Source organism: Nymphalis io, chromosome 12, assembly GCF_905147045.1.
Source record: "Nymphalis io chromosome 12, ilAglIoxx1.1, whole genome shotgun sequence".
In the NCBI taxonomy this organism is placed as follows: domain Eukaryota; kingdom Metazoa; phylum Arthropoda; class Insecta; order Lepidoptera; family Nymphalidae; genus Nymphalis; species Nymphalis io.
The window spans coordinates 6,127,616-6,615,176 of NC_065899.1; the positions used below are offsets into that span (position 1 = coordinate 6,127,616).

The 487,561-nt window shown below is 31.5% G+C and overlaps 21 protein-coding genes, 1 non-coding gene and 1 pseudogene across 33 annotated transcripts; 11 read left to right on the forward strand and 12 right to left on the reverse strand.

Annotated features, from left to right (window-relative positions):
* Window positions 1-47,723: 47,723 nt before the first annotated feature.
* LOC126772596 (U4 spliceosomal RNA) lies at window positions 47,724-47,851 on the reverse strand (annotated as a pseudogene).
* Window positions 47,852-91,608: 43,757 nt separating this feature from the next.
* LOC126772568 (uncharacterized) lies at window positions 91,609-97,342 on the reverse strand. Its single transcript, XM_050492968.1, has 3 exons — window positions 95,527-97,342; window positions 95,041-95,161; window positions 91,609-91,663 (listed from the first exon to the last, which is right to left on the reverse strand). Exons 1-3 carry the CDS (start codon window positions 97,340-97,342, stop codon window positions 91,609-91,611), a joined length of 1,992 nt encoding a protein of 663 aa, XP_050348925.1.
* Window positions 97,343-151,300: 53,958 nt separating this feature from the next.
* LOC126772304 (protein TANC2) lies at window positions 151,301-285,219 on the forward strand. 3 transcript variants are annotated; one of them, XM_050492598.1, is made up of 17 exons: window positions 151,301-151,549; window positions 259,873-259,902; window positions 264,934-265,347; window positions 266,037-266,150; window positions 278,753-278,928; window positions 279,259-279,403; window positions 279,637-279,765; window positions 279,925-280,056; window positions 280,140-280,345; window positions 280,433-281,879; window positions 281,967-282,214; window positions 282,406-282,691; window positions 282,821-282,931; window positions 283,048-283,205; window positions 283,335-283,414; window positions 283,617-283,851; window positions 284,496-285,219. In XM_050492598.1, the coding sequence occupies exons 3-17, from the start codon at window positions 264,999-265,001 to the stop codon at window positions 284,787-284,789; spliced, it is 4,110 nt and encodes a 1,369-aa protein (XP_050348555.1). In that variant the 5' UTR covers window positions 151,301-151,549; window positions 259,873-259,902; window positions 264,934-264,998; the 3' UTR covers window positions 284,790-285,219. The 3 variants fall into 3 exon arrangements, with proteins under 3 accessions (XP_050348555.1, XP_050348553.1, XP_050348554.1); XM_050492596.1 differs by lacking the exon at window positions 259,873-259,902; XM_050492597.1 differs by lacking the exons at window positions 259,873-259,902; window positions 266,037-266,150.
* Window positions 285,220-285,567: 348 nt separating this feature from the next.
* LOC126772333 (uncharacterized) lies at window positions 285,568-297,083 on the reverse strand. Of its 2 annotated transcripts, XM_050492660.1 has the most exons (14): window positions 297,021-297,083; window positions 295,405-295,449; window positions 294,188-294,403; window positions 293,803-293,894; window positions 293,293-293,356; window positions 292,832-292,969; window positions 292,636-292,707; window positions 292,366-292,557; window positions 292,073-292,300; window positions 291,032-291,066; window positions 290,854-290,914; window positions 288,110-288,250; window positions 287,132-287,362; window positions 285,568-286,740 (listed from the first exon to the last, which is right to left on the reverse strand). In XM_050492660.1, the coding sequence occupies exons 1-14, from the start codon at window positions 297,048-297,050 to the stop codon at window positions 286,402-286,404; spliced, it is 1,884 nt and encodes a 627-aa protein (XP_050348617.1). In that variant the 5' UTR covers window positions 297,051-297,083; the 3' UTR covers window positions 285,568-286,401. The 2 variants fall into 2 exon arrangements, with proteins under 2 accessions (XP_050348617.1, XP_050348618.1); XM_050492661.1 differs by lacking the exon at window positions 292,832-292,969.
* A 2,390-nt stretch (window positions 297,084-299,473) lies between these two features.
* On the reverse strand, window positions 299,474-302,628 carry LOC126772376 (activator of 90 kDa heat shock protein ATPase homolog 1). Its single transcript, XM_050492729.1, has 4 exons — window positions 302,008-302,628; window positions 300,352-300,888; window positions 299,928-300,084; window positions 299,474-299,726 (listed from the first exon to the last, which is right to left on the reverse strand). The coding sequence occupies exons 1-3, from the start codon at window positions 302,362-302,364 to the stop codon at window positions 299,953-299,955; spliced, it is 1,026 nt and encodes a 341-aa protein (XP_050348686.1). The 5' UTR covers window positions 302,365-302,628; the 3' UTR covers window positions 299,474-299,726; window positions 299,928-299,952.
* A 1,466-nt stretch (window positions 302,629-304,094) lies between these two features.
* LOC126772343 (cytosol aminopeptidase-like) lies at window positions 304,095-310,700 on the reverse strand. 2 transcript variants are annotated; one of them, XM_050492679.1, is made up of 12 exons: window positions 310,642-310,700; window positions 308,981-309,090; window positions 308,517-308,652; window positions 308,229-308,356; window positions 307,750-307,924; window positions 307,225-307,421; window positions 306,596-306,698; window positions 306,312-306,419; window positions 306,082-306,187; window positions 305,413-305,553; window positions 304,846-304,919; window positions 304,095-304,673 (listed from the first exon to the last, which is right to left on the reverse strand). In XM_050492679.1, exons 1-12 carry the CDS (start codon window positions 310,642-310,644, stop codon window positions 304,479-304,481), a joined length of 1,476 nt encoding a protein of 491 aa, XP_050348636.1. In that variant the 5' UTR covers window positions 310,645-310,700; the 3' UTR covers window positions 304,095-304,478. The 2 variants fall into 2 exon arrangements, with proteins under 2 accessions (XP_050348636.1, XP_050348635.1); XM_050492678.1 differs by lacking the exon at window positions 310,642-310,700 and adding an exon at window positions 309,554-309,759.
* On the reverse strand, window positions 310,089-311,776 carry LOC126772409 (alpha-ketoglutarate-dependent dioxygenase alkB homolog 6). The gene is made up of 2 exons (XM_050492776.1): window positions 311,512-311,776; window positions 310,089-310,867 (listed from the first exon to the last, which is right to left on the reverse strand). The coding sequence occupies exons 1-2, from the start codon at window positions 311,557-311,559 to the stop codon at window positions 310,226-310,228; spliced, it is 690 nt and encodes a 229-aa protein (XP_050348733.1). The 5' UTR covers window positions 311,560-311,776; the 3' UTR covers window positions 310,089-310,225.
* A 795-nt stretch (window positions 311,777-312,571) lies between these two features.
* LOC126772403 (ubiquitin domain-containing protein 2) lies at window positions 312,572-322,001 on the forward strand. Its single transcript, XM_050492771.1, has 5 exons — window positions 312,572-312,744; window positions 312,814-313,094; window positions 315,249-315,446; window positions 315,746-315,903; window positions 316,376-322,001. The coding sequence occupies exons 1-4, from the start codon at window positions 312,663-312,665 to the stop codon at window positions 315,893-315,895; spliced, it is 711 nt and encodes a 236-aa protein (XP_050348728.1). The 5' UTR covers window positions 312,572-312,662; the 3' UTR covers window positions 315,896-315,903; window positions 316,376-322,001.
* A 2,124-nt stretch (window positions 322,002-324,125) lies between these two features.
* LOC126772360 (cytochrome c oxidase assembly protein COX15 homolog) lies at window positions 324,126-329,919 on the reverse strand. Of its 2 annotated transcripts, none has more exons than XM_050492700.1 (8): window positions 329,671-329,919; window positions 329,207-329,373; window positions 328,698-328,830; window positions 326,871-327,003; window positions 326,363-326,549; window positions 326,011-326,272; window positions 325,598-325,866; window positions 324,126-324,415 (listed from the first exon to the last, which is right to left on the reverse strand). In XM_050492700.1, the coding sequence occupies exons 1-8, from the start codon at window positions 329,678-329,680 to the stop codon at window positions 324,275-324,277; spliced, it is 1,302 nt and encodes a 433-aa protein (XP_050348657.1). In that variant the 5' UTR covers window positions 329,681-329,919; the 3' UTR covers window positions 324,126-324,274. The 2 variants fall into 2 exon arrangements, with proteins under 2 accessions (XP_050348657.1, XP_050348659.1); XM_050492702.1 differs by having other exon boundaries at window positions 329,552-329,672.
* Window positions 329,920-331,216: 1,297 nt separating this feature from the next.
* LOC126772359 (tubulin alpha chain-like) lies at window positions 331,217-334,076 on the reverse strand. 5 transcript variants are annotated; one of them, XR_007669651.1, is made up of 6 exons: window positions 333,961-334,076; window positions 333,688-333,895; window positions 333,148-333,299; window positions 332,467-332,823; window positions 331,640-331,958; window positions 331,217-331,492 (listed from the first exon to the last, which is right to left on the reverse strand). XR_007669651.1 is itself a non-coding variant. In XM_050492698.1 (5 exons), the coding sequence occupies exons 1-5, from the start codon at window positions 333,967-333,969 to the stop codon at window positions 331,695-331,697; spliced, it is 1,311 nt and encodes a 436-aa protein (XP_050348655.1). In that variant the 5' UTR covers window positions 333,970-334,076; the 3' UTR covers window positions 331,584-331,694. The 5 variants fall into 5 exon arrangements, 2 of the variants coding, with proteins under 2 accessions (XP_050348655.1, XP_050348656.1); XR_007669649.1 differs by having other exon boundaries at window positions 333,148-333,620; XR_007669650.1 differs by having other exon boundaries at window positions 331,217-331,500; window positions 333,148-333,620.
* A 512-nt stretch (window positions 334,077-334,588) lies between these two features.
* Window positions 334,589-335,656, forward strand: LOC126772396 (3-oxoacyl-[acyl-carrier-protein] reductase FabG-like). The gene has a single exon (XM_050492759.1). The coding sequence runs from the start codon at window positions 334,708-334,710 to the stop codon at window positions 335,470-335,472; it is 765 nt and encodes a 254-aa protein (XP_050348716.1). The 5' UTR covers window positions 334,589-334,707; the 3' UTR covers window positions 335,473-335,656.
* A 1,228-nt stretch (window positions 335,657-336,884) lies between these two features.
* Window positions 336,885-345,830, reverse strand: LOC126772402 (protein takeout-like). The gene is made up of 6 exons (XM_050492770.1): window positions 345,698-345,830; window positions 341,822-342,050; window positions 341,484-341,614; window positions 340,526-340,663; window positions 338,619-338,773; window positions 336,885-338,248 (listed from the first exon to the last, which is right to left on the reverse strand). Exons 1-5 carry the CDS (start codon window positions 345,762-345,764, stop codon window positions 338,622-338,624), a joined length of 717 nt encoding a protein of 238 aa, XP_050348727.1. The 5' UTR covers window positions 345,765-345,830; the 3' UTR covers window positions 336,885-338,248; window positions 338,619-338,621.
* Window positions 345,831-358,378: 12,548 nt separating this feature from the next.
* On the forward strand, window positions 358,379-366,149 carry LOC126772404 (protein takeout-like). The gene is made up of 5 exons (XM_050492772.1): window positions 358,379-358,459; window positions 361,596-361,815; window positions 364,408-364,532; window positions 365,383-365,535; window positions 366,001-366,149. Exons 1-5 carry the CDS (start codon window positions 358,396-358,398, stop codon window positions 366,147-366,149), a joined length of 711 nt encoding a protein of 236 aa, XP_050348729.1. The 5' UTR covers window positions 358,379-358,395.
* Window positions 366,150-369,022: 2,873 nt separating this feature from the next.
* Window positions 369,023-375,951, forward strand: LOC126772405 (circadian clock-controlled protein daywake-like). The gene is made up of 5 exons (XM_050492773.1): window positions 369,023-369,124; window positions 370,144-370,363; window positions 375,058-375,188; window positions 375,281-375,436; window positions 375,696-375,951. Exons 1-5 carry the CDS (start codon window positions 369,073-369,075, stop codon window positions 375,842-375,844), a joined length of 708 nt encoding a protein of 235 aa, XP_050348730.1. The 5' UTR covers window positions 369,023-369,072; the 3' UTR covers window positions 375,845-375,951.
* Window positions 375,952-379,375: 3,424 nt separating this feature from the next.
* On the forward strand, window positions 379,376-380,510 carry LOC126772375 (uncharacterized). The gene has a single exon (XM_050492728.1). The coding sequence runs from the start codon at window positions 379,470-379,472 to the stop codon at window positions 380,499-380,501; it is 1,032 nt and encodes a 343-aa protein (XP_050348685.1). The 5' UTR covers window positions 379,376-379,469; the 3' UTR covers window positions 380,502-380,510.
* A 2,172-nt stretch (window positions 380,511-382,682) lies between these two features.
* On the reverse strand, window positions 382,683-386,693 carry LOC126772428 (superoxide dismutase [Cu-Zn]). Its single transcript, XM_050492799.1, has 4 exons — window positions 386,446-386,693; window positions 385,577-385,627; window positions 383,609-383,779; window positions 382,683-383,198 (listed from the first exon to the last, which is right to left on the reverse strand). The coding sequence occupies exons 1-4, from the start codon at window positions 386,509-386,511 to the stop codon at window positions 383,019-383,021; spliced, it is 468 nt and encodes a 155-aa protein (XP_050348756.1). The 5' UTR covers window positions 386,512-386,693; the 3' UTR covers window positions 382,683-383,018.
* A 706-nt stretch (window positions 386,694-387,399) lies between these two features.
* LOC126772407 (uncharacterized) lies at window positions 387,400-389,584 on the forward strand. Its single transcript, XM_050492775.1, has 3 exons — window positions 387,400-387,637; window positions 387,719-387,769; window positions 387,848-389,584. Exons 1-3 carry the CDS (start codon window positions 387,599-387,601, stop codon window positions 388,457-388,459), a joined length of 702 nt encoding a protein of 233 aa, XP_050348732.1. The 5' UTR covers window positions 387,400-387,598; the 3' UTR covers window positions 388,460-389,584.
* LOC126772391 (uncharacterized) lies at window positions 388,854-397,113 on the forward strand. 2 transcript variants are annotated; one of them, XM_050492753.1, is made up of 3 exons: window positions 388,854-388,914; window positions 393,186-393,258; window positions 396,341-397,113. In XM_050492753.1, exons 2-3 carry the CDS (start codon window positions 393,186-393,188, stop codon window positions 397,063-397,065), a joined length of 798 nt encoding a protein of 265 aa, XP_050348710.1. In that variant the 5' UTR covers window positions 388,854-388,914; the 3' UTR covers window positions 397,066-397,113. The 2 variants fall into 2 exon arrangements, with proteins under 2 accessions (XP_050348710.1, XP_050348709.1); XM_050492752.1 differs by lacking the exon at window positions 388,854-388,914 and adding an exon at window positions 392,841-392,894.
* Window positions 397,114-397,337: 224 nt separating this feature from the next.
* Window positions 397,338-399,837, reverse strand: LOC126772429 (uncharacterized). Its single transcript, XM_050492800.1, has 5 exons — window positions 399,765-399,837; window positions 399,418-399,448; window positions 398,243-398,385; window positions 397,887-398,024; window positions 397,338-397,780 (listed from the first exon to the last, which is right to left on the reverse strand). Exons 2-5 carry the CDS (start codon window positions 399,418-399,420, stop codon window positions 397,600-397,602), a joined length of 465 nt encoding a protein of 154 aa, XP_050348757.1. The 5' UTR covers window positions 399,421-399,448; window positions 399,765-399,837; the 3' UTR covers window positions 397,338-397,599.
* A 9,813-nt stretch (window positions 399,838-409,650) lies between these two features.
* Window positions 409,651-409,723, forward strand: Trnaa-agc (transfer RNA alanine (anticodon AGC)). The gene has a single exon. It is a non-coding gene; the product is annotated as a tRNA-Ala (tRNA).
* A 14,977-nt stretch (window positions 409,724-424,700) lies between these two features.
* On the forward strand, window positions 424,701-427,382 carry LOC126772382 (uncharacterized). The gene is made up of 2 exons (XM_050492737.1): window positions 424,701-425,084; window positions 426,139-427,382. Exons 1-2 carry the CDS (start codon window positions 424,898-424,900, stop codon window positions 426,876-426,878), a joined length of 927 nt encoding a protein of 308 aa, XP_050348694.1. The 5' UTR covers window positions 424,701-424,897; the 3' UTR covers window positions 426,879-427,382.
* LOC126772372 (uncharacterized) lies at window positions 425,082-427,878 on the reverse strand. The gene is made up of 2 exons (XM_050492724.1): window positions 427,379-427,878; window positions 425,082-426,054 (listed from the first exon to the last, which is right to left on the reverse strand). Exons 1-2 carry the CDS (start codon window positions 427,675-427,677, stop codon window positions 425,169-425,171), a joined length of 1,185 nt encoding a protein of 394 aa, XP_050348681.1. The 5' UTR covers window positions 427,678-427,878; the 3' UTR covers window positions 425,082-425,168.
* Window positions 427,879-432,973: 5,095 nt separating this feature from the next.
* LOC126772347 (uncharacterized) lies at window positions 432,974-485,126 on the forward strand. Of its 2 annotated transcripts, none has more exons than XM_050492684.1 (6): window positions 432,974-433,163; window positions 433,620-433,767; window positions 456,291-456,380; window positions 477,789-477,939; window positions 482,467-482,588; window positions 482,890-485,126. In XM_050492684.1, the coding sequence occupies exons 2-6, from the start codon at window positions 433,702-433,704 to the stop codon at window positions 484,003-484,005; spliced, it is 1,545 nt and encodes a 514-aa protein (XP_050348641.1). In that variant the 5' UTR covers window positions 432,974-433,163; window positions 433,620-433,701; the 3' UTR covers window positions 484,006-485,126. The 2 variants fall into 2 exon arrangements, with proteins under 2 accessions (XP_050348641.1, XP_050348642.1); XM_050492685.1 differs by having other exon boundaries at window positions 433,630-433,767.
* Window positions 485,127-487,561: the final 2,435 nt, after the last annotated feature.

Below are 487,561 nucleotides of genomic sequence, written 5' to 3' on the forward strand. Positions count from 1 at the left end.
ACTTTAATATATTTATTCTCATAATGGTTGTTAACGTATTATTGGGATTTAGTGTGTGAAATGCAATTATATAATTTTTATAATGAAACTGTACACAGCTACTCCATAATATAATATAAATATAAAATTTGACAGCTTTTCTAAGATTAAGTAGGTCATTATTTATAGTTTTTATTCCATTGCAACTTAAATTTCCATGATATAATAATATTTTTATTTTATATTATATGTAATAGTTATCTTAAGATTTTTAATAACAAGCAGTTCTTAAGCGGTTTAGCTTAGTATGAATAGATTAACGTTTTTTTCCTCAATAGCTTAAAGTGCTTTACAGGTGTACAACTTCATGCTTCCAGGCAATTTAACTTATTTCCCCTTAAGCATTCTACAAACACGGTGAAGTCGGTACTATCTAAGTTATTTTCTGTACAAAGTTATCTTATCTTGTTACTTCTAGTATAACTAGGTGCAGTGTTAAGTAACTGCAGAAGTGAATAATTATTTATTTCGGATTCAAAAATTTGAAAGCATAAATTCAAGTCACCTATCGTATAATATTTTATAGCGTATCGATATAAATATATAAGCGTTTCATATTCAGCGTATTAGACAGCATATAGAATAACCCGTGTCGTACAATTGGTTACACGCACAATATAAAAACAAATACCCACATAATTACGATAGAACCGCACAGGTTAAATTTCGTCATGAGCAGGGAGTAAGCTTACACGTCCAACTGCAGCAGTGAGAAATAACCACTGAGATTATATCTCACTGTGGATAGGTTTGCGGTCTAAATCATTAAAATCAATTTGTGATGAACAAAATGTTCCCTTTTGTTCAGTGTTCCTGATCTATAGTTGATCTCGATTATGGAACGTAGTTATAAACTTAAAAAAACATATAAAATATGTTTTTTTTTATTAATAATACGACAATAAAATATTTATAAGCACTTTTATGAAAATTAATAAAATAGTTTCGTAATCGCTAACGAATAGTGTTGCACATATATATATATATATATATATATATATATATATATATATATATATATATATATATATATATATTTTAAAATAGGAATGCGCACATATCAACTGCAGTTGATCGTGTCGCTTAATGAATAAATTAGGTGGTTAGTTCCTCCAGTCTCTCTGTAGTTGTCGGACCTATTTATATGATGGTAGGTACATACGGTAACAGCCTGTAAATGTCCCACTGCTGGGCTAAGGCCTCCTGTCCCTTTTGAGGAGAAGGCTTGGAGCTTATTCCACCACGCTGCTCCAATGCGGGTTGGTAGAATTCACATGTGGCATAATTTCAATGAAATTAGACACATGCAGGTTTCCTCACGATGTTTTCCTTCACCGTCAAGCACGAGATGAATTATAATCACATATTCATCATCATTATCATATAGGCCTCTGCATCTTTGACAGATGATTTAAGCAGCATCGCGAAGGCATTTGCGTTCATGACTAAAGGGACCAATGCGAGCGACAGCTAGTGCCGCTGCTGTTGCTGACGAGATCATGTTGGGAATGGAATACTACATTCCTAGCTAAGATCTCGTCAGTAGGAGTACGCGTAACCGTTGATTCACTCGTGAATGTGCCGATGCTGTACCATCTAAGCAGGCGGCATATCGCAAGTGGATCAACGGCTGCATTAGCGGGGCATCTAACATTTACTCACTGAAAGCAAACTATAATAAAAATTCCAAGTCCTGTAGAAAGGCATACACGAGAGCGGATGCACAGCGCATTGTACAGATTGGTCATGACCTTGTTTCGCATCCTAGGGGCTCCCGTAGCTTCTGGCGTCGGACCAAGTCTGTGCAAAACAATTTCTGCCAACCTTCGCTGCCACCGCTCAGAAATCCGGACGGATCGCTAGCTCACAGTCCGCAAGAGCAAGCTGATCTCCTGGCTAAACTCTTTGCCGACAATTCCATCATCGATGATTGTAGTGCGCTGCCACCTACAATACCTTCATGTGGCCATACGATGCCTGACATTAAAATCAGGCAACGTGACGTGCGTGCGGAACTGCAATCACTTGATGTACGGAAAGCTAGCGGTCCCGACGGAATAAAAAAAAATGATGAAAAATGCCATAGTGCTGAAGAAGTGCGCAGCGGAGCTGTCTCCTGTGTTAACGCGCCTGTTCCAACTTTCTCTGTCTTCGGGATGTGTGCCGGAGGCTTGGAGAAGAGCTAATGTGCAAGCGGTTCCCAAAAAAGGGGATCGGTCTAACCCGGCAAATTATCGGCCAATAGCTATCACCTCAGTACTTTGTAAGGTGATGGAACGGATTTTAAACAACCAACTGATCCATTACCTAGAAGATCACTGTTTAATTAATGATCGTCAGTACGGGTTTCGACCAAAACGGTCCACAGGTGATCTTCTAGCGTACGTAACACACCTCTGGGGTGAAGCTATCGACAAGCATGGAGAATCGTTGGCTGTCAGCCTCGATATCTCCAAGGCTTTCGACAGGGTCTGGCACAGAAGTCTTCTCTCCAAGATGCCGGCATATGGTCTGCCTGCTCAGCTATGCACCTGGATTGCCAGCTTCCTAGACAAGCTTAGCCTTCGTGTTTTAGTTGATGGTTGCGCTTCACAATTCTATGTAGTGAATGCTGGGGTCCCCCAGGGATCTGTGCTATCTCCCACATTCTTTCTTTTGCATATCAATGATATGCTCTCTCTTGGGAACATACATTGCTATGCAGACGATAGTACAGTGCATGGTGGATACCACGGACGCGCAGTGGCTGGGCGAGCGGAAATTGAGGAGAGGCGGAAGGATCTTGTCATTGAACTCGATAGGACGTTAGAGCTTATCGCCAAATGGGGCTCTGATAATCTTGTTGAGTTTAATGCCAAGAAAACACAGGTATGCGCTCTCACGGCGAAAAAGTCAACATTTTCCCCTTTTCCCTCCCTCTGTGGTACTCCGCTGGTGATGCAAAGCAAAATCGCCATGCTGGGGATTGACGTTCGCTGCGACCTTAGTCCAAGGGATTACATCGAGGCTGTTATAAAAACAGCTTCACGGAAACTCGGAGTTCTGAACAAGGTGCGGCGCTTTTTCACGCCACAACAACTGTGCCTGCTGTACAAAACACAGGTACGGTCTTGCGTGGAATATTGCTCGTACCTTTGGGATGACTCCGCTAAGTTCCTACTTGAGGCCTTGGACCGGTTGCAGCGACGTGCCGTACGCATTATTGGCGACGTAAAGGTCACAAACACCCTTGAACCTTTACAATTGCGTCCCCCCGTCCGTTACAATTGTTCCCCCTTCCTTCTTAAGTCCACGCGAGCTGGTTATCGATGTCACCGCCTAACTGTGACATCAATTCCATCGCGAACAAAGAAATTTGGCAACTCCTTTCTTTTTCGCACTTCCAAAAAATGGAATTCCTTACCAGCTCACGTGTTCCCCTCCTCTTACAACCCGGGTTCTTTCAAACGAGGCGTGAAGAGGCATCTTGCGGGCCGGCATGGCGAAGTGCAGAACGTTTTTCCCGTCTGTACTGGCCGTCGTCGCGTTTGGACTCTACTATCACTTACCATCAGGTGGAGTAGAGTCATTTGCCCTCCCGGCGAATATAAAAAAAAAAAGAGACAAGTTTATGCGCCCCCAGATGGGCGGGGGTTTATAGCTCGCTCATGACGCCTAGTGCGTTTTTCTTTTAGTAATTCAAACCAGGCATCGTCATGCTTTGATTGACCTTCGTGAATACGCATATCCATATAACACTTAGCGCAATCTTTGTAACGGAGCATAGGCCGCCCAACAGACCTTTTCGCATCCGCAACCTCTCCCAGTAGTATTTGCCTTGGAAGACGAGTCTACTCCATTCGATGCACATGTCCCAGCCACCGTAACCGTTTTTTTTTTTTTGAGAATGGCCATGATGCTAAGTTAAGTACGTTGTCCACGTTTCTGCTCCATACAAGAGTGTGCTAAGGACACATGATTGGTAAACAAGCATTTTCGTTTTTACCGTAAGGTGTCTGTTATCCCAAGCCCTCGTACAGAGCCTCCCGAACGTAGAGGCTGCTTTGCCGATGCGGAAGTCGATCTCTGCATCAAGCAAGAGATTGCTCGACAAATGCGACCACTTGCCACTTTGCTTTTTGCTACTTTGCCACCTCTAAACATCCTTGCACTAAAATAACGATCTTCTTGCAGTTTATGGACATTTAAAAGAGGTCGCACGCTCTGGCAAATTTGTCCATTAGACTCTGAAGTTGAGCTTGGTCATGAGCAACGAAGACAGCGTCGTCAGCGAAGAGGAGACTATCTACAAATAGGTCCTCCCTGTGGCGTTTGGACTTGAGCATTGAGATGTTGTACAGCCTACCATCGGTTCGCATTCGGTGTGTAAGTGGACGCCTTACTGTTCATTTCCAAAAGCAACCTTCAGAAGCACCGAGAAGAATATTCTGAACAAGGTGGGGGTCAGTGCACAACCTTGACGAACACCACGGCGTACGTCGAATGGTGTAGATGTGTTGCCATTGTGCAGGACGGTGACTTCCATACCTTCGTGGAACGATTGCACTATTCTTAGGAGTTTTGGGGGGCATCCAATTCTGACTAGAACCAAGAACAACCCCTCTTTGCGCACGGAGTCAAAAGCCTTGTTTAGGTCTACAAATGCAATGACTAGGGGGGGGGGTTATGTTGCTCCCTACACTTTTCTTGTAGCTGTCTGAGTGAAAATATCATGTCGACAGTTGACCGTTGGGACCTAAAACCACATTGTGCCTCAGAGTATACGCGGTCGGCGAGCCTTTGTAGTTTGCCTAAACTGGCCCAAGCAAAAGCTTTACCGACGATGCTAAGAAGAGATATTCCGCGGTAACAGTTACAGTCGCCGCAATCGCCTTTGCCTTTATAAAGAATGACGATGTTAGCATCTCGCATATCCTGAGGGACGTAGTTTTATGAAGGATGGGCAAGAGGTACTCAAGCTTGACGACTTCGGTGACAACATCGTCTTTTCCGGGACTCTTTCCGCATTTGAGCATCTTGACGGCCAGATAAAGTTCCTCTATGGTGGGTGCAATGTCTAGCTCGTTGCCAGATTCGGGACAAGCTCCACTGCTTCTGGCTGAATATCCACTGGGCACGAGTAGAGCCCCTTGTCACATATTAAGCACATGAAAATTCAGTGGTGCTTGCTCGGATTAAAACCCACTATCGTCGGTTAAGATTCACGCGTTCCAACTACGAGACCATCTCGGCTTACATACATACGGAGTTGAAACTGCCATAAAATAATTTAATTTAAATATTTAAAATTCAAAGTTTGAGTAACATTATATGTAAATTTTAAATTATTAAATATAAATATTGCCCAGCTTAGTTTCAAGTTTCTATAAGTAGCCTATAGACTAACACTCGCTACTACTACATTATTTTCTAAAACGAATCAACTTGTTATTATTTATCGCTGAAATGAAATAAAATTTTTTTTTTTTTTTGGTTTATGCGCATTTTCACGTTACACTTATTTTTCGTTTGTCATACAAATTTAATTCAGTCTTCAAGCTACTTAAATTAATATAACTAGCAAACAAGTAATAATGGCAAATTAGATATGTAGTTAATGTAAGGATCGGCAATGTTTTCGATGTGCAACATAATTGTGTGCCACTGTGATTATTATAATTTTTTAATTTAAATATGTGTAAAGCTTTTATCAAATGATTTTAATGAGCTTTCAAAGCAATAAAATGTGGTTTTTTTTTCGTTTTATCTGAACAAAACACAAAGATGATAAAATTATTCATTGAAATGTCATGCTGCCAACATTGTATTTTATATGCTATAAGTGTTTTTAAAAATGTTATAGATTTAATTAAAGCTGAGTGAAACGCACTTTTTATTTTATGGACATAATAGAGCACTAGCACACTCTTTCACGTTCGAGGTATGTAATTAATATCAGTAATAAATGGTTTGCATACAAAATTTTCAAAACAAATTTATAAATTGAAATAACAAAGGTACAAAGCAACTGTTACCGCAACACTTGTATTCCGGACTGAGTATTTGTATTATGGACACAAAAAATAGAATATTTGTATTACATGAATAATAAAATATATGAATTTCTCGGTGAAAATTTAAATCAGATAGTTTTTGACTTAAATATATTATAAGATTACAGATTTTTTGGTCAATAAACACTTGACCTGAAAGTTATTTCAATTTTCAATCATATCAAAATGTACGAATAATTAAACTTAGTTATATAAGCTAAGAATAAAAATAAAACTTTTGAATGCAGTATACTTGTAGTAATGTCTTTAATTTTTTTTTTTGTAACTTCGATTTGTAACGTATACTATTTAAATTCCTTTTAAGTTCATTTTGCTTCTCTCACGTAATTATTTTTCTTATATATGAATGAATACGCGTAGTTCGATTTTTACCATCTAATTCCACTGCAACATCAATCATTTAGATTTAAAAAGGACTTGTAATATATGTATCAAATTCTTTTAATGTCTTTTTTTTATATAGAATAGGAAGGTGGACGAGCATATGGGCCACCTGATGGTAAGTGGTCACCAAACGCCCTTAGACATTGGCATTATAAGAAATGTCAACCATCGCTTATAGCCAATGCACCACCAACCTTGGGAACTAAGATTTTATGTCCCTTGTGCCTGTAATTACACTGGCTCACTCACCCTTCAAACCGGAACACAACAATATCAAGTATTGCTGTTTTGCGGTAGAATATCTGATGAGTGGGTGGTACCTACCCAGACGAGCTTGCACAAAGCCCTACCACCAGTAGTCTTCTGACGCTTTAAAAATAAAAAATATTATAATAATTATTTTTATATTTAAGTTTTAATAACAAAATAACTCTATGCAAAATCCTAATACAACTTAATGCGATGAAGCAATCAGAGGACTAAACAAAAAACACAAAGACGAACCGCTTTGAACTGCTTTGAACCACTTTGATCTGATTTGATTGCACGCTTCGATGAAGTTGATAGGGATAAATGATTCCATTTGGACCATTAAAAGCTTTTAGGTTATCGAAATGAAATTTAAAAGATTTACGCTCAATCCTTTGATTGAAGAGGGTTTGGTCAAGCATAAGATTTCGTGACTCTTTTCAAAGTTTTAACCCCAATCCAAAGGTTTCTATAAAATTAGCTAAATATAGTAAAATTAAGGTTTTACGTCATGATATTTCTACAAGTAATTAGATTTAATTTTCCAGGTAGGGCCAGTAAAAAATTATTGAGTTTTTCTCTCATAAAATTCTCAGTAGCTGCCCGGGTCTGGAAGTTGGAAATGTGTACACTCCCGTGCCTCGGAAAGTACGTAAAGACGTTGGTCCTGTGCCTAATCTCTTTCTGGTCGTGTCGGATTGCCGTCCCATCGGATTGTGAGAGCTAGGGAATAGAGAGTACACCTTTGTTTGTGCACACACTTGTGCACTATAATATGTCCTGCACATTTAGCTAATGAGAGATTGGCCGCTGTGGCCGAAAACGGTCTGAAGGACCGTAATCATAATATATATATCATAAAGGTATATATAAGCTAGTATCTATTTTTATTCAATCTTTATGTATTGTTTGCCTTTTTATTATGGATCAAGTTTTGTTGTTTCATGCATATTTTTTTCAGGCAATATAATAATATTTATTTCTGGATTACAGCTTTTGTTTGTGTCTTTTTTATTTTTTATGCAATTTGTTTTTATTGTGTAATATATCAAAGATGGATTCTATATTCCTTGGTTGGTCTGAATGGCACTAAGCCATGATGGCGTCATCTCTATTATTGATCGTAACAGTACGATTATAGTCCATAATTTTCTTGGTAGTCGCCGTTTATGCCCTCTTCATCCTTTATTTAAAAGGAAAGTTCCAATTGCAGCAGATTAAACTATGAACGCAACAAACTGACGAATATAGGACTATTTTTGATATTATTTTACTTTAATTACATTTAATCTAGCCCGAAGGTTGTTATGTGTTGTAATTTGTCTAAAATTTACATAAAACAAACGTACATGAACAGTAAACAGACAAAAAAATGTTTTTCCTTTTGATTTTGAATTAATTTTAACGAAAATTAAATATTGAATTAGTATTAGAGAAAGAGGAATAGATAGAAAGAATGTTTGCGTTAAATTTACTTCTAACAAACTCTTTTAATAAAACATTTCACTTTGCCGAAAATGAGTAACCTGTTACAATTCGAAACGAGTCGAAAACTTTGACGAAAGGTATTCTATATCCAATTGTGAAAGGCGCCAAGTTTACGCATAAACAAAGGAAGGTTTTAGTACTAAGCCGAATTCTCGTTACGAACTTTTAAAAAGTTAGCGACCTTTATTCGGGAACTTGTAAGACAGGTCAACATATAACCACTTAAACGTAGGCTCAAGAAGTAGAGAATTATTCTCTTCTTATAAATAATATAGTAAAACAAAAAAAAAATGGGTGTGTTTTTGTTTTCATTTTGGGTTATTTTTGTCAAGTAAAGCTGTGGTTTAGGTTTTGTTATTCAGTTTTTTAAACGCCAATGTCTTATATATTATTTATATGTCAATATCTATAATTTTTGTATTTATTTAAGTATTAAGCTTACTTTACTATTAAAAAGTATTTTCTAGCTCCATTGCAAATTCATCCACCCGCAAACATTCGTACATATCTATTTAATTTGACTCGATACACAGCATACACGAGTTCCTTATGGAAGTAGTATGGTGAGTACTAAATAAGGAATTTCTAAATTCATCTCCTAAGGGGTTTGAAAGCTTGTAATTAAAATAACATACAAGATTAAATTTTCCTAAATCTCAAAGTTGTGAGATTCACATGATTGTGTTCTATAACTTTTGGAGGATGTCTGTATTGTCTACAAAACATACCATAAGTATATTTTGTACGAGCATTAGATATATTCGATTCCTATAGCAGATTTTTCTGCCCTATTTGTCTAGTTTCTATAGTTTTATCTGCCTCGTTAGTCTTAGTGACTAATAAGGCCACACACCCCGAGGTCCTGGTTTCAAATCCCGGATCGGGCCAATAAAAAGTTATTGGACTTTTCTCTCGAAAATTCTCAGTAGAAGCCCGGAGTCTGGAAGTTGGAAGTGTGTACACACCCGTGCCTCGGAAATCACGTAAAGCCCCCTCGATTCCTACATACATTTCTTCTAAAAGTGACATAACAAGACACCAGAGCTTATAGTTTCAATTTGCACATACCTATAGCTAAGAGACTGATATAAACTACTTAATTTGCAATAGCTCTAGCATTTAACTGAAGTTAATTATTACCGCCAAAGGAATTCTAAATGTATTTTATGTAAGCTTTGAATTATATTCTGAAACAGAAGAGACAAAAATGAATTTTCATGTATGCATATTATAATGAACAAACAGGAAATATTATATCCCATATTTTCATTTGACAAAATGCTTATAACCTCTTAGTCATTCATTTAATCTCTTGGTCATTTTGTAATTATTTGAGCGAATTATTTTTATCGTAATAATATTTTCTTTTATTTCATATAGATTGGCAAATTGGTAAATGGTCACCACCCTCCATAGATAATGCCATTTTATCTTATTTATATATTGATGTATACAGAAATATCACAGAACTGATATGCAGGTCATATAATCCATATTTAAAGAAGAGGATTGCTTCGCATTCCATATAGTTAAGAGCGATTTTGCACAACAACAAAGGTCATCTATCAATCAAAAAAACTAATTGTAATCAACAATTAATCCATTTAAGCTCGGTAAAATCAGCATAATTAAAAAAAGCTAACTTTAATTAAAGATATTTTTGTAACACTTACTTTTGTTTGTAATATATAATAGGTGTGTAATTTTTTTTAAAAAGTATATATTTATATCAAGTATACATATATATACTTTTTTAAATAAAAAAGTATACAGTAAGAGATAGCATTTGAAATATATTTCAAACAAATATTTGTAAAAGCTTGTAGTATAATAGCTTTAATATGATAAGTTATTTATTAAAGTATTGTTTGTAATTTGTTCAATATTTTCGATACGGTACGAATTTCTGTTGACCCAAGATCGGGCTTTTTTTATAGGGATATTACTTTGATCGATTAGATGGGCATTACCTAATACGGGATAATTGTAGCTGTAATTCAAACGAAATTGGTCGTTAGTGAACGTAGCTTTAAATAAGAAAATAAGACTGGTGTTTAAGTAACTTAAAAACAAAAAAAATACCTTTATTAAATAAAGCGTCAATAGCGCAATGGTTTACGACCCCGCTTAGCAATGTCAAAAATCGCAGTTTTGATTCTGACCCCTTAGGCTATTGCCGTGCCCACTCCTAACACTAAATTTACGCTAAATTGGAGGGATAAATAGGAAGGATAATAATAAGGATAGAATTAATAAATTTATAATCAAAACTGTTTTTTAAAATTATAAATTAAAATTTAACAAAGATGACGAAATTTCTAATTTTGAATATTTGAATGCCGAATTGATTCCAAAAATATTCTAAAACTAGATTATCTAGTGTATAAAACCTACGAGATCATTTTGAATTTCTGTTTGAGCTCTAAATGTTTTTAGGTAAAATTATGTCTTCATTTCTCTCCAGTGGAACATTACGTCTAAAATAGAGGTTCTTTTAGTGCGATAGATACTCTTAAGATAGTTGGGGTAAGATTTAGGTGAATAAAACTTGAGAAAAGTATGTTATAAGTTTTAAAATTATATTATTTAATAAAAGAGGTGTTCGTTTCAAACCGTAGGTGCTATGATATAGGATCTTTTTTCATTGGTTATATATATGTTTAAAGTTATGTATGGTTAAACGGCTACCTCGCTGGTCTAGTGGCTGGATGTAAGGCTGCAGACCCGAAGGTCTTGGGTTTAAATCCCAGTCCAGGCCAGTAAAAAGTTATTGCGTTTTTCTGTTGAAAATTCTCAATAGCAGCCCGGAGTCTGGAAGTTGGAAGTGTGTACACTCCTGTTGGTCCTGCGCCTGAACTCTTTACGGTCGTGGATTACTGTCCGGTAATCTGACACGACCGGTGTTGTGAAAGAGTTCAGGCGCAGGATTATTGGCTCGATCTGGGGTTTGAACCCAGGACATCGGGTTTTGTGGCCATATATGTAGCCACTAGGCACTGACGATAATAATGCAAAAACTTAAATGTATAAAAATTACATATGCCAGTCAATAAAAGATGTAAATGAATTTGGTTGCCCTTCCAGCAATATACGTACCTCCTAATTGCCTCTGTAGTCTAAGAGTCTTGTGTCGCTTCAAATCATAACATCCCAGGTTCGCAAATCCCATAGCTATCTATATATATAGAATATCCAATAGCCGAAATTCATTAGCACTGGCTACCTTAACTTGCATGTATATAACCTAAGCTTTGGTTCAATAGCCAAAAGTTAAACATCGTTTAAGAACATGTTCGAAATATTCTATTTTCGTGATTTAGTATTCGGGGAGTTTATACGTAAAAAAATTAAACCTTTTCATTAAAATGTAGTTGTTCAATCAATAAAAAATAATTACATAATGAATAACAAGACTTTTTAAATAACTAATATTACAAATGATCGACAACATTCCACGACACAAACACTTAACATTATCTACCTTATATCTTCTACCATTACGTTTAACCTACGGTTGTTCTGCTATTTTTCTAAATATATATATGTATATTTATATATACAAGAATATTATCTATATTCATTAATTACATAGGCAAGTTGTATCAGCTAATAATTATTAACAAAATTTATATAAATAAATGCACTGCAATGCATGCTACGCATTGGTATATAATATATAAATCACACACACGAGTTTTATTGAAATACTTCGATACACTCCATTATGGTATTAGCGATTATTATGAACGGGCGAGTATACTTAGGTGAAAAGTGCACCTCTCGATTAGAAATGTATTGATTACGCCATGGTTTGTATTGCCAATGCATGTAAAGGGCGTATAGCATCAGGTGGCTTATTACTTCGCCTGCGTTCATGGAATTAATAAAATAAAATTAAGTCAGATCACGTAGAAACAAAGATTCCATTGTATTGCAATTTACACGGAAATAACTTGTTAAATATGAACTATATTTATGAATATAAATTCGTCCGTCTAAGTCAGACGTCAGTTTCTCTGAACCATTCCGACTTTACACCTTTAAAGTAAGACATTACCTCGAGAGATTTCTATATAATAAGCAAATATTATTATACAATAAGTGATTGACCTGCATTCGATTAGTAAAGCTCCAAACCCTTTCAAAAAGTGAGGAACCCAACAATCTGATATAAAAAGCTGTTGCTTTACTTTTTTTTATTATGCATTCAGTACAGAGCACAGATATCTTTTCAATCTATGACGCAAAGGTTGCCTGGAAGTTATCGCTGTACTATTAGAATAGATGCAGGAGTCCTTTTAATAAAAAGTTCTCAAAAGCTTTCAAATTAATCTACTTAAATTTCATGTTATTACATTAATAAGACTCAATAATATATTATATAGACAAAAAAATTGCTGAGTTAGTATTCGTTGACTTTAACGCAGGTTATATAATAGTAACAGTAACAGCCTGTTAATGTCCCACTGCTGGGCTAAGGCCTCCTCTCCCTTTTGAGAAGGTTTGGAGCTTATTCCACCACGCTGCTCCAATGCGGGTTGGTAGAATACACATGTGGCAAAATTTCAATGAAATTAGACACATGCAGGTTTCCTCACGATGTTTTCCTTCACCGTTAAGCACGAGATGATTTATAAACACAAATTAAGCACATGAAAATTCAGTGGTGCTGATAATTTAATTATAAGGCCTCCTATCCTTTTTTGAGAAGAAGGCTTGAAACTTATTCCACCACGCTGCTCTAATACAGGTTGGAGGTCTTAGCCCAGCAGTGCTACGTTCACAGGCTATTACTTATTATATAAGATAATTAGTAAATTAGAGTTAATTCTATGTTTCGTTCTAGTTTATCTCGGTTTAAATATATTCAAATTTGATAAAATGACGATGAAGAAGTACTTATAATAGCTTTTATAATACTACTTATTCACTGTCTATTTTGTTGTTGATTTATTTAAATGATAAGGTCATCTTTTGTATATCTTTGTTATCAATATTCTCTTTATTTTATTTGTAAGTACAATTACGTAATTATGTTGATAAATTATTGCGTAAACTGAATCTACTTAGTATTTAAGAGGGGGAGGGGTCTTAGGTGCCCTATGCCTATTTCCGTAACCCTGACATATATGCAAAATTTCATGATGATTGGTTGAATATTTAAGACGACTAACTTACAAACATACTTTTACGCATACACATTAATATTGAAAATTATATTCAAAGAAGTACGATATAGCACCATATCGTGAAAACATCCAGTACACTTGTTTCACAAATCGTATAACCGGTGCAAATCGAATACGACATTGGCACGAGTGACACTAATACAATGACCAAGATCAAACCACAATAGTCACAGACCTTGTATCCAATCATCAGGAATCCATCCGAGTATCTTTCGTATCATTCAGATGCTACGTAGTAAAGTTTCACCGAATTAAGCGAACTATTTTAGAAGTTCTCTTTACAATTAATGCAAATAGTGTATATTATTAAATAGTCACTTGAATATATAATGATCATACAGTTTATATTTCATATAAATTTAAGGTCTCCAAAGTATATATAATGTAGTAAATACATTTTTATCTCAGTTATAATTTAATATAAATTACTAATTAAGTACTGTTTGGTAAGCGCATCACCTGGAAACGGCTGGGACTATTTGACTATTGGTTGCCCTAAAATGTTCACAGTAGTCCGAATTAAGTTTTTACAAAAAAAAAACGACTAAAAAATGGAAAATTCTTAAATTCGGGAATTTGTATTTCTTTGTTGTTTTTTTTTTGTTTTTTATGCTCCCGAGATGAAAATAAATAAAACTGATTCAAATCTTCTTTGCGTTTTTTACTTTGTATTTTTTTCGCGATCCTCAATTATGTATTGTCAGATGAATATCGCAATGATTTTACCTGAAGAAGTCCTTGTCGTTTTCTTAACTTCTTTAAATGAGGTGAATACGAAGGCTGAAGATTTAAAAAAAAAAAGGAACTCGTGTTTAACTATTTGAAATTATTATTTTTCTATTAAAACTAATGATTAGCGACAAAGGGATCTAAAGCGGTGTAAGGTATGAAAAAGACAAAGTGGAAAAATATATGCATACGGGTTGCATTTTTATATCCTGTGATACTTGAGGGGGACGGCTCAGCTATTTGAAATATAAATTATTGAAATAAAATTATACTATAGATTAAAAGATATTATTTTTATTTGAAACATCTATTTGGTAGGACCGATTCGTGTGCCGTGGCGGCAAGCGGCAAAACGCTCTTTTATGCCAATATGTGCGTGGCGTTACGCTATATATACTATTCGAATATATTTTTTTCTTTTTTTGAAATATTCATGTATTTATTTATTACGTTATTTTAAATATAAAATTCTTTCAATAACCATCAATTTCGATGTTTCACATCTGCCGGAAGTTCCGAGCCGTAACGTACACTTTTTTTTTTGACAAAATTCGTTTAAGCGAATTTGTACTATATAAAGTTCGCATTCACGAAATCGACAAGTCAATGATTCATTGAAGACTATTCAGATTAATCGCATGCAGAGCGATCATCACGTTTCCTTTGTAATGATCGTATTTTACAATCGTCACGAATTTCATTAAAGCGATTTTTGTCTTGAACTCAATGCTACTGAGCTATTTTAATATTGTTATTTTTTAAAACTATTTATAAATTGATCGTTAATAAATGGTCCAAATTCTAAACTAACTAATGAATTATTAATTATCATATGGTTATAATTACTATTTATATAAGAGACAACATTTAAGAGCCAAGAAGGTCCATTGGCTTGACCACGCAAATATTGTGAAATCGCATTAAAACAGCGTGTTGGAATGAGCTCTTTATCTTCTTCTCTCCATCAATCCCACCCATTCTATATTTCGTTTACAAAATATAATAAAAAATACAAAATGATATCAGAAAATATTTAGTACGCAATTAAGGTTTACTGTAATTAATTTAATATTTTTTTATCAGAGAAATAAAAGTTTTTGCACGGACTCTTCAGAAGACGAGGAATCGATAATGTTGTTAATATTACGTTAAGCGAAGGCCATCATTAGAAGTGCTTGCGACAAAGGATAAAGTTTTAAGGGTAAGTAAAACTCTTAATACCTCTTGTTTGCAGTTAGATGTGAAAAAATCCCTGATGTTTTATGACAGAATTTTGTTTTTACATTCCGTAGCAGTGTTAATTATGTTTTTGATCCTAAATAATTAGCTCCTATATATATACAGGAGCGAGGCGAGATGGCCCCGTGGTTTTTGTGAATCTTAAATAATGATTGCGGGTTCAAACCCGGCAGGCACCACTGAATTTTCATGTGTTTAATTTGTGTTTATAATTCATCTCGGGCTCGGCAGTGAAGGTAAAATGTCGCGAGGAAACCTGCGTATCTAATTTCACTGAAGTTCTGCCACATGTGTATACCAACACGCATTTTTTTTATCTTGTTGTTTGTCGCTGGAAAAACACGTACGCGTTTCCCCACATGAAGTGGGCGCGTATTTGGGGTAACCATCACTGAAGACGTCGGAATAACCACTAAAAAACAAGCGGTGTCCTCTCTATCTAGTTATATATAGTTCTTGATTTAACAAATATTTATATTTTACTGGTGGTAGAGCTTTGTGCAAGCTCGTCTGGGTAGGTACCACCCACTCATCAGATATTCTACCGCAAAACAGCAGTACTTGGTATTGTTGTGTTCCGGTTTGAAGGGTGAGTGAGCCAGTGTAATTACAGGCACAAGGGACATAACATCTTAGTTCCCAAGGTTGGTGGCGCATTGGTGATGTAAGCGATGGTTAACATTTCTTACAATGCCAATGTCTAAGGGTGTTTGGTGACCACTTAGCATCAGGTGGCCCATATGCTCGTTCGCCTTCCTATTCTATAAAAAAAAAATATCTAAAATAAATTATGAATTTATTTATTATTATTATTTAAGATGTTGGTTGAATTTATTCACTATTGGCTTAATAGAACGAGATAATAATTAGAAGTATTATTATTGATTTTTAAATCAATACCAACTTTTTTAAAAGGTAACAAATAATATTTCCATTTATAAGATTATAGATAAAACTTTTAAAGTTCTTAATATGAATCAAAATACGAGCGGATTAAACCTATTTTTATTAATTATTAATATTAAAAATATTATTAATATTAATATAAATATTAATTTAATAAAAGTCCAATTTCATTTAGTATAATACACAAGATGCAGGTTACGTGGAAAGTATTTTTTTATATAATGGCTCATGAGTCTACAGTCCATATGCTGAACTGACGCAATTGATCTGAATAGACCCTAATGATCGAACTCGCTGGTCCGTAAATATAGATGATTGTCTAATCGTGAGTAGATTTTTCTAGATTCAAATTAAGGACATTTTCGACCTGAATGAATATCTTATAAGCTTAAATGAGCTTCCCTTGTATATATATCAATTTATTACGCGTATCTCCGTAATGGCTTTAACGATTCGACTTAAAACTTGTATTTATAACAAAACAACATATTTATAATCAGAACCAGCAATTTAAAGGTATACGTAAATATAATGACGAATGAAATCATGCTTTAAGCTCATGAATGTAATGTATTTGCATGCACGTAGGTTTCCTTTATATTTGTTTATATCGCTAGAAAGATTTGTGATCGATAAGTAATTTTACATATAAATAATTTTGTATTTATACCCAATATATAATTTAATGAAAACCATTAAAAAACGCTTCGAATATAATCGACGCGATGAGTACCAAAATAATTGTTTCCTAACAAAATATACATTTGTTTGAAGCACTTTGATAATACGAGCCTCGCTGAAACAAAAAATCGACGTTTGACGTACGTATGCGTTCCAAGCACTAAATTGCTTTTTCGAAGTCATAATTTTAGGTGTTTAAAAGTGGTATGCTGGGATATATATCATAATAGACGGATTTGATGTATATTATTAGTATAAATTCCTATTTTTAAATACACAATTTTATGCAAAGTACAAAAATACTGGCAAGTAGTACATACACAATCATTGTGTGTTTTTCAAAATACCTTTATTTCGAATAAGAAAAAGGGAAACACATATGTATGATTACACACACAAACACATATGTATGATTGTGCATATCGAAAGCGCGGTGACATTATGATTTCTTATTATTATAAGAGTGGGCACATTTTCTTTTCCTGTTATTCACAAAGTCCTAAAACCTTTTATACTTACCTAGTAAGGTATGTGTTTTTAAACCAGAGATTTAATCTAATGTATGAAAAAATATACGATAATACTTTTGCTCATTTCGACCCGTTCTCCATGTTTAGAAGTACAAAATAGTTTTTTCTCAACATCAACTGAACAGTGCTTTTCATGAAATACGACAGACGGGAAATATACAGACGGAGAATTTGCCTTTATTTTAGTAAAATGATTACTTATAAATAAATGTGATTTCAGTTCAATTATAATGAAATTATAAAAAATAACAATTAAAATTTTACACTAAAATTGTGAGACGCACTAGAATAATTAATATAATATTAACATTATTGTCACTTACTATTAATTAATCTGTTAAAGATTTTACGCATAAGCTTTAACATAATTGATTATGAAATATATCGAACATTTTCTAATATTATTAATTCATTAAGCCTCCAAATCCATCCGTTGTATACTTTTAGATTAAATTTACGAGAAATATAATTTAGTATCAAATAACAATAAGCTATAATAACAAAGGCATTTCATTCAATTTGATAAGATTAACATTCAATACAAATTCAGTATTAATATCATACCGTAAATGAGATCGCGTATCGATATTAATGTGTAGTATCGAAATTAATAGAAATTAATGAACTAATTGTTGATTTAGATTTATATGTACATCAGTTAAGAATACAGAATAGAATAGAATTGCACTCAATTTAATATCAAAACAAAATAAACATATTTTTTTATATAGAGTAGGTAGGCGGACGAGCATATGGGCCTCCTGATGGTAAATAGTTACGAACGTCCATAGACATCGGCATTGTAAGAAATGTTAAGCATCGCTTACATCGCCAATGCGCCACCAACCTTGGGAACTAATATGTTATGTCCCTTGTGCCTGTAATTACACTGGCTCACTCAATCTTCAAGCCGGTACACAACAATACCAAGTACTGCTGTTTTGCGGTAGAATATCTGATGAGTGGGTGGTACCTACCCAGAAAAGCTTGCACAAAGCCCTACCACAAAATATTAATCACATAATTATTCTGAAAGCATAGGAATTAATATTTTATAAAAACGACTTTGCAAATAATGCATTGTTTTGGAATAGATTTGATTACCATATAAAAGGAGTACTGTTCTGGAGTCCTTACAACGGTGCCAAATCGATTGGCGATACATACAAGTGCTAACGTTGATACAAGAGCAAGAGACCAAGAGACCAAGGGGGTCGCTCGACAAAATGATCACACGCGCTACTGACATACTCCTTTACATTTTATATTTCCATCAGTCGGCTACATAATAAAATAGGCACCCGTTTCATATTTCTCACACTTGACGTCTGATAACCGACCAGTAACGCACCTTGTGTGGTGTTGCTATTCTAATAAAATGAGTGACGCCGTATACCCGCTTAAATTTATTATCTCTGATTTTTTTATATATATATTTTCGTGTAAGCGGTCAAAATTTTGCACATTATCTAGCAACCATAACATTTTTAAATATAGTACACTTAAACCCTATTTACTTAAATTAATTATTTCTTTACAATTGGTTGTTATATAAGACCAAGCTTGCACCAATCAAATGTCACTACAATAAATTTTTATAGGAATCTAGGTCAACATTTTAAATACAATTAAAATAATTTTGACTATTGCCTCCTATTAATACCCTTTTACTACACGTTCAATAAAATAAACCACACAAATTTACATAACACAATAATTTAATTATTATTATCTTCACAATTTTTATTTATAAAATTATTGAGACATTTTTATTATTTAGTAGCTTAACAGACTTTGATTTTACAATTTGTTTTAAGATTTATTCTTTATATGTAAAGACATACAAAAAATGATATATCACAATGCACGATATAAAAAAAAATATTTTGAGCAAATGTTTCGTGGTGTTATCATCTAACCTAAACCACTTCTGACAGCGTCAATGTTCTCCCAACCAGAGGCTTTAAGATTCATCCCTTTGCCTATATGACTGGCAAAAATATTATTTAAAATTATCGGTAGTGACGATACTTTACTCACATTATTTATTATAATGCGTCATGCTGTTTGCCGTATGGAGCATACGAGTTTTACCTCCAATAGGTGCGTGCCAATAGATATTGTCAAATCAAAAACTAAAATGTTAAACCGAATTTAATCCATACACATTATGTACATTTGATTATGTAAATAAATGAAATATATAAATAGTCGAACAGTTTCAAGGTATGCAAGATGAAGGACATCGACTGACATTCTTACGAACAAAAAAATATTCTCCATCATTCCAAAAAAACCGAATGCTAGTAAGTAACCTTCAATAATTAAAGTTTTTCCAATATTAAATTTCAATCAGATCAAATACAAGAACTTCCTGGAATGATAGTATAAATGTGTTTTAAGCACTAGAAAGACGGCAAAATTTAGCAACCTACAAAGACGGCGGGCATGTCAGCATGTACTTTTATTCACAAAATTATTTATTAAGATAAACATATGATACTTATGGTACACCTAATCACAATATAATGTTCAATATATAGTATTTAGCAGTAATTTTAACATTTTAGATTTTTTTTACATTACAAGAACCATAAAGAGACTTTTTACAAGCATCACATATTTTGAAAGCTTTTTTTCATATGCTGATATATATCTCCCGTCTTTTTTTTATTTTCCTGGATTGTTACTGAAGATTAAGAAGTAGAAGGCGCACATGAAAGTATACGATGGAATTTCGCTGTTCATGGTACCAACAATTGTAGTGCGTTTGTATAGTAAATTTTTCGCCAAACTATTATATCTTTGATCTTTATAAATAGTCACATTCATTATTGTATCATTTGGGTTTTGAGGTTTGTTTGCGATATATTGAAGAAATCCGAATTTTACTTTAGTAGGTATTTTTTTCGTTAATTGTCATATTTTCGCCTGATTTGTAACAACATAAGTAATTTTGAATTAATTTATTGCAAGCATTACGTCAAAGCAAATTTGTCTTGATGGAGCCGGTTTACGGGAATATGTTTTGCGCCGTAGGCACCACGAACATAACAAATAGCAATAAAGTCTTCTAATTCTTCTAAAGTAAGTCCAGTTATCATGACCGAGTTGCATATCAGGTACATCTTTTGTGCATCTTTGAATGTATCTCATAATATCAATAAAGTCAATAAAAAATCTCTACACATGTATTACATTTCATTTGAAATTTATTTTTCGAATTATTAGTTGATGGTGACCAGCTCGAGTTGATTCCGTCTGTGAGAGTAGGTCTCACAGACGTCATGGTCATGATGCCATTGATTGCTGTGTAAACATAATGCTTATGAGTGGTACTCTACAATCAATCAGTGTTCCCTACCCCTAGAACCACGACTACGTCTGTTAATAGTGCTAACGTGCTGCAAAATCGCTAGGGGTAACAAATATTCTGGGTATTCCTGTCATTCTGTCTGCACTATCAGAGCTTAAATTAATAGCATGTAACTCAAAATCGTAATCACAGCCAATTTGGGCAGATTCATTTTCCGATTGATCTTTTGATAGGTTTTGCAGTAAATGAGGCATTTCTTTATTTTTAAGACTTCAAGACATTTTACACTTATTTACTCACAATATTATAAATAACACGCATAATACAAGCTCAGATATCGTTGCGACTGGCGAATATAAGTAGACAAGTCAAAAGTTGACAATACCTGTGACATGAGTGTTTTAAAAAGTAAACAAATAAACTGCGAATGTTTTGTTCACGTATTTATAAGCTTCTTTTCATAATAATAAAAGTCACAAATTTTCAGAAAATTTGATTTGAAAGTTTTGAAATAAATAAACTTCCAAGTTAAAAAACCGGTCAAATGATTGTCTTTCTAGTATTAAGGATCATTCATGAACAATATATGTATATGACCACCTCCATACAGTAGCCATTCTCGCGAGAGGTTAGCCAACGGTGCGGGACGTAGTGCGCTAATATATGTATTTACACACAGGTGCACTCCCTATTACCTCACTCTCATAATCTGATGGGATGGCTGATACAACTGAAAAGAGTTCAGACATAGGAACATAATCTTTGCATGCTTTTCGAGGCACAAGAGTGTAAATACTGCCAATTTCTAGACAACAGGTTGCTACTAAAAATTACTCGTCTGAAAAACCCAATAACATTTTTATGCCTGACTGGAAGTTTGTACCCAGGATCGAGGGATCTGCAGCCAGTAGATATCAATAAATGACTATATACAGAACATTATTACGTCTAGTCGTGTAAAAATACAAACAACATTTAAATTAACAAGAAACACACGAGAAACTTAAACTCTCAAACTAATGTTTTTAAACTGAAAAATATATCGCAATCCGATAAATATATTTGAAAACAAAGCCGGTTTTGTTTTCAACATCAAGTTATTGAAGTTTGTACGGCTTGATTCGAGTTGAGTATGCTAAGTTCCAACCTAAGAACAGAAAACTGACTAAAATTTCATGAAATATGAAAAACTGATTGTGTTCAAGCTTCTAAGAGTCAAAAAAAATTATTGTTGGAAATCAATAATAGTTATTTTAATATAATTTTAAATACAATTTATTCTTATGGCTGCATGAAATGTGTACTAATTTAAAACTATTTTTATCTCCATGCTACTTCTGTTTCTAATACTCCTTATCTCAATTTTAAGCGGATCAATGAGTAAACATCAAGGGGAGACTTCCTTAATAATTTGATAGATACAGTTTCCGATGAAACCGAATTAAATTAAGTAAAGTAGTTTTGGTTTTAAGCTTTAGACTAACATCACTTAGTTTGATATACTCTTAATTGAAATAGAAGTGAACTTCTGATACTGAACTTTGACATTCAGCTTTCCAAAAAATAATAATATCAGCACATTCATTTTTATATTAAATAGAAATAAATTCACTAAGCTAAGAATCTTAATTTTTAATTGCGCATAACCCTTCATTGAACATTCCTACAATGCTTACAGCTTCAATTTCATTACTCTGAGACCTTGATGAATAAAATTCAAATTGAAAAAAGAAAGGCGTCGCATTTCGTTACCCAAAATGTGATACTAAATTAGATTTATCTTTTGTTTTTGAATTCAAGATACGCATCATTCTCGTCTGATTCGTTTGTAAAAAACGGCCAGCGAATTATTTTGTATTCTAACGGTTTCTTTCGGCGGAGATCCTTTTTTCCATTTAAAATGAATTATCGCCAGATGAGGAAAGAATAGAGTCACTTACCTGCCCTGAAATCTCTGACTTTGCAAGTTTATTATGCAACATACGAAGGAATATTACGACGAGCAAAAATATTATTATTTACGTCTTCTTTACTACCTTTTTTCGTTATAGGCCGAGACGAACTATCGTTCTCTTTAATTTGTGTTGAACTAGTTTATTTTTTATGCGGAGCAATTATCCTTTACTTGTTACCACCCGCAGCTTTATCAGCGTGATATCGCTGACAATTTGTATGCCAAATTTCATAATATTTGGTAAAGTAAATAAGACGTAAAAGCGTTCTGTTTTTTCTAATTCTGTGTGTAAAACAGAATACACCATTAATAGATATCTGTATTATATAAAAAGTAGTGATATATAACAATAATTATTTAAATTCCAGTTAAACATAAAATGCAGGCTAATAGTTTGAAGGAATGTTTTCGCGTATTTATCATTTACTCTTTCATCTTGACACCTACACCATTGAGTCAGCAGTTAAAAGGTCGATGTCACGCGATCTTTCAATGGAAGGACTTTATAGAGTTCGGAAACTTCTTAAGGTTTTCATTTTGAACCTGTTGGTGTCAAGTTTCTACACTTAACTAAAACGCTATATTTTCATACCCATATAATTATTACTTACCCGTTTCTAGAACTTTATTAAGAATAGTCAAGCTATTCATCTTAACTGTTATAAAACTTACTAATTGGCTTCTGGAAAACTATGAGATGTTGTAGTTTGTAATGTGAGACGCTCCTAAATATATTTCATCCATACTGGCAAATTTCAAGAACTAACCGATTAAATAGGATACACGAGTTATATGATAGTGCGCAACAAGTAAGTGCAAACGAAAGCATTATTCTATAAAATTCATAATCCAGTGACATAATTTTGCTAGATTACTTCATTCTAAGGAATGTTTTTATCCATCATTTTACTTCAAATACTTTTGAAAATACCACTCTGAGTTATTCCATATTATTTAGTGGACTGTATCATTCGTAATTAAGAAACGAAACTTTAAAAAAATATAAATATAACCACAGCATGTTTATATTTTATAACTCCGATTTTTTTTTCTTATTCATAAATTAGATACCTCCACTTCTTCGCATGGATGGAAACTTGATTTTCGAAAAACATATAATAATAATTTAAAAAAAACTGTTGAATCACATTTAATCAAAATTTTATCGAGATAACTGAATGCGTAATAACACGAAGATTATAAACAAAACAAAAAACATAATAATAAGCACTTATTAGTTCGATTCAATAAATTCTAGACTTGTATTTGATTGTTTTAATTGCATTGCATATGTTTTAATAGTTCAGTACAAAGTAGTTTTTTTATATATACATGAAATACTACTAGTAATTATAATTATTGTTTTATTGTGTGCAATTTCATCACCTTTCTAGAAACATTTTATATCGGAATAACGGACGGACAGGAGCTCTAGACTACATACAACAAATTCATTATTTAAAGTTCGCTATATTTATATTGTAACCGTACCGTAACAGCCTGTGAATGTCCCACTGCTCGGCTAAAGGCCTCCTCTCCTCTTTTTGAGGTATTTATATTGTAATGGTACGGTATAAAGTACGCAAGTGTAGTAAGCATATCACACCATTAAAAAAAATTGTAATGTCAAAAATATTTCATGACATTTTTTAAATCTATATATTTTTAATTTTAAAGTTTAAAACAATAGATGGCCATTTGCAGCTAGAAGGATAATATTACAACATGTACTCAAGTTTTTTAATTAATAGTTTAATTAATTTCTTCCTTAATCGTTATAATAATATAACTTATACAAAGTACATACAAAATCATTGAAATATATCAATTCTAAGTTGTAACGTGCTAACAACCTTACTTATAATTGTTGCATGGGAGGAGGTGAGGATTCGTTAGGCAATCTTCTTTCGAAAATCAAATCAATAATGACAGAAAGAACGAAACAGCTAAGCTGCTAAGCAACGTTTATAAGTATGGCCGTTACTTAACAACTTTATTTTTCCTCCTCAACTGTGTTGTTATCGCTTAAAAACTTTCACACGGGACATCATTAATCATACTCCTCTAATTACAGGTCAACTTTTAATATTACATCAAGGAGAACCTGAAAGGACTACGTAATAAAATTTACCTTTCACCGTAAAGGACATTAATCAACCTTTGTTCACGACCACACGGTATTATCTCCTAAACTATTTATAACGAGGTGTCTGTGATAGGGTTGCTGATTTCAACGAAATTTTCGACTCACGCTATGTTTTTGTGTATAAAATAAGTTTACCGATTGTCACATTATAATTGAGTAGTAGGCTTGGAAATTAGAAATACATTTGTTTGTTTTAAATTTTGGTTTAAATGGCTCAAGCTATCTAAATATATCAAAATCATGTTAATATTCTTTTATCAAATAATTTAGTGAGTCGCGAAAACACACAATTTTTACTTTTGCGTTTATAATATTATAGTATGTGTACCTGGACAATAGACGAGTGGCATCTGTATTGCATGGCCACAGTGAATGCGCTTTATACAAGCGCCGTTGCTATCATATATAAAGTGTACGTGCCACATTGTTCTAGGTCGATATTATTTATAATAGCGTTCAAGTATTCACTAATACTGTTCAAAAGCTGACTTTAAAATATATCACATTATAACTAAGCCGACGGTTAAAATTAGTAAGTTATATTTACAAAACAATGATAAGATTCCTGTTTGTATGTTCTTATTTTGTGTTTTTGCTACGCTATTTTTTTTTATTTCTAATTAATTGCACTCAATGCTCAAAAAAAACTTCTCAAGATTCAGTAGAATAGGCTCCACAACTAACTGGACTTTTTTACTTCGACTATATGTAGTAAAATTAAGAAGTTTGATTATATACTCAAACTATTATTATATGCTTATATAACTATATCGATGAGCGATAATATGATCGTCGACATATATATTATTATATAACTACAACTTTACTGTTATTTAAAAATTGATTAATTAAAAAATTTATTATTATGCTGCATAAAACGAATCCATTTGGAATTATATAAAAACTTCGACTGCTTATGTCATGCGGTCGCGTTTAATATGGACGCACGTTTAGTGTAATACCGCTACCTAAAGGATAAATAATGAATATTCGATTGCTAGGAGTAAACGCTAATTTATTTATGAACAAAGGAATAGTTTGCGAGCTATATGCTACCTTCCTGTGAGGAAACTAATTTCCTATTATTTTCATATTAGTGATTTATTGCTTTGTGTAAAATACGACAGTCTTGAAATTTTAATTTTTATATTAAATATAGATTTCCTCCATGGCTTTGGGGTGTTTGGGGTGCAGTGTAAGTAGCCTACATCCTTCCTTAGGGTTCAAGCTTTCTTCATACCGAAATTAATCAAAATCGGTGCAGTGGTTTAGTCATGAAAGAAAAACACAAAGACCAAAAGACAGAGACAGCTACTTTCGCATTTGAAATATTAGTATTTACTTATTATTTTTAGATTTTATCCGTGACATTAAAGAACATGTGGAGGAGAAAGCTGCCTGATGAGGATTAATAATTACACCATGCTGTTCCACTGCGGGTTACTGGATAAACTGGACATATTTTTATCAGAAATATGCTGGTTTTTGAGGTAATTGGTACTACCAATGAAAACGGTAGCTCGCACAATAAAATATATTGCTATAACTATTATTTTGAATTTTTTGAATTGCGAAGCGAAATATTTTCAAAATTTTTATATTGTTAGAAAAATACTTTCATTTATACAACGTACATTAAGTAACTATACTTTTAATTTAAGTTACAACGAAATAAACTAAGAAAATTTTACAACATAATAAATTCAATTAAAACTCACGGCACGTTTTCTATTTCATTCAGCGCAATTTTTAAATCTTCGCCAGTATGACGTGTGGAGCTACGTGCGATGAGTTCTTAGATAATGGAATTATAAAACACACTAAGCAAAAAAAAAGAAAGAGATATTTTCATAAATGTGTCATAAACATTGTTTCAATGAAATCTTTACATTTTCCCTTTCTCAGTTATAAAATTTATGAATATGAATATATCCAATTACATTGACATTTTATCAAAGTATCTCATATAAGCGTCGAGGAGCCAGAATTGATGTCCACATGCATCCAGCGAAGACCCGTTTCCAATTTCTGTGATGAATATGCCATTTCCAGCCTTCAATGTCGGATTGATCTTTGTTACATAAATTGGAAAAAGTGAAATTTAGTACCTTGCGTGTCGACAAACCTTTTTTTATTTTATAATATAGTGCCGAATCTTTCTAATTGTACGGCACGTGTTGGATACTTTATAAATGAATGTACAATGGATGTAACTCTAAATTTTACCACTTTTTGAATCGATTCAAAATTGATGAGCTTTTTCCTGAAATGAAATGTTACTGTCTCAAGGTTAAACAGAAAATCAACGTTCAGAAACAGCGATAATCTCACCTTTTCGTGATCGCGTATTTTCTATTTGGGTCGTATTTACATGGGCATTTTTATTATCATTCAAACGTCAATGAGCTATTATTTGGTCCTTACATATGAAATTAGCGTTTTGTCGTACTGACCACTTTGATCTGAAATATCTCCTCTTTGGTTAAGAATTCCAAATTCAAATTTATAAATTCATTTAGTTGGTACATTTGCGTTTTGAAAACAGTCATTCATTTGTTTTTTCCTCATAATTTTTTCCTTTGGTGTCGTTTATTACCGCACAATGGAAGACATGAAATATCGGTATATTTACGAGTACGGGTTCTACCGTGGCACCAGTGCTGCAGAAACAGCTCGAAGGATTAATGATGTGTACGGTGCTGATGTCGCAAAAGAAAGCACGGTACGTTTTTGGTTTCAACGTTTTCGTTCTGGAAATTTGAACCTTCAGAACCAAACCCGTGGACGGCCGGAGACCAAAGTGGAAAATGAAGAATGAAAGGCTGTTGTGGAAGCAGATCCATCACAAAGCACTTCAGAGATAGCTGCAGGCTTCGGGGTAAGTGATAAAATGGTATTAATCCACTTGAAGCAAATCGGGAAAGTAAAAAAACTTGAACGATGGGTACCTCATGAATGGAGTGAATCGAACTTGCAAACACGCGTCGACTTCTACTGTTACTTTGCTTAACCGACACAATAATGAAGGGATTTTAAATTGAATTATTACTTGTGATGAAAATTGGATACTGTATGATAATTGGAAGCGTTCGTCACAATGGCTGAACCCTGGAGACCCAGCCAAATCCTGCCCTAAACGAAAATTGACTAAGAAAAAGTTACTTCTGAGGGTTTGGTGGACTAGTGCCGGCGTCGTTCACTACAGCTTTCTAAAATCTGGCCAAACGATTACGGCAGATATCTTTTGTCAGCAACTGCAAACCATGAAGGAAGAACTAGCGGCTAAACAACCATGATTGGTCAATCGCTCTAGGCCACTACTGCTTCATGGCAACGCAAGGTCACATATTGCACAAAACAACCACTAAGTTAGATGAGCTACAATTGGAATGTCTGCGACCTCTACCGTACTCCCCGGACCTTGCTCCAACAGATTGCCATTTTTTCCTGAATTTGGACAACTTCTTACAAGAAAAAAAATTCAACTCCGATGCGGCAGTCCAAACCGCCTTCAAAGATTTTATTGATTCTTGCCCCCATGGTTATTTTAGTAAAGGGATCAATTAACTACCTATGAGATGGCAAAAGTGTATAGATAACAACGGTGCATACTTTGATTAATTAAATATATTTTACAAAAAAAATTGACTTTATATTCCTCCCGTACAAAAAGCCAATTTCATATGTAAGGACCTAATATTTAAATCAAGTTTAAGTGACGAACATAGTTTCGTGCGGTGTTTGCGTTATACTTTTTGGAAGAAACTCGCATTTTTTTAAATAAATCAGATTTAATATGTGGTTCGTATTCAAATTATAGTTCCTGATTATTACTGCAACACAGGCATCTATATAAAAAAGTATTATTTTTAATGCGTAATAAGAGTTATTCATTAATTGCAAATTAATATAATTTTTTTAAATTTGTTAAATGATAAATTAATTATTTAGATATATTGAATGTACGCATAAGCATTGTATTATTTGACATTCATTTTTAATAGTTTATCTTCAAGGTTTTATATACACCCAACAATCGCGTACTGCTGTATCTACAGTCTGAATACATAACATAAAATTTTGCTGTTCAAATCGCGATATTCCAGCACGTCTCGTAATCGCTCGGTTTCCGCACCCTCAAACGCTTAGAGTTCAATGCGTAGGTATATATATAGTTTTGCGTTGTAATTGTATGATAATTTTTATACTATATTAGTAAAAAACAAACCTTGTTCGAAATATGAAAAAAAATGATGTAAATAGTGACTATATTTATTGTTAGAACTAAATATACTTTATTATATTCTAATTTATAAATGTAATGTATTTCTTTGATTTTAAGTGCAAATGAATCCATGAAAAAACGAAGATTGCTTTAAAATAATCAGTTCCTGAAAAACCGAGCTGGCCTAGTGGTTAGAACGCGTGATCGTAACCGATGATCGTGGGTTCGAACCTGGGCAAGCACCACTGAATTTTCATATTCTTAATAATAATGGCCACGGCGGTCAATCTTAAGAGAGATTAGCCAATTGCACAGGAGATATTATAATGCACAAGTGTGTGCGCAAACACAGGTTCACTTCTCTTCCCTCACTCTCATAATCCGATAGGACGGCAATCCAACACGACCGAAAAGAGTTCAGGCGCAAAACCAACGACTTTACGTGCTTTCCGACGCACGGAAGTAAACACACTTCCAACTTCCAGACTCCGGGATTCTACTGAGAATTTTCTGACAGAAAAACCTAATAATTTTTATTGGCCCGACCTGGTAATTGAACCCAGGACCTCCGGGTCTGCGGCGTTACATCACGCCACTAGACCAACGACGCCGTCAATCAATTGCTTAAACCAATTATTTAAATACATATAGATCAAAGTACGTTATTAAGTTAAGACATGGTTTGATTTTAAACTGGTGATAGGTATTATTATCTAAACAACGATATTAATTTATCGTGTCCATGAAATTAATTTATTTTTCAATACTTAAGTTTTAAAACAAAATTATTTGATTATCAATACTTTTATCGGTGTTTTAGAAATTGACTGTTCATACATAACATATTTCAAATTTATTTTTTAATTAAAATAATATCAGATGGTCAAGTAGAAGTTGAGCTCGCGCACTATGCTTTCTGTACATCATTATATGTGCAATAACGTACTTATCAAGTCTGTCCAGACGTCAGACATAGTTATAGCATTATATTATTATAACGAGGAGGAGAATATTAATGGGAGGACATACAAGAGTCATCTAAGTTTAACGCTGTATGTGTATTATTTATATATACAGTACGAACATAATACGGCATATTGAGCAGAAAAAAATGTGTCGATAATATGTCTCGATAGCGGGCATAATATTAAGCTGTCACGGTTCTAAATATATGGCTTTGCGATGACTAGACAAAGGTACACACAAGTTTTGGTTTTGCATGACAGTATCAACATTTTATGTGACGACCTGCTGTTTTAATTCTTATAATAAAAATGGATAGCCGTCGAGGGACGCCGGGAATATGTGAAACGTCAAAATTGATGATTGTCAAATCAATAAATAAATATGGAGTAGAATATTATAGACAAAACTATAGATTTTTGTTAATAAAATCAATATATATGATTTTAATATATTAAAAATATATAGCAAAGTAATATATAGTACAGTTCCAAGCACGCAAAAAGGAGTGGAAAGAGGTGACGGAGAAGTAAGAGTAAGTAACTTCATGCCGTTTGCCGTCTCGGCATACGAGTTGGTCTTACTTTCCAGACTCATTCATAGATGCTTTATATTAAAAATCGAATAGTCCCAGAGCCAAATTATTTACAGCATTTATGTGTAAGATTAATTAAGCGTTCACGCATATATTCATATATACATGCAAACATACGCCTACCACAACCACACAAAAATGGAGGTACGAGATAAAATCGAACTCATTACAAAAAATTCCAAATGGCAAGTTAAAAAACATTTGCGTAAAAATTTCAATAATCAAAACACGTTTCATAAGACTTCAAAGCCATCGTACAAACTAAAAGAATTGGCGAGTCAAATGTGTCTGAAGCGTCGTCGTCAGCAAAGTAAATTTCAAATCCGCATCTTCTCAAATTTACATTTCAACGTCTGTGCTGTCATTCCGAGTCTTCAAGATGTTAAGCTAGAAAATGGTATATTTATTTTCGCTGCGGATCGATTTACTTATATGGCATGTAACTAAATGCGATTTCAAATGTCAATTGTTCATATATAGGCGCTTAAAATTTTATTCAAAATAAAGAAATAAAACGACTTATATTAATATTTTTAAATTTAGACTGTTAGAGAGCAATGATGGGGTTTAGTCTGGTTGTGCTCTTAAAAGTACCCAAATGATATTTGATAGCGAAAAAATATGCCAGAAGGCCTTTATTTAGTTTAGTGCTTCCGATCAGAAACTTGGAAGAAAACCACTTCATGCGATATCAACCACTTAAGGATGGCTGGACTGACGATAATTCGACGTTCTAATTAATAAATGTTAATTAACTTTTTAATTGATCTGAAAAAAAGGTTATCAATGATTGTTAGAATCTGACGAATATTTAGTATGGAGATGGCATCAAAAAATCTGATAGAATGAGGGGAAAGATTATATAAGTATTGTTGTGTTCCGGTTTGAAGGGTGAGTGATCCAATGTACCTGCATAACATCTTAGCTCATAATCCAATGCGACGGCAATTTAACTCGAACAAAAAAAATTCAATTGCAGGACGGCTTAAACTGCTTTTCGAGGCATGGATGTGTCCGCACCTCCAACTTCAAGACCCCGAACTGCTATGGAGAATTTTTCGACGGAAAAACTTTTTTTTGGCCCGACGTGCGGTTTGATCCCAGGATCTTCGAGGCAGTCATAATTTAATCTCCAATCATATTGGCCAAAATCAAACATGTTATACTCAACACAGAGTACGTTTTATGAAAATTATATATGAAATACAAGACAAGTTAAATTATATTGCGTTTCACTCGACTTTTAACGGATAAAGTAAAGATTCTATTCCATTTTTGTTCCACCTATATATAAACACATAATGCCGTTAGTCTTGCAACAGATTTATACACGTCGTTTTGGATAACGTTCTATCGAAATATGAGAGTTATCCTGTGTTTTCGCACACATTAGTGCTATTAAATTCCTCCTACAGTGTTGGTTTTATTGGGAAGAGCTGCCTTTGTACGATAACACTACCGATGAAATTATAATCATAATGATCACCAATAAGAGTCATTTTAGAAAGTAATATTCGCTCTAAGCTCGACAACTCGAAGGAAAACATTTATGAATATTCATGTTTCGAACACTTTATTTTATATTCTTAATTACAATTTTTTAATACACTAAAGCTTGTAAGTAGCTATTAAACAAAAACAACCTTAAACAAATAGAGAAGAAAATAGAATACTGTACGAGTGTGTCTTTGTCTCTTTTTTACCGTTTTTTTGTTCTTTTTGATACCGTTGGGAGCGCGCCGAATCACCTGATCGCCTGGTGCCTCATCCCCTCCATAACTCTATAAAAGCAACCGGCGGACACTTAATGAGTGACTATCGACAAAAAGCTCTCAATGCGACACCATGTGAAGACCGTGGTAGCGCAGACGCGCGCCGTAAGAACCCTCCTATGTCCTCTACTGGCGTCACACCTGCCGCTCCGTATAAAACTGTGCGTTTACAAAGCGTACGTCCGCACACGACTCAATTACGCAGCCACAGTGTGGCTAGCGAAACAAGCCGCAAGCCACTGCAGGCGCAGCAGTCGCTAGCATTACGCATTATCACCGGAGCCCCTCGCTACGTGAGAAACGCAGTGATAGCCAGAGATCTGCGTATGGAGAGCCTCGACGACCACGTTCGCCGCCTGAGCGCCTCTATGATTGGCCGCGCTGACGGAGCACGATTCCAGCACCTGCGCGGTATCGCGCCATACCATCGGCGACCACCAGACCCAAGAGGACTTCCACGCGACCTCACAACACTGACCACTTAATCGTCGCTGGCTGATAGGCGCTCGCCGGCAACCACCGACGGGCTCAACTTCGCTGAGCGACGGGAAAAGACAACACGGACTCACCACTCCGCCACAGACCGCTGATCGCCGAGGCTTGATCGCGAATTAAACAACATAAACAATGATCCTACCCAGTCTGTAGTTGTAGACGGCGTTGCCACCACTGCCCCGAACAGTTACCCCAAGACCCACACGGGCCTGAGTGGACATCTCCAACTTAACGAGCACATTTTGTTGGTGTTCGCTCGGTAGTACAGTTCCTTATTAAAAGTCTATCTAAGTTTTGTAATTTCTATTTAATATTTAAATCTGTTTTAATTTGTTATAAAATTAAATTCTTATTTTTATTGTTTCCTTTATTTTTTTAAAGTTATTCATTAATAGTTTCTAAAAATACTATATATCAAAAAATATGTATGTCGAATATTGCAAATGTATAAGTATTTTATACGTGCATTTTTTACTCAAAATAAATTTTGCAACGTCACGTACGTTGGATGTCATTTCTAATTTTATTCTGAGTTTAACTTACTATGTCTGAGAATTTGGTTAATTCGCTTTGCGGTGATTAAACGGGACAGACGATTGGATTGCCGTTTGAATAATAATGGAGATAAATTTAGGACAGGTCATAACGATCTTCGGTCAAATTTACGATAATTTACAACGATTTGATGGAGAGATACATTTATCGGCATTTGATTGCAAATTCGTTTGATAAATTATTTATAATAAGTGTACTTGGATTGTTTTACTGTAGGATTTTTGTAGATAATTTCTCATGTTACAGGAAAGGAGACAATAATTTTGCGAATACTTTACTCGAATTAATACTAATTGTTTAAGAATTATATTATACTTGTATTATCTATTGCAAGCGTAATTAAACCATTTTGTCACCTCTAGTCTGATTTTGAACATACGATTTTTGGTTTAGATCTAGTTTTCTTAAACAGGGCATCATTTCAGCTTTCATATACGTAGGTAAATGTAACATTAGTAAAGTTAAGTGTAGTCATCCTGAATACAAATGCTCTGTCAACTTAGTTATAACGTTCTTTGGACTTAATATTACCGAAACAGTAAGTTCTTTAACAGACAAGTAGGGAATGCGTTAACAAACTTTATTACACTATAATAAAATTCCTTTAAAATTAAACAAATAATATAATTGGTTATTGATATTTTTTTCTGCAAAAGTAATGCTACAGTAATCTAGCACACCTTTATAATACTGATATGATATTACAGATTTATAAAAATAACGTAGACACATAGTTAAATTGCAAAATGAAATATTTTAAGCAATCTGGGTTTGTATATATTTGCTTACTATGTAAATATTATGTATGTATTACATAGCAGATATGACCTTTTATCATCAAGTGGTTGGTTTATCAAATGTCTTAATATATACAAATGTTTTTTTTTTAATTCCTTTTTTTTAATTGTAGTGTATTTTTTTCAATATGAAACCAGGTTGATACATATTTGATAAATATTAGTGTCAATCAAAATATACTTTGTTATAAACTGTATGAAAAGAAATTAGGAAAGTTCAAAATTAAGAATGACGTGTCCGTGTAGCTTGTCTATAAATATTTCTAAACAATGCTATATTATTATATTACTAAACTATGTTCATGACTCCGTTTATTAAACTTTTATATATCGCTATATTTGATATCGTCGTCAATTTAAGCTTATGAAAAAAAATTACCAACCTTATAAAAGTAATATTTTAATAATAGAAATACACTTAGTTTAAGCATTACAACCAGTTACAACACGCAGAAATTAAAGTCGTTTAATAACGCTTAAATCTTTAAAACACAGACGTTAATATACATAAAGTGATAATGTTAAAATATAAAAACAAATACCATAAAATAAAACTGCCAGAAACCGATTTTTAATTAAAATCTTAGGCAATCGAATAGATCTATTATATAACAAGATTTAAAGAAAAAAAATCTTCTAAAAAGGGACTCTTTATACCAATTTTGTGATGATGATTTATTATTAATTTTACATATTCTCTGAATCAAAATATGATACTTCTATTGTAGAATGAATTGGTTATCGAAGCATAGTATAATATCTGAACCCGAGCTTTACGGAAACACCACAACTATGACACAATTTTTATTGATTGTCAAAGATCTAACGAGTACAACAGTAAGCAAGATGCTAACCAACGTTGTATCGGATGTCGGCGCAAATTGCTAGTTTCGAATAAAACCCAACTCTTCCCTTACAAAAGAATAAAACATCATGACACGCTTCAAATTGGCTCGGTCGTTTTTGTCACGTCACGAGGCGTTAAGCGTCACGTTTTATTTCTACCCTAATTAACTCTGTAGGTTTTTGTGGGAATGACATAAATGGTAATGTAATAGTACCCGGAGGACATCATAATTCATAGGTATTTAGGAAAATTGTTGAGCCACGAAAATTATAATTTTTTGTTTTTTTTTTTTATGAGCTCGCAAATCAAAATAACCTTTATTCAAGAAGGCTTTGTTTTCAGTTTGGTAAATCATATTTATAAAAGTATAACTAGAAATAAAAGCGACTACATATACAGTAACATGAATTTATATAACTCTTTTGTCAATGTTGTAAATTATGATTCAAAGTAATATTTTCGTTTTCTATCGCCTGCCTGCCTAATACATTATTAGTGAAAAAATATATTTTATCTATTCTTATAATCTGCTATTTATTTGTATAGCTTTACAGTATATGTAATACAGTATTACCTATACTGTAAAGCTATATAAATAATCTTCTTAGACATTGAAAACTAAATTATTGAAATGCAAAAATTAAATACACATTACAATAAAAACGACTTATTTAATTAACTACAATATTGGTACATTTTTGATACGATGAAGAGTAGTTGTTTCGGAGTACAAAACAGTACCTTTGCAGAATGACACAGAGCCATGTTGTTAATTACAAATTTAAATGTATATCTTGCCAATTGTAATCCATTGTCGGACATGGGCAACCAAGGTGTCCCAAAAGCTCCGAGTTCAATGCCTTACACATCGAGGCGGCTCCCGTCTCCTTCTTCCGGTCATCAATCTACTTAACTGGTGGACGCTCTATGCTGTGATTACCGATAAATAATATTTATTTCAAAACATGCTATAAATTACATTCACGGAATACATACATAAAATAATAAATGTATTCATTATGAATCCTCAATACATAAGTCTGTATGACTTACGAAGTTGTGACTTTCAATACTCGTACCTTTTTCAAATAGTAAATTGTAAAAAAATAAAATTATAGGCGTTACATCTGTAAAGGAATATAAGGAATCATATTCTTACGTATTTCGTGGCCCTAGTAGAAATGGCCAAATGTAATGTCAACTATGTGTATCCCACGCAAACAAATTAGTGCGTAAACATGTAGGTACATAGTTGATGTTGAGTCCCTTGCGTGGTCGACTTAGTTTATACGACTAAATTCTGTCGAAAATCGACTTGTTATCGAAAACCACAAGTAATTTATACGATTAATTTACTGCAATTAATGACTGTTTGGTGAAGCTATAACGAGCCTTTAAAACCGATGGTAGTAGATTCCCGTTAGGGCAAATTCAAATATATGATGATATTATTTCCGATATTACGATAGCGTAGAAGTTGGTTATTAAAATTAAATTTTTCATCATACAAACGCCTAACTAACGACGGCTGTATAGCTGCAGTACCCTTGTCTGTTATTGAGACTATATATGTATATGGACATAAGCAGAAAGGAAGATATATATATATATTACTAGATTCCATCACGACTTCGCCCGCGTGTAATGTGGTCAGGTGCTATGTTTTTAGGTAGCGCTTTGTGTTAGTCCGTTTGGGTAGACACCACTTACTATAGACGTTGTAAGTAATGTTTAATATTTTTTACAATAAATGAGGTGATGGCCATTTATCTACCTATGAAGTGGCCCATTTGTCCGTCCACCTACCTTTATATATATACATTTTAAAAAAATCACAGCTCAGTTACAGTTAAGTTACTGTAAATACATAATATCTAGGTTATCTAGGAAATTATAATATCTAGGTTTCCCTTATTGTCCGACTATAAGACATTGCTAGACTATTCTATTATAGTCGATTTTTTTTAAGCTATATATTATATTCGAATTATAATACACTTGTATATACCCCCTTAATTTTAAATATATATATTTAAAAAAAAACAAAATGAAGAATATTTTAAACAAACAAACCCTCTTTCGCCTTTATAATATTACTAAGAACTAGGATGTTTTTTAAATTTTTAGGCAAGCCTTTTACACCGCTGAATGTTTAATAATTAATAATTAGATTAAACAACGTTTTAAAGAAATAGTAACCAAATCCTCTAGATCTTCACTTACATTGTAATCTAATTTTACCCTGAATTAAAAAATAGCTTACACACAATTAATAATAATAATAATTTATTTATTCAAGTAACAACTCATATACAAAATTACAACAAAATAAAATAAACACTACTATATACTACTTATACAATTTACTGGTCCAGCTGAAACTTTACAGCAGCGGCTTATAAATATACAGTCTAGTCTGTTAGCAACCATGATTAGAATTTTGTTTGAGCTGGCCCGCACCCTGTGAACCAAGGATGCACACTTTTTTCGCATTAATGCGTAAAAACAGTCTATATTCAATTCAGCGAACATCCCTGAAGCACTACAGAAGCGAGGCAAACCCAAACCTTAAATAAACAAATCCAAACCCGACTGTACTGGCCGTCGTCGCGTTTGGACTCTACTACCACTTACCATCAGGTGGAGTAGAGTCATTTGCCATCCCGGGGCATATAAAAAAAAACCCATCAGCAATCTAAATGCGTTATTGTACTGGACACGAAGAGCATTGTATGATTTTAATGTATAATTAGCCCACAAACTACATGTATAAAAGAGGTACAGTAAGCGCGGAATAATGTTTTTTTACAGCCCTTGAAGCACGCGCAAACCTTCTGACAATTATGTTAGCTTTTATTGACAATGCTCTCCTCTCCCTTTCTATGTCATTATCATCCTTGGGCTGGTGGTTAGTATATGTCCAAGGTATTTAAATTAAAAACGAGTCAAGCTCATATTATTAATTTTTACCGAAGGTATTATCATGCTTTTTTTTACATTATATATAAGTCCAAGTATTTTGGCATAGCCTTCACAAGTTGCTAATAGTTTTCTTAGACCACAAACTGATGCGCTAAGCAAAACCATATCATCAGCGTAACTGATATTATTGACGTTAACTCCATCAATATGGCAACAAATATGCTAGTTACTGATTATATCAATTAGCTCGTTAATATAAAGATTTAAGAGCTAGGTGAGCTTAGCCCTCCTTGCCTTACCCCACATTCCAAACTATATGATCGAGATAGCGCTCCATCCCATTTGATATTGTTAATTTGATTGCTATACCAATGTTTTAAAATTCTAGTAACCTCTTATAATTAATGTAATCAATCAAATCGATTTGCCTCCTTCTTTTTGAAGCCTCATATAGCGTAGTATTTCACTAACAAGCTAAATACATCAAATGAAGAACTAAAATACCACATTTAAAAGTATATATTTTTTTATATTACTAAGAAGGCAAATGACTCTACTCCGCCTGATTGTAAGTGGTAGTAGAGTCCAAACGTGACGACGGCCAGTACAGTCGGGATGGATATAAAAGAATATTTAAAATATTATGTAACTTTTACTAAACTAAGTTCGTAAGGCATTACAATGTACACGTGAAATAAAAAAAAAATTTTAATTAATGATAACCACTTAAAACAAATACATCGTATTTGCTTAATTTATGTTCATAATAATAATTGATCAAATAATTCAATTTTCGAAAACCGATATTAATTGGATGTACTCGATTATCTCTTTAACAAAGGTAACAGAAAATGAAATTAATATGTTAAATTAATTGAATTTTCAACGCAATTACAAGAGTTTATGTATTATCTGTGTGTGTAGTGTGAGTACACGCTCACACTGTGTGTGTCATTATTTGTCATAGTGATATTTTAATTATTACTATTAACTTTATAGTACATAGCTAGAGCTGCCTAACCCAATTCCACATGTATAATATTAAAATATAAACAAATTTAATCAAAATATAATATAATCAAAACAATGCGATTTCTACGCCTGTAACTTATTCCACAAATATACCGCATAGCACAACAAGTAGCACGCCCAGATTTTTATCAATGCTGCTTTTAAATATTTTTTAATATTTCCGAATTGTAAATCAGCAGTTTTAATGTATGGAAAATACTTAGCTTTACTATTTGAATGAAGATCAATGCTGTGTAAATAAATAATTTTTTTTGTAATGTTTTACTCCTTACTTACTAATACGGTAGTTTAAGTGAATAACGGGTTTAAAAAAAAACAAGCATAAAATCAAGTACCTTTAAACTGACTTGAGGTCTCGCCCTTCCAATTCGAGTACATTAACTCAAAGTATTTGTTTTTGGTGGCCTAAGGAATGAGTGGTAGATATCCAAAAAGGTACAACCAACGGTGAACAAAGCGTACACCGTACTAATTAAAAAACAAGTACTTAGATACATAAAATAATGCTACAAGATTCTCACGTTTCAACCCAAACAAGCTTTCAGAGAAGGGTTAACTGAAACGATTTTTCATTAAGAATTTATTGGTACAGAAAAAATCTAAGGTTGTCCGGAAATTGCGGTAATTAATTAATTGTAATTGCCGTTTTGCTCCCGATAGACGTAAACTTTGTAATTTGAATTCTTCAAATATAAAAGTTTGAGTGTATTGTGTACTGGAGTTTAATAATGACTGATTATGAATGATATTGAAAGAAGATGAACAAATAACTACAAATATACCATTACTGGTTTATGGCACGCATTTTTATATGCAGTTAATTTAATATTTCTGGCGTTCTGTATAAGCCAAGATGGCTTATAGAAAGAACACGTGCATCTCAAACACTCTTTTTCAAGCGATCAACGTCCATAGGTTCAAAATATAGATTTTACTGAAAAGATCAAGCAAGAAACTCAATAGCCACATTTTAAAAATTATACAATTGTTTGATTTATACACAAGATGAAGCAAACTTTATTTTCATATATAAGAATAAATAATGATAACTCGCCTTTCGGAAAACCACTTTGTAAGTCTACGCGTATTATAGGCTCACATTCAGTTAATATTTCTCAAATGATTTAGTATAAAGGTGACTCGCTCCGTCTGTATTCCCTTTTTACCTTTTGGTCGTGGTGAGGAATTAGTTCCGCCCAAACAACTAAAGACGAAAGAGACCACAGAACTTCTTTGAACACATACCAAACTTAATCTCAAATTTAATGTCCGTAGGGGAGAATTTTCCAAAATCACTTACACTAGACTTATTTAAAGGTAGAAAACTATTTATATATTCCTAACTTCGAATGATAAACTTAATCTTTTTTTTGCTTTTTTTCAATGATTTTCTTAAATCATTGATATAACAGACTGATATACGTATATTTAAATTAAAATATTCATTATTCTATTGAGCTCCTAAAAAACTGTTGAATCGTCATTTTATACCATTGAATTAAATGCAGCTTTAACTGATCTAAATTATTTTTCAATTATTTCTTATATGTTCAACGGTCTTGAAGGACCTTCGTTGAAACTTTCATGCTTCTAGACTAACTTATATAGATTTTATGAACTTGGCAGTTTTTATTTCAAAATATTAAGTAATGCAAGATGAATTCAAAGTACCGTTTGTCAACTTCCACCACAACGAACCACAGAGAGAGATAAGTATAATAATGGACGTTCAAGACCATGCATACTACTTGCATAGACAAGCGATATGGACGACTCTTATACGGAACATTTTATATATACGAAATTGTCTGTATTGGTATTTGTTGCATTTAGTAAAATTATCTTTTCAAGTATATTGATGCGTAAGATATATTTTTTAATTTACACAAAAACATAATACTTTAAATGGAACGCGTTTACTTTCGCACACGATTCTGTTTATGTCAAATGTCAATCTAATGTAATTGCAGATTGTTCGTTGCGTAGTTAGTGTATTTATTTTTTTAGAAGAATGTTAATGTAATAAAAGGTAAATGTTTTTTGAAAGCCGCAATCATAATTGCAAAATAATATATATATTTGCTTGTATTTGCTTTCTCTAATAAATAAATAATTATTTATGTATTTTTTTTTTGTATTTCTATACCTAAAATCCACATCAGTAATAATTTACAACCGTTCACTATTTTAAAGCGCCTTAAGATTTTAATACAGTAACAGCCTGTTAATGTCCCACTGCTGGGCTAAGGCCTCCTCTCCCTTTTGAGGAGAAGGTTTGGAGCTTATTCCACCACGCTGCTCCAGTGCGGGTTGGTGGAATACACATGTGGCAGAATTTCGATGAAATTAGACACATGCAGGTTTCCTCACGATGTTTTCCTTCACCGAAAAACACGAGATGAATTATAAACAGAAATTAAGCACATGTAAATTCAGAGGTGCTTGCCCGGGTTTGAACCCACGTTCATCGGTTAAGATTCACGCGTTCTTACCACTGGGCCATCTCGTTCTAAAGTAAAGATTTTAATAGCAAAATCATAATCTATACACTTATTGCCAGTGATCTGATTAATGATTTCATGAAATTATGAAACTGTTTACGTCTATTGTGTTGTAATGCCAAGTTCTTTGTCTTTTTTTATTAATACAGCGCCCATACAGAAATTGGCTATGGCCTTTCAGTAGTCGGTAATTGTGAAGAGTTTTCGCCCAAATATAGCATGAAGCGTGCAGCTTATAGAGCAAGAGTTTTATTTGAGCCTCTACTACCACCAACTTTGTATTTATAAATAATAGTTGAATATAGACATATTTCAGGACCTCAGGATCTGTGGCCATAAACTTAGCCACTAGACCAACGTGGCAGTTAGAAGGTAAAGAATACAAGCAACTAATTATAAAAGTTATTACATTGCACACTACAGAAATATTAAAGCGACTCTTAAAAAATTTAATAAGCTCATAATATTTCAAAGTACTATTTCTAATAAAATTAGTGTTATATTTTCGTTAATTATAAAACATCACGTGTATAATTATTCCAAATACATTTACAGCGTTCAGGAAAAAAAGTTTAGGTGTTAGGTAAAGTTATTGTCAATATAGTTTTACTATATTGCTAGGTATAGATATTAGTATATACCAGACAATATAATCGGGAATATATTATAAATCAAACATTAATGAACTTTAGAGTCGTATTTGGTTTCGTGTACAAACTAAAAAAAACAACCTTTACTTTTTTTTATTTCGATATATCGTACACATACACAATACAAACCCTCATATTTAATAAATAAAACCAAACAATAATGTATAACGTTTAAAATTAAAATAAAATATTTATTTAGTTTCAACGTAAATTATTTTGTATATTATTTCAAAGAAATATATCAATTTATATTTACTACGAAACTGTCGGTTTACCGTTAAAACAAAATATAAAAAATGATATATCGTTATTAAAACAATTTTTATTCATTTTAAGGTAAAAAAAAACCCGAGATGGCCTAATGGTTAGAACGCGTGAATCTTAACCGATGATCGTGGGTTCAAACCCGGGTAAGCACCACTGAATTTTCATGTGCTTAATTTGTGATTAAAAACATTGTGAAAACATCGTGAGGAAATTGCATGTGTCTAATTTCTTTGAAATTATGTCACATGTGTATTCTACCAACCCGCATTGGAGCAACGTGGTGGAATAAGCCTGCGTGGAGGCCTTAGCCCAGCAGTGGGACATTAACAGGCTGTTACTGTGAAGGTAAAAAAATACTTTGAATATTTTTTATCTGTCAATATATTTTTTATATATCAATCTTAACGACTTTATGATTTTTACTACATAGTCAAATAAAGTAAGAATTAAAATACGATGAAAGCATAGCATAACCCGTGGCATAACATTGGACTAACGAAATTAAAAAACAAATAAGCAATCCGAAACCTGACACGAACTGCACTCGGATAGGACGCCATCTTCCTTTTCATATTTCGCCCACATCAATCACCGTTGTTTGACGAAAAGAAACGAAAAAAATCAACATAAAATGAATCACGGTGAATATTTTTGAAATTCTCTGTGCCTGCAAAATTCCTTCTAGTACCATAAAATGATAAGGTAAAATAAAATGATGGATATGCTTAAATAGTTTTTTTTTTATGTTGCTCTTTACTTATTTTCTATTTTATAAAAATTAAAGGTAAATGCTCAATTCGAAATAAAAAAATATTCATCAAATTCATAGCCCATTTGCATAACACTACACAAAATTCAAACTAAGAATAAGAGTATATTTTTCATATGCTAGAGCCTTACTTTAGTGGTTTAGGAAGTTTCAGATTTATTATTTGTAGGTTTTTCTTGAAGTGTTTTTTACCGTCGAATACAAGACGAACACTACAATCAAAATTACAATCTCCAAGTGAACAAAAAACAAAGTTTATGAAATACTCAATATTCGTGAAACATAGCTTATTAAATTAATAAGTTTTTGCGATAAATTTTATCATGAAAATAAATAAAATAATATTTTAATAACTAAAATAACAAATCGCTAAGAAAATAAAAAGCAAACTGAATCTTATATTTCATCAATGACTATAATGACCTACGAACCCAAAAACGTTAATCTCTTCGGTTATTCTACAGACAATCATAAACACTTTATAGTATATCTAGAAGGGTATATAGTATATAGACTTTAGATGTACTGGTGGTAAGGCTTTGTGCAAGCTCGTCTGGGTAGGTACCACCCACTCATCAGATATTCTACCGCAAAACAGCAGTACTTGGTATTGTTGTGTTCCGGTTTGAAGGGTGAGTGAGCCAGTGTAATTACAGGCACAAGGGACATAAAATCTTAGTTCCCAAGGTTGGTGGCGCAATGGATATGTAAGCGATGGTTGACAATTCTTACAATGCCAATGTCTAAGGGCGTTGGTGACCACTTACCATCAGGTGGTCCATATGCTCGTCCGCCTTCCTATTCTATAAAAAAAAAGATCGCTTGGTAAATAACATACAACTTCAGGTGGTCAAATGGTGTTACAAGCATGAAAATGTTGGCTTCCTTGCTTTACCCACTTTTCCCGCTTCCCGTGTCTCCGTCACTCACTTCAAAAGCATTTAATATAAAATAAAAAAACGAGTAATTCTCAATATCTATTGATGTAAAAAATAATAACCTACGCTATCTAATCGAGATAAATTTACATTCCTTTAGAGTTATTTGGTTGAAATTGAAATAAATTCAAGGAAATTACTAAGGAAATTGTTTTTTCGCTTCGATGGTTATTTTAATTAAGTAGACTCCCAAATATTGGCAACGTTCAATGAGTTTTTGAGCTTTGTGGTATTGAAACTTTTATTTCGTGAATAAAATACCGAAAATAGATTTTTTGAAATAGTCATATATTTGAATTATTTTTATTATGATTTTATTATATATCATTGAGAAACATATTCTAATTAAATATTTACAACCGTAACACATATTAACATATTTTTCAATAAGTTAATTACGTACCTTAAATAATAATAACAAAAGTTTCTACCTTTAATCAGTGGTATGAATTAAAAATGAGGGCATAAAATTAACAATTTAATTTATGTAACGTTAGTATATTTCTTGCATCATATCATATATTTTCTTAACTTCGTATATCGAAGTATATCGATTACAGAAGTTGCCTGGAAGAGATCACTGTAAGTGATAAGGCCGCCTTTGCATACTATATGTACAACTTGTTATTATATGTTATTAAATGTTTGTAAATTGTGTGCAATAAAGGATTAATAATAATAATCGATTTACTAGGCGATATTGCTATAAGACGACAGCAATGTAAACCTATTTTCAAGAAATTACTAATATACTTAGGTAAGTGGAGGGTGTACTTACCTGAGTATATTAGCTCAGGTAAGAGTAACATCTTTACTAGGAATGAGGACGACAGTAATCCGGGACGTCACAGGTCGGAACGAATATTTGGCTTTTACGTCGGTAGAGAGCTCAAACAGCATTGAGCTATTGAGTGTTTATTGAGTGTGTAAGACAATGAACTACTCCTAAACAAATGGACAGATTTTTAATGAATATTTTTGTGTTTGAATAGATCCTTAGATGGCTTAGATTGTACCTGATCGTCTAAGGAATATACGGATAAAATATATATTTATTAGAACAATAGATTTTAACGAACAAAATAATCGCGTGATGTCATTATGCCATGCCTAAGTTGTCACTGACGCAAAGACATTTGTTAATTTAATTGGCTTTGTACTAATATACAACAATTCTATTTATATCTTGGAAGTAAAACTTAAAACTGACTTACTTAGCGAATAATCTCTTGTGTTCTAATCTGTGTGTTTAAGTTCTGTATGTTTACTAAAAAAAATTAAATTACAGTATGTTTTTTATATTTAATTAATATTTCTTTTTCTCGTTTGTTACTCACCAACTCCGATTCTGTAATCATACCGATTGCGATTAATCATCATTTATATCTACTCTGGAAATTAATAATAAGTTAATGAAACATCGAAAAAAATTTAATAATCTATATATTATATATTTAAAAAGGTAATTTATTTTTATTATGAATACCTAACTAATAAATGAAAAAATATCTTTTATATTTGAATTTGGAATTTTCGAGTTTACATAAAAATATTTATAATATCAGAGGGAAAAAGTACAACGTTTTTTTTTTCGTTTGCTTAATTCCTTAATAAGGATTTACAATTATAAAAATGACAAAATTTTCACAACTTTACCCTCGATCGAATCGAATACCCTTCTTATAGAAGGTCTAGTGGCTAGCATAAATAAAGCCACAGATCCGAAAGTCGCATTTTTATAGCGTCTTGATCTGTATTATAATGTCATTGTTGTAATTTTTTATATGAAAAACTTTAGATATTAGAAAGTATAAATCATATGTCTGGAATCAATACCGACTGTCATATAATATGTTACTATTAATTGGTTATGATCGCACATTTTTTACTCTGTGATCTTTAAATAACTGAACAATTTTTGTTGTGAAAAATCACGTTAAGTTATCGGGAATGCCGAATTTTAAGTGGTTGAGCTATCGTGATATAATAGTTTGTCGTTAAATAAAAACTAAATAAGGGCCTAACTTTCCTCATATCTTTGTCCAATGACACATGCATACATAATATCAAAACTAAGAGGCAAATTTATTACAAGCACACTTTTGCTCGTCCGAGATATATACATCAGCTAATTATTGGACATTTAAATGAACGCATACTTGCAAAATTAATTAAATTCTCTTGCTTTAATATTTGCAACACATTTACTTGAGAAACTTAATATAAAGAGTAAAATAGGAGAAAATTTATTTCAATGAGAAAAATTACTATTTAATTGTTGATTATTTTTATTAAAAGAAAACTTTATGAATATTATTTTTGTTTTTAAAACGAATAATTTACGCTAATAGGACATTTAGGGTTGCCTTTCAGCTTACGCTTTTAATTCCGCGCTTTGCACAATATACTGTTTAATAATATCTGCTCGAAAATAGCATACTTTAATGTTATTACATAACGTATATGTATCTTGCTTTTTTGTACGTAAACTCGTCTAGGTAGGTGCCACCCAATCATCAGATATTCTACCGCAAAACAGCAGTACTTGGTTTTGGTGTGTTCCGGTTTGAAGGGTGAGTGAGCCAGTGTAATTACAGGCACAAGGGACATAACATCTTAGTTCCCATGTTTGGTGGCGCATTGGTGATGTAAGTGATGGTTAACTTTTCTTACAATGCCAATGTCTATGGGCGTTGGTGACCACTTACCATCAGGTGGCCCATATGCTCGTCCGCCTTCCTATTCTATTATTATTAAAAAAATATATTAGTTTATTATTATTAAAAAAAATCCCAAACCTACTCCTCAAGGAGCAATTGCCCGCATTGGGACATTTACATTCACGTTAACTTATTTACTTAATATTTGTATTTTACGTATTATTTTGATTTATATTTTTGTCGCGTTCATGCTTGTTATATATACATATTTGTATAAAATCCCAAAATCTACAATTTTTTTATATTAAACAATTATATATGTAAAAAAATATAATAGTTAAATATAAAATGATTGTCGTACAAATAACTTTAATATATTGAATAGTATACATATAGAATGAAGCACATTTGAAGTTTACTTGAGCATTTTTATTGCCGGACGAGACCACTTTACCACGATTTTATTAAGTAATCATTATTAATCTCTTATGAGATAATCACAGAATTGCAATGCAGTCTTAATTTTGTTTAATTGCTCAAATGTGTTCGATCTTTAAAATTATTTCAAACCCAACAAATTCTTCGTGTGGTCGCATAGAACAGGAGTCTATTTTTAAAAAACGCATCAGTCGCCCGTTGTCAATCAGTGTAAATTCAGAAATATCCATCACTCGAAAGAAGGTGAGTATAGTCGCTGGAGTATTTATCTTAAAGCTATCAGAGGAAACAAATTAAACACTTTAATACATTGGGCGTGACTAAGAAAGAAAAGTTGGGATGTAAAAAATCTATCGTAAAGTGATACTGTAAAAATGCTAGATATGGCTCTTGATTTTTTTAAAGATAGGTATAAATATACATATTAATACATAACATAGATCTTGTGCTTAAGTTTTCAACTAGTAATAATTGCACCTCGGATTAACCTCATTGGTGACGGTATTGCCTCTGCGCATAAAAAAAAATAAAAAAATTTAAGTGACAATAAATAGGTGATTTAAATAAATTATATAAAGATAAACGAATATTTTTGATTATAGTATTTATGTGGAGGCGTTCGTGCATTTTTTTAAAACTTACTATATATTTTATAAACTAAAGAAACTGCAGTTGTAAATTTTTAGATACAAAGTAATAGTGGAAGAGGACAAACATAAAAGTAGGAAAATATCAACTTAACTATTTAAGAAAAAATATTTAAAATAAAAGTATCAAGCAGCGACTAAAGAGCTATCATGGCTACAAGGTGTCCTTGCATGAGATACAATCTGTGTACACACGCTTTCTGCATCTTTATGTAAACGAAATATGTTTGTCAAGTCAAAGTCTTTAGCGGATACAAATAAAAATTCACTTATTTTTAATACTCTTCAAAATATTTTAATTCCGTTCTCTCTTTAGTGTCAGTGTGACGGTAAAAAATGTCAGTCCCCAGATATCCGGATTCTAAATTTGTGGGGCAACCACGTCCCTTCGACGTATGTCGGCCATTCTCTTGTGTTTCATTAGTAAAGTTTTTTAGTAAATTTAAGTGCCCCAAGTGATGTATACGTTTTGTGCATCTGTGAAACTTATCCATTTAAAAAAAATTAATAATACATTTAATTATTATTTTTATTCCTATTAAACTTCTACTAAAAAGATACTACGAGAAGTATGATCATTTACTACAACGTTACACTACGGGTTATTATAAATACAAAAGTCATCATCATTTGTTTTCCTGCATAACATATTCGGAGTCAACATGGTAAATTTCTACAGAAATAGTAGTTTTTGGCACTCTTTTACTGCCAGACGCCATCTCTCCCGGGGTTTTTGCTTCCTGCCTGTCTACATGACTCTTTGAGACACTTAAATTATAAACACAAACAAAGATAAATTATAATCATTATATTCATAGTGAAGCAGTTGTCCGCTTATTGCCAACTGAAAATACATTTAAAAAGTAGAACATCCTCTTAAACTTCCTATTAATTATTATTATTGTTTTAAAATTTCTAAAACTGTACTGTACTGATAAGGACATTATTCTTTAAGGTGCAAGGCGTAAGAAATAAATCAAGATAGTCATATTAACCAACAAGAAAAACAATATTTAAAGTTGTAAGAACGCGTGAATCTTAACCGATGATCGTGGGTTCAAACCCGGGCAAGCACCATTGAATTTTCACGTGCTTGATTTGTGATCATAATTCATCTCGTGCTTTACGGTGAAGGAAAACATCGTGAGGAAACCTGCATGTGTCTAATTTCACAAAAATTCTGCCACATGTGTATTTCACCAACCCGCACTGGAGAGAAAGGGAAAGGGAGAGGAGGCCTTTAGCAGCGGTGGGACATTCACAGGCTGTTACGATGAAAGTTCAATTATATCACTGAGAGAATAAACTGAGATTTAATGATAAAATTATAAAAAAAATTAACCGTATAATTATTGTCATTTGTAATGTGTTAATCCAATCAAGCTATGATAAAATAACTGAAAATTGTTCAAAATATCGAGATGTCAAAAATTATAGTGAACTCAAGTAATTTAAAACATGTTTTAAATTAATTTATATTGAACCAAGAAACCGCTACATATTAAATCGTTAAATAAACTTTATATGAGCGAAATTTAAACCAAAGTAAATTTGAGAATTTTTTATATAAGTCACGTTTAACCAACGCTTAGAAAATTTGCTTAGCATCTGAATATTATAATTAGTAACTGGTTTGATCATGTCTAGACTTGTCAGCTGACTCATGTCTGGATTTAATTAGAACGAGCTATGCCAGCGACTTCGTTAACTTAGACGATACAGATTTTGTCTGAACCCTAAAATCTTTTAAATGCCCTTTTCGCCGTGGGGATGAATTTTAGTATCCTATATCCAGAAAATACACAAACACGTAGTCAAAATCGTATAAGAATCGTGATATGAGTATAACCTTACTTTACCTCGGTGGAAGGACTTCGTGCAAGCCCGTCATCTTAACTATAATAAGCTATTTACATAAAGTGATCTAAATATTAAAATGAATATATATAGTATATTTCGTTCTTTTATTTGTTCAAATGTGAAATACAGCGATTTATTACAGTACTTAATCGATGAGATATTTATATAACGTGCTATACGAAATATTTTGCTAAGCTTGGAAATTATTAAATTGCTGTTACGTTCAAAGATTTAACTGTATACTTTTTTTTAGTATCATGGGAGAGGAATTATTTTTGTAAAGTCCTTGAAAAGTTAACAACTATACAATTTGAGATAACAAGATTCAACAAGCTGAAGCAGATTTATAGGTAAATAGGTTTATGTACTTTATTATCTTTATATATTTACATTTACAGCCATCATCTTGTAAATGTACTCGAAACAAAAAATTTACGTGAAAATTTTACGACGTCCGCACCGACTTTTACGGCGCCATTTTAAAAAACCACGTCACGAGTAAATGCGAACAACTTAATATTTGAGTTAAGTGATACATTCGAAATCAAACTTTATTCCTTTAAACATAAGTTTTAAATTTGTATGTATATAATGTGACGAATTTCATTTGAAACCATCTTCGTCTAATGAGTTTACGTTAAAAAGAGACGACAACTGAAATTATCAAAGCGTTATAATTATAATTTTAAGTCTCTTTCATGCTTTTAGTGTTTCAATGAGATTCTTTAATTCACACATGATAAAATATTTTCTTCTCTAGATCTTTCTTTGTATATTTCTATTGATATATAAAAACCAAAGGAAAAAACTTAGAAAATGTACATAATATGTATTTGTTCTTCAGCCAAATTATCAATACCACTAGGCACAAAGACTTTATTAAGTATTTTATTAAATAAAATCTAATTCATGATGTTGTTTATGTACGGAAGTTTTTAAGGAGTTTTCCTCAGCACTACATGGTTCGATCAATACTTTACATTGAATTATAATATGGGTTGTATGTATGTATGGCTTAGCTCATATTCTAAAAACATATACTCATCGAGCAGTTTCAACGTCTGTAACTGGTCTAACTGAATCTGCATCGCAAATGTGAGTTTTACTGAAGCTTTGAGTGTAAAGAAAATTCAAAAAAAATATCAAGTACACAATAATATATATCTTCTAATATTCGCTTTACAAAACATTGTTTTATATACATGCTATGTATTTTTGGCGTAAACCCAAATATTTCTATGACCCAATTTTTATTAGTCGTCATAATAACTACATTATTTCATAAAATCAGTAATGTTAACTATTTACTAACACCATTAAGATTCAATGGGTAATCATTTATGTTGACGATATATGAGAGTGCTTATTTTTAGTAAACACCACAAGAGATTATTCCATTTGGCTAATAGAGATTACAGTATGATATTCCAAAAAACTGTGTCAGTTCCACTAAAATCACTATCATTAACTCAAAACGATATGTTTTTACATCGGATATCACACTTTATTTGCATTTAAAACAAATTTATTTCTGTAAACAATATTTTTTACATTAGCGATATCGATATCAATGCTAAAAATAACAACCCAAAGTGAATGCCCCGCTGCTGGGCTAAATCCTCTCCTTTTTTGAGGGCAAGGCTTGGAGCTTATTCCACCACGCTGCTCCAATGCGGGTTGTTGGAATACACTTGTGACAGAATTTGAGTGAAATTAGACACATGCAGGTTGCCTCACGATGTTTTCCTTCACCGTCAAGCACGAGATTAATTATAAAAACAAATTAAGCACATGAAAATTCAGTGGTGCTTGCCCGGGTTTGAACCCACGATCATCGGGTAAGTTACTTTAATAAGCAAAGATTTGTTATCGCATACACACAATATTAATTTTTTTTATTTTCAACATCTAAAATTGAACTAGTTTTGCAAGCATACTTTGCATCTCAATATACATAGCATTCGAACACTCCGATCATGAAAATTACTCATAAATTATCCTATTTTTAATATATTAAAGTCTGTTTTTTTCGAATTTGAGTAATATACTCACATATTATGGGCTGGACGGATGTGGATGAACTTTTAAATATTCACTTTAATAAAATAACTAAACGTTAAATGGTGGCAGATTTTCAACGATTTTCGTGTCAAACTGTATTCGACACGGGCGAAGCCGCGGTTTCAGCTAGTACCTTAAATAAATATTTGTCATGACCTGTAACAAATATAGGTAACAGAAGATGCTTACAGTGACAATCGATGCTTTGTAGAAATTTTATTAAATACAATATATTTAATTTTATGACAATTGTATTATCACGTATCTCCACGGTCGTGTTTTGATAAACGGCTAAAAATTAACTTACTAACGATCTCAAAAAACCTTGACAATGTATTAAAATAACTTCAATCAAGCCGAATAGTGAATGTAGGAAACGCAAGTTTTAATAGTTAATGAGAATAGGAACTAGCGTGGATTCGACGCTATTAAACCGAGGGCCGGACGTTTATTTTTGGATTATTATCTTAACTAGTAAGACTAGTAACGAGGAAATAAATGGAATTTCAGTTTCTCGTACGCTTTCCTGAGTGAACGAACGGACGACTCGCTGAGTTATTTATATAAATGTGGCGAGGGCGCGCGACTTCCCCTCCTTTTGTTCCTATTACGTTGAAAAATAGATCCGAAGGGTGTTTGTGGGTACGCATGAGTCAGTGATGGTCGGCGCGCCGGCGCGTGCGCATAACCGCGCCGAATTCGAATTTCAAACGTTCCGATGTGTGTGTTGAGTGATTTATAGTGCTGGTGATTTTTCTGTGTTATATATAGAAGTTATTCTAACGTTTTTCAATAGGTAAGAATTTATTATACGATCTTTATTTAAATACCCTTTTTGGTTTCCGCGTGTTTCTAATATTAGCCGTTCCATATATCATAGTGCGGTACGACGAATATATCTTTAACGATACTTAAAGGTTAAACGAAAAATTTACAAGACATACCTTCTAATAATTTATAACATAAAGTACTGTAAACCGATTCAGTAACGAATAACTAACAGTCGGAATGTCGTATCTTTTGCCCTTATATGGACTTTATATGTGAACATAATACTAGAACGATAGATTTTTCATGTGTTCATGAAATATCTCTAATACTATAGAAGAATTAAATGCAGGGTAACGTTACGTTGCTGATAAAAGCTTAACCATGATGCATGCTCTGGTGACGATCTATCAACACGATAAGATTGGCATATCTACTTAAGTTCATTTTAACCATTCAATGTAACCAAAGTAGCAAATTCTAAGGCAATGTATACATTTCTAAATTTAAATAATAAATTGTTAGTTCAATGATTTAAAGTTAGAAAACAAAAATTTAAAATATTTACAAAAAATACATTATCCTGTATATTCGATATGGTTTTACATGATACATATACAGTATGACAAAAACCCCGATTAATACCTCGACTATTTCCTATAAAAAGTAATAACACAAAAAATACCAGGAACATGGACTAAAAAGTTTATATATAAAGTTAAAATGTAAAATTACGCGTCGAAAGCCACGTTAACAGTAGAATTAATAAACGGGTCAATGACCTCATTCTGTTAATAATTTTCCGGCCGTCTGTTGGTCGATTTCCACAGCCGCTGCGAGTGATAACGGATTTCAGCTGCGAGAACGTGTAAGCCATCTTCACCTAGATTTTAACTCTGAAGATTTAAATATTTTAAATACATTTAATTACATCCATTATCGATCAATTATGTAACAAAACTTCGTAACTAACCGTTACAATAAAATGTATTTTTAAACTGTCATAATATAGCGATTGTTATAGATAGTTTGAGAAGATGTTTTGACTTTCGACGTGTTGCTTTCAAAAACAATAACTGCTATGTATTATTAATATGTGTATAAACGTTTATATATCATTTTTTTTATAAAATGTTTAACGCGTGGACAGGCCCAATCACTACTAGATTATTCGATTTTTATAAATATCCGTTAATATCCAGAAGTTTAGTATTATAACATTATTTCGATCTTTAATTTTCATTGACATGATGAAATTCACTAAATTGTCATAATAAAATTCATTCATCACATTTTAATTCATTCCGTACAAATTTGAAAGAATATTTAATTAAAAAAGAAAAGGTTCTCTTTGTGTAAGGTTCCCTATTCAGTATGTATACAATCTTATAAAAGTTTTTAAATTCATTCCAAATTTTTTCGATTCTATTAATTTTTATGAACGCGTCAATAAGTTTCCTTAAGTGAAATTATTTGATTGATGTGACAAATTTACAAGGACCTGTTCTGAAGGAGCTCTAAAGTTTGTTAGAAATATTAATATTTAAAAAGACCTATATTAAATCAATTAGGTATTAATTTTTTTATGTGTAAATAATCTCACTCGTGCTCAGTTCAGTTCAGTTGAGATATACTGCATGAACACGAAATAAACTGCAGAACACGGTAGTGACATTTCAGAAATTGGTATGTGACTTTATAGTCAAAATCACATACCAATATCAGCGTGGCGGAATGAGCACCAAACCTCCAACTTACCAGGAGAGGATGTTCTGACCTAAAATTTCATACCTATATTAAATTATTATTGTTAATTAAGAAAAATAAAGGATACGTTTATCAAAAAAGTGGAATGCGAAATGTGTTCTTACAGAATAGCACTGCAATAAAAAAATATTTGTTCGTTTGTTAAATAAGCACAAATGACACCACAATTGAAACGACTAAAAAGCAAAAACAAACTGTAGATCTACGTACGAGGTGTAATCAAGCGATGCAAAGGTCCGGAAACTCGTCCACAGCCAGAGATTGTGATACACGATTATCTTATCTATACCTACACAATAGAGACCGAAATAGCGTACATGATAACCTTAATAGTTGCAGATAATAACGAGGATCGGTACTATAGGTAGCGGATATCGTAGCGCCTTTATAGACCTGAACTGGAGAGAGTCTGGTTAGAATATGTATATACTCATCGCGTTGAATACTTAAGGAAATGATCTTGGTTGACATCTTTTAAAGTATTCTGGCTCTATTTTAGTTAAAATAACTTTGTATTATGATTAATATACTCGAATGCGTAAAGGTTGCAATTTTAGGTCAGAACATCCTCTCCTGATAAGTTGGAGGTTTGGTGCTTATTCCGCCACGCTGATTCAATACGATTTGGTGGGTATACTGGTATCGCGCCAGTACAGGACAGTATTGCTGTATGGTATTGATTAAAATTATAAAAAAGTTTAAATATTCAAATTTGTATTCTTAATTCTTGAAAAATACATATTCTCTGTATAATAACTATAACTATAGTAACACAAAAACCAATACTTTCATGATGTAATTTCATACTTTATTTTCATGTTTCTTATAACATTGCATTTGTATACTCAATATCAACGGAACATTGTATCAAGATTGCGATTGCATTTCACGGATAGGATTTAGGAAATCCAGCCGAAATTGCATCGGAGTCACAAATCCATGCTCAACGCTTACGAAACAAACTGTATCCAATATGCTGCTAACAAATGACTTTAACTACGAAACTTATGGACATTATTTGTATTTTTAGAATGACTATATTAAAATCTAGTAATTCTTCTGCTTCGAGTGCCACTCTAACTAGCGAAGGTTGGCAATCAGCTTTGAATACTCCTTCTTGTTCTTCGCGAGGCGAAAGAGTTCGGCAGCACTCGCGATTCCCGTCCATTCTCGGATGTGGATGTTCAGCGAAGATTTTTTTCTGCGCCCAACAGCTCTCCTTCCGGCAACTTTTCCCATCATAATGAGTTGCAAAAGTTCATATCTTTCATGCCTAAGCACGTGTCCGAGATTTGCAACTTTCTTTCTCTTCTTGACAGTCTCCAAAAGTTGCCGTTTTTGGTTGACGCGTCGAAGAACTTCCACGTTCGAGACCTTTTGAGTCCAACTAATGGCTAACATACGTCTATATGCTCAAATAAAAATCTAAAATATAATAATAAATAAACATAAATTAAAGACCAAAGAAATTTACGCGGTCCATTATTTAAATCGCATCTTAGATCTTACCTTATAAACAAAATTTACTACCGATATGCTGATTTTTTCAATTGAGAGCATTTAATATATAATTATTATGCAAGGTGCCTAGTCGATTCAATTGTCCGTTTCACAATAGTAAAGAACAATCATAACCTTTCAATATTATCAAACAATAAGGTTAGAGTTACTACTTTTATTATATTATCTAATTTATGTAGAGTAAAATTAATGGAGTAATAAAAAATAATAACTATTATTAATTTTTAAGCAACAAGGCCATATCATGACAATTTATAGTCTTCCTAAGAAAGATTTAAATAATGTTTGCTTAGACTGCGTGTATAAAACGCTTTTGCAGACAACTCGATATGACCCCATGGAATAGATTGCCGATATTTCAAAGCATCCAATATGGATAGCTTTATACACTAGCGAACCACGCTACGCAAACTTTGTCATACTTGAATTTTCAATCAGGGTTAAATTTTTCATAACATAGTAGCCATTTCAATATGGTTTCGCATGGGTATAATATTTATGTTTTAAGCTTTTTTTAAATACTAAAACAAATGGAATCTCTGCTTGTTATTTATCATTCAGAGATTAAACGCCTTAAGGCCTATCACGCGGGGCAATATTGAGATGTCTAATTCTGCTTAAGAGTGGATAGAATAATGTTACTTAGTCTATCTAAATTCAATTGTGACTGAACGGTGGTACGAGCTCTTACTTTGAAGTCAGTCTAAATATGGTGCTCTTAACATTTACTGGTGGTAGAGCTTTGTGCAAGCTCGTCTGGATAGGTACCACCCACTTATCAAATATTCTACCGCAAAACAGCAGTACTTGTTATTGTTGTGTTTCGGTTTGAAGCGAGAGTTAGCCAGTGTAATTACAAGCACAAGGGACATAAAATCTTAGTTCCCAAGGTTGGTGGCGCATTGGCTATATAAGCGATGGTTGACATTTCTTACAATGCCAATGTCTAAGGGCGTTTGGTGACCACTTACCATCAGGTGGCCCATATACTCGTCAGCCTTCCTATTCTATAAAAAAAACCTGGTAGAATAGGCTTTTAATATAGATTATATATTAGAAGGTAAGCCAAAGTATCTCCACGTAGAATTAGTTACTTTTCCATATCGAGTAGTTTTTTAGTTACTATTTTATCAGCAATACATTGGTATAAATACTCTTAAATTAGTTACACGTATATAATAATAAAGTATCAACTAATATATTCAAAAGAATTGTATCATATCACCACTTGTACATATTACTTTTGCTTGTCTTGTTATTGGCGGGTATTATAAAATAGATATTGCTTAAATTAGTATACAAATATCTAACAGCCAATTTAATTATTATCCATCCAATAACAATATTCAAATATATATTCTTTCCTTTATTATAAAATGCCATACATTTATCAATTGCTGTGACAATGTATTTTATGTTTAAAAATATAGGTGCGCTCGTATATTTTATTTTGTAGGATGTAGTGATTTAGTCACAAATTTGTTTGGACAGTATATATCAAACGCTTTGGCAGGCTAAGCGACATGGCACGACGCAATAGATTGGTGAAATTTTGCAGCGCTCAGTATTGATGGCTAGCGTTATCATACCACAGTACGCGCTATCGAAATCCAAAAAATTAAAATAAATGAGTAACTTATGAAGTGTCAATTTGTGCAAAAACTAAAATAACTTATAGATCGTGATTATTTTTATTGGAGCTTAAGACCAGTTATATATAAGTTATAATACAATAAATTTAATTTTGATGCATACATAATATATTATTTATTTATTTCAAGTCCTTGTAATGCATAGAAATATTCTAAGCAATTATGCTAACTAATAATATTATTTACTAAATATGAATGAATATAATTAAATTAGTGTTAGATTTTTTGAGATTTCATCCAATAAATAAAATAAAATCTATTTTTCTGTTCTATTTGAAGGTTGTTAAAAACCCAAAATTACATACAAACAAGTAAACACAACTTAATACAACCAGTGTACTTCGCAAGGCTCTAGTATACATAGACAAAACTTCCCTTATTTTAAAGTTCAGAAATAATCTCAAAAACTATGAGATATTTACGGTTTTTTACTTAATTAGAATGAAAAACAACACATGGACACATCTATGTTGTCCATCAAAATTAAATTAAAGTTATTAATATAGCATGAATACTTATGAGGATATAAAATATTCAGATTACAAATTCTTTATCGACATTTCTGCGTAACGCTAACACCGTTTCAATGTGGATTCTTCCGAGAAATATCTGCACGAAATCAATTTCAGATCATATTCATATCAGATAAAAACAGTTTATTACAAAATATTTTTTTATAATGCATATAAGGGTAGCAAATACGCTTTTTTATTTTTAATAAAATAAATGGCCCACTGTTGGGCAAATGCAGGAAGTATTCCTTTTGAGGAAAAGGTTTGGATCTAATTTCACGTTTCCAATGCATGTTGGTGCATACTCAGGGACAGATTTCATTCTACATAGTCATGCAGGTTTTCTTACGATGTTTTCCTTCCAGTATGAGATGAATTATTAAAGCAAATTAAGAACATGGAATTCAGCGGTGCTTATCTGGATTCGAACCCGCAATAACTTTTCGCCTGTGCCACTAAGCCATCTTGGCTTTTTTTTTTTTTTTTTTTTTTTTTTTTTTTTTTTTTTTTTTTTTTTTTTTTTTTTTTTTTTTTTTTTTTTTTTTATAGAATAGGAAGGCGGACGAGCATATGGGCCACCTGATGGTAAGTGGTCACCAACGCTCTTAGACATTAGCATTGTAAGAAATGTCAACCATCGCTTACATATCCAATGCGCCACCAACCTTGGGAACTAAGATTTTATGTCCCTTGTGCCTGTAATTACACTGGCTCACTCACCCTTCAAACCGGAACACAACAATACCAAGTATTGCTGTTTTGCGGTAGAATATCTGATGAGTGGGTGGTACCTACCCAGACGAGCTTGCACAAAGCCCTACCACCAGTAGATTTATTTTTGATGTACAATATAATCTGAGAATGATACTGACTTTGTAATAATTATATATAAAAAAATCCTTAACATTGTATGACGTGGAAAATGTAATCAAAAGATCCTATCGCAATATTGTTTATATTTTTTATGCCTGATATATGACCTCTCCAATACAAAACCACGTCAATGCGTCACACACATTACGTCACTAATTCGTCATTGCAGCAGAGTTTTGGTGGCAGTTGACAAAATTCGTTCATCCGTTGCCCAAATTTGTTTCAGCGACACTAATTGGTCGGGCAGATGAATTATTAACGTTTTAATTGTTTACTCAAAGTTGACCGTGGATTAAGTTGGCAACTTTATCCATTTATTCATCTCGCTTGCTGATTTATGGTGCTTTTTTAATTTTTCGTAACCTGAAGATTTGTGATCAATTAGCGTGAATATATTGCTGACACAAGAATATAATAAACATAAATTAAACTATAAATAATATGCGATTTTAATTGAGATTCATGCGTATTGCATTTTATGATAAAAAGGACTCAATTCGATACGATCAAATTAACTGTTTATCTTAGTAGGTTTGTATTGAAGTTCCAACTTATACAATTTAATTAATCTACTATGAAGTTGTAAAACGTAATTATTAACAGTTTGTAAATACTCTATTCGGGGAAACGGCCTTTTATTTTAAACAGAAGAAAACTAAGGCACGCCACAATACTGCTAAAACTTCACAGTGACCGTCGAATTTTACAATTTCATAGATTGATCTTTTTATCGAGCTTATGAACAATAATTATAAATACTATATAAATATTACATTATCTATTATTAACAACTAACAAATTATTAGAATTTTATATATTTTTTTTTCATTCCAAAAGTCGTTAGTCTTATAAACTAAAATCCCTTAGACATTAAATTCAAGAATTCTTACTTAGTTTAGTAAAGTGTGTTAGTAAATATTTCGTTACTGTAAAATAAACATTCAAAGCGACAAGCAATCGACAAACCCTACCCGCAAATGAAACTGAATTTCAACCTTTAGATCTTCCGCACCAAATGACACAGAATTCAACCAACAAAACGAGAACTTTTGATGTGTGAGCGACACGTTCAGAAGAAATTAGGAAATTAAGTGACATCATGTATATATACTTTGTTTACATTCTGTTAACAGAGCCTTTGAAGTCGCGTAATAAACAAAACACCCACGCACTAACGACGAATACTTACGAAATATATTCAAACAAGTATGAACCTTATTTCAGTAATAGCAAGAAGGAAATTTGATTAAAATATATTAAAACATGTCATACACGTGTGCTGTACTGTTACTCAGTAATGGATATATGGTATAGTGGTGCCTTTACGTCCAGAATATTTCATTATGTTATGCTTACAAATTGGTATTTTCCAAGAATAAGTATATAATAATTATTGTTCTTTCGTTCTATATTTTCTTCCATTTAATACAAAATGTATATTAGCTCGCATTTATTCGGCTTCGCACGGGTAGGTAAGATGAAAAATATATTTTAGATAGGATTTGCGTAAAATCCGTTCTTAGTGAGCGTCTACATCGGAACAGGACTATGAAAAATTTCAAGTCAATCGGGCGGATAGTTCGCTTATATATATATATATATATATATATATATATATGAAGTATGCGCCATATGCGATAGGAGATTTGATAAATGCACAAAACGTAAGAGCTTTATGCGAAAAGTTTATTTGTAAATATAATTAATTATCCAGTTTTTGTCAAATACAAATACAAAGCATTACAAATCGAGAAAATTTTATGTATTTTTATTATTCAGATACAACCCTTGAAAATCGAATGTAGTGTACATACAACATTTTATTTTTAACCATAAACTAGATTAACCTCTACAAAATCAATAAAAATAGCAATTTAGATTTACGCCAAGTATTAGACGTTTGCCTAAAAATGCCCATTTACAATTGACAGACTTTTAATTTTTCTCTTGGGAATAAGTTATGTTGCAAGAAATTGACATGAAAATATTCGCAATCCATAGTAATGACTTCTGAATAAGTAAAAGTAAATGATATTATTCCGTCTATATTTCAAAATAAAAGTAACATAGTATACATTTATAAATGTTACATAAACCTATTGTTTGTCAGGACCTCAAAAGTCGTTTATTATGACTATTTCAGGCCTACCTTAATTATAATAGAATTAAATACTCATATTTTTATTTTTTAAATACTGTAATGACTCGTGATTTCGTCTAGTTAGCTAGGATCCTAATAATGTTATTTTCGTAATAACCATGTTCTATTAGAGCGTCAGAGATCACATGTTCAACAATCTATTGAGGAGTTAAATAAAACTATGTTTATCTTTTAAATACGATTTTATTATAAATATTTTGTTTTATGTATTTGGTTAAATTAAATTAAATTAATTAAATTAAATGAATTGAGTGAAATTGTAAACAATTTTAGTAATGAGATCCCATTCCCACATCGATTTAGAAAAATATAAAGGGGGGGGGGAGGCTGAATTGGCCCCACTCAGCTATAGGCTCCGACTGCTCATCGGTGAACCTTCCTCGATCATGGGACATACAATTATATAGTGCGCTACAATAAGTTAATAATATATGAAAAGGAACTAAAGTTCATTAGGTATCACAGGCGTAGCTGAGGTGTATAAAAGACTAAAAGTATGTATGTATGATATTTGTATGTATATGTGTATATATATTTGTTATAAGTATAGATTTTAGTTCGTTACAAGATATTTCCTGTTCTTTTAATAGTTATTCTATTAATAACCGGTGATGTAAATTTTAAAATGACAATTATCAGAATTTGAAACTCCAAGTTAAATATATAATATAGATCTTTAAAGTTATTTGTATAAGAAAACAGCAATTTTATAATAATTTATAAGAAATGAATATAAAGCATCCACATGGACATATGTTTCAAGAAATTTCTTATCACGTTTCAACTCGATTAGAACAAAAGATGCCCTCGAAGCTGAGTTGTATTCAATGCGCTCTCATTTCCATACTATTAAACCTTATGCGTCCCTAGAAAATGAACGGCACGAGAATGACTTGGCAAAGGAATGAGTAGGCACGCGAATGAGCCACGGCAATGAGCACGCACGACGGGGAACGAAAATGAAATTTGGCTTTCGGATTTTGTCCTCGGCGGTTTATCTCGTAAGAAAAATTATTTTCTAAATTTACACTGACTTTGTTAAATTTTATATGACGATAAAGGATAAGCCAATTGGTTAGAACATTAATGGTCTGATAAATCTTATATTTCCATATGTATTCATACTGTTAATATTTTAATTTAAAATCATTATTATTGACATTACGAGTAAGTAATAATATTTCATACAACATTACACTACATGATTCAAAATTGAACAAATAAATTACCTATACTTTGCATATAAATAATTCGTATATAATAATTATTATAATATACAAATTAAAATACGTCTGATCTGTAAAACAACACCACAAATTTTAAAAAACCGGTCAACTCATTTTTTTTCTACATATGACGATCAATTTATTCCCAATGTATGCTGATCACTTTAAAGTGTTTAGTAAAAGTTTAAACACAATGCACAAATATGTATATTCATATATAAAATCAATTACTGGATATTATTATATATTCGGTTTAAGCACAAAAAAAAAACTTTTGTTTTAATTGTTAACGTTTACAGGAATTATGTTATAAGCTGTCAACATTGTCCTAAAACGTCACTAACTATGCATTTGAGCACCGGACGTAACGTGTTTGTATTCGTACTAATAATGTCAAATGTATCATCAATGCTAAAATTAAAAACGCTGAAAGCATCTAGACTATATTGTATGTATATACATATAGTGATAATTTAGTATTGATACTAATACACGAACGGTGGTAGACATAACGAGAAAATAATGATATTAATTATTATATGCAGAGAAAAAAATCATAGTAGATTGAATCAAAAAGAGGCTCTTTGTTTGAAGTTGACTTTTGAAGTTTGTTTCTCGTTTGAAGTTGACTTTTCTAAGCCGAAGAAATAATTTCCATTTTCAAAGTTTTTCAGTTTGTCAGTATATAATTGAAATACAATTGGTATTCTAATTAAATCACAAAATATTCTATAATTATACATGGTTTTTTTATGTGAAACATTTATTTTCTCCAATAATGATTTTCTTCAAAAACCATCAAATTATATGTTTCACCTGTCGAGCGTACCATGATGGGTACATTTTTTTTTATTAAAAAAATCGATAGCCATTTGACATTTCTTTAGCAATTTTTCACAAATATACATAATAAAGATTATGCCACTGTTAACAGTTACTGAGTAATTTATTTGAAAGCTTTTAGTAGCCGAATCTAAGCGATGTCTTATGCAATAAGCATTTGCAGTTCATTGGCATCTTACCACTTTAAAGCGAGCCTCGCTACTATTTCCTATTTAATATATATAATAGCAAGAGCTGCGTTAGGCAGAAGAGACAAATAGCCCCGGTGAAGGGGTTAGGTAGCTGAACGTAAGCTAATGCATTATTTATAAGTCTGAGCTACCCAATTTCTACCGTCTTTCTTACAATGGGTAAAACTCGTTAGAGGTAATCAAATTATTTATAAGTCATTTTAAACATAAAAGGAAACTTCAAATTCTAAACTGAGAGTTTGATTAACTTATTGTCGTTCTTTATTTTTCACGTTATCATAATATTTACGCTTTTCATTTAACATTTCTATGACTTTGCGTGTAGTATCTCTAAAGTAGTTATCTACGTCTATCACTGGCATGATTTTTTTTTGTACTGGCAGGCTTGTACAATCTATTGCTAATTAAATTACCAACAAAAATAGTAATTATTTCCATATTATATTCTGATATTAAGTAAACTTTTACTGGTGGGAGAGCTTTGTGCACGCTCGTCTGGGTAGGTACCACCCACTCATCAGATATTCTACCGCAAAACAGCAGTACTTGATATTGTTGTATTCCGGTTTGAAGGGTGAGTGACCCAGTGTAATTACAGGCACAAGAGACATAACATCTTAGTTCCCAAGGTTGGTGGCACATTGGTGATGTAAGCGATGGTTAACATTTCTTACAATGTCAATGTCTATGGGCGTTGGTGACCACTTAACATCAGGTGCTACATATGCTCGTCCGCCTTCTTATTCTATAAAAAAAAAAGAAACATTGCAAGTATAGGCACATGAGACAACAACGAGATTAGCGTACATTAAACGTGTAAGGGGGGATCGTACTTTTTAAATACCAGTATATAATTACAGCGAACGTACAAAATTACTATATGTTGACATATTTACTAGTTCGCCTTCCAATAATTAATTTAAAAAAAAAGTAAATTCCATCATACTCTTAAATTATCTAACAATACCTATACAAATTTCATTTGCTCCATTTATTGTGCCAGAGATATTTCAATTAAGAATGGTATTGCAATTATTATTAAGGCAATTATTATTAAACGACCCAATAAAGATGTCTATCTAGCTATCATAAACATTTTCGACCTATTAGTAATCACATTTCAATTTACAATATAATAACGTCGTTGTTTTTGAAGTATAATTACTAAATTTCGAATATTTTTATGTAAAATTTTTGATACTTTAGTACTAATAGATTTTTAAATCAGCAATATAGCTTTATATTTTTCATTTCAATGCATGGCAGCCAATGAATCGTTGCAATCGACTGCTTGTCACAGTAGTACTTGACAAATGAAATTTTCCAACGAACTGACGGTCGCCGATAAGGAAAATGAAGTTATGAAATTTCCAATTTGCAAATATTTTTAAGTTCTTCTAAATATGTATTTTTTAATTTAAAACTTATAATAAAAATACCTAACGAAACATATGAAATATATATAATAATATAAATTAAGATGTCTTATTATTTTATATTCTTTTGGTCAAGAGCTTAAAAGTCGTATATTGTTTTTATAGGATATATTAAGTGTCCATAAAATAGGTATTTTAATATATTTATTTATTTAAAAAAGGTAGACATATCGGCAAAACATCTAGCTGATGGTAAAATTTAACTACCACCAATAGAAATGGTGGGCACAAGAAATATTAACCATCGCTTGCATCACAAATGCGCCACCAACCTTAAAAACTAAGATCTATCTCTTGTGCCTGTTGTTACACTGGCTCTCTCACCTTTCCAACCAGAATACAAAAACACTAATTATTGTTTAGGGATAAAATATGTGATAAGTGGGTGGTACCCAGACAGGCATGCATAAAACCCTATCACCTAATTATTAATAAGTTTTTAATATAGCAATATTTCTAATGTTCTTATTTTTCCTTTTTTTGTTTTTATTTGCAGCGACTCAACTTCTTTCTAGAAGAAGTACTTTATAATTAAAAATGAATTACCTGCGGTAATATATTTTTTTTAATTGATGATTAATAATTAATTGAATATGAATGAAAAAATATGCATTCGCTACAATGAAGTTAGACATTTTTAGTATTCATAGAAACATATTTTAATTCGTTTTTAAGCATTTATTAAATAATTTAACATGTATATAGAAAAGTTATGTTATGCTTTAGCATATTAGCACAAGCTGACTTTCGGTTAGCTTATTATTTTTACAGTTATAATTAATATAAAAGTTTATAGCAACACTGGCTTATTATAACAACATTGTTACTGTAAATATTTTTTCTTTATAATATTTTTTTTTAACAAATAAGATGCTTTAAAATATTTTCGCGTCGTTCACTGGTATAGTAAATTATGTATGAATTTAACAATTTAATAAATCTGATTTAAATATAAAACATAAAATTGAGTTGATTTTTTGACAAATTGCACACCTGAAACGCAATAGCGTGGAGTGTGGCTCTACAAACGCCACATGGCACATTGCTCTCGGTTATTATACTGACTTTAAATCCTTCCTATTTTAATCCTTCCTTTTATGTGACGATAATATTAATAAATGACTAAGTAAACTGATCGGAATAATTAAAAAATGTTAAATCATAATTACATGAATTTCGTCAAAGTATATCTTCCACAGGAACCGTTTGAACAATTGAAAATACAATAAATTTCGAAAAACAGGAATTAAGTAAACTAAACTAGAAGAAAAATTAAGTAAACTGGTTACTTAATTTTTCTTAGAAAAACTTTGGTTTCCTTTAATAGGAATCATTTCAAACCTCTTTCTCGATGGGTTTCATTAATGTCACAATACAATCATGTGACATCACCAGTCGATTGATTCAATTTACTTTCTAGTCTCAGGCAAAACATTTAATTATGCTCTTCTTTACTCTAATAACGTTCCCTCTCCCGCTTTTGTTCATCAGATCAGATCATTAACCGAAATAATATAATCTATGACTCTCATTTATTACGAACAGTTGAAAGGATTTTTCTATTATTAGTTTTGAAATTAAGCACGTTTTACATTTATCAAGATTAGGGAAATGCTTCTGAATGACCCTTTGAATTAATTCCTTTTCTTCGTATATTTCGTCATCTATTTTAAGCCTATTCGCTTTTGGTGCTTTAAATTATTTTTAACTTATCTCATATTTTATATAAAGGCAATACTCAGTTGTTTATGGTCATGAATGGCTTATGGTCATATCAAAGCAGAGCTCGCACTATAAGCCATAGAGAATTGAAATCTAAGTTTCCTTGGTTTTGTGATGTAGATTTGAATCAGGAAGAGATTTTGCGAAATGTTCAAAATTATACACCAAGATAAGTAAATATAATCATAAAAGATTTTGAAATTATAGAAATTTGTCACACTGAAAACGAACTAATATATTACATATTTTTTATTTACTCGGCCAAAGACAATAATATTTGATAATTTGATAATTTGAAATAATTATTATAGAATATTTAGTTAAGTTAATTATATGGCACAATTTACTACTAATCCTTGGTTTTTTTTAAATAGTTCGATTGGCACCTGGGCTTGAAACCCAGTACCTCTAGATCTGCAATCAAAGCTATTATGCAATGAGGCAGTCGAAACAACGACGAGGTTCCAAAACTTTATACAAATCATACGTAACTCATATCTATTCACCTCTAGACGTTAGATGACCTACATATTAAAATCTATATAAATAGCTTTATAAAGTAAACTAAGAAAAAATAAAAATAATTCTATCAAACCAATATTAATTTGGTTGCAATATTAACACAGTTGTTGTCACCAACAGAATAATATCATTATTACGTATTCCGTTGCCGTCATTACTGTAATCAATTTCGTCCTCGTTTTCATATATCTGGCAAAGTAATTTTTTTATTTCCTCCCATTTCACAAGTCCACATTTATCGCTTCCATTTAAACTTCGAACAACAAAAATGTTTTTAAATAAAATAAACCTTTTTGACGCAATCGTGATTTCTACTTATTGAAATAATTTGAACTCAGAATTGCTGATGCTATTTTGAGAATTATTTATTTGTAACAAAAATCAGACACGCCAATAGGTAATATGATAGTAAACGGATACTTCTGTTTTTAAATATTGCATTTGTAACAAGTGTAAGTTAACTTCTAACTAGAATATACATATTATAGTTCCTTCTTACCCTTCAGGTTGCACACAGCAATAAAATAATTTATATAAACTTTATATCAACAGTAACAGTAACAGTAACAGTAACAGCCTGTTAATGTCCCACTGCTGGGCTAAGACCTCCTCTCCCTTTTGAGGAGAAGGTTTGGAGCTTATTCCACCACGCTGCTCCAATGCGGGTTGGTAGAATACACATGTGGCAGAATTTCAATGAAATTAGACACATGCAGGTTTCCTCACGATGTTTTCCTTCACCGTTAAGCACGAGATGAATTATAAACACAAATTAAGCACATGAAAATTCAGTGGTGCTTGCCCGGGTTTGAACCCACTATCATCGGTTAAGATTCACGCGTTCTTACCACTAGGCCATCTCGGCTTCTTACTTTATATCGTACATTAATATTAAGTAATATGTCTATAGTTTAATCGTATGTTTTAATCTGCAAAAATTTTATTCATATAGACGCCTAATAATGATGCTGGTTATTAATTATCCCGTAGCAAAACTATGTAACTATCATTTCCCGATAATAATAGTTATTATCGGTAAATGAGTTATTATTATGCAGAGTACTATTAGAGAATCGACAAAAGAAGAATCAATTATGAAAATAATATATGTATTCCTCAACATTAATAATATAGGTATCGAGATAAATCGCCTATAAAATAAAAATAAGTGCCTGTATCGAGGGAGACACAGTCGCGAGGGATTAACGTGAAACCGTTCTAAATCCAAAGTCGCGTAATGCAAAAGTAGGGATAAGTGACTCAATGTTTTGATGAAACAAAATTTATATATTTTTTTGGAATGATTGTACAATTGATATGACTGCAAGAAAGTTCCACAAGGAAATTTACAGATTGCATTGGCAATGCATTATCGAATTTATTTGTCCAAACTTTTTATCTGACTTTCGCACCTATGGAACAAACTGTTTTCACAAGTTTTCACCATTGTCAAGTCCTTGTCATTAACCTTCAACTGCCGAAATTAACTATGCGTTGCTGTATATAATATGAAAAATACATTATTTTTGTTATAATAACAAATATTGTTTTATACTACCATAAAAATATCTTCGATTCCTTATTATCGCATAATATCACATACATTCGGTAATTTGGGGAAACATGCTTAGACATGACTTTGTTTTTTATACTGTATGTCTTACGTTAATTCCTTAAAAGAAGCAAGAATACTTCAAATGAAGAGGTGATCCATTAAAGTATGATGGGCCGCAATTAGCTTAGGATGATAAATATTAAAACTCAAGTAAACCGACTTTGCGTTTGGTGTTGAGGTGTTTTGTACCTTTTTAACTCTAACTCAATAGAGGAACATGACAAGACATAGCCCAACTGGGGATTGTATTTCATAAATCTTGCCCGTCTTCTTTTTTATTTAATATTTGCTTACATTTGCTATTATTGCAGTTTAGCGCAAATTACTAAATGAAACAATTTATATCATCGTATTACAAAGTAAATGACAACCTTTAAATGACCCACTATAGCTGGGACACACCTATGCGTTTTCTATCCTTCAAGAGAAGGTTTGGAACCCGATAACTTGCTTCATTGCAAGTAATACCTAATTGTGGCAGAATATTATGACAACAATCAATATTATGACATATGTAGATTTCCTCACGATGGAAGATAAAACTTCACTCATGACGACGTAATCGAATCGAATCGAATCGACGAATATCTAAAAAATAAAAATCGCATTCTGTTTTAATTTCTTATAGTTGTCATAGATCCTTAAAACTTATTTTAAATTAGATACCTCGGTTTAAGGATAAATGGAAAAATGTTACAATGAAATTTGGCATAGAGCCGCCGAAAACAAAAGCCGTCCGTTAATTAAGAAATATTTTTTGTTTCAGGGACAGAGAAGATTTATATTTTAAACCGGGACAATATCAGCTGTGAGTTATTTTTACTTTTTTTATATCATAGCGTTTTATACAGATTTTTTGAAAATAAGAAAATTTATCCAAACAAGATGAGTTAGTTATGTATAAAACAATTTAATTTCTTTAAACATTATAAGATTCTAAAGTATTGAGCAATTGTAGAAGTGATTTAGGGATCACGGGAAGTGATACAGCGATTAAAACTTGTTAAAGTGCACTTTATATAATTATTATATTATTTAATATAATAACTACAAAAATTAGGCACAATATAAACTTTTATTTATTTACTGGTGGTAGAGCATTGTGGTAGCTCGTCTGGATAGGAACTACCCACTCATCAGATATTCTACTGGCAGCAGTACTTGGTATTGTTGTGTTCCAGTTTGAAGGGTGAGTGAGCCAGTGTAATTACAGGCACAAGGGACGTAACATCTTAATTCCCAAGGTTGGTGGCGCACACTTACACCATGTAAGCGATGGTTAACATTTCTTACAATGCCACATCTATGGGCGTTGGTGACCACTTACCATCAGGTGGCCCATATGCTCGTCCACCTTCCTATTCTATAAAAAAAAACATTTCTTATAAAAATTTTGACCATAAACTTTATATATTACCCCTTGTTTCTTAACATACAACTTGTTATGGTACTAAAATCTCTCAAGAGACAATTGGAATAGCGTAATATAAAACAACGAACGTTAATCTTAACTAAATGTGTCTCGTGAGCCGCATTTCCGTCTCAGCATTCCGATAGCGTAAATTCTTCAATCCCAATCTGTATATGACTCAATGTTACATCGAATGTTTTACATCATACCCGATTGAAATTGTTATATTTTCGTGCTGTTTTATTATATCAAAACAAATATAATATGTAAAATGTAATAAATATTTTTAAATTGAAAAAAATAATTAGTTTCATAATATATTGCCTGTATAGTTTTACGAAGTAATTATTTTTTAATTATACTTTGAAAGTAACTAAAATACATCATACGTGCCGTATCTACATCACTAATGCAAAGGTTTATTCCTAATATTATTAGTAAAATTCAGTGTAAAGATTATTTATCTCAATAATAAAATATTACTTTTAAATTTCAATATCGACGGGCAATCTCCAGGACAATATTACATTAGCAGGACATATTACATAGCACAAGTGACAGTGCACATATGCATGTGTCTTAAATTTTCTTATTCTAATAATCCGACAATTCTAAAAAGCCGAGATGGCCCTGTGGTAAGAACGCGTGAATCTTAACCGATGATCGTGGGTTCAAACCCGGGCAAGCACCACTGAATTTTCATGTGCTTAATTTGTGATTATAATTCATCTCGTGCTTTACGGTGAAGGAAAACATCGTGAGGAAACCTGCATGTGTCTAATTTCACTGAAGTTCTGCCACATGTGAATTCTACCAACCCGCATTGGAGCAGCGTGGTGGAATAAGCTCCAAACCTTCTCCTCAAAAAGAGGAGAGGAGGCCTTTAGCCCAGCAGTGGGACATTCACAGGCTGTTACGGTACGGTTACGGGACAATTCTATACCGGAGAGTGGTCATCGGCAGCACTAATAGCTTTATGTGCTTTACTGGGCAAAAAGTTAAATCATATTTTTATTGATCCCACCGACAATTTGAACCCATGTCCACAGAATACTTATAAGTGAGCAACTTGATCAAAGAGGCAGTTACCCAAACTTAAAGTTCAGTTCACATTTCAACAATAAGTGAACAAGTTGATTTAATGCCAATTTTAAGCGATTTATCGTAAGAGAAGTTAGTATAACTTTTAACAATAATTTGATCAGAAGGTTAGGTTTCAAAATGGAAAGTATATATTTTTAACGTAAGTAAAACGGCGCTACCGAATCCATGCATCTTACAAAAGTACATAACAAGTATGTAATCTCAAGATAAATTGTTAATATAATAATAATTTTTCACAAATCAAAGATTTTTTTTTATAAGCGCCGGGATGGCAAATGACTCTACTCCACCTGATGGTAAATGGTAGTAGAGTCCAAACGCGACGACGGCCAGTACAGTCGGGAAGAATGTTCTGTACTAGTCGACCCCGCCTTGCCGGCCCGCAAGATGCCTCTTCACGCCTCGTTTGAAGGAACCCGGGTTGTAAGAGGAGGGTTGTAAGTTGATCTCATAAATGTAAGTAACAGCTGTAAATTATCTACTGTTAAACTAAAATGAACTTATGAAGAAGGTTCCTATCTCGCTTGCTGCATTGTGTGTTGGTGGATACATATGACAGATATTTATACGACTTATGCAGATGTCCTCACGACGACTTACCGTAGAGCACGAGGTAGGCAGGCAAGCAGGGAAGCGGTGTTTGCCCAGACTTGAACCCGAAACTTCCGGTTAAAAATCACGTGTTCTTACTGGGAATTCTCGGATCGAAAGACTATCATTCAATATTCTAATTTCGATATTTGACAAGAAGTTCCGCGAAAACAGTTAGTGTTTAATTTATCGAGCTTTAAGCATTCTATTACACTTTAAAGAGAGTAATTTTGATATTTGATACGACTTCAATTTTCAATACATTTCAATATTTATTCGGATATCGTATTTCTAAGTTAATTAGAAAGCTTTTTGTTGTTACTTTGTGATCTTAAATCGATCCTTCCAACGCACCGACGTAACGTTGATATTATTTTACGTCTATTTTCATTAGTTTTAAAATGGATTGTGATTCCATTTATTCACACGAAGGACATAAATGAATATTAATCTAAATTTGCTACGCATACTGGCAAATGATATGTAGTTGCTTACTTGTCATTAAAAAGTAGGCTTTGGGCAAGGTGTCTGGGTAGGTACCATTAACAATTAACATATTCTACCAAGCCGATATAAGCCAATATATCCAATAAAGCCGAGATGGCCCAGTGGTTAGAACGCGTGAATCTTATCCGATGATCGTGGGTTCAAACCCGGGCAAGCACCACTGTATTTTCATGTGCTTAATTTGTGATTATAATTCATCTCGTGCTTAACGGTGAAGGAAAACATCGTGAGGAAACCTGCATGTGTCTCATTTCATTGAAATTCTGCCACATGTGTATTCTACCAACCCGCATTGGAGCAGCGTGGTGGAATAAGCTCCACAACCTTCTCCTCAAAAGGGAGAGGAGGCCTTAGCCCAGCAGTGGGACATTAACAGGCTGTTACTATACTATACTACTATATTCTACCACCAAACAACAATACTTAGTATTATTGTGTTCTGGTTAAAAGAGTAAGTGAGCCAGTGTAACTGGAGGCTTAAGGTGCCTACCATCTAAGTTTCCAATGTTGGCATATTTCCTATGTAAGGGATGATTAATAATTCTCACAGTGCTAATTTCTTTGGACGATGGTGACCATTTATCATTAGGCAACAAATAGGATAAACCACTTTCACATTATGACGTTTTAGAGGCTTCGATTTTTTTTATTATTTGTATCGATAATATTTTATATACATACATACGTGCGTACACATTCGTTTATATTCATATTAATTATCACTAAAACTTAATTATAATTTAAATTGTTTTTTCAACTTTAAAATATTTCTATGAAATTGTAAAGTTTTTTTGCACCCACATATAAAGAGCACGCAAAACCGTGAATAGTACATAGTTATTAGCTCATATTTTAATAAACTGCCTTGAAATTTTTTGGCATTAAAATAATTTGATATCCATATTTATACAGCTCAAATAATATCAAAATCTTAGTTTATAAATTTATTACACGATGTTGTGAAAGCGAGCCAGCTATTAATTATTAATACTGAGCTCATCTCCCAACGTTCCTCAGAGACTAGCTGGAGCACTTGATGTACAATAATCTCTTTGACGTCCCCCGGGCATTCTACTTCTGATAGTAAGTATCTTTGAAGAAAAATGCGATATTATTCTCTTTATATTCATTAACCTAATTTTTGTTCGAACGAAAACAAAGGCATGGAAACCATTGTTTTACATTAATTTTCTTAAAATACGCGTACGTGTTCACTTACATTACAGACTCGGTAATTGATATGTATAATTAAATTTTCTAATATTTTTATAAATTGTTTATTTTTTATCGTTTTGCTAAATTTCAAGGTATTAAGTCAAAAATTCAAGCCTTAATGCAAGGATAAAGTTCAAAAAGGCAAGGCAATACAATAAAATGTTTAGTTATACTATTGCACAAATAACCATTTACAGTTAAATTGTTGAACAATTTGTTGAACGTGTACAAATCTTATCATTAACAACAGGACCCGACTGGCTCGCAGATTAAGATTATAATAATCTTAATCTTAAAAGAGCAGTTAGATTATGCATATTCATCTTACATCTTTTCAAATAACCAATGAACTAACATTCATAAACTTTTAAGGTTATTCTGTAAAAGCAAACCCGAAACTCCCCGCTGTCAGAAAGATATGCAAAATTTGCCATAATAATTATAACATTTTATGAATACACGCATCAAAATAGTATATCACAATAAGTCAATTGTTAATATTTCACGCGTGAGTAATTAAGTGATTTCTTATAGAATGGCACTGCTGTTGTATCCTATATATATCTATATATATATATATATATATATATATATATTTAACTTTACTCACTGTCATCATTTGTGTTATGTGCCCGAAAATGTTATATATTTTTTTCTTTTTATTTATTTCTTTAGAATAGGAAGGCGGACGAGCATATGGGCCACCTGATGAGAAGTGGTCACCAAACGCCCTTAGACATTGGCATTGTAAGAAATGTCAACCATCGCTTATACAGCCAATGCGCCACCAACCTTGGAAACTAAGATTTTATGTCCCTTGTGTCTGTAATTACACTGGCTCACTCACCCTTCCAACTGGAACACAACAATAACAAGTATTGCTGTTTTGCGGTAGAATATCTGATGAGTAGGTGGTACCTACCCAGACGAGCTTGCACAAAGCTCTACCACCAGTACACATGCGTGTATATCCAATATCAATAAAATAACATTTACCAGTATGTTAAATTTTTTGTATACAAAATAGTGGTTGTCAATATTTAACTTTTATTCGCTCATAGTTTGTGAAATATAAAGTTATAAATGGAGTTTTGGCATAGACCCGCAACAAGCGAATTTTTATTTGCATTTTAATAGTACACACAAGTACATCAACTTATAAAGAAACTTTGGAAAGCGGTGTATTTCATTTACTTTGATAAGAATAAATATTAAATGAGTACCATCCAGTTAGCATAATAAATTAATTAATTATTTCAAATTAAGTACAATTACTAATTATTAGGTAAAAAAAAGCTAATATTGAAAGTAATTTTGTTTCTCCCTCTCACACACATAGCTTCTTTATTGTAATTCGAGACAGCAGCTTCCAAACGTGACGCAATCTTGTAATTTTATTCGCAGTGTGATTTGAAGTGACACATATTTAAAAATCCCTCAAAAAATCAAATTAAAACCACTTTTGATAGACCGTTATTCATAAGAAAAGTCCTTTTATTTTTATCGCTTAAATTAATGGTTTCATTTATCAAAGTTAATATTGTGCTCGGTCAATTGAACTTTCGTTGAATCATTATAATAGCGAAATAAAATGACTTCAGAAGTTGGGTCAAAAGTACTTTTGCATTCAAGTGGATCGGACCGACCCTCGAAATATGTGAAGCAAAATAATACCACCAATAAGAAATTCGCCATTTACATAATTGCGCTATTACGACGCTCAACTAACTTTGCTCTCTTTTAAGATTATGTCAGCGTAGATACGCATATATCATTTTTTCTATGTTGTTAGTCCACAGACGTGTGGTCCGTGCCTTTGTTTCATCTTCCTATCGGGTTATCGTTTGATATTTTGTGTGCCTGCATATTTTCATTTCCAGGCAACAACACAATACAAAATTTTAGGTTACGATTTTTTTTTCTTATTGGGATTCTAAATTCCTAGGCTGATCTGGTTGGTATTCAGCTAACTTGTCCATGTTACAGTCAGTAACTCTTTCTGTGACTGTGAAATAAAAGGAAAAAGGACGTCTGTATACAATATAATTCTAACGTTTATAAATATTATATATGTATATATTATTGAAACTAAACAATTTCCAGGCTATTTTTTAAATAGAAAGTTGTTAATAATTAGAACTTTTTGTTCTACTAAAATATGAATATACGGAACGATTAATGTTAATTATAATCTAAGTGCATTTAAAAATATATAAATATAATAAATAAGTCATAAAAACTGGCTAATATACGTAATATTTGTAATATACTCGTATGTCTACGAAAGTGTAGACAATACGACTATAGTCGTAGCACAGTCGTAGTGGATTTGTTAAATTGAAGTTATGGTACACTCTAGTTTCTAAGTTAAGGTTCTTTATATGTATTTATTTATCCATGGAGTTTTATTTTTCTAAAACACATCACATTCTTGTAATACAACCATGGAATCTACACCAATAATAGACTAAAAAAGATGGAATTAAAAGTCACAACCTTCAGTTGTAATCAACATCGCAGTCTCTCTTCTTGTACTGTTTTTATGGCCATTTCCTAGTTGTAATCTCTTATAAATAATGAGACATGTCCATATTTAGGTTATAAGTTTGAAGTGTATTTGGCTTTATTCCTGTGTTGACATTTACATAGCTAGTAAGCTTCCTCCGAGTTGATACGAAACTTCATGAAGTATATGGTTAAGGTCATGTCTCTTGCCTGTGACTAAGCTGACTTACTTGATTCAAATGAAATAGTTGACAATATCGTGTTTAAGACTCACGATTAAAAGTGACGTTCCGATTGATTTATTTATGATTCTAAGAAAATCTAACTAATAAAATTATTATTATTGAATCTATGTTCTTACTATACGTGTATATCTTGAATACTTAAATTTTAAATACAAATTTTCATGAAAAAATATCAGTTGTAAGTTTTTATATTAATATAAATTGTTCTCAAAAAATAATTGTATACATACTTATACACACAAACAGACATTCTTCTCAAAACACATAATTGTACTTTGGGGACAAAAAGGAAGAGATTTATTATAATATAGATTTTAAAAAAGTCAGCCCTGTAGTAATAAAATTGGACATAATATAAAAATAATGCAAATTACCCCTAGCACACGTTGATTATATAAAGCAAACGATAAAAAAGATAGCTGCAAAATAATATGGTAAGTCTAGTAAAAATTTGGTTTCGCAAGGCCAAATAAAAAACGTATAAATTGTGGATTGCGTTTATGGGGTATATTTTACACCCACACTTGCTAATATATGCTATATTCAAGAAATACTCGCTCGCGTGCCGCAACCTATTCTACCCTACCCTTGTACTAAGATGCTGAATAATGAAGACAAAAACCTGTAATCATGAACGCTATTTGTGAAACACATATTTATTTCCTTAATGTATAACAACCTGCTTATTATAGTGATTTACGGACGGACATTAATACCATGGAAACGTTATATGTTGTTTCTGGGTTGTAATAGCCTCAGTAACTCAGCGGTATATCGGCCATCTTGTATAAAAGTCACAGGTTCAATTCCATCCATTGGTTCCACAAAGGGTCTAAAACGCAAAATCTTGTTAGTGAAAGAAATGCCACTCTTTATTAATTAATCTTTACCGTTACAATAAATTTTATTTAATACTGATTGATATGGCAGAAATATGTATTATGATATGGCAGCGTAGAGATAACAAATATGTTACGAATTGATAGAAACTTGTACGTTTGTCGATATTTATTGGTACAATACACATACATATTTTATAACTCCTTAGAGCACACTCAAATATATTAGTTTTCTTGTTTGGATGTAGAATAAAAGTGAGTGGTAGATAATTCGTATCAGATCCTTAATTGACGAGATCTTTAGATGACGAGCCGGTTGGCGTGGTTGGTGGATGCCACGCCGAAGGTTGTGGGTTCGATTCCCACCCAGGACAGATATTTGTGTGCATGAACATGTCTGTTTGTCCTGAGTCTGGATGTAGTTATCTACACAAGTATGTATTTACCGAATTTAAATTGCCGAGATGGCCTAGTGGTAAGAACGCGTGAATCTTAACCGATGATCGTGGGTTCAAACCCGGGCAAGCACCACTGAATTTTCATGTGCTTAATTTGTGTTTATAATTCATCTCGTGCTTAACGGTGATGGAAAACATCGTGAGGAAACCTGCATGTGTCTAATTTCATTGAAATTCTGCCACAAGTGTATTCTACCAACCCGCATTGGGGCAGCGTGGTGGAATAAGCTCCAAACCTTCTCCTCAAAAGGGAGAGGAGGCCTTAGCCCAGCAGTGGGACATTAACAGGCTGTTACTGTTACTGTTACTGTTACTGTTACTGTACTGTATGTATTTACAAAAGAAAAATAGTATATGTAGTATGTCAGTTGTCTGGTTTCCGTAGTACAAGCTATGTACAAGCTTAATTTGGGATCAGATGGCCGTGTGTGAAAAATGTCCCAGGATATTATTATTATTATTTAAATTTAAAAAAATGTATTGTATATAATATGGCTAAATTATGAAAATTCACGTCAATACGAGGGTAAGTATATCAAAGTCGTAAGTAACTCTGTGTAAGACGGCCGTTTCTCTTTCATGCTTTTTCACTTCTTTATGTTGGAAGTAGGTTAGGTAGGTCTCACTGTCCTGTAATCAAGCTAATACGCTCATATTTTATATATTTTTATGGAAAATGTATCAAAAACTATTTAAACGAAAGAGTAATTAGGTCTTGATTCGACCTCGATTTTGTTAGTATATTGTAAAGGCGAATTAAAGCCGTGTTTACTCGCTTAGCAACGATGAAATTTATAAAAAACATGTTTGAAATAAAATACAACGTATTGCATGAAAATATTTAAGTGGCGATACGCTTAAGACTTTTTTTATGACTATGATAGCTTTTCGTGGAGATACATAATCAAATACTTTAGGTCAATTACATACAATGTCATAGACCTTATGCGATGTATCCCATGAATGATAATAACGTCTATTACTTCTACATCAGTTGTTAAACAATTCCTGGAAATTTAAATATAATAAATTTAATTCGATTTAAATAAAATTAAGCAATACGGTTTAAAGATTGACATATAAATCATAGTATTGATATCGATTAAAATATATTTTAGTCCAAGACTTTTAATTGTCTTTTATATGTATTAAAAATCTGTTTTGGATATATTATATAGAAACTTGTATACAATTTAGACAACAAAAGTAGCTTGCACTAAACCACGACAAATCTTTTTAGTGTATATTACAAAACAGCTGCTTTCGCGGAACTAATTGTATTGTTAAATTAAAATATACAATCCTTAACAATAGGGGTGAAAACTATTTAGTGCCATATCATAATAAATAAAATGGCTTCATTTTATCTTCTATTATGCTGGTTTTCTTCCTACCAAACAGATATAAAAGTTCGCTTTACATCTTATCATATTAAATTCTAAAATAAATATATATTTATCTTGTGTCTCGGAAACAGCTCTAACGATTTATCTCAATTATTTTTATTTAAATAAGCTTTTGCTTTTTAAGTTTATCTATATAGGTATCTCTATCTCTCACGTGAAAAAACGTTTTCTCGGAGATTTTTTGAGATAAATAAACACAATAACATTTTGGTTAGAACCGGTATTCGAACCCCGAATCCTGGATCTCTATCCGTTCTAACTAATCACTAGAGCAACGAGGCTATTTTTAGTAATAATATGTAATCCGTCCAAAGCATGTTGTTTACTTCACACAATGGTTGACCTAAATAAATAAGTGAGATTCAAATAGTCTGGGATCATTATGGTTCTGCAGGAATAATGAGGTGCTTGTAGTGGCAATTCGGTTCCGCATCATAATTCAAAAGAAAGTTTATTGTCCAAATATTTCTTAAGACGTGCTTTGAAAAAGGATTTCTTTAATAATGTGGATGCTTGGTGTGAATAAAATTTCATATTTGGTATTAGAGTATTAGAGCTAACTTATTTTAATGTATTAAATATTATATTTAAGTAGTGTCATCATCGATTATATTTTATCATCAAGATAGACGAGCAAATGAGCTACTAATGACATTCCTAAAAGACATTTCAAATATTAGAACTGTAATCCATTGTTACGCAAACCATAAAGTCTGATATATTACACTTCTTGTGCTGTATAAAAATATTATTGACACTCACCCATGAAACAGTAACAGTGGGATACAAAGTGTAATATTTAACGGTAGATATTGGAAATTGGTGGTACCAGGCTCGTTCAAAGTCTTGTTCGTTACAATTACTTTCTAATATATTAAAATACCATCCAGCAAATGTACCACTACTGGGATAAGGCCTCGTTTTCTGGGAAGATTTGACAGACATAGATTTTATGCACGCTACTCTTATGACGGTTAGTGCATAGACACATGGCAGATTATTATCTGTCACGTTGTTTTTCTTCACCGCCGAGTACGAGATGGATTACAAATATAAATTGATCAAACGAAAATTCAACGATGCTTGCTCGGGTTAGAACTCGCAATTTTATATAAAGATTAACGCGATCCACTAATGGGCTATTAGCCTCGATAATTTTCATACAACATTTTCAATATTTTTATATGTAGTAATAATGCAATCATATTATAACAAAATAGTTATTTTATGTACATAGTTATAGTCTACGACAACACTTCCGTTCTTTTTATTGACTTGGTTCGTATTATAGAAAATGTTTCATTATTTTTTTTTGTATCGTTTTTATTAAAACATATGAAGATGATGTTCTAATAAAAACTTAGCCTTGAAACCGTTAAACTATCTCAGTAAGTTGTGCTACAGACTAGACTAAATAGGGTTAACACAAATCAAAAAGCTGCAATATACCCATTTACTAATACTGATGCTAGTCATGATAACATATCGTATTTCTGAGGAATACAGTTATAATATTATAATAAAGTTGTTTCCAGCGCCCATAGACATTGGTACTCTAAAAAATATTAACTATTATAATATTTACATCAATGCGCCAACGACCTTGGGAACTAAGCATAATATTAGCATTATTATTTATATGTCATTGATTTCTAAAGGCTCATATATATCAGACACCCAATAGCAATGTCCACACGTATTTTTGCACTTTTATTTCAATAAAGTGCGCATATTATTTATAAACGTAACGTAAAATTCAAAAGGATAACGTGTCGCTATAAAAAAAAATCTTTTTATGATTAAACCTACGCATCGTGTCAACCCTAGAATGTAGTGGAAAATGAAAAAAAAATTGGCAAACTTGGCTGCCATTTCGGTTTTTTTCGCTAACCAATTGACACAGTTAGGAAATGGAGAACTCGGTCAAGCGTGGGCGGGCCACAACAAAATGTTTTAAAATAAAAATAATTTGTTTCGAATCACGTAATTTCTAACCGAATTAAATGAATGGGTTAGAAAAGTCTGTGTGTAATTTATATTTTATGATAAATCTGAAATGTTTGGTTAAGCGGGCTTATCTCAATAGCCACCAGGCGGATCTAAAATTATATCTTGCGTTAGATAGTTCGTTTATTAAACGCATGAATCATATCGAAGGTCGTATGTTTGATATCATTTTCTGATAGTTTTTTTGTGATTTTATGTTTAAATTAATTTATGGCGAAAACCTGGCACATATATACATATCAGATTTATAATCTTCCGATTTGAAAGTCTGAGCTATTTTTTTATAGAGAATTCTATTTTACAATTAAATCTATAACGTGTTATTTAGGATAATTTTAGATTTATGTATCACAGCTTATAAAACAATACCATTTTTACGAAAATAATTTAAAAAAATATATTTTTTATCTATTGGCAATAGGTATTTAACTTACATGTATTGTGCGCAATGAATCCTAAAGCTGACATATACTCCAATAATCTTTAGATTCGTCTTCTTATTCGAAATTCGAATTTAGCAGTGTCTTGGTGTAATTTGTCATTGCTTATTTCTTATCATAATATGCAAATAGTAACATCCTGTAAACGTCCCACTGTTGGGCTAAGGCCATCTTTCCTTATGAGGAAAAGCCTTTGAGCTTATTGCGCTACGTTGCATAAGGTTTGGGGAATATGCTAATGAAGGAGGGCATTTGGTAGCTTAAACTCACTCACCGACTTTGGTATAGTAAAACAATATAGAGAATAATGGAATTATATCATTGATCACTTTGATAAAATCAGTGATAATCACGGTATAAACACGAGAAATAAAGATAAGCTTATAACGCCAAGTATCCGGCTCCACAAAGTTAATAAATCCTTCCTGAGGCGAGGCTTGTTATTAAGACTTCGATATTAAAATTCCTCGAATATTTTAAATTTACCAATTAACGTCTGGTTAAAAAAGGGCATATTACTTAACACAATTATATAGATGATGAAAAAGGTGTTAGTATTTGTGATTTTCAAGTTTGATATATTATATAAATGACGTGGCTAGTGTAAATTTCATATGGTTTTGAAATATAAATAATGTACAATTAGTATTAATTTCATTTTAAGTAATTGATATATTATGTAATATGTATTGTATATGAGGTTCCATAATTCGAATCGAAACTAGTTTCATATTTAATTTATGTGATACATTATTATTGAATAGTTAAAATTTTCCTCAAAAAAGAAAAAGTAAAGCCTTAGCCCAGCGGGACAAAGGCTTTGGACTTTACCTTTATATGTGAATAATTCGAAATATTGTAAATTCTTTTTAAATTAAGTATTTTGTTTTTATTTAAATTTTAATTTATGTAAAAATCTGAAGGATTAAAGTCAAAGTATTACGAAAAAATATGAACTTATAAAAATCAAACAACGTCTGTACTACATTCACATTCGTAGCTAAAGCTCACAGAAACGTTTTTATATTAGACGAGACTAGAATAAAATTATCTGATAAGTAGGACACTTATCTAAATGCGACTGTTGCAAGATTGTCGGGACTCTCCGGGTATATCCCGATATTCTCAAGTCTAGGGCCTTCCTAACACAAAACGTACCAATAAATAGGTTTGGGTAACTACTGGTAAAATTTAATCTCATAATATGATGATTCAAAAGTTTTTGTAAGAACGTCCTTGAATAACTTATTTTTTATTTCAAATACAATAAAACAGGCTTTAAATATACCACCACTGAGGTTCTATCTATCTAACCGTTGTAGAAGAAGGTTCTGAATAAATTTGTTATTGTATAAAAATAAATAAGTATTGATAGTACCTACAATATATGTATATATTAATATCGCAATTTAGTCTTGCCTTGATTTTTTGAATCTGTCAGCCCTAAGTAAAGGAGTCCAACGATCTTAGAATACAAAGTACGATATTACCCCAGGGTAGGGTAATGGCTTGTGAATCTACGCAAATCATTCTTATTCGAATTATCTGTCTTGCTTGAGTACGACGTGAAGTTTATCTGAAATACTAACACTTGATCTAATAGTATGATGATCTATAGTGTTATATATATATATATATATATATATATATATATATATGATCTAATATATGATATATATATATATGATATATATATATATATATATATATATATATATATATATATATAACACTAGCTAAGACTAGCTAAGAACTTCGTTGCTACAAACAAATTAAACAACAAACACGAGATGAATTATAAAGACTAATGACATTTCTTTTTTTTTTTTGTAAGCTATTGTCTGAAATGACTCGTGAGCTACCTTTATAATTATAGTATGGTGTTGATACTATGCCAGACATTGAACAAAGTTTTAACTCAATCGGATTAGCAATGCGTAATAAAATACAACATATCACCTTTAAAAAAATGTTAGCCTATATTTTTATATTCATTGGAATCCGCATTTTAATCGTTCTACTATAAACAAAAAACATAAATCGCAAGTGCAATTTTTTATTAACATATTTTTAACATCATGTGACACAAGAATATAAATATTTTAAATACTTTATCCCTACGACAAATACACAAAAACATTATATATATTTATATTATTTAAATAAATTGTAATCCTTTTTACGAAGGTTTTTCCCGCAATTCAAATTAGTCTGGGCAAGACAGGTCGAAACATGGGTTCCTAAATTAAGGAAAAAAATAAATATTTAGTTAAGAATTAAAATCTTTTCGATTTTCTGGACTTTAGTTGTTGTTCTTTTTTGACTAATATATATTTTAGAAATTGAATATTTTTTTGAGATTCCATAAATGTTTTTATTTTTTAATTCGTTGATCTTTTGATTTCAATTAACTTGTTACTTTTTTTTATTTCAAGATTTACATTTTAAAAGTAAGTAAATAACGGCCTGTACTATATTTTGCTAGACTACAACCTTCTCTCTATTTGAGGAGAGGGTTAGCAACTTAAACCTCCTCGCTGCTCCGATGCAGGTTTCTTCAAGATGGTTTCCTTTACCGCTGAGCATGAGAATAATTATAAACACAAATAAGGCACACATTATGTAAATTAGACATACATCATTTAAAATATAATATAATTCAAAAGTAATTTTACATTCAGTTACATGCGGTTCCTGTAACCATAAGTTATTATCGTCGTAAGCATGACTACATGTACGGACACAACTACACTACTCAACTAAAGCTCCAAGACCTTTTGGTATTTCGTTCGGGTGGATTGACTGCCTCGATGTTCTTAAAATCTCGAGTCGGGCCATTAATAAGTGACCATATAAATTAAAAACATCAATAGGCGGTCTCATTGTTAATAAGTATTTCTCAATAATTTCTCAGTAGCATCTCAGCAAATTGGCAGTGGTTACACTCTCGTATCTAGCAAAGCATATAAAGCCATCAGTCATGCGCCTGAACTCTTTTCGGCGTGTTGGATATGCCATCCACTTTATTATGAAAGAAATAGAGTTAGCACATGTGCTGTTTTCTATTGCAGCCATGGCTGAAGTTGTTCAAGAGTCATTATTGGTTACATATATCTATTTGAGATAGAACTTCACCCAACGTATCATAGTAGGTTATCTCACGATATTATAATTCACCACCGAGTACGAAATGAATTATATACAAAAGTTAAATACAAAAAACGCAGAGGTGCTTGTCCACTGGGCCCCGAAAAGGTATTCATATTTAATTTTCTAAAACAAATAAAAGCGCTTCAATGTTTTCATTTAATTTTGGGGGTTTTAAAAGAAAAGTTTTAATTTATTAAAGCACCTCAAAATTATTTAGCAATTATAATTATTTAAATAAACAACACGTTTTTTTATTAAAAAAATAAGTTGGTTATATCTTGACTATGAATTACCTTAAACAAAAATATAGGTTTAAAATAAAGTGGTAGTAAATAATAAAAAAAAAGATTTATGGTTTTGATAACTCGCAAAACAACAACATCAGCGCATAAAGAGGCAGTTGTTTCTAAATCACAGACAGACACTTTAATTTGATTTATTTGTATTTATAGATTTGATTTCCTTATCCAAATTTGAATTTTAACATAGTTATATTACCATCAAATCAACATTTGAAACGAAAGAAACGTAAGGATCAAAGAGACCAAAGTAGCTATTTCATATGAAATTATATTTTGAATAAGATTTTGTTGTTATTCGAGTTCAGGATTTTACAAAGTCGCCGCCCTTTTAATATTAAAAAATAACTCTTTAAAATAGGTTTTTTTTTATGTAGGACTCCGTTTTCGATAACAAGAGTTTTTGACTATACCTATGTTGTCAGCCGTAAAATTCGACAGAAAAACCCAATAACTTTTTACTGGCCTGCCCTTGTTTTGAACCCAGTAACGCGGGATCTGCGGCCTTATAACTAGCAACTAGACTTATGAGGCAACTTTTAACTGCCTAGTTACTGGGTGTTTTCTCACGAATTTCCCTAGTATCAGCACGGAGTTTGGAATTTACACTCAATTAAGTATGTAGACTTTCGTGCCTCGGAAAGCACGTAAAGCCGTTGGTCCTGCGCCTGAACGCTTTCCGGTCGTATCGGATTGCCTTCCCATCAGATTATGAGAGTGAGATAATAGAAAGTGAATCTGTGTTTGCGCACACATTTGTGCACTATAATACGTCCAGTTGGATCTTTTTGAGATTTACCGCCATGGCCGAAATCGATCAGGAGGACATCTTTGTAAGCCGATCATACGTTATCAACCGTTTCAAAAGTATGCTTATAAACAGTTTAAAACTTTATAAACTACAGTGCTAAAGGATAGCAAGTAGGATCCTTTATTTCTATAAATATTGAAGTTAACAAAAATAACAATACCAAACTTTCGTCAGAATTCCCTGATAAATTAACAAAACATATATTCAATGAATTATTGTTTTCTTAATTGAATAACATATTATCATTTAATTATGCGAGTGCTATTTTATGTAATTGGTGCTACACCCATTTGAGTAGCTGAAGAAATAAATAGAAACATTCACTCGTGCTTACATTCTTTGTAATATCTTCATGAAGTGTGGGAGTGAGCAAAATTTCATCCCAAACAATTTAGAAACATACATTCAGTTGCGAAATTTGCGAAATAAACAAAGCCACAGGTGCGGAGGTAGAAAATTAAATACACGCTGTAAGAGAACTGCCCACATAAATAATTCGCCCTTTAATAAGGGAACGAGTGTATACTGAGATCTCTGAGTTAAGAAAACTAGAGACGGCTTGCAAGTTGCATATTATGTAATCATAATGAAGAGCGGTTTTTAAACAATATTTAAAAACAGAAATGGCCTAAATTTAACCTTTACGAATCATAGCTTCACTGGCCGTATAAACACTTCAATCTATATTCAGATGTTCTGTAAAAACCTCGTTAGCGGTGAGGTTTTTTGCCTTTGTGAAAATTATTCTCAGATATCTCAAATAATAATATATAAGTCACGCTTGTTAAAAAATATTTGTGCAAAACACTAATAAATCTTTGAAGTTCATATTGTAAAGTTTTAATAAATATTCATGATATTGCAATTAAATTGATTCTGACTTTAAAAGATCTTAAATAGTTTTATTTTATTAATTAAATAAAAGTAAAATTGAATCTGTCGCTTTCACTATTTTTAAATCCACGTTAAAGTCTGTAGAATTCAGACCGCTTATTTCATCTTGAGAATGAAACTAAAAGGGTTCTGAAGAGACTGTGTCAATAAAATTTATCTGAGAAACTTACTAACTCTCACAATGACCATTGCTGAACTAATTTCAAATTAATATGATATTGATGAATGATATTATAAAGTTGTACTAATTTTATCTCAGGTAAAATATTAGCTTAATAATTTTTAACATTCAAGAATTTATTATTAGGACCTTACATATGAAATTAGCGTTTCGTCGTACTGACCACTTTGATCTGAAATATCTCCTCTTTAGTTAGTAGTAGTAAGTAGTAACAGCCTGTAAATGTCCGAGTGCTGAGCTAAGGCCTCCTCTCCCTTTTTGAGGAGAAGGTTTGGAGCTTATTCCACCACGTTATTGTTTAGAACTTATTCCAACACGCTGATCTTTCCGTATTAATGGATAAACACGTCTTACAGGTAGACTTTCATCAAAGAGATGCAGGTTTCCTCACGATGTTTTCCTTCACCGAAAAGCACGAGTTGAATTATAAACAGAAATTAAGCACATAAAAATTCAGAGGTGCTTGCCCGGGTTTGAACCCACGTTCATCGGTTAAGATTCATGCGTTCTTACCACTGGGCCATCTCGACTTCTTGGTTAAGAATTCCAAATTCAAATTTATAAATTCATTTAGCTGGTACATTTGAATTTTGAAAACAGTCATTCATTTGTTTTTCCTCATTTTTTTTTTCTTTGGTGTCGCTTTTTACCGCACAATTGAAAACATGAAATATCGGTATATTTACGAGTACGAGTTCTACCGTGGCACCAGTGCTGCAGAAACATCTCGAAGGATTAATGATGTGGACGGCGCTGTTGTCGCAAAAGAAAGCACGGTACGTCTTTGGTTTCAATGTTTTCGTTCTGGAAATTTCGACCTTCAGAATCAACCCCGTGAACGGCCGGAGACCAAAGTGGAAAATGAAGAATTAAAGGCTATCGTGGAAGCGGATCCATCACAAAGCACTTCATAGATAGCTGCAGGCTGCGGGGTAAGTGATAAAACTATATTAATCTACTTGAAGCAAATCGGGAAAGTAAAAAAACTTGAACGATGGTTACCTCATGAATTGAGTGAATTGAACTTGCAAACACGCGTCGACTGTTGTGTTACTTTGCTCAACCGACGCAATAGTGAAGAGATTTTAAATCGAATCATTACTTGTGATGAAAAGTGGATACTGTACGATAAACGGAAACGCTCGTCGCAATGGCTGAACCCTGGAGACCCAGCCAAATCCTGCCCTAAACGAAAATAATGCCTTCGCGATGCCGCTTAAATCATCTGTCAAAGATGCAGAGGCCTATATGATGATAATCGGAAGCGCTCGTCACAATGGCTAAACCCTGGAGACCCAGCCAAATCCTACCCTAAACGAAAATTGACTCAGAAAAAGTTACTTGTGAGTGTTTGGTGGACTAGCGCCGGTGTCGTTCACTACAGCTTTCTAAAATCTGGTCCAACGATTACGGCAGATATCTATTGTCAGCAACTGCAAACCATGAAGGAAGAACTAGCTGCTAAACAAGCGAGATTGGTCAATCGCTCTAGGCCACTGCTGCTTCACGACAACGCAAGACCACACCCTGCACAACAAACAACCACTAAGTTAGATGAGTTACAATTGGAATGTCTGCGACACCCACCGTACTCCTGGGACCTTGTTCCAACAGATTACCATTTATTCCGGAATTTGGACAACTTTTTACAAGGAAAAAAATTCAACTCCGATGCGGCAGTCCAAGCCGCCTTCAAAAAGTTTATTGATTCTCGCCTCCATGGTTTTTTTAGTATAAAGATCAATGAACTACCTATGAGATGGCAAAAGTGCATAGATAACAACAGTGCATACTTTGATTAATTAAATATATTATACAAAAAAAAATTGACTTTATATTCCTCCCCTACAAAACGCCAATTTCAATTTCATATGTAAGGACCTAATATTATTATCATTTATATTTTAATTAATATTGTTTCTTTTTTAATTCCATCGATATCATGTTGACTCCGATCCAATTGGTCCGACTCATTAATAACTTGATTACTACGTTATTCAGTTTTCATTTAAATCAATTCAGTAGATGTTGTAAATAATAAACATACTGCGTATAAGCTTGTCATATAATAGTAATATTGAAATAATTTATTCTTACATTAAAGTAATATATTTTTAATTAAAATTCAAAATAGTATATAGCATGTTCCAGTAATTTAAATGTGACGTTTACGTTACGTTTTAAACTTCATTAAAGTAAGATTTTGTACATATAAGAACGCGTGAATCCTCACTGAATTTTCATGTGCTTAATTTGTGATTATAATTCATCTCGTGCTTTACGGTGAAGGAAAACATTGTGAGGAAACCGGCATATATCTAATTTCCCTGAAATTCTGCTACGTGTATTCCACCAAACCGTATTGGAGCAGCGTGGTAGGATAAGCTCCAAACCTTCTTCTCAAAAGGGAGAGGAGGCCTTAGCCCAGCAAAGGGACATTCACGGGCTGTTAACATACCATTAACACTTTTGAATATATTAAATCATTCCTCAATAACTAATATTTAGCTTAAAATACATTTTTTTATAAAACAATTATTTTATGATTTTTGTTCCGATGGACAATGTCTAGGTACCGAGGTAGGTAGACGTAAATACTACCGGATTTACTACTCAATACAACCGCCTTATACCGTCAATCCGACAACTATAGGATATAAGATAATTGGATTAACAAAAGAATAAATGTTTATTTACAAAAAATACTAATACGTAATTAAATAAGTAATCTTTTTCGTTCACATTTCAATTAATTATTTTTCATTTTTTTATTTTGGAACGGTAGATTAGGATCAGGCTCACTTACCATTTAAATGGTAAGTAAGTAATCAATTATTAGGTGGTAAAAAAAATGGTGACTGAGTTTGATAATATCTTAGGATCTATTTATTCAAATTTTAAAATCATGTATATAATATAAGAATATAAGTAATTATAATACATGAGCGGAAACTTAAATTTTCTTTCAATCTATCACGATTTACTATAAGTATTAAATGATGTATTCCATTTGAAATTACTTTCAAAACAAATTATTTTCCATAACCATTTGAATGATTATGTAAACTGTATAACACACTCAGTTAACATATTGATGTACTTTATGTTAAGCTCAGACGAGCTTCAGTAATTTATTTCCAGCAAGCTGTATTTGCTTTTAAATGATTTTAAATAACTCTGTACAAGTTTTAATTTTATATTATACGTTCTTTTAGTACTTACTTATGTAAAAATCGCTAGCAAAAAAATGTAATCTCAATATGAACTAAATTATTGAAAAATATCATTTCGCAATACGGATTATTGTTAAAGGCAATTGAGTTCAAACCGAGCGTGGGCCCTTGTCCCGCAGTAAAACTCAATGAAAGGAAAACAGTGATAGTACACGCTAATACTCCTGGTGGCATGAAGTCCTCAAATCTTGGTAAATATGGATAAAGTCATCAAAAATGCTTTTATTGAGTTAAAGTGGAATCGTTTTATTTGAATACACATTTGATTTTATTTCATAGTGTCTGTGGAAACATTATAATATAAATAAAAACAAAATTCTTTTTTTCTTCTCATTGTGAATGTAATTATTAGAAATCCTGTTGATTGTCTGTAAATAAGTTGGTGTAAATAATTTAGATTGTGTTCTCTGGCAGATGCCTTTCGAGTATAAATTTTATTACAAGCATTTGCGATGAAAGGATATACCGAACTACAAATACTCATTAAATCTATTTTAATCTCAAATGCTCTTCATTCTGCTATATGGATGAATCAAGCCCTTTGTGTACCTACACTCATCCATAATGCATTAATGCAAGTCATTCACCCTCAACTTAGGGGCTAAGATGTGACAAAGGTTGAAGCATATCGTTGTTTTAAACTGGATGCGATTTAAATTTATTTATTACTATTATATTACCTAATAAATAATAAGATTATAATGCGTATATTATATGAAGTAGGTTAATTAGTGAGTTTCTGACGAGTTCACATCGAAAAATCAACCAACGAAACAGTGGTAGATTTATATTAAATATCATCTTGCAAAATGACGATTCAAAAGTACTTTTAAGAGCCTACGTGAATGAATACTTCGTTTTCATTTTAGAAGGATGCTTAAGAAACGTTAAGTAGATGAAATATTACAAAAAAATATTTGAGGAACATTTTAAAGTGGTGTTTATAGGTAATAAGAATACCATTTTCTAAATTTGAAAAAAAATAATATGATAAAGTCAATATGATAAGTTTAAACTAAAAAACAATTATAGTAAACATCGTAATATTGTAATTATTTTTCTTTCTAATACAGTCGTTTTAGTTTTAATTTGTATCGCTAAAAGCTTGAAACATAGAAATAAGCGTAGTTTATTGTGGTGAAAACTTTTACCATCTGGGCTGCGACGTCTAAATGTAGATGCTCCTTATCCCAGAGTATATTCTAATGGATGGTGACGGCTGTATTACAATCATCTGTCAAAACACAAAATATTTGAGTTTGTAGTGTTTGTTAGAATTCGTTATACAAATTATGTAAAGTCAACTATCATAAATGATTATATATATAGTGACTTATGTTTCACCTCTTTTTTCAAGTTTATTAACCTTAAAACTTATTATGAGGCATATAATATAGAAATATACATAGTTACGACAAAAATATATATAGGCAATACCAATTACTTAAAATCCGCGTCGTCTATTTACTCGGACGTATTTGTTTATTCCGTTATTTTGGTCGTATTTTTTATTCTTTATCAGATTATAAGCTTAAATACCTTTTGTATTTTATTTTCTTCTTGAATGTTTATCTCGTGGGTGTCATTCACCTCCGATATTCGAAAGTTAGGGTTGAACGGAATTTAACGATGATTGAACATTGGAACCAGGTGTGGCTAAACTAAAAATACAGAACAGTGATTATATTAGGATTAACATATTTATAAATAGCACCCTATAAATTTGGAACACAAAGTTTGATGAATGGTTAGGAAGTGTTGTTTTATCAAAGCCGGTTTAAATTTGTTCTACACTTTCAGCTTCCCTTGGACACATAGAACCACTGCTTACTTTAAAATGAACTTTATTATATACTAGCCGTTACCGAAATCCACACTGATTTCGGTTTGTGTTATAATAAGGAATTTATATACTTATATCACATTATATTACAAAGGAAATTATTGACTTGGTGTGCAAATCAAACGGGTTAGTACCCTCCTCCCATCAGATATTTTAACGGCGGACAGCAATACATATTGTAGTTTTATTCCGGTTTGAAGGGTGAGTGAGCCAGAGTATCTTCAGACAGAAGGGACACAGCATCTTAGTTCTCATTTTCTCATATGTAAGGATGGGTAATATTTCTTACAGCGCCTATGTCTATGGTGGTGGTAATCACTTACTAATAGATAGCCTACTTGCCCGCTTGCCAACTTATTTTTATATGTATGTAATAATGATGTAGATACTTTATATATTGGATAGAATTGCATTATCTATCGTATTTGATTCGGTTGACGTGTGGCAGTTTTAATAGTTCACAGACAGACGTGTTTTCGTAGGTTTATTCAGCAAAATAAAAACATCAGACTTGAATCTGTAATTAAATTTATCCACATTTCGATCTCTTAGTTCTTTTATTCTTATTTTTCAAAAATCCAAAAATTAAATTCTTAAAAAAGTTGAAATATTTTTTAACAAGACCTTGCAAGTTTTAAAATCATTAAGCAGCTAAAACGTTTATCTTCGAAGATAATTTAAAGTGAAATGAACTTTTCAAATATAACGCGGCAATGAGGCAACAGTTAAGAAAAGCGATGACGGGAAATTTTCGATCATTTTCGATGACTATAAAATGTTATTATTATTCGTTTACATAAACAGAGTAATATTTTATAATGTGTATTTGTTACTACACCAGTAAATATTTTGAATATTTTCTGTAATATTAACAATGGCCTGAAAAGAAGTTGCTGTTATACATTTAATTAAATACTGTAACATAACGATTCAAAAGTGCCCTTATAAGCCTGCTTGAATAAAGAATTATTTAATTTGATTTTATTTGAGTTTAATCTTATTAACGTATTCTCCTTTTTTTTTTTTTTTTTTCTCGCTGGAAAAACACATTTATGTGTTTCCCCCACATAAGGTGGGGGGGTATGTGGGACTCGCCGGCGCTGAAGGCGCCGGAATACCCACTAAAAACCAGCGGTACCCACTCCATCTTGTCGGGGGACGTCACGGGATCGCTTGCGCATACTACCGTGCCGTCCCGACGGTTGGCCCGCTTCTGCGGGCCTCCAAATCCTAGGGGGTACTCGGGGTACAGAGACCCTCTGGCCCCGGCGACACTCACGGCGGGAGGAGAAGATGCGCATAGCGCTGGCGTCTTCTCCCCGGTCTTCTTCGACGAAGCGGGTCAGCGGAGGCACTCTCCTCGCGCTCCTTTATCACCGTTTAGGGGCGTTTATCACCGTCCCCTGGACGGTGATAAACGCCCCTCGAGGGGTGCCTCGACGTGGACCGTGGAATAAGAGGGCCTCTGTTTTTGAGATGGAGACCCTCAAGCCCAACATTCCTATGCGGTCCACTGTGAGCGACGTACCGACTTCGGCCAGGCGAGCCGCCTCCTGATAATTCCGCCCTGTCGCCGTGATGAGAGTGTCGTCCGCATAGCACAACACCCCCATTCTGGGAAGGACGGATGTCCGCAGGAGCCAGTCGAAGCCAACGTTCCACAGAATTGGGCCGAGAACTGACCCCTGCGGAACGCCACAGCCTACCCTACGCCGGACAAGACGCCCATCGCCCCCCTCCCAGAGGACTACCCGGTCCTAGAGGTATGCCCCCAACAGCCTCCTGAGATAGGAAGGCACCCCGTGGTATCGGAGTGCCTCCCCAATAGTCTCGAAAGGAAGACTATTGAAGGCGTTCGCAACATCTATCGATACCGCCAAAACTACGTCCCCTCGGGCCACCGCATCCGTGGTCCGGGTTTTCAGGGCGTCCAGGGCGTCGATAGTTGATCGACCCGCCCTGAACCCGTACTGAGCCTCTGACAGACCCGGCCCCACCTCGTCGAGGTGCTGAATAAGACGGGCAGCGAGAATTTTTTCGAAGAATTTGCCCGTCTCGTTCAGCAGCACAATCGGCCTGTATGCCGAGGAAGAATCTGGCGGTCGACCTTGCTTTGGCAACAAGACCAACTTTCCCTCTTTCCAAGGCTTCGGAAACTGCCCGCTGCACAGACATTGGTCGAACAGCTCCCGAAGCCTTACGCCTAGGTATTCCAGAGCGTCACATAGAACACGCCCTGGAATCCCGTCTGGGCCCGGCGCAGTGTTTTTGGCCCTCAAGCGGTCGAAGGCCACCTCCATCTCCCGCTCCGTGATCAGTGGTGGAGCCACTGTGTCGTCAATCATAGAGCGAGGGACCATCTGTGGAGGGACATGCTCACCTGGATGGGGGAAAAGTTCCCCGACCAGGCGCAGGAGGAGATCCGATGACATTGTCTCTGTCACGGGGGCACCCTGCGTGCGGAATTTTCCACGCACACCGCGGAACGGACGCCCCCAGGGGTCCCGGTTCAGGCCCGCCAGTAGTTCTTCCCTAGCTTTCTCCTTGGCCTGACTTATCGCCAGCTGTAGGTCTTTTTTCAGCTGACGATAAGCGGCCAATAGCTGTCCCTCCAAGTCCGCATCAAAACCGTTGCGCCTCCTACAACGGACGTAAGCCCTTCGCGCCCGGCTGCACGTCGCCCGAAGCTCTGCTATTTCGGGCGACCACCAATACACCTGCCGGCGCGGAGCTCTATGCCGGAACCTAAGCATGGCAGCATCGCAGACCTCTTTGAGGGCACTGCGCATGTGGCCCGCTAGCTCTTCTGCACTGGCGCCCTCCCACCTTCCTGTGGAACCCCATCGCTGTACGATGGCAGCCTCCCTGGCCAGCTCACGATCTAGCTGGCTAAGAGACCACCTTGGAAGCGTGGTTGGCACCCTAGACGGTTCCACCGACCTGCGAGAGGTAGAGATCTCAAACCGGATGTACCTGTGGTCCGACAGAGTCTCCACCTCCTCCTCTACTCTCCAATTCAACACTCTGCGTGCTACAACATGGGTGGCGAAAGAGAGATCCACCACGGACCCCCCCTGTTGCCGCACGCACGTGTAAACCTGCCCCCTGTTGAGTAGGGACAGGCTGGAGAGAAGTGCCCACACCTGAATAGCCCTTCCTCGCGGATTCGTGGCAGGGTTGCCCCAGGCACGTGACTTAGCATTGAAGTCGCCCAAGACCAGTATCGGCCTCGGTGACCGCCTGGTCACCGCAGCTCTGATCGAGCTGAGATAAATCTCGAACTCCGCCAGGCCGCGGTTGGGAGTTCTCTCCCAAACTACGAGAATTCGTTGTTGTGGGTACGTACTTCTGTACGTACCCACAACAACGAATTCTCTCCACCCTGCCACTACGTAACCCGAGCCCCTCTCAATGAGTGAGAGAGAACTCGTTTCACTCCGGGTAGTAACCACCACGGTGCCGTCCAAGTCTCCTAACCAGTTAGGTAGGGGAGGGACATAATATGGCTCGCAGGCCACAGCCAGGTCGATCTGCCACTCCGCCATGGACTGCAGCAGCAGGTCCTGGTTGACGTTCGTCTGGAGGAACTTTATGTTTGTGCTCATGTTGACATTGAAGCTTCCTCCTCGGCCTGGCGCCGTCCGACATTGGTGGTAGTCTGGGTGCCTAAGACCACCGTACCCTTTGTGATGGGGGGGTTGCACTCCCCTGATCCCATCACGTGCCCAGAGGGCTTGCCAGCGTCTGCGCACACAGCACAGCGCAGTTTCTCGGTACAGCCCGCCGACTTGTGGCCATCTACACCACACCGGAAGCATAGACCCCCCCGTTCCGCTTTGGATGGGCAAAGCACCTTCGTGTGGCCAAGGCCCATACACTTGAAGCAGCGCAAAGGGCGCTGCTCCAATACGCATACCTTGGCCGAGCTCCATCCTATGAGGAGGCGACTGGCATCTGATATCTTCTTCGCCGCTGTGAGAGGACAGGTGACGCGGACCATTCCCATATATCCGGGACCAGGCTGCAACACTCCGCATCTGACTGAGTCAGGGGAGCAGTTCCCTGCACGAGCAACTGCAGCGACCAATTTATCTTTGGTGACGGAATCTTCCAATCCCGTCACCTTAAGGTCCACTCGCTTTACAGGTCGAACGACGCTTGCGACACCATCCAGCACAGTGCGGAGCTTCTCAGCAAGCTTATCCGCCTGCTCCCCCTGTGCTTTCGGCAGCTCGAGGAGTCTGGCTCCCGTCGCCGATCGTCGGACCCTAAGGCCGCCACAGATTCCAATATCCTGAAGCTTAACGCCCTGCTCCGCGCGCTCCAGGATGTGAGCGTATGTAACGCCCTTCTCCTGCGCATCCGGCTGCAGAGTGACCATTACTGCAGCCCTGCGAGGAGCAACCAGCCTCGGTTTGGCCACCGGCGGAGCCTTCGCCACTGTTGATGGTACTGTGGCGGACGCTGCGGCCGAGGGGGAAGCCTTTTTCTTCTTTCCCTTTTTAACCACGGTGGACCATGATGTCTCCTGGGCCTCCCGTGGTTGGGACTCCGACGTGGTCGGGGTGGCTGATAGGCACGTAGTCGGTGCCAGCGGGACTGACTCGACTGCAGGCACCCGTTTCGGCGCCTGTGCGGGTTTCGGTGGTGGGGTCGGATGGACCACTTGCGCGTATGTAGGTGCAGTTTTCTGCACTACAGCCTGTTTCTTGTCCGCAGCCAGAGGGGGACGGAGCACTTTAGCTGGAAGGAGACGGTCCTGAATTCCTTCCATTTGAGCTTTAATCATAAAGCCCACCGACGACATTATAGAGGCCTTAAATTCCTCCAAAGCCTGTGTGTCCCGCACAGTGCTGGTGGACGCCTCATTTGCCACTGCCACCGTGGTCCGCATTTCCGCAAACTCACGGCGGTGGGCTTTTAACTCAGTCTTGAGGCTGTCCACCTCCTTGCGCAGGCGGCCATTATCAGCGCGAAGCCTGCGCGTCTCTTCCGCCTCGGTCCTTGATGCCAGAGCATCTACGATGGACTGGAGCGAAGATGCAGATTCTTTGAGCTTCTTGATGAAGCCACCCTTCAGGTTGCTGGATTTCTGGGCAATCTCCAGAATAAGTGCTGCATTGCGACCAGCCTCCGCACGCAGCTCCTCTGCACCCAATTTTAGGGGATCCTCCCTACGGACCTCCGAGGAAGAGGATTCCTCAGAGTCAAGCGCGATCACAGCCGTCTCCTTACGGAAAGCCCGACTTCTCAAGGAGCGCTCAAACGCCTCCTCCCTAGCCTCGGCGGCCTTTGCTTTAAGCTCGGCTTTGGCGCGAGCGAGGCCAGTTCCGCGTCCCTTGGAAGTGAGCTTCCCCCGGCTAGCACTGTTACGTTTCGCCGCCGATCTGATTTCGGTCTCCGTATCCGAACCGGAATCAAAGAGCGCAAGGCCCACAAGTGGGCGTTTACGCCCAGCATTTGCGTCGGACGACGACAACTCCGTGTCGACGTCCATCAGAACAAAAAAAAAAAAAAAACCAACGAACAATCAAACGAAACAAAAGAAAACAAAAATACCCTATATAAATTTAAAAAATGAAAATAATTGAACAACAAAAACAAATCAACAAACAACAGTGAAAACCAACATAACCAATCTCAAGACGAAACAACAATCCATTTGCACAGCCGAGTTCAGAATATGTCACAACAGAAACAACAAAAACCCTTAAAGAAAGCCAAAGTAGTCGTAAAAACATCCACAACGCATAGATAACGCAGCCAAAGCCACGATGTTTCGCTTCAGTTAGTATTCGTAACTTGCTTAGCAACATTCGCTCGAGATAACGAACACGTCCGCACGCTACGACGGTCAACGACGAATCCTCTATTAACGTATTCTCCTTACACAACTTCTTATGTATTTAAATTTCTATATACATACATAGGCTTCTTCAATCTGAATATAGGTATATACAGATAAGTCTTCTTCTTCAAATTTACTCCACAGACATGTACGAAAGTATTTAAACACATTTTTGCTTCGAATTTAAATTTATATTATTTCTTATATATATTTATGTACATTTGCGATTAAAACTATTATTAGTAAGCACTATAATTAAATCTTAGACTAAATTCACTTCACTATACAAAATTTCAACAATCATTTTTATTATTAGCTTATATTCATAATTGTCAAAGACAGCTTTGGATACGTTTTTACGACATAAGTAAATATTAAGTTACCATAACATATTATATATAATGTAATTTTCTTATCCTTATTTATTTTTATTTATTTAATCCAGGTCGGAAAGACCAAAACTTGGAAAAATTTAAAAAAAGAAGCTTCTTTTTTTTCATCACTATCGTTTTTTTTTTATTTGAAAATTCAATGTATTATAAACATGTTACCGCCCCAAGGGGTTGCGGACTTCTGTATTGCCGAGCAATTTATCTTTTCAAAGATAAGTCGAAATTGAAATTAACTTTTGTAATTTAACAAGATAATAATTCCTCGAAATTGTAACGAGTTGAAAATATCTTTCTATAGGAAACAAAACTGTATTTTTACATTCTGTAATTGCAAACAATTTTATATAATTGTACCATTACATTATACAACAGAAAAGTCTTAATGAATTAATAAATGCAATGGAAATTAAAACGACCTAATAATACAACTTGTATCGTGTTAACTGTACTGTGTCATAGCTTGTATTATGCTTTTAATTACATGCAATTTACGTCAGAGACAGGATCCAATTAGTTTCAAATGGCCGTTAATTATACAAAAGGTTCACCATTGTCTTTAGTATAATTATTACGTTTTAATATCCAGTTAAATTTACCAGCTTGTAAATTATTACAAGGCGATGAGTTTACCTGATTAATGTACTGACATGACTAATATAATATAGATATTACTATTTTACTAATGTATTATATTGTGGATGATTACGTCCATTTACTTTTTGGGATAAAATGTATTCCATATTTTGAAACTAAGTATTTTTTTATATTTTCCAACCGCGTGTTTCTTCTTTTTTGTAATGACTACGAGTATGCAAAATTTTATAATAATCGGTTGAGTACTTAAGACGTGAAAGTGTTACAAAGTCATTTTCACATTTATAATATTAGTTAGGATTTATGTAGTTATTGATCGATTCCTATTTCCAAAGATACCTCATATTTATTTGAAAATAACGTGCTAACTAAATTACAGTCTAGTTTTTATTATCTTAAAAAAAATATTACAAACTTGATATAACTGAATCACTCGACTATTTTAATGAAAAAAAACTCCGCACTCCAGCCTTTTTAATATTCAGAAACTGTATTCAATTCAAAACAAGCGAAGTGTATTTTTAAACAACTTTGTGTTGCGCGATATTATTTATTTTAAGGTTCCGTTCAATTTTTATTAATATTTACTTTTTATAACAGTGTCATTGTTACAAGTATTATCGTTTATCATCATTTGCCTGCCCTTATCCCGTTTATTTGAAGTGTATTTTTTCTTTATTTTGTTGTCTAATTTTCTGTTACTTTTGTCTTCCAAATTGCACCGTATGTTCATACCTAGGACTCTTCTCATAATATCACATCGTCTATCGCACTTTATGTTCATACAATGATAATTTATTTTTTCTGTAACGAGTATTTTGATACTTCCTCTTACATTTTTGTTAAAAATATTTTTTAGCTCAATGTCTTTAATCTGCCACATTATTGAAACATACCGAACATCCGGCATACATGACAACAGGTATGAAGATTGAATATTTTTTCCCCGTTATTCAAGAGAAAATAAGGGTTCGCAAATAATTCCTGTGACTGAACATTTCCTTCACTTAGTTTTCAAAAAATAGTATAATGTAATAATTATATATCAATTCCTAGTTTGAGTTCGTTCGCGTCAAAATAGAACGGAGGTTTTTCAACGGAGTATTTATATGATCTTTTGAGAGACTAATTTAACATTGCAAATAAAATACTGCGAAAAGAGTAAACAATCAAGTTGAATTTGCCAAAAAGCGGAAAAAATAGACATCAAAGCATTTGTAATTCTAAAATAGCTGTTCTGAATTTTCAGACTAAAACCAGAGTATCGCCTTGAAAATCTAAAACTCTTAAAAATATTTGTTCATAACAACACATACATATATTCGTTCTAAACACTCGTGAAATAAGGTGAACGCTAATATGTATTCTTTTTTTTATATTTGCCGGGAGGGCAAATGTCTGTACTCCACCTGATGGTCAGTGGTAGTAGAGTCCAAACGCGACGCCGACCAGTACAGTCGGGAAGAATGTTCTGCACTAGCCGCCAGCCAGCCCGCAAGATGCCTCTTCACGCCTCGTGGAAATTCAAAGGAATTCGCGTGTGTTCACTCGTTTTACGCATGTTCGCGAAGTGTTTCCACTTACGATTTGGTATTTGTTCCCACCTCAAAGACTTAAACAAGCGTTTAGGCAAACAAATGTACACTCGCACCATGAACCTAGAAGCATAGTATTATTATTACATACAACACTATGCTGGTAACTTTAGTTAGCCAAAATATTTAGGCTATACTAATAATTTAACATCTGCATCTGAATATGCATGTAGATGTGTTTTTTAAACTGATTTGACCACAAATCAATACACGAATTAAAATTGTAACTCACTATTTAAGTTAAAATATAAAACCATATCTACATTAGATAATATATTCGTCAATTTTTAATAATATATATATTTTCATATAATATTCTAAGATAAACATTGCTTCATAAACATTAACGAAAATACAAACCCATCTACGTATAAGTTCAATCTACAATGATAAAGCATATCTAAAAAATATCAACAAAGAATATAAATAAGTATTAAAAGCTGAAGCGAACAAACGTCACAACTATTCTTCTCTTATTCCAAATTATGTCTTTGTTGCGTTTGCAGTTGAAACGCTTATCTTTTACCTTGGAGTAATAGTACAACTTTCATTACCACCTTGTCTTATTGCCTCTGGTGACAGAAGGGCTTTTCCCCAGAGGATAGGAATTGCGATTCAAAGGGCAAATGCTGCTAGCATTCTTGCCTCCATTCCATGCGGACATGATTTGAACAGTAGCTATTTTTAATTTTTATTTGTATATATTTAAGGCTTTTATGTAAATAAAATATAATAAATATTAGGTAAAGTAGATACCAACAACGCATTTGCATCACATTGTTTTGGTTTTATGGGACAACATGATGAGTTATGATGCCTGAATTTTTGAATTAGATGACAACTTAGAAATTGAGACAGGTTTACTATACGATGTCATATTTACTACTCTATTTAAAAAAAATTAAGCCAAACCGCACCTAAACAAAAATGATCTGGTTTATGATATGGATTATCCATACGAATACGAAACAAAGTCAAGCATTTAATTTAAAACTTTTCTTTTAATTTGTCCAAATTATTAGCATGAAATCTCGTCCTAGCTAAAAAGAAAAAAGAATGCCCATAAAAATCATATTATTTTAGATTATAACTTAAATAAGGTTTTCATCCAAGTAACGATGATCCCCACTCGAGACAAAAATAAAAACGCCTACTATTTCGAAGCACGTAGCGAATTTACGCATTTCGCTTGATTCGGAACCCGATAACCGACTTGGCATGCGATCACTGAGCATAAGGGCACGTGACAACCGTATTTTGAACTGATAAACCCTTTGTGATCTTTAAAGGAATTTTTATTTTTTTATAGATAGTTACACTATGCTCAATATTATATAGGTTTTGGAACAAACAGCTGCTTAAACTATAAAAGGCTCAACTTCACATGGAGGCAATTAAAATCACAAGCCTTGTAGGAAATCCGGTGTACAAGCAAATACTCATCGCATGAAAGCAGTTAAGTGCTAACAGGTTGTACCGCCCTATGACATTTTATTTTATACGCTCTTACAAATATTTGCTAAAACTACTCCTAATTTTAAAGTTCAAATGGCAATTTGTAGTAACGAAAACTAGCTATTGCTAAGTGACTGGACATATTTATAATTACCATATTATTCGATCTTCATGGCTACTTTTATTCTTATTTTATAGCTGTTAGTGGATTTTATCTACATCAAATATTTTGTCGAATTATAGATAAAATACGTAATAAAACTTTATTTTCAAGTTATAAAAAAAAATTACAATCTACAATGTTTATTTTTACCAAATTTTAAGTTACAAATATACCATAGTTTTTTCTATGGAAATTCAAAATCATTTCAGTAATTTTATGAAATCAAAAACTAAAAGTTTTTATGTTCTAATTTTTTCGTGTATAAAATTTACATTCTAATTTATATCGTGTTATTTTTTCCGTCTCTTATTAATTAAAACTATTTATAGTTTACTATTATGTTATATTAATAATAGATTTTTTCATTATAATTCGGGCTGTATGTACATATTATGCATTATTTGCATAATGGACCACTCTAACATTTAGCAAATCAACTAATTTTAAACCTTCATGGGCTTTCTACGACGGGCCATATGGTTAACATACATAATATAAAATATTTTCTATAGTTTCGTAATATTTACTAATGTGAAACCCGAGACATGTATTTACTGAATAAGTTTTATTAAAGTTGAAACAATATTTTCACAAGAACTATATAAAATTGTATTAAAATTTAATTAGAATTCGTCTACATTTTCTTTTAAAAACATATTTTACATAAAGCTGCGTTAGTTTCTGGTTAATAACACATATATTTTTTTAAATACACATTTTATTTTAACATCAAACTTTTCTATTCAGTCAAAACATGAAATCGTAACATTGAAAAACTTTTAAATTAAATAGAGACATCTCTCTGATTTTCAAAGACCTTTTCAAATATTTTTCATTTCAAATCCCATCTTTGAAAATTGCTTGCAATATGACACTCTTTTGGTATTTAAATTGTAAATGTGATAATTCGAAAATTTCAAAATAATTATGTTGTAATGATCACACCAAAGTTTCACATTTCAGCATATTTTTGTTTATTAGGTACCGAGGTGACGTAGTGCTAGAAAACTTATTTGAAAATCGCGTGTTCAAATCGGTTAAAGCACGAACAGATAAACATTCTTGTATATAACCCGTCATGAGCGGTTTTCGATGTGAAACAATATAAAAACATATATGTATATATATATGAATTGTTACCTATAATTACCGCGATGTATTCACGAAACTGAGCAAAGTCCCACTTACCATTTGTCTTTAATAATATAAACACTAAGACGGGACCTCTTTGTTGGTCTAGTAAGTACCACCACTCATCACATATTCTACCACAAAATAGCAATACTTATTGTTGCGTTCTAGTTTAATGAATCAGTGAGCTAGTACAACCACACAACTACAGGAACTAAGATGTTTTGTCTCATAACATCTTAGCTCCCAAGGTTGGTGGCACATTGAAGATGTAAGAAATAGTTAACAGTTCATACAGCGTTAATGTCAATGGGCGATGGTGATCATTTATTACTAGTTGACACATTTACCTGTTCGTCTATTTAAAAAAAAACATCAAAATATTTACTACTACTATTGGTGCAGCTAAAGTCATTTAACACAAAATTTATTATACAGTTTTTATCGATTTTAATATATATAAAAAAAATTTAATATATTTTATTAACACTCCCGTCCATTTTATAAGGTTATACCCTTCATTTCATATAGATGCATCCATTAATAAAAGTTCGTATGAAATCTATCCTTCAACATCTGTTGTCCCCTGCTCATATTTTTTCCATCACTAACTTCATATGAACTTTCTACCATCAGACTAACGACCTAGATCAAATCTACGATCTGTTACAAACTGCGAAAAGATGTTTTAAAAACTGAGCCCGATTTATCATCGTTTTTTTATTTTTTATTTATTTTTCAAAGGGAGTAGCAACCTTTATATTTATTTAAAAAGGTTTTTCAATGTTCAACCACTATAAAAGTATGGTTTATTTTATCAAATAAGTTATTATTATTTATTTTATTTTATATTGTGAGAAAGTATACAGTGTATATTATTTTAAAGTAGAAGCCATTATTATAGATTCGATATTATTTTCATTAAAAAAATATATTTTAGTGGAACTTAATGTTTTACTCATTTACTGGTTTAAAAATCAATAGGAATCACTTAATAGACGATCTAGTAGTTCATGTTGAATATGAGCGTTTTTTTAAAGCTCGTTACCCTGTAGTAAATTGTCATTGAGTTCGTTTATATATTTACTAAGGACATTTCGATACAAAGTCGTCGGGTAAGGCTTGTATAAGATCAGATCCTTGAATTGTTCAATTTACATGCGCTATGCGACCTATTCTTTTGTACCCCAGGTCTTTCGTACTTGCTCTGATTTCTAAATGAGATGACGAAATTCCACTATCTGTTCCTCTGGCATTGGTAGGGTGCTTTTAAATGAGCAAGAATCCAAGCGTCAAGACGTTTTGGGAGAAATGTGTTGAATTTCTAATTCATTGCTGTGTCTATGGTAAAAGAAGAAACATTTCTTTTCAAGAGTTTTTCGTTTGTTTTTTTGTCTTGACGTAGGATTGTATATGTTCTCTATAAAATGCGTTTCATTATTGTAAATGGAACGATATGTATATATCATTAAATATTTTATTCGCATGAAGTTCTCACTTTTGTTTTTCTTTACCGATTTATTTTTTGTATTATTTATTGAGATAGTTGTATAACACAGATCACGCAGCCACACACACACCAACATTTGCATAAAGACTAAACTAACGCACACAAGAAACGTAAATAAATGTTAATAATTAATGTAAGACGAATATAAAAACAAAAACGATACAATCTGCAATTATATTTAAATAGCTTTTTCTTTTACTTGTATTTCTCGTTTTTTTCCTTGTGAATTTGCAATAAAGTTGTTTAATAATAATAATAAAAGTTGCAGTGAGGCTAAATAAAACAAAGAACTATTAAAATTGTAATAAATGTTAGTAAATTTATAAATTGAACTATAAATATTTTTTTTATTTTAATAATATTAATAATTTAAATTGAAATATGAATTATTAATTTTATTAATATTATTTAGCATTCGAAGAAAAAAATGACCTAACGAATAGAGTTTTATGATAAACGTACTATTAATGATAATATGATACCGGATATATTTTTTTTAATCAAGGGATAATAAAAGAAACTTTATTTTAATAAAATATAAATTAATCTGTTAATCTCTTACCGTCTCATCATTCTGTTACCATAGACACAGCGATGAATTTGATATATTTTTTATAATACTTCAATATCAAATTAAATCCATCTACGAGGTTATCACTCAATGTTGACGACTGCTTTTTGTCATTTATTTAAAAAATTTGACACTATTTTTTACCATTAATTATTTTTATTGATTTTTACTGACTCTATTTAATCTGGAAACCAAAAAAATGTCTTTTAATTTTCCAAGTAATTATATTAATAAAATGTACTCTTATATATCTTGTTTGCAACTCAACGAATTCTACGCCTGTTTATTATCATTATAATTATTAAATATTAATTGGATTTTTATTTCAAATTCGCAAAAAAATATAGAAATAGGAACCAGAAAAGAATATTTACCACTTAAGATAATAATGATTTACATTATATCTGAATAATATGATGATATATGAATAGCCAACTCAAAGATCCTCACCCTTCATGGAGGCAAAAAACAAATATCAACAAAACATTTCAACACTAATCGAAGCAATTTATTATTTTTCTTTTAATATCAAACTAATATTATAAATTCGAAAGAAAATTTCTCTGTCTGTTTATCGCCTTATTAAGACTAAGCCAATCGTAATAAAATTTAAAATGGAACGATCATGGGACCTGGATATAAATTACGAGATTTACGAGAAAAATCGCTTGAAACAGTAGATACTTTATATATATATATATTATAGCTATTGTTACATTTGTTTTTGTTAATCGCGTTCCTAAAACAATGCCAATATAAAATTTAGTAGAAAGTTGGTAAAAAGTAAAGGGCCTGAAATGACATTATTAAAGCGTATTGTTTACATTTTTGTATTTGTTAGAATAATTCTAGTTCTGCAACCATTTCTGACTGTAAAGGAAAGAAAAAATCCAATGAATAAAATGTTTGCAGTCATTTCTTAAAAAAGCAAATCAGATTGCTTACAATCGAACGTCGAGACTGGACGTTCATCACACCGATTAATTTTCGCTATAGAAATATTTTTTTCGCAATAGAGATATCTTGCCTAAAGAAGCGACATTTAATACAGTTTCTGCAGGTGGTTTGGACTGGAGGTTGGCTTGAACGAAAAGGATAGTCTCCGAACTTTTATAGCATATTTTAAACGAAAAATAAATGACTTTCAAACCAAACAAAAAGCGGGCCAAATAAGAATTATTTAGAAATAGTTATGGAGGACTTGTCCTGTCCTGCTCGTATATTCCTGACCCAATAAACTAGACATATGTTTAGCGTTATTGTATACGAAATGGAAAATAAAATAAATTCAATGTGATGTAAGGAATCTATCTGTAAGCATATACCAAACTTAAAAAAATCTACATAAGAAATAGTTATTTTTGTTTATTTTTATGACCTGTTTATTACCTATTTCATTTTTAATCAAAATTGTTGTAAACAAAATTTAATACATCCGAAAGCGTCGGGTACAAACTAGTAGTGTAGATAAAATCGGAAATGAAAGTAAGATATATTTGAATATTACATCCTGACGGTGTGAGAAATGGCGTGGAGGCGGTGACGTCACGGGAAGCGAAGCAACGGAAGCGGGACCGCCATGTTTCCCTTCATTTGCTCCCGCGCAAACTTGATCAGTATTTTGAAATTGGAATTGAATTGAATACCGCAAGCTAACGGATTGCTAATTTGAAATTTACGATCCAATAAAATTACAACTGAAATTATTTTGTAATAATATTATATATAATTAAATAGAAAGTTAAAATGTTCATATTAAAAGTTCGAAATCATAAACCAATCTAAACGTTAAATTAGACAAACATTGACCACTCGTTTTATACATGATGTAATAAATTTCACCGAAGAGATTAGCAAGCCAAACTGCATACTTCAATTTCCGAGATGGAAGCGAACAAATACGACAGCTAGACATTAACATCAGAGCGTCGCCCTCGGACCCCCTGCAAACGGATGGGATGTTTCCGCTCCGAAAATATAAGGACGCAAATAGCCACCGAGTACGAAGGGCATTAGATAAGCATGATTCATAGCAATGAATATTTATAATACTCATTGTCAATGTTTATTTTCACAGGTTTGTACAATGTGACGCCCAAAACCAATATAGTAGGTTACTTCAATTTCAAACTATACTTTATTCAAATGCTCTTTTACTAGCATTTCTCTCCATTCGAAGAAAGCCTGAAAGTTGGGAATGTGAATTCTATTTTATAAAATCCCGGAAGGAAACTAAAATTTACAGACATATTTATTGCCATCACTGTATATATTAAAAAAATCAGAAAACATATTATTGTTTTGTAACATAAATCACAGTTCAAAAATGTTGACACAATGACATAAATCTATCACAATTTATACTTAAATAAGGGGTAGGGAGAGTACGTGACAAGCACGTGGCGTTTTTTATCTAATTCTTGTAAGATGTACACTAATTGACAGCACGTGTTCAATGATTCTAAGTAAAACTATCCGTAACCGTATCCGTAACAGCCTGTGAATGTCCCACTGCTTGGCTAAAGGCCTCCTCTCCTTTTTTTGAGGGGAAGGTTTTAGGATTAGGAATCCTAAAACTATACTCCTAATCTAATGTAAGCCGCTGAATGTTAGCTACAGTCTTACGAATAAACGTCTAGCGGGTGACTAGATAGGTCTTAGGTCAGTTATAGGGCATTATCAAGCTGTTAATTTTCTTTATAATTCATTACCCTTAGTTACACAACTTTGTAAAGAGTAAACAAATGAACAACTAGTTAAAATTTTTAATTTTTTAAACCCACTCATCAGATATTCTACCGCAAAACAGCAGTACTTGGTATTGTTTTGTTCCGGTTTGAAGGGTGAGTGAGCCAGTGTAATTACAGGCACAAGGGACATAACATCTTAGTTCCCAAGGTTGGTGGCGCATTGGTGATGTAAGCGATGGTTAACATTTCTTACATGTCAATGTCTATGGGCGTTGGTGACCACTTACCTATTCTATAAAAAAAAAAAATCTACATCGTCCCCGCCGGCACCTCAATAGTTTTTTTTTTTTAAATAATTCATTTATAAAATTCTTTAAGGTGAAGACGTTTGTTGAAAGAAGTTTGTTTGGCTATACAGAAAATAAGATTTGAAAGTCGCGTTGTCTCACACAATACTTTAATAACTTTATGTTATGAAGGTTACCTACCTACAACAAGTAACTCTTGAGACCTTTCACTTTCACCACTAAATTCTGGTTCAGCTATTAGATCAGCTCAGCCAAAATTATTGTAATATCCACCGCAATTATATTTGCGTAACAAAGCCAATACGATTCGAAGTTTATCAAAATTGACTAGATTTAGATTATAATGACTTTATTACTTACAGTAAGCTACATTATTGTACACTTTTCCTTACACAAAACCACAAAATAATGTGTATGACTCATTGTTGGAAAACTTCTTGCAAAAGATTTCAAGTCGTTGACAACTGACGGTTCTGCAGTAAGCCGCGTACCAATACAAAATTGATTCATATTACGTGTACACAAAGCTAATGAATTTTGAACTTAATATGAAATAAAGTTATTAGGTACAAGGTCAACTGGGGTTATTACAACTATGTGGCAATTCGAACTATTCGTAATTACTTCGATGCTACGTGTTATCTGAAATAGTGATCTCTATGTGCAGATAGCGGGGAAAAGTTTTCATTTCAATTTTATTACATGCCAACAGTTATATTATTCATTCTATTCCATTTTTTTCGAGAGTATTTGTTAAAAATCATTTTTAAGTAGAATTTATAAATTTGTTTTAATACTAGTCTACAAAATGAGAAACCCAAATAAAATATTTCTATACGAAAAGATAAATTGATTTTGAGTACGTTAATATTATTTGATCATTACATTTTAATGTTTTAAATGTTTTTTTCGAGTTTTACCAGTTCTAATAGCAGTTGTTACAGCTCCACGTATAAGAAATAATGAAAATATTCGAATATTTTAAAATATTTCTGTTGAACGTACACTTATATTAATAGTATTTTTGAGTAAATATGCTAAGAACTGTTTTAGTTTCTACATTTTAATAACTAGATATTTAAACAAAAGGTGTTATGTTAATATTTATTTTAATTCAATAGCATATCAATTCCTATGAACACACGTAATAGTTCCTTAATCCAGAAAGTTCCCACCCAATAATCCTTTGTAACAAAGGAGTTTGACAGATGGGGATTGTTACGTATTGTTAAATTTTTCCGCCAGTTCTACGCTACTTCTTTTAAGATTTTATCAATAAAGATTTAGACTCAAATAAGGCATGATATTGTAAGTATGGCTATGTAGAGGTCATACGCAATACTGTATCAATGCTCAATATAAATTTGTAGCCGACTTCAATAAATATCTTCGCAGAAATAACGTGTTTTCTGTTTTTTCGTTTTTTTTTTTAATAGGATAGGGAGAATATACCTTGATTGTGATCCCATTTAATATTTAAAAAAAATAGCGTATTTTCTGTTGCTATTAAAAATCATTATTTGATTTGAATAATGCGTTTATAAATAATATGTTATTAAAAATTTTATTGGCTATATGTATTTTTATTATTGATGGTAACATTTTTATGTATTATTTATTTTGATTTGTCGAAAAAAAAATGGATAAAACGCATGCCTACGCATTTACCGTTTATACGAAACCCTTTTGTTCAACTGTAAAAACAAAAATTAAACACGCAAATTCTGTAAACGATTAGATACGCAACCATCACAAAAATACGTTACATCAAAATGAAATTCCCCCTTTTCCATTGAGAACAGAAGTTGATTTTCCGCTCGAATAAATGTTGATTTTTAATGTTATTTGTTGGGCACAGCCGAGAAAATTATGCGAAGGAAGCGTCGAGCGTGATTGAGAGACTGCCAATGGCATTACTATAAGGAATCGATTTCGACGCCCCTACCAAGAATCTGATTATAACCAGTGAAAGGCAAAAGCCCCTCAGTTTGGCTCAAATGTGTTCTTTTTTATATACATCAGTGAGCAGACGTGAAAATAAGCTACCTGATGGTAAGTGAGTGTACCTACCAACAGTATATGGGTAGACACCATATACTGTTAGTTGGTACATGTACTGGTGGTAGAGCTTTGTGCAAGCTCGTCTGGGTAGGTTTGGCCACCCACTCATCAGATATTCTACCGCAAAACAGCAGTACTGAGGGTGAGTGATCCAGTGTAATTACAGGCACAAGGGACATAACATCTTAGTTCCCAAGGTTGGTGGCTCATTGGTGATGTAAGCGATGATTACAATGCCAATCCACCTTCCTATTCTATATAAAAATATATATATACATGGCATATAAGTTTTAGAGACATTATTTATGCTGCCATGAATGTATGTCCCATGTGACTGTAATTATTTCAGCAATCATACTTTTAACTGGAACACAGCAGGACAAAGTATTGATGTGGGGCTGTAGAATAAATTACAAGTGGTTAACTTAAGCGTAGCTATAATAAATAATCGCCAGTAAATATTTGGAATATATTCTCCATCAAAATTATGATTCATTTGGTGATAATAAAGGATAAAGTCTGAAATTCGTTCCATTTTTATGAAACTTTAAAAAATAAATGTATGCATGTTTTATAAAATTTAAGTTGTCCTTCACGTATAGTTGCGAATAAACATTACATTATTTCAAAAAATTCTAGAATATGCAATTTCCTATAAAACGTGGACGGAACGTGGACCAAAGTTAAGATACTTTTTCGTTACGTGACTTAGTTCAATTCAAATATCTCGCTATTTATCAATAAACACTAATTCACCTGGCCCAATTAACCAAATATTTCGATTTTAAACCCAAGCAATCACGAGTGTCGAGTATTCACGAGTTTTGTGTTTAAAAGACAATATCGTGAGTACATCTGCATGTGTCGAATGACATTCTGCTATAATATGTGTGTATAATATATTCCAAGTCTTCTCAACGAAAAGGGTTCAAAATCAAATCGAAATCAAGCTATATTTTATTCAAGTAGGTTCTTGCAAGTATTTTTTAATTATTATTTTACAAAGTTAAATATCACATACCCATTTAAAATGAAAATGGACATGATTTTTTCATTACCTATATGTGGCATATTATTTTTATAAAATACATGTTTGTCAATTTCGAGTTGAAATAGTACGAGCAACATCGGAAGATCGGTATTATCGACAAATAATTTCCTATTACCAGCACACACTAAGCTGTCTCTCCAATTTTCCAAAATAAACACTCCACATTGTGACTTCAGCGTTTTTGCGGATCCAGAAAGTATTTTTAAGCGTCAACTCATTTTAATATAAAAGTTTTGTCTCAGTTAAACATTTCCGCGGTGTTTTACCGCTTTTTATTTTAATTCTTCATACATTTGAAAACTAATCCGTTTTATATATTTCTCTTAGAGACACTAATAGTTGTTAATTTATCATCATCATAATAATCTATATATTCGTTATTCTTTTTTATATCTGAGAGCCAGCTTGCCCTAAATCTCTAATATTATACATTTTATTAATTATTATAATAATCATCTACAAAAGATGTTATTAATTAATTAATTATTCCAAATGGTAATTTAATTAGTTATTGAACTTTGAATTTACTTTACCCTAGAAAACATCAAATAACAATCATTTGTGATTTTAATTATAAAATATCCTGGGACATTATTCACACACGGCCATCTGATTCCAAACTAAGCAGAGCTTGTACTATGGAAACCAGAAAACTGATATACTATATATACTACTTTTCTTTTGTAAATACATATTATACTTAAATAGAGAATTAACCCAGACTCAGGACAAAGTAGTATCTACCAACCTCGCCAACCAGTCCGTCAAATTGTTTTAATTAAATAAATTATAGGGCATTAGTTTTTTTTATGACAGGTTGGCTGGCGGTCTAATGGACCAAGCAACAATCTACCCAGACGGAACATGCACAATGCCCTAACACAAACTAAAATATATAGTTGTATATGTAGTTTAAAAAAATGTTAAATGTTTAAACATCTAATATTACATTACACTATAAATGTATATAGAACCCATTAAGAAGTTCCGAACATTCATTCGGACGAAATAATTTTGACTGTTTAAACTGATGACTGACTAAAAATTTCATTTCAAAGGTCAAACATTCGACTCCTCCTCATTAATATTATTAATTCTCTCATAATGTTTTAGTGAACGTTAAAGACGCATATATATCATGTATTGCTTAAAGCGAACTACGATTTAGTTTTCTCGAAATATCCGTGAAATAGGAACAGTTTAAAGGTATCGACTAAATTGATTTATAAGGTAATTATTCGCTCTGAAGCGCAGCAAGGCAATTCTATTAGCGTTCGATAACTGCCATTAGTGACAGGTTACCTTAAATAACCGAAATTTGGTTTAATTTTAACAGTTACTATAGATACATGGAGATACGGGGACGTTTGCTTCTTGCTTTGCTTTCTTAAACTGGAATATTTTACGACATTGAACACTAATGAGTAATTTATAAAACTTGTATATAAATTCATAGACCATAAAAATATTAGTATTATTATATGTTTTCTAATATTTGTTTATTCATATTTAATTGAACTGATAAAATATATGAGCTATACAAATAAATTAATAAGACTATTGTAAATAATTAATTTGAATCACAATCTAGAAATTAAATGAACCTATTATTTAAAATACTCATTATTCCTAACAAAATATTTTTAATATAAGTCAAAATATAAAACAACAAAGGGGAATTTTCAATTCTAAAATATAACCGTTTTGGCATGACTATAAAGATTATAAGTAAACTTCAGAGCCGTGATGTGGTTAGAAGACCGATGATTCAAAGTTTATATACACGGGCTTACCATTAATTTTTTTATCCTCTTAATTTGTGTTTATAATTCATCTCAGAAGGAAAACATCGTATGGAATTCAAATCCATATGAGTCGTACCCACGTACTACCAGCAGTACAATACACTATTAATAACTAGATTACGATAATAATCTCTATATTAGTAAAGTAAACTTTAAACATTAGTATATATAAAATTTAACAATTATTGAATTAACAATAGAAAATTAACAACCAATTGTAGTAACAATTCGACGATCTATGTTAATTGGCTAAGAAGCGGCCATAGACAGCGCCTGGACGGACTTCAACCGGCCTTTAAGTTTTAATAAAATTCAGAAATAATAGTTTCCTTCTTAGTTATTTGTCGAATGAAGATTTTATAGCATAAAAATATGTATATGTATTACAATTAGAAAATTGTTGACTATTTTTTTAAAGATTAAAAAATATACCGTATAAGTTTAATTATCTGCTAACTATATAATTAGTCGCCGACTTGTAATTTCCAAGAAACCTTATAATTATAAACTTCAGGCATTCTGCAGAGGACAAGCTGAATAGGGTTTGGAATGCGCTGAAATCTTATGTTTGGAGTTCCAAGAATTCTATACATGCGTTAACCGAGGCATGTTGGATATTTGCATTCCTTTACGAAATTTAAAGCAATAAGAGCCGATCCTTTTTAGGTGGAATGGTAGATCTTGAGAAATGTCAAGTTGTAGGGTAGGCATTTCAAGCATTTGTCGGATATTTTATTTCAGAAAATTGTTTGATAGCTTTAAGATGTGATGAGCTTTCATTTTGTATTCGTAATACAAAATAAACGTGAATGAACGTTGTTGAAATAAATATATAAACTAAAGGAAGCTGTAATGTATTTATATTATTATTGTGATTGTAGATAATGCTTGAAGGATAGCTGATCGTGAGCCAATATGACCCAGTTAGAACACGTGAATTTTAACCAAAGATCGCGGGCTTAAACACATAAAAAAGTTTTTAATTTGTGTTTATAATTATTAGAACCCTATGTAATTTATTTGGACTAAGGTAAGAAACAGAAATAAATCAAAGATTATTCTGACTTTTTATAAATTATTTCATCTGCCAGTACATTAGTAATTATCTATATAAAGTACCGTAATGTCAAATTTGTTTCAAATGGATAAGTTATTTGTACAAGAAAGCGGAAACAAACTTAACTTATAATATTAATAATATATATGTATGTGAAAATACTTTTATATGATATATGGCCGCATTAGCGAGAAATAGAACAGAATGTTATGAAAAATATTGCTGAGTTCAGTTTTACTTAAAACGTAACGAAATTTTGATTTATCTGGCGCCGCTAAAAGCTTGGAAACGCATAAGCTGAAAGATGGCGAGCGAGTGTATTAAGATTAACTGCTACTATGAAAATTTATAAACAAAAATACCTAAAGCTATAATTTATAATACCATTTCACTAAGATAATTAGAAAATCAACTGATGTAGATGACTTCATTTACAAATATTACCATTTTGCTTTAGCAATTATGTGATAACCCAGTAAATAAAACACTAATTTGTGTTAAATAATTAATTCGTTAATAATGTGGAAAGCTATCATTTGTCTAATGTAATTCTATATCTATAATAGAAAACTTAGTCCAAGCCATCCAATTATAATCAGAGTAATTAAAATAATAACAACTCGACATATAATTAATTATATTTTTAGGCATGTTTTTGTTGCTGATTCTAATTTTGTGAATAATAAAATAACTATGCCACTACAGAGACAATAAATCTATCAGCGTTTGTTTTATTAAGAGGTATTAAAACATTTATGTGATTAGTTGCACATTTAGCAAACATTTTTTTTGTTTATTAAAAAAAAATAACCGGACTGGCAGATGGGTCACCTGATGGTAAATGATCACCAGAAATATATTAACCATTCGTTACATCACCATTGCGTTAATTTCATTAATTATATCCTGTTTAAATAAGTAACTAAATCGTACCCAAAAAAACTAGATAAACAGTGTAAATTTGTCAGCGATTCTCAAATCTAAGTGTCTTACACTCTTGCTACGTAAACTGACATTTCATTAAGATTTCCAGCTCTTCCCGAGTGCTGCTTTATTATTCATTGCGGCCTCTATCTTCGCGTGCATGTTGAAAGATATTACGATATATGTTTTACGAGCTTAAAAGATTTTGCTCGCTCTTTGTTTTAAAAGCATTGTTTAAAATTTCCTTGAGTTTTAAAATCTACTTAATAAATTTTCTTTACGTTATGTGTCAGTACATAAAACACACCACGTTTTGAATCCTTCATATGTAAAAGCAATTCTATAGATTCCTTAAGAATTTTTAAATTAGAGAACGAAAGTTTCTGACGGTAAAAATAATGCAGTATTTGTAAATAGAAGCAGATTTCAGAATATCTGCGTTTTTTATCAATTAGAAAATTAATCTCCTATACGGGATAAATTGCGGATTAATGCTAGTATGGAAATTCATTATTTCAGCAGTAAAAAACTTTAAGCTCTCTGTGGTTTTTTATTCTGTTTGTTAAATGGAACAACTTATAACTATAACTAAGAGTAAAGGGCTTAGCCAGAGCAGGTTTTTCAAAACTAACATTTAAAGAAAAAATCTAACAAAAAATATCAAAGAAAAACTAGTGAAATTTAAATATAGATATATCTGGCCCCTGAATCGTGGATGGATTATGGAAGTCCTTAAAGTCCGATCTAATCGAGATCTGTCTCATTTATTCCAAATAACAATGGACACACATAACATCTTTACATCTTAGTGTACGTGATTAGCAGTGCAGTAGAATCGAATGATTAATATATAACTGCTAGATTTGACAATCAATAACAGGTGTAATAATTGTATATTGAATTAAGATTTTAATTTAAAATATATCATACTCTTCCAATACGTATATCAGATAAAATTTGTGAAAGACCAGCAATGTTTACGTGTATTATAAGTAAAGCAGATGGAATTATAAGTAAAGCAATACAATATAAATTATATAATATAATATAAAAGCTTATTTATCAAAAAATCTAAATATAAAATGTAGTATCATCTTACTATTTATTAAGCCCGTCGCAAAATTAATACCAAGGCGAGACTTAGCCACGCAGCCGTGATTTGTGGGGAATATTACGGGGGATTTAATTTAATAACGAGCTTGACTCTGATGTGCCTACTATATAACAGTTACTATTAATTTGTTTTGTTGTCCAACTGCTGAGCCTCCGCTTCTTAATAAGAAGAATACTTGTAGCTTATTCAACCACGCTGCTCCAATACGGATTGGAAGATGCACGGATTTTCAACCACATGCAGGTTGCGTCATGACGTTTTCCTTCACTCTTCATTGACATCGGTTTTTTAGTCATGTGCGTACATTAGTTTGTAGGATTGCGTTAGTTGTAATTCACCTAAAAGTGCCGTTAGTCGACAATATAATATTATAAAATATATACATGTATAAATCTCGTCTCTTTCATATATATTTTACATAAAATATATTCATAAACTATTTTATCTTATAATGATTCGTCTATTTCATTTATTCAATTCACAATGAGAAATTTAATCTGCGCCTGCATGTTCACACTTAGCATTGTTGAGTGTTTGCTACACAAAACATCAAAGATATACGTGAACCAGAAGTGACAACATAATACATTGTTACTGGGAAAAATCCAAATATTATTTTGTTTTATATGTAATATATCGAGTTGGCTCCTGGAAGTACTGAATCGTCAGTTCAGAAAATTATATTGTGTTAAATGTGATATGTTTCGAAATACGCATTTTAACAAGAAGAACTTGAAACTTAATGATTATATATATTACTTGGTGATAGATCTTTCTGCAATCCTGGCTGGTATCAGCCACTCATCCAAAATTTTACCGCCAAATAGCACCACTCAGTATTGTTGTGTTCCTCTTGGAATGGAGATTGAACCATTGAAACCCGTTCACAGGGTTAGTGGCGCATTGGCGATGTAAGGAACGATTAATATTTCTTATGGTATCAGTATATATAACCGTTGGTAACCACTTACCATCAGATGGTCCACTTACCCGTCCACCTACCTATATAATATAAAAAAATTGTATACGCTTACTAATTTCTATGAACCAATTTTGTAATTTTTATCTTTACCTGCCAATCATTAGAAGGTTCTAACATAATACTATTTTAAAAACTACTAAAATTTTGATTTGGTTGCAGTTTTATTTTTTTATGTTTGAGAAAAATATAAACGAAAAAGTTCAAGATCTCACCTTAAATCTTAAAAATATGTTGTAATCATTATAAGCAATGATTGACGAAATTCGTAAGCTCATAGCTGCTAGGTAACTGAGGTATACGACGCTGCAATGATCAAAGCATGTCAACATGGTACGAGTTTGGTCGGAATTCAAAGTTATGAATACAATTTGATCCAAAATCATATTTCGTTTTCATATAATTGTAAGTTGAAATGTTATAATGCTGTTCTTGGACATGGATATGAATGAAATCCAAGGGTCAAAATGTTAGAGTAATGTATATTAAACAAAACAATAACAACCATTACTAGATAGGTGTTTGTGATAACGACTAGGACTGACATCTCATTAATTAACAACATTAGATCCAACCCGAAATCAACATTCGTATGATAATTTGTAATATTATTGCAGATCCTTATTAAATGATTGTAGAAACGGACGGTTTAACCTGTGAATCGGATACATTATGATTTTTTTTTGTTTAACATAAGACAAATCAGTTTATTATTGATTTATTATAATAAGAACGTTTCTTTTGACATATACGTATAGATTTAAATGAATAACTCGTACCACAAATTGTAAATATGAACATAAGATCAAAAAGGGTAACATTACAAATATTAAAATAAACATACATTCTTCCATAATATTTTGTTACAAAATGTTTTTTTTTCTGCAATTTCTCATGGCATTTAACAAAATTAAGTCGCCTCTAAATTATCTATATCCTCAGATCAACTCGGTAAAATTTATCGTCAAAACTTGGTGTAATTTATGTTCGACAATAAGTCAGGGCGTTACCCCAAAAGTTTTCGGAGCTTACTTCATTATTTGGTTTGCTTATATTTAATTTATAGAAATTCGCAATCAGCTAACTCACTTTTCGTACCTGAAAGGGTTATTTATAGAATATCCGTTTTCAGTTAATTGATCTTATTTTATTACCCAGTCAGTTCGTAGTACTCGGGTAGCAAATAATGTATTCAATTATTTATAGAATATTTTAATTTTCATACTACATTTTGTGTTGAATACAATAGCTAAGAAGAGAAATGTTTTGTTGAATATTGACTTTAAGTCAACGTTCGGCAAAAGAACACTTTCATATATAATAAGCAGTCTATATAGTAAGCTAATTTCTTTTTGTTAAAAAAAAATATCAATAATATCTCTAAATTAGCTGAAATTTCAAACAAGGATGCAAACTATCTCTAACGAGTTTAATTGAAATCCAATTTTATGTCAATCCAAGTTATGTCCATATATTTAATTTGAAGATAAAGTTATTTTGCAAAACATTTTAACACCTTTATCTTTAATAATAACAGCCCAAAATAAATCCTACAAACCTTGTTAAATGTATAAATTAAAAATTCCAGTTTATCAATTTCAATATATCCGGTGTGTGTGGTAAAATTGAATTAAGGCATCTGAAATTTAAATCACCTAAGTCGAGACATTCAGCGCTGAGGATAATTGTAGTTCATAGCTTTGAATTCGGACAGCACCCGCACCATATGGACATGCTTTGATCATTTCAGCGTAAAATATTTACCACAAACAACGAATTCACAAATTTTCCACTATCATTTGTAATCATGGTATTTCCCAATGAAATTTATCATTATATTATGAATTAAGACATATATATTTTAATTATTCAAATGATTATTATTTTATTATTTGAACCATTTCAGTACATAGAACTATTTGTGCAATTTGACAGTCAGTCAAACCTTAACTTTATGTTAGAAAGAGTCTCTCGTATAAAGTTAGTCATTTAAGTTGTGGCATTTATATATCTTCTCAGTTGGTGGAACTTACTAAATAAACCTATACTACCACTTGTAGAAACTTTAACATCATCTGAAAAATTTCCAAAGCTGACATTCAGACAGAGATTTAGTGGCTTTTGAGAGTTTTGCTGCATTGCAAATATAAGAATTTTCTAAATGTAAAATTTATATATAAATAAATTTAAATACAATTTTTAATACAATCTTACATCCAGTTAATTTTGAAAATTTAAAAACTATACTACTAGTGAAGCAGGCGGCAGCGAACGCGCAGTTTAGATGAATAACATTCAGGTCGAGAATCCCACGGGGCATCGGTTCAGGTTGCAACGTTTGCAATTTTTCAGTATGGATTTTATATTTTGATTATTTTATGCATATTAAAGCTAAAATAAACTAGAACCCGAGGGAGTATCATGGATAGCTTTATTCGCCTCTGCTCTAGCCACTAGTACTTGAAGGACATTATTAATTGCTAATTTGTTTTCAATCGTTAAACGTGTTGATATAAATAAATTAAATTCCAAACGCAATGAAAATAATTCTGCCACAGCTACAATTAGTAATTAATCAAATACCCCTTCATTATGTCATACCCACACATCGAAAGGATTGGATCAATGAGTGTAATTATTCTTTAGACTGCTTTGACGTCAGAACACAGCAGTACGTCATTCAGTTCGCTTTGATCACCGCAGCGAGGAACAATCGTCGACTGTGAATGCTTTTACCAATTGAAAAGGAAATTAGAAATTATATGCAGTAAACAAAAAACTTTAATTGTGTTTTGATTATACAATATTATCATCATAATCATGTAAATACATAGCCCCATACTTTCTTCTGTATTTTTTCAGTAAAAACAAGAATTATAAAAAAAATATACTCGCAACCTAAATGATTTTTTATAAAGGCAAAGAAGAAAAATCTTTAAGAAACTCCAAATGGCCTATTTTGTAAATATATCTGATGATAATAAGGTTTCTCGATTATTTTACACTAAATCTACCATGATACAGAGTTAATCAACTGCGATTTCATTCAGAGATCAATAAAATCAATCCAATATTTTATCGAAATTCAATTAATTACAAATCAGACCTGCAACCTAGTGATTCGTCTGAAACAACTTTTGAAATGCAATTCAAGATGGCTTTCGATAAGCCGATTTCCGTTATTGTTCGATAGGCAAGGCTTAGATAACAAATGCCAATGAACAAGTAATTCCCCATGTCTTTATCCTTCCTTTGTCAAATAAGCGCCTATAAATTATACATATGTATGTACGCATTCTAAAAATACAATAAAGTTAAAATAAAATAAAATAAAAGTAAAAATATATTTAAGATTAACAGACTAATAAGATTATACTTATAAATATATTGTAATAAAAAATAATTTTATTAATACTTAATAAAATGACTATTTGAAAAAACATAGAAAGCAAACGGTATATGATTGATTCTTTTCATATAATTTTAAGACTCAAAAATATAACATTTGTGAAACAATTTAAGGTTAACGACCTTAAATTGTTTCACAAATGTTATATTTGGAATTAGAAGTACAGTTATATCTTTTTAAATTATTTGATTTTATGGAAATAAAATGTACCATGTTATGTTATGTTATATGCGGCTTATAAAATTATACAAAAAAAAAATTTGTTACAGGTTTAAATCATCTCCGGAAATAATTAAACATACAAAAAACTTGCCTGTTGTATATATTTTATTAGAATTAGAAACTACTTAAGCTAGTCTAGTCTTTTAAATGGGTGACACGAAAGTATTCGTTACTTTATCGAAGAAAATATTGAACAAAAATAAATCCTTATCTAAAAACTTACTATGTATTTATAGTCATATCTCGCCTAGGTAAAATGTTACTGATATAGCTACGGAAAGTTTAATTACAGAATGTAATATTATATCATAAAAACAAATTCAAAAAAAGATATGTATGTATATCCTTTATAGAAAATTTAAATAGCAAAAGACCGACGAGGTATTGACTGTCAAGAATTCCTAGGTAATAGGAACAGTATTTTAGTCACACTTTCAACACTTTTACCTAAGTTCCGCACAGTTGATGAACTTTTATAAAACTGTGATGTTTGACCACTTGTCTATGCCAAAGAAATAAAAAAAATGAAGAGGGTTCGGTTAGATTACACAGATTTGAAATGCTCAAAATATGTACGAAAATACGCTTCCAACTCGAACGATAAAAACAAATAATTTCCAATATCAATGTCAGATGTTTCTGATAAAGCCTCACGTTCCGAAGCCGAGGAAATAAATTCAACAGGAAACGAACCGCGGAGTTTTGAAAACTAACACTAGCCACAATTTAAAGCTGAAACTTTCAACGAATACCCCTGGTAATTGTCGCATGCATACGATTTAAAAATTTTATGCTTGTCGAATTTTTAGTAGCAATTTCATGTCCAACTTTTGCCTTGCATGTATTGATGCAATGCATATATTTCCTATCAAACTCTTTGTCCTGAAAAACTATCCATGCGTAATCTGACACGCAATCTAAATCGTGGCTAATATCCAAACTAAAGCAATATAAACATATCTGGCTTCTTGCACAATTATATAATAATTCTTATATCGTTTAAAAGATAAAACATTCATTCAAGTTGATTAAAAACAGTCCAGTGGAAAAAAGTACATAGATAGTAATTCCGATTTCGAGCAAGCATCAATATGTTTGGAGGGGTAGTTATACCTACTTTAGTAATAACTCCAACCGTGAATTAATTACACAAATTATCTGTCCCATTTCGATAAGTATAAATATCCACTTTTGTTTTTTTGCATTTTGCAAATGTAAGAGTTTCTGCTGATATTTTTATTTGCCTTCCTTATTACATTTTGGAGGCAATGATGAATTGGTATAAACAAATAAGAGACAACAAAATTTTTACTTTTCTAACACTTGCCATATAAACCTTCGTCCCTTCCAAAAACGCTGATACAACTTTTGTATAAACAGTAGTTAAAGCATTTGCTTAAATTTTTATACTTTTAGACTCAAAAGTGTACGCTGTCCTACAACGGACAGCGTACTTATTCAATCATTAGTATAAAGTATTATTTAAAAAGATAAGATAAATAATAAATCACCGCTTTTAATATACTAAGTTTTTGTAAATGCAACTTTCCTGTTTTATGAAACGTGAAAACATTAATTGACATTTTTCTATCGAACAAATCCAACCAGAAACAAAACTTTTGCTAGAAAGTATTAAATAAAGTGAAATAATTAAAATACTGCAGTCCAAGAAAACTTTGAGCACTCTTCAGGTATAGTTATATTCCACTAATTAACTACTTGTAATTACGTAACCGAGCTATTTAAACGGTAGTCACAATTTGCAAAGTTAGTCTGACTTTGTTTTTATAAATGGTGTAACGAAGTCATTTTTAACCAACTTATTAACAAAATATTTGTATTATTATCTATTATAAAGAGTTTCTAGCCACTTCATTCGCTTTGGATGCTAATTCTTTTTTTTTTACACTTTAACTGAACTAAAAATCTAAATTCTATGTATCTAATCTATTATTTTTATTATTTTATCACCAAATATAACTATTGTAAAAATCCAAATATAGTGTATTGAGTTCAAAAACATAACTACAATAGGAAAAAAAACAGCACCTATATATATTTTAAAAAATATGTACTTAGGAAAACTATACACTTATATATACACTAGGTATTTTAATTATTATATACATCTTGTAATATTAAACTATCACTATGATATGGTTCTATCACAAAATTCAGCTCTCATAGCATGAGTCACTACATATAAACCAAAGTCCCAATGTCTTGTAATTATAAACCATCAGTATGATATGGTTCTATCACAAAATTCAGCTCTCATAGCATGAGTCACTACATATAAACCAAAGTCCCAATGTCTTGTAATTATAAACCATCAGTATGATATGGTTCTATCACAAAATTCATCTCTCATATCATGAGTCACTACATATAAACCAAAGTCCCAATGTCTTGTAATTATAAACCATCAGTATGATATGGTTCTATCACAAAATTCATCTCTCATAGCATGAGTCACTACATATAAACCAAAGTCCCAATGTCTTGTAATTATAAACCATCAGTATGATATGGTTCTATCACAAAATTCAGCTCTCATAGCATGAGTCACTACATATAAACCAATGCCCTAACGCCGCGTATGTCAGTCTGTCTGAACGCGATAAACTCAAATACTACCGAACGGATTTTCACTCATGAGAAAGGTTTATATGTATATACTTCATTAATGTGTTTTGAAAATTAGCTGATATATGACCATAAACATTAAATATGTCGGAAAAAATCATGCTAACTATATTGACGTACACCGCATAAACCATTAGACTTATATGTATTATTATATAAATTTTAGTTCATCCTAACCATTCTAGCTACCCGTGCGATGCCGGCACGGATAGCTGGAATAAAGAATTAATTCAACAAATGCATGAATACTCAGTGGGGCATAACCGGACTTTTAAGCTTTTAATTCACAAATTTACCAATACAGTCTCTTCGAGTTCAATTAGCTCGGTTAGTAACTAATCAATTTTGCTTTTACTTTTAATATAGGAATATTAAATGCATCCCATTATGCATTTACTGACCAAAATAATACTCATAATTGAACTGTCTTTCATATAATATAACATTTTTATTATTTTTACTGTCGTATTTATAAGCAGCTTCCAACTTGAAAATCTCACAATCCTCTTAATTAACCAACTTTATAACGCTAGCAACTTAAACGCGGTCACTTGTAATTACACGACGCTTAAATGTCATAGCTTTGTTGTCGAATTGCTTTTGTTGTTTCTCGTTTGTATTATGAAAGAGTATATAATTTAGTTTAAGTGGTAAGTAGTAATTCTCTCTTACTAGTAAATTATTATTTTTTCAAACTTTAATTTTATCTCGAAGAAAAAAGACATTAAATGGCCTCCTTATGAAATAGTTACTCTATGACCATAGACAAAGCGATTGTACGAAATATAAGTCAATCTTATTTTCAATACGTTGCCAACCATGAAATTCATCACGTTGTGTACCTTTAGAATGTAATATTTAATTACCTGCTCCACCTTGCGAGCAAACTCTGCAATATAAAGTAAATTTTAAGTTTACAAGTGGAATAATGGAGATTGTATAAAGGCCCCAGTAGAATGCGTTCTTAAAGTCTGCTATAACATTTAACCCCTAATTGGTTAAAAAGCTTTTACGACTAACGAATGCTATAAATACGTATCTAGAAATACCAGTACAATAATATGTAATAAATTAAGCTGGCAATTGAATTCTGTCATAAAAAAAAACGAATTCTGTAAACATCGTTATAACAGTAATATACAAAACAATATGATTTAATTACCCGTGGCCATTTCATTTCCTACTCATAAAGGTCCTATTCTAACAAAGGAAAAGTACAGAACCGCTATACTCATTTCCTTTTAATTTCCCTTAACATATACCTTATCGTACATTCTACTTATTTGTATTTGTTACTACATAAAACCTTCTACGGTTTGTTATTTTCCGTTATATATAAAATATATTTAAATAAATTTGTAGTAGTAAAGTACTAGCGCCATCTATGCAATTTAGTGAAAGCTCAGTGAAGGTACTAAGGGAAAGAAGACACAGCGATGCTCTCATAGAATTGAATGCATTCCCTTTATCGTAGTTTCAATATTAAATACTAGATGGCGCTGACATGATATATTATATTTAAAAAAAATTGTAAAAATGTCATTTAAGTACTTAACAATTATAAGCAAGTAAATATAGTGCTTAACTTAAAGACGCAGATCCCGAAGTCTTAGAAGTCTAATTCAAGCCGTGGGTCAGGCCAATAAACAAAACTGTTGGGTTTTACCAATAAGAATTTCTCACTGGGCTGGCTCAGAATCTGAAACTTGACAGTGTTTATAGAAAGCACGACAAACATTTCCTTTCCAGTCGTAATAGGATTTGCCATCCCATCGAATTGAGGGAATGCACTTATATTTGTGAACAATAATACGCAGATGGTCAATCTTCCAATAAAATGACTGCCTCCATTTACTAATTTAATCGTTCAAGAGAACATCATCATATTGAATAATTTTTAACAATATCATATAAAACGCCTTGCATATAGCAAATATATTAATTGATAATTGTTTTTTGTTTCAGATTCACTTCCACAGCTAGGCGCACGAACGAACGAATAATTCCAAATGCGTAGTCAAAATAAGTTCCTAAAAAGTAGCTTAAGTTAGTATAAAATGTATAATTCGAATGAATTCCTGCACAGCGCGGGCGTGAGTCGCCACATGCAAGCGACTGGAGAAGCTCCTTCTCAAAAAACTAGTATGAAAAGACGATCATGTGAAGTGCCTTTAGGTGACATATCATCAAACAATTTCAAAGTATCCCTCGGTGATATTACCAATGAGGGGCCAAATTACGACTGTCGCTCACTGAGATCCAACAAGTCCGAAGATACGAGATCGTTGCGCTACTACCGGCCGATAGATAGTAGAAGTGTTAAGAACTTCCGTTCATCGTTAGCTGATCTATCTGCATATTCATTATCTCGTCCGCCGAGTTATGACCAGCTTTCGAGACGCTCATTGGTCGAAGGTCCGGATTTGAATTGCAATACCTCAAGCATTGAAGGCGTGCTGTGGTCTGATGAAGAAGAGAACGAGTACTTCTACCACGAGAATGTAACCACTGCTTGGAACCAAGGTAAGTCATAGGTGTATTCTTTTGGAATTACTTGAGAACTAACCGATTTTTATCCAAGTCGGGTTTTATTAAATACACCAAAATCTGCCGGCACAAATGTTATTGCTCTTAATTTTTTGTATAATGACTATTTAGCAGAAACTAGACTTGTCACCATTTTATTTAGGCCACCAAAGCCCAAATGATTAAAGATGAAACACAATAACTGACTGGGCTTATCAGAACAATACCTCGTTTATTTTTTATTCTAAGCATTTGGTAATTTGCATTTATATTTTGAACAACACTATTACACATTTTACAAATTTAATATACAATTTAATTTTACATTATATCACAAAAATACTCTATAATTATTCAAAATTCAACATTTAGTTTATTACTAAGAACGGTATAAACTATAAATTATTTATCATCCAACTTGTTGTGGGATGATATAAAACATTTTTTATCGTTCAAGCAAATGTATTCGGAAGCTTATGAGTACATTTTTTTTATAAATTACATAAAATTATGTTACAAGTTAACGCACTGACGTGTTAACGTCACACTAATGGGTTATTAGTCGAATTAATGGAATTAATAAATTTTATTTGAACTCTGCTCACTAATCGCCTTAACGCTTTCTAATCTAAATGTGTGTAAAAAAATATGTAAAACCGTTTGTTTTTTTTTAATATTTATTTGTTATAAAATGTGTATATACATTTTGATATTAACATTTTGAAAAAGTTTTTAAGCCTACCATTAAATATTTACTAATTTCATTATTACTATAATTATCGATTGATACTATACAACAACAATAAATAAAAATTACAGGTACAAAAATAAATAGCAATTTACAACGTTTTGAAGTAAATCCTTAAAGGCAAAACCACACTCGACTGCATTTATTATCGGAAAGTCTCAGATTATTCATCTTGCTAACACGTAAGTGCATTTCAGTCACTGCCGATGTATTTCAACAATTTCCGCTGACTATAACGGACGGAAGACTTAATTCACTTAAGGCAAAATTGAACCTAAAGTTACGTGAAATGAAGGAACGAGGACGTTCCTCGTTCCCTACACATTGAATTAAAAAAAAACTAAGTCCTTCTGATATTAATCTTTTATAATAATATTGAATAGTTTCGATGTTCTGTGTTATCATTCCATTTCTTTTTATGTTAATAAAAATATTCTCGATATAATTCGTAAAAAAATATCGTTTTTTCTAAAAAAGAGAAGCGCTCCAAGCTAGTCAAGAGTCAAGTACCTCTTATCTCCGTTAAATGACTGGCTAACCAAATTAAAATTTTTATTTGATAATAAAAAAAATCATATTACTTGTCTGCTACAATTCATATAATAAATTAAAAACCTTGTAAGTATGCCGTTTAAATATAAATAAATATGTTGTAGTCGAAGTTATGATAAATATTTTTATCATAACTTCGATTTGCATGGTCAGTATTTCTAAACTACTATTGATTTAGAGAAATAAATCTCTCTGTATTGCTTGCTACCTTATTATCGTCACGTTCTAACAGTTATTTATTATTTAAAAGAAAATGCTCTAAAACACATTTACCATGAATTTATAAGAAATGTACGACGATTGATAACGCTACGCGACAACATTATCTTGATAGATAGATTCGAGTTAAGAGAAGCACTAATTGAATCTGCCAACGACACTGATGTAAATAGTCGCCACGCTTTCTATTCTGGAAACTTTGAAAGTATACTTTGAAAGCACACTTAAGTAGAAAACAAGTCAATTACTTTAATTATAGAAAATAAATCGACTGAAATTAACCGATGCAACCACATCTTTCGACGCAAATTCAGTAGCTGATAATTGAGACTGACATTGAGATCAAATAAGACAAAATTAGATATTGGACCAATAATTTCAAACATTACGAGTAAAATGCGGTTTAAGGCGAAAGGAAATATCTAATAAATCACTATTTTAATACAACTATTATAAGCTGCGAATAATATTAAGTATCAATTATATATAAATATAAAAAATACATTTCAATTTTTTTATAGTATGATATAGTAGATGGTTAAATAGTTTACTTGTTAGCTGAGTAGACATGGGTAATGTGAAAATTACATTATATACACATTATATACGATCAAACGAACTTCTTGAAGTGAAGTTCGATCGTTATTATATGAGTCGCTTCATTCGAAGATACAATTAACCAGGTAGTCCTTTTATCCTAAAGGCACTGTCCACACGTTTAGAGAATCGATTTTCAATCGATAATTCAACCTCCTTTTTTAATATATATATATATATATTAATTTAACAAATTATATCAAATATATGATCATTATTAATTCGACAAACAGAACAAGCGAAAATCCCTTCACTGATTACGGGGCGCTTATAAAACCGAGCAAACGTCAAAAATTAGCTGGTCCAGCTGCAATGGCTGTTTTATAGTGTCAATGCAAACTCGTACTGAGGCCGCCGCCGAGGTGGAGGCATGTACAGTATAGACGAGTACTATGTTCAGTTAACAGAACCACAACTTTGATGTTGCTAGACGTAATTCTCCAAAGTCTTTGCGGGGCATATGCTTGGGTTATTATCTACAAAATAAGGTAAAAATAGTACAGGTTGGTTACGGTTAGCTGCTGATGTTTTTATTGTGTCAGATATTGTGATCTTGGTACCCAAGAAAGTCTTATTGATGTTGGTGACCTTTTAGCCTTAGCCTTGTTAAGTCTAGATCATTTTTAGGGTACTAAGTAGAAATAGAAACATGGTCGAGCACAATCTTGGGATTCCATGTTGTTGTGTATTTAGAACGAGGTGACTTTTGTCTGCAAATAGCTTTTAATGAGCATTTAATAAGCTCGTCTGATCCGACGTAATTTCTAAGAAGTAATGATAGGGCAGATCGATGGTTATTAATGGTACCATATGATGCACCCCCGTTAAAAATGTTAATTAGAAAAGTTATTATATTATTATATTATAGAAGATATTAATAAAAAAAATTTATTGACTAAATGCAAAATTCCTAGACTTTTTTCGTTTGGTAAACTTAATGTAATTTTTACCATGTCATAAACAAAACTTACAACCTGTACTGGCTCAAGATTGCTTTTGCCAAATTGATAACAAAACCATGATACTGAAGCAACTGTTGACATTGTCTTGGTATTTTCTATAAATATTATATCATCAAGATATATAAGTGATTTATAGCCCTTGGTACGTAAATAGTTTATAATAGTTTATAATTTCGTAAAAACTCAAAGATGCTACATACAAGGTATTTATATAAGGCATGGCGTTAAACTCATAAAAAAAAAATCCCATTAAATTGAAAACGTAGGTATTTACGATGTAATTTTAGTATATGTATTAATAAATTGGCTTCTTTTAAGTCTATATTTGCCATGAAACCAGCTTTAGGCACTAGTTTGGCTGCAGTTTTATAGTCTTCGATTTTAAAATGTGTGGTATCAATAAATGTATTAAAGATTTGAGGTTTATAATAAATCTTTTTGATCCATTGGGCTTAAAAGCTAAAAATATACTACAGCAAAAATCATTTTATATCTATTTACATAGAAATACAGCGCATAGATTTAGTATTTTATTAATTGATTGTAATATGTCAGCCCGATCATTACCAGAAAACAAGTTCTTTGGAATTGAAATTTGTCTAGGATTTTATAACGGTGGTAGAGCTTTGTGTAAGCTCGTCTGGGTAGGTACCACCCACTCATCAGATATTCTACCGCAAAACAGCAGTACTTGTTATTGTTGTGTTCCGGTTTGAAGAGTGAGTAAGACAGTGTAATTACAGGCACAAGGGACATAAAATCTTAGTTCCCAAGGTTGGTGGCGCATTGGCTGTATATACGATGGTTGACATTTCTTACAACGCCAATGTCTAAGGGCGTTTGGTGACCACTTCCCATCAGGTGGCCCATAAGCTCGTCCGCCTTCCTATTCTATAAAAAAAAGTAATTCAACTAAGGTAGATTTTTAATAGTGAATAGTGTTATATATATAAGTATTGTTTGTTATGCTTCTATGATTATAACTGGTAGGGTTTGTCTATAAGGTTAATAATATGAGACACCTTATTGGTTTACTTTGATGGCAAATAAGTATGGCTCAGAGGATCAAAACACACTCTTACGACACCTAGAGTAAATTATATTTTCGTCGCTTCATTCGAAGGTACAATTAACCAGGTAGTCCTTTTATCCTAAAGTCACTGTCCGCACGTTTAGAGAATCGATTTTCAATCGATAATTCAACCTCCTTTTTTAATATATATATACTTATTCTATTGAACTGTCACTTGTCACTTCATTCTTTTTTCTGAGCGAGGCAACGTTTGCACGTTCCTAGCAATATTAGTGAAAAAATATTGTTTTTATTATGCCTAAAAAAAAAAGACTAATAAATTCGACGCTGTCGGCGTAAACTCCAAAAACTTGAATAAAATAACGCCAACGCAATGTATAGATACATTTTATAACAATTAAATATTTAAAAAAAAATTCAAACGATTGATTTTTTTATCTTTTTTACACAAATTTAAATTAGAAAGCGTTTTGTGGTAGAATATCTGATGAGTGGGTGGTACCTACCCAGACGAGCTTGCACGAAGCCCTACCAGCAGTAAACTACTTAAGTACGTTTTAAAAAATCTAGACCAGTTGAATGAATGATACAAACGAAATGTTCATCGTTTAAATCTTTTCGCAATATAAATTGAATTATATGTTACCATTTTTATAAGAAAGCCTTGGTTTAATTGATCACAGTTACCTCATTAAAGAGAAGCAGTTCAGACACGTGCTCCTACTGGAATCAATAAACTATTCTCTGTTAGGTGGTCTCATTTCAACGGAATAAAAAATCCGCTCTATAACTAATAGGAGAAAGAAATTGTCCACGACTTTATGTGTCACGATATACGAAGATCACTGTTAATATACGTGCGATATTTCTTTCATATAAAGATAACGATTATCTGATCCGATTGTTGAAATTTTGTTTTGGTCGGCAAATTATGTAAATGACCACAAATGTAAAAAAAATATATGTTAAAACAATCAAACCTTAAACCTCAAAAGATAGTAGTGATGATAAAATCAAAAAGAAACAAAAACAACTGACTAAATCATTGAGATCATTTATTATGAAAAATAATCAAATTTGAGGGTAATAATAAATAAATTAGCAACGAGAAAAAATATCATAGAAGAAATAAATGGTGAATAAATAATGCTAATTATAAATCAAATAAATTGTATTATATCGCTTTAATACGAAGCTTTAAATAAGTACTTCTCCCAAAACTAACTGCTAAATTAAACAATAAAATGATTACTGAAAAAATACCGAAATCTTAATCTAAAATGAGGTAGAATTATGAGGTAGAATAAAGTTTTTTATCAGATTGGATTGGATATGTTAGCGTATTCACGATCTATCGCAAGAGAAATCGTATGAGTATATCCAGTTTTAAATGCATGTAATGCGCTTAATGGTGGAACAGAAAAAGTAAATAATGCGGCCCTACTAACTAACAGCTCCACATAAACAAGTCCAAACGATAACTTCGTGAAAAATATGAGTCCAATCAGATTGACGTGATTTTTTTAATGTTACGACTGTAATGTTTGAAAAGTATTGGAAATGGTAGTATAGATGGTTTCAATATTACAAATAATTATCATATAACAATATATATTGAAATAAAATTATTTATATTTCAGTATATTAAGGTTTATGCTTCTGCTGGACGTATCTTTTAATTATGATATTACAAACTTCTAAGACTAATAACAAATATACAATCAAATCAATGAAGAATAATTTTCTTAGACACCATGCTTTTGATAGAACTATACTAAATTTTGGCTCCTAATGTATGTATATCATTTTGTAAACACAATCGAGAATTCCATCGCTGAACGCAATTAATTCAATATTTGTCAATGTAAATTAATTATACTAATTGGTTTGTATTTACGATGCTGGATTTCTACATTGAAATCGTAAATCTATCGACTTCCAAACCGATAGTAATCGTCGCTGGACAAGAGAATCTAATTGGCACGGTGATTGGCGCGTCCTTTCTCACTTGTTATCAGTTTTATGGTATAACTGTCACTATTCCGTGATAAAGGAATGAATGTATACTAATAGTAGAGCGAGTTGTAGAAATGAACTCAAAACTCAACATAGGATACAATCATAAAATATCAGAAAAATATTGACTACAATTTTATTATAATGACAAGTCAGAACAACTGAAATACAAAATAAATTCTTATAGAATAGCATTGCAAAACTTGGCTGTAAATTATACCAATAATGCCTTAAATTTTTGTACATAAACTCAACGACCGACTCACTAGATATTCTACCGCCAACTAGCAACATTTGGTATTGCTGTGTTTTGGTTGGTATAGAGTAATGCAGTGTAATTATAGGAACAAGGAACGAAACATCTTCGATACCATGGTTGGTCGCGCAACAACGTTGTAAGAATATATTTATATTTATTATTTCTTGGTAGTCCATATGCAAAGGTGACCATTAGGTGTTTCATGGAAAGGAAAGAAAAAAATACGAAACTATTTATTTATAGGGCTTATGTAATATCTGTACAACCGCCCATGACTAATTTATGTCCTTATTACTTTGTGGCAAAACTTAATTATGATAGATAACTATAAAAATATTATTACATACTTCAAAGAGATTTCTCCCGGGGAACTACTGCTATCTCTTCGAAATACCATTTTATTAGTCACTTGCTCTATTGACTTCAAGACAGAAAAGTGCTTTTCGTAACTGTTTGGTGTAGGTTATGATTTCTGGAATCAAATCTCAGCGAAGTATCGCATACCTTTGATTTTAGTCCTGCTACAACCGTACTTTGGACTCTGAGTTAAGATGTGAATCACTCGCCAACAAAAGAGGAAATCAATCCGTCTTTTCAGTTACTAATGTTCCGTTAGATTTCGGTACCAAATGAAAGTAAAAGAAGTGTAGAAGTTAATTTCAATCAATTAAGAAGGGGATCAGAACTGCTATATACCAAAAGAATACTTACTTAGACTTTATACGCTAAACATATACATAATATATACAACATAATTGTAACGGGTCTTATGTAGTAGCCGCTTATGGAACTTGGCGGTTTTATTAAAGGTGGCCCTTTGGTGGTGCTTTTTACAAAAAATCATTATTCGCTATTCGAGTCCCATTTATTTGAGCTTCAATCGACTCATCTGTCTAGTGGCTAGTTTATAAGACCGCACTTCTTCAAACCTGAGTCGGGTAATTAAACCAAACAATTTTTATTTGTTGGATCTCACAGTAATGACCCGAAGTTAGTCGTATGTCTAATCTCTCTCCCGTTATATTGGAACGCCGTCCCTTCGGTCTGTGAGAGAGCGAAATGTACACAATTGTGTACTATAATATACTTCTTATTTACACTATAATAGTCCACTATGGCCGAAGTTTAGTGAGGGATACAAATAAAAGTAAATAGGTACTTCAAGCGCGGTTTGTAAACTGCATAAAAAAAGATTTGGCAAATATTTTAGTCAACTAGGTAACAGTTTATTTATGAAAATGTTTTTTTTTCATAAAAATGCTTTTGGTACTGCGTAGGATCCCTAGTTCTGTATATTTTTTCTCTGCGATTACACTGACATGATGAATAAAAATTAAGTTAAAATGGTCTTGTATCCTACGCGTGCGTTTAAGTTATATGTTAATTAAAAATTAATGAAATCTTGTATTAATCTACACCAAAAACAATTTAACAAACTTTCCCTCTTCCCAACAGTGCTATCAGAGGTCTTGATAATAATTCGCTAATGTTTTCATTGAGCGCGTTAAGTGGTAACCACGTGATAGTGATCGAAGTAGGACAGCAATACCATCCTACAAGTGGGTTGACGTCATTACCGCGTCTAGACTAGACTGGCTATTGACTTATAGCCACACTAAAATACAAGCGACTGACGATATTTGCTGGTATTTCAAATTATTTGCTTTAAGAGATTAGTTTGACATTGACAGTGACTAAAGAGAAATTTGAAAAAGAGAGAAATGTTTTTTGTTTTTGAATGTTAAGCGCAGGCAGACGGGCAGATGATCCACCACTATCCATAGACATTGTCGCTGTAAGAAATATTAACCAATCCTTGCGTCACCAATGCGACACTAACCTTGGGAACTAATATATTATGTCCCTTGTGTCTGTAGTTACACTGTAGACCAGTGTAACTCACCCTTCCAACCAGAACAAAACAATGCCACTTATTGCTGTTTTTCAGTAGAATATGTGATTAGTGGATGTTACCAGCCCTTCTGGGTGACTTGCACAAAGCCCACCGAGTGAAGCAATAATTATTTAAATGTATTTGTCATATTAAATAACCACTTCAAAATCAGTGTAGACAATAGAAATCTAAAATTATTTCAGAAATTTTAATGATATTAAGAATAAGAGGATATAACGGAAAATCATTTCTGAATCCGATAACAAGTTATAGTACAAAATCCCGATTATACAACAAAATTGTAAAGACATATTGAATCGTGTTTATATATTTGTTTCCGATCCATTCGCATTAATGTGGTTTAGTATCAGAAACACCATAGATTCTTAACAGTATATTGAAGTTTTAAAATATATTTTTAATTATATGTTTAATATATCTGCAATAATTCGCACGTTCTTTAGAATTAGGCTAGCTCCTAAACTATTATGGAGTACCTATACCGTACTCTATATGCAAATGAAGGGAAAATGAGGACGCTAATCCAATAGCTGACGCTGATCTACAGCCTGGGCACAGACTGTCATTAGACGATAAAAAGGGTGCCTTTCGACTTGGTTGTGATGCTATTTATAGAATAAAAAGATATCAAATATAATACGCTAATATATGTATAGTAAGTTTTAACAAAAAAGGAAATTTTAACGACATATTTTATAATATCTGTATGTTGCAATATCTGCAATTATTTTGTATCCAGCATAGGCTCACCATGCAGCTTCAAGGTTCAAACTTACTTGGTAATCAAAAACTGCTAATGTGCAAAGTGTGAATTTGATCGAGAACAACATAATTTTTCAAACATTACTTTTTATTTAAAATTATCATTCTCAGCGCTAGAAGAAAATATAGCAAAGAAATCTGTATTTATCGGAAAACAGGCTGACACGTCTACAAATATTTCTTCCCAGCTTTGACATATGGTCTATTACTTTATTTTGCTTAATTTTAATTTAATTAATTAAAATAATTTATGTTTATTCATAAAATTATGTAGGTGGTCAAGATAAAAATAATAACATTAATTAATACAGAAGTTATAGCTTAATTGACAAATATTTTGTAAATTACATTCTACATTGTAAGTAGCCGTTAATTGGTGATTAATAATATTATTACGACCGTATCATTTAAAAGTAAAAGGCAAGAAGTTACCTGAACCAATTATAATATGAACGCCGCCTGCGGTTATGCCTCGCTTTAACTAAATGTTAGGATATTAGAAAATATTAAATTCAATAATGCATATTATCGTTTGTAATGCATATTACCGTCTTAAAAGATAATTATCATTCAGATAAATCCTAATATCAGTAAACAATCAGTAATGTAACAAGAGAATTTAATACTTCTTAATAGTAGTTGATAAAAGTTTAGTACCCGTAAATATTTGACTGCTCGACAAAGATCAGATAAAAGCCTTTTGTTTTTTTAAGCAAGATTTCGCTGATTTACTTTGGGTTTAGGATATACATGCATGTGGCAGAATATCATCCGACGCAAGCGCAAGTTTCGTAACACTGTTTCAGTTTTCCTGCGCTATTGGTTTTCAATAATATTTTGTGACTTTTTGACATATATATGTAGGTAAATCTTGAAATCATCAAAGATATTATTAAATTCGCAGCTCGCGAATCTTGATATATATAAAATCAAGAAAGCATTTACTAAAAATTCAAAGAAATTGACTTCCATTTTTCTAAAAATAGTAGGTTATTTAGACTAGCAAAGTTGTCACCATTGTTCATAAATATTAGCGCTGTAATAAATGACAACCAACCTTACATCACCAATGCCTCACAAACTTAGTGACCTAAGATATCATGTCCCATATGCCTGTAGCTACACTGACTCACTAACCCTTTAAGCCGGAACACAACCATACTACTAACCATACAAGTATTGCTGTTCGGGGGTAGAATATGTAACGCATGGGTGGTACTTACCCAGACGCTGGACTTGCATAAAGCCTATCACCAAGTAAAATTTCCTATTAAATTTCTAACACTGAGTTTCTTTATTTGAAAACTTTTCAAAATGCATTACTATATATAGACAACGTCTTAATTTTTTTTTACATATGTATTTATAAAGAGTATTGCTTGTTTTTAGTAGTAATAATAATTGCGATTTTATACACGACGAAATAATGTTACGAAATATTTAACAGGTCTTGTAATAATATTGGTTTTGGTGAAAGTTAAAAATAAACTGATCATTTTACACATGTTGTAATTTTTAATTTATTTCTCTTAGACCCAAGTATACAGCCCATAACTGTTGATACATTTGTTTTTAAAATCAGAAAAGCAAATATCCCACATTTAGGTAATGTCCATAGAACGCCTATAGCCATTGGCACAATAAAAAATATTAACATTTTCCCATACAGTCAAAGCACTGACCGCTAATCTCATGTTAGGTGAAACACAGCAATACAAACTATTGATGTTTAGTGATAGAATAAATCACAAATAGCGGTACCATACAGATGGGCTTGCACAAAACCCTACGACCAGAGAAAGTGTTTTATAATTAGAAAGATCTATATCAATCAGATGAGTAGATTTTGCATATATTTATATGAAATAAACTGATATTTTTACTCTTTTAAAATTGGTATTGTATTAATACAAATAATAAAATTGGAATACTATTAAAATAAAACATAAACGAAAGAAATCATTGTTTCCTACTTCAAAGAAAATCTTGTGTAAGCAAATAATCTTGTGTGAGTTTAATAGTTTAATAAGAAATGCTGGATGATGATTCTTTACAGTTTCAAAACAAACATCAACTCAACTTAACATAATGACTTTGTTTGACAAGACCTAGTCTGTTATATCTCAGACAAGAATCTGCCCGCTATTAACCGCTGGTAGCCGCTTTCATAGACTTTCCACACATTGCTATTGCTATAAATAATAACGTTCGCACGGTACATGTATTTTACTAAACGTAACAACTTTCTATCAAAGGGTAGGTACAGACATTGTAACGTGATGACGTAATATCTTATTAGAGATTATTAATGTAACTTGTCTTATATTCATATATACATCTCATCTTATGTATGTATGAATGTGTTTATTGTATAATATATATTATTAATAAAATAAAAAGATAATTATCTTTTATTAAAAATTATAAAAACTGCTTACTAATACAAATTTTATTTGAAGCATAATAATGCCAAATTTAATGCGCTTAATTGAATGAAGAATTATTTTGCATTTACATTACATCTAAAATCCCTTTGTTGGCGACGTATTAACGGTGTATCAAGCGGTCAGTGGTAAAGGTGACCACTTACTATCGTGTTACCACCCCACCACCCTTAGCAATGCTCATTTCAATCAAATAATACATATTTCGAAAGTGAGTAAATAAATCCTTAAAATTAACTAACTTTAAATTCCGCATTAGTGGTCAGTCATCATTGGCATCATTACTGACATATCAAAGTCCCTATATATATCCAGTTCATCGTAATTAAATAAAATGCGACAAGATTATCTTGATGTCCCATTTTGTACATTCCGTAAGTTTGTAGTAACCCTTAGCGATAATTATATATAATGTCCTACGATAACTCTCTTAAGCAATTATCGCATTAGTGGAAATAGGTATTTAGTTATTTTTAACCAGTTAGATTCATATTCTGTTATGTCGATCAATTTCCTTTTTTTATGACAAAAGTTATTAATTTTAGTAGGTTAATTTTGTATTTTAATTTATTTCATAAAAACACTATTAATATTAAATACCTTTTGGTTATACAACTTGTAGTTCTAAACTTAGTATTTCAAAAGGACGAATTCCAAAAACGTATATTAACAAATCAAGAAATTAGAAACTCGAAAAATATTTAGATGCAAAAGTCTCTGAAGATACAATTATGAATAACAAAGAATATATATATATATATTATAGAATAGAATATAATATGTAGAATAGGAAGGCGGATGAGCATGTGGGCCACCTGATGGTAAGTGGTCACCAACGCCCATAGATATTGGCATTGTAAGAAATGTTAACCATTGCTTACATCAGCAATGCGCCACCAACCTTGGGAACTAAGACATTATGTCCCTTGTGCCTGTAATTACACTGGCTCACTCACACTTCAAACCGGAAAACAACTATACCAAGTACTGCTGTTTTGCGGTAGAATATCTGATGAGTGGGTGGTACCTACCCAGACGAGCTTGCACAAAGCTCTACCACCAGTAAATACCACCAGTATATATATATATAATACATATTCTAGTAAGATATATTTTATACGAAGTTGCAGTTATCGCCCAGTCGTCAATTAATACAAGCAAGCAGTGAATAGACGCAAAATCAATTGACAAGGTTCAATGTACCGAATGGTTAATAATTACACGGTGACAGATCAGAACGAGCTGTTTGTAGTTAATGCAAATGCTATGGAAAATTGTTTGCACATAATACTAGCTGTTAGTTGCAGTTCTTGCGGAATGAGGCGGTTCTTTTTTTCAAATAAGCATTTGAAAAAAGAACCGCTAACTTTGCAGGCTAGGAAAACAGATATTAAAAAAATACCTTCAAATGTAACATGTAACGTATCAAATGAAAAGATTACTACAAATAATTATATGTATCTTGTTTTATTTTTAAAAAGAGTACTTTAACATATGACCCCTTTCCTCGGCTATTACTAGTACTACTAACACTAAATTTAAAAAAAATTATAAATAAATAATCTTAACTTAATATTTTATTTTAACTTTTCATTTGCTCATGAACATGATATTAGGGAATAATAAAGGCGGTGCATTTACTAAAATTAACTTCCGTTACAACTGAAAACAGATTATACAGTTACGAATAATGCACAAAACTTAATTATACGGAACAACTGAAATCATAGATGTTTATCTTTGCTAATGTACATTATCTTAGAACGGAAAGATTAGAAACAGTTTAATGTGCTATGGAATAAATGTGGACTCCTGTTGTGATGTTCTTCTGACCGATTTCGGCCACGGCGGCCATTCTCAAGGGAACAGCTCCTTCTGACCGGCACCAGCACTAGCTAACTGTGCATATTATTATAATGCACGAGTGAGTGTGCAAAGATAGGTGCACTTTCTATTCCCTTAATCTCACATTCCATACGACCGGAAAGAGTTCATCAGGACCAAAGGCTTTACAACGTGCTTCCCGAGGCACTGGAGTACATACACTCTCAAACTCCGGGGTGCCACTGAGAATTTTTCGACAGAAATTACACTTACTTTTTATCGACCCGACCTCAAGTTTGAACCCAGTATCAGGATGTCCGGCAGTTTTCTAGCCACAAGACCAACGAGGCAGTCGCATCAAATAAAAGATACACAGTAAACATTGTGTTATTTTTAAAACTGCAACACTTGTGTACTTTTGCAAATTAATGTTGGCTTTAAAATATGAAGACATTTTAAAAACAAAAGCCGGACAAACAAATTTCGTAATATTCTATATAGGACTTTCGTTTGGGTTTTTGGTCAAACTTGAGAAGCATATATTTTTTAAATATTTTCAGGTAAGTCGATAATGCGGCATTGTTTAACATTATATATATATATATAATGTTGGGTATAATTAAAAACATGTAATAACAGAACACTTAATTTTTTTAATTTGCGTCCCAAATAAAATAAAATAAATTTTATTCAAATTCTATAATTCCTTAGTAGAATAAATTCAAATTGATTAATATCAATGCATATTGAACATACTTAAAAAGTATAAAAGTAACTGACACAGAGAAATAACAAAGATCTAAATAGGGTACCTTAAGACGACGAGTTATAACACGTTCAAACACGTTTAGATTAAAGCGCCGCTACGGGAAGTTACTAGTCTCTACACAAGCTTAAAAGCCAGATGTGCATCGATGCAAGGAGGCGTCTATAAATAATAAATATTTATCATTTTTACAGCGCTTCCGTAATTAATGTACAGAAATAGACGCATTACATTGAAATTAAGGGAACGAGGAAATAATTGGAAATCAGGATCTGTATTTTACTTCAACTAGAAATTTAAAAAAAAATGACTGACTTTTAAGCCGAAAGTAGTTTAAAAATCTGCATTTCAATTTACATAATTCTGGTATATTATCCAAGATAGTCTATCAATGACGTAAAACTTAAAATCATTTTGTAACTTTGACTACAAGCATATATCAAGAAGTTATACTCTTCTTAAATTAATAAAATAACGATACTTACTGTATATTTAGTATTGTAAACAATTTTAAAATATTTGTGTAAACAATTATCGGTTTGAACCAATAAAATGATATATGTATATGTATACTTTTTTTTAACATATTGATGATGAACCTCTTGATCTATTTCAGCCATGGCAGCCATTCTCAAGGGAAACCAACGTGGAACTCATTATAATAATGCATAAGTGCATGTATGTGCAAATACAAGTGTACTGATTATCTATTAGGACGGCAAATCTGGCACTACTGGAATACGTGCTTTCCGATGCACGTGAATGTAAAAACACTTCCCCCATTCATGCTAAGAATTTTTGGCAGAAAATCTAATAAATTGACCCGACCTTGGAACTCAAAACCATAAAATCTGCGACCACGAGCTAGCCACTACACTAACAACAAACAGTTCACGTATAATTTTACAACGATAGTAATTACAATTAGCTTAGAATAATTATCCAGATACCGAGACACACGGTTAGTCGACTTTGTTTTATACTCTTTATTAATTAATTATAAATAGCTTAATAGCTGTTTCTTGCGGCCTGGCCCTGGTATTGGCAGCAAGCTATAAGCTCCAAATTACTTTCTCTAAAGTTCAACGTCGCAATGCATTCTAATAAAAATTGTAAATTAGCGTTACTTAAGGTGTTTACGACAAAATTAAGAGGAGATTGATAATAATATATTTTGATATATATTTGATTAATGCATTGATTAATATAATTCTAAAATTCATTAATTCTCTACAGTTAAACAGTTTCGATTTACACCGAACTATAAAGCCCGCAAAGGTCACTACATAATTGTAAGTATTCGTCGAAGAGATTTGGAGATTTTACAACAACTCTGCTTCATTGCGGATTGGTAGACACATGTATTTCTTGATACATACATTCCGAATCTAATTTTCTTTTTCATATTGTAAGTTTTAAGTTTAGTGTAGAACTTGATATGATAACTTGTCTATCCACTGTTTGTCTCAATTCATGTAATATTTAATTCCACAGTTTTACTTGTTTTATTTTTAGGCTTTGTGCCGCAATATGCTACCGCGAAGCAGCAATACTTAGTCATGTTGTGTTCCGGTTTGAAGGGTGAGTAAGCCAGTGTAACAACTACAGTGGACATTACATCTTAGTTCCAAACCAACCAACCACCTTGGGTGATGTTTTATGTAATGTTAATATTTCTTACAGCACCAATGTGAATGGACAACGTTGACCATTTACTAACGAGTGGCCCATTTTGCCGTCCAAATTCTTATTTTATATAAAAAAAACTACAAAAAATGTATGCTAACTTTTACTTTATAAATCACTTTCCTACACTCAAAACTGGCAACTTCATTCACACAAATCAAGTGTTGTACAGACGGATATGTATTTTCTCTCCCGAGAGAATAACAATGAAAACAGGTTGCTATGTCCGTATATAGCAAACAATTTACTTATTAGAAGCGCAGAAAAATGTGTCGGCTAAGATGTTGCATTTTAGCTTTAATTTTATAAATTTAACATTTACACAAATACAGATGTTAGTACACAGTCACACACATTCTAAAAAAGTTAATTACAAAATATTTTTTTAACAATAACATTTTAAAATTACAAGATCACATTTACTTAAAAAATATCCTTTTTTCGTAACAAGCACATAAGCTCACTTTCGCATTTATAACATTAGTATGGATGAAACAACACAATACTCCCAATAATTAATAACAAAAACAAGTAATTATTTCGTATAATTATAATCGACTTTACAAAATATGAAATAATAACTACGAAGTAGGTTTTGTTGGTTGTAGGATTTTGTTATTAATTTTGAAGTATATAATCTGTTAGATACTATAAATGTGGTTTTTTTTTTATTTATTAATTAAAAAACACCAACTTCACGCGTTTTTACTGTAACAATTAAACAATACAAATACTTTTTATAACGACATTTTACAACACCTGGCTACTTTTTGCCACCGCCAATGACTCACAGAGTCAACGATCGCGTCGACCGCATCTCTGATCGCTTTTTTTCGAAATACAAGTTAACACACACATTCTCACTGTGACGTTAGAAAACATTGATTCTGTTAAAATTGTTTTTATAACGATATCGTATCAAGATGTGACATGATTGAATAGAAGTTATTTAAAAGTAGCCGACTTTTCTAATGGTTGGTGTTAAAGTTCTTAATAGTTATTTCGGCCATGGTATTTTCCAACGGTGACTAGCTGATTGCGTATGAGATATTATAGTGCAGAAGTGTGCGCGCAAACGTTCTTTATTCCCTAACTCTCATAATCCGATAGATCGGCAATTTGACACGAGCAGAGAGTTAAGGCGCAGGAACAACGTGCTGTCCGAGCCATGGAAGTGTCAAAACCTATTTTAAAATGCCCAGTTAGGTAATGTGTGTTTCATGACAGCAATTTCCGATATCTTATTGCAGTATTTACACCTCGAAATCTGCAAAATCTAAGCAAGTAGACTAACAAGGTAGTTAATTACAACAACAAGTTAGATAAATAATCATTTATAATAAAACTTAACCGTGCTAAGGATGGACTTAATAAGTAGAGCCGTTAGAATGCTTAGTGTGCCTTTACAACTCCAATTTCGTTTGTATTACTAATTAATCTTACTTATTTTAATGGATATTTTTTAAATTCCTCTCACGATCCGCCCCACTTTTATGTCTGACATTTAAAAGGTTCACCCTTTAATGTTTTAAAATTCATATCACGCGATGGTAGTGTTACAATCACACCAATTAATCTATTATGAACGCGATCTCCAAAAAATGTTAAGTATGACGTCATAAAATTAGATACATATCAGATACAATAGATTATGGTTTATTTATGGCACAAAATATAAAGAATGGAGCTTAGTGTTTTGTTCCTTTTATTAGAAATGAAATATTATATTTCAGTTAAAAAAATTCAGTGATTTGATTAAGACTTAATTGTTTTGTTACGATTTTTCTAACTTACATATTAATTGTAATGACTAGGTTGCTTCAAAAATATTAAACTCAGCTAAGACCCGAGAATTTTACGATTCACACTATAGTTTGACCAAACTCGTATGAGGATTACGCCTAACGGTCAATCGTAGTAGGCGAACGTCAAAAATACGAGTATATTACTTTATCTGCATAATTAGATAAGTTTCTGAGGTCACATTGTCCGGAGACTTTAAGTAATAACAAGATTTGAAATATCTAGAATGGTTTTGATATATTCAGTATGTAAAGAAAAGAAGAAGTAATTCATTCTATATCTATCTGTATTGTTCTAATATAGTCCAATAAAAGTTTTGTTAAATTGCTATTTACCTTAAAGAATATCACATTTTAATTCTTCTTATATTTAATTCTTCTTATATTATTTTTAAAAAAAATTAAAATTTATAATCATTGTTTCTGTACAATTATTTGTACGGAAACAGGACAATTGTGTTATAGGTCAAAAAGAATCAAATAACAAATGGAATAAATCCGTCAAAAAAAAGGAATAAAAAAACAATGAGAACGTTCCAAAAATGGGACGACTAAGAATGTTCGGGGAACATCCTATCGGACGAAGGGAGAATTTTAAAGAGTTACCTTTATTTGGAGATGTTTGGATGCCAGTGATGAAAAAAGTAGAAGTCCAGATACAACCGTTCCGATATTTAAATACCTTGCCTGGTTATGTCTGACTTAGATATTTTACATTTTTAAATATAAAGGTGACATAGGTAGCTAGAAAATATATATTTTTTATTCCAATAAAAATAATGTTTTTTTTTTATTATTGCTTATTTTTTTTCTTTGTTATTTAAAAAGTTGCAATACAAATGGACTTAAAACAACTTTCTTTAGTCAGACGACCAGCAGTCAATCACAAGGCCTATTTGAAAGTCATATGTTCTTGTTATTATACTATTTATTTATTATATACAGTTTTAATTAAAAAAGAAAGTGTTTAAACTAAAAATACACTTTAATTAGCCTTTATTATCTATCATTACTAAGCGCTAAAGTAAGTTCTCTGTATATAATTGAAATAATTTTGCTCTATACTTTTTTGCACGGCAATTAAATATAGCGAGAAGTCCATACAACTTCACGACAAGTTTAAACTCGACCCTAATATGAATATAATGTAGTTCTTAAAATAATTATCGTAATGTTTTAAAAAATAAATATCTTAACGACATTTTGTAAACTAGGTCAAACGAACCTTTGCAATTATTGGAAATCGAATCAGTAATATTATGAACTATTAACACGTAAAAGCCAGTCATTATATCCATTTAAACTATTCTACGAATGGCGATTTAGCAGCAATCACTAACTCAATAATCGTTATCGTTATAGATAGGTATATATATATCTACACATACACCTTATAAGTATATTAAGATATTTTTTTTAAATTCTGAATCATTGGTGGGGTCCAACGAGGACTGTAACAAGCAAGAAATACATTAACCCGTAACTGCCCATGGGAACGAAAACCACTTTCAGAACTAAGCACTTCTATAATAATACTATAATAACATATAAGCAGTGTAATTACAGGCACAAGGGACATAACATCTTAGTCCCCGAGGTTGGTGGCGCATTGGTGATGTAAGCGATCTTTAACATTTCTTACAATACGTCTAAGGGCGTTGGTGACCACTTACCATCAGGTGGCCCATATGCTCGTCCGCCTTCCTATTCTATAAAAAAAAAATAACCGTAATTGTACCGAGTTTAAGTTTCCAATAAGCAACATTTGTGTTTTTTTTATATATTTTTTCAAAAATTCATGTTAAAATAATTGTTAATATAGCAACTGAAGTATCTTTTGATTACATAATGAAATCATTTGTTAAATTCTATGTAGGTTAATTTTAGTAATAACATTAAAGATTGAGTGGGCTCTAAAAATGCCAAGTCTGCCCTTTAGGACGTTGGCGTGGCATTTGAGATGTGTTGTGGCATACATTTTCTTAAATTACACTGGCTCACTCAAGCTTCTAACCAAAATATATTTATTATTGCTATTTTGTACTTAAAAACGGTTGTCCTAATATTTGTATCCTTTACTCTATTATTTGATTGTCTAAACATACTTGACATTTAAATAAAAACAAAATAGTTAAAAATTTGTCTTTTTGATGACCGTTTTAGTTTTAAAAGTAAAACGGTCATCAAAAAAACAAATTAATATTGGATTCTTACCCTTCAAAATATTTGTAAAGTATGAGTCCGTAAAAATCTGTTTAAGTCTGGACTAAGTTCAGAGGTTAGGCCAGTCCTCTGCTTTAGTGGTGCTTATTTCACCAGCCTAAGTCTTTAACATTAATGATTTAATACAAATGTTACATTTTACATAAAAGTCTTAAAAAAATTTAGAATACTTTGGTCAAAACGGATTTTATATAACAATGTTAGACCTAATGTACAATGTAAGCATACCCGCAGGGTGCCTATATACTAAAATATTACGTGCCAAAATCATAAAGCAGAAATCGTGAAAGTCAAACCGTTTGAGTAATCAGATTGACCGTAAAGAAACCGTCAGATTGGGTGCGGTTAATAATTTATCTTCCACCCAATACATTGATAACAACCTTTAAACGATTTTACGAAGTAACAAATAAAATTCTATAAATAACATTTTAACATAAAAGCTAATTTGTCCAAAAGACTTCTCATTGCAATTTTGATGTTACAAACTACTTGTTAGTCAAACTGGCAAATGGGCCAATTGAAGTTAAACGGTCGATGTAAAAAAATAATAACCATCCCTTATATCGCCAATGTGCCACTAACGTGAACTAAGATGAAATGTCTTGTGCTTCTAGTTACATTGGCTCAATGACGATACAAACTGGAACACAGCATAACTAAATATTCCTATTTGGCGAACCACGAACATGTGATGACTAGATGATACCTATATAGGCGTGTTTGCAAAAAGGCTTCACCCACTAAAAATCTATAAACTAATATTTTATCTACATCTAAAGACAAAAATTATCGGTTACATACATTGCGCTGGATTTTATAAATATCTATTATTTTATTAATTGTTTAAGTAGACTCAGATTTTAATATTTTTTATAATTTTGTTTTAATTTTGGAAGCTATATAAGTGAGAGAATGAATAATCGTGAACGAAAAGTTGCATAATTTTTACCAACATAGTTAAAATTTGTAAGTATTACCAATTATATTACATACGTTAGATTTATTTTTATTAGTATCTATAAAGTCTAATTTGTAAAGCTAGCACATTTCATAATTCCTTGAAAATCGTAATGTTTGTATTATAATGATAATGAAAGTAAAAATATTATTTATTAATACATTTCAATGTTTTAGTTAACCCTTAAAAAACATATAAGTACATATTTTTTTGAATTTCTCGCAATTTTGCCCGGTAGACTAAGCTACCCGAATGAGTGATTAGTAATGTGTCAATTCTTAAAAATTCTTGTTAACTTTAAACTTGTTACTTTAAATAGTACATTAACAGCCTGTTAATGTCCCACTGCTGAAGAGTTTGGAGCTTATTCCACCATGCTGCTCCAATGCGAGTCGGTAGAATGTGACAGAATTTCAAAGAAAATTAGACACATGCAGATTTCATCACGATGTTTTTCTTCACCGTCAAGCACGAGATGAATTATAAAAACAAATTAAACACATGAATATTCGGTGGTGCTAGCCCGGGTTTGAACCCACGATCATCGGTTAATATTCACTCGTTCTAACCACTAGGCCATCTTTAAGCTTGAATAGGTTTTAGATTAAGTTAACTTGAATAGGTTTTAGATTAATTTGTGTTTTCATGACGCAAAACAGTTACATATCACATCATCAAACAGTTTAATATCAAGCGCCCCTCATAAGCTCACGAACCCTAAAACAAAAACACGTTCAGATGCATGCATGTTTTATTTAGGGTAGAAATCGGTATTAAAATTATAAATGACGTAGCCTTATAAGTTATTAACAACGTTGAAACGGTTTCGTGCATTATTAATAACAATATTCTGAAGCAAGTATTGTCAATTTATTAGTTAAAATATTGAGTGAAAACTTCCTTAAATTTGGACAACTGCTTTTTCAACTAAATAAGGTATTACTTTGAGATATAATTATTTTAAATAAAAAATATATAAAAATAAATATTATAAAACAACCATGGAACCAAGTGATCTTTCTACCGCTCACCCCATCCTTCTTTTTTCATTACACATTATTTTTTAACACTGAAAATTTCAACCTACACGTCTTACACAGCAATTTTTGCTCAAGTAAAATACTTTAAACTAAATTACTGTGTCATTTATTTTGATAAGGATCGATACTGAGAGATAATTTAAGCGAAAGCTACCGTTCATTAATTTTTTTGATATAACTGTTATATTTTTGCCCGCGATCGTCTGAAAAGTGCCCTGACTTACTGATATTCTATATATGAATATTCAAAACCTTATTTTATAAAAACCCACTCTTGATGACCAGACAGGCTTACAAATGAAAATACAAATATTAACAAATTCCGGTTTTCATTTTGTCGTTTACGAATTACCGAAGATTGATGGAATGCTAAATTATATGTTGGTTCCGTCAGACGAAATTGGTTTGGGAAATACTCTAAAGCCGCACTTGGTCATAAAAACAAGGGACGCGTGTGGGAACGAGTCGGCTTTATCCACATTTCTTTTTTTTTTATTCGACCTCCAATCTCGTAGCAAGGAGTTATTTCGACCGATTAAATTTTTATGGTAGTCCATTATGTATTAACGACGTGATATCCAATCAATTATGAATATCATATTATATTCTTGTGACAAAAGATTCAATATTTAATTAGTGTCGATTATAAAACGCGACATGCTTTAAGGAATTCAATGGTTTAAATTATTATACATTTTTAATTTTACTTGTTTTATTTCAACTGATTCTTATTTATCAGTGATTTTGTGTCATTTTCATTCATTTTACAAGTTTTGTTTCTTTTTGAAATAAACTACAGCGATAAGTACCGTCTATTCGGTTTAAGGCTTAGTTAAAACTTTTAATATATTATATGTTTATTATAATTATACTTATTAACCAACACACATATTCGATTTCGATATAAGTTCTAAAGCCAGTTCAATCAATCAATCAACAGCCAATCGTTGTCCACTGCTGAACATAGGCCTCTCCCAAGGTGCGCCAAAGCTCCCTGTCCTCCACCTTCCGCATCCAGTTGGTGCCCGCCACCTTCTTAAGGTCGTCGGTCCACCTGCTGGAGGGCGCCCTACGCTGCGCTTGCCGATTCGCGGTCTCCACTCTAGGACTCGTCTGCTCCAACGGCCATCGGTCCTACGACATACGTGACCAGCCCAATGCCACTTCAGCCTGCTAATTTTGCAAGCTATGTTGGTGACTCCGGTTCTTTTCCGGATAATCTCATTTCTGATCTTATCCTTCAAAGATACTCCGAGCATAGCTCGCTCCATAGCACGCTGAGCGACTTTGAATTTGTGGACTAGTCCCGCAGTTAGTGTCCACGTTTCGGCACCGTATGTCATGGCAGGTAAGACGCATTGGTTGCAGACTTTCGTCTTCAAACATTGCGGTATAGACGACTTGAGGACTTGACGAAGGTTGCCAAATGCTGCCAATCCCAAGCGAAAAGTTAAAGTCAAAGTTAAAAAAAGTTAAAGCCAGTTATTTTATAAAAATATATCTATCATCCTATTTAATTAGCATTTTTAAATTACGAACGCTGAACATTAAAATGATTGCGTGCAAATGTGTGGCACAAATTATTACTTGCGAAGGGGTCGGGCCCTATTATATGCTAGATTTGAAAAATAGTTCTTATTTCAATAGAATAAGAGCTATAACGGTCGATATGTATCTGTGTATGACCCATTGTACCTCATTGTTCTCAGAACGTGGCAGATCAATTTAGAATACCATCCCTCACGTACTGGAACGTTAAAGGAGCACTTGTAGTCTTTATTGCTTTAAATTTAAGGACTATTATTCAACGATATAGATTTCAAGCTTCAACTCATGGTTACTATTTATAGAAGTAACAATACCGGTTAATTTTATTTTAAACACGGACTTTCACACGTTTTGACATATAGATTGAACATGAATAACGCTTAAATGTAACTCGTTAGGTATTTTTATCGTTTTTTTTTTATTAGAAAGGCTGTCAAGCAAACGGAACGATAAGTGGTCACCACTGCCCATAGACCAATGAATATACAGTACCAATGTACCGTAGGAAACATTAAATATTCCTAAAGCCCCCAATGGGACTTAAAGCATCGAAACTTAAATGTCATTTCCCTTGTGCGTGTAAATTAACTATCTGAGTCGTCCTTCAAACTAGAACACAAGAATACAAAGTATTTGACATTGTACATACGCGGTACATTAGAATAATGAGTGGAGAGTACCTCCGTAGATGAGCTTGCACATACCTTTAATATGTTCATCACTACCAGTTTCATCTTTCTATCTTTAAATATAATGGCAATTAAATATTTACACGTTTACAGCATTTATTACTTGATATAAAATTCACTTCTAACACAGCATTACTTCAATTATAAGGCGAAAAGAGTTGAAATTGATCGTATTGTAAGGTCACTAAGAAATTATGTTAAGACATTTTAATTTTGAAGTGACATCGCTCCTCAATTTTTACTTCATCTATTCGACCTGGTTAAAGTGTAATTTTTTAGCACATCAAAACAAATAAACGTTTTTAAATTAGACAAACCCGTAGCGCTGAAACCGCACTATATGATATTATATTTTTTATTTTTATTTCACTTTCCGTGGGCAAAGTTACAACTGGTAGTGCTAGTTCATTAATATAATGTTATAGTTTATTGGGCTATAAAAGACTATTTAGTTTGATTTATTTGTTTTATAACATTTAAAAATAAAACTAGATCAAAATATATATTTTGTTGTCACTTTAATATTCATGTATTTCTAGACCAGTGGTTTATTTATTAATTTTATTGTAAAATTACGATTTCAAAAACATTTTTGAAAGTCTATTACGGTATAGGCTGTATATAGTATAATTAAAAAAGTGTTTTATGTTTTTAATTGATTAATAACTTTTTTCTAATATTATTATTCGTTTTGATTTCTTAACTGACTTAGTAGGCCTCAATTATTTTGGTAATAATACTTAAAATTTAACTAATTTTAGTCAAGCTTTTGACTATCTTCTGATTAAGTAAGTAATTTAGAGTTTAAATAGTTCTACACCGTGTATATACATTAAAATATTCTACATATTAAAAACATAAGAACTAAACCTTAGAATCAAACAAAGTAACTTAAACTAACAATACTTTATAAAACTTATAATTAAAATAAAATATATAGATTTCTTTTTATTAAAACGAAAATTAAATCAATTTTCAAGAATTAAAAATGTAATGATTTAAAAAACAACAGACATACCTATGTACCATGTTATGAATTAACAGTGAGTTAAAAATTACTTTCAAACAGTAATATCGTTTGTTAATCACATGTTTGGACCAACCTACTATATAAAACTTAATTCACTAATTCAAACTTTCGTCCGCTCGCGAATTGAAAATATGTATTTTAAAACAATGGTTTTTATGGTATAACTGCGGCTGTTCAGGAAAACAATAATTCTTTCATTCACAATGGCACGTTTATAGAAAATAGAACAATAATCGCAAAGGGCACTCTAATCAGATTAGCGCGATCTGTGTATGTGTGCGTAGCGTCATGCGTCACTCATTCAGTCTCATTCGCGTCGGTGATTCGGACCGCGCAGGACGCCAGCGCGCGCGCCGACGGTTAACGAACAAAATTCAAAAAACAGTTGTAACTTTTGATAAATGAGTTGAATTAAGTATAACTTACTATAAAATTGTGCGTATAAGTGAAGTGAAAGACAAGTGTGTGACCTTTAAGTGAAATGTTTAACTAAGTGCAGGAAACATGAATTCAAAAAAGCTGGAATACTTTAATGATAATGACTCCGTGGATGAGAAAATTAATCTCAGCTGTCTAGGTGAGTTTTTGTGTCTCAATTTTGATCACAATATGTTCATATGGAATGTTAATTGACTTTGATGCCATGGACTTTACAGAGGTGTTTGTGCATAGCTGATAGGAATATCGAGGAAGCTACGTGCCTTAAATGATAAGATGTGGCGAGACAGCTATTAATGAGTGACAAATAAATTGACAAGTGTTCTGATTACTGCACAATAAAGTTTATTGATAGATTGTTAATTATAGACCATATTTATTATTTATAATTTCGATAACGGATAGTGGTTTATTTGAGAGAAATATAATATTATATTTAAGTCATAAACTTTTATAAACAAATAGTCGTCTTATTGGTCTTTAAAATTTAAATCAGACAACGATTAACTAAAAAGATTTACAATAATGCAAAGAGATTTAAATATTTGCGTAAATTTTCATTACTCTAAAGGAATTTCATAATATTTCACGTATGCATTTAATGGTTGTAATGCGGAGGAGTGGATCAATGAGTAATCTTAAATATATTTTTTTTAAATCTGACTCATCCATACAATAAATTAGGACACCTTCATTACACCACTTTTTCCATAAAACTTAAGTCAAACACAGTAATTTCTAAAGAAAAAGCAAAGAATATTTAAATAAAAAGTAAAACTAGCAATCTTCTTGCATTGCCCAGAGGCTAAAAGGACCAGTACTTTCGTCTCTGTCTAAAGCAAAGCTTTAGAATAGGTGAGATGGAGTCATTATATTGTAACTGTGTGGGTTCGTCTGCCTATGCGGTATGCGCTGCACTGTTAACAATAACGTCAAAATGGAAAAACACTGAAAAATCTGCTTCAAAACAATATAGAATACAGAGCTCCACTTTGGCAGAGTTTTATTTCGCCAAAAGTCAAGAATTTAAACTAAAAAAAAATCACAAAATTCTAATACACAATAATAAAATTATTTGTTTACAAGTTTCATTAATAAACCATGTCGTACACTTAACGAATCCTTATTTAAAATGTTTATTTTTTAAAGTGCGATTATTGAAATATGAATGTGAAATATTACTAAACCTAATCTTCAAATTCACTGACGACATGATGACCCAAATACATGATATAAACAATCGAAATGGTGCTATCGCGTTTGTCTCGACTTGTTAATGAACTTAAGGCAATCCATTGCGTGTATAGATATTTTCAACAAACTTTTGGAAATTAGCTGTCCAAAGCTACATAGAGACCTTTTTGCCTATATATATATATTGGTATTTTTTGAAATTTTTTAACTAGTATATTCAAAATATTCATAAATAATGTAAAACTATAAAAACGTTAAATACTGAATCATCGTATTCAAAATTGTATGAAATAACTGTAACGTATTTCCTTAATTTGATTTTTTGTAGACAACGTCTAAATATAGTGTATCTACTTGTTTTTATTTATGTTTTACAAGTATTGTGAGCACTCGATCATGCTTAATGTTTGTAATATTACTAAATTTGGAAGATTTCACGCCTTTTAACTGTTTATTACCTTTTTTAGAATTCGCTGTATTAAATTCTTTGCAGACTATTCAAGGATAGTATAAACAAGTTTTTGATGTCGTTTATCTTGATTGAATGCATAATATGTATTATTATTTCGTGCAAAACGTGCTTGACTTTGACACAGGTTTGTATGATAATTCCAATAGATTTTTGCCTAAATTAAAAACTGTATGACTGAAATATTTCATATTTATTTAATGTTATTTAAGCAGTTCGTTCATTTGAATGCACCTGACGACCTCAAGCAAAGCTTTCCAATTTTATAAGGCAATAAAAATAATAAAGTATTTGATCAGGCAAAGTAAGATAAAATACGGTTGAATTGCCGTAATTCGAGTCATAATCCCGAGCTAAACGTTTTCAGCTTTCACTTACTTCAAATGGGATTTAAGAGGATATTTTGATAGTAACACAAAAGCAGTTTTCTTTGATTAATTTAATGGCTCAGATTACGCTACCTGTCATAAAAGTGGTTTTACTAGAAGAGAAACTTTATTGTCGGTATAATATAGTTTGAATGTTAGACGGCCGACTTCGAATTGTAAGTGGCTGGTTATTTGTTCAAGTATTTTTTTGTTGGACTCAACATTCAAGAACGCACGACCGTGTAGCCTCTACTGCTATAACTATGTCAATAATTCAATATCTTTGTATGTTCATGTCATAGATAACGTTCATGATTATTATGTTCACTATTGGGATATTCAATCTAGCTTTAACATTCAAGGAGTATGATTTATGTTCCAACTTTGAAAACATAGTTAATATTTAATTATATTGTTATATTGTAATTGTTTACCTCTACAAAACCAATTATAATATATAATTAAATATTTATATGTATTTAGATTTTGATTACACACATCTCAAACGAGGTACACAATTTAAATTGTTTATTGCGTCTGCTCTTCTTTGCTATTATACATGCCATTTATCAAATTGTAATTAATTTATCATATTAATATTCCTTCATCAAAGCCTGTTTAGTATTTAACGTTTTAAACATTGTAATTTTTGATAACCCTTTATAATAGCACAACGGTGCGAACATCTTGTGTGGTCGCCTGATTAACTTAAAAGGATCGGATGTAAGCGTATTTAGCAACACCCTTTGTGATTTTTGAAGGGTAATGAGGTGAGACTGATGTAGCGTTGCGTAGTTGAAACAACCGAAAACCAATTCTTCAATTACTTACGTACACGATAACGTTACGTTAATTTTATTCATATGAAGATGAGTTTTTACCGGAAAATATTCAAAAGTGTTCCTTTAACACAATAACTAAAGTGTGTAACTTTACTACAACTTTACTACAACTTACAAGAGCTACTTATAATGTAAAAGATATCATTAATTTTTTTTGGTTACACAACAGTAGTAGTAACAGTCTGTGGATGTCCCACTGCTGGGCTAAAGGCCTCCTCTCCTCTTCTTGAGGAGAAGGTTTGGAGCTTATTCCACCACGCTGATCCAATGCGGTTTGGTGGAATACACATGTGGCAGAATTGAATTGAATATAATGTGGTTTACACAATGACATATGTTAATACAATAAGCTTTAGAACACATAAATCTAACGATTTTTATATAAATAAATTTGAAATCTAGGAACTAAGTGACAGACATTACTCATACACATATAAAAATAAATTATAATTTTTTAAATCTTATTTGAATTTGATTAAGATCATAGGTATTTTAATAAATAATACAAAGGTCATAGACAGGATGGGTAGATCATTAACCCCATAATACAATGCGGGCGGTGCATATTTTAGCAAAGGACTGGGATATAAAAATTCCAAATGTAAAAAGTAATTAAAATAGCGGCTCGATGAAAAGTAACTTTACGATCAAGCTCGGTTTCGATAAAGCGATTGATAGTATGTTTAATGTCATAGGAGTAAAGATGTAGATAAATCTTATGCAACCGTAAAATGTAAACTGAATATTTTAAATATTTATAATCTATGACACCTAATTGCGAAAGCACAATACTGGTATACTGATCCGATTTAGCCTTAGAAACAAAAACAAAATAAGTAAATGTATGAAAATCACTTTATACATAATGGAGAATTTACTTAATAATACATAATGCAAACGAAAGCATCAGGATTTCAGATTTATATCAATGAATAGTACAAACAAATGAATAGCAGATTTTAAGGTGATATGCTGAAGGCTGACATCAATACAAGTGCTAGATTTTGCATAAAGATGTGTCTTTAAATTTAGCACATGGACTTTTTTCAAGGTCTTATAACCTTGTTTACTTTGAATATATTTGTTTTGATTGTAAAACGATTCTTTTTTATCAAAAAATTTAATATAACGAATATGTGTGATTGTGTCTCGAAATCATAAAAAATAAGGCATTTCCTTAGTACATAAAATTGGATATTGCTAAAATAGCGAAATGTATTTATGTCTATGCTTTAACTTTACACAAAAATGCAAACTTAGTTCCTGTTATCACCACGTTTTATTTTAATAAGAGAATTTTCTTTCTTTTTAGAAAGGACAATAAGAGCAAATCTTGATCATATAGATTTTTATCTATCAGTGTAGTATTGTTTTAAGGAGAAGTCATTTGAGAAGCAAATGAAGACAGGGCACCTAAATAAATACAAATAGAACCCGAAGTTTGAAATGGGAAAGTCACTAATTGTTTCCCTAATATTTACTATGCTTTTTGAACACCGTTCCGTAGAACATATAAAGTATATAGATATACAAGTGGCTTCATCCGTATTGTATAGGTGTGATTTTGTAGCTGTTGTTAATGTCGATAATCTTATTTTTTACCGAATTCGCCAGCCTGCCTCAGTAAAAACAACTTAATATTGAAAGTTCTATAATAATCATCAATAATGTACATTCTATATAATATGACGTATAAAAATGCTATGAGTATCCTAATAACAACATAAGGCATCGTTTTTTCTCGATTTTCTGAGGTTTTCATAAAAAGATCATATCGTCTTCATAAAAAATTGATATTGTACCATTGGCGTACTAAGCGAGTTCAAAATATTTCTATCGCTCTAACTTTACTTTATTTACTTTTTAAATATTGTTCAGAATTCATGTGAACATTACTGACACTGTCAATTTTAATAGAAAAGCCGTCGAGGATAATTAAAGTACTTCTAGTGGTAAATATTCTCAAAAGACGATGGAACAACTCAAAATTACCATTTCGTTTCCAAACAAGGATTTGGGTTTAATATGAGAACAAGAAACCGGTATAACACAACAATTAACACTAGAAACTATAAATGGTGTAATTACACACCTGGACGTGGTGGTTTGCTCGCTAAATTAGCGTGTAGTTCAACGAACCTAAACTCAGATGTGTTGTATAGAATTCTCGTTTATGATGAAGTAATTTATGGTACGTCGAAGAGTCATATCACTTTTTAAATATGATTAATTTTATATTATATATTTTATTATATCGCATATTTAATATCATTTACCTCGTAATATATATCATATTAATTACTAAGTCCATGATATATATGATAGTCTCGTTTCAATCATATGATTATGAAACTCGACTTCATTGTTCAAAAGTCAAACTTTATTCACAGAATATCGGTTAGAGTTGTATAACCTTTTGTACAAGAACATATTTTTTGTGTACATGCAACCTATATTGTAAAGGGTCAATAAGAGAAGGGTCGGCTCGAACGTTGGAGACAGGTGTTTGAGTTCGCGTTTTGGTTTTTTTTGCTCCTTTATCGATCGCGATTGCTCGATCTTTTTATGGATTCTCTTTAATATTATATATTTTGGCCGTTAAAAGTACTTGTAGTTCTTCTTTTCTTATGTTTCTTACTTCTAAACATTACCTTGTTATTGTATCAATTTCAAATATATTTTTTTTGCGATCATAATAAAAACAATATGAGTATTTAAATACATCAGTCGTTCATTCTTCAATTACATATAAAAAAATGTCTTCATATCTTAATATTAAGTATAATAATCTAGAGTTCTTAAAAATATATTTAAAATAAATTAACGGACAATGTCAATTCAATCATCATGCCTGTCTTGAAGTTATTTCAATGATCATGGACATTGAAACATGCTTAAGACATCGGTTAAGATTATGTATGAGGATACATCTGGTAATTAGTTTTATGACTGCACTTTTCTAATTATCTTTCAAAAATGACATGTATATATCAAAGCATGTTTGTCATATAAAGTTACCGAGCCTTAGTTCCATTTGTTTAATTATAAAAAATAACTTGAATACATTATTATTAATAATTAAAACAAAATCATTAAGAACCAGCGGGATACAAGATCATATACGTGGGTGTCGAATGATCCTTCTGTCTTGCTTACTCGTGTAATGTAAAATGGAACAAAAATCGAGGCTTCGAAAGATACAGATTTTTTATCATTATAAACCAGTGTCTCTGATCCTTCATTTTAAAACGATCTTCCGGTGGTTATAATTCGTGCTCTTAAGATCATCGAATATATAGCAATGCTACCAAAGGTAGTTTAAAAAACTTTAATAATACGTTTGTAATATATGTAGTTACAACTAACGCTTATCAAAGTACAATAACTAGACACATATATAGCTACATTACACGACGTACTACAAATAAAAAAAACGTTAGTCAAATAATAAAATTACAAACTCGTCTAAAAATGTTAAATAATTATCTTAATACGATTATTTCCATGCGATTATAAACATCAACGTTGAAAACGCAGAAAAATATCAATAGGGTCCAGATATACTGGTTACGTCACAAGAATTACTACCTGTTAATGGCATAAAAAAGGACTCCATAAAAAGACCAGCAGTTTCAAATATCCATACTACAAACGAAACTGATCTTTAATGTGTAAGAATAAATATTCAAATCGCATGCAAACGGTTTAACCATTATGCCATCTGTCGCTCCACAGACGAAATTAAATATCTTGGTGATAGCATTCGGATCCCACGCTAATTGAAATGGTTTCGATTCTGTTGTTACTTTTATCATCCTCGAAATAGAATCGATTATTTCTAAAATCTTTTATTTTATACCATTCAAATTCTTTTTTACATTTGACAGCGTTGGGAATGATTTTGCAATTGTTGCTTTTGTTGATATTTTTCATTAAATTAATTTAAACACGACTAAACTATTTCTATAACTAATACGTTAATTTTTTTTCTTGTAATTTGTAGTTTCTGAGTATAAAATTCTGGAAGAAAGTAATGGTTCTAGAAAATGTGGGCTAAAGAAAATTTGTCCTATTAAATATTACCTACAAAGTCCAAGATACACAATAATTTAAGGAATAATTATGATTAAACTTCGGACGAAGATCTAAAAGCATTAAAATTCTAGCTCTTGTCTTATTAGATTTCACATCGTGATAAAAACGTTCTTGTGTGTATTATGTTTAGAGTTTTATTTTCTATAGCATATATACCGCAATTTGTTTAGCTATAAGTTCTGCACGTTAGAGATTTATGGAGAAGACAATTAACCATTGATTGTCTATCGAAGGGTTCGCATTTAGTAAGGATTAATGAAACTTAATTTTGTTTCTTCTGATCTCTCTATTAATAATTTATGAAATAATACTGTGTTATTTACTGCTACAGTGTAATAGACCTATGGACATGGCCCATAAAATAAACTGAGAAGAGAAATTAGCAATTTGTTGATTCAAAGATAGATTTCCAAAGATGCGGAAAAGTTTGGCCTAAAAATTAAAATCTACTTGAACAATTTCGTACAGAATTCAAGTAGTTTTGTAAATTATATAATATTCGATAAATACCATAAGAAAAGCTAAAACCACGCCTGTAAATATATACAAAAAAACACAAGTTCGTAACTACCTCGAGATTTTATATCTTTAAAGTTTAACCCCAAAAAAAAACGATCATTAAAATTAAATCAATTTACATTATACATATCACAAAAAAATATAATAAGGCGTCGCAAATTGATAAACTCCAGTTGAAAACTGAAAGTATATGATGTAATTGAACAAGTTTACAGCGAGTGACGAAACTATATCATATTTTACCATACAAAACCAAATTGTCACTCGATTTTCTGACGTAATGTTCAATATTTAAAGGTCATTGATTTTTTCGTATCGGGAAAGTTGAAAATAATGATGTGTTACGTAAAAAAAACCTCTGACATTATAGGTTTTGGGCTAAGGGACGCATTTCTTCGAAACAAGTAAGAGAATGTTTCTTACCGAGAATTTTGTATTCAAGCTATGAACTTAAGTGTAATAGCCCAGTGGTTAAAACACATGTATCATAACCGAAGATCGCGGGCTTAAAACCGGGAAGGTACCATTGAAATTGTATGTGCATAAATTGTGTTTATAATTCATCTCGTATATGACGGCGAAGGAAAACACCTGCATGTGCCGAATAAAGTCTACCGCGTATTCACCAACCCACCTGGTCGAAGTATCTCCAAACCTTATCTTCAAAAGTAAAGGAAGCCTTAGGCTTAGCTGGGCTTACCTTACCTAGCAGTGACAGTACATACTGACTGCTACTTTTTGTTTTTAAATACTGAGCTTAGTAACTAGATCTACATATTACTTAATAACATAACATAATAATTACTTGTAACAATAATTTACAAATATTTTTCATATATTTGTATTTTGAAAACATATAAAAACAATAACATTTAAAAGGTCATTAACTACATTATTCAATGACGGTTATTATAAATTATATCTTTCCTTACGTAAATATAATCATTGTCTCATGTCAATTAATAGAGGATTTATTACAATACAAGCTGCTTTGCGCAATCTGACCTTCCTTGAACGTTACTGCTCCATCCCAGACTGGTCGCAATATGATGTTATTATTCTATAGAATTTTAACTTTACAGCCTAAGCTAGATTTGAATTCTGTTTTTATGTTAATTGTCTTAATTTTGTCGTACAATCAAACATCTTGAAATTCCGAAGTTATATTAATTTGGTGATCACCCAATATTTCATTTCTCTCGTAAAAAGTTTGATATAGTTGCTAATAAATTTGTTTTCAACAAGCCTCTTCATACATTTTATTGGCGGTGTCTTTCACGATTTGACCTCAAACGTGATCAAAAAGAAATTATGCCATCTGATTAAGTCCAACATCACACTCTAAAGTGAAAAGTAAAGTAAGATAAACTTGATTTAGTTATTTATGAGTTCTTAATAAGATCTGCATTTTTTCCATTTTAATATTATTTTGATACTTAATAGGCGGCAACCATTAGAAGATTCTAAATGATTTTGAAGAGTCCAATTAGGTCGCTTTGTTGTTTAGATTTATCCAATATCTATTCTTATACTGCTTTTATCATCAAGTATCTAACATGATAATAAAAAAGTATCCGAATTCCGAACTTATTGCTTAATACAATTTATATAGCTTGTACTGATGAAGTTTCATTCCTATGGTATCATCAAAGTAACCATTGTATTTGAAACTGGTACCTACAATGGATCGTCTCTCAAGCCCCCATTTGTACTTCCAATAGCAATACCAGATGAACTAGCGATACCTTTGCGTAATAAATTGACTGCCGACATTGCATTTGAACGTATGCACCGTTAACGAGTAATAGAATGGAGCTTTCACACTGCAGATCACTCCAGCAGCGGAAGCAGAGTAAGATGCCTATTCAAAAGAAGAAGTAATCGAATCACTGACCTACAAAAGTCATCGAGTCTTGTAATAATTTCTTGGATTTATTGCCTTTGCTTGTATAGAATATTAAGATCTATATTTAGAACCTTAGTCGGGAATTATTCTTATAAATTTCACAGGCTTTATATATGCAAATACTTAATACATGTCAAGCAAAATTCGAAAGTAGAAGAACTATGCTTTAAAGCTCACGTGCTCGATGCAAGGTGTCTTCATTATTCCTAACAAGCATGATATCCAATTTCATTGCCTCCCCACGATCTGGCTTTCGTGTGAAAGGACTTTATCGTTATTCAAAATAAATTATTTTCCCAGACCTTTAGTAGAGAAATTCAGTAATAAGTATAAAGTATTAAGCATCTCAAACCCTTCATTTTGCTTTGCTTTCACCGACTTATTGCGTAAAGTTCTATCTAAATAGGAATCTTTTACTTTGAAACGGCCTGAGGTTTAACTATTAACATAATTGTACTTTGCTTATTCGTCATTCTATTTTCTATGGTATTTTAAACTAAGTCAGTCTAATGTGTTATTATTTAATACGGATGCTATGCTCTGATATCTTTCGGTCTTGAATTTCTATCGTCAAATAAATATCGTACTATAATATTTGTGAATATTCGTATGAGTCTCAAAATAATGTTATGTAAGTAATAATGCTAAGTTTTACTTGTTTAACAATGCATGTGCGTTGATCAAATATTTGATATTTGAAAGCCGATATTTTGTTAAAAGTATTTTTACTGTAATTTTTAAGACGAGTAAAGTTAATATTTCAGTTTGATAATCAGCTTTTTAATTTGTCAAGTATTACTTTATTTCATCTTGTAATTTTATTTTATAATTTTCTAATATTTTATTTAGAATATTATCTATTTAGATAAAAAAAGTTCTCTGTTCTTCTAAAAAATCTCATGTTACATATCTATGCTCATGTTATATTTACCATAAACAGTATAGAGGACACATTTACCGGCTTCGTATCAATCGAAATACCTTATCGTACTTTGATGTTTAATTTCCTGTAGTTATCTATTTTAGGACAAGATAATAAAGTAGCTTATGATCCCATTGATGCAATCTTTATCAAGTATGCAGGAACAGGTACATACACTGACGATCTTATTCCCTAGACAATAAGAGTTATAATTGTATATTGTGCTTCTTTAACATACTCTTATAAACCGTAACGTGTATTTCTTTTACCTTTTGGATTATAACTTGGCAATTTTCTTAAAGTCGTAAACACAATTGGGTGTGAGATATGAGAGGTAGTAAAGCAATTGTAACTTTGGAACACAAGTTGTTATTTTTATAGTCAATATACTCGTATTAAGTTCAATTGTTTAATTAACAAGACTTACGCATTAGGACACAGTTGGAACTCCTTCAGCATTATATTTAATTAATATTCGTATAATAGTTCTATTAACATCTCACTGCCGGGCTTTGGGCTCTCGGATTAAGGATAAGAAAAATTATTTGAAAAATGTAGCTTTTCCTTCCAATATTATTTTTTAAAAGAAAGAAACATAAGCTATAAATGAAGTTCGTGATTAACATTTTTATAGTAATTCTCATTGTTTACCTTATACCAGCGTTTCTTAAACCAAAAACGATAAAGTATATAGTATTGTTATACCTTTGTTATTTTTTTTTTCTAAAAACTCTTAACCATTATATATTTGTGCTCATTCATCATAGTTTTAGTTAGACAATTTCAGTTATCTTGTACTGATTATATTTCAGCTCATTTTTTTTCTAATACTACACATCATTATTTCCGCCACGAAAATAGATCAAATCGAAATATGAATAATAAAAAAAAACAACTACAACTTGTTACATAATGAGATGAACGGAACTCTCATGTGATACTTCACGCTTTACCAATTTTATAACTTCCTAAACATTCTTAATGCCTTGATAATTATAATTATTATACATATGAAATATAATTTTAGTAATTAACACCATGACCTTTATTATTTATCGTTATTAGATTGAAGTCTACTCAAAAAGTTATTTCTTTTGTATCTATGATTAAGATTAATAGAATCGCTGAGTGTATAATACACTAGTAATAAGTTACATCGTAACTGAAGATATCATAGAAATGACGTTCAAGATAAGAAAGTTTCGAAATTGTAATGTGATCACTGATCCCGTGATCAAATCCTCAGAAACTTTGGCATCCAATACATCAGTATATTTTTGAGAAATAAAATAATAAGTAAATAACTATTATCAAATGAAATTATGATAATAATTAGTAAATATATTTTTTTATGTGCAAAACAAAGTCAGTGAAAGGAACAGGACGAAAAAGACACTAGTCGATTCAAATGCCAAATGAAAACTTGCTACGGCTAACCGAGTTTCACATGATCAATTCACTGTTCAACGTTGATCAACCATTAAATCAGCGCGACGGGATTTAATTGTGAGCAAGTTAATTAGATTGACCGTTGAATGCGAGAGCCAAGATTTTACCGGCCGTGGGAATGCTGTAAATATTGTCAGAACCTAAATCAATGGAAGAACGTTTAATGTGTGTGAATTAATTTTGCTATAATTAGAATGTATGCTTTATAATGTATAATACTTATAGTTAAGTAACAACAAAATTACAAAAGAAGTGCCGATCGCCAAAAACGTAAACGCCTTAAATTATTTATCTATTAGGTTTCTGTTGACAGTTTACATTGGAGGCAATCTTATAAATGTAATAATGTCGAATTTATCAATATTAGAGGACGTATTTAACTTCACCTTACTTTAATTTATGTTACCAAATGATTACAATTAATGCTTAAACTATTTGAACGATATTTTGATAAAAACCTCAATCATTCTTTATATATATTATTTTGATGTTTGTGTATGTTGTTGTATTTCAAAGTATGAGCAGAATTTGAATTTGTTTTAGGATTTATTTTGAGTGTAGCTTTATCGTTTGATTCTTTATTCACTGCATGTGATATTTTGGAAGTTCACGGACTTGCGCTAAATTCAAGACGCGTAGAAATCAAATGTTGCAAGTTTCTCTTAATAAGTCGTATTTGCGATCAAGGTTGAGTCATCAATTATATTATTCCGGATTTAGTGTCTGTGGCTCCTATTTAAATTAAAATTGCGTTTTATTTAATTATTTAAAGACGATATTCTTGTTACTGAGTTTGTTTTAATAAAGTATTAATTGACATAAATCGATGTTTGTTAGATAAAGGATCAATTAATCCACAAAAAAAACCGGTTTTATAAATTTTCATTGTTTACCAAAGACTACTTTTAAGGAATAGTATTTTATGCTTGTTTCACCACGCTTTGATACACTGCGGCCACCATGTACGTGCAAATTTTCTCACGATAATTTCCGTTACTGCTGAGCACGAAATAAATTATAAACTTAAATTTAGCCGACGAAAAACTTAGTACCGAATGCTCGAGCACACTCAGTTCACACAGCTCACTACCTTTGGTAATGATCGTTCACGAGTTTGGTTGTAATTGTACTTATTTATTAATAGCATATTATGATAACGTTGATACTTTCTAGTCGCTCATCATAATATACTTATAGCATAGTCAGTTGGATTGCGATTTATTTCGTATATTCGTTTATTATCCAGGTGGCTTTGCAATTATAGGCGTCGCTGGGACTAGGGGGTTCTCAGTACCCTGGTAATCCCCATAGAGAATGGAGGCCTGCATACGCAGGCCACCCGTCAGAGCGTCGCGGTAGCATGCGCAAGCGATCCCGTGGCGCTCCTCGTTATGATGGAAAGGTACCGCTGGTTTTTTAGTGGGTATTCCGTTGTTCGGGGCGCACTCGGCGCCTAGGACATCGGCGAGCCCCACATACCCACCCACTATTCCCGTGGGGGAAAGGCGTAATGCGTTTTTCCAGCGTAAAAAAAAGGTGGCTTTGCAATTCGCTGCAAAAAGCTACTATACTCATATGTCATAAATTTCAAATCGGTCATGCAGCAAACGATCATAATTTAATCCATACATTGCAAAGATTATTCATTACATCATTCTACTTTACTAAATTCATAATCTTGACAAACCAATGAAGTGAAAAGAAATTACCGAGCGGATAATTCATGAGGCATTCAATTCCTTAAATGGTTATCGGAAAGTGATTCCGAAAATACATCGCGGAATCCGTTCCTTAAAAAAGTAAACAAAGGCAATCGAGATACCAAGAATAAAAAGAATTGTATTACTAAGATTTTTGCAAATAAAATATGTACAGCTAAATCAAAATGAACCTTTATTACAAATTAAAGAATGATGTCATAATTATATATTAGAAGTGGCACAAACATTAGTTAATGTTTTACTCACTGCCTTGTTATTTTCCTTCATTTGAATTTCAATAGAAATTACTTATCATTTGTTACTCATAATTTCCGTAATACGTTATCCAAAATATCTTTTGGATAAACTGAAGTTCCCGTCTTCAAATTAAATATATCGATATAACAATAGTCTAGTAATTATAATAATAGTCAATCATTCAACAAACCTACTGTTATAAGTATTGAAAAAATAATACATTATTTTCATCCATCAGGCGTCACTACTTTTTTTTTTGACTTTGCTAATCTCAGAAGTAACTTCACGTTTGCATATTTTCGTGTGATGCTTTATTGCATTACTCGGTAATACACGGTGGACACCACAACTTATCCTATAAAAGAAAAATGTATTCTTATCAGTATTTCAAACTTATTTAATCCATTACCTTCTGATTATATCTCTCGATATATTAGATATAATTATCATTAAATTTAATACATAATTAAATGAAATATATAATATTTGTAAAATATACCGAACAGAATATAATAATTATATAGACAAAAAAAAATTTAGAAAACGTTAAATGTTTCATTCATGTCATTACTAATTTGAAATATCAATAGTCACCAAAACTTTGTATTACAATCCTTATAATCTGACTTAGTTGGAGTTGAAAGTTCATAATTTCAAAAAGGAGATTTAGAATTAAAATACACACATACATATATGTTCTCTTAAAAAACCCTCTAACAATAACCGAAATAAAATATAATCAACACACCTACAGTCATGCCACATAACCTTGTAACGTTTAAACTCCTACAAAAACTTAACCAGCGTAATTATTTGTTATACTCTGTATGAGATCTTGGTAGTTACATCATACAAGAGCAGTTATATCTTACATGTTATTATTAATGATAACAATTGATATTACGTAAGCGTACCTGTGCTGTGCCCACTATGATGTAATTAGTTGATTGATACGCCCATTACTCGGCTCGACTTTAATATTCTTAGGATCAGATACTAAGTCTATTCCATGTTCATTTATATTGATTTATATCTCTGTTTCAATGTTTAATTATGAATTGTCGTTATATATTATATATTTTATAACATTTTCATCAATAAAAACATTTATTTGTAAACAATGAATTAATTAATATTCAATCCATGAAATCGAGATGGCCCAGTGGTAAGAACGCGTGAATCTTAACCGATGAACGTGGGTTCAAACCCGGGCAAGCACCTCTGAATTTTCATGTGCTTAATTTCTGTTTATAATTCATCTCGTGCTTTTCGGTGAAGGAAAACATCGTGAGGAAACTTGCATGTGTCTAATTTCATCGAAATTCTGCCACATGTGTATTCCACCAACCCGCATTGGAGCAGCGTGGTGGAATAAGCTCCAAACCTTCTCCTCAAATAGGGAGAGGAGGCCTTAGCCCAGCAGTGGGACATTTACAGACTGTTACTTTACTTACTTACTTTACAATCCATTTACTGATTATGTCGTACATATCTTTTTTTTTAATGTAAAGTCCAAACTTTATAATCGATTATAGTCGAATTTGTATCGGTTTTGTTATTATTAAATAATATACACTGGCATTTTGAGTAAATGTAATAGACATTCCGCCAAATGATCATTTGCAGAGCAAAACATTGTAAACAAATTGCCATAATTAAGACGTAAGATGCATCTCGTGTGCCTGTAATTACTTTGGCTCATTTATATTCTACACAGGAACAGTAATACCTTTTAATACATGGCTTGGTTTGCGTACTTTGTGATTGAAATTTGAACTTCCTACAAATTCATATATAGAAGACGATATAATATAAATTTGAAAGTAAAATAAATTTAACCTTAAAAGATTAAATCGGCTTAAAAGTTAATTTTTACCACAAAAACTAAAGTAATTTTTTTTGTATTTTGTAAGAGAATGAAAATTGGAAAGAATTCATGAATGAAATGAGTCCAATCTTTTGTCGTAATTGCTAATCTCTAGTCTCTTACATAACAGGACATAATAGTTCTACAGCGCTGACGGAAGCAATTATATGGACGGTGTATCATCTATCGACGGAACGCCATTTTCCAAATTCAATTTTCAATTATTCCAAATGACAAAAGCCAGTCTTAACTATAAATTGAAGTTATTAATTAATTGAAGCACGTCTGATTGCTTTATTACATTATTTTATAGCATCAAACAATTGATTATCTTATGAATTGTATTGATACAAACAATAAGTTATAAATATTACTGATACTAAATTATAAAAATATATATAATGATCTTAAAACGAAACGAACGACTGTAGACGACTTTTGTTTTTGTTCCAATAATAAAAAAACATAGTTATATTGATTATTATATTCTATTAGTTGACTTTCAATTACTCTTTCAAATTAAATTGTTATTTCTCATATTTCTTACAAAGTATTTTGTAATTGTTATTCTATAACCTTACTTTGTAAGCGTTCTCTATATTAAGCTATCATATTCTATTCATTAGAATATGCTTTTATCAAAGGCCTCGAGCGTGGCACCGAGCTACATAATAAGTCACGTATTCCAACTTAATCGTTATATCGAGCAATATGATATCAAATTGACTACACCAATAAATGGCAATCATCTAATTTTGAAAAACAAAAAGTTTTTTCTTCTTTAAAACAAATAATATATTTAGCGATGCAAGTGATTTTTTTCTGATATTTAGTTGTAAAAGAAAAAGTAATAATTCTAATTCAAATCAAAAAGAAAGAAAACGATTAAAATTAATTATGCAATGTTTATGTGAATTCGTATTCTTCGAATTATGGAAGTATAAGGATTATAACATGTACTAAGCTTTAATTTTTCATCTTGACAAAATTATTTAATATATGTATACATTTATTTGTTGAAACTATGTACAGACATTTTCATACATTAACAGTAACAGCCTATAAATGTCCCACTGCTGGGCTAAGGCCTCCTCTCCGTTTTTGAGGAGACGGCTTGGAGCTTATTCCACCACGCTGCTCCAATGCGGGTTGGTAGAATACACATGTGGCAGAATTTTGGTGAAATTAGACACATGCAGGTTTCCTCACGATGTTTTCCTTCATTGAAAAGCACGAGATGAATTAAAAACAGAAATTAAGCACATGAAAATTCAAAGGTGCTTGCTCGGGTTTGAAACCACGTTCATCGGTTAAGATTTACGCGTTCTTACCACTGAACCATCTCGGCTTTGACATTTTTATAATATACAAAATAAAATAAAAATACACATTACAAATTTATAGCAAAAACACGCCGTCTAAAAAATTGTCTTGTGGCATTGTATCCAAGACGCTGGCACTATTGCCTCTCTGCACCGCTAGACTTTAATATATAGTTTCTAAGTAAGATTACATTACTAACTAAAATTTTTTTTACTAAAATAAGTTCTATTTTGATTTCAAGGAATAACGGAAAATATAATAGTTTTCAAAACAAATCCTGTTATACTATTCGTTTTGAGGCATTGATTTATTGTAGTGGCTAAGCGTTTATTATACGTTGAAAAGTTTAATTATCAGAACGTAGAAGGCTAATAGCTGAAGAGTAAAAACCCTGCAGTTATAAAGTTTAATATTACTTATTTATAACATTTATATTATATCTTACGAGAGTATGAAAGAAGAACAATAAATAGATAAGCTGTAGTACAAAAAATATCGAGACCAAGAATACTGATAGTTGAGACGCTGTAAAACATTTTTAAGGTATCAATTTCACGAACTGATGTATCTACATCAAAAATACACCCGCAACGCGATCAATAGAGAGTATCATTTCTTCAATCAATTGAACAATAGAGTATCGAAGAATCAGAAACAGTTAACTGACGGCCTATTGCAAGCTATCGGAACGATTTGAATGTTTTATTTATTTTGCCGATAAGATGTAAACTGACATCTATTTTAATATAAGCTAATATTAGAATTAGATAAAATGATGTAATTCATATTTAAATTTAGTATTTACAAAGCAATCACGAAGACTTTTTTCGATGTTCGGTTCATTCTTTAATTATTTTTATTTATTCTTTGCTGACAGCATTAAGGTATTGGAATAATTTTATTCATTCGAAATCTAAAAACGGTGTATTCAAGTTTTCAGTGAATATTTTACAATTTAGACAATGTTTTTTACTGTAAATGTAAATAACCGCATTTACACACAGTATCTTAACATGTATACTGTTCAATTATGTATGAGAAATATCTTTGAAGTCATAAATAATAGCAATAACATTGAATCTAATGTTCTTTATAATATCGCTATCAATCTTATTATCTGTATTTATTTCAACAAAAATATCATCAAGTACTATAAAAGTCATGTTTTATATATCTTAAGGTACAAAGTACAGTTAAGCGCTCTAGACAGTAATAAAATGATTAACACCTTGGTCCATTTGATCAGAATCGTGATTGGTGGATTCGCTTACACGTGAAAGTTACAAACTTCCAAGTGGTCAATGTGTTTCTAGTTTGCGCCTGAGTTCAAATCCGATTTATATTCCTTATGGTCTTAATAAAATTTTATAGTTGTAAAATATATATTTCCTTTAACAAAATTCGACCAATGGCTGTTTATTAGGAATTATTGGTATTCCTATTTATCCCTCGAACTGAGTTAATTCGTTTTTTGGAGTGATTAGAACAATCTTAGTATCAGAATTAAATCTTAAAATTCCAAATCACTTCACAGCTCTCATATTTCAGTATTTTGTAAATTTGACCTTATCAATCGACCTTAGACATAGACTAGATAGACCTTATTAATAATATCCGCGAATAAGTATCTTTATTTTGACCATTTATTGTATTGCCGTAATTTGTCGAATTTATTTAATGTAATTCAAGATTTGGCTATTTAAGTGTCCATTTCAGTCAGGAAATTCAGAAACAAATTAGAATCGCTAACTAGCTTTGAAATGACAGCCTTCACGATGTAATGTCGTCTCGTAACGATAATAATTAGGGCCTCAGTATTATCATTACATTTTAGACCAAATAGGAATGTTGTTGTAGTTTCTCAAATCTAATACGAACTATTTTGTTTCAGGTAAACGCTACAAATTGCATCTGTTTCGTAAGCAACTAGGTGAACGGTGTTGGTAAATTGTTATTTTTTTAATAACTTTTGACAATAATTTATCCTTTCTAACATGTCTTTATTAGTTTATAGTTGGAAATTGTGTTTCACTTAATAGTATTCACATTAAATTTATGTATCATAAATACATATGAATATTTAAATTAATATTATATCATAAGCTTGTCATTGTTATCATGTGAACCAAGAACAGGTAAGGAGTGTAACACTTTCAATCGTTCGAATGGCTTACGATGCACCCACACGCAATTCACAAACAAAAAGAAATTAGTCAAGACGACTCATTGACCAAATAGCACAAACCAACACAGAAGTTTGACGCATTTTGTAACCATATTTGCAGACACACTGGCGATACTACAACTTTTCATTGATATAAATGGTGTAGGCGGACCGCTTTGACCGCTTCATTCATGGATTGGGAAACATAGCCCACGCGGCTAACGGTTTCGATTATAGACGATACATTCTAGTAAATTGCCAGTTAATTAATACGATACTTGTGTTGTGCCGTTAATTTCACGGAATACAGGAAGCGGTTAATCAATTTTGTACATTCGCCCCGCATGTTGTAACATCGCAACAAGAAGAAATCAATACTCTTCTACAAAGTATCAAGACTGGTTTGAAAAACATCTTCTCAAATGAATTATTTTTATTACTGTTTAAATTTCAAAAATATTGCAACTGATTTCTTTTTTTCAAGTATTAAATTAAATGAGTATTTCCATAATTTATTTTCATAAAACAAATTGAAATGTTAAATGATCATGTTATAAGATGCTAATCTAATCGCAATATTTATCATCATGATTACCAAACACTATATAAACAAGGCGACTCGAGACACCTACATGCGACAAATATAGTGACAAGTGACGCTATTATGACCGTAATGATTGAGTCATAGCTAATGACAAATAATATATTATTTTTAATATAATTCATTTAACCAATTTTTAAACTTTTCAAATTTTGATGATTTTCAAATAAGTGTTGTGTGTTTGAGTTTTACAGAACTACGAGCTAGTAAATAACTGTAATTAATTTTAGGAATTACGCCAAGGGCTCCCTTTGTTAGTAGTCATTTTGTCATTTGTGCCTGTACACTGGATCACTCACCACCTACTCTTTATAAAAAACGACTTTTTATAAAAAATACAATTTTTGAGACATTTCTCTAACCCCTCTTATTGAGGATCATACTTGTACTGTGAGTAAATGAGACAATATCTTTGAGTCTCGACTGAATTTGTGTAATTAATCGAATCGACAATATAAGGAATATTGTCGATTTATTGCAGTGTGAAGCTTTATATTTTATAACTCGCTTATAACTCGTGAATTAATAATTACTATAGTCAAAAACCAGTCAGAACTACATATAATGTAATAAAAAGGAGCAAACTAACATGTCTGGCTTTTATTTTATTCCGCATATTTTATTTTTGGAACGTCTTCCGTTACTTCAAACTTCGCAAGCATGGAATCGTTTAAGCATAAACACAGACACGAACATTTCTATTAGTGATGACCGGTACCCCATTGTCTGTGTGATAGTACGCTCAGGCAAATGGCCTATTGTTCGCTGGTATCCAATATTTAAATCCAATTTAATGGTATCAGCGATATAGTATTTTCTTGGCTTTTAAACTCTGTTTAAATATATGTATCAAAATGTTCCACCATTTCGATATTTAAACTTCTGACGTTTTGACTTCTGGAAGAAGTCTCAACTTTACTAATTGTAATTATAAATTGTGTCTTCTTAAATTTGAGGAACTAACACGTATTTGTTTTTATTTCATATAATTATTTGGGGTTATTATTGTATGGTTTTTGTATATTAATTACGCATTAATGGTAACATGATTTGAAATGGCTTAATGGTTACAATCCGTTAATCTTTTCCGAAGATTGTAGGCTTAAAATCCAGGCAAGCACAATTGAATTTTTAAGTGACATTTCCTGTTAAAATTCGGTAGTGAGTAAAATTGCCACATGTGTATTCACCAACAGCAGCATGCTGGATTCCAAGCTTCATTTATACGTATAACCTGTATATTAGTATGCATTAGTAGCTTTATATCACTTAAATTAACATATCGATATAAATAAATAAGTAGACATTGCTTCAATCTGTTTCTACTTATTTAAGCTTTACGCCAAATATTTCAATCAGTTTCCAGTTAAAATCTCAGTTTAATCTTGCTTTACACATATCTCATTGCCACCTTTTGTCTTTATATCCATAAACTATTCTTTCCATTAAGATACAGCGTAATAAAATACACTTAATTACACGCGAAATGGTGCTTGCCGATTTAATTTGTGCATTCTCTTCGACCACCCAGTCATATCTAAAAATAAAATACTACTTATTAACGTTTGATTAAGGCTTCACCATAAAATAAAACTATGGATTTGTTTTCAAATATACCGTTTATTTCAACACAGAAAAGTCTTACGTCGACGTTTTTACTTTATTTAAATTTACTCCGCAAAAGTTTACATGGTCTTTGCTTGAATTTGCTAATTATAAATAATTGCTTGATAATTATCTTGTTATCTGGTTATAAACAAGATTCCACTAAGGAAAAATTAATTTAATATATTTCGGCCATAGTTTTTTTTTTGTTACATTTGACATTTAAAAATTGTAACAGTTAATCCACTTATATTGAAAGCGCGTGTAATTACCGCTCAGATTGACATTTAATTCGATGTGTCGTAACAACTTTCCCAGTAAACGGTAACGACATTGTGCAACTTAGGGTTTGTTAGGACACTTCCATACTTTAATCGGAGAAACGCCTTTAAAGAGCTTTATTTATTTCACAGTAGCGAGAATCGTTGAATATTGCTGTTATGTGTAATCTTCTGTTACCGCGGCTTCGCCCTCGTGGAATTCATTTTGCGACTATAAGAGTATATAAGTAAATGTTGAAATCTTATTACTGAACTAAAATATAGCCCTTGTTACTTCGGGATGGAGTAGCTTTTAAATGGTTAAATAATTATTAAAATTGATTCAATCATTTTAGACTTTATCGATTAAAAACTAACAAATCTTTCTATTTTATAGTATAGACATAAATCGCGATAAAAGTCCAAAGATTTACGTTACAAGAAAAATTAAAAAGGCATTTATTTTATATATATTGTTCTATAAAAACTTCGGATTCGAAGATACTGATTTGATTATCTTTGAAGATGAATTAAATTTAAATGCAAAAAAATAATATATCAAAGAAAATAAGAAACCAAATAAATGCGAGCAAACTCGCAAACATATACAATAAAGTGTCCGTCTGATGTCATACTCTCAAAACTAACTGTCATATTATGCGAAGCAAGTGAATAAAATTACGCAATATATTTCATGCTTCACGGCACTAGAGGAGGAAGCGTGTTTTGCAAAAAACACGAGGGTCGTGTCTTGCTTGACTGAGTCGTGAGGCCAATTAAGCAAATAAACTTGCTATAACAGTCTCTTACCCCTTGCGTTGATAAACGTATTAGTTACTATTATTAATAGTATTATAATTACTAATATACTATAGTATTATAATTATATACAAAATATACGCTTTAGAGACAATAAGTGTTTACTGACTGTATATATATATTAGAAAGCGGGTTAATTCAAATAAACCATTTTAAATTAAAAACAAATATTTTACTTGGTGGTAAAGCTTCGGTCTTATTAGGTACCAACAGGCACAAGGGATAAAACAACTTAGTTCCGAAGGTTGACGGCGCATTAGCAATGAAGGAATTAACAATTCCATATTTGTCCATTTGCCCGTCTGCCTACCTATTATATATATATATATATATATATATATATATATATATATATAATAACTTCAAATTAATTCAATTACTAAATGAATGCATTATATTAGCAAAAGAAATAAATCTTGCAGTTGCCACCCAGCGAGGTTCAGGACATTCTTTGATGTTTTATGGTAAAGTTAAATTTAATTTATATAAAAGATTCTTTGTTTCACCATAAATCTTTTCATGTTTTTCCTTTTGCGAAGGCTATAAGAGCTATTTTTGAATACTTTTGGTATCTAGAGCAATTTCATTAAGGTTTCCAAATTTTATAGGCAATATTTCAAGAGAAACAACCCAATGTGCACTTACATCGACATTCATGAATGGTCTCGCCGTTTTCAGATATCACGATACCTTTTGTGAAATGAAATTAACGAAAGTTCGTTGGTCCCTTTTTTATATTCTAAATAATCGATCGTATAAAATTTTTAACCATTGATTGAGGTATATTCATTTCACTTGTCGTTATTGAAAATGGAGTCATTTACTTAAATTTTATTATAACTGCCTCAACTTGGAAGTATTTTTTTACCACTAATCCAATTAAAATTCTTAGCATAATTATTGATATTATATTCAATATTTATTTTACCATGTTTGTATTAACTCGCTTTGGGCTATGTCGGTGAATGTGAAATTTTGTAATTGATTTTTAACTAACTTCCTGATGAATTAGAGACTTAAAACTTTAAATATAGCTCAGAATTGGGTGATAGTACATGAAAACATAGCGAACCATGATGTATATATTATTCTTTTTCGATTTTGTTATAACAATTAAATTAATTCTTATGCATATTTGTCAGTACTTTCGATGGAACCTGAATTATACACGTTAAATAATTGCCCCGAATAACCAATCGGCGGGAGTAATTTTGGCCTGGGTCAAAAGTTTGATATGTATTTTAAAATGTATAACCAGTAATAAAGGCTTATAGCCTACTTCTGTGTAAAGCGGTTTTTTCCTGTTAGAGGGAGACATACTAAGCTTAATGTGCCTCTTAAATGCACCACTGAGTGTATGTATACGGATATGTATGTCTTATAATTGTTTTAGTGACGTGTATCTTTTTATACACGATACATTGTACACGATATATTGTTAAGATTTTAATGACATATATACTGTTATTGACACATTTTTTTGTGAATTTTAACTGAAATTCAAAATAAAACTTTACGTTCATAATTTTTTTTTTGAACAATTGCAATTACAAACCTGTCATTAAACAATTAAAAACCTGTCATCTCAATTTAATGTATATTTTTATTTACCTATGATGACATATCTTTTCAATTATATAAAATTTACGAAAGTGTATTTATTTTACGATTGCACATTTGGTATCAAGTATGTGAGCAAAATAACGGCTAAAGAACAAAAAATGTATACTTTAGTTTTATACTTTTGTTATAAGAACAAGTTGTACTCGATTTTCACACCAAAATTGCGATACATTAAAAAAACTGTGAACATCTGTGCAAATACATGTACTTGTCAAGCATGCTTCCAACCGGGCATTGAACTCGTTATACAATAGATATTTAACGTAGGTTTTCCATCTGACCGAATTATGTCGGATTTGCCTTAGTTTGTAGGAAATATACGTCTTTGTCTAGCTTGCTTTACGCTTTTACAGTCGTGTTCGGTAAACTCGTATCAGCAAAATATATTCACATAATAAAATATAACTTTGCTAATTCAAATTTAAAGTTAGAATTCGAAGAAAAAACGTATAGCAATAGGTAGCTATAGGCAGATTAAAGTGATTATAATAGGCAACACTGACGCACTCAATTACAAGTAAAAAGTACATTAGGTCCTCGTTTATTAGCTGTAAAAATGGTTACACTATTTCTCAGTACATGTGCTTAAACTGATTATTCTGCAGGAGGCTGTGTAAACTATAAAAATGATCGTTAAGCTAAAATAGACTTTTTTTATATAACTCCAAATTATATTACTTTTGACATGAACAGAGCATAAATATTAAAAACTATCTTTTAAAATCTATATCAAATATTCGTTTATAACTCATACAAATTTTTAAAATATAATAGTATTTCTTTCGTTATTTAAAAAAAAACGTTTGAAGCCACTTGTGAACATATGTGTAACCGGCAGACAGGAAGGAAGTTAGCTATTAAGCTATATGAAGGGATACATCCAACTTTTATATTATCTTTGTAGTTTAATTTTTTTATAATGACGTCACAGCAAGAATTTCATTTTAAAAATATCCATCAATTAAAATATTTCAATTGTTATTATTCCTCCCGTTTTTATACCGAAAACAACAAACGATCAATATAATTACGTGTTACTTAATCTATTTTGCTGGGCTTTATTTCCCTTTTAGTTTTTTAATTACAAATGATTGAAAATATTTTAAAACAATTTATTGTATTTCCTTGCTATTTAGTTATTGTTAGAACCCTAGTAAGTTGTCTAAACTACAAGTAAATAGGTATGCTTATATTGCACAACTTTTTCTGAGAACTACACACTGCGACACCGTTATATAATTGTATTTTTACCTTATAAAATATGAAAATATAAAACATTTATAATAGATATAATAAGCTGTTTTGTACAAAACAAGTTTTTGTTCGCGTATTTTTATATTGCAGTTTAGTGGTGTATTTTTTTATATTCAAGCACTTAATCAGAAGTCTTTCTATCCTATAAAATGCCAATGGTGTAAAATAAGTTCATTGACTTTCGAAATTTGTCCTTATATATCAACAAAGGTAACATTTATCGCACGTAATAATTTAGTAGTCAGTAGTTCCTGCAAAATAACAACAAGTAAATGACCTTATCTAAATTCCTTTGATCATACTTATCTACATTTTCAACATTTACTTCATATTTATTTACTTTAATGTGACCTACCACAAAGGTCCGATGCAAATGGCTAGTCACTACGTGCCAACGAGCAACGCGTTCCGCTCACAAATAAAGGCTATTAAACTTATTCTTGGCAACGATAATGCTTGACAAAGGTACAAAAATTATATCTTAAGTTGTGAAAGAAATTGCAACGCGCACTGTAGTTAACAACTTTATTTTATCATCACATCTAATATAAAGACAAAATGTTTAGATATTTTTTTACACTTAAAACAGCAGGTGATAAAAATAGAACTTGGAGAACAATCAGTTAAAATATCATTTCGCCTACGCTAGTAAGTTCTATAATTAGAATAAATAAGACTTTCATTTTCAGCATTTCGTATGTACTTTGAGCAATTGCTGATAATATCAACATCTATTTAGCTTCAAGTAGTAAAAAGTGCGTTCATGTCAATATTTCTATGATATTGTTATACCGTGGAGTGAAAAACAATTTTTTTCGATCACTGGTCATCACTTTAAGCTAGTGGCCTCGAGCCAAATAAATAGATTAATAAGAATCTTTAAAACAATACAAACACGCTTAATGAGAATGTTTTGGCAAGAAAATCAGTAATAACACCGACCTGAAATTGCTATAAATACCTCAGTTTTAAATTCTAAGAGTGTGAACTCTTGCGACCCAATCTTTATCAGTGAAATAAACTTGAAATCTAGAAAGACTTAAATCTTCGTTTTCAGATTTGTTGTGTCCAGATTATAATAGTCTTAAACTCGAAATAATTTCTAATTATTATATTTTATTGTTATTCTGTCCTAAGTTATGGGCTATATAAGTTAAATTGTCAACATGTAAGACTTAGTCACGACAAGAGAACATTTTTGGTAATATTAATTAATCTCAAGTAACAAAGGATTCATAAAATGATCTGACACAAATATGGAACCAAAAGCCTAAAACAGTTCCAGTAACAAATAAACATTAAATGAAATTTATTTATTTGCATAAAATATTATAGCCATTTTCAAAAGGATGAAGTAATCATTTATGTCACAATCATACCCAAACAGCCATTGTCCCTTATTGAAAAAAGGATCGCTTATTTATTCCATTATGCAAATATCTGCGTTGGTAGTCTTTGGAAAAGGACTTTAATAACAATGCATTTAATTCGATTATTGATTAATGCTAGTACATATATGGATAAATCAAAAATGATAACATTAAACAATGCTCAAACTCGACTTCCCCATGCAAAAACTGTCAATAATTCAACGTGGTAAGTTGCAAGTTAACTGGCTTGACCATTGACTGATTAAAATCTTATCTCTCAAGTATCGTATTACTTTTAAGGGATAATGAGGAAGCAAGTAACCGAACATAATGGCCGATGTTCAAAATCTGATGTAAACACAGTATATTTTTTATATAATTATAAATTTTGGCGATCGACATTTTATCGGGGCTACATGTTATTTTTTATTTTAATTTATTGTATAACTATATAATCTAACACATTCTTAAATAGACATCTTTGCTTATCAGTCTTTAAATATTTAATATAAATACTGAAGTACGACAGAAAAAAACAGGAGCAGTGATATACTTTGAGCCAGTCTCGTTAGTAACTAATAATTTATTAGTTGGTCAACCATAATACACTAATTTTTCATTGATGTCTTCTAGTTTGGAAGCAACCCAGTGAGTGGACAGGCTCAAAGGATAAAAACGTCATAAAACTCATGATGACTTTCATCTCCACCAGGTTGCTTTACGAACTATTTCATATTAAAAAATAACTGTATTAGAAATTGTCTTGGCAATGGAAATCTTCAAAATGATGATAATTACATTATATGATATATTTCTATTACGGCTGTTATTGATAGTCAGGCAAAAATTTCAACTTTAAGTGCAAAAGATTCACACCTTCAGTTGTTTGGGTAGTCTGTATCACTTAATATTAAAATAACATGTCATGTGATCAATTGTTTAATTAAAAAAATAATAATAGCATATACAATATTATCTGATGATTCAGCTTTTGAAAACCGCAACATAGTTTTTCACGAATAATAGCATCCCATTCAATTTAACCTTATTTCGCACAGGATATGCCCGAGCACAATGCCTCATTTCGGATGTTGCTTTTATGTACAATAATTTTGCAACAATTGTTTTAATACATATCGCCCATAAAACGGGCAAAGCGTTTATTTAAAATTGCAGTAGCAGGATGTTAAAGCAGTGTTCATGATGACCTTTAGGTCAAGTGAAACGAATTTTTCATATTTGGTATGTACGAAATATATGAAAAATCTATATCGTAGTATTCTTTGATTTTTGGTTAAATAATTGATTAATAACAAAAAAAAAATACTTAAAATTGCAACAATGCATTTTGCAAGTGCGTAAAGTAACTGGCAAACGGAATTTAATGTGGCCAATAATTTTATCAGTCCTTTATTTTCTAAACACATAACTCAACTTATATATATATATATATATATAATTATATAAATTATAAGTAATCGATAGATAATTGATACAATATTGCCTTAAGACTTGAAACAGTGTTACATATATTTGTCTTGTTTCTGTTATATCTTATAAAGTATTTGTCGAGCTGCTTATTTATCATATAAAGATAATAATCTATGGTTACATTGTTGATATAAAGAATGAAAAGTAAAGCATGTGCTACGTATATTTCTGAGAAAGAATTTTTATATCTCTAGATGATGCCATCAATGATAAAAAACTTGTTCATGAATGTTAATAACACAATGATTCTTTATGAGCCTTGTTTATATTTACATCAAAATTTTCACATCAAATTACATCAAACTGAAAGGTTGATACGTTCTGTAATTAATACATAATGTAATTTTTGTTAATCTTTGAAGTAGAAAAAAAAATTTTGCCTATTTTTAAAATATTTATTTATTTAAGAAAAATAAAAAGTAGCAATTTCTTTATCTCTACAATCTGAACTGCTGTCGGCGTTTTCAAATCAAGCAAGTGTACTGATATTATCGCAATGCGCACACGCAACAAAACATTTTTGAATTTACACACGATATGCTAGCGCCGATTACGCCATCCACATAGAAAACTAGTTTACGACTGTTGTTACCTTTATGTGCTATCTTTATGCGCGCTACAACAATAGTAATTTATACTTCTTGCTTTCATAATTAAGTATATTCGTTATTTATTCAAAATAATTTTGTATATAATTTCTAGTTCGGGATAAAAAAAGATTTCATCAATTCTAAATTTAAACCGATAAAAATAAAACTGCTTATGTCTTTATTATATATTTAAAAGCTGTGCTTATTTTATTTTGATATTATATAAAAAAATTAGTTAAAAATATGATTGTATCAACCGATAAAATAATTGTTGAAACAAAATACAAACAAATTGTGACTGTCTGAATATCGTTAAGCAAATTATTCAAATATATGAACACGTAGTTTGAAGGTCGTAAAAGTACTTTAATATCAGAATACAGTAAGATCGAATATAATAAGTTTCATAGGTAAGACACATACCGCTTAAGGCAAAAATGGATCTATTTTCAACGTAAATGAATCTTGCGCAACGTAATGGATTCGATATGCAGAAACAGAACTTTCTCGAGTTTAACTCGGTCTGGAAAGCCGTGATAAGTTTCCTCCAGGCAAAACAAATTATACATCAACATTATTTATACTTACAAACGATCGACCCCCACTGTCTGTACGTTGAACGTTATATTATTTAGTAAAATTTATACAAAAATTCTAATGTATTTTACGGATACATTGTATGTCTTACTTATTTCTGCATTATAACCTTCTCTGCCTGTAGATGTATCACTTTCAAATTCATTCTACGTTAATAGTCCTTTCGAAAATTTAATTGCATACTATTGTACTATAGTGGTTTAAGTGGTTATAAAATGTAATGACGAACTTAACAACTCAATAAAGTCCGTTCATAAAGGTTGTATTGAACGAAAATGTTCTTGCCACTTCATAATATTTCAGAATAATTTCTCAACATTAAAGCAAACATGTCCTAAGAACTCTTTTATTTCTTAACTTCAATTAGTTTGGGCTAAAACTTTTTTAATTTTCTAGAAAATTACGTAATATGTCACAATTAAAAATTATTGTTATTTCAACAGTTAGTAATTAATGGATATCTAATTTCGACGTTTTACATAAACAGAGCAAATACAAATTTAGTGACGATGCTATAATTTTCGAATCCAAAAGTTATTAATGATTGCCAAGTATCTTGAAAATAAAATCTGTATTATGCCACACTAAAAATTTATCTTAATAAAGTTGTTTATGACAAACTTCTTGTCATTGCAACAGTTCTTATTTTAAGGATATCATATATATATATATATATATATATATATATATATATATACTGTCGGTTTTCATACAAACAGGCAGATACAAATTTGAATAAGATGTAAAGATTAACTGGTCTGTAAAACACTTACAGAATCCTTATATTTTATTTCCGGTATATATTTTTATAGCATTTTGTATTATACTGATTAATTAAATGATAGCCGACAGAGTATTAATTTATTACGCCGTAAAATGTTTTGCGGATATTCTTATATCAACATCATTTATTTATGTTTAAAAACCTCCTAAAGAGAATAAAAAGTAATTAATTGGAGACCAAATCGGTCGCAGCAGTGAAAAATTTTGGTAATTTCGAACGTTTTCGTTTCGAGAGTAAGAAATTTTTTATCTTGAATTGCTTAATCATTTTCAGAGTTAATAAGAAAGTTTATAAAAGAAAAATATAAGCATAACTAAAATAATAACATATTTTAGTTAACATAAAATATTAATTAATATAAAACTTTATTTTTAATTATTAGATTAACGAAACAAATTACTTTTAATTGTTACAAAGGTCAAAATGTTTTCAAAGTTAAAGAAAGTTAATCTTAATCTGCATGAAATGCAAATATGCATAAAAAATAAACTTATTATATATAATATATAAAATTAATATTTGGTAACATTTTTCTTTAACATAATAACTCAAAAATGTCCTGGTTCGTACATGGAATTATAAGATTTAAATGTTGCTTCCAACTGTGAAGACATATCACATCGAATTCTTTTGTTGTATTTATTAATTTGTGGTGTGTTAAGTCAAAGGTGTGACTTTCTCTACTAATAAATAATATAAGCAATCATATACAAAAGTAATAATAGGACGTGCGTTTGTTTATATAATATCATGGTGACATGGGTACATACATGGATTTTAGGCAATGTTATCAGTGGCCCTCTCACTTGATATAGAATTATCCCAAAAATTAAGTGTATTCATATTTAAGCCCAGTATCAAATTCGCACTCACACACATACACATACATGTACAACAGCTTTTATCGTATGAGAAATAGAACCAGTTTTCACTAACGCAGAAATATTTAAATATCTCAAAATAATAAATTGTGCAAACTAGTCTCGTTAAAAATATAAACGACAACTAAATGTTCAAATGTATAAATACATACATGCATATAATACAAGAGTAATTGATTAGAATGAGAACATCAAGGATTGCGATGCTGTTTGTGAATTAATTTAAATCTGGTCAGTGTCGATAACATTTAAGACATGTCTTTGAAGATTTGGACTGTTTTGATTTATCAATTTAATTTACTGATACAATATATGCAGGATGAAGATATTATTTGAATCGATGCTTAAAGAGATCGGGTATTATTAGATAATGTACTTATATTTATTTTGGTTTCAGTTAAAATACTTTTACTCACTACAAATGCAATTTCATATGTATGCGTGTGTAAACAGATATGTTTATGTGTGCATGGCAAATCAATGGAATTACAAACACAACGGTCGGAAGCATATTGTCAACATTCATAGGCAAAGGTGACCTCAAATCTTCGTGTGATTGATTACCTCGCCTTCATGTCATTCATAAGACAATGATGTTAAAATAATGTAATTTTGAAATCATTTCCTTAAACGCATCGAATAATCTAGAACTTTTCACAGTGCTATGTAAAAAAATGAACATTCTCGTACATCGCCAATGCGCCACCAACTAAGAATTACTGTTTGGCTGTAGCATATTTGATGATTAAATAGTACCTACCATCCCTACTACCAAGTATTATATTGTTACATCGTAACACATCAAATTCCCTTGAAAATGAATAAAAGGGAAAATCGTGAAATACTCAGAACTCGTTAATATTGATAACACGTTATCTATCGAGGCCACGAGTGTCTGAAACGATATCTACGATTTTATCAGCCGATACAAAACCAGGCGGCGCTGTTCAATTAGGCAATTGGATCTTCAAAATGTTATGTCTTTTTATTTCTGCGTAAAGAATAAACTGAATTGCAGTAACTTATTTCGATTTATGTACAGTTACTACAATCAAAAAAGGTTTCGTTTTGATCACGGAGGACAGGATAGTCAACAATTCAAAAAGCGTTTTGAGTCGCAGTTTTTACGTCAAATGCATGTTGCAACTTATCGAACGACTAAAACAGCTCGTTTCTCAAATATCACAAAATTTAGTTCCTGCTCATGACAGTTCTGCGCAATTTGTACGGTCCTGGTACAAGAATTATTTACTAAATATAGGAACTCTGCACTACTGCGTTAAATTTTATCAGAGTGTGTGTTCGAATATTCTGACCAGAATTACCTAAATTCCACATAAGAAAGTCTAAGACTGTTGTTACATTGAGCAGGCGCTTCTATTGTTAGTACTTCTCACTCACTAATTGTTCCACCGTTACTCATATTTTGTATAATAGGGTATGAAAGATAAGTGAATCAACGTACTAATCTAAGGATTATAAAGTTAGCCACGCACTGCACATCACATAAACTATGTAAAGTATGTTTAATGCCCCTAACAATTTTAACAAGCAACCGCTTACCACAGTGTACAAAAAGATGACTGCTATCAGCTGACCTATTTCCTTCCATTATTTTAACAGACGACTTTAATAGACTGTATAATTCTAAAAAATAAAAAGAGCTCGTTTTAGGTACACAAACTTTCCAACTCTTGAAAATGGGGTCTTGAGTTGATAGATTTTATTTAGCTTACCTTCACCAATTAGAAAGTATTAATTCAAATAATTCATTTGTGCAATAACTAAATATAATACGTCTGTACATTACCGATAACATCTGTAAAGTTTATCGACACCGAGTAATTTGATAGAGAAAGTTTAATGATTATTGAATTCCTTTGTCTATATAATAATATATCGATGTAATGACATAAGGAAGTATCTTGGTTTTTTATACTCTATTGGAATCTAATGGACATTTCATATTTTGACACTTGAGAACACTATATGGGCTTTTTAGTATTATAATGTTAGCAGCTACTGAGTGCAACCCGCAAGTAGGAAGTGTTACATAAATCAAGACATATTACCATACACTCCGACCTGTGGTAGGGACCAGCTATTAGCTAGCAGTCAATAACGCAATGGTATATGAGTCGCCTTGTGATGTCAAAGTCACAGATTCGAATCCTGACTAATAAGGGGTAAATAGTAATGTTAGTAATTCCTTAAAAACGGACATTGCTAGTATTATTTTTAAAAAAAAACGTCTATATTTCTATAGTTTGGTACAGATATAAGACATGTTACATCTTAGATCCCATATTTAGCGGCGCACTAGCGTGTTAGTGCAAGTTTTCATAAAAAAATGGGTAAAAATTACCGTCTGGTTTCCTACAAAAACTACCTATAATTGAGTTATTTCTTACTAATGTTGTGTCTTGTTCTTAAAAAAATTATAAGCGATTACAGTAACCAAGATTGTTCGCATTACAGATTACATTTGCAAATTTTGATATAGAAAATGAATGAATATGAGTCATAATTTTACAACTAATATTAATAATTAATTGTAAACGGTCACGATACTGACATACAAATTAGGACAAGTTGAGTTATAAATCAATCAATATATGTTTCGTTCATAATGCTTGTGAATATTATGTAGCGAGCTGCGTTTGAGACTTACTTGGACTTTAGACACGAACAGAATATAATATAACTATACTTAGAAGAAACCTACGTTTCTTGAGGTAAATATATTACAAACTATACATTTCCGATTTCTACTACTACTACTATAGCTACATAAAACTCGCATAATTTAAAAGTCGTTTTTGCCTTGATTATTCTCTCACAATAAATCCATTAAAATATTTCATAAAAAGATACGAATCCCCAGTTTGGATGGACATCCGTACTTTTAAAGATCTATTTATATGTTTATTATATCGACGCTACACTCCGCTCTGCTATATGATGATATTGCCAATATATTTTCGTTACAAATTTTAATACTACTTCATTAATTCACTAATAAAATTGAATGTGTTGTTATTAAAACAAACGAATGCTTTTCCTTAACATACGGAAGTTATATAACATATTATACGTATATACGCTCCTATATATTATGACATATACATATATTTTTACTTTACTGGTGGTAGGGCTTTGTGCAAGCTCGTCTGGGTAGGTACCACCCACTCATCAGATATTCTACCGCAAAACAGCAGTACTTGGTATTGTTGTGTTCTGGTTTGAAGGGTGAGTGAGCCAGTGTAACTTCAGGCACAAGGGACATAACATCTTAGTTCCCAAGGTTGGTGGCGATTTGATTTGCGATTTGATTTGTTGATGTTGAAAAAGGAATGGTTAATATTTCTTCCGGCGCATAAGTGAAATGGTGACGGTTAGTTAAGTTTAAGTTTTTTAAAGTAAATTAAAAATCTTGTTTTCGTCTTTTTTCATAATAATCATAGATTCATTTAATTAACCGTATAATATATCTAAATTATTAGAAATATAGTTCCATTTAGCTAATTATAAACTACGAATATATAAAATTACACTTCCATTTAAATGTTAAATACAATTAATTAAACTATTTCTGTATCACTTAACTCAAATATTTTAATGCAAATGGGAAATTCAATTACCATTCTAAGTCCCATTAAGTATTTGGTTTATGTGGAACAAATGTGCTCGATATATGGTAATCGGTTTTAAATCCCTAACGCTTAGATAGTTATTTTTATTATTTGCAATGTTTTGAATATGTTTTTAATACATATATTTGTATGTATATATTTTATAGGTGGACGGGCAAATGGGCCACCTGAAGGTAAATGGTAACCACCGTTTATAGATATTGGCGATGTAAGAAATATTAATCATACCGTACATCGCCAATCTTGGGAATAGTTACTTAAGTAAACTAAAGTAACGATTGTTTATGTAACTCAATGATTACTGTGCATGTTATGTCATTAATCTTATAATGATGTAAGTACTTTGTTTCTTGCCAGTTATTCCCAGTAAAATCCATAATTTCTAACGATGGCTTGCGCTCATTCGTTTTTAAGGAAGAGCTGAATATTGGGTCGGCGTAGTATATGCTGCAAAGTTGCCGGTATACTTGACCTGACCACCTAAGAAATATTTTTGCTAGGGAGTTAGTTCCTACCAAAATGCGGTTGAAGCACTTATATTCTCAATTGGATGCGCTCAACAAAAAATCCATTAGTCGGATTTTAGGGAATCCGCGGATTAAGATGGGATTGCTCTTTTACTCGGTCAGGTGTAAATGGATTAAGATAGTGTAGTTAGTGGTGTAGTCTTAAGTCGCTGACCTATGAAAACTTTCATACATCACCTAACCTTTATTACTGATTCCGTTTTTGATTTTTGAGATTTGAGTGGGATGTTCGTATCTATAAAAGTCTATACTAAACAACCACTTAAAATTCTTACGATCGAATTAATTCCTAGATATTATCTATGTTATAACAAGATAAGAATAAACGATTACACTACTAAACAATTTTTAAACTGTAATAAAAATTAATAAAGAATATCGCATCAAATTTCATATCTTATGTTATTGTTGATAACGATAAAGTCATAGCTTATCGGTTTTTTATCGTTACCAATTGGCGGTCAATCGTCTGGATGGCGCCAATGGTTTAGGGCTCAATATAATTCGAACTTATTACCAACTATATAAGAACCACCCACGGTTAGTAGTTACAACTTTATCCAATAGCCTAAGTGTCAATGATGCTCATCACAAATCATTTCAAAAAGTAAAACGGTTTGTAGGGCTCGAACTCAAACAAACATTAAACACCTTGTTAACATTATCTTGATGTTAGAATTTTATTTTATTTCTGAAGTAATTGTAATTTTAAGTAATTAAGTCATTTCTTCATTCTAAAGCCATGTTGAAACAAGAACGTATCAAGTCGATGCGATACGAACGGTGTTAACAGAAAACATCCTAAGAACATTCCGTTCCTGCATCGTCTAACTACCATAAAACAGTGTTGTGGAATAAGCTGTTAGCCTTTTCCTTACCTTGAATTGTCATTATCATTGTCAGTCATTACATATTTAATATAATACATTATTTACTCTCTTGGGAAAGACAGGTTTTGACCTACCTCATGGCCAGTAGGTTTGATTCTATTAGTATTTTCATGTGTCCTTATATAAATTCAATAATTTGCCCCAAAAATATTATTTTTTATTGCAGTAAAATTGTAAAGTTCAAATAATGATTTTCTATTAAAACGAAAGGACAATTATTATTTGTCTCGGGATAAAAGAACTTCCGCTACTCATTAAATTGAATAACTTTTTTTATATATTCATAATTGTACCTACTCAATATAATAATTATTTTAATTAGCTTAAATCCTTATTTAAAAATAAAAACTTATCACCAAACATTAAAAATTAAAATAAGATCAAATTAAAAATGCACATTTAAAGTTCGCTACCGAATCTTAATTATATTATAAATATTCAAATATAACGCTTTATTAATAAGAAATAAAGTTGAATTTTAATTAACTATAGTTGATAGCACGTATGTTGTGTTAAGACATTCCTTGCCATAAATAGTATTGGTTTAAAGTATCTGACGCCGGCGCCTGTGTATACTTGAAATGGAACCTCGTCTATGTTTTCTGCTTTTCGTACAGTGAACCACTTGCGCAATTATATTAAAAATTATCTTATTTGACATTTAAAGTTTTTTATTTCTGGTATGGCTTTGCACAGGCAAAATTTACTTCTTAGTTTTTATACATTTCTAATTAAGAGTTTTAATATCAGTTGTTAGTATTAACGATCCAATTAAAAGGTAATTTGAAAAGTGTTGTTGATAGATACGAGTATCTTCCAGACCGATTTCGACCACTGCAGCTAGAATATTCTAGTGTACAAGTGTGTGCGCAAACACAGGTGCACTCTCTATTCGCTCACTCTCATAATACAATAGGACTGGAAATCCGACTCGACCGGCATAGACTAACAGCTTTACGTGCTTTCCGAGGTACGGAAAATGTCACTTACCAACACCCAGACTTCGGTCTGGTACTGATAATATCTCGACAGAAAAACGCAATAACATCTTTGATGGCCCGACTCAACCGATAACAAGGCAGCCAGTATAACAGATATGTAGTAATCATCTCCATTCCAATAGTTGCCAGCGCGTTGACATCGTAAGGAATGGTTTCTTCTTATTAGATTATTTCTATCTTTTTGGACATACTATAAATAAACAAAAAGTATATTTATAAAAAGTGTTTTTTTTTTTAACAAAAGTCAACATGTGGTTCATTTAGCAGAATTGTCTAAAACATAAAAATAATCTTACATTTTAACACTTGTACTTATTTATACTATTTACTTACTAAGAAGTATGTAAAGTAATGCCCATATATAGCGGTAAAGTAAGTGTTGTACCTCCGTTATCAGCGGCGCATGCGTCGAACTAATGTTCTGTGCGATAACTTGCAGCTCAGCAATTACATACGTTAATACAAAGTGTTTTTGTTATTTTGTACTTGTTTTCAACTATGATATTTTTATAATAGAGATCATATCTGATTACAAGTAAATTTGGTGTATATTTGATATTTTCATCCTGATATATAGTTTACAGTAGTTTTTAGTAGTTTTTTTGTACATATAGTGACATGTACATATGTTAAATACAATTGCCAGCCTTCTTTTTAACGTTCAATCCAATCTGTTATACATTAGCTTCATAAAAATATATAAAACATAGTACATAATAATACAATACAATTGCATAACCCAATATTATTTTAACTTTATTTCAGTGTAATGTCCAAGATAGTCATTCACACTTAGTGCTCCGATAAATTAAATATTTCCCAGATAATATTCAACAGAGTATATAACGAACTTCACGTGAACAATATCAGGGGCCCCATTATTAATGAAACACATCTATTGTTTCAAATTCACATAATGAATTTTAAAACAACCTTTAAGTGAAAGGTTGATTAATTCAATAAAAACTATTAATTCCCTTGACATTTATTAAATGAATACTTTCTTTTTTGTCCGTTTTGTTGTAATTCATATTTAATTACCTGGGAATTAAATCTATAATTTCAAGGGGATTATAAAATCAGTTAAAAAATATGAAGACGTAATAACTCTTACTTCTGCTTTGATCAAGAGCTCGGCAGTAAATAAGTCGAAAGTCTGGAAAACTATCGTGAACGTTAAAAACGATAACAGCGTTTTAATCATATTTTTTGTATATCTATTGTAACCGTAATTTAAGAATAACTTTAAAGTAAATATCCGTCTAATTTACTGCAATATATGTTATTTAGTGAAAAGTGTAACTGAGTAATATGCCCATATTTTTCGAAATAAACTAACTTTAAAATAAATAATAAATTTGTAAAATGACGATTGCAAAAGTGCTTGCTTGTCGTTTTAGAATTCAAAATTGTGCTTGAAAAAATGTATTTTTATTTTGATGTTATAATAATTCAAAAAAATTTTCAACTACAAACAAAACGATATTTTACGGATAAGATATATTGGCTATATTTATTAATGTATAAAATCATCTGCGACCTAAAACTTTTAAAAGCAAATAGTTCAGAGTCACGAAGCTACAAATATCAAATCGTCAGTATTTTTCTCTGTTACGGTATTTACGCTTTAAAGTCATTAAACGATTGACGATAGCATCAAATTGTTATAGGTTCCATCCCAGAAAATAAATTTTAGAGATCCACATACTTTTTAATGAATGAATGCCAATTGTTTTAATAATTAAGTTCATCTATTTGCAACTTTACACGTCTTTCGAAAGTTCATAATTCATTTATTATATGTATTTTAAATGTAGAAGTTTATTTATAACAACAAACTCCTTTAATATTGATGCTCAAAATTGTATAGAACCACCATGGCACGATTCCGACTCAAAATTGATGGGTTTTAACAATAGTCGCAATACGGAAATAACGGTTCTTTGTTCGTATGTATTTTTAACTGAATGCCGAGTCTAATCAATAGTCGAAACTGTGATTCCGTTTGTCTATTAAACATTTATGACTGGCAGTTTAGTTTTTAAAATTTTACCGTGAAAGTTCATGTAATAGAACACTTTCTAATAACTTATTTTAAAATAAAAAATATCCGTGTGAAAATTATTTTATTTGAAGACGAATAAAATAGTCTAATAGGTGAACGCAGATCGTAAAATTTACTTGTAAAGCATTGATAATTTGTTATCCTGATTTTAGCTGTGTTTACTTAAATATTTATTTCTTCATTTCTTAACCAATAAATATAACTTTTAAGCGATTGGACTCAAGTCTTGCAGCTTGCGCGACAGGTGGTTATGACATGGTATTTTTTATAATTCAAAATATATATTTAAATTACTTCAAATTAAAATAAACATATTTAACACTATTCGCAGTAGATTCGCAAGTGCTATTGCCACGGATCTATTGATGATTGAGATGAGCGAATCTCCGCCCCTCAATGAAGTCCTAGCCTATGGATATATCTCAAGAGTATCCGCGGAATTCTGCAAAAAATATATTTAAAAATGTATTTTAATAAACAAGATCTCTTATTTGTTTTTCTTTTACAGGTAATAATTATCTTCTCTTCTAATGCACTAACTTCTCCGTGTCAAACAATTTTTGGTATGATTTATGTAATTTTTCTAGATGTATACTATTACTATAAATGTGTAAGTAACTTTGTGTATTATTTTACAGCTAAACCACTGATCCAATTTTGATGAAATTCTGTGTGAAGGATACATTTTATACCTTAAATCTGTTCCCCTTAAACGTGGGCGATCACTAGTTTAGTGTATAGTTGTTTTAAATGTTTGAAGTTAAGCTTCAAAAAACAACGAAATCTATGTTTTCTTTGTGTTATCTTAAACTAACAACTACATTAACTTTGTTACGGTTCTTGAAGGTTTTTTCTGAATAATTAAATATCTAAATGATCTATTTGTATCAAAATTATTGCAAATTACAAATATTCTCTAATTTAATGTAATTCAAAACGCTAAAATTAATTATTTTTAAAATCTACTTAATCTAATTACCGACATAGACTATGTCACATTATATTATACTATTACTTATTCGAAAAGTTATTTTCAAATTATTAAAATTGACATATCAAAACAAATCCTGCATTATTCTTCTACTTCTTACTTTCTCACAAACATAATTTTATCTCATACTTAAGTTGTAAGGCTTAGCTGTAGACGCGTTGCTGTATTTGCTGTTGATAATTTAGTTTTGAGTTCATTTCGCTTTGACGGCGTTAACTAAATTTCCTTTTACGGTTAGTTCAAGGTAATTTAGATTTACACGTGTCGCTTTGTCTTTAAAACAATATTATAAAAAATACTGATAAGCAAATGACTTAAAAAACCTGTCAAGAGATAGATAATATAATTTTTTAGAACTTGAAAAATAATTTTTTTCTTTTTTAATAATGAGGCAAAGATCTCATCTAATTAGGAAGCGAGTTCTTAAGCTACCAATAATAATGAGATCATAAATTTAGATAAAAGAAACCAAAATTTAATTTAATCAAAATTTCCAAATCCAAGCTGAATAGTCAATAATTTATAAATTAATTTCCACCAAGTTCTTGACTAACTTAATTATATTTGTTTATGTATTGTGTGTATTTCGGCTTTGTTGTTTTGATTTTTTATTTATTTTTTTCCTTTGTACTATTTTCACCGCATATTTTCTGTTTAACTTAGGGTAGGGTTGGCTGGTAAAGAATGCCTTTGGGTATTGTATCTGCCTTTGCATTTTTGTGCAAACAAAAAATAAAACCCACACATTTATTTTCTAATCATACAAACAGAAATTTATTAATTTTATAACAATTATAAAAAAAAATATTTTTTTAACAAAAGTATCATTTAAGAGCTCATATCGATCTTCTCTTAATCAGTCTTAATAAGCATATTGTATTATTTTGTATACATACATTTATGTAAGCAAAACTATACAAACCTTAATAACTACAACATAAACAAACAACCTTTGAAACAACATTTAAGATGTATTAGCTTATGTGTTTCCCTATCAAGTTATCTTACATAGAACAAACTTAAGTCACGATCTTTAAGGTCTAGACATATCTAGACTGTGATTCAATTAACCTTTTCATGTATTTAAAGCAATCTCTCATAAGTCCCTTAGTGATAAAGTCAGCATCATAAATCTTTTTAGAGGGGTTTTAACAGTTCGTGACTCTAATGACGTGTGCAGTGTAATTTATTATACTATCGCCTCGCACTGTAATTGTGCTGTAATTCCTCACGCTTCTTATGTTGGGATACATCGATCATCGTCAGTTAGAGCCTTGACCTTACAGCGTCACATGTGATTCGATTTACATAATACGGTTCCGCAACTTATTACTACAATTACATAAAACTATATGTATGTATTATACGTACTTACTTTATAATAATAATATAAATATATCGATAAGAATTTCTATTTTTAAATATTTGTTGGAATTATTTCGAAATTTGCGTAAAAGTGATGTGACTATCATAGGTTTCAACGCAGTTGATTTTATATTTTAACTGTTATTTCGAATATGTTAAATGGCAAATTGGCTCTTAAACCGTTTCAAAACGAAAATTAAAATTAATGCAAACGTTACCAGCAATAAAAAAATTATAGAATGATTAGATAAATGTTCAAAATAATACGTTGTAACACTAAAGCTGTATTAGCAACCATTTGCTTCCATTAGTAGCGGCTGTACAATATCCATAGTTATTTTGCGTAGAAAGTGTTAAGGTCAAATGTTCATTGGACTCATAGCTCAAGAAATTCGTATCCACTTTCTTAGCTGTTGATTTTGTGACTCATAAAATTACGCGCCATCGAATTTCAAAAGGATAATTTTATAAGGCTAAGCTAATTTTATTTATTACCATGTTCATATATTCAAATAGACTTCCTAGCACTTTAGAAAATCGTCATTACAAATCTTCATTTCAGTTTTACGTTAAAACATAGTGTGGTGTTTTGGCCGAATTTTTGATATATTTATAAATAAATTACCTAGCGGAAAAATAAACTCATCTTAATTGCAAGCTATGTTATCGTTTATATTAACAGTCTACAGTTTATTTATAGATATTGTTCACATTATTAAATTAAAGCAGCATACAGTTTTTAGTTCGTGTTTTTTTTTACTTATTCAATTTTATTATATGCGATTGGTATGGAAATTAATCACCGCCATCTGGTGACAATAAACGGAATTCCATATATCGCAGAACGTAAACGCTTTCGAATAAGTAAAATAACTAGGCAATAGATATCATAAAATGACATTCAAATACAGTTTAAAAATCGAATAATTTTGATGCTCTATTTATACCTTGCGTCATCGTATCTAACTAAATCGCAAACACGTGCTATATAGCTTTGTACTGATCAAATAATAGCCTAAAACAGAATGTAACACATCTCTCTGTGCCGTACAGATAGATCGCTTTCTTTCTGTCGACACATCAAATCTAACCATTAATCAATTAATGAAATGGAAAGCGACATGACATGCTCTGTTACACTACAACCAAAATAAGTACCTCAGACGCTTAACGAAACTGATATTCTATGCTTGATTAGATAAAAAAAAAAACAGAAACAGATTAGTCGTACATAAAAATATTTATAGTGGACGGCTCATTCATTCTGGTTCTAAGTTCAAACAATAATTAATTACTAATAATATTAAAGTGATATTTAAAAAAAATAATGGATTTGTTTTTTCTAAATTGCAATATACCCATTAGATACACATATTAGAATCGTATTAACTTAACGACCAATCAGAATTGTTATCCAAAATGCTTCAACAAGAAACTTATTACTGAGGCAATAAAAACCTTATGTAATGCTCATAGTATCTTCATGAAACGTGACTCATACTGTTTGGAGGTCGAAATATTAATAATACATTGTAATGTTAAAGAAAAGAGTTACTATTTCAATTATAGGGTTCGTCATGTCCAAACAAATGATTGAGTTCTTGAATAACAATGCTAAACCCTTTCATTAATACATACCATAAGCCAATTCATTAATTACAACAAATTTTAATCAACGAAAATTTTATAAAACCTGTAACCTTTGATTGTAAATTGATATTCCGTGAAACTCGCAAAAAAGGTTACAAAAAAAGGAATTTATGCGAACACTGTCCTACTTCCTGCTTATGAGGCAAACGAAAATGGTCTAATTTGCACGTAAACAAGCTGCAAGGACTTCTCTAATCTTTCAGAGAGAATATGGTTTTGATTATAGACATTCATTGAATTGATAAAAAATAGCGATTATAATTTTTATACAAATAATTATATTGGTATTATTTTGCTGTGTCACAATTAATATTTCTTTCTCATATGCGTGTTAGCTGTAACGAAACGTAATTGACGCGATAAACGTTTTGCCAAAATGACAATCATTGACAGTGGTAATCGATTAATCATTGCTCACTCGCTTTCCGATTTTCTTAATCGTGTTATTATGATAGTTTTATTTGACGACTTTTTACTGCTTGCCAAAGATTCTGATCACTGTTTGCGATTTGGTTAATAATGTTTAGATGCATAAATTGTCATCTGTGTATCAATATAATGTTAAAATATACCATTTTTTCAAGTCTCAAGAAACTCCGTGAGCTTGTTGAAAGGCTTGGTTAAAAACCCCTAATCTAAATATAATACGCTCTTATCTCCGTCGATTTCATCATGACCACGCCCCCAGTTTCTCTTCTCTATCAGATGGGCGCAGTGACATTTGCCATTGGTTTGCCATTGCTCTGCCAGACAACGATCGAATCCTCATTGCATTCAAATAGCCAATATATGCGGGATGTAATTTTGTTAGTGAAAGCATGTCGAACGAACTCTATGCTCAATTCGGTCTACTTGGAAACTGCCTCGTGATGATAATATCCATTCAATGTTTTTGCGATTAAATATCTCGAAAGGTAGATAAATTTAACAAGCTATTGTTTTAGACAAAGAAATTTTAGTATGTGTTTCATGCGTGATATGACAATTTGGACGACTAGTTGGCTTGGCTATTTTGTTTTAGGTATCGATTATTCGTTTGTTCTTATTTTTTGTTAATAATTATTTGTTCGAGTTAAATAATTTATTTTGAATACTAATAATTGAATAATAGTCAGGCGAATAACAGAAAATATGTAGGTTTTCTTTCATGGAATTATTAGTAGCAGGCCGAAGATATTAAGCATTGATTTCGTTGGATTATAATTATATCTATCTATGTATATCTAATAACACACTACATTATTCGGCGTCTGCTATAGCAGTGACCGCCGTGGCAAAACCTCAGACAGAAGACTTTTAAGTTATTATAACTATGTAATTTTGATTCGATATCAGTTATCGAAAACCTATATAAATTTTATAAAATATATAATTATATATCAAAATTAGTATTGTTCGATAGTAATTTAAATAGTTTTTATACTCATTTCAAATAGAACTTCCTTCAATTTAAATTATCAGTATCATAATTATACAATTAAATAATAAAAAAATAATTTGAAAATAAATCGATGGTGAGTCGAAATTAAGTTTATTAACCTGTCAATTAATAACACAGACAAATGGACACAATAATAAAGTATAAGATTGACAGACAATTATTGCAAAAACGAATACGAAAATCAAACCAGTTTACGTCTCGCTTTGCGTGTTTTTGCGCCAGCGATAATAGTAATATTGTTGTAACAATGGCAATCTAGACGTATGATAATGACCTAAGTATTATATGAGCTAGCCTTGGCAAGAGTCATACGCCGATACCGGTTCGCTCGTCACATCTCACCGCTAGTGTGATTTAAGCGGGTGTCATTTTATCATTTGCATATAGTATATATTATTCAGATAATTCAAGTTTTTTGTAAACACAGGATTAATTGATTTGATGTTAACACGCGGTAACAACAAGGTTGCTGTTAGAAATGTAAAAACGTTAAGTTTTTTTCGTTTGTTTTACTTAAAAAAGAAAGTATAAGCCACTCCGGACCATCAACTATGAGATCTATTATGATATGTCTTTGTGATATTCTTTGAATAGCCAATACAACTCAGGCTAATATATTGATATTTGGCAGTAGAATAACTAATCTTGTTACGTACCTATACGGGCTTGCATAAAGCTCTACCAAAAGGAAGTAGTTTCGTAAATTATAATATAAATTTAAAAAATACTTTTTAATTACATGATTTAAAATAATAAACTTAAATCTTAAATATTTTATTCTTATTATTGTTCATATATTTTTATTATTATTCTCGCTAACTTTACTATTGTTTGTTTTGACGTGTCTATTCATTCTGTTTGAAATGATTACGGTGTGACTTGAGTTGCATTTTCAAGACATATTACTTGTTAGTGTTTACTACGTGACTTTTAAACTAATCCAATGATCTCGCACAACAACTGAGATCATAATCGACGAATACACAAAGAGCTTAACCGTTGAATATGTTTACACGATTACATATACGCATAAATGTGATAGAACTGTTTCGGCTAGACATAATAAAAATTGTTTCTGCATGTACAGCAATGTATTTATAATTGAGTAATTATTAACAAACAGTGTCATACAATATATTACAATAATGTGTTTTTGCTGACTATAACTAAGTTCTGGATATAATAGCAGCTACGATAGCAAATATTATCAGTGACGTCATCATTAACACCAACCTTAATAAACTAAAGTCTAGCTCAAATATAAATTTGGTATAAATAATTTAAATCGTTACAAAAAAAAATGCCAAGCCCTTTTTGATAGTTACGGTTAAGTGAACGCTTCTTACGGTCCTCATAACAGTAAATAGCTTCTTAAATGTACTACATGTTTTTGTTCTCCGCTTTCAATTTTCAAGCAAAACTCATGGCGTTCGGTCACGAAAGTGAAATTGTATGGAGATTTGTGAAATATTCTTCATTTGAAGTGTAGTCAAAGCGTGCAAGTTTATACATATATATACTCACATATGAGTTTGATAAAAGTAAGGCAGTTAAACAAGCAGGTCTTCGACGAAGACTTCTCCACAATTGATGCGATAAAGGAGTTGATGGAGAAGGGTCAAGAATTCAACTGATCTCAGTTCATTCATCGACGTATTCAGTGAAGAAATAGAGTATAGACCTGAATTTGCAACTACCCTTGTTCTCCGCAAAGGGTAGTTTTCGTTAGTGACACTTGTGTCTTAAATCGGTCTAGTGGACATTAATCTGTTTGAAAGAATAAAGCATTACATTTTGAACTGAATGGAATTCCCATTATTAAATCTCGCAAAATTATGAGTGAATGAATTAGCCTTTTCTTATTTCTTTACTTTATTAAAGGGTTTATAAAACTACACAATATTAGTGTGCACCGGCATCCATATAATGAAGGGCCATATATTTATGTATATAAGTCTTAGTTTTATACAAAATCTTAAACACAAATAAATATTTTTTTCAACATTATATTATAACTACATTATCTTTATCTGTAAAATGTATAAATTAAAAAAAAAGTCCTAATAATGTTCGTATAAGACTTTGTTTTCTTTTTTAATACAGTTCAAGTAACCGGAGCAGTCTGTCCGTACGTAAATGAATAATTCAAACACGTTACAACAGTACTGTAATCACGATTAATTAGGACTAACCGTTGCTCACCGATAAGGAAGGCTGCGCAGGCGCCGCTACACCTGTTCACATGACGGATCTAGTTGAATTTAACTAGAATAGGAAAAACTAGTAGGATGTATTTAACGGAAATTTAAAGATGGCATAGTAGTGTAATTCATGATAATAATGGTAATTATGTTGTAATTATTTAGATGCTTATCTTGTTTTCTTATTTAAATTAGACAAACGTATAGACTTGCTGTGGGTGCGCATGCGCACAATTAAGATTCTACACCGAAATTATTTATTGAAATAAAATTAACTATTATTATTATTATTATATTAATAAAATAGTTACACTAATCGATTCCTGGCTTTATATCCTTTTAAGCTTTTGCTGAGCCAATACGGATCTGGTCGTCAAGTTTTTGGTGGGTGTAATTATGTCTCAGTTTATGTTGAATTTATTCGAAATTATAAAATATAATCAACCAAAATTTATATCACGTATATATTTGCCTAAGAAAAGAATCATGTGTCTAGTCTATATAAATATTTATAGCATAGTATTTATAAAATTGTAAAGTATGCTCAATACACTCTTCATTTCCGCTTGTTCCATACAATATTAGCTTCATAATTCCAGAGTGAAGTAATAAATAAACCTCACTACACAATTTAAATCCTAAAACAAGTCTCGAATAAAAATACTACAAAGAAAAAGCAGTAATACCTACCCGGCAAACATTGTAGGGACCGTGTTTACATTGGGTGCGCCTGCGGAGAGCTTATAGAGATCCGTTTCGTAGAAAAACATAAAATTATATTTATTTATTCTTTTCAAAGTAATGTGATATAGTGATATTTAACTTCTATGTAATAAATGAATAATTCTTTATATTAATTACACATTTTATGTAAAAAACTGTGCATGCCTTATGTTTACATTAACATTTAATGTTTTGTATGTGAACTTTATTATTACATATTTATTTATCTACTAAATTAACCGCAAATGAAAATTTTTAATTGGCTTTAAAAAGAACGTAATTATTACCTACATTATGACTCTATGCCAATGCTTAATACATAGCAGAATCAAAACGAAAGGCTTAAAAAACTATGTATTAAATTCAAAAATTGATTTTGTAATGAATTTATATTTTACTTTTTATTTTACAACAGCGTAACCAATAGAAAGATATTACTTATCGACGGATATAACCTTTCTGTCCGTCGAAGTGTTTCGAACTTAAAAGACTACGAGCATAACGTCACAGCAATAAAAATATTTGCATATTGTTAAATTATTGCGTTTTTAATATTATTGTTCAGATATCTTAATTTTTTTAATAATACATACACTATGATTGTATCATACTAAACCAATACAATATATTGTATTTATACTTGACGGTTTTTTGTAGCCTTCAACTGAACTAAGAAATCGCATTACGTATAAATAACGATTATCGCTTCGAATACAGATATCCTGAGCGTATAAATTGAAATTATAAGATAAATTAACAATTATTTGCGTAGTTGCGACTTGAATTCTAAATTTAATTTGTTGTTACAATTTAATATCATAGTAATGTTGTCCTTATACTTCAATGGTATAAGAGTCGATTAGATTATTAAAGTTATTTATTTTAGATTATATAAATTTCGCAACTTCAAACTTGTCCCCAGGGTTTTTAGTAGTTCGTCTAAGTTCAATAGGAAGAAAAATAAATATATTTTTTAAATAAATCATCATAACATATCATCAACAGTCAAGAGAATGATTCTTTTTGATTAATAACGAGATGTATGTTTTTCGTATATATCTTCTTTACCAAGACGAATCACTGATTAAAAGACATGAACCTTAATCAATGATTGCTGGTTCAAATCCTCCATTTTCACGTGTTTATTTCGTTTTTATAATTCATCACGTGATCGGCGGTGAAGGAAAAAATCATTAGGAAACCCGCATCTCTTTGATGAAAGTCTACCTGTAAGACGTGTTTATCCATTAATACGGAAAGATCAGCGTGTTGGAATAAGTTCTAAACATTCTCTTTAAAAGGAGAGAATGCCCAGCAGTGGGACATGTACAGATTATTACTTTACTTTACAATATTTTAAAATTTTGAAAACCATCGAATTATATATGAAAATCCGGGTATCCGCAAGTCGTGGTATTCTTAAGCATTACTGTATAGTTAATTAATTCCAGACGTAGTTCCTGATAAGGCTTACAAATAACAAGTTATTGTGCGCTGCTACTCGCCTTGATTAATCCCGGTTTATATCTCAGCTTCTAAACATTACATTTTAATATTTATTTATTTACATCACAATATATTTCAACTAATTAATTATACAACTGTATATCATATTTAGTATTAATTTGTATCTGGAAATCTCTGACGATTCCGAGTAATTTTTAACTTCGCGATATTAAATCAGAAGTTATCCTGCCTGTGCATAATATATTAATTACTTTGGTAATTGGTTTAACGGTATATTAATTCGTGTACAGCAATGCCATCTAGTGGCGAATTAAATTTAGTCGATAATACAAATACACATAAGTACTCAGTTATCGGCCAGTGTTGCCTATCAAAGTATCGTTAGTAAAAGTGTTCAAATATGTATATAATTATGTACCAAATTAATAACATTCATTTGTTTTATTTACAAAATTATAAGATTTGTACCTCTTTGCAAGAAAAATTTTAAGAACGTATATTTATACTGTTTTCGGTAAACATTAGATGAATCTCTAGCTTTATACGTAAGTGCCTCATTGGGAACAGCTTTCTCCTGATAAAGACGGAGACGATAACTATGAGATTTATGAATCCCCTTATCTCAAAAAGTATCGTCATGCGTACGTACTCCGTGCAGCGAGTCAAAGAGTAGTAAATGTTAGAAGTCCTATGATATCATTTATGCATATTTTAATATAATAAAGGTTTAAATATATTAAAGGACCAAATAAGAAACTAGAATAGCTTAGTCAGCAACCTACACACCAATAATTCCTCTAAATATTAATACATCGTGTTTTATTATGCTATGAACGTTGGTTGACATAATGCTATTAAAGACACAATACAAATACAGACACTTGAAGTTTAAAAACAGAAAAGACTTATCTAACAGTATCTTAAGTCTATGGATCAAACCTTTTTTAAAGTAATAAACGCTAGCATAGAATACATTTACTTTTAATATATCTGTACACATATTAATATATTATTTAGAAATACGGTTTACAGATTATAAACGTGGTATTTATAACTTTTGTCTTAAAGCCTTTTAGCTCTAAATTTCTACACAGTAAAAACGTTGGACTCCTTATGTTAACGTCGTTGTTGAATAAGAAAAAAAATGGCCAAGATTAAGACATCGATATGATTATTACAAATGTGAAAGTAAGATTGTTTTCCTGCTTTCACGTCAAAATAAATTAATTATTATCATTGGTTACAAATAGTTAACAACTTAGAGACGAACATACATTTAATTCCAATTGAACTTTTTGTTAAAACCAAACCCGCTTGTATATATTTAAAGAATATTTAAACTCTTTCTCAGAATTATACATTCAATTATGAAGTACCACCTACCTACCACCTACATTATCATTAATTACTATTAAAATTACGCAAACAAATTCAATTCAATATCAATCGATAATATTGAAAGCAAAATATCCTATGAGTACGTAATCGATATCCATTATTTATATGCAAATTTACACAAGCGAGTTTGAACTTATATTCTTAGAGTTTAAGATTAATAATCCCTTGTGCATTTGAAAAAGTACATGCAGAGGTAATAAGTGTAACAACAAATTGAGTTCAAGCAAACATAGAATCGGTTAAATTTAAGCTTTGTCACTTTCTGTTTGAATAACTGTTAATCTCAAAATGGTTACAAATAAGTATTTTTAGTTCTTTTGTTAAAACTTTATCAGTTAAGCTAGCTATTATCCGTTCGCTTCGTACAACGTAAATTGAAATGAAGATATTTTAAAAGAGGCTAGAAAGAATAAATAAAAGTATAATTTCATTTAAATCGGTTCAAAAATTGATGCATGATTGATTGAGTAACAAACAACGGAATACAAAGACATACATTTTTATTATTGGATCGCGATACATAAGTTCCCATTTTAAGATTCTCGAGCTCATTTCCTACACAAACTGTAACGCCGACAAAGCTATTATAGCTAACGGAATTCAGCAAATAGCAAAGATAAAAAACTATAAACAAAGAATAATAATTAAACTATTTTCTTAACATTTTAGCAATACCTTTATATCCAAAATATATTCATCATCCTTAAAGAAGTGTGGTAGTGTTTTGTCTTGTCAATAAAAATAATACACGTTAAACATATATTAAGAAATTAAAATGTCACAAATCGGTTTATCTTTTTAATTAATGACTGCATTAAATGAGTAATATTTGTGAATATTACACCTCAGGGCCGTAAATAGTGTCGGAAGCACATAATTTCGTTCAATAAAATTCGGACCGGATACAATTTACAGCGTCAGACGTCGCTTCTTTTGATAACTCGTTCAAACTGTAACTGTAACTGTGACGAATTATATCCCTATCAACTTGCTTATCGTATAATAAATATGATTTGATAGTTCCGACGTTGAGAATTGATCGCCGTAAAAAGGTAACGAGTTAAATTTTTTGGAAAAAAATCACTTGACTTGCATGCGCTCAAATAATATGTTTTGATACGAAATATTAATCTGTTTATTTTTGTACTAAAAATATTAAACTTTAATTAACACGTTTAAAATATGAGTTTTAAGAAATGGTGTATGTACTTCATATTTGTTTTTTATACAAGTCATTTTTTAAATATACGCATAAAATTTGTATTATATCCAGGGTCATCGCTTATTAAAATTTGAACCAAATATTGAGAATAAAAATTACAACTAAACTCGATTCAAAAACAAGTAAATAAATACAATGCCAAACAATCGAAAGATCAGAGAATACATTGTGCAAATTATACAATAGAAAAAATATATACATCATATTACATAAACAAGTATCTATTTTAATGACAGTAGTATTATTATAATAGATAAAAAAAATTAAATCAAGTTACATTGAAAGACTTAATTAATCCTCATATTTATTAGAAATATTCTTATCTATCATCACAACCATCTCAATTAACAGAGAGATTTATGGAGTGTCACGACCGTTCTTGAGAATATGGCAGCCTTCGAATTGTTTCTAATAAGTTATTTGATAAAATATACAAAGATTTATAGGATCCCTTTATACATATAATAAAATCAATACATTGATTTATCGTGTGGGAAAGTAGTTCAATCTCAATATAAAATACCTTCTATTAATAATAAATTAGTATACATTTTAGTGAGGAAGATGAAACGTACGTTTTTGTAAAATATTTATCTGTTTATAAGCATACAAACCCTAAAGAACGAGAGACTTAAATACTGACTAAAACTGAGGATTGCCATACTTAATAATAATTGTGTTATTTATAACTCTCTAATAAAACAAAAATTGTAATAGTACAATATTATTTTAGTAATTAGAAGTGTTTATATGTATTAGAATTCAAATCGCAATAAATGGAACGATTAATTCGTTATAATAACCTAAAGAAAACAAATCTCGAAAAATGGCACGTAAACAAAAGTCTGTGAAGATACAATTAAAAACAAAAGTAATATATAATAAAAGCAAAACAATTAGTAATTATTCCAAAGCTAATTTTTTTTGCCATCTCTATTAAATGTCACACTAAAATTCTTATTCTTATAAACAAATATTGGATATTTTTTTTATACAAAAATAAATTACTATGATAATATTATAATGATCAGTTAAAATCAAAAACATCATTTAATATGTAATAATTTCAATTAAGCAAGAAATAATTTCATAATACAATAAAAATAATATAAAAAGTCGTAATTTTTATATTTAATGATATAATTTATAGTATTTGATTTTATTAGCATATCGATATGCATAAATAAATTTGAATTTCACATAAATATCATTTATCATATAAATAGTCTTGACACTGCGTATTGCCAATTCGAAAATCAATCGAGTAAAACGTTTTAGCATAATCGAATCATATTTTGTTATCGAAAATAGTAAATAGATTTTGTAAAACTAACGCAAACATTGTATGAAATAAAATCATATTAATTGAACTAAAATAACAAAACAATATACTAACTACATCATTATACTTGTGGCTAATTACATTAGTAAGGCTTAGGGCAAGCTCTTATGAGTAAGTACTGCAATAGTCACTTATTCTATCACTAATCAGCAATAAACTTGCATATAATGAAGTCAAACAGGACTCGTACAAATTAATTGTAATGCTAAATTAAAAAAAAATATACCTTTAATGAAAATTGATGGTAATTAATATAATATATATTGTTTTTTTTCTATAATCCTAGTCATCTTTCGTAATAAACTCAAGGCGAAGTGTTTTTAGTAATTACACTATCAGCATTCGCACATAACATCCTGCGCAGGCGCCACTAATGAGTTGAGCGCATCAATCGCTCACAATGAATGATCGCGACTCATTGCCGGCTAATAACTTCGTGCATCGACGACAAACACACTTCACCATTATAAAATATTATTGATGAATATGTAGCACACTTTTAATTTAATCAATCAAATCTTAATGTCAGCAAAATTAAGCCTTTATTTTATGCGATTTATTCGCCTGACAAATTCTTGTAAATATTTACATACTTACATTTATATACGTATTTAACTCTTGTCTCTAAGTACATTTTATGGTTTTGTTTGTAATTTTTAATGAATAAATTATACTAAGTTAGTGTACCTGTACAGGGAGAGTTCATTTGAATCCATTCGTCCAAATGCGTGATATTAGACTCACCTACTTTTATACTTTTTTCTACTACACCAAGTTTAGATTCCGAGATGAAGTGTAAACTTTAAGATTGTATAATATAAATTGTCATGAGATTTTGCAAAAAACAAAATAATAATAATATCCTGGGACATTTTTCACACACGGTCATCTATCCCAAATTAAGCTTGTACAGAGCTTGTACTATGAAAACCAGACAACTGATATACTACATATACTATTTTTCTTTTGTAAATACATACTTATATAGATAATTACAAACGACATATTCATGCACACAAATATCTGTCCTGGGTGGGAATCGAACCTACAACCTTCGGCGTGTAAGGCAAGCATCCCCAACCATGCCAATCGGCTCGTCAAAAAATAAATTAATTTAATATTTTATAAATCTAAAATGAATAATGCAGTGTTCCTAAACAAAAGATTTTGCTAGTTTATAATATGACGTAAACAAATATGTTTTATAGGTAAGTATTGGTCAATTAATTAATTCACTAAAAAAGAATAAATACAGTATGTATGAAAAATTATAAATAAGTAGCCGACCCGGTATAAAAGGGACCAGTGTAAACTTGTCGGCGGATGGTTATTCCGGGTCGGCGCTGAATTTTATAACCCTGACAGAAAGTGATTTGACAAACTTTAACCAAACGCAAAGTATTGAGGATATGTGGTCAGTTAGGGTTGGACTAAAAATAAATAAATAATATATGCAATTTAAATATGTTGAAATATACATATACCAAAATATTAAAAAGGGTTATAAAAACGACTCGCAACGCAAAAATACAATTGTTTTTATCGTCAAGGTCATTTTATTAAATGCAATTTGCATAGGCGTCAGAATATAATACATTCCACAAATCAATTCGTTTATTATTTCGATCACAGAACAAAAAAATCGGTAAAAATAGCACCGCTTTCAAGGTGAAGTTTGCTTTAAATGTACTAATGTTGTCTCAATAAAATTGAACAAAAATTAGTTTAAGTTAAATTTGAAACGGTTTTTGTTATTTCAATTACAATATTAGATAAACAAAAAGTATAAGGAAATTATTAGATTTATTATATTATAGTCACAAAAAGCTTAGATGGACTTTAGAAAAGCTCTTCATTACTATACTGAGGCATAGAAGTTACTGGCGCTATTGCCTTTTTAGAGTTAGGCTCAATATCTAATCTCTTAAATAATTATCTTTTATGATAAGATAATGTACTTCACAATTTTATTATATAATAAATATTAATTTAATTATTCAACGGAATATAGATAAATATTAATTTAATTATTCAACGGAATTCGTTAAATATACACGCATGCACTCTTGAATATATTCTTAATTTCAAATTACAAAAAACAATCTTATTTTTACAAATCTTATTCTTACTATTTATTATATTTGTTAACCATCTGGTTACTCGTTAAAGTACAAGGCTTGAAATATGGATTCTATTTCCCAGAAATACCGTTGAGAAACTCAACATACAACATATCTAATAATTACCGTACAACTTTTAATTACTTACAAATAAAATTAATATATCCTGCTAGTAAATTGTCTTATCTATTAATGATTTTAATTTAAAAAAATACAATGACCATTTATTCAATTAAGAAAATTAAATCAAAATATATTTTATTTAATTAGGTACTTAAAAGAAAAAGTACACAAGTTTGAATCGTATATTTACAATTTACTTTAAAGTGAAACCATTACCAGTTTGAAAAATCAATCCGACCGAGAATAATTGGCAAGAAATTTAGGCATCATTATTTATCGGCCCGAATTTGGGCTTAAAGAGGACCTCGGGATCTGCCACTGTATCTAGCCACTAGACCAACGAGGCAGTAATTTAAATGTTTATTTATTAATAAATTAAGTTCGTCACGGTTAAAATATCAAACAATGTTGCTAAAATTTTTATATGTATATAGAGTCGTGTTGCATTTCATATGCAAAGTTCGAACAATGTTAGGTCTTGTATAAATAAATATGATTTAATTGTTATTCTGATGACGTTCGCTACTCTGTGTACATTGTGATTGGTATAAAGTGATCGCACTTAAAGCAATCGCTGGACATCTAATTGATTCTATTGGTACATTTGTACAGTATGGACATTGGAATGCTTATAGCAATTTCTTTGAAATCTAGATTCGAATAAATTAATAGGCGTTTATTTGATGTGATAAGCTTAACAACACAAGTGACTATCCCATTAAGTAAATCTTTAATAACTTCATCATTAATATCTTATTTCCATATTTCATTTCACGAGAATTTGTACAACATTAAAATTATTAATGGATTTTCCCATTATTTTTGTAAAAAGTGATTTAGTTGCTATTATGTATTTTATAATATTTTTACTATAATTAATTAAATTTTGTTATTTTAACAATGGATATTTCTAGCCTTTGTCAGCGTCTGAGTATGCTTCACTAAACAGCTAGTGAAATACAAATTACAGTTCATTGACAATAAGTATGATTATTGTTCACACTTTGCCAATTTACCAATAAAATGCTCGTAATATGGATCGTCAATTACTATCTATTAAATAATACTATACCATAACTGATTTGGTCAAAGTCGAATTCACCTCATGACGTACCTACGTCATTACACGTATTTACGACTTACCGAGGAGACCAGGTTCCCCTTGGGGGAGGCCTTTGTCCAGCAGTGGACGTCTTTCGGCTGATATGATGATGATGATACCATAACTTGTTATAACAAAAAGAAACTATTTGAGAATACTTGTCATATTGCAAGTACCTTCTACAAACGTTTATAGTTTCGGACGGAATCTTTTATTACAGAGTAGTTTGATAACAGAGATGAAAAAAATTTTTTTGTTAAAACTATTTTTATATTAGTGTAGCATTTTAATAAAATTATAATTGTAAATGTTTGTCACATAATCACGTTCAAACGATTAAACATAAGCATATAAAGGCAGATTGTCTCACGGAATATTATAATTATCTTTATATAAATTTTTCATACATAAAAACCCATCACTGCTAAAGCTCCATTTACACAAGTCAGTGTAACTATTACTTTGTATGTCATTTTGCTTCTTACAAACTACTCTATTATATTTATGGGTTACAAAGGGAGTCCTCACGCGGACTTTATTTAAACAACGCGCGTCTATGCGGCTGTCAGACATCAAACATACTTTGACCTTACATCGACCTTTCCAATGAATGCTTGCACCACATCACTGCTGTAAAGCGAGGCGACAAATATATTTCACAATACTTGCTTATTATTTTTCACGTATAACACATATATTAGGTAAAGAAGTCAGAGAAATAGCCCATAACTGTCCCACTGCTGGGTAAAATCATACCTCTCGAAAAGATCCTTTCGAATTTGTTCCATCATGCTGCTCCGGTAGGAATTGGCGTATGTGATGCCTTATATCAGAAAAACTTATAATGTTCACCGTGTAAAACCATATGTTTTAATTTTCAATTGATAAATGGAAATTAATTTACAAATTTAATAATAATTTATAATAATTTCCATGAAAATTTATCAATTTATACAAATTGCATTCGCTTTAAAATAATAAATTACAAATCCCGAGGAAAATTCTATTTATAATAATAATATGAAATTGATTACAATTTATCTAAAATATTAAAATTTTGCTATCACGTGAAAATAGCGTGCTGCGAAAATAACTCTATCGTTAAAGATATAAAGTCCAAAATCGTATATTATATCAAGGATCTCGCTCGTTCGATTTCATCGCCTAGCTTGTTATTGCAGTTAGAGGTTAAAGGTTTGCCCTTTTCTAACATGCATTTTCTAACATGTAACATGAATATGGTGCGAGGACTTTCAACATTATAACGTTGTGTTTTAAATTAATTGCATTATACAAGAATTCAATTAAATACAACGAGAACCTTGTAATGCTATAAGGAGAGAAATTATTAATCTACAAGAATACTTTATTACCAATATAACATGAACCTTCGCGTGTTTTGAAGACGGTGTCCAAATAAACTCGAGACTTTTCTACATAAATATATATACTACATACGAACATAATCACACTTCATACTAGGCAACAAGAAATATAAAACGGGTGGTATTTCCCAAAGACATACAAGTTCAATGCATGTCTGTTTTAAATAGAGAAATATTTCTCTGTTTCTAGTTATTCTATGAAGTGTTATTGAATTAATTAAAAAGCAATATTATATTTTTTATTAGTATTTATTAACGGTTAGATGACACTTTCAGTTTATGGTTACGATTAAAATATTACTCGCAATACAAATGATACACGAACGCTCCAAGATACGTAGGTAGATATTAGTTTTCCATAATAATAGAGTGTAGCTAATTTTTTATTACATTTCTAGTTTTCTTTGTGGTATGGCTTGGCTAGCCCTTCTCGGGTATGTTCCACCAACATACCATTTATAAACCATCAATTTTGTATTGGTGTGTTCCGGCTTAAAGACAAAGTGGGTGCAGTATACTTAATTATAGACACGAAGAACATGACATTTCATTTCTCATTTCAAGAAACGGTTAATATTTATTATTATATAAACATCTAAAAATCATAAATGGTCAATTTGCTCATCTATCGTTTCAATAAAATGAAACAATAACTATCGTATTTACGTTCGTATCACGGTTGTCCGCAGTTATCGTAATTCGTGGTATCTGGCTCCATCTGATATCGTCGCGAATACACAATACGCAGAAGTGTGACAATGGCCGTATTAGTCTTTTAACAGATATACAAACGATCCCACACGTACAGGTTTATCTTTATTATATGTTAATATGAATTTAGTGTCTTGGTGTTCGTTGTCGACGGTCCGGATATAATAATGATATGGAAATTGTTATCTATTGGAATGGAAAGATTATATAATACATAATTCTTATATATATTTACGTCTTATGCCATAGTTTTATTGTACTTTGTTCATGAATACATTTCTAGAAGATATTGAGTGTAATAAAAGAATTAACATAGCATAAAATAGCGATAGCTTAAAGTTGGTAATTAATCAAAACTTCATGTGTCTACTAAATTAACATTTTAGCTTGTCTAAACCGTATGACTATTCTGTAAGAAAAAACTCAGAACTACAACTAATAGAAGAAAAAACACCACAGAAAACGGTCGTGAAATGTCTGAAAGTGATATAGAATATTGACCATAAAATTAAATCAAGAATACACGCGTCAAAATTTTACATATATCACCGTAAGTTGGTTTTTAACATTTCACTGGTATGTAATGAAGTGATTTCTTACAGAATAGCACTACTGTGTACTCGCATCATAGATCATCATTCAAAGAAAAACTGACCAAAGCGATTCATACTGATTCTAGCAATCTATTGCTTTCATTGGTGTTGAGCTATTTATTTATAGAATAGGAAGGCGGACGAGCATATTGGCCACCTGATGGTAAGTTGTCACTAACACCCATAGACATTGGCATTGTAAGAAATGTTAACCATCGCTTACATCACCATTACGCCACCAACCTTGGGAACTAAGATGTTATGTCCCTTGTGCCTGTAATTACACTGGCTCACTCACCGTTCAAACCGGAACACAACAATACCAAGTACTGCTGTTTTGCGATAGAATATCTGATGAGTGGGTGGTACCTACCCAGACGAGCTTGCACAAAGCTCTACCACTCTCTAAAATATACTCTCAGGAAAATTTTAAAATATTTTAGAAAATAACACGATAAATAATCCTATGTTAAGAAATAACTTGTATACCCATATTAAATAATAAAACGGAGAAAGCAAGTCACAAATCATAAACAAGATAAAACAAGCAAATTGTTCGATATCGATAACCTATATTTGCACATTAAATAACATTCATAACTCTAAATATTATTTATTAATATAAGTAAGATATTTATCTCACAAATCATGGGAAGATTAATAAAATTTCAACATAGAATGTAACCTCTGACCGCCGTTTAATATTTCATTAACGACTCAATCAAATGCATAAAAATGTTTATTTAAAGATGTTTTTATGCTAAAGAAGGTAACTTGCATGTAATTTTTCATTTTATTCGTTTTTTTATCACACACAAAGTAAGGTAGTTAAATAAATCTTCAGTTAAATTTATTAATTGTTTGTAAAGTGCGTTATTTTTAAAGTTTCAATCAAAGAAGGTTTGTCTTTATTTATTTCCTAAACTGATTAAAGAAAAGTAAAAAAATACTCTATATTCAGATAGAGCACATTAACCAAAAACTAATATTCTATAAATTTCAGTTGGTTCTAAAGATGTAAGCGATGGAAAATGCAATAAATGTGCGGCGAATCTTGTCATATACACGAACTAATTAAAGATTTACATTTTATAAATGGAGGGCCTATTAAAATTTTCATTTCATTTCAAACGTATTTGAGCTGTTAAACACTGTGTCACACACGTTTTAACACTGCATCGCATTCAATTTTGTCTAGTTTGTATATTTTAACATCGATGAGTAATAAAGCTTGAGGTGTTACTTAAGAGAGCACGTAAAGCTGTAGGGCTAGTCGTGTCGTATTGACATCCTATCGAACTACGAATCTATTAAATAAATGATTATTTCAGATATTGCATATTTATTATCTTAGTAACTCGGCTTATTAAACTACTAGTAGGGTTATTATTATTTTTTTATATAGAATAGGAAGGCGGACAAGCATATGGGCCACCTGATGGTATGTGGTCACCAACGTCCTTAGAGTTTGGCATTGTAAGAAATTTTAACCATCGCTTACATAGCCAACCTTGGGATCTAAGATTTTATGTCCCTTATGCCTGTAATTACACTGGCTCACTCACTATTTAAACCGTAACACAACAATACCAATTACTGTTGTTTTGTGGTAGAATATCTGCTGAGTGGGTGGTACCTACCCAGACGAGCTTGCACAAAGCTCTACCACCAGTAAAGGTTAGGTAGTTTATGTCCTTTTCTGCACCCCTGACAAAGTGTATTCAAAATTTCATGAGGTGGTGTAGTTAAGACATGAAAGCGTATAAACAAACAAACTCACTTTCGCACTTATAATATTAGTGAGGATATTAGTAAGTTATTCATTAAATTCAATTTATGAAAACTATACTGTAATAGGTACTCCAGCGTAATAATGTGGTCTCGGAGATTGTTTAATCTTTAAAATTTGAATATCATATTGAACTTATGGATAGCAACAATATTGTATCATAAAAAATTAATTGAATTCTACAAGTTTGCCGTGTGTCAATTTATTTTAAAATGCCTCGAGGCGTGCGATTTATATGGTTTTTTTTTACCAAAAACATATTTTAATCATAATGTAACGTATATAATAAATAAACCAGCTAAGACATTAACCTTTGTCTTGACGAAAGACCATCTTTCTGTTCCTACTTTATTTTGCTGTAAAAAAAAAATTAAAATCAATTTCAATAACATTATTTGTGTCCCGCCGAGCGATCTTGCCGTTCACAAATAGCCACCCTAAGGCACTGACCTTACTGTTATTTATTTACATCGTCTTTTTTTATGCATTCCATCAAACATCTTCTATACATCCGTGACGAGTCCAGCTCATAAAATTCATCAAGAGATCTAGTTTGCTAGCGTTCGGCTTAAAATAAATTTGTAATTTTTCCCTTCAACCATATTGACTTCTTACAGCTCATAATATATTATATTCATATCAATTATTATCCTAAATTATAAGCTTATAGCTTAAAATTCGGAAAATATATTTTTACGTAGTGCACTAAGAAACATTTTTGCGAAATATTGCATCCAATTGTTTATTTCTAAGCGTTCCTGATACACGTGTCATTGTTAGCACGCTAAAACAAGTAAGTATTTATAGTCATACCGTTGAAACATAATTTACATACATATACCGTATAAACAAATACACTTACATCATATAAACTTATTTAATATAGCCTAAACACAGTTTAAAACTTTAGGCTATTAGGATATGAGTGTAACAGAACCATTTCAATTGGGCAATACTTTTACGTGAAACTAAAAAAAACATATAAAAACTATAACGCTATATTTATATGTATTTACATAATATAGTTTACAATCTGGCTAGATTTAGTATAAATTGATGATCTTTACAATTATATACAAAACATATACACTATTTATTAAACTGTTAGTTATGTGACCATATTCTTAATACCTCCATTACGAATATGATAAGATAAATTGATGAGTACAAAAGGAAGAAAGTGAAATTGCATGCATTCTCGATCACAGTCAGCATTTGTTCTTTAGTTCGCATTCCGATATAAGGAAAGTCTTTATGTTAAATATGGTAATAAATAGTAGCCAAGTAATGCTTTATAGGAATTCGAAAACAAATAGACCTCTCACTCGCAGCAATTTATATGTGTTACGTATTATCGTAGATACTTCTGTTAGTGATTGTGTAGCTTCCAAGACTTGACTGATTGAGATCATTTTTTTTTACAAAATAAGATCATCATCACCCATATACATTGGCGTTTTAAGAAATATTAATCATTCCTAAGATTTGTTCATTAAGTATTCGTCCAGTTTCGGTCCTGTGGCACTGTTTTTGTACTGCAAAATCTAAGTTTATTACCCATCGTATCCGTATCTCAATCATAATAATATGAATGTAACGAACAAGTAATAGCTGTATTTCGAATATTACACAGATAAAACAAAACATATCATAGAGTACACATGGCAACAATAGATAGGGTTAGTTTGTTTATTTGATGTTACCATATATATAAATAATATTTCTAACAATTTTATATTATAAAATATGAAAAAACGTGTGACAAAATTACACCTCTGTTTAGAGTTTTCAATATTTTTTTGTCTAGAAATATGAACAAAAAGATAGATTAACATTTTTTTTCATTATCATATTTATCTAGATGTATCTAATTATGTTAGCAGTCCAATTTAAAAGGTTATTATAATAATAATAATAGATACAAGTAAACTTCTACAAAACCCGTTTATAACGAATATAATTATTTAAATAAATATAAGATTTCATTACTTATCTTTGAGACAATCGAACGATGGACGATGATTTAAATTACCAATAAAAATGCATCGGTTCTCATCCTTCTATCCATTTTATGTCGATTCCAAGTTACTTAATTTAGTGGCAATTAAAGATAAAAATATTTTCATTATAAATCCTAACGAAGTAACAAATATTGGTTTTCTAAAGTCATTACGCTTTGATTTATTGCATGTACACTACAACTATCTAAAATAAATTAGTTTTATACAGGATACAATATCTTATTTGAATAAATTATAAGTTATAATATTATTCATCTCGTTTGAGGATTTATAAGTTTCATTAACATGATCAGAGAATATGTTTATCGGTCAATAAAGAACGTTGAAACTATATTTAAATATTCACTTGAAACATTGTATCGGAAACATAAAATATTTGACGAGCCGGTTGGCGTGGTTGGTTGCCTTTCACGCCGTGTTGTGGGTTCGATTCCACCCAAGACAGACATTTGTGTGCATGAACATATCTATTTGTCCTGAGTCTGGGTGTAATTATCTATACAAGTATGTATTTACAAAAGAGTAGTAAATGTAGTACATCAGTTGTCTGGTTTCCATAGCACAAACTTTGTACAAGCTTAATTTGGGATCAGATGGCCGTATGTGAAAATGTCCCAGGATATCATTATTATTATAAAATACTAGCTCGCAGTTTTACCTCGGTTAAGCCTTCGCTTCTGTGGGTCGTAGGGTGATATTAAAAAGACCATTTTCAATAAATGGACAAAGTACAAATACCTAAAATCAGTTCACTTAAAGTATACATGTGGTAATGAACTGATTGTTTAATTAGTGTTAATGCCAATACATCTACATGAAGAGTATTGTGTATGCTTTGTAAAACTTTGGTACTAAGCTTTAAACAATTAAACCTAATTAGTCTCCTCGCATTTTTGTCGTAAAAATATATTTCATTACACGTATTTATTAGTTCTTCATTATCCCTAACACCTTCTTCAATAACAATTCCAAAAATTTCAACATAATTACAGCTACATAATTATATGACACCAAATAAATCATTTCAACCAATTTACACCTGATGTTAAGAATTACGGATGCAGTATTTACTATACTGACATTCTTGAAAATTTGCCATTGGATAAACATTCTTATATTCATAATAATAAAGACTTTAGATTATGTTACGTTTGTATGACCATATGTAAAAGAATGACGTTGGCATACGGGTTGCGCTGAAATTGGCGCCTACTTATGACTCACCGTCTCAATGCCAATTCAGGTGACAGAGGAACGTCTCATTGTTAACGCTGTGTGTGGGATGAGGCAAGTTGGAAAGGCAATTTCTTTGATTTATATTAAAATAAAGTCAACTTTCATTAAAACAATCTAAATTATTTTATAAATGTTTTGCATTCCTACGACTAACGAACTGAAAGCGAATTTAAATAATATTAGCATTTAATTAATGCATCAATGTCCCGTGAATCGTACGCCAGTAATAATAAGATCCTCCAGACCGATTTCGATCACGGCGGCCAATCTCAAGAGAGATTAACCAACCGCGCAGGAGATATTACAGTGCACAAGTATGTCCGCCAATACAGGTGTACTCTATCTTTCCTAGCTTTCATAATCCTATGGGACGGCACGACCGAAAAGAGTTCAGGCGCAGGACCAACGGCTTTACGTGCTTTCCGAGGCACAGGAGTGTACACTCCTGGAACAGGTACAGGTACTCCTGGTACAGTTGGAAGAGTGTACACTCTTCCAACTTCCAGACTTCAGGCTGCTATTGAGAATTTTCTGACAGAAAACCCAATAACTTTTTATAGACCCGACCTGGGAATTGAATACTGATCGAATTAAATTGTCAGGCACACTTTCAATTACATTAGTTTTAATTCTGACATTTGAAGCCGTTAGTCAGCTTAAAAGAAAAAAGCATAAAAATAAACCAATTGGATTGGTATCTTTATCCGATTCACTTTCAATTTAAACACGATTATAATTGTGTATGTGTTAGATTGCTTATGATATGTCCTCGACTTCGATTGACCTCATTTTACTGAGTGACACATTAAAACATATCTTGTAAATCGGATTTGAGTATTTTTCAAAGGCTTCATCCGTTTATAAGGTATGGCTTTGCTTATCTGATTTTAGTTTTACAATATTTTTATTTACTAATAACAATTAACTTAATACTTCTTACAGTGACAGACAAAAACGTCCTCATGTTCGCGATTCGGATAAGCTCTATTCATTAAACCTCTTTGTACTTTTTTTTATTTTTATCTGTGCACATCTCACACTGATCTCGACAAAGAAGACGAATTTTAATAAAACTCAGCGTTTAATTCCTTATATCATGTCAAATATTGATTATGAACAGTGACAATTTATCTATTTCACTAAATAGTTTATCTGTCATCTCTTTTCTAGATCATCTCATCGCTTACCTGCCATATACTTTTAATAAATTTAAAATAAATGATAATACTTAATGTGATCTCTGACAGTAGCTCATAATTAATACTTCAAGTAGTTTTAACTGAAACTGACAAAAAAGTGAAAGTAACATCGCTCGTGAAAAAAAAGTCAATACGTTTTAACTTTCTACTTGTAATCGGCCTTGAATAGGTACTTGAAGAGAAATTCCCAAATTAATCTAACACACTTTATCTGATCATATTTTTAATCATAATGGCCGGTAGCCAGATATTAATTTATTACGTTATAATGTTGACAGTATTTGACATGGCGAAGAGTTCGATGTATTGGAACTCCCCCACCAATCTTAAAACGCTTTCGTTTTGGTGTTGATGGTGAAAACTGAAAGTGATACTGTCAAGCTGTGGCTAGCCGGTTTCTGTTTAAAGTCAGAAAATAACCAAATAAACGATTAAATCAATATTTGCTTCAAAGTCAAAATTTTCAACCAAATTTTGATTTAAACAGTATTTCTTGATAAACAAAAAAATAAAGTTTTGCGAATAATCTATTGACATCTCTCAGTAAACATTAAATGTTATCCACATGTATGATGAAATGCTTTTTGTTGATATGGAGCAAGTAACATTAAATTTATAAAGTATTAAGATTACAAAACAAAGTTACTGCAACCGACCAGAATGAAATGTTGATTAAAATTGGCACCGGTGTTAGGTTTCACATTTAGAATGAGTAAAAATTAATAAAGTAACAACACGTAAAGCCTCCTGCCATGATCAAGGCCACATGTCAAAATTTTCTGCCAACACAGGTTTCCTCACGAGTTTATTTGTGCAAGTTTTAACGTAAGTATAAACATAAATTATATTATCTAGTCCGGTACTTCAGTGGTAACTTAACGATTATTTAAAATGATAAAATTGTAAAATTAAGATTTAAAGTAAAGTAAGAGCCTACCTAAATAAAATATATCATTTGGTTTTGATTGAAAACACGAAGCATCTGGGTGAATCACTCGCTTATTAGTCACTCAAAAGCTAGAACTTTTTAATGAATTATTTATTTAATTTTATATTATATGAAATTATTTACTAAATAAGGAATAAAGTTAATCTATATTTTGTAAATACTTGTAAGCGTTTACTTTTATCATGCAAGTATCAGGCCCATTTAAATGAATCAACATTCTTTTGTTTAATTTAAAACGCGCGGTAATAAGACTGATCAGCCTTGTACCCACGCCAATTCTGACATTCGTAACAACGGAAATGCTAATTTCTATACGATAACGCTAAGCCCGATTAGGTGATGACCGTTGTGTTCGAATTCTTAAGAGGAGCGACAAGGAGACCATACAAAAGTATGTAAATATAATAAACTTAATGCTTGACGCATGTTATGTTTTTTTTAAATACTGCGGATGACATCAATCTTGATATTGATCGATTGACATTTAATGTTATTACTAATAAATCAGTATTGGTAAAACACACGCTATCAAAATCCCGTTATTATATTGCCTTTGAATGGTATTATAATTGAGAAAGATCGTAAACATAGAATTGTAAGCAATTTTACAATTCTATTTTATTATCGTGCTAATGGTCGTAAAGGAACTGTCAGAATAAATGATTTGTGATTTTTTGCGTGATATAATTATTTATAAGTAAACGTTTTATAGTTCGTAATTATATTCTTTGTAATTATATGAAACGCTTAGACGGTAGGAGTACCTATATATGTACATATGTATGTTTAACAAGCTGTTACTTAGCGTAGTTTCATACTCAATTAAGACATTTTTTCATGGCGTACATTAGATCAATCACTTAATGATTGATAAGTGAAAGTGGAACAAATATACAATCTAACATTCTTTAGGATATTTAAGTTAGTAATAATTATGTCTTAACTAATGTTAATGATTAAAAATAAAATATATCGTATATATAATATATATCCGCCATCTCCATACTAATATGATCTCTTAACGATATGGTTTGTTAGTACTTTATGACAGAACACGACCTTTAACTAGCTTTTATTTAATTTCAATGTTTTTTAGTTTAATTTTGTCAAATCTTACAAGCTGAACAGAAACCACTTCTTCGTGTCATATGGAATTGAAATTTTACACCTTTTCAATTCTGTAAGCCCTTCCTTATTCTACATCCAGGATTCGCTCCGGGTGAAAGAACTCATCAGCGGTTCTGTTGACCGTAACGTTTAAAAAAACTGTTTTAAAATATAAAAAAAAGGTTTTATCTATTGTCGCCAGCACTACAGTTAACAGGTGAAATTAAACATAAAAAAATACCACAGAGGATACATATATCTCAATAAAGAATAAAAATATGACATAATAATTTCCTATGCCTTACAGATACGTCTTACTTAGAGCTATTAAAAAAAGTGGACCAGCAAAAATAACACAGTCGGGTGGTCCGCCTCAGGTCATACAATAGATTGATAGTTATTGCTGGTTGTCCGTATGTAATGGTACCTTGTATATAGTTCAAACAGTAATTTGTGGTTTTAGAAGACGACATTCTTTGATCAAAATAAACGTATAACGGAACGATTATTTCCTTGCCATTTATATTATTTACTAATATTATAAAAGATATGTTAATTATTTACAATGATAAAAAAGATATGAGAATTTATTATGAGAATTTTCACATAATTAAAGTGATTTATATATTTTTTTTATTGCACATAGTAAACGGGAAAAGAAAGCATGCAAAACGGCCTTATCGCTCGCAATGATCTCTTATAGGCAGGCTCCATTAAAAGATTGAGGAATGAAGAATGAGGTGTTCACATACAATTCTCTATTATATACTTAATTACATAATAGCTATTATATGTTATAAATGGTGATATTGATAAAGAAGTGAAGTAAAGTTGAAAGTGCACATCCACATTCGTAAAGCACGAAAACTCTTATCGGTCGTGGCGGATCGCCTTCCCATCGGATTATGAGAGTGAAAGAATAGAAAGAATGCATCGGTGTTTGCGAACACACTTGTGCTCTACGATTTGATACATCATCATCATCCCATCATTACTTCAATGACATTATTTAAAATTAAATAAAGAATAAAACATAAAAAAAAAAAATTAATTGACATTTGTTTTTCAATCTTTCATTATCTTCTAATCAATTAAAAAAAAAAACAAATCTAAACAAATTAGTTGTGAAACGGTAGTACTTTTTATTAAAATCATGACACGTTTGAAGTGGGTGTGAAATTATTATGTACTTATAAGGCCGTGTTAGGCCTTAAGCCTTGTGATGAACGAGACCAGATACATTTAATCGACTTGAAACTGGTAATTTACCGGTAGACATACCGTTAATGAGATTAAACATCAAGACTGACCTAAAATTGATGGGTTATAAGATCTATTTATAGCAGCGTTTCATATTTGTTCTCGCCGTTAGTACATGTCATGGTTCAAATGGATATATATAGTTGTATTGTTTTATATCGAAATTAAAAGTAAACTTTTGTCTATGTCAAAAAACGCTAATATTAATTTATCTTAATTTTATAGTAATATAAAAAGTGTAGAGTCCTGTAATCTCACTCGAGCAGTGAGCCAGTCTATTTAATGCAGATTTTAAAAGGTTTTTTGATAAATGCAATTTTAAATATTGACACAAACATTAAATATTTATGGGTACAAATTATACAGAATTTTATTTATCATACAAAATTATAATAATATTTGGTACCTAGTGTACGAGAAGTTTGACTAGACCTTAAGGTCGAACAGTCTTAATAAAAGAATGAACTATGTGACAAAATATATAAAACATTATTAAATATAATATGCTTATGTAAATGTCTTATGAAAACCGCTTATGAAATTTTAAATTAGGTGGCTTAAACGTTTAAAAAAGTATATAAAGTTAAAAATGTAACAATATGGTTTTGATATCGACGACGCTTAAAATTTTGAAAGCAAATTTTAGGGTGTAATTCGATATGGTAAAAGTATCACGAGCTATCAATGTAATGGCATCTGGTATTTATTGAACCAAGATAAAGACTGAGAACTTTAACATAATTTCGTATGCCTTTAAAAATTACATTTAAAGCTTATTATATTAAAGCTATTAACTGAAGACATAAAAAAGGCAGAAAATCCTGTCGAGCGTGATCCTATGTGATATGTCCAGTAGAGAATCGGTGACGAAAGAATCGATGACGAGTGTTTCTTATACTTTACGTATCCAGAATGTACTTATTTACTAGTTACTCAAACGGCATTATTTTATTCATCCGCGTTAATCGTCACTGCTCCGCCTCCGTGAGTCGTAACATGATTTCATATAATCTATAACCTTACTCAAAAAGGGCAATCTAACGCAGAAAGATTTTCAGAACGTACTTATGGAGATTAGGTCATTCAAACTAAATTAACAAACTCAACAACTCATCTATATACATATATTAGTATAGTGTATTAAAATAAAAATTGTTAAAACTTATTTTTGTTTCAAATCAATTAAATTGAATAATGTTCAAACATAGACCAGATCTACTATTCCATTTCACCGCCTTCAGAAATAAATATATATAATGCGTCGTATGTTATAAGCAAAACAATCGTTGTAGACTCCACGATATAGTCGTATTAAGTCGGAAAGACAAGGTTCTATTTGTCTAACAAATATAATATCTCTTGTAACTTTGTCAACCCGATACTGTTTGAACAGACGAATATTTAACACTGGTAGGTTTTCCAATCGCAGTATTTTAATCCTTATTAGGTTCGTATAAGGGCAATGTTTCTATGAACATCGATATGATGGTCCTGTCATAAATGTATTCACTATTTAAACAAGTTTAACGGAAGACAAAACGTCATTATTTATCCTATTTACTTAACGTTGTCTATATCTATACATCGTTGAATTGTAAAGTAACTTACTTTAACATGTGTTAAGTAAGTAAAAGTTTCTACGATTAATTACTATTGTGAAAAAGGAAAAATTGCATTTTTATAATAAATCCGTTTTGAAAAGAGCAGACAGACTGCATCTAAAAATAAATAATAGTTTTTACGTTTACTTAACAATAATTAATTATATCTTTTTACGCAATTATATTTTAATACAGATTTTTTTTGTTCTTATTGTAGCTTTCACTTTCAATATTTTTAACTCACTTAATTTGCAAACCATCGAGTACTCGATAGCCGCTTAATTAGCCTTTTTTATCAAGATTAGTATGTATAATTATAGTACATAGTTAATTATTGAGGAGAATGAATATTATAACGTAAATTGAACCTTATTTAGCTTAAATACGGCTCAAAATGAAAGTACAAAAATATAAAAGGTTTTAATACTTGCAGCTTAAATATAATATACAATGTTTTTGTTTCGGATTTAACTAACTAGTGTTAAAATCTTGATCAAAATTAATGTAACATAGTTATTAATTGTACATTAAATTATTGTTAATTAATAATAAACCGAGACGAGCCGAGATGGCCCAGTGGTAAGAACGCGTGATTCCTAACCTATGATCGTGAGGTCAAACCCGGGCAAGCACCATTGAATTTTCATCAAAAACATCGTGAGGAAACCTGCATGTGTCGAATTTCACTGAATTTCTGCCACATGTGTATTCCACCAACCCGTATTGGAGCAGCGAGGTAGCATAAGCTCCAAACCTCCTAAAAAAAGGAGAGGAGGCCTTAGCACAGCAGTGGAACATTCACAGGCTGTTCCTTACTAAACTTAAGACAATTTACACAAACGCGAAGCTCTATTATCGAGGGAAAATGAAAATCGCGAGTCACTCAACATTAACGATATCATTGATATTAATTATCAAATTTTAAAAACTCAATTGGCATTACTAACAACCTTTTAATTAAAATCATTTATTTTCGGTTGTAATCATACCAATGTTCTAATCGGTTTTTTTCTGCTATATTAAACATTTACCATCATATTATCTGTAGTTATTTAAATATTATTATTACTGGAAATAACCACTATTAATAAATAATATTATGTTTAAAATATATACAGTAAATAATAAAAGCTCGTAAAGATTCCACTGCTGGGATCCAAATTCCAAATGAAACGTCTCCCGCTAATTCTTGTTCCACCACGCTGGCCCAATGCGGGTTATATAAAATATACAATAATATTGTAGATTACATGTAATAAAAAATGTTTCTATAAATAACATCAAAGAAATCACATTTGTGTTTATTTTTAACATTATGATATACTACAGGACTTAAGCTTTAACTTCTTTTTATGATTAGCTTTAACTTCTTTTGATAATACCGTTTAAACAGAAATTATGATTTCGTTTGTAGTTCCATATTTAGACATTGGATAATTTATTACTTTGTAAAAGGTAAACTATTATACCTTAAAGAATTAAAAGGTATTTGAAATTTGCTTTAACTCGTATAATCGATTTTGATTCATTTCTTGAAATTTTTATCTATGATGAAATCTGACGTTCGTGTTAGGTTATAAGAACATTGATTGAGTTGAGGTAGCTCAAAAAATAACTGTCCAATATGAAAAAAAATATTGCGATAGTTAACTCCTTTTATTATATATGGTTTACATACTTCTGTATATAACTAGTTTCCGTCCGTTGCTTCGCCCGCGTCTTAAGGGGGAGGGGAAGATGTTATATACAAATATCCTATGTTCTTCCTTGGGCTTTAAGCTTGCTTCCTACTAAATTTCATCAAAATCGGTTCAGTGATTTATTTGTGAAAGAATTGAAGCCGTGGGTTTTGCTAATATATAATATTTCCTTAATGCCTATGTATTATATACCTATGTAGTAATTGGTATACTTATTGTTTATTCTTTTCATTGTTACAGGTAATTACATTTAAACATGCCACTTCAAATAAATCTATGCGCTTGGTGCTCATGAGATGATTCGCAGAAAGTGTCAAGCTGAGCAGAGATTAAGTAAACAAGCATGGCCTACATGTAGAGAAAGCTGTGTCATGTGTGTACGCGGCCTAAAGTGCATTCACATATTAAATATGGTTTTTATTCCACTATGTATAACACTTAATGTATACTGTAATGCGATTATCTTTGCCCTTAAACATTCATATTTTACGTGATTTTTTAAATTGTTAAGCTCGGTGTACAAACTGTTTGAATATTATCATTACTTACAGCATTCGAAGTTGCTCGAATTATTTTTATGAATATTTATATTAATAGTTATTTACTTTTTATCTTTGCAGCATTATTTTTTTCGTTCGGTCACTGTTAAGCATTTTTATAGGCTTTTCCTCTTCATGAGTTATATACGCTATAAAATGTACTTATATATAGTTTTCATTTATAATTTGAATATCATTAATAATAATAATAAGACTAAATATCCTAATGCTGTTGCATCGAAACGAATAAACATAAAGACTTATTTAGCCTGAATTTGAATTCATTATCATTATTAATAGTTGTCTGCGTAACTCCTCACTCCAATCCTGAACACGACTACACTTTATGGTTACCACTTAAAACCTTTAAAACATTTCGCATATTTTATAACCACTTATGGATAATTATTATGATTATGTTGTAACTTAATAATTACCGAATTGCTTAATAATCACACAAATTTGTTCTGTAATAATAAAGAAAATATTATGTTTAATAAGAATAATAATTATTTTAATCAGACGTATTATTAATAATAAATTGTATTTTTTGTTTTAACGTTAACTGATAAAATTTTGATGGTACAACTAAATGTGGTGTATAAATTTTGGTGATTGTAAAAATGCATTCTGCATCAGGCTGAAGTGTGTGTTAGGTATTAGAAAGGCTTGTTGAGACAATTATATTTTTTTAAAATAATTTTGACATGAAACCTTATTTGTACACATTTAAATATTTCTTAGTTACCATGTATGCTTCAGTCCCTTATTATTTACACTTAATAAAATATACATCAGTATATAATCAATTTACTATAATTTGCTTCGCTTTAACATTTTCTTGATACTCAATAAAATTTCATAAGATAATGTGAAAACGCTAATTCGATGATTGTTTTTTATATTTTACCGTCCATATCGAATCTTGTCACATCAATACGTAGATTATATTCAAATTGAGGTTCTTAATAACAATTTCGTATAAATTTGTCTGCAAATTTTCTTAAATGATAGCTGTTTTCGGTTAAAACGCTCGAATGCCCTGTCAATTTCAATATAAGTTTTTAATATTAAAATCGTTTTATGTTAACGCATCAGGCACGGACATTGTAAACAGTATTTATTGTAAAACCACCCAAAATCTTGATGATAAAAATTTCATTTGTTTTTAATAAACTTCAATAATAACGGTCAGTGGCAGAGAATAGCTGTCATAGTTTGGACATATTTTAATAAATATGTGTATCACTTATGTTATTATCATTGTCAAAGGTTCTCTGTCAGATTTTGTTTACGTATTTTTTTAAATAGAATAGGAAGGCGGACGAGCATGAGGGCCACCTGATGGTAAGTGGTCACCAACGCCCATAGACATTGACATTGTAAGAAATGCGAGCGATGGTTACATCGCTTACATCACCAATGCGCCACCAACCTTGGGAACTAAGATGTTATGTCCCTTGTGCCTGTAATAACACTGGTTCACTCACCCTTCAAACCGGAACACAACAATACCAAGTACTGTACTCAAGTAAGTACTCATTACAAACTATAATATAAAATTGACAACGTAACGTAGACTAGAAACTCAACCTTATAAGTGAATTTATCTTTTGTTTACATTTTGTAAAGCCTCTAATGAAATGTAACGTACGTGCATATTATTCTTCATATAAATCATTAATGTATTCAAACCGTAATCAAAGTTGAATTCATAATATTATTTAAACTTTCATCTCTCGAACAATATCAATCTTTAATCTTATAAAACGTGACTTTTGTGTCTGAGCTTTCAACTCAGTTGTGCATCACGACTTCAAGACAGACAAACATATCACGCTACCGCTTTTTATAAGTAAATAAAGTAGATATATAAATAATAAATTCTCAGTGAATAGATGAAGTGGACCTTAGCGATAACCGTGAAGATGGTCGTTATCCAGTCATCGTAACTTCTACCTCCAAACAGCAATTCATCGATATACATTATAAGTCAGTCAATGAGTATTGAGTGAGCTAGTGTTCTAGCAGTCACAAGATACGTAACATCTTAGATTCCGCGGTTCGTTGCACAATGACAGTGTCAGTATATCTGGGCGATGATGACATATTTCCAACATATGGCTTATTAGCTTCCTAAAATAAAAAATAAATAAAAAACGTAAGACCTTGTCCCGCAATGGGTATCATAATATACAATTTATATATAATATGGAACAGTGATTGGCTAAAAGTGTCCCAAGACACTGTACAGATAGACAGTCGTTTAAAATTGTTTAACCTTTAAAAAAATGTATGCGCACATATATCACGATTATAACGGTAAAGTTGTGCACTAAAAAGACCTGGATTTCTGCAGCATTTAAAGTAGTGTTATTATCATTAAAAATATGTTAAATGCAGTCTAAATGCACAACAAGATTTCACTAAAACTTGTAATTTACGCAATTCAACTCACTTCTAGCGATATCAAAGATAAGTAGTCAAGTTTATTTAACGCATTTAAACGGCCATTTAAATATCTGTAAATATTATTATAAATTATAAATTTTACTATATAAAGTACGTATAATGAACGCTATAATTTACAATTAAGTGGTATCAAAAAGTTATGACAAAGTTATCACTTTGAGTAATTTACATAAAATAATAACGTCATAGATATTACACTTATATTCCGGGTGTCAAATCGATTAATTAATTATAGCCATATTAATTATTTATAGACTATATAAAACATACATCTATACAAGCAAACTGGATTATTTAATAATTCGCTATATGTTATCAATATTTCCAAGCCCATATAAACTACCGGCATATTCATTTATTTAAATGCAAACACATGTTGTGTGATAACCGACAAGTATGATGAACATACTTAATATATTTTACATGAATACACACATTGACCATATGGGTTTTTGGGTAGTGGTGTATAGCCATGTTACAGTTTTTGTTGTTGTTTTAAAAATATCATTTAATTTAATGAATAATGTCGGAACACGAAAGGACACCTTAATTATAATTACATTCGTGACATTGACACATTCGTTTTACGTTTTGACATGTGCACATATGTCACACAATATTTTATCTTGCATCTTACTCTCACATTATTACGCCCCATTTTATACGTATTTTTGTATGTAGTTATAGTTTTTATAAATTCGTAACAACGACGTACATAACGACGTCACCGACGTTGGGAACACCGGCTCGTAAAATAGGGCTACTTAAAATCTTATATTTCTTAAAAAAAACTGTCACGTCTGATCTGCTGCTCCATGTCTTATTTACCGCATAACCTAAAAGCTTTCAAATTAACCAACAGTTTTATTTCTAGACTTTACTTACTTAATCGACATAGTATTTTTACATGTAATCAAAATACGAGTAGATTACTGGTATGTTAATAAGCGTAACTAGTGCAAAGGATTAGTGTGAACGTCGAATTAATTATTTGAGTAAACATTTAGGTTACCTAGACTGAATTTAACTTTTTTGTACATATAAATACATGTAAATCTCGATCTATATTGCGATACTTGCCTCAAATCAACTTTCTTATATACAAAAATTCACTAATCTTATTATATTTATTTATCTGTTAATCATTTGACAATAATAATAATAATAATCATTTATTTACATGAAACATAGTTTTACAGATGTTATGATTTCTTTATAAGTCTCTAATACATTTCGCCCACGATAGGCACGCAAATATGTTTGTTAACAAGTAATTAATGTTAAATAAAGATCACACCAATTCTACATTAAAATAATTATATTAATATATGTATAAAATGACAGGTATATAAAAAAAAATTGGTGTAAAATTAACAATAATTAATTAAATTCAATGATTTACTTAAGTTTATACATTTAAGTGCATAGTTACATAATAAATAATTAAATATAATAAAAAAGCGCATACGTCACTGAATTGACAACTAATTCTACTCCGAAAAGCAAGATTTCGAGATTTAAATAGTGAGTAAGTAATTCTGATAACATTCAATACATACAATATTAGTATAATTCTTGTCCATATAAATACAAATGCAACAAAAAACCTTTTGATTGTAACTGTGCTCATTGAACGATTTCTTAAAGATTATTTTCTTTTTGTAATAATCACCGGACATCAACCCATTTAAAGCCGCTATAATGCTGGCTTTATTCGGAGTGTAATTTCACATCTTCGAATAATGAAGCAATTTACAATGATTGCATTAGGAAAACCTATCAACAGCTTCAAAATGCACAGAGAAAGGTCACTCTGAACAAATCAAAATTTAAGCAAACGTTACTTAGTTGGTTTAGCTTTATAAACATTACGATATGCGATGCTTTTCTTTGCTACTAATATAAAAATAATTTCAGTAGCCATTCAAATTTTTGATTATAGAATATAATCTTTTTTTTTAAGAAGGAGTACAAAACAAAATTACTAAACATCAATTGAATATGTATGGGTAAATCTAGTTAAGAGTTAAAAATAAAATATTGTACGCGTAACTTTACATTTTACATTACAAAAATTGTATTAATTATCATATTATAGTTTTAAAAAACATGTTGTACATAAAAGCAGAGAAATGATTGCGTACCGAAAGGGCGAGTAAGGGAAATTTTGCTGGTTTTAGGCGCACACTTACAGTTCGTTCATTATTACTTATACGAGTATCAACGAGTACGAGCAATGTCATTACAATATATTTTCTATTGCACCAATTTTAGATAATCATTCACAATAAATTTACAGAGGATGTAAAATTTCATCATGTCATCAGAAAATATCTTATTATGGCTTTTACGGCGAGTATCCGACGTTTATTATTGAAACAGTTATACCGTGATGATAGACTGAAGTCATTTAAATTATAGATCCTATAAAACTTTGTCTTATTCTGTATAATTATAAGTAATGTATATAAACTCCAAGAAATATAACGTAAATTAAAATTGTATTTAAAATTATCGTTTATTAAATGGCGTAATTATTCTTATATACTATAACAGTAAATTTTTACGACCTCAAACATTTTTGTAATAATAATAAAAAATAAAAAAAATGTTGCAATTTATATTTTTATTGCAATTTATAATTTATATTTTGACGAGCTGGTTGGCGTGGTTGGTACTTTCCTTTCACGCCGGGTGGGAATCAAACCCACACCAGGACAGACATTTGTATGCATGAACATGTCTGTTTGTCCTGAGTCTGGGTGTAATTATCTATATAAGTATGTATTTACAAAAGAAAAGTAGTATATGTAGTATATCAGTTGTCTGGTTTCCATAGCACAAGCTCTGTACAAGCTTAATTTGGGATCAGATGACCGTGTGTGAAAAATGTCCCAAGATATTATTATTATTAAAGTAACTTCAATTGTTTTGCACTACTTCAAACGCACAAGCATCTCCAAACAAATTTAGATGAATAGATTTAAAAGTTCTAGAATTAAGAAGCTTACACGGTATTTTTTAATGTTTTTATAAATTAAAACATCATTATATCCTATGAAATCATCGATATCCGTGGCCACGATGTTAAGTGTACTAGTAGTATTCCCTTTTATAAAACATCGTATATTTCTTTAAAACAATCATAAAATTACGTAATTTAAAATTTTAATACACACGAATTATTCACATTAAGAAAGCTATCAATTATACAATGAAAATGAAAAGTAAAAAATCGTATGTAAGTTCGTAAAAATAATGATATATCATTTTCTGGCTTTCATCGCCATCTTCAATCATAATCTTAACAGTTATGTAAAAACATTTAAATTTACGAAACAATTATTGGTTATTATTGAAAATGCATACGCGACGCAATAACTAATAATACATAATCTTTTATTTAATATGATGTACATACAAATTATGCTCTTTGGTTATTATTTTTTAATCCCTAAATTAAATAAAAAAATATTCTTAAAATTTAATTACAAGTAATTATAACAATACGTCAACACGAATATTATACGCCATTTAAGATTTGTAGTGACATCATAGTATAAAATTCGGGACTCCTTTATCCATAATTAATCAATATGAAAAAAATAATTTTAAAGTACCTTGTTAAAATAAAAACAGTGCACATTAATACTGATTTCAAACACTATTGAACTAAAAAAATAACATTTATCTACTTCGTTTAACTTATGGAAATAACTTATTTCATATATTGTAGAAAAAGGCGTGATTCGATAAACATGTTTTATGTCTGCTGGATACCGTATCGCAACCACAGCCACAGAAAAAAAAAACTGTCAGTCAATTATAATAATTATTTGACACGTGTTTCACTTTACTTTCATGACAGATATAACTTTTACATTAATTACATTAGCTCACTGCATTTTTAAATTATATTAAATTTAGTGACACAGATTATCAAAAACAGATAAGCAATCTATTGAATTTTACAGTGCTGCCAGCCGTGAAATTTATTCCTGTTACCTGTATTTGTATTAGGTCACTCACCCTTTAAACTGTAATAAAATAAACAGACTATTTTTTTATTGTTTTACTAAGCTAAATAGATTCTTTATATTAAAATGGCATTAACTGTAAGTAAATGAAATATTGTGCTTTTGTAGCTATTAGCTTTATAGAAAAATGTATTGTATGTACTTTAAAATAAGATTAGAAATTTATAGACATTTTATAGTATTATCCTTACTTATCCTTTTAATAAAATCTTGATAAATAAACTAGTAATTCATATTTTTGAGTAACGGACTCACTTACTTCTATCCGCGCATTTCAATAGTAGCATATAGAATTTAAAAAAAAATAAGTCAAATATTGTTTTTTTTTATGATTGTATCATAAAAATAATTTAAAAAATTTAAATGACTTGGGCGTGATAGTTTAACAAACATACCAATATTCACATTTATAATTATTTTGCCATTTCTCAGCATGGATAGTAATTCTATAGATATACAAATTAATTTATTAAATTATCACTGGTGGTAGAGCTTTGTGCAAGCTCGTCTGGATAGATACCACCCACTCATCAGATATTCTACCGCAAAACAGCAGTACTTGGTATTGTTGTGTTCCGGTTTGAAGGGTGAGTGAGCCAGTGTAATTATAAAAATTCATAAATGATCGTTACCGTACCATAAAATAATTAAAAACCGTGAAACCCAACAAATTTGAAAATCGTCTGCGTTTTAAGAACATAGTTTAAGAATGTTTTGATCGTCATTATTAATGATAGAATTTCATTGAAAATGATTTGTTAGTGTACACTTATGATGACCAAAGCATCCAATAAAACCTTAAGTAATAATGAACCGATGAAAATTTATATTAATTATGTCATTAACAGTAACTAACAGTAACACTAATTAAATTTCATTATTTGTTCAACCTAGGTTTTCCTAATGTTGCCAACGTTGAAAAAGTTGCTGTGCTTTAAAGGATATTTTTTTAGAAAGTGTATTAATTTACATGTTTAAAGTTGTATATGAAAGTACCTGTAGTAAATACTTTAAATTAATTGTAATTTCAAGTTGGCAACACCTTGACATAGTGTTGCACTTGATTAACTTGAGTGGTAATCGATTGTCGATAAATAAAACATGACTTTAAAATGTATATAATACTTTTTATAAATGCCAGTAAAATAATAAGCATAACTTAAGAAGTTGAAATAACGATTATAAAACTTAAAACAGGTGTTAAATGTGTTAAGTTTTAACAAATTATCAAAGTTTTTTGTCGAATTTAAATTACTTTAAAAATGGAAAGAATTTTAATTAAAAAATAACGTTTAAATCATCGCTGGATTTTAAAACATCCTTTCAATTTAACACATTTAACGAGCACCAAAATCCACAACATAAATTTCATGGCAATGTTTTTTTTTGGCGATAATTTATTTTTAAATTTGTCTTACAAAAACCGAAGACATCTGCATAATGACTGAAAATTTATAAAGAGCTGCTATCAATATATTCTTAAATCGACGCTACATATTTATAAAAAATATTTCAACCTCACGCAATAGATAAAAACTATATTTCACTTTTATACTTAATATAAGTTCGATATAAAAATATTTATGTTTAAATACATCGACAGAAACAGTAACCGGATATTTCTATACTTTTTAAAATGTAAATAGCACCCTGTTTATATTCTCCATTGACTTCTATCAACATTGCAGGTGTGGCATCTGTATCACATACGAGACAAGAGATATTGTTTTTTGTGTTGACGGTGCTTGTAACTAGAGTAATATTATACTTGTATAAAGTCAAGCAATAACTGTATGGCATAAGAAACGGCCGGCTTTGTTTTTGTTGATCTTTTACTTACAAGCGCAAATCGCGTTCAATGTTACAATGATTGACCGTTACTTTGTATCGTAGTTTTCAACGACACATTAATAATTAATTGGAAGCCTCGATAGCTTAACGTTACGTGAACCACCTAGCACTTAAATAGTTGCAGAAAACGGCCACTCAGACTGAAGTAATACCTGCTCTAACTCAAACAAAAACCTTAATTGGAAAGAAATAGCAATAGTAGTAAAGAATGATAAAAACAAATCTTATTTCAATTAGTATATTGCTATATCTAAAATCAGAGACTGCAGAGTTGTATAACTACTTATAAATCTATTTCTAAATAACTATTATAATAAAAAAATCTAAATTATTTATCCTATTTGATTATATTACGTGAATATTTTTAATTTAACTGTCATATTTTATTTTGGTAAATTTAATTTTGATTTGAAAATATTAATTTTCAATTAACAAATTCGAGTTAATCTTTTATCTTCTAAACTAGATAAATAATAATAAAGCAATTTTAAGTAACAAGCTTGACTATAATTTTCGAAAACTATGTTTGATTTTATTTTATAACAATTCGACACGCATGCAATCTAAAAATGGAATGCAAGCTAAGACTTTAACGATCCTTTTTTTGTTCCTTATTCGTTTAGTATCATTTATGATTAATTTTCTTATTTATATAATATCTGTTTTATCTATGTGAATACATAGATAAAACATATATTTTAAATTAAAAAATAACAAAGTAAAGAGATTCTATTTTGATAATCGTCAAATTAAGTCATCTTCAAACTATGACTATACGACTAAATAAATTTTGTTTTACATTTAAACAGATAGAGAATACAAAAATGCAGTGGCTTTAGTATTTATATCTTCTTACTACATATTAAAATATATACAATGTATTAAATTACCTTCTAATAATAAACAAACTTAACAAGTAAACAAGTTTATGGAAAATATTCAGTGGCCTCAGTATCCGATGCATAACTATGTTTATTTATTGGAAACTGTTAAAACAGCCACTGCGTAAAGTAGCCGACGGTTATCGAGTAGGGACAGCACTAATTGGTTTTACAAATGAGATTTATAAAATCTTTTAAAATTGTTGTCATATGACTTACTGTGCGTGACTTCGCCTAAGTGTTATTTCATTACAAAGATAAACCATACTGTTTTATTACCAAACGATAACACGACTGTTTTCCGGAAATTATTTTATTTTTCGATATAAAAAATCATGCTGAAATATATCATGCTGAAAGGCAAAATTTGGCTGATCCTATATTATACTTTTCAGATCTTTGTAAACCCAAGTTCGCCATATTTGAATTTGAATTCAAATATCTGTTATAATAACTCGGAATAACTCTTACCAAGTCGAGATCCATCAAAATCCATTCTTTATAAAATACAAATAAAAAGCAGTATAACGAACAATAATATACATACAAGCAAAAAAGCTCACAATAAATAAAATAATATTAATGATTTCGTTAAACTCAATTTTTATTTGACCGTATAACTTTTTCTCAATCTAATAATTGAAATATATATGTAATTGTAAAATTTAGTTTTGTTTGTTTTTATGTATTTATTTAAATCTAATAAAGTGGATCAAAAGTTGGATTAGGGATTTGTAGGCCATTGTTTGTATGTGATATGGATATATTTTAATTTGAACGTTGATTAATTAAATAATATCTACAAATTACCTGTTATTATTATTATATTATTAGTAATATTTTTATTATTTTAATATCTAATTTTGGTACTCACATCTAAACACGTTTGCTTTGATTAGGTAGTAGGTCTTTGTGCCACCCCGTCTAGGTAGGTACCACGCACTCATCACATATTCTTCCGGTTTGAAGGGTCAGTGAGCCAGCGTAACTACAAACACAAGGGACATAACATTTTCGTTCCCATTGTTGGTGGCGATTGACGATGAAAGAAATATTAACCATATTTCTTAAATCGCCAATGTCGGTGTATGGGCGGTGGTGACTATCATCAGGTGGTTTATTTGCCCGTCCGCCTACCTATTAATTTAAAAAAGATTCGTTAAAATGGAAAGGGAACCAATCAAATAAAAAAATAATTATCAAAATTAGTTAATACATACTCAGCGAAGCTTACACACATAACGAAGGTCAAATCTAAAACTCCTTTTGAAGTCAGCCAAAAGTCATAAACCCGAGCATAATTACACACTAAAGAAAATAAAACGAATTCCGCACTCAAATTTGGCGCCATCTATATTTTAAATAACTTTTTCATAACAACTTAGAATCTGTGAAAATATACCTGTCTGAATGCACGATAGTCGTGGTAGCGAATCGAGAGCAGGAAGACCTAATAATACCCGTCTGGCAACTAATGATGTGCGGACTATCGACAAAAAATACCGACATAACGTAATCGGCTTTGGCGTTAATTTAGATGTCACTGTTATCTTAAAAAAAAATCATCTTGCTGGTAATTATTCTCTTCACTAGCTTTGTAGCTTTTAATGATTTATGTCCGTGATTAAATCTAGATTAAGCTTACGAAATGTGATTATATTTATACGTGTATTATTTGTGATAGGTACCACTTTATTAAACTTTCACTACCAACATTGTTACATGTTCTAATTAATTAATAAATACAACTGTTCAAAACTGTAGTTATATTTAACATGGTTGACCGTTTATCGCCAGTACCAAAATTTCAATCGCTTAAAAGAAACAGAATGTTGTTAATATAGTATATGTATTTTTTATTATTTGTAATTTTTGGTTCTACATCTTTATATGATATGAACACAACACATAACACTTTTTAAATCAACTAATAGTCTTTATTTATAGAGCTATTAGTACTTAATTAAAGATTTTAGTGTCTTTTAATTAAACTTAAAATTAAATTTAAATATTAATTAAAAAAAAAACAATTGAAAGACAAGTGATATCGATATTTTAACACCTTTACCCGCCAGGCACATCACTAGCGGTGTATAGTTACCGGCTGTTGAATCAGTGCCTTCATGCCTTGTAGAGGGTTCTCGGTTCTCTATATAGGACAACTTCGCTTGGACGCAAATCTTACTTATCTTTGCAATCAAGTATCAAGTTTATTCATATATTTCTTAAGAAAACGACCATGATATGTTCGCGACGTCGTGGTATATTGCTTTCAAGCAAGCATTATTTACTACAAAATGCGCATAGTATATTCGTGTTATTTTTGAAAAATTACTAAATATATGTATTAAACTTAAAAGGTCACATTGCGAGTCGTTCTAAAAGACCGTAACTATCCCAACGCTGGTCAAAAGCTCAGAAAATTTTCCACAACTGTAGTAAATATATATGAAAAAATGGCATTCGAACGCACGCTATATATTCTTTCACCGTCGAGGACAAGGTGAACATAAACCCAAATTATATAACTCAGGTTTAAACTTAAAAAAAAAACCTTAGTTCCATTAGAATCTGTATAGAGTTCTAGCAAGATAGAAATCACAAACATCCTAAAAGTCATATTTCTTACGTTATAATACTTATCGTCGTTATAATTTCAATTTGCTACCATTATAAAAAATTGCAAGTAAATCATATATGTTCAACGTTCATCATCATTAAGCACGTAAAGCTTTTAGGCAAATACTTTTACAACGCTTTAATATCTCTTGCGGTATAGACAGCTAGACAATGACATTGGCCTGACATAAAACTTCGTACTCTACTTCAAGTATAACAACAGTACCAAAATATGGTTAATTAGAATTATGGAGACGGAATACGACATATGTCTTAACCTGATCAAAACATGAACATATCCGCAGGCAGGCAGTACGCTATTTCAATATTCGGACAAACTATTTGCTATTTTGCAAAGAAGCAATAAATCTTGCGATAGCATCTGCTCCGAAATTCTTAAATATTAATTCGAAAGTTATGAATCTCGTAATAGTAGTCGTAGCCTGGAGCATGCAGATCAATTTTTATTAAGCAGTAATTTTCTTTAATTGCTTATAAATAAACGTATCATAGTATTAGTGCAGCAGCTTGTCGATGGTGGCTTTGTCTGCATGTAAAAAAAGAATATAATTTTATCCAATGAAATAAAACATCAACATGGGCAAGCTTTTATGTGCTAAAAATTACCCCCATTAGGGGTACTACATTACAGTATTCCATTCGATTTCCAAATTCCTACAAAACAAATGTAACTTTGATGGTAGAATAATTGATGTAATCACTTAGATTGGCTTGTACAAAGCCAACAAAAAATTAGAAAATCAATTTTTTATATGGAGTTTTTTCCTAAGTCCTAAATTAATTAATTAAAGGAACTAATCCTATTGAAATTTTATTTTATGTTATCTGTCACCAGAATATAGTTTTAACGTAATGGTATTAATTTGCTTTTACGACATAAAGAGATAGAACACTGATACTGCTTGATTACTGAGTACATATAATTCGATATTGCTACCTTATTATTATTAATTATATTATCAATTAACGTATTAGGAATTCTTGACTGTTTTATAAATTGTATGAATATAAATACGAAAAATGTAATGAAGAACAATCTTTATTTTATCTATTTTAATTCCAAGTAAAAATACCTCTGATTTATCTCGTTAATAAGCAGATTAAATGCAACAAAAAAAAACACATTAACAAAGTTTAAATCCGATTTTACACATACGTCCAAAGCTCCAAATTCTTTATAAGTTTATTTATTTAAATAAATTAATCAAAGCCATTTCAAGTACAAGAGCCTTATATATTCATTTTGATTATATCCGTTCTACTTAACACCGTTTTCTTGAGCGTTTAAAGAAATAACTTGTTTTTATTTTAATTATAAGATAATTCCCTATTCGATACTTGCTTAGAAACGTATACAACAAAACGTAAACAAAAACTAGATTAAATCGTGTATAGATTAGAAACTAACTTCCGCTTTTTTTCCTACCTTTGAAGGTGTGAAAAAAGATCATTATTAGACGGATTATTTCGCTACGATCAGATGCGGCATGTGCCTGCAGCTCGCGTGACATTCCAATATGACGCTACATTTTTTTATCCTCTTGGGAATTACAACCAAAGAATTTCCTTTATAAAACCTAAATTTTGTTTAAGAATATAGACAATATCCTTAAATTAAAATCTATAGTCTCACTGCACAAACAGATACAGAACAAAAAGGCCTGCACTCTTCCCATTGCTGGTTAATTTGTCCTCATTTGTCTTTGTCACACGTCTATAAGACAAACAACCTCTCTTTTTAAAACGGTTAGATGCTTATTCAATTACGCTGCTTCAACGTAGCAGTTTTTCTATTTTTTCTACCGATAAATTCACGTTTTCATTGAAGATATGAATTACAAATAATTAAGCACGTGAAATTCAATGGTTCGTGCCTGAGTTTGAACAAATGGTCTTCGGTTAAGACTTTCGTATTCTAATCTCACTGGGTCAGCTTGGCTTAATCAAATCACATCAATATCATAAAAAATAATTGTCGTCAGAAATTAACTAAAATGTTTAATTTGAAATCCGTAGGATAAGACGAAGTTGTTCAGTTTGCAAGATTTGACCTTCACAAATTAACAAACAAACATTGCAAGTTTTATAAAAAATTGTAACTAATATTATGAACACTTCGTTGTAAAGTATAACAACAAACAAAGATATTTATAAAGTTACTATCAAATACCGACCTTGTGTGTTTTATATATAAATAGTTTGAATTCTTTAAAGTCCCAAATAAAAATAATAATGACCATAGACAAAACATACGTATGACTAATGTATTTCGTGCACACACTCAGCCGAAAACTAACCTCTCATTCCATTCCATTCATTCCAAGTCACAAAACAGAGAATGTTATTTTAATTAGGACAATTATTTAAAAGTCCTGATTAAATGCCTGTCTTAACTTGTTAAAACACTTGGCCACATGAAAGAATGCACATTTTTGACATTTTGTTTACCTTACTAGTTTTTGGCTTTAGGAATCGAACAGCTATTAAATGCAAAAATGCATTTTTGGTCATGGTTTGTACACTTATTGTTATATTTCTAAAGTGAAACTTATTTTTTGAGAAAAAAACCCGTTGTTTCTTTGATCGATCGTCGATCGCCGAATATTTTGACTTAACTTTTATTTTGTTTGGTTCAATGGTTGTCAAATTTCTAGGCTTAGTTTCAAAGTAACATTTCTATATATTATTATACACAGAAGAAGAAAAAACATTTTTGACACTTGAGGAAGTTTCACGTGAGTGAACTGATTTGAATTTACTTATATTTTTATTCTATACAGATGTTATCATTATTGATTATTTTAGTGACATTAAAATATTTACACGACTAATATGTAACCTCATTTTTTTTAGATAAAAGTCAACTAGTGATTTATATTATCATTAAAATACACCACAATGTTTATTTTTAATAATTAAATTATGTTTTATTTATCTTATAATAACGTTTACGTACTGTCATTAAAGTATTCCAGATCAATTAAAAATTAACTGCAAATAAAGAATGTCAAGGTCTTAAATACTTTTAAGGCGCGCTTACACTGAAACTGGGGCAATCAAAAAGTAAGCTAAGACAACAGAAACTTTTGTTACTAATAAGTATTCAGAACAAAAATAAGTTGAAAAGTGTTCTTTTGTGTAACTTTAAAGTCAATACGCAAATAATGTGATACCATTAAACAAATATAGCAAAACCAAGTATAGAAAATTCGTATGAAAATTAATTAATACGGTTTTTTTTAAATAAAACTAATCGAGACAAAAGCCTGTTTATCCGTTTCTTTCATCTTAATTATTCATTGTATGAATGCGTAATGAATAATAGTTCAATATGACATTTATAAAACTTATAAAGAATTAAATATTTTCAATTCAATCTAATAAACATTTAACAATCAATAATATACGTTATTAAGACATAATGTTTAGTTTAGACTTTATTTAAGTACTAACTCAAACATGTAATTAACACCTATCTTATAACGCTTCCTGCTTACTTTAATGACTAGATTCAGCGTATTTTTCTTATGTAGTTACTTTATTGAATATTTATAAATGAACCTAAGAATGTGTTAAGAAAATTAGCTTAATCATAAAGGAAGCCGTTAGAACTTTTTCACGCTATGCAAAACATTTTGTTTTCAATAAAGAATTAAAGGTACTCTTTGTAATATTAGTATATATTTTTTACATATATACTGTAGTTCACATACGGTTCTCAAATAACTTGGTTGATTATTTGCCACATAATAAACCTTTGAGTATAAACAGTTATATAAATAACAATATCAATTAAGGTTGCCGTCAATATTTTTTTTTTATAGAATAGGAAGGTGGACGAGCATATGGGCCACCTGATGGTAAGTGGTCACCAAACGCCCTTAGACATTGACATTGTAAGAAATGTCAACCATCGCTTATAGCCAATGCGCCACCAACCTTGGGAACTAAGATTTTATGTCCCTTGTGCCTGTAATTACAATTAATTTTAATTTATATTCTATTATATTAATTAAAAGCATATTATGTACATATTATTTTGTAAAGCAACTGTTTCACTTTCTCCCGATTTAATTTTGATCTTAGATGCTTTTCCCAGTTACACTGGTTCATGTCGTGAGTCATGATGCCTCTATTTCGTGACATTCATCATTTCCATAATAACCTCACCCATTGCATCGAATAGAGTGAAATATTCCACATGTACGTTAAAAGTACGTAATACATTTATGTACATAATAAAACAACTTTCCTATGTGCTTGGTCCATTTAGACTTTAATTAAAAACAAAACTTAGGATAAGTTGTAGCCAATAAGGCAGCTACTGCCATATTCATATATGATCTACTGGTGGTAGGGTTTTGTACCACTCACTTAGTAATATGAGAATTTTTATTCACACAATGTTCTGTCTAAATCTTAAATGTTATCATTCGTTGAATTTGTTTATAATGTTTTTATTTATTTATTTATATACTCTTTATTGCACACCAATATAGACAAAAATAATAAGAGTAAAACAAAAACAAAGAAAAGAAAAATGTACAATAGGCGGTAATGTTGTAATTTTGTAATCTTTTAATTTTATGTCTATCGTGTATTTTATATTTTTTATTTTTGTGCTACTCAAATGGTTTACAAACTAGAGAATTGTCGCTTTGTTGGCGGGCGGTAATAACTGCATCACAGTTTTACGCTATAGCAGTTAATATCGTTCACATTTTGTTTCTGATCTAATATGATGGTTTTTAAATAAAATTATAATTCTTATTACTCGTCAGATATTCTGTCGCAAAACAGCAGTACTTGGTATTGTTGTGTTCCGGTTTGAATTGTGAGGGAGCCAGTGTAATTCGTAAATAAAATCGTGCAATTACAGGCATACGAGAAACATAACATCTTGGTTCTCAAGGTTGTTGCGGCATTGGCGATAAAAGCGATGGTTAATATTGCTTACAATGCCAATGTCTACCTCCGCCGCTTACCTATACTATAAAAAAAAAAACAAAACAAAGTGCCTTCCTAACACTGACTCGTAATTTATAATATTATAAACAAGAGTTATTGTTCAATATTATTTTGTTACCTACATAAATTTTTTCCGTCGTTTACAAATGTTATTTTCCTTCAATACACTTCTGCCTATGTAACTGAATATTACGCACGTATTAAAATGGTTGTTAATCAAAAGCTACGTGTCAAACACATGATCACAACCGTGTTAAAATAAAAATAACGCAATCGTTAAGAGAGTATCAAAACATTTCAATTGTTCACGAATTATTTGTCTCGTTACTTTTTAAGTCAATCATCGGCTTCGATATTTGAATTATGTAAATTATAAGCCCCGACAGTGAAAATATGATTTATTTTATGTTTGTGTAGCTCTGATAAAGACTACTTATTTAGTTAATCCACGCGAAGCCGCGGGCGTCAATGGTACATTTGTCAAAACAGTAATAAATACGATACAGTAATATTAACTATTATTTAGAAGCTAATCGAGCAATATTTCTTATTTGGCGTTAAAAGTAATAGATAATTGATTTAAATAAATATTATTTTGAAATAAATTTATAATACTGACTGTCACGCCTCTGCTTTGGTGGGCGTAATTTTTTTTTTAAATTTATTCATGTCATGTCTGTAATATAATCCATATTTACGGCAAATTTCATTGAATTCCTTGAAACATTTGGATTTGATATTGCATTTTTTTTTATAGAATAGGAAGGTGGACGAGCATATGGGCCACCTGATGGTAAGTGGTCACCAAACGCCCTTAGACATTGGCATTGTAAGAAATGTCAACCATCGCTTATAGCCAATGAGCCACCAACCTTGGGAACTAAGATTTTATGTCCCTTGTGCCTGTAATTACACTGGCTCACTCACCCTTCAAACCGGAACACAACAATATCAAGTATTGCTGTTTTGCGGTAGAATATCTGATGAGTGGGTGGTACCTACCCAGACGAGCTTGCACAAAGCCCTACCACCAGTTATTTGTTATCATACATTTACAATATTAGTTAGTTGATTTTTATTTATCTTAAAGCGACCAGAACAAACAATATATCGATGATCTACAAATAAAGTGTAGCAACGCCCTCTGGGGATTAAACGCAGACAATGACAAAGCAATAGTCAAAGCATTAAGGGGTATATTAATTCCCCTTATTTATTATTAATAAGTTGAATTATTTGAACGTGACCAAGTATACGGATCAACGCTTAGAGTAATAACACTCTATGGATGAACAGAGTAAATATTAATATTATAATTGGGCACGTGACGTGCCTTTTTTAAATATATAGCCATATAACATAGCTCTCTTCAAATTTTAATTTATTTTTATTAGTAACCATTTCTTTACTACCTACACGGTTTAAAGATATTAAGTTTTTAATTTATTACTTCCGAATGATTTTAATTTTTAATGAAAATAGCTTTTGCATAAATACGCTTGATTTTTTTTGCACATATTTTACGTTTCGATGAAGGGTGCGAAGCGATGAAAAAATAAAAATAATACTTTATTATTATTTAAATTAAACAACGTGATGTAAAATTTTGAAATATATTACAAAAAAAGAAATAATAAAAATTGTACGGTCGCGGCACCCCCGCCAGGAAATAAGTTCTTGGCGATATTTTGTCGACTCAAAACGCATTTTAAAATGTAGATTTTAATTGATAATATTACTGTATTTTGTCACACCAAAAACCGCTTTAAACTATTTCATTCAAGTCTCTCTAATAAAAGATTAAGACACAATTTTAAATTCAAATATTTTTTTTATAATAATATTAGCTATCCCCGTTTATTATAATAATAGCAATCTGCATTTTAAGGAATTTACAAATATTAGGAATTTTATGATGGGAATTATGACAATAGCCCAAGGTTCGAACCTGGGACTAGCGTGTGGCTCGTAAACCGTACCGCTGTTGGTCCTTATACAGTTTTGTATTACCTTCATATTTTTGTTTTTGTATTTTTAAGAACGTTAAGTAATCATTTTAAACAAAATTAAATCTTTGGATTGAGTTTGCTTATATTTAATTATTTGACTTAATTAAAAAATATATCTACAATTATAGGTAGGTACTATCATTTGGCGTTGTTTGGTGCTCAAAAATTCGGCATACGTCGTACGTCCCGAAGCGCTCGCGCAGTGCTGAATTCGAACGCCCAACGCATCGCATTTTGTAGCATCTTGGAAGTTGGCATTTTCGTTATGCAACATACCATTTCGTTGTACTGTAAGCCGCGTAAAAGAACTTCGTTAAAAAAAAAAACATAAAACCGATGTAATTAAACAAGTAAAGCGTAATTACGTCGGTAAAGTTAACGCGCAGTGCGCATGCGCACCCCAATGTCTGCATTGTTAAACGGTACCATAATTTATTACCATCAGGTGACACGTTTATGTATATTGTGTAAAATATATTTAATTATATCAAAAAGTTCACGTTTCTTCTAAAAGTTACTCTTCTAAAAGTATTCATTTTATTAGTTTTTGCCAACCAATAAATCTATTTTATATAGAAACTTTATCTAAGTAGGCTTTTGAACTTTTATATTGACATTTTTTTAAAACCATGACAGTTCAACGTGAACCTGTTCCTGTTTTGGAATGAAACATTCGTATAATGAGGAACTGCCGAGAAACTAAGTAGAGGCGGATTTTTCATTTTACTACATTTTATTTTTTATTAACAACTTATACCAATTATTTCATTTGAAAATAAATAAGTACAAATATAAATGAATCAATGTATCTATCATCTATTTTAATCAGAATAATAATCTAAGTAAATTACTTATTTGTATTAAATATCAAATGGAAAATACAAATTGTGTCCTGGATTGTATTTCTCATGGATTTGCATTTGTTTAAAAACAGTTTACACACGTGATTTCTTTCTCAAGTTACGCTAATTTTGTTTTCTTCCATTAAGAGTGGCAATTATGAAAATTTTTAACATTGTTTCCAGCATCGTGACGGAGAATCGAGTGCTCGGACTTTTGAACCAATTATTTCGTTTTTATATCGTTAATTTTATCATTACTGTCGGATTCAGTTAAATCAAACAATCAATGGACACGCGATGTTAAAGAGACATTTAATAATACGATTGGTATATTAAATTAAAAAAAGCAATTACAGCAACGCGTAATTTTGTACTTTCAATTACAAAACTCTTTCAATTTAAAAATGTATTATATGAAACATGCGTATAACTATATAAGACCTAGAGTCTAATTAGATAGGATTTAATGATAAAGTTTTAATTAAACTCGCCAAAATATATGCATTATTTATTTATATTATTGACTTAGCTATGTATATATATATAGTGTTCGCAATTAAAAATACTAATGTGCAAATGATGACCGCGAGGAATGGTGGCAAGAATGTTTGCAGTGTTTCCTGGTTGAATCGCTATTCCGATACTCAGGGCGAAAATTTAACCAGTGGAAGACATAAAATCACTTCAAGGTTTCAACTGCAAATGGCACACAGATATATTTTGGAATGAGCCACTAAATGATTATTAGCATGCAAGACCCTTATAATATTTATTTATAAAACTGTAAGCATTTTTTAGTCTTTCCTTTAATATTTATTGCTGAGTAATCTTGATTTTAAACTTTAGGTTTGACTTAGCGTATTTGATCTAGAGGCTACAGACGAGTTAACTAGAATGAATATGTGTACAAATAAAGACGGTATCATACAATGTGCCTGTAATCACACTGGCTCACTCACCTTTTAAATCGGAACACAGCAGTACATTATATTTATATTTGACGGTACTGATTAATAGTGGGTAGTACCACCAGTAATTTACATAATACTTTAATTATTTTTGTAAAACAAAATTCTCTTCAATTATTATTTCAATTTAAAAACCATACGCTTGTGATTTAGATATGTTAATAAATTTGAATTAATTTTTTATTTTTAAATTAAACCAAACTCATCTCGATAATTGTAATATGCGAATAAAAACGAGCAAGGCAAATAAAATATAGAAAAAAAAATTAAAATCGCGCTAATTTTTACGTATAAAGTTGGTATGTAAAAATAATTGAAATTGTTCGATAATTAAATTTAATAGGTCAAAAAAATATTAACGCATAATAAGTAATTAGCTTAAGTAACTTTATCGATTACACGCAATTGGTTGAAATTTTGTTCAAAATGATTTTTTTTTTGTTTTTAAAGTGACCGCAATTCGAATTAAGCCTTATCGTTTTACGGTTTAAACAGTAAATTTTGAAATGAACTGATTTACAAAATGGCGACCCACTTTTTCTCGGAAGTTATCATCAATGCAGCAGCTCGATGACGTTGATTGAATTTAAGACAGCTATTTAAAATAATGATATAGCAATAAAATTACACCTGTACACGTTAACCAAATCGGCCAAAACTACCAATTTCAAGATATAAAGCTAAAGTTATATATGTTGATAGAATATATTTATAATATTGTGTGCACATAATCTCCTTCTCCTCACCTTCTGTTGCCTTAGTGTCAGGCACAATTGTGTGTCAACGTCAATCTCCTGATATATTGGGATAAATTTTTACTGACCGAATTAATTGTATAGTAATTGTAGGTATTTTTCTTAGATAACGTTAAAATTTATTGTAGGTGATGTATTTAATAACTTGGACAAAGCAAAAAATGGTTCAAGAACACATTAGAAAAAATACTTATATAAAATATTGTAACTAACACACCGAAATTAGTCCGTTACATTTTAGGATTATCGATATTGTAGCATTTGTAACTTGTATTTTTTCTAAAATAATGTCAAAATAATAGTTTTAAAGAACATCAAGATAACAAGCTACGCTGTAATATAGTTAAGTTAGCCGCGTTACTTGTCGAATGTCACAAGGTTTAAAATACTACGTCTATTAGCGTAGGAGGCGCAGGCGCAGCGATTGAAATCAACCAGATAGTGTCCGGGACTCGGTTTAAAACACAAAGTTACATTATAAAGAGTCCAATTAAATCCGTCGGTACGCTTGCTTTAATACAACTTTCACCTTTTAATTATTTACATTTGCTGGCTCTAAATTGACCTGATATTATCGAAAGATTCCATCTATTTCATAATGAACACAATTTCAATAATAAAGAAGAAATCGTAAGAGATTGGTTTTTTAATTTTATTTTACATTTACTTACACAATACAAATATATGAATAGCCTTTATATGTAGGCTATTCTTATTTGCAACCCTTAACTAATTGACATTAGATATAAACAAACATGTAGGTACGTAGGTATACGTAGGCATAATTATTTTTTTATAATTATAAACCTTAATTCATTATTAAAAGCTGCGGTTTCAGACAAACCAGCGAAGTAAAAGTTGTAATTTCATCCTTTGCATTATAATCTAAGTCACTTCTCAAAACAAGCAAACAATTGAATGGAATAGCCTCGAAAACTGTTCGTAATTATTTAAAAGAATAAAATATTGTTTTTAAATATCGGGCGTGTTAAATTATGTCGAAATAGAGTGCCGAAATGAAAGCGAGTCGTAACTTTGGAGTAATTTTGATTCAATGGGATAGGTTCGTTCTCAGTTAAAATATTAAACTGCTAAATGATATTAAAAACTAGACTTTCTATCGTTGTGAATTTAATTTTGAAGCCTATTGTTAAAATAAAGTCCGTCTAATTGAAAAAAGTTTGACAATTGTCGTTAACCGATGAAAACAATACTCATTTATGATTATTCAGATGATCTATAAATATTAAAATTCAACCCGAATTCTAATAACTTGACAACATAATAATGACAACGATTTAAAATGTTACGAGAAAATCTCGATAAATCACCGGGAGCATACAATCAAAATATAACATCGAAACCGGCTGTTAATTCGCTCGGGTCAATAACCCACGAGCTGTATGCAAGTATTACTTTTTGAGAATATTATAAAAGATTAAATATTTGGAGGTGATTAAAAGCCACAAATTACTATGACAGTACAATACTTATAAAGTATCTACTATGTACCCAGTTCCACGTTTATGATACTGAAATTAATAATTGTCTTTTGCCCGTTCTTATATTTATTTATATCAAAAGGATTGATTTAACGGTAATAATTTAAGGACCAAAATTGTTTACAGTAACAGTAACAGCCTGTTAATGTCCCACTGCTGGGCTAAGGCCTCCTCTCCCTTTTGAGGAGAAGGTTTGGAGCTAATTCCACCACGCTGCTCCAATGCGGGTTGGTAGAATACACATGTGGCAGATTTTCAATGAAATCAGACACATGCAGGTTTCCTCACGATGTTTTCCTTCACCGTCAAACACGAGATGAATTATAAACACAAATTAAGCACATGAAAATTCAGTGGTGCTTGCCCAGGTTTGAACTCACGATTATCGGTTAAGATTCACGCGTTCTAACCACTAAGCCATCTCGACAAAGTTGTTTAAAATTATGTAATTATTTTTTTTTATATTTAGTAAATATAGTCTATTGTATTCAATATAGCAGCACCGCAACACCAATATGGAGTCGCACATTTTAAATTAAGATTATCAATGATTCTTAAAAGTTAAAGCAACAAAATTTATAAAGATAGTATTAGAGAGTATTTTGTAATTTATATATAGCATATAACAGATTTTTATGTAAAATAAATTAATAATATTTAAATTAACATTAGAAATCCGAAATAAAAAATAAAAATGACCCTTGAAAATAATATAAAATTTGCAGGCGTTATATTCTTCGCATTGGAGTAAAAACATTCTATGTGCGGTTAGTATATACAAAAAATAATAAACATTCACATATTGACACCGCAACGAACATTGTGCTTATCAAAACACATTTCTTACAAATATCAAAATATACTTGAAAGCAACAATGTGCTAACCCTAGCTTACCACGATATTGGTATTAAACGTGATTCACGGCCCATAACAATAAATATGCGTGTTACGAAAAAGATAATCCGAGCTCCTTTTCCGTACTAACGTTACACAACGCCAAGTCACATAAGGCATTGGACATACACGATTGCCAATAGAAACGACAGTGAGTTTGTATCTCAATTCGAACTGCAAAACAGCAACTTCATTCGCTTTAATAATTTTATATCGATCGTATTCGATCATTTCTATAGTTAAATAGTAATTATCAAAAGTATTATTATTACTACATAAAACCTTTTTATATTAACGTTATATTATTAATGTTTCAAACATAATAAATAAATCTATAGATTATTCTAAAAAGCAGTAAGGGAATGCAATGAATAGTCAATTTGCTTAGAATATTTTGTAGCATGAATATAAAGATATATAACAAGGTAAATGCAGTATTGAATAATTTAATATATAAATTGACTTAGAAATGTAATATCGCTTACATTACAATTAAATATCGAAGTTGTTTTCCTTTAGCCCGAAAAATCGACTGTTACCGGAAAAGTTAAAACATTTCATTTTATCTATCTATGCTTGTTTTTAAAAGAAATGTTTCCATTATCATATCATATCTATATCACTAAATATTATTATTGAAGAGTTTCTTAATATTTAAGAAATTTGAAATTACATACCACACGATGCACCTAGAACGCTCTTTATATACAAGATGGCAAATTGATGAAGTAGTTAGATGGTATTTTCCTAATTACGTCTCTTGTCTTATAATAAGTCACTTTCATTCATATTCAAGTCAAGTCGACTCAATTCAATGTACTGTGTTCCTAAGTTTGCGCAAACGTGAAACAGCTCCGCCATAAAGGGTGCCTGTCAGCCGAGTTTAAGATGTTGACATTTTAATTTTGAACGCCTTTGAATTTAAATAGATATATCCAATAGAAATTTATATCTATTTAAATTGGCGTTACTCTATCGTAATAGGTATGTATTATATTACAGAATTTTAATTATTTCATAATCAGAAAAAAGTTTACTTTAGCATAACGCATGCGCAATTATTTAGATGGTATTAGATGGCGCTAATAGCTAATGGTGTTGGCGTTATCTACACTATCAACATGATATTTTATATTCTTACATTATTTAACTGTTTTTTGATAATTCGCAAGCAGAGTGACAAGCGGGCCTTTCCCGCGATAAATGTTTCATATTAAAAACAACAAAATGAAGCCATGGAACTTACTCGCTCTCAGTGGTCGGTAATGATTTAAGTTATATGTGCTTTAAATAAATTGAATCACACATAACGGATTAGGCTTGTAAACCTTTAAAAAAGGGTTTTACATCTTATACCAAAAATTATGACTTAGCAAAATTTTAAACGTTTGATATGATAACGTGACAAAAATCTTACAAATTCATACACAAAAACATTAACACCTATAAATCTTAAAGCTAATACTGTTTAAATTTCAAGTAACGCCACAGGTTCCATAAGACAGCTGAACAGACTGTAACACTAAGACACCAGTGAATTATGCTAATGTGATTATCTAAGCGGTGTAGACGTAAGCCTTTCCGAGATTGTTATCTGTGCATAGTTACCTACTTTAACCACAAACTATGTCAACTAGATTTGTCCTGTCGTATACTGTTTAAACATCCTAAACTATTGCATAAACCGAAACACATTGTTTGTTATAACATAGACACATTTCAAGTCAAGCTATTCAAAGTATTTCATAAACCAAGAAATATATTCGCTAAATTTAAATCTTTACAATTTGAGTATTTTTTGCTAAACAGTAAACAGTAACATCTTAAAGGACAAATGTCTCGTAAATACGAGAACATTAAAAATAGTTTCCAAGTTGAAACCTTCTTACTTTCTTCGGATTATATAAATGTTAATATCAAAACATGACACATTACATCAAAACCATTTAAAGCATCGTACTACTTGCAATATCAATCTCTTCTTAATGATGAAGCTAATCAGATTCGAAACCATCGCATTTCTGCATCGTCAACTCATCATACATGTAATAAAATAATCTTGAAATAAAAAAATTACATAAAATGTATACTCATTCAAGTAGGTGCTCAGCATTGAAAAAAATACAATAGTTTCACGTGTACTAAGTGATCACTGTCGCATTTTTAAACATAATTTCAACTGCAAGATCTTATTGTAGTAAAGATTTTGATTATGGATCCTGAGCGTCCTACACCACAGCACCTACCCAGATATTCCTGCACTGAGTCACATCTGATTAAAATGTATAATTTGTTATACGTAATTTGTTTCTCGCATGTTCGAATTATGGCTTATGGTTTTCCTATTTAAAATCTTTGGCACACCACTATGAAATACGTCCTCACGCATGGAGATATATGCACATTGTACGTTGTTTGCATGTTCATGAGCATTACACGTTCTGTAGGGGAGAAAGTTGTATTTATCTATCGATTTATTTCTCATCTATTCTAAATGTTTGCAATGAAACAAACATAAATAATATCGGTCCTACTTTCCAACTTAAAATACGTTAACCGCCACACTCGTCAATACGCAGTAAATTGTTGACAAATCTTAGTACGTGTGCCATCCAACGTTAGAAGTTATTGGTAAACACATATTTATGAACCTTTTACTCGACTTCGCTAAATGTATAATGATTTTGTCAGTTTTGTGTATAGTATCTAGACGAGATTTGCAAAGAAGCATCTTGAATGTTTTATGCTTCATAATAAAATATATGTATATATATACTACTATACTAGTACTAATATACTATATATACCACTATCTACATTTATATAAAACACTTTCAAGAAAAAATTAAGCATTATAGCCAAAATGAAACTATTGAAGCTATGTGCATGAAATTTAGAGAGTTTTTTAGTACGTCTGCTCTTAGTAGAAAGGAAAACTTCCTTTATTGCTTGGATATTTTTTAAGTACTTCATCTAAATATTTCTGATTTCATCAAATTACATATACTGTATTAAATGTAACCGATAATTATAATCTTTTATGAACTATTTAATGATTATAGAAAGTATCAATTGGATGAAGCGCAGATCGAATTTTATGTTTTCTTATTTTCTTATTAATATGTTAATGTAAAATGATTAAATCGGTGATTTCGGAGTAAACAGCGTCTTTCTCTTAATTAATATAGAACGTTTTTCGTAAATATATATGTTAATGTTAATAAGAATACAGAATTAAGGATTTAGAGGTCCGTATTTAATATTTCAACATTGTAATATTAACCCAGCAGCAATATTGAATTTACATTTACATAATTTTAATCATACTATTTCATTTAAATGTTAATAAAAATATTTTTTATTTAAATTCGTCTTATCTTTTGTATTTCATTGATATAGAATACACTAAAATAATATCAACACATAATTTTTACATAAATACCAAATATTTTTATATGAAAATCGAAAACCTTTCCTCGCTTACAAATAAACTTTTAAATTAGACTTAATAATTGAAATATTTTTTCTTTTTGTTCACAGGTAAATACTTCAAAGAAGAACAAGACATTAATTGTTCCCTTTACGTATGAATTCAAGGGCTCATATAAACAGGCAATTGAAAAACGGTTGCTGCCGTTTAAAAATTTCATTAAACATTCAACGTGCCCAATAAATCTTTAATTGCCTTTTTATCGAAACCGAGATCCATGATGACGATCTTATTGTCGTGAAATAAAAACTTGACGTCTTGACAAGTGTCCGCTGGCCGCTATCAATTACTTTCTTGTATCTCAAATGACTTATAAGGAACGCGTCATACTAGTATTGTATCTAGTCTAGACTTCCGCTAGAAGACTCGGGCTCATTAGACGCTGAGACATTGAGATACCGGTTACAACTATTCAACATCTGTTCTTTATCTCATTTAGCCTCTGTCAATTTAATTTAAAACGTTTATCAAATACAGCAATTTCACACGTATAATGGTGAAACTATTACTTAAATTTAATTATAATTTGTTTATTAATATCAGGATCTACCAAGCCGATTTGAAAAATGTTCTTACGTTAGATAACTCAAGCAGTGAGAAATGTTATATTATGTTACATCACCCTCGTGAATAAAGCAGTAACATATAACGCGGTGAACCTGCGCCGAGCAACTAATGACGTTTAACGCGAAGATCCTTGGATGAATAACAGGGATTCCAAGTATTTTTACGTAAACAAAACTGTCCTTTTATATCCAAACCAAATAAACATAGCTCATAAAAAGAAAAAAAAAACAATAAAATTGTTAAAATACCAATCCAATAAAATGTGACAAAACAAGGTCATTCATTGTATGGTATTCCTGAACGGTAATCACAATACTAGTTCCTGATTACCATACTAAAGCCCACGTTTCCTGAAATACAAAATAAGTGAAGCTAATCACAGTTAATCGACGTGTAACGATCACTATCAAGTCGAAGGTTTTATTTAAATTTGCATTTAACGCATCATTGCGAATATCTATTATAAAATAGGTTGACCAACTGTTTAACTTTCAAGGACTCGGACTCTTGGTTTTTGACACACTTCTGACGATGTAGTTTGAGGAGACGGCTTAGATTTTTTATAAAACTCTCTTTCACAGCTTTGGTACCAAATACAATATAAATCTATGTCGCAATAAAAATATGGAATTACCTTATCTATCTTTTTATTCGAATAGCATTTATAATTTTTACATTAAACATCAGCGATGTAAGTAACAACTTTGGAAACTAAGCTGTTATGTCCCTTGTGCCTGTATTTAACTGGCGCACTCACCCTTAAAACTGAAACACAACAATACTAAATATTGCTATTTGGCGGTAAAATATCTGACGAGTGGGTAGTACCTACTCAGCCGGGCTTGCAGCCCTACCACCAAGTAAACTGCTAGTGATAATATGTCCTTGGGTTTTCTTTTATATATATATATTTTTATATCTATCTAATTGAGTGAGAAAAGTGTCCAACATATCTCTTACTGACAACCCATTTCATTATAGATTTCGACTATAAACATAAATATTTTTTTCTAGTTGTCGTGTTGCTATATCTTGATAATCATGACCTTAATCGCGCTAGCTTAACACTTTTAATGTGCGAAAATGATTATTCACGTTATTACTTTTAATGAGATTGTCATTATGATGTGACTATCATAACATTAAATATCTTAATTATAAAACGCACATATTTAAATTTGAAAAAAAATAACAAAACTATGTGCACATATAAATAAATGTCAAATTTGAATACAAAAAGAAGGCTGTTATATTACTTATCGCGTCATGTCACATGTTAATATTTGGGGAAAATTTCTTTGGGACTTTCTAATTGACCAATAATATTTTTTCTTTAACATTATAACTCGGTTTTATTCGTTTCTATACAATAAAAGTTTACTTGATGGATCCATGGGGTATATCATTTTGATATCAATCAAAGTACTTCTCAAGCCTAAAGTATTGCCGTGTAAATCGAAATAAAGGTGTCTAAAGAAGAATCACCTTGTTAGCCATACGATTAAATTCAGATATACATATCATGTATGCTTTTGCAAAATCACCTTTAAATTTAAAGGCCTAAGAACTTTAATAGCTCAACGAGTATTTAAACCCTTTATCCATTACTGGTATAATTCCATCGTATTTTGCCTTCTACTGGAACTGAAGAAGTATAACCATCTTCATGCTTATTATTAACTTTGGATAAAAACGATAGACAATTCCAATGCAGACACCAAGAACATAAATTCCATTATAATACTGTCACTCGTATTTATGTTCTATTTTATACGTTCCTGTATTAGTGGGGAGATGCCTTCTACCTGTCAATCAGACCTAGCATATCTTCATTCTCTACAGAATAATATAAATCTTAATAATTTATATGTTTACTTTATTTCCTTTCTGACAATTAATCATGCAGTATAATAGTTTACTGTAAACCAATGAACGAAAAAAGAACAAAAAATTGAGAAAATGTCGTACTTAAGACGATCTAACCTTAGTCTGAAGAGTCCAGTGATTAGAAAATGTGAATTTTCTACCACCACTAAAAATCACGTGTATAATTTGCTTATAACTCATTTTGTTCGCCTCATTGAAGGAAAATACCGTAAGGAAAACTGCATGTGTCGGATATAAATCTGCCACTTGTATATTCACCAACCGACATTGGAGCAGCATTATAAAATAAGCTCTAAAACATTTGCTAAAGCCTTAAGCAACGGGACATTTAAAGGCTGTTTTGCTTACTTTGCTTTTTTATCAAACAGTCATATTCTACCGCAAAACAGCAATACTTGATATTGCTGTGTTCCGGTTTGAAGGGTGAGTGAGCCAGTGTAATTACAGGCACAAGGGACATAAAATCTTAGTTCCCAAGGTTGGTGGCGCATTGGCTATAAGCGATGGTTGACATTTCTTACAATGCCAATGTCTAAAGGCGTTTGGTGACCACTTACCATCAGGTGGCCCATAAGCTCGTCCACCTTCCTATTCTATAATAAAAAAAAAGTCATGAATTAGAGCTTGGCAAATATATTTATAACAGAATAATAACAATTAAAACGCGAGGAACAATAATAATCTTATCTTATCGTCCTTAAGATAAATTATTAAAAAATGGTTTTGGTTGCTTCATAAATAGTAAGGTAACCCTTGTCTTGCTCCTGACCCCCTTCCTATTGTGTCGAATACGACAGGAATGAGACTTAGTAGTAGTAGTAGTTAGTGTTCAACTTAAATATGTTTTGGGCAGTTTGCTAGAAAAATTGCCGCCGTGGTCAAAATAGAGCAACAGGACGTCATAACGAGAACATTTGTTAACACTTTTACAAAATAGTTTAGTGGAATTGATAGCGACACGAATATTGAAGATATAAAATATAAGGTACAAACGTGTTAGACCAGCAATTACACCGATTAATACAGAAATATGAGGCGTAAACAGTAATTACGTTTAATGTAAGCAATTATTCCAAATGCGTTATAACGATTAAATAAATCGTAACTGAAACTCTTTCTAATTGCAAATATTTTGAATTACTTCTTTCAATCTTATTATGGATGATTATTATTATTATTGTTGTATTTAAGGTATTTCGTTCAGACGGTCTTCAGTGAGAAAAACTTAATTTTAATCGATACTTGGAAGTTCTTAAACGACACCTAAAATTGGTGTCGGTCTCATAAAAATTAATATTCGTTTTAAATGTATGCTGTAAGGTAAGGTTGTATACGTACGTAATTATTTGTCTTTTTCCTTCAAATGCCAAATTATTGACGATAAAAAGAACGATATCGATGTGTATCGAGATCCGAAATGGCACAATGAATTTTAATCGAAGATTGAGAAGGTTCAAATCCGGGTAAGCATCTACGAATTTCATGTTGTTACTGACTTTTTAATTTTTCTCTTATTAACGGAGAAAGCAAACATCGTGAGGAATCCTGCATGTGTGGGACGATTTTCTGGCAAATCGAAATGTGTATACACCAACCCATTGGAGCAGCGTGCACTAACAAGTTCCTTCTTCTCAAGAAGAGAGATGGCCTTTGTCCAACAATAAGACATTTACAGGCTTTACTTTACATTTTGTTATGTAACGATTCAGCAATACATCGTATAAATAATATACTAAGGCAATATGAACTGTTAGAACTTGAAACGATGAAAATTGGAATGTGTTAAAATGTCAAATATCGAACGCATAGTTAATCAAGTAACATTCATATAAAATTACAGTTAAAGTCATGTTTATATTCAACATATCATTTACAAACGTGATTTCACTGCTCGTGTAACGTTAAAACATAAACTCGTCTGTGTTGTGACAGCGCTCAGCACCTCGTCCGTCAATCGATTCGATGACACAATGACAAGGCAATGACTTATATGTGATGACATATACTATTTTGGACTCGACGTTTGGAAATTATTGCAGTTGATCCAATTTTGGCGTATATTTAAAAAGCCATGTTATGAGGTAACCGGAGTACTGTATGTACGTTAATGAACATTGTTCTCGTATATCTTTCTGCATTCATTTATGTATTATCATATTTACTTCAATCTACATAATTTAATCTGACGCGTATTTAATACCTGATTGCCATGTGGTTTTGATGGAGTAAATCCCAACTCGATGCGTGAGTGTCATAAGAACCGACTAAAGGATTTATTGTTAATCGCGTAATCAATAGAGCATGTAAGCGCAAAGCCAATGGGCAACCAATGCAGCAACAGCATTATGAAGGTGAACTGTTAAAGTGCCAAATACCACGCCTTGCACCTAATTATTTAAAAAATCTAAAAAAAAACGTCACCGTACAAAAAAGGATAATTATTACCTTTATCTTTACATACATGACATTACCTAGGTAAAAAAAAACAATTAAAAATTAATTTCTTAAAGAATTAGGTGTAAAAAAACAAAGTTGAACGCGTGCGACACCGCAGATAGGATCACCACGATGTCTCATCACGAATGAGATTTCGTAACAATTCGTGCGAATGTTCGTATTGTCGTCACGATCTCCTGATAGCTATCTTTCCAGAATACGGCCATGGAACAGAACTATAGTTTACGACGTTAACAAAACCAACGATAGTTAAATAAACCTTTCAATACACATCTCTCCGTACGATCTAGTATTGCTTTATTGAAACTTTATGATTATAATATCCTTGGCTAAGATTGCCCAGTGGTAAGAACGCGGGAATCCTAACCGATGATCGTGGGTTCAAACCCGGGCAAGCACCACTGAATTTTCATGTGCTTAATTTGCGATTATAATTCATCTCGTGCTTTACGGTGAAGGAAAACATCGTGAGGAAACCTGCATGTGTCTAATTTCACTGAAATTCTGCCACATGTGTATTCCACCAACCCGCATTGGAGCAGCGTGGTGGAATAAGCTCCAAACCTTCTCCTCAAAAAGAGGAGAGGAGGCCTTTAGCCCAGCAGTGGGACATTCACAGGCTGTTATGGATGGATATGTCTAAGATTATCTATATTTAAATATAGAATGCGCAAATGACAGGTGCGTAATCGAATGGACGATGTAACTTTGAAGTGGCGTAGAATTTACGATAAACATTGTTATCGTTTATTTACCCTATTAATTAATGATATCATTAAAAATGTTATAATCATGTACACTAATAAGAAATATTATAATTTTGCTCTAAGTTAATCAAAATCCATACATGTTACAACGTTATATAAACTTTACTTACTATACTCTTTTTTGTAGCTTATCATTGGTCTTGACCAATTGACAGACGTCAGGTACGCATTCTGTCAACAGCAAGACTTAAAGGTCATAAATCTCATCTTGTTTAAAAGGAGTTAAAAGTAAACCACCTGATAAAAAATCAGTATTACAAGCAATTTTCGATCTTAAAACTAACACCGGTTAGAAATGTAGATTCTACTGACGCAAAAGGAACTCGATATATTTACTCTTATTTATCAATAATATTTGATCACATATGTTTTATATATCAAAAATATATTTAACAAATAAGTTCTTTTATATCCAATAATGACTGTAAAAAATACTGCTTACATATTGACAAAATTGACAAAAAATTTTGATAACACCATATATATTATTAATATATTAAAAAATATGTCTATATCTTAAAGAAAAGTCATGTCCTAGGTAGGACTTGAGTGTATTTTGTTTGTATTTCTTAAGGGTTATCTATTATTTATCAAACATGAAAAATATTTCAATGTATGTAAATAATCATTTGACTATTTTTTTTAATTAAATACCTGATGTCTGATTTTTCGTCGTCATTAAATTTTAATAAAATTTAAATGTCTGACAATTATACATTTTCATATTAATAACCAACTAACTATAAATCTAGTTATAAAATAATTCGCACACATAGAATAATTTATCCCAATATCAAAACTATAAATACAACGTGGTAACGATTCCGAGATTGCTTCTGCGTGAATTAATCGCGTCGAGTGTGAAATGCACCTCGCTGCACTGCAATCGGCCACTCACCCTCATATTTATGTTACTGGCTGCTCATAAAGTACTTACATCCGATTGGAAAGGGTAATTGGGAGTGGATTACTTTGCAGGTGTCTTTAATATATAACATTTCAGCCCGCACACGATTTTGTCATTATTCTTGTATTAAAGGAATATTCGGTTTATATTTTATTTTTTGATTTATTAGAATAATTATTGCTTTTCGAAACCTTGATTGGTAACTTTGTAATAATATTCGAATCCGAGTTAGATTAAATCTATTAGTGCAATGTCTAATGACGAACTCATATTATGTAATATGATTATGTTGTATGTAAATATTCGCGTTATCGAAATTACATTATACTTCCTGATTAATTCCATCAAATAATTTGAATTTAGACAGTTCGAAATAAAAAAAAATTGTCTTTCGAATTAGTCTAAAATATTGTTTACAGGTGTGTAAAAGTACCAAGTAATGACATTTTCATAGAATACCGTTATATAAATCTATACATCCGGTTTAAATTTTGCTCTATGCTTTATCTCCTCATCACAGCCTGTCATATTATTTACTTACAGAACCTCAAAGCCGATTACGTATCGATAGAAACTCATATATGTAATACGTATAATACATTAAGACGTACGTGGCTCTGTGATTTAGTTTATATAGTTTGGATTCAGAATACACTTCTTTTGTTTTATTATATTAGGTAGGATCTGATCGTAAGTAGTCACCACCGTCTATAAGAAATATTAAACATAAGAGATGTTTGGACATCACCAATGCGCCGCCAACCTTAGGAACTAAAATGTTATAGGCTTGTGCCTGTAGTTACACTAGCTCACTCACACTTTAAGCCGAAACACAACAACACTGAGAATTGCTGCTTGGCGGTAGAATATATGATGAATGAGTGGTACGTACCCAGACGGGCTTGCTCAAAGGCTTACCGCCAAATAAAACTATTTTACCTCTTAAATTAAAAGCGTATTTAGCACAAAGCCAAACAGACTAGCTACTAGTACATGATGTTTTTCAGACAGAAAAACAAATAGACAATATGATTATGTTTTGTTACAAAACGGAGCTGATCTTAAACACACCCATTAAATATTACGCCTCTATTATCACATATCTAAATGCCTGTGGGTACGGAAAACAAAATATCAAACACGTTGTTTCGTAATTTAGTATTCCTATAAAATACCATTGCAGGTCGCAGGTCAGATCTCAAAATATTACAGAGTGAAATGTTTGATGTATTGTATTTTAAAAGCTTTTATTGAACTTCACTTAGTATGTGTAAGGAAAGGAGTTCTTTATAACCGATTATGAAGTGTTGCTCACGTTTTGATGCTGGTTACTATACGATAGGACACATAAAACATATGAGGCATAACAACCAGGCATCCAGCATGTAAATATTTCACAGATCATTTAAACATTTAAAAAACTTATTTTTGAAAATATATTTATATTTTTTATAATTTATATTTTTTATAAGCTAATGCTTAATTGCATGAATTTCAATAATTGTTCAGCTTAAGATCAGCAACATTTCAAATAAAAAATAAATTATTGACATTATCCCATGATGATGATAACCCACCATTGTTTATTGGTTGTATTCATTAAATTCTTTAAAATTATATGCTGTTTTTAATACATATTGTGACTGACGCATAGACAAACGATGAAGTCGACAGAGGGGACAGACCTCTTTCTCATAAAGTGTAATGTTTGTTTTATAGTAATTGGCTACATTAATGCCTTAACATTCTAATACGCATAATATAAACAAATTTTATATACCAACCTTATCGTGGTAATATGTTATAGCGCTCTACAGGTTTTCAAATATATATATATATACATATAATATACGTCTGTTGTACAAATTATACTTTTACTACCATTAATTACCTTTACAATCAATAAAAAATAAATATGGCGGATATTTCTACAGACATCTTCGAGATCTACAATCTCTCCATACACTAGTTTTGGTATGTCTGTTGTAGATAAGTACACAAACTTTCGCGGGAAATCCGCTTCGGATGACGATTTTTTTCTATATATAACGAGCAATTTATAAACAAGAATAAATAACATATAAAATATGTATAATAACATGATAACATTAAAGTGTAAAAAGTCCATTTCAATTAAATAAATTGAGTAGTAGTTTATACTTAAATAATTCAGCATTATTTTTCAATGATAATTAAATACCACTCAATCTCAAACTAAATTTGAATAATATTTCTTCTGCCCTAGGTACCGGATTGTAGGAGAAACTACATGTTTGTGAGTTGATATTCACTACATAACTAATAAACTGATTCCTAACTTAGTTTATTAAAATGTCAATAACAATACAGGATGTTTAATGCCTTTTCTAATATTTAATAATTGCTGTATATTGCGTCTTTGGCTATGTGACTTTATTACGTAATAACGTTGTATTCTTTGTAAGTAAAATATCAGAGTTTAATTTCTGACGGCTGTACAAAGACCATTGATTGGTTGACTGCTGTTTTGAAGAGTCCGGCACGACATATCCACGTTACTCTGTTTGAGAAAAAATGAAATAAATGGAATCTTTAAATAAGGTGTGTAGCGCTCACAGAGTTGAACCCGTGGTTTGGTTCGTATCAAGGTATCCTATGCATTTTATAGTGCTTTTTAAAATGTCTAAATAAATTTAAAAATTTGATTAATTAAAGCGTTGAAACAATTTTTATATTATTTAGCTACTAGAAATGGTAATAGTTTTAATAGTACACTAGGATATGACTAACTGAGTGTAATATTACGAATTATATAATTAAAACTGCTATTCATTTACGCAAATACCAATTAACCCATGAGTCAGTTCAATGAGATGAAATGACGACACATGATCATGTCATTAAAACATTTTATATACCTAAGCCTTACAGACATACGAACAAGAAAATAATCCTATGAATATTTAATTATGAGGTTAAACCATACAAAAATAAAAAGTTATATAATGTAACAACTTATTTACTTTTAGTAAATAATATGTAATTTTGAATAATTATTATATTTAAATGGCAAGTAGAAATTTAACAAGATTTTCAGTACTTTTTACTTTTAATTTTAGCCCGAGGATAACAATTTTTTTTCAAGTAAATACATGTCAAAAACATAAATACGTTCAGTACAGTTACATGTTTAATTATTCTTTCAATATATTTTTTTAAATATAATATAGGTAGGCGGATGAACATATGGGCCACCTAATGGTAAGTGGTCACCAACGCCCATAAATAGACATTGGCATTGTAAGAAATGTTAACCATCGCTTACATAGCCAATGCGCCACCAACCTTGGGAACTGATATGTTGTGTCGCTTGTGCCTGTAATTACACTGGCTCAATTACCCTTCAAACCGGAATACAACGGAATAAGTTTTGCGGTATAATGTGGCCAACCCAGACGAGCTTGCACAAAGCACTACCAAAAAACCTTATTAATAGCCAATAAACCTTATTACTCATTTGTCGTTTGGAAGAAGAAGACACTGACATGACTGACAGCATCGCTTATCTAAACACTTGCTAAAGAACGTTTATCAGTAAATAAATAAATTATGTGTTGAATTTTTAAATACAACATACTGTGTGTATCCCTTAGTATTTGTTCAAAAAGGATTTGACAATGATTAGGATATATTAAATGCAAAGCTACCACTGTATCGGAATATAGATTATATTAGAAGAATCGTCAAGAAATTCAGTAATTACTCTTTTAGTTAGTATGTACAGAAATAATAATTGTCTACGTGAAAATTAATTTAATATTATTTAGAACAGTTTTTGCTCTACGACTGTGACTATGTATGTGTAATGGTCTATTTACCGCTCTTTGATGGAGTCTTTTAATTGCCCAGCTCCCTCTTACTGGGTCTTGGTGATCGTATCAGAAAAAAGACTACTTTACTTACATCTACTTATATTTGTATTTCTTCTACCTCTGTCATTACGAAATGAAGACTAATGTTGAAAAATAAATATAACAAAGTCTGTAAATGTCCCACTGCTGGGCCTCCTTCCCAACACGCTGCTCCAATGCGGGTTTGTGGATGCGCATGTGGTAGAATTTCAATGAAATTAGACAGATGCAGGTTTCCTCACGATACTTTCTGACGCGATGAAGTTTTAATATAAAATAAGCACAGCAAAAGTCAGTGGTGCTCCCTTGGGTTTTAACCCGCAATCAACGGTTTAGATTCACGCGTTCTCGGCCATCTCGACTCTTCAAAACATAAGGATAACCAGACATGCGCTAGATTACCAACGTTAAAAATATATTTAACAAAACCAATTACCGCTCCCGATTGTGCCATAATTAGATGAAAATACGATTCTCATAACTCATAAGAACACAATATTTTTACACGTTTTAAAAGTAAATTAAATATAATTGGTTTTAATGTTCTATGAACGTTTAACTGCTATTTATTATAATAGCTGTACGTAATAAACATCAAATCAAGATTTACTGCACCTGCAAACATATTTTACACCGTATGTTGCTTACGATATATTTAGTAACTAGCTGTAATTTGCAATTCCGTCCGCGTGGCATACTAAAATGTTAAAGAAATACGACAAAAAAACGTTTTTCATTATCAATTGTGTTGTTGGCTAGTCTTTGAAAATGTATCTATTTCTGACATCGCTTGGCCACATTGTAATTAGAACATAGCTTAAAATTATTAACAAAGATATACAAAAAAAAAATTTTTGAACAGTTATGTTCAGACACAAACGAGTTTATTTATGTATATGTATTACTTATGTATATAGTAGTGATGGAGCAACTGACTTTAAACTCTTATTAGAATGTTTTTTAATAATCGAACGTTACAAAATTTAATTCAATTTTGTGCAACGAAATATGAAATTACTTTTCGATTAAATTAAATAGCAACATGTATTGCTGTATTTTAGAAACGTATTATATAACAAAAAAAAAATTATTTTTTGCTCTTTGGTAATAATGCCAGTATGAATTTATTTTTTGAGAATAATAACAACCACCAATCACTCAACCCAATATACACATCTCATTATCCAAAAATCGCTCATCTAAAGCTTAATCAAAACAAAAGTTCAATTTAAAAGCAAAACATTGAATACACTTAAAAACGATAAATTCAAATAAATATGCACTTTTTAATATTGAATATTCAATTCAGTAAATCTTTTCACCTTGAAATGAAGAATGAGTCAACGTCTGCCGACCCAGACAGACGTTAGCTATCCAAAAGGCGGCATTTGCTGTCTCTTTTCATCATTACAGGGCTAACAAGGATAGCTTAGTTCCATCTTCCTGGAGAATCCTATTATTATACAAGAACATACAGGGACTTGTATCAAGACATTCTTTTAGGTCACGAGTCTTTAAATGTATTTAAGATTTATCGTAATGCGTTACAAATTACATATAAATTATTCCTGTATATGTTTCTATTCATTTTTCTTACCGCCTATATCCAAAAATCTCGACTGGACTCTGACGAATGTGGAGGCTTGAATACATCATCTAAATTGCGTCGACTCAAATGTAATTTTGTCGAATGGTAACACCTATTTTTTTTAATATGTCCTAACCACTTGTCATTTTTATACTTACTTTCTTAACAATTTAAGTAATCCAAACCAATCGTTAGATATTAATATAATGAATGACGCCATTAAACTTTTTGATTTGGCTTCAATTGTAATGGACTTCACATTACAGAAATGGGCTATTACATTAATAAGACTTTTTGTATAGAATTTCGAAATGCTATATAAAATCACAATGATTAACATTGTGAGAGTTCCAAAAAAATTAATATGAACTAATTTTATGAAAATGACTTTGTATGGAATATAATGTCTTAATAAATACTAAATAACAGCACCGTAGTTAATTGTGCACCATGAAATTTTAATACGACCAAATAACAGTTATTATTGCACGTTAAAAGATATAGAATTATGAACATCGCAGGAGCTAATCAATGAGATTAAAGGCAATTTGATAATTTCAATTAAATTACACATTGATTCATAACGAAATAAACATATTTTCTCGTGCTAATTTCTTGTTGTCACGTCACGTAAGGGAGACGTCTTCAGACTTCGTCAGTTGTATGCTGCCGCTTTATATTGTAAAGCCAGTATTCACAAAAAACAGAAAAAATATATTTGTACTATATTTTAAAGTAGGATACTATTTTTTCTTGTTTCATAAATCATTTGGCCCTAATTCCTAAAAGTATAAAAACTTATATAATATCAACATCATTACAACGGCCAAAAAGTACAAAATTCACAGTATTCATAGTACTTTGATTTTAAAATTATACAAATCAATATTTACAACTTGATTGATTACACATTGTTTTCTGATTAATACAATAATTATACGCGTTAAATTCGGCCGTATTTATTCAGATCAGATTAATGCTTGTGTAAAAAATTATTCTTATAAAGGTCAGAAAAGGAAAGCGTGCCTCGGGCTCTTAACCAGCTGATACAAAATATTGTTTACAAGAAATTGACCATTCAAGAAAATAATAAATCAAGTCGATGATCGTTAAACTTTAACTCTTATATTTTGTATCATAAAAACTTATTTTCTTTAAATACGCAAATGTAAATGCTATTTATATGCTATTATATACTATGCTAATGCTTAAAAAGAGATTAAGACCTGCAAAAAGCCTAAAGATTTCGACGCGCGTACTACCGTCAATCTTACGATGTCATTTGTCTGTTTAAATCAGGCCTTACAAACTAGTATGAGTGAGTGAGAACACACACTATTACATTTTTCGTATTCACGACATTGAAATTTAATTACTATGTGCTAAAGATATTTGATTAACGGATCGCTTAATTCAAAATTGATATAAATCTTGGGAAGACGTTCATTACGAATTTCACTGCAATCAGACAAGTCGATAAATCAGAATTAATTAAAAACTGCTGTAATGTTCTGAGTACCTTATAGTCATACATTGAAGATATCTTGAATATTTTAGATAAAAAACATATGCTTTATGTTATAATTAATCATGCTCAAGCTTAATTCACCTACATTTAATTCTACGTGTTCATTTATACGTAATTGCTTGTACTACATTCTCGCATAAAATGAATTGTGCAATTATCCTCCACAAGGTAACGACAAGGATATTCAGGCTTAAATATATTTCCATACGAAATTCTACAATGACATCAGAGTTTACCTTAAACATTTGATTTAAATATTGTTCAACTACATTGTTTATTTATGTATTTTTTTTGTTTCAGATTTAGCTGCACTACGACAATTATTGGATAGTGAAACTGGCGGCACGACTTGTCCAAGTTGTAATATGCCCTTTGATAAGGGTAAAAAGAGAAAGTTGATTGACACGTGCGGTCATGAACGGTGCTATTCCTGCATGTTCAGAAACGAAGCTTGCCCTATATGCGCCAGAAAAAGTCAAGGGAGGAGGCAAGTCATGGAGAGGTATACACCATCACCACAGCGACAAGTCGATCAGGAGTGGCAATCACCGACGCGGCTCCCAAAACCACCGAAACAACCATCGAGCCTTGCTCAAAGTTGTCCCACACCGCCGCACACGAGGAGAAGATTTTTTCTGAGTCCCAAGTCATTGAGAAGTCCTTTTGGTCAACGTAGCAGTCGCCATTCACATGAAAACCACGTGCCTCTTTCTGGTAAGCTATTATCGCACGCCATCTTTTCATTTGCATACCTGTGGGACCGCGGTGGCCTCCGGTTTGCATTGCGTTGCGTAAGCCCACACTGTACACGCAATGCACTTTACTCCATTAATACCTTGACTAAAATTTTCATTCACGAAGCCTCTCACTTTTTGACGAGATTCTTTTATGAGCATAGAAACGAGGATTCCTCGAGACGTAAATAATGGTGAATGACAATTGCGCCTAGCCCACGCGTCCCCGCCGGATGTACGTAGGGGGTTCCGCAAGGGACCGGTTGTCTGCCTAGCCTATTTATTACTTTAGGTACAGATCAGACTTTTGCAATCCTGCCCGCGCAGACAGCGGGCCGGCAAACATTATCACACTATCTGGTACATTTTCGATTTCCATTAATTACATCACTCCGGTCCCGTCGAAATATAAAGCAGTTTGATCACAGCTGCATGCTCAATAAATTATAGTTTAAATTCAATACAACACTTGCTTGGGCGCTACTGTTCTTAATCAATCGAATAACATTTCTGTTCGCGAATCTGTAAAAACTATCTTTATCGATTTGTATGTTTTTTTATTGTCATTACAATTATTATAAATTTATTAAAATCATTGCCTCGACAATTATGGTTTAAATATTTAAATCGAATAAATGTAGAATTATTTTGATGGGTATATTTTAACAGGATTACCGGAGGAGGGTCCCAGAAGTGCGGCGTGGCCAAGTCTTGTGTTCAATAAAATAAGGTCGCTGTGGTCCGCTCATTCCTCCGTTCCTCACGGACTCAACCAGTTGACAGGCACGGCAACATAATAGTAAAAGTCTATTGAAGGAATGTTGATCGATAATTACCTTCTAAGAACATTTTATTACCAAAAATTATAAATTATCATTATAAAAAAACTTATTAAATAAATCATGATTAATCACTTAAAAAATGCGCAATTTCTTAAATAAGATATACGACGTCAAAGTCGAGCTTTACAAGGTTCTAATTATTTATGTTCAAAACAAATACCTCTGTCGGTATTCGATCCACATTCCTTCGAGCCCAATCGGGCACGGCCGCTCGATTTTTGCACATCTTTTTGCCTGTTTGCATTTGCCAGTCGTCTCGGTTATTTGATGCACAGCTTTTTTATCAAAACCAGTTTTTTGTTTGGTTTTACATCTGTGTTTAATTTGCGTGTTTTTATTTTTTTTTATTTACAAGCTTACATCTCCATATCTGCGAATGCTAATTTATTCATTGTAACTGTTAACATATCGATATAATTGGCTATCAATAGGTTTTGTAAAATGAATCGGCATTTTTATCATTTGCTTGTCAGTTATCAATACTATAGAAAGCCTTTTGTTACTCGCATGATTTGAGACTTTATAATAGAGTTTGTTTGTTGTTTACGAAAGAATAAAGAGAAGATTAGCGTTAAACGCTTTGAATAAGTAATATAACCGAAAAAAATTCGTAATATAATGTTTTTTTTTATCACTGAAATGCACTTTAATTTTTATTATATAATTTAATATTACTATTTTTGAGTTACCTGTGGTTTTCATTTACAGTTTTGCATTATATATTTAATAGTACTTCATATAATCTTAATAGAAGTAGAGTCGCTAATAAATGCTATAAAATCTGGAAAATAAGGAAAGCAAAAATTAGCCTTAATATTATACTTACATTTTTAATATACACTTAATATAATAAAATATATTCGCGAAGGCAATTTGAATGTGATTTAACGTGATGACGAAACAAGATGGCTGCTTCTGTCTCGGAGCAATTTTGAATAATGCGTACATAACAAGTAGCCATGTATTGCGTTTAAAGTTAACAAGTTTATCGCTTACGAACATCGTTGCTGACCATTCGAGGATATTATGCTTAACTTTAGTCGCCTTTCTAACTCCTTTTATACTCCAGATTTAGCATACAATATGTTCGACTAAACTGCTAAAGGAATTATCAAGATTAGGGTTTTAGTGTAAGGTTGTCATTTTCATGTCGCATTTATTGTAAATGAGTGTTTGTCGACAACTCACATTGCAATAGTAGGTATTTTCTCGAGGCATATAAGTTCCATTAAATCAGAACAGGGCATTAATCACCCAGCAATATTTCTAAGATCCTTGCAAAGGTTAGTTGCCAAACATAACATCTGTCAAGCGTAAAAGCCATAAAAGTTTGCTAAATCCTCTATACATAGAACTCTACGACATAAGCGTAAATTTATTATGATAATAATCACATTTTTATGATTGATAGTGCTTCAAACATTAAAAAATCTTATTTAGATCACTTACAAATTATCTATATTAAGCTTCTGTGTCTGTATTAAGTTATTCAAAATTAATTTAATTACCGACACTGCCCAGTTACGATTTTATGGTTTTAGTATATATTATAACTGCTCATAAAAGTAACTAGATTAGGCAACAAAGTTTAATTACAACCAAACTGTCGTATTAAAGTTAACTTCGATTATTGTAGAATAATTACGAAACTGTATTCTGTAACATTTATATATAAACCATATTATATACTCAAAAAGGCTAAGGCTCTAATGAATATTGATAAATTCATCATTTTATGATGTTTTTTCATCATTATAAATAAAAACTTTCCATTGAAAAAATATTTAAATATCCAGAAAAATTGAAAAGAAGCCAAAATAATGTCACGTACTTTATTAACTCTCTTCCAATATATTGCTGTTGCTAACATTTTCTAACTTCAAATCTTGTGTACTCGAAACAATCGACTTGATTCGGTAATACAGTATCAGTTGTTACTTTATCAACAAGCGAAATGAGAGGAATGTATTTCGCTCATTAAATCTTATATTTCTATCTTGCAATTTGATTGAGGTATTTAATCCGGCGTAATCTGACAAATTGTCGGTCAATAGCATTGTCGTGGGCGAAGGTTGGACGGATTGTTCACGCCGAGTGGGTTTGTCGTTTCGGTTATATAGAACGAGGTGAAAGACGCCCTCACTGCCTTCGTCCCTAGTGGATTGTCAATAAGACGATGCAAAATCATATCTTTATAATTGGTTTTAGACTCTTAATATACTTCTCACTTCACTTTGACCAATGAAAAGATTCAAACAATTTAATTTCACAATATTTATTTCATATAAAGTTGTTTGACTCAGTGCAAAATATATTTTTGGTATTCGTATTTTAGATAAATTATGGTAAAGCTTTGATATAATTAAATAACTATTTCATTTACACGTAGTAGTGTTTAGTTGAATCGAGTATAGATTGGTTTTACAGGTCTTCCTAGGTTTTGTTAAAAATTTAGCTACATTATTCTTAAGCCTTCTTATATATTCTACGACTACTATTCAGCCTTTGATGACAACATTAGATACAGTCGAATTTTCTAGATGTTCTAGTAAAATTTAAAATGTAACTTTTTAAGACTTTTTCGATCTAGAGTAATGTGACACAATGAAGACACTGAAAAACAAAAGAAATTTTATTAGTATCAAAAATGTTTTATTTTACCTTTGCAAAAACAGAAACTTATTTGATAAATTTACAACATCACTATAAAAATAATAATAACAAAATAGTTTGTAATTATTCAAATATTAGATATTAAAAATGATATAAAAATTGTCTCTTTTTTAGTGTTTTATAAAACGTATGTTGAATAAGCTAGACATTATTACACTGACATTTATTACGCAATTAAAAAATAACCGACGTCGCAAGTGTTAATACATATGTCTTGATACAACGGTACACGTGTCAATGGGAAGAAAAGTCAAAAGGTCAGAAAGCAGCCATTAAAACGAGATGTAGAACTTGCATCATTTAAAACGGACTATAAAAATGTGTGCATAGTACACAAGTTAGCGGATTGTTGTGCCAAAGAAACCGTGTTCAAATTGTTTTTGTACTTTACTAAGTAAGGCTTTGTGCAAGCCCGTCTAGGTAGGTACCACACACTCATCAGATATTCTACCGCTAAATAGCAATATTTAGTTCTAATGCGTTCCGGTTTGTAGGGTGAGTGAGGCAGTGTAATTACAGACGCGAGGGACATAACATCTTAGTTCCCAATGGTTAGCATTTCTTACAATGCCAATGTCTATGGGCGCTGGTGACCACTTACCATCAGATGGCCCATATGCCTGCCTGCCTACCTATTACATAAACATTTTTTTAAGTATACTCTTTCTAAAATTATACAAATGAGAGGTGACATTATTTTATCTTTATATACATCATGCTACGCGCTCGCCTCATCCGCTTGTGCGTTATATAATATAACTCCGCTCGCTTATGACGTATTGTGTAACGTCGGTTTTAACCAAACTTAAAGTGTCACGTCAAACTGCAGACAAGACCTCGTAACCCGTAAAATTTAAGTGGGCAGGTATTGTTCGGACTGTCGATCTTTATTGAGGACTGAGCTATAACGATACCCAATGCAGAACGAACGATTGTTTGAACGAATAATGGGATTAAAACATTTTGAACGACAATTTAGGTTTGTATTTTTTATTTTAAATCAGATTGAACTAGTTTGCATTATTCTTTTTAAATCTGGAATTAATATTATTGTAGTGTACTACCTAAACAACTTTTAACGATATTAAAAGTAGCCATATGAGAACTATAACTTTAAACACGATACCATTTTTAAGCCAATACAAATGATTATTAATAGTTAAATAGAGGTTTCAAAACTTCATACAAATAAACCTTGTTAAATGTTCTTCTTTATTTTAGTATAGATAATAGGTAATACTTTCTGTGACCTTTGAAAACAATAACAGACCCGTCAAGCGTATCAAATAACTGTAGGCACTAACATCGTGTGAGGCCTTGACAGAGCCCGTCCGTCACTCCATCAAACTCGAAACAGTGAGTTTGACCGAAATAGCATCGCTATTGAATGCAGAGAGGCGTTCTAATTTACACATGACCTTTAGTTCTGAATTTTGGTCAGCTTTAGAAAAAGTCGTTAACATAATGACAGACAGTAACAGTAACAGTCTGTGAATGTCCCACTGCTGGGCTAATGCCTCCTCTCCTTTTTTGAGGAGAAGGTTTGGAGCTAATTCCACCACGCTGCTCCAATGCGGGTTGGTGGAATACACATGTGGCAGAATTTCAGTGAAATTAGAGACATGCAGGTTTCCTCACGATGTTTTCCTTTACCGTATAGCACGAGATGGATTATAATCACAAATTAAGCACATGAAAATTCAGTGGTGCTTGCCCGGGCTTGAACCCACGATCATCGGTTAAGATTCACGCGTTCTTACCACTGCTCATCTCATCTCGGCTCATCGGTTCGGCTCGGTTCGTCTCAGCTGGGCAATGTAGACGCCATTGTTCAATTATTGTTTAAATTCTATTGTAATTTAATAAACCTAAACCACAAGTTTGTCTCTAAATAGTCATTAGATTAACCTGCGTCGCATATAGTTACTGATTGAATAAGATAAATATGAAAAACCAAAAACAAGAAGACCTATTTTTATCATATACAATGAAATACCAGAGTAAGAGCCAGCATACTACATAGTATGATTGTATCCCTGATAATATACCTATTAAACTCTATTTTAATAACTCGTGAATACAATTTCACTCATGCCATTTATTCTACATTCTTTGTTCTTTGCTCCAAAATATTGTATAACAGCTGTATCTGACAATTGAATTATACAATGTGATGTGAGCGGCTATTCTCATGGGCATCGTACTCTTGACCGAACTTTGCACCTATTTTTTTTACAAAAATACAAAAGATCATCTATCTATCTTTTCAGAGTCATATACTGATTCATGGATCTTTTACTAGTCTAAGTCCATATTTTCGAATATGGAATACCATCGATCTGTTTTTCTATGAGTACTTTAAGGTTAACAATTTATTACGGCCTCTACGGTAACGAATCTAATGAACTAATCATAAACTCCCAATGAAGCGCCATTATTGATAAAACTCTCTGCAAATATAATCTTATTAATAGGGGAAGTAGCAAAACAATGGTAGGCCCTTACTTTAATTTGTTATAATATCTAGGATAATATCCGATTTAATTTCATACGTGTAATGACGATACATTAAAGTTTTGTAGTATAAAATGATTCTATCGTACTAAAATTAAATAAATAATAATTTTAAAAAAAAGTTTATTTTTAATAAAACGAATATATTGATTTATTTAAGTTGTAGTTGTAATTTAAATTAAAAAGATAACGTTTTGATTACAATTTTGTTTAATAATAATCTTTTATGTTTTTTAGCAAAACAAAACTTTTTATACTTGCATTCTAAAAGTAAATTTAGTATAAAATATGTTATATGCTAAATTAATAACGAAATCAATATTAAAAAAATAAATTATATGAATATGAGACTTTTTCACCTTAACGTTTCATTTATTTAATGCAAAAGTTGCGTAAATTTTTTAATATATTATTCTCATATTTTAAATAAATGGTTTTAATGCAAATACAACATTTTCAAGGTTGTACATATTAAAGATTAATGTAAATGCAAAATGAACAGTTACCTTTAATTACCTTAATCTCAGCCTAATTATAATTCGTTAAGAACCACAAAATTCAATGTTCCGCTCAATGACTTCGGTTACAATGGTTAGTTCATCTTTATAATTATAGTATTATATATCATCGGCATTACACGGCCCGTGATTTAAGAAAGAAACTATAATATATCTAGCTCATTTTTAATGTTATATACACGGTAAATTAAACATAATTTTTTTTTAATAAACTTTGTTACAAATATAAACACTTTATAGATATATAAATATAATAATAGATGTATTAATTTAGTTAACTTAATAAATAAGTAAATACATTATAAAATATATTAGTTACTAAAAAAAAAAAAAACTAAAATCATATCATTTTTTAAATTTAAACGTTATTCTATATTTGAGTTTATTTAATATATTTAATACTATAATATATTTAACTATTTATTACACTGGTAAGTATACTTTCGTCAACAAAGTTATAGTAAATTGCTTTTCAGAGGAATTTATTGATTATTTTATTGAAACAGTACAAAGATTTTGACAGTTAATATGAAAATGTGATGTTTTCGCCTAAAGATCGTCTATTTACAATATATACAGTACATTGGTCCTCAAATTAGTTGAATTAAAATAGTTGTAAATTGTAAACTTATGATATTAACGTATAAATTAAAGGCAATATTCAGTAGTAAACTAATCTAAAAGCCAATCCTCTTAATAATCTTAGAATGCTACTGTAATACAAACTAGTATATAAATGCGGATTTAACCGGCGGCTGCGTTTTCACGACTAAGCCGTTATACCAATTTTGATGAACTTTCTGATTAATTTAGCTTAAATCCAAACGGGTTATGTGTAAATAATAAATTCAGTTTATTGCTTATAATGAAAGGTTTCAAGTTAGGTCCCAAAAAATGTTCTACCGACTCGAAAAGAAAACACACAATCCTAAATATAAAAACGGCTTTAGAAACGCAACTTATTTTTAAGTAGCTTAGACATCGATTAATTCCCAAGGTATGTTGTCGTCTATAAATAACCTTTAGAACTCATGTCGAATGAAATTCTGCCAGATTTATAATATCCACCCAAAGTTCAGTAGAATGGCGCAATAAGCCTTAAAATCCTAGCCAGGAGAGAAGGCTTTTATCGAACAGTACAATTTCAAAACGAGCAAATAAGCACATAGAAGTGTATTCAAGTGTAAATACTCTCATTTGAAACAGTATTATATCTAATAATAACAATAATAATAATATCCTGGGACATTATTCACACACGGCCATCTGATCCTTAATTAAGCAGAGCTTGTGCTATGGAAACCAGACAACTGATATACATACACTACATGACATACACTACTTTTCCTTTGTAAATACATACTTATGTATATTATTTAATATTTTAATGTTTGTCTTTGTTACAAATACTATCGCAATCTTTATACAGTTGACTTCCAGTTTACACCTGACGTGGTCACGAACAAACTGACCCACATACAACAAGACATTTATTTGAATAATATCATTAGCCTTATGAGACGTTAAAATGTTGTTTGTTATTCATAAGATTAATTAAAAATATTATGACAGTTTTATTAACATAATTCGAAATAGTCTTGTAAAATAACCATTTTAAATAACTTTATCTATTTTATAATCCATTTATGCTTTTCATTTACAAAGTTATTTTAAGAAATTGATATATATTTGCCGTTATTTTTTTCTTATTTTATTTAACGATAAAAATAGAAAGCTTACCTATTCAGGCCATAACTGCTGTTCTAAACGGAGACTACGTAAGACCTTCAAAACTGATAGCAGCTTCTAAGAATTTCTGGACAGTTTTCATATTTTTTATAAACCCGACCTAACACTTCAATTCAGGACCTTAGAACATTTTGCAGCCTATTAATTATATCAAAGATATCACGTGACGAAGACGTAGGCACATTTATCGAACTGTAATTGCTGGGTCTGAAGACATGGTGGGTTGAATTCCGAGAACCTACCGTTTGTACGAGAGCGGGAGTTTAAATAGTAGTTCCAGTAGACACTTTAGGATCATAGTTATAAATTAAAAAAAAAGTTAATTTATTGAACATTTAAAATGCTAATAGCTTTTAACAAAAATAGGTCTTTATACAGAAAAAAAAACAATAAACGCGGATCATTCGGTGCTGTACCATATTATATTATTTTAATTAAGTACAATTAATAACATAATTTAACTAAAGAGCGTTTTAATGTCTTGAGATAACTTTCTACAGCGAATTATTCGAATGTCGCCGTACAATTGTTATTCTAATTATACGTTTAATTTGAATCATGACTACGAAATGTTTCGTTGATTCACGAAAACCATAAATTATGCGAGCAATTTCTCAAGTCTCACGACCTGTGCTCTCTCTTACTAATATATATAATTTAAATATATAGAAAAGGATAGATAGCTAAGTCTTTAACAGGAAATAGTTAAATTCCCGTAACGTACTATGGTCTCCACTTAGATTATTATTAACTGAATAACAAAATATCTCTTTCTAGTTTATATTTTGTAAATAAGCAACATTTAAAAACTATAACTGGTTTTCATAAAAGGTAATCTTTTTAGCGCTCGCTCCATTAGATTTTGGTGACATAAATATTGACTATTTTTTAAGCACTCATGCCTCATAACAAAATGTTTTTTTTCTGTACATCTACTTTTGTATAAAATAAATGAAACTAAAATATATGTATCAAAATCGGTTAATGTACTTAAATACCATTTTTTTTTCATTACAAACTTTTCACCATATGTTTCAGTTAAAAAAAATACTTAGGACGGCCTTTCTTTCGCTCGTCATTGATTTGACATTTGAAAGAGGAAGACAAAGCATTATTTAACTAATTACCCTCTAAACATCATTTATAATAAAATCCGTTTATTTGATATTTTGATAATAATTCGAACTCTTTCCCATGAACAATCGCTCAAAGGAAATCGTTTAACAATGGACGCACAGTCCGTTCTTCTTCGATTGAAGCCATGAAAATCATCCATCTTTTAAATTTTATTTTATGTTGCACGTAGATTTTCAATATTATTGTTTATTCATTTATTGCTTTGTTATCGCGTAATAATAATATAAAAAAACTATCACCTCAGTACTTTGTAAGGTGATGGAACGGAATCTAAACAACCAACTGATCCATTACCTAGTAGATCACTGTCTAATTAATGATCGTCAGTACGGGTTTCGACCAAAACGGTCCACAGGTGATCTTCTAGCGTACATAACACACCTCTGGGGTGAAGCTATCGACAAGCATGGAGATTCGTTGGCTGTCAGCCTCGATATCTCCAAGGCTTTCGACGGGGTCTGGCACAGAAGTCTTCTCTCCAAGCTACCGGCATATGGTCTGCCAGCTCAGCTATGCACCTGGATTGCCAGCTTCCTACACAAGCGTAGCCTTCGTGTTTTAGTAGATGGTTGCGCTTCACAATTCTATGTAGTGAATGCTGGGGTCCCCCAGGGATCTGTGCTATCTCCCACACTTTTTCTTTTGCATATCAATGATATGCTCTCTCTTGGGAACATACATTGCTATGCAGATGATAGTACAGTGCATGGTGGATACCACGGACGCGCAGTGGCTGGGCGGGCGGAAACTGAGGAGAGGCGGGAGAATCTTGTCATTGAACTCGATAGGACGTTAGAGCTCATCGCCAAGTGGGGTTCTGATAATCTTGTTGAGTTTAATGCCAAGAAAACACAGGTATGCGCTCTCACAGCGAAAAAGTCACCATTTTACCCTCATCCCTCCCTCTGTGGCACACCGCTGATGATACAAAGCAAAATCGCCATGCTGGGGATGGACGTTCGCTGCGACCTTAGTCCAAGAGATTACATCGAGGCTATTATAAAAACAGCTTCACGGAAACTCGGAGTTCTGAACAAGGTGCGGCGTTTTTTCACGCCACAACAACTGTGCCTGTTATACAAAACACAGGTACGGTCTTGCGTTGAATATTGCTCGCACCTTTGGGATGGCTCCGCTAAGTACCTACTGGAGGCCTTGGACCGGTTGCAGCGACGTGCAGTACGCATTATTGGCGACGTAAAGGTCACAAACACCCTTGAACCTTTACAATTGCGTCGCGAGATAGCAGCACTGAGCGCTTTCTATCGACTGTACCACGGCGAGTGCTCTGAGGAATTATTCTCTCTAATAACTGCTTCCCCCTTCCTTCTTAAGTCCACGCGAGCTGGTTCTCGATGTCACCGCCTAGCTGTGACATCAATTCCATCGCGCACAAAGAAATTTGGCAACTCCTTTCTTTGTCGCACTACCAAAAAATGGAATTCCTTACCAGCTCACGTGTTCCCTCCTCTTACAACCCGGGTTCCTTCAAACGAGGCGTGAAGAGGCATCTTGCGGGCCGGCAAGGCGGTGACGGCTAGTACAGAACATTCTTCCCGACTGTACTGGCCGTCGTCGCGTTTGGACTCTACTACCACTTACCATCAGGTGGAGTAGAGTCATTTGCCATCCCGGCGAATATAAGACAAAACAAAAATTTTTGGTTAATATCAAACATACACATAAAAATAAAAGTTAAACCTAAAAACAAATGAAATACTTGAAATATATGAAAAAACATTTTCATTATCTTGCATACTAAAGATTTAGGTCCAAAGAAGTATATTATTATGTATGGGTATTTCATTTAAAATATTTTTAAATATTAGATCTACCTAATTAATAATACTTGTAACTAGAAAAAATGTCTGTTTGTTTAACTTGCTCGCTATATCCGTTTCAATGTCGTCCTTTCCGTAGCCATCCATGGTATCGTATTAAAATGGCAGAACCACGTTTAGTTCCCACATAAACAGGTGCACTTCTCGTCTTACACCGCAGACTCCGACAAAATCATCCCAAACTTTTATGGACGATTGCTTTTTTTTAATTTAACGGTCTACAGGTTTCATCAGAATATTGAAAAGGGATATGATAAAACAGGTTTTCACAAAATTTATATATAAAAAAAATTGTGTAGCTGATCCTCTTTATTCTATAATTTATTTTTAACTGATAAAGTTATTAGAGGTAAGTTATATCCACAGTTAATAATGATTCTATTTAGACTTACTTAATTACGTATAATAATATCAAAATTTAATTGACTTGTTTCATTAAGCTGATATATTGTGAAATATAGATAAAGTTAGTGAGTTTTCATAAAACATGAACTCGACAGTAACCAAACCAATTTAAGATAATCGTGACGCAGAAAAACTACACATTTATGCTTTTATTAAGCAACGGCGGAAATTCGTTTACAAATGTGTCAAGTGCAAATATCTGAGTCAAAATTTAATAACTGGGGCCCAAGTAACACATCATTACCCGGTGGTATTTAAACAAGCCCGCCTAGATCCTACCCCCTCATTAATTACTTCACCGCCAAGATCAGTACTCTATATACTGTTCCGGTTTGAATGGTAATTGAGACAATGTAATTACAGGCAATCGAAACGGTATAAGGAGGGATTATACTTCTTGCAGTGCACTTACTAATTGAAAAACGTTAAAAGTAAATTTCTTCGAGTATTATACGTTCCTGTAAATATAAAAAACAACGCATATATTATTATACTCGTATTTGTTTTCATCATAACAACAAAGAAAAGAATTCTATAAAGCACTTTTAATCTATTATTATAGTTTTGTTCTTGCAATCGTGACTTTAGCACACAATAGACATAATCTCATGCTCTCATATTGTTGATAAGAAAGCATATTTTAATAAATACTGTGGGAATCGTTGGCTACAATTTCTCATAATCCATGTGAATATATGTCTATTTCCGTTGCATTTTTTAATAAATGTTTTAATTGTATTCTTAGTCAGAAGTTAAATTATTTAAAGTTCTTAAGGAAGTCGCAGGTTATTGAACTTCATTAGCGTAAAAGCAGCAATTGCAAATGTGGATTTAATCCAATGGGAAGACATCTACAATTTACCTGCTTATAACACATACCTACGATAATATGACCGAACCAACCCATCACTTCACTTGCGTAATAAATTATAGCGAAGTTTAATTGGGTTATGATTTTTCTTACTTCAATCAAGCAACACCCATGATTTATACGAAATTTATAATTATATATATTTATGATACAGCTGTGTATTGCTACCTTTACCAATAGAGTCTTAATTTAGCGGTAGTGACTTCCTATGCTTATGTTTATTAATCATAGTTCTAGTACACTTAGTTTATAGAATATAACATATAAATCTATTTACGTAAATAAATAATAACTATTATTATTATCAATACTTAAATATCACTCTCAGTTGCGAGTTAAATAGCTTTGCAGACGCTCTTCCATCGCTCTCGGACCACAAAATATTTCCTTTAAATTGTTCAAATTTATATTTATTTCTATTATATGTCTCACTATTGAAAATGTCAATAAATGCTAATATTGATACAACTGTTTTTTTATTATAAAGGTATTGATATCAATTACTATATTTTGATATATTGCAATTCGATAGTTGCATGATTTTATTTGCAAATCTGGTTAATTTTTGTGCTGGACTCGTTTTAATATATTTTGAGCATGGGGTGTTTATTTGTAAAATACACGCCAAATCAAATTTTGTATTTTTTAATTTTATGTATGTATATCGTAGTTTATAGGTTAATAAAATATATAAATATGTTATATAAAAACGCATTAAATGTTTTATTTTATTATATATTACACATTATAAATAAGTACAGCACAAGCATGGAATGTGAGTGATGCATGTCATCGACAGCAAATATCGTAAAGTAACGTTTAAAATATATTTCAGATGATGAAGGCGGTCATATCAAGCAAGGATACGAATCGAGGCGACAGAATGATCTCTACATGCGTTTGGGATTGTTGCTGGGGGAGCGACGCGGTTCCCGGCACAAATCCCGCGATAGTTGCACGTCACTTGCCTCCTTAGACGCTCACACTTTGGCATCCCATAACACCAGTCCTGTGAGTTCATTTTGTTAATATACACACATTCACATACATAGATCTACTAACAGATAAATGTGGTGATTAGGTCGTATTCAATTTTATTTATCTTATTACATATTTTCAAGTGATGATCTCCAGACACCAGCTAATGTTTTTTTATATTCAACAGCAGTTTATATTGATGATAAAAATATTCTTATAAATGTAATTCTGGTTTGTCCATAATGGTTATTGGCCAATATAATACTACACATTGAATGTAGCTCTTTTAATACCTTAAGGAACATCTATACATATACCATACACCTTATACCGATAACAATCTTATCAAAAATTTGCTTTAAGGTATCAACGCTAACTGGTTCGTCAGAAGTAGATGCAGCAACTCCTATTGGCAGGGACTCTCTCGGATCCCTCGCTTCCATGTCCTTGTCGGCCGCTAGCAACTGTTCGTCTTCTAGTCCTGGCAGCAGAAGGCACTCTGTTAATGGTATATAAATATTAGACATTTTTGATGGTTATCAAACAAATATTGCTTGATGGTAAGCGAAGAACAAATCTCAATATTCATAGTTGGCCGTAATCTATCTCCCGCATAGACTTTCATTGTCAGGAATTAATTGTGATGATACAGATTATAATATTATTTCAATATTTATTTCATCATTTGACCTAACCATTTTTGTAAAGTAATAAATAATTTCATAATATATTTACTTTCAGCGTTGCAAAATGGTCGGGAAGAATTGACACGGATGTCAAGCGGCTTCTTCAAGAACAGGAAGACAGCGGCGAGACGTTCAGCTCGGCTCAGCAACAAGCAATCTACTACATCATCAGAATTAAAGAAAGGTAGTTACTAAAAATATTAGTGATTTATATCATATAGAAAGTAAAGTTTTATTCAATATAAATATATAACTAAATCAATCAGAATTTAAGAAATATGATAAACCTAATTGGTAATTTAAGCTCTGTTATTTTAATGTATTGTTTTTTTATCTATTATAGTTCACCCCACACCTCAACTCACTCTGCGACCATTATTCTTCGAAGTGCCTTCGAGTGAAAGCGAAAATATCTTTTCCGGGAGACATTGGTTAATTAGAGATATGGAGAAGGCATTAGCGTCAACTTCTTCTGGTGAGATATTTTCTGTTAATTTAATGTTTTAAATATAATGAATACATTAATTTCATATTTTTATATCAAAATCTTCATTACAGGTATACTAATCTCAGGCTGTCCAGGCACAGGTAAGACAGCATTAATTCTTCAACTCGTGGAATATTCGTGCTTTGGTCGTAAAAGAAACTTCGAATATGAGGAGCTAAGAGAGCAGTCAGATATAAGAGAAGTCTTGCCTGAAGAAGTTGCTGCAGGAATGGTCACTCATCTAGCATCACAAGTCGTCGCGTATCATTTCTGTCAGGTATATCTACTTTATGTGTAATTAAAATTATTTTAGATGATAAATAATAAAAAACATGTAATATTAACAAAAAATATATATTTACAGGCCGATAACAACAGCACATGCCTTGTTGGCGAGTTCGTTCACTCTCTTGCAGCACAGCTTTGCCAAGCACCCAGGCTGCAAGCATATAGAGAATACCTATTGAGCGAACCGCATCTGTTAGCTTGCCTCTCTTTAAAAGAATGCATCGCTGACCCGGATTTAGCTTTCCTGAGAGGCATCATAGAACCACTTATAATTTTGCGAAAGAATGGAAGTATAGATTCAACAAACAGCATCATTCTTGTTGATGGTCTCTGTGAAGCTGAATATCATAGACCAGATCACGGATATACAATCGCTTCTTTTCTAACAAGACACGTGCCCGAAATGCCGTCTTGGCTAAAAATTGTAGCAACTATTAGAACACAATTTCTTGAATTGACTAAACAACTACCATACACAAGACTGGGATTGGACGAATCAGACAATGTGCATAAAGATTTGCTAGAATACTTCAACGCGAGAGTTCAAGCTGCACCCATAATAGAAACAAATATCAAAAGTTCTACGGGCAAAACCGAAGGCGTACATAATTCGGTTATGAAGTTTGCACAATACGTTCTTCATTTGAGCCAAGGATCGTTCTTGTTCTTAAAATTAATTTTGGATCTTCTTGAAAGAAGCCATATAGTTGTGAAATCAACAAATTACAAAGTTGTACCCATATCACTAGCACAAATATTTCTACTACAATTCAATTTGAGATTCCCCACCGTACAGTCGTTTGAAAAGGTGACACACATTTTAAGTGTTTGCTTAGCTGCCTTGTATCCACTTACTTTGGTAGAAATTTATTATTCGGTCAACTCTTTACTCGTCGACACATTCTTACCATGGGAAGAATTTTGTCACAGATTTGAAAGTCTTAGTGACTTTCTCGTAAAACGAATTGATAACACTTATATGTTTTTCCATCCATCGTTCAGGGAGTGGTTAATACGTCGTGATGATAATGAAAGCTCTAAATTTTTGTGTGACTTAAGAGCTGGGCATTGTGGTATTGCCTTTAGACTATCGAGAGTACAAGCGCCTTTAGACCCAGAGAAATCTATGGAATTAGGACATCACATCCTTAAAGCTCATATGTACAGAAACATGGGACCAGCACAATTAGGGTTATGTCCTCGAGATTTGCAAGCTATGATGGTTGCTTCAAGTTCTGCAAACGTCGGTGAAGCTGTTGCTAACTTAAGAAATATATACACTCCAAATGTGAAAGTTTCACGTTTAATGCTATTAGCAGGAGGGTCGCCAAATCAGATAACTGATTGTCTTGGAAATGCGCCATTATTGTGCATGTATGCTTATCAAGGAATTATATCAATGGTTGGATTGCTAATCGAATTTGGAGCTGATCTGGAAATGACAAACTCTCAAGGGTGTTCAGCCTTATCATTGGCATGTCAAAGAGGTCATACTGATGTCGCTAGAATGTTGATAGCATCAGGTAAGAAGATGAAACTATTTTATCGTATATACAAAAAATTGTTGAATTAGATATGAATAAAGTTAAATATTGAAATTTACATTACAGGGGCATCACTAAGTCACACTGATACAGCAGAGCAGACTCCGCTTGTACATGCAGCTAAAAATGGTCATCGAGATACCGTAATTTACCTCTTGGGATGCCAGACAGGAAAAGAGGACAGAAATTCGATAGAAATAGACGAAGACAATATTGAACAATTAGTTCCCGGTTCTAGACATGCTCTAATAGCCGCTGCTCAAAATGGACATTTAGATATTGTAGAATATCTTTTGGATACAGCAGAGTTAATAGTAAGTTTTCTAATTATTTTGTTGACATTTTCTATTAGTAGTGCTACTAACATCATAATTATTATAACATGCATCGCAATAATAATATTAAATAATATGTCATTAACATCACGAGTTAAATTTAACAATTTTCAAGTGAGTGCACTAATTTCATTATGTTCGAAGATATTAATAGTAATAAAATTTCACAGCCTGACGGTATCTGCCCTGTAACTGGTGAGACCGCTCTAACAGCAGCTTGCTCTACTGGAAACGCGGCCATCGCTGATGCTCTTCTCATCCGTGGAGCAACGCCGTACTCTTTGAACGCAAGACAAATGTCTCCCCTAGCTTTAGCTTCGAAGAACGGCAGAACAGCTTTAGTACTGAGATTATTAGATTCTGGGGCAGACGTTATGGGATCTGGAGGAAAGAACCCTCTAATATTGGCAGCGGCTGAAGGTCATGCTGATGTTGTTGAGATGCTTTTAGAACATTGTAAGTTTAAAAATATTATTTAAATTTCATATCATATTAAATGAACATAGATTTTTCTCAATGTTAAATTTCACATTCAACGCATATTAACATGACGTGAGATGAGAAACTTATGTTATTTTTCCTTAGGTGCTGATCCAGATGCAGTAGATGCTGATGGTATATCACCACTAGGATGGGCAAGCCTACGTTCCAGAATACCGACAATACAAGTATTATTAGACAAAGGAGCTACAATCGGTGAGTAAATATAATTATCATATATGATCAATATCATGGATATAATTATTTAGTTGTAATCATGAAAAATACATTATAAAGTTAACAATACTTTACTTTTTCCAATCGTATTTTAGATCAACCAGACGGTAGCGGTAGAACACCATTAGGCCTCGCTTGCGGAGGTCCAGCAGAACTAGTAGAACTCTTGTTAGAACGTGGAGCGTCTCTGGAGAGAGTCGATCACAGCGGACTGAGGCCTTTAGACAGAGCTATTGGACAACGGAATGTTCCCGTGAGTAATATTCAATAATTTTCATTTATTCCAACGATTTTATAAATCACTTAACTAGCAGTATTAGCACGGTTAAACGTTTTATGATATTGTTGTACTAGATTTATTTCAAATTTGTTTCTTTTTTAGGTGGTCAATTGCTTTTTGAGAAAAGGGGCTAAACTCGGTCCCACGACATGGGTAATGGCATCAGGCAAACCAGAATTTATGTAAGTTATTAATTTGATTGTCATTTCATATTAAATCAATTGGTGATCAAATGGTATTTTTTTTTCATTTTTTATTTTACTTAAGTTCCAAATGTTAACTAAATATGCTTTTGTATCCTAAATATTTGTTACAGACATTTTTTTTTAACAATAGTTTTTGTTTAGAAAATTTGAAATATATTAAAAACCGAAACAATTTCAGGCTAATACTCCTAAACAAGTTGCTTGAAGACGGGAACATGTTGTACCGTAAGAACCGTCCGTCCGAAGCCGCGCACCGTTACCACTACGCGCTCAAGAAGATAAATCCGCTCATCAGCGATGAAGGGCTAACGACACCCTCCACTCAACCTGTTCCACACGAACACGTGTCTGCCTTTGTGCAATTAAAAACAAACCTTTTACTGAACATGTCCAGGTGCAAAAGGAAACTTAATGTGAGTATCTTTTAGACAAAAAATATACTTGAGATTATTAAAAGATCAAATATTACTTTATCGATTAATATAAATAATTAGTAATAAACTTAAATCTGCAAGTTAAAACTGACAAGTGAAATCTATTATATATGTATGTACATCTAGGATAGCCGAGATGGCCTAGTGGTTAGAACGCGTGAATCTTAACCGATGATCGTGGGTTCAAACCCGGGCAAGCACCACTGAATATTCATGTGCTTAATTTGTGTTTATAATTTATCTCGTGCTGACGGTGAAGGAAAATATCGTGAGGAAACCTGCAATGGTCTAATTTCATTGAAATTCTGCTACGTGTATTCTACCAACCTGCATTAGAGCAGCGTGGTGGAATACCACCACGCTGCTCCAACTTAATTCATGCACTAACTTAAACTTATTGTTGGTAAAATAGGTAGCTTATTAGCTCCAAACTCTTCAAAATGGAGAGGAGGCCTTAGCCCAGCAGTGGGACATTAACAGGCTGTTACTGTACTGTCTAGGATGTAACAACAATTTTTAATCGATTGAGAAATTTATGCAATTAAAATTCTTCTATCAACATATAGTAAAATAATCATATAAATATTTATTTAGAGTAAACTTAATTAAAATTTAATTAACAGGAACCATCAGAGGCCTTAGACTTAGCAGCACGCGCGTCCGTCTTGCGTCCCAACGCATTTGAATGCTCCTACGCAATGGCACGAGCAATATTAGCTCTAAACAAACCGTCCGACGCCTTGCCCCACGCACGACGAGCCTTGCTTCTAGCACCTTCCACGGATATGTCCGCCATGAGGACTCTGAAAGCCCTCCAGCAAGAGATCCTAACAAGAATCAATACCGGGACCCACAATCTAAACGCTGATACGCGATCGATGAGAAATTTTGATAGTATTAGTCTAAACATGCCGTGAACATCTCAAACACTCAGATAACTTACATATTGATCAACTTATATAAATTTTGTTATTATATAATGACTTGATACTAGAATGTCGTTTGTATTGGCTCCTATGTTCCTTAATGATATGGTAAATTAATCATTTCGATAGTAAATTTTTGTGATTGTTGCATTTAGGTTTCGATTTACGTGGATTTAAAAATTAAAAATGAAAATAAAAATGTATGTTCGTATTGTGAATACCGTTCGTTTGTTGAACTATATAATGTATAAGTCTTACACTATATGTATTGAATCCGTTGCGTGAAATATATTATATGCTTGTATAATTTACTTATTTTATTAATAATATTTCGTTTTATATTTCTTTTGTGTATATGTAAGATCTAATATTAGTGCTGGCACATTCATGTTAATGTAAGTGCGATTAAAAAGTTGTTTTTTTTTATTTTTTAAACAACAAAAACTGTTGAGTTTTCTCAAATTTTAGTTCTAATTTCTTATTAGACAGTAACATAATCTTCTTGATCAAATGAAATGTTTCTGTAAATAATTATTATTTCTAATCGTATCTTAATACATGGAAATGTATAGTTTAGAAATTTTAGTTTTTATCGACTCGAATATATGAAAGCTAAATTTTTGGCTTGCCTTTTGGTATCTGTTATTTTTTTCTCATAATTCATTTATTTCATTTTAAATTCGACTTTAAAATATGGAATTACATTTAAGATATTAGAATGAACTTAAAATAGACATTATTATTAATATTTTTTGTTATTATTGTTAAAAAAATAGTCTTGAGTAAAACTCGCGTGCCCATTTTCTTGCTTTATTTTAATTTATTACTTATATTTTAGATAAAAAATTATAAACAAATGAATGTATTGAAAAAAACAAAATTATATCCAAATTAATATCTTGTGTGGTTTTGAATGTAACTATTATATAGCGTGTTTTAATTATTTATTTTACGGATGAAATTACAAATTACCGAATTTTAATCGTATCGATCGATTTTCACGACCATTTTTGCAATCGATTATAAAAACTTTATAAAACTATTGACATTTACAATAAACAAATCTATTCGAAATTTATAAGACTGAAAAAATATTTGCCGAACCACATTGCTACAGATTCTTGTAATAAAATGTATTATTTTAAGAATAAATATAAGTACAATAGTTTCTGTGACAGTATATAATAACTATAAATACACATATTGCTTCGAAAGTTTGTTTTATTTATTAGAATACTATAATATTTATTAAAACTTATAAATTAAATACGAATACCTATGGTAGGTACGAAAATATAACGAACAACGCTAAATTAGGAACTTGTTTGAATACTACTCAAACCATTTGATATTTTTACTTATTTTATTCTAAAAATATATAAACCACCCTTAAACTTTACCACTATTCACTTATCCCTATCTCTTTCTCTCTCATTAAACAGATTATACATTAGATAAGCATAGCTATAAGTTTTGCAGTTTATCATCTAAAAAACACCGTTTGTATCAAATAATATAATCGCTAGTCATTATAAATAAATCAATTATCTTTATCTCATATTATAAAATTTATATGTTAGAAAAGCAAAGATATTTTCATAGATCATGACCTAAATATTCCGTCATTATGTAGAGAATTTATAAATACTGGCTCTTTAGGCACTCGAGCGTACACTGGTTGAATTACTAAAATTTTCTCCGTTGGTTTCACGTCTATCACTTTTATGGGCGGAACATTTCCATTAGCCAGAATACCAAAATTATATATAGCATTGTTCTTAAGTGAAGATTTATTTAATGGGACAGTTCTTCGATATTTTTTCGTGTTGTCTTTCGAAGTAGAAAGTCTTTGTCTAAATGTATCCAAATCCGACAATCGCCTTATCTTCTTCATAAGATTTGTACATGAATCATCTTTTTTAAATTTTAAATATGGACAACTCTGAAACAACCAAATCAATTATAAATAATTGCGTTTGTTAATAAAATCGTTAAATGTATTATTTTGTTATGGCGTCTCCATTGAATAATAATAATTAATAACCACGTGACATCGACTATTATTTACGTAATGTAATCGTTATCATAAATTATTTTCATATACGTTTACATATAATATATGGAGAAGTGCTATGGAATAATCTTTAAACTTTCCCCTCGAGAGGAGAAGAGGTCTTAGTCTAGCAGTAACTCTATACGAAAAACAAATTAATTAACATATTCCAAACCTCTAATTTAAATTAAACCTTCAATTAATATTAAAACCTTAATGGTCCAAAAACTCTTTTCAAATTAAAAAAATGAACATAAGTTAGACCAACCAAAAAACTTACCATAAACATCGAATCGATTAAGTTAAGAAGCTTTTTAGAAGTGCTACAGTGGTTCCTGTATAACGGTGAATAGTCAAAAACATTTTTGTACATATCCTCAAACAGTGGAGGTAAATCTTCCGAGTACAACCTGATGCTGTTCCTCATCTTGAAGCGATCAATGAATCCGTAATTGTTGAGAACATCCATCTTCTTCAGAAGACACGTTGATGATTCTGTTAAAGCCTTACACTGAAAAGTTGTGTTACTCATATTAATTATTTATCACTTTGCCATGGCTCGTCAGAGCCACACAGAGTACCATTGAACGTCAGCGTTGGGTTCTAACCCAACAAAAAAGCTCAAACTGCTTTCTAAGACACATCACAGTTGCAGACATCGCAACAAGATAACATTGCATTTGTATATGTATATAAATTTGTTGTTTTTTTTTTGTAATTTTAATATGTATATATTTTGTTTTCATATATACATTACTATTTATTTTATTTCCATTTGTTTTTATAGGTAGGCGGACGAGCACATGAGCTACCCATTGTCAAGTGGTCACCAACGCCCACAGACACCGGCAATATAAGAAATGGTAACCATCGCTCACATCGCCAATGCCCTTGTTGGTGGTCCAACCTTGGGAACTAAGATGTCCCTTGTGCCTGTAATTACACTGGCTCGCTCACCCTTCAAACCGGAATACAACAATACCAAGTACTGCTCTTTTGCGGAATATGTGATGATTGGGTGGTACCTACCCTGACGAGCTTGTACTTTACCCTACCACCAGTCAAAGTATTAAAAACATTTATTATAACTTTATATTTGCAATGTACTTTTTTTTTGTTTGTTTTCAATGAATGTTTTCTTATTCTTATTCCAGGCACAAGAACTTAACATCTTAGGTCTCAGGTTTGATGGTGCATTTCTTATAAGTGGTACATATAAATTACTGTATTTATCAATTCTTATTTAAAGTTTACTTACATTAGTAACCTCGCTCCAAGAATTAATTTTAACAGCTGGTTCAGGGACGTAATCGAGTTTGTAGATCATATTGACTCCACATTCAGAAGTAACTTTTGAAGGTATGAAATTGGGTACGTCGCAGAATTGACGACGATTTCTCTGAATAATTGAATAATTAGTAATAAGAACTGTTGTTTACTAAATACATTGAGTGTTTATCTTTTAAGCTAATTGTTAATGTGGATGGAAATTATAACGATAAATGGACCGCAATTCTACCGACCATTATTTGTTGATACGATCACAAAAATATTCAGTAAGGTTTCAAAAGTAAGGATGGTATGAATATTTCAGAATTTAAATGTTACAAGTTTATCTGTTACAGGCTTATCTATTTTATACATTTAATAAAAATGTAACTGATCGCTGTCTGCACATGGAAGATATATGAGTAAAACTATTATCGGGGGCCTTTATCGACGCAATAGAACCCAAAACAATGATGGTTACAATTTTTGTCTGTTTATATGTTTACCTGTGCGTTTGTGCGCGCTAATCTTAGAAACGGCTTAACTCATTTGGATGTGTTTTTTATTAATGTATTGTGGCAATCTACGTTTAAAATTTAGTGTTTGTTTTATTTCAATCGGTTTATAGATAAAAAGTTATGTTAATTTAAAGAATCATATCAAACAGCTATTCGTTAAAAATACTATATTTTTTCATTCGGTTCAATTAGCTGAAACTTAAGCTAACTATAAATAACAGTCTGTAAAATTATGACGATTGAAAGTTTATAGGAACAAAACAAAGTTAAATGGACAGTTTCAGAGATTTGTTTTTTCCAATGTAAGTAATTGAGCTCACATATATAATATCAATCATATTAAATAGGGTTCAGCCGAACGATACACGAATATATTACACACGAATATGTGTAAAGCGCGCTAACTGCCGAGCTATTGCCTGTAGCATTGAGTTATATGCAGCGAACGCAGGTATGTTGGAGACGCACGGCGCTCCCTGGTAAACCCCTGTCTGTATTCGGTTATAATATATTTTTTTAGGGTTACTTATTAAAAAAACTGTACAAAATATCGGATTAAAAATATATAGCAATATATGCTATACACATTTCTTTTGTTTTTCGATACTATACGTTTAACTAGCTATTGCCCGCGGCTTCACTCGCGCGTAAGTATAGGGCAAGGATGTTGTATGGAAGTGATTTTAAAGTAAGAAGCTTGAAATGTCATTCTGAATAAAAAGCGTTGTAAAAACGGGAAAAATGTATTCCTATTGAGAGCCTCCGTTGCGTGCGCTGCGTAAACGGTTAAAGTTGTTATGACGGAATTGTTCTTCTTGAAAAGTTCTAAAAAACGTCCACGGTAGCATATATTTCTATCTTTTAAGGTTGACTCACTAAAACCTTTTGCATGGTAATCAAATTTGTTCTATAATAATGCATTACTTGCGAAGTTGTTTTTATAAACATGACATTATATCTTATGAAAGATAACGTTACAGGCAGTTTTTAGTACTTTTTATAGTTTTGACATATTTCAAAAGGTAGTTGAGTAGGTTGTTTGAAAGTACTCATACTTAAGTATTTGTTTTTGGTTTATAAATAACTTAATTAAGTTAAAGTTTATAGGTTAGATAGGTATTTCGATTCGTCGCCGCATTTATTTTTTCTCATTGTTTTGTTAAATTTATACTTAGTCGGTTAGTTGATAATAAGTTCTAATTTTTAAATACACAGATTTAAATATCAGTTTTAAAAGGACACATTTTCTGTTAAGGTCTCGTTTGCAGTCACAATGAATAAAGGACAGGGAAAGACATTCAAGTATGTCGGTTATAAGGGAATGTTGTTTTTCTCATGACCAATTGTATGTTGCGCTATCTAGATCCAGGTGGAAACCAATAAATATTAATATCCCATGAAAATAAAACTAAAAATGTTGTATGTATATACTGAAATATTATAAGTCTGCTCTTAGTGATTTCTTTAAGTTATACGCGGGTGAAAACGCGGGCACAGCTAGTATCAAATAAAATAATGATTTTCAAAACAATTTATGAATTGATAATCAACAATTATTTAGTGAAGAAAAAAGACGTATTGCGGCAATACTTTTCATTGTTCAATCATCAGACAAATAGCAAGAGATTTGCTATGGATTTAAATGTAATCCTTATGTTATCAGTACGAAGTCGGGACGTGGGGGTTATCAAAATTATTTTTGACAAACAAATAATGGTAGGAAATATGAATAACGAGACAATTGATTGTTATGAAAATCCGAGATGAAATCCGATTGATGGAAATTAAAAGCCGAGAGGGCCCAGTGGTTCGAACGCGTGAATCTTAACCGATGATCGTGGGTTCAAACCCGGGCAAGCACCACTGAATTTTCATGTGCTTAATTTGTGTTTATAATTCATCTCGTGCTTGACGGAGAAGGAAAACATCGTGAGGAAACCTGCATGTGTCTTATTTCATTGAAATCCTGCCACATGTGTATTCTACCAACCCGCATTGGAGCAGCGTGGTGGAATAAGCTCCAAACCTTCTCAAAAGGGAGAGGAGGCCTTAGCCCAGCAGTGGGACATTAACAGACTGTTACTGATCGTTATGTATCTACTGCTTTATAAGTTAATTTTGTAAAAACAAAATTATAGCAATTTAAATAAAAAACCGCAAGGTAAGAACATTTTAAATAATTATGGGTTCATTCGTTTATAACAAACAAACTTACTGGTCTATATTTTGATGAGCTTATTTGGCAAATCACTCCTTCTTTCACTGAAGTGGAATGTCTGAAAGTCAGAATATTAATTACAAAATAGTATTTAATGCAATTATAACTCAAACTATATTATTATGTATAGTCAGTTAACAAATTAAATAAAAATATTATTTTAGGTAGAACTTACTTGCAAGAATCATCACTATTTTCAACGGGACAATTCTGAAACAAAAGGTTATTCGAGTTTTATTCTAAATTATTTAACATCCTCAATATAGAACAAGAATATAATATTATATTATATGTAATATTCTTCGTTTAATATTTCATTCGTTAAATATGAAAATTCCAAACCATAGTATGTAAAATGTATATCATATGCTTTATTTACAATAGTTCACCCACCCTTCAAGCCGGAACTCAGTGAAATATAAATATTGTGTGGTGGTAATGACTGATGAGTAGATGACGCATGCCCGAGAGTAAAATTTTCACCACCAGCAAAACTTTTAATACATAAGATTTCGTTAAAAACCGCAGATATTTTGAAACATACATAAGTAAATAAATTAACAAAAAAAAACGACTTCAATAAAATATTATTCTGTTTGAGTGAAAATGCTTAATACGTTGATGAAATAGGTTATTTCATCCCTAATTTTTTCATCAAATGAAATTTAAATTGAAATGAGTATATATTAATAATAATAATAATAATAATAAAAGTCCAGACCGATTTCGGCCACGGCTGCCAATATCAAAAGAGATTAGCCAACTGCGCAGGACATATTATAGTGCACAAGTGTGTGCGCAAACACTGGTGCACTCTGTATTTCTAAACTCTTATAATCCGATGGGACGACAATCAGACACGACCGGAAAGAGTTCAGGCGCAGGACCAACGGCTAACGTGCTTTCTGAGGCACGGGAGTGTACACACTTCTAACTTTCAGGCTCCGGGTTGCTACTGAGTATTTTCGAATGAAAAAATCAGTAACTTTTTATTGGCTTGACCTGGGATTTGAACCCTCCTGCCCTTACAATTACCACTTGACTATCGAGGCAGTGAGTATAAATTATATATAATGTAAATAAGAAGTTATTTTAAAATAACAAACATAAAAAAATACAACCGAATTGAGAAGCTCCTCTCCTTTTCGAAGACAATGTCTACAGGCAGAAATGACCACTTAAAATCGAGTTTCAAAATATTATTATTAAAACTTACCTCGGTGAGTGTATCAAATGTACACGCTAATATATTGTTGATTTCACAATCAGCATCATATCCAATTAAAGGTTTGTTCAAACACTGAGTAACAACCCTCGCTTTAGACTTGCTCCATTCCGGATGTATGTTTGTCATATTATCCAATAACTTTGAAAATGCGTCCTTATCCACAACTCCCCCGGATATAACATTTAGCTTACTGAACACGCAGTTTTGTTGCTCGCACTAAAAAAGCAAACTCAAAAATAAAAGAAAACTACACTCTACACTAACTGAAGTTGACAACTTACGGATATAGGTACGATTTTAACATCGCTACTTTTAAGAGTCCTTTGTGATTCAGTATTGATAGTCATAGATTCACTATTATTTACAATAGTTAGTCTGTTTTCGTCATCCCATTTCAATTTAAAATCGCATTCGGATCGCCAACTGGCTCGTATGAAACCATTCATATCACAGCATTCTAAAGGATCGACTGGCTAAAAAATTTGAATATTAAGTAATAAATAAATAACGCACTCCTCAAATTAAGCAGCTTATAAAATATAGGTACTTACTTCCTCATATTCATTTAAAATAAAATTATCTATAGTTGGCTTATTTTCATCATAAGTTATTGCCAGCGTTGCCTGTAATAAACGATTACGAATCATCAATAAATCATAATTGAAAACAATTTCAATATTGTTTAATTTATAAACCATAAAACATGTTATAATTGTAGAAATGTAATTGAGAATATTATTTTATTACCTTTGCTGTTGTGTGAGATAAATAATCATGTTTTTTCTGTTTCAGAAAAACATGATAGTAGAATAGATTCTTAAAACCGCATTCCTTTAACGTACTATTAAACATCGTTGGAAATTCGCAGCATTTCTTGTTGAAGTACTTGAAACGAAATACACATTAATACTATATTATAAAAGTAAGATTAATTAATTTATCAAAATACTCTGGGTTCAATGTGTGTTTTCGATGTCTACGAATATACCAATTAATTGGTCAAACAAAACTCGCTTCGAGAACACATTAGCAAGCAAAGTACCAAGACATATTTACATTCATATATGTAGTTATATTTTTACGTTCATTCCTTTCACAAAATTCCTAATTCAAATGAACATATTTCGCCATTCCTAATATTCAAAATCATTCCAGAAATAACAAAGTTACCGTTTCATTTTTCATTAATATTAATTCAATTCACTTACATTTCTCATAAATATCTCTGGTCTCCTTTCAACAAGCAAATTCTTCTCGAAATCGTTATACCGGCTGTAATGATACAAAGAACTAAAAAGGTACGACAATTGCATTGACTGCAAATTATTTAAAATTTCATTATATTTTTTAAATTACTTAACGCGGTAGACCAAAATCTACCAAATTCAAATTATATTATTATTATTGGTTAACACGAAATCAGTAAAAGAATACAAAATTGCCAATCGTCATAGGCGTTGAGGCAATCCTTAATGTATTTAATCAGATATACACCATGCTTGTCACTACTCATAGGTAACACGCAGGTGTTATAAGTTATTTATTATTATAAGATTTAATTACGTAGGTACAACGCAAACATGAACAGTACCAAAAATATCACTAACTAGCTATGGTAAAGTATATGGTAAATAGGCAACGGTGTTGCTGGACTATAATACATGTTAAAGACAAGGCAAGATACTGACTCTCAAATTAATGAAATATTAAATTTTTACCTTTGTGAGAACAGGTAAGTAGCATCAGGTACGGCAAGCGATTGAAGTGTAGCGCAGGCATCTTCTTTTCTCCAGTATTTAGCAGGACAATTCTAAGCGATATATAAATGAATACAAATGGAACACGGCCGAGGAAGATAAACATTTACTTTATAAATTAATACAATAAATAGCTGAACAGAAACTATGTACCTACCTATCTTGAACGTCAGTGTTTACACGTTTGTGTAACCAAATATGACCTAACATATAAGCCATCATATTGTGTATATGTATTTACTATAAATTATAACTATTTTATATATCTATAATCAGAACAAGTCCCCTTTATCGTTATATTCAACAATACATAAAATGCATAAAGTTTATTGAAAAAATATAATACCTTATTTAAATGATCAACAATGCAGTGCATTAACGCCTGTCCGGAGCAAGCATTACTACAGGACCTAGGTCTACTCTCATAACAAGCATCCAACGCAATATCTATTACATCATGCCAGTCATCAGGTAGATTGCTTCTTAATAAAACACCGTACTGCTCTTTTGATGGTAAAACAGTCAGATTGAGTTTCTCATGAATACAGTTCCATTTTCGACACTAATGAAAAGAAATAAATGTTATTAAAAAAAGCCGAGATGGCCCAATGGTTAGAACGTGTGAATCTTAACCAATGATCGTGGGTTTAAACCCGGGCAAGCACTACTGAACTATCATGTGCTTAATTTGTGTTTACAATTCATCTCGTGCTTGACGGTGAAGGAAAACATCGTTAGGAAACCTGCATGTGTCTAATTCCAGTGAAATTCTGCCACATGTGTATTCCACCAACCCGCATTAGAGCAACGTGGTGGAATAAGGTCCAAACCTTCTCCTCAAAAAAGGAGAGGAAGCCTTAGCCAAGAAGTAGAACATTCACAGGCTGTTACTATAAATGTAATTATTATTTGATCTGAACCGTAATTAACTTATAATTAATTCCATATCAGAATTTATCCTACAGATTTAATTATAAATTTATATTTTTTATTTATAAGACAACACAATCTTGAAAAACAAGATTTATCGAGTCTTGTATTTGTTTTTTTGGGAAATACAAACTATTTCTTTCTTCATTTGTAATAGAAGAAACCCAATAGAAACGTTCTCATTGGTTAGACGCGTGACGACAGCGCCACACGCATTATATTTCCTAGTTTTTATGAGAGCACAAAATATCGACCGGGCAGTTAAGATATCGACGAGAAGAGACGTCGATATCTTAACTGCCCGATCGATATTTTGTGCTCTCATAAAAACTGTCATCTGTGTTGTCTGTAAGTTCCATTACCTATCGTAATATATGACGTATAAATAAGAGGGCCGAAGACACGTACTGGGCCCAGTCTACGTAAGCTAATAGTTGGTGCTGTTGAAGGTAAATTTCAAGTGAATAATACAGAGGAATATATAATAATATAGACATTATAGTCGCAAATTTGCTTTATTTAAAATTTACAAAAATTAACGACATTTCATTTAAGACTTGCGAAACGGATTAGACAACAGCTACTATTTGGATTATTTTTTTATTTTAATAGGTTTAAAACAAATATACTCACCAAGCGATTACCTGCATACAATTTTCCATTGCTTTGAGCATATACCTTGAAATAAAATGTCACTAAATTAATAAATTAATTAATAAGTGTCAACTCAAAAAAAGTATAACTAAGCTCCCAGTACTGTAAGGTATTAAAACGTTAGTATATTCTATATAAAAGAATAAAAATATATAGAGCTTATTGCTTTATTTAAGTGAAAAAACTCGATAAGATACTTTTATGTGGCATGAAGTCTGCTGTTATGTGCTAAGAATGGCCGATCTCCGAGGATCAGTAATAAGTAATCTATTCTTAATACAAACAAATTATTGGCTTTTTATTGGCGTTATAGGTAATTGTGATGACTATTCTATCCTCCAGACTGACTTCGACCATGGCGGCCAATTTCAATGAAAACTAGCCAAATGAGCAGGTGATGTTATAGTACACGCACTATGTCATCACATAGTATATTTCTTTGGGGTAAAGTTTCAGACTTAGAAACTGTATTCCTTTTTAAAAATAAAAACAAACAGTATAATAGCCCGAAGGCTATTTACAATCACAAAGCTCGAGACTCTTAAGGATTTATTTAAAGCAGAATCGTTACTGGTGATTAAGATTTCTGCAGCCTCGTCGTCTTGGTATTCTTGGTAATAATCAATCATTCTGTTTCCTTATAGTAATACTTTTTGTTTCGATTTGTACTGAATGTTGAGCAAGCCAGTGTAGTTATTATAGTGATGTAGTTATTACAAGGGACAACAAATTTTAAACAAACTATAAATTAATTGAGATATTTGTACATTCATTTCAATCAGAATCAAAATTTATTTTAACTTTAAGTAACTTTAACCAGCACGATGATCATTTTGTTAGATAAATTAAATTGACTACTGAAACGGAATGTAGATTCAAAAAAGAACCTAGGTAACTGAATAGAGACAGTTTTCGTTTTGTTTTTGCTCTAAACTGTAAATCTATGAATATTCTTGAACTTCGTGTTAGTTACAAAATATCATATACAATGTGTACGTGTATATTGAATTCACAGTCATATAATCAGTACCCCCCACCCTGTTTACACTGATGTTCATATTTAAACGTACATAATATTTACTCAACAAGGATCGTTAGCGATAACTTAACACTTTTCATTCGAAACCAATTAATAGTAAGTACACAGGACGAACTTTTGAGTTCTATTTTTGTTTTACAAGGACCACCTGAAGTTATGTCCTTTGTGCCGGTAGCGACACGGGCTCACTCACCATCCTAATCGGTACCTACTCAAGTACCCAGTTGGGCTTGCAAAGAGCCCTACCACTAAATTAGCTTAAATATTGTTTTCCCAAGTGTGGATTAACGAAAAAAGTAATTTTATTAATAAAAATATTATAATTAATGTATTATGGTAGATATTTATATTTTTTACATTTATTTAGTGACTAGTTTTGAATGACACCAATTACATATTTCAATCATTTTTATAGAGAGTAAGAGTGCGTAGTAAGTAAGTGCGTAACTACGTAATAATATTGTCTATCATATTTACCCATAGAAAATAATACATTTGAGTATCACAAAAAAATTACACAATTTAAGATGTTTTATTTAATATAAAAATATCTTACCAAAAACAAAAGCAACAATAAACACCGCATGTCTATATCACTTCACAACGAATACTAGTCAAGAAGGGAATCTTAATTTATTGATCTCGTTACAGGTCAACTGATAACACCAATTCTTGCGCGTTTATGTTTATTTATAGATTACATTTATTACTTTTAAATATCATCGTCGTCATTTCTATTGCTGGGCGAGGATGTTTCCTTGGTTTAACTACTTTTAGATTTGAGAAAATTACTTAGAATTTTAGCCCACTAAAACTGTATGAGAAAATTGAACTGTGGATTGTTGAATTAGCTGAGTTTGATTTCACTGGAATTCGTGAACCATTTATGAAAAAATGTTTCATACCAAAGTTGCAAGGAGTCTTCAAATGCACAAACAATTTGGTACATTATTTAGAATATTATTTAGAACACCAAACTGTACTAATCTACCAATTTAAACCTCTCCTTTACTTTTTGTAAGTCAGATTTTACCCAGTGACTGGATTACAGAGAAGCGTGGGCATCGTTTTCGCATAGCTCAACCCCACAAATTGGCTCTGGGCAAGACAAGGTGAAGCTCATCCTTACGTTTGCGATATCATGTGTGATACATACATGATTTTAAGGTACCCTCAAAATAACTATTTTTATAAGTAAAAAAATCACAGGCTAGTGAAGCCCTATTCTCCAATTCATTAATTCTTAATCATATAATTTATCTTGGGCATTTAATAATATATAGGATAAAATTGTCTTTTACGCTATATCATTCGAATGAGTACTTTAGGTGTTACTTCGTGCCACTGGCAGTTAAAATTACCCTTATTTGAATCTACAAGCCGTAAACCAATTTTGATCGAACTTAACAATGAATTACGAGTCAAAGCAAACTTTTTTTTTTCAGCCTTTTGCCGTCCACTGCTGGACGAAAGCCTCCCCCATAGAACGCCAACCATCCCGATCTTGGGCAGTCCGCATCCATCCCGAACCTGCCACCTTTTTTAAATCGTCGGCCCATCTTGTCACAGGGCGTCATACACTACGTTTGCCTAAGCGTGGTCTCCACTCCAACACGTGTCGGCTCCATCGGCCATCAATGCGCCTGGAGACATGACCAGCCCACTTCCACTTCAGCGAGCTAATTCTAAGCGCGATGTCGGTGACTTTAGTTCTCTGGCGAATGTCCTCATTTCGGATTCTATCTGCCAGAGAAACCCCATCCAAGTTGTATAGTTTGGCCCAGGAATATTACAACATATACAACTTGGCCGGCACAACTTTGAGAAGGAGGCTAAAAGAAGAATACGTTTGGGCTGGGCGGCATTCGGGAGGTTACGTCATATTTTTGAATCGTCGATCCCACAGTCGCTTAAGACCAGGGTCTTCAATCAGTGCGTCCTACCTGTAATGACTTACGGTGCCGAAACGTGGACACTTACCGTAGGACTGGCCCACAAATTTAGGGTCGCTCAGCGAGCAATGGAAAGCAAACTATTTTAAAAAATATCATATCATAAAAAAATTCCATTAAAAATATATTCCAGTTTTTGAGATTGAATAAAAATATTTTTATATATTTATTCTTATACAATTAATGTAAATCTTTTTATTAGTTAACATTGATACAATATATATAGAATACTGACGGATGTGACAAATTACAAACTTTACAGGGCAGCCATTTGAAATATTTTTTAGATTTTTTGACATAACTTTTTCAATATAAAATATATTTTATTGAAAATTTACATACATCTAGGCCAAAGGAACTTTTATAAAATGGCATAGACAAAAAAAGTAATAATTGTTTAGTTTTGTAGAAAAATCACATGCTTCAGCTTACTACGGAGGCAACACCTTCACATAGCACCAGAAGTCAAGAGAAGGACGAATGTTGCTTTACGGTTATGCTCTACCAATTTACGAAAAAATATTTTGACGGATGTGTTTGATTTAAAACGTTTATATTAATAAGTTGTAAACTTTATTCATCAATATAATTATTAGACAAAGAAATGTAATTAAGTATAAAATTCTAAGCTTCAATTTAAGTAAAAATCTACAGTATTCTAGTATCAATTCTCATAAATCTAAATTAGAAATATTTGTACCTCTTTAGTAAAAAAATAATCTTTAATTACTTAATTATTATATTGAATTATTAAGTTCTTATCAGAAATAAGCAGAGATGGCCCAGTGGTTAGAACGCGCGAAGCTTAAAACAGAATTTACTTGGTGGTATGGTTTTGTGCAAGCGCACCTGGGCTGGTACCACCTACCTATTACTTATTTTTTCACTAAACATTAATATTATTGTGTTCCAAGAACATAAAATCTTACCAGTCTGCCAATGTTAATATAGGTAATATTAAATTTAAAAAAAGACTAAGTATGTATCTATAATAAATATTTGTTATGTCTGTTGATGCATTATAACAGTACTTGAAGAATAAAAAAATAAAAAACAATTGCTTCCTAACATAATTTATTGGAAAGACCATAAAATAATTAGTTTCACAATACATTAGCTAATAAAGCAGAGAGACACCTGTATATAGCAATCCATTTATGGTTCAAATGTATACAAATACTAAGCGAGTGTAACGTGTGTTTTGGAAAAATAATGGATTCAAAATCACAAAGTCTTATACAGAATAAGAATGAACATTGCTTGTTTCAATCAAAATTCTCGTCAATGTGTTAGCAGTGATACAATTCAACCTGAAAAAATGAAGTATATTTTATAATTTTAGTTCAAATGAAAAAAAATAAACAATACAATAAGCAAAACAAAAGTTTTTTAAAAATTTTGTTTCTTTAGCCTTGTAATATAATTTCAATGTTCATTTAATCAGAGGATATGCAATATCACAATAATTCTATAAGCATTGTAAGTCAAAAATTTGAAGTCTTAATAACTACCTAATTTGTCTCAGCCATTCTCAGATCACAGGAAGGCACCAAAGCCGAATGCCCGCTTAATGCTGTCAAAGTAATACCGCCTCCAGTTGTCACGTGTTTGATCTACCTCTGTTGCTGGAACAAGATCCTGCTTCAGAGTCACTAATGTATGATCATCCTGAAATGAAATAAATAATAACTAATTGAGTATGAGTACTGGTAGTACATTTTGGCAATCAATATGTCAGTGAAATGTTTTTCATTCCAGCTAGATACTCAATTTTTATAAATTAGAAATTTGATTAAATTATCAAATAGTTAAATTCATAATCATAAATTATAAACCACTTCCTTAATGTGAAATGGAAGTTATCATTTGTGGTTATTTGTAAATATTAGTTTTATTTAAAGCTTAAATCAAAAAAATTGTAATATAAAACTTTACCTTTTCTTCTATATTAAAAGTGACTTCAGAGAAATGTTGATCAGGCCACTGCTTATATCTCCAATACTGTACAATTTTCTTCCCCGGCACTAGCTCTCGAAATTCTCCACTAACATTACCACCAAACAGTGAAAACTTGCCACCTTTCTCAGCCTCCATCTTCACATGTCCTTGAGTGAAAGCAGTCACCATTTCTATTCGAGTCATAGCTTCATAAAACTCATGAGCTCGACATTGAAAGGACTCCGATAATTCAATTGATTTTGTGTCTAATTTACAACCAATTTGTGAATTCTGGGAAGCAATTACCGGCTCCATGTTTATTTTCTTGTTGAATCCACTAGTGATCGTTGAGACATTATCTGGTTTTACAGGGGCTTCTCCTTTTTTTGGCAGGATTAAACCCTTTGAGAATTCTTCTTTCAAGCTTCTTATATACTCTTTCAATTGCTTACGAATCTCATCTCTTCCCACATTATGCATAAAAGCTTTAACCCTCTGTGCTTCATCACCACTGCCTTTGATTGTGACAGTCATCTGAAAATTAATAAGAATTGAAATGTTTAGAAGTGTGTATAATAAATATTTTTATGTTAGTATTGTTACTCATGTAATTATAAAGGTTATGATTAAAAAGTCCACAACAACAAAAACAAAATATCCTAGACAGGTCTAGAATATTCATTAAATATACAATTCATCAGCCTTATTAATATACTATCTTTTATCTGCAACATTTAGCTACAGATATTTTTATTTTATTCATTTTAAACTTGAGTGTAATTTATTAAGGAAACGAAGAGTTCAATATTGACTTTGTTTAATATGATTACTAAATTGTACATAAACCAATCAAGTTTCCACTTAAAACCAATTCATACATAAGTAGAACACATAATTACATAATACATTATATAATTAATAATATAACTAATTTTACTTATGGTTTTTCCAACACCAATTGATTTCCTTGTAGTATATAGTAACTGTAGAAGTATTATACATAAGTAGTGTAAACTAAATTGCATGATGATTGGTTCAGTAGTTAGAATATGAAAGTGTAACAAATAAATACACAAACAAACTCACTTTCACATATATAATAGTAGTAAAGAAATATAAGCTACTTTTAGTAGTATATTTCTACATTTGAAATCATACCTCATAACTTACTCCTCACCTCATTACTAATATACTTAATTTCTAATAAGAAAACTTCTGTTAAAACCAATTTGTATTTTATGTTATCAACAATGCAAAACCATCATTCATTATTGACAGTTAATTTAAAGTATGTTTAAAACATTTTTTTAATAAAAACTTTCTTTTAAAAGTAAAACTATATTTCTATTTTTTTACTAAAACATTTTTTTTTTTTTTCAAATAAATGAAATAGTTTTTATAAATTACTGAAATATTACAATAATGTAATGGTAACATCATGTTAGAATGTTACTAATAAATTAATTATTAATATTATTAGTTATTACTATTATTTATTGTAAATAGGAAGTCACTAAATTTCCACTTAAAAGAATATATTTAGTAAATTAGTGTATAAATACAGTGGTTGCCTCTAAGTTGTGCCCTATAATAAAACCCCTTACATGGTTAACAGTTGTAGCCACATAAAAATTAAATTAAATTGTTACTTACATCTACTTCACTGACATCATTTTCTTCAGACAAATTCGGGATATGGATCTCACCCTTCACTTTATCCTTGGCACCAGCCAATAAGCCTTCCCATTTCAATTTTATGTCCCACTCATAAAAGAATATTAATTTCCCTTTCCTATTATTTGCAGTGGCCTCTCCATCTATCTTCTCCACTTCAGTAATCTTACAATCTATACCATTTTGCGATATCTTTAAATTATTCAGCAGCTCTTTTAACTGATCTTTCGACCACGGCCCCGCGTTCTTCTCGGTCCAATGCCAGTTATTCACATTTGTCGCATCGGGGCGTTCTTCCACGATCCACCGAGGATCACCTTCTCCCCATTTGGCCATTTTCCAGTCTAAGCGTTAACACGAGGTGACCAATGATCGGCGTATTTTTGATCACCACAAATAGATGTAGTTCAAGGCTTATCGTTTTTTAATAAGATCTTATTTATTTAATTAATTGTTAACCATGCGTTGCACTATTTTTACACTAATATTAACTTTTAAGTAACCTTCGCAGATAAAGTAGCAGAATTCTTACAAATATCGGCTGACGGCAGATAACTCTAATTCATATTATTCGAGAAACGTCGTGAATGAATGCATGAATAGAAGTCAAAAATGGTAAATGACATATGCAATGTTTCTACACTTACATCTCAAGCTCCCATATATTATTAAAAGACTTTGGTAAAATTGAGTAAATTATTTTTAATAATAATGTCACAAGTATAATTGTAATTTTTAATATATTTTAATGAATTAAAATTTATTTCAATGACATTAGCAGATTAGTATGTAATACGTAATGTACAGTAAGACAAAATGTATTTATCTTTTATTATAATTACATATAGTACATAAGACAAACATCTCATATAGTCATTTCATCTCATGAAGTATTTTATAATGTTATTTTGTTTATTTATACCCCTATCAAAATCGATTAAATTTTAGATAAGTACCATAACTCATCATCAACATTTTACTGGTGAAAGGGCGTTGTGCATGCTCATCTGGATAGATACCACCCATTCATCAGATATTCTACCGCAAAACAGCAGCACTTGGTATTGTTGTGTTGGCCGGTTTAAAGGGTGAGTGAGCCAGTGTAATTACACACACAAGGGACATAACATCTTAGTTCCCAAGGTTGGTGGCGCATTGGCGATGTAAACAATGGTTAACGTTGGTGACCAACCAACGTCCATAGACATTGGAATTGTAAGACAACAACCTTACCATCAGGTGGCCCATATACCCGTCCGCCTACCTATGCTATGAAAAAAGGGAAATCATTGACATATGGCAACATCTTTGCATTTTCTGTAAGTTTCTAGAAAGCAATGTACCAACTTGAAGATTTATATCCGGCAATCATAAAATTATTTCGTTCTACGCATTCTTTAAAAGAAATATTTTGTCTGCCACATTTGTTACGTTGATTAAAATATTACGGTGTTCTTTTAGTTTTTTGTACATATTAAAGGATAAATATTTTTATATTCACAAAAATAAATAATATTTCAGTAAAAACAAATGAACAAAACAAATCAACAAAAAAAAACATAATTATGACACTTTGCCTCTCGTTCTCAAGCAATCTGCAATACTAGGATTGACATATATTTAAAAACAAATCTTATCAACAAGGCTAAGAAAAATCGGTCTCGTTAGTCTTGTGCAGCTGGTACTCAACATGCGGCCCATGTTCCCAAGTGCCAACCACAAAAGAACGGCGCTTTTGTGGTTGGCACTTGGCCCACTTGATAATACTTTATTTTGAACTATATGAAATTTCAAAGGTTTTTATTAACAATTTAACACTAAAATAATTTGATTTAAACAATTGTTTGTGGCCACGGACACTGCAAAGTGTTTGAAACGTCAAGAAATGATAAAAAATATGTTGAAATATACATATATCCGTTCATAGTTGTTTAATTTAATCTGTAACAATCCCGAAATCTAAGAAAATATACCTAAATATTTTTGTTTGCGACTGGAAATATGTCAGTTGAAATAATTAATTAATTGAATGAGGCAACTAAAAAAACGAATTTTATAATTAATAATATAATTTTATTATTAATAATCATAAATAAACATATTTTTGTCTATTAAGAAAACTTTACAAAACGATTTACCTAATAAGAAATAACCAAATAGGTATGTATATTATACATTACACTAAGTGTTATTGTACTTGTAAAATCATGAAAAATTGGATCGGCCGTCGCCTCAACAGTATTTCAGTATTTTTTTTGTGTCACAAGAACTTTTTTTGAGAATACAAATTAAGTACCTAATATTAACAAAACAGCTTATGTTATTACTTTTTAAGTAATTAAATAGGTTGATTTGTTATTAATATTTCATTCGTATTAATTATTATGGTCGTTAACAATTTAATACAGGCAATTTCGGATCTCGCGGTGCACATGTCATGTCCAGCCGCATCACGAATCCCGCGGAGTGTCGGCGTGTTTGTCGGCATGCGAGTCGGCGTGTTTGTCGGCGAGCGCGGCGTCGGCCAGGAAGGCGGCGATGGTGCGCGCGGGCCGGCCGGCAGCTCGTCCGTGACGCAGGTACACGGCGCCGCCCGCGCGCACGCCCGACGTGTCCACGTGCAGCCACTCGCCGCACACGAAGTGCTGACATACATAATCCACTATATTGCTAACTAATTACTACCTATCATTTCAACTATATTCTAGGATAATTTTTATTTATATCACAGTATACAGACCCATTCAAATCAATCTAATGTTAGGTTTGTTATATGCAAATATTAGATTATCTCAGTATATATTAGATTATAATTACCTTTAAAAAAGCTGCTCCCTTACAAATAGTAGCTGTCCCTGAGCCTTTGTTCCTCAAATCCACTGCTGGATCATCTGAAAAATAAAAAACCGGTCAAGTTCGAGTAGGACTCATGATGTAATACCAAATATTCGTTTAGGTTTTCCTGTAAAATATGAGTGATTTTAGCAATTTTTTTTATTATTATTTTTTTGGTTTAGACCTCTTAGGACATTAAGATATAGTGTAATGTATACTTAATATAAATCCGTGACTCCAACTAACTCCTTATAAAATAAATATGTTTAAAATATATATTCTCTTAATTTTCTTGAATTGAATTATAAAATAAATTTGTAATGTACTTATATAGAATTGGAATGTAAGATGCAAATGATTGTTGAGAAGATATTCTTAATAAAAAAATAAAATTAGCTATAGCAGCCCGGAGTAAGGAAATAGACCACTGTCTATTTTGTAAAAAACGTAAAACTAGTCTTTGAACCCGCTTGCACAAGCTTAGGTCGCTAAGCCGAAATTTTGGAAATCGTGATTACTTTAATGTGCCCTAAGGGTCTCACTTCTCACCTCGCACTTGTCTGCGGTAGTAGTCCCACAGCGGCAGTCGCCACAGCCGGTCGCCCGTGCGCGCGCCCGCGTCTCGCGCGCCGCGGTACACGTGCTCGCTGTTCGTGAACACGCACGCACACGCATTCGACGCCCCCACCGCTGATACCACACCGTAAAAATATATCAATTTTTAAAATTAACTACAAATAATAAATGAAATGTGTATCATTTGAACGTAAATCTACCGTATGCGATTCGTTTTTTTTTTTTTTTTTATAGAATAGGAAGGCGGACGAGCATATGGGCCACCTGATGGTAAGTGGTCACCAACGCTCTTAGACATTGGCATTGTAAGAAATGTCAACCATCGCTTACATATCCAATGCGCCACCAACCTTGGGAACTAAGATTTTATGTCCCTTGTGCCTGTAATTACACTGGCTCACTCACCCTTCAAACCGGAACACAACAATATCAAGTATTGCTGTTTTGCGGTAGAATATCTGATGAGTGGGTGGTACCTACCCAGACGAGCTTGCACAAAGCCCTACCACCAGTATTATTACTGTTACTGTATGTTATTGTTACTTACATGCATATTTATAATTGTTGTATATTAAAAATTAATAGGTTAAACTGAAATAAATACATGGAGAAGTAGAGCTACTTGAATACAGAAATGCATACGCGCGAGAGAGGCGACGTCAATTACGAGTGAAGGCTTGTATATAGCCTGTCCGTACACTAGTGCGTCTGCCAGCATCAGCTGACTCTCTAGATCTGTGTCCTCCACCTGAGGACGAGAAAATAGAAATTTCATTTGATCAATTTATATTTCGTTCGTTTTTACGCCAAATAACAAAAATTTGGCACTTCCTATTATAAAGTATGCGACAGCTAGTAACGGAGTGCACAACCTGCATGTGTAAACCGTTCAGCGCGGGCAGCACGTCTCCCGGCTTGAGACAGTGCCCGCTCACGAGCTGCTCGCACAGCGGGATCACCGCGCGTACGTGTAGCGGCACCTTAAGTAAAATAAAGCAAAAGTAAATAAATTATCTCACTACTGCCAAAGAGGTAAATTTCAAAGTCGAATAAGAGTGTAGGCGGCTTAGTTATATTGAAAATAAAATAAAAAAGGGACGAGTAGTGACTACAGCAATACAGGTACTACACTTTTTCGTGATGTGTATTGTGTGACCTTGAGTAAGGCGAGCGTCCGCAATACGGCAAGAACGACGGCCGCGCCCGTCACGCTGCGTGCACTGTGCATGTCGCGCGCAGAACGCAGACATAAGCCACCGCTGGAAAGTACAATTTATTCGTTTTAATAATATTTGAGCTTATAAGGCTCAACCTAATTATTATTGACGTACAACATTGATAAGTTTAGTCATTACTGGTGGTAGGGCTTTGTGCAAGCTCGTCTGGGTAGGTACCACCCACTCATCAGATATTCTACCGCAAAACAGCAATACTTGATATTGTTGTGTTCCGGTTTGAAGGATGAGTGAGCCAGTGTAATTACAGGCACAAGGGATATAAAATCTTAGGTCCCAAGGTTGGTGGCGCATTGGCTATGTAAGCGATGGTTGACATTTCTTACAATGCCAATGTCTAAGGGCGTTTGGTGACCACTTACCATCAGGTGGCCCATATGCTCGTCCGCCTTCCTATTCTATAAAAAAAAAATTACATAGTGAATTCATTTAATATTATTTTAATCAGTAATAAATAACATTTAACTTTTACCGTCCATATTAACTAAAGAACTTTCCGCCATTAGGATATATTTTGTTTTTAAAGTTTAGGTGTTAAATTGTTTATCACCAGTCGAAGGTGAGTCCGTCTGCGGCGAGCAGCACGGGCGGGTTGTCTGCGCCGCGCCACGCGCACTCCAGCAGCAGCGGCGCCTCGCACGAGCCCGCCGCCACCGCCAGCACGCCGCGCATGCGCTGCGCCTCCAGCCACGCGCGCTCGTGAGCCGTCACGTGCACGCCCAGCGGACACAGCGTGTCCAGCGCCGCCTGCCACAGTACTCGTGTATTCGATTGTTTCGATTCTAATTAACTGATGTTCATTTTATCTTGTCTTTCCAGGACTACGAACAATGACTAATTATCTAAACATAACGAGCAATTTTATAATTTTTTTAATGTGTAACGACTCGTGTGCTAATTTTCGAAACCCATTGCGATCAAATTAAAAATAGGTTCGTCTCTTTCTATAAGATATATAGTAAACTTATGAGATTGATATGGAGATATATAAGTTTAGTTAAGATTGTTGGGAATTGGTATAGAAAATGAAGTTGAGATTTTTTTTATAAAATTAAAAACATTTACTGTTAGCTACCTGGGCGAAATCCACGGGTGTCATTTTATTAGGCGGCATGTCGGTCAGATACCTAGCCCAGTTTTGTGACTGCCCATACACCACACCCGCGTCCCATTCCTCTTGACCCTCGGAACCGTGAAGAGACAATTGAACCTCTTGATGTCGATCAGCGCTTGATTTAAACTCTTCGAATCTAATGTAACATTATGATTAGATATGATGTTAAATTTTAAAGTTTTTCTAACAATCATAACTTACAATTTTTTTAAAGAAAATCCCCAAAAACGTCCATGATAGAATAATGATGAGTAAACTAATGAAGCAAGAGATTATTACAAAATCATCCTATGTATAAGCCCTTTCCTATAGTCCGCTTTCATATAATATATTTGAAATCTCAAAATATGGCAAGCGTAAGCTTTATTTACTAAGAAAAAGTTTTCGTTAATCTAGTAAACGAATGTATAGGTTCAGCATATGTTGCACGAATTCCTTACCGCCAGGCAGCAAGGTGCGCGGCCTCTGCGGCGGCGTGCGGGGCTCCGGCCGCACATACAGACACGCGCGCACAGCCGCGCTCGCACAGCGCACGCACACCCGCACCCACCATCACCCTCACGTTCTCCTATCCAGTGCGATGGTTTTCACATTATACTTTTAAAATAATACCGCAACCACTATAGCCTTAAAACTTTAACTAAATTCCTAATATACTACTACTCTATTTATACAATTAACGTTGAATAGTTAATGAATTACTTATTATTTTATATTACTATTAATACCCTAGTCTCGTCTAACTCCTCCAGTTTGTTGTATCCCGGATCCTTCTTGCCTAGAGACGAAATGGCGACGGGACCGAATTCGAGCACCACGTCAGTCACGACGAATGCCTTGCCCAGCTTTAGATGGCACGATAGTCTGTTAAGATTTAATTTTATGCAAGTACAATGTACCTAACGTAGCTTATATACCGTTGAATCCGACTAAGTAAAACGTGGAGTCGTTCGTGTACAGTATGCTTATATTGTGTTATAGTGTGTCTATTTACCTCAATTCCTGTTTCCAGTAATAAGAAATATATTGCTAAAATTTAATATCTCCTAAATGGAAACAGTCAACGTTTCAATTTTCATGTAAACCAGCAACAGTAACCAGTCATTTCAATTCAATCGTCGGTCTAGTTAATATTAGTAAAATATTAGGCCATTTACAATGTCCTGATCTAATAAAAAACATATAATCTTACTCGTTTAAATATTTGCATAGCTTGCCACCACTTCTTTGATTGATTTCTTCAGCGGCGGGTGTCAGCTCGAACTTATCTTTTTCTTCATACACCCCAATAACCAAGCCACTCTACAATTGTTAAAACTACGTGTTACACATACAGGCATATTGCATGCATACAATAATCGAAAAAAAAGTTTTTTGTCTTGTCAAAACTGATTTAGTAACCAAATATCAATCCTACATACAAGAATATCCCTCCCTGCAGACGGTGCAGTAAGGTTAGCCTTAATCGCCACATTAACAGGGTAACGGTCTTAAGACTCCATGAATTTCATGGATAATTCTGTTTACATACACAGATTTAATTAAATCGTACATTCGAGGAGAAAAACGGAAATTCTTAGATCATAATTTTTTTGGATATTATCATTATTATTTAGTACTTTTATAGCACTTTGAAAAATAAAGATAGTTAAAAAAATGGATTTTTGTTAAAGGAATATCTAGTACTCTCTTTAAAAAATTAACAAAAGACTCGATGATAAAAATATGTAATCATTTTTTTCTAATTCATTCATCATCAAATTACCTTGTTTTCTTCACTGTTAGTGTCGTGTGCTTCATTCTTTGTTTTTTTTCCAGTCTTAGCATCACATTCGCTACTATGAACTACACTACTACAAAACCTAAATAATCTACCGGAATTTACTCTCCACAAATATATACTCGAAAATAATTTTGCGTAACCCATAATAAAAAAAAAAATTAAAATACAAACATAATATAAGCACTAAAATTAAGCCAACTAGATGTTCATTGTATTTAAAATATTTTATAACAAAAAAATAAAAAGTTTAATCAAGATGGACTTGAAAAAAGTAATATTTGGAGCAATTTTTAAATGTCACATTTTTTGCTACTTTACTAATATCATTAATGCGAAATTTTGTGCGATTTATTGTTTGTTACTCAACCAATAAATTGTAATTTAGTATAGAAAATGTCAATCTCGTAAAATAGCATATAAAGTATATTTTTCAATTGTTTTTATTTTATAAAAAGATCATATTTTCACAACACAACTAATTGAAATTATTTTTAAGGTAAAAAAAAAACAAAAGCAAAAATTTTCGAAAAATCTATACTGAATAATTTTTTATATACAGCCATATAGAAACACTTGTAACAAGAACATCTCATGTCTGAATGTGTAATTTCAATGAGCTGTTTAATTTTGCATCCACTAATAAATTTACTTCATTCACCTTTTATTACCAATATTAATTTTGAAAGTTGTTGTTTTCGGCACATGTCTTATTGTCAACGATATTCTTGTGTCACGAGCCACTGTTGTATTTTTGACGTACTTATCAGAACACATATTTAAGTTTACTACGAAGTCATCTAATACATCTTCATGGACTTCATCTATACTATGCAAATAGTAGGTGAACAACTTATCCTGTAGGACAAGTAAACTTCTCGGTTCCAAGAGAAAAGAGAAGACGGGTTTTAATGAAGAACATTCATTTGTAATTGGTTGTAAAAATTTTAATATTGTATGTGAACCCACAGAGATTGTTGTTATTGTAGGGTAAAATAACGAACCATCTAGATGTGGCAGTATGCCTTGGTTAGGTAAGTATTCATTAACAAGTACATGGTTAGGTTTATTACCATTCATTAAGTTCAAATTATGTATTCTTTCATTATATGTTTGCAGCCATTTTGGAATTTCTTCAGCTATCATGCCTTTGCTGTGAGGAATACCACCCCAATTCTGCAATCTTCTATTGGAAAGTTGGGTCCATTTTGGTTTTGGAGATGAGTATATATTTGATATAATGTACTTCTCTTCCTCGGGTGTTATAAACTCTGATACATAATATGCTGTCGGCTCAACCTGTAAATAAAGTGTTAAATATTGGTCATTGAATTAAAATTGATACAAAGATAATAGTCAAAAAAGGTTTAGTAAAAATTTACATTAAATTTTATCAAATCCTGATAAATCGTGATAATATATATCTATATTATGATAATATATATCATTATTTATCAGGAATAATAAAAATGTCCTCTAGACCGATTTCCGCCACGGTGCCAATCTCAAGAGAGATTAGCAGACCAATTATAGTGCAAAAGTGTGTGCGCAAACATAGGTGCCCTCTCTATTCCCTAACTCACATATTCTGATTGGACGGTAACCCGACATGACCAGAAAGAGTTCAGACGCAGGACCAACAGCTTTAGGTGCTTTCCGAGGCACGAGTGTAAACACTTCCAACTTCCAGACTCAGGTCTACTACTGAGAATTTTCTACAGAAAAACCCAATAAATGTTATTAGTCCCATCTAGGATTTAAACCCAGGACCTTGGAGTCTGCGGCCTTTTATCTAGCCACTAGACCAACGAGGCAATAAATAAATATATATGAAGCTGAATAAGCCATATATATTATAATTAAATAAAAAATCTATATGATAATTTATTAAAGTTAAAAGATTAAAAGATAGTTTAAGCTAATTGAAATAAATTATTACTTACAGTAGTTACTTTATACTTTTGTATAGAAAAGCAGCTATCTTTTATCATTTTGTATTATCTTTTAAATGTCGATAACATCACAACTTAACTAAGAATTATACAATAACGTGTGTAAACAATTTCTTAGGTAAACTTAAATAATTTCATAATATAAATAGTGATAAAATGTAAAATTTTTGGTGTTTCTTTCGAATATTATGTTTACAATAAAAAAAAATCTTTTCTCTTTTCTGAAGTGTATCTACGCTATTACTATACTATACTATGAGCACAAAATAGTCTGCCAAATTTACAATAATTAATCCAAAGCATTATAATATTATGAATAATGACATGTGAAACTATTGTCAAAAATATGACAGTGTTGACAGTTGACACTTGACAATGTCAAATGTGTGCCTTTATTTCTTTGTCAAGTGACATAGGATAATTACACAACAAATTTGCATTTTTTAAAACGTCCAAATTGTAAATTAAGGATTTTCGAATATTTATTGTTTTTTGTAAATTTGCAATCACGAATCTCTCTCTATTTCTGTCGTAAGCTTTGTCGAAATGGTTTTTAGTGAATAAAATTTCCACATTTCCACATACGGATTTTCAATGTGAAATCGAACTGAGTGATCTTGTAGCGCGTACTGTAATAAGTTCCTAGAAGAACACTAATAATTAGTACAAATACTTGCATAAAATGCATTTATCCAAAATTCAAATATACTACATAATACAATATAATATAAACTATATATTATAAACTAAAAGTCCAAATGCAAAATTTAACAGGTAACAAATGGAATAAATTTTGAATACCGTATCAAAATCTAGCCTTAGAGATGACAGCATATCATTTAAGACGTTTTGTTATTACCTGCAGTTTAATTTTATAAGATCTAAAATTATTTGAGCATAATTATTAAAAATAATTTTACTTATGATTTATATATTTGCTAGTTTAAATACTTACATTTAAACATTTTTATAATGTTTTGAAAATTTTACAAATAATTAGGTAATGACGTTTGCATGAATTCGATGCAACATCGAAACATATACAGCTATCTTTTTGACAGGAACGGACAGGCGATAAAATGTTATTTGTTAATATTTTTTTGTAAATACCTATTAATGAGTGAGCGTATAATGTGATCACGATGGGCGGTTGCATTGGAATAACTAGAAGCAGGAGTGGGCCCATAGAGGAATCGTCGGGAACCGTGTCGCGGCCTAATTCGGGTAGGTCAGCGACTGTCTGTCGCCGTGGAGAGGTGCGAGTGGGGCTGACTAAAGCGGTCTTTGTTTTAGGCGGATTGCGGAAGAACCAGTCACTGTGTCACGAGACGATAAGGTGGAAATCTGATGTGCCCTTAACGGAAGGTCAATTAAGGAGTAAGAGAGACGACTTTTGGGATACTGCTCCTGCGTTCGAGGGTCGTAAAGAGATCTGGGACGCACTGCGGGCGGCAGCAGTTGCCGCCGAAGCCATGGACTTTCAACTCGCGCAAGCTATACTTGATGGTGCTAGTGTTTCTGTGCCAAATGGGTACCTGACAGAGTGCTATGATGAATGGGGGACCAGATATCAGGTAACTTTTCAAGTTTGCATTTTGAAAATACAAACTTTGTATTCAAAAATATAAATAAGTTAACATAAAACAAATATTTTACAATGCTTATGAAGGTCATTATTTATATATGTTATGTTAATTATTGACTTTATTATAAAAGTCATTTAATTAATATAATTATTTTTGAAAAACCATCAATATAATAATAACTGTATTTGCTGGATTTGTTGCTACAGAAAGGTTCAACTCCTAGAGATCAATTAATAATATTAAATTAAAATAAAATTCCAACAGTTTAATTTATTTATTAAAATATTATTTATTGGTAGTAAACCTTATATGCCTTCTTGTGCCTCTGTTTACCATACCCCAAATAGGAAGTGACACGGCAGTGTTCTATTGTTATTTAGTTTATGCATGGCATATTAAACATATATAAAATATTAAAAAATCATAGCTTTTTGAGGGTACATAAATCATCATACATATAAAAAAATCAATCTTGTAGTAATATACACATTCTCTACTCTAGTAGATTCTATATTCATCTTATTATATGACCCATATATTGCAATTGAGATTATTTACTAATTAACCTTAATACAAACAATCGCATTACTAATAAAGCATGTTTATCAAATATATTAATATACTTCTTATTATTATAATTTTTATAATAACATTGTGAACAAAATATTTTTGAACATGTTTTGTGTTGATAAATGTTATTTAGAAATGATTTAGTCACTGATTTTAATCAAAAGTGTAAACAAATACACAATGTTTTTAGTTTTACTGTAGAGCCTTTAAGGATTTTAGAAGGAATGTAGACTTGTAAATAGACCAGCTGATGTTAAGCTTACCACCTCCCACACATTGGTATTAAGATAGTAAGTTTAAACCATTCTTTACGCTGTCAATATTTACCAAACAAATTATAGAAGATCAAACTACTGATTTACTGGTGGAAGGGCTTTGTGTAAGCTCGTCTGGGTAGGTACCACCCAATCATCAGAAATTCTACCGCAAAACAGCAGTACTTATTAGCAGTTATTGTTGTGTTCCGGTTTGAAGGGTGAGTGAGCCAGTGTAATAACAGGCACAAGGAACATAAAATCTTAGTTCCCAAGATTGGTGGCGCATTAGCTATGTAAGCAATGGTTGACATTTCTTACAATGCCAATGTCTAAGGGCACTTGGTGACCACTTACCATCAGGTGGCCCATATGCTCGTCCACCTTCCTATTCTATAAAAAAAAAACAACAACACAAAATAATATATATTAACTAAGAATATATTTGAGAAGAAACCCACTCACTTGAGAAAAAATAAAGGTATAAAAATTAAACCTGGATTTGAATGTAACAATGTACATTGTGTTCTGACCTTGTTATCCTTCATAATAGAAAAATAAATTAACATGTTATAAATACGCTATTAAATAAACAGCTGTGGTTCGAGAAATCTGATATCAGAACTTGTAATTAAATATGGCATATTCATCAAGCTGCTCAAATACAGATGGTTTCTTCAAGATGTTTGTCTATATAGCCAAGCATGAGATGAATTATAAAAACAAATTAGGTACATAAAAATTCAGTGCTGCTTACCTAGGTTTGAACCTTACAATCTTTGGTTAAAATGTCCCAATCATTGACCATTTCAGCTCACCTTTATTTTCTTCTCAAATGGTGAGGAGGCCTTAATCCAGCGGTGAAATATTTAAATAGTTTTTATAACAATTTGGGAACATTTTTTCCTTTAACCAATATCTTCAGAAGAATAATGGATAAATAATGAAGTCCAGCCTTTTAAATTAAAATTATTTCATTATTTCAACAACTACAGTATAGGAACCTATATAAAGTGAAGGGAATGCAGGTTTAACATCTGCCATGTGCCAAACAGCATAATATTATTCTTAAATTTAAAAATGATTACCACTCTGCATTGTAAAACATGCAGGATCGATCCTGACTCCTTTAGCTATTATTGCACTATCCTTGTGCTTGTGCATCACAGCATGCAACTCATTTAACTGGGAAAGTGGAACTGTTCTGAATATTAACTTGGCTGGTGTGCTCTGATTATTTTTTTCTGATTTAGTTACTAATTCGTTTAAAACAATACACAGATAATCGCTAAATATAGATACATTTGTTCATCTCTAGGTCCCGATATACTGCCTGTCGGCCCCGATTAACATGATGAAGGAGGCGAGCGGGCGCGACTCGCCGGCGGAGTGCTCGGAGCCCGTGGAGGGCGGCGTGGCGCTCGCGTTAAGACTGAGGCTGTCCACCGGCGGACCCGACCTCGACCTGCCCGTCAGCTCGAGACACACCATTGCGCACTGCAAGGCCAAGCTGCACGTCAGTACTCGTCCCACGTTAATTATCTTCACATATACACTTAAATACTTACATATCCACTTTAATTTTAGTTTTAAAGTTCCGATAACTATTTTGCCAAAATACCAAATGCCATTTTTTCACGAATTCATAATGAATACCGCAGATTATTTTTTGAAGATCTCGACCAATAATATCACGTCAATTCAGTGTTAAATTTGTTTATTGCTCATTAATGGGATATAAAATAAATTCAATTCCATATTGCAGAAAAAATACTTGGTTTCTGTATAGCTCTAAGCCAATATCCGGCTTCACAGGCACAGGAGAACATCGAGCCGTGGCGGCAGCGCTGGTTCTACGGCGGGAAGCTGCTCGGCGACCGCCTGCTGGTGGAGGAGGCGCGCGTGACGCCCGGGTACGTCGTGCAGGTCATCGTGGCGCCCGAAGACCACGCGCCGCACAGCTAGTCGCGCAGGTCAGTGGCACCACTTAAATTAACTTCGATTAGTGGTGTGACGTTAGGGTCTCTCCCAATTTATATATATAATAGGCCAAGCACGATTAGTGTTGAAGTGTTCTCATTGTTTGTTGAAGGACAAGTGAGCCAGTATTACAGTACAAGGAATATAACATCTTAGCTCCCATGATTGGCAAAGCACCGATGGTCTAAGAAATTGTTAAATTTTCTTTTTGCACGAATGACTGTGGGTGTTGTTGACATTCGATCATTAGCCTTTCAATAAAAAATTTAAAAAAAAATGCGTATTTACTGATGTTTATGCTTACAAATGAGACCTTTATGATAGAGATATAATTAAAGATATAAAGAAAAAACTGCGCAAGAACGTATGTACAAGACTTACACAAGCAGTATAAACAAGACTTACACATTTGTAAACAAAAACTTAGTGATATAAAAATTCAAATTGAAAAATATTTGTTTTCAGAAATATCAATCCAGGAAGTAACTGAGTGACCGACACAGCCGATACTGGCTCGGATATTCTAAACGTACCCTAACCATAGTCACTATGTGAAGGATCTTTAACGGAATTTGTAAAAATTATAATTTATCGTTTACGAAAATTTAAATCGCTGGATTTATTCGCTTTTTTGATACATTTAACATTTAGTCATAAAACAATTATATTCAGGCAATTATAGTAATAATGTGTCACAATTTTAACTTTAAAATATTTTTAGTGCTTCGTAAGACAAATTACTAATGAAACAGTAAAGCTGCAATTGATTAAAATATTATTCATTTATAATTTTATACATATATATAATTTGATCATGTCCGTCCGTATGCCACTGCCTCGTTTCAGTATAGATAGCTATACAAAATGTTTTTTTTTTCTGAAATTGTATATACACAAAAATAGTGGATATTTAAATATCTACGTAACGTATCTCGTTTTTATATTTTCATTACATATTTTTTTTAATACTTAAAATAACAAGAATTATATAATATACGTATTTTATTTTAAAATTATTTATCATATTTAGAATCTATGAAATCGGAATACGCATTATAAATGTTACCAGTATAATTAAAAAAAGGTTTATTATTAAATAAAATATAGTAAAGAGGCCTAACGAAAGTATTTCTAGCGATTTAAATTTTTCGTTTTAAGGTACACGTGCGGTAGAAATTTACGATGGAATTAAAAATAATGTGAAAAAAAAATCTAAAACGTTAACACAAATGTATGAAACAAGAATTCGGGTACTAAAGTAAAAAAAAGGACCTAAATCGTATTTGTAGTGTTTGTAGAGCTATTACTGTCGCCGAACTGTAAATATAGTAACGCTAAAAATAAGGGTATTTGATAAAACTATGTACGCTTTCGTATCATGCGCATGCATGCATGAAGCTAAGACAAGACATATAATTAATGTATTTTCTACTTAACCCAAAGCCTGTTTGCAAATGAAATCGACTTATTTCAATTGATTATAAATATTTATAAGAAATGCTTTACTAATTGAATCGAAACGAGTTCGATATTTTGTGTTTAAAATTGATATCTAATTATTTCTAAATTACTAAACGAGTAATCTAATATCTGAAAAGATGTGATTATTACTATCAAAACTATTTAATATATAAAAAAATGTTATTTACAAATGCATATATTGATGAATTTAAAAATATGCAAAGGGCGCACGTTGTTACATCAAAATATTATTTGTATAATTGCATGTTTTATGTGCCACCATAATGATTGTGGTGAAATGAATACTCTTCAATAATAAATAATTTATTTTAAATGAATTTATAATAAATTATATCAGATGAAACAATATTTATGACATATATTTGCCTCAGTTCATTTTTTAAACGCGACTTAGTCAAGGAATGTTATGAATTTCATTAACATTATAGGAAAAAAATTTAAACAATCCCAAAAATTAAAAAAAAAAAGTTGTGATGTTTTATCTTGATTCGTATTGAAATTGAAATGACGTCATAAGACATTTCATATGTTGATTTATAATTATTTGCAAAACTAGGAAGTCTATTTTTCCTTGGTTCTATTGTATATTTGGATCGATTTTCAAATTAAATCCATCCGCCATTATAATCTCGCTTGCACGTTCGCATCCACGAATAAAAAAGTTCAACAATCACGCGTCAAATATACAGCGACCTTATAGGTTGATTTTATCGTCCAGTAGTCGCGATTTTTTTATGTTATAGGCAGGTGAACGAGCAACTTGTCCTGGTGGTAAGTGGTCACCACCGCTCATAGACATTGGTGATGTAAGAAATAATAACCATTCCTTACATCACCACCACATGCACCACCAACCTTGGAAACTGAGATGTTATGTCCCTTGTGCCTGTAGTTACACTGGCTCACTCATCCTTTAAACGGGAACGCAACAATACTAAGTTTTGCTGCTTAGCGGCAGAATATCTGATGAGTGAGTGGTACCCACCCTGCAAAAGCCCCACCACCAGGTAAAGCGATTGACATTTATTCGAACAATAATATTAACGAGATAGCGATTATTTACTGAAATTATATTTTTTATTTTAAGTCTATAAATATAAGGTCTGTATCCATTTAGCTTGTTTCGTCGATAAATGCCGGTCGTGCCCTGCCCATCATAAATATAAATTCTATAATATAACATATAATTGTAGCTATATTGAACTTTTATTAATAAAACAGATTATAATGCACCCTGTAAAAATATGAATGAGTTATTTCATTGTCTTGATTTTGAACGCTAATAATATTTTTAATTGCTTAATTTTCTGAACTTCATATGTGTTCAAAGCTGTTATAACTCACTGCCATATTTGTAATTGAATGTCTCGTATTATGTATAAAAGTATCAGATTGGGAATTATACATTTTAAATCCCATAAGGCCATTTTATATTTCCAAATATTTTTACTGAAAAATGGTATGACGTTACCATTAATAAATAAATAGATTCCTTATTATGAATTGACTGATTGAAGGAGTATCAGTTACTTGCCAATCAATGCGTGTCAAATTTCATACAAGGAAGCTGATACAATATAAAAATCAAAACTCGCGCAACTTTTAGGATCGTTTGACATATATGTTGCGCATAAATTCGACATTGAAATTTTACAGCCATCGCATCCAAAGAAGTTATCCCGTGAAATTAAAAAACAATAACTTTGTTGTTCCTTGTACATTAACTATTAGGTATATTTAACATTTTTAGTTTACACGGCAGCCATTACAAGGGATATATGTGTGGTTTTTGTTAAAATATGATTCTCAATTTCTGGATATTTTAAAATTTGCAAACATATTTTGGCAATTGCGAATATTTTTTTAATAAAAAGCTTTTTGAACGATTCATATATATTGATCTAGTATGACCGATATTATTTCGAGGCGCGTGGGAGCTTTACGATGTATTTAAAATTCTGCCAGTTATAATGTTCAAAAATAGCATATCATCAACGAAAATATTATTTTGACATTAAATCTTTTAAATATAAGCTGTTCTATATTTCAAAGATATATAATAAAATTTATCTCGTGCCTTTTTACTTTTAATTTAAATATGTGAACTCTTTCTAACACTCAGAAAATTTGACGCACTTATTAATTGTTAATAATTTCAATTTACATTACCTACGTTCGAATTTGAAATATAAATTAATTTTTACATTGAAAATTGAAAATATAACATTAAAATAAAAAGATAAAAACAATATATAAATATGAAAAAGGACATTATTATTTTCAATATACATGATAAAACTATAGTAAAGTCTAGATTATTAATGTAAGGTTATTATTATAATTTAAAATAATTAGTGCTAACAGGTTAGCTTAGAAAATATATATCTGTGTTAATAATACAATGAGGCTTAATTTAATAAATAATCTGTAATTTATTTTTAAAATAACACTTGGTTACCATAGATAACAAATATATTATTCATTTTATTATTATATCGAGTATAGATAAATGCAATATTGGGGTAAATTATTAAATATCTGACTTTTCGTATTGGTTTATAATAATTCCTGAACATATCTATGTATGTAATTACATATATTTATTAAAATAATTATATTATGAAAGTTATTTCGAGAAAATGCATTTCCTTTCAAGACTTAGGGATTACTGTATGGTGCTAAGAGATTCATTCTCTCATTACCTATGCTAATTTTACAAATAATTACTATATTATAAATCTTATAGTATATTTAATGAAACAACAATTTATGATCTGTAAAAAATGATTTTTATAATTATTATTATGCATCTAACTTAAGTTTCATAGTCAATAAATTATAAAAAAAGAATTGCAAAAGCATTTTATTATTTTTTGTCACGAAAAAGTATATTTGGCATGATACATATCTAATGTTATTTTTATTATTTTTTTAATATATGTAGTTTTAAATTATCAGTTGTGAGTTTCTGAAGCATTTAAATTTTTCGTGAGTGATATATTAGGTTGTACGTACTACATATCTAGGTAGGCCCGAAATTGGAGATCCAAGGCCCTGAGTGTAGAGGACATTTGAGGTGGTTAGAATAAAATTATATTATTTTGACTGGGTGGGGTCTTGTCCCTTGGCTGGCGGGGTCCTTAGACCGGTGCCTTGTGACCTAGGCATAAATCCGGGGCCGTATCTAGGGGGCTTTTTTCTAACTTGATTTAAATTTGCGTACGTCACATCACACAGTAAAAAATATATTTGATGCTTAGTTTCAAGGGAATATTTTGGTAATTTAATATTATGAAAATGTTTCTATAGTACCTTTAAAGACTCGCTGCCCTATAATATAAAGACTGCCATATCTGTATTATAGTTTGCCTCGGAGCGGCACTTTTTCCTAATGTAATTCGTATGTTTTAATAATGAGAAATTTTAATGATAACATTTAAAAAACAAACTTTAGTACCATATTGTTGTGTTAGTTTTGCTTTTCTTTTATTTATTTGTATTATTGTGATCGATAGCAAACCTTATTTTAACATTTTATTCAAAATAAATGCAATTATTGAATTATTTCATATATATATTTTTAATGTTTTAAATTCGAACGATACGAACCTGAATTCAACTATGGCGAAAAGGTTCTTAAGTGTGAAAAATAGATCGTTAGAGCCGGCGTCCTATTCCCAAGTTTAACTACAACTCATCCAGCGAGTCTTTGATATTACTAAATACCGAAGGTTGCAACAGTTCTTGTAATAAAAATAAGAAAAAAAGAATCGGGCGAGACATAATCGCGAAGTAATGTGCCTAAGAAATAACAAATCTTAAGCTGGTGACTGTTGACCTGAAAGAAGACTTGAATCTCGTGGAGTATCGTGCTAGCCGCGTTAGGCTCGGTTAAAACTACGGATGCACATTGGAACATGTGAAAACTGATACAGGTCAGTCGCCAGCTTAAAATTGCGTCTGTAGTGATATTTATTACTTTGAGAGGAAGGGAAATATACACCGTTACCGTTAAATCGTTAGCAATTATTTCTGTCACCGAGTTACTGGTGTGATTTTGTATACATATTGGGTCAGCACGAAAGGTTTGTATAATACAAATGTAATTTTTAAAACAGACGACAAAATATTAAAGCCTGATAGTTTGTTATATATGTTATTTACAAATACAAAACGATGTTAACCAAAATGTCTGTAAAATCAACGTGTATGGACAGTCTATTAAAATAATTTTCAACTGTATTGATTAAAGGAAATACAGTATTGATCCTTAATGCCCCGTCTCACGTTCCTATATAATATAAATTCAACCAATAAGTATATTGGTTTCAAATAAACAAGAATATTATCAGTTTAAGTTCTCGCGTTGAATTTTTTTAATGATAATTAAATTGAAATTACCAACAGGCAATACATTTCTCGAAGGATTTGTATTGAAACTTGTTTTAACATATTATTTGTAGTTATATTGACACGTGACTAACAAATACGGGTACAATCCAAAATTTGCTATATTTCGCTTTAAAAGGGCCTTAATATCAATAATATACTTAATTGAGCTCGATATATAAATCTCAGTATTTATAAGTGTATATAACATTATATATATATATATATATATATATATATATATATATATATATTAAATTAACTTAAGTAACTCATTAGTATGATCACCTATAATTTTTGTTTGCTAGAAACTTAATCATTATTATGTAGCTCTGATAGATCATCATCGTAAGACACTATTCGTCGTTTCAAGGGAGTTATTAGTGATTATATTTGTTAATAAAATAAAATATCGTGTCGCGCTCTTTTTTTATTTTTATTTTCATTCAATTGAAGAGCATTACAGAACTTGGAATTAAATCTTGGAATTTTTATTGATAAATCTAACTTTCTAGCGGAAACTTACGTACCTATCTATATATTTATATGAAATGTTAGAACTATGTATGTTTTATCGTAAAATATTTTATTTTCAACGTTTAAAGGATGACGTTGTTATATTATTATATGTTAGAAAAATTGTAAAATTCATTGCAGTGTGAACAAATATATTTTGTTGGATTTCTATACTTCTACTGTTCGTTGCATTTAGTAAAAAATTCGTTTCCTTTTGATATTAGTTAAATTATAAGATAAACGATTGGATGCCTGTATTTTTTAAGTCTGTAGATAGATACGTACTATATGATATATTATATAATAATAATTAAATAACAAATTCATTTTATCAAAACCATGTTGTATATTTTGAATTGAAATTCACTTGTTTCATTATATTCGTCAATCGTGATCGAATTTGGACAAAAGATGGCGCTATTTAGACATCATAGGAAGTACATTTTATGTGATTAACGGACAATAAATTGATTTTTTTCTGCATATATTATTATTTTATAAAACTAGTTATCTTTAATAGATGGATTGAAACCCGCTTCATTTATACAAACAAGTTATGACCTTCGTAAACTGTTCATAAAGTAGCGCCATCTGTTGACGAACTCTGATCTCGAATTAAATTATTAACATTACTGTCACACCATATTGAATTTAAAAATGTTTAAATATCGTATTATGTATAAAGCATGTACTCTACAAGACTTAATTTGTGTCATCACGTTTGTTCGGTGTGACGGAAGTGTTCGGAATGCGACTGCGTTTTGTAAATAAACAATTGTAGAGTGTGTAAGCAATATTAGCATTTTAAATTTTCAAATAAAAACCACTTGTGAATAACTTTATATGTTGTTTTATTTTTACCATTTGGAGTTTAAAATAATATCGTGAGAAACCTGCCTATCTCTGAAAATATGTATGTATTGTATATTTATAAGACATCAATGGAGCAGCGTTGGGAGTCAAGAATTCTTAAAACGTACCTGGCCCTAGCTTCGGGACACTGTTTGATTTTATTAGTCATTTATCGATTCTAGAGACAAACTTTTTACGACAAGAAATTTTTACTTATTTTGAAATTACTTACTTAATTTAAGTACTTATTCAACTTTATGTAATATGATTATTTTTTAATATATAATATCATAAATTAGTTTTATGGGTCTATGAACAACCCACTGACCCATTTGTTACATTCCTGATATGTATTTTATTTATTAAACAAGTAATATTTATTAAAAAAAAGCCTTATGGTACTTTTATAAAATTAAAAAAATGTTAAACATTCCTACTAAGAAAGTTATTCAATTTAAATATTACAAGATTTGCCTGAGTGCGATGATAAAATTATACTATATATATATATTACATATATATATATTACATATATATATTACATATGAATAGAATTAAATGAAAATTTGAATTTCATGAGTCAAATTAAAAATGTTTTGACGTCGAAATACCATCATCAAGTACCAACAGGATATACGTACGTGTATTATTATCACAATTAGTCTTATTAATCTCTTACGTAATAAATACTGATAGATACATAGCCCTCTTATGTACTTTCAAATAGCATAAGATACAATCAAAGACATTAATATGATACCCTTGATAATTACTACTTTTTTTTTATTTTCAAGACCCAACATATTACCAATCAGAATTTCAACAAAGGTAAATAACATTCATCAATTTCCGATTTTACAATTAATAACGAACATTGAGAAAGCTAATTATATAGTTACAAAATATAATGCTATTAAAAGGTAAGATGTTTAATATATACAATAATTATGGATAAATTTTAATAAAATTAAACAAATTAACAAGAAACTACATTTATTACTTATAATAAATAAATTACAATCTGCAATACTGTTCTCGAAACATCAAAGATATTTACACGTATTGATACAATCACAGTACTTCAACTCGATCGACCACCTCGACCACATGCTCGACTGCGACTCCTCACTTGGGGATGTACTTGAGCAGCTTGATCTCGTGCGTGAGCCACACGGCCAGCGTCAGCAGCAGCAGCGAGCCCGCCTGGTGGCTGGCGGCCACCGGCGTCGGCACGTACGTCAGCAGCGTCGTGATACCCAGGCCCACCTGCGGGATGACTTACGTTAATAAATAGTTAATCCGATTCGATCTCATACATCGATATAAACAGAGCAAGATTAGTTTGTTTCGTATCGATTTTTAACACAGCTATAAATATTTCGAACATCTGTTAAATAGTAAGACATCACTCATAGGCAGTTTACGTTTGGTACAGTTCCTACCAATTTAAAGTAGGAACATATGGGTTTAATTATGTGGCGTCCACCACATGTGCATCCCACTAACATACATACTTACACACATATTATAAACATACATAAACACACATCCAAACAGACATACTACACAACACATTCCAACTCAACATAGAATATTGGATTGACGACACAACGGACGATCGAACGTACACAGTGGACAACCGCATTGCTTATCTCCGTTGTGACGTCGTCCTTTGTTCTGTGTTGAGGCCCCGCCTACCGGTGCAAGCGCATTGGAGCGACGGATCTTTTATATTGGCTACGAATGATCCTACCAACGTTTACGACTTACGCATTATTCTACCACCGTCATAACCGTTACTTGCGCTTCAAAATAATACGCTTTGTGTTTAAGTATTGTGCTCGTGTTTATGTGTACATATGTGATCGTCTATGCCTGTATAACGTTATTTCTTCTGTGTGCATATATTGTGTGTATAACGTGTATATAATATACACGTTTATGGACCATCCGCGTGAGTTTCATTTCTTATTATAATATTCTCACAGACCCTAACACACGCATCACTCACCCATAATTATTTAAAAGGCTTATTACTCCCAGTCTCGGATTTATGCCAAGCCTCCGATCTAGGGGCCTCATCCAGCCAAAAATAATAAAATTTTACTCTTACCGCTTCGGAATGTGGGGTTTTAAATGTCAAAACGCCTAGCGGCCTCGGATCTATACGTCTGATTACTCTATGTGTTAATCAGCGCACTTAAGGCAGTGCGAGAACATTCGATCGCTCTCAGTGAGAGTTAGGGCGCCTTCACATTTGCCATAAAGCGCTGCAATCGCGCTGCTATGTTAATCCATATAAATAAAAACGAGCGACAGCAGCGCTACACCCGCGCCGTTACCGCGCATCAGTTCATCGATCGACTAGGGAACATACAACACTAGCGACAGACACTTGCGGCACTTTGCGGCCGAAGGCGCCCTTAAACAAGCATCGTGATCGCCGACCTGCATCCAGGCGACGGCGGCGACGGCGAGCGCCACGCGGCGCGCGGCGGGCGACAGCGGGCGGCGCGCGGCCAGCAGCCCCGCGGCGCTGGCGGCCAGCAGCGTGCTGGTGCCGAGCACGCGGTGGTCGAACTGCACCGTGGTGGGGTTCTCCGTCACGTTGCGGGCGCTCGGGGACAGCGACAGGATGTCGCTCGGGATCCAATCGTCGCCCATCTTCGGGAACGAGTTGTACACGAGGCCCGCGTCGAGGCCGGCCACGAACGCGCCTGAGACCAAGAAAATATTGCAAATGTCCTCGACGGTAATTTTTGAAAATTCATTTTATTTTATTCATGTAAAATATTATAATATTAAAAAATAATGGGACAAGATTTTTTTTTTGAGTGGGTAGATCAACTAAGTCTACTTACCCGAAACGGCAGTGAAGAACACCATGGCTTTGACTGTGTGTGCTAGCGCAGTGAGACTCTTCAACTCCTTAATTCTCTTAAATGTGTAGCCCGAAGGGAAGGGACGAAGCATCCTCAGGGCTCCGGCAACGAGTCCCGAGTACAGAATGAAGGCCAAACTGAGATGAGCGGCCAGACGGTATTGAGACACTCTCGGAACATCCGATGGACCTTGGAATCTGTCTTCGAGACCAGATTTAACCATGTACCACCCCATTAGACCCTGAATGGAAAATTTTGTATGAATTTTGGAATTTGTATTATTTCAAAATTCGAACTGTCACTCGTAATCATAATACTGTTATATACACACTTGCGCGGCCACTAGTGCGCAGTAGGCCGAGACGCGGATCTTCATCGCGCGGTCGAGATACCCGCGCGCCCAGAACCAGGCGGCGGGCGCGAACACCGCGGCGCCGATGGCGCGTCCCCACGTGCGGTGCGCGTACTCCATGTACCAGATCCACTTGAACTCTGACAGCGTCATGTTCATGTTTTTGCTGGACACCCACGGAGGTTAATATTAGAATTGAATTTGATTGAAATGTACCGCTAATATTGAATTTGTAGGGTTTCGGACATGTGATTGACATTTAGATATTTCATAACGATGTCTGGCTTAGATCTATTTCAAAATGAGATGTTTAAAGCAAAAACAAACGAGGAATATCACATCATTTTAAGTATTTTTGAAAAACACTTCGGCAATGTCTACACTCAAAGGTAGGCTTACCGGAAGATGTGGACCTCGCCAGATCCTCCCAGAACTTCCGGTCAGTTGTTACCACATTAAGTACATTGATTATGAAATGTATACTTACTATTTGTATTCTGGGTACTGCTTGTATTTCTCAAATTCAGACTGCCATTCTTCTTCACTTCTAGGAAGCTTCTCACCTAGCAGCTTCCATGTTACCATTGACAGACCAGACTCTGTTAAACGTGTCACTCCACCTTTTAGAAAAACAGTCGGCATGTTATTGCTAGGACCAAAATCATTTGTTTTCTGATTTATTAAATTCAAGAAACTAAATTTTTGGAAATTATTAAAAAAAACATAGTATGCAAAAATCATCAGTATTGTCTACTAGCCAATGCATTACAATGCCTCTTTAATTATCGTTCATTTTGTTTCTCTAATTTAATAACATTCTAGAATGCTCACTGTTGTTTACAATCAAGCAAATCTATATTCATATAACTTGGAGTTGATTAAGAGGGTTAATCTTAAGAACTACATGACTGATATGAAAAAAATCTTATATAAAAGATAATTCATTTATTACAGAAGGACTTTATAATTGTACATATATATAACAACACTTAGAAGAATAGCTGTAACCATAAAACGGCAACCAACTGTATATGTGTCTGTAACACGTAAATATATTGCAAATTTAAAGCACTATATTATTATGCAACCCATATTCCATATCCCGAAAGCTAATTAAAAAAATATAGGAAGAAATAATTAAAAAAAAATAGAAAAAAGTATTTTATAATATAAAAATGAATTCGCCATCCTACTGAGGTATGAGGTATGAGGTATTGCTTGTTTATTTTTGTATGAATCTGACAAACAAACAGGATATATAGAAAGCATGTGTAGCAATATATATTAAACATTTTTAAATTTGTTGGTCTGATGCCTTTCTAAGGTAACACTCCCAAAACTATCAACAACTATTGACAAGTGATTTCCTATGAAATATGCAAAATAAAATAAAAAAAATATGAGAATTCTTAGAAATATAGACCATATATTTATGGGTTGTGAATTAAGTATAAGCAAGATAATGATTTGATAAAATAAAAAAAAAATGACAGTCACATTAGATATTTTTATTCCAATATGAAGATTCCATCAAGCTATACCCTAAATACTATTATTTTTAACATATCTGATATCCATTACATTAATTATATAAGTATCTGAATTTACTTGCTGTCATAAATTCTGAGAACAAATAAATGTAAATTCATTTTATACTAGTACAGAATTAAACCTCATTATTTTTATTTGACATTCATAAAAATAACTTAATATGACCAATGAAAAAAATTAACAAACAATATCTTTCAATTTAAATATTTTGAATTAAATTTACTTATAAAATAAAATGTGAGATATTGTTTAAAAATCCTTAAAAAAAGATCTAAACATACTTGGTCACATATAAAATTATTATCACCTAATGTAACAAATGTACAGAGTTTTAGTATAATAATGCAATTAATTATGAAGACTAGACAAGAAACCGATCTATTATAATAATATACTATTACTATTAACTACATTTTTAATAAATTAATTTTTATTATAAAATAATAACTCTCTTTACTATTGACAAGACTAAATTCAATTATAAAACTTGAATATTTTACACTACAATAACAACCAAACAGATAATAAATTATCTTAAAAAATTAATGCATTTCCTAAATGTTTGAAAAATCTTTCTTTATACTACCTATCTCAATCACACCCTAGAAATTTACAAATGAATCTTACAATTTCATAATCTAAAAAAAATCAAAGAGGAAAATAAAGATTTGATATAACTATTTGCTGCCATTAGTGGTATTCACAATAATATTAATTATATAACAGATAGAAAACAGTAGTGTCAAGTATCCTGCAACCATACCTAGTACTACAGCTGTAAACACCATCCCACTGCAGCCAAGAAGCCAATAGCCCACTGCCTTGGTTTGCTTTGGGTTTGGTGATGATGAGCAGAATCTTGCAACAATTCCATTTGATTTTATCAGGTTGCGTAGCTGGAAATAGAGTTGATTTCAATTACTTAAAGTTATAACAATTATTACTTGATAGACTTTAAAATAGAATAATAATATCCTGGGACATTTTTCACACACCATCTGATCCCAAATTAAGCTTGTACAGAGCTTGTACTATGGAAACCAGACAACTGATATACTACATATACTATTTTTATTTTGTAAATACATACTTATACAGATAATTACACCCAGACTCAGGACAAACAGACTTGTTCATGCACACAAATATATGTCCTGGGTGGGAATCGAACCTACAACCTGCGGCATGAAAGGCAAGCATCCACCAACCATGCAACCGGCTCGACATAAGTTTGTGTAAGGGTAATAATCTTTAGATAAAGAGAATACTTACTGCAAATCCTTTATTAAATCCATTGTTATGTTTGATAGTTCTAACAGAGGTGATCAACTGTCTTGATACCAAATGGCTATGTACACTCGTGTTTGACCAAAGCAGCTTACTTGGAGCAACTTTTAATGTCTGAATACAACGACATCCTTGTGTTAACCACATTGTCACTGAAACAGTTATTTATATTTATAAATAAAAAAGAGGTTATACTAATGTTTTGTAGCTAAGTACTTAATTTATCATTATAGTTAAGTTGATATGGAGTCAGAATGTAACCGATAAGGATAATTTTATTCATAATAGTAATCAAACTTTTTATCGATTAAATAAATAATTCAACCTTACCGCGAATGAGTTTCGGTGTTCACACAAATTATTGTAAATTTTATATAAAATATTCAAAGTAGTACCATAAATAAATACGAAGTAAACAAAAAAAAATGTAATGAATTAAAGATATTTACTATTTAACATCCAAATAAAAGATTAAAATATTTATAATATTACGAAATGCCTAAGTAGTCTTATTTTATTTTTTTTGCCCAACTTGATGCAACTTTTATGTCCGAAGTCTGCACTCCCTCTCCAATCCGAATTCACAAACATTCGAATTTCGGAATAGTCGGAATTCGGAATTCCGCTTAACTGTCATTAATTGTCAATGTCAAAAATAATTATTATGTTATTATATTTATATGTTATATTCCAATAATGAATTCATTTCCTATTTATTGTAATGACGTTGTTTTAGAGAACCAGTGTTTCACTTTATTTCTAGTTTTCTGTTTCTACCAAAGAGTATAGAACCAGGTTTCAAAATGAGACGATTAGACGAGTGGCTTTGTGTTATTTTACATTAAGTACTATTCGATTCGATTCTGATTCTGTAATCGGAAGCCAAGATTATATCAAGATCGATGTCGTAAACAAAGAATTTAAGATGCTGTCTTACGTTTTTTTGTTTCGTGCAAATGCACAAACAGCACCGCTAAAGTAAAAGAAAACGAAGGAACGTCATTTATTATTAAGTGTAGAATTTAGTAAGTAGCTAATATATTTTTTACATTTTAATTTCGTTTAATGGTATCTCTGTAACAGCCTGTCTCAGTTACAAATCACAATAAAAAATATTATTGATACCAAAGCAATATTGGCATTAAGCATTTGTCATATTATGAAGTAAAAATATTTTTTACTTAGATAAATTTCATTCTTTTGTAGATTTCATATTTTCAGGTTTAATGAAACTTATTAATATCATTAACTTACTATTTACAAAAAAATGTTCCGAGTAGTTTAAAGAAAAAAAATACATAGACTAAAAAATTCTGTAGTTCTTTTTATTCAAAAAACAGAAAATTGTGATATGTTAAAAAATAACCGTAATAGACCTTTTGAAATCCATCATGAAATACATAAGTTATAAATAAATACTTTATTGAAATAATGGTAATTACTAACTGCCTCCTTGATCTAGTGGCTATATAAGTCATAATTAAGTTAATCAAGAAATTCTCAATAGCTGTGCTGTGTTTGAAAGTTGCTAGTGTTTACACACATACTTTTCTAGGTACCTCCCGTACGAGTAAAACGTGGAGTCTACACTTAATTCTCTCTTGTTGCTTCGGAATACCGTTCCATAGGGTTATGAGAGAGTTTATAGAAAATGCATCTGAATTTTAGCACACTTTCGTGCAGATCGGATTTCGGGGAGGGTATCCGGAGCTACATTTCACAGTGGCCTCCAGAACTCTAAATTCGGTTCTGCTTTCGTGCATAATATTTCCCGTAAAATTGACTAGTCTCTGTTGTGAGTCATTGCGCCGTGAAAATCCATAAAAGAACGTCAACGTGAATGTATCTACATTTTTTTTACAATTTCGAGTCTTTATTTAAGATCTCGAAATCTAGCGCAAACGCAAATATAAGTATATAATATAATAAATTCAAAAAAACATTTATTCATCTATTGTGTGCCTTTCATCAATAATATATATTAAGTCTCACTTAATACATAGTTATCAGGTTATAAATTTTGCAAATAACCTTCTCCTGCAGTATGAGTTATACTGTCGAAATAACTATATTATACTAGAAGAGCTGAATTCCAATTAGTTAACAGTCTTATTGTTTTAACGCTGTTGTTATAATGAGTTCTGTATTTTAGCGTCTCATCTTTTCATTTGTCATATGTCAGTATAATCCGTAATTTATAAAAAAAGTCTCTATTGTTACGCGTTATAATATCCAGTCATGTATAAGTTATGGGTTTTCGGTATGGGATATCTGAAACGCTAATAATTATTATTACTAATAAACTCAAAAAAATCACACAAAAAGTAAACGTTTAGGTAGGTACTTTTAATTTGTGAGGTGATTCAGTCCAATTACAAAACAATCTTTCATGTAAAGACAAAAATTTAAAACATATACCTACTACATCTTCAAAAAAATAGTTGAGCTTAGACTTTACGAAGTTGATATGCTATTAAGTCTCAGTTTCCAATTCTCTATAATCATTTGATAACGCCTTAATGTTTTCTATTGCATTTTTAAATTCTCTTTCCTCTAATCCTTCACCAACGTAGTGATGTACAAAAGCGCGTTTTGCGTACATTAAAGAAAATTTCTTGCAAAGACGCTCCCAAGCTACACGTACAGCTGACGAGTTGGATACCATTACAACTGCTCTTTGCATTGCAGCTAAGTCACCACCTGGGACAGTTGTTGGCGGTTGAAAATTGACACCAATCTGCAATATTGTAAAAATGTAATTGTTTAAACTAAACGTTTTTGATGTCTAATATTTCTGAATAAAATTTAAAGTTATAATTAATTTTAGCCTCTATATGTATTTTAATAATGAGACATTTTTTTTTATAATATAGGACGGACGGAGATAGGCGGACGAGCATATGGGCCACCTGATGGTAAGTGGTCACCAACACCCATAGACATTGGCATGTAAGAAATGTAAACCATCGCTTACATCACCAATGCGCCACCAACCTTGGGAACTAAGATGTTTTGTCCCTTGTGCCTGTAATTACACTGGCTCACTTACCCTTCAAACCGGAACACAACAATACCAAGTATTGCTGTTTTGCGGTAGAATATCTGATGAGTGGGTAGTACCTAATTAGACGAGCTTGCACAAAGCTCTACCACCACTACATTTAATTAGTTGTTATTTTTTGCGAACGTGTATATGATTTACATATTATGTTCTATTGAAATTAAGTTCAGACATAAATCCAAACCTTAAATCCCGTCGGCGACCAAGGCACAAACCTTATAGATCGTAAACTTTTGATGTGAGTAATAGTTGAATTTATATCATTCGGATTAATATCTCCTCTGAATAATAAACAACAAGACATGTAACTTCCATTTCTCGGGTCACACTTGATCATTTGATTGGAAGGTTCGAAACAGGACATCATCAACTGTTGCGTGGTCATTGTTTCGTGCATCGATCGAGATGGTGGAACGAATGGAGCGAACGTAACTAATGGATAATGGATTCTTGGATAGGGTATTAAATTTGTTCTGAATTCTACCAATTCGACATTCAAGGAACCTTCAAATCTCAAAGATGTCGTCATACAGGATACTACCTATAGAAATAATGAAAGATTATTTTGGTTCGTATGGAATAATAATTATATATTAAGAAAAAATATCTAGAAATGTACTCTCAATATATTCTATGCACGTAGGTTCTTACAAGCATTTTGAAGCAATTTAGTGTGATTAAATTAACTTAAAATATATTCGCTATAGTAAATATATTGCTTAACGACTGCAAATACTTCTACTTCTTTAAAAATCTCATGATAGAAGTTTTTTAGCTTTGTGGAATACTTAGTCTTCTCAATGCAGTATGACGTCTATGGGATAATACTTTTATATTTACGATATAAATATTCGAGGTTCTTTACCTGGGCAATAAGTCTGTTTAAATTTGTGTAGGTAGGACGCGGTACATCTAAAAGGCGGGCCAAAATGTCATACAAAGCTTCATTATCAAAAATAAAGCATACATCTTCAGTATCCATACATGCATGCGTAGTGAAAACAGCATTATAAGGTTCTACAATAATTGGTGATATTTTAGGAGCTGGATATATAGCAAATTCGATCTTTGAGAGTTTTTTGTAATCCCTTGTCAGTCCATCCAGTAAAAGTGCTGTAAATCCCGATCCAGTTCCACCACCAAAAGACCGAAATATTATGAAGCCTTGCAAGCAATTACAATCTTCAGCTATTAATCGAATTCGGTGTAATACTAAATCAATCATTTCACTTCCTATACTGAAATAGCCTCTTGCAAAATTACTAGCTGCGTCTTCCTTACCGGTAATTAAGGATGTAGGGTGAAATAGTCTACGATATGTTCCCGTCCTTATTTCATCTAAATAAAAAATATTGAATAATATAATGACCACTACATATTATATATTAGTTAATTATGAAAATACCTATTGGTGTAGGTTCCAAATCAACCATGACAACTCTTGGAACAACTTTGCCACTCCCAGTTGGGTTAAAAAATGCTTCAGAACTTCTATCTTGTGAGTGCACTAGTATACCGTCAGGTCTAATGCCATGTTCGAGACAATATAATTCCCAACAAGCGTTACCAACTTGAACACCAGCTTGACCAATATGAATGTGTATTACTTCTTTCTGTCAATTTTTTAATCATTATATTACAGTATTAATTCGAAGACATAGTAGTAATTCGAACTCACAATTGCCATTACTCTTGTATCACTGAAAATTTAGAAAAATAATGTGATATATTTTTATTGATTATTTTACATATTTCGTGTAAATGGTAATATTTTTGACAGGTTTTAAAGTACACTTGACTCCCTGTCAATGGCTTACATATATTTTTTGAAAATCGGTTTGGTCTTGCGTAGCTATTTCCAAGGCTTCGCATGTAAGTATTTCGTTACATAGTTTTTTGTCCTCATTATCATTTATTATCGCTATAATAAATATGAATCTACTACATTCACATCATTATACTAGAAAATAATGAATAGTAGTCGAATGTACCTTAACAATCGACTACTATATACAATTTTTGAGTGTAATTCAAATTGTTAGTTGTTGCTATTGTATGTACTCTGCATTTTTGCGCTGCTTTAGGACACCTACGATAGTCTGCGGATTGGCCGTAGAACACAACTCATAGGTTCATATGGATCGAATTCGCTTAAATTTTTTATTTAAGAAATTAAAATATAATGTGATAGTCGACATTAAATTTAAAAATTAAAAATGTTTAAAAAAAATAGATATTTGGCTGTTTGGTGCCATACCTTTGCGATTCATTTTAAATAATAATTTGACATTGACATAATGTGAAGGAATATGTAAATAAGTTTCTTTTTTGCATAATTTTAGCTGTTATCTATTTTTATATTAGATAAGGGTCTACTGTAGAGCCAATACTTTAGAGTGTCTGTAAACTAGAGCTTGAAATAAAAATGAATTTCGCCGGAAAAGTCGTAATTGTTACTGGCGCTAGTTCAGGAATCGGTGCTGCAACCGCTGTGTTCTTATCAAAACTGGGCGCCAAGTTATCATTGACTGGGCGAAATGTAGACAACTTGCAAAAGGTCAATAAGGACTGTGAAAAATCAACAGCCACTTTTGTCGTTCAGGCTGATTTAACTAAAGAGAATGATATTGAAAAAATAGTTAAAAATACAGTCGATCATTACGGGCAGATCGATGTTTTGATCAACAATGCCGGCATTATCGAGACGGGAACTATCGAGAACACGACTTTAGCTCAATATGACCGTCTGATGAACACAAACGTGCGTTCAATTTACTATTTAACAATGTTAGCTGTTCCACATTTACTTAAAACTAAGGGCAATATTGTAAATGTGTCCAGCGTGAATGGAATTCGATCATTTCCTGGAGTCTTAGCTTATAATATATCCAAAGCTTCAGTTGACCAGTTTACGAGGTGTGTGGCATTAGAACTAGCCGCTAAAGGGGTAAGAGTAAATTGCGTCAATCCTGGAGTGATTTTGACTGAGCTTCAAAAACGAGGAGGTCTCAGTGATGAGCAATATGCAGCATTTTTAGAGAGGACGAAAGAAACCCATGCTTTAGGCAGGCCTGGGAAACCTGATGAGGTGGCTGCAACCATTGCATTTTTGGCTAGTGACTTAGCCAGCAATATAACTGGTGCAAGTCTACCCGTTGATGGTGGTCGCCATGCAATGTGTCCTCGTTAAAAACCGTTATGTTGAGTACTTTATCTATAAGTACAATGTGGGATAAATGAATATGAAATTCTACGGAATTAAACCATGTGCCTTAATTATTTTTTTATTATAACACTTTAGATTTATATTTTATAGCAAGTTTTTTGCATTTTTGTTTTTGTTTTGCATTTAATAAAGTTTTCAAAGTTTAAAGTTTGTGTTATTATTTATTTGTATTTCTAATAATTAAGATTTTATATTTAGAAAAAGAGTAAAAGTTATATACAATCTAGTTTTTTTTTACTCTATTTACTACTTACTTTATATATAGATAATAGATAAAAATATATAAAATATATATAATATCTATGAAGCCGAGATGGCCCTGTGGTAAGAACGCGTGAATCTTAACCGATGATCGTGGGTTCAAACCTGGGCAAGCACCACTGAATTTTCATGTGTTTAATTTGTGATTATAATTCATCTCGTGTGTTACGGTGAAGGAAAACATCGTGAGGAAACCTGCATGTGTCTAATTTCACTGAAATTCTGCCACATGTGAATTCTACCAACCCGCATTGGAGCAGCGTGGTGGAATAAGCTCCAAACCTTCTCTTCAAAAAGAGGAGAGGAGGCCTTTAGCTCAGCAGTGGGACATTCACAGGCTGTTACGGATTACGGATATAAAATAATTTTTAAGATTTCAGTTGTTAGCTGGAATATTTTTCTTAGACAATATTAAATGTTGTATATAGTGTAGTAATAAAATAAATCTCTGTCCATGGGCAGTGGTAGTCACTTTCTATCAGGTGAGCCTCTTGCTCGATTGCCCCCTCTTACATAAAACAAATGCAGGTTTCCTCACAATTTTTTTTTTCGTCACCGTCAAGCACGAGATGAACTATAAACACAAATTAAGCACATGAAAATTCAGCGGTGCTTGCCTGGGCTTGAAACCGCGATCGTTAGTTAAGATTCAGAAGTTAACCACTGGGCCGTCTCGGCTAATACTCTTGAAAATACAATATTTCTGTTATTTAACTTTCAACTGGACTTTCCTAATTGCAAGATACTTTACTTTCTTTTAGCAAGTAGCCGCTTTTGTAGATATGTCGCAGTAACAAGTTTAATGTTTAACAAAATGAGTGATCAAAAGTAAGTTTTGTTCAATTTATTTGTCAACTGGGACGAACAACGTATATAATTGTTTTATGTCTTCCTAGATATATTCATTCGCGTGCGCTTAAGTTCAACAATGTTTTGTTTTTAGATTAGACTATTGAACATTTTATTTATTGTTAAATTAATATTAAACAATGTTATTGTGGTTGGGAATGACGTGTTCGTCTATAATTGGTAGTACATATTTAGTTTTAGATGTAAGGCAAGGAGATCTAAATAAATAAATAAAAGGTTAATGGAATAATATAAAACTAAAATTATTGAAATGTTGTATTTATTGCACATTTCTTAACATCATTAACTTAAATATAATTATCACAATGTCTTATTATTAGTGTTGAACTATTTGCAAACAGAGATAAAATTCTTGGCCATGGTAGTCTTGAACAAGTTGAAAACAACTAACAAATTTTTATTTTGAACAAAATCATGTGTTATCTAGATAATAAGAAAAATTTCAAGTTATGTTTTTTTTTTCTCTGAAGTATTACCAAGATCATACCAAAATATATTTTTATATTACATTTCAATTTCAAATCTTTTACATAGAGCATACTTTGTTTCTTTCTTTTATAATTTGATATGCCCTTGGTAAAACAAAGACAAAACATTTATTAATATGTGTGTTATTCATTATGAATAAGGTCATTAGGGTTATCTTAGTATTACCAACACCAATTGTAATGAATTAAAATTGTAATAAAATAACCAAAGTAATAAATAATAAAAATTTGGATATTATTGGAAAGATATAACTGTTTCTAATCACAATAGATACATACCTACGTATAAAATATATTATGAATTGTCGTTTTCATTAGTAGATGTGTTATTATTTCAACAAAATTATAATATCTATGAAAACGGTATATAATATATTTATCTATAATTTAAAGTTCGATACGTCAAAATGAAAACAGAGACGAAATTTTCTTTTATTTTTCGTACTACATATTTACTAGGTTATAGGTGCATAAGGAATTGCGGTTAGTTTTTAGAATCCGCTAGGAAATTACGATATTGTTTCGGAATATTGCTACAATCTTGGTATTGGATATTAAGTAAGACTATTTATTCGCGTTAGCATAACGTATCAAATTACAATGATAATTTTATTTAATAATTTATATATTAATTTAAATAACCAAATAAATTGAATCAAGACAGCTTAAACTCTGAGGTCGAGTATTTGTATTATTGCAAATTAGTTCCCGACACCTCTATCGTTGAGCCACTGGGTTCATACTATTTATTATTAAAAAAACGTGGATCAGCTTAAACCAATTTTATACAACGGAACCCAATAGAAATAATATGAGCATTCAGCAAGCATTTGGTATTAAATTGCTGCAAGCATTAGAAATAATACTATTATCTGCTTCTTGACAATTTGTACAAAAATATAACCCTTAATCCTTAACTTCAAAAGAGTTAAAATTTACTTGTAAAATTGGAGAAATGTAGTATATGTTTTATGATAGAAGAAGTTGGTTGGCTGGAATAGAGGCGAATAGTTTCTTTGCTTCATTTACACACGCATTGATGATTGTGTCGAAAGCGGTGGGTGCGATGTCTCTGATCACCGGTTCCCAGTGCTCGTTGATCACCGCATCAATTGAGTCGGCTAAAAATAAATATATTGTTGTTTTGATAGACTTAATATTAATAATTAACTATGAATGATTTCAAAAACCATTTGTTCAAGAGTCCCGTTGCTATGATGGCTTAAAATAAGTCGATTATTATAAGAATAAAAATATTATGATATGAATAAAGAGACGCTATATAAAAATTGTATTGTTATATGCGTAAATGTTGTCAATATTAGTGATAGTATTGATAGACATAGATGAGGTTAGACTGAGTTTATGAATTATTATCAATTTGGTTTTTAAGGTTATTTGGGAGCAAAAAATTAGTAAATTCCCTCTAAACCAGAAATAAAAACGATGTTAGATCATGATGAATATAATGGAAACAAGTTTAAAAATCACCATTCACTGGGATAGCAATTCATTTGCGGGTACTGTCTGAAACAGTTTCCTAACTTCTTCAATACACGCTGCAATTACTTGATCCATGGCTGGTGGAGCTATTTCGTTCATTATAATGTCCCAATTTTCGTTAAAGAATTTGATTGTTGTGTCAGCTGTAATAAAATGTTTGTAATGCATTTATGAATGTGTAAAACAAAAGAAAAATAGTTGATTATAATTTGTGTATATAATAAGCATATAATTTCAACATAATGTAAAAATGTATCTATCATATCAGCTTGCAAAAGTTTTAAGTTAAATGTATTTGTACTGACATTATGAGATTTGAAATTATTATTTCAATTTATTGATAAATAAATTGATGTTAATTATAATAAATTGTATTGTTTATCATAATAGATTAACCTTACCAATGTACTAAAAATTATCAAGAACTTGTTCGAAACCTTTTGATTTGGTAGCCTTTGTTTATTTTTTCGTATAAGTGTGTTATAATTACCTTGTATTTTATTGATACTTAAAGGTTAAAAGTTAATTTATAACATTTTTACGGCTCTCACACATAAAAAAATAATGTTATATGTATCTAAAGCATGATTTTAAAAATAAATTAATTAAACATTACATCGGAATAATTTTACTGAAATTGGGAATTTTATTAGATTCCTTTTAGTACATTTCATATTATATACTTAATATGGGTAGGTGTGCATACATTTACGGCCTTACTTAATAATTATTTAGTGATTTACTTTTCTTCTTTTTCTGGCATGTATTTACGCTAGTTAAACGCAAAATATTCTACCAAATTTGATACCGATTCTTTCGAATGAGAAATCAATAACGACAGAAAGAGTGAAATCAGTATTTAACTAACAAGTCGCTAAGAAACATTCATAAAAAATGTGTAATATCGTCGTCGGCGTTATTCGAAAGTCACGACACACCATCTCAACTATTCTAAATCTCACCGACTGAGACACAGCCTATAAAAGTAAAAGTAAAGTAACAGCCTGTAAATGTCCCACTGCTGAGCTAAGGCCTCCTCTCCCTTTTTGAGGAGAAGGTTTGGAGCTTATTCACAGCCTATAACTTACTATAAAATTTCTTCTAATATAGACATATTATATTATATAATATAAAATAACCCGCATTGGAGCAGCGTGGTGGAATAAGCTCCAAACCTTCTCCTCAAGAAAGGGAGAGGAGGCCTTAGCCCAGCAGTGGGACATTAACAGGCTGTTACTGTACTGTACTGTATATTATATTAAACTAACAGTATTATAAATAAGGATTTATTATTATTATTTAAAAAGTTAGTTATCTTTCCTTACTTTTTTATTGTTATATTGTATTATTTTCTACCTTTGATAAATAAACAGGCAATTAAAAAATATATATAATTAATTTCTAGTTGAGATCTTAGATAGTTGAGGTATCATGAAAGTTCAAAGTTTAATCGTATGGTTTGCGTATAATATGTTAATATTTTTATAGAGCTTTATAACTACAATTCTCACGAGGATATTCTTAAATCATAATTCATTGAATAGTTATAACTTGCAACTTGAAGTTCCTACTGGTACTTACAACTTTTTATTTGAGGTAAAAAATATTAACACCAAATTGGTAATTAGCTGGTAATATTTTCGAAAATAATAATTATGGTTTTAATTTGGTAGCTACTTCTCTACAGAGAGTAATGACCTTTTATATTTTTTATTTTTTCATAATGTGTACTGAATCTTATAGTTTAAGGTACTGGTATGACCAGAGTCAATAAAGTGGCTGATTAATTTGTTTGCCTATTAATAAATTTGGTAGTTTAAAATATCGTTAAAAGTTTAAGTATATCGTTACATATTAAAATACAAATCGTTACATAATGTAAATGAGTATCTTACCGAGATCCTTGTTTCCGTTGAATAAGTTGGTAAACTTGAACTGTGCTCGGTCCATCTTATAGCTGTCCTTGTGATCGGTGACAGTCCAGTAACCGTCGACTGTTTTGAAATCGTATTTGATCACAATACGAAGGTTTGCTGTAAACAAGTAATAACTTTACAATTAATGTTTCTTTAAATATATAAATGTTAATTTTCATCTGACAACGATGACTACGACTGTTTGTCTGATATTTAGTCCCAGTTGACTTTATATCCCATATATAGATAAGATTACACGTGTATGTGTATGAATATGCTATTTTTTACTAAAATCACATTGTATATAAATAAATAATATATAAAAACATGTGCTGTTAAAATAGTTCGGTTTATTTTTAATTAATCTTTCTTTTAAATTATTTTCGATGCAATATTTGCTGTTCTACAATAGTATATTTAAAATTATATATAATAGTCTAAGGTATTTTACTTTTTTTAGTTAGTATTAATTTTCTCTTAGTGTCTAATTTATTTTCATAACTAAAAAACAGTCTATCAGAAAGATTTCACAGGTTGATTTCATTTATTTCCTATCTCTATAACGAGCGCGTTTATTCTATTCTGTATTACATAGGTATACTTAGTAAAACTTTGTGTGACAAAGGCTTATCAATATTATATATTTATATAAGCGAAATACCACTCATCACGAGATCTTCTTAACTATGCGCCGATTGATTTGAAATTTGTCACAGTTACTCCTTCCCCGAATTAGACACTTGGATTTTACGCAAATCCTATCCAAAATACATTTGTTTCTTATCTACCCGAGATCGATTAGAAAATATTTACCTACATCTCATTCGCTTAATATAGCACGGAATTAAATCCTTATCGTACCCGTACGAAATCGGACAGCTAGTTTTATAATAAAGGTCAGAAGTGAAAACATTTAAGAATTTTATAAAATACTTACTGATCTTGATCTTGGCCTGGCCGTTGCCCTTGATTGGCAAGACAAGCACTTTTCCGTCCATATCATAATTTGCCTTCAAAGTCACATTGGCTGTGAAATCCAGGACGGCTTTACCCTTTTCTAGGTTCATCCTATAAAAATAATTATATGAATGTTATTATGATTAATTTATTATTACTTGATGATTACTTGATGAGTATAAAAAGTCTACATATCTGAAGTTATTAGAAATATAAAATGGTGGACGAATGTCTCTTGCATTGAAATGACGAATAAATTAATTAGTTGAGGATCAATTTTCCAAAAATCAATTAAATCATTAGTTTTATTACACTTACTTAAAGGCATTAATCCTGAATCCTCCTAATCCAGTCACAACGGTGTCTTCCAAGACAATTTTCAAGGCGGGATTGTTAACAACAATTCTACCCAGTTCCGCAGGGTCCAAGGGTTTGATGCCCAGTTCTGGGATGCCATGAGCAAACTTTTCTCCGGCGGCGGTGATAGCGGACTCTATGCATTGATTGAGTTTTGGGTCTGATCCTGAACAGGCTTTGATGAACGGTGCTGAAGAACAAAAATATACATTATTAAGGATAACTGAAACTAAATATTTAACAGATAACTTTTAAATATTATAGAAATTAAATAAACAAGACAGTCACAATCGTAACATAGTTTACCATAAATAGAGTACCTATTATTCATTAGAATTTCATATACAAAATTGTTTCCAGATATACAACTTGAACCCAATTTTTACAATAAATTCTTTATTCATTTCAATTAAATATTACACAAAGTCAAAAAGCTTACTACATAACATAACTAGCGTTGCAACTTGCACTGTAATAAGCATAAGTAAAAAAATCTATCGCCAAATACATCGTTAACGTTTAAAGTGTTTAAACATTACAAGTTTAAACAGTAATATATTTAGTAGGTTTTAAATGAATGAAGTATCCATTGGTCGAGGTACTTAATCGGTGCAATCTCCTCAATAAAGTAAATATTGTTACACGATTCAGTAACGATTACTAAGTATTCTTATTTACTAATATAAGGTATTATTTATCGTCTAACATTAAATAAAATAACTATCGATATGAGCAACTTCAAGCAATTGTTTGTTTGTGTATTGTAGGATTCATCAGACTTATGTTACGTAAATGTGAAATTAACTCTGTCGCTTCGATAACTTATTATTACTAAGCCACTGAACCGATCGTAATGAAATTTGAAATAGACGTAGCCTAAAGGACATATGTATATATAAATCAGTCAAAAACCAAAACCGTCGAGGTACCTACTTGCACGTATTTAATTACTACCTGCTTGCACGTTTAAAAGTGTACATTTTTATTTCCATTCCATTCTATTTCTAAATTGTCTTATCTGTATATATAACACACTAAAACCCAATGATGTCAATAGTACCTATACGTATATTCGTATATAGCGGCTCTGACTAAAAATCTTTCTTGTAAAAAAATATAATCGTTTTATTTTTAGAATTGTTTCTGTACCTACTAATTTCATAATCGATTATCTAAAATAATTATTAAATTATTCGAATATTACAAATAACATTATAAACGCTATCTTTAGTAACAGCGTACCGCAATCAAAAGCAAATGAGTGTTTAAATTTATAAAGCCAAATGGGATTTCTACTTTCCGTATTCGTTTGATAAATTAAGTTGGACCGAATATAATAATTTTCTACGGGCGCTGCCTCATCTAACATCACCGTTCGCCATTTGCTTGTAACGTAATCGTTATTTAAAATTGGTAATACCCATTTTAAGAAATGATTAATATTCCTATTTAACCCTTCAGTTAAGCGTACAGCTTGTGTTAGGAGTGGGGATGACAATAGCCCAAGGAGTCAGGATAAAAGCTGCGACTTTGAGTAAACCGTCAATAACTTTAGATATCAATGAATTAGTGGGCCCTACCAGTAGATTTAATACATGTTACACGCTGTTAGCTATATAGCTAACAGCTTATTTATATATATATATATATATATATATATATATAATATAATAATATATATTATATATATATATTATAATATAATAATATATATTATTATATTATAATATATATATAAATATATATATTTCTAAATTATCTGATCATTTGATTCATTAATTACAATATTATAAGAAAATGTGTAATGATCGACGATGAGACGATCGTTCCGTCTTTTAATGAAACATCACGTTTGTCTAGACGATTATTTTTATAAATCATCTCATAACATGATTGCTGGGGAAGATAAGCTATTTATTTATCCTGTATTGATTAACATATACACCTTATTAATCAGAATAAATCGATTCAGCCAACCTTTAGCCAGTATCTTAAAAACCACAAAAACCAGTTGTCTATTTTTTGTCACTTTATAAATATAATTATATGTATTTTTCCGTTTAAGTCATTGAACATGTCCACGCTTTGAGTTTTTTTTTGTATATTTTTTTCTTTACTTGGTATGTATACCTAATTAGCAACGTAATTGTCTAATCATTTTTATCTAGAATATATAAAGAGAAGAATGTTGATAGCAGCCGTTTATACATATAATTGAAATAGCGCCTGTCCGTGTGTTCATAAATGTTGACATATGAATATTGTATCAGAAATGTCATAATGTTTTATGCTTGATGTAGCTTGAATGAAGCGTAACTTCGCATGAAATTACATTAAATTGTTACAGGAGTTCTTTCGAAAACGTACTTCTAACAAGCAATCATAGTTTCTATTGCTCAGTAAATAAATCACTTGGATCACAGTTAAAGGTTACGGGTTCATGTATATATCATTGAAAGAACATCGTAAGGAAACGTGTTCGTACCGGAAGGAAGTAATATGTCAAATCGCAGTGGAACAACGTGTTCCGTATAAATATATAATTTATAACTCGTTAGTCCGATATATTAATAGTTCAAAATTGCTAAATGCCAATTTCCTTAGCTTTTTTTCATAAATAAATGATTTTCATACAAGCTTTAATCCCAGTTTACACCTTAGGGGTTAAATTAAAAAACAAATCCTCCTTAGTGTAAAAGGAACCCGTATGCCAATTTTATGGTGCCCTAATTGGTATGTTTGTCTGTCAGTTATTATTTTATATATGAATATATAGATTATGACGTGTTATTCAATAGAAGTAAAAAAGCTAGTAATAATATGTGATACAGTATCATGGTCATACGTTTATACTTAATAAATATATACTAATTTGTTTAAAAAAACACCCTTGATAATATTAAAGATATTCATTTAAGAAAAAAAACGCAAGTAACAATTCATTCCTCCCCGGGGATGTTCAAAAAAGGACTAGCATGAGACACGAGATTCGTTGGGACAAAAGAAACCCTACCCTAACTCTACCACCGTTTCGGAGAGCAGCATCAGAAGAAATGGTCTGAGACATGCCTAGTTGATCTTTTTAAATAAATCATATTTACAGTGTGGATGGTAGATATTAATAAAATTATCGAAGCAACATTATCCAATAAGTATTATTTTAATTTGTATAAGACAGTAGTATTTTACGTTCCAAAACAGATCATCGATGTCCTTAAAATACGTTTTAGACGCTCTTTTAACTAACTCCGATATTAATATGATGCCTCAAAGAGCGCTGATGTTGTCAAAAACACAGTAAACACGTATGTCACAGTCAATACCTTCGTAACGAGGTATCAAGGGGCGACATTGACATTCCTTTGTATTACAGCTTATTCTCGTTGCATTACATTGAATTGTACATACATGCAGGCGACTTTTTGAATTATATTTTTATTTTAATAATTTAGTTTTTTAACTTTCAGAGATATATAAGCTATACAGTTTTTATATTATATATTTTAGTTTTATAAATTTATTAATGAATTAAAACTTAATAAAATCATTGATATAACAGATCAAATAAAAAAAGATCATCTGAACGGTTCATAAGCTATCGAAAAACATAGACATGAAAAATAAGCCCGAATTATTAATCTTCTTTTTTATCTCAGCTAAAAACTTACAAAGTTTCATAGAGTTCTAAAGAATTATATTTTTTTTTGAGTTATTTGAAGCAAAGACTTTAAATAATTTCATAATAAGACAAAGATTTTAAATAATTTCATAATAAGATTAATAATTGAATGTATTCTGACATTGTTAGATTAATTATTTTAATTTTAATATACTCACGAAGCTTTCCTGCGCACACGCCGGCGATAAAGCAAGCTACCGCTAAAAAGCACAACGGCACACGCATTTTGATATAGATGTTTAAATATGTATAATATACTAAAATAAATAAAGTTTTACGTTTCTTTAACCGTGGACGTGAAACGACTGAGTTACTACTGTTGAGCGCCTACTTTTATATGTTACGCAAAGGCAATAATTAATACAGCAAAAAAAAAAAAACAAAGTACTAATATTAGTATCATTGTCTAATATTTTTGTTTTTATAAAATAATAAACAATATATTTGAGTTTATGTAGAGATAGTTGTTGCATTTATTTGTATTTTAATCTATTTAATTCTTATTTATATAAGACAGAAAAATATATTTCTACGAAGGCGTCAATATTTGTTATATTAATGCCATGTCAATGTAATGTTAATTGATTTTAAAGAATTTACAATTTCGATGAGTAAATGTAGGTATTTATACTCTATATCTATATATTTTTTTCGCTTAAAAAGAGAATTCTTTTTTAATTATTTTTTTTTAAGTATAAAGATGTGATTCTTAAAACATATTCTGTGCTTTACCCTTAAGATAATTAACATACGCATTATCGATTTTTAAATAATTAAAAAAGTGACGTATGTTTGGACTACTGTATTCATATTTAAACAGTAACAGTAACAGTAACAGCCTGTTAATGTCCCACTGCTGGGCTAAGGCCTCCTCTCCCTTTTGAGGAGAAGGTTTGGAGCTTATTCCACCACGCTGCTCCAATGCGGGTTGGTAGAATACACATGTGGCATTATTTCAATGAAATTAGACACATGCAGGTTTCCTCACGATGTTTTCCTTCACCGTCAAGCACGAGATGAATTATAAACACAAATTAAGCACATGAAAATTCAGTGGTGCTTGCCCGGGTTTGAACCCACGATCATCGGTTAAGATTCACGCGTTCTAACCACTAGGCCATCTCGGATTTTTCATATTTAAAGCCAGCATTGATTTTCAGTACCATAATTCAAGATTAGTATTTTTTGTTCTACCCGTAAAAAACATCAAATACTTTGTATTTTATATTTCAAGTTAATTATTGTTAAATATAAACAGAGTCATATATATCATTTGCATACGCCGTTTGGTGTTGTCCGTTCTAACATTGCTATTCGAAAAATAATTCTTGATTCTTTTTGAATTACAAAGAAAAAGTGTGAAGACAAAATTTTCGATCGTATTATTAAAAAAATATTCAGATATATGTAAGCAGATATTTTTTTTACGTTAAAGTTTAAAAATTAAAAAAAAAGCGATTAGATACATGTCATATTCATTGTAGCGGAATTGATTTAGTATTATTATGGCGTCATGTCATTACTTAAAATTGAATTAGGATAATAATGGTGCTTCAAGACAACTATCAAGTACCGTGTAATTTATTAAGATTGACAATAAAGTTTTTTGCTACATGATATTGCTTTGAGTAAAAAAGGCGACGACATTATAATGAAATAGTTTAAAGATTAATACTACCTATAAAATAAAATTGTCGTGGTAATTGAGATGCTAGTTTTTTTTTATTATGATACAATTATGATGTTATTATAAAATATGCGATTAAATTATATGAACAGCGAATTGATAGAGCTAGGAAATATAGATATAGGGATAGAGAAAATCGATATCAAAATGTCGCTTTTTCGCTGTGAATTTCGCATTCACGCGTTTCAAGTGAAGTTTTTTACAATATTTAAAAATTAAATCGACAGTAATGACAACAAACACGAGAATTTTAATTCTCTTATTCGAATGATTTGAATTATATCTATTTCGTATTTAATAATTATAAGTTGTTACACGTTCGTATAATTTATGCGAATTAAGTTTAATTTCTTATGTCTAATGTAACATTACAATTGTATTCATTCTTTATAAGTAGTTAGAAATTTGTCAGAGCAAGACTAAGGGAAGTAATATTTTACCAAACAACATAAATACACCATGAATTCAAGGCTAATGTATCTTACCTATAGTTCTATTGTACTGAAACGTCTGCGTCTCTAATTAGCTTATTATATAATTATCCTGTATTTTGATCAAATGACTATTATGTTCCGTTATACGTAGAACAAGTTAAAATTAGTTGAAAAATTATATTACGATCCTTGAAATGTCGTACCGAATTTAGAAGAGGTAGTTCTCATATACAAGTATCTACTACGCGTGTGCATAACGTGCTCGTGTCTTGACGTCATAGTTATTAATAATGCCTAAAAATAGAGCGTTAGATTTATTAAATCTATCGAGTATTTTCCGTGAGAATTATGAATATCGTATTTATATATATAGAAAAAACACATTATATACATATACATATGTAAAATAACATTATATAATTACAAACGTATCACGTTATCGACTGACAGTTGCCTAATTGAAAAGAATATTCATTGAGCTTTTTTAGTCTCTAAACAAACTTAAATTACATAGTAACTTCAAGACTCGATTTTATATTATAATATTTTTGACAACAGTTTTCAGATATATAAAAAAATATTCAATAAAAAATTACTATCTTGGTCAGAATATTGAGACAAACTTATTAAACTATGCCATTGTCATTGGCCCTTGATAAGTGTGCAAAGTATCCTTTTTATCCGACGTTTTGAGGTGAGTGAAGATCACTTTCAATGATTCCGTTACATACATAGTTATTAAATTACCAAGCTATTAAAAGCGTGTTAAAAAGGATGGAAGATGTAATAAGAGACATACATACAATATAATAATTAATTTAAAGATATTCTACTGAGTTTCTTTCTAAATCATCTCGATAGAATCTACATTCCGATTAGATTTGCAAGGAATATAATAATATATAATAATTATTGATTATGAACTTCTTTTACAGTCAATAAATCCATTTATGGATTTTATTTAGAAAACAGTGCTACTTGATCTTAAAACAAAATATATTTCAATGTCAGTAATTAATTGTTTCTAATTATTTTAAGGATCTAAAATGTTTTCGATGAGAAACATATAACTTTTCTATCAACTAGTAATAACACTATCAACCTGTTTTTATATTTGAGTAGTAAAAAACAAATTGAATTAATTGGATGTTTTGTGATTAGCGAGTAGGAAAATATTTCAAGGGAACTGGTTAGAGACCGAATTTTTTGAAAGATTTCGATCTTAATTTGCTTAAGCATCACATATCAAGATAATGAAATGCCTTACGAGTTCTACTAATGACTTCTAACAGTGAGTAACCTCATGAGCTCAGAGCTGTGGCCGCGACTTTACTTGTGAACATTTTGAAATATTTTTAACAAAAAGCTTTTTTTATTATTATTTTTTTATGTTCATCCTTAAACTAACTGTATAACATTATATTATACAAAATACAAATGAATAGAAACGGAGACGGGAGCCCATACTAAGTTTCTGTTACAAGTCTAGTCTTACTAATACAGTACATGTAAGGGTTACTAAATAGATTCAGGTAGTTAAACGACAACGTAGGTACCAAAAAGGATTATAACATAACCTTCTTGCATTCATTACAAGGAAATTAATAATGATAACCGTATACTTAAGAGCCGAGCAGAGTACTTACTACCATAGGCCTTAACGACTTAAGCAGTAACTGAGTTTTTATCTTAATTGATGAGGTGTCGTTTCTTATTATTCGACTACTATCTAAGACTGTTAGGTAAATTTGAACATTAACGTTTAACACTTTTCGTACAAGAAAGCACTAGTAAATAGGTAAGTTTTAATTATAAATTAATGTTATTTTATTTATTATTATATCACCACCTACCTCATATCCTATGAGTTATTAATTACACTGTTGGTTGTCTGGAAGAGATCGCTATGTAGCGATAAGGTCGCCAAAATTGTTTGCTACTTTTATTTGGGCTGTATCCATGTTTTATTCTTATTTTGTATGCTTTTAAATAAAAATAACAATTTGTTTTTTCATAGCTAGTAAGTTCAATGATCGTAGGTGTCCGTGACAATGTATGTAGCCATCAATCAATCGAAATAAGATAATTTTTAACTGTTATTTAAAATACAATGGAATGTAAAAGTCAAGAGTACGTTCTTTAAAATGCGGGAAAAAGTTTAGAATAAATATGTACATTTGAACTATGTTTGTTTTAGACCTATGTATTCGTTAACGTTATAAGCTGCAAAATATAACTGTTTAATAATATATATTATGATTGATATTTTAAGCGTTTGGTTTTATTGTATCGTGGTTGTTTTGTTATGTTCTGTTGTTTTTTAATCTTTAATACCACAATATTCACCAACTCACTGTTCCGCCCTACCCTTACCGATAGGTATCATCCATATACATATAGAGCTGAGACTTCTCCATCTAATGAATCTCTCGTCTTCGAATTCATGTATGTGTAATAACCTGAATTCTGGTTAATTTGAAGACCATTGTGGTTATAGAATCCGGTCAAGGTTATAAATATGTAATGTAAATATCAATAAAAAAATAAATACTCTCCCCAATTTTAAGTCAATCGGGCACCTATCAAGCAAATATAACCCAAATTCTTCTTCACTGGTGGTAGGGCTTTGTGCAAGCTCGTCTGGGTAGGTACCACCCACTCATCAGATATTCTACCGCAAAACAGCAATACTTGGTATTGTTGTGTTCCGGTTTGAAGGGTGAGTGAGCCAGTGTAATTACAGGCACAAGGGACATAAAATCTTAGTTCCCAAGGTTGGTGGCGCATTGGATATGTAAGCGATGGTTGACATTTCTTACAATGCTAATGTCTAAGAGCGTTGGTGACCACTTACCATCAGGTGGCCCATATGCTCGTCCGCCTTCCTATTCTATAAAAAAAAAAAAAAAAAAATTAACTGTTTACCTATATAAGAAATACGTAACACAATACCTACAACTAGAAAGAGTTGATGATATTTGAATGAGTGACAAACACAAGAAACAGATTTTAAGCAAAATTAGATTAAAAGCAACTACCACAAAAAATCCGTTGAAATTAATCAATACACTTGGGATTTACAATGTGACATAGACATTAGTAATTTAATTGATTCTTTTATTAAATAAAAGGTTATTTCATTTTCTATTCAACAGTATTAGGTTGCTTTATCAAAAGTGCGACACATCATGAATGTCTAGATTTTAAAATTTTAGGATCTAAGCTCGAGCAGGGAGACTGACTGAGAAGCGTGAGTACCATGGATGTGCCACACTTTTGATAAGCCGGTTGGCGTGGTTGGTAAATTTTTAATTTAATACTTTGAAGGTTATGGGTTCGATTCCCATCCAGGAGAGACATTTGTCTGTTTGTCCTGAGTCTGGGTGTAATTATCTATATAAGTATGTATTTACAAAAGAAAAGTAGTATATGTAGTATATCAGTTGTCTGGTTTCCATAGCACAAGCTTTGTACAAGATTAATTTGGGATCAGATGACCGTGTGTGAAAATGTCCCAGGATATTATTATTATATTTTGATAAGGCAACCAAATATTGTTGAATAAGGAATAAAATAACATTTCATTTCATAAAAAATCAATTAAATAACTGATGAGGGTATATTAACTTTGCCTGTTTACCTGTTTGTACCTAGAAAATTCATATTTGTGCTAAAAAGAAATTAGACAACATGTATTTTTCGAATTCCTTGTGTAAAATTATCTCGACTAATTTTCGATTTTCGTCAATAACACAAATTGGGGAAGTTGATCAAAAAAAGTGAATTAAAATTAATATTAATTTATAATGATTGCGCGTGATTTAGCTAGGCAACACATTTGCGATTTATTAATGTACATATTATATAACACATAAGCTTTTTCATAATGAAATAACAGATGAGGATATATATTTCTAATAACGTATCGTACTATTCAGAACAAATGAGAATTGTATTATGTATACGTGCATTTTTCAACAGTATTACATATCCCATAAATCATTCATACGATAAACACAGTCGTGTAGATTTTTGTGATTACACATATACATCACGTCATCCATATACGTTTTATGGAAATTATGTTATACATAATTATACATATACTAGCTAACCCGTGCCTAATTCGTTGGGCGTTAAACATTTTTACTTGTAATGGATTGGCCGAACATTAATTAAATTGTCTCGCGTATTTGATATTTTAAATTATCTCTTAGACCAAAAAACAAACTATAAAAAAGGAATTTTATATAAATAAAATTTCCTTAGTAATAAAGCAATTTATTTTTAAATAGATTGACTTAATAAGTGATATTTATATTAGTCGTTTTTTTTTCTCAATACGACATATCGTATTATCTCTTCAACCATTGGTCCAAATTATATGCAGTAAAAGGGAAAAGTCTTTTATTTTAATCACTTGAGATGATAAGTTTACTTATTTTGATAAGAATTCATAATTGTTGATAATATGACCAATAAACATGACCTAACGATTTAAATTATTTTTTTAATATAAAAAACTACTTTTTGTAAAATATAAAAGTTAGACATATGCTGTCGCTGACTTTTATCAATGTTGGAACAAGGTTTTGTTAAGGCAAATTCCTCTAATTTGCCCAGGATTTGTTGATGTTAGGAGAGTTTCTTTCATCCAATAAAGACTTTTGCTCATCTGAATTTTGAAATGTGAAAACTTCCTTGTCAGTACATTTTTATGTATCTTTAGTGTTATCATAGGTTTTTTTCTGTTAGCTATATAGTATTACTCGCATATGAAGAGGCCTAATATTTTTACCAGTAAGAACTTTTAATTTTAAGCAATTTCTTCAAAATGTTCTGTAACCATACTTTCTTTTAATTGCTTTTCACATTCTTCAAGAATCATCTTTCGTTTCTTATTTATATATGGTCGTTCTACTTCTGTAGATTATTCTTCGATCTGGTTGGCATTCGAATGTATTTTTACACAGAGGGACCGCACACCACTTGCAAACTTTGGAATTCATTTTTAACCTTAGGAAATACGCAATACTTTCTGCCTTTCTTCGTTGAGTATAGACACAATACAACGTTTACTGACATTTACTGAGGCGTGACGTCACGTGCAGGCGCCATGACATCTGCGGGTGTTTTCGAGCGAAATTCAAAACAGGTAAATGAAAATGCAATTATTTGCGTAAACAGTTTGTTTATTACTGAAATAAAATTATTTTCAGTAATAGTAGACGTGTACCTACATTATAGAAGGTTATTTCAGAATCAGTTGTCATGCCTATTAGTTAAAGATATATACATAATTTCGTAGAAAGGTAATAAATAAAGTTTTTGTCCGCTCTTTATCCGACTTTTTTCGTATCGTATCCTATAAATAATAATACTATATTTTTTGGACTATATCATAAGAAACACCGACAAAACATATATAGAAATAGGTATGCACTTAAATTTTTCAACATAATTAATTTTAAGAGATTAATTAAAGTAATAAATCGTCTGATAAAATAGTTTAATTTAATTCTATTCGTTTAATTTTAGTTTAGTTTAGTTCTGCCCTCTTTCTTCTATTAAATTTATTATAATATATTGTCTTTGATATCTGTCCATGTTACGTTAGTTTAATAATGTTTATAAATATATGGTATAATTAACCTGCAGTAGTAATAATTTCGTAGCTAGTACCGGTTTATCTTTGATATAGTCAACACAAATTATCTCAAAATAGTAATGTATAATGTCTTAAATTAGGATTTTGAACGTCAAGTGGTCAATTCACTCAAATGATAAAACTCACCGTTTACGAGAAAGAAGTAAAAACTCGACACTTTTGACCTTTGACCTTAAATTTTTTTTTAGCTGAAGGGATTGGTGGACTTATTTGATATTTTATTTGTAATAAATAAATATCCTGGGACATTATTCACACATGGCCGTCTGATCCCAAACTAAGCAGAGCTTGTACTATGGAAACCAGACAGCTGATATACTACATATACTACTTTTCTTTTGAAAATACACACTTATATAGATAATTACACCCAGACTCGGGACAAACAGACATGTTCATGCACACAAATGTCTGTCCTGGGTGGGAATCGAACCCACAACCTTCGGCGTGAAAGACAAGTATCTACCAACCACGCCAACCGGTACGTCTACCATATTATAGTATACTGAAGACGTGTACCTCTATGCGAATTGTAGTTTAATAGAAATGTCTATTTTGAAATTTATTATTATAATGTAATACAACCAATGGCTGGCTTTTATTATAACGATTCTAACAAGCTGACGAACACAATTTCATTATAGTCATTATACTTTATCTGGTTATAACATTTAATAATGTTAACCTTGTCCACCATCATTCAGACCTTGACACTGAGAACAGAGTTCACGTGTGCTATCAACAAAACACATCTCCATAAAGTATATTCAAAATAAATTGAATCAGAATGTTTAACGAAAAGAAGTATATTTAGTAGTATTTATTAAAATACGAAACGAAGTGAATCGGAAAATTGACTCGCGATATTACTGAGCGCCTTAACAATACTCAGTGATCTTGTTACTTTAAAATAGAGTTTTTGATTAATGGTAAGGAACTATCATTATTTGGAATAGAAATATTGTCTTTTAGCTAGTGTAACCAAAGGCGAATTTTTCTACAGGTCGAGAGGGCCTGGGGCTATGGTGGCAGTAGACTCTCTGAACCCACGACAACAATTAAAAACATAAACTCAAAAATGTGTCAAAAAAATTACTAGTATCGAAATTCCTATTGTTAAAAGTTATAGGAGCCACCCTATCCTACACAACTCTTAATAATGGGAAGTTTTGCAATCAAATCCACCCCCGAGTGTAACAAGAGCTAATCGTAAGACTTCACATGAGTAAAATTAAGTAGGTACTTACTTTTTCTTTAATCAAGATTAAACCAATGATATATTCATATATAAACAAACAAAATAAATCAATAACTAATGAGCAGAAAAATAAGTTATCTTACAAATAAGATTTTAAAATGTTAACAAATTCTAGAATTATAAAATATTCCATTGCCGAGATCCATTTATTTACGTCATCTTAAAATTTGACATGGACAATCGAGACGAGATATAGTTAGTCGTTAAAACACTTTTTTTAGTTATTTTTTGGTATTTTTCAAACACAAAACACTATTACGAAAATTGACAGTTATTGTAATTGTTAATCTAATAAACAATTACTGATTCTAACAATGATTAATTCATGGAATATTGTTAACGATTGTAATCATTAATAACTGGATTTAGGAGGCGTACGTGACAGTCGGCCGCAATGCCTTCGTGACGTGTTTACGTTGACGTACCCATGCGACATTTTCTGTTTGACTAATATCATAATTAAGAATCTGATTTCGGGAGTATAAATTCTTAGTATTCTTAAAATAGCGTACAATAAAAGACATAATTCTTTGTGTAGGAACTTGTGTACATTGAAATTGATATTTTATTAGGCCATCTTTCAAAGGCATGTCAACGTCCTTGGTTTTGGTTATCGACATAAATTATTTAGCATAACGAACATCATGAAAACCATGATCACGTAACGTAATCCAGCCGCTACGAAGATTTTTTGTTACAATTATTTCCTTTGACAACACATGTAGATGTCGTCAAAGGCTTGACTGACAATTGCTTCTTAAAACCATCAAAGTGTATATAAAAATGAACGCTCAACCGATCATAAAATGTTGAAGCAGTTAACGGTGATACGCGATGGTGATTTTATCGGTGTGCTTTAAAAACTTAAATTACAATTTTTGTAGCCAATGTCGTATATCACTTTTTATACAAAGCCATTTACTTCTACGTTTAGTTTCTAGTTTGCTCTTATAGAATAGACTACAAAAGTCAGGAAACCAGTTCTACTAACAAAATGTCACTTTATCGCAAAAAGCTGCGAAAAGGCCTCTGGATTCGATGGAATTCTACAACATAAAATAGTAAAAATCTAAAATTAAACAGACTAAAAACTACTTTTTTCTACAATAAACTTCTAAATTATTGCAATAACATTTTAGAGTAGAAACGGGAACGATAGATCTTACAGATTATCGAAGTAACGGACCACCGTCGATAAAAATTCAGTCATGCATTGATTATTGCTTATGATTTATATAAACTCTCTCAAAAGTTTAATCTTCAACATATTTAATGGAATATATAGACTACAATAATTTATTTAGTCTCTGTAGCTTTATGCAAGCCCACCTAGGTAGGTACCACTCACGTATTTTACCGCAAAACAGCAATACTTAGTACTGTTGTGTTCCGGTTCGAAGGTTGAGTGAGCTACTGTAATTACAGGCCCAAGGGGCTTAACATTGTAGTTTCCGAGGCTGGTGGATGTAAGGAATGGTTAATGAATTGGTGGTAGTCACCATTTATTAAATAATATATTTTGAGCAATATAACTATTAAATGTCAATACGAATTTTCACTACGGAACTAATATACATAATTGTTTATATAAACATTTTATTTCAATTTTAAAACAAATAAATAGAATCTATGTTATTTCAAGTTTACATGTCCGCCTTTAAATGTTATAATATATTCTTTAAATTATGCTACGAGGTTACCATGACTACTGACTGACTACTAATGATTAGAAAAAAAATAAAAACATAATTATTCATGATTATTTAAATTAATCACCAAAACATGATGATCACATGATATTATTAAAATTAATAATGGCTATTAGATAGAATGAACTAGATAATCTTAATATAATCTTATTATATTGTTTTTGTTTATAATTTGATTTTAAAATTACAGTTGAGGAGTGAGCTCAGTCAGCCATTGAGAGTCTGAGAGATAATTTGAAGATATTGGAGGGAAGTGATATTCGTACGACGACAATCTTGCTCAAAGAGGCACGACGAATTAAAAAAAATACATTTATTAAATTAAAATGATTATAATTTAACTAAGACATCCCGGCTTCTATTAATAATCAAAATATATTAATGAGACTATTACTATATTCCTCATAAACTCATTTTTTTTAAGAAAAGATATTTATGATATACTTTAGCAAAAAAAACGATATAATGTAAGTTATTTCAAAAAGATTTTAGAGTCAATAGATTATTTAGGAACAAATTCAAATAGAGCTATTTTGCTTTATGCCTCGCTAAGTGTCGTCTTCTCCTTTACGACTCTCTCCTCTGTTTTTGGTTGCAAAGTTATAAGAATTAGGGTTTGAAAGTGTTAAAGTTTTTGTGCTCTGTGTCTTTGATGCTGCAACTGGTACCTGATGAAAGGATTTTTTTGTTTTTTGTAATGCAGAATAATCTTGTGACACTTTTGCCGCCGCCGCCACTGATTTAGCTGTCTTTCGTAAGACGACTGCCAAAACATGTAGGGCATCTACTGCAATATTAATTGAAACTGTGTCTTTCTGCACGCTTCTTTCAAGTTCCTAGATTTAGATCTAGGTCTAGTAGTTAGAACAAATGAAGTGAAGGTTGTGATTTATGCCCGACCAAGCACTACTGAGTTTTCATGTAATTAATATGGTTTTATAATTCATCACATGATTCGTGTTGAAAAAAAAATCCTTGGGAAACCTGTATGTGGTTGTAATTCTGTCACATGAGTATCTACCAATCCATCGCATTGGAGCAGCGTGGTGGATTAAGCTTCAAAACTTCTCCACAAAAGGAAAGGAGGCCTTAGTCCAGTAGTGGGACATTTTTGGCTTACATATACTGCATAATATTCACCAAAACAGAACAAATGTAATTACAGAAACGGTGATAAATAAGCGCCTGATAAATTATAATAGTATTCCGTAAATACTATCACAATAGGTGACTGTACTAATTATTTTTAACAGGCGTTTCAATAATTGCACTACCTATTCAGTTAAATTGATTTATACTGATCGTTATATTATTTATATCATAAACTTTTAAAAAAATGAATAGAGACCATTTGGAGAATGCTTATACGTGATTGGTAAAAAAGCTTTTTATTTTACCGTAGCTTGTTATGAATAAATTGATGAGAAGGCAAGGAATACATGATAGTCAACGGAAGAAAGCATATTGTGAAGCAACGTTGCTTTTCTACCTCCTGCTATTATGAATCAATCTGGCATTCGTGGTGTTGATGACAAAAGTCCTGATAGACTGCAATTGATTGCCTGGAAACGTAGACGAACCCTATTATAAGACGCTACAGGCGTTACATGCTACATTGGCCCTATTTCATGACAGTACTCTCAACAGGAAACAAAATAAAGGTTCAGAAACTGCAGCGAAACACGCTAAAAATCGTATATTTGCGCCATTTTCGGTAGTAGTGCAAAAATATTTCTTAAAGATATAACACCCTGACATATTGCCTTTACTGCTGACAGGAGAGCTTGTTCGTGTATTGTTCAGGAAATTATTATTGCGATTCAATGTGGAAATGCCTCTAGTGGAATGTATCCACGACGACGTCATGATTTGTACGGAAGCAATATTTTCAATTTTGAGTTGTATATATGTGTATTTTACGGAAGACAATGAAAATTAATATATGGAATTTATTAACTAACAATAATATGTATAGTTATAGGTACTTAATACTTAAAAAAAAATTCTAACCACTCATTAATGTTATCAAAAACTATATAAGTTAACCACAAGCTATTTGTATCTCATTTCGTTTGAATATTACTTGTGTATTGATTTAAAATGAAAGTGTTTCTGTTATTGTTTTGTGTCGTATTTACTAGTTGTACTGGAAATGATCGTATTGGTAAGGTTTTATAAAAAAGTCTAGCCCTAACTTTCGTATTATCCTCCACTTTAACGGTGGTCTGCACAAAATATTTTGATACCATTTGCTTTTCAGTAAGTCGTTCACCACTCATTCATGTATTCAAGTATTCAAGTTTGAAGGGTGAAAAGTCAGTTTTAGGCACAGGTGATCTACAATGAACTCCAAACAGTAGTCCTTTTCAAACCATTTTCATCATTTCTTTTTTTTTTCTATTATGTTGACTGTCTCTTTGTATTTTTTATACAAACTTTTCCCCCTTATAATTCTTATTGTTCTGTGCTTAATTGAAATTTAATTTAAGTACTTAATATTTTATTATATTTTATTCAAAATCTGATATAAGTATCTGATGGTTCAATTCAATCAATATGGATAAAACAAATAGTAAAAAGATTATACACCATAAAATTAAACTATTAATAATGATGTTTTTTGCATCATTCGATAATCACAGCTTAGTTTAGTAGTTAGTTTAGACAGTCAGACCTAAAAAAATATGTTTTTGGGACTTTTTCATAATTACTAATCCATTACTAATAATACCTATAATATTACTTTCTGGCTCGGCAAACCAGGTCTGCTGCAGTCGTTTATGTAGATATAAAAGTCATTATAGTTTACGATCAAATTCATTATTAAAATAAAAACTTATCAGCTTAAGTATAATAACAAAATAGAAATTTTATAAATATTATCGTTTATTTCTCCCATTATAAACATAAGGAAACTTAAAGAGACGGTAATGTTAAAGCCTTGTGAGTTGTGACCAAACAGTATAGTAATGTTTAATTTTATTTATTTAAATACATGTATGCTTGTAATTGTTGAATAAATAAACAAAAAAATAAAAATAAAATAAAATATATATATTTATATATAGCAAAAAAAGTTTTAAAGTTTGAAATATCTATTCAATATACCAACCTTTAACGTGATATCTCTCGTTAATTTATAGTTATTATTAAATTTTACGTTTCATTACGTCCACCATCTACTAAGGCTCAAACAGAATCACCGGCGTTTTGGTATTTTTCCACGACTCATGCTGAGTCATCATACGGAGCTCGAGATATCTCAAATTTCGATGTCAACGCTAAAGGCCAGTAGGGCCAACAGCAATTACGCAGCTAGAAAAAATAACATGCTGAGTCAGAGCTTGTTTGGTCTAAATTTTAAAACATATCTTATATATCTGGATACGGCTATATAGTAACAAAACCGGTTAGCCTAAGCTTATGATATTAATATATTAATATGCAAGTGAACAAATAATTTATATTTATAAGTTATTTCTTCTTTTGTATTTCTATTGTAATATAGTAACAATAGTAAAAGCCTGTGAATGTCCCACTGCTGGGCTAAGGTCTCCTCTCCTGTTTTGAGGAGAAGGCTTGGAGCTTATTCCACCACCCTGCTCCAATGCGGGTTGGTGGAATACACATGAGGCAGAATTTAACTTAAAATAGACACATGCAGGTTTCCTCATGACGTTTTCCTTCACCGTCAAGCGAGATGAATTATACACACAAATTAAGCGCATAATAATTTGTAATATAATATACTACAATGTACACGATTATAACAATTTAAGTTAACCGATTATAGATCGCTTCTTTTATAGTACCGCTTTTATATGGTCGTACTATTAATTTTATTTTAAATAAATAATTAAAAAAAAATTAACAACAGCCACTGTTTGTTAAGATTCACGCGTTCTTGTGAATTCATCATGATAATTCATCTTGTGCTTGACGGTGAAGGAAAACATCGTGAGGAAACCTGTATGTGTCTAATTTCACTGAAATTCTGCCAAATGTGTATTCCATCAACCCGCATTGAAGCAGCGTGGTGGAATAAGCTCCAAATCTTCTCTTCAAAAAGGGAGAGGAGGCTAATGTCAATCTGCTGGGCTGTTACTACTGTTTGTTATGGGGTAGCTCTATTCTCCTCTACTGGATTTAAGCTACTGTTATTATTTATGTATGAACGTATTCGTTACTATCAATACTCCTATACTGTATGTTTGTATCTTTAATGAATTTCTTTCTTGGTTTGGGGTTGGTCGACAGTAAAAAATATATTATATAATACATTAATTTTGAGAGATATTATCGAAGTTGCGCCACCAATCATAATTATGCTACACTACTCACAATGTCCATAAGTATAACCACTAAAACAATTATCATTAAGTTTGTCTTTTAGAGAATAAATCTTCTAACATTTCGTATGATTTTAATTTGTGTCGTAAAAAATGCACGAAGGAAATTAAATGCAGAAATACATAATAAAATAATTTTAACGATTAGATTGAACATGTTACAGACCTTATCTTAATGTTAATCCTTATGATCATTTATTATGTTGAATAATTGATTGATCTGTCGATTTCTTCAATGATATTACTGTTGATACACCATATCCAGTCCCGTGAGATGTCATTATTTAATATTAATAATGAGTTAATATATAATGGTATGTGGACAACAATAAAAGTCTGTTTTCCTAAAGATTTTATTTACCTATACGAAGCTATAATAAGACAAGTAGTATATAGTATTATACTACATATAATATTATGCATTATTAAGTAATACCTCATGATGGCTATAGACTGCCACAGAAGCCCTTGAACCCGAAGTATTGTTGTCGTGTTCTTTACTTTAATTTAATTGTGAAAGAAATATTATGATTCAAGATCATTTTAAATGTATATCTATAACTATAATCTAGATACAGCTATACTCAAACTCAAACACGTATTAGTCAAGATGTCGAGGGCCGCAAACAAAAAATTTTTGGGTAATGATTTGAGGATGAGGATTAAACAACTATGAACGGATTTATTGCGTATATTTTAACATTTTTTTTATAATTTCATGACGTTTTAAACACTTTGCAGTGTCACAAGCATTTGTTTAATTCAAATTATTTAGATGTTAATAAAACCTTTGAAATTTAAAATAGTTGAAAATAAAGTAACATTAATTGGGCCTACCATAAAAAAAACGGCGAGCCGCAGGTTGGATACCATTAATCTAGAATATTTTTTAGGAATCTATAATATGACATCATCTGTTTTGTCACAGTCTGTTTTTTTTTTATTCCTTAGCACCGTTTATCACGCCATGCCCAGCGACCAACTCAACATGCCTCAGGTTGTCATCTCAGCATGCGTTACCCATAGTAGCCGCTGGGATCCCGAGCCTTGGCATGAGCTCCCTGGACCCGATGGCCATGAAGCAGGTTAAGGCAATTCAAGCTGGACTTAAGATGGACTTCAAAAATACCCTTGTCAGAGGATTGAGAAATTGCAAGGTCATGGAATTGAGGTATGATTTTTACGTTTATTTGTGGTGTGTTACTCGTATTTTCGACAAAAAAAGTAGAAGAGTAATCGTATACCATTATCTATGCTATCTATATACCTATGTTATTAAACGTTTGTACATTATTTTAATTTATCTTTCTATAATCGAAATAAAGATTCGATGTAATATACTTACTTCGATGTAATATAATTACGAACCTATCAGTCATTACGCGCTACAGATAAATAAGTCATTAACCGAAATGACTTTTCAAATGATCTGACCATGACTCATTTGATGTTTGCTTAATTTTAAATAACATTTTTAATTCGTTTTAATTATTATACAATTTCTTACTTCAAAATTATTAAAGTTCTATTGCACTTTAATTTTAATTATCATTTGTAGATTATCCTTATAATTATGATAATGTATTTTAATTTAATGCAATTAAAATTAATATTTAATTTTAATGCCATGAGACATGTAATGTTAGTTACATCGAAAGCCAACCTACAAAAAAAGTTGGTTTGCTAAGAATCAATCTGTGAGGATAAACTCGAAACACGATATATAAAAGAATACTTACTGACTGACTTAACAACTCACAGCCTAAACTACTGGCATCATGAAAATTTGCATACACCCGTGTGCAATTTTTTTGGTTAGCACTAAGGAAGGATATTTGAAAATTTAACCCCTGAGGTAGTGATAAAGGGTATAAAAGTTTGTATGAAAATCCCTTGTCTTAGAAGTGGAAAGAGCTATGGAAATTGTTATTTAGCAATTATGAACTTATGATTAAAGCGCTATTATATACAAGTGGATATATTTATATTATTTAAATGGTTTGCAAAGCAATATAAAGCACCGAGTTAATCCTCTAAGTGGCTGTTGACTCGACAGTAATCTTGAAAAGACACATCCGTCGTATTGACCTCGACAGACCTAAGTAGCCGTAAATCCTATAAATATTGTTTTTTTACGTCTTAATTATTTATTGACACGTTTATTACTATTTAATATATATATATTATATAATATATTTTTAAGTATAATTTTCAGGCAATTAGTTTTTAGAAGCTACTTAATTAAATTCTGGTAAGGCTTTAAATATTTCGGAGGTTTGTATCTTAGTTATTGTTTTTGAATGATGGATCTTATGTATGTAATATTAAGATTTTGATGTATTTAAGTACTTCAAACATACTATGTATTAACGAAAACATTTGTGAGTACTATGTAAGGAAATATAAGGAAAATTATTTCATTGTTTATATATGTTCCATTGTTGATTCTGGCGAGCATATCTCAGAATGTTCTATGTACAAAATGCAAGTACATATTAGTCGTAAAGTATCTGTGGACAATGAGCTGTTACGGATATAACGAAATGTTAATAGTAAATGACGGGCTTAACCTCACGACAGCATTTATCAAGTATTTCAAATTCATCCCGTCTGTCGTGTATAGATAGAACAATTATCATAAGTGTCGATGAGGCGCTGAATTCTCTTCCGCAACAGCAGCGTTTGCCCAACCATGGGTCATCTAGTATGCGTTATTTTCTTATTATTTATTACGGAAACAAACAGTAGATACTAAAAAATATAAAACATAAACCAGTTATTACAACATTGCCAGAGAGTACAGAAAATAAAAATAAAAAGAAGAAATTTATACAAAAATAAAATAATATAAAACCACTTAACATGTTTGAATAAATATATGTATTATGAGCATCTTAAGTTTGGTAATAAATTTTTTATCAATTGTTTTTGCATATATTTTTTAATCAATTTATTATAATCTATGCAGTAGCGAGAGATTTATTGCGAGCGTTAAGAATAAGATCACGGATTCCTAAATTATTTAAATGAAACAACTGACCTTTCTCCATTACACATTCTGTCTCGTTGGTCTAATCGCCAGATATATTTGCTGCTAAAAATAGTCGTTTAAAAAAAAATTTACAAAATATAAATCTCCAACAATTTTGCATTCACACATAATTTAAATTTTGTTGTATAGTTCAAAGTGTTTTGTCGGAACGTATACTATGTATATTAAAACAAAACCTAATAACACTTACAAAGAATCGTTCAATAGCCGTAAAGTTTTTTACTATTATAATGCAAGAAGGTAATGCAAAAACTTGCTAAATTTAAAAAAAAAAGAAATGTGCAGAACCGTAGATGTATTTATTGTAAAATTTTCGACTGCATTTGTTTACCCGTTACGATCGAAATCAGATTAAATATATATACATATATGCAGACCGAAACGCATTGTCCACGATATAAAATCATGTTACGTAGCTTCGAAATTAAGGTTTAATGATACTCAATCGCATGTCAAAGGACAATAATCTATCTCGATTCGCTGAAAATCAATAATTTGTTAAAGATCATAATTTTTTATAATGATAATATTTAACTTATCGTTCAGCTCATTAATTTAAGTTTTAAGAACATATTGTATTTTTTAAATATTGTTAACGATAATAGAGATTTTTATATCATTGCACTAAAATATTTAAGTTGCTTTAACAATAATATTACTTTTATGAACAAAGTAAAACCCTATATCAGTTATTTATCGTTTATTTTTCAGACGATTCACTCACAAAACAGAAATAGACCTACAGTGTTCTGTAACTTTGATTGGTAATTATTCCTTGAGTGGAAAGTTGCTGCTATTACCAATTGAGGGCGAAGGGAAATATAAAATTAAAATACGTGAGTAAAATGCTTGTTATATAAACACTTTTCAATCTGATATATTTGTGCTATAATTGAAATTACATGAATCGATTCCAAAATCATCTGTTGAATTGAAATTGAGCTAACCCTTTTTTATGAGCTAATATTTTTTTTTATAGAATAGGAAGGCGGACGAGCATATGGGCCACCTGATGGTAAGTGGTCACCAACGCCCATAGACTTTGGCATTGTAAGAAATGTTAACCATCGCTTACATCACCAATGCGCCACCATCCTTGGGAACTAAGATGTTACGTCGCTCGTGCTTGTAATTACACTGGCTCACTCACCCTTCAAACCGGAACACAACAATACCAAGTACTGCTGTTTTGCGGTAGAATATCTGATGAGTGGGTGGTACCTACCCAGACGAGCTTGCACAAAGCTCTACCACCAGTAATATATAATATATACCAGTAATATATAATATATTTTTTGGCTGCGCGCTTTGTATGTGATATAACTCTGTGATACATTTATCATCAATCGATACATTTGATATAGATAGTAAATATAAAAGAGATTTAAAATTCTTTTCATAGTTTTGTTCATGACCACCGGTGTAATTATCTACAGTTATATGAATGCAATACATCAACAGATTTTACAGCTGTTTTTCACTTGCATTGGTGAGTAAGCCCGTAACAGGCACAAGTTGTGTAACGTCTTAGAGCCCAAGTCATTAGAGTCAACAACGCACTGAATTCAATATTAGATTTTACTTTTTACATGGGAAATATCTGTGGGCAGAGTCGGCTATGATGGTTCATAGATTATTTTCCTATCTGCCCCTTATAAAAAGAAACATTCAATTACTTGATTTCAGAGGACGTAGTGGTAAAAGTGGTGCTGGATATAGAAGAGCGCGAGTCTGCTGGTGAACGTTACTGGATGGTGAATGGTTTTAAGCATACTGCTGATGTCTTGGGTCGTGTACAATTCAATTTCCAGAATTTGTTTAACGGGAACCGGCAGCTATGTAAGTATTATTTTTATTAATTAAAGTTACTCGTACTGAATCGACCCAGTGACGTAACTATTCTTAAGCAATGTCATAAAAAGCAAAATATGGCAAATAATGTTCCGAGGTACTGGAAATAGAAAAGAAGCGGAGACTTTGATATCTTTTAAAGTCACTTTCTTAAAAATTAATATGTCAGAAATATATTAAAAATTAATAAAAATTGTACTCGATGTAAGAAATAGGTATTCGATCAAAGCTTTTACAGTTTTTATAATAAAAAGTAAATGATTGTTAGATCCAAGAAATAAGGAATAGCTGATATTTCTGACAATACTAATTCCTAATGGTCATTGTGATCATTATCACGCAGGTGCTTTTTGCCCGTTTGCCATATTGTAAAAAATGGGTTTCATTATTTTTTACGGTTCACTATCCCATGTTTCCTAGAAAAATAAGCAACCAATGATGTTTTATTTACAGCTGATCCAGTACACGAGTTCGCGAACACGAATTGGAAAGATATATTTCAAGAAGTGGCGCCTCCGATTGTAACCACGATAGTGTCGCAAATAGTTGCTGAAACTATTAAGCTCTTCGATAAAGTACCGATAGGACAGTTGGTTCTTTAATTTCTATTACCTTGTTTATTTAATAAAAATAAATCATAAAAAACAAGTGTACAATTATTAATCTATTATACCATTTAAAGAAAAACATTTTGTTGCTCATGTGCTTCGATTAATGAGTAGCGTTTATAAAATTATGATCATACCCAAGATAGACCCGATTTAGATTTTTTTGTTGCAGTAACATTATATTTGAGCTTTTTTTTACCAACTTAAAAAATACAACGTTAAACTCGTTTATATTTACCTACGTACTACTATTTCGAATCAATTTAAGCCTTTAACATACATGATCTTCTGTAATGCACATGTGGATGACAATACAGGTACAATATTAGTGTGACAGTCGTTCGCTCATAGCCCGATGGGACCGCAATCTGACATGGACCCGAGAGAGATCAGGAATCATGCTAAGAATTCCTCTACAAAGTTACTCATGAATGAACTATGCGTTTGAATATTGTAATGGCGTATTCATAACAAATACACTAGTTAAATATTATAAAGACTAACATTAATTTTATTCGTTAACTATAGGAAGGAAAGTAGAATTCTTTTTTTATTTGCACATATTATATTCAACGCATAATAAAATTAAATTGCGTGAGCACCGTGCTTAATTGTATAATTACGAACTATAATAAATAAATAAATATAAAAATATAATGTCAGAAATAAATATAATAATATAACGTCTTCCAGACCGATTTCGGCCACGGCGGCCAATCTCAAGAGAGATTAGCCAGCTGCGCAGGAGACATTATAGTGCACAAGAGTATGCGCGAGCACAGGTGCACTCTCTCTTTCTTAGCTCTCATAATTCGATGGGACGGCAATCCGACACGACCGGAAAGAGTTCAGGCGCAGGATCAACGGCTTTACGGGCTTTCCGAGGCACGGGAATGTACACTTATAATAACCAACTTTCAGACTTTTCATGTAACACTTACAATATCCAACTTTCAGACTCCGGGATGCTACTGTGTTTCGTTGATCTATTAGCTTGATGTAAGGCCGCAGACCCGGAGGTCCTGGGTTCAATTCCCAGGTCGGGCCAATAAAAATGTTATTGAGTGTTTCTGTCAGAATTACTTATATTCATTGAATCATACAATCATTATTCGATGGATTGCAGGATGTTTCAATGGAGTGGAGTATACCCTTTTTTTCCGCTGGAAAAAAGTATTTACGCGTTTCCCCCACATGAGGTGGGGGGTATGTGGGATTCACCGGAGCTGAAGGCGCGGAATACCCACTAAAAAACCAGTGGTACCATCTCCATCTTTTCGGGGGACATACTACCGTGACGTCCCGACGGTAGGCTCGCCCCTACAGGCCTCCAAATCTAGTGTGGCCTAATATCATAATCATTTTACAAAAATAATATTTAAGAAAATAAAATTAAATCACTTAGAACACACTATGCTTCGATCTATGTCAGAGAAAGAACTTGATAGATTTACACAGTGGCAAGGTTTTTTGCAAGCCCCTCCGAGTAGGTACAGACCTCATCAGCAACCTACTATAGTAGGTACGCCCAGTAGACATTATTACACTGACATTAATTAAAAGATAATCGACGTCGTAAGTGTTAATACATATGTCTTGATATAACGATACACATATCAATGGGAAGAAAAGTCAAAAGGTCAGAAAGCAGCCATTAAAACGACAAGTAGAACTTGCATCATTTAAACCGGACTTTAAAAATGTGTGCATAGTACAAAAGCTAGCGGATTGTTGTGCCAAAGACACCGTCCTCAAATTATTCTTGTACTTTGCTAAGTAAGGCTTTGTACAAGCCCGTCTAGGTAGGTACCACCCACTCATCAGATATTCTACCACCAAACAGCAATACTTAATATTGTTGTGTTCCGGTTTCTAGGTGAGTGAGTCAGTGTAGTTACACTGGCTCACTAACATCTTAATTTCCTAGATTGGTGGTGCATTGGCGATGTAAGAGATTGTTAATGTTTCTTACAGAGCCGATGTTTATGAGCGGTGGTAACTATTTACCATCTGGTGGCCAATTAATCTTGTAAAAAAATATCACACGTAGTAGTGTTTTAATTCCGGCTGTAATTCAGAAAATTTTCATATCCCTTCAGGTTACATCAAAAGTTATTTCAAAATATCTCTTTCTTAAAACCACTTTGATCTAAACCAAAAGTCCTGAATTCAGTCCTGAAAGCTGAACTGCTAAGAAAGCACACACACTAATTTATAAAAATCCAGACTGATATAACCCAGAAATATACAAAAGATGTGATTGAAATATATATTATAGCAAATATTTATGTGCAAAAAAAAACCTTGGAATACCAATGCCGGCTTGTGGAAAAATTTATTTTTCTAGCAATATATATTTAATAATATCAGAGCCGGGATTCTAGTGGTTAGAACAAGCTAATCTTAACAGCTTGCGGCGCCGGAATCCAGATAAGCACCAATAAAATTTCATGTGCTTAATTTGTGTTTAAAATTCACCTCGTCATCATCATCAACATCGAAAGGAAACTTGCATATGTCGGATGATACCTGCCACATGTGTACTTACTAATCCATTTGGCAGCAGCGTGGTGTAATAAACTTTTAACCTTCTACTCAAAAAGATATTTATCAGCCCAGTAGGAGGATATTTACTTTATATATAAAAATAAAAGATTATTTCCTCCACAAAAAATACACTTTATATGCGAATAAAGTATTGTTATAGCAATGTTTTAATATTTTAAATGAATTCAATATTTTTTGCTCCAATATCCTCCATCAATGCAAACGCCACAGAATTACCTGCATATATAAGAATTATTGTGCTGACGTATCATATTCTAACGCATATAAATATCCTCAATCTTCATTCCAATCCACAGTTGTAATCCTTACCTCGGAGTTTAACTATAGTACAAGTATATTATAATAGACAATGTTAGCCCTCGTCTGTTTGTTTTTTGCCCTAAATGCTTATACTGTCTCGGGTAAGAATTCTGTATTTAATTTAAGATTACTAAAAAAGCATTTAAGATTAACGCTTAATATTTTTTAAATCTATGCAATAATGTTTGTATTTTTATTGTTTTATATTTAGTTTAATATGAAATCATTATTTTGTATCTATCGAGTATTTTTCATTTATATTTTTTTTAAAAATAAAACGTCTCTGGTGCCAGAAATTTTAGCGAGATACATATTGATTTGAAATTTAATCATAAGTTTTAAAATAGAAAATTATTCAATAAAATAGGTCCAGTAGTTTTTGCGTAATGCTCGAATAAACAAATAAATTTATTTTATAATTATAGATTATATGTAAATTTATTAACGCTGGAAATATTTTAAACAAAAATATCTTGCATAACAAATTCAACTTAAATCTTTATAAAACTGGAATGACAATTCAGCTACACAAATAGGTAACATTATTTGCTAATGGAAAATCGAACATCTAAGATAAAATGACAAAGTGCAATTAAGAATTATACTAACTACTATTACTACTACTAACAGCTCCACACGATTCCGTATGTGTCATAAAATTTTTCCGTAGATAAAGTTTAATGTATAACCGTCTAAGTCTATCTATAACTATAACTCCAAGGCTATGTATATGTAAAATTTAATTACAATCGGTTTATTGTTTAATGCGAGGAGGTTGTTTTCGCACTAAAAGAAACCAGATTGCAATAAAACTTTGAGTTTTGACATACAAAAGACAAATACGAGTGTGTACCAAAATGTAATTAAAAATCAATAATCAGCATGAAAATCACTGAACAAGGAATAACATTTTATTAATGTCTATAAATATTTTTATCGGTCTTCTTTATCAGGAGTGAGAGAGATGCTTTTGCAAACTCTAAATGTACGCGTTTGGAATACTACAATTTTTTTAATACTGCATATTATTTAATATATAATATAATTTTATTATGTTTATTTGTTAAAACTATGTACAGACATTTTTATAATATACAAAAATAATTTATATTTTTCAAAGCTTCCTTCATCAAGCCATGCAAGCTCGAAGATTCGTCCTGTATTGTATCTTCAGCAAAGCTCGCTATTCCAGTTTTTGTTAAGGGTGAACCAAATTTGGGTATAGAGCCCATGGACCCAATGCAGCTTGCGCTCATCAAGAGCGACCAGGGAGGACTTAAGATTATTTTTAAGGACACCACCCTGAATGGCCTTAAGGACTGCAGTATTGAAAACATCAAGTAAGAGTACTTATTATTATTATTATTATTATTTTAAACCACTTTTCTACCATAAATGGAACACCAACCATAAGATCTAAAATTACATGCCAAAGGACAAGTAATTTTAGCTAAAAACGAAACAACGATACAAAGTATTGTTGTATTGTCTGTAGAACAAATGTTACCCACGCAGACGGGCATCAGTAATATATCTGTTAAGAATCTATCAAGAATATGTGTGTTGTAACTTTTTAACATTTACTACAGCTTAAATTGCACACTTGTACTGTAGCGATTGAAAAGATTTTTATACAATAAAACACCCGCGGCTTAACCCGCTTGTAGAAAGGGGGGCGATATAAGGTAACCCTATCCTTCTTTGTATCCGTAACGTGTTTGCAAAGTTTCATGATGTTCGGTTCAATAGTTAATCCGCGAAAACGTTACAAACAAACAAATTCAATTATGCATTTAATTATAAATAAATATTAAATCTTAAGGATAACAAAGCACTCTATAGTTAAGTATGTATATTTTATATAACTATAATGAAAGTTAATTGTAACGATAAATGTTAACCGTATTTTCCTTACGTTATTTGTGATTACCGCATTTAACAACCCATTGTCTTTATTGATTATAATCTATATATGACAACAATTAAATGCAAGTTCAGTTTTACATTAATTGTAATTTCAAAAGCAGACGTCTTATGTATACATTTGTTTACTTTAATCATATCGCGTCATCTTTCATCTGTCTCGATTATATTTAACATACAAGAATTTTCATTTTATATTATATTTTTTATTGATAAAAAACTATTGTTATTTTATGTTTGTATTTAGAATAATATTACATTATTTGCAGCTCATTCGCATTTCCTATTCCTTAATAATCGCAGCATATCACAAAAAAATGTATTATAATAGTAAATTTGCAACTTTTAAAAAATAGTTTTTAGACCATTATTTACAACACCATCTTGAACATGTGTAAGTAATTTTTTTAAAAGGTATTATTTATGTATCGTAATTGAACTGCTTTGACTTATGTGACCCTGAGTCAGGTTGTCACTGATTATTCATTCCCGTATTTCGAAAACACATAAAATCGTTGGTCTGTCGGCTGATTTGCCGCGGTCATGACGGTTTTCAATACCATCGGACTATATTGACAGGTACACAGAGTGTACCTGTGTTTGCGCACACATTTGTGCACTATAATATCTCCTGCGTAGTTGGCTAATCTCTCTTGAGATTGGCCGCCGTGGCCGAAATCGGTCTGGTGGACATTATTATTATTATAAAAAAATTATATCCAAATGACAATCATATACTTAAACTTGTAATTTTAAGTTTTTAAAATTATCAGTAGGTAACTAGGTACTCATTTATGTAGATTTTTGAATGGCAATCAAGTTATGCCATGCAAAGACAAGATTTTCTAAGCAAGACCAATTATATTTTCAACTACATAATAGCGATGTTATTTTCTTGACATGCGTTAATTATAATAAATGTAATAAAATTACCGTTATTAATATTAATTTTTCCGTTGGTTATACTGCACGCGGACAATAGATTATTTATTCGATACAAATTATTTTTGGGATCGTGACAGTATTGTCTACACTATTCACCTTTTTTCCATACCATATACCACCATAGATTACACTATGTTAACCTTTAATTCAGTATATTAAAATTATATATTGTTACATTTAATTTTACATTATATACGTTACACAAAACCCAAATTGAAACGAGCCCATGCCCACGAAATATTACTTTCCATACAAAGCAAAATAAAAGAGAATGAAAGAAAACGAGACGGCGGCATAATGATAGAGATAGATAGAAGTTACCTGCGATTTTGTCGCTAGTAAAATTAAATATAGGTACGTCGACGTGATTAGAGTATTCTATGCAAAAGATCCACGGAATTCGTTTAATAAATGTAGAGTATACAAATTTAATAAGCGGATCCAGAGTGTTTGAAAGCTCATAAGAAGGCTCTGAAGAGAACATTTAATAAGTTCAATTGATTCTCCTTACTTTTCATTACCTTATTTATCCTTATCTTATTAAATATTATTTCTTTTCTTTATACATTTCATGCACGAAGATCGTGAGCTCTTCGAGCAACAACTGTTATAATAATTTTGCTTTAAATAATATTGCTACCAGCATAGCAATTATTTTCTAGGTAGCTTGTGTTAATATAACGTTTAAATAATTTTATTTTATGGTTGCATAAGATTGTTTATTAAACAAATATAGAAAAACGAAATCAGTCTATACTCGAAACTAAACTTTTAATTTTATTTCAACACTGCGTTTATACAATCATTTTTATAAAATACAAAATTAAAATAAAAAGAACAAAATACACATTACAAATTTAAAGCAGAAACACGCCGTCTAAAAGATTGTCCTGTGGCATTGATCCCAAGACGCTGGCACTGTTGCATAAAATTTAATTAAAAATTATAATAAATGTTGGTAGGTACATAAATACTTTTTTAAATATCTTCTGATATAAACGTTGCTTAGCGGCTATTTAGTTAAACACTAATTTCGTTCTTTCTGTCATTATTGAATTGAAATTGAAAATTGACATTTATGAAGAAGAGACAGCATCGTTAAATTAATAAAACAATTTTTATAAGTACGGCCGATTTTAATTAAAGTATAAATTTGTCATTTGACGTTACAATTACAATTACTGATCGATAAATGGTAGTAAATCAAAACTTGCGGTGCTCTCGACTCCCGGCTACCATAACTTAAGTACTAGGACTATATTTTTATCAGCAGTATTTATTACAACAACATTATGAATTTTATAAATTATCTAGTTACAATAATTTGCTTTATAATGGTTTTACAAAAGCAATACAATAACTAGACTGAAAATTTAAGTTTGTAAAAAAATAAACTATAAAAAACAAACTTATAATTAAGTTATTATTATTATATTTTTATATTAGAATATTACTCTTATCCAGCTTGTCGTAGTCGTAACACACTGACGAATTAAATAATAATTCACGTAATTATAAAGTAGGTTAGCACAAAATTATAAGCATTTATTTACCTCGTTGTAATAAATGATTCAATAGAAATGATATTATGACAATAGGCTATTACAGATTATAATTAATGTGTAATAGCACTTGAGACAACATATAATTATAGTATATCGGAGTGATGTCTTTTGCAATACAGTGTGAGTTACAAACTAAAGATAAATCTTTATACAAAATAAGATGAGCTTGCCCTTGGCAGCCCATTACCTCATCCGCTTACTTATTACAAATAAAAAAGCTTAAAATAACAAGGAGAATAATTAAAAAGCTTTTATATGACTTAGTAAAATGACATTAAATAAATGTTTAAACTAATATCGAAAATAAAATTATGTTTCTTGTTGACAGTCCATAACATATCATGTCATAATTATATAATTACAATTAATTAATAATAAATTGTATAATAATAAGCAACAAGTTAACCGGTCAACCAACATTTACAGATCGACCGATCGATATGGTCGAAATTCGCCTATCTTGTTTTGTTAGATATTCAACCTTTTTTTTTTTTTTTTCGCTGGAAAAACGCATTTACGCGTTTCCCCCACATGAGGTGGAGGTTTTTTGTGCATGGCCTTCTGAAGATATTGTACTATTTAATCATCTGGTTTTATAATAAGTTTTTAAAAATACGATATTTTATATATAATATATTGATATATTTTTTTATAGAATAGGAAGGCGGAATTACACTGGTTCACTCACCCTTCAAACCGGAACATAACAATAACAACTACTGCTGTTTTGCGGTAGAATATCTGATGAGTGGGTGGTACCTACCCAGACGAGCTTGCACAAAGCCCTACCACCAGTAGCAATTTTTATATGTATTCATATATATGTATGTGTATTATAGCGATGTGGACGTTTTTTTTTCTCGCTGGAAGTTCCTTTCCCCCACTTGAAGTGGGGGGGTACGTGGAAATCGCCGGCGCCAAGCATGCGCCGGAATAACCACTAAAAAACCAGCCACCCACACCGCCTTTTCGAGGGGCGTCACGGGATCGCTTGCTCATACTACCATGACGCCCCGACAGTTGGCCCGCCTCTGCAGGCCTCCAAATCCTAGGGGGTTCTCAGGATACAAAGATCCCCTAACCGCGGCAACACTTATGGCGGGAGGAGAAGATGCGCATAGCGCCATAGCGATGTAGACGTGACGTGACAACTGGAAGTTACAATTTCCTTCAGAAAGTTTGTAAAGGCGTTTCACTGTCTATCAGCGCCTAAAATGTCTTATGTCGTGTCGGTTTTGCTATCAAAATCATATAATTGACTGCAAATAAGACAATAAAGCTTTGCTGTGTGCGCTTATGATTCCGGCTGCGAATTAATATTTTTTTCTAACGGGAATATAGACTGAATCTTATATTTATTTATCATCCTTTTAAAGCGCCATATTTCGTATAGGAATCAAATTTTTATTTTAGTAACTTATGTCAATTAAAAAAAAAACAATAAGAAAACTATCATAGACAAAGAAGAGATAAAGAACATTATAAATGTCGTGCTAGTTTGTTATGTTACAATCACAAAGGAATAGCCTGATCGAAGGGAATAGCATTGGCGACTACGATATTTCACAAAAAATATAATATATGGTTTTTTATGTTAACAGGTTCGACACTTCTAAAATGCAACAACATGTTGCCTTAAAATGTAACTTGTTACTCACGGGACACTACAATATTGATGGACAACTACTAATTTTTACAGCACAAGGAGATGGCAAATTTATGATTGACATTCGTAAGTCATATACTAACAATAACAATAATATAATAATAACAAGTGTACAAAAACATGAACATATATTTGTCTAAAATTAAAACATATTTTAGGAGACATATTTTTAAAAGCTATCATCGACATCTCTACGGTAAATGGTAAAGATGCCAAACCTCATTGGCATATAAGCAAGTGGAGCTACACATTTGAAGTTCTAACCGGCGCGACCTTCAACTTCGAGAACCTATTCAACGGAAACAAAGTTCTTGGTAACGTATTTAATATAGTTGTGCATATATATATATATATATATATATATATATATATATATATATGATGATGATGTTTTCATTTTTTCGTACATCTTAATAAAGATTTTGTACCGACATTATAAAGCAATTTATTTGTTCTTTAACGTCTTTAATTATTGAATTATGTAAAAAAACGATATTCGCGACCATTGCATAGACAAATTAAACAAATCAATTATTATAAAAAAAATCTCTAAATAATTTAATAAATTTTCAGCCCAGCAATTGTTAGATTTTGTCAACACCAGTTGGAAGGAAGTAATGCGAGAAATAGCACCACCAATCGTCGATGCCATTGTTGCTAAAGTTATGAATGGTGTGGAAGCCATGTATAAAGCTGAACCTATTGACCAGCTGCAAGCATAAAAAATATATTTATCTCAATTAATTATGTACCTAAATAAAATTCAAAATTTGTATTTGTATATGTAATTAAATAAATGGTTTCAATGATGATAATACTTATTTATTAAGATGTCTTTGTTTTAAGTAGCGTCTAAAAATTCTTTTATCCTACATATATATCCGACAACACTAGTCGTTCATAGCCTTCGGGCGTAGGTACTCTCAAATATTAAAATATATAATCTCAAATAATCTAATATAGGAAGATGGTCCCACAGACATGTTATTACTTTTTAAATAGTTAATCATTTTCCAAACAATGGGATTTGTTGTATAATGAATAGTGTTATTTCTAAATATGTCGTCAAAGCTATTATAAGTAGATTCTTGTTGGCCAAAAATAGACGCTACTTACGCCCGTTAATAACTTCTAACGAAACTCAATTCAGTAATCTCAAACTATTTTTATAAGTTAAATAAACTAATTAAAGTCAAAGTAAATAAAGAGACAACAATACAATTCGTTCGTTTATATGAAATCTGTTAGGAATATGACCAACTTTTATCTATAGGATTATCGTAGTATTATGATAAGATTAGGTAAATTTGTCAGCACGCCAGATGTACTATGATACAGATGGCTATGTGTACAAAACACTTATACTCGGAGAGAAAAATGACGACACCATACAAATTTTTTGAGGAAAATTTTCCTTAGCGACCTGCGCCATCTATATTCCGCCCACTAAAATTAGACAAAGAAGTTAAGGCGGGAATTTCGAACTGGCAAATTCGACATGGCAAATTTTTGCTTTGCAATAATAGACATCTTAAGTCTAAACACAATCACAATCGAGAAACACAGTGTACTTATGCATAAAATACTAAAAATAATGTGTAAAGAGTCGTCTAATAAAACAAATATTAGTACTTTACTATGATAGTAATTATAATTTATCACATTCATTTAGGCGACATATATTATTACGATTTTACATAAATACATGAATTTGTTCACAAATCACAAGTGTGTATACATACAATGAATCAGAAATTTCAAACGTCAAATTAAACATGAAAAAAAAATTAACAGTCCATATATATTTTATTACTTGCCCTGGCTGACTGATCCATCAACTATACCTAAATTAAACACAAAATAAAAAAAGAGTAACTAATTAATTATCTCAATACCGAGTCTGTATCTCACACAATTAATTTCACCTAACCAAATCCACTGCTACTCCGTAGCAGGCTCGAGTCAACCTTATCAATGTAATGTAGAATTAAATGGAACTAGTTTATAATTTACAAATAAAGTTTATTGATTATACAAGATAAAACAAAATGGTGTGCATGTGCAAGCGGCAGCAGATATTTTTCTTTTGACGTCACGACATACGTTAGTGTTGCCACACATTATACCCCATATATTTTTTTTACTTCATAATCAATTAAATATGTTATATTTTTTAACAAAAATATATTTGTTTGGCATCAGAATTATATATATAAGGCATTTTCATGGTCAATTTACAATAAGCTCATTATTATGGAGAATATGAGACTGTATCTTTGTTTCGCTAATTAAGTAGCGAAACAAACTTGACAGTTGGTGCATTCATTGTGTTTTTTGTTCAATTTTCGGTTATGAATAATGTTAGAAAACGATTCTAATTAAGTGAAAAGGCCGAGAAACAATCCTTATATAATATCGAAGGTTATACAATGGAACATTGTCGTATTATTTCATGTTAAAGCGATATCAAGAAGAAATTTGCCGGCGTGTGTTTTCACGCGTAAGTTTATTTTTAGTTAGTTTAGCGTAAGAGATAGTTTGTCAATGTGTGCGTATAATGTTGCCATAGTAACTGCATTATGCTGTTTTGGGGGATAAATAATTTTCAGGATTTAATTAAAAAAATGTATATTTTTTTGTTTTCCTACTACACCCAAAAACCGTTGCATTGTTTGTTTTTGTTTCCGTAATAGTTTTCCGTTCAATAGTACTTCAACATCTTTATATGGTACTGGATTAGCATTCTCCTCAGATGTTGAAATCTAAAACATTCAATTTAATTGTTAATAAAGAATGGTTGCTACATATATTTCTATGTTAACCTCTTGACTCGAAAATATAATAATATTATATTTTCATGAAGAATGTTAAATAATGTTGTCGTTACGAAATTATAAATAGAAGAACGAATTATTTTTTTTTCAACCTTTTGCTGTCCACTGCTGGACGAAAGCCTCCCCCATAGAACGCCAACCATCCCGATCTTGGGCAGTCCGCATCCATCCCGAACCTGCCACCTTTTTTAAATTAAACAGCCCACTTCAGCGAGCTAATTCTACGCGCGATGTCGGTGACTTTAGTTCGACAGTTAGACTCTGGTCTTAAGCGACTGTGGGATCGACGATTCAAAAATATGACGTAACCTCCCGAATGCCGCCCAGCCCAAACGTATTCTTCTTTTAGCCTCCTTCTCAAAGTTGTGCCGGCCAAGTTGTATAGTTTGGCCCAGGTAGATATATTCCTGCACAACTTCAAGTGGAGAGCCATTTACGACCACTGGTCTCGGGGATACATGACGGTTTGCCATAATTTTAGTTTTTTCAATGTTCAACCCGAGACCTACTTATCTTGAAGAATCGCTCAGGCTGTTTAGCATCTCTTCCAAATCCTGCAGAGTCTCCGCCATGATGACAATGTCGTCGGCAAATCGCAGATGTGTAATGTGTTGGCCATTTATATTAATGCCGCGTCCGTTCCAATCGAGCGTCTTGAAGACGTCCTCCAATGCATTGGTAAAGAGTTTCGGTGAGATTACATCTCCGTCTTACCCCGCGATGCAATTAATTAAAATAACATATTTACATATAACGAAGCATTTTAGGTTATTATTAGACTCCGTATTTATTTGTTTACATTGTCGACGAGTCGATATTTTTTATCGAAAATCGGGACATTTTTTTAGCTGACTCTGGCAGCACTTACATGATGAATAATTATAGGTTATGAATAATAAAAACTGGAAAATCCTATTATCTTTAGGATTTTAAGCAATATAAGGTTCCGTCATGCTATGGCATAAATAAACATAGCTGAGAAACTATATTTAGGCACAAAATAATCGCACTTACGCGTGAAAACACACGCCGATAATTTTCTTCTTGCTGTCGCTTTAACATGAAATTATACGACAATGCACCATTGTATAACTATCGATATGATATAAGGATTGTTTCTCGGCCTTTTCGCTGGATTAGAATCGTTTTCTAACAGAAAAATAAGCTAAAATTGAACAAAAAACACAATGATCGCACCAACTGTCAAACACCAAAACGTTACGCGATAAGGGACAAAAGATTTGATAATTCTATCTCTGTCTAAGCCATTTGTAACGTAATTTTCGTTCTCTTTCTTGTGTAACTGAGAAGGAAATCAGCATTGCGTCTATTAGTTTCTCTGTCTACGAAGCAGCGATAATAAACGGAACGCGAAATTATGACAGCTGAAGACATTATGACAGCTGTCATTTGCCAAACTGAAAATTGATTCTTAAGCTTAAAATTTAAACCCAATTTATTTCGAACGTTTCGTTGATACATCGTTTTTTTGTGTCGCCTTATAAATTTAAAAATGCTTTGTCCTGAAGTATGGAATTTTCCTCCGCCTAAAGTAATAACTTCATACAAAAAATGTGCAAACTTAGAAACTGTAATTAGTGCAGTTGAACGAAATTGTTTTTATAAAAGTGCGATTGTAACATGTCCAGATGAACTGCATACGCCACAACAGATTGCGGATATTTTACTAGAAGATAATGATTATTACACGGTGTTCAATTGCAGTTTGACAGAGTTTTTGGAGCCGATTTTCATACAAAATTTTGTTAAAGCGGGAAAATTATATTGTTTAACGGCGGATACAAACTGCATTGTGCAAAACTGTGCCGCTATAACCCCCGACGGGGTGTTAACATTGAATATTCTTGATTCCATTTATCAAACTCTAGGTCTAGAAGGAAATAAATGCTCCCATAGCTATTATCAGATAAAAGTTAACCTAATAGACTTGACTAGATTAAAAATTGTGGAAAGAACCAGAAAAGCTCTGTCCAAAATTAAGTCATTCAATTTCTATGTATCTTGGGAACCAGATAAGATTAACATTTGTCCATCATCAATTGCAAAATATTTTTGTGACAGAAACTTTGAAGTATCATGTCACAGCCTAGAAGTACAAAAAATAACACCAGATGTCCGAGAAATACCAACTTTAATAGATTGTGAAATAGAAGAAATTGTAGAATGGATTGGAATGCTGGCACATGGAGCAGAATTATGGCCAACAGAAGGTTATGTTAGCTCATACAGTGAGCCGGAATGTGCTTCACCATTACAATCATCTAGAATATCACTGCTAATTATCAAAGGTTTTTTAACTCCAAATATATTATCAAATGCATGTAAATCTTTAGCAGATTATGTTGAATCTCGAGAGCTAAAGGATTATTGGTCTTCAATAAGCATACAAAGTGTTGAGGATAGCCTATGGCAATGGAGTACGAGTAGCCCTAAAATGTTCCAGCCCCAGAATACTTCTTGTAATTTTTTCTTTTCTCAAGGTGGATGTACAATGTATTCAATAGGACAATTAAAATATTCATAACACATCTTATTTTGATGTCTTCATTTATTTGAAAGCTATTATTTATTTTATTAATGTGCTTAAAACAAGATGATAACAGTTTTTTTATTCTATTGCCATATATTACTTGAAATTACCCTACTGGTTCTAGTGCATCTTTAATAATAAAAAGTAATTAAAGCTTTTCTTCTATTTGAATTATTTTTCAAATCTTTTTTAGTTACCAATTCAATGCTGAGCACACTGGCTGGTTTATTTTCCATTCAGAACCAAGTATGGAATATGCCGCTCAACATACAACAACTTCTTTATTAACAAAATGAAAATTTTTAAACTTTTTCATTTAAGTGTGCACATATATACATCATCTATTGTCACCATTTCATGAAATACGTCTTTTAGAAATTATGAGATGTGGAAAATATATATTCGTTTTGCTCAGTACATTAAATGAGTTATGCTTCTTAAACCAACCCTTATTGGAACATTTTGAATTAAGTCCATTAATCATACCCCTAATAAAATACATTAACGCATTTACATCCTCCACACTTTTCATATACTCATATGCAATGTCATCATACATTTTGTTAGTGAACTCTCAAGCGGGGTCCTGTACTTGTGATAAAAAAGCTCGAATATAATTAAATTGGATATTTTTCGGGCCGTTTTGCTATAAACAGTATCTTTGGAGGCATTCCCATGTTTAATGATAGTGAGAACATGCATTCAATGAAAAATGAGTTAACAAAGTTAACAAAAAGTTATTTCACTCACTCCTATAACAGTGGTCTTCAACATTTTTTGAAGTTTTCATAATGTTTGCTAATAATAATTGATTCATTGAACATTGTCTTAAAATTCATTTTAGAGTATCTTCCGATTATATTTTTGTTTTGCACCTTCTAATAAAACTCGCCTTGTCAAGGAATAAATAATTTATTATTATTTCAAAGCAATTACACATAGTTCATTCTTATTCATGATAGCCAATTTTCCTGTCTTTATATTTTCATATTTAATTTGCAACGGTGTGTGTAGATTCAACAATTCTTCTGCTAACCCTACACTAGTATAATATCTGTGTATATATATGCAGATGCCACTAGACCTATATATATATATATAAAGGTCTAGTGGCATATGTAGTGGTATCTATGTAGCCACTAGATCTATACATATATGTATACATATATCTATATAGTACTAGTGGCTACAAGTAAGGCCACGGACCCGGGTTCAATTCCTAAGTCGAAACAATAAAGCTATTGAGTTTTTCTGTCGAAAATGCTCAGTAGCAGCCCGGGGTCTGGGATTTGGAAGTGTGTACACTCCTGTGCCTCGGAAAGCATGAAAAGTCGTTGGTCCTACCCCTGAACTCTGTTCGGTTGTGTCGGATTGTCGTCCCATCGGATTACGAGAGTTAGGGAATAGAGAGTGCACCTGTATTTGCGCACACACTTGTGCACTATAATATATTCTGCGTAGTTAGCTAATCTCTCTTGGGATTGGCCGCCTTGGCCGAAATCGGTCTGGAGGACTATTATTATTAGTATAAAAGTTAACTCTTAAATTTGGTTTTAATATAACGTGTAATAATGTATGTGTAATATGTTACCATCATAACGATTTAACTCCGATTCGAATAAATATAGAATAGTGAAAGTTGAATTGAATCGGGAACGTATCGTAATTGTTATTATAGATTAGTAGAATTGGCCGCCCGGCTCTCTATGTAAGCACACCGTTTTAAGAAGTTGATTTTATAAAAATCTCAAATTTTGGTCTTTTAAAAAATATATAACGAAATCATATAAATTGAAGTAAATAACTTACTCAAACTCTTAAAAATCCAAACAACACATTTGAACAAATTACAAGTCGCGCCAATAATACATTAATTACAAAATGGCGGTTTTAAATGAGCCCACTACGTGGGTCCTTGGTGTTGAATGGGTTAAACAAAATAAATTGTACTATTTGAATTTTGTCTAAATATTGTTCTGGACTGGTCAACTAAACTTATATGTTTGTCTACTTGTAATGAATCCAAATATGTATATGTTTGGCGGAACAGTATAGGTTACAGGTTAATTTATTTTAAGTATAAATTATTATAACCACTTCAGTGATAATTAATAGTGAAGTAACCTTCCACTTACATTACCAGTGAAATTACAAAAATTTAAATAAAAATACAAATAAATATAAGTATTTATTGAATAAAAAAAACAAGCTGCAGTTTGACATTTCATATATCAACATTCCCTGCACCAAATAAAAATTAAACCAATACAAACTTTTTCACTAATTCAGAAATGCAACATAGGATTTGAGAAATAGTTTGGAATATAACATTTTAACCTTATTTTATAAACTACATAGATCTATACCACATTCATTAAGTAAATATAAATATGAAGTGATAAGATAATAACGAGATATAGACACTTGGTACTAATATTTCCCAATTAAGCATTAACATTAAAAGGGATAGGTATTGATTAAACAATTGCAACCATTGAAGGTCTAAACTATCTAAGCGGATTTGGCCAATCCAATGACTCCACAAGCAATACGAGCCCCAGCATTCCCTGTGGTCTTGCTGAGTTCATGGCCCCCAACGCCGAGGTCATCAGGATCAGCATGGACTACCAAAGTGCGCCCAATGATACTGTTGGGTCCCGCAAGTGAGATTTGGGAGTCTTGAATGTTCACCTAAAATTAATACAATTAGATTCATTACAATGTACTAGATTAGACAGAAAAGTTTTATTAATTTTAGTTGTTGGATTATACATATATTTAGTCATTTCATAAAATAAATCATTTTGTTTCTTTTTACCATTATATCTCCAGACTTTGTTGTACGGTTTTCCATGCCACTTTGTTGTACCTTGTCTATAGTTTCATTTACATTATTTTGATATCTTCATGTTTTTATTGCCAGTCAGCATTTAACTTTAGGATTATTGATGACCAAGACATAAGACATAAGACATAATACTATCAAAAGTTCACAATTAAAATTTTCAGGTACAATTTTTTTAGGTATACACTATGGGACTAGAAAAAATGCATTTCACCTTTTTAGTCTGTTTTAAATTAAAGCAATATATAAATATTACCTTTGTAACACCACCATCAGTACAAGCTTCAATATTTCCAAGATCTCCAACATGACGGATTGAAGCATTGGGTGCTCCATGTTCCTGTTTCAATGGATTGAAGTGAGGTCCTGCCGATGTACATCCATTTGTGTTGTCACCAAATTCATGAACATGAAAACCATGCTTGCCCTGGAATTCAGATACATTATTTTATTGTTCAAAATAAAGAATACTTGTTAATATTATATATTAAATTAGCAATTCAATACATCTATTTTGTGTATATTGGAAATTACTCTTCTCGTCTTTTAGGAAAAAACTCAATTTTTCAGAAAAAAAAAATAACTAATCATATATATTATTACAACCGAGGCACTCAGTACAATAATGATCAATTAACTAGAAAAGCATTACGCTGCTTGAAAAATATCAAGGTTACTTATTGAATCAATCAATATAATAGGACAAGCAAATATAATGGAAAAAGTCATTTAATTCAATGTAATCTATATAAATATATATATATCTAGCCAAACAAACTAGCCCACATCAGCTTCAGACCAATTTAAACTTATATGGTAATTCAAATCTACAATGTTGACAGTATTAAGAAGTTTTAATTATTAGCATTGAAATTATATTTACCAATTAAATGTACAATGAATAATTATTAATCACCTGCTTCGACTTTGTCACCACTTTCATTTAAGCAATCAACAAAGGGAAATGAAATTCGATTTATTTCTTAATATCAATATTCACTAGCTGGTTCTAACAGTGGTAAAGAGCTGATTGATGTCATAAGAACCAAATAAGTCATTTCTGCATCATCACCTCTTATTGCATTTATTAAACCACTCTCCAGCAAAAGTACTCCAAGCTAGCAAGAAAAGTTGATACCAGTCTGATGGCCTGCTTTAACTATGCCAAATACTTTCTTTGCAAATAAACAATAAATTAACAAATAAATAACTGAAATAAGCAAGCAAATGTATGTTGTTTATTGAAATGACCTTTTTAAGAAAATTTTTAGCTGGCAATTGATGTTTTCATTTGTAAAATTCTATAAATTATTCTCAAGATTTGAAATTATATTGGTTTAAGTATTTGGATATGTATTGGGTAATGGATAAAATACTTGAATCAGTTTTTTTTTAAATAATATAAATTCATATTGAAAATGAGAAGTATTTTTTTTTAGTTAATCTATTGGTAAAATAATAAATCTAATTGAGATGTTTACACATTCTTATTCTTGAAGGCAAATTCAATTTAATCAATAAGTAGCACCTATAATTAAACAAAGCAATCTACAATTCTACAAACATACTTATTATGAAATCAATCCATTATTATGAAAACAAGGTCAGGTGACCCATGTGCCCATATCAGATAGGTATAATAATTGAATGTACTAAAAATATTATTTTTAATGATAAGGTTTTGAATGCTACTTGTAGGAATGGAAAAAACTAGATAGAAATATATTGACAAAACTAACTTTTGCAAATTGTGTGTATATTCAACTTCCATTATTTATATATCTATCCATAACATTAGTATGCAGTATTTTAATATAAGAAAATAATTTATGTTTATTGGTTTAGTAGTGTATTGTTTTACTCAATATTTATGACATATTATTCATTGTTTATTCTATGGTGTGGTATGGCCTATAGGCCATACACAAAACACTATTCATAGAGATGGCCAAGTGGTAAGAGCGCATGAATCATGAATAACATGATCATGGATGGGTTAATTTGTGATTCTAATTCATCTTGACGGTGAAGGAAAACATCATGTACAGTACTGTACTATAGGCCAATCTATTTTCTATTTGAAAAATTTCAGTTCCCAAAATAGTTAGTTCTATGTATATAAATACATATTATATTTATTACTAAGTAACATTACAACATACAAATAGCATAAATTATAGTGATAAGATAAAAGCTATGATTATTCGATTGGAAAAAACCTTACCTTTGATAGTCCCTTGACTTCTCCGGAAACTACCACAGGCGAACTGTCATCCTGAAATAATAAAATAGTTAATATGGTAATCTTATTACGAGAATATTAAAACTCACATGGATGGCCATTACTAATGTCCAAAAAAATCGTGGACTTTCCGTAACTATGTTTTTCCATTCCATTTCTGACCACTAATATTAATTTCAAAGAAAGATAAAGTTTAAAATAAATTTCTAAGAAAGAGAAAGTATAATATATATTTTTGAAATATTACAGTATTTCCTGCAATTTTTACAAAAACAAGGAAATCTTTCAAAAAGAGTAACCTAGTTATAATAAAAAACATTGTAACAATGTAAGCCACTCCCTGAAAATAATAGTCTAGATTAGGTATAAATTCAACAAGAAAAGAAATTGAAAAAGCTCTGCAATGTAAATGTCGAGTTTCGATTCTTTTTGATGACTACTATGGCCATCACCATCATCATTTAATCAAGTTCCTGCAAATAACTATCGATGTATAACCTGGTTTCCATAAGATATAATAAAAATAAATCGAATATATCATTGATTATTTCTATCACTTTTCATGCATACATCTTCTGAACTTATTTTTTTAAATAATACTCATATATTATAGCAAAATATATATTTTTAAAAGAATATTGGAATATAATTATAACTTAAATTTTACGATTTAAAGTGTACAGTAGCTTCTAGAATATACGTACTATACATACTGAAAGAGTACGTACAGTAATAATCCTATTATACATTCCTTATTTTAATTAACAAGTTTTAATTTAACATGTAATTACGAAATTACGTCAACATCAAGGTCATCATGACAAGCAATAAAAACAATATATCTAAAATACCTTCTGATCAAAGAATACTGTGCCACTTATATCACCATTTAAAACGCACACTGCTTTGACCGGCATTATTATGCAATTCAATAAAAAATCTCGACCCTTAAGATATGTGAGGAGAAACGACTAAAGCTTTATTGACTATTTAAAGATAAAAATGTACAATCAAACAGTTGTTAACTACACTGTAGTCTGTTGGGTAATAAAATAATTATTTGTATTTATTGAAACTTCAAACGTATAGCCGGTTTCTTACGATATGTTCCGAAATGACATGTAAATTTTAATATCTATTTAAGTTATAAGTAATCTGTGGCATGGCTCTTTGTAACTTCTATTCTTTTTCTATAAGTATCTTGCACTACATTTTTACTATCGGAAATGCTGAACAAAACGCAAAAAATATTACCGCTGAATTTTCCAGTTTCTAAATAATATAAATTAAACATTTTTTTTACGTCTATCCGTTTATTTGTTTGTCCTTCAAAATTACACGATGAATTTTGATGCTATGCCATAACTTAGTTAATTTATTCTAGAAGATCTTAGGATGTAATACATTTAATTTAATAATAGTAAATAAATACTATATTTTAATTTTTTTTTTAATTTAAAATAACTATTTTAAAAAAGAAATTTCAATATTTGCATATACATCGATCTCGTTTTTCACTAAAAGAAATGGCAATTTGGTATCAACTTTATTCACAAAAGTATGTACGATTATCAATGTAATATAAAACAAGACGGACAACACTATTTCAATACTCATAAAAAACTCGTTTAAAAAACCAAGGCTGTCTAAGCTATTTTTTGTATTTTCTATTATATAAATATGCCATACCCTCTTTTTACATGTATACTAACATTGGATTTATCGTACGTATTTTTAAATAACATCATAATTTTGACAAGAAACTGATTAAATTTGACATCATTTTAGTTGTCAAAGGTTCAAAACAAACCTAACCTACCTGCTTTGATTTAGACAAGTGGTTGTATACTTTTTGTTTCTAAAATAAAAGGAATATTATTAACGCCGTCGCAATAGTGATTGCCATATGTCTATTGCCTGTTAAAAATTGGTTTCGAAAAAAATGAGTGTTTTATATTATTAGAATAACATTTTGCCTATAAATTATAAGTTTGCATTCAAATTATGGAGGAAAGCATTGCTATTTCAGCAATGCCTTCTCCGGTATGTAGAACTCCTAAATAAATTAAGTAACCAAAATGACAAATTATAAAATACATGATGTTTCACACTTGAATTTTGCAGGCAATGTCTGCTGAAGGGGAATCTACACAAATCATAGAGGAAGGCCCTCGAGTAAGTTTTTAAATTTTAGAACTACTATTTCCATACGTTTTACTATTTCATTTAGTAATCTTAATAATTTACTTTTAGGTATGCCCACTTTGTTCTTCTGAAATAAGATTTTTCTTCATAAACTTCAATGAAAAAATGTTAATGTGTGAGAATCTTGAATGTGAATTTCCATTTGGGTATGAAGACTTACAGTTTTTACGTTTCGAAAATGAAGAAGACATGAGTGATTTTGGTTCCGTAAGAACAAGAAGAACCCGCATTTCATCTGCAGCAACCCCTTCTGTGATTTCTACAACTAGCTGGTCAGATATAGACAAAATTAATAGAGTTTACGATTCAGAGGAGCTTGAACAGAGATTACCTGATATTAAACCTCAGAAAGAAAAGAGGAAAAATAAAAAAAACACAAAAAACACAAAAGACAGTGAAATTTTAATCCAGAAACATGTTGAAGATATAAAAGGCTTGAACATGGAACTAATGGAGATATCAGCTGAGACTAAGAAAACAATTAAGAATGAGCGGTGGATTAAAAACCTCATGACTCTGCAAGCAAATTCAGGTGTAAAGCTTTTGAAACCTGAGGAATTAAAACATATGAAGAAGGAAAATAAGGATATTAAAATCAATATTGACACTGGCAAAAGTGTGTCAACAATCAAAATCCAAATGGCTGAGACTGATGTTTAGTAAAACAAACTGAGTTACCATCAGTGTTTGTGTTCAATTTACTTAAAAAATTTAGTAACCTAAATTATGATGATGAATGTAATTTAAGAGCTGATTGATGTTTAGTTGCAGTTGCTTAGTGTTCTTTTTCCGAAAGACTTATTTTATCCTAACATTTTAATAGAAATAGCATTTGTTACTTTTTTTGTTTTTGCTGTCCTATCTTATACATGTAGCTTACTTATAATACTTATTATTTAAAGTTTGATTGAAATGTGTTAATAACAAATTATTTGTAGTCCTACTGTCAAACAAGGACCTTCTATTTATAGTTTATTCCTCCTATTGCAGGTGAACCATACACAAATTTTATTTAATGCATAAAATACAGTTGTCACTTGAACCTAATTAAGCTCTAATCTCTCTGTTTAACATGAAAGGAAGTCCTTGCTGAGCAGTAAAACATTTTCACAAAGGTAAAAAATAGGAGAATTTAATTTGATTTTAATTTTGTACATTTTTTTTCTATATAAACCAATGTTATATAAATGTTTTAATGTAATGAAATGCATTATCTAATAGGGATGTGATGTTCATTTGCTTGATAATTATTTTTATGTATTCAAATGTTGTAAAAAAGTCATATATATACATGAATCGAATAAGAAATAACTGAAAATGTTGGCTTTTTTACAACACAATCAACCGACAAATGTGTGTGTTGTTCATTTTTTGTGTTTGATTGGTATATTTTCGTTTTACTTTAAATGCAATATTTGTGCAAATGACACAAATATAATACAACTATATATTGCTGTGTTGAGACAAATAATCCAAATACAGACAACAGACATAACATCTTAGTTCCCATTGTGCGATATGTGGTAGGCAGAAGGGGCAGATGGTCTTTTAACACCTGCTCTCCAATTATTAATGAATTAAGAAAATATATTTTATTTTCATTTATATTAATCGTGTAGCGACTTTTGCACAAAGAAGCCCAATATTTTTATTTTTTCACTTATTTAAAATATTACTTTTTTTTTGTTATTTATTTGTTAAATTAGTCAAGATGAAAGTATTTTTTTAGGAAAGAAAACTTAGTTATGCCTCGCATGTTTGCATGGCAAAGATTTTTAGTTTATTTTTATTAAAAAATAAAAGTTATGTGATATTAATTCTAAAGTATAAACTTATAAACTAATATTTTATTGTTAATATTTGTTTTATTTCTTTTCGCTGACCCATATTGCAGCCATGAGGTAATCTCATTACTTAGAATGTTGATGAATGATATTACAAATTATTGTAAAATAATGACAAAAACACTTCCTTTCAAATGTTCAACAGAAATTTAACAACTTGAAAAAAATATATGTATTGCATGTAAAATAAATATATGTAATATGTAAGTATGCTAGCAATTAAAATAAAATATGTGGACCTTAACGCATAGTGCCTTGTACACAATTGCTGCGCGGATCCATCCTTTAAAAAGGTTGTGGTCACGGCCACCCAAAAATCAGCAAAGTACGAGTCGGACTACCTAATAACTTATAAACGATACATTGAATTCCTATTCGTAAATAGAAGTTTTAAAAATGTATGACGGCCCTCCCCGTATGGACCTATAGCCACTTCTATCGACCCCTAGGGTAGGGTTGTGGGCATGCCCACCGTGCCTACAACATTTTATGTTCAAATACAGAAGGTATAAGAATGTATAAATACATTGAAGGTTGAAGTCTTTTCCGAGAAGAGATTGCTAAAAGTTATTGAACTGCCTTTGCGCAATAATTGTATCTGTATACTGTACCTAATTTTAACCTCAATTAAGTGTCATGTTCATATATAATTTGTGTGCAATACAGTTTTTTTTATTCTATTCTATTTTATCCTATCCTATCCTATTCTGTTCTATTCTTAGAACCTTAACCAAAGATCGCGAGTTCAAGTTCGGGACATAAAAGAACAGAGTTTAATCACTACAGTAACAGCCTGTTTATGTCCCACTGCTGGGTTAAGGCCTCCTCTCCCTTTTGAGGAGACGGTTAGGAAATTATTCCACCACGCTGTTCCAATGCGTGTTGGTAGAATACACATGTGGCATAACTACATGCAGGTTTCCTCACTATGTTTTTCTTCACAGTCAAGCACGAGATGAAATATAATCACAAATTTCTATTTCTAAAAATTAATCACTAAGCACGTGCTTTATTTGTTACTTATAAATAAAATATTTCGTGCACGGCTGTGAAGGTGAATTTGAAGGTGAATTTGAAGGAGATTGCGAAGACATTGCGAAGAAATCTGTATAAATGTCGGATGTCATTCTAGTTCATGTGTATCTACTAACCCGCACTGGCGCTCGTGGTGGAATAAGTTTCAAAGCTTAAGAAGCGTAAGGTTTTGTCCAGCCGCGTGACACTAACATTAGGTAGATACTCTTGAGTGAAATTATAAGAAAGCCGATATTGGATCTTTGCGGACAAGAAATTGAAAGTGATATTTTATCTGTCCAAGTATTTTGCGCGAACGTGTTACCTGCTTTCATAATATCTACAAGCTGCAACACATATTGTGTATAAGTATATTACATTTTAAAAGAGTTCGATTTTTTTTAAACATAAACTAATATACTTAAATTTAAATGACTACCGCATACGCATTGATACGCAGCATAATAAATAATTTTACTATTATATACCAAAGCGAAATCAAAACTTCTTTATATATATAATTCAACCTGAATTATATATATGTGTGTAGTGTGTGTAGTGTATATTTACTAAGGGACAAACTGTACTTGAAGTAGAAAAATATATAGACACTGCTCGTGGATGTATGGGCAGTGGGTCGTCAATTCTTTTATTATACTGTATAAAGCTGTTATTTTTTTTATTTTAAGCTTGTATTATATATAGACTTGTTTTGCAATTAATCTATAACAGTACCATAAGAAGAGATACGGGAATTTTAAAGATAAATTTCCTACTCTAATCAAGTTCTCGTAATTAAAGAGTTGTAATTGATAGGAAAGGAAGTCGGAAGTACTAGGACGCGCGAGAGTTTTGAACCTGACTTTCGCCGCAGATAAGTTGCTGCAAGTACTGGCTTTATACAACGATTTGTTCACTTCTGGTTGGATAACCTAGCTAATACAGCTTAACATGCACACCACGTATTTTTTCATTTATTTTACATTTATCCAAATATCGAGCAATATTTAATGCTAGTGCTTAAAATTAATTTATTACTTATTTTGATAAAGATCTATGCGACAAATTAATTGAAAGAAAAATATTTTGTGAACTCGTCGTTCGCTCAATCCTTTTATTATTTTTCGTTTTGTTAAACATGAATAGGGCTACCTGCTGTGATTTTGTTCGAAATGATAAGCGTTGCATGTATTTAAAGCGCCCGGACTGACAATTTTCGCTTCGACCACTTTGACAGAATAAGCTATACCTATTATCTCGTCATAGAACATCAGGACCCGTTTATCGATTCTGTTAACTCCAAACTAAAAACTACCCAAATATGAAAGTTTCATATGAATTGGGTTAGTCGACAAGTAAATCGTAGGTACTTCGTTAATATTATTTTGATCACATGAGACATGTAATAATTGATACCTCAAGACGAGTGGCTTGGCATAGGTCACAAGCACGCAGTGCGGATTCCAAATTTGCTGCCCCCTTATTTTTGCAAATGCCGCCCCCATGAAAATGCCTCCTGGTGCGGACCGCACCCTCCGTTCCCCTCATGCTATGCCACTGCTCAATACTATTTATTTATGTCATGTGGTCAGTTAAATGATCGCAGATTCCGAGTCTGGCTTCAGACTCCGCGTCGTTCGCAGCCCGGAGTTTGGCAATGTTTAGGTACTCTTCCGAATGCCGGAAAGCACTTAAAGCCGTTGGCCCTAAGGCTGAACTTTTTCCATTTGTGTTGGTTATGCCATTTCATCGGATTATGTAAGTGAAAGAATACAAAATTCCTGTATTTGCGCACACATTTGCGGACTATTATATGTTTCGCATTTGCGCCCCAAAAATGGCTGCCATGCCAATGAAATCGGTTAGGAGTAAAATAGGTAGACGAATTAGCAACAAAAGAAGGTAAATGGATTCTGGAATTTTCATTTCATGCTAAGCGGATAAAGAAAACATCAAAGGAAACTTAATGTGTCGTATGTGAGTAATTAACATTACGTTATAATTATAATACATGAAGTATTATAATTTTTTTCACTGAAATTTAAATAATTTCAAATATCAATAGAAAATTGCAGCAGCGAGCCCGTCAATGTCGGTCGAGCTAGTTCGTTCTCCCCATCCGAAGCTATAAAGATAAGTTTGTTTTCTTTGCATGCTTCATCGCAGTGTTTACCATTACGCGGTAACCATCGCGTTTGGTGAGTTGTGAAGTGATTTAAAGATTACGAATATTAAAGGTAATTTTTAATTTATATGTATATATTATATAATTATATGAATACTGAATAACGTAGAGTGATATTTATTAAAATATAGTTTAATTTTATATATTAATTTTAAATAATCTTAATACTGATTAAAAATTTTCGACCGATGTAGGTAAGTTTAAATACTACCAATTTTATTTAAGAATTTAAGAACTTACTGATGTTAGATTTAATTTAATTGAATTGTTTATAATACTTATGCGATATATATTTTTAGTTATATATATTACTGAATTATAATTCAATGTAATAAAATTTCAGATGTTCAGACGGACAGTTTTATTATTGACAATTGTACTGACAATTTTGCAAAGGGGTTATAGCAAAACATCTGGTAAGAATAATTTCATATATAATATTAATTTTCCGTCGCATATAATTATACTTAATAATAAATTATTACTATGTGTAATAAATTATACATTTACAATCTATAAATCCGAAAAAATACTAAGACCCTCGCCGGAACATCTTCCGTCTGCCTTCAAATCAGCGATCAATAAAAAGCTAAGAAAGCTTAGAGTAACAGAAACAATTAAAAAACTAAAAAAAAAAGTCTAAAACGAAGACTAAAAAGATAAATTAACCATAAAGTCAACAATAAATTTAAATATGGAATTCCAAACAGAAACAAAATACGTATTGTCATTAATGAAAAGGGAAAAGCGATGCCAAAATGCTTTTTGTAATATCACGATCTAATTTAATATCGTGAAACATATTTATTGAAGTTTTCAAAAATATCAAGCACATAAGGGAAATAATGATAATAAACGTATTGCAAACTTAAATAAAATTGTTTAACCTTGTCCGTAATCATTGCACCATAGTTAAAAAAACTAAATGAATTTCAATTCAATCAAATCAAATCCTTAAACTACAGGTAGGTAGGTACATTTGAAATTAAATTTTATATTATTGGTGATTTATAAATTGTGAAAATTGTCAATATTTCGTTTATTAGTTCATTAATAACGTCAGTACGAACCTATATACATACATACTCTCGGATAAATATATTGTGTAATAGCTACGTTTAATAATTAAATATTGATGCATAGCATTTACATCTTGTATCTTATGATTTCACTGTAAGAGATTTTAACCATTCTTTATATCGATCTTTATATGACGTACTGCGTCACAAACCTTGGGAACTAAGATGTTATGTTCCTTGTACACTGGCTCACTAGCATCACTGGCACTGGCTCACTGATACACTAGCTCAATCACCTTTCAAACCGGAACACAATAATACTAAGTATTGCTGTTTAATGGTAGATCTTAGTGCTATTCTGTAAGATATCATATTTCACTATTTAAATATTGAAAACTGACTTACAGTGATCACCACTATTTTGATGCTTTGTTGTTTATAATTATTGTTCACAATCTATTCGAATTCGATTTTTATCTTACAGAATAGCTCTACTTACTGTTACTCTATTGCGTCATATGGCATTTAAACTAGAGGTAAATTAGAAACGTCGTAAGTATTTTTTGAAAGTCATTTGTAATAATTTACATTCAAAGTAAACATTTTCAAAAGTATTTTTTAGTCACGGTAAAAGCAATGTTTTATAATTTTATATATGAGTTGCATAACGGTTTCTTATTTCCTGGTGTTTAAAATATTTTATATAACTTTCAACATTGTTATGATTCTATTTTTAATATATATTAACTCATATAAATCATTATACACTTTCCGTTATAGTACTACGATCTCTCATCGCCTGATTACGACATTAATCGCTTTATAAAGAATCATAGTTCTGCTGTATTGCTAGGAAATAAGCATTTGCCATATTTAGTATATGGCAAATTTTGTTTTTAAAATAATTATTTTCAATTAAAAGAAAATTAGATAATGAAGTCGAAAAACTGTTTTATAAGCAAAAGGGGTAAACGTTTACAGCAAATAACGCAGCACAGTCAGAGACCAATATTGAACTTTTAATAATTTACTTGGTGGTTGGACTATGTACAAGCGCTGGCTAGGCACCACCCCTACTCAAGACCTCATATTAAACAGTTAAACAACAGTACTTAGTATGGTTGTGTTGTGTTTGAAGAGTGATTGAACCATTATAACTAGTGTTATAAGGGACATAAAAATCCCAAGGTTGGGCGTTTATGTATATTGACTCAACAGTCCGCCTACTGCAAAAAAAAGAACATGCTTAAGAAATTTATGAGGATAATATTCATTATTATTTGACTAACTGTTAAAATCGAAAGTATATTCGTTAAAGATCCGGTTTTATATTTAAACATAACTTGAATAAATGTAAGTCTGAAAGTAAGTGAGCAGAAAATTATACAACTAAATATATATAATTTCTAATAATATAACAGTGACACAATATCAGTTCAAAAAACAACAACAAAACAATATTATAAAGGATTTCTGTTGCAAGTGTGTTACTTTTCTTTATAATATAATTGTTAATTAGGTTTTAATTGTTGAATAACACATGAATCTTACCCGAAGATTGCGGGTTGAAATCCAGCCGAGCACCACTGAGTTTTTATGCTTATTTTCATCGCGTGCTTAGCGATGAAGAAAGACATCGTCATAAAATGGCATCTGTCGGGTGAAATTCTGTCACATGTGTGTGTCTTTCGCCCGCCATTGACACAGGGTGGTGAACTAACTCCACACTCATTCGCCAAAAATGGAAAGGAAGCCTTAGCCCAGCAAAGAAACATTTTCTTTTACTTTTCTTATTAAAATTATAATAAATTTATAATACTTTAGTAACAATCTTTGTGAATAAAATATTGTTGTATTGATTTTTTGGGCCTCACATATATATGTAGTTAGTATTTTAATGATAAAGGCTACTTACACCTATAATCTATATAACAAATATATGTCACGATGGCACTTCAACAACCGTTAGCGAAAGCCAGTTACAGTGACCACTGCATTTTAAATTATTGAACGTATCGCTTGTAGCTTTATATCTCTGAAAATTAAATATATTTTTGGCATGAAGATACGTACTGTATCCGATTTTTTCTGCATTCATTACGATAAATTAACAAACTTTTTAAATTCATATTTTCAGGTGTGTAAAGGTTTCAATTAGAAAAACTGTCTTAATTTACAATGGCGTACATAAAGTGTAAAAATACCAAATGTTGACGAATGTCCAAAATAGACCCAACAAAGGCTAATTAGAAATTTCCAATAGTTGTGCATGTTGTATATAATTTAGTTGTATATATATGTCGAGAATAAAATCTTCAACCTGTTTCGATAATTTTATGCACAATAGCGTTTGTAGGAAAGATGCCTAGCAATGGAACAATCAAAGAAAGATAAAACAACAAACATATGCGTTTACATAATTATTAAGAATCATAAAAATTATAAACCTATTAGAACTATATAAAGACTTTTTTTTTAGGAATTTCACAATTCTGGTCGGACGATATCAAAGTATTCGACAAAATTTATGGAAAGACATCTGACAAGGAACTGTATGGAGTGACTCTCCCACCGAATGTCAAGTTTGACACAGACAGTAAAATCCCAATTCAAATCGAAGCATCTGAAAAGAGAGAGAGATATCTACCAGATGGAAAGAACATTCTAGATTCAGAATATTATCCTTACGATCTTGGAGATAGATATGCGAAATTATTCTCAAAATCGTTGTATCCCGGAAAGTCAAAACCATCATCTGCGTTGCAGTTCATAAGCTTTTCAGATTTCAAACCAATAAGCGAATCGACTGACCCAGAAACGTACACTTACCTAAAACATCTGGAGAAAATTAGTGAAAAGAAAAATGACTTAACAAAACATTACAAACCACACAGCGTAGAGTCAAATTCTGAAGCAGATGAAGCTTATAAAAGTATTCAAGATATATTAGACGCTCACGAAGCGAATAAAAGTAACGATTCCCAGGAAGATGAAAAAGAATTTTCAAGTCCAAAATATAAAACTAAGGTTAATGAAGAAGGTGTACGATATGCGAGAAATAGAAATAGAAGCAAAGTAAGGTTGGTGAATGGTAACAGCATAAAATCTAGGTGCATTTCCGGCAGATGCAGGTCTACTCAAAGCTCTCTACGTACTAGACCGTATTTGCGAAAAATACAACATTACAGATACTCTAAGCGTTAGTTTAAGACATATTTTTATAGATCTAGTTATTTATTCATACAACTTGTTCGAAGCCATTAGTAGTTATAACGATTTTTGATGTATAAATGTATAAGAAGACTATAAGTAACTATAAGAAAGAAATTTTATTGTTGTTGTTACTTTTGTTTTATTTATTATTTATTTAAATATACCAGGAAGTCACTTTAATATTTGGTGAAATTAATAAATATTGTAATTGAATTTTATTCTTGTAACATTTTTTATTAGGTAAGGATAAGTAAAATACTATGTATCTAATAATATTATAATTTAAATCTTAATAAATAAAATATAATGCTTACAAATATTTCAGCTTTTTCCTATATTTTTTTAGCAAAAGTAATGGAAAAGTACTGCATTTTCACTCATAATGTAATGACGACGAAACAAACCCAAAATGATGTAAATTTTAGACGATATAAGCACAATGTGCGTCCTCTGTGCTTAAGTCTGCTAAAATTTTTTTTTAATACAGGGTCATTTTGCGTGAGGCATAGTTTATTAGGGGTTTTGTCAGTAAATGAAGTTAGGATTTATGTCATTCTGTCGTCCTTGATTTGATAAAGGATTTGACGGGGTTTTCCTTTTCTTATCTTCAATGCCGTGAAGTAGAAATTGTGGAGCGTTTGCCTGGCGCTGCTGTCTGTTGTCCAGTTCTCGCGTCAGTTCGTCTACAAAGTGCCCTCCCGTCTGCCTGGAGAAATAATTTGTTAATACTTACTTTTTATTTAAAATACTTAATATCAATAATAAAAAGTAAATTGATATTCTATTTTCATATCAATATTAAATTAACGCACCGTTCTGTACCTCTACCGCTTTCGATATCGTCTTCGGACGCCTGATACATGGAGTAGCCTCGACGAGATAGCTCCTCGTCCGGAGAAAGACAAGGATTGTGGAACGCGTGATTTCCATCCTGGCTCATTTTTAATTTTCTGTTTAAAAACGACAAATTACAAGTATGATTAATATTTATTATTCCTGTGTAATCAGGTAAATAAATCGTTTTTGCCTACTACCACGACCAAGATACCCCGACGACAGACATTTAATGACAGACATCCGATACAATAATTTTAAGCAAACAAAAAATACATAAACATAAAGTTCACTTACCAGTCCTAAGCTGTTAATTAAGTTATACTTTACTCACTGAACTCGTAATCGTCCGCTGGCACTAAGGTCTTTAACCTTACGACGCAAACTGGCGACTTGGGTACATAGCACGATGCTCATCACTAAGAGCACCAGCCAGGCCCCGCTGAATACGCTCACGATTATGATCGTCTCAGTTTCCTGGAAACAATTTCAAATATAACGGAATTCCATCATCTCTTGTTTCTATACCCATTTTAATACTCCTATATTATTTATAAAAACCCGAATAATTGTGAGAAAAAATGCTTTATTTTATAATATAACATTTAGCCTAAAAGCAAATGACAACCATATTTTAGAAGTTTTTTCGAAACCCTACACCTCTTAACTAATAGTTCAGCTCTCCAATACATGCCTGAACTATTAATTAACCAATTTTAATAATAGGAGAAAATTCAATTGTCTTCTTGTTATCTTTTTTGATATTTTATTTATATATATAAGTATGTTATTATTTTTCCGTTTTTTTTTGTAAATATACCAATTAAATAAATAGTTTTATTATATTTTTGATAAAGATAATAATCGAATTGGTAGGGTGACAAGTTGCTCAAACACGAAATAACTCCTAGATTATAATGATATTAGAATTAAAGAAATAAGCGATTGCTATGTTTCTACAATAGGCGTTGGCAGATTGTAGGAATATTGTTAGTGTAAAATTACAATATTATGAATTAAATACAATTATAAATTTACAATTAAAAGAGGTTTAAATAAAATATGAAATATAAAACCGTTGCTATTTTATATTTCATATTTTATTTAAACCTCTTTTAATTGTAAATTTATAATTGTATTTAATTCATAATATTGTAATTTTAACCGTTGCTATTTATCTATTATTTTAAAATAATATTTTGCATTATTTTTCATGCCATTACTTAAACTAGGCATAATCGTCATGATAAAATGATATCATCCGTTACCCAATCATAGGTATATGAGTATCTCAAGAATTTTAAGATAAGTAGAATAATCTACGACATATTCACGTATAGTGTATTTTAATCCAAACATATATAATGAAAAATAACAATATATCTATTATCACTATTATTTATAAACCCAATAAATACCTACATATGAATATACATTTGTTATAAAAATAGATTGTAGTTTGTAAACGTCCAAAATAGTTTAAAGTAAAATATTTTAAATGTAGCTTACCATGGTGTTGACCTCAATACTTCAAAACTACCTGCAAATAAAAATGTTATCAATTACTTTCGACGTTAATACCACTTTTACTACAAAAACCAAGTGCCTAATAATATATATACATAACAATTCAAAACACATGGTTTCCATGAAAATATTATATAGGAAGCAAATTTGCTTGTTATATTTTTGTTCACTTTGTTTTGAAGATAAAATATATTTTGAAGTAATGATCGATAACAAATATATTCTTAGAGTTATGTCATATTAATATTTTTTTACAAGCCAATTAAATACGTCGATATTTAGATTCTACAGAGTTATATAGGAAATAAAGTAATAAATTAATTATTTACCATATCACTAAGTGTGGGGACACATGGTTCACGATTCGAGCGCGCAGCTCGTACTGCGCGATATCTAGATAAGAACTGATAACGATTAGTAACATCTCTGCTACGTGGTTATTCACAATTATATCTTTATATGACGTCATTTTAGCCCTTATAATCATTAAAAAAATAATAATGTTTCGATTTATAAGTCTTAAGGTTCTTCTAAGGTAGAAGGTATCATGAAAATCATTAAAATAGCCAATCCATTCCTGTTTTTTTTATTCAAATCCAACCTAAGAGAAATATTTAGAAATATTGATTTGACTGGAAAAAAACATTTGATCACAAAAAAGTCACTTAAAAATATGGCTTAGCCAACTAAAAACTTAAAAACAATATTTTTAATTATGTTATAAAACAGTTTAGGAATCATATTGGCAAAGATATCGCCTAACATTGTCAAAAAAAATAAGAAACTTTGAATCGAATTGATGACATATTTTGAAGTATACTTTCTCTGTTGTATATTGTAAATAGGAAATGGTTGTATTATGTAGAAACAAAGTCGACGGTAATAATAAATATGCGATGTCGGTATTTTTTTTCAACATTATTGTTTGAAATTTTAAAATACTTAATCTAAATGAATTTAAGTGATCAGAATAAATCACTATGTCCGTTATCAATTCTAAGTATATAGATAGAAATAATTAATTGATAAGATTAATTGAAATGTAAAATTAGAATAATATTTATTTATAATAAAATTTGAATAAAGTCATATCAATTTATGGTCGTAAGGAATGTTTGTGATTCACTTTTTAATAGATTAGGGCTTTGTACACTTGTGTTTAAGCACCGACTACTATATTAGGCATTTCTTGTAAAATATTAGGTACTTCCTGCGCCGAGGGCTTCAATGAACAACTAGTTGTATTGTTGATCGAACGCCGAGGGCTTGTTTTAAAATAGCTGCCGTGGTCAAGCTAGAAGGATATAGGTATTATTAAGACATCTTAAAGACATCATAACACACATTTATATCTCTTGCTTGGCAGCGCATTGACGGTGTTTTATACTACTCCTTACATTGCTTATTTCTAGAGAATGAGGTGATTCCACAAGTCATATTATTCACTGGACAATTCACCTGGGAATTGAAATATCTAATAAAAGTAAAAAAAGTTAAGTAACAGTTTGTGAATGTCCCAATGCTCAGTTAAGGTCTCCTCTGCCCTTGAGGAGATTTAAGTCTGGGATTGATCCCGCGATCGGCTAACATACACTCGTTCTAAGCTCTAGGCCATCTCGGCTCACCTAATGGTTTTAATTATTATAAGCACCATATCAAATATAATAATGTGTATGTATTAAAATGTTACATCAGCTTGGAATTATTATACGACGTTAATTATTTCCGTTTAAGATTAAATTTAATTGCTTTAATTTTATTTACATATTTAATGAAGTTAACATTTTTATTATGTAGGAAAATAATTGTACGTATTATGATGATCGCGATCATGTATCTCATTGATTTATGAGATTTTATACCATTATCTACAATCTCTAGATACCGAAATAGTCTAGTGGATAAAATGTGTGAATTTTTACCGAATATTGATGTTTCATATGCTGATAATCACCAATAAGATATTATCATATATTATCATATTATATTTGGTGAAGGAAAACATCGTGTGGAATCCTGCATAAGTCGGATGAAAATCTGCTATAGCAAATCGCATTAAAACAGTGCGGTCGACAAAGCACACCTTCTTAAAGAGAGCCCAGCAATGTGACCATTCATAAATAATGTAATAATATAATGTCCTCCAGACTGATTTCGGCCACGGCGGCCAAACTCAAGAGATATTAGCCAACTACGCAGAAGATATTATAGTGCACAAGTGTGTGCGCAAACTCAGGTGCACTCTCTATTCTTTAACTCTCGTAATCCAATGGGACAGAAATCTGACACGAGCGGAAAGAGTTCAAATATTATAATAGTACAAAAAATCATATATTTTAGTTTGCGACATAATCGCATTTATGTATTTGGCAACTTTGATAAGAATCCGTTTAGTCGTTCAGGAGTCTTACTGTAATCATTTAAAAAAACATTCAAATACAAAAATATTCACATTCAAAAATTAATAGTAAGATGTTGTTACTTATTATTCTTAATGAATGTACTTAATATATCAGTCAGTAATGGCTATGTAAATAATACATCGGTAGAGATTTCTTGATAAAATGATTTAAGCGTATTATAATACGCCCCAAAAACAAACCGGTTTGTCCATGCGATATAATGGTAATTTTTAATACATCATATAAATTAAGGCAAATGAAAAATATACTGGCATTATTTCAAAATAATAATATCGTAGGTATATTAAGTTAGCAAAATAATATTTTTGTATTGTCGTAGATAATTGTCGGTTACTTAAATACATACTTGCTCTCGTTGGATACCCGGTTACTATATTCAAGTGATGATTAGTTTTATTGACGAATACAAGTCCTGTCTTCGAGGCGTAATTCAGAAGCTACCATTGACTTGCTTGATTTACCATTGATTTGACTTGCTACTTACGGATCAGTAGGACTATTCTGTAAGAACAAACTCGAAACTCACCGCAGAAAACGGTCTTAAAATGTCAGAAAATGATATGCGACATTGATCATAATAATTATAACATTTCAAGAATCCATCCACCATCTCAATAGTATATCACCATAAGTCGGTTGTCAACATTTCAAGGGTGATCAATGAAACGAGTTCTTACAGAATTGGACTGTTGAAGAGTTTCATCCGACGCTCATGACGTTTCTTTTCACCGAACACGATCAATCATAAAAAAAAATTAAGCTCATTAAATCTGCTTGCCCGGATTTGCACGTAGGTACAATCTTCTATTAAGGCTTAATTATTGTATTTAGGCCCTTATAGCACTAATAATACTTCACAATCAAAATTGGAATACAGCTGTAAAAGCTTTTATTTTAGCGGCAAAAGAACGGAAGAGGGCATGTTAACTTACCTTACTGACTACTACCTGAGAAATAGAAGAATTCTTGATAGGCTGTCACCTACGTCGTGTTAGAGAAATTCAAGAATTTTCGTAAAAGTAATAATAACATTTGCTCAACGATACTATTTCCTAATCTTGGATCCATTACCATTTATTTCATGAACCAATAATAAATAACAGTAACCTTAATGTAATTGACGATAATATTTGAAATTACGCTTCAAAATTTAAGTTTCATTGTTAGCAAGAACCTTCATTCGATCATGAATGTCAATCAAAGTCTTTGTTGTATCTTCATTTAAATTGATGCTTGAGGCTTAATTTCTATTTCAATTATATTCTATTCTTATATGAAATATTTTAATTATAGAAGCATAAAATTGATATTTTAAAACTTAGAATTATTGCTATTTATATCCATGGTCATATAAATGATCGTAAAATTGCAATCTGATTAATCTTTTATTGTTAAGGAAATTGGTTCTAAGCTTAATTCAGCATGAGTCATATCAGTTTCTTTTAATTGAAAATAGGAAGTCACACTGGCAAATAGGTGACATTGTTAAGTGTAAGAAAATTAACCATCATTTTCATCACCGCCGCCAGCAAACTTGATAACTAATATGATATGTCCCTTATGCCTGTAGTTGCATTGAAATATAGTTACCTTGTTTAGAATCTCCTTAAATCTGTAGGTTTCCTCTCGATGTTTTTCTTAACAACATAGCACAAGATAAATTGCAAATATAAATTAAGCATGTAAGCTGTGATCGTTAGTTAAGATAATTGCTATTGTATGTCTGTACAATACACTAGGCCGTTTCATCTTCTTCAGGGTTACCTATTTCCTGATTATCCCCTGTATTTACTTTAGACAATTTGATATTTTAATGACCACAGGGTCGTTTTGAACCGTAACCTTTGATATGTAAAGCGTTATTTGCTATATAATCTGCAAGCAAGTATAACTCAGTATATATATGTAGATATGTATATATTAAATATGATTGACTAACAAATAATCACATTCATTTTCCCTCTTAGATATGAATTGGTCCGATGTTATCACAGGTTTTTATTCGTTCGAGTTCCATTGTAAGTCCTTATTGTGGTGTTTTGTTATTGAGCTTTTAGAAATATAATCTTTATGTTTTCCGTACAATAATAGTTTAAGGTCTTTGTTATTTATATTACGTAGGTAGACTGTTAAATGGGTAGGTGGTTGCCACCGCCCATAGACATCATTAATCTTACACCAACCATCAATTAAGCTGACTCACTTCTTCAAACCAAATAATGAGTATTGCTGTTTAACAATATTAAATATTGCTGTTTAGCGGTAGAATAAGTGATAAAGGGATGGTATCTACCCAGATGGACTTACACAAAGTCCTACCACCGAATACATAGTCGCATTCATGATATTAAGTCATTACAATATTACCAATTTTCCGTTTATCAAGTTGCTATTGTTTTTAAAAGTTTATTATTGAAACATAACATCAAAAAGTTTAAGCACATTATATTTAAATCATAGTCTAATCTCGTTAAATATGGCGCCTTCTAATTTACATGTGTTCTATGAATCATGATATATATTGTTACGTCAAGGTCGGTATTTTTGGATCGTGAGGTCAAGAGTCGGGTCAGCAGGCAACTGTAACTGCTCAGGCTGTGACGGGCATCTTGTTTTATCTCGTGATTTTGATCTACTTGTTGATTGTTTCCATTGATATAAGGATAGAGTATGCAAAGTATAAAGTATAAAGCATTTATTTTTAAAACAAATACTTTTTTTGGATAAGTAGGGATTAACTCAATTTTTTATAACAATTTAATATGATCCTGACTTTATAACGACCGCGACAGACAATTTTCAAGACTGGCCAACTGCGCAGTAGCACAAACGTATGCGCATACACGAGTGCTCTTTTTATGCCATAATTCTCATAATCCGATGGACTGATGGAAGATCATTTCACTTCCGATAATAAAGATAAAATAATGAAGTGTAAAGGCCTATTGAACTTGATATATAGTGATAGAGTAAGTATTCGGTAGCAATAGATTTAACGTAAATAAAGCTCTAGTGCTATACCTATTTTAGAAGATTTTTGTCAGTTACATTTTGTACAATGGACTCAGGCACTGATACGAAACATTGATGTTACAATGAGATCAAATCCACTCGCTATTGACACAGCATATCATTGAGTTTGACAGTTTACGTCTGCATCGAAATGATTTTAAATCATCTATTCAACATGGCTTGTATGATGTTCATTCTCTTAAATACATATGTACTTAACCCATAAGTGTATATGATAGAGTATAACCTTAACCTGTCGGGTCTGTGATGATTGTTTTTGTAACACACTTACACTAGCGTCGCTCAACATTGTATAAAAAATAACTCACAGCTCACTCATTTGAAGTACCAATTCGTTAAAATAATTCTTGATACAGCAAAAATATAATTTCACACTCTTTCACTTATTATTCTCAAAGATATTAAAATAACAAAAATTACTTTATTTTTGCTAAACTGTGAAAACTTGTTTTACTTTTTAAATGTATGAATTGAATAAAGACTCGACGTGTTAACTTTAAAATAACATGCTCAGTATAAGAGTGCTTACTTAATAAATTGTTTAACTTATGTCGGGTTGAACCACAAAATGGTAAATGACGTTGTTAAAAAACACTAATGACAGTTTATATATAAATTGAAATTCGAGTTTTTAATTTCATATTAGGAAACATCGTTAGTAACATGCAATATTAGGCTGATGAATAAACTTAATTATTCTGTAAAAATATTCAAGAAGTAATAGTGTAAAAATATTTCTTGAAGATAAAGCACCCTGTCGCATTAAATTTTACCTCCTCTGGTGCTATATATGGTGTTGGCTCTAAGCCAAACGGACATAAGGCTTTATTTTAATAGCCGATGGCTATATGTCTTCGTATTAGAATATCGAGAACGACCTTTGTTGAAATACAACCGAGGAAAGATTATCTCTCAGCTATATCTGTCACGCCCACTCGCTGTGTAATTAACCTTACTTAAAATGTTTTGACATATAGCCTATTCCGACCACAAGGGAGGAGTCGAAATAAACAACTTTGACACCGATATCATTGGTCACCGATAATATAATTGATCAAGATCTTGAATAATCTATGATGTTCACTATGTGTTCGCGAAAAAATTGCGTTTTCAATGTCCACGTAGTTGTAATCGGAACTTCGAAAGTTAAATTAATGTGGTTATAACTAGTTAAGTGGAATAGTGTTGTCTTATAAATAAAGGTAAATTAATCGAGATCTGTTTATAGTGCTTAATACAGCGGAACAATTAGAAAACCGGCATGCAATTTGTAAATCTACGGTTCGTTTACCGTTACTCCTACTCCGATTGGAATAGAGTATAGGTGTGGGTTTGTTCGTTACATTAGCAATAATAAAGCAATTTGGGTGCAGGGGACGTGAGGGTATATATCTTACCAAAGAGCAGCTTCCCTAATGATGGATCACGACGAGGCAGGGTACCAGAAAACAAAATTACAACGCCGTTCCCTTTCTGTATGTGTGTATCGTAAATAACAATTTCCTTGGCACATGGACATTATGAACAAATTCTATGTAGACTATCAATGAGACGATCTATGTATATTTTTATTGTTAAAAAAAAAACAATTCTTTAATTCAAACTAATGAAAATAATTTAAAAAACGAATAGTAAACAATTAGAAACAAAAATTTTTAGCTTTTAAGCAGATTGAACTTCATTAATTTTGAAAAAACCAAACATGCATTTTCATACATATTATGGTCGCATTTCGACCACTAGGAAACACTAGTATTTACTAATAGCATTAGTTATAAAAACTTACAGCGGAAACTTAGGAATTCGAATTACAATATCATAATATTTTAACTGATATTCTGTTGTCTGGGGTCATTGTATGTAATTCTTCATATTAATCATAAAGTTAGAAGTCACTGGTCTGATCCACTCCAAAAATTGTAAGTAAATCTAGATATGTATTTAATATAATATATTCATTTATATCTTCATAAAGAAAATAATGTTCATTTGAACATCTAAATCTTGAATCTATATAACTCACAATGGATCAATTATGCTGATGAAAAAATCCTTTTCGTACCAGCAGTTTCAATCTAAACTTTTGAGGTGCAAGGCCTCTTAAACCACGAGGCCTTAGGTCGTGGCCCACGGCGAAATCATAATTATTTAATAACGAATATTTGTAATATGATGTATCGTTTCTCATTAAATAAGTTTTACATGGCTTGACCATTTATTTATTAAATTCGTGATATATTTCATTTTCTAACCAATCTTACGTAGCCGACAAAGTTTTTAATTGCGACGATGAAATCCATTCTTTCCAGTCTATTCACGTGGTGGTCAGATACGAGTGTGCTATTATCAGAATTTTTTTTTATTCTTAATAAAGTATGTAGTATGTAAAAAAAAGCCGAGATGGCCCTGTGGTAAGAACGCGTGAATCTTAACCGATGATCGTGGGTTCAAACCCGGGCAAGCACCACTGAATTTTCATGTGCTTAATTTGTGATTATAATTCATCTCGTGCTTTACGGTGAAGGAAAACATCGTGAGGAAACCTGCATGTGTCTAATTTCACTGAAGTTCTGCCACATGTGAATTCTACCAACCCGCATTGGAGCAGCGTGGTGGAATAAGCTCCAAACCTTCTCCTCAAAAAAGAGGAGAGGAGGCCTTTAGCCCAGCAGTGGGACATTCACAGGCTACGGTACGGTATGTACTTATGGGTCTTAATTATATTATTAAGTATATATGTAAAAGTGTCCTAATCTTTTCGTAATTTGTTCTGTGAAACCACGCTTGTTATTATGTTGCCATAATATGAACTATTAACTATATGCTGTGCAATTTACACAAGCAATTTTAAACTTTGTTGTATCCTTATAAGACTTTTTTTACTTTGTTTAAATATTTCAAGTTGGGATGGGTGTGTCATCTCGATATTGTGCTCTTAAAATGTCAAATGTTTCGAAGTACGTAATATAGGGCGACTATATTGTTGAAAAAATCAGTCATGCCTCTCTTATTATTATCGAAACATCAATCACGATCACTATGGCAAAAGACTTATTATTTATACAGATACTATTATTCGCCAGCAGCATCGCCCCCTTCGGAGCAAGTGTTGGGTACCATATGTCCTTGATTGTACCCCTGATAACATGTATGGAATAATCGGTCAAGTAGGTAAAAGTTAAGATATAAAAGCATTATAAAGAAACAAACAAACAAACGCACATATATATAAAATTAGTATTCCATACATGATGATGAGTGGTCGCCACCGCCCACAGATATTGGTCATGTAAAAAATATTAAACATACTTACATCACCAATGCTTAAACCTTAGAAACTAAGATGTTATGTCCCTTGTGCCTGTAGTTAAATTGTCTTATTCACTGTTGAAACCGGAACACTTTTTATATATATATATATTTATAGGTACTACTATTTGGCGGTACTTGCACAAAGTTACGATGACGGTGGTACGCCACCAAGTCATTAAAAAATGAGGTTACAATTAAAAATTCCATGTATCCTTTTGTGTAACTAGAAATAATATACAATACCTACCTATTCTTAATTGTAAAATTAAAACTGATCTTAAGTGAGTTGAATGTTACTTAATTTTATCCGTTATTTAATAAAATAATAAAACTGACAATGTGATAAAAAATAATAAAACAGATGAAAATTTGAAATCTTTTGTCTTATATTCAATATGTAAAAGTATGAATAACTTATAATGTAGCCACAGCCTTATTTATGAGAAAAAAAAAACAAAATTGCCTAACTACTTAATCATTTCTGCCCAAATTACCCTACTACTATAATACGAATTAAAATAAATAACGCAAGCAAAACTGGACAATATTTAATTCGTATTGTATACGAAATACACACCAATTTACCTCTTAAATTGAATGAAATATTGTCCAGTTTTGCTTGCGTTATTTATTTTAATTCGTATTATAGTAGTAGGGTAATTTGGGCTTAAAAATATTATATACAAAGTTGAATTTTGAATGATAGTTTTGTTATTTGAAAAGATACCCTCATTATGTCGTTTTCAGTAGATTAGGCACTTGAAAACAAATTACTCATCATTTTACATCTAATGATCCTCATTGGAAGGTTGACGTGAATTATTTTAAAGAATATATTTGCAATTCGAGGTTCTTTTGTATAGATATAATAAGATCGTAACGAGGTCCTTTTTGAACAGACAAATATATAAAGATTAGTTAATGATGATCAAAGCAATAGAACTATTAAATAATATTAGCCGTTTGGCCAGACAGCGGGCGGGGCTGAACGGCGACGTCCGCTGATTTGAAAAGATTTTAGCGTACTTCAATGAAAAATTCATTCATATTATCTGCACTTTTTCCTTTTTAACGAAACCCCATGACTGAGGGTCATGACCAGTATAAGTCGCTTCAAACCGTAGCGTGAAAGGAATTTGATTTATAGGAAATAAATACTCATTGACAAATTGAAATATACATAGTAATCTCTGACATATACATATTAACTTTTTAATTTATTATACTTAAGCATATTTCATTCTTATTACCTACCTAATTACAGTCTCATTAAAATTTTTATTTAGAAAAAAAACACGTTTCTCATAGTTATCAATTATCATTTACATAATTTGAAACAAAATACCTACTTGGTAACATAATCATAATCTTTATATAAATATGTTGTAGCTTTAATTGTATTTATTCTTTTTCATAAATGAAAGGTTATTTCGCCTGCATCTACATCGGGGGCGTAGCTCAGATGGTAGAGCGCTCGCTTAGCATGCGAGAGGTACCGGGATCGATACCCGGCGCCTCCAATTTATATATGTTTTTTTAACCTAATATTATTTTAGTATTGTACAAATCTTATATTGAATCGATCTTGAGTATTTCTATTATGAGTATGGTTACTATTATCACAATATAATCTCAACACAACTATTTTAGAATTTATAAGTAAAATAGGCATGGGCAATATAAATAGCCACAAAAATTATAAAAACATAATTTTAATAAAAAATTACGCTTACGTTTTCCTATTTACTAGTCGTTGGTCTAGTTCCAGTGACATTCTGTCAAAGTCAAATATAATGAAAAAAAAAAGACGGATACATTGTTGACAGTAGTTCGTGTTTCGAATTGTATTGAAAAAAATAAACATACATAGTTTATGGACATGTTCAACTTTAATTCTAAAAATAAAGGCAAAACTTGTCTTTATTATTTATAAATATAAAAAACCATTTTTTCAAGCGTCATCTTTATCAGATCTCACGTGGGAATAAACATTTCCATGTTCATTGTTCTTATCCTTTGAAATAGACAATTAACTCGATTTGAGATATAAATTAATCTACGTCGTTTGTCGTCTTAGAGTGAAAATCTCGTATTCGCATATCCGAGTTTACAGGAGAAACAAGAAACTGCGCTCTGCAATTAGCATTGTTTTTAAATTCACAAAAATATATAACAGCCAGCGTAATAAAATAGTTTTACTAAAATAGTTTTTACCTACGTATCTGGGTTTTTGTAAATTGCGCGCATTTATGAGGATTTCTGATCATGTAAACAATTTATTAATTCTAAATCGGTATTAAATAAATTAAAAGTAGTTTCAATTTCAGAAAAATACTAAAAGACCTAGGAAAAACGCATAAAATTTATTAACTGCATACATACAACGCACATTCCCAGGCTTAATTCTTGTAGATCTTGAATTACGGGACATTGCCATTATTAGGCAAAAATCGTGTTACAGGTTTTAAAATGTTTTATGAGTGAAACTAGGACCTTTTTTTTCAAGGTTTCTTATCCTAGTTTACTGGTGGTAGAGCTTTATGCAATCTCCTCTGGGTAGGTACCACCCACTTATGAGATATTCTACCGCAAAAACTGCAGTACTTCGTATTGTTGTGTTCCGGCTCGAAGGATGATGAGCCAGTGTAATTACAAGGACACAAAGGACATAAAATCTTAGTTCCCAAGGTTGGTGGCACATTGGTGATGTAAGCGATGGTTAACATTTCTTACAATGCCAATGTCTATGGGCGTTGGACCACTTACCATTAGGTAGCCCATATGCTCGTGCGCCTTCCTATTCTATAAAAAAATCCTATTTATTATAATTAAATAAAAACCATAACAATGGCATTTCCAAGGTTTTCACTTTAAGGTACAATATAATTGCGATTATTCTTTTTTTTGGATCCGGTTTTACTAATAATATATGTATATGACGGAGTCGGATAACGTCTTACAATGATTAAGGAAACTATTTCTGAATGCAGTCTTGATTTTTTTAAATCTATTTAGATTGCTGATAATTAAAGCTATACTCCGTGAAAAACATCACACAAGTTCTTCAGCTATTCATAAATTACATTTATATATCTAAAGTAATCAATCTTATTTGCGTTAATCCTGACATACTATATATTTTATATTACAAGTAATAATTCAGTTTTAATAATTAATACTCACATACATAAAAAATATCAAATATGATTTATAAATGCAAAGGCTTTGATGAAGATATCAATTCAAATTTAAGTGGATATTTTTCAATAAAATTCAATATTATTTGCAATAGCACTTTTCTCTATAAGTTATTTTGCTGATTATATTATTATTCAACTTGTTACGCTCAAAACGCACATCAAATGCACGCCATTTTTCGAGGTCGGTAATTGATAGTCGTGGAACTTATTATGTACATTGCGGTTTGGAGACTATCACTATATTTTTCAGCCTTTGGTATATAACCAGTCTCTAAACAATGACCTTGTCGTGTAATCGAAGTCGCATTGTTACGTCCGAAATCAAATTACCCTTTAATGGCTATGGATTTATGTTAATTGTTATTTATTTTGCTAAAGCTTTTGGTGGATTTGAAATATTTTTTAATGGTACTACTAGCATAATCCAATTTTTAAATGGTAACGTTTCCCTTTTTATTTATTGCTTAGACTAAATTTATACAATGTGAAATGACAAGAGCTAAAATTTAATGTATTTTATATAATATAATAAAGATTTAAAAATTTGAGTTATATTCGCATACTATTGCATGTCCAGGACGATATATTTATATTTTGTTTGTAGCAGAAATGCAGATGGGAAAATTATAATGGAGCTGCCACTTTCACTCATAGATACTAACTATACCTACTAAAACTAAACTATTTTTTAAATCGTTAAGAATAGTTTAGTTATATAGGGGCGTAAGCTATAATGTCTAATATTATTTTAAGTCCTTTGTGCCTGAAATTACACTGACTCCGTCACACAAAATTATGAGGATACCTACCCTTACAAGGATGAAAACTATCGTGTAAATGAATATTAAAAGTAAATTCATCATACTTGATAAGGTTCGGTGATTTATGCTTATTGGTCAAAGTAGTCATAAAGGTTGCCACTGAATATTTAAAAACTAAACCTTCATATTCAATGAACACGAAAATTATGTGCGCAGACACTAGAACAATATGTTGCACCATATAGGTAATTTATGAAGTAATTAATATAAATGATACCTATGATATATCAGTGTGATTTATATGCAATTAAGATAATTAATATCAAAATATTATAATAGAATGTCTAGATTAATTAAGTCGAATTGTGATGAAACATCTCCGAGTACATGTGTGTAGATAGATAATAAACCAAAAACCACAAACATAAAAAGTTATACGACAAAATATTACATGTTTCTGTTTATTTTATCTTTTACATAGCTGTATGAAATCAGCAGCTACCGCTGTTTAATGGGTATTCAAGACATCTTCACTTCAAATTATATGTTATTCTACTGATAATTAATCAGCAATTACTTTTGATATTTCTTGAAAATAATATGTCTGACCGACATATAGTTACAGACCGTCAGAGCAATAGTTTATTATTTATCTAATATCCAATAATAATAATGTATTTTTGTTAAGTACAAGTATTGTATGACCACCCTTTTATGCGGTCGCCGCTTCGACTAAAGCTCCAGTGACAAACAAATTAGTTCTTAAATTGATATTACCTTAATGTAGTTTATCTATGAGGTATTGATTTGATTATCTTACATATTAGAATGTTTTGCTTACTTCTTGATCAATAATATAAAAATGTCACTTATCTTATATTAAATTAGCAATTTTTGTATATAAATTTATTTCGCATATTTCAGTATTGTGTCTGACGATTAGACTTTATTTTTTTGGTTTAGATAAGATTTTCTTTTTAAGTTTTTATATATGTGTGTTTCATGAACAAACTATATGTTATTTTATTATTTTATATTGCCCAGCTAGGTACAATTACAAATACTTGAACATCGAATATTGAGTTTTTTAGTATTATTTGTGAAATGGATGATAATTATCGCATTCTTTAGCAAATAATAAAATTAAAAATAAGCAGAAAAATTGACGATTATCTAACTTGTCTTGTATTGTTGTGTGTGAAATTGAACCTCTTGTCTCAAAGTTTTAAATCAGTATTGGACCACTTCACTATGGTTTTAACTAAGGTTTCTGTTGTAATAAATAAAGAGTTTTGACTTTAGCACTTGGTGGTTCAATAAATTCCACAGATATATCTTCTTTGCACAAACAAATACTTAATTGTGTAGATGCATTTATACTACGCAATTTAGTCTTGGTGCTAATAAAAATGGTCAGTATAACAAAAGTCGGATGTAACGGTGAAGTCATTAATAAGGAAATCTATCAACAGTCTCAGAGCTATAGTGACCATTCGATGTGATATAATTTGAACGTCTCGAATCAGGTACAGGCATCGTCACCTAGTTACTGTGTCTACATTAAATATATACCTGTAAAGAAATAATTGTAATATTTCTTTAATGTTTGCTAAGTTTTGCCTTCATACTTTGTTTCGTTTTAACATTCTCTTTCTCTTTCATTTCTCACGTGTTCCCCTCCTCTTACAACCCGGGTTCCTTCAAACGAGGCGTGAAGAGGCATCTTGCGGGCCGGCAAGGCGAAGGCGGCTAGTGCAGAACGTTTTTCCCGTCTGTACTGGCCGTCGTCGCGCTTGGACTCTACTACCACTTACCATCAGGTGGAGTAGAGTCATTTGCCCTCCCGGCGAATATAAAAAAATAATAATAAGTTTCGGTAATAGTTTATATGTGATTATTAAAAAATTAGAAATGACATTAGAAAAAGATTTAATGTTTTAAAAAAGAATTATTTAGTAAAAAAGTAATAAGGAATTGTGAAATAATAAACGTTTAATATCGTTTCTTTGCTTTCAGAGCAACATTAAGTTTACTTATTTGTAATCCTTCATTGAAATAAAAAAAATTGCTTACATACCTAATAGAAGATCGAAGATAATTTTCTACTTTTGACATATGAAAAAGCATATTTTATTATGTACATATATTGTTTATGAACACTTTCAAAATTAAAAGGGTGTGTCTAATAAAATACTCGAGAAAATGTTACACTAAAATCAAAACCAAAGTGAACGGAATACATATTCCTGTAAAAATAAAATTCTTGGAATTTCAAATTAATGGTGCCTTCAGTATATCTGTTGAATAATCGTTTAATTGTTTCATTATCCAGCGATACGACCTCTGACAGAAGTGGTTATTAGCTTCGGATGTTAGCTAACCTTTTGTTGGACCTGCCTATTGTCAGAAAATAAGTAGGTCAATTTTATTGATAGTTCAATTCAAACTCCCCCAAAGAAAACTTTAAGAACCTTGAGAATGTAAGTAAAAATTGTTGAATTGAGATCTTAAGATCATCCATAATTCTCCAATAAGTTATTGTAGCGAATAAATTTATATTAATTGCTTATTATTTATTGCCCGTGTAAATGATTAGGGCGTTTCCAAATGCCAGTGTATATGACGATATATCGATGATATCCAACGTTCGTTACAAAATCAATATCCCATTTTGTTGAAGTCGGTGCATGCAAGTGTGCATGCTGCATTAAAAGCCATATGGAAAACTTGGTTTAAGAGCTTAGTATTCAACCTGAATCACGTTTCCTTGATATGTTATCTAATTCATTATAAATACGTTATGATTAATGATTTTTTTTTAGTCGTTTCGTAATTTTCGCGTGTAGTCGAAGGGATAAGAACTTTGCTGTTTCAATAGAAATGTAACTAAGATAATGGTTGTTAGATTTGTCAATATACACATATGAATAGCTTATTAAAAATCACATTTGAAAAATTAGCTGTTTTAAACTAATTTGTCTCGACCTTGAATTTTAATTCCTCATTGTTGGCAAATAAGTGGGTACACTTGTGATACAATGCGTGTGAAAAACACAACAATGAGATTTAAACGGATTATTTTATCCGAAGAACGTAATTTATCTCTTTATTACTTGTTTTATTTCTTTTAGACTTTATGCTAAAGAATCTTCTCACCCTCAGCAATAACCATCATATCAAAACCAAGCTCTTCTAAGATAACCACGGTAGGAACGTATCTTTCGTTAATAATATACAGCGTAAGTTTGGAATAAGCGTTCATTTTGATAGATTTCCACATAGAATAAGTGTAACTAATGAACTTCTTGCCGGATCTTTTTATGTTGAATTAATCAAATATTTTTATTACACCGTACTTGATTACTTCTATTTAATTTTATTTAATGTTAACAACACCATATTGATTCATTTGTTATATTTATTCAGTTCCATTATTTAATGGCCGAAATGAAAATATTATGAATATCATAATATTTTCATTTCGGCTAAGAATTGAATCGATTTTGCACTCATTAAATCCATTAGATATACAGTTTATTATATCTATTGTTGAGTAATTTCTCTCAAATAATACCCTATTGACAAAGCTTATTGAATCACTACCGGCTAGTCGTGATGGTACCATGTGATTACGATGGTTATGCAATAATTCGTACAAGGCTCTGAGATTTTTAATACATCAATTTATTGCTACAGGTAAACATATTGCCGCCTTGATCGATAAGCGAGTCGTGAATTCTTTTTGTTTATGAATATTGTTACCTCGATGGACTGTAAGCGAGAAATGTTATTTTCATGTAAACGAATAACGCATATTATATAAAACAAAATAATACAATTACCGGTTTGGTATAAAGTAAATAGTTGTATTGAGCTACATCGACTCAAAGAAAGAATAACGGGCCTAGACAGTCTATAGCAATTGACATTCTTTTTAAAATAACACAAAAATGTATGGCAATGTAATTATCAAATCACGTAATCGAAGATTGACGAAAGATAATAGAAAACGCTTGGTCTCGAATCGAATGCATTCGTTAAAGCTCGCATGCGTGACACAGACTGTAAGCTCAACGTTATGTGCGATTGAGCTAAATAACAAAATGAATTGTTAACATCGTCCTAAAAAACAAGAAAGAATACATTTAAATTTAATTAATCAACATCATTTGAGTAAAATTCTTGCAATGACATGCTGATGCATTCCATAAGAACAAATGCGAAATTCGTCGATGGATTCGAAAGTAAAATGTAAAAACTGACTTCATGTTGTATGCTATACTGACCCTTATATACTTTATTTGTTATAATTAATCTATTGAAAATCGCACATCTAAAACTTAAATTATATCGTTTGAGGCTTAGTTTTACTACATATAGAACAAAGATACATTTTAATATTTATTCTTGATGGTACGATCCTGTCGCAACAAACTTAGCAACGTCCACTCTAAGACCACTTGGGTCAAATGTCAAGAGGCAAATGGCATAATTCAGTCATACATACATATATATTAAGACATATTACAAAATGTGTCAAATCATGTGAAATTTGGTAAAAATATTTGATTTGTTGATTACAATAAAAAAGATATGCAAGTATTTTCATCAAACAAAGATTCACTTAAGTCTGAGTCTGACCGAGTTAATTTTATTAAATTCAATTGTAATATAGATTTTAATTTTTAGATGTCCTAGGAATATCGTTCTCACTGTGTAGCAGAAGACAGTGAGAATCTCTTCCTTCTCCTTCAAACTATTTAAATAAAAAAAATTACATATATACGTATACATATATGTACGTTTTTTATCTATGTAATTTCCTCTGCCACTGACAAATTCTCATTCGATGACCAATTTTTTTAATTTATGACGGTTACGATACTTTTCCGATTCTATTCCTCACAAAAAAAAGGCATTTTAATTGTAACTGGAAGCTATTTCTACTTATTGAAAACGGTTAGAATACGTTCCCGATTCTATTGCGATAAAGTGACAATTTATTAGTAAAATTGGCCTCGTTGGTCTACTGGCTAGATATAAGGCCGCAGACCCCGAGATCCTGCTTTCAAATCCCAAGTTGGGCCAGTAAAATGTTATTGGGTTTTTCTGGCGAAAATTCTCAGTAGCAGCCCGGAGTCTGGAAGTTGGAAGTGTGAACACTCCCGTGCCGGGAAAAGGAAAGCACCTAAAGCCGTTGGTCCTGCGCAGTTGGAAATCGATCCAGAAAACATTATAGAATTAGCCTGTAACAAAAGAAAGTAATTACGCTTCGAAATTCGATTAAACTTTATAAGAAATATTCACCAATTTCTTTAGTATCACCTACTATTTATTAGTTCCATATTTTAGGTAGTGCTAAGTTATCAGATTTTTTATTCATAGTCCAGATTTCATATAAAACATACAATAACGATACATAAGCTTGTAAAAGTTTTCTTTAAAAAATATTTTATTACTTTTATACGAAACGAAAGTATATTACACAAATAACGTGTCGAATTTAATCGAAGGAAGAGCTTTTAAAAGCGGCTAACACTACAAAGATTTATAAATAATTTTATTTATAGAATATAATTGTGAAAATAAATTTTATATATTACAGATATTTATATAAAAAAATGTGTTTATCTATCTCGAAAGTAAAGGAAAAGATGATGACACAACTTACATGATGGTATGTGAGAAATTCTGAGACAAGTAATTGTAACACCCGCTTGTCTTAGAATTTTTTGGAGAAGCGTTGTGGAATGGGCTCCGAATTTTTCTCTCTTTCTTCTTCTTAATAGGAAATAAGGATCAGCAGTTAGATATTTACTACTTTACTTTTTGTACATACAGTGAATTTAATTTTAATTTTAACGTCAAATGATGTATAATAAAACCGCTTTACTATTAATACGTAACAGAGCGTGTTCTTTCCATCAACATTTTTTTCTTTATAACTATGTAATCTTAGCATGTATAAACAATGGATTAGGTAACATCGAATAGAAAATCGCAATGGATAATTGATTACGATGCAATGCGCACGCGTTGGCTTTAATCCAGATGAGGTCGATCAGCGATAGTAATCGATACGTTTGTGTACATTTTTTCTGACAATCGAACTTTAAGACGGAATTTGATCTATGCTACTTTTACTATTAAGATGCCCCAATTGTTAGAACACGTGAATCGTTACGTAAGAACGGTTCAAACACGGGCAATTTAATTTGTTTTAAAATTCATCTCTTGCTCGGTGGTGAAGGGAAACATCGTAAAGGAAGCACGTGTCACACGAAGATCTGCCACACGTTTGTCGACCAACCCGCATAGGAACAGCGTGGCTGAAAGAGTTTCAAAGCTTCTTTCCAAAAGACATTAGTTGTAAAAATATCTTTAGGATTATGAATGTTCTGAAGCCGAAGATGATTACATAATTACAGGAAGTCTTTGTAGTTAATCTCGTTCATGTGTTATAGATATAACCATTTAAATGCCCCCACTGAACAGAGCTAGAAAATGTTACAATAATTACAAAAAACTGTTTTGATATATTTTATAAATTTTTATAAAAAAAATACTCTTACATATATATATTATTTTTATCTTTTTTTTAACTTTTAATCTATAGATTCAAATTTACATTATAATACAATTCACTAATTTATAACTATATTTATATCAAAATTGAGTTATTTATTTAATTAATATATATTTTGTTTTTTTTTTTTTTTATAGAATAGGAAGGTGGACGAGCATACCTGATGGTAAGTGGTCACCAAACGCCCTTAGACATTGGCATTGTAAGAAATGTCAACCATCGCTTATAGCCAATGCGCCACCAACCTTGGGAACTATTATTTTATAATAATAATAATAAATAACTTTATTCACCTAAAAGAAACAAAGACAAAAAAATTAAGGTACAAAACCATAAAAAAAGAGTTAACAATATCATAATTTGGTGAAAAGGTCGTAGTCTCAGCTAGGCTGCTTTTCAGTCTACGCCAGAGATAAAATTATATAGGCTAAAATAAAAGAAAACATGCAAGCATTACTAAAACAGTGAGGTTTTGTTTTTTTTTAATTCTAGAAAAAGGAAAATATTTCATATTGAATAAAAAATGAAAATAAAATAATAATAAAATATTTAAAATGTTTAAACAAATAGAGATATATGTTTTAATAAATTACAATCAAAGTAATAATTAAATATTGAAGTTTAGTTACACACATTTGTCCAGACACATTGCGTCTTTTGCATAGATAGAAGCCATTGCCTGCATTGTGCCTTAAACTTATTTTGAGACGTACTGTTCTTAATCGGAGGTGGAATATCGTTCCAACACTTAGAAGCAGCGAAACGAAAGCTACCTCTAAATGCTTGCAAATGTGGTCTAGGCAGTACTAGTCGCGGAACTCAGCTCAATCTACAATTGGATTCATTTGTTTCAGACCATTTAAGTTTATTCGCCAAATAATTGGGAATTTTACGATATTTTAAGGCGAAGGTGATATTATTTAATTTAAGTGCACGGCGATTTTTCATATTTAATATATTCTTGGAATTTAAATAAGGTGTAATATGCGAATATCGAGGTATATTGTAACAAAGTCTTAGACAAGAATTTTGTATCCTCTGTATTTTCTTTTCAGTCTTTTTATAAATGCAGGGGCCATAAAGGACATCACAGTAGTCCAACTGAGATAGAACCAAGGATTCTACAAGTTTTGATCGCGCTGATTCACTCAAAATTGGTCTAAACTTATAAATCATTTTGAGTAAAGCGTAACACTTCGAAGTAACAGATGATATGTGTTCTTCAAAACGTAATGACCCAGCCAACTTCACCCCAAGATTCTTCGCTAGCTTAGACTCAACTAAGGTATGACCATCTATAAAAATCCTATGACACATTTGAGCAAGCGATGCCATTTGTTGCCTCGTACCAAAAATTATGTAAGTACATTTTTGTGGATTTAATGACAGGTCATGATTCTTCGACCAACTAAAAATTTGAGAAAGATCATCATTAACATTTTGGATAGTTTTATCATTATTTATATATGGATAGATGTTCAATAATAACTGTGTATCATCTGCGTACATGTGGATTAAACTAGTTTTGACACATTCGTGAAGATCTGCCGTATAAATTGAGTACAAAATAGGTCCAAGTATAGAACCTTGGATAACACTTCAATTAACTTTTATAGCGCTAGACCTTGTAGGCCTGCCATTCATGCCAGAAACTTCTACTATTTGTAATCTATCTTTGAAATAACTAGAAAACCACTTACATATGAGATCAGAACAACCATAAAATTTCAATTTGGCAAGAAGTAAATCTATATTGAGACAGTCAAATGCTCTGCTGTAGTCTAATAAGTCTTAAAATTGAAGCCATATTATTATTAGATGCAGAACGAATTTCAACAACAATATGCAATAACGCTGTAGTGGAACTGTGCGACTTTCTAAAACCGAATTGGCATTTCGGAATAATGCAATGTTTTTTCAAAATAGGAAGCAATTTGTTGATTTACCGCCTTTTCCAAAACCTTTGATAAAACAGGCAATATTCCAATTGGTCGTAAGTCTTTCACTGAGTCTATTTTTTTTTTCTTTTTCGGAAGAGGTTTAATAATTGTAGTTTTCCAAGATGTTGGGAAGTATCCCGTGTAATGAATTATTTATTATATGTGTAATAGCAACTGACGAGTATGGGAGGGTAAGTTTTACCATTTTGATAGAAATGTCATCAGTACCTACGGCATTAGAGACTATAGAATTAATTATTTTTAAGATGTTCTCGGTGGAAAGTTCTGTAAAATCACAACCAGAATAAATCGGTTTGTTATATTTATTTATAATGCTACTATTATGTGAAACACTAGGTACCGAGTCAAGGAATGCTTTATTTATTATATTTGGATCACATAGATAACCTGGAATTATGTTATTGTGAGTGCCTAAAAACTTTTTAAAGTCACCGTGCATTTTTTTCGGATTCTTAATGAATTTATTAATTTTATTTGTGAAATAAAAAGATTTTTCTTTTTGAGTTACCTCAAATACAGCGTTTCTCAATTGTTTGTATGAATTTATATCACGATCAGAGTTCGTTTTTTTAGCAATATTACAAGCCTCATCTCTGTCTATCATCATTGCTTTAATGGTATCTGTAATCCATGGGGAAGGGAGGTATTAGAAACGCTTAGTTTTCAAAGGAACAAAATGATTGAAAAGGCCCAGAATTAAAAAATTAAAACACTCTACCATAGTATCGTCATGGTCATACTGTAATATCATATCACAAGGTGTAATAGATGAAGCGAACTGGTATGTATCAAGATCAAAATTATTAAATGGTCTGTACTGAATAACTCTTGGAATTGGTTTATTTACTTCCAGAGGTATAATTGCCGTAATAAAATAATGATCACTCAAATCATCATTATATTGAACATTAATTTCACTTATATTTAAGCTATCATTACAACAGATAACATCTATTAGAGCTAGATGTATTCGTGACTCGAGTAGATTTGTTAACTGTTTGATTCAATTTATATTCCGCTATTAACGTTAAAAATTCATTTTGAGAAATACCATGCGAATTTAAATCAATGTTTTTGTCACCAGTTACAAATACGTATTCATATTTTGGTGTTAAAAATGACAGATTGTCATCTAGCGTAGATAAAAATGTGCTAAAACTAAATTTAGGAGGTCGGTAGATGACTCCTACAGCAATTATGCATCTTTTAATCTTAATTTCAAACCACTGTTGCTTAAGTGCCGAAGAATTTACTGGCAATACTTTTACTCTCAAATTTGAACGTATATATGCGCCTACTCCTCCTCCTTTGGATTGCGAACCTGATCGTGGTTCATGAAAAAAATTATAGCCTGGAATATTGTAATTTTTTAACGTGACATTCTCAGATAGCCATGTTTCCGTGATAGAAATTATGTCTGGATCAAAATATTTTATAGTGTGATAATTCCTTCCTGTATTTAGTGATTGAGCATTCAGCACAGATAATTTTAACTTTGTAACTTTTTTAATATATATATATATATATATATAATTACATAATATAAAATACCATAACTTTTCCTTCTTAAAATGTTTGCATGAAATATTTTCCTCATAATAATAATTACATTATATTTTAATTGAACGATATCAATTTCGTAATTGTCTCTAAAAGTACCAAAAAGATTATAATTTTTTTTTTTATTTCTGCTATCATAGTATATTCGCAATAAACATAGATTATAAAAGATAGTCATAATATAAAACGACTAATGTCGCGTATGGAGTTTATATGAAAAACAACTGACTTTGTTGATTTGCGCACCAAAATTTAGCAATCTTTAACCCAACCGTAACCGTAACAGCCTGTGAATGTCCCACTGCTGGGCTAAAGGCCTCCTCTCCTCTTTTTGAGGAGAAGGTTTGGAGCTTATTCCACCACGCTGCTCCAATGCGGGTTGGAATTGAATTTTTCTTTTGTTTAACCCAAACAAAAGAAAAATTTCGTTCGCGAGCCTTATCCTTCACAGTACTCAGGAGACGCTGATTTGCGAATGTCAAATTATCTCTTAAGAAAATTTTATGGGTAATACCGCTTATTCCTATATCCGATGTTGTAATCAGCCTCCTTTTGCCATTTTTTTACTGAACTGATTACTTTGTCTTTTATTTCCTTGCACTTAAAACGAACTAATATGCGTGACGGCTCTTCTCCTTTTGGGGTTGAAGCTATATTAGCAAACGTCAAATCAGTTGTGGTTTGTTATTCACCACATACAGGTGCCATTTGGGATTGATGTTTTCTGGTTTTTATCCTATATACACATTCTAAGTCACTGGGTAGAATCGACACTCCCGTGGTTTTCGCTATTAGACATGCCGTATCAGCTATTTTTTTTTTTTTTTTATATATTCTCCGGGTGGGCAAATGACTCTACTCCACCTGTTGGTAAGTGGTAGTAGAGTCCAAACGCGACGACGGCCAGTACAGACGGGAAAAACGTTCTGCACTAGCCGCCTTCGCCTTGCCGGCCCGCAAGATGCCTCTTCACGCCTCGTTTGAAGGAACCCGGGTTGTAAGAGGAGGGGAACACGTGAGCTGGTAAGGAATTCCATTTTTTGGAAGTGCGACAAAGAAAGGAGTTGCCAAATTTCTTTGTTCGCGATGGAATTGATGTCACAGTTAGGCGGTGACATCGAGAACCAGCTCGCGTGGACTTAAGAAGGAAGGGGGAAGCAGGAATTAGAGAGAATAATTCCTCAGAGCACTCGCCGTGATACAGTCGATAGAAAGCGCTCAGTGCTGCTATCTCACGACGCAATTGTAAAGGTTCAAGGGTGTTTGTGACCTTTACGTCGCCAATAATGCGTACGGCACGTCGCTGCAACCGGTCCAAGGCCTCAAGTAGGTACTTAGCGGAGCCATCCCAAAGGTGCGAGCAATATTCCACGCAAGACCGTACCTGTGTTTTGTACAGCAGGCACAGTTGTTGTGGCGTGAAAAAGCGCCGCACCTTGTTCAGAACTCCGAGTTTCCGTGAAGCTGTTTTTATAACAGCCTCGATGTAATCCCTTGGACTAAGGTCGCAGCGAACGTCAATCCCCAGCATGGCGATTTTGCTTTGCATCACCAGCGGAGTACCACAGAGGGAGGGAAGAGGGGAAAATGTTGACTTTTTCGCCGTGAGAGCGCATACCTGTGTTTTCTTGGCATTAAACTCAACAAGATTATCAGAGCCCCATTTGGCGATGAGCTCTAACGTCCTATCGAGTTCAATGAGAAAGATTCTTCCGCCTCTCCTCAATTTCCGCTCGCCCAGCCACTGCGCGTCCGTGGTATCCACCATGCACTGTACTATCGTCTGCATAGCAATGTATGTTCCCAAGAGAGAGCATATCATTGATATGCAAAAGAAAGAGTGTGGGAGATAGCACAGATCCCTGGGGGACCCCAGCATTCACTACATAGAATTGTGAAGCGCAACCATCAACTAAAACACGAAGGCTACGCTTGTGTAGGAAGCTGGCAATCCAGGTGCATAGCTGAGCAGGCAGACCATATGCCGGCAGCTTGGAGAGAAGACTTCTGTGTTTTGCTATGTTTTCATTAGGAGTTTATGTAACACCGCATATCTCCAAGTTATTGATACGATCTTTTTGGTTCCTTTTATTTATTTCATTTTGTAAGTTTTCATTTTGTAACATTAAATCAGATAATTTCTGTTCTATTTTTTCAATTCTTTGGCCCTGATGTTCGACTTCTAAGACTTTTGTTTGTAATTCAAATAAATCATTTTTCATCTCCATGACAAAGATTGTAGCTTTTTGAATTCATTTTCTTGTTTATTGAGTCTCGCATTTATTTCTGCGCGAAAGCTTCTTATTTCTGTTAATATTAAATTATTAAAGTTTTTGTTTCTCATATCTTCTTTACTACTTGACGTAGCTTGTGGTATTGCGACTATGTTACTTGTTAGGGTTCTTACAGACGAACGGCAAGTTGTGAACGGCAGCCGTCGCCACCTGTCGACGGCAGCCGTCGCCACCTGTCGACGACAGTCGTCAACGCGTCGACGGCAGCAGTCAATACTTCGACGGCTGCCGCCGACAGGTGGCGACGCTTGCAGTTGTAGCGTGTTACGTCCGCCATTTTGTCAGTCGACGACAAATAAACAAAGAGTGCGCAAGCGTCGTGCGTCTACAAAATGAGCTCCGGAGACGAAATTGATGTCGAATTGTTAATTATGGCAGTAAAAAAAAGGCTTTGTCTTTGGAATTATAAGCTACAAGACTACAGTAACAAGACAATAAAAAACAGAGCATGGGTAGCAGTGTGTGAGGAAATTGTAAATGATTTTAAGGATAAATCCATAATTGAAAAAAACGCAATCGGTAAGTGACTTTTTATTAAATATTTTATTGAATTTTAAGCAGATTATTTCTTACATATAATAATGGAGATACTATCTATTTGTTTTATATGCAATCCAACTGCCACGAAACACTGCCTTCACTACTGCTAAAATAATCTGAAAAATTTTCTCTTATTATCGGACCCGATAACGAGTCCCCTTCATTAGGGATTGTGGCTATATTTTCCAAACCGTTTATAGTTAGTGTATCTTCAAATGTAAAACCATCTCTGTCACGTACAAAATTATGCAATATGCAACATGCTTTAACAACATCTTTACAGAATTCTAAAGATAACTTCATGGGGGTGTGAAAGATTCGCCACTTATTGGTCAAAATGCCAAATGAACATTCTACATATCTCCTTGCACGTGTTAAGCGATAATTAAAAATTCTCATCTTTTCTGTCAATCTCTTGCCTGGATATGGCCGTAACAAATTTTCTGATAAACTGAATGCTTCATCTCCAATTAAAACATAAGGCAAGGTACATCCATCAGTTGAAATCGGTCTGGGCTTTGGAATGTTGAGTGACTTTTCTTGTAGCTTTGTGAAAAAAATTGTATCTTCAAAAATAGTTGAATCAGAGTGTCGTCCGTAACAACCTATGTCACAAAATATAAATTTATAATCACTGTCACAGATAGCTAAAAGTATAATTGAAAAGTAATTCTTGTAATTGTAATGAGAAGATCCACTATTTCCGGGCTTAAATATTCTTATATGCTTGCCATCAACTGCGCCTATGCAGTTAGGAAATTGAGCGTGTCTTTCAAATCTATCAGCAATCCTTTTCCAAGTTTCTTCGGTTATATTTTGTGGTAAAATGTCGTCTCTCATATTTAACCATACTTGTTGGCAGACATCTTTTATTATGTTGCTTATTGTGGAAATTCCACATCTATATGCATACTGTAGATCTTCAAATGAACAGCCAGTTGCTAAGAACCTGAAAAAATAAAGGCAGTCTTCTTACATATATTTTACTTATTTATTACATACTATTTTAAAATTATTTTTTATTTTTTTTTAGGTATACAGGTACAGTCTAAATGGAAAACTTTAAGAGACGGCTTCACAAGATATTGCAGAACTTTGAAGAGAAAAAGTGGTTCCGCAGTGTCTAAAGCAAAACAGTATACATTCTATGATCAACTACTATTTTTGAAAGATGTTACCGAAGATAAGGGTCAAAGTACTTCAAACTTTGATGCTCCCTCTCAGACAATTCTACCACCAACAACAACGCCAACGCCAATGCCAAAACGACAACGGATACGCCAAAGTGATGGTGATGATGCTTTGATTGAAAAATTAACTAAGAAATTAAATTATAAACTGGATAAAGCTGAGAGAGACTTTTCTCCTCCTCCAGATGAGGATAAGTTATTTCTGTTGTCCCTAGTAAGTGATTTCAAAAACATAACAGCAGATTGGAAATTAGACGCCAAATTAGAAGTTATGCAAGTAATAAAACATTACAAGTCTCTTTCAATGCCTTCAACGAGTCATTCTTCATATAACTACGCGGGTTATTCCACCACAACACATTCTGCAAGACCGGAAAGTCAAGTCACAACTAATGAAAGCTTGTCGTCTCAGAATTCCATGCAAAACACAATTCCTTCAACGAGTCATTCTTCTCATAACTATTCGGCGTACTCCACTACAACACATCCTGAAAGACCGAAAAGTCAACTCACAAATATTGAAAGCTTATCCTCTGAGGATTCTGTTTCAAATACCATAATAACTGAACTCTTCTCAGAATAATTTACTTTTTGTCTAAATTATTGTTATATTGTTTGTTTTTATGTTTTGTATGGTTTTACTACAAGTTGATTATGAGAAAAAAAATTGCAAAGATTGATCAGGAAAATTAAAAAATCTTGTAGCGGCGCCACTTGTGATTTTATAATCAGTATTATGGAGAATTTGTTGTTAAAAGTTTTATAGTATAATATAAATGTTAATTAATGTTAAGTAAAGTTCCTATTTTAACTTAAATTAAAAATGTTGCCAAAGTTATATTGATTTGATCTCATTAAAGTTATGTCCAGTATATACCATTTTTTGATAAAATTAAACCCTTCCTTCAAACGAGGCGTGAAGAGGCATCTTGCGGGCCGGCAAGGCGAGGGCGGCTAGTGCAGAACCTTCTTCCCGACTGTACTGGCCGTCCTCGCGTTTGGACTCTACTACCACTTAACATCAGGTGGAGTAGAGTCATTTGCCCTCCCGGATAATATAAAAAAAAAAAAAAACCCTCTTACCTTAATGTCATAGCGAGTCTTTGCTCAGCTGGTATACTTTTTCGCATCACAGTGTCTTGGCGAGATATTGAAAGTTTCAAAATAGATGTCAACTCATCAAAAGAAGCGATTGACATTCGAAAGTAATTGAAAAATTTTTTTTCGGACCTTCGCAAACGTGGATACAGTGTATAAAAATCTCCCTCTTGTTCTCTATACATTAATATTTCTTCAACCCACACTGAACGTGTCTTTCTTTTTCGTTGTCGTCGGCGATGGCGGAGTAAAAGCAATAACAATGTTTCTTCATCGGACGCCATTTTGCAACTGGCTCCTGTACAAGCCGACCAAGACTGCTAGTATGCGGCACTCGCGGCAAGCGTTGTCGCCTGTCGACGGCAGCCGTGGTCGCCTGCCGGCGGCAGCCGTCGACGTATTGACTGCTGCCGCCGACGCGTTGACGACTGTCGTCGATAGGTGGCGACGGCTGCCGTTCACAACTTGCCGTTCGTCTGTAAGAACGCTTACTATGCGATGAAGTGTTGATATCCTTATTACTCACACTTTGCACTCTTTTAGAACTTGTTTGCAAGTTGAACACTTCCATGTAGATCTAGCGTTATTCGAATCACTGTTAAAATGAACGCAATCGGAATGAAACAAATATGTAGTTACAACTATTGCACTTAATACGTTTTTGCCCAACTCCTATGTTGACCTTACATATCTCACGTGTATTAACCATCTTTTGAATTAATTATTTTTAAAAATTATCGTTAAAATAAATGTGTGGTATATCGGGGTTTGAACAATCAACTTCTCGGATATAGTACCGGAGCCGTTACCAATGCGCCAAACGTTAGCTTGTAGACGACGGTGAAAATATGCAACACTGTTTACTGTTCTGTCACTTATGATGTTTACAGAGTACAGTAACTGTGATATTTATATTGTGATTTATGACGGTAGACAAATAATTATCTACACTGATCTCCGAACCACAAAACTATATGGATGTTATTTATAATGTTAATTCACAATTTTTAACACTTTTTTTATTAATGATTACGTGAAACACCTCACTCAACATATATAACAGTCAATTTTTTATACTAAGTCACTAATTTGCTGGAAATATTTTTTTTATTCGAGGAGCACTAAACTTTTACTGCGTACGCTGTGGTGGCAGCACCCGCACTCAATATTTTATTATTTATATTATTTGAATTAGATTTGTCCCTTGTATGGTTACAAGGGACAAGGGTCTCTTGGTCATTCAAGGGTAGCATGCGCAAGAAATCCCGTGGCGCTCCTCGTTAAGACGGAAAGGGTACCGCTGGTTTTTGAGTGGGTATACCGATGTTCGGGGCGCACTCGGCGCCTAGGACACCTGCGAGCCCCATACACTGTTCCCTTGGGGGCAACGCGTAACGCGTCTTTCCAGCGTTAAAAAAAAGGTCATACAAGGATTACTATTTTAGAATGTAGAAATATTTTGTAATTTTATTAGGAAATTACTATTATTAAAAATGCAATACTAAGTAAAGTCAGAGCAATAGTATTTCCTCAAATATAAATACAGAAAATTTTGACTGTTTTAAAACCTTATTAAAATTAAACCAATTGTCCTAAAACCTAAGATAATTATTTCAAAAGCTACTAACAATACAAATAATTTATTAAATATTGAATTGTCACCGTTTGTTTTATTTTAAAGCAAATTCTGATTCTTTAAATGTCTATACTATGCATACTATGACTACGCCATTTTGACTGACTTCAAAAGTTTTTCTCAACCCTAGTTCAGTTAGGTCTAATGTTACATAAGTGATTTAAGATAACCATTTTTGAATTATAAATAATAGTGAAATTTTTACGTAATTGCCTTTTAAGAAGGATGGTAATTGTTTTAAGAATGGACAGTGCTTTTACACTTAGAAGTAATTGATTACAACTAGATAAATATTTATTGAAAGTGCAAGAAAATAAATATTAATGAAATGGATATTTACCATCCCTTATATCTTAAATGCCTCACCAACCTTGGCACCTAAGATGCTATGTGCCTTGTGCATTTGAAACACTGGCTACTTTATAAATGTAGGCTCTTACAAGCACTTTTGAATTGACATTTTACAAGGTTTTAATTTAATGAAGAGCTAACACCGGTTTGGTATGTTGATTTTATTGAGAAGAACTGGCAAGAAAATCATTAGTATTTTGAGTTCCATTTTATGTAAATAAATATGAAACTTGCTCACATTATTACGGTTGAGTTAAAATGATGCCTTTTTTAGGTGTTTACGAGGTATGGGATTTCGAAAACCTCAGTCACGTATAAATAGAGGCCGTGATCGAAAAAATGCCAGTCAAAGTTCTATATTTCCAATCTTAAAAGTTACAATCGTTGGCATTTGAGCAATTGAGATATACAAATTATTTCTTATACTGTTAATGAGCCGCCAACCACGGGATTATGTCCCTTGTCCCTTTAATTACACTGGTCTACTCACCATTCTAATCGGAAGCAATACAAGAGCATTTAGTGGTTCAATACCTGTTGAGCGTATAGTATATTCCTTGATAGGTTTGTTCGTTCATATTCCCGTTATGATAGGGATATAAAGCTTAATAGCTGTAAATGATCTATTTAATAAAAAAATACCCGATAGTACCCACCTATACATAATTTGAGTATGAAAATCTATTTAGCCCTTTTTATCAGTTCGTAACTTATTAAAGTTATTAATTTGATTGTTTTATAAATATAGCCCCCGATTACAAATGTGTAAATGTGTCAAGTGCGATATTAATGATTAAATAATTATGCAAATATTTTTGATTCACTCGCCGATAAAGAGACTTCGCACACTGTTTGTAAATAGAACTTGTCTACAAATATCCATAGTTAGAATTCATGTTATAAGTTCGTTAACTTGCGAAAATTTGTTAAAATGCTACGCAATTTATACTACATAATCACCAAATACCAAAATGATCTTATTTTATTAAAATCATTGATAAGCAAAGATCTATGTGTCTGTTTACTTGTCTTAATATTTGTAATATCTACAGAGTAATCGAGTTTATTAAACAATAAACAATGCCTCACAGCTAATAATGTCGGTATAGTCCTAACTAATCTTTATTTTAAATAAACCTAATTGGCATATATCTGACTTACTTATTAGCTTTACTGTACTGAATAAAAAATAATGTAGGTACAACCTGTAAAAATAAATGCAAAATGAATTTAAAAGATAAAATTAAACTCGGTGTGCGTAATCATATCCCCTAATCACATTTCCATTAATCACGCTTCAGTTGTCTGTTTGTCAATCATCTGCAATACAGACCTTGACCCGCGACTATTTACAATAATTAGCTTCGAGTTTTTGTCTGTTCGCCTGGGGGATCCTTTGATCTATGAACTGCCCTTGGTCGTGTATAAGTATGGGTGACAAATTCCATCTAGTTTTAGTCATCATTGTCAAGTACTATGACTTTGTGCTTTGATAATGAACTATGTTAGATGACGTAGGATATTAAGATTGATTATTTTAGAGAAACATTTTTTTAATATCAATTCATCTTTCATCAGCTCGACATATTATTGAGTGGAATTGACTATAGCTCGTATCTTGGGTATTCATTATTAGTAAATTTGGAATCAGTTTATGTCTAAAAAAATATAAAATAATAATAATTATACGACACAGGCTTTCGAAGCACGTTCTGCAATACGATGGGAACAAGATGACTATAGCTATCGGTTTGTCAAGTCACGTCAAGTGAAGTAAGTGATTTGAAATAGCGATACGCATCGCATCTTCTTTGTTACTCTTCGACAACTTTTTAAGACAAAATGAGTCAAATAAAACCATGTTTATCTTTTAAATACGTTTTATTATAAACATTTAGATTTATGTATTTGTTTTAATAAATGCAAATTAAATTAATTGCGTGAAATTGTTAACAATTTCAGTAATGGGATCACGGTCCCATTTCCTTTAACACCTCTTACGAGTAGTTGAACTTCCCATCTTCAGTTGGCTAATCTCTCTTGAGATTGGCCGCCGTGATCGAAATCGATCTGGAGAACATTCTTATTAATAAAACAATTGAAGTAGCTAAAGGCTAAAAAACTGTAATACATACGAAATGTCGAATTAATTTTGTTACAATTTTGTCATACAACCCTAGTTTTAACTATACTAACCTCTTTAAAATCGCGTCTTAAATATAAAAAAAATGTGTTTGTTTACCTTTAGTAATTTCTTATGAATATTCTGGAAAGGGCAATGCGCGTGGGAAAAATGATTATTACTGGTGTCAGTAATATGTGAACAATTCTAATATATTGTACTGCATTCTCTATATGGTATAGAAGATATTTTAATGAAATATAATGGTTAATAAAAATACACAGGTATTACATTTAATAAGATAAATTAATTTGTTATATGCTTACTCATCTATACTATGTGATCTTGGTTTGTTTAAACACGTTATTCTCAGGATCTATGAGTCTGTTTTGAAGAAACTATTTATGTTAGATAGCCCGTTTATTCAGAAAGGTTATCTTTACTAATATTGTAAATAAGGAAGTGAGTGTGAAAGAAATTTGGTTGTTTCCCGTGGGTATGTGGTAACCCATTTTTCTTTTCTAACTGTCTAGTTGCTGTTGGCCTTAATGGCCCCTACAGCGTCACCGGGTGGGATGGGCGAGTTGAACACAGCCGGATGTTGGGTGCCACACAAGGGGCTCAAGAGAAACGGACGTGCTAAGTGCGCCACCTGTGAGGCCGGACCTCGGCTTAGGACGCCTTTGAAGTCGGGAGGGTAGTATCCCATTTACAGGTAAGTTGCACGGTTGAATAAACGACCAAAACATAGACTTCACCTTAGAGGTGAGGTTTTCGCGCATCATTCCAACATTTATAGATTCTTACTGTTATTTTATTCAGGATAGTAAGAACATAATATGTTAGTTAGGAAATATGCATAATTACTCACGACATTATCCTAACCGAAATTAATAATGTTTATAACTTGAGTCCTAAACTATCACTCGGTAATTAACAAGATATAAATCAACTTTTTATCGCAATTCACATAACAACTAACATTTATCGAAATAGGATACAATAGGTATGCTTATTGCTTATGTCATAATTATTACTCTGTTTATTTTATTTTTTTCACATACACTAAATACTAAATAAAATGTCAAGTAAAAAATTTGATTTATTCAAAATTAAGCTATTAAATGTAAATCTCTAGAATATTTACATCATATTATTATAAAAGACATATAAATTTTAAACTTATCTTGTATAAAATCAAAATAAGATGCTAATAATAAAGATGGAGTTGATGAAGTTTATTACATCATGCTCTATTAAAAAAAAAGTGCAATAAAAATTCAAACTCTGACCAAAAAACATCCTTAATACGAAAATGTGACATAATCGAACAATAACCATTAATATTCGAAACAGCGGATGAACGACTAACCCAAATGCGATTTAATTTAAAAAATACATTCAAGGACGCAGCCGGAGTAGGGAACGCGTTTTATAGTTAATACTAAACAAAATATCAGTCGCAAACGCATCGAAGATAGAAGCGCACGCGTCGCGAAATTACATTAAACGAACATCGATAATTTAAACATTTAATGCTATAGTTAAAACTTCAGACAAGTGATATTTCAAGTGCCGTTAAGACATCTAAATACTCACATTTTATTCATATATTTAACCTATATCTAAGTAATAGTTATAAAAGGTTAAGCTCAGTGAAGGTACGGGTTCCTCCTTATTGATAGGAATTCTTGTTTTGCATTTGCTTGAACTACTTACTTTTGACAAATTTATGTTAAATTATTTTTGATACCTATAAAATTAGTTTAAATAACACAGAGGCATCGTCCTCAATGTTTAAATTTATACAATGCTTTTAAAATTAGATCAATTATAATATTTATGAATGAAATATTTATGATGAACTGATTTTGTATAATTTATCACTTTGTTAATGTAATTTGTTGTTTATATATTTTACTATTTCGTAGTATAATTCGCACTTTGTATTAATAAATACAGAATATTTGAATTTATAAGACAAGTCATTGATATATGTGTGACTATTAATAAAAGTAAACAAAGGCGATCGTTTTTTTTTAAATTCAGTAATAAATAGTATAAGTTTCATGTACCTATGTTTTCAATAAACATTTGTTTTAATTTTTATTTGCCAGAACCTTCCAGGTCATAAGTTAGTATTACGGAAACGAAGCGATGAAAATTGACTGTTACTAATCAAGTGCGCGTAGTGTAGACATGGAACGTAAATTTTTCTTTTTCTGGTGCGCAACGTTGATATGCTGTTTCGTTGCTAGTGCGAAGGTAAGAAAATACTTAACTTTAATCAATCACTCTTCCAAACGTATCATTGATGAGGTATGAGAGCGTTGTCACTACCTGAAAGAACTACATAGTAATTTCGTGACCCTATTTGGTCACGAAAAAACTAGTATTGAACAACAAAACGTAGTTATGATGTTTTTCAGATTTTATATTAAATCTGTATGATCCGCAATAAAATGAAACCTTTTTATCAATATCAAAGTACCTAGTCTTGTACTTGTCACCGTTTCGGAAAAAAAGACGTAGGTACAAACTCGATGAGATTAGTTTTTTCCATGATTAACGTATTGGTCGAATTTTAGATATTGTAACATTCGAACATGATCTCTCCTCTCTTCACATTAAATGTTCAATATAAGTTTAAGAGTTTTATACGAAATTATTTATGAATGATTGGTGAACTTAATTAATCTTGGTTACAATCCAGAAATTTCCGTTTTTAAAATAATTATGACACAGTCATTTGACTGCCGGCTTTCTTAGAACTTTCTATTTTTTAAACAGATCATATGAACATTTTCTTCAAATTACAACTTTAACAATAAAAATAAAGGTTTCAAGCTAAAATTCCAATATTTCGATTTGTTTTGATAAATTATAAAGATGGACTTTATGACGTATGTTGTAAGCTCTTATTACAAACGAGACATGTCTCAACCGTTAACGCTCATTGAACATAATTACCATAAGATTGATTACTCTAGCACTTATTATAAACTTGTAGTGTATAAATTAAGATTCTAGTGTTATGTTGAGTACGTCGTATTTGTAGGGTTGTCGTTTAATTAAAGAATACGAGAATCATATTATATATCTATGTTTTGTGACTGCGGCTTCGCCTCACGCCTGCTTGCGTTTTTTAAGCTAACAAGCGGCTTGTTAATTAGTACACGGAAGATTACGACCTCTCGAATAGGTGAGCGCATGATTGCATTTGTTGAATTTTGCTTATGGTATAATTCCACGACCCACAGCGAGGTCAGAGTAGGCGAACCAGCTCGGAAAAGTTTCGTTTAAGTAATTAACAGTTAAAGAAATAACATACTGTTTCTGCATTCGCATTACATACAGTTATGGTATATGTATACACTGAAGAGATCCGATAAAAACGCTCTTAAAAAAGCTGAAATTTAATAAATATCACCAGAACTCGAGTTATAGTGTAAGTAGTCAAGAAATGTCTTTTGTTGTTCGCGTTTGTTGCCTTGCGGGCGTAAATATTTTTTTGATAGTTATGAACGAAATTGGCTTTACTGTTGATACACTAATTAGCTGTTACATAGATGTAGCTTTAATTAAGTAATGAAGTAAAAAACTCTAGAAAATAAATGTCAAAATACATTGTAGTAATTTAAACCGCACTTCGTATTTACGTACCGTCTCACACATTGCCCGTTTGATATTATTAATTCAATATTGTGAATGGCGAAACATTAATTGCATCTTGTGAATATTAGTAACCTATCTATCTACTCAACTTATTTTATTATATTAATGAGTTTTTATGTTAATAAGTATTTTATTACCTAACTATACGACTTTCAAATCTTGTTAATATGACATTTTAAGAAAAATAAAATAAATCAAAATTATTTAAGTAATAAATACAAGGAAAAGTTATTCGTTATTGCGAACGTCAATAATAATACTGCAAAACTTGCTAAAATGTAATTTATTGAAATATACTTTTGAATTGTCATTAAAATCACCTGTACTGATATATCGTGACTTGATTACAGACAATTTTTAAATTTGGCAACTTAAGAACTCAAGAAAATTATGATTATCTATGTCGATACGGACCTACCATAAACTGAGCCAGTTTTTTTCCTATTAAATTCCATATTAAGTCATTTAAGTTAAAAAGAATGTATAGACTTTCAAATGAAGCTCATACAAACAATAACATATTTTTATAAAATGCGACTAACGTTGAAGTTCAAAATATTATAAGTTTCTATGTCGACGCGATTCCTATCATATTCAAAGCCAAATAAATGACTTATTTAAAAAATCGATTAGTTACATAACTCTAAATTAAATTTAAAAAATGCCGATCATTGAGATTTTTTTTAAAGATTTTTTACGACATAATCGAGTTAATTGATACAATTATAGTCCAAATTACATCCAATTGTTTTATTTGAAAAACGAATAAAATTTGAAAACCAAGATAACTGACTTAATTAATTATTATTAATATCGTATTAATATTATTTTTATAAATATAAATATATTTTCTCACTAAAGTCGTATATTGGTTGCTTCAAGATTTCTTCTTTAGAATATCAAACTAATGATGACAGACAGAAATCAGTAACTAACCTCTCGCTCCATCAAAGTTTATTAGTAAGACAGCTTATATACATAATTTGATTGATATTCGTCACAGAGGTTACGTGTTATTGACCTCTGATAACGCGATGTAACAATAAACAAGTATTATTTACATGACCCAAGATGTTATCTTGCAACCTCATTTTTATTAGACTAAATGTAAGATGCGAGGTTGCTTCTAATAGACTTTAGAAGTCTATTAGAAGTACTACTACTACAAAAAAAACTATCTACAAAATAAATAATCACTTAAAAATCAAAATATAGTTTATTCTAGTAGATTCTACCGAGAAGAACCGACATGAAATGTAGTAGTTACACTTTGCTGATAATGAAATTACGTAGGTAATTAAATACAATTAAATAATTTATTTATTTCGCGTATAAATAAACGAAGGCCACTCCATGCTTTTTTGTCATATTTTAATCTTTTATTGAGTAATACGTCTAATTAATCAAAGTGTTTTTATTTATTTAACATGAGATTTAATTTTATTAATAGTAATAATTTATTAAAAGTTAAAGAAAATTTACCAATTACTGAATTACCGAATTGAAATCTTTGATAAATATCTATACTGACTTTGTATTAATACAATTATTATTTGGAAGAATACCAAATAATAAAGTGAACAATACAATATTATTTCAATAATAAAGTGAAATTTTCTTTTCTAATAAAATCGTGATTAAAAGTTATTATAAAGACCAACAATAAACAAAGTACACACTCTGTGTCTTACGTTTCATCATTTAATATAATCGCTGGAATCGATGCGAGAAATCGATTTTTAATGCATTACGAAAATTATTATTTCGAGAATGAATTACTTGTATATTATAATACAACTTTTCGATGGTCAATTAATAGTGATCCTTATAAAAGCCATCTGCATAGTAATTTAATAGTATTTGAAACATTCTATTTTAATCTATATTGTTACAGAAACAAAATAAACATTTGTTTTATTCATATATTCACTGTGATTGATTCACTTACTAGTGATTACTAAAAAAAAAATGAAAAAAAAAATGAATGCAGTTACGATGAAAAGAAAAAAATCTTCTATTACATAAAATAAATATAAAAGTGTATTTACCAGCTATATGAGAGATATTAAATATACCAAAAAATATTGCATTATAATTGATAAAAAAACTTTTCAATCAATATTTGCTGGCTGCAATGTTATGGCCGAGCCTACGTATAAAATGTCTAGAAAAACAACTAAAATATGATTTATTAATAAAATATAAAGTCGATAACAGTCTGAGAATAAACTCACTGGATGCTATCTATAACCGTGCATTGTATTGCTTCCGCTTTGACCGCAAGTGAGCCAGTGTAACTGCCACAAGGTTCTTAATAATACATTTCCACAAAGCTCGCCTGCTACAATGCAAAATAGTAATATCAAAGTCGTTACCACTTTCCACCAGCCGACCTTTTTGTTCTATTTCCTATTTTAAAAATAAAAAAAATTATAATTCTTCAGAAATGAAAGGTAACAAAAATGAAAGGAAATTTTAACGATACGGAAGAATGAGAGACGATATTCGGTTACAGAGATTTAACGTAATATTTAATTGTTATAAAATCTATGAAGATGATGTCTATCTGTTTGAATGTATGTCATTATCTTCCGGGAAGTATATTCGGAAGTTTATTATTGTTTTGTTATAAATGCACATGATAAAATTGTGACACAGTATAAAAATGTATGTACCAGCTATATTAGAGATATTAAATATAACAAAAAATATTGCATTATAATTGATAAAAAAACTTTACAATCAATATTTGCTGGCTGCAATGCTATGGCCTACGTATAAAATGTCTTGAAGAACAAATATACTACAAAATATTTTTATACTTAGTAAAGACCAATTCGAATAGATTTAAAATATATTTATAGGCTACCAGCTTATTTAATCGTCTTTCATTTATTTAAATAATTAACGTAACCGTTCCTTTTCCTTCTGTATATGTCCCACTCATAGACAAAAGTCTAAGCTATGTACGTACTCTTCTGTCATGGAGAAGAATTCGGAGTTTATTATACTAGTTACGACTGTATTAACATTTTTATTTATACTTTATTATATGTAACTGTCTAAAAATGCATTTACGCACTTAAACCGTGTTTGAACTCGCGGTCTTTCGTTAATATCCACGTATTCTATCCACTAAGCCATTATAACCCACCTATGAGATTAAATGTATGGAACATAATTATATGCATTATAATATGTAATGTGATGTAAGAAACACGTATTATTCGAAACGTTCGTATATAACACAATTATCATATTATGGACAGTTGTCGAGTAATTTTGATATTATACTATTTAAAGTGATTTGAATTATTGTTCTCACGATTTAATGTAAGGTTATATTTACACTAGTATAAATTTAGTCAATGTACGTTAGCTTTTTTTATTGTGTGAAGTTGTTGTTACACTCAACAAATGAAATATTTAATTTATTTTAAAGATTGATTGATTCACATACTAGTGATCACTAAAAATAAATTTAAAAAAAGTTAATTATATTGTTGCCTATACTCAAAGCATTGGTAAAGGAAATACATAAGATATTCCTAATAAGAGGCGAAAACAACACACTTCTATTGGAGAATCCAGATGGCGCCTCGATCACTCAACATTGAATAGAAAAATTTCAAACATTATCATTGTCACCGCGTTTAGCAATTGGATACACTTTAATTGGAAGAGAAGTTCAACGATGATGTTGCAAGAGTTTATATGATTTGAATATTAAATAAAATTGTGAAATAGAGGTAACACGTATGATAGTTAATTTTTGGATAGATATATTGATTTATGTGCGGTCCTTTCCTAAGCCTTTCTATCGGTCAACAATCAATTGGACACATTCATATCGCAATTACATTTAATAATTTTATAATAATACTCTTATAGCTCTTTGTTTTCATATTCGACATTTGACATTTCACGATGTGGTCCATTTTCTTTTTTTTATATAATCATGACCGTGAAGACAAATGAAATCTAACCTAATTAGAGGATTGCGTGATGAGTACTCGACCACGGAACAAAACATTACGCTAATGTATTTACACTTAACAGTTCAATTTGTTTCTAAAGTTTAAATATTTAAAAATGACACACAGAATACAATGACTTGTGAAATAGTTGTTGGTTTTTTTAAGAATATTACTTAAGTCGTTTTAAATTACTTTGCTTGACTTAGGTTCAATGTAAAAAAAAAAATATTTTGCTGATACGCTTCACAGTTCATAACAAAACTAAGAGAAAATTGTCTGTAGTTTCATGCTTAGTTTAATATTCTTTGGGATTAATCGTCGTGCACTTTATGGACACAGATAAAAAATATAATTGTGATAATACCTGTTTGCGTGTCTATGACAAGAATTACATGAAAAATATTAGATAGATTATAATTATCTCGGTCTTCTACTACGAAACGCAGGTTCGAAAATAACCCATAGCCAATAATCTATACCGTACTGCCATAACCGATTTTACCATAATTTTAACAAGTAGTTGTGGAGAAATATTTGAATATTTAAATAATGCATTGTAAATAATGTTGCTAGTACTATTGTTTTTTTTATCTTATGAATTCATCAATCTTTCTATAGAATCCCTATGTTCAAAGACCCCTCGAACAAAGTAGCGGGACAGCTCGCTTACAATGACTTAACATAAGTTACGTAACGTGGTCAAACTTACATAATGACAAACCGATTGTGTTTTGAGGTCCGAAGCTTGAATAGGTACAATTTAGTCATTGACATTAATCTTAATAAGCATGCTTTAAGATTAACTTTCATATCTATGGTATTTAATATTTACAAACTAGCAAGAATAATATTTTTTATTATTACAAGCAACAACAGTTTTTGTAATTTAACCAAAATACTTCACTATTTTGATATATTAAGAAAAATGGCATTAAACATCTAAAAATATATTAATTAAAAATATAACGTATTTCCATTGAAAAATGTGATTATTTAATAAATTGAAACATGCATATAAAAAGCTATTAATAGAACACTAACTATACTAATATTATAAAGAGGTAAAGTTTGTGAGGTTGTATGGGGTAATCTCTGGATCTACTGAACCGATTTTAAAATTTTTTTACCAATAGTAAGCTACATCATTTATGAGTGTCATAGGCTATATACTAACCCGAAAAATGAAAAGACTTTTTCGTGGTAGTCGGATATCGTGGCCAACGCGACTTTTGGCAGTAAGTAAATAAATCCTAGCACTCTGTACTAACCGAACCACAATCATAATTTCATTACAAGTAAAAATGTTTACCGCCCAACAAAGTGGGCACGGGTCAGCTAGTATAATGTATATTTTATAATAATACTAAAACGGAGCTGTGTCTGTTATTTGTTGTTTTTAAAAAGAGTATTTGTTGTGCTTTTCATTGTTAGTGGCTCTTAATGAATACTTAGCTGTGAATAATTTAAATTAAAAAACCATGAAATATTTACAAATAAAACGGATCCAGTTGCTTAATATTATTTTAACAAATGTATAGTTCACGTGTTTCAATAGAAATAAAATAAAATAAAAGAAAGTAAAAGAGGTCATACGGATGTCACAATGACAGACCATGGCACGCCATCTTAGATCAAATTGACAGTTACAATTATTTTGACACTATTTTGACATTACATTTCATAATAATATATTTCATAATATCTGTTATTATTTTTACTATAATAATATGGTCAGCGCAAGTCGATGCTTATTTAAAAGACAATTTGACATAATAATTACTAATAAGTGCGAATGATGAAAAATGGTGTGTTAATTTTTTTGTCAGGTTAATTACTGATTAAAATAGAAATTGCGTTGTTTATCTGTAATGGCTAGGCTAGCTTGTTCGCCTACAGGTCAAAATGTCTTGGATTCGAATCTCGGGTGGAGCATTAATAAATAACCAGTTTTTCAGAAAATACGTAAAGTCGTTGTTTCTGCGCCTACTATTTACGAGGTCGTTTAGGATTGATATCATCGGAGCATGAGAAACAGATAAAAAAGTGTGCCTATGTTTTATAGCACACGCTCGGACATTATAACTATCGTTGTGACTGAAATCGGGCAGGAAACATTAAAATTATGACCAGTTTACTATATTTCGTCAGCATCTTATTTTCCTTAAAGTATTCGAATAGGTAAAGCATGACTTTGTTTTTTAAAAGAATATACAATGTTGACTCAGGATTATTTTCTTCGAAATTTTTTATTGTGGTCTTTAGTTTCTTAGTATACTTTAATGTTATTTTGTTTTCTGGAATATTTATAAATTAGGTCATATTAAAACTAAATTATAGATAACTTAAAGAAAATAGAAATATATTTTTTTTTCGGGAAGTGCATTTTTTAAATGTTATGTAATATGTAGGCCATTACCATAAATAAAATAAAATTGTTTTTTTTTCTGTAATACGTATTTATTTTTAAGTAAACACACATACACCTAATACGAGGGAGAAAATTACTTCCAAACCAGTATTTATACGGCACAGTCTGCGACGTCATTAATAAAATGCCATTTGCTAAGGCAAAGTACTGGCCAAGATACGGAAGAATTAATTAATTATATTGAAGTTTTTTTTGGTAAAGATAGGATTTATCGCTTGACGCACCTTTAGCGTACGGTAATTTGAATGTTTTTCAAATAACTTCCGTAAAAAACAAAACAATTAAACCTTTGAACTTATCTTAAACAATGACTGCTGACAATATTGGGCTTAAATGAACATATAATTAAAAAATGTATATTATTTTGCTGTTAATTCAAAATATTTAATTACTTTTTTTAAGAGTGTGAAGCAAAAAAACAACGAATAATGAAATTATTATAACTATATTCCAAATACAGTAATATATGAAATTCACTACTTTACAAAGTTTACCTACATAATAGTCGTTATATTAAGCCCGATTCACACTATAGCACTTTTGATGTAATTCAAATGTAAATTAGAGTGCAGTCATCGAGTATTTTTTTTTATAGAATTTTAATTTTGTTATCTCTTTCTGTAGTTTCATCTTTCAACTATTTAGTTTACTGTGAGTAACAGTGTTTCTCGCTTAACAGTCAATTCAATCCTATAACATGACAATTCAAAAGTACCTATTAAAGCCTAAATATTTTTAACTGGCAATAAAAATAAAAGGCAATGCTTATTTATCATTTTGAATGATTGGTCCAAGACAAACATTCAAAGTGATGTAAATGTTCCTTTAGCTAGATCGGCAGTTTGTTAAAAATTTTTTGTATCTTAATTCATTATTATAAATGACTACAAATTGTTATTGGAACATCACTCTGATTTAGTTTAGATCATTTCCAAAAATCCAATTTCACGCTTGTCCATTTGAATTTAACGAAGAATAGTTTTAATTAAACAGGAAATCTTTTTTTTTACGTATCAATTATCTTTATATATTTATAATTGTCATAACAATGACTATTATAATATAAACATCGTGATGATCTATCGTGTATAATGATCAATTTTGAATATAAATTACTTTATTTTTTATTTACAATAATCTGTAATAATATTTGATTGTTCGCGTAATTATTATTTGATGGCCGATAGAGGCGGCAGATCTACCTTCGGCTTTATTTATCCTTTTCCAGATTGTTTAAATTGATTCTGTTTTTTTTTTTTTTAATAATTGCGATATTATACTCCGTTTTAAATAGCACGTTAAGACAGTATTATCTTTTATGTTACGAATTTATATATATGCGGAATAAATATGCAAAGTCAGATTAGGCTAACAATATATTATGTACATATTATGTATAATTATGAGCATATACTCTCACGACCTAAAGGGCGGCAATAAACATAATTTAGTCAGCTTATAACATAAATAGACGTAACAAAAATTAAATTATATCCATTAATAATATTTATCTATATATAATAAAATTATATATAGCTTAAAAAGGAAGGCAAAAGTTAGTCGTGTCGTTATCGGTCGTGGAACAAATAGGGCTTTGAAGGTACTTGCAAATCTAGAAATTCAGTAAGGCTATTTTCACTATAAAATATTATTTCATATATGAATATTTTTGTATTTGTAAACTATACCTTAATCATGAATATTTTAATTAAGTTATAGCGCATGTTATAGGTAAACAAAAACGTGTTCGTTTTCTAACAAAAAAAAACAATTCTAAATAACTGACTGACCTTTAAACGTTTTATTCATAGACATTACGCGGATTTTCGTTAGAGATTTATCTCACGTGGTTACGTTGTGAATGTATTTGTGTCCTTGCCTTGTATAGAAGTAAAATTTATTAGTAAAAGTTATATACACGAACTTTAAATACAGGTATTGCATGGATAGGGATTATTTTTTGTTTCTACTTTTTTTTTTAAATGTATAGGCTAGCGCTTGACTGTTATCACAGCTGATGGAAAGTGAGATACAGTCTAAGATGGAGCGCGCTTGCCTAGAAGATGCCTGTTCACTCTAGACTTGAAGGTATCCACATTGTAGGTGGTGAGGAAAACGGAGGTCGGGAAGGTATTCCAGACCTTGGCGGTGCGTATCAGAAACGAGGAAGCGAATCGTTTCGTACGTGTCTTAAATACGTTAACTACGTACGGGTGCAGATCTTTTCGATTACTCGCAGTTCTATGGTAAAAAGGTGAAAGGTTCTGCATATATATTGTTTTGGATTTTTTTCGAATAATAAATTATACTTAAGTCCATCTATACTAATATTATAAAGGCGAAAGTAACTCTGTCTGTCTGTTACGCTTTCACGGCTAAACCACTGAAGCTATTTTGAAGATTTTTTTTTTATAGGAAGGCGGACGAGCATATGGGTCACCTGATGGTGGTCACCAACGCCCATAGTCATTGCCATTGTAAGAAATGTTAACCATCGGTTACATCACCAATGCGCCACCAACCTTGGGAACTAAGATGTTATGTCCCTTGTGCCTGTAATTACACTAACTTACTCACCCTTCAAACCGTAACACAACAATACCAAGTACTACTGTTTTGCGGTAGAATATCTGATGAGTGGATGGTACCTACCCAGACGAGCTTGCACAAAGCTCTACCACCAGTAGAAATTTGGCATGAAGCAACCTTGAACCCTAAGAAAGGACATAGAATACTTTATATATATTCATACCTAACACCTATCCCCTCCAACCCAGCGGGAGAAGCCGCTGGCGAAAACTAGTAATTTTATAGTACAATACGTTTTAGTTAATCGTGCCTATAAGACGGATATAGACGAGACATCGAAAGCTCGACGTATTATTATTTCCATTTATAAACCTTTCATTCAATACTTAATATGCGTTAACACATAAAAACGTCAAATATCATCGAAATCGTTGAATTGTCATTTTATTAACTTGTTTCAAAATGGCGTCCACGCTTTTATATTCGTTAAAGTTTTGTGTATTTTAATTTCCATAGATCGTATTTAATAAAACAGCAGCCTTTTTATATATTTGTTTAGTTATTACGTCATTAATATTAACAAAAATTAAGTCTTTCAAAGATAATAACAGTAACAGTAACAGCCTGTTAATGTCCCACTGCTGGGCTAAGGCTTCCTCTCCCTTTTGAGGAGAAGGTTTGGAGCTTATTCCACCACGCTGCTCCTATGCGGGTTGGTAGAATACACATGTGGCAGAATTTAAATGAAATTAAACACATGCAGGTTTCCTCACGATGTTTTCCTTCACCGTTAAGCACGAGATGAATTATAAACACAAATTGAGCACATGAAAATTCAGTGGTGCTTGCCCGGGTTTGAACCCACGATCATCGGTTAAGATTCACGCGTTCTTACCACTAGGCCAAAGATAATAAGATTGTTGTGAAATATTATTTCCATTTTTCAATATTGAAATAATTAGTCCACCCATTAAAAATAATCGTGGCATTCTGTCGCTGGTGACTGAGCACGAGATGAAACACAAACTGATTTGTTGTCTTGCCCGGATCTTAAACTGCGATCTTCGGTTAAGAAGCTGTCTGCTCACAAAACTATTTAAAAAAAACCGCAAATAGTATGGGTTGCTTCTTTTACTGCATTGATTTTTTCATATCAGCTTAACTTTAGCTAATAGATTTACCTGATTATATTATCTAACAGATAAAGAATAAAAAACCATTACGAGGTGAGAATTACTTAGTAAGTTCCTCTGTTTTTGTGATCGATTGTCAAGATTATAAGAATCTCGTGTTTCATGCACTTCTTATGAGTTAAATTAACAATACCTCGTATATGTACGTAGGTAACATGTTATTAAAGATAAGTATGCTTATTGTCAATTTGCATTGTGTATTTTTTCTTTTGTAACATTGCTAGCTGCCAGTCCTGACTTCGTAAAGATAAAATTCATACAAATTTACTCTTCCAATTTTAACATATTTAAGTTGAAAGTTTCAATAATCCTTTATTAGCGGATATGCATGGTTTAAAATAAACAAATATTTTAAATTTCAGATTTCTATATTCATTAGTTTTTTTATCTGTGCGTTGATGAGTAATAACGATTTTGTAAATATAGTCTATATTCATAAAAAATATCAAAATATTAACCTAAAAATGTTCCAATTATATATATAAAAAAAAATTTACTTAATTTGTTAAAAAGAACTTACTACTAATAAATATATTTTTGAACTATCTATTATGAGGTTTTTTATCTAATAATTATCTTATTGCAAAGTTCGATAAGAATTTTGACTTTTAAAGTATGATTTTAAAACATTCACGTAACATTTTAAAATAATATTCATATTATATTATACCTATCGCCACGCTCTTAAGACTGGTTGGACGCGAATCTTTTAGTGACCTTTCTGGGTAAAAAAGCGGTTAGATGTAAATTTTTTCCAATACGCGAGTGAGAGTGTCTAACAGTGGGTCAAGTTTTGACTCTTGTTTATGATTGACCTAGTGATATTTTTTTACAATAATGCTACCTACATACAAAAAAATAATAGCCTGTAACAAATGTCTTAAAAAAGCCGAAATGGCTCAGTGGTTAGAACGCGTGAATCTTAACCGATGATCGTGAGTTCAAACCGGGCAAGCACCACTGAATTTTTATTTGCTTAATTTGTGTTTATGCTTAATGTATCCAAACCTTCTCCGCAAAAACGGAGAGGAGGCCTTAGCCCAGAAGTGGGACATTCACAGGCTATTTCTATTACAGTCTGTTAACAATGTCCTTGTTAACTGAGTCTTTGGAGCTTAATCCACCACGCGGCTCTATTGCGGATTGGTGGATAACAAATTTAGCATTTCATTCGATACATGCTGGTTTTTTCATGAGGTTACTTCACCGATGAGTTCGATATGAATTATAAACACACAATTAAGCACATTAAAACTAAATGGTGTTTGAAGTTTGAACCCGCAATCTACGGTTAAGATCCACGCGTTTTAACCGATGAGCCATCTCGGCTCTTGTAACAATGTCCCTTTATTGGGTAAAACTCACAAGAGACAATGAAAGACACATTGAGGTGAATCAGAAAAATATATTCGTTCGAAGTAAAACGTAATTTACTATCATTTACAAATTTATTCGCGTGGCATGTTACAAAATGGCGGTCAATGCTCGTTTTCTCCAAAGCGAAAATTTGAACGCAATGAACACAAAAAAAAAAATTGTGTATTTTTTGTTTTTCACTTTTGAAAACGATTAACAAGTAGAATTGTGTAAATTACTATACGAATATTTTCCTTCAACTCAACGTCTAAGATAAATACTGAGCCTTTATAAGGATGTTAGAAATAAAGCTAACAATACCAATTATTTAAGCAAAATACTACGCTATTTTAATTTAAGTCAACAGAAACCAGTTATAGATGCTAATAACTTGCACATGTTCGGTTTTCGAAGTATGTTAATCTTATAAATTCCTTTATAAGTTTGTTATAGTAAATCAAATACTAACATATTTAGAGATGAGCTCACTCCTTTTATAAGCCTACTTGAATGTAATATAGTCGACGACAAATTTTCTTTTTAGGCAAATGTGGGTGGATTTGAGTGGAGTAGGATGAATGTACTCGTATTTTAAATATAACGATATGATTTTAATGGGTCTACATTTTTTTTTGTCTATGGAGAGCAGAATTTGAATATCCTTGAGATTTTATATGTATTATCACACAAAATAAGTGCCAAAGAAGATAGGTGTTTACGTAATTACATAACACTTTAATATTTATAAAAGGAAACTAACAGAATGTAAATGTCCTACAGCTGGGAAAATAACCTACTCTCCTCTTGTGGGTAATGTTTGTAGCTTATACCACCACGCTCCAATGTGGGGTGAACACAAATGTAGCAGAATTTCAACCAACATGTTTTCCTTTGCGCAGGAGCACGAGATAAATGATAAACACAAATTAAGCATATGAAAAGTTACTTAACCTTAGTTAGAAAAAAAATAATTAATAACGTCATTTAAGATTTTTTTTTTATTAAAGTTAAACTTACCAACTTAGCCTATCAACTTTTTGATAATTAGGTACATTGATTGCAAATCTTTCACACTATTTAACATGAATCATTTTTACAATGAATCAGGTGTCGTCTGTGGGTAGTCATATAACAATGTCGTTCGGAACGAGTTTCAAATTATTGGTATTATTACATGAGATTTAAATTTTAGATGTTTATTTATAATTATTCAAATATTTGACCTTGGGTGGTCCCCTGTCTGTTAATGAGCTATTAACTGACAAGGTTGAATATAACGAATTAATGCTACTAAGTTTTATCTGCTTATGGTTTCTTAAAAGGAGTCGCAACGAGTCGAAATTGATTAAAATTAAACAGGAAACAAATTTTGATGACAGATATTAATAATTTTTGATTTAAAAAAAAATATGATTATGTATTATCATCAAAATGTACCCGTCACGGGGCGCCAAATTGATTTTAACATAGTAACAAAGTACTCGTATATTGTCTACATTATAAGCATATACAAGGGAGTAGAAGGATGGGGTATGACGGCATAAGAGACCGTTGATGTTTGCCTCCGCGGCATACGAGTCTGTCTTACCCCCACTGCGACAATAGATGTTTCACATCAATGTCGAGGTTATAGTAAAGATGTTATAATAAAGATAAGTAAATATTTTTTTGGTAACCTTCATTGCCCAAACCCTAATTTTACTTCGATCTCGACACACTGTCTATTTGACTTTGTTAACAACAAAATTGTCTGCTATGAGTCAACTATAAAATTCCACAGAATACTTGATTTTGAGTAATGATTTGGGAGACAGTCCACCATTGATGAAACAGTTTCGTATATGATTATAATATAATAGTAAATGACAATAGTGGCGTTTACAATTAGCGTAGTTACGTGAATATTGGTATCCGAATATGGCGGAGCGGCTTGTGTACATATGTGTTAACAGTAAGATCATAAACGCATTAACCCATTTTTTAAATATGATTTCTTACTTGAAACTAGACTAAGTAAAAATATATTTAAATAATATATATGGCTCAGTGGTTGGATACGTGAATGTTAACCAATGATTGCGGGTTCAAAGCTGGACAAGCACCACTCGCTTATGAGTTTGCCTGTGCTTAATCTGTGCTTAAAATTCACCGTCGCGGCCCAACAATGGTATATTTACATGTGTTACTTTTTATATCTTTAACTGTCATAGTGTATTGTGTTATATGTTATTTTTGTAAATTTTTTAATACTTTTTGATTGTTAATTTATTAAACACATCCTATCAGCCTTTGACCGTTTCGACGAACTTGTTCAAACGAAATATCCGTAATAAACTAAAGCAAAATAAATAAATAAATTTAAACTTACTTCTAAAAATATTAAGGACATTCTTGATGACGTTAACTGCACTTTAATAATTGCAGAAAATTTGCACATAAACGTGCACATGTAGGTAATTATCATTAGCAAATATTTTCATGATTCTTCGAAAGTTCTCCGGCATAAGATAAAAAAGTCATTATAACATGCTATATACCGCCCGCGTGTGAGAGGGTGGTAGGTAACGAAGGTCCTTTTCTGTACATCTGACAATGTGTACGCTACATTTCATGACGACTGGTAGAGAACTTATCTAAAGTTGTGAAAGCGGAACAAACAAACTGACTTTCGCATTTATTATATTAGTAAGGATAAACCTAGGGAGCAAATAACACTTTTGTTACTATTTTTAATTATTATTTTTAGCTTTAGGAATTTTTGTTATACTTATATTTCATTTTATACTTCCAAATTGTGTTAAATTTATTTTTATTTTCTTCAATTATTATTTTAGATGCTTAGTGTCATTTTTGCTTGTCGTGGTTACCTATAAGTATGGCAACTTTTACGCTTAGACCTATTCATTTATAAACTTTTAATTTGTAATTATTACTGTAGATAGACTGTAAATAAAAAAAAAATATTTATAACAAATTTAGTGAGAGCGAATCCGTAGCACTGCTAATGTATAATTAAATAAATCTAAATAAACCTTTCAGATTAATTTAACTGATTTCGATGCTTATAAGCATAATAATACTATTTCATTAATAACATAATATTTTTTCTACATTCGTTTCGTAATTTTCGTAAGTTTCATTAGCCATTTAATCAATCGTTCATTCTTCAAAATGAATCATCATCGATTTAAAGGCGGATCGCGTTTAACATATATATATATATATATATATATATATATATATATATATATATATATATATATATATATATATATATATATATATATATATAATTTTAGTATGTTGTAATACATATTTCATTATGCTTTTATTTATTTGAGTCTAAATGACTCAATAGATAGAACTTGTCAAGTGTAACTGAAGTGGCAAATTTAAAATATAAATTGGTGCTTACATTCATAATTTTATTCATTTCATTCTCGGCAGTGACAGATGCGTTTCTGTCACATGTATATTTGCCATTCCACAATGAAGTGTGATGGAATAAACTCTTTTCTTCCACAGGATATAAAGGGTTTCAATCAATTTAGTTTCTATCACTTTACTTCTTTCGAAGTCACAGTCAAAAATCTTGATTTAATATAGAAGCGTTACACTTGCTTATTGAAAGAAACTTATCGGATTTATTATTATTATTTAGTTGTTAGTGAAAATAAAATATTATTTTATTTTCATTTGACTTTTAATAATGAGGTGAATATTTTATGATCGTATTCAAGTCAATTCTAATCAAGGTAAATTTCACAGTTCTCATTGAAGGTTTGTTGCATCATACTCTTACAAAGTGGCGCTAGTCCAGATTTCATTCGAGTTACAGAATACCGAATTTATTGAATATTCGGTAGTGAAATATAAAGTAAGCTTTTATAACTGTATATTTCAAAATATATGTTAATACCAGTTATGTGTGCCAATTCTTTTTAAATATAAATAGTTGATAGGCTAGACCGCGTTACAGATTTATTGTATTTATAATTAGAATATTACATGTCACAAAATAATAAAACAGTTGCCTTGTATAATATAGAAATAGGTAATTAAAAGTAATTAAAAAATCAAATATGGAATAGTACGCCCACAGCCATCCCACAGCCGATTTAATGTTGTATAGCTACCAATTACTTGGTGGCCATAGATTTGATGTCCAAGCTTAAGACATCCAAACAACGTTATGACTATTCATTCAAAAAAATGTTTGTTCAAGGTAATAACAAACCTGAAAAAATAATCAAACATGTCTATACGGGCATATAAAAAGTTATTGAACTTTAAAACTAACCGACACCCTCTTGGATAAAACATGGCGGTGCTCCTTGGAGTAAAAGGTAATAAAAAAATATAAAAGGCATACTTTTAGGTTTATCATAACTCATGTCCTTCATACTATTTATTTTGTGATGCATAATAAACAGATAACTCAAAATTCATTTAGCTTCCTAATTAACATTTGCGAAGATTGTATTCCAAATCGTCGAAAAGTGCCTTAATGGCAGTATAGCAATACTACATGTGCCCTCAAAAAAAATTTTAATCTATGAACCCAAAAACGTTCAATCACTAAATCGAATGGTCTATAATTTTTATTTATGCAAATTTCGTAACAATAGCTTAAATTTTTTTTCGTAATCGAACGAATGATATTTGAACCAATAAATTAGCTGTCTACGACTTGTTTAAAAAATAATAGATATTTTGAATGTAAATCATTTGCGTGGGTGTCAACAAGAGCAATTTATTTCAAAACTTTTACGATTTAATATACTTACAAAATGGATTTTATCTACCTATCACACTTATATAAAGGTTATGTGTTGCTGGTTTGTTTGCTTTGTTTTTTCACCGTTTTTTTTTTTTAAATAGTTGTATGTATTTACCAAATATACATATATAAAAAGCTAACATTTTTAAATTACTTTATTACTATTATATGTACGTCATTGAATTGAAAATCAGCGTTGACTTAGTATTCATTAATTATCGTGCAAGATGTTCCATTTACCTGTAACTCATCGATATATACATTGAAACTAGTCTTAAAGCGTAACTACTGAGTCATTAACTAGGTACTCTCAATAGAATCTTCATTCCGAAACCGTGGTATCTTCACATAACACTGACGTAGTTTAATGTTAAACAAAACAGAAATAAGTATTATTTGGTCCAAAATCTTGTAAGAACTCATTTCGTCACGTACTATTTTTTATTGTTTGAACAAAGCCCTACTCAGTCACTTGTGAACGTTAAAAATCGACTAATACCTTGTTTACACATTTTTGAATAGTGTTTGAATACGCTGCGCAAAATAAGGCGTTTGTGTTCCATTTCGAGAGGATGTCTGGTCACGAATACCTTTCTGCTAATACCAAAGTGTAAACAATTACTCCTCACTTGTCATTAGGCACGTTGGTACTAAGCGATAAGCACTAATCATAATTAATAAGCTCGTATAATTATAGTATTATGGTGAATACGCTATTTCGATGTGGTAATTTAATAATTATTATAGTTAATGTCGCATATCACCTTCTGACATTTCACGAACGATTTCCACTGTGAGTTCCAAGTTTGTTCTTGCATACTCGTAACAGCCCTGATAACGAGTGTAAAAGCATTGTAAAATTATAATGATCAGTTAAACGATATGTTAAAATAGGTGATAAATGTGTACGCAATGTGTACTATAGACAATTATATTATTGGACCTGACATTAATTATAATATCTATAATGTGAATATATGTAATTATTTTTTTCGATTATCAAAATGTCAACTAAAGTTTACTGGTTAAGTAATTACTGCGTAATTTTTTATTATGAAAATATAATGGAAAGCAAATTTGATTTATCGATAGAACACATTTTATATGGACATATTTATATATCATGTTGAGTTGTATATAATTACATTTCAGACAAATAATACTTATTGATGTTTATTACCGGTGCTCTCAAAAATTCCGATTTTCGAACCGATGGCTCTGGTAACTTTACATAAAATTATTTCTCTAACGTGATGATATAAAATTGTTTATAAGAGCCACTTGAACAAAGTAGATCATAATTTTGTTACGTAACTATTTATAGTTCTTAGATTTTGTAAATGTCCTTATTGGCAACGGTTTTCTTAATTTTTTTATAGGAATATAATTATATTTAAATTAAAATAAAATTGATTCAACTGATGTTTTATATTACACAATTAAGTCAGAGGAATACTAATCCACGCTTTTTAGGTGAACAACTTGGCTCTTAACTTTTTGTTAAATATAATCTAAGAAATGTAAATAATTTATGTGTACAATGAATATTAAAATAGATCCTGGAACTGAAATGGATCCTTTCGGAAAACCGGTTTCTAATACACATCATTAGCATATAGTATATATTACATAACGGATACAAATTAAGGGACAATATTTATTTTCCTCCTCTGCATTAATTAATTTTAATGATTACTATCAAATAATCTGTAGCATATATATCTGATATACAATAATCTGTTTGTTAGTCATGTGATTATTTGACGCTTGTCTCAACGTCTTTAAAATATATACAATTTATTTTCTTGTAAAACAAAAGTAAATGTTACTTTGATTTACAAGTAAACAAGTTATGAGACGAGTTTGAATCTTGAAATATTGTGTTATGTTTGTAGAATACCAATTATACCAGTTACGCTTTGCTATGATTTTATGCGACATCAGAGAACTTATACGAATATTAATCATTTTATGCCGTTTGTAAGAAACATATTATATTATAAACCATTTTTGTGCTAAAATTTTAATTTCTATATCATTGTGTCTTGGATATTCACTTTATTTTCTTATGATTTGTGTACTTGATACGCATTAACGTACAAAGGGTTATTTTATTATATATTTTGTTAATTACTATTTGAACCACATTCTCCGATCACGTCCTCCGTCTATTCTCCATTCTACGTGACTTGGCAAAATAAGTTCATATATAAAGGGCAGACAAATGATGATAATGATATTATAGATCATATATTATGGCTACGAATAAACTGCGTCAGCGTGTTTTTTAGTAGAAAATAAATGATAGGTAATATATATAAGTAAACATATTATCAATACGAAATTCTGCAAAAAATTGAACCAAGACTAATGAAGACTGTAATTTTGAAATGATTAGGCAATTCTGTCTTAAACTAACCTAATTTATTCAATGGGGCAGATGCATCTAGATTGAAAGGTTGTTTGTTTTCTATTCAATATTACCGGCCATTGTCTTAGTATTGCATACGTTCATAGTATTTTTTGTTTCGCTGTTACATATGAATGAGGTTTTCGTCATTTTCTCTTTGTCTGTATAATTATGTGAAATTTTGTTAATTTGTGTACTACAACATACTTAAGCAAATTTCACGTGATTTCATTGGATTAATTTATTTTTATTGTCCTTGCTTCTTTCTTGATTAATTACTTCGGATTTTGTTCGTCTATCTTTAATATCAAAATTTAAAGACGAGTTTTGAACAAGTCACGTGAATTCTGGAAATGAAACATGAGATTTTTATATAATTAACTTTATCATGCCGAAATTTGTTGAAAATCTTAACGTTCGAACAATATTTGTAAATAATATTTCAATAATTAATGGAATAGAATTAGATTTTGAATATCGTTTTATTTTAGTCCATCATTTTATTATTATAATACCGTCCATCATTTTATATATATTTAATAAGGTATGAAGTCATTGCTGAGATTGCAACATAAGCTGTGCCAACTTCTGTACGCGTTTGGGGTAGAAAAAATCTCTACAAAATATAACCATTGGAAGAAATGCTGACATGACTTATTCGGAATGGGTTATGTTTACATATGTATACATATTCCAATCAGAAGAAGAAAAGTGTAACCTTTTATGCTATATATATATAAATTTATTATATATATATTCTCATAACGTTCCAGTCATTTGCTGAAAAAAAAGCTGCTGCTTAAAATTGTAAGTCCTTCCGAAAGATCTTGGTTACATTGGCAAATCTCAATGATGACACTATCTATTATTTTTATTAATTTTGTCCAATTCTCATGTTACTTATTGTCCATTCCACTTATCACAGTACTTCGAATAACTCAAGGAAGAACATTGTATAATATTAATATGACAAGGTGATAAAGTCAGGAAGTTTATATGTGGAAGTTTAAAAACGTTTGTTTACGTAAGCACTTTATCTTAATTAAACCGTACGGAAGTAAGAGCCGATAAGCTAAGCTTAGTTTTCAACAAAATGAATTATGTTTATTGTTATAAACATAATTCATTACATACTATTATTTTACAAAACAAGTAAAAACCAACTTGCTAACATATTATGAAAATTATGGTAATTTATGCTTTGGGTTAACATTTTTGACAAAAAATATTTTTCAAATCGAATATCATTTAAATATATCATATATATTACATAGTACTAGTTACAAACAATCGACTATCGTTACGTAACCTGCAATCGATTCTTCAAGTTCATATCAACTAAATTATGGGATTCGAATAACCAAAGATCAGCCGTCTGTCGTCACCCGGTTTACCGATTTTTGCTGTTCCTTTATTTAGAATTGATCTCGTGTTTACGTAACCATCTCGTGACTGTATTACGAACGGAAGGCGTTACGGATAATGACTGGTTACTAGTATATAGAGCAGGTCGGCTGATTTTAGAAAATGACCGATAAATCTTCCGTAAAGGATAGTAGATTACAAAAGAGGTTTCTTACTTTCTTTTCAACTACGCCACAGTTACGGAACATCTTGCATTCAGTTGTGCATGCCTACAGCGGTTAAAGATTAATAGATTTAGTCTCGGTGTTTATCCAATTACGATGTAGCCGTAGATGTTAACTATTGAACCTTAATCCTAACTAATGTTATAAATGCGAAGTTTGTTCATTTGTTTCTTCGTTGTCACGTCTTAACTAGCTAAGTGATCATCACGAAATTTTGCACATTGTCAAGGTTAATAGAAATGAACATGTCGTGGGTGAAACCGCGGGCGGCTGGCTACCTAGAGTATTTATATATTATTACGAATGTTATATAATTTTGTCTTTTAAAATCGAGAATCATAAATCTAAAATATAGTTGAGTAATTGTTAAAAATAAACATTGCACAAATTTCATTAAATATACCCATGCTAAACCTGCATTTTATTTTAGAGTGTACTGAAGTTGCTATTGCATAGACTAAAAAATGTTTTTTTATTGTTTCTCGAATATTAAGAAATACCAAACATACTTTTGCTAACATGCTATAAATCAACAAGTTAAATGGATACTAATATTGTGTAAGGTAGACAATTATTTGATGTAAATAGCTACGTCTTTGTAACATAGGTAATATATACGCTAACATACGCTAATTAACAAATTGTTATTGTTATTATATAATGAAATTATGACATAACACATGACTAAAAAGTCCGCAACACATTTAAATATTGAATGTCAATTGGAATAAATAATAAAAAAAAACTTATAGATCAACGTTCCATCGTTCGTATCCGCCTGCATAACACTGTGTTCTCATATTATAATGTATAATACCTTTCACAATTATAAATTACAATTTCTTTTCCAGACGGGTAATCGAGTCAAGAGTCCGGCGACGAGATTCACATGTCAAGGTCGAGCGTCCGGCTATTACGCAGACGTCGAGACTGGTTGCCAGGTGAGATACATATATATTCAGTACAGACTGTGTTTTTTTTTAAGAAACAGATGCATACAAAGAAGTTCCTTTTTGTACTCTATAATGATCAGAATCAACAGGTTTTCTATTATTTATTTTTACGGATTTATTGACCACTACAATCGTATGTGTGTGTCAACTATGTCATTATGATTTGATCCTTTTCCAAATGGCAAAAACAAATATTTTTTGGTTTATCTGTGGTAAAACTTTTGTTTTTCTGTAGACTCGCTTTTTTCATTTTTGTTAGATACATGATGATACAAATAAATAATGGTAAAATTAAGCAGAGCTTACTGTAAGTACATTCTTTTTTACGCTCACCGTAAGTTCATGTACATATATCAACCCATTTTAAGATTTTTTGGAATCGGTAATCTGAGTTTATAGTATTTTAACACATTTAATATACCGATATTTTTATACACTTTTTTTACGAAAAATCTTTGAATGTTACATAATATGTATTTACAAAACTATAAATTATTTCTATAAATTTCAAGTAATAATCGATTTCTAGACTGTTAACCTTTTCTGGGTTATTTTAATTAAGTATTAGATTACTAAAATCGTTTTTATCTGCCCATCACTCAGCAAATTAATTTGATACTGAATATTACGAAGTCGACTATAAACATCGCTCCTTTAGATATATATATATATATATATATATATATATATTTACAAATCTATAAAACAACGAAAAAATACTATGCTTATTTTTTGATTTATTTGATTTTTATCTAATAAAACTTATAACATATTTGATGTCAAAACATTCACAAACATTCTACCTACAAGAATAATATTAATATTATACAATACAATAATATTATGCAGATATTATCTTATTGACCGAATGTCATTAGTATGAAGTATGTTTAAGTATGATGGCACTGCATTAAAAATACCAGCACTTTTTACCCCAGCAGGTGCGCTGCGTCGCCATGGGAGTTACGAATTAGATGTTATTTCCCTTGCACATTTAATTAGACTGGTTAACTCACCTAGGCGATAATCTATTATTACCTACTACTTTAATTACAAATCTATTTTTAAGCTGCTGTAAAAATCATGACCTCGTGGAATAGTGACAAGAATGCTAGCAGCTTTTCCCCTTTGAATCGCAATTCCGATGCTCCGGGCGAAAAATGAACCACCTCCTGTCACCTTTAGTGGCAATTAGACGAGGTGTTATATTTTTAACTGTAAATTTCTCGTCAAAAAATGGTTAACGGTTAATAAACTAAGCCTAGCAATTCAGATCAGTAATAGTCCATTTTGTGTACATTTTGACAAGACACCACCAGAGGACTGACATTTGGACGGCATTTTATATAATGCGCGTATTTTTTTTTAGATTTTTCTTATGTGTTCATGTTTTTTTCTAAAAATATATCCGATAGCCTCGTTGTTTCTGAAGATATCGAATTCTGTAAAGAAATATTCAGTAGCAATCCGATGTTTCCCGTGCCTCGTAAAGCACGTAAAGCCGTTGGCCTCGTGTCGGATCCCTCCGGGCCGTTAATAATGGGTCAGGAGGACATTATAAATAATGAAATCAATTAATTATTCATCAAACACTTACATCTCGTAATAATATTGTGTTATATACGTATATGTAAAAAAATGTAATTTAGTGATCAAAACACGAAACGATTAATCTTTTCGAAAAATTTATTTATAGTGACGGCTTCTATACACTTTTATTATGTTTTACTATTTATGTATCTTTCACAAGAGATATAATGCTTGGACGTGTCTTAACTATGTCAAAATCGGTTCGGTTTGCATTTAGTGAACGCATCTTTGCCATTTATTAACACTTGACTTATTACCGGACTACGCAACCTCGTAGGTTTAATGTGATTGCGACGCGCCATTTTTAAAATAAAAAAATATATGTCTTGACATATCAAATCTTCGATAAAATTAAGCTATTAAAACACCACTTTAATAAAATTAAAGGAAAGAATTATCCTCAAATAATTTTTTAAATATTACCACAAAAAAACGTAATGAGCTTAAAATAAGTTTAATCGTTTTTATAGCGACGTATGGTGATTAAAACGTAAATAGAAATTAGAATGATTATATAGTTGTTTTAAATGTATTTCAAGAAACTGAAAATCATTGTTCAATAGGCATGTCGTGCCGGGACCGATATACGTTGAAGGGATGGAAGGAATGAATCTATCTGCTTCTCGAAGAGTGAGAACAACTTCGAGAAGAAAGCCGATCGAAGAATTCGAGAAATCGAAGAAGAGTTCGAGATGGGCAGCATTTGGCAACCTTCGTCAAGTCCTCACGTCGTCTATACCGCTAAAACAAAAGTCTTCAACCAATGCGTTTTACCTGCCATGACATACGGTGCCGAAACGTGGGCACTAACTGCGGGACTAGTCCACAAATTCAAAGTCGCTCAGCGTGCTATGGAGTGAGCTATGCTCGGAGTATCTTTGAAGGATAAGATCAGAAATCAGATTATCTGGAAAATAACCAGAGTCACCGACGTAGCCTGCAAAATTAGCAGGCTGAAGTGGCAGTGGGCTGGTCACGTATGTCATAGGACCGATGGCCGTTGGAGGAGACGAGTCCTAGAGTGGAGACTGCGGATCGGCAAACGCAGCGTAGGGTCGGAACCGACTGGATGCGGAAGGCGGAGGACAGGGAGCTTTGGCGCAGCTTGGGAGAGGCCTATGTTCAGTAGTGGACTATTGGCTGTTAATTGAAACTAATCGAGTATATTTTGATAAATAAACAAAATTCGTCGTTATCGTCGTCGTCGGTACTCAATACCAGTGCAAATTTTAAAATTATACGACAGTCGGGTATGCTTAAACGAAAATTGTAGCTATAATGCAATTTATATACAGTGTAGACTTCATCGACGCAAGAAGATTTGCAACATCTCCGATTTCACAACTGATCACAATTTGAATGTTCCACTAATAAATGCTGATTTGGTGATAGCGACCTATTGTGTGCTTTTCAATTAGAGCCATTGTCTTTACACCGTTTTGTATTTGAATAAGTAACTAAATGTAACAAAACGTTGAGAGGAATTAACATTAATCTAACGCAACGTAAATTGATTATTTACGTTATTTTTGTATCTACTGGAAATGTGTCGTAACTTAAAGGAATTATTTAATTTTTCACTGGTTCAGCTTTACCATTGGTGGTAGAGCTTTGTGCAAGCTCGTCTGGGTAGGTACCACCCACTCATCAGATGTTCTACCGCAAAATAGCAGTATTTCGTATTGTTGTGTTCCGGTTTGTAGGGTGAGTGAGCCATTGTAATTACAGGCACAAGGGACATAACATCTTAGTTCCCAAGGTTGGTGGCGCATTGGTGATGTAAGCGATGGTTAAAATTTCTTACAATGCCATTGTCTATGGGCGTTGGTGACCATTTACCATCAGGTGGCCCATATGCTCATCCGCCTTCCTAATCTATAAAAATAAAAAAAATAAAAAATTAATAGTCTAATACATTTTAATATGTTCTCGGGTTGTTAGGATTTCAATTTAAATATTTAAACAAGAACTTTAAAACAATATTCAATAACAGTGTTCTTTAATATTTGTTTATTATTATTTCAATTAATATTTTATTAATTGATGACATAAACGCTTCTTTGTAAAGTATATATGTCAATTGTTATCTAAGTAAATAATATTTCTTAGATAAATACTCTAGAGCCTAAAATTTGCTATTTATTTACACAAATAATATATTTTTATTATTTATTTAAACTATATGCTACGTATAAATTATAAAAAAATAAGTTTATGAAAACGTGTGAAAACCTATAAATATATAAACGAGAATGTTAGTTGCGTAACCATAATAATATCAATTATACGAGGATGTGTAAAGAAGTCTATTAAAAAGGTATTTTATTTATCCAGGAAATACTTACTACTACTTATTAAGTTCATACTCACCATAACAAAGAGTTATGAAGAATTACTTTTTATAAATATTAGTGTGTATGAAGTAAGGTCCGTGTTACATTGGTGAACAATTGGCCTTGAAAGATTTCAAATTACAAAGACAAAATGATCGTTACTTTTGTAATATGACACGAAAAAATAAAAAATAAATAATCAACAGCGAGTAAATTCTTATCAAGAATCGTGAATTAAATGTTTTTAAATATACTAGCTTCCCACCCCGGCTTTGCGCAAGGGTAGTATAAGTATATGTATAACGTTTACGCTGAAGGATAAATATACAAAAAATAATTTGACGTTCATTTTGGTGTCAGGAACTATTCCGGGCTTACGCAGAACAATTCACTAAAGATTCATCACTGTCCGAAGAATGATTTAGCAACATATAACAAAACCTGTGAATGAACCTACTTCTGGGCTAAGGCCTCCTCTCCTTTTTTGGGAAGAAGGTTTGGATCACGCTGTTCCAACGCGGGTTATTGGAATATACATATATCAGAATTTCAGTGAAATTGACACATGCAGGTTTCCTCACGATGTTTTCCTTCACCGCCAAGTATGAGATGAATTATAAACATAAATTAAGCACATGAAAAATCAGTAGTACTCGGCCGGCGTTGAACCTACAATCATCGTTTAAGATTTACGCATTCTAACCACTGGACCATCTCGGCTTATTACAAGATAAGAATTTTGAGAATTAGGAAAGAGTTTTTAATATCCTTGATTATTACCATTTTTAGCTAATTTTCACTAGTTAATAAATTAAGTACAACATACATTTTGTTTTAACCATAAACAAGTACCAAGAAAAGTTCGAAGGAACGCATTGTTAGGTAAGTCTAAAGAATATAATACTTTATTGCGGCCTTGCCCTCCAAAACACTTCGTGTCTTAGTCATTTGTCTACATTTTATCGGCAATGACGTTCTTTCTAAATTCAAACTTGAAACTTAGGTCTTCTTGACTGCAACAGATATTTTCTAATTATTTTTATAGTTTTTAATTATAATCTGCAGTGTGATTAAAAAGTCAGGCTAAATATGTAGCTCTCAAGTTTTAGTTGTATGTATGTAAATTGATTAAACGTTGAAGATCTATTCAATTAACATTAAAGAATTTATGAATGTTATGTTTTCGTAATAGCAGTAAAACAATTTTGCATTTTTATTTTAATGGAAGCCTATAAAACGTGTGATGCAATGCCTTAGCCCATTCTGAAGGTGATCTGCTTCCCATAATCGGTTACACTTACTTGATTGTAATGAGACATCTGCATAATATGGATATTATAATACTTATCTATATATATTATATTAATTACTGTATGTTTGTATTCATTACACACACACACACACATATATATTTATATATTATATATATATATATATATATATATATATATATATATATATGTATATATATATATAATATATTACTAGGTTATACTTTGATGAAGCTTGACGTACATATTTTGGAAAAAGGTAAAAGTTCATTACTGTTTTTTTTCTTACTAGGGACGCAAATGAGCCAATGTAGTAAGTGCTGAACACTGCCCATAGCAATGTAAGAAACAATAACCATTCCTTACATCATCAATGCAATCATCAATGCAATCAAGTAAATTCAGACAAAATAAGTAGGTAGGAGTAGTCGTATATATATTTGTATGTACATACTCGCATTAAACTTTAATTTTCATTGATCAAATGTCTGATAAAGCGTGTAGCGTAAAATAGATAATTTATATAATTATTCATACTGTTTACTTAGCTTAATAGTTATTTAATTGTTTCACTAGCAGCGGTTGACTGACTAATTCAACACAACGAGAAACGTTAATTAATAATTCTTGTTGAATAGCTTAGCTGATTGGCTATTATCGAGTTAGTGTTAGAGAAACAAATTTTGATGAGTGTATTCGTTTATTTTTACTCTCGTATCTCTAATTAGTGAACAGCGCAAAAGTGCCAAACCATAACGGTTTTTTTTTAAATATGTTAAAACTTATTTATTTATGTTTTATTGATAAAAAATAGCTACCACTTTAAATATTAAAATAAGGAGTATATTATAATTAGTAAGATCAAATATATATTCTTTTATTCATTATAATTTACATTTTAGACAGTAATTTTAAGTATTCTTTACAATGATGAATTGCTAATAATTACGAGTACAATACAGAAATCCATGGAAAAAGGGGAACAAATATTATCGTCTGCCTTTTGATCTACTATTTTTTTATTATTGAATATATAAAAGAAATAAAAATGGACGGTCAGTGTGTTCGCTTTCCTAATATTTGATAGGCTTTATATGTAATGGGATTGTATATTGCATATAATTTTGCAAGAGATTTTATGCCTGTCGTAAGCTTGTACTTGCAACAATGAAAGTTTTCACACGCTAACGTCACGTAAACACACCCGAGATGTTATCTATAGGTAATATGACGCCGTTTACAAATTCTATAATTCTAACGAATTCATGAGATAATATCAAGGTTACTCATAATATTTATTTCAAAACATGTACGTAGACATCGTAACTTTTTTATGTACACTGATACATCGTAAGTAGTTGAACTACTTACGATGTATCAGTGTACATAAAAATTGTTAATATATACATTATAATTTTGAATTTAAAAGTACCTACCAAGATTTAAACCAATTATGGGTGGAATACACACGCGGGTCTACCTAAGCACGAGCGGTTGAAGTCATGGCCGGAAACTAGTGTTGAGTAAAGATATCGACTTTGTTTCATCTATAGTATTGTAAGATGCTTTAGCAAGTTGTTTTTTACATTTCATAATCGACGAATAAGTGAACAGTGGTAAGAACGTGTGAATCTGAACCGATGATCTTGGGTTCAAACCCGGGCAAGCACCACTGAATTTTCACGTGCTTAATTTGTGATTATAATTAATCTACCTAACCTAACCTAACCTAACCTACCAAGATTTAAACCACTTATGGGTAGAATACACACGCGGGTCTACCTAAGCACGAGCGGTTGAAGTCGTGGCCGGAAACTAGTGTTGAGTAAAGATATCGACTTTGTTTCATCTATAGTATTGTAAGATACTTTAGCAAGTTGTTTTTTACATTTCATAATCGACAAATAAGTGAACAGTGGTAAGAACGTGTGAATCTGAACTGATGATCTTGGGTTCAAACCCGGGCAAGCACCACTGAATTTTCACGTGCTTAATTTGTGATTATAATTAATCTCGTGCTATACGGTGAAGGAAAACATCGTGAGGAAACCTGCATGTGCCTAATTTCACTGAAATTCCGCCACATGTGTATTCCACCAACCCGCATTAGAGCAGCGTGGTGGAATAAGCTAAAAACCTTCTCAAAAAAAAAGGAGAGGAGGCCTTTAGCCCAGCAGTGGGACATTCACAGGCTGTTACGGTTACGTTTACGGAAATAAGTTCAAATTCTCATCATCGATCGTTACTGCTTACCAAAAAAACTGTAGCTTAAACTTTTTTAACAAATGAATACTCATGAGTCGTTAGATGTTGAGAATTACACATCCTGAATATGTAATAAAAATATGAAATATGAATTGTTACAAAGGTACCTCAACTTTTGTAACAATTCATATTTCATACAAGCGTTTCATCGGAGGCTTCGCTCGCGTCATAATTCAGAATTGCTAAATACCAATCTTTATGGCACTTTCATTATAAATGAAGTATTTTCATCCCCTTTGTGGGTGAAATTCTACCTACCACTAGCTTAGGAGTAAATCCTTCCTCAGCGCTAACCTAATGTGTAAAGGAACCCGCATGCAATTTTTTATGGTCGCGTTGATATGTCAGTCAGTCAGTTATTCTTTTATTTATATAGGTAGGTACTGTAGGCGATAATAAGAAAAATTGGAGCTTCTTTCGTCGGTTCTCTTCGTTTTGGGTATGAAGGTGATGTAGATATTTTTTCAGCAAATAATTTCAATGCTAATGATATAAAATTAAGAAATTTAAAATTAAATTTTTAATAAACACCTCATAATTTAATCGAATAAAAAAATTACAAATATAATACTGGTTATAATATTAGAATCGAGATAAAGATCGCTTGAAAAATAATTTTCGCTGGACAGCTTGTTTTGCAGTCACCAGGAATCTGTCTTCACTTTGATCTTAAATAAACAAAGTTTTAAATCTGTTGAACTGTTTTAGACCTATGAATTAGAACGAGCAAAATTTAGGACATTATTAATAAACACTTTGCTTATTTTTTTAAACCTGACCTTATACAAATAGTTAACAATTATTTCAAGGAACTTGGCCTGCATTTTAGTATTATGTCTTTGATTGAACAAATATTATATAATACATTAAACGAATTGCTACTTTAACAGGCTTACTTTTAATGTGCAATTTAATTGTTAAGCTTATGAATATAAAATCAACGTCGAGTTATTTATGAGTAACATCTTCGTGTTACGGGAGGTTTGACATTTTATATCTCAGCATCGAAGGTGTGTTTCGATGGAATGCAAGCGTTATTGTTGTTTAATATAATTATTTATGTAAAATTACTTTGTTATCATTAAATTGTAATAAAGTATTTGATCATAAACAGCTTTTTAATCAAATTATTCTTCATAATAATTAAAAGTTCTATCAGATTAAAAATATTATCTATTTGATTCGTGTAACTTTGTTTGCAATTTTTTTTACTCAGTTTTTCATAATTATAAGCAAGTTAACATAATTATGTCATAAATAACAGGCATTTTTTGAAGACATGTGATATTATGTAAAATTGTCTTAATTTTAATTAATAACCTTATTAGTTATTTATGTCATTTTAAAAGAAATATCTTAACTTCCTATATTATTTAAAATAAAGTCTTGAAAGGAAGTAACAAGTTTTATATTAAAAAAAAAAAATTTCGTGTCAAAACTTTTATATTGCAGTTTAGTCTCGCATTAAAAAAATTTCTTTGGTAGAAAGCCTTGTGAACATTTCCGGAGAAATAAATAAATAAATACCTTTTTAATAATTGCATTAATTTAAATATAAACAATTTAAATGAAAACGTAACATTTCGATATTAATTCCAAAATCTTTTGCTTAATATATTTTAAACACATGTGCAATATATAATTTAATTAAACAAAGTCACATTGATATCTAGTGTGTTGAAATAAAAACCTCATTTAAAACCAATGTTTCATTGTAATTAAAAGTAATTTAGCGTAGACAATAAAAAATATAAAAAGTAAGGTCGCCTTTATAAGTGAATTATAGCCATATTTTTTAAATTGTTAGGATACTTCCCAATGCAGTTCTAATTGATATATTTCGTACATGTACTAAAACAAGCACTTTATTTTATTGGATATTCTAGAACAATTGGCGTAATAATTTAGAAATTCTATAAAAAAAAAACATTTTTTAAGATTAGTATATACTACAATTTTACATATAAATTTATTGGTATTAAGCACACACATGTCTATGTATATGCGATCAACGAACAAATCTTAAGTCCTACTAGAATTACTAAAAATGTACACATTTCGCGACGGGTATCCATAAAGCTACGGCAACACAAGGTTTGTCAATTCTAACAATATCAATATATCTACAAAACGTGAACACAAGCCGATTACTGTTTTAATATGTTAGTTAGGCTTAATTTGGTTTTATTAAATACTATCTTTTTTATATAAATATTACCTTTAATTAAATAAAACTTTGCAGAATGGGTTTAAAATAATGTCCTTCTTGAAATTATTTTTTAAGTTTTATCATTGTCTTTTTAATACAAGCATGATTATTCATTTCATATTATTATTATTATTTGAAAACAGTTGTAGCTTTATCCTTAGTCAGCATGAATTTATGAGTACATTATTTTACCAATCCTATTGTTGAAGTACAAGTACAATTATCCGTACTTGAATAGACTTGGACATTAAGCCTTATAGTATCTTATTTATTTTGGCATGTTATAATTTGAGTTCCTAATGCGTACTCTTTTAATATAGGATCATATATCTACGTAGAACCTTTTCATCTGTAGTAATAGAACTATAAATTTAAGAAATAAAAAATCCTCAATAATATAAAAATACTGTTTCCAACGATATTATGCTGTAATTGATAGATTGTTTTAAAAGTGATAAGTATTATTATTATAATTAAAGAAAATCAGATTTAATTTATTTAATACAAAATATAAATAAATATATTTTGTAATAAAAATTCTACATACCTATTAGTATAGGCATATTATTATTCGTTATAGTGTAAACAAAAACTTCAAAATTATTTAAGCTAAAGTATTCTTGTGTATAAGGCGTCCATATTAATATACCATCCATTTTACGACGTGTGATGTGGATGATAATTAAACAAAAAAATAAACTTAGCCATGAGGCAATTTATCGTAATTTACCGAATAAATACTTACGTAAATCGTTAATATGAATATAATTAAAATAATATATATGGTGATTTCAAAGAAGAAACTTCTGTAAACGTAGGCGTAACAAAAAGCACTACATACTTAACATTATAAAAAATAATTAATTAATACAATAGAAATTTATAAATTCGGAAGAGCCTATTGAAATGCAACATAAATAAAAGAAAATGACCCACTTGCGAATTTTATTCGTGTTGTCGAAATCACACAAACGAGATTGTGTCAAAATTATTTATGTAAGCGATTGAAACACAACGTTCAATCTATTTCCTTTTATTGTAACAGTTACAGCTAAATATGTGGCCCGCATTGTTAATGAGACACGCTTTAAATGTGTTTTGAAGCGTCAACAGCGCAACGGTTTACGGGCCGCCAAGCAATGTATGTAAATATCGCAGGTTAAATCCTGACCGCTTTGGGTGTCATTACTATTGCTAACACAAGCTTTACGGTAAATAGTAATACTAGTAATACCTTGAAAAAATGGGTATTGCTAAGATTCTTTTTAAAAAATAAAAATGTTATGTTTCCTATAGTAAAATCATTCGTGAAATATTGAACTTACTGTGATACGCTATTTTTATGCGTCCTTCAAACATTATAATTATTATAGTCGGTCAATGGCGCATATCCCTTTCTGACATTTCACGATCGTGTTTTGTTGCGAATTCTTGTTTGTTATTAAATAGTAGCTCCACAGTCAGTTAAAATTTGCTGAGGGCTCTGCGCATTTTTTCAGTCTCCGATTTCAATATTAGACTAATATCATTAGTTGTTAAGAAATCATTTAAACAGGTCCTTATATATAGTTATATTAAATTGATAGAGCGAATAATATTTTATATTAATCTTACAATAAAAAAATATCTTAATCTTAATCCGTACTACCCGTACGGATGGAAAATTAGAGAATTAATATTCAAACTAAAAAACTCGAAATTAAAAATTCAAGAAACTCAGTAAAAGTCAGTCTGTTATATTTCTTTTGTGAAAACGTATGTAACAAAATGTAGAGTAAACAATAAATTAAATACTATCTAAATTATAAATATTTTTATTATACGTGAATACAGATAATTTATTTATTATAACATACTTCTATTTATCTAAAATGATTCTTTTTAAACTTGTACGAAAATTGATTTTTATGAATTTTCTGAGGGAAGAACAGTATTGGTTAAATACAAGTACAGATAGGTGTTTAGTTCAGTCGTAGAGTTTGTTTATGCTATGTGGTTATATAGTAACCATAGTTCTTTAATCATTTATTAAGAGCTATTACAATTTATAACCCGTGCGTCCCTTTCACTCTCCTCTCGATACACAAGCTTATTTCTATGCTTTTAATATCTAAAACATAATAAATAGTATAATAACTTCTAATTAATTTTTTTTTCGTGTTGTACATATTTTATAAATTATTCTAAAGAAATATGGCATAGTTATTTTAACTAAAATATAATAGTTAATACAAAGCGCGGTCAAACATTTTTTTCGTGATCCTCTTGTCTCAACAGCGCCGCAGCGTCTAATTTAAGTTCAAACAAATGTATGTTTGAACCCATACTTCAAACCCGCGACAGGAGATGTTGTTTTTCTCGAAAGGAAAATGTAGTAAACGCCAAAAGCTTTCATTGTTATAAAACTAAAATGAGAGGGTTTAAAAAAATCCCGAAAGATAGCCCTTGATTATTTCTAGATATATTCATTATCCAGTTTTAGTCTCAATAACTTATAGTATTACGAGTATAAATCAAAGAAATGAAAAGATTAAGAAGATTTCCTGATTTTTTATGCTTTTATGATTCTGATCTGACCCAACCATTGAAAATATAATGTAGTTGTACAAATAATATTTTATTTTTTAACTTTTCAAGTGGATGTACCCATGCAAATCATATAATAATAAAAGATTACCAATTTTGCTTTACAACCCAAGAATATTGTAACGTTTTTTAAGAAAATAAAATAAAACGATGGTTTTAATTCGTTTTCAAAAAATATATCGTGTGTAGTAATCAATTATTCAGAAGTTATATTATTAATTACTTTAAAATAACGAACACGTCAACATGACATGAGCAAACTAATCCATGCGGTAACGCTCATTACTGTTACATCTCGTGTTACCGAGATGAAAGTGAGCGCGTCCGTCACCGCTGATCCACTGATCGAGTTCACCTTGAACTTTCGCTTCTCTTACGTAACAGCTGTGGGTTACTGTTGATCTTTAAATATTCGATTTACGTACCGACAAGCGACAAAACATTATACTTGTTCGTCATTTTTGACTCTCGAAATATAAATCACGAGTTAACACATATTAATCAACCGACTTGACACATTTTTTATTTCACATTAAATAATCGGGGACTCGAAATAATAATAATTGCTGACATTTAATGTAAAATTCTAGAAGAAACGAGAAGTAATATAGGCAATAGAAAGATATATTTATTTAAAAAATATATTCTCATCAATATAGTGTCATTAAAACATAGTATTCAATACTAAGAAACGACATTTAGCGTGCACTTGCAAACATACCACTTAAAATTTAAATTCCAAACACAAATCGCAGCCACATACCATGTTCTTTACATTCACGTTTATTTATACGAAAGGTAACGTCAAATATTCTTAACTAACTCATAACAATAATAGTTAATGAAGTAAGATGTGAATAACAGGATATCCATCCTCAAGCCCACGCTGTCGCCTAACGCTTTGCTTTCAGGTCAAGGTGGAACACCAATCTAAGCCACCAGTTCAAAGCACTTTACGTCGATAATTTAGTTACAAAATAAAGGCATTTTTTTGTTATCTACTTGTTTAGAATACTTATTTTGTATGGTTTATACCACTACCCGAAATATTACTGATAAAATGATATATTATGATCTATACTTAATAAATCATTTGTCCTGTCTGACGCTATAAACGCTCGTTACGCACGTCTAAGTCTTCTTAGTCTAGAAAGCTGAAATTAGAACTCTTGATTCTTGGTTTATTTTATAATGTAAGCATACATGGTAGAGCTTTGTACAAGCTCCTCTGGGTAGATACCACCCACTCATTAGATATTTTACCGCAAAACAGGAACACACAAGGGACATAACATCTTAGTTCCCAAGGTTGGTGATGTAAGCGATGGTTAACATTTCTTACAATGCCAATGTCTATAGGCATTGGTGACCACTTACCATCAGGTGGCCCATATGCTCGTCCGCCTTCCTATTGTATAAAAAAAATGTTAAGAAAGGATTTTTGAAAACAACAACTCTTTAAGCATATTGGAGGGTAACCTATCTAACTTTTTATGAATTGTACCCGTACAACGTCGGGAATACTGGCTTCTAGTAGCGTTTAATTTTAATGATGTAATTTTTTTCGTCGTAAGATCATAATAACAATATATTGTTATTATTATAATATAATTTAAAAAGGTAAGATTTAATAATTTGATAAAAAATATTTAAATTTCATCCCAAGTACCTAAGTTTTAAGTACATACTTATTAAAAAATGTTTAAAGGGAAAAAAAAATCATGATAATAGGCATGATGACTGATTTTGAAATAACCTTATATAATTTAGATACACGTCTACTATTACTGAAAATAATTTTATTTCAGTAATAAAATATTTACGCAAATAATTGCATTTTTATTTACCTATTTTGAATTTCGCTCGAAAACACCCGCAGGTGTCATGGCGCCTGCACGTGACGTCACAAGTTTACAAGTAGTGTGCGGTCCCTCTGTGTAAAAATACATTCGAATGCCAACCAGATCGAAGAACAATTTACAGAAGCAGAACGACCATATATAAGTAAGCAACGAAAGATGATGGTTCTTGAAGAATGTGAAAAGCAATTCAAAGAAAAAATGGTTAGATAACATTTTGAAGAAATTGCAAATTGAGGCAGAGATTCATAAAGATTTATTATATATCTACGATATATTTAGATTTATAGAAGTATTCGTAAATATGTAAATTCACAGATTCATTACTAGTGGAGCTAATCAATATAATAAAATATGGCTCTTCATATGCGAGTAATATTATATACCTAACGGAAAAAAACCTATGATAACACTAAAAATACATAAAAATGTACTTACAAGGAAGTTTTCAAATTTCGAAATTCAGATGAGCAAAAGTCTTTATTTGATGAAAGAAATCTCTCCTAACATCAACATATCCTGGGCAAATTAGAGGAATTTGCCTTAACAAAACCTTCCATTTTTTCCATCATTGATATTAGATTATATTGATTAGAATAATCAACGACTCAACTAATTAAATAATGCAAAATAATTTTGAAACGCGTAAACACAACAACTGTTCAAGAGAAACGATTATAGATAAAGAGGCGTGACGTCATTCGCTCTGATTGGTGTTTCAAATAAAATGGCCGATTGCAGAATTTTATACTTTTATTTTATTAAAAATGTTATTAATCTCAATGTGTATTAAAATGGAATCATTTTTTAGAATCCTTTTAAAATAATTTCTTCTCTAAAATCATTTATTTTTTAATTCTTTAATACTGTCATCATGCCTATTATCGTCATAATGTTTTGCCACATACACGTGGACGTACATTCTACCACTCATATCTTTCTTTCTGCGTTGCTTTCGTTCCATTTTATGCTCCTATTTTGTTATTACGATTTATTAAATATTTTTGATTTTTAAACAATACTAATATAATACAATAAAAATACAAAATGTGTCCCAATTCCTTCACGCTTTAGTTTATACTAACAATCCGTCTTGCCCCCGCAAAAAGTTTCAAGCCGTGAATTATATATTCTTAAAACTAACTTAATTCATTATTATATTAATATAATCATACTAATATTAGTATGATTATAGAAATTCTGTAAATTGTTGGTCTCCCTGAAAAGCATATTTAATACGCGTCTTTACTCAAAGCCTACGCGGATGAAGACGTAATCACAGCAATTATGTAACTAAATTATTTATTTACATAAATGTTGTAACATAACAATATATTGGATTTGGAATGAGGAAGATATTTGTAAGGAGTTCTAAAAAAAGATTGATACCGTCTTGATACCGTCGTCAGAGATAATTGAAATACAACGTACATATATATACAACAATCAATTATCTATCTTATTCCCTACACTATTTGGTACAAAATTGTTTATCAAAGAAAAGTAGTTGCTTATAATGTTGTTATGCGTTTGATCTAAATGTTATACCTATTTTTTGTGTCATGACCTATACGCACTTCAGTAAGGTCAATTATTTATTAGAACAAAAAAGCCTATCAGGACTTTGCTTGTGATTTACGCTTATCTGGATTTAACCAGTTTTTGATTTTGAAACGTGATCAAATATTTATTGAGTTGTAAGTGATTTTTTTTTAAATATAATTAATATTGAGACAATTATCAGCGATTAAAAGAAACTACACTGGTAAAGGTGTCATTCATTTTATACTTCCTGCCTTTTCGAGTAAGGATTCACAAAAGAGTCCTGGTAAATTGCGATAAATGTCTAAATCAAATTATTATATCTCAAACTCTTCCTTTTATGACCATTTGTTTTTGTTATATTGAGATGGTTTTTCCTCTGCAAAAAAAGAGCAGTTCGGGTTACTTATAATTAAATTGGAAGTCGAGACGGTGTAGGGAACACAGGATATTTTAGTTAAATAGGACAGATATTATTAATAGGACACAGATATGTATGGCATATCTGTAAGTGTTCCTATTTTGTATTATTTGTATATATTTAGAATAATATTATGTATATTCACTCGAATAAATTGTATTTTAATTATAAATATATTTTAGAAGATAATGAGTTATAATATTAATGCGCCTACCTTTGTACTTTATTTAACGAGTAAAAACTGAAGTGTATGTAGTACAATTTCATATAGAATAATTAACATATACTCCATGAACCAATCGAGAGCCTGATTGCGGTTATGTTTCCTATAGTAAAAACATTTCAATAGAGACGGTTTCATAAGAGATTAATGTCTGGGAATCATGTCTTTTGCCATATAAGAAAATATCGAGTGTCGTCTGCTCGCTTGGGTTTCGACCCGTAAAATATATTTTCACTCGCTTGAAAATATAGTTTTCTTAACATAACTTAACTTTAACTAAAAAGGCGAGATGGCCCAGTGGTAAGAATCTTAACAGATGATCGTGGGTTCAAACCGGGCAAGCATCACTGAATTTTCATGTGCTTAATTTGTGATTATAATTCATCTCGTGCTTTACGGTGAAGGAAACCATCGTGAGGAAACCTGCATGTGTCTAATTTCACTGAAAATCTGCCACATGTGTATTCCACCAACCCGCATTGGAGCAGCGAGGTGGAATAAGCTCCAAGCCTTCTCCTCAAAAAAGAGGAGAGGAGGCCTTTAGCCCAGCAGTGGGACATTCACAGGCTGTTACGGTTACGGTTTTTTTTTTATATGTCCGGGATGGCAAATGACTACTCCACCTGATGGTAAGTGGTAGTAGAGTCCAAACGCGACGACGGCCAGTACAGTCGGGAAGAATGTTCTGTACTAGCCGTCACCGCCTTGCCGACCCGCAAGATGCCTCTTCACGCCTCGTTTGAAGGAACCCGGGTTGTAAGAGGAGGGGAACACGTGAGCTGGTAAGGAATTCCATTTTTTGGTAGTGCGACAAAGAAAGGAGTTGCCAAATTTCTTTGTGCGCCATGGAATTGATGTCACAGTTAGGCGGTGACATCGAGAACCAGCTCGCGTGGACTTAAGAAGGAAGGGGGAAGCAGTAATTAGAGAGAATAATTCCTCAGAGCACTCGCCGTGATACAGTCGATAGAAAGCGCTCAGTGCTGCTATCTCGCGACGCAATTGTAAAGGTTCAAGGGTGTTTGTGACCTTTACGTCGCCAATAATGCGTACTGCACGTCGCTGCAACCGGTCCAAGGCCTCCAGTAGGTACTTAGCGGAGCCATCCCAAAGGTGCGAGCAATATTCAACGCAAGACCGTACCTGTGTTTTGTATAACAGGCACAGTTGTTGTGGCGTGAAAAAACGCTGTTTTTATAATAGCCTCGATGTAATCCCTTGGACTAAGGTCGCAGCGAACGTCCATCCCCAGCATGGCGATTTTGCTTTGTATCATCAGCGGTATACCACAGAGGGAGGGATGAGGGTAAAATGGTGACTTTTTCGCTATGAGAGCGCATACCTGTGTTTTCTTGGCATTAAACTCAACAAGATTATCAGAGCATAACTTTGACTAAGATCCAAGTTTTTGTCCTCTCGAGCATCTTGTCTCCATGGGTTTTATTAGTATATAATATGTATACAACTACGTATGTCAATGTAACTGAGTATTTGATTATAATTAACATTATTAAATTATTGTTAACATTAATAAAGCAAAATCGTTGAGTATGTTAGTTTTTATTATATCTGGAATTTAATGTATTTTTTTACGAAAAGAAGACATCAGAAATCAAACGATAAGCCTAATCCACCTGGATATAGTAATGTCGTATTTGTCAAATTGCTTTTTGAACACAGAATTATGATAAATATCCAAGTTTTGAATTCCAGCGTTCGGTTGTAATCTCTAGATGTATGTATGTATAGTTGGTAAAATTCTTTTGAAATCAATGAATCTGGACCCAAAATTGAATAAAGTGCTGACGTATGACGTTGACGTAAGACCAAATCGAAACATTTGATGGTATGGTCGCACTAACCGAACTTAGGTGAGTTCTCCAACTCAACATCTATTTAAATTACTTATCAATCTAAGTTTATTAATGGTGTTCATAATTATAACACACATGACATTATTAGTAATAATGTCGTCTTGTGTACTAAAACAAAAGGTTTATAAAACAGTATAAAAATAAGCTGTTGTTTACGTTAGTCGTTGAAAAGATTTACGCTAGACCTAATTCTCACCGAATGAGTTGCGCGTACCTCCATTATGAGATCGTTAACAGATTGCTTTATTGTGAAAATATTGTGATTGAAGATGGTTACAAATAACCAACACAACAGTTACAACAGTAGTAATGTTTTCAATGTTAAAAATTTAGAGTTTTTATGCTTGTTCAGATTTGTTAACTACTACTTGGTATCGATTACATTAATCCTAGATATAACAGTAAGATAAAATCCTTATCGTTAATGTGGGTGGTCAACAATAATTCCATTGTTGTTCTGGTCTTAATGTTTTGTGAACGAATGTAGTTTCATCTCCAAGCACACACCATAATTACGTTTAGTAAAACTGTAAGAATGATGGGCAAGTAATTGTCCTTTAGTATATAGTATAGTATAGATACCTTATATGTAATGGAATGACTGCCTCGTTGGTCTAGTGGCTTGATATAAGGCCGCAGACCCGTAGGTCCTGTGTTCAATTCCCAGGTCGGGCCAATAAAAAGTTATTGGGTTTTTCTGTCAGAAAAATTCTCAGTAGCAGCCCGGAGTCTGGAAGTTGGAAGTGTGTACACTCCCGGCCTCGGAAAGCACGTAAAGCCGTTGGTCCTGCGCCTGAACTCTTTCCGGTGGTGTCGGATTGCCGTCCCATCGAATTATGAGAGTTAGGGAATAGAGAGTACACCTGTGTTTGCGCACACACTTGTGCACTATAATATCTCCTGCGTAGTTGGCTTATCTCTCTTGAGATTGGCCGCCGTGGCCGAAATCGGTCTGGAGGACATTATTGTTATTATTTAATGGAAAAGAAAGATTTTATATTACAAGAAGTGTTAAGTATTTATGAGGTTGCAATGTATAATGTAGAAGTCATTGAGTATATGACTTAAGGTTGAAAGAGAAGTAAGAGAGACAAATGAGATAGCGAGGGCGACTGATTATAATGATAACTATAAAAAATAATACATAAATTAAATTGAAATTTACATTACACTTATATTTTAAAGGTCGTAATTATTTTTAATTGACCACAAGTTTGAAAAAGGAAACATCTAAAAATAACCGCCGTAAAGTAATTTTCGTAAATGGAACTTTATTATCCGCATCTTTCGATTTTTTCCTTGCAGATAAGTTCTGTTTCCAGTGTGGAACATATCCTGTTACCTTCAATGAAGATTAATAAACAAAAAATATAAACGACCAATTATTTTTTAGGATTAGCGGTAATTATTTTATGAAACATTGCTTATCTTTTGAATAACACTTCGCCTTAGCGGTTAGGTTACAAAGAACTAATTGATTGAAAACGCGATTTACAAATCATTACAATTAATTTATCGTTAAAAAATAGTAATTACTGTTTAATAGTAGGCGCATCATCCGTGTATGATACAATACGTAATACTTGTTTCCTTTAACACACCTTATGTAAGTACATATGTTTATACATTGTCGGAAGTGCTTTGATACGGTTAATAGATACATAGATGCGGCATTCGAAGGTAATTAAGTTATTTGAACAATTATCTTAATTTTGAAGGTTAGATATCTTTATGTATGTGTAATATTTCTTAGTTTGTTATTTGTTGTAAGTGTATCGTGTAATTATGCTTCGTTTAAATATTTATTAATTAATTATTTGTAATTGTAATAATATCAATATATGTGATTGTCAGTGTATTTCGGCTAAAAAATTAAATAATTTTAGTATTGGCTGTCATAAAAATAAACAAAGGCCAAGCAGCGGAATCAATTGCTTTAAACTTAAAACATATTTAAAGTAATACCTATGGAGGGCATTGTTACATTTTAAATTTATAATTTAAGGAAGTGTAGTATTTTTGCTTACAAATAAGTAATTCCTTAAAATACTAGTCTTAACTATAAACTACGACTATTTTAATTTGATATTATAAGCCATGGCTCATTTTCAAACATGTATTTACTTAATTTATTCCTTTAATTATATTTTTACTATTATTGTACAGGCTTTTAACAGGATTTTAATAATTTCACCATTGCGAAGCTGCTTTATCCAGAAGTAACATAGGCTATATTTTATTTCAGTAATAGTTATTTTTCTTATCGTTTTATTATAATAAGATAATATTTGTATATTTTATAGTCACAAACTGAAAATCTAAAAAGGGCAAAGCTGCGGACTCAGCTTGTGTTTAATAAACAAATAATAACACTTATTTAACCTTATTTTTAAGGCAAGCCTGTTGAGACACAAGTAAATCTATATCGTATCGTCTTTTCCTTGCCTTGACAAAAATCGACCCGAAAGTCATTATAGTCATATTATAAGTTTTTTTTGGCGTTGTGAAAATAGGCTTTATTTATATTAAGTGTACATGTTATATTAAGTTACATTTATATTAAGTTACATGTACAGGTAAGTACATGTTTTGTGTTTATGTAGATACCAAATTTATAACGCTCTGAAATGTAGTCGACTGTATTATCGGCAATATAAAAGACAAATTGTTCACGAAATATCTTATAAATGTAGGTTATATTTATAAGATATTTCGATACTTATTTATATACTAAATAAGTGTCGTTTTTAACATTTATTATTTATTTGGCTGCATTTTGTTAGGTTCTTATTATTAAGGAGACCCTTTTTTTTAAATAATTATATCCTGGGACATATTGCACACACGGTCATCTGATCCCAAATTAAGCTTGTACAAAGCTTGTGCTATGGAAACCAAACAACTGATATACTACTTATACTACTTTTCTTTTATAAATACATATTTATATAGATAATTACACCCAGACTAAGGACAAACAGACATGTTCATGCACTCAAATGTCTGTCCTGTGTGGGAATCGAACCCACAAACCTTCGGCGTGAAAGGCAAGTATCTACCAACCACGCCAACCGGCTCAAAATAAATCTTTATCAAGCGGTGTGTGAAGTGGCTGATATAAGGTTTTTTTTTTAGAGAAATATAAAACCCAAAAATTTAGTATTATGTTTATTTTATAAGAAATGACTTTATTTGTGTTTAATATCCATGTATTTCCCACCAGGTCTACCACATGTGCGATGACCTCGGCCGGCAGTTCAGCTACTCCTGTCCAAACACGACGCTGTTCCAACAGCGTATGCTAATCTGTGATCATTGGTACATGGTAAACTGCTCTAATTCCGAGAGCGATTATGACGCGAATCTACTCATTGGTAAGGCTTTAATTACTTTAAAATAAATTTTGTAAGATAAATGACAGAAGTTTTCTGACCATTCTCAACAGATAATAACTATGTATGTTCTGATATATTCTATTAACAGCAAAGATCTCACAAAGAGGCGCACTCTCTATTCCATCACTCTCATAATCCGAAGGGACGGCAATCCGGCTCGACCGAAGAGACTGCAGGCGCAGGACCAATGGCTTTAGGTGCTGTCCGAGGCACATGAGTTAACAAAGTTTGTTCAAACACAAATCCAAACTTCGGGGTACTACAAACATTTATTGATAGTAAAGCCTAATAAAATTGTGTCGCCCGTACACGCTGCTTAAACTCAGGACCTCGAGATCTGCTTTATACCTTTATGTAGTAGCCAATATACTAACGAGGCAATTATTTGTTTTTATATTAATAAATATAGAATTCCGAAATAAGCTTTAATTAAATACAATATGTTTTGGTAAAAGTTTGTTATATCCTATTATTTTAAAACAGAATTATTGCTACTTGGCTATATGCGGTAGTTACTTAAGCTTAAGTCGAAACATTTTTTACTTTTATTTTCTTTCTTATTCCTGTCACGACAGACTGTAAATAAAGCTTTGTTAGGAAACTCGTATTTCGAATCCTTTTTCAAGACATGAGAGGAAAAATATATACAAAAAAGAAATTTGTCCTTGAATTATAGAAGTATCTATCTAAGCCTAAATAAGATATATATAATATATTGCAAAACATTCGTGGGCGAAAATAACGTTGGCGTTCATTTTTGAAGAAGGTTAATGTTCTCCGTACCAACGTCCTTTTTGTACTTGCGAGATATTAAAATTAAACTATTTCAAATTTATTATTAAAAAAAATAAAAGGGAATTAAATAAAAGCAAATATTTTAAAATTGGAAACCATAAAGTTTTGACAAAGTATACAATGCTGTACATAAGCACTTGCAGTTGGTGCTTACTTGGGGCTTTGCGCAAGCCCGTCTGGATAGGTTCTAGCCACGTATTACATATTCTAACGCGAACAATATTTGGTATTGTTGTGCTCCGCTTTGAAGGGTGAGTGAGCCAATGTAACTACAGGCACAATGTACACTTAGTTGCCATGGCTGGTGATGCATTATCTATGTACGAAATGGTGAATATTTCCTAAATTCATCATTTCGTAGTCTGCCTCAGTAATTATTTAAAATAAATCTATTATGACCGAACTATTATTTGTATATTTTGTATACTTGTTAAAAGTTGCAAAACCCTTTTCGTTGTTAGGCAAATTATAGTCAGTACGAGTTATTATACAAGCCGGTTACTCTGATAAATGTGGCACGATAGCTATAATTTATTGTAAGAGATAAATTGTTACGCAAAACCTAGACTTTCACTGATCAAATTAGTTAGTTATTCATTTAATTAGCATACGATAACTACGATAGAACAAATGACGTCATTAAAAACGCTAAGTGTAGGATGGGCTTAGGGTATTATCACCGCCGATTGGATAACGTAATAAGCACTATCGTGGTCCTAAGGTGGTAATATTAGGTATGTACAAAACGGTATGCTTATTAGTTAAAATAATGTTCTTGGTAATTACACCCAATAAATGTCCTGATGTTGGGCAAAGGATACAATCTCTTTCTCATAATAAGCATAAGCTGTATGCTATTTCGCTTTTCCAATCCTGGTTGGTGGTTTCCTCAAGCTGTTTACCTTCATTGTCGAGCACGAGATGAATTATTAAGAAAAATTAAGTATATGAATTCTCAGTGGTGTATGCCTCGATTAAAAAAAGTAATCGTCGGTTAAGATTAACGTGTTCTAGCCACTATACCAGCTTGGCATTCTTATTAGTATAAAATATATTTCGGTTTTACTTAATTAATAATAATATTATAAAAATTTACCGCTCATTACATTGTCAATTTTATAAAATGTTTATTAAAATTATTATAAGTAAAAATAAAATTGGTTAATAATATCAATACATGATCCACTTACAATACTATCAGAATTCGAAATCCATGTATTGTTCGTTACCTTCATACAAAGGCCGGCGCGATCGCAAGTTATCAACCTTGTCGGTCTTCGTGTATATACACGAAGAGCCACGATACAGCCTTAATTTGGTGCTATTCTTAACCGATCGAAAATGATAACCACGACCTATCAATCAACCTAATCATCTGGCATCTTACGAGCAATCAAAATCAAAATATTATTTATTCAAGTAAAAAACATCGTGTTACAAAATTAAATCAAATGTAACGGTATTGCCATTTCGGAGTATTGATTATATCGAAAAGAATCGACAAGAAAAAAAAATAGTTACTATTTTTATAATAAGATGAGTTCATGATATTAAACTACAGATACAAAATTTAATGTCAGACCCTATTGTTAAGTACATATAAGGTACAAAGTTATGTAACTGATTTAAATAAATTTCTTAAAAATAGATTAACTGTCTTTTACGTAAATCATACATATTTTTGCTCGTAAAGGCGTTTATACAAATACTCTTTATTTTACGCCGATAAAACAAACGTAGATTACAGACAACATCACACACGGAAGATGTAAGTACGAGAGGCGGCCTTATCGCTAAGATAGTGTTCGGTAAGAAGGGAACGGTAGGAGTTTGTAAATGATATATAAAAATACATTAATAATTATATTTAACGATAATATCGTGAGGTACAAACAATAATTTTTTTTTTATTGAAATCCGTACGGCGTAGTATTGTAAAAAAAAAAAATTCTTAAAAATTGTTTGATAATATTTATAACTGATTTTTACAGTCAGGAATTAAAAAAAAAAAAAAAAACAATAAACACAGCAATCTGTCTGTAATGTCCACCCATAAAAACACACTAAATTGCTCAACGCGCAAAAACAAGTATGAATGACCAGACACTTATGTAATAATTACGTTCATACATATCACCAAGAATAATTTGCCATTCAATGGTTACAAGTATAAACTCTAGTTCATTGCCCTTGATCTTTCCCGTAATACGCCCTTTATATGCCATGCATGGTCATTAATAATTAATTAATTGATGTTATTTTGCATACTCTTATGGAAAGATATTGCGTGTTAATAATTTATAGAGTGCAAACTTTCATACATATTTTTTAATTATTTAACCATATAAACAGGATTATTTTAAAACACTAATAACCTCGCAGGACTATAATATTACTAACATCATAAGCAAAAACGTTTGTTCTTTAATAATAATTTAATAATTCGTCAGATTCTACTTACTGTAATATATATTTTTATAAACTTTTTTGGGATATTGTATTTGATTTATAAAATTTGTAGTACCATAGTCTTCGGAAATAGTACTTTAACTTACCAAATAGCTTTTATACCAAAAAGCAATATGACGTTGTTATGTAATGTTTGCGATGAGTACAGATAAATAAGAGATAACACCTACATTCCAAATTTCCCATCGATATGTGAGCTTAACGCTACAATACTACAACTGCCTATATCCTAAAAAATATAAATATATAGATTTTATATACAAAGACAAATATATACATTTTATATATAACCATTAGTTTTTGATATTAGGTTAGTATATTATTTATTTTATTTTTAGAAATAGGTATTATACTCACATAATACATTGACGAAACGAAACATATTAAATTCCGAGACGAAAATTACGTATACTAAAGTACCTTTTGATGAATCGTTAACAAGAGCCCAATTTTATCTTATGAGTCAACATGTCTGCCAAAAGAGGCTTCATGGACATTTGTTCTATATGACTCATTAATTCAAAAGATTATCATTAAGATGACTATTTTAATAAACATGTTACTTTAAATTTGACAATTCATTATATCGTATTTTTTATCTATATTAAAAGATATATTCCAAATAATTATTTTGCGCATACAATATAGTATCAAGAAAAAATCCGACTCATAACAACTATAGAACAGTATTTCTCTGATAAAAGTTTGATAAACGATTACATTTTCGGTTAGTTGATGGTTCTAGCCTTATTTTGCGTAATGGGTTATCTTTTTTAAATGTTCAAGGAAGAGCATTTTATTCCACAAATAACAGTCTGGTTAACAGTCTGTGCTGGTACTGTCTGATATTATTACGATTGTTATTTAATCACCACAGCAGCACTCGGTATTGTTGTGTTCCGGTTTGAAGGGTGAGTGAGCCAGTGTAATTACAGGCACAAGGGACATAACATCTTAGTTCCCAAGGTTGGTGGCGCATTGGCGAAGTAAGTGATGGTTAACTTTTCTTACAATGCCAATGTCTAGGCCCATATGCTCGTCCGCCTACCTATACTATAAAAAAAAACCTGAACGATTATAACTATTGTTATCAACGCATTTTAAACAATCTTCTAATTATATCAATACTAATTACGCCGTAAGATAACAAACAAACAACAGGTTTGAAGGCGGGTATCTGTCAGTGCGCATACACACACACACACACACCTATTGTAATAATAAAAAAAATGTTTTTTGCAGGTCAAAGGGACAAGCCGTTTGTGTCTGATGAGGAAATGCGTCTCCGAACACCTCGACCTGATATTCTATCTGTGCCTCCTAATGATAAGTACTACGATGGATTAAGAGAAGCTGAAACTAAGGTAAAAATACCACCTTTCAAAATGTGTTATTTTTGTCGAAATCATTGAAACTTCTGTGATTTGTCAGCATAGGTTGCTGACATATTTATATTTCGTATGGTATTCATCTCGACGCCTAATTTTTATCAATAAATCACTTATATTGCTTTTGTTTGCTCGTGTAGCGCCTTTATTCTTTTATGCATAACATGGCTTTGACAGGTGGAATTATGACACTGAACTGTGTTTTTGTATTAAACAATCTGCGTTTATTATATAATATTTTCTTTAAGTGTTAAACTTTTTTTTTCATTTATTTCAGTTTCCAATTCATCCTGATAACAGCATTGTTGGAATATCAGATTCAATTTTAAACTCTAACGACTTAGATGGTGACAAACCAAGCTACAGACCACCAAGTTCCTGGTCGATGAGCACCAAAAAGAAACCACGTCCAGTTAATATCGATACTGGTACTTCGAATTCCAATTATTTTAACAATGTGAGAGTAAACTTTAATGAAGGCGTTGGTAATGATAAGAAAATATCTTCTCAAAATCCTAGTAAATTTCCTTCAATTACTAATAATCGACCTCGTGGAAATATTAATCCACCATCCCAGGACTTGACTCCACCATTATTACCACCAACTACAACTGAAAGAAATGATGATTTGGAACTAGATACAGTTATCACTCCAGACCCCGTGTTCAATTTCATAAAACGTTTTGATCCAAATTCTCCAGACTCAATTAAAACAACGATGACCAAGAATGAAATTATTGATCTTAATCACCATTTACCTGCTGGTCAGGCTAGTTCAGAAGAAGATAGAACTCCACGCAAAAACAAGAATTTCGGAAATAATTTCAATGTGCTGCAAGCTGATAAAAAGAAAAGTTCTACTGAACGGTCGCGGTTTAATTCAGTTAACGTAAAGTCAGATTCCGATTCAAACATAGAATCTTCTAATGTCCAAGTAGCAAAGCCATCTAGGGAGCTTTTGCCACCCAAGACTGACATAACAGAATTGGCATCGACAACTATGGGACCGCCTATTTACTATGAATGGAAATGGGCGGTACCAGCGTTTGACTTAGAGCCTCCTAAGTTAAACAACGAAACCAACACAACAACACCTAAACCAGTTAAGCCTGGGAAGAGACCATTCAGCGTTGTAACACGTTCGACACCAAAAGTAGTTGACCCAACGCCGAGTAATACCGAGTACAACATTAGTTCTTATTTTGTACCGGATTACGTGTTTCCTTTAGATGGACCTCATCCAGGATATGACGATGAGGATGCGCATACATCATTCCAGGTTCAAGTATCTAGACCTGGTAGGGCAAGCTATGGAGAAAACCCGGCTTGTCCTCATTGTCATCCAGCGTATCTTAATCCTGGGACTTGCGAACCTTGCATTGTAAAGCGGTAACATCAAATTATCGTATAATGACTTAACAGATTTAAGTTTTTCACAGCCATTCCAATCCTCATAATTGTTATTTGCAGCAAAACATATTGCAAATAGATGGTAATGATAAAATACGACAACTTCATTAAGTCGAGTTGACAATAAACGATTAAATAATATTTATTTGGGTAAAAAAGTTTAATAAACATAATATAGATTTGTTAGTGTTTTGATTTAAAATAAATGACTACGTTTAAATTTTAGGATAGTCACTTGTATGTATCTGTAGGTAAAGAGCGACGACATAAAAGTTAATGTCGAATTTTACATACTATTTTATTAATATGTATTAGTAGCAATGTAATGATTGCATAATAATTTCATAAACGTAAAATCCTGCAAATATCCCACTGCTGGGCCAAGTCCTCTCCTCCTTTTTTGTGGAGAGGATTTTGAGCTTACCTCACCACGCTGTTTCAATGCTGGACTTCTACAGGTTTCAACACGATGTTTTCGTTTATCGCCGAGCACGAGATGAATTATTATAAACGAAAATTGAGCACACGAAAACTCAGGTATGATTGTCCGGATTTTATTTCGGAATGATCGGTTAAAATTTTCGTCTTCTAACCACTGGACTATCACGAAAGATTTGAAAAGTATCTAACAATAAATATGTACCATTCATAAAACTAAGTATAAAAAATATAACAATATCGTCTCCGATGACGTTGCTATCACCTGCGTTCCTATTTTTATATATTTCGAGCTTTCTCAATGTTTATTTATTCAACGCGAGAATAAAAAATGTAATTGGATTGGCTCATCTTGAGATTAGCTCGTTATAACAAAATTTTTAGCTTCATATAATAGAATTGGTAAACCTACTTCTAACTGTGTATCTTCAATGTAAACATATTTATTCGATCTGATATTATTAACTGATATATTCTTTTAAATAATTTACTTATCAAAGATATTATTTGTTAAAATAAAGCAAATCTGTATATAATGCTATAATTGTTAAGGAAAATGGTACAACTTGTAAAATATATGTAAGTAACAATCATATAAGCTAGCTATAAATATTTATAATTTTGTTTATATTTGTACGATAATAAATGCCTGTTATAATACACATTAAGTTACGAATAAATAAATAAAAGAAAAGTTCTTTGTTTTATTGTCTTAAACGAAAACATTTTAATTTATTTCAATTTAACTATAATTATAATTCTATAGACCCGTAAAGGGTAACATTATTTTTCTTCATAACCAATTTTGGTTATATAGCAAAACTAAAATATCTCTCGCGGTGTTATTGACGCCAACATCGCGGCTCCCAATGAGACTTATTGTTTTTGTTCACAATCATAGTGTTGTTGATTACAATTTATATCGTCAAACATATTATTTGCAATACGACCTATATTCTATAGAAACTATAATATAATTATACTATAGAAACAATAATATTTAGGACACTATATTTAGGATGTTTTTTTTATAGAATAGAAAGGCGGACGAGAGCATATGGGCCACCTGATGGTAAGTGGTCACCAACGTCGATAGACATTGGCATTGTAAGAAATGTTAACCATCGCCAATGCGCCACCAACCTTGGGAACTAAGATGTTATGTTCCTTGTGCCTGTAATTACACTGGCTTACTCATCCTTTAAACCGGAACACAACAATACCAAGTACTGCTGTTTTGCGGTAGAATATCTGATGAGTGGGTGGTACCTACCCAGACAAGCTTGCACAAAACTCTACCACCAGTATGTGCCGGGATGGCCATTACATAATGTTTTTGACTTTTGAATGTTTATATATGTGCGTGTATTGTAATATATGCGGGAATCTATGGCTTTACGTGCACTCCGAGGCATGGAAGTATAAACAATCCCAACTTCGATTCTGACATGTTACTAAGAATTTCTCAACAGATCGAATAGCTTTTATGGGCTCGGAGAAACTTTGGTGCATATACGTCTCATGTATTTATTTATTTATATAATTGACCAATTATAAACATTTTCTGAGATCCTGGTGTAAAAGCATATACATTCTCTCACAAAAGTATTACTAACATTGTGTCAGCTACCCGAAGTACAAAGTTTATGCTAACTTTTATTTATAGTAATGTAACAATAATTAAAAAAAAAAATATCAAAATTAAAAACTGGCCAACCTCCAGTAGTGGAGAGGCACAAGAAGAAGAAAAGACCTATAATTAAATATTTTTAATAAACAATGGTAACCAAGAACTTAACGAAGCTGGTAAAAATCGGGTGAACAACTGATATCGGCTGCATTATTCCAAAGTACCATTGGACGTACTCGTAATGCTGTAGAAGTGACTAAACCGGCGATCCGATTCCACATGCAAAGTCCACAAGGAAGAAGTGCAGCTAAGTTTATGTTGGAAAGAAAATAATATTGTACAAAAATATGAGTCTTAGAATTATCCCAATATAATAGCCCAAGTAGATAATTCAACAAAGGCTATAGGTGCAGTTATTGAAGCAATCTCTAAGCCCACGGAAGGACATAGATTGCTTTCCTATACATAAGGAGCCTAAGGAGGAGCCTAATACGCGGGCGAAAACTAGTGTTTAAATTTAATAAATGAAAAACAAGGTAAAATGTGTTGCTACATACAAAAAGGGCAAAATCCTAACTATTGCCAACATTTCATTATTTCAACATACATATATATATATATTAATCCATAAATTCTTTAGTTTTGATTCATCACTTTACTTAATTTCGTTTCATTCTAAACAGACGTAAATGACGTCCCACGTAGGTGCGGCATAATGATGTTATTATACCTTTGATATGTAAAAAAAATAGACAAAGATAGTTGTAATCGTAGACGGAGAAATAGATAATAGATCAAGGGGCCGTGAAACCGTGATTGAGACAGAGATAGTTGTCAATGTGTGCGTATAATGTTGCCATAGTAACTGCATTCCCTGTTTTGGGAGATAAATAATTTTCAGGATTTAATTAAAGCCGAGATGGCTTAGTGGTTAGAACGCGTGAATCTTAACCGATAATCGTGGGTTCAAACCCGGGCAAGCCCCACTAAATTTTCATGTCCTTAATTTGTGTTTATAATTCATCTCGTGCTTGACGGTGAAGGAAAACGTCGCGAGGAAACCTGCATGTGTCTAATTTCATTGAAATTCTGCCACATGTGTATTCTACCAACCCGCATTGGAGCAGCGTGGTGGAATAAGCTCCAAACCTTCTCCTCAAAAGGGAGAGGAGGCCTTTAGCCCAGCAGTGGGACATTAACAGGCTATTAATGGTAATTATTGTACTGTAATTAAAACAAAACGATGTTATTAAACATTTTTTAATTAAAATATTTTTTTGTTTTCCAACTACTCCCAAAAAACCGTTTCATTGTTTGTTTTTGTTTCTGTTAGCAATAGTACATCAGTATCATTATATGGTACTGGATTAGCATTCTCCTCAGATGTTGAAATCTAAAACACTAAATTAAATTATTAATAAAGAATGGTTGCCATATTCCTATGTTAACCTCTTGATTCGGATGTAATAAA

Bases quoted from the DNA above. Each gene is read 5' to 3' on its own strand.
- LOC126772568 (XM_050492968.1), bottom strand. From the start codon at position 97,342: ATGGACGTCGACACGGAGTTGTCGTCGTCCGACGCAAATGCTGGGCGT. The intron at 95,162-95,526 runs GTACGGTGGTCT...GAATTCTCGTAG, and splicing joins CAACCCCCCCATCACAAAGG to TTTGGGAGAGAACTCCCAAC. The intron at 91,664-95,040 runs GTCACGTGCCTG...CTGTATTTTTAG, and splicing joins TTGGGCGACTTCAATGCTAA to TTTAGCCACACCTGGTTCCA.
- LOC126772304 (XM_050492596.1), top strand. From the start codon at position 151,477: ATGAATTCAAAAAAGCTGGAATACTTTAATGATAATGACTCCGTGGAT. The intron at 279,766-279,924 runs GTAGTTACTAAA...TATCTATTATAG, and splicing joins ATCATCAGAATTAAAGAAAG to TTCACCCCACACCTCAACTC. The intron at 282,692-282,820 runs GTAAGTTTAAAA...ATTTTTCCTTAG, and splicing joins TGAGATGCTTTTAGAACATT to GTGCTGATCCAGATGCAGTA.
- LOC126772333 (XM_050492660.1), bottom strand. From the start codon at position 297,050: ATGCGGTGTTTATTGTTGCTTTTGTTTTTG. The intron at 293,357-293,802 runs GTAAAAATTTAA...GTATCATTACAG, and splicing joins ACTTACCTGTTCTCACAAAG to CCGGTATAACGATTTCGAGA. The intron at 290,915-291,031 runs GTAAGTTCTACC...TCTGACTTTCAG, and splicing joins AATAGTGATGATTCTTGCAA to ACATTCCACTTCAGTGAAAG.
- LOC126772376 (XM_050492729.1), bottom strand. From the start codon at position 302,364: ATGGCCAAATGGGGAGAAGGTGATCCTCGGTGGATCGTGGAAGAACGC. The intron at 300,889-302,007 runs GTAAGTAACAAT...ATTAATTTTCAG, and splicing joins ATGATGTCAGTGAAGTAGAT to ATGACTGTCACAATCAAAGG. The intron at 300,085-300,351 runs GTAAAGTTTTAT...ATTTCATTTCAG, and splicing joins CTTTTAATATAGAAGAAAAG to GATGATCATACATTAGTGAC.
- LOC126772343 (XM_050492678.1), bottom strand. From the start codon at position 309,715: ATGGGTTACGCAAAATTATTTTCGAGTATATATTTGTGGAGAGTAAAT. The intron at 306,420-306,595 runs GTCACACAATAC...ATTTTACTTAAG, and splicing joins GGACGCTCGCCTTACTCAAG to GTGCCGCTACACGTACGCGC. The intron at 305,554-306,081 runs GTATGCATTTCT...GTGTGGTATCAG, and splicing joins TGACGTCGCCTCTCTCGCGC to CGGTGGGGGCGTCGAATGCG.
- LOC126772409 (XM_050492776.1), bottom strand. From the start codon at position 311,559: ATGATAAAAGATAGCTGCTTTTCTATACAAAAGTATAAAGTAACTACT. The intron at 310,868-311,511 runs GTAAGTAATAAT...CTTTATTTACAG, and splicing joins AAAAGTATAAAGTAACTACT to GTTGAGCCGACAGCATATTA.
- LOC126772403 (XM_050492771.1), top strand. From the start codon at position 312,663: ATGGGCGGTTGCATTGGAATAACTAGAAGCAGGAGTGGGCCCATAGAG. The intron at 312,745-312,813 runs GTAGGTCAGCGA...TCTTTGTTTTAG, and splicing joins CGTGTCGCGGCCTAATTCGG to GCGGATTGCGGAAGAACCAG. The intron at 315,447-315,745 runs GTCAGTACTCGT...CCGGCTTCACAG, and splicing joins ACTGCAAGGCCAAGCTGCAC to GCACAGGAGAACATCGAGCC.
- LOC126772360 (XM_050492700.1), bottom strand. The intron at 326,273-326,362 runs GTGTGTATATAA...TTTTCCATTCAG, and splicing joins GCGCACTAGTGGCCGCGCAA to GGTCTAATGGGGTGGTACAT. The intron at 324,416-325,597 runs GTCGGCGATCAC...GTCATCCCGCAG, and splicing joins CCGCCGTCGCCTGGATGCAG to GTGGGCCTGGGTATCACGAC.
- LOC126772359 (XM_050492698.1), bottom strand. The intron at 333,621-333,687 runs GTATTTTCATAA...TTTTTTATTTAG, and splicing joins TTTGGAACCTACACCAATAG to ATGAAATAAGGACGGGAACA. The intron at 332,824-333,147 runs GTAAAGAACCTC...TTATTTCTATAG, and splicing joins TAAACAGACTTATTGCCCAG to GTAGTATCCTGTATGACGAC.
- LOC126772396 (XM_050492759.1), top strand. From the start codon at position 334,708: ATGAATTTCGCCGGAAAAGTCGTAATTGTTACTGGCGCTAGTTCAGGA.
- LOC126772402 (XM_050492770.1), bottom strand. From the start codon at position 345,764: ATGCGTGTGCCGTTGTGCTTTTTAGCGGTAGCTTGCTTTATCGCCGGC. The intron at 342,051-345,697 runs GTGAGTATATTA...TTTGTTCTTCAG, and splicing joins CGTGTGCGCAGGAAAGCTTC to CACCGTTCATCAAAGCCTGT. The intron at 338,774-340,525 runs GTAAGATACTCA...ATTTTATTACAG, and splicing joins CAACGGAAACAAGGATCTCG to CTGACACAACAATCAAATTC.
- LOC126772404 (XM_050492772.1), top strand. From the start codon at position 358,396: ATGAAAGTGTTTCTGTTATTGTTTTGTGTCGTATTTACTAGTTGTACT. The intron at 364,533-365,382 runs GTGAGTAAAATG...ACTTGATTTCAG, and splicing joins GAAATATAAAATTAAAATAC to AGGACGTAGTGGTAAAAGTG. The intron at 365,536-366,000 runs GTAAGTATTATT...TTTTATTTACAG, and splicing joins TAACGGGAACCGGCAGCTAT to CTGATCCAGTACACGAGTTC.
- LOC126772405 (XM_050492773.1), top strand. From the start codon at position 369,073: ATGTTAGCCCTCGTCTGTTTGTTTTTTGCCCTAAATGCTTATACTGTC. The intron at 369,125-370,143 runs GTAAGAATTCTG...TATTTTTCAAAG, and splicing joins AAATGCTTATACTGTCTCGG to CTTCCTTCATCAAGCCATGC. The intron at 370,364-375,057 runs GTAAGAGTACTT...TTATGTTAACAG, and splicing joins TGCAGTATTGAAAACATCAA to GTTCGACACTTCTAAAATGC.
- LOC126772375 (XM_050492728.1), top strand. From the start codon at position 379,470: ATGCTTTGTCCTGAAGTATGGAATTTTCCTCCGCCTAAAGTAATAACT.
- LOC126772428 (XM_050492799.1), bottom strand. From the start codon at position 386,511: ATGCCGGTCAAAGCAGTGTGCGTTTTAAATGGTGATATAAGTGGCACA. The intron at 385,628-386,445 runs GTATTTTAGATA...TTATTATTTCAG, and splicing joins CAGTATTCTTTGATCAGAAG to GATGACAGTTCGCCTGTGGT. The intron at 383,199-383,608 runs GTAATATTTATA...TATTAATTTTAG, and splicing joins CTGATGGTGGTGTTACAAAG to GTGAACATTCAAGACTCCCA.
- LOC126772407 (XM_050492775.1), top strand. From the start codon at position 387,599: ATGGAGGAAAGCATTGCTATTTCAGCAATGCCTTCTCCG. The intron at 387,638-387,718 runs GTATGTAGAACT...TGAATTTTGCAG, and splicing joins TTTCAGCAATGCCTTCTCCG to GCAATGTCTGCTGAAGGGGA. The intron at 387,770-387,847 runs GTAAGTTTTTAA...ATTTACTTTTAG, and splicing joins TCATAGAGGAAGGCCCTCGA to GTATGCCCACTTTGTTCTTC.
- LOC126772391 (XM_050492753.1), top strand. From the start codon at position 393,186: ATGTTCAGACGGACAGTTTTATTATTGACAATTGTACTGACAATTTTG. The intron at 393,259-396,340 runs GTAAGAATAATT...CTTTTTTTTTAG, and splicing joins GGGTTATAGCAAAACATCTG to GAATTTCACAATTCTGGTCG.
- LOC126772429 (XM_050492800.1), bottom strand. The intron at 398,025-398,242 runs GTGAGTAAAGTA...GTTTTTAAACAG, and splicing joins AGCGGACGATTACGAGTTCA to AAAATTAAAAATGAGCCAGG. The intron at 397,781-397,886 runs GTGCGTTAATTT...TTATTTCTCCAG, and splicing joins AGCGGTAGAGGTACAGAACG to GCAGACGGGAGGGCACTTTG.
- LOC126772382 (XM_050492737.1), top strand. From the start codon at position 424,898: ATGAGCTCCGGAGACGAAATTGATGTCGAATTGTTAATTATGGCAGTA. The intron at 425,085-426,138 runs GTAAGTGACTTT...ATTTTTTTTTAG, and splicing joins AATTGAAAAAAACGCAATCG to GTATACAGGTACAGTCTAAA.
- LOC126772372 (XM_050492724.1), bottom strand. From the start codon at position 427,677: ATGGCGTCCGATGAAGAAACATTGTTATTGCTTTTACTCCGCCATCGC. The intron at 426,055-427,378 runs GTAAGAGGGTTT...TTATTTTTTCAG, and splicing joins AGACTCGCTATGACATTAAG to GTTCTTAGCAACTGGCTGTT.
- LOC126772347 (XM_050492684.1), top strand. From the start codon at position 433,702: ATGGAACGTAAATTTTTCTTTTTCTGGTGCGCAACGTTGATATGCTGT. The intron at 477,940-482,466 runs GTAAGGCTTTAA...TGTTTTTTGCAG, and splicing joins TGACGCGAATCTACTCATTG to GTCAAAGGGACAAGCCGTTT. The intron at 482,589-482,889 runs GTAAAAATACCA...CATTTATTTCAG, and splicing joins TAAGAGAAGCTGAAACTAAG to TTTCCAATTCATCCTGATAA.